The 554,335-nt window shown below is 29.9% G+C and overlaps 7 protein-coding genes across 76 annotated transcripts; 2 read left to right on the top strand and 5 right to left on the bottom strand.

Moving 5' to 3' along the window:
* The first annotated feature begins 32,169 nt into the window (after positions 1–32,169).
* Positions 32,170–33,918, top strand: LOC127280925 (venom metalloproteinase 3-like). Its single transcript, XM_051304335.1, has 7 exons — positions 32,170–32,311; positions 32,375–32,525; positions 32,608–32,737; positions 32,843–33,008; positions 33,204–33,330; positions 33,475–33,639; positions 33,814–33,918. The coding sequence occupies exons 2-7, from the start codon at positions 32,440–32,442 to the stop codon at positions 33,875–33,877; spliced, it is 738 nt and encodes a 245-aa protein (XP_051160292.1). The 5' UTR covers positions 32,170–32,311; positions 32,375–32,439; the 3' UTR covers positions 33,878–33,918.
* A 131-nt stretch (positions 33,919–34,049) lies between these two features.
* On the bottom strand, positions 34,050–44,847 carry LOC127280918 (uncharacterized). 2 transcript variants are annotated; one of them, XM_051304317.1, is made up of 17 exons: positions 44,813–44,847; positions 39,895–40,026; positions 39,484–39,632; positions 39,296–39,364; positions 39,046–39,135; positions 37,910–38,049; positions 37,693–37,822; positions 37,354–37,510; positions 37,123–37,243; positions 36,725–36,886; positions 36,384–36,624; positions 35,487–36,293; positions 35,182–35,304; positions 34,948–35,088; positions 34,713–34,826; positions 34,499–34,636; positions 34,050–34,418 (listed from the first exon to the last, which is right to left on the bottom strand). In XM_051304317.1, exons 2-17 carry the CDS (start codon positions 39,962–39,964, stop codon positions 34,371–34,373), a joined length of 2,700 nt encoding a protein of 899 aa, XP_051160274.1. In that variant the 5' UTR covers positions 39,965–40,026; positions 44,813–44,847; the 3' UTR covers positions 34,050–34,370. The 2 variants fall into 2 exon arrangements, with proteins under 2 accessions (XP_051160274.1, XP_051160273.1); XM_051304316.1 differs by lacking the exon at positions 44,813–44,847 and adding an exon at positions 40,144–40,241.
* Positions 42,564–52,117, bottom strand: LOC127280917 (uncharacterized). 6 transcript variants are annotated; one of them, XM_051304313.1, is made up of 17 exons: positions 52,042–52,117; positions 51,791–51,918; positions 51,388–51,530; positions 51,201–51,269; positions 50,904–51,040; positions 50,686–50,815; positions 50,351–50,510; positions 50,128–50,254; positions 49,785–49,946; positions 49,441–49,681; positions 48,375–49,349; positions 48,170–48,283; positions 47,868–47,990; positions 47,634–47,774; positions 47,398–47,511; positions 47,189–47,326; positions 42,564–42,882 (listed from the first exon to the last, which is right to left on the bottom strand). In XM_051304313.1, exons 2-17 carry the CDS (start codon positions 51,858–51,860, stop codon positions 42,847–42,849), a joined length of 2,880 nt encoding a protein of 959 aa, XP_051160270.1. In that variant the 5' UTR covers positions 51,861–51,918; positions 52,042–52,117; the 3' UTR covers positions 42,564–42,846. The 6 variants fall into 6 exon arrangements, with proteins under 6 accessions (XP_051160270.1, XP_051160271.1, XP_051160267.1 ...); XM_051304314.1 differs by lacking the exon at positions 47,189–47,326 and adding an exon at positions 42,957–43,094; XM_051304310.1 differs by lacking the exons at positions 47,189–47,326; positions 47,398–47,511 and adding exons at positions 42,957–43,094; positions 43,171–43,284.
* Positions 52,118–54,113: 1,996 nt separating this feature from the next.
* LOC127280914 (uncharacterized) lies at positions 54,114–75,510 on the bottom strand. 50 transcript variants are annotated; one of them, XM_051304263.1, is made up of 37 exons: positions 75,297–75,504; positions 74,992–75,181; positions 74,721–74,899; positions 74,465–74,560; positions 74,251–74,357; positions 74,050–74,179; positions 73,692–73,848; positions 73,485–73,611; positions 73,256–73,405; positions 72,963–73,098; positions 72,712–72,819; positions 72,474–72,629; positions 72,288–72,392; positions 71,964–72,137; positions 71,706–71,810; positions 60,413–60,568; positions 60,227–60,331; positions 59,903–60,076; positions 59,645–59,749; positions 59,444–59,569; positions 59,258–59,362; positions 58,934–59,107; positions 58,676–58,780; positions 58,475–58,600; positions 58,289–58,393; positions 57,965–58,138; positions 57,707–57,811; positions 57,506–57,631; positions 57,320–57,424; positions 57,033–57,212; positions 56,785–56,946; positions 56,231–56,663; positions 54,903–55,930; positions 54,715–54,819; positions 54,490–54,630; positions 54,269–54,403; positions 54,114–54,189 (listed from the first exon to the last, which is right to left on the bottom strand). In XM_051304263.1, exons 2-37 carry the CDS (start codon positions 75,092–75,094, stop codon positions 54,136–54,138), a joined length of 5,862 nt encoding a protein of 1,953 aa, XP_051160220.1. In that variant the 5' UTR covers positions 75,095–75,181; positions 75,297–75,504; the 3' UTR covers positions 54,114–54,135. The 50 variants fall into 50 exon arrangements, with proteins under 50 accessions (XP_051160220.1, XP_051160216.1, XP_051160219.1 ...); XM_051304259.1 differs by lacking the exon at positions 71,706–71,810 and adding an exon at positions 70,738–70,842 and having other exon boundaries at positions 54,903–56,663; positions 75,297–75,508; XM_051304262.1 differs by lacking the exons at positions 60,413–60,568; positions 71,706–71,810 and adding exons at positions 70,537–70,662; positions 70,738–70,842 and having other exon boundaries at positions 54,903–56,663; positions 75,297–75,506.
* A 76,878-nt stretch (positions 75,511–152,388) lies between these two features.
* LOC127280923 (homeotic protein antennapedia-like) lies at positions 152,389–516,594 on the top strand. 12 transcript variants are annotated; one of them, XM_051304333.1, is made up of 4 exons: positions 152,399–153,917; positions 202,668–202,709; positions 240,462–240,508; positions 276,047–276,318. In XM_051304333.1, the coding sequence occupies exons 1-4, from the start codon at positions 153,239–153,241 to the stop codon at positions 276,179–276,181; spliced, it is 903 nt and encodes a 300-aa protein (XP_051160290.1). In that variant the 5' UTR covers positions 152,399–153,238; the 3' UTR covers positions 276,182–276,318. The 12 variants fall into 12 exon arrangements, 8 of the variants coding, with proteins under 8 accessions (XP_051160289.1, XP_051160290.1, XP_051160285.1 ...); XR_007842895.1 differs by lacking the exon at positions 240,462–240,508 and adding an exon at positions 500,899–501,350 and having other exon boundaries at positions 152,420–153,917; positions 276,047–276,458; XR_007842896.1 differs by lacking the exon at positions 240,462–240,508 and adding an exon at positions 317,050–317,354 and having other exon boundaries at positions 152,420–153,917; positions 276,047–276,458.
* On the bottom strand, positions 387,844–390,775 carry LOC127280921 (uncharacterized). The gene is made up of 7 exons (XM_051304323.1): positions 390,485–390,775; positions 390,225–390,388; positions 389,768–389,972; positions 389,555–389,680; positions 389,373–389,464; positions 388,946–389,153; positions 387,844–388,848 (listed from the first exon to the last, which is right to left on the bottom strand). Exons 1-7 carry the CDS (start codon positions 390,654–390,656, stop codon positions 387,992–387,994), a joined length of 1,824 nt encoding a protein of 607 aa, XP_051160280.1. The 5' UTR covers positions 390,657–390,775; the 3' UTR covers positions 387,844–387,991.
* LOC127280920 (neprilysin-1-like) lies at positions 403,245–412,724 on the bottom strand. 4 transcript variants are annotated; one of them, XM_051304318.1, is made up of 19 exons: positions 412,574–412,682; positions 410,941–411,358; positions 408,161–408,300; positions 407,692–407,853; positions 407,521–407,604; positions 407,211–407,422; positions 406,918–407,052; positions 406,714–406,812; positions 406,448–406,583; positions 406,241–406,322; positions 406,040–406,130; positions 405,738–405,917; positions 405,557–405,654; positions 405,441–405,484; positions 405,274–405,325; positions 405,102–405,169; positions 404,914–405,020; positions 404,556–404,723; positions 403,247–404,467 (listed from the first exon to the last, which is right to left on the bottom strand). In XM_051304318.1, exons 2-19 carry the CDS (start codon positions 411,069–411,071, stop codon positions 404,300–404,302), a joined length of 2,157 nt encoding a protein of 718 aa, XP_051160275.1. In that variant the 5' UTR covers positions 411,072–411,358; positions 412,574–412,682; the 3' UTR covers positions 403,247–404,299. The 4 variants fall into 4 exon arrangements, with proteins under 4 accessions (XP_051160279.1, XP_051160277.1, XP_051160275.1 ...); XM_051304322.1 differs by lacking the exon at positions 410,941–411,358 and having other exon boundaries at positions 403,245–404,467; positions 412,574–412,642; XM_051304320.1 differs by lacking the exons at positions 410,941–411,358; positions 412,574–412,682 and adding an exon at positions 408,421–409,077 and having other exon boundaries at positions 403,246–404,467.
* Positions 516,595–554,335: the final 37,741 nt, after the last annotated feature.

Raw genomic sequence — 554,335 nt, 5'->3', positions numbered from 1 at the left:
AGTGAAACATAGAAATGGAACAATTCAGTATAGCGACAGCCGATAGTTCGAAATAACCATATCCGGTTATGTCCAACAGTTTTCTGGGTTTACACCACCCACATGGTGTATATCTTGAAACACGAGATACAATTTCATTTTTTTTTATCAATAATTTTTTTTTTTTTACCATTTCCATCATACAAAATTTTTTTTTTCTTTTTATGCCTTCCATTTTGAAAAGCAGGTAAATTTATTTTAAAAAAAAGGAAATTTTATTGGAATTCTTTTTAAATTGTTAATTCAATAGTTAAAAAAAGTATCAATAATAGTAATAATACTAATAAAAATAATAATAATAAATAAATAAAAAATTAAAACAGTATTTTTATTTAAAATACACGGAAAAAAAAATTTACTTGAAATAGGGAAAAGTTTTACTAGAATAACGAAAGATTTAAGTGAAACAAGTAAAAATTTTTGCTTATATAGTGAAACATTTTGCTGTTCTAGGTAAATCTTTTTTTTAAGTGTAGATATTGAAAAATGAAAGTGACAAAATTTTTTACATTCTTGAAAATTGTTTTTTTTTCTAAATTTATTTTGAGTGGCTTATATAACAATAAAAATTAGGATTTATTTAACAAGTTCATGAATAAAACACAAAAATAACGCAAAACAGAAAAAATAGAGTATAAACAGAAAATTTATCGGTATATATAGAAGAAATCCTTTCATCTTTCGATCAAAAGCAGATGGTAACACTTTATTAAGATTCAGTCAAATAATTTTCATAGAAACTATGCAGGTGGTTTTTCGATGCTTTTTTATTCTCTGATCAATGTAATTTTTTTGTATTATTAAATATTTTTAAAAATATTTTTAATTATTTAAAATTTTAAATATTCATTTTTGTGTACAAAAATAAAATTCAATAAATTTATTACTATTTTTTAATATTTCAAACGATATTAATTACAAATTGACAACAATTTAGAGTAAACATAATTTCCCAAATTGTTTCACATATATATATGTAACAGTTACAGTTATAACGTAAACAGATTGTAAAACATGTTGAATCAGTCGTTACGATACATCTGGTCGTTATGTCATATAGATACATGTATACTGATATATATCTTGTACCACAATAGAAATTATTACAGCGGAAATTTCAAGCATCGATCCAAACCCATAACATATACTCAAAATTGCTTTTTAATTTTACAATCTCTTCTTTTTTGATACTCACATCATTTGTTTTTTTATTTTAACTTTGATTAATTCGTTCGATTCACAAATTTTTATAGACATTTCCATTATTGCTCTTTCAAAAAAAAAAAAAAAAAAATGTTTTTTACTCCCTTTTTTACGATCTTTTTTTCATGGCACTTTTAACAATTGTTTTTTTATAACTATTATTTCCAAACGATGTAAATAAATCTTTTCTGTATTTTAATGTCCTTTTTTTTTGTTTCTGTTGACAAAGTAACGGAAATTGGGTATTAAAATTTATTTCAGAAATTGTGAAAAGGAAATTTGAATTTTTTTTTCGGCACTTGTAAAATGTAAGTTGAGAACACCCTGAGCACTTGCAAACAATGGAGGGGGATAACGGATTGTGATTGGTGTTTGTGCGTTTCCACCACTATTGACATGCTGCGCGCGCATTGTTCTCAACTTACATTTTTACGAGTTTTAGTAATTCTTTTAGTAAAACAAAAAGGAATTTTAAGAATTAGAGTTGTAGTAAAAAAATAATGAAAATTCGAGTTTTAGTAAAAGAAAATGGAAATAATTTTAATAATTCAGAAACAGGGAAAATTGAAAAGAATAATTATTATTTGTATTGTGGGAAAATAAAATTTTAAAATAATGAAAAAAAAATAGTGGATCAATTTTTTATTTTCAATGTACATCATATGAAAATGTATAGTAGCGACACTAAAGTGCACGTGCCATTACGTACACGGCTATCGTTATCGTAGCGCATAATTTTACATATATAGCATTCATGTGAACTTCAGCAAGTACCCTCGATACGCCCGCCGCGTTCAAGTGTATTCCACTGTGAATATAATAGAATGCCAATAAGAGTGAAAGCATGTAAACTATTATTTGTCTACTTATACTATATCAGAGTCAGGAAATTCTATCATCATTTTACCTCTATATAGCAGACACTCAAATATTTTCCAATATCTAATTTCATCAAATTCAAATTTTATTCTTTGATAAAAAAAAAATCCAGTAGAAAATATGGGTAGTTTTAATCTTAAAATTTTCAAAATAATAAATTATTTTACCCTCGTTAAGAAATTTTGCAATGATTGGGCCGCCTTATTAGGGAATGTAACGCCACGCCTGATGTGGCCCTAATTAGAAAATCCACATTTTCGCCCTGATTAAGCGTGGCGTTTCATTCCTAGTAGGAAATATTTTTTTTAATGCTCACTAAAAGAATTTCTTTTGGAATTATGAAAATTTTAAAGCGTTAAGTATTTTTTTAATTTACAAACCCTTACAAAATTAAAATACAAAAAACGAATAAAAATTTGACATGACAATTTTGAAAAAATACACGTCTAATAAAAAAGAAATACCGGAGAAAAAAAGAGAATAAATGAAACAAAATGACTATTAGATTAGATAAAATAACATAATTTTCTAGCTTCACTCTTATATATTGGACCCTAATGTGTAGTTCAGAGTCTAGAATTTAGATGGCATGACATTGACAATATCCACACGGGATATAAAATATTAATCCTATATTGGGGTTACCAACGGTATATATATATATATATATATTTATTCTTAAAAAAAAATATATATATATATGCCTTGATCCTCCTTCTTCTTTCCTGTTTTTCCGCCTGTTTCTAATATTGCCCTTTACTTATTGGTTTCGTCAGGGAGATAAAAGGTGCAGCATATATAGAAGGGCTGTACCTTAAAAAAAAGGAGACAAAAGGGGGCGAGTCTCATGGGGCAAAAAAAAGAAATATATATATATATAACTTGGAACGTGTCACGTTCTTATTGTCAATGTTGACTCAACACGAAACTTTGCACGAATGACAAATCTTTTCTCTAATGCCGGTTTTATATGTCTGGAATGAAAGAAAGAATAAATTCAACCCGGTTATTTTTTTCGAGGGTCGAAACCCCTGTTGAAAATTCATAAAGTTAAATTTTCAAAAAATGTCGTTCAGTGATTTTTGCATTCTTAATGGCTTTTTAAAATCTTTAGTCGAAATTTTCTAATAATTGAACACGGAAAAATAAAAATATTTGGAACAGCTATCTTGGAATAGCGAAAACTTTCTCTGTTTTAGCAAAATATATCGCTGTTCCAGGTGAAAATTTTTTCCCTTGATACAAAAAAAATTTGTTTATTTAGAGAGTAATAATTTTAATTATTAAAATTACATTTTTTTCAAAGGGAAAAAATGTTTTTTTTCAAATTTAGAAATAAATTTTCCCAATTTTAACACTCAATTTTCTCTCTCAAGAGCCATTTTCAAGCCAAAACACCCCATAAAATAGGCTCCAATCCATAAATTTAAAAGGTCAACATACTCCCGGAAATTCAACACATATGCTTCTAAGTCAACTGAAAATCCGTTTTAGGAAAATATCTTCATCGGGGAAAAAAAAGAGGAGGAAAAATACCACAAATTAACAGTCAATAATAAAATTGATGAGAATTTACTTCCCTATTATAAAATTGAGTATACAAATGTCATGTAATGAAAGAAGAAGAAGAAGAAAAAAAAAGATCGTAAATGTTTCTCTAGTAAGGGTGAAAAAAAAGAAAACCTCCATCTTGCAGTTATATGAGAGGAGCGCATACCGCCACGTTTACTACTTCATAGCAGGCACGTTCATAAATATACAGAAAAAACCATACACAAGACAGATGAGCATGAACATATCTCAAGAGGCAAAAAAAGATTGATCTGCACCGGAGGATCCGTAACCTGAGCACGCGGAGACCAAAGACGATGATAACGGAAAAGATAACGAAACTTTTTTTTCGGTAAAGGGGCAAAAAAGACATTCCCATGCTTCAAAAAAAAAAAAAAAAAAAAAAAAATGAATTGCAGTTTTAAAAAAATCCTCCTAATTCTCTTTAGGGTAAAATAATATTTAATATTCAGAAAAATTGATTAAAAAAATTTGTTTTTAAATCTTGAATAAATAAATAAATAATAATAATAATAATAAATCTAAAAAAGAAATAAAAATAAAAGATTTTTACGTAAAAAAATTTCTTCAAAGTAAAAATTCTATTTTCAAGATAAATTTCGCGTGCCGTGACAAAATCTGTTTCGCGATTACAATAAAGAATGAATGAAGGAAACAAGAGGCGAGTAAACTGTTTTGTTTTTAGTCGCACTTCGTACTGCATTTTATTGCAATCTTCTTGACAGACAGTCATCATGAGTTGGAATATCACGTTTCTCAAAAAGAAAAAAAAAAATTGCAAAAAAAAAAATTTGCCGAGTACGTGAAAACGATGTAAATAGCTAATTATGAATCCACTCTTTATAAAAAAAAAGAAAATACAAAACATTCATTTCAATTTCATTACACGGAAAAAAATTTATAATTTTTTAGGGCCAGCCAAGTATTTTTTTTTTTTAGCAACGGTTACTGAGAATTTTTTTTAATATAAGGATTTTTTTTTTGGTTGCTAAAGATTTGAAAAAAAAAATTCTTTAACAAAATTTATGTTTCTCCAAAGCAGAGGAAATGGTGCGTAAAACAATATAAATTTTTTTTTTTTTTTGCATTAGGCACTCCTTGGCAAAAAAAAAAGTAAGTACACTTTCGTACTCAACGAATAGGAACAATGTCACTGATGCAGAACTCGAGACTAAAAATTAAGAAGGCGTTCATTGAATCAGGATGGTCTCTCAGATGGAAAGTGTTAATCATAACTTTTGCAGTAAATAATTTACCTGGTCGTAGGCAATTAGACTCTGACATTTTTTTTCCATATCTTTTTCTAGTTAATTATTGTTTATCTGATTGTTTAATTTCTGGGTAGCAAAATTGAATAATGATATGGAATTTACTTTGGAGAAAAACATTGAATTAATATACATATACAAAACATGGCAATTCTTTATATAACTCACTAATATTCTGAAAAAAAATAATTAAAAAAAAATTAAAAAAATAATTACGTAAATAATTATTATTTTTAAGAATAATAATTAGAAAAAAGAAAAATGTAACTTATTTTTTATTTATTCAGTGAATTAACAGTCCGTTAATGTTAAAACAGTTCCATTAGATATAATTTTCAATTAAAATTCTATTTGTTTAAAAGGAATAAAAAAAAAGATGAATTGTATACGTTTTAATTAAAAATTTTCTCCAAAAAGAAATTAATAATAATAATTCTCAGAAGACGATTTAAATTGAAACTAAAGAAATAGTTTATGAGACGCGTTTTGTTTCAAATCGACAAAGAAGAGAAATCCTTTGGTAATATTCAAGGACGTTTTGCTTTCTTCCGCGAAAGAGCAAATCGTTTTGCTTCTTTTGGATTTAATTGGAATACTGCAGAAGTTTGTTTTTTATTTTTTTTTTTTTTTTACAAAGCTAGATTCTACGAGATACCTTTTTAACTTATTAGGGTCGATTTTGCTATGGCAAAAAGAAAGGAAAAAAAATTGCCGAGATTTTTGAATGTCAAATTTTTTGACTCCTGTCCTTTTTACCCTTTAATTGCCAATTCGCATTCAGAAAATATAATTTTATCCGAATGAATCATGTTTCTTCTTGCGTGACAAATGGCCAAACAACATCAAAGGAACATCCTCAAAAAAAAAAAAAATTTATATATAAACTATTTTCACTAAAAAAAAGAGAAACTAATTAAAAATTTCATCTAAAAAGCTAATGTAGAAGAATGAAATTTACATTTTTATAGATAGGATTTAGCGTTACAGTTTTTTTTCTGTAATTAATTGAATGAAAAAAAATATTCGAAACTACAAAAGTATTTTAAAACGTTAAAAAAAATTTAATCCAAGGAACAGTACTTTGATAAAATTTTTAATAATAATAATAATAATAATTTTTAATAACAGACAATAATAAGCGAATTTTCAATAGTAATTATAAATAATAGAATTTTCATTTTTGAAAATTTTGGATACAGATAAAAACTACTTTATACAAGACAGGAAATAACTTTATGAGGTTCCTTTCCATTTTTTTTCGGACAAAACCCAAGAGGCAGAACTTTTTTTTTTTTTACTGATGATCATAAAAGTTTCACTTGTCCAAAAAAAGTCCAACCCCTCGTTTACACCCCCCGCATACCTTGAGCAGAGACGTCGATTTTTTTTTCAAACTTTCAATAGTCTCTGAAAATCCAATCTGTTCACATCTTCAGTTGAGTGTTTCAAAAGTATTTATAACCTGCAGTGAATTAAAAAAATTTATTTTCTTTAAATTAAATTAGAAAGAATGATAAAATTTACAAAAATTTATCATGAAAATGTAAAACTTTATTATTTCTTTTTTTTAAAATAAAAGTGTTTTTTCAATTTTTTGTAAACGAACGCTTAAGGCCGTTGAGTAAGAAGTGGGGATAGTGCGCGAAGACTATTGCGCACGTTACCCCCGCCATTTTTCGTCTGCGCGAACTATAAACATCACATACAGATTTTGATAAATAATATTTGACTTGTATTTTCGATCATACAAAAAAAAAAAAAGAGTTTCTTTATAGAAAAAGAATAAATTTTCTGGCACACGCATTTCGAAACAAGTGAGATGGAGCGTCTGATTGTCTATATAATAATTAAGATAATTGCAGTAAAATTGTATCCACCTGTGTGTTTAGCAGAGTACGTGCGTGCATACTAGCTGCAAATTCTTGGCTACTTTTCACATAATTGTTCAACACAAGGAAGCAAATTACTTACAATATACAGATTACAGAGACACGTTCCAACAAGGGAAATATAGCAAAGCTTATCCATAAACACATCGTGTGGCTCTAGCGAATAATGGCGCCGCTAGATGCAGATTTTCTTTTTAGATAGAAATCACTCTCTTTTTTTTAAAAAAAACAAAAAACTCGCATTTATAGAAAAAAAAAATAATTCATCGTTTAGACAAAAAAGAAAACATTTTGTCAAAGTGTTTAAATTTCTCTAAAAAAAAAAAAAAAAAAAATCTTCACCTAGATCATCGATATGTATTACTAACAGAACAAAAGTTTTCGCTATTTTAGAGAAATATATCGCTATTTAGTTATCGCTATTCTAGGTAAAGATTCTTTTTTTCGTTTTTAATTAAGTTTATTTATTTTTTTTTTTTTGTGGAGAAAAAAAAAATTATTTTCATCAAGGAGCAATTTCAATTAATCCACAAATTAGTGACCAAATTTCATCAGACGGTCGATAAATTGAGTAACTGTTTAATTAAATTCCCAGCGATTCATTTGTGTGGGTTTGTGTGTGAGCGCGGAACAATATCATCATACCAACAAAACGTAAAGGTCTCCCAGAAGTCGCAGTGTGCATACCGAATCAGCAAGATCATCTTCGCACGTATCATAAACATTTAAAGCTCGCATTAGACTGCCGATTCAGGCAATTATACACTTGAATCTCGAATACATCGTAAATATTATGATCGTGTGTGCAACTGTTGTCGCAAAATTCAATTTATGAATTATTACGATTTGATTCTTTTTTTTTTAATTCAAATAACATTTTCTTTATTATACCTATTTTAGTTTACGATTTGATTTCTCCATTACTTAAAAATGTATAAATGTATTAATTAAAGTCGTTTTATTTTTACTATTTATGAAAGTAAACGAAATTTTTAGGTTAGAAATGGTTAGGAATTAGGTTTTGGTAAGGTTAGGTAAGGTTTAGTAAAGTTAAATAAAGTTGGGTTAGAAATTAGATTAGGTTTAGTAAGGTTAGGTTTGGTAAGGTCAGGTTAGAAATTAGGTTATGTTTGGCAAGGTTTGGTTAGGTTTAGTTAAGTTTGGTAAGGTTAGGTTATACTTGTCATCCATCAACAATTAGCAAGGAGTGACTCAAAACTTTGTGTAACAATATAAATTTCAAATAAAATATTTTGTAAATATAAACAAAATTTTGTATTAAATTGCATTATTTATTTATAAAAACATGAATTGATGTATCAACGCGCAAATAAATAGTAACATAAATGTTCCATAAAAGGCGGCAGGTGTAATAATTCAGAGATTTTTATGCGTGCGTTGATACAGCTAATATTTTATGTTTATAACCTGGGGGGGCTATAATAACATCAAAATATCCACTTGTTGATACCATTTATTACCTTTGTGTACAATTTTGCGCGCCTCAAGTACTACCATACGGCAGTTATCCATATATACTTTCTTATTCTTCTATTGGCGCTTATCCGTGTGAATAATCCATGTTGTAAAAAAAAAAAAAAAAAAAAAAAAATTTTAATACACTCGACTTTGAATGGGAAATTTACATGCCATATACATATTTGTAACTATCTTACATATGCAGTTGAAAGTAATATTCTGTTAAATTTTTTAATAATCATTGACATTGTTGGCAAATTGTCCCAAAGAAATTATTTCTGTTCATTTCCTTTTGACAAGTAATTGGATATTTACTTTTTTGTTAATTTAATAAATTGATAATAAATAAATTACCTTGAATTAAGAAATAAATAAGAAATAAATTATTATACAATAATTGTAATAAACAAATTAGTTGATGTATGGTAATAAATTTTTATTTACGACAGGTTTAGGATTTAAAAAATCCCGTGAATGAAGAGATTATAAAAAAAAATGTATAATCGAACCTTTTTTTTTTTTTTTTTAATAGACAGAAAAAGATTTATACACAATATTTCCAAAAAGCGTAACTGACAAGTTTCAATTCAAATTATAGAAGCTTTTTTCCATAATCCGAAATTCCTGTAATTCAAAATTATACACTTTAATCTTTTTCACATATATTTTTTTGAAAGCTGAAAATGTTCAAATAATCCAAATTATTGAATTTCATTATTTTTTATTTTTCAAAAATCTAATTTTTTCCGCTATTCTTTTGGAACATAAAATGGATTTAATCTAATATTTATTTTTGTAATTTAATTTAATTCATTATTTTTTAATTTGTAAATATAATTTCTATTAAGGAGGGGGGTTTTTTTTTCTTTATTTCTTTTAGTGGAATTTAAAAATTAGATAAAATAAAAAAAAACTACAAAAATGTTAAAAAATACAATTTTTGAAAAAAATTCTATAAAACAGGTGTTAAATGATCATTTAACACATAGTTGTTGAAAAATGAATAAATTAGAAAATTTGGAGTTATTGGTGTAAAAATGAGGAAGGCTTCATTCTTTCTATTTTTTTTTTTATACATCTTGACGTTTCTATCCGTCGGATCCCCATTTTTTATGGGAAATATCCTTTTCGATTACAGATATAGGTGTATATATATGTATATGTATAGGTATAAGGTAGCCTTGCACCATCTTGATTCCGGAGAACAACGAGGAGGATGGCGTATTGATCTTTTTAGTGGCAGCGTATCTCCACAGGCGCAATCCAACTGGTGCAGACTAAAGGTCTATATTTCCCGAGGGACAAATACGTTTCACTATTCCTATAAACACAATTTGCCCAGGAATATTGTGCTCAGAATATATTTCTACGAGTGCGTATTGAACTTAAAAAAAAAAAAAAAAATTCTCTTATGATGAACGATAGAAATTACAAATTTTAATTCGAAAATTATAGAAAAATTTACTAAATTAAATACTATCTCGAAATTTTTTTATTTAGAAAAAAAAAAATAAAACTAGAAATTGTTATTATTTTCCTTTTTTTCTTATTTATTGTAAAATCAGGTTTTTAGTAAAAAAAAATTTAAAAAGCAAATTTCATAACACGTTATTATGAGGGCAAATGCAATTTATTCAGGTAGATTTTAATTTTTAGGAAAAATTTTCATTTCAGAGAATCAGGTACCAAAGAGCGGAGTTTTATGATCATTTTTATATTGCTTTACGAGCTAGGAAGTGGCCCAAGAAATTAGACCAACATTGAAAAGCAATTATTAGTCATTGCTGCTTGACCAATTATTATTATTTCCCAAGGCAATAATTATAGGGGCCATAACCGCACATTATATTGGGAAAGAGAAACGCTGCCAAAAAAAAAAAACTGTATAGAAATTATCTCTCGTTACTTGTGAAAAGATTTTTCTTTTTTGAATATACATTTTCTTTGAAAATTTCAAAATTATTTCATGGACAAAAAGATTTACCTAAAACAGCCAAAGTTTTTACTAGAATAGCAAAAGGTTTCACTAGAATAGCGAAATATTTAACTAAAACAAGTAAAACTTTGGCTACTTTAGTGAAACGTTTCCCTGTTGTAGGTAAATCTTCTTTTTTTTTTTCCTTTACTTGTTGAATCACTCCTTGAACCAAATAATTTTTGTGACTCAAAAATTATTTGGTAAAAGTACTTCTATATTTTTAATTATTATTATACTTATTAACAAAAATTCATTATAGTAAAATAATTATATTATATACTCAAAATTTCCTTTTTACTTTGCAGTAAAATATACACGAGACTTTTTTGGGGGCAAAAAAAAAAATTGTTATTGAGGAAATCTCGCTTCTTGAGAACGATGCAATTGAACCATCGCATCTAGTCGATAAGGATACGAGCGGAATTTTTAGCGGGGGTTTACAGAAAGAGTGTAAAATAGGTGCATGTGATCTTACCGAAAGCTTCCAAGACTGAATCCCAATTTTTCTTTACATTTTTCCTTTTTTTTCTCTTTTACAATTAAAAGAAAATTTTCTTTCTAGAAAATAACATTAATTTTTCTAAATTTGGTAAAACTGTTCCCAAGTCTATCATTCCGGACTGTTTTGTATACTTATCAAATCAAAATTATACAAATTTCCCTTCTTATTGGCTGCAACGCTTCTTGGCGGGAAATTCAAATTTTTTTTAGGTAAAATTTATTTTCCAGTTTTGAAAATTCGTTGTCTTTATTGGAGGGGAAAAAAAACAAAGCTGAAAATAAGATTTTTTTCAGCGCACGTGACAGTATTTTTGAAGGCCGTCGCGCTCATCGCGAGGTAGCGCCACTCTGTCTAGCCAATGTCTATGCCTGTCAACGTTTTATATTTAATCCAGAACGCTTTAACAAGCAATAAACAAACACAGTATCGCTTAAGCGCCGCTTAAATTAGCCTCAATAACATTTTGAACGGCCGCTTGCGTTTATGAAGATGACCGTGATGGTGGTCCTGAAGAGTCTCTCTCCTCTCTTTCTTTCTCTCCGACGGTAGGGGAATCACACAACTATATATACCTTTTTTTTCTCTCTCTCTCTCTCTTTTTTTTAAGGGTGTATATATGGCGGGGATGACATAGGTGGGGGAGTCCCCTGACGTCACGCAACTCTTAAGCACCGCCTCCCAACATGCAATGGGCGGGAATCCCCTTACGATTTACGACCTGCTACGCTACTGACATCTAGTGGTCTTGCTCGAAACTTCACCATTGCCCGGAGGCCATTACGTTCCCATGATTGGCTGAAATAGTGCGACACGACGCAAATCAAATGACACATTATAAGTACCGCGCTTTTGTTTTTTATCAAAAAACCATTGTCACATGTCTCATCGACAATATTCATAATTTATTTTAACAGAAATTTATTTTTCCAATTATTTATTCAAAAATACTTTTTATTGACTCACGTTGTCAATCTATATACTCTATTATAAACTACCCTTTGGGAGAAAATTAAATATTTGTTTTTTTTAATTGAAAATTTATATTTTCAAATAAAAGTATTATACTTAATTGGAAATTTTTACAATTTATTTTCCATAAGGTTTATTTTTCTTTAGAGATGAAAATTAAAAATTAATTTTAACTACTTTAATTTTTTTTGTGTTTTTTTTTGGGAAAATAAAATTAGAAAAAGGGGTCTTACATGTGTGAAAGTGATATTTTTTTGTTTATTTATTTATTTTTTTTTTACTTTTTTTTAGCACTTTTTTCAGAGATTAAGTTAGGAAATAACACCTAATCCACTCTTACGGCAATCTCCTAAACTAGATCGAGCGGCATTCACTGCGACGGTACAATTGCTGCCTTTTATTTCCCCATCTACTGCAGTAATCGACGGAGCAAACGTGACTCGTGTCACTAAACTGGAAAACTATTGTCCATTTCTAAACTTTTGGAATTTACACACAAATTCTCTTAGTTAAAACTTCTTTTTTTTGGAAAAAACTTTTTTCATTTTTACTTTAGAGATTTTAATTAATTAATTAAATTTTTTTAATTTAGAGTTCATTTGAAAACAATTTTTTATATTGTAATTTTTTAGTTAAAAAGAGGTAATAAATTTTTTGTTGACGGATAACAATCTATTTTTAATTAAAAAATAACAAAAATACGTTTTTAGTTACAAGATAACAAAATATATTTTTGATTAAAAAATAATAAAAAAAACATAGAATTTTCAAAAATATTTTTAACTAAGAATTTTAACACATCAGAAAGTAATTCAGGTAATTGGATTTAACAAAAAGGAAATCCCTGATCAAAACTGACGAAAAAATTCTATTTCTAACCACCGGACAGAAAATTGAGACATAATTTAAACTTTCTGTCTGCGGAATGTCGTAAAATCGACAGATTTTTTGCAGAAAACAGTCCTCCGAAAGCATTCAGCTGTTTCAAAGATTTTCTGCCGACTATTTCACGTATATTGTCACTTTTTTTTGCAGAGTTGTCACTTGTCTTTCTGCAAATCAAGTCAGAAAATGATAAATATGATTGGATTTAACAAGAACCAAATCTCAGATTAAAATTGACAAAAATTTTATTTCTGACTACCAGAAAGAAAATTAAATTATAATTTTAAATTTCTATCTGCTGCGAAAATCCGTTAAAAATCGCCAGACTTTCTGCAGAAAACATTCCCTTAAAAACCTGTATTAGACATTTTGCCGATTTTCTGCCGAATATTTTACTTGAATTGTCACTTTTTTGCAGAGTTGTTAATTGTCTTTTCTGCAAATTAAGTCAGAAAACGATACAGATGATTGGATATAACAAAAACAAAATCGCAGATCAAAATTGACAATAAAAATTCTATTTCTATCTACCGGAAAGGAAATTAAACCATAATTTCGACTTTCTGTCCGTTAAAGGTCCGCTAAAAATTAGCCTGAAAGTTAGTAGACAAAATTTGAAATTAAAGTTTTGAATTAAAACGTCACTTTATTGTAAAAAAAAACGAATTTGTGTCTTTTCAAGATGTCAAATCGTGAACGACATTGAAGAGACGGAAAAATGAATCGCTTTAAAAATTATCATATACACTTTAATATTGTTTCAAATAGAAATTCGGCGGCAGTAAAAAAAAAAGCAGAAATTAATAAAAAAAAAAAAAACTGGTTTTTGGCGCGCACCCGTGGTCTGCGGTGGTCTAGTATGGCTGGCGCGGCGGTTACGTTGGTTTACGGCTGTTTTAACGAGCGACGTTGCACGCGACTCGGCACTAAACCAGCCCTACAAAACTCAACCACTAGTTTAACGTTTTATGGCCGAATTTATTATCTGTTACCTCCTTATATGATACTACAATAACAATAATTGTCAGTTTTAATTCGATCGTAAATCCGCGAGGAAAAGAAAATTTTTTCACGGTTTTTAAATGATTCAACCACGTGCCATTTAAAATTTATATACACACAAACAAACATAAAATAACGTGCATGAGACTTTTGGGCCATCTGTTATTGAGCGAGGGAATTATTTGAAAGTGGGCAATCAACGGCAGATCGCTGTTTGACCCTTAAAGCAGATGCTTAAGTTTTAGTTTCAGTTGAAACGCTGCAGATGGTGCTGAATTTGATTCAATTGTTTTTTAGGGGGGGGGGGTGGTTGAACATCCCTTGTTCAATGAAATCAAGTGCCTCTGGCGTATCGATTCTATTTTTTTTATTTTCTACTATTTTTGATTTTTTTTACTTTTGTTTTTTACATTTTTTTTTCATAAATCTAAACAAAGATTAGAATTATTTTTAGAAAAATATTAATTTTTTTTATTATCGTAGGGAAGAAATGTAGGAAACAAAAAAATAGAGAGAAAATTTTTTTTTTCGATAGTTGAGAAATTGGGAATTTGAAAAAAATGTTTCTTTAGTCAAGATTTTTGCTTTTTTTAATATAATTTATCATTTTTCGTCTATAGTACAAATATTTTATTACTAAAACAATAATTTATTGTTATTTTTAATATTCAGTTATTATAATTTTTGTTTAAGTTATTTTAACTCGGTATTGCAATTCTCTGCAATTGTAAGTCCTACTCAACAGGTATCAAGTTTCCTTTCACTCATCTTATCCACTGTAATGTACTACTAAACTGTTCTTCCTTATTCTGTTAGATGTCACTATATTCCAATGAACCATTTTGAATAAAATACATTTTTTAAAAAATACTCCTACTGTAATAATACTAAAAAAAGCGACAAAAATTATAATTTCGTCTTTTTTTACAGTAAAATTTTAAGAATAATTATTAAATTTCTTCTGTTTTTTTTTTAATTTTTTCATAAATATATGCAAAATTTTGTTTCATCAAAGAGAAAAGTAACAAAAATTTAACTTTTTTTATCAAATATACTTTTTACATATTGAATTTGCAAAAAAAAATAATTTAAATGAAAAATTCATATGGGATTAAAATCTAAGGTTTTAAATCTTCATTATTATAGCTATTATAAATTTTTATAAATAACTTTACCGAAACTAAATCCTAAATTAAAAAAAAAATTGATCAATTTTCAAAACAGAGAAAAATAAATTTTGTATCAAATAAATTTTGTTTTCCGTGATTTTGTGGAGAATATTATCCGGGAAATTAAAAAAAGGGGGGAAAAAAAACCACGGTGGATGAAATCAAACGAATCAGACAATGTTATCAGTTACATTTACGAGGTCATGAAGGATAAAGTGAGCACCTTGAGGTTGCATCATCGTCACTTTAAATCCCGTTACTCGGTCGTAAAAGTCTTTGACGACTTCGTCGAGCTGCCGAGCAACCAACGAGTAAGTTGGCTGCCATAAACTTAAAGAGGGCTTTTCTCGTCTATATATATATATATATATGTATATATACCTATACACACCCCCTTTATATCCGGTGAAAAGGGCTTGACATTTACTCACCCACTTGCCAATGATCGTTACAATTATCGCTAATAGAGCATAGCAATTCTCCAATCTAATAACTAATTTAAGAAAATTATCACTTAAAGTCTATATAATTAATCCAATCTAATCCGCTTATATAATCCTTGCGGCTTCGATATAATTATATTATTTTTTTTTTATTTCAATTTTTGCCAATTTAATATTCAATTTATTTGAAACTTATTTTTCCATTCTCATTTTCTTTTTCCTCCTTTTTTTCCAGCTTTTGCAAAATCTACGAAAAAATAGAATTTTAAAATTATTTTCCTATTGTTTACCTAAAAAAAAAAAAAATTTCCGAAATTTATTAAAAGAATTATTTCTCCTATTTAATCTGAAATTAAAATTTATTATATTATTAAGAAAGAATTTTATTTATAAAAACATTATTTTGTTTTATGTATCCTTAAAAGCCGACTACATATATACATATATAGGGACGGAGATCTTTTGTGATTAAGTGTTATGGAGACAAAAAACAGCCTCGTGGACAACTTCGAAAGGACTTTTGCAACTTATTTGAGGACTTTTATTAGGGAAAGTCGTGCATCAAATAGATTGCGCGCGAAGGTTTTTTTTGAAATAAATAAATTCTAAAGTTGGCGAGACCGGTTAAGGCTATCACGAATTCTTGGTCTCCAAGAACACACACTTTATGTTTTACCATACTATATATCCAATTAAAAATACGTGACGGCTGAAAAAAATGTTTCTTTTTTTTTTCTCTCTTTCAAAGAAACCGTTTCTCAAATCCCACGATAGAGATGTCGATTTCTCCATTAAAAAAGGCAATAATTACATTTCAATATAAATTATGAAATCATTTAAATTTTTAAGTGTCTATAATGGCAAAAACAATAAAGAATCAATTTTTTTTTTATTTTTTTCCATCTTTGGTAATTTTTTTTTATATTTTGATTTTTTATTTGTATTTTCTTATATATTTTTTTATTTTTTGTAATTTTTATGATTGTTGACGATTACAATATGTTGTGTAACCCTTATTATACGTTTTCCCACATTATTTTGTAGATACGTTATGTGAATTTTATTCATAGACCACGAAATAACTTAAAAAAAATTTCCCTATAGTCATTTTTCAAATGAACCCCCCCTTCAAAAGTGTATTAAATTTAACCCTCTTTGAAAAAAGAAATTCATAAAAACTGACACTTTTATGTGTTTGACGAGAGATGAGAGTGAAAAAAAAATTTTTAGGTTATGTTTTGATAAAAAATTTCGTTTTAATTAGGTAAAATTCTTTTTTTGTTGCAAAAGAAATTAAACATAAAAAATTTTTTTTTTCGACGTAAGGTCCTTTTTCCAGTTAAAAAAATGGGTCAGTTTTGCAACTATATTACTAATAACTTTTATTAAAATTAAAGTCCCTCTCAACGATAGAGAGTCTACGGAGAAAGGTCGTTCATGAATTGGAAATACCTTGTGTGGCGGCAGCAAAACAACCCATAAAACGAATAAAAACCCGGCGCATCTACGACCGTTTTACCCCAATGTCTATTCAACCCTCAGTATAAAAAATGTCCTCCAAAAAAAAAAAGAGAGATAGAGGGGCGACATCATTAAGCTTCTTCCATACAATAAAATCATATTTTCCATCCTCATATCATGCTGAGCGAAAAAAGAAAAAATGGGTTATTGTCACGTCGTTTCGAAGATTTCTTTATTTACATCAAAGTCAAATATTAGTCTCGCGCAAGAAAGTTATGAGCCGACATTGTTCGAAATCGAGAGCATATACTCTTCTTAAATCTTACAACAACGTGTGTGTTCCTTTTTTTTTTTGGTTATGTATAAAGGTGATGTGACGCGTTATTAAGGTCAGCCACCTGCCGCTCGATGGAGCTCACTTCACAGGGATGAACACTATTATAGTTGTATAGGAGGGTTTTTTTTGGAGGGTGAACAAAAAAAGAAAAAAAGAGATGCGAAACGACATTGGAGAAAGAAGCTTTCCTCTCTTATATATAGGAAAGTGAGCGAGAGAAGCGCGCCCCCGAGAAAGGAGAATAAAGGAAAAGCAAGAAAAATGTGTCTAACGTGGCAGCGGCAATTCTTCAGCGGTAGTTGCCGCCTTAATGCCCCGAGGAGAAAGGCGATTGGTTCTTGAGAAGAGCCCGCGGGAAAGATGGCCGCCATTTCCCTCCAACCATCCAGGGAAACCTCCTTTCACCCGCACCATCAGCGACCCATAAGCAAAAAAGGAACCAAAAGACTCTTCGCGGAATAAGGCGAAACCCCCCTTCCAACCCGTTCCCCCGGGACTCTTATTCTTATTAACTGTTTAATCTTTCCGCGAGACCTACGGCAGCATTATCGCGGCTTGTTTATTTTGTCTGCAAAGGCGTAATATATATATATATACATATATAGGAAACTGATGATAAAAAAAACGAATACGAAAAAGTTCCATTTTTTTGATTCTGTTTATGAGAAATATTTTTTTTGTCAGTAATTAAAATTTTATGATATATTACTTCTATACACTAATTTATTTTTGCATAAAATACTCCCTTTTGAAAGCCTGTAGACATTTCGCCGATTTTCTGCCGATTATTTTACTTAGATTTTGTCACTTTTTTGCAGAGTTGTCACTTGTCTTTTTGCAAATCAAGTCAGAAAACGATACAGATATATGATTAGATTCAACAACAATGGATCCTGGATCAAAATTGACGATAACAATTTTATTTCTGACTACTATAGAAAGAAAATTAAATCATAATTTTAATTATTTACTGTCCCCTAAAGGTCTGCTGAAAATCGGTTAAAAGTCGCAAAAATTTCTACAGAAAATAGTCCCTTTCAAACCTGTATATATTTCGCCCATTTTCTGACCAATATTTTATATGAATTTTTTTGCAGAGTTGTCACTTGTATTTCTGCAAATTACAAAGGAAAATTCAATTTCTAAATAACAGAAAGAGAATTGAACCATAATTTTAAATTTCTGTCCTCGAAAAGTCGGCAGATTTTTTGCAGAAAACAGTCTTTCGGAAGCCTGTAGCTAATTCGCTAATTTTCTGCCGATTATTTTGTACGTAGAATGTCACTTTTTTGCAGAATTGTCACTTGTCTTTCTGCTAATCAAGTCAAAAACAAAACAGATGATTGGATTTAACAAAAAATGAAATCTTGGAACAAAATTATCTACAAAAATTCTATTTCTATCTACGGGACAGAAAGTTAAAATTATGGTTTAATTTTCTGTGCCGTAGAAATAGAATTTTTGTAGTTAATTTTGTTCCAAGATTTCATTTTTTGTTAAATCCAATATCATCTGTTTCGTTTTCTGACTTGATTAGCAGAACGACAAGTAACAATTTGGCAAAAAAAGTGACATTCTACGTACAAAATAATCGGCAGAAAATCAGCGAATTAGCTGCAGGCATTCGGAGAATGGTTTTCTGCAAAAAAATCTGCCGACTTTTCGACTTTTCGCGGAAAAAAAGTTAAAATTATATGGTTCAATTCTCTTTCCGTTAGATATAGAAATAGATAATTTTTTCCAAAATTTTGATCCGGGATTTTGTTTTTGTTAAATCTATTATCATCTGTATTTTTTTCTGACGTGATTTGCAGAAAGATAAGTGATAATTTTGCAAAAAAGTGACATATTCTACGTGCGAAATAGTCGGCAGAAAATCAGCGAAATATCTGTAGGCTTTCGGAGGACTGCTGCATAAAATATATGTCGACTTTTAGCGGACTTTCAGCGGACAGAAAATTCAAAATTTGAAATTGAATTTTTTTTTCATTTATTTGATCCGGGATTTCGTTTTTGTTAAATCTAATTACCTGAATCGGTTTCCGCAGTAATTTACAGAAAGACAAGTGACTACTCTGTGAAAAAAGTGACAATCTATATGTAAAATATTGGTCAGAAATTGAGCGAAATATATGCAGGCTTATGAAAGGGACTATTTTCTGCAGAAATTCTGGCGACTTTTAACGGATTTTCAGCAGACTTTTAGCAGACAGAAAGTTAAAATCATAATTTATTTTTCTGTCCGGTAGTTAAAAAATACCATTTTTTTAAACAATCTTAATACCGTATTTTATTTTTGTTAAATCTAATCATCATATAACATTATTTAACAAAAACGAAATTCCAGACCAAAATTAACGATAATTCTATTTCTATCCTATACTAAAAAGAAAATTAAACCATAATTCTAAAATCTTTTCAAAGTTTCTTCTATTCTTTTTTTTTCCTCCTTTCATCTTTGATTCTAATCCCGAGATGAAATTTTCGACCTGTTTTCTACCTTTTAAACCTACTTCAATCCTAACTTAAACCTTTTGGTACTTTTTTCGGCCTTTTAGCCCTACTTTAACCCTTAACCATCCTTCGATTGTAACATTTTGGACCTAAAATGGACCTTATTAGACCTTATGAGACTACTTGAATTTTTACTGACAGGTAAACAAACTTTTCTGACCCTTTTTTCATCCTACTTGGCACTACATTCGGCCTTACTTATATCTGTTTAGACCTAAAAGAAACTTGAACTGAAATTTACTGAAATGAGCTGCAATATAGCTCGACGGACTTTAAAACATGTGTAGGTGCTATAAAATGTAAAACTTAACCAACCATTCTCCACAGGAGGGCTCTGGTTACATTTAGGTACAAAATTAGAAATAGTATTTTCTGAAATACAAAAAATTATAAATTTCTCATTTTAATTCCATTGTTCAAAAAGGGTCACTTTTTGGTGTCCGGAAAAAATACATGAAAACCAAAGCAATCATAAAAATGGAACCGAAAAGTACAAAATATCTCAGATGCATATGGGTTGAAGAAACGGGTATATATATATACCTATTTGTGTATATACACAAAATATAGTTTTGGAATTTCCAATTTTTTTACACAAAATTTACTATAGTAAAAACACAAGTATCACCAAGCCAAAAACCGTTTTCCCACCAGTCTTTTGTCGACTTCTACAAAGTTAGTTTCAATTTTCTAAAGCGTATATCTCCGTGTGTTTAAAGTGATATTTATACAAAGTAATGTAAAAAAAATAATTGTGTCTTAGTGTGTATTCTACATATATAAATTTGTATATTTGTATTCTATATTGTATATAATTTGTATATAATGACGATGTTGAAGTACGCAACGTTTATGATGAACGATTTTTTAAGAAATACTTTTTTAGAATGAAAATTTAAAAAAAAATTTGCTTGAAAAATATTTTTTGTAGAGTTTATTAATTAACAAATTATAAAAAAATATATTTTTAAATAAACTAGGGTAAATGCACTAATTGCGGCGCGATTCGAGTCAAAACACCTTTGAAATAGAAAATTCGACATTTCTATTGTATAAACTCAATTTAAGACTTATTAAACTAAAAGGTTATGTTATTTAGGTTTTGAAAAAAATGTTTAACTTTATAAAAATCGAAATTACGTGTATTTTGAAGATACTTTTCCCGCCGAAATTAGAGCCAATGGAAATCTTAATAATGTTTCAATTGCGGCGCGGAAAAAAATTTGATCTTTAATAATTAAATTAATAATTGTTTAAATGTGTATCTTTATAATTAATTGTATCAAAAAAATATTAAAATAATTTTTTTTAATCATATTGCAGCAGTTATATTAAATATAATAGTAAGAATAGTTATTTTTTTATGAACGCGCCGTAATTGGTACACTTACCCTATTTTATAATTTTCCGTGTTAAATAAAAATTAATTTCGAATCGTTGATTATAAACGTTGCGTACTTCAGCATCGTTATAATGTTTGTATTAATTAATAAATAAATAATATAAATAATAAATAAATAAAATAAATGGACTATATGGCCACCACGGAAGCTTGGATCTTTTACCTTATTTATGGTCATATTGTAAATTGAAGCTAATGACATTTGTTAGTAAAAATATAATATTAATAAATATTAATGCTATAAAATAGTTAATATTATATTTGAGACCGTTGAATTTCTCTGATTCCAACTGTATGTTTTACTTGAAAGTATGGAAAATAAATATAATTATTTTATTTTCCATACTTTTAAGTCGAACAACATACCATAAGAATCAGAAACATTTAAGGATCTCAAATATAATATTAACTATTTTATAGCATTAATATTTATTAATATTATATTTTTACTAACAAATGTCACCAGCATTAATTTACAATAGGGTCGTAAATCAAGCAAGGGAAAAAATTTCTCCGAAGGTCATCTCATAATGACCCTAATGAGACTAAAAACTTCCTAAACAACCCTACAATATTTTTACTGACGACCCTCCTTTCGACCTTTTTGATACTGCAAATTTAACCCTAAACTTACTAGAATCAACCTAAAATAGGAGAAAATGGACGAAAGCGACACAGTTTAGGCTGATTGTAGGCTCTTTAGGTCCATTTCTGTATTCTAGGACCCTTTATAAAAAAATTTTATGAGCTTCTCAGAGAGCAGAGAATTGTAGGCTGAAAGTAAGGTTCAAAGTAGGCTCGAAATTTTGTCTCGGGATGTCCAAAAAAACCTCGAAAAAAAGCTGACAACGTAGTTTGGGTCCAATAGGTGTTTTGGCGGGCACACCATTCTAAGAGATATTTATCAACGCCCAAACAACCAACCGAAGATCAAGGGGACAAAAAATAAACTAGAGACAAGGATCTTAACGATCATCTTTTTCTCCTATGGATGTACATATATTGGTAATCGAGCTCGCCCCAACTCCATTCTCCCCACCTGTCATGGAGGATAATTTTACGAGCTCGAATTTTCAAGTGGCAATGAGCAACATTTATAAACCTGTATATATATACATAATAAAATCCGGTTTTAAAATTAAATCATTAGGATCCCTTTTGTATATTGCGAGAAGTTTTTTTTACATCTGCAAATTGAAATTATTCAAGACAAATAACTCAAATTTTTGTATTTATAAACATTTCCGGTCAGTTTTACAAATTGGACGTTATTTCAATTTCTCAATTTCTCATATTTCAATATCAACTATACAATATCACGATTTACAATCGGGTCACAAATTGAATTTTGTGGAAAAAAAGGAGCGCGCGACATATTTGTAGAAAAAAAATTAATTTTCTTTTAAATCATTCAGTTTAAATTCTTTTTTTTTTTATTATTACCATGAACAAAAAATTTTTTAATACAACGATTTGACAGAATTTTTATTTGACAGTATTTCTTTTTACTCAAATTTTTATTTAAAAGAATTCTAAGCGAATTCTAATTCAGCATAATTCGCATTAAACAGAATTTTAAAAGTGATAAGAATTTTTTTAAAGTCATTTCTAATTTATCGAAGCTATTTTAATTTTTAATAAAAATACCAATTAATAAAATTTGAGTTATTTTTTTTTTCTAAATGAGTCTAGTTTATTTATCCCATTTATATTTGTATAGTAGACTTATAAAGATAAACTGAAAATAAAGTCATAAATAAATTCCATAATCCATTAAGAAAAAAAAAACGCACATTAGTCATTAAACCCGATCCATTAGGAGCTTCTGGTAATTCAAAGAATTTCCATCGGCTAAAAAAAAAGGAAGGTATATACATTAATTTCAGGCTTACAAATGTATCAAGGCAGGTGAACCTTGAGAGACAGAAAAAGAGACAGAAAGAGAGAGAGCCATCTGTTTATTATTGTAGAAAATGAACCAATCAGATAATATTATTTTATTTGGCCATACAACATAACTTGTAAACGTAATAGAAACAGCAGGTAAGCGGGAATAAATGTGTCTCTCTACTATGAAAATCGACTTAAATTGTGGGATTTGGCCACAAAATGCCTTATACCTTGTGCTCGTTTCTCATTTGAAATGTGTGCCTCAATGGCTCCTCCTTTCCAGGAGTTATGAAGATTCGAATTCAAAGTTCAAAGTTGCGGCAAAGTCATTCGTCATGGCTGCAAAAAAAAGAGAGAGGGAGACAGCTTTTTTTACATCCCATTCTCTCTCTCTCTCTTTTTTTTTTTTTTTAACGTGTGTCTTAATCCACAAACCATTTTTGGGGATCCAAAAGGTATAATGTACTAAATTATTATTTTAGGGGATAACATTCAACATCTTAATTCTTAATTTTATTAATTATTTTTATATTATTGAACCTCAGGAATTTTTTTCCAAATTATTTTTTTGCAAATCTTTTTTCTGTTCTAAAATTATAAAAATCTAGGACAATGTAAATAATATATATACTAATTGGGAAGCAATTTTGATTAGTAAAGAAGAAAAAAAAGGTAGAGTCTGGGAGAATTGGAAAGGATGAAGAAGAAGAGATAGCGGTGAATTACACCTCTCAATTATTTGATAATGCCGCCGACGGGGGTCTCGTTAAAACTTAAAACGACTCTCCCTGTAATCTCTTCAATGTTTATACTTGCTCTCTAAATCTTATGAACCCTGGGGTCCATGAGGCGCTCTCTCTCTCTCTCTCATTCCACAAGCTTTCCGAGGAGTAACAATAGATAATGCCAACTTCCGAGAAGTATTCGTATTGCATTTTACATTTTACATGAGAACTATATATATATATATACATACTTTTTCCCATCCTATAGAGAATACATGCGACTATCTAAAATGTCTAAATATTAATCTTTTTCCTCTTCTGTATATATATAGTGGCTCCTGCGTAAATTCTTTATTATCACAGAAAAACCTTTCACATATTTGTTTTATTTACAAAAAATCTTATCGCAAAATTTTATTTCAATATGTAACTAGATGAAATTATCCTTTATTAACTGCAGCAAAATTAAGTTCTCATACACTCTCTAATAAGAGAATTTTCTAATTCTTTAGAAAAAAAAAAAAAAAAAAAAAAAAAAAATATTTGATTTAGAAAAAAAGGATTTTTCCAACGTCCCAGACAAGACTGAGGGTTACACTATAATCGCGATCATAAAAAAGAAGGTTAATAAACCGACGTTTGCAACGCACCGTCGGATGCTGCGCAAACTTTCTTCTCGGGAAATTGAGTTGAATTTGAGTTATTAATATTGCGTCTCATGTCCCTTTCGTTGGTTTTCTACTCCGCGCGGCTTAGCCACTCCATTTAGCTGAGGGATGAATCTTTTTCCCCCGACGTCACATATAAATATTTTTTTCTATATACCATTCTCAGAAAAAGAAAACGGGAAATTTTTACTGAATGCAAATATTTGTACTATCATGATAATAATAATAAAAATAGTAATAATACATACAACTACTATTACTATGATATAGTTTACTGTGAATCAAATTCAAACTTAGGGTGAATATTACAGAATATAAAATCATCGAGAAGAATAAAAAAAGTTCATCTGTTTGCTCAATTTGAGATCTTCAGAAAAATTGTGGCTTCAATTTTGAGGTTATATTCGTCTCTAACCTATGTTTTTGACAATTGACCTTGATTTTTTTTAGAGGTTATGTTCGTTTTAACCTGTTTTTGATCTTCAAGGACAAAATACTAACAAGTACAAATATATATAATAACCTAAAAATTAGATCAATTTCTAGTTCGAGAAATACTAACAATCCTAAAAACATAGACTCTTGAAACAGCGGTGGCGGCGAAGAAAAAAGAAAAATAATTGCAAATAACTCCCGAAGAGGAATAAAGTTTTGAGAAAAGTTTCAACATTTCGCGGTGACGTAATTCATTTTTTTTTTTGTGTACAGAGAGGGGACTTGACGTGTATGCAAAAAATAAAGCAAAAAAAAAAAATAGGCAAACGGAAGCGTGAATAGCGACTTAAATGATGTGGGCGTTTGGGATTGAATCGCTGCCCCCGGGGGTTTTTGAGAGTTTAAGGGGATCGTAAGGCTCTTGGCTTTGGATAACGGCCTTAAAAGAGAGGCGACGGATAATGTGGGGGCGCGCAAGTAAAAGAGAGTTTTTCTTTCCCCCCTCTCTCTCTCTCCTCCTCATCCCTTGCCTTTTTCTTCTCCGACTCCTTTTGGCAGTGAGCCCCATAGCAAACGCTGTGAGCTTATCTCAACACTAAATCCAGCGATTTTAATACGCGCTTTTCTTGGCAATTTCCGCGCGCTACACATTCCTGCGTCTTAGCACTCACAGAAGAAAGAGAGAGAGAGAGAGAGAGAGAGAGAGAGAGAGAGAGAGAGAGAGAGAGAGAGAGAGAGAGAGAGAGAGAGAGTTTCATCCGCCAACCCCAAAAAGGAAACTCATAGCCACCCTTCTTTTTAAACGAACTTTATTTTTACGGCGCTATTTAAAGCAATTTCTGATTTCCCTTAATTCATTACAACGTCATTTCATGCAGCCGCGTAATGCCCCTCGAAATCGCAAACACTTTTTTCTTTTTTTTTTTTATATCTGACAAACCCCTCTGTGGTACGCTTAAAATTGTTTTAATGGCGATTTTCTTTATGCGATCATTCATTAGCGTTTCATTGACGAAAAATTAAACGTGGAATTAATTATTCTTAGGAAATTTTTATTAAAATCAAAAAAATTTTTTAGAAACAAACGATTCTAATTATAAAATAGCTATTAATTTTAAATGACTAAAATTCAAGTAAAAAAAAAAAATGTTCAGGCCAAAAAAAAGTGTGGTTATGTAAAAAAAAAATTTTATTTTAATCAACAAAATTTTTAATTGTAGTTAAATCTTTCACTATTCTAGTAAAACTGTTTTTTTTTTCGTGTAATAATAATATTTTAGTATAATTTGTATTTTAAAAGTCTCCAAACAGTAGGCAACACAACTTGCATCTATGAAAAATAAATCAATAAAAATAAATTGTTTTTATATTTTCATAAAATATTTTTTTCAAAATTGATTTACGTCACTACTATTCCTCTTCTTTTTTTTTATTGAGCCATAGTATTTGACAAGTAACGACGCGACACTTCTATATGAATCTCTTTTTCCTTTTCATCGTAAGCGCTACCGTGTCAAATTCCAGAACTACTATATGTATAGGAAAAGCAATAATCCATTGGGGATTCCCCTTGAGCGTCTCGCGTACTCAAACAGTCATATAGCTGCACTTTTATGTCGTCGTAAAAGCGCAGTAACAATTAATAAGTATGTCGTAAAAGCGATTGCTGTTGACACCTTTTTGAATAACAGAGACGGCCCGCTTCAGAATCGTTATGAGTATAGGTAGGAAAAATAAAAAAATAGTAGGCGTATTTCTCGATTGATCGTAAATTTCTTTTTTTTTTTAATCTTTATCAAAACATTTTCCGTTTCATTGTAAATATTTTCAAATAATAAAAATAGAAAATTATTCAGAAATATTTTTGAAAAACATTTTTTTTTTTTTTTTTTTTGAAAGACTGAGAGAAAGGAAAAAAAAAGTGAGAAGGGGGAAAGAACAATATGTGAAGCGTTTAATTCACATTGAACATAAAAGCATTTAAAAATACTTGCGATAAATCAAGTGGCTGGACATTCGCTTACATGTATGCGTAATTAATGTTTGCGACGTGAAAGGTAGCAAAAAAATAAATAGGTATTAAATAATTAGCCGGAGGTAGAGCCAGACTCATTACTTAGATATGTATGAAAAATGTGAGCGAACAGTAAATTTTACATCCCGTGCGTATTATTTTCATTTTCTACGAAACGTACGCGAGATTCATTTAAAAGTTTTTTTGTTTTCGTTTTTTTTTCTCCTTTGCACACGTGCTTCATGGCTGTTATGCACTGTGAAATTATACACTTTTAAAAGTAGTGTATATACACTTGAAAAAATACAAATGTCATCCTCTGCACATATCGCATTTAATATATTCCTTGTAATTTTTATTTATAATTATTGAACTTAATTTGATATTTATTTGTAATTTAACAAATTAATACAAAAATTTTTTTTTCATGAACTTTTTACTATATAGAAAAGAAGGAAAATTAAATGGGAATAAATAATAAATAGTATATAGTAAAGCAGATACTCGACATTTACAGTATCGAAACTAATGAATATCTTCTTTCTCAGTGACATTTATGGTCGCGGAACAATGCGACCGGCGTGTAACTTAATTAAGGCAACGACGCAGACCCAACCACGGTACTGCGGGCACTGTTACTATATATCTGTTCACAATATTATCTAGTCTGCTCTTTGTATAACCACACAGAACGCACAAAATGGACCAGGGGAATTGTATTTTGTTGCTTAACTAAAACCTCTCACACTAAATAAATTCTCATTTTAGAATAACGAAATTCTTTAATAGTACTATTTTCATTTTACATAGATATTGGTGAATAATTTATATTATTTATACTTTTCTCCATTCAATACTATATATAATTAAAAATGTGCGATCAATAGATTATTTTTATAATTTTTTTTTCAGATACGTATAATCAGCGACTCCAAAAAAAAACCCCAAATAAAAAGATTCAAGAAAATCCATTGAATTTTTAAAAATATGTCCGCCATATTCGATCCGCCATTTTGAATTTAAAAAATTTTTTGAAATCTGATTTCAGATTCGTAATCACCGACTCCAAAAACGCACGTGTAACAAGAATCAAACGAAGCATTATAATTTTAATAAACTATACCATCGCGCGCTTTAGCGCGCTGATTATTATTATTTAATTATTAAAATTATTTTGTATTTTATATAAACAGAAGTATAATGATGTTTTATATGAAATTTTCTATTGATACTACATTCGACTAATTGATTTTATTAGTTTTACTAAAAAGCGTAAAGAAACAACAATTTGGTATGACCTTTTTATAATAGTATAGGATTTATAATAAAATTTAATACTATTTTTTGAAGTAAAAAATACTTTTTTCAAATCATACTAACTGGAAAATAACTAGAAAATAACTGAAAAACAAGTTGAAAATTCAAATGTTCATTATACAGGAACAATTTGCTTCCTCGTGGAGAAAGCAAAATTTTATTGACAAAATGAGAATTTTTGAATTTTTAACTTTCATTAATTCCTTAAATTTACCTCAAATGTATACTTTATAATATATATCGATCGATTCGTCTTAACGTAAGAAATATGATTTTATTATATATAACCTTAAATTTTTCTATTTAAAAATTTTTTCGATTAAAAAACTTTAAACTTTAAACACTTTGAAAATTTTTAGAAACGAAAGGACTACAAAGCTTCCTCCACGAGGAAGCAAAAAGTAACCAAAAAATTCAATTTTTCATAGGCAGACGATTTCATTGCATATTCTTGAACAAAATACAACCAAAAGTGTATAGAAAAAAATTGACACCCAGATCCGAGTAGAGGAAGAACCCCATTTCTACCAAAAAGGCTTCAATAACCATAAAAAAGTTTTCAAAAAAATTCAATTTTTCTTAGGCAGATTATTTTATTGCATATTCTTGAACAAAATACACCCAAAAGTGTAGAAAAAAATTGAGACTTAGATCTGAGTAGAGGAAGACACATATTACCACCAAAAAGGCAACCATAACCATAAAAAAGTTCCCAAAAAAATTAAATTTTTCTTAGGCAGGCGATTTTTTTTGCATATTCTTGCACAAAATACACCCAAAAGTGTAGAAAAAAATTGACACCCAGATCGGAGTAGAGGAAGACCCCTATTACCACCAAAAACTCTACCATAACCATAAAAAAGTTCCCAAAAAAATTCAATCTTTCTTAGGCAGATTATTTTATTGCATATTCTTGCACAAAATACACCCAAAAGTGTAGAAAAAAATTGACAACCAGATCCGAGTAGAGGAAGACCCCTATTACCACCAAAAACTCTACCATAACCATAAAAAAGGTCCCAAAAAAATTCAATCTTTCTTAGGCAGATTATTTTATTGCATATTCTTGCACAAAATACACCCAAAAGTGTAGAAAAAAATTGACAACCAGATCCGAGTAGAGGAAGACCCCTATTACCACCAAAAACTCTACCATAACCATAAAAAAGGTCCCAAAAAAATTCAATTTTTCTTAGGCAGACTATTTTATTGCATATTCTTGCACAAAATACACCCAAAAGTGTAGAAAAAAATTGACACCCAGATCCGAGTAGAGGAAGAACCCCATTACCACCAAAAAGGCTTATATAAACATAAAAAAATTTCAAAAAAATTCAATTTTTCTTAGGCAGACGATTTCATTGCATATTCTTTCACAAAATACACTGAAAAGTGTAGAAGTGGAAGTTAAAGTGAAATTCTAAAAGTGAAGGGATGAATCTAAAAATGAAATTACAAATTTATATTTGTTACCTTTTTACCTATTTTTCAAAAGAACAGGAGAATTTAATACTTTTCTCAGGTATTTTAATAGTGACTATATGTAAGTACATATTCAGTTCGGAAGTGACGAGAAGAAATGGCAAAGGATAAAGGGCGTCAGAAGTAAAAGGGCATTCTTGACGAAATGCCGTGACGGCCCGTTGGCCCCAAAGTCGATAGCGTATCGCTTTCACAGAGGCAAAGGTTACCGAATCGTTTCTAGACTATCTTAATGGCTGAAAAGATCGTTCGATACTATGGCCGAGTCGTAAAGGCTATTGCTCTTCCCTTCTTGCCGCTGTTTCTCTCGTTGCTTTTCCATCGAACAACCCTTCGTTATATATATATATATATATATACTTCTAGGGATGGGAAGAGGGGGTGCCGTGGAAACTTGGATTAGCGCCACTCGAATCACCCCGCATTGAGTTTTTCACGCACCCCATTTATTCCTAGGTGGATGACATTGAATGGATCTTACATTATACTCTATTCTCGATCGCCATTTCTTATATAATTAATTACTACCACACTCTTTTTTTTGCCTCCACGACCCTTATTCATCGACCAATAAACACATGAGGTCTTGAAAATGTTAGTCACCCTTATATGGGCGGATCTTTGAATTGTCATTCTATATTGCATTATGTATTGAGTAAAACATAAAATGTGACAATCTTTTTTATATGGCGGATGTGAGGAAAATTATTGCCATTATTCTTGAGTATTTTCGGTTCGTTTAACATATGGAGTTCGAAGAGTCATTTTAATATTTTGACCTCTTCTCTTATTTTATATGATTCATATTGCGGAACAAAAGAAATTTATATTTTCTAATTTTTTTTTTGATTTAACATTAAAATCAAAATTAATCGAAATATAAATCATGATTTTTTTTTGTTTATTTTCTAATTTTTGAATATTTAACATCAAAATGAAAATTATTAAAATATGATTCACTGATATTTATTTAAAAAACTTTTTGCCATTATTAATTAATTATTAATAACATTGTTTTTCATAAACTAGGACATTAATTTGTATGTCATTGTCAGAAGTAAAATTGTGTTAATCTTAACACACTTTGTAAATTTTGTTTCTCTTTGTATCCATTCATAAAAAAATATGGATATTAGCATTTGTATAAGTCATTGTTAATCTTCAAATATTTATACAGTAGAGCAATATACGATAAAGAGAGTGAAAACTTATCTTTGTGTGTCAAATATTTTTTTTCATTCAAGGCCAAATATGTCTAATTCAATTGTTATAGATTTTTATTTTTTATTGTATTTTTTATTATTTTATTTATGAGTGCAATAAATTTTAGTACAGTTTATTATTCTAGAAAGTAAATTAGTTCGTATTGTAATTGTAAAAGTATTCTTTTGCTATATTTAAGATTACTTTTTGTTCTTTTGATAATATTATATCAGAGAATAGATAATTCCATAGCAGTGATTGTAATTTTCAGTTAAATATATATACATATATAGAAAGATTCAAGCGTTTTTTTAATCATTAGAGTTTATTTCAACTTAATAGTGAATTTCCAATTTTTAAAGGAACGAAATTTTAAATTTTGATTGAAAAAACATAAATATTATTTATGAATAATGTTATTAAAAAATGAAAGTTTATTATACAATTTGATTTCTAGACAATAAAATGTCAAAAAATGAAAATTCAAGTGTAAAATGTGAAAATTAAATAGTGCACGTTATAGTGAGCAAATACTGTTTTAAAAAATTCAAATTTTCAAAATGAATTATTTCTTTCTTCTACTTAACTCATTTGTTGCATTCTCTGCTCAAATGATTGTGGTAAGTTTTAATTTTCCCATCGTTAATTATTTTATAATTCCACAATAATAAAAATTCTTAATTTTAACTAAAAATTACAATATTATAAAACAATTTCTAAGAAATGTGATGAAAAATAATTTACTTTCAGAAAAATGAGAACGTGACTGACAAAATTTTAACAAAATTTAATAAAACTTCTAAAAAAGGTAATAATTAAAATTAAAAATAAATAATTAATTAATCTTTATTTAATTTTATTATTATTATTATTATTATTTATTAATAATTATTATATATATATTATATTTATAATAATTATAAAAAGAAAATTAAAAAAATAATTAACAATACTTTTCTTTATATTTTAGTATTTGAATATAAAATTATTCCACTGAATCACAAATTTAACAACAATACATTGGACAATTTGGAAATTCATGTGAAATTTAATACTAATGAAAATGCAAATATTCATTTAAATTTTGTTGAAGGATTATATTTTAACAGTAAGACAAAAATTTGGAGACTTACAAATGATTCAAGTAATAGTGATAAAATGCAATATGTTTTGGAAAAAAATGTACGTCTAGAATTTTAATAATTTTCTTTATAAAATTTTATTTCATAGAAAATATATTTATTGTTTGTATACAGATAATGAATCAAATAAATGTAAATTTTTACCATGACATAAAAACATTATCATCAATTATACGTATTAAAAATAAAAAAGGAAATGAAATATTTGTAAGTAAAAATAAAATTTAAAATAATAAATAAAAATCATAAAAAGTTAATATTTTTCATTTCTAATTTTTGTTTTTTTTTAGCAAGGTATTATCGATTCGGATAAGGTATTACAACCATTATCAAATATTTTTAAGGATCAAGAGGATTTTTTAACTTCTAAAAATGAACCAATTAATTTTACAAATCCTAATAGTCATATTATTTATAAATTAAATTTTTATAAATCTTTAGTAGGTGAGCCATATTAAAATCACTTTTTTCTGAATAATTTAATAATTAATTATACTTTCTGTTTAGATAAAAATATTACTAAAATTAAGAATGTGAAAAATAATTTTGTTAATGTAAAAAGTGAAAATTTGATGAATGGCATGAAAAAGTCAAAATTAGGTTTTCCAGATGTAGTTTATCCAGAGATTATGATTATTTTAGACAAGAAACTATTTTCGTGAGGATTATTATTTTTTTTATAAATCATTAAAGGAAAACAATAATTTTCTGAAATTATTAATTTTTATAATATTTTTCAGTTATTTTGAATATAATGTCGAAAAAGCAGTTTACTATGTATTATCTTACTGGAATGCAGTTGATTTACTTTTTAGAAAATTGGAAAAACCAAAAGTTCGATTAAATATTGGTGGAATTATTTTAGCTGAGGTATTTAATTTTAGAAAATATTTTTTATTGAAAAAAAATAATTCAATGTATGGAATATCAATTTTTTTTGCAAATATATTAATTTCCTTTTTTTTGTGTTTCAAGGAAAATTTACCATTTATAGATAAAAAATTCATTGAGGAAAATAGTTTACATGATTTTACACAGTTTTTATTTAAGCAGAAGGAAATTAAATTTAAAAAACATTATGACGCTGCAATGTTAATGACTGGATATACGATTAAAAATAATGACAATAATAAAATAAAAGGTGGATAAAGAAAATGATTTTTTGTTTAATAATTAAAATTAAAAATAAGTTTGATTAAACTAAATTTTGCTTTTAATTATTTATACTTTTTTTTTTATTTATTATACTTATTTTTTATTTGTTATACAAATTTTTTTTTTAATTTTTATTTATTATATTAATTTTTTTATTCTTAAATTTTCTTAATTATTGCAGGAAAATCATATGTTGGAACAGCATGTTGGGAAAGTATTTTAAGAAAAAGAATTATGGCTACAAGTGTTGTTACGCATAAAAAACTTTACAGTTCAATTATTTCAACAGTTCATGAATTAGCTCATTTGTATGTATATAATAAGTATTATGTTTCTTCTTAGTCTATTTTTCTGATGATGCCTAATTTTTTTCTTATATTATTTATTGTATTATTATTATTATTATTATTATTATTATTATTATTATTATTATTATTGTATGAAAATTATAGATTTGGAGCTACTCATGATGGACTTTCACCAGAATCATATATAGGTGGACCAGGTGGAAAAGACTGTTTTTTTGACGATGGTTTCATTATGAGCCACAAACGACATAATAAAAATCAATTTGAATTTTCCAAATGTAGCATAAAATCAATGTCATTTTTCTTTAGGTATCCGTTTCTTTTTTAATTAATTTCATTTTCTCTCTTTTTATTAAAAAAAAAAAATTTCTTTATAAAAAAATTCTCTTTTAATAAAAATTCTATATTTCTATTTTTACTCTATATAATTTTAATATGTAAATTAATTACATTAATTTATAGTCAAATATAATTTGTTTTCAGTCGAAAGAATGCAGAATGTCTTCGAAATAAACCAAATGGTCAAAATGAATGGTTTATTTTATAGGTTTTATATAAAAAAAAAAATGTTCAATGAATGAAAACACAAATTTGAAAACTATAAATATATTTTATTTAATTTTGTAAAAATAAATTTTATAATAAACGAAAAATTTTTGTAAACATAAACATTGATTTCATCACAAATACACACAATGATTTTTTTTTTTTATTTTTCTAATTTTTCTAAACCCTGATTAAAAATATTTCACACTTAAAATCACTTACAATAAAATTAAAATAATTTTACATTTCTATTCAACTACAACTTTTTCAAGCTTAGATTTTGATAAAAAGTTTTTGGTTCCTTTTCCTCATAATTTGTACTATATATATATATATAATATTGGTAACAGTTTTACACAGAAAATTAAAAGACATTAAAATAAGCTGCAACGCTTATTATTTTAATCCAATTTTGCTTATTTTAATCCATTTTGGTATTAAAATAAGCAAAATTGGATTAAAATAATAAGCGTTGCAGCTTATTTTAATGCCTTTTAATTTTCTGTGTAGGCAACTTGCACACAAATGTTGTTCAAACACACCTGAAAAAAAATTGCATATTTAAGATATATCAAAATAATTTTATTTAAAGTGACAAAAATATGGAAAAAAAATAACTTACCCCCTTATAACTGCATGGGAATTTATTTGGAGCAGCCATTGGGAAAATTGAAACCTGACAAGTTTTTTGTGGCGTAAAATAATCGAATATACTATAAATTGCCATCTTGCACTTCAAAAAACAATCATGAGCAGAAACCTAATAAAGAACATAAATGAATTACATAATTCTGTCAGTAAACGAGTAAAAAGAAATAATCTATTTAAATACTTACTTTTAAAGCACCTAAAAATCCATGGTTTTTACAATGTTGCTCAGCCCATTCGAATTGAGAATTCAAAAGTGAATTTTTGTTTTGATTTGGTATACATTGACCATTTTCACAATGCTAAAAATGTTGAATAATCATTAAGAAATTTTTTTTATTTTCTCTATATTGAAATTTTAATTATCGAAAAAGTATATGTTAAACAAAAAAAATTATATAGATAAATTAAAAATTTTCTTACGCTGTTCTCACTGCATGCAAATCCATTTTTAGCATACATTGTTTGTATTCTAAAACTCATAGGTTCAAAACATCCCCTAAAGATATTCAGATAGAAACTGTTAGACACCTTGCAATTTAAAATACATTGATTTTGAGATACCTTAAAAAAAGATAATACATTAATCATTTATTTCCTTCGATAACTGAATAAAAAAAGAAATTAGTAACAGAAAAATCTTATTTAAATACTAACATTAACAGCACCATAAGTACCAGCTTTTATGCATTCTTTATCAGCTAATTTAAACTCAGGACTCAATGGAATAACTTTTGGATTTTCTTCCACATTTTTCACACAACGTCCCATTTCACAATGCTAAAATTTTTCAAAAGTCTCTATTATGTTTGTATTAGTCTTAAAGATAAATATTTCTAGCTTAAAAAATTTTTTGTAAATATTTCAGTTATGAATAATATAAAAAAAAATAATCACAATTTTAATATAAATAGATCTCTTATAAATAGAAAATTTTCTTACTAAATTGACTTTTTACATACATTATCTGCTAATTTTAATCTATCAGAAATTTTATCATCTTTTTTCGGCTTAGGAGTTGTTACTTTACTCAAAGGAGTCGTAAATTTGTCAAAAGGTTTTGTTTCTTTAACAGCAGGAGTTATTTCTACTACTCTAGGAGTTGTTTCTACTACTGCAGGAGTTGTTACTTTAACAACAGGAGTTGTTTCTATTACTGCAGGAGTTGTTTCTACTACCGTAGGAGTTGTTTCTACTACTGCAGGAGTTGATACTTTAACAGCAGGAGTTGTTTCTACTACCGTAGGAGTTGTTTCTACTACTGCAGGAGTTGATACTTCAACAGCAGGAGTTGTTTCTACTACTGTAGGAGTTGTAACTTCAACAGCAGGAGTTATTTCTACTACTGTAGGAGTTGTTACTTCAACAGCAGGAGTTGTTTCTAATACTATAGGAGTTGTTACTTCAACAGCAGGAGTTGTTTCTAATACTATAGGAGTTGTTACTTCAACAGCAGGAGTTGTTTCTAATACTATAGGAGTCGTTACTTCAACAGCAGGAGTTGTTTCTACTACTGTAGGAGTTGTTACTTCAACAGCAGAAGTTGTTTCTAATACTATAGGAGTTGTTTCGACTACCGTAGGAGTTGTTTCTACAACTGCAGGAGTTGTTTCTACTACTGCAGAAGTTGTTACTTCAACAGCAGGAGTTGTTACTTCATCTTCTTTTAAGGGCAATTTTTCATACGGTTTAGCAAATAATAGTTCAGAACTCATACCGTATTTATTTTTGTTAAATGTTACTCCTAAACAATGTCCCATCATGCAGTACTGAAATTTAAATAAAAAATTGTATTAATATTTATTTCATAAGATATTGTAATTACTGTAAAGATATATTGTAATCTAAAAACATTTTACTTTTCCAACGTCGCACGGAGTTCCTGGAAGTGCCGTTACATTTATGTACTCTGCATTATTTTCCTTCGTAAGACATTTTATGTTTGTGCAAATTTCTGGAGTTACTTCAAATGCTTTCTTGTACCCTCCTTTTTCGCATTGTTGATCTAATGTCAAATATAAACTAGGTAAAATTCTTAATACTGGTTCTTCAATTTCATGAGGAAATCGATTATTTTTAAGGCAGTTGGAACGATTGGTACTGAAATAAAATTTTAATTATAAAATATAACAGTGAGTAGTGTCATAAAATAAATTAGTTTTTTAGCTTTTAAAAATTTGTAAATAAAAATAATAAACACCTAAAGAAATATTCAATTGCTTTTCTTGTACATTTGGAAAAGAAATGTGCATTATTTCCATGTCTTTGAGTACTCATAAGGTAACCGTCACTTGCAGAACAGTTTTTTGAACCTGGTCCTGACCAAATTTTAAGTTGTTCGCCGTCATTAGCAGCTCCGAATCTTTTCAATTAAAACAATTATATAAAATATTAATATTTGCAAAAAAAAAAAAAAAATTTTTGAATATTGAGACAGAAATAATTTAAATTTTTTCAAATCAATATCAATACAAAATTATTGGGGCTTTGCCCGTATATTTTAAATAAATAAATAAATAATTGAAAAAAATATATATATTATACATTTATTCATGTAGTAATATTTTGATTTTGTTTCATTTATGAGCGAATACTTACAAATGAGCTAATTCATGTGCAGCAGTAGCAATTCCAGAAAGTTTAAAATCATCGAGAATTATTGCAACAGAAGCTAACATAGTTGGAAGTTTATGACAAGCTCCAGCCACAATTGATTTGGCTTAAAAATATTTTATTTCGTTAATAATTATTATATGTAAAATGGTAATATAAAAAAAGAAGATGGTTATAGTATATAATATTATTTGATAAAAAATAGAAGTCATATACCTTGTTCACTCGTTTGTAAGTTTGTACTTCCAGCTAACCAAACAGCAATATCGTAATCTTTTTCAAAAATAAACTTCTCATGTGAAAACATATGTTTACTGAATTTATTATGTACATCTCTATTGATTTGAAATTTTTCATTAGGTAAAAGTTGATCCTAAAATTATTAAAAAAATATATATATATTTTTTTTGTAATTCTAACATTATTAAAATTTAATAAATAAGATAAATGAATAATTAGAAATTTTAAAGTAAAATATATGACTGTTGTTGTTTTGATTAAAATATTTTCACTAAAACATTAGACTAGTAAATAATTGTTTTAAAGATAAAATACCTTTAACACAACAATTCCAGCAATATTGAGGCGAATTATGGGAGATAGTACATGTCTAAATTTGAAATCCACTCCACTCCAAAAAACTAATGTATAGGCCACAGTTTTCACAATATCGTAGTTGAAGTGCCTGAAGAACAAGCAATTTATTGTTGCTGTTTTTTTTAAACAATAAATAATTTAATATATTAAATTGAAATTATTAAAAAAAACATACTCAAATATTGTTTTATCAACATAGACCAAAATTTCTGGATATACTGTGTTTTCTTTAATTTCAGGTTCGTTCTTTTTTTGAATAGGTTTTTCATCATTTTCTTCATTATCATAAAAAGAAGAAGAATCAAAATTGTAGTCCTTAAAAAAAATATTTCTTTACTATTAATAAGAAAATTATAATTGGGGCATTTTTTGTGAAAAAGACACCCCCTCGGACCAGATTAGATTTAATTTAAAAAAATCTCTATATGAGCTTAAATTACAGCAAATAGTGGACATAGGGGACCACAAATGTTAAAAAACAAGTTGTAAATTCAGATGTTTATTACATGAACATTTTGCTTCCTCTTTACGATCAGCAAAAAAATTTGCTTCCTCGTGGAGAAAGCAAAATTTTATTGACAAAATGTGAATTTTTGATTTTTTAACTTTCATTAATTCTTTAAATTTACCTCAAATATATATATATACTTTATATATATCGATCGATTCGTCTTGACGTAAGGAATACGATTTTATTATATATAACCTTAAATTTTTCTATTTAAAAATTTTTTGGAAAAAAGACGATAAAAAATTTTTTTTGGGGTATTTTTCAAAATCCTTTGGTCAGATTTGAGATAATAATATGATAAATGACCCTACCAAACTTTATCTAAATCCATTGAAACCTGTTAAAGTTATCTTCTAAACAAAAAAGGGATCCACACACACACACACACACATCTAGACAATTGATCAGGATCTCATATAACATGTTTCTATAAAGAAAAAAATTTGTTTCCGGCACTTTGAAAAGTTTTATAAACGAAAGGACTACAAAGCTTTCTCCACGAGAAAGCAAAAAACCTTCAATATTATCCAAAAAAGTAATATTTTTTTAAATACAAGGTTAAAACTTATTTTTTTGATGATATAAAAAATTATCGACATAGAAATCTACATTACCAACTGATAGTAAAACAAGAAAAATGAAAATATTAAGATCGGTAATGTAGATTTCTATTTCGGCAATTTTTTATATCATTAAAAAAATAAGTTTTAATCTTGTATTTAAAAAAAATATAAATTTTTTCGATAATATTGATATTATTATTAACATATAGGTTTAAAAATGTATATTAATTTACTTACATCATCTTCAGATATTTTAGATATTTTAGTTGTTTGAGGTTTTTTATCAATATCTGCATTTTCTTCAAAATCAGAAGGATCAAAATTTTCCTGAAATAAATATTTCCTTACTATTAATAAGAATCATATAAAAATTTATAATCATTAAGCCAGTAATTTTTAAACATTATATATAAATAAAATATCCAATGTGATGATGCATTTTATAATTATAAAAATTTAAGACTCCATGATACATTCTAGTACTCACATAATCTTCTGAATTAGTATCATCATTCAATTTCTCTTCATAGAAGGTTTTATTTGCTTTTTTGATAATCTGCGTAGAACATTAAATAATGAATATAAAAAACAAAAAAAATTTGTGCAAAATTTTAATTAATTAATATAAGTTAAAAAATAATAAATAAGTTTAAAACTATTTATCATTTAACTTACATCATCTTGTAGAGTGTATGTAAATTTATCCCCTACTCTTTCAGCTAACCAGACTTTTGTATTTTTATCAGCAAAATATTCTGAGGACTGCAAAGGTACGGTTCTATCTTTGTTCCTAATATTGACAGTTACTGTCATTTCACTAGATACTGAAAAATTAAAAATATTAATTATTTCAAATGTTACATACGGAAACAGTAAAAACTATAAAAAATTTTCTTAAAATCTTAAATAATATAAAAAAATAATGATATAAAATAAAAAAAAATTAAACTCGGATTTAGATAGGATAAAAATATATTATTTACAATTATCCTAATTTTCTTTTTTATCATAAAATAGTTTCTGTCAGGGTAGTTTATTAATTAATTATTTTAAGATATAATTTTCGATGAAATATGTAATATTTACCTTCTGTATTTCCAAACGTGTATGAAAATGGCGCAATTAATGCGTAAAGTAAAATACAGATATAAATCATTTTTTAAATCAAAATGATTTTGCCTGTAGGTAACAAAGTTAATTCCTATGTAACTACTATTCCTGAAAAAAAATTTCAGTCAAAATAACTCATAATTTTCTATGCCAAAAAAAAATTAATTTTCGGATATTAACAATTGCATAAAAATATAAAAAAAATTTTAATCTTTATAATCTTACCAAAATGTAGAAAGAAATTTTCTTAATAGAAAAACTTAGGTTTAAGTACTGATATACTTAAAATTTTTGAATTTATACCATTTATGTCTACAATAATTTTTTGTAATGTTAATTTTTTATTATTTATTTTAAATGAAAAATTAGCTTTTGCGTCATATTAGATAAATAATTTTCAATAAATTCCATAGATGTTTACTTTTCCATGTTTATCTTATAAAAAAAATGAACATTATTTTACTAGTTTAAAACTCCGCATTTAAATATTTTACAGGCCTGTGACGTCAAATTAAAATAAAAATGTTTTATAATTTCAATCATACTTACTTTTTCTTGTTGATTTATAATTACCCAAATAGCACGTAATATTACAATAATATAAAATAGAAGATAAAAATAAAAGAATAATATAAAAGAGTAAAATAATAAAATAATAATATTATAATGTTTTATTGCAATAATTTGTAATATCACGTGATATTTGGTAAAGAAAAAGAAACATTTTTTTTTCATGGCTAAAATAAATTTAAAAAATAGTAACATTGGACGCCATTTTAAATGAATTAAGTGTATGAATTTTAATGATGTTTATTTTTCTTTAAGAGCATTTGAACCTTCGTGACGTCACAAATCATGGCGCATGACAAGCAAACTTCTCAGGTATGTGAAAAGCACAATTTTGAATATTTTTTAAAAAAACCTTTTGGAAAATGTTCAGAATAACATAGACTCTGTCTGTTATGTGCGGAAAATTCAAAATTTTGCGTTTAAAACGTTTTTTAAACAATGTTAAGGTCACAAATCATGGCGCATGACACGCAAACTTCTCAGCTATGTGAAAAACACAATTTTGAATATTTTTTAAAAAAACCTTTTGGAAAATATTCAGAATAACACAGACTCTGTCTGTTATGTGCGAAAAATTCAAAATTTTGCGTTTAAAACGTTTTTTAAACAATGCCTACATATAAGCAATTCGTGTATTTTTCCTTACTTGTGACAACCAACTTAAACATTGTTTAAAAAACGTTTTAAACGCAAAATTTTGAATTTTTCGCACATAACAGACATAGTCTATGTTTCTCTGAACATTTTCCAAAAGGTTTTTTTAAAAAATATTCAAAATTGTGTTTTTCACATACCTGAGAAGTTTGCGTGTCATGCGCCATGATTTGTGACGTCACGAAGGTTCAAATGCTCTTAAATTGATCTTGATAAATTTTAATTTTTTTGACGTGGCAAAATGTCTTTCGAAAAATTTTCTGTATTACAGAATTTTTATTTAATTTATTATAATTATAATTTATAATTTTATATTAATATATAATTGTAAATTATTATTTTATTCCTCGTTTTATTCTTGATATTTTATATTTATTTATATTTATCATATATTTATATTATAATTTAGATTTTAAAAAAATATTAAATAATATTGATTTTTTAACAGATTAAAAAAAAAATTTCGGGTTTAAAGACGTTTGGGAAGAAGGTCTTCGGGAATATGGTCTTTCGTGAAATTTGTCTTTCGGAAAATTGCTTTTCGGATTTTTGGATTCAGGACTTTGATCCGATACCATAATAAAATATTATATTTGTTATTAGAATAATTTTTTGATTATGCATAATTTTTTTTCTTGTAATAATAATAATAATAATAATAATAATAATAATAATAATAATAATAATAATAATAATAATTATTATTATTATTATTATTATTATTATTATTATTATTATTATTATTATTATTATTATTGTATAAAAATTATAGATTTAGAGTTATTCATACGATGGACTTTCATCACAATCATATATAGGTGGACCAGGTGGAAAAGTCTGTTTTTTTGACGACAGTTTTATTATGAGCCACAAATGACATAATAAAAATGATTTTAAATTTTCCAAATGTAGCATAAAATTAATATCATTTTTCTTCCAACTTTTTAATTAATTATTTTCATTTTTAGTCTTTTTCTGAATCCTTTGAGGACCAGTGTTGCTTTCAGAAAACATGAACATTTTATTATATTATCTTCTGCATAAGTTCTTTGATTTTTAAAACTTAATTTTGAAACAATATTTTTCATTTAGTCTAGTAAATTTTCTATTCCAAACTTTTGGTTTTAAGACCAGACCTGAATTAGTACCACTAAAAATATTGTTTAAAAATAAAAAAAAAATTGTGATTTTTAGTAAAAAAATTTTGTCTCCAAAGGTTAGAATAAAATTTTACTAAAAATTCTATATTTCTATTTTATATTCTATATAATTTTAATATGTAAATTAATTACATCAATTTATAGTAAAATATGATTTCAGTCGAAAGAATGCAGAATGTCTTCGAAATAAACGAAATGTTCAAAATAAATAGTTTACTAGGTTTTATATAAAAAGAAATGTACAATAAATAAAAACACATATTTGAAGATTATAAATATTTTATTTAATTTTGTAAAAATAAATTTTATAATAAACGAAAAATTTTGCAAACATAAACATTAATTTCGTCCCAATTATAATATGATTTTTTTTTTATTTTTCAAATTTTTTCTATACTCTGGTCAAAAATATTTCTCCCTTAAAAACACTTACTATAAAATTAAAACAATTTTACATTTTTATTTAAGTACAACTATTTCAAGCTTAGATTGATAAAAAATTTGTGGTTACATTTCCTCATAATTGGTACTATTGGTAACAGTTTTAGTCAATTTTTACACAAATGCTGTTCAAACACACCTAAAAAAAAGTGTATATTAATATATCTAAATAATTTTATTTAAAGTGACAAAAATATAGAAAAAATAACTTACCCCCTTATAACTGCATGGGAATTTATTTGGAGCAGCCATTGGGAAAATTGAAACCTGACAAGTTTTTTGTGGCGAAAAGTAATCGGATAAACTATAAATAGGCATCATGCACTTCAAAATACAATCATGAGCAGAAACCTAATAAAGAACATACATAAATTACATAATTCTATCAATAAATGAATACAAATAAATAACTTATTTAAATACTTACTTTTAAAGCACCTAAAAATCCACTGTTTTTACAATGTTGCTCAGCCCATTCAAATTGTTGATTCAAAAGCGAAGTTGTGTTTTGATTTGGTATACATTGGCCATTTTCACAATGCTAAAAATGTTGAATAATCAGTAAGAAATTTTTTTATTTTTTTCTATATTGAAATTTTAATTATCGAATAAGTATATGTTAAACAAAATAAAATTATGTAGATAAATTAAAAATTTTCTTACGCTTTTTTCACCGCATGCTAATCCATTTTGAGCATTCACTGTTTGAGGTGTAAAACTCTCAGGTATCTGTTGTCCCATAACTAGATTCTTATAGAAACTCTTAGCCACTTTGCAATTTAATATACATTGATTTTGAGATACCTTAAAAAAAGATAATAGATTAATCATTTATTTCCTTCGATAACTGAATAAAAAAAGAAATTAGTAACAGAAAAATCTTATTTAAATACTAACATTAACAGCACCATAAGTACCAGCTTTTTTACATTCTTCATCAGCTAATTTGAAATCAGGACTCAAAGGAATAACTTTTGGTTTTTCTTGCACAATTTTCACACAACGTCCCTTTTCACAATGCTACAATTTTTCAAACGTCTCTATTATTTTTGGATTAGTCTTAAAGATAAATATTTCTAGCTTAAAAAAAAATTTTTGTTCAACTATGTAATGATTTCAGTTATGAATAACATAAAAAAGAATAATTGCAATTTTAATATAAATTAATTTCTTATAAATAGAAATTTTTCTTACTGAATTAACAGAGCATTTTGTTCCAGTTGGAGCATTTATTATTTGGACCTTTAAAGTATCTACAAATGCACTATGGCGCACATTGCAATGGAAAACACATTCATTTGTATAGTTCTAAAAAAGAAAATACATAAATTATATAATACTTTCAATTACTGAATATATATAAACATGAGAAGAAGAAATAAATTATTCTAATACTAACTCTTGCAACACCCATAGTTCCCAACTTTTTACATGTAGCATCTGCTAATTTTAAACTATCAGAAATTTCATCATCTTCTTTTCCTATTTTCGGAGTGGGAGTTGTTACTTTAACAACAGGTGTTGTTACTTCAGCAACAGGAGTAGTAACTTCTACAACAGGAATCGCAACTTCAACAACAGGAATAATCATTATTAATAATAGTAATGCTGTCAGGAATTGTTAGACAATTTTAAGAAGCATAACTAAATCATCCGAGGAGGATGTAGAATCAGTAGAATTTTGAATGTTATCGGGATTAGTAACATAAATTGCATATAGATATATTATTTACAATTATCCAAATTTTTTTTTATCATAAAATCGTTTCTGTCAGGGTAGTTTATTAATTAATTATTTTAAGATATAATTTTCGATGAAATATGAATTTACCTTCTGGATTTCCAAAAGTGTATGAAAATGGCGCAATTAATGCGTAAAGTAAAATACAGATATAAAGCATTTTTTAAATCAAAATGATTTTGCCTGTAGGTAACAAAGTTAATTCCTGAAAAAAAAATTTCAGTCAAAATAACTCATAATTTTCTATGCCAAAAAAGAGATTAATTATTATCGAATATTAACAATTGCATAAAAATATAAAAAAAAATTTAAATCTTTATAATCTTACCAAAATGTAGAAAGAAATTTTCTTAATAGAAAAACTTTGGTTTGAGTACTGATATACATACTTAAAATTTTTGAATTTATACCATTTATGTCTACAATAATTTTTTGTAATGTTAATTTTTTATTATTTATTTTAAATGAACAACTAGCTTTTCCGCCATTTTAGATAAATAATTTCCATAAATAAATTCCATAGATGTTTACTTTTCCTTGTTTATCTTATAAAATAAAATGAACATTATTTTACTAGTTTAATACTTCATTTAAATATTTTATAGACCTTTGAAGTCAAATTAAAATAAAGAAGATTAATAATTTCAATCATGTTTACTTATCCTGTTGATTTAATTACCCAAGTAGTACATAATATTACAATAATCATAATAAATGATGATGATGATGATAATAATAATAATAAAATAATAAAATAATATGATGTCTTATTGCAATATTCTGTAATATCACGTTATATTTGGGTAAAGAAAAAAAAACCTTTTTTTTCATATTTAAAAATAGTAACATTGGATCCCAGCCTAAATAAATTACGTCCATGAATTTTAATGATGTTTATTTTTCTTTATTGATCTTGATTAATTTTAATTTTTTTGACGTGGCAAAATGTCTTTCGAAAAATTTTCTGTATTACAGAATTTTTATTTAATTTATTATAATTATAATTTATGATTTTATACTAATAATTATTAATTCTTTAACGTCCGAGTAGAATATATTTGAAAAATATAATAAATTATATTAATATATAGGGACAGTTGGGGTAAATGGGGACAGATTGTTATTATTAACCAAATTGATAAAAATCAAAAATTCAAGTGACTTTCTATTGTGGGAATCATAAAAAATAGGAAAAAAATTTGGTATGATTTTTAAGTCTGTTTTTTTTTCAAATGCGAAACAAAATACTGAAATAAAAAAAAAATAAAAAAATTTCAATTGGTTCAATTATTATATATCTACTACAAATTTTTTTCAAGTTTTTTCATCCCTTAATACAGTAATACACTTAAGGAAAATATTTTCTTAAAACTTTCTTAGAAACTATTAATGCTGTCCCCATTTACCCCGAATTGTATGAAATTTTCTAAATTTTGGGGTAAATGGGGACATAAGTCAGTTTTATGTGTCTAAAGCTTCTAAATTTTTTTCTACTTCACAAAATTAATCCTGGGGATGTAAATAACAACTTAAAAAGAAATAAACCTGCAAATATTACCTTTTAAAGGTGAAAAATAGCGATTTTGTCCCCATTTACCCCAACTGACCCTAATTGTAAATTATTATTTTATTCTTGATATCTCATATTTATATCATATTATATTTATATTTTTTATATTTATTTATATGTATCATATAGGTGGAAAAGTTTGTTTTTTTCGATAGTTTCATTATGAGCCACAAACGACATAATAAAAATGATTTTAAATTTTCCAAATGTAGCATAAAATTAATATCATTTTTCTTCCAACTTTTTAATGAATTATTTTCATTTTTAGTCTTTTTCTGAATCTTTTGAGGACCAGTGTTGCTTTCAGACAACATGAACATTTTATTATTTTATCTCATGCATAAGTTCTTTGATTTTTAAAACTTAATTTTGAACCAATATTTTTCATTTAGTCTAGTAAATTTTCTATTCCAAACTTTTGGTTTTAAGACCAGACCTGAATTACTACCGCTAAAAATATTGTTTAAAAAAAAATCGTGATATTTTTAGAAAAAAAATTTGGTCTCCAAAGGTTAAAATAAAATTTTACTAAAATTTATATTTTTTATTCTAAATAATTTTAATATGTAAATTAATTACATCAATATATAGTAAAATATGATTTGTTTTCAGTCGAAAGAATGCAGAATGTTTTGAAAATAAACCAAATGGTAAAAATTGAATGGTTTATTGTATAGGTTTTATATAAAAAAAAAATGTTCAATAAATGAAAACACATATTTGAAGATTATAAAGATTTTATTTAATTTTGTATAAATAAATTTTATAGTACACAAAAAATTTTGTAAACATAAACATTGATTTCATCATAAATACACACATGATTTTTTTTTTATTTCTCTAATTTTTTCTATACTCTGGTCAAAAATATTTCACACTTAAAAACAATTACAATAAAATAAGAATAATTTTACATTTCTATTTAACTTTATTGAAAAATTACAACTTTTTCAAGCTAAGATTGATTAAAAGTTTTTGGTTACTTTTCCTCATAATTGGTACAATATAATTGTTAACTATTCTAGGCAACTTGCACACAAATGTTGTTCAAACACACCTAAAAAAAAGTACATATTTAAAATATATCTAAATAATTTGATTTAAAGTGACAAAAAAATGGAAAAAATAACTTACCCCCTTATAACTGCATGGGAATTTATTTGGAGCAGCCATTGGGTAAATTGAAACCTGACAAGTTTTTTGTGGCGAAAAGTAATCGGATAAACTATAAACAGGCATCTTGCACTTCAAAATACAATCATGAGCAGAAACCTAATAAAGAACATACATAAATAATTCTGTCAATAAATGAATACAAATAAATAACTTATTTAAATACTTACTTTTAAAGCACCTAAAAATCCACTGTTTTTACAATGTTGCTCAGCCCATTCGAATTGATGATTTAAAAGTGAATTTGTGTTATGATTTAATACACATTGACCATTTTCACAATGCTAAAAATGTTGAATAATCAGTAAGAAATTTTTTTATTTTTTTCTATATTGAAATTTTAATTATCGAATAAGTATATGTTAAACAAAATAAAATTATGTAGATAAATTAAAAATTTTCTTACGCTTTTTTCACCGCATGCTAATCCATTTTGAGCATTCACTGTTTGAGGTGTAAAACTCTCAGGTATCTGTTGTCCCATAACTAGATTCTTATAGAAACTCTTAGCCACTTTGCAATTTAATATACATTGATTTTGAGAGACCTAAAAACAGATAATACATTAATCATTTAATTCTTTTGATAATTGAATTAAAAAAAGAAATTAGTAACAGAAAAATCTTATTCAAATACTAACATTAAAAGCACCATAAGTACCAGCTTTTTTACATTCTTCATCAGCTAATTTAAAATCAGGACTCACAGGAACAACTTTTGGTTTTTCTTCCACATTTTTCACACAACGTCCCTTTTCACAATGCTAAAAATTTTCAAAAGTCTCTATTATTTTCGTATTAGACTTAAAGATAAATATTTTTAGCTTAAAAATTTTTTTTGTGCGACTATGTAAAGATTTCAGTTATGAATAATATATATATATATATAAAAAATCACAATTTTCATATAAATTCATTTCTTATAAATAGAAAATTTTCTTACAGAATTAACAGAGCATTTTGTTCCAGTTGGAGCATTTATTGTTTGAATCGTTAAGGTATCTTCAAATCCACTATGACGCACATGGCAATGGAAAACACATTCATTTGTATAGTTCTAAAAAAGAAAATACATTAATTATACAATACTTTCGATTACTGAATATAAATTAACATGAGAAGAAGATATAGATTATTCAAATACTAACTCTTGCAACACCCATAGTTCCCAATTTTTTACATGTAGCATCTGCTAATTTTAAACTATCAGAAATTTCATCATCTTCTTTTCCTATTTTCGGATTGGGAGTTGTTACTTTAACAACAGGTGTTGTAACTTCTACAAAAGGTGTTGTAACTTCTACAACAGGTGTTGTAACTTCTACAACAGGTGTTGTTACTTCAACAACAGGAGTAGTAACTTCAAAAACAGGTGTTGTTACTTCAACAACAGGTGTAGTAACTTCAACAACAGGTGTTGTTACTTCAACAACAGGAGTAGTAACTTCAACAACAGGTGTTGTTACTTCAACAACAGGAGTAGTAACTTCAACAACAGGTGTTGTTACTTCAACAACAGGAGTAGTAACTTCAACAACAGGAGTAGTAACTTCAACAACAGGTGTTGTTACTTCAACAACAGGTGTTGTTACTTCAACAACAGGAGTAGTAACTTCAATAACAGGTGTTGTTACTTCAACAACAGGAGTAGTAACTTCAACAACAGGTGTTGTTACTTCAACAACAGGAGTAGTAACTTCAACTACAGGTGTTGTTACTTCGACAACAGGAGTAGTAACTTCAACAACAGGTGTTGTTACTTCAACAACAGGAGTAGTAACTTCAACAGCAGGTGTTGTTACTTCAACAGCATGTGTTGTTACTTCAACAACAGGAGTAGTAACTTCAACAACAGGTGTTGTTACTTCAACAACAGGAGTAGTAACTTCAACAACAGGTGTTGTTACTTCAACAACAGGAGTAGTAACTTCAACAGCATGTGTTGTTACTTCAACAACAGGAGTAGTAACTTCAACAACAGGTGTTGTTACTTCAACAACAGGAGTTGTTACTTCAACCTCTTCTAAAGGCAATTTATATGGTTCAGGAAATAATATTGCAGAACTAACACCGCCTTTATTTTTGTTAAATTTTACGTCTAAACACTGTCCCATCATGCAGTACTGAAATATAAATAAAAAATTTTTATTATTATTTGTTTCATGTGATATTTTAATTATTTTAAAGATTAATTGATATTTATAAACATCATACTTTTCCAACGTCGCACGGAGTTCCTGTAAGTGCTGTTACATTTATGTACTCTGCATTATTTTCCTTCGTAAGACATTTTAGGTTTGTGCAAATTTCTGAAGTTACATTAAATGCTTTTTGGTACCCTTCTCTTTCGCATTGTTGATCTAATGTTAAATATTTTCCTGGTAAAATTCTTAATACTTGTTCTTCAGTTTTCTTAGTTAATGTATTACTTTTGAAGCATTTGGAACGTTTATGGCTGAAATAAAATTTTAATTATAAATATAACATAAAGTATATAGTGTCATAAAATAAATTAATTTTTTAGCGTTTAAAAATTTTTAATTAAAAATAATAAACACCTGAAGTAGTATTTAATTGCATTTTTTGTACAACTTGAAAAGAATTGTACGTTTTTTCCATATATTTGATTGCTCATAATGTAACCATCACTTGTAGGACAGTCTTTTGAATGTGGTCCTGGCCAGTTTTTAAGTTTTTGTCCATCATTAGCAGATCCGAATCTTTTCAATTTAAACAATAATACAAAATATTAATATTTACAAAAAAAAAAAACTTTCGAATATTAAGACAGAAATAATTTAAATTTTTCAAATCAATATCAATATATAATTAAATTATATATTATACATTTATTCATGCCGTAATATTTTGATTTTATTTCATTTATGTTTGAATACTTACAAGTGAGCTAATTCATGTGCAGCAGCAGCAATTCCAGAAAGCTTAAAATCATCCTGAATAATTGCAGAAGACCATAATATTTTTTTGTTTTTACCAATGACACAACCTGTAGCCACCGATGATCTGCCTAGAAAATTTTTTAATTCGTTAGTAACATATTGTACATAAAATAATAATGTAAAAGAAAAGAAGATATTATATTTTTTTTAAAAAAAAGACATACCTTGTTCACCCTTTGGTAATTTCGTACTTCCAGCTAACCAAACAGCAATATTGTAATGTTGTTTTTCAAATTCAAACTGCCCATGTCTAAACATATGTTTACCAAATTCTTCATATACTTCATTACTGAGTTTAAATTGTTTATTAGGTAGAAGTTGATCCTAAAATAATTAAAAAAAATTTTTTTTTGTTATTCTAACATTATTAAAATTCAATAAATAAAAATAAATGAATAATTTGAAATTTTATTGTAAAATATATGACTGTTTTTGTTTCGATTAAAATATTTTCAATAAAACATTAGACTAATAAATAATTGTTTTAAAGATAAAATACCTTTGACACAACAATTCCAGCAATTTTAAGGCGAATTAATGGAGTTGGTATTTGTCTAAATTTAAAATCCACTCCATTCCAAAGAACTAATGTATAGGCCACAGTTTTCACAATATCGTAGTTGAAGTGCCTGAAGAACAAGCAATTTATTGTTGCTGTTTTTTTTAAACAATAAATAATTTAATATATTTAATTGAAATTATTAAAAAAAAACTTACTCAAATATTGTTTTATCAACATAGACCAAAATTTCTGGATATACCGTATTTTCTTTAATTTCAGGTTCTTTCTTTTTTTGAATAGGTTTTTCATTACTTTTTGCATTTTCTTCAAAATCAGAAGGATCAAAATTTTCCTGAAATAAATATTTCCTTACTATTAATAAGAATCATATAAAAATTTATAATCATTAAGCCAGTAATTTTAAAACATTATATATAAATAAAATATCCAATGTGATGATGCATTTTATAATTATAAAAATTTAAGACTCCATGATACATTCTAGTACTCACATAATCTTCTGAATTAGTATCATCATTCAATTTCTCTTCATAGAAGGTTTCATTTGCTTTTTTGATAATCTGCGTAGAACATTAAATAATGAATATAAAAAACAAAAAAATTTGTGCAAAATTTTAATTAATTAATATAAGTTAAAAAATAATAAATAAGTTTAAAACTATTTATTATTTTACTTACATCATCTTGTAGAGTGTATTTAAACTTATTCCCTACTTTTTCAGCTAACCAGACTTTTGTATTTATAGAGGCAAAATAATCTGAAGACTGCAGAGTATCGATTTTATCATTGCCCCCAATATTTATTGTCAGATCACTAGATACTGAAAAATTAAAAATATTAATTATTTCAAATATTACATACGGAAACAGTAAAAACTATAAAGAATTTTTTTAAAATCTTAACTAATATAAAAAAATAATTATATAAAATTTTAAAAAAATAAATAAAACTCGGATTTAGATAGGATAAAGATATATTATTTACAATTATCCTAATTTTTTTATCATACAATCGTTTCTGTCAGGGTAGTATATTAATTAATTATTTTAAGATATATTTTTCGATGAAATATGTATTTACCTTCTGCACTTCCAAAAGTGTATGAAAATGGCGCAATTAATGCGTAAAGTAAAATACAGATGTAAATCATTGTTTAAATCAAAATGATTTTGCCTGCAGGTAAATTAATTCGTTTGCAACTACTATTCCTGTAAAAAAAATTTTTTTTTAGTAAAAAAAATTCACAATTTTCTAATTCAAAAAAAGATTATTTATCTGATATTAACAATTGCATAAAAATATTTTAAAAAATTTACTCTTTATAATCTTACCAGAAGGTAAAAAGAAATTTTCTTGATTAAAAAATTTTGGTTTGAATACTGATACGTTTAAAAATTTTCAATTTATACCATTTTTGTCTATTATAATTTTTTGTAATGTAAAGTTTTTATTATTTATTTTAAATAAAAAACTAGCTTTTGCGTCAAATTAGATAAATAATTGCTATTAATTCCACAGATGTTTACATTTCCTTATTGAACTTAGAAAATAAAACTAAAATTATTTAACTAGTTTAAAACTTCATTTAAATATTTTATAGGCATTTGACGTCAAATTAAAATAAAAAAGTTTTATAATTTCAATCATATTTACTTTTTTTTGTTGATTTAATTACCCAAGACGAAGCATTTTTTTCATGGCTAAACTAAATTAAAATGCATAAATAAAAACATTTGACGCCATCTGAAATGATTTACGTCTATGAATATAAATAATTTTTATTTTTCTCTGTTGATATTGGGAAATTTTAATTTTTTTGACGTAGCGAAATGGCTTCCGAAAAATTTTCCATAATTCCTGAATTTTTATTTAATTTATTATAATTAAAATTTGTGAATTTTATTTGTTTTAATTTTTGGAAAGTTTTTTTTTAAATAAGCTTCCGGACGGTTTTTTTCTTCCCAACAATTTTACAATTTTCCTTAGAAAAAATTTTTGCTTGAACCAAATATAGTATTTTTTTGCATTAAAATGTGATTTTTTTTATTTAAAAACAAAATTTTTTTGATTCAAATAAATATTTATTGTTTTATCTAAATTAGCATTTGGTTTATTTTAAAAAAATTTTCTAAATGACGAAAGAATTTGATTGAAGCAAATAAATTATTGATTACTTCAACTAAGAGTTTAGTTAACTTTGGTTAAAATAGTTTTTCTAACTGTTTTTTTTCCCAACAATAACTTTTTCCCAATAACTTATTATTTTCCTAAAATCTTTTCTCAAATATGTAATATTTTTGTAACGGAATTATTGACGTTTAAAAACATGAAAATTATTAAATCCAAGTAATTAAAATATTATTTATAAACCTTTTTAATTAAAAATTATGCATTATTGTACAAACTTTTTTAATTATTATCTATCAAATAGTAATTCTTTTATTATATTTTTTTTTATATTTTACTATGTTATTTTTCTAGAATTTTTTGAACCACACTGAAAAAAAATTCTGGTTAGGCTATATTTAACATTACTTTCTAGTTATGTTAACCAGAATTCTAGTTGAATTAACTAGAATTTTTGTTAAAATAACCAGAATTCTGGTTAATCTAACCAGAATCAAAATGTTAAACTTACCCTAACCAGAATTCTGGTTATTCTAACTAGAATTCTGGTTATTCTAACTAAATTTTTTTTCAGTGCACGGTTGCTATAGTAACTGTAACCATGGCAACAACACGAGTGTACGACGGACTGACACCAAAGCGAAACCTTAAGACTTTTAAAGCTCTAAAAAGATTAAAAAAACTAATAAATGCTAGTACTAAAAAAAAATCGGATATGTAACTACAAAATAGTGTCTGATTTGGCATGGAATACCTCATAAATGATAAAGGATCTAGGAAAGACAATTTATAAATTAGATTATAAATTAAAAACAATTTTTAATATTAACAACTTTCTTTATTAATTAAAAATAAATAATCCTAATTTATTATCAATATAATTATTAAATATTTTTATAAATAATTGTAATATTTTTCTTTAAAATGCAAATGGTTACCATTGCAGTGCTAACCATGTCAGTACATTCGTTGTGACATATTTATAGGTAAAATAAATAAAAGTAGTTAACAATATATTTTGAAACTAGTAAAGATCCTATATTGATTTAGTATAGTGAACACAAGTGTTTTAATAAATTAACCTTCTTCGTAGCTAAAAAAAATAACCTTGACTATTTAATTATATTGAAATATATTATTAATTAAAAATTGGTTTAATTTTACAAACTTTTTTTTTTAATAAATAAAATAATACATATTTGCATATAAGTATAATAATATTACAATGAGAAATTACGCAAATATAAATTTCTAAATATAATTTTTAAAATAGTTTTTTTTTCTTAAATTTCTATATATTAATTTTTTCCCTTAGATTGATTTTGATGGATACAAGTATTATTATAACAAATCTGAAAAAAATGTTATATTTTAGATATTTCAATATAATAATTAATTTAAAACGAGAAGAAAATTAAAAGGAAAACTTACTCCATTATTACCGCATGGAAAACCATTTGGCGCATTATAATTCAAATACATATGACTATATAACTCTTTGGGCATAAAATCGTATTTAACCATCTTCGTTGTCTTGCAATGTAAAACACAATCAGTCGTCGAGATCTAAAAAAGAAAATGCATTAATTACATAATATCTGAATACATAAAAACATACATATAAAAGATTTAAATTATTCAAATATACACACTTTAGAAGCACTAGTAGCTCCAATTTCTATACATGCTAGATTATCCAACATCAATTTTCCTTCCTCAGTTAACAATGGTTTTTTATTTAGATCCACCGGACTTTCTCGATCATCATTGACACACAGACCGTCTTGGCAATACTAAAATTAATTAATAAATATAATATTTTTAAATAATACTATGTTACGGAAATAGGAGTTTAGATAAATTAAGAATTGTCTTACCATTCCTTTAGTGCATGGAAAACCATTTGGAGCATTCATTGTAAGATTTGTTGTCAAATTATTTGGTAACTTATAGCAACTCATATCACATAAGGTTGGATAAATCTAAAGACGTAAATAAGTTAATTAACATCAATAATCTTCAAAAATAGAAGAAATTTTAAAGCATTAATTAGTTTAATACTGACTTTTAAAGCACCTGAAGCACCAGCTTTCTGACAATCTTCATGAGCTAGTTTATCAAATGAATATAGTTTTGGATTATCAGGCATAATGTTTCTATCATCAATGTCGGTTGTACTTTGAACTGGTACTTCAACAACAGGTGTTGTTACTTCAACAACAGGAGTAGTTATTTCAACTATAGGAGTCGTAACTTCAACAAAAGGAGTAGTAATGTTTTCAGCAGATTCAACATTATTGATAATTGTAATGCTATCGGGAGTTGTTTTACCATCTAAAGGAGCAACTAAACCATCCGAGGAGGAAGTAGAATCAGTAGAATTTTGAATGTTATCGGGATTAGAAACATGAATTGTGGAATTATTAGAATCAACTAAATTATGAAAGGTTGTATTTGAATTCAAGTCAGTGGTGTTATCACATCCATCTTCAGAAAAATCTGCTTCGCAAGTCTCATTCTCTAACATTTTAATTATGTCTTCTAAACTTTTGGAGCTTAATTTATTGTCATTCTCTATCGCTTTATTTAGCTCATCTAAACTATTGGAGCTTGATTCATTGTCATTCTCTAACGCTTTAATTAGGTCATCCAAACCACTAGCATCAAAAATTGGACTGTCATTATTATTATTGTCATCAATCAGGCTATCATCGTTAGAAATTGACTTTGGAGTTGTTACATCCACCTTAGGAGTAGTTATGTTTTCATTAGGAGATTTAACATCATGAAAACCTGTGTTGCTATCAGGAGTTATTATATTATGAATTGTGGACGTATTAGTACCATCCAAATTATTGGAGCTTAATTCATTGTCCTCACATATTGGTAATTCATCGTCAGACGTATCTGCTTTGCATTTGTCATTCTCTAACGCTTTAATTAGGTCATCCAAACCACTAGCATCAAAAATTGGACTGTCATTATTATTATTGTCATCAATCAGACTATCATCGTTAGAAATTGACTTTGGAGTTGTTACATCCACCTTAGGAGTAGTTATGTTTTCATTAGGAGATTTAACATCATGAAAACCTGTGTTGCTATCAGGATTTATTATATTATGAATTGTGGACGTATTAGTACCATCCAAATTATTGGAGCTTAATTCATTGTCCTCACATATTGGTAATTCATCGTCAGACGTATCTGCTTTGCATTTGTCATTCTCTAACGCTTTAATTAGGTCATCCAAACCACTTGCATCAAAAATTGGACTGTCATTATTATTATTGTCATCAATCAGACTATCATCGTTAGAAATTGACTTTGGAGTTGTTACATCCACCTTAGGAGTAGTTATGTTTTCATTAGGAGATTTAACATCATGAAAACCTGTGTTGCTATCAGGAGTTATTATATTATGAATTGTGGACGTATTAGTACCATCCAAATTATTGGAGCTTAATTCATTGTCCTCACATATTGGTAATTCATCGTCAGACGTATCTGCTTTGCATTTGTCATTCTCTAACGCTTTAATTAGGTCATCCAAACCACTAGCATCAAAAATTGGACTGTCATTATTATTTTTGTCATCATCAATCTGACTATCATCGTTAGCAATTGACTTTGGAGTTGTTACATCCACCTCAGGAGTAGTTATCTTATCATTTAAAGGTTTAACATCAGTAAAATTTGTTAAACTCTGAGGAGTTGTTGTATCATTTGGAAGACCAACAGAATTTTCCTCGGGTAAGGGAAAATCAGTAGAGCTTGGATTGGTATCAGTAATTGTCATATTCACACATTTTCCATCTTGACAGTACTAAAATACACAAAACATTCTGTTTAATAGCGTATTTAGAGAGATGTTCTTAATTTCTAGAAATTTATTGAATAAGAATTCTTATAAATTGTGTGAATTGAAAAGTTAAAAATTTTCTTACCCCATTCTCCTGGCATGGAAATCCATCTTGTGCTGTTACTTTTTTGTAAATGTCACTTGTATCATAAATATTTTCCTTTATAGATGAAGAATCATATGGGTTGGTATCAATATTGTTGTCCATTTCAATTTCGCAAATTAAGATACATTCCTTAATAGTTTTCTAAAGTACAGACAAATAAAATAATTTTAAACATCATTTGAAATGCGAAAAAATTAAATATTTAATTTGCTAATTTGAATACTAACATTTGAAAATTTTAACATTCCAGCTTCTTTACATTGTTCATCAGCAGATTTAAATTTATTAGGCATAATAGAAGAAGTATTATTAGAATCAGTAACATCAGGTACCGACTTATCGGTTATTTCTTCAACAACAGGAGTAGTTACTTTAACCACATTAATACACTTTCCGTAATGACAGTACTTAAAAAATTTAATATTAATCATCATTATTTTCGGAATATTTAATCAGAGAGTTTGAAAACAATTAAATAGAAAGTTTATGTATTGTAATTTAAAATATTTCTTACTCCGTCATTACCGCACGATGTTCCATAATAAGCGTCTATAATATTATAGTATGTGAATCCTTCTTTCGGAAACTTGCACTTTACTTGGCAGTTTTCAAAATAGGCCTAAAACAATAATTAAAATAGAAATAAATATTTAAATTTGTATCATTACTATAATTTTCATAAGAAATTGTTTAAACTAACATTGGTAACATTTTCTATTCCCATTTCTATGCACTGCTCTTCTGCGGTTTTATTAAATTTAGGCAGTTCAGAAAGTGATTGTGTTGTATTCAACGTTGCTTCAACACACTCTCCTCTCAAACAGTACTGAAAATTAAATATTTTTCGTTAAAGAACATTTTAATTTCTAAAAATTTTAATTGATATTCATGAACTTCTTACTTTTCCTATGTAACAAGGCGTTCCTTCAAGTGCTGGCATATTTGTATAAATTATATATCCTGTTTCCTTCAAACAGTTTATGCTTTGGCAAATGTCTGGATTCACCTTAAATAAACCACATTTTTTTAAATTTTATACATTTTTAATAATTTATAAATCATTCAGTTTTAGATTGATATCAAGATAATTAGATTTTTGTTTTTTCTTATCTTTTATAAAGATATCTTTATTTAAATGTCTGCATATTTTAAAACTTACATCTACTGCTCGGATATATCCTTTTTTTTGACATAGTTCGTCTGCTGTTATATATTTATCAGGCATAGTATAAGTATTATCATGATTAATACTGTCAGGTATTGAGTCATCAGGAACAACAATATCAGTTACTTCACTGTTATTCATACCAATACACTTTCCGTTATGGCAATACTTGAAAATTGTTAATAACAAATTAAAATTAAGTATTAAATCATAATTCTCATTTAATAGTAATCATCATTATTTTTGAAATTTTTAATCAGAGACATTGAAAACTATTAAATAGAAAATTTTTAAATTGTAAATTAAAATATTTCTTACTCCATCATTACTGCACAAAGTTCCATAATGAGCGTCTATAAACATAGAGTATGTGAATCCTTCTTTCGGAAACTTGCACTTTACTTGGCAGTTTTCAAAATAGGCCTAAAACAATAATTAAAATAGAAATAAATATTTAAATTTGTATCATTACTATAATTTTCATAAGAAATTGTTTAAACTAACATTGGTAACATTTTCTATTCCCATTTCTATGCACTGCTCTTCTGCGGTTTTATTAAATTTAGGCAGTTCAGAAAGTGATTGTGTTGTATTCAACGTTGCTTCAACACACTCTCCTCTCAAACAGTACTGAAAATTAAATATTTTTCGTTAAAGAACATTTTAATTTCTAAAAATTTTAATTGATATTCATGAACTTCTTACTTTTCCTATGTAACAAGGCGTTCCTTCAAGTGCTGGCATATTTGTATAAATTATATATCCTGTTTCCTTCAAACAGTTTATGCTTTGGCAAATGTCTGGATTCACCTTAAATAAACCACATTTTTTTAAATTTTATACATTTTTAATAATTTATAAATCATTCAGTTTTAGATTGATATCAAGATAATTAGATTTTTGTTTTTTCTTATCTTTTATAAAGATATCTTTATTTAAATGTCTGCATATTTTAAAACTTACATCTACTGCTCGGATATATCCTTTTTTTTGACATAGTTCGTCTGCTGTTATATATTTATCAGGCATAGTATAAGTATTATCATGATTAATACTGTCAGGTATTGAGTCATCAGGAACAACAATATCAGTTACTTCACTGTTATTCATACCAATACACTTTCCGTTATGGCAATACTTGAAAATTGTTAATAACAAATTAAAATTAAGTATTAAATCATAATTCTCATTTAATAGTAATCATCATTATTTTTGAAATTTTTAATCAGAGACATTGAAAACTATTAAATAGAAAATTTTTAAATTGTAAATTAAAATATTTCTTACTCCATCATTACTGCACAAAGTTCCATAATGAGCGTCTATAAACATAGAGTATGTGAATCCTTCTTTCGGAAACTTGCACTTTACTTGGCAGTTTTCAAAATAGGCCTAAAACAATAATTAAAATAGAAATAAATATTTAAATTTGTATCATTACTATAATTTTCATAAGAAATTGTTTAAACTAACATTGGTAACATTTTCTATTCCCATTTCTATGCACTGCTCTTCTGCGGTTTTATTAAATTTAGGCAGTTCAGAAAGTGATTGTGTTGTATTCAACGTTGCTTCAACACACTCTCCTCTCAAACAGTACTGAAAATTAAATATTTTTCCTTAAAGAACATTTTAATTTCTAAAAATTTTAATTGATATTCATGAACTTCTTACTTTTCCTATGTAACAAGGCGTTCCTTCAAGTGCTGGCATATTTGTATAAATTATATATCCTGTTTCCTTCAAACAGTTTATGCTTTGGCAAATGTCTGGATTCACCTTAAATAAACCACATTTTTTTAAATTTTATACATTTTTAATAATTTATAAATCATTCAGTTTTAGATTGATATCAAGATAATTAGATTTTTATTTTTTCTTATCTTTTATAAAGATATCTTTATTTAAATGTCTGCATATTTTAAAACTTACATCTACTGCTCGGATATATCCTTTTTTTTGACATAGTTCGTCTGCTGTTATATATTTATCAGGCATAGTATAAGTATTATCATGATTAATACTGTCAGGTATTGAGTCATCAGGAACAACAATATCAGTTACTTCACTGTTATTCATACCAATACACTTTCCCTTATGGCAATACTTGAAAATTGTTAATAACAAATTAAAATTAAGTATTAAATCATAATTCTCATTTAATAGTAATCATCATTATTTTTGAAATTTTTAATCAGAGACATTGAAAACTATTAAATAGAAAATTTTTAAATTGTAAATTAAAATATTTCTTACTCCATCATTACTGCACAAAGTTCCATAATGAGCGTCTATAAACATAGAGTATGTGAATCCTTCTTTCGGAAACTTGCACTTTACTTGGCAGTTTTCAAAATAGGCCTAAAACAATAATTAAAATAGAAATAAATATTTAAATTTGTATCATTACTATAATTTTCATAAGAAATTGTTTAAACTAACATTGGTAACATTTTCTATTCCCATTTCTATGCACTGCTCTGTTGCAGATTTATTAAATGTAGGATGTTGAGAAAGTGATGGAAATAATTCTTTTGAATGTTTATTATTTTCAGTTGTGTTGAAATTTACTTTAACACACTCTCCTCTCAGACAATACTGAAATTTATATATTTTTCATTAAAGAACATGAAATATTTTAATAACTTAAAATATTAATAGATAATCATAAATTTTTTACTTTTCCTATGTAACAAGGCGTTCCTTCAAGTGCTGCAATAGAAGAAAATGCTGTAGCCCCCGGCTCAACCCTCTTACATTGTATGGTTTTGCAAGAGACTGGATTCACCTTAAATAAAATAAAATTATTTAAATCATATAGATTTTTATTAATTTATAAATCATTCAGTTTCGTATTGATATCAAGATAATTAGATTTTTATTTATATTCTTAAAGATATTGTGGTATCTGCGCATTTTTTTAAAACTTACATCATATGCTCGGAGATATCCTTGTCTTTGACATTGTTCGTCTATTGTCATAAATTTACCAGGCAAAATTCTTAACATTTGTTCATTAGTTTCATTAACCAATGGATTATTACGAATGCATTTAGGAGCCTCGCTTCTAAATTTAAAAATATTTTCATTTTTATTAATTAATAAAATTATTCATACATTTTTTTATTGCATTAAAATAAACGAATTGAAAAGTTTATCAAATTTTAAATAGTGTCATAAAAACGTTTTTTTTTATTTTTTAAAATAAATAAATAATAACTAACCTGAGATAGTTAGACATAATTTTTTTAGAACACGTGGAAAAGTAATATTGTTTTTCGTCAATTGTGGTATAGCTCATAATGTAGCCATCATAAAAAGAACAGTGCTTCGCTGTTGAATCATCTTTCTCACCGTCATGAGGAGCTCCGAATCTTATAAAATAAAACAATAATATATAAAATATTAATATTATAATTTTTGAATATTTAATCTAAAACAATTCATACTTACAAATGACCTAATTCATGTGAAGCTGTATTTATTCCAGAAAAGGCAGTATTATCCAAAATAATCGCTGTAGAAGCTATTTTTTGTTCATAAGTGTTATTAACACAAGTACTTCCCAAAAATGCCCTACCTTGAAATTTTGTTACCTCGTCAGTAAATTTAATATGTAAAAAAAGCATATATTATATCAATTTAAAGAAGATATAATACCTGCAGTGCCCGAATTGAATAATGGATCTGCACCTAATAATACAGCAATATCGTAATCCTTTCCCAATTTGAATTGATCTTGATTGTACATAAATTTACCAAATTCGTCCAGTTTTTTTGAATATACTCTAAATGGATCATTTCCTAAAGGTTGATCCTTTAAATTTAAAAGAAATACATTAGAATTTGTTGAAAAAATAATGATCTTATAAGATCACATAAAAAACCTATGCACTTTTTTTTGAATCATCATCAAATCTAATTAATTTAATTGGATTTTTGAGTTAAATAACTTTTAATCTAATTCTAGATGATTTTCATGAGTTCTATTAATTATAAATTCGTATAAGAAAAATACCTGACACAATACAATTCCTGCAATGTTAAGACGAACTGACGGATTTTGTAATTCTCTAAAATCGAGATCCACTCCATTCCAAAGAGTTAGTGTATAAATTACAGTTTTTTCAATATCATAATCAAAGTGTCTAAAAAAAAATTTGTTTTAATATAAATGACTATTTCTATATCATAATTAAAAATAATGTCAAAAACTTACCGAAAAAGTGTTTTATCAACATAGACTAAAATTTCTGGATACACGGTGCTTAAATTTGATACATTGATTGGTTCATTATCAACTTGATCATAATTAATAACGCTATTCTAAAAGAAAAATTTATTTTTAAAATATAAATTTTATATTTTTTAATATAAAAATAATGTGCTTAACGAATTTTGTTTGATATTAAAGAAATAGTTACAGTACTTACAAATTGTGATTCTCCGTTTTCACTTACTGTCTGAAATACTTCAGATTCGGTTTGATTATTGTAAAAGAATGTAATATTATTTGATTTTCTCATAAACTAAAAGTAATATTGAATTATAAATATAAGATGTAGAAAATATATAAAAACTTTATTATTTATCAAAATTTATACATTATTTATTAAATTATTTAAGTTACATTAATAAATTAAATAAATATATTTAAATAATATATATTTAAAAATATGTTTTTCTTACATCTTCTTGTAGAGTATATACAAATTTATCGTTCACTTTCTTAGCTATCCAAACTTTTGTATTTTTACCAGCAAAATTATCGACAGTTTGTAAAATGAATTCTCTTTCAGTGTTATTAAGAGTAACATGAATTGATATTTCATTAGATCCTTTTTTACGAATGGAATCTTCAATAGATACTAAAAAATTTTTTTAAAAAAATATTTCTTTATTTGTTATATATATGAAAACAAATAAGAAATTTAACAATTCTGAAGAAAATCGTATTTACCTTCTACTGGAGGTGGTTCAATTATTTCTGATGATATTTCATTACCAAAAGTGTATGAGAATGGAGCAATAAATGCACAAAGTAAAATACAGATATAAATCATTTTTTAATACGTAATGATTATTTCTATATAGATGCCGAAATTATTTCATATAAATAGTAATTTTAATAATTTTAAATAATTTTATTCCTGTAAAATAATTTTCTTAATAATAATTTAATATAAACAGAAGTTGATTGTTTAAAAAAAAATTAATTTGTTGGTTTTTAAAGGTATACAATTTTTTCAATTTTTAAACTCTTACCAGGAATAAAATTTTCTTTATGGAACAAATAGAATTCTGTAGGTGCACATATACACACCGCTAGTTTTTAATAATGTTTTCGTAAGTTAAATATTATTATCTACTTTAAATAAAAAAAATAAAAAAGTTTTCGATTTTGCGTCAATTGATTTTAATATAATAGACACATATCACCTTGAATAAAATTATTCTAAATAATTTTAGTGTTTATTTTCCTTTGTTAAATTTATTAAATGTAATTGAGATTATTTTGATAGTGCAACATTTAATTTTTCATTGGATCAGACACTGATAACATCACATTGAATAAATTGATTTTAATAATTTTATAAATGTTTATTTTTCTTAACTTTCGTGTTTAGGTTACGTAAAACTTGGTCAATATATTGAAATTTGAATTTGAAATATTATAATTCTTCGATTAATGTGATGTAACCCGCATGAAAAACGAACTATGGGAAAAAGCTATCAAAAGCTGGCAAAAGATGGGAGAAGATTTTCGCCATTGTTTTTAAGTTTTATCCCATACTTCAAAGAATTGCAAAAAGCTCACAAACCATTGCTTATGAGCCTTTCCCATACTTTTTTTTAATATTATATAACATTGCTAAAATCTTGCCAAAGTATTGCAAAAATATGGGAATAAAATAAAGTCAATTTTTTCTAACTTACTTCTTATTTTTCTCATTTTTTTTCTGAAAATCATTGCAAAACAATGGGAAAAAGATTAAGAAAGAAAAAATTTATTTTTCTCATTTTTTCATCTTTAAAAATTAGATTTTTAAAGTATTGCTAAAACCTGGCAAAAATATACGAACAAAATTAATCAATCTTTCTTGTTATTTTAGCTTTAAAAATCTGATTTTTGAAGTATTGCAAAAATATGGGAAAAAGATTTTGAAAGGAAAAATCAATTTTCCTCTATTTTTCAACTTTAAAAATTAAATTTTTAAAGTATTGCAAAAATATGGGAAAAAGATTTTGAAAGAAAAAATCAATTTTCCTCTATTTTTCAACTTTAAAAATTGGATTTTTAAAGTATTGCAAAAATATGGGAAAAAGATTTTGAAAGGAAAAATCAATTTTCCTCTATTTTTCAACTTTGAAAATTTGATTTTAAAAGTATTTTCCTCTATTTTTCAATTTTAAAAATTTAAGTTTTAAAGTATTGCAAAAATATGGGAAAAAGATTTTGAAAGAAAAAATCAATTTTCCTCTATTTTTCAACTTTAAAAATTAAATTTTTAAAGTATTGCAAAAATATGGGATAAAGATTTTGAAAGAAAAAATCAATTTTCCTCTATTTTTCAACTTTGAAAATTTGATTTTTAAAGTATTGCAAAAATATGGGAAAAAGATTTTGAAAGGAAAAATCAATTTTCCCATATTTTTGCAATACTTTAAAACTCAAATTTTTAAAATTGAAAAATAGAGGAAAATACTTTAAAAATCAAATTTTTAAAATTGTAAATTAGAGGAAAATTGATTTTTTCTTTTCAAACTTTTTCCCATATTTTTGCAATACTTTAAAAATCAAATTTTTAAAGTTGAAAATTAGAGGAAATTTATTTTTTCTTTCAAAATCTTTTTCCCATATTTTTGCAATACTTTAAAAATCAAAATTTTAAAGCTGAAAAATCGAGAAAGATTGATTTTTTCTTTCCAATCTTTTTCCCATGATTTCGCAATACTTTAAAAAACAAAGTTTTAAAGTTTAAAAAATAAGGAAAATTGATTTTTTCACTACCAATCTTTTTCCCATATTTTTGCAATACTTTAAAAATCAAATTTTTAAAGTTGAAAAATAGAGGAAAATTGATTTTTTCTTTCAAAATCTTTTTCCCATATTTTTGCAATACTTTAAAAATCAAATTTTCAAAGTTGAAAAATAGAGGAAAATTGATTTTTTCTTTCAAAATCTTATTCCCATATTTTTGCAATACTTCAAAAATCAGATTTTTAAAGCTAAAATAACAAGAAAAATTGATTAATTTTGATCGTATATTTTTGCCAGGTTTTAGCAATACTTTAAAAATCTAATTTTTAAAGATGAAAAAATGAGAAAAATAAATTTTTTCTTTCTTAATCTTTTTCCCATTGTTTTGCAATGATTTTCAGAAAAAAAAATGAGAAAAATAAGAAGTAAGTTAGAAAAAATTGACTTTATTTTATTCCCATATTTTTGCAATACTTTGGCAAGATTTTAGCAATGTTATATGATATTAAAAAAAAGTATGGGAAAGGCTCATAAGCAATGGTTTGTGAGCTTTTTGCAATTCTTTGAAGTATGGGATAAAACTTAAAAACAATGGCGAAAATCTTCTCCCATCTTTTGCCAGCTTTTGATAGCTTTTTCCCATAGTTCGTTTTTCACGCAGGAACTAATATATTAAATGAGATTTGGAAAGAATTTTTATATTCACTCAAATGTATAAAACAATATTCGTTGTTTTTAACTTAAATAAAAAAAATTTTCTTTTAAATTATGCAGAACTTTAAAAGTTATCAACAATTCTGAGTTTGTAATAAAATTTTTAATACCCAGAGATAAAAGAAAACAGTAAAATTATATAATTTTTTTAAACAAATTTTTAAATTGTAGAAAAAAATATATATCAATAATGTAAATTTTGAATATATTTTTTTTTGATGATAATAAACCAGGAATTATTAATTATAATTTAGTTTTAGAACAATAATGAGAATTTTAGGTCTAAGGAGATTTATTTCATGCAAAATTTATATCATAATAGAATTATATGACCTTATAAAAATTTATAATTAAAGTATAATGGTGAATTTAAGGAATTTTTTATGTAAATTAAGAAAACAAGAAAAATACTTGTTTATACTTGTGACGCAAAATACGTTATCGATCTCAAACAATAAACGCAACTGTTTTATTTTAATTTTATGTTTATTGTAGTGTCGTAAGATAAATTTTTCTATTATGATGAAATGGAAATTTATATATTCAGTTCCAAATATTATTTTTTAATATTAGGGTCATTCCATTTGATTTCACCTATAGTCGCTGCGGCCTATTTTTTGAAAAATTTGATATTTAATAATAATGACTTTCTATATATGTACAGTTCATTTTTGACATTATTTTATGAAATTTTTTTTATTTACGAAGGAATTTAGTTTTCAAGTTGAGTTGCACGGAAAATAGGTTAGTTTGACAGCTTTGAAAATTTAATAAAAAAGAACAGAAATAGTTTAGTTAGTAAATTTTTTTTTATTGATATTTGTTTATAATCTTACCAAAATGTAGAAAGAGATTTTCTTAATAGAAAAACTTAGGTTTAAGTATTGATATACTTAAAATTTTTGAATTTATACCATTTATGTCTACAATAATTTTTTGTAATCCCCTGTGGAAAAAGCCACGATCTTGCCCTTAAGAGTTCGGGGCCCCCGGCGGGGGCCCATGAGGGCTGATCCATATGGCGAATGGATCGCCCTTATGATCGATTAGCAAAATTTTCTAAGTCCAAAATTCAAATATTTTTTCGTCAACAAAAAATGAATGTTTCCAATGATTCAGAACAACGAAAAACTTGTTTTTAATAAAAATATATTTACACTTTTTTGAAAATAACACTCACACTTATGGCAAAATAGATAAGGGCCATCGTAGGGGCCCGCATGGATCGCCCTCATGATCGAATAGCAAAATTTTCTAAGTCCAAAAATGAAATATTTTTTTATCACCAAAAAATTAATGTTTATAATGATTCAGAACAACGAAAAACGCGTTTTTAATACACTGAAAGAAAATTCATACTACTAAGTATTAAACTCATATTAGAGTTTAATATAAATGTTACAATTTAGGGAAAAAGTGCACCTATATTGATTACTATTACAGTTTTTATGAAAATATATAATGAATTTAAGAGTTAGTAAAGCGTTAGACTCATAGTCCGTAGGTCGTAGGTTCGATTCCCCCCATGTGTTAGATTTATTTATTTCTCAGGTTTGCGTTTAATAATTAATTCTATGTATGAATTTATTGAAAAATGAAAATATCCGTTAATAGTATGCATAAATTACATATTTTTTAATTAATTTATTATTACTTTTAATTATATCCGACAGTTAATTAATTAGAACGTTAATTAATAAATTCAATTTGAGTAAGAAATTAATTTAAAATTGAATAATTATTAAATAAATATGTTATTTATTCATAACTTAAGCTTATTTATTATTAATTAACTTTTATTATTAATATTATTGATTAAAAAACATTATGGCAAACTTGAGGGCAAGATGAGGGCAAACGTGAGGGCCAATAAGGGCGCCCTCATCGATGAGCATGTCGTTTCCATGAGGGGCCCCTATGGATCATCCATATGCGCCCCTCATGGCATGAGGGCGATCCATAAGGGCCCCCACTGGGGGCCCACATCACTTTTCCACACGGGATGTTAATATTTATTATTTATTTTAAATGAAAAATTAGCTTTTGCGTCATATTAGATAAATAATTTCCAATAAATTCCATAGGTGTTTACTTTTCCTTGTTTATCTTATTTAGATAAGATCCATCATACGATGGACTTTCATCACAATCATATATAGGTGGACCAGGTGGAAAAGTCTGTTTTTTCCAACTTTTTAATTAATTATTTTCATTTTTAGTCTTTTTCTGAATCCTATGAGGACCAGTGTTGATTTCAGAGAACATGAACATTTTATTATTTTATCTCATGCATAAGTTCTTTGATTTTTAAAACTTAATTTTGAACCAATATTTTTCATTTAATCTAGTAAATTTTCTATTCCAAACTTACGGATAAACTATAAATAGGCATCGTGCACTTCAAAATACAATCATGAGCAGAGACCTAATAAAGAACATACATAAATTACATAATCCTGTCAATAAATGAATACAAATAAATATATTATTTAAATTCATACTTTTAAAGCACCTAAAAATCCACTGTTTTTACAAAGTTGCTCAGCCCATTCAAATTGTTGATTCAAAAGCGAAGCTGTGTTTTGATTTGATACACATTGACCATTTTCACAATGCTAAAAATGTTGATTAATCAGTATTTTATAACTACAAAATAGTGTTTGATTTGGCATGGAATACCTTCTAAATGATAAAGGATCTAGGAAAGACAATTTATAAATTAGATTATAAATTAAAAACAATTTTTAATATTAACAACTTTATTTATTAATTAAAAATAAATAATCCTAATTTATTATCAATATAATTATTAAATATTTTTATAAATAATTGTAATATTTTTCTTTAAAATGCAAATGGTAACAATGGTTACCATTGCAGTGCTAACCATGTCAGTACATTCGTTGTAACATATTTATAGGGAAAATAAAGAATAGTAGTTAACAATATATTTTGAAACTAGTAAAGATCCTATATTGATTTAGTATAGTAAACACAAATGTTTTAATAAATTAACCTTCTTCGTAGTTAAAAAAAATAATCTTGACTATTTAATTACATTGAAATATATTACACAGCCACACAAAAAAAAAAGTTCTGATCTAGGGGTCTGACTATATATTTTCTATGTCTTTTGGGTCGCTGAATCCGAATCCGAGGCCCATTCAACCCCATCACATCAGGTTTTTGAAAAAACCTCAAAAAACCAAAATGGCGGACACTTTTTTGGAAAATTTATCGGATTCGCTTGAAACTCGCTACTCGGGGGTTTTTGGGGTCGCTGATTACGAATTTAAAGTCAGTTTTCAAAAATTCAAAATGGCGGATCCAATATGGCGGACATTTTTTTTGAAAAATTTGCCGGATTTGCTTGAAACTCGCTACTCGGGGGTTTTTGGGGTCTCTGATTACGAATTTGAAGTCAGTTTAAATTTATCATATCAGGATTCGGACATAATCTAAAAAAACCTACAATTTGTGCTATTAAACGCGCGTAATATCTTTAGTTTCAATGTTTATGTTATCACGTCTATTTTACTATATAATGTACCGTCGGCATTTGCGTTACCCAATGTACACCACGTGGAGGTGCCCTGGACGCAGGCACACGCAAGATACAAAGTAAATACGGGTGAATTAAAACACTCAAGTTTTTGATTTCTCAAAAGAACATCTTTATTGGATTCGCCATTTTAAATTTTGTAAATTGGACTTCAAATTCGTAATCAGCGACTTCAAAAACCCTCATGTAACGAGTTTCAAGCGAATCTAATAAAGTTGACAAAAAATCCTGCCATAATGGATCCGCCATTTTGAATTTTTGAAAACTGACTTCAAATTCGTAATCAGAGACCCCAAAAATCCCCGAGTAGCGAGTTTCAAGCAAATCCGGCAAATTTTTCAAAAAAATGTCCGCCATATTGGATCCGCAATTTTGAATTTTTGAAAACTGACTTCAAATTCGTAACCAGCGACCCCAAAAACCCCCGAGTAGCGAGTTTCAAGCGAATCCGATAAATTTTCCAAAAAAGTGTCCGCCATTTTGGTTTTTTCAGGTTTTTTTAAAAACCTGATGTGATGGGGTTGAATGGGCCTCGGATTCGGATTCAGCGACCCAAAAGACATAGAAAATATATAGTCAGACCCCCAGATCAGAACTTTTTTTTTTTTGTGTGGCTGTGTTATTAATTAAAAATTAGTTTAATTTTACAAACTTTTTTTTAATAAATAAAATAGTACATATTCGCCTATAAGTATAATAATATTACAATGAGAAATTACGCAAATTAAGATACATTCCTTAATAGTTTTCTAAAGTACAGACAAATAAAATAATTTTAAACATCATTTGAAATGCGAAAAAATTAAATATTTAATTTGCTAATTTGAATACTAACATTTGAAAATTTTAACATTCCAGCTTCTTAACATTGTCCATCAGCAGATTTAAATTTATTAGGCATAATAGAAGAAGTATTATTAGAATCAGTAACATCAGGTACCGACTTATCGGTTATTTCTTCAACAACAGGAGTAGTTACTTTAACCACATTAATACACTTTCCGTAATGACAGTACTTAAAAAATTTAATATTAATCATCATTATTTTCGGAATATTTAATCAGAGAGTTTGAAAACAATTAAATAGAAAGTTTATGTATTGTAATTTAAAATATTTCTTACTCCGTCATTACCGCACGATGTTCCATAATAAGCGTCTATAATATTATAGTATGTGAATCCTTCTTTCGGAAACTTGCACTTTACTTGGCAGTTTTCAAAATAGGCCTAAAACAATAATTAAAATAGAAATAAATATTTAAATTTGTATCATTACTATAATTTTCATAAGAAATTGTTTAAACTAACATTGGTAACATTTTCTATTCCCATTTCTATGCACTGCTCTTCTGCGGTTTTATTAAATTTAGGCAGTTCAGAAAGTGATTGTGTTGTATTCAACGTTGCTTCAACACACTCTCCTCTCAAACAGTACTGAAAATTAAATATTTTTCGTTAAAGAACATTTTAATTTCTAAAAATTTTAATTGATATTCATGAACTTCTTACTTTTCCTATGTAACAAGGCGTTCCTTCAAGTGCTGGCATATTTGTATAAATTATATATCCTGTTTCCTTCAAACAGTTTATGCTTTGGCAAATGTCTGGATTCACCTTAAATAAACCACATTTTTTTAAATTTTATACATTTTTAATAATTTATAAATCATTCAGTTTTAGATTGATATCAAGATAATTAGATTTTTATTTTTTCTTATCTTTTATAAAGATATCTTTATTTAAATGTCTGCATATTTTAAAACTTACATCTACTGCTCGGATATATCCTTTTTTTGACATAGTTCGTCTGCTGTTATATATTTATCAGGCATAGTATAAGTATTATCATGATTAATACTGTCAGGTATTGAGTCATCAGGAACAACATTATCAGTTACTTCACTGTTATTCATACCAATACACTTTCCGTTATGGCAATACTTGAAAATTGTTAATAACAAATTAAAATTAAGTATTAAATCATAATTCTCATTTAATAGTAATCATCATTATTTTTGAAATTTTTAATCAGAGACATTGAAAACTATTAAATAGAAAATTTTTAAATTGTAAATTAAAATATTTCTTACTCCATCATTACTGCACAAAGTTCCATAATGAGCGTCTATAATATTATAGTATAAGAATCCTTCTTTCGGAAACATGCACCTTACTTTGCAGTTTTCAAAATAGGCCTAAAACGATAATTAAAATAGAAATAAATATTTAAATTTGTATCATTACTATAATTTTCATAAGTAATTGTTTAAACTAACTTTGGCAACATTTTCTATTCCCATTTCTATGCACTGCTCTTCTGCGGTTTTATTAAATTTAGGCAGTTCAGAAAGTGATTGTGTTGTATTCAACTTTGCTTCAACACACTCTCCTCTCAAACAGTACTGAAAATTAAATATTTTTCGTTAAAGAACATTTTAATTTCTAAAAATTTTAATTGATATTCATGAACTTCTTACTTTTCCTATGTAACAAGGCGTTCCTTCAAGTGCTGGCATATTTGTATAAATTATATATCCTGTTTCCTTCAAACAGTTTATGCTTTGGCAAATGTCTGGATTTACCTTAAATAAACCACATTTTTTTAAATTTTATACATTTTTTATAATTTATAAATCATTCAGTTTTAGATTGATATCAAGATAATTAGATTTTTATTTTTTCTTATCTTTTATAAAGATATCTTTATTTAAATGTCTGCATATTTTAAAACTTACATCTACTGCTCGGATATATCCTTTTTTTTGACATAGTTCGTCTGCTGTTATATATTTATCAGGCATAGTATAAGTATTATCATGATTAATACTGTCAGGTATTGAGTCATCAGGAACAACATTATCAGTTACTTCACTGTTATTCATACCAATACACTTTCCGTTATGGCAATACTTGAAAATTGTTAATAACAAATTAAAATTAAGTATTAAATCATAATTCTCATTTAATAGTAATCATCATTATTTTTGAAATTTTTAATCAGAGACATTGAAAACTATTAAATAGAAAATTTTTAAATTGTAAATTAAAATATTTCTTACTCCATCATTACTGCACAAAGTTCCATAATGAGCGTCTATAAACATAGAGTATGTGAATCCTTCTTTCGGAAACTTGCACTTTACTTGGCAGTTTTCAAAATAGGCCTAAAACAATAATTAAAATAGAAATAAATATTTAAATTTGTATCATTACTATAATTTTCATAAGAAATTATTTAAACTAACATTGGTAACATTTTCTATTCCCATTTCTATGCACTGCTCTGTTGCAGATTTATTAAATGTAGGATGTTGAGAAAGTGATGGAAATAATTCTTTTGAATGTTTATTATTTTCAGTTGTGTTGAAATTTACTTTAACACACTCTCCTCTCAGACAATACTGAAATTTATATATTTTTCATTAAAGAACATGAAATATTTTAATAACTTAAAATATTAATAGATAATCATAAATTTTTTACTTTTCCTATGTAACAAGGCGTTCCTTCAAGTGCTGCAATAGAAGAAAATGCTGTAGCCCCCGGCTCAACCCTCTTACATTGTATGGTTTTGCAAGAGACTGGATTCACCTTAAATAAAATAAAATTATTTAAATCATATAGATTTTTATTAATTTATAAATCATTCAGTTTCGTATTGATATCAAGATAATTAGATTTTTATTTATATTCTTAAAGATATTGTGGTATCTGCGCATTTTTTTAAAACTTACATCATATGCTCGGAGATATCCTTGTCTTTGACATTGTTCGTCTATTGTCATAAATTTACCAGGCAAAATTCTTAACATTTGTTCATTAGTTTCATTAACCAATGGATTATTACGAATGCATTTAGGAGCCTCGCTTCTAAATTTAAAAATATTTTCATTTTTATTAATTAATAAAATTATTCATACATTTTTTTATTGCATTAAAATAAACGAATTGAAAAGTTTATCAAATTTTAAATAGTGTCATAAAAACGTTTTTTTTTATTTTTTAAAATAAATAAATAATAACTAACCTGAGATAGTTAGACATAATTTTTTTAGAACACGTGGAAAAGTAATATTGTTTTTCGTCAATTGTGGTATAGCTCATAATGTAGCCATCATAAAAAGAACAGTGCTTCGCTGTTGAATCATCTTTCTCACCGTCATGAGGAGCTCCGAATCTTATAAAATAAAACAATAATATATAAAATATTAATATTATAATTTTTGAATATTTAATCTAAAACAATTCATACTTACAAATGACCTAATTCATGTGAAGCTGTATTTATTCCAGAAAAGGCAGTATTATCCAAAATAATCGCTGTAGAAGCTATTTTTTGTTCATAAGTGTTATTAACACAAGTACTTCCCAAAAATGCCCTACCTTGAAATTTTGTTACCTCGTCAGTAAATTTAATATGTAAAAAAAGCATATATTATATCAATTTAAAGAAGATATAATACCTGCAGTGCCCGAATTGAATAATGGATCTGCACCTAATAATACAGCAATATCGTAATCCTTTCCCAATTTGAATTGATCTTGATTGTACATAAATTTACCAAATTCGTCCAGTTTTTTTGAATATACTCTAAATGGATCATTTCCTAAAGGTTGATCCTTTAAATTTAAAAGAAATACATTAGAATTTGTTGAAAAAATAATGATCTTATAAGATCACATAAAAAACCTATGCACTTTTTTTTGAATCATCATCAAATCTAATTAATTTAATTGGATTTTTGAGTTAAATAACTTTTAATCTAATTCTAGATGATTTTCATGAGTTCTATTAATTATAAATTCGTATAAGAAAAATACCTGACACAATACAATTCCTGCAATGTTAAGACGAACTGACGGATTTTGTAATTCTCTAAAATCGAGATCCACTCCATTCCAAAGAGTTAGTGTATAAATTACAGTTTTTTCAATATCATAATCAAAGTGTCTAAAAAAAAATTTGTTTTAATATAAATGACTATTTCTATATCATAATTAAAAATAATGTCAAAAACTTACCGAAAAAGTGTTTTATCAACATAGACTAAAATTTCTGGATACACGGTGCTTAAATTTGATACATTGATTGGTTCATTATCAACTTGATCATAATTAATAACGCTATTCTAAAAGAAAAATTTATTTTTAAAATATAAATTTTATATTTTTTAATATAAAAATAATGTGCTTAACGAATTTTGTTTGATATTAAAGAAATAGTTACAGTACTTACAAATTGTGATTCTCCGTTTTCACTTACTGTCTGAAATACTTCAGATTCGGTTTGATTATTGTAAAAGAATGTAATATTATTTGATTTTCTCATAAACTAAAAGTAATATTGAATTATAAATATAAGATGTAGAAAATATATAAAAACTTTATTATTTATCAAAATTTATACATTATTTATTAAATTATTTAAGTTACATTAATAAATTAAATAAATATATTTAAATAATATATATTTAAAAATATGTTTTTCTTACATCTTCTTGTAGAGTATATACAAATTTATCGTTCACTTTCTTAGCTATCCAAACTTTTGTATTTTTACCAGCAAAATTATCGACAGTTTGTAAAATGAATTCTCTTTCAGTGTTATTAAGAGTAACATGAATTGATATTTCATTAGATCCTTTTTTACGAATGGAATCTTCAATAGATACTAAAAAATTTTTTTAAAAAAATATTTCTTTATTTGTTATATATATGAAAACAAATAAGAAATTTAACAATTCTGAAGAAAATCGTATTTACCTTCTACTGGAGGTGGTTCAATTATTTCTGATGATATTTCATTACCAAAAGTGTATGAGAATGGAGCAATAAATGCACAAAGTAAAATACAGATATAAATCATTTTTTAATACGTAATGATTATTTCTATATAGATGCCGAAATTATTTCATATAAATAGTAATTTTAATAATTTTAAATAATTTTATTCCTGTAAAATAATTTTCTTAATAATAATTTAATATAAACAGAAGTTGATTGTTTAAAAAAAAATTAATTTGTTGGTTTTTAAAGGTATACAATTTTTTCAATTTTTAAACTCTTACCGGAAATAAAATTTTCTTTATGGAACAAATAGAATTCTGTAGATTATATTTTGAATTTGAAATATTATAATTTTTCGATTAATGTAATGTAAATAATATATTAAATGAGATTTGGAAAGAATTTTTATATTCACTCAAATGTATAAAGCACTATTCGTTGTTTTTAACTTAAATAAAAAAAATTTTCTTTTAAATTATGCAGAACTTTAAAAGTTATCAACAATCCTGAGTTTGTAATAAAATTTTTAATACCCAAAGATAAAAGAAAACAGTAAAATTATATAATTTTTTTAAACAAATTTTTAAATTGTAGAAAAAAATATATATCAATAATGTAAATTTTAAATATATTTTTTTTGATAATAATAAACCAGGAATTATTAATTATAATTTAGTTTTAGAACAATAATGAGAATTTTAGGTCTAAGGAGATTTATTTCATGTAAAATTTATATCATAATAGAATTATATGACCTTATAAAAATTTATAATTAAAGTATAATGATGAATTTAAGGAATTTTTTATGTAAATTAATAAAACAAGAAAAACACTTATTTATACTTGTGACGCAAAATACGTTATCAATCTCAAACAATAAACGCATCTGTTTTATATTAATTTTATGTTTATTGTAGTGTCGTAAGATAAATTTTTCTATTATGATGAAATGGAAATTTATATATTCAGTTACAAATATTATTTTTTAATATTAACATAAAATATTATTATATTCTATTTTATATATAAATAGACAATATAATATAAATATAATATAATATATATAATATGTCTAGCAACGGTTGCTAAGGACATTTTTTTTTGCCTAGCAACGGTTGCTAATGTTTTTTTTCGCCTTGAAACGATTGCTGAGAATATTTTTTGCCCAGCAACGGTTGCAAAGATTTTTTTTGCCTTGAAACGATTGCTGAGGACATTTTTTTCCTAGCAACGTTTGTTAAGGACATTTTTCACCTAGCAACGGTTTCTATGAACATTTTTTGGCTATCAGCGGTTGCTAATAATTTTTTTCGCCTTGAAACGATTGCTGAGGACTTTTTTTACTTTGCAACGGTTGCTAATGATATAGTTTTTTTTTTTTTACTATTAGTCAAAAAAACAACTTGTCACGATTCATGAAAAAAAATTTGAAAAAATAACTTTTGTACGCAATCTAGAAACAGAAAGTCAAGAAAGCAGAAATAAGTTTTGGAAATAGTACTTAAAAGATATAATTATATTGGTTCAGAGTTTTCCGCTTAAAGCGAATCTCTTTATCATAGTTCTTCCTTTACTCCTTGCTTCCTCCATCCCGAAGGAACGGGCTGGCATTTATGGAGTTAACATTTCTAAAACTCGCCGTCCCTGGGCAAAAGGAGGAAAAGAGCCAGGAGCAAAAAAAAAAAAGAGAGCAAAAAAAAAGAAAAAAGATAGAAGCGACTGGTTGGAGCGAGCTCCATTGGACGGGGGTAATGGCAGTCTTGGAATTGCGTTATCAATCTCCAAACCCCTCTGGACCCGCGCCCTGCGGCACTCGGCTCGACTTCATTCCACCCCTTTTGAATTCACCGAACCGCCCCCACCGCATCCAGTCCAAGCGAAGTAAACCCCCTGCGCAAGCCCTGTCCCCACTTTTCCTTATAATGCCTCCATTCCTTGGATATATGCATAGGTTCCCCCCCTCCCTCCCTTCCTTCCTTCTTTTTTCCTCTTCACCATCTCACACCATCAAAGCTACCCTTATTGCATTTTATATTATATCTATGTGTTTCCGCTCTGCAGCTATACGACGCGACGCTCAAGCAAAACGCTTCCCGCGCGTTCTTGATCAACCCCCTTCAAATATATCGTTACGAGTATGGACCTCTCGTGGACACCCATTATCGTCCATTGCGTTATTAGCACTCTCCACGATTGGGGTAATAAGGTTTCGGTGACGAAACTATAACCCTTCTTCTCAGTCATTTTTTTTTCCCCAATTATTTATTACTCACATGGGGGATGAAAAATTTGCATATATGATACAAAAAAAAAAAAAGTTCAGTAACTGTTTCATACAGATTGGAAAAACTGGAAACGAAAATACACTTGTGCAGTTGAAAAAAAAAAAAATAGTAAGAAGTTTGGAAGCCTTACAGCTTGAATATCATATACGAAATTCGTAGATAGTATTCGGAAATTAGAATACCTCTAGAATGTCCTTAGTATATCCTGAATATCCGGATACTGTGAGAGAATGATAATGATAACCGGAAAGTAGGATATTGATAAGATGCCTCAGGGATATCCATAGATATTCTACTGATGTTCTAGGGATCAACTGGAAAAGTAGGATATCTATAGGATGTCTCAGGGAAATCCATAAATATCCTGAGGATATCCTAAAGATATCCAAATTTGCAGATGTACTTACACATTTAGTAATGCTAAAAAAAGTTCATTCCTTCACAGCAAAGGATATTTCAGATCCTAAAAGTATCCGAAATAGGATATTCATAGAATATCTTTAGTCCTCACAGCACTAGATATTTAAAGATATCCCTGGAATATACTCAGGTTATCCATTTACTTGCAACAGTTTGGATATCCCTAGGACATTCTCAGGATATTCTAGGACATCATCAGAATATTCTAGGGGTATTTAAACCGCCGAAAGAAAATGGATATCCCTCATGTGTCTCAGGGATATCCTAATTTTCTCATTAATATTTAAAAAATTTAATATTCTGTAAAACTAATATTCTACAGAATAAGATTCTATCAAATCATAAATTTTTAAAAAATTTTTTGCAGAACTTTTACATGCGTACCATTTATCAGACTAAATTTTAATTATTTTTTATATTCATAGTCGTTAAATGATAATTTTTTATTATTATTCGAGAAACTGATATTTTTTCAAGGACTTAAATTTTTACACGTGCTTATTGCTTTAAAATTTTTAACATTTATTAAATTTTATAAATTTATTTTAATATTTAATATTTTAATTTATTAATTGAATTTAATTTTTTATTAAAAAAAATGGGGTACTCAATTTAAATAGTTAATTCCCATTACAGCAGCGGATATTTCTATGAACGTCCTATAAGGTTATCATTTAGTCCAAGAAAATTAAGATATCCCTAAGATGTCCTTATACAAATCTTAGTGTTATCCTTACTTCCTCGGACAAAATGATATCCTTAACACGTTCCTTTAGAATATCCTATGGACGTGTCCTATCCGTATCCGGAAATTAGGATATCTCTAGGATATCCTCAAGATATCTATAGATATTCTACTTTCCAGTTATCCCTAGGACATCGATAGGATATCTCGAATATCCGGATGCTATTAGGGTAAAATATTTCTTAAATGTCCTTAGGTTATCTATGGATATCCTACTTTTCGGTTATCCGTATACGATATCGGTAGGATATCCTGAATATCCGGATGCTGTTAGAGTAAAATTACTCCTTTTTGCAATTGAAATAACTACAAATACAGTGTAAAAAAAATTTAGTAAAAATAAATTTATAAAACTATGCTCAAGAGTTTATTATTTTTTATAAAATATGAAACTGAATCACCGCAGACATAGTAAAAATTGCACTTTTACAAATATAAGTATATTAATATATACTTAAAAAAATAAAATATTTGTAAAATTTTTCTTTTCTTTTCTTTTCAGTTGAGAGCAAATTTTTTTTCTCTCTTTTTTTTCGAAAAATACGATTATAACGATAATTGTATGTGCAGAGTGCACTGTACACATATCTTGTTTATTCGCTACGAGAGTTGCTTGATACTCACACCACCCACAACAATGGATATAAAATGGGTGGATACTCGCGTTGGCTTTGTGGGGTGAAAATTCTCTCGCGGGTATCCTGAGGAAAATACCTCTATACTATATAGGCATTGCACCCCCCCCCTATATATATATATATATATATATATATATATATATATATATATATATATATATATATATATATATATATATATATATATATATATATATATATATATATATATATATATATATATATATATATATTCTTCCTCGTCCTCTTTTTCCATGTTGTAAATGTAATTGATGACACTGCACGTCTATTGCGCGGAACGGAATTTTTTGATCCTACTTCGCTCTCGGCAACCATTTCTAAAAAAAAATTCGTTTATTTTCATAATTTTAAATCTAATGATACTTGTAACAGGTTTTTTTTACTATTTAGAATTTAAGTAGTTTTAAGTAAGTGAAGCGAATTTATATAAAGTTTTTAGAGTTTTGTGTACCAGGCCCGAAAGCCTTATATTTTTTTCCTTAGCAACAGTTGCTATGGATTTTTTTTCCTTAGAGACGGTTGCTAAGAATTTTTTTTTTACCTTAACAACGTTTGTTAAGGATCTTGTTTCCTTAGTAATGGTTGCTAAGAATTTTTTTCGATTGCAACATTAAATTTTTTAAAGAAAAGAATGAACTTTATTTAAAAATATATTAATAAATTTAATAGAAATTTTTATTTATATGGAAATTTAAAAAAAGAAGAAAGAAAAAGAAGAAAGAAGAAAAAGAAGAAGAAAGGAAAAAAAGGATGAAAGAAAGAAAGGAAAATAAAAGGAAAATGCTTTTGTAAAGTATATTTATCAAGTATATGCTAAAAGCATGATAGTTCTGTTTTGGAGTTAATGTTACTGGTACACGTATATATATATACACTTGGCGACACAGTCGCATTGTAAAGCCGTACAGACGCGAGGATTTAAATTCTAGCGCGAAAAGCTTATGCAAAGCTTCAAATTTATTGGATGGAAATCCTCTCAGTATAAGTGTGCAAGTTCTCTTTAGAGCCAAAGTTGCTTGGTAGGATTAACACTTTCCTATCTTTGCCTTGATGCTCGCAACCATTTCCTTCTAAAATTCCTTCTCTCACAATCCTTTTAAGTCCTTTTTATCAGTTCAAACCAAACACTACATAAACAAACAATAAAAAAAAAATTAAAAATTAAAATTACAAAAAATAATTTAATAAAAAATTGATGAAAAATAATTTAACATAGAAATATAATTAAAAACAAAAAATTGGGAAAAAAAAATTTTAATAATTACAAATCATTTACCTGGGATGTTTAAATAGATTTTTGAATCGAATGTTGAAAAACAGTGCTGAAGCGAACTCCCATGAGGAATGTAAGATATTGCTTTTCATTCTGGTCGTTGCATGGGTCGTAACGTTTGATAAAAATGCGTGTTACGCGCTCCAAACCTACCTCAGTTCGAAAGAGCGCCCTGGGAGCCGTACACGAAAAGATCACGAGAATTTCCCCTCAGTCGATCTCTGGATATATCTCTGTATGTGCGAGAGGGTGGCGCTTGACAATAGACATGTAAATACCTCCACAGCGGAACTAACGACTTTTTTTTTTATTTAAAAAAAACATTTCCAAGCAGAAAAAGAATTCAAAAAAAAAAATGTATTAACCAAATTAAGTAAAATCGACATTAATTTAAAAATAATACCCAAATTTTTAGTATTCAAATAGGGATAGAGAATCTGGTATCAAAGAATTCTAAATAGAAAATAAATTAAAATAGAATTCTTCACTGGTTTGAGACAGTCAAATTTGTTTTACCGATTAATGATAATGCAGATTTAACGGTTTAAATCGATTTTCAAATCTGTTTTACCGATTAATGATAATGTAGATGACTGTTTAAATCGATTTTCAAATCTGTTTTACCGATTGTAATGATAATGCAGATTTGACTATTTAAATCAGTAACAGTTCGTTTGATTTTCAATAAATTGTGACTGAATTTCAGGGAAAATATATTACTTAAATGATTTTAGTTTCTAAATTTTATATTCATCAATGAAATCTCGAAATAATTCAAAATTTAGAGAGGCAATTATTTTTTATATATATTTTCTGTTGATTCTCTGTCCCCATATATATATATGAAATTCAACCCCTCCTCGAATCAAATGAAATTCGCGGGGGCAAAATTTACCACAAATAATAATCATTATAAACATCATGCGGGCGCATTCGTTTAAATCGAAAATAAATGGTAACAGTCACCAATATTAACTAACAGTTACTCGCTTAATGGACCATTGTATTCACATGGATTTTCTCTTTTATTGTATTCACAAATCCATATATTTTGCTATATCTTGTTAAATATTCTCTATAATAATTTTAAATCGATTTAACGCGAGTTTATGATATAATTTACATTCTATTTTAATGGACATTATATATACATTTCCCTTTGAATTAGAAAAAAAAATTGTAAATTTTTTTTATTTATTAAAAAAGATACAAAATATATTAAATTCTTTGTGAAAAAGTACAAAAACACCAAAATTTTTATTTAAAAATTACTTTAAATTAAATATTGCGCTATTTTTTAAATCTCATTATTCTTTGCCTTTATATAAAATTTATAAGAAATATTTTCTTTTGAAAATAATTACATGGACATAATTGATCATAAGTTTAATTAAAAATTGTATTTTATTCATTCTTTTTTTATTTTCTTGCTCACTTAAGAAGTCATTAATTCGCTCCTAAACTTCATCGTAAATGTTTGCACGGAAGTTATCGCGGTAAAGATCAAGTATAATAATAATCAGATCTCGCAGTCTGTTGCCTTGCAATAGATGCAAATCAGCAATTCTTATATGGATGAAAATATTCTCACATACATTTTGAAATTTTCTTACAATTAAAAAAAAAAAAAAAAAAAAAAATTCAAAATTATAACAAAAACAAATTAATTTTCACAAGAAAATATTTTTATTTAAAAATTTTAATTTAGAAAAATTTAATTGTAATAAAATATAAATATTTTTGATTTTTAAAATGAATTTTTTTTTTCATACAATTCTTTTAAACTATATTTCGAGAAGAAAAAATTGCAATACAGACAAATATTAATTGGATTATAATTCACAATTTTAAAAGAATGCTCGCAGTAGGCTGATAATGTGTGTTGTAGAATTTTATGTTTTTGTATAGTTGAGAAGAAAAAAAAAAAAAAAAAAAAAAAAAGGTGGAACCTTAATGGCCTACGTCGATTGGTTCTTAAGCGGTCCTTAACGATCCTTCTCATTTATAGCCTCCTTTTTATCCTGCAAAACGAAATTAATTAATTACACAAAAAGATTGTTTTTGCAACACCAATTTTATTTTGTATGAAAGAATAAACATTTGACGAAATTGAACAAAAAAAAAATTTTTTGCAAGAGACCAAAATTACATTTGATTCTTATCGCTCGTTTGTTTTTTTTTGTGTAAAATGAATTTCAATTTTATGTTTGCAATGAAATTGAATTAAGCTTATTAGATGCAATTTGCGAAAAAAAAAATTGCGATTTTTTTTAAGGTAGGAATATTTTTTGGTAACTAACACTTTTGCTATCATAGTGAAACGTTTCGCAGTTTCAGGTAAATTTTTTTTTCCATGAATAATAGTGGACTGAATTTTAATTGTTCGATTAATTAATAAATATATAACAAATATTTTTTTCAAAAATCTTAAACATAATAGAAGGCATAAAGCTGTTCTAGAACGTTGGATTTTGGTAGAATTGTGTTTATAGTGACTAATAAATGGCTATACCATGATGGCTGAACTCCAAAAGGGGATTGAGAGTAAACCAGGGATCTAGGGAGGATTGACAATACATAATATGGTTGGGGTTATAGTTCGATAAACACCGTGTTACTCCCATTGGAACACTATTCCTTGGTCTCTCTCTCTCTCTCTTTATCTCTTGCTAATCTTCATTAAATAGCCATTTCTAATTCCGTACAAATTCCAAATTAATTTCTAATTTAATTACTAAAATTCCTTTTTGTTCAAACCTTTTTGATTTGTTCCTCCATTTTTAAAATTTAGAAAATGGAATCGAAAGTGCAACCCACTGCGCAATGATGTTAACTTTTGATATTGAACATTGCATATTTTCACAATACTATACGATCTCACATATCGCTTGAGGCCAGTATATACATATATGTATATATGGACCTCTCATAAGGGAGATTTCGTTTTCGAATCAAACGACCCATTTGGTTTTAGTGGTGCCATTTAAGCGACTTCTATGTGCCTCCGGCTATACAACGCGGTGTGGTAACATCACACCGCAGATAGAAAGTCTCGCCGATGGGCATTTCCCTAACCCCGAATAATGCACCCGGTTGGTCAACACTTTAGATAAAGAAACAAAAAAAAAAAAGATAAACAAAAACTTATCAAACTAAGACCCTATCAAATCAACATTTTACGTATTATTTTTTAGCCTCTACTTTACAATCATATAATCTATATAAAGGAGAACAAGCTGAGGTTGTCGACGGCTGCATTACAGCATCTGGAACCATATTCAACGTCTTTCTGGGCAAAGGAGTCAGAGGAAGATTAGTGAAGGTATATGGAACACGTGTTCGATGCTACTCGAAAAGGGGGTGGACTTGAGATTGGGTATGTAAGCTACTCTCTTAGAAAAATAACGTGGGACCGTTAAGGGGGAATGGGTATAAGACGTCGTTAGGTACATCTGGTGCCTCTCCCTGGTATCCGTAACCCGCGGATCGAATACTATATAGAACCTGAAACATTTATCCAGAACTACTTGAAAGCGCACACCTTATAAAGTTTAAATCATTTTCTACTGATATTAAAGTGCATTTTACGATTCACTTTTATTTCTCCTTTTTTCTTTGCATTCAAATTAATCTGTACTTTGAATTTTACTTGTTTGGAAAAAAAGTTCTAAAATTTCTACTAAATTTCTTCTAAATATCCAAATGGCAAAATCTTTGAAGGGGGTTTTATAAAATCTCTGTTTACTTTCTTAAAGGTATTAAATTGATATCAAATTGGATAAAATTGATACCAATTTGGGTAAATATGATACAGATTTGGGTAAATTGATACCGATTTGGATCAAATTATATACGATTGGGTATGATTTTGTTCTATAAACGGATTTTGATTCTCCGAACAAAAATAATTTAATCATATATAGGAATTGAAAGACTGATTTTGTATTAATTTTGAGTTCCTTAATTGGTTTGTAAAATGTTAATTAAGATCTTCCATTTTGACCAACTGCGGAATTCATTACGTGAGTTTTGGAAAAAGCTGATTGGTGGAAGAGGTATCTTTTGTTCAAACAGTAATAAGAGTATGGAAGGAGTTAGTCGTGATAGGCAAACGTTTGTTATTTGCAATCCTACCCGTGGGATTGCACACATACACAAGGGTAGGAAGGTTTAGCACGGCTATTAAACAGATCACGTGGCGATTGGATTCCTCGTTGAGAACGAGGCTTTCTCTCTCTCTCTCTCTGGCTGGCTGGCTCTTTTGCCAACTGGGTGGATATAACATTTGAGGATACCCTCGCAAATTCAAGTCCAACTCCACGGCTTTCATTATAAATCCACCCACACCCCCAACTACCAACGAAGAACTCGAGAATCTACTATTCCCCTAACTTTCAACCCCCATTTCCCCCACGATCCATTATATATCATTCCGTTCGCCTCTCTCTCTCTCTCTCTCTCTCTCTCTCTCTCTCTCTCTCTATATATATATATATATATATATATATATATATATATACCAGAATAACCCTCCAGAAATTCGCGGGCAAAGAAAAACATCGCGAATGTGTTTTTCAATTTGGAATGGTGCCAGCTGAGAGCTATGTGCAAAATCACAATACTTCTTATTCTTATTCATTTTTTTCTTCTTCATTTACTATTGTCCCTTCTTTGTTTTATTTTTTTTGGGGGATAAGCGACTTAGATATATATATAATAACAATCTCCTCAATCTTGACAATAGTCCCTGGTGCAGAGAAAGGCTTTTAACAAATGAGAAAATTCAGTGAAAGAAATCCTTTTATCTGAATGATGAAAAGAAATATTTTTTTTTTGTCGCATAAAAATTGAAAATATCAATTTCTTGTTTAATTAAGTTCGATTAAATGCGAAGAAACAAAAAAAAAAAAAAGGATTTCGCTTTGTCGATTTATTATACAGCTTTTCCTGTCTTGGAAATGTGGAGTTAAATCTTCATTAACTGAAACGCATGTGCGCCTGGGTGATATAGGATAGTACCTTAATGTCCCATTGATAAAGTTAGTGACATTGCAATAACTTTACATTTGCCTAATGTCAATTTAAGACTTTTACCAAAGTCAACGTTGACTATATCTCTTCATTAGAATGGATATATATATATATATATATTTTCCATGTGGAAATCTTCCAATTTCTCGAGGGGGAACCAACTTCAACGACCACTACAAACTTTCTTCATTTCCGATTGACTCAAATTCACGTCTACCCAGACATCGTTATCAATTCTACAATATCCTCAATTTTCTGAGCGAAAAAAAAACAAATTTTATTTTCATCTAGTAACTTAATTGAAAGTTTTTAACTTTTTCAATTTGGATAATAAAAAAGATGAACTCATTTTTGTTGTAGTTCAAAATGAGTCAATGTGGCGCCACCTACGAGGCACATTGCGTTTCAAATTGAATGATTTTTTTTTTCTGTGATATGTTTCAGTTTAATAGAAAGAATTAGTATTCTAGGGAAAATGTAAAAGAAAATTGGAAATTAGAATAATTAGTATCATAACACGTTTTAATAATTAATCTCTTTAGAGTACTTGACTTATCCAATTAGCTTTGATATGTGCAGGAATTTTCAGCGGGGAATTTAAATATGCAATGGAGAGTAGGGCTTGCCTGTAGCATTTTCAAGAACCCAAAGGAAGCATTTTATATAGAAAAAAAAAGAAGGTAGAAGAAGAAGAAGAAAGTAGGATGAAAGTGGATGTATGTTGGGCACGTAGCCGCGGGGATTGCCTCGATGTGCCATAGAGGCAATCATGCCGGCAATGCAGAGGCCCATCTTACCACCTTACAGCCATGCATATACCTTCTCCTACTCCTTCTATGTCGTACCGTATATATTCACTGTCTCCACCCTCTACTCACTTCTCTCTCTCTCTCTCTCCTCTCTTTTCTCTACGTGCGTTCCTTGAGTGGTTTGTAAAATCTTGAAATCCGCGACTCAGCAGTTTTATCGCTCATAAATAAAATTTCAAATAATTCTACTTTATTCTTCACTTTCTTTCTCATTCTACTTTTATCTTACACCTGAATTCTTGAAAATGTGTATAGGTATAATTTACACTATATTTTTTTTTACCCCCACAATTATCATATATTATTTCTCTAAATGTATATATATATATATAGATATAACTAGATTTCAGATTTATTATTTTTGGAAAATTGTTTTTTATTTTATTGTAAGAAAAATGTTTTTTTTTTTTTTTGAAAACTCTAGAAATTTTTATTGGAACTCCTATGATAAAATAAGGTTATATGTTAGCCATAACCAGTCCATAGAATAGGCTAAATTTGCGTCTGCGCTGAACATTCGTAAATCTTCGTTTACATGTGAGTATGAATACGAAGATTTACGAATGTTCTGCGCAGACGCTTTAGCCTCTTTCTTTAATCTGCGCGATAACAAAAATTTAACCCACACGATGAAAATAGCGTCATAAATCAGCGCTATTTCGTATATGGATGTACTATCATGTATAGCAATAAATATACAACAAATATATGTAAATTAGATTATAGTTTTATTTGTCGTAAAAATAAAACAATTTTTAGTTTTAGGTTATGTTAAGCAGAACTCAGAAATTGTACAAATTTTTTGGAGGGAAAATCGAACAATAGGATGGGATTATCCAAAAAGGGAGAAATGAACCTTAAGGGTACGTATTATCACGAACTCGTTGATGAGGGAAAGGTATATTGGGGGGGGGGGGAATGATATCCCGACAGTCCCTCAGTGGCTCGTTAGGGCATTTGCATTTCATTTCGTCCTCCGGCTCCCTCCTCTCTCTCTCTCTCTCTCTCTCTCTCTCTCTCTCTCTCTCTTTCTCCTCTCTCTCTCTCTCCCAGTTTCCATATAAATATTAATGCAACATCCTCCTCTCGGAGGTTTTTGTTCCTCTCTTCTAGCCCGAAGTGTCGAGCCCTCCTTTTAACCAAGTACTTTGAATGCTGATGCGCTTCGAAGTTCCACACTCTATACTCGGCCCACACTTTGTAATGAAAGTCGATTTATGAATATATTTCCCTTCATACACGCCTTTTGTTTGTACGATGATTTATCGTGTGTGTGTAAAAATCCTATGTTTTATAAAACTAAAAAAAAAAAAACTTGTTTCAATAGAAAAAAATTAGAAATTTATTTTTGTTGTATATTTTTTTTTTTGAGATTAGGAATATATATGCGTTATATGAAAAATTAAATAGTGTTGCAAATTTATAATGAGCCAAACGATGTTGAATGTGACGTCACCCTAGGAGGCATATTTTTGATATACGTTTTAAATTGAGTAGCGTACGTTACTCATTTTGAGCTTAGGTTTTTTTCTGCGTTGAATTAGATTTTCAATAAGGAATGCGTTCAATTTTTAATTCTCGAATTTTTTTCCCCGTAATAAAGAATCTTGAAATGTGTATACGTCTCGTGAAAGTGAATTTATTGACATAATGTTTGGACACCCACATATATTGATAATCAGTAAAGAGAGAGAGAGAGAGATATATTGCAACAAAAGCCATTTGTCATGATGACAACGCCGGCGAAATCCAAGTATATATTGAACACGCCCCGCACTCTGTCTCTGGTGAAGTCGATTGAATCACGTATATGCCACAGGATGCGACCCTCTGGCACGTTCGTCCTGAGGATTAAACGGAAGGAAATTCAATAAAACCCCCGCCTCCCCTTCCATTGCATCTTGGCAGACACATAAGATCCGCGCCAGCGAGTCGCGGGAGGGTGACTACCCCAAATATATATACATATATATACGTATACGTAGTTTAGCAAATGCTAGAGGCACGCGGCAGTGGTAGCTCACAGGCGTTTCATTAACGGAGATACTCCCCGCGGGGATGGAAAACGTTAACTTTCAACCCTAGGGGTTTCCTGGAGACAGGAGGAGGTGGTAAGAGGAGAACGAGATTAGAATCCTGCCTCCGAGAACGTATATCGGTCAATATACCTTATTGCGTCGCACTCCTTGAATCTCATTTCTCTACTCCTTTATTCTCCATTTTCCACTTCAAGAATCTCCACATTGTTTTTTTTTTGTAATTTTTTTTTTATACTCAATTTTGTGGAAAAAATTTTCTCAATTTTGGATAAATTTTACAAAAATTTTTTCTTTTTTGCCTATATACCTGAAAAGTATAAATAATAAATATATTACAAAAAGTGTGGAAGTACTTTTTTGAAATTAATGATAGTTTCAAAAAAGTACGTGTTCTACGACTAGTGGGATTAACTTGTACAAAAACTGCTGCCGCCAGCGTACAAAGGAAGTTCATAAGTCTCTGGAGATACCTGGCCAGTCAAAATTACGATCTCCATTCTCACACAGTTTCTCTTACAGTTAATAAAAAGAAAAAGAAAAAAAAAAAGTTTCATGTTGACGCCTACCTCTCGTCCAGTTTAGTTGTGTTCCCTTTTACATGCACCCTTTTGTTAAATCTCCTCGTTATAACTTTGTTCAATCTTCTCAGTATTTCATTCTGATTGAACCCCTCGAATTCCGTTAAGTAAGATTCACAAGTACAATAAGTAACATCCATAAAGGGAAAACTGTTATTTGCGTAAAATATAATCTCTAAGTAAACTGCGTATATGGCATATATAATAGTAAGTTCTAAGTTGCTAAAACATAATTTCATCCAATTCGCTTTAAAAATTTAATTAACAAAAGTGATATAAGATTAATTCTCCAATTGTGGAATTCTATATACATATATACAAGACAGAACATGTTTGGTTTCGACTAGAAAAAAAAACTGCTCTCCTTTATTTTTTTTGTGAGCCAGAATTTAACGTTCCCATTATGCAGAACGAGTTGTATCGGTAAAGCCTCAATCCCAATTCCCAGGGATAGCTGGTCGGATGGCAAAGCCAAACAAACCTTATTTATGTCTCAATTAAAGCCGGGAATGGGATGCACCCTCGATGGAGCAGCTCCAGACAATAAAGCAGTCCAGGGAGGAGGTAAAAGAGGATAGTGCTTCAAAGAGAGAAAGAGAATTGTAGAGTGAACCGAGTGAGATGGACAATAAGTGAGAGATGGACAGAGAAAGCTATATGGTAGACAGAAACAAAGAGAACGAGAGAGAGAAAGAAAGAGAGAGAGAGAGAGAGAGAGAGAGAGAGGATTCACAGTAGGGGATGGAGATGAAAACGCTGGACCATTGAACGTCGACCTCTGGGCTCTGAGCTCTCTCAACCCAGGGATATAGGACGTGGTCCATAGTCTCTGGATTCTGCGTATATCCGAAACTGAACTAAATACCAGGGGGCGAGCACTGAGGAGATAACGAGCGAACTCGCGAAACGACCATAGATCAAGCGGCTTAATTATCTCCACGCAATGTTTCGTCCCCTACCCCCCCCCACCTTTTCCTATCGCTATCACACCCTGGAAAGGCTAAGCCAACCCATCGATTCACACGACAAATGTAATAATTTCGAGGAAAAAGTTGTTATTTTTTTTTTTATAATTACAATCCAACAACTCTTTTATTTCCCATATTTGTCATTGGAAACCATCATACAATTCCATTAGAATAATAAATTACTCTTAAGTAATTAATTCTCCTTCTAAAAGCAATTCTATTTTTTAAACTAGCCTAAATTAAAAGAATATTCAAGACCCAAGCAATGGACTAATATTTAAATAATGCTTACAAAAATGTAAGTTTCTAGTTGAAAAATTTTCAAAAAATAGCGCCATTCTAACTAATGACGTTTGAACCTAAAACTACATACGTTTCACTACCTATCCATCCCTGCTGGTTGCGTCGATGCCTCAACCTTGCTATTTACTTTCCATACTTCTGTTTAGACAAAATGCTATATTTTAATGTCTATACAAAAAAAAATTAGTGTATACATTTTTTGAAAATGTCGGCATGTCGATTATTTAGAGCAAAATGTAGTCAATAATAACACACAAATACGGATGAAAAATGATCGTTATATTAAGAGATGTTCACGGACGAAGTACAATCAAGAAGGTTAGGATTGCGCGCGCACACGCTAGTAGGAGCAACTACTGCTAGAGTCAAACAAGATATTAGGCGCCAAAATACAATATTTCAATAGAAAATATTTAATATTATTTCTTTATTACATTTTGTAAAATATTTCGAAGAGAGTTAGAATCAAAAAAGCAAAATAATTACAAATATTACAAAAAAAAAAAAAAACAATCAAATATTAAAATAGAAAAAAATAGAAATTTTAAAAAAGCAAATAATAATGAAAAGATTTGTGTGAACGATGATGAAAGCCATATAGTTTGTGGAGTCTGAATAAAAGGTGAAACAAGGGATGTTGGGAGGATGGAGAAGATTTTTTTTTTTTTTTTTTCTTTTTGCACTGGTATTTACGAAGGTTTGCATAGTAGTCATAAATTTATTCATACTAGTGGCGTGTATTTTTATTTGTAATAAGATATGTTGATACGCTTGGCAAGTCCTCTCTTCCCTCCTCATCAAGCTTCTCTCATACTCCAAAAGCGAATCCGCTCGGCACCAACCCTCATTCCTTTTTATCTCCGCAGAGTTTCCACCCCATCAGCCTCATCCCCCATCTCGTAACCCACCCCATCCCCCCACCTCTCTCTCTCTCACTCTTTCACCCCATCCCACTACCCTAAAGTGTGCTGTATTCCCCCCACCCTAAAGTCGCTCCAGCAGTATCATGGCGGCAGTTACAGAATCAATAAAAGTGGTGCTCATGCGCCTCAACTGCCGTCTCTACTGCCGTCGTTGGCCCTCTCTCTAATGCTATATAATACATATATATATATATATATATATATATATATATATATATATATATATATATATATATATATATATATATATATATACAGTGGAGGAAAAACGACATGCATGTACAAACACTCATACCACTATGACCGCACACCTCCAGCATCCCACTCCTCTGACCTGGCATCGAATCGCGCCAACTTCCCCCGGAATTCATCCTCCGCGAAACTACCTCTAAAGCTATACAGGAACCATCTCTGCATCGGGTGTCTCAAAAGTATATTTTAAAAGATTTTTTTTTTAAAAAAAGAATTAAATTTCGAAATACATGTGATGATCCAAGGGACCTTAGGTATAAACAAATTTTAGGTTATGTTAGATTGATAGGACAAGAAGATGATTAACTCTTAAAATTACTGATTAAATTCTTATTTTATGGAAAAATACACCCAAGAGAAATGGTATATTTGTCTCAGAGCCAAATAAATATTTATTTGATATAAATAAATTTTTATTTCATATAAATAAATTTTTATTTGCTTCAAATAAATTTCTATTTAATTTAAATAAAAATGTTTTATTTTTTGCCAAATAAATGGGCTATAGTAGGCTCTGAGACAAATATACATTTATTTAATTCAAATATATTATATTTGGTTCAAATAAAACTGGATTGTATTCAATTAATTTTGATTTTATGAGACTGTTTTTTTATCGCAGAAGATAAAGTAGGAAATGTATAAACGAAGTGGGATAAATTTGCTTCTGCGCAGAATCATTAATCGCATTTTTGTAGCATTCTGCGCAGAATTTAACCCACTGTAACATAACCTCAAACTAAAAATTACTTTTTAACGGAAGTAAAAATATATTTAAAAATTACACTTTTTGCAATATTTAATACTACAATTTAAAAAATATATATTTTAAGCAAAAAATTTAATACCAAATAATTATTTAACACTTTTTTGTTTTTTCTTTTTTTTTTACAATTGTAAATTTTATAGCCTCTTCCTCTTTGTAAGATTTTTTACAATTCTGATTTTTTGTTTTGTTAAATAACAGTTTGTTTATATTATAAAATATAAAATTTTTTTTTTGTTTATTAACTTTTGAACAAAATGTTAAAATTCAATTGTAGAAAATCTTTCAAAGAGCAAAATGAGCTACATTGTTTGTAAAAAAATTAGATAAAAGCTACAATTGTTCACTCACAGAAAATTAAAAGGCATTAAAATAAGCTGCAACGCTTATTATTTTAATCAAATTTTGCTCATTTTAATCCATTTTGGTATTAAAATAAGCAAAATTGGATTAAAATAATAAGCGTTGCAGCTTATTTTAATGCCTTTTAATTTTCTTTGCTTACTTTAAACAAAAAAAAATATTAAAAATAAAATAATTATTATTTAACAAAAATATTTTGTAAAAAATAATTTATTATGAAAATTGAATTGAATCTTTTAAAATTCTTAAATAGGATAAATAATAATAGTAATAATAATAAATAAAAAAAAAATAATGAAAAAAATAACATAAATAATAAAAAATGAAAAAACAGTTTCATCAATTATTTGCAAAAATAATTATTGTTGCTTACTTTGTTTAAACAATTGCTGAAACAAAAATTTTCTATTAAATAACTATATTTGCCTCCGGATAAATTGCAAAATTAGTAAAAAAAAAACTGCATTTTTTTCCTATTTGTTGTGTAAAAAGTAAGTAATTAACAACAATTATTTTTGTTTAAACAATTGTTAAAAAAAATAATTAATTTTTCCTCTATTTAAAATAATTTAAATTACTTTTTAAATTAATTAAAATCATTAATTTATAGATTTTCTATTAAAAAAAAAAAATAATATAATAAAACAAATTTTTATTTAAATTTTTTAATTTTTTGTAATTACAAATTTAAACAATAATTAATTACTCTCACTTCATCTACATATATGAGCTTTTACATTTGCTGGTCTAGTTTCGATCAAAGTGCGCCGTTTGCTAATTTCGCGGATATCTGATTAATTAACCGTCCAGAGGTTTGCGTGTTGGCCAGCTAACCAAGGCAATTAATCATTTGCTGCTTGTGCTGGTAAACAAGCAGTTCTGCTCGGAGGGTAGGTTTTCCGAGCATGAGTTTCGTGGTTAAATGGAAGGGGGTGGGGAGGGGAACAAGGTGAGGGGGGGGAGGTAGAGGTGGCAGGTAATGTTGGTATAATGTTGAACATAAACTGCGGCGAGTCATATATATATACATACATATATATTTGCCTGAACCTAGGTGTGCTGCACACCACCTAATAATTCTTGAGAGCGTAACATGTCCGATTAAAAAAAAAGAACCTATTTTCATTTTTTACAAAAATTTTCCACGTTTTTTCCAAATATGAAATTGTTTATATGTTAACTAATTAATAATTTAACTTATTTTTTGTCAGTTTATTAGGAGGAATTTTTTATTAACTATTAATAAAAAAATGATTAATCAGTTACGAGTTTTTTGTCTTTTTTTTGTCACTTTTAGATTTAGCGTTACTTGAAACTGCGCGCGCAGAATTTTAAAAGTGGGGATAGTGTCTGAATACCAATCACTGTGCTCTATTCCCTTCCATCTAATATGCGACGCGCGCAGTTTTCTAAATGAAAATAATTTTATCCTATTTTTTAGGAATTTATTATTATTATTATTGTAAATTATTTTTGATAAATAAATTTCGATAAATGGTTTTTGATAAATAATCGTTAATATGAAAAAATGAATAACAATTTATATATAAAAAAAAAAAAGAAAAGTGGTTTTAAAATACAATGACCCACTAGAAGATCAAGAAGCGAGTTCCGCTTGTCCCGTACGAAGTTGAGAGTAAAAAGGAAGAGGGGTTGGGTGGGGGGTGGGGGAAGAACGCTTACACCTTTTGGCCTCTTGAAAGGCGAACTGCCATGCGACGACCCTTTTCGCATGAAATGGGTCGTTCTCTCGAGCAAAATAGGCCATTGCTGCAACAACCAATGGCCAATGTAGCCATATCCTACCCACACTGGATGATATGAACTACACACAAACTATGCACACGATACATTGTGTTACCTACTATAATATTGTATATATATAAATGTAGTCTAGTATGTGATAAAAATAGTACAATGTTTTCTTTATAAATGTATTTCACAAACATTTTTATATTTTTTAAATAGTTTAATATTTGAAATAATTTTTTTTCAAAATTAATTTTTTCTATTTAATTTTTTATGTATGAAACAAATTTAAAAAAAAAAACATATATTTAGGAGGTACATTGAATGTTGGTCATATTTTTATGTTACAATTTTTATAAAAAAAAAAACATTTTCCACATCGTAACACGTGCTTGCTCCACTTATTGGTAGTCCAAAGGCAGCTGCCGATCGGCAATATATTATCGACTTTGCATCCCTTGCACAATCCGTGCACAGCTTGCAAAGTATTTTACACTCATAAATGTCACGATTTCTACGTGAGAATAATTATCGATTACATATAGAATTCGTCTTATTTAATTACAAAATCTAAGATTAGCAAACTTTCTTTTTTAGCTGAATTATTGTTATTTTTTTTTTAATTTCAATCCAATTTTTCTGTTAAATAAAAATTCGATTTTTTTTTGTAATTAAAAATATTGTCATATTATAAAAATGGCCTTCTTACTTTTTTTTTTTTTTTTTTTAATTGGATATACACGCCCTTAGAAAAATATTTGTTTAGAGAAATGAGACGATTTCTATTCAATGAAGGTGTGAGAGAGGGTTTGGAATTTAATTTGCAGTTTTTCCTAAAACTTGGACAATTCTGAACAAAAAAGGGGGAATTAGTATTCAGTTTAAATGACAAAATTCCGTCTTTCGAGTTGATTGCGCACCGATACATTGCACGTGAATGTAAGTTTGCTTTTTGAAAAATATATATAATATAACGTTTATAATAAATATACGTATATTCTCGCTTTTACCATGAGAGAACTAGTAAATCGGTGAGGGCGGTAACGTTACTCTCGTTATTCACGATTCTCATTTGCAAGATTGCCTATATATCTCGAGCTTGGCTCAGCGACCGACATTCCAACTATATCTATTTGCCCTTCCAATTTCAGCATTTACGAAATTATTTTCAAAAATGCAGAACTTAAAATTTTATTTTTTATATAATTTATTCCCTTCAAAAAAAAAAGTAATTAATTTTCTATTTTCTAAAATGAAAATTCTTTTTTAAAAAAAAAAAAAAATATTCTTCTTACTCCTCAGGTATATAGCAATTCTCGGGAAATCATACCTGAAGTTTATGAGCTTGTATATTTTTACCTGAGAGATAGAAAATTTTTTTAAGCAATCACGATGTAGTTAAGAGGTGCCTTGACCTTGCTCATCTGAGTTTTTTACGAGTTTAGCCTTCGTCGTAAAAAAAGGTGCGTCAACGGCACCCGTTCGACATAAAAAAGAAGAAAAAAAAAAAGTTTTTGCTAAATTTTGACTCGAAGGCCATAAACCTTTTAAAAGACTGTCAGCAAAGACCGTTACGTGGGCAACAGCCCTTTTGTCGAATTCTTTCCAACCTTCCGGGGGAACAAATATTTGTGACCCCCTTCGATTGTTTAAGGCGTAACCTTGTGGAAGTATTTTTTTTTTTTTTTTCTTAAGGGTTTTTATTTCTACATAATTTATGTCTTTGATGACCAAAGTATAATTTTTTTTCTCCACATCTGGTTAACAGAAGTCGACTTTATGGTTAAAAGAAAATGGAATTATAACCTAGTGACCCACGATGTTATTCATTAACACGCTTAAATTTGAGGTATGATTTTTTTTGTAGTTAGAGAATTTGTAGGGGGAAAAAAAAAACGAAAGTGATGTAAATCCCCCACCAAATGAATTTTTGATTCTAAAAATGTAGACCCAAAAAGTTTCACTTTCGAGGCATAAAACAGGAGAAAAAAATATATTACAAATCCTACGGCGCATGCGCAAATAATTATTTGACTTACGTAGTCTCTGTCAAGAGGTTATGTTCAATAAAAGTTATTTTAATTTCTCTAATAATTTTATTGGTAAATTAGAAAAATTATTTTTATTATTCCAGATATATTTCATGTGAACATATAATTTAAATAAATCTTTATATACATATATATACCTATAAGGAGATAATATCGTCCATTTCTAACTAATAATAATAGCCCTGGAAACAACATGGACTATAATACACTCTCACTCTCATCCAACTATGGCATTACATTTCTGATATTCTCATTTACTAGTCCTATAGTACGGATGAGGGAGATGATAATGTCGCTACTGGCGACTGTAATGCACGAACAATGTTCGGTAAAGTGCCTCCAAAGGGTCTGACTAAACAACCCTGAGTTTCCCGTTCGAGAAACTCCTGACCAAGGACTTAAACTTTCATGAAAATTATGCGAAATCTCTTCAAGATGAAAATAAACATTAAACTTTTAATATATATCAATTTTTGAATTTATTATTTTTATAAAAAAATTATTATTATTATTATTATTATTATTATTATTATTCACTGTAAAAAGAAGGTACAAAAATAGTACCGATTTTAGGTATTAAAATAGAACCAAAAGGAAATTTAGTGCCTAAAGTTGGTATTAATTTAATACCTCTCGTTTTACAGTGATTATCTCTATAGGAAGAATTTTTTTTTTTTTGAGATAATAAAAATAACCTCAAACTGATAGGTTAAAATTACTTTTAGTATTTCATTATTTTATAAATAATAATTAAAGATACATGTTTACAAAATCATGAAATACAGAACAATAATTAGAGGTTATGATTCTGACTGACAAAAGCAGATGCGCAGAAAGATGCGCAGAAGCTACCTATACTAGGAATTTTCTAATGTCGGTATTACAGATAGCTACCATATAAATATTCCAAAATTTAACAAATAAACTTTAAAAATAAAAAAATAAATTTTTCAAAATCCTTGAATATAGAGGAGCAAAAAAAAAAATAATAAGAAGCAGATGATGAGTGGAAGACTATATGGCAGACATACGTTGTTAAGACATAATCGGATATTAAAACTCATAATGCTACCGCGTCTCGTAATTAATTCATAATTGGCTCATCTCAGTAAAGAAAGGTACAATCTTAATTCAATCTATCGCCATTTGTGGCGCCTCGTTACAATCCCCCCCCCACCCCCCTTTCTTCTCTCTGTATTTTTTAAGAAAAAAAAAAAAACATCCTTGACTTGCTGAGCTCATTCACCGTAACCGCCATCTTGATAATTTTGAGTCATTGGCCTTATTTTTATGCAATAACTTGCTTCGTAAATATTCAACTAATAAGCTACGTGCCGGGCATTGGAACGATTTCCTTCGTTCAGTTAATTATCCTCTTATTCGAGTAAACTTGAAAATCGAAGAAAGCTGCATCCCATTAAATCGACAAATGCAATATTCGCACCGAGAAGATGTATAATTATTAATAAACCATCTGTCCATTTTTTTTTAATATAGTTTGTAAAATTGTTATTATCCCTGGTTTATAAAGTGTATGTTTATTAAAAAAATACTTTTTTTTAAATTAATAAATAGTTTTACTATCGAAAAAAGGTAATAAAATTGTAATTTACAAAACAAATAAAAATAGTTGCTCAAAATTGATTTCAAATTATACTAAATTAAAAAATATAATTTATTTTTGTTTCGAATAATTGGTTCTTTAACTATTATTAAATGTAAATATTTATTTGGATTAAATAAATATTTATATGTGTATCGAATAATTATTATTTGTGACGCTCCTAGAGAAAAGGGACTCTATTGTAAATAAATTTTAGGATTATGTTTGTGATTTTTGAAGTGAAAACACTTAATATATACAATGTATATTTATTTCATTATATTCGAAAAGTTCAATAAAAACGATTTTTTACTTTATCTATAATTAATTTTTTATCATGGTAAAACTATCACTAAACATAACCTAAAATTTTTTTCCCACAAGGTCCCTTTTCGCTATATACTTAAGTAAATTAAATGGTATTTGTTTCAAGTACAAAAATTATTGGTTCAAATAAAGTTTATTTAATTAAAAAAAAAATTATTTACTTCAAGTAAATTATTCGATAAAAAAAACTGCAAATACATTTTGTTTAAAAAAAAATTTTAATTATGTTAAAAAATTACTTCAACTATGAAAATAAAAAAATTTCTTTCAAATTTATCGGATGTAGAACTAAATTTTAGATACTATAGTTGTGATTTAAATCCATAGATGCCGACACAATTAGGTTGAAATATGTAAAAGAAACAAAAAAAAAATTTATAAATAATTAATTTTTTTTTATATATTATTATTATTTATTAATTATTTTCTTTATTATCTATTAATTACAGTATTATTTCTTATTTATTGCAATTTCCGACATATTTCATAATGACTTTAATAACGAAAAATGAAAGGGGGATGAAAAAAAAACACGACATAATCAGAGCCGACGGGTACAATAAACGTTTATAAGAAGAGACGAGAGAGAGCAAGCGACGGGAACGTCGTGGCAAATATTTCAGAAAGTTACTCGCGCTCCATTAGAAGCAGAAGGCCTTTACTGTCTCGTCGATAGGAATTCCGGGCTAGTCGGTATACATCTCGACGTATTTTTTCTTCCCCCTCTTTTTTTTTTTTTTTTTTGCTCAGTCAGAGAATAAGTTTTTTTTTTCTTGGTCCATCCAAGTTTCATCCATCTATTCTCCTTTTCTAAAAGGTATTCTGGATCGCTACCTCTTTTGTCCTCGAGTCTCGACAGTAAGAGAGAAAGAGAGGGAGAATGAGAAAATACTCCCGAGTCCTCCCACGACTGGTTCGAATTTTCGGTTTGGGATTCGACTGAGTTTTCCATTGCCTGTCACTATCCCAGGTTTCCGCGCCATTTCCCCGTAACGCGCACCATTTCCTCCATCCCTTTTTGACCTCTTACCCCTCTCTGACTCTCTCTGTCTCTCTTTCTCTTTTTCAAACCACCCCCGACTATAGTTCCTCTCTTTCACTCGTTTCTCTATTCTCCCTTTTTCGTTGTTTGTTCTCTATTTGGAACGTTTGGCCCCGTGCAAATATCACCTTCCCATTCCCCCCTATTCAAAAAGCATCCTCATCCCACAAAACCCATTCTAACAACCCCCTAACCCCCCTTTTTGTATGACTTCCGTTCTCGACGAAGATTTTTCTAAATTTGCGATCGTTTTCTGAGCTTGCAGCTTGTTTTAAAGGAGAAAAGAAACGTGTTTCTAATACCGAGAGAGGCAATAAGAGTTGCGATTTTCGATCAACTATATATATAATATTGAGTGACTATTTATGTATTTCTTTTTTTTTTGTTTTGGAAAATTTATTTTTTGTGAATTTCAATTTTCGAACACACGTTATAAACAAAGTTACCGATAAAAAATGAATTTTACACCAAAAAAAAAAAATAAGGGTGCGCATAATTACCCCATAAAATTATTATTATTAAGTTATTCGAATTTTTATACAAATAGTTTACCGAATTTTCATTTGTCCGAATTTTTGATGGTTTAATTGATAGAATTCTTAAAACGACAAATTTTCATTTGTCCGAAATTGCAATTGACTGAAAAAAAACAAAAGAAAGAATAATTTTGGCGCGACTTTTAAAATTCACCAATCATGATTCCCCGGAAAGTGCCCCCTGGAGGTTCTATCAGAATTCCACCGGAACTTTCAACATAATTCCGTCGGAATTCCATCGGAGTTCCAAAGAATTTCCGATGGGATTCCGACGGAATTTTCGATTAATTTTTTCCAAAATTTTTAGAGTCCTAATTCCGTCGGAATCCCATCGGAAATTCTTTGGAACTCCGATGGAATTCCGACGGAATTACGTTGGAAGTTCCGGTGGAATGAAAATGAAAAATTCGAATCACTCGGAATCATATATACTTAAAATTCTGTTGAATAAGAATTATGCTTAATTAAAATTTTTGAATATTCTTTTAAATCAAAAATTTGATAAAGAAAATAATTCTGTGAAATATAAATTCTGTCAAATTAAAAATTCTGTTAAAATTTTCATAACAATATTGTTTCAAATATATTTCGCATTTGTTTTTTTCACTATTCAGAAAAAAAATACAAAACTTAATAATCGAGATATAATTTAGTGATTTCCTTTCCCAAATGTAAATTATTTGTTCTATAAATGAAAATTCAACTCTTAGTTAAATATTTAATAGTAAATATATATTGCATAACGTGTGTTATAATTAATAGTTATTTGTTACTTGGATAATAGTCAAATGATCCAAGATTGAGGCGACACGATAATTACAAATGACGACGGCGTGAGCATTTGATAATAATCTTATTTCTCTTATGCATAAATTTGCATCTAAAGAAATAATTATTGTTTACTGTTTCCGTCGCCAACACAAGAATGATTTAAATTGGCAGCTGAATGCTTTGAAAAGCATCTCACACAATCTTTCTACCTTCTGGCTATGTTCCAATTTTTCATCACACACACACACACATCATCCATATGAAAGTTCAATTAATTTCATTATTTTCATTATAAAAATCTAAATTCATTAAATGAAATATAAACAATTTTTATTTACTATATTTTATATATATTTAGAAATTTTTTATTTACTTTTTAATTTATTTAGAAATTTTTTATTTTCTTACATTTGTATATACAAAATTTTTAATTTAAAATATAAAAATGTTTAAATTTCTCTTTGTGACTTTTTTTGGGGTGAAAAAATATTGAATCAGTAAATTTTATCGTGTTGAACAAATGAGGAACACCACAAAGCGGTTTCACTTTCAAAAGATGACCCATTTGAAGATTATATAAATCGTATCTTATTCAATTCCACTTTTGAAGTTAAAAATATTTGATCATAATTTTTCTAAAACCACGTACTGCATTATGAAAAAGTGCAGTACCGAAAAATCTCGATTTCACCCTAAATTCTTAATAGCCTATATATATATATATGTGTGAAGTTGCGTGACAAAAATATTTATCATATCAAGGGTGCATATATATATGTACTCTATATATATATATATATATAAAATAAAATCCCAGAGAGACACCATCTTCCTGTTTCCGGTTAAAGAAATTTCCTCTCCATTTTTTTTTCTCTCCCTCGAAATGAATAGCGATCATCATTTTTTCACCCTTGTCGGAATGATGATGATATGGCACAGTGATTGGGAGCTTTATACTAAATTATCGAATATGGTTGTGTGTCAGGAAATAGAGAGGAAGTTGTCACAATTGACTTTTTGGTGCGGCTTGTTCATCCATTGGATATGACAATGAAACAGACGAACAAATAAAAAAAATAAAATAAAAATGGTGCCCCATTTCTCATGATTCATTCTCCTTTTTATTAATTTTGCACCCTTCAATCATTTTCTACCCTCTTCAATAATAATACATATTTACACAATGCAATTTCTAAATCTACAATCTATAATCGCTACAATTAGATTCTTAAACAGTTTTTTAACGTTTATATACATACTTAAAAGGGTCGCGTACAAAATTCCCCTCCATCAAAATAGAAATATTTAACCGTTTTAAATATCATTTTTTAATTTTTTCAAAATTCTATTGAAAATCATTTAAAAATTATTATGCTAAGGAAAAAACGGTTATGGAAACGGTTGCTACGGTAACGGTTGCTATGGTACCGGTTGGTATAGTAACGGTTGGTATGGTAACGGCTGCTGCCGTAGCGGTTGCTATGGTACCGGTTGCTACGATACCAGTTGTCATGGAAACTGTTGCTACGGTACCGGTTGCTATGGTACCGGTTGGTATGGTACCGGTTGCTACGATACCAGTTGTCATGGAAACTGTTGCTACGGTACCGGTTGCTATGGTACCGGTTGGTATGGTACCGGTTGTTATGGTAACGGTTGTTACGGTACCGGTTGATATGGTACCGGTTAGTATAATAACGGTTGCTATGGTACCGGTTGGTATGGTAACGGTTGCTACGGTACCGGTTGCTATGGTACCGGTTGTCATGGAAACGGTTGCTATAGTACCGGTTGGTATGGTAACGGTTGCTACGGTACCGGTTGCTATGGTACCGGTTGGTATGGTAACGGTTGTTACGGTACCGGTTGATATGGTACCGGTTAGTATGGTAACGGTTGCTATGGTACCGGTTGGTATGGTAACGGTTGCTACGGTACCGGTTGCTATGGTACCGGTTGTCATGGAAACGGTTGCTACGGTACCGGTTGCTACGATACCAGTTGTCATGAAAACTGTTGCTACGGTACCGGTTGTCATGGAAACAGTTGTTACGAAAGAAAAAAAAATACGAAACCCTAAAAAGGTTAAAACAGGTTTTAAAAAAAGGTTCAAAAATAGGTTAACATTAGTTAAAAATAGAAAAGTTAAAATTTAAAAAAATTAGTAGTAAAAAAGTTAGTTAACAAGAAAAATTTTAGTTTGGCATCTGTGTTTATAAATTATCTAGTAGTGCACTTACGCTTATCTAAACGAAACAGTTTATCCTGAGATTGAGCAATTTCCATATCTCTCACTTCCCAAGATGCCATGTTAGTAAATTTGTGAGCTCGTCCAGGGCAAAAAAAAAAAAAAGGATCAGGGTATATGAAATTCAAGATGATACACACAGGCAAATATAATGTTCCAAGAGTTAAAGTAATGTTTTATATTTCCTATACCTCGGGGGGGAATGTTAAAAAAATTTATTACCACATTGCGAAAGAAATTTACTAACAATCTAGTATATTACTAGGAAAAAAAAAATGTTGCAAATAAAATTTATTTCATTCAAATTTTCTTCCAGATAAGAATATTAAAAAAAAAAAAAAAAAAAAACTTTTCGAAATGAATCTATTTAGATTTAGATTTTGCAATAAACATAAAATAGTGAAAAAAAAGAGACAGATAATGATTGAAAGTTGGTGATTAAGGAGTATATGTATTTTCAAGATTGTGGCCTAATCGACTCTAACAAGGTATATTATACCATGTCCTCCTTATCGAAGGGGCACGTTTGTCTTATATGGACCTATGCGTATATCTCGATAATGGGGTCCTATATGTTCCCGCCATGAAAAGAGAGCCACATAACCAGTTCCATGGCTCCTTCGACTCCATTTGGCTCTATATCCCCCCACTCTCATATTGGACCCTACTTTTTGTGGCCAGCTAGTCGTCCTTGAACATTTGTTCCCCCTCCAAAAATCTTGTCCGCCACTGTGCAAAATATCATGGCTGATTTTCAAAGTCTTCACTCGTTTTGTATATATATATATATACATTAGACTGGATATAATGTTACGTGAGTAACGTTACGTAACATAACCATATAATTCTACACAAAATTTGCGAATTTTTTTTTCGCAACCCCATAGTAAACTATGTTCGCTGTCCTAGGGAATATTTTTACTGTAGCAAATTTTTTTTATTAACAACTACTTTTTATAAGAGCAAAAATGCGTTACGTGATTTTTTTTTTTTTTTACAAAATATTTATTTTACAAAAAAATATAATTTTTTTAATGGTAAAAAAAAGAAGTCACGGGAACTTGAGTGGAAAAAAGAAGAAGTATCGGTTCGTGTTTGATGTGATGTTTTCTGAACAGTAATTGGCGAGAATCCCATTGATCCTTATATTGCAATAATGACTACTCATGCGTGCGATGCTTCTGGTATAATCGTTGGAAATCTTTACATTCAACTTATATATAAAAAGAATGGAGAGGATAATCACGATAAAATTGGAATATAATAAGTGGCCTTTTTCGCACGTCGTGTACATTTATCTTTTGAGAATATATTATTTGACAAGGGATATCATATTATATCCTATCGTCGCCTCATGAAAAGCCATTAACTTTATAATGATACAATAAGCAAAAATAACTGTTCTTAAAAACTCTCATATCTCCACTTTTGTGATTGTAAATACAAACAGACATCATTTTATCTCGACATATCAAATGCTTCTGATTTCTTCATTTCAACTCATATACAATATTCGATCTTCAATATTGATAAAAAAAAATTTAAATCAGATTTTTTGAATTTAATCACAATTTAAAATAGTGCAACATATGGATACAATATTGCAGGAATATTACATGAAAATATTGCGAATATTGCAAGGAAATATTGTCGAATATTGTAAAGGTAAAAGGTACATGAAAATATTGCCAGGAAATATAGTATAATATTACAAGAGAATATTGCATGAATATTACATAACAATGTTGCGAATATTGCAAGGAAATAATAAAAGAAAATATTGCGAATATTGAAAACCAATATTGCAACAGTATTCAATGGCAATATTGCGAATATTGTATGAATATTACATAAAAATTCTGCGAATATTGTAAGCCAATATTTCGAACATTAAAAAGCAAATTTACTTAAGAATTAAATGACTATTTTGTGAAAATTGCAAGGCAATATTTCATTAGAATTACATGACAATATTGCATGAAAATAACATGAAATAATTGCGAGTATTGCTAAACAATATTAAAGGCAAAATAGTACATGAGAATATTGCTAATATTGTAAGATAATGTTGCGAATATTGCATGAATATTACATGATAATATTGCAAAGCAATATTACGAATATTGCTTGAATATTACATAACAATGTTGTGAATATTCTATGGCAATGTTGCCAATAATAAGAAGGCAAAATTATTTAAAAATTGCATGACAATTTTGCAAATATTACAAGGAAATAGTAAATGACAATATTTCATCAAAATTAGATGAGAATATTGCATGAAAATTGAAAAAATTACCAAAAATTTCTATAATGTGTATATTAAAAAAAAGAAAGATTCAAGAAGAAAAAAAAATGAAAACATCTTTTTTGGAAAAACTATAAAAATATTATTTCGATCAAGTTCACCCGGTAGACACGTATAGGATACAGACCAGACATGTATATAGATATGTGCGGTATCTCTACTGCACGGCCAATGGGGTTTGAATGGCCGTGATAAAATGGTATGGCTTCCGAATGTTGACTAAACTGCATCCATTGCAAGAGGAAAGCCAACTGGAAAATAACAACATACCTTAATATATGGCACATGATAGTAACGCAATATCTTTCTAAAAAAGAAACTTTTTTTTCCTTTTTTTTTTATCAGGTAGTATAACAACTTGCCAATTTTGTGAATTATTATCAACACACCAGTGTTCATTTAAAATTATATACGTATGCGCAAAAAAAAAGAATCAAAATATATTAAATTTTATAGTAAAAAAAAAAAAATTACAAAAAGAACTAATTTGTTTCTTTTTTTTTTGATAATCGATAAAACAGATTTAATTGTTTTAATTAAATCTGTTTTACCGATTCATGATAATATTCAAATCTTTTTTTATCGATAGTCAAATTTTTTTTATCATTAATCGATAAAACAGATTTGAATATAGTCAAATTTTTATTAGAAATCGGTAAAACAGATTTGCTTCTAATTTGCAGTAAAATTAATTTCAAAATATAATTAAATTTTAGTGGAAATCTTAATGATTCAGTTTTTGTTAAATAAATATATATGTATATATATATATAAATCTTTTATTGAATGAAAATTAATTTAAAACATTATTATTTTCACACAAGATTTATTTCAGATGAGATCGAATCTTATATTTATTTCCAAACACGTCGTCCACTTCTTCACAGGGGCCTGGTTTAATGGGAAAATCTCGATCCTGCATTCGAGCTCAGAAGAGAAAGAGAGAGAGAGAGAGAGGACGCTATTAGCCTATTTCCCGAGAGGTTTTATCCTCGTGCATTATCTTAGAAGCGTCGATTCTCTTATCCTGAAGGAAGGAACTTTGCTCATAGGCGAAATCGATTTGCCGCCGGGACGGGTAAATTCCCCCCTCTTTCTCACTCTTTCTTCCCTAAGAGTATGATAACCCTGGCAGCTCAATAGGTACGTTAACGACAAAGTGAATGTTTTTATCGAGCGCTAACCACGTAATAAAAAATGTTGAAATAAGGTTTCAGATTAAAAAATCGACATATATACTTACTTATGGATCGTTATAAACTAAATTGGCAATTTTGATAGTTGAAAATTAATGTTATCAAATTTTATTTTTTCAATAAGAATTTCGTCGATTAAATTAAAATTGTTCCGCTCATATACGGATTCTATTTATTTTTCTCAACCGGAAGTTTCAGAAAAATGCGGATCATTTAAAAAAAAAAAAACAATTGTCACGGTCAGGGTACACTCCCACACGTATGTTTATATGTATATATATATATAAATAGTTGACAATCAGAGCAAATGCAGATGCTCGTAAATATCTAGATGACAGTAGATAATCTGGATCTATGGGTATGGTAGAATTGCGTAGGATTAAGTTTGTGTTTCGCCTTGATATAATCGAGGTTGGGTCGTCGCCTTGAGGAGTGTAAAGTTAACTTAAGCAAAGGGACAAGAAAAAAAAGAAAGGGGGGGGGGCTTCCCCTTTTTGTATAGTGATGTATGTCGGCACGGTAAGGCAAACCCCGCGGGATGTGATGGTATATATTGTAAACCAGGGGAGGACCAGTGTGAGACTGAATTCTGGAAGGGGAAGATGAATGTTCACGATCCCGTCCCTTCCAGAGTTTCTCTCAACCCAACATTCACGAAACTCCAAGAAACGGCGACGGCGGCGGCCATAATGCTTTGGATGCACCACCATCATCCCCGATGTTTCTAACCTCACGTTTCTCCTCCAATTTAAAGTCTTAATAAGGCTCTATTCTAATCCCTGAGACGGTGCCTTATTATCATAATAGGCGAACCGTGTCCTCCAAACAGCACTGGGAAAATGGCTCTCGCGATTCTTAAATGGCTACCGTATCACTGATCGCTTCTATTACTTTTTGCCAAGTGGAAATTTTGCATATTAACCTCTTTTACCCTCAAAAAAAAAAAAAAAAAAAGAAAGGAATATTGATTGTCGAAAAAAAATACTGGCGCGTGCGAAACCATTCGACAAATGATCCAATTGAAATATGATCGTAAATTTGTCCGCACCTTTAATTTTACGACCATGTGAATCCATTATCTGAAGTGGGAGAGAGACCTATAAGATAGTTGTTGTGACGTCGTTTTATTACCTCGTAAAGCAACTCTCTCTCTCTCGACATTAGAAAATAACGGGCGGGATACACGTTAGGGACATATTCAAATGGTTTTAAATTAAATTTTATGCTGATCAAACACTTGTGCACAACTATTACAGAATGACAAATTTTTGATTTATTACGTATATATATATATTTTAGATAGAAGATTCGACTTGAATTTTTTGACGGACATTTCTTCGTTTACAAGAGAACAAAGATAATAATCTCCACTGGTTATATAGGGTTGGAAAAAATCATATATATATACGAAATGGACAATGGGAATCGTTAGTCATAGATATAACTTAAAGAAAAGGGTACAAATTCGCTTCAGGTGGTCTATCTGATATTACGTAGGGACTTTTATATATTTTATAGGTATAGAAGAAAAGATTGATAACAGATGGCAATAAACTTTTGAATTGTAGATCTGTTTGCAGATTTATTACATAAAATCGGAATTTTATTATTCTGGAATCTATTACGGAATTTATAATTTCAATTCAATTCGTAATTTAATTATTGAAATATGTTGTATCATTCTAGTACCATCGGAAATTCTCTAAATATATAGGATTTCTTTAAGCATTTCGTTTGTAATCAAGTAATTGTAAAAGGTTTCTAAAACCTAATCAAATATAGAATACCACTTCGATTATTATACCATTCGTTGCATCATCTAAAATCAGAATTACACGTATTCATAAACATTTGTATTGTACAATCTGTAATTCAAATTTCACCATTTGCAATTGATTCTATATGTACAGAGTATATTTGTAAATGGAATGTGAATTCTACATCCAAAATTTTGGATCATTAAACCTCGATTAGATACTGTGCCATTCTACAATTATTGCCTGATCTAAAATCAGAATTACATACTGAATACCTTTAATTGTGTTCTACGATCTGTAATTCAGATAAAGTAATTAATTCTACCATCCACAAAAAATCTTTGTAAAAGAAATGTGAATTCTAAATTACATCCAAAATATTGGATCATTAAACTCGGATTAGATATTGTACCATTCTGCCATTGTTGGATCATCTAAAATCAGAATTAAACATTGGATATTCTTTAAATTGTATATGATCTACAATACCAAAAGTGTCTTAACTACTTTCGCTATTCTAAACAATTTTCCAGTTTTGATTTCAGGTCTTTTGGAATGGTTCTTATAATTATTAATGTTACCAGTGTAAATAATGGTTCAACTACAACTAAAGTGGGTTGGTGTTCGCGTGGTCGAAGGCAAGTCCGGATCATATTCTTTAACGACAGAGTGCTTTACGATATGTAGGCCCTTTATCTACGGCTCAGTGTTGTTGGCGTTATCCAAACCAAGAATAAGGTGATGTATCTCGCACTTAGCCACGCCACCATATATATATATATGTACTTGTTTCGTATTTGTGTGTTCGCAATTCAGATATCGTTTCTCGTTCGAAGCTCGTTTGTTATTGTCGTCCCAACCATATAAAGAAACAGTTGGAAAATTGACTCTCCCTTTATAATGGTAATAAATCTTCTCCTTTAGGAAATTACTAAATAATTAAAATTTATATATTAAACTTATTCCTTTATAATAATTTTAGCAAAAAAAAAAAAATTTTTTTTTTTTAGCCTAAACTAACGTGTTTTTCTTATACGGAGATCGTTCACCTCTTTCTTGTGGATAAGATCCAAAAGAAATGCATTTTCTGATTTGCATACGCGAGAGAAATCTATTGGTATATACACGCATTGAATGCGGCCTACGTGCGAGCCACAGTTGGACAGGACATATTGCTCACGGCCCTCCTCTCTCAGTCTTGGAAGGGATGGAAGGAGATGCACTTACTTCGTTCTTGTACTCTCTTGTACCTTCGTTATCCACTCTCCATTTATCCGTCACGGCTTCGTGTTTGCCTCCCCATGTAACCAGAGAACTTTGAGTTCTTTAACGACGGGATATACAGTTCCATGTATCGTTTCTTTTTTTTTTTTTTCTCTTGATATAGACCCCACACCTCAAAGGTTATTTATATTTGAACCATGATTTTTTTTTTTGATATTAAATTCTTTTAAGAAATTTTATGAGATCATGACTGGTTTTTATATGAAGTAGCAATCGAATATTATTTACGGAAAGATGAATCGTAAATTATTGTTCTGCTTTAAATTATGGATAAAATAATTTTATACTTTGTAAATGGTAGAAGCTAAATGATGTTTCATGAAACGTCATTCTTATTAGAATAAGAACAAAATTTTTAACTGATGATTTTCATTGTTTTTGATAAAAATTTTTGAATTTGCCCAAGGGGCGCTGATCAAATAACATTCGTCTTGGACAACCAAAATAGTGTGAATAATACCAAATTCCTCGCGGATCCAATAACGATACTTATCAGGTGACATGAAGGCTTCCTGTAAATTATGTTCAATGTATATATATATATATACAGCTGAGAGAATTGATCGGAACTATATATATACCTCAGGCGACGGGAGCTCCAATGCTTTTCTCACTCCCATAGTGGAATTAATTGCATTTGGTTATACAGATGTGATATTGGCTGATTAATACAAGGTAAACGGAGGGGTCTTGTATAAATTAGTTTAGTGTATTGGTATAGTGTTAACTCAGTTTCAAGTATAGTTTATCCTATAAATGCATTGTTTGTGAATAGTTAAGACTATTTTTGAATATATGATGAGAGTTATCACATCCTATAAAGATGTGCTTCAATTTTGCTAAGATACATTTTATAAATTATCAACTTTGTATTTGTACTATTGATAGTAGTAAATAGTACAGTAATATTTACTATACTAGTAAATAGTATAGTAGTGTTTACCATACTATTAATAGTGATAAGTAGTACAGTAATATTTACCATACTATTTGTATACAATCTTGAAAGTGAAGCTTTTATCTTCTACTTGAACTCCTTTCATGTTATTTAGCACACATTGTGTTATGTATCATTGATCTTTGTGTTTGAAAACGTGACCACAGAATTCATTGCCTTAATCTTTCTCTTGATATCAAAAAAATTCAAGAAGAGCAATCACATATGCCAAATGATTCCTTTAAAAAAAAATACCTGATTCTTGTTGATGTTTTCCTGAAGTTTTATAACTTTTCAATTTATATCTTTTGTCCCTTTGACATCAACAAACAGTCAATAGAAAACACAATAATGTAAGCTAATCATAAATTATTTGAACCTCTTAAATAAATCAGAATACGCAAACACGCAACTTTTACGTAGGCGCGCGCATTGTACACCAATATTGTTATCTTGATTTTTCAAAGGAACACGTCAATTGTAAATCATTCTCCAGTCTCTAGTGTATTCTATTTAAAAATTTCCCCATACCTTAAAAATGTGATTTGAAATTTTCTTTTTTGAATACAAATTCGAAATTTTTTTTTTAGTAGAAATTTTAAAAAAATGTTGTTGATTACGACGAAAAATTAGGGACAAAACTTGTTGTAATAATATATATATGAATGCGTATATTTCACCCCATTCTCATTGGTGTATAACATGGAATATAAACCAAGGGACCTGAGATTTACAGTCGCGAGTGCAAATGCGTGCAGGAATTCTTGTGCGCTTTGCAAAGAGCATACTCAGGCACAAGCGTAACTTTGCTTCCTTTGAATTATTCATTGTAAAAGCCCTGACATTCAGCAGGATACCTCTCCTCTTGCACTGGATCAGGACCCCGGCTCATGTAAATAGAGTCTGAGCGGGACAGTATATTCATAATTAGATTCCAAACAATATCCATAAGGGTTTTGACAAAAATGTTTCTAGATTTTCCTTTTTTTGTTATTTTAACAAAAAAAAAAGAAAATTCCCATACAATTTTTAAAATTATTTATAATTCTAAAGTAAGTATACTCAATTATATTGAATTTAGTAAAATTGTGATTGTAATTTATAAAGTGTGAGGATTTTTTTCTTTCGATGAAATTTCTGGGGTTTTCTTTTTTCTTTTTTTTTTTATAGAGGAAAAAAAGGTCCAATCGTTGCTTTTCAAAAAGTGAAAAATAATTCGAGTCTGAAGGAAGTGCCATGTCGTTGAAACTAGGAACGAGATACTTAGAGAGCAGTAGAGGCGGTTCTATAAACGAGCAAACCTTGGCCCGCTCCCATTTCGCGTGCGCATGTCGCAAGATCGATCTGGGATAAGCATCCTTTGACTCTTTTATTCTTTTTTTTTTTGTAGATTTTTAGAGAAAAATTCGACCCTTATTTTTTTTTTCATTCGCCATAAAAGAAAGAATTTGAAATACTTTAATTTTAAGTAGAAGTTTTAAAATATGGAATTTAAGAATATTCTCAAAACTTTAAATACATTTTAAGAATAATTCTGAAATTCGAAAAAATTCAAATTCTGTAATTCAAGTCATCAAATTCAAAAATAACTTCAAAAATAAAATATGTACATCAAAATCAATAATTAAAATCAATATTTATTAATAGAATCTTTAAAAAAATTTCTCATTTTAAAAATCTAAATCTTTTTCCCACATATATATTCTTTTATGTGTATCGCAAAAAAAAGCACACTTGGTAGTTTACACTTTTGCCTTGTATTTATCGTCACCCTTGTGGTAATTCTTTTTGTCGAATCCTTTACGTGCGGCGTCACCGCATCAGTGATTGTTCGCTTTTTATAGACTTCAAACGTTTCTTGAGAGATGGATGCACTTCAGAATGTCCAAAACGTCAAGTAAAACGATGAAGATTCCAAGCGTCGAGATGAATGGCAATGATGCGATTTTGTTTAGGTGTATATATTAAATCTGCTCGAGCAAGAAAATCAACAATTTTTTTTTTCTCATCCAAAGAAAGAGAGACTTTTTGAAATGCGTACATTTATATTCATTAATCACTCCCTGTAACTTGTGTACTTACATTATATATGTTTGAATATAATTCAATGTATACGTTTACTTCGATTCTTACCTTCGTTTATTACTCAGACATTTTAGTTATATATATATATATTGCACGTAAATACATCATTCTTATATACGTGCCAAGAATGGTAAAATTAAACTCCTTTTTAATAATTGTAAACTACTTTGAAAACGTTTTAACAATTGAAAAAATGTAATAAAAAGTACAATTTTGCTTGAGACAATTTTCCAGATTATCAAAGTATAAAGAATACTTGGTATTTTCAATTACAAAATGTAAATTTCTTTTCTCAAGTCTGTGAGAAATAGTGAACGTTTAAAGGAAGAAAAAGTGTGAAAGGTTAACAGGTTGTGCGTGCAAGTGTACATCGAGGTTTGTTATTAGCGATTTAATTGGGTCCGGTCTCTTATCCTGCAATATCCGCAACGATAGGGGTGCACTTGCCACCAGCGATCATGGTTCTAATCTGCAGCCGGCGGCAATCCCTAAATTGGCGGTTATACAGAGAAAACCATGGTATAGGCCGGATTAATAGTTCTTTTTGCAACGCTTCCATCATGTGACAAAAAAAAAAAAAGAAACCTGATTCTTGTCAGGTGTTGGTAAAACCATACATGGCACATAATGAACAACAGTATATTAGCGCAAAAAAATGTATACCCTTTTTTTTTTGATTGCAAATTTTAACTAAAAATCAAGTTTGCTTTTTTCGAAAATATGTTCCTAAAATATTTTTCCAAATGTTATTGTAACATTACTTTTCACTTTATTTTTATTTCTCAAGAGTTTCGAACTTTATTTATTCCTTTTGGAGTTCGATATCTTGAAATTTAGCATTATGGTTCGCCATCCATTGTTGTTCCAAGATGGCGATCAGGTCTGACAAGTTTTTTTTTTTTTTTTTTAGGGGGGCCCATTTTTTATTTGCTAAATCTGGTTCGATTTTCTCCCTTTCTTCGAACCGAGATCTTAAAGGATGTCCGGTGTGCACATATGCTGGCCTTAAGTTCTTTTTTCCTCTCAACGAGAATATAGACTAAACCTTTTATTTTTTTTAACACGTAGTACGTTTTTCTGAATGTTGATATTAATAAATAAAAGGAAATTTAAAATCGATTTTAAATAGCAGTGCAATTATAAAAGAATGATATTTTTGAAATTATGATCATTCTGTGACATTCGTTCTGTAAATAAAGTTGAGAAATTAAATCTTTCACAGGCTGTTTTAATTAAAGTACCTTCCAGCATGCAATGTTGGTTATGATTCAGGTTTTAGAAATTCTTGACATACGACGATCTCGAATTTCAGCAAAAAGTAGATTACACACAATACTTAAAATTGTTTTTATCTTTGATTTTTACTAAAAAAAATTTTGATTCCCCTACTGAAAATTCTCATATAGGATCTTATATAGGATCTCACATAAATTCATATATTAAAATCCACATAAAATCCTATATGTGTCATGTAAGAAACTATATAGGATCTTATGAAAAATCATATAGGAAATTGAGACATGATTTGAAGTAGGATTCGATGTAAATTCTTACAAACGTATTCTTAGGTAATAAGTTATGTAAATTCCTATGTGAAATCCCACATATGCTATAGAATCTGTACAGATTTTGATTCTGATTAGTACAGATTTATACAGATTCTACAGCATATGCTTTTGAATCAATAATTTTTATCATAGTACATATGTATATGTAGTACACCATAGTAGTACACTGAGAAAAATATACTATTGAATCAACAGAATTTATGCTAATAAAAATTATTTTACTTATTGTAAATTTAAAAATTTATGTTTAAATGTTGTAGAATCTGTATAAATTTGTACACTAATCAGAATTGGAATTTATACAGATTCTATAGCATTTATGAATAAATAATTTTTATTAACACAAATTCTATTGATTCAATAGCATATTTTCCTCAATGTGTATTATCGTAAAAATTATTGATTCAAAAGTACATGCTGTAGAATTTTTACAGATTCTGATTTACAGATATTTACAGATTTTGATTTGTATACAGATTCTAACACATTTTGATTTATAATACAGATTAGCATACGCATTTGAACAAAATAATTATTATACCTTCAACATAAATTCTCTATTGTTTCAATAGCATATATTTTCCTCACGAGTCCATAGATTATTTATATTGATTAGACTAAAATCGTTATTACAAAATCGAATAAAGAGTAATATTAGAATTGCAAAGATGTTTTTTAAAAAAAATTAAAGATTCTATTTTGCTAATGGGTTTCTGCTTCCTTTAGGTTTCCGTTGAAATTCAACGATTTATAAAAGCAATAGACGTGAAAGTTTATCTGAGTGAAGTAACCCTTTAACCCCTATAATGAGAGAAGACCCTCTCTCTGATGCAATCTCCTCTCATTGACAATAGACAATAGAGGGATGAACATTGACTGGAAATCCGGAAGTCATTGTCCTCGAGGGAATATCGATGTTTGGTCCCTCATATAGGGATTGCTGGCGAAACGCGGTTAAATACGTATCGATAGATAGGTTAGGTGCGGCTCATAGCTGTTCCATATCAGCAAGGGTGGAGCTTTCCACGCGGTCCATAACGTACAGCAGTAACTAACCGGATTCCGGTAGACTATGCTTTCTCTCTCTCTCTCTCTCTCTGCCTCGCATTTTCTCTCTCTCCATGGAATATGGGGAATCTATGTGCTCATATCCTGGACCAAACTGTACACTAGCCAAATGGACGCGGCAATAACGGCCCGTTAACGCTAATTCGCGGAATTCTGATTGACGATGGCCACAGGGAACTGGTGCTTTCCAACCGGAAAGCCAACATTGAAGATATGTATATATATATATATGTGTGTGGGTACCTGCACGTGCGCAATTTTCATACGCGTACACAGAAGATTATACATCGAAACCCTCCTACTGGAATGTAGCTCATGTAATGGGGTGACGATCGTAATAGCCAGAGGTAGAGTAATGACTGGTCCTAAAAAAAAAAAAAAAGTGAGAGAAAAGGGATATCCTTTCTATCCCTTATCCGCCCTTGTACTGACTGATTTATCATCCAAATCCCAGGACCTTTTTGATCCGCCTACAATCGCCTCTCTCCCTTCAAAAATGCTTCTAGATCGCATCGTATGCTTTCGTGTCTGATATATATATATATGGAATGTTCCAGTTAGACATTATGATCGCAAAGAACAAGAGATAATTGACATTCCACGAGGTATGAAAATTCTCCCAAAGTATTTTTGATATAAGGGAAAAATAAAGTGCTAGGTAGAATTGTTTAGAATTTTTTGTTTTTCATTTTTGTCTTTTCTTTTCGTTAAATGATAAACTTTATTATAATTTTCTTTCATAATATATTGTAAAAATACCTTCTTTTAATGCGAAGAAATCAGAAAGAAACAGAAAAAAAAAGGAAAACCTTTAAGAAAAGAGGTCAACATCGTGGGAGGACTGATGATTAAAGCAAAAAAAAAAAAAAATATATGCACTTCTTGTACATAAGGCTATCTATATCTGAGAAGTAATCTCCCTACATCTTTTGTCTTTCCTCTTGAAAATTTTAACACAATATTGTAATCTGTCATTCTTGTCACGCTCAGAAAAAAAAAAAAAAAATTATATACATTTTTATTACAAATCCCTTAATCCGGTGTTGAGAAAAAAATTCATCAAGATTTATGTTTATAGCATTGTTTGCTTATATTTTTTTTTTTGCAAATAATATTGTCTACGCATAAGCATTGCGCGTATTTTTATAATGCAATAAGTTTCTGATTTCAAATTTCATTATTTTAAGAAAAATTGTATGCAAGAAAAAAAAGAGAAAAAAAAAATTAATGGAGATCGAGCAATGTATATGAATAAAGCGCAATTCAAAAACGTTATTCTTCCCACGAAGGGCAGGCGTGCTTGTAAAACGCCTTTTTATTGCAGTGGTAAAAGTTAGCTACCCGAACTTTTATCGTCAATCGTAAATATCATCTACTCTCGCGACTCGAGAGCACGCGAGGAGCATTAAAATTAAACGATTAGTCGTTTGATTTGTAAAAGTATATATATATAAACGAGAGTATACTACTTAAGTCGATTTTTATAGACCCTTTTAAATCCAACTCTCATTGCGTTTATTAAGCAATTCTTTGTCAAAAAAAAAAATTATTACAAAATAGAAAATTTGATTTCAAAAATTCTTTCACAAAAAATTCTATTATTTATTACCTTTCTTCTACATTAATAATAATTTATTTATTTCTATTATAGAAATAATAATAATTTCATAATTAATAATAGTTTTAAATTTTCTAATTTTTTCGAACTGTTTTTTTAGATAATAAACATTTCAAAGCATTTAACAGTTAAAGATATAATTTAAGATAATTTAAGATAATTTAATATTATTAATTTAATGATAATTTACTGTATAATAATAATAATAATTTATTAATATAAGAATGTATTTTATAATAATTTATTTATTTTTGTTTCAGGTATGAACGATATTTTCCATGTTCTTAGTGAGTACAAAATTAAAAAATATTTCTTCCCGTGTAGAAATTGATCTATCAGGGCCCTAGTAGGGAATGAAACGCCACACCTAATCAGGGCCAATTCAGGGCGACGAGAAAATATGGATTTCCTAATCAGGGCCACATCAGGCGTGGCGTTTCATTCCCTAATAGGGCAGTCTGATCCGGTCCCGATCTAGGCCCTGGCAAAATTTCTGCACGGGTTTTATTATTATTATTATTATTTAATTAATCGATAATAATTTTATATAAAACTAAAGAAAATCTTCATAAATCTATAATATAGATCGTTATTTCGATTTTATTTTTTCTTTTCAATTTTTTTTTATTTATCTCTTGAAAAAAAAGTCACGGTCAGTCTCGATTTCCGGCACAATTCCACTTTACCGTATCTCTGATCCAAGGTCTCGAAACACCCTTCTTCCCGCAGAATTGAACAAAAGACCTTAAAAAAATCTTCCTCCTTAAAAAACTGCCGTTACGAAATTGCTAAGAATTTCAAGGTTAGCTGTTTTTTTTTAAAAAATAAAATAAAATCCTCCGAACGAGAATAATCAAATACTGTGCGTTTCCTGCAATAGTGTGGCTTTTTTATTTTGTCACGGATGACCCCGAGGGTCTCTCAAGGGTTGTTAAAAAAAAAAAAAAAAAAAAGAATAGGAAAAAAAAACTCATTTAACGGGGTGACCAGCAGGGACAAAACTTTATTGCTGAAATATCCGAGACGGTCATATAACGAGGGTTGCGAGAGAGAGAGAGAGAGAGAGAGAGAGAGGAAAAAAAGCTGCGGACAAAAACGCGCGCCCAGGTCTCTCTTTAGAAATAACAGAAGATGTTGCTATCCTTCCGACGGAAGCCATATCCAACGTCATTTACCTCAACGTGACCTCGTAAACGCCACAAATATACACTTTTAGGGCCCATTTTTATTTTCCTTCGAGTTATGAGCCTTTTTTTTTTTTTTTTTTTTTTTCTCTCTTCTACTTTCGAAGGACTATGCTCGGGTTGTAAGGATTTAGCCTTTGGGGTTATGCTACAAGTTTAGTTTCCTTCGGACCGTTCTTTCAACGAGACATCGAAAAATTTTCGTTGTATTTTCTTGTTAAAATTCCATTAAAAATTTGCCCTTATTTTCTATTTGCGCGAATATATGTGATTTTGTTAAGTGGCTGATTTCATCAGAGAGGATTTGATCCTTGAACCAAGAAAAAAAAAAATTTTCTATGTAAAATCAATTTCACCTTTTTGGTTAAAATTCTATTTTTAATTTGTTAAATTCCAAAATTTCTATAGTTGTGACAAATGAAAAAAAAAAATTGGAATCAAAAAAAAAAAAAGGTGTCACGTGATAAATATTTCTCAGTGATGAAACGAGTGAGTGTTGCTCTTAAAATAGCAAAACGATATTGGGAGTATTTTTGAAGTGATTTTTCTGACAACCGTGGTTTCTCAGGGATAATTTATTATATTTCTTCCATGCCATTAAGCAGAAAATAAATATCACGATTGGAGACCAAAAAAGAAGCAAGTTTTTCTTATATATATATATATATATATATATATATATAGATATGTGTTCGTAATTTATCAAGTTACTTTTCTTGATACAGACTTATTGGCATCTCGAAAATGTCGACTCACCATTATTGTCGATTCAATATATACCCGGACGCATAAATAAACAAGTTAAATGAAATTTTATCAAAAAGAAATTCCACCGCGCAAAAACTCATTTTTGCGTTTTTCAAATGACAATTTTTTTCCGTTAGAATTTTGAAATAAATGAATATTATTAGAATATTTTAAATACAATATACATGCGAATAGATAATACAAAAAAAAAAAAAAAAAAAAAAAGATGAATGTCTTTATTAGGAAGAAAAAATCTTTTTTAATTCAACAGTTATAAATGTTTTCTGAATAAGTAATAATTATAAATTGACATTTATTTGAATTTTATTTACAGTTATTTAACAGTTAATACTATATATACAGAAAAAATATAACAAAATTTCTTTTATAAGGAGAAAAAAGTGATAATAAATTTTTATCAAAACATACTAAATTAATTTAAAAAAAGAAATATCTGTAAAACTTTCATTTAGCCTCACAATTAATGTTTCTAACGTTTATGAATTTAAAGAAAGTTCAAAGCCTAATAATTTTTTATTTGTTTTAAATAATAATAATAATAATAATAGTAATACTATACAGTATAGTACCTATTACTATACAGTATTGTAACGATTACTGTACAGTACTGTACCAATTACTATATAGTACTGAACCAATTACTATACAGTATTGTACCTATTACTATACAGTATTGTAACGATTACTGTACAGTACTGTACCAATTACTATACAGTACTGTACCAATTACTATGCAGTATTGTATTAATTACTAAACAGTGTTGTACCAATTACTATACAGTATTGTATTAATTACTAAACAGTATTGTACCTATTACTATACAGTATTGAACAGCTTACTATATAGTATTGAACCGCTTACTATACAGTATTTTACAGATTACTAAACAGTATTGTAGAGTATAGCAATGCATTTATTTGGTTGATTCAACCATTTAGTTGTTTCAAACAAATGTTTTTCTGACCGTACATTTGTTTTTCAATTTCTTTTGGTAAAACCAAAATTGATTGATGCTGTTACATTACCATATTCGAAAATCATGTTAGCTAAACCTTTTTTATCATAAATAAAATGTCAAACTCATATATATATTACCCCCAAAAAAAAATTGTTTATCTACAATTTTTGTCTAGACCCATTAATTTTGAATGAACCACTTAAAATTATTCTTATTAACAGAAAAAATAAAGTTGAATATTGTAAAAAAAGTCTACCTTTTTTCTATCCGTCGCAAATCTGATAAAATTTGGAGTAAAGCAAGGAATAAAGTGACGATTTAAAAATGAGAAGAAAAAAAAAATAATAATTCCCACTTCCGGAATAACGCTTATAGTAGAGTCATTGACGCGAATATCGGACATTTAAAAAAAGGAAAGCACAGTCTCTCGACTTTGACGTTGGACGAGGTCGGGAACTCGTTGCCATATCAATATACCTAAGTGAAATGATACGAGGCAGTCGTAAAGCCCGACAGTAATGACGCATTAGGGGGCTGGCAAGCGCGATTTAGTCGGCCATCAAACAAAGGCAACTTTTATTGGATGATACGACCATGTAAGAGGCTCGAACGATGTTGCTGCACTCAAACGAAAAAGAGAGAGAGAGAGAGAGAAAGAAAGAGAGGGACATGGGTTTCATATATGAGACATTTTTGTGCGTTTTATAGGTGCCAGGTTATGTTTCGAATGGCTCGCTAAACATTTCTCCATGGAGTCAGAAAAATGTCTACATTTGGGGGTGAAAAAAAGAAGAAAAAAAAAAATGAAAAAGAAAGATGAAGTTATTAAGAAAGTTGAGAAAAGACGAGGTAGAGGACTATTCTTTTTTATTGACTGGCAATATCAACAGGATAATCATGTACATAATAGAAAATATTTACACACTTTTTTTTTATGTATTTATAAAGTTCTAATGACTTTGTTCGAAAAAGGCCAAATAAAATCCATTTTTAAAAAGTCCATCATGATTGTTTCATATAAAAATCATTGGAATTTTAATTTTATTATTCAAATTAAACCAAATTTTCATTAAGCAAAATTTTAAGTTATTCGAATTTTTAATAATTGTCCGAATTTCCAATTTATCGAATTTTTATTTGTTCAAATTTATTTGTTAGTACGAATTATTATTTAATAGAATTTTCATTTTTCCGCGAATTATTGTTTGCAGAAATTGTAATGCAATAAAATTCTTAAAACGTCGAATTTTCAATTGTCCGAAATTAAATGTACAAACAAACAATTGACGCAGAAAGGTTACGGCGCGATTTTCAAAAATTTCCAATTTCGAATAAATAAAAATTCGGCATTTTGAGAATTATATTAAATAAAAATTCATACAAGGAAAAAAATTCTTTGTAAATTAATATATTCGGTGTTTGGAAAATTCTAATATTTAAAAATTCGAATCACTTAAAATCCTTGAATTATGAATTGAAGTTTGGTTATTTTAGAATTAAATTTTTTTTCAAATTTTCTCTTTTTAATACATATTTTTTTTTATATTTTACTATAATTTATTTATTGAATGAAGGAATATTTTTTGAACAAAGTTGTCAGGAAACTTGATTACTTCCCTCACCCCCAAAAAAAATAACAATGTATACATTTTAAAAAATTGAAAAATAAAAGTTGTTACTACCGCAAAAGTATTATGTATTGTATAATAAATTTTCAAATTGTTTCCACATAACGTGGTGGGTTCTGTGAGAGACTTTGGAGGAGAGATGTGTATAATGTTTGCGTTTCTCGAAAAATGCTGAAGAGGAAACGTTCGATAAACGCGAAATAACAAGCGATTCAATAAAAGGCATTCGCGTCTCGTTTACCGTTTCTCTTTCAAGTTATTGCCGATTAAACTGACATTTATCGAGTGAATACGGAGGCGATGCTCGGCAAGATAAGATGCCTCGATTCGACTCGATCGTGAACGAAACGCGAGCGCGAGAGACAGAGAAAGGTATAGAATGAAAAAGACAAGGATCCATGTATTATAACAAAGGCGAAAGAGAAGGACGAAGAATAAAAAAAAAATTAAGTAAAGAGAAGCTGTTTTTTAAACAAAAGAAAATTAAAAACAATTTTAAAGATAATGATCTGAATTTTGATTTAAAATGCTACTATAGAATTATGAATATAAATATAAAATTTAAAAATAAAATTTAAAAATAAAAATAAAACAAAATATATTTAAAATACAGTAGACTCTCACAAACTGTCACTCCCGCAAATTGTCCACATTCAGAAACTGTCTCTGACCGACATTCAGAAACTGTCCCGCTCCCCACTTTTCGTTTTCCCTTTCCTTGGCCAAAAGTGCGAGCTGCCAGAGCCGAAACGGAGTAAAAATTCAAGGGGGATCTCTGTCTTAGAAAATTTTATTTAAAACTTATATATTTAATATACATATATTAATAATATTAATATAAATATTAAAATATTATTTATTTCATGTACATTAATAATAATAATATTTAATTTATTTAACATTTTTAATTTGAATGATATAATTTTTTTTAAACATTAAAGAGGTTCAACCCATTAACACAACGTCAAACTAAAAAATTGTTAACAGAACTAAAATTTTATTTTTCTTAACTTATGAACAAAATATTTTTAATAAAAATCAACGTACAGAATTGTAAAAAATCTTTTAAAGGGTCATATCAGCTATTGTTTGTAAGAATTCAATAAAAATTATATGTAATTGTTCACCTACTTTGAACAATAAATATAAAATGTCAAATAATTATTATATAACAACAAATTTTTGGGCAAAATAATGTATTTTGGAAGTTCTACAACTGAATCTTTTAAAATTTGTTAAAATTATTTTATTTATAGTTTTATGTATATTGTATATTTACCTATGTTTCGAAACATTTTATTAGAACCTTTGTATCTGTAGAACGCAAATAGACAAGATACGATCCTGCAATTCCCACTACCTACTTTTGTAGGCGTGGCATAACGGAAGGGACAGTTACTGAATGTCGAAAATTTCACTTGGGACAGTTTGTGAGAGTCTACTGTATATTAAAAATAAATTTAAAATAAAAATAAAAAAATACAAATAAATTTAAATAAAATAAAAATAAATTAAAAATAAAATAATGATTAAAATAAAACAGAATTCAAATAACATCAAATATTTTCCTATTTTAATCAAAGAAACTTGTTATCGAGACAGTAAATATAATTTTACTCCCCCACCCCCTCAAAAAGAAAAGAGAAATAAAAAAAAAAAGAAAAATGCGATTTAAGACGAAAGGAAAGAAGAGCAAAATTTAGTGTGCTGGAAAAGGAAAGGGAAAAACTAGCAAGAAAGATAAAAGGAATTGGTAACGAGGGAAATAAAGCAAAGAGAGGAAAAGAAGGTAGAAAAAAACTTACGAGAGAGAGAGAGAAAGAAAAGGTGAAGAAAAAAGTCAGTGAAAGAGAAGGAGAGAAAATGGAAAAGTTAAAAGAGAAAAAGAGTGAAAAATAAAGTTAAAAGAGAGGGAAAAAAAATTTCTAGAAGAAAAGCAGATATCGTGCATGAAAGGAGAGAGAGAGAGAGAATGAGAGAGAAGGAGAAAGAAAGAAAGAGTGAAAAAGAGTGAGAAAGAGAGAGAAAAAGAAAGAGAGAAAAAGAGGGAGAGAAAAAGAGAGAGAGAATTATCAAGAGGGTGAAAGGGAAAGAGATAAGAAAAAGGGGAGAAAGACAGAGCGATTCTAGAAGGGAGAATCAGTCTGGGTAGGTGGAGGAAGGATTGATGAGATCAATATGCAGTAAGTCTGGGGAGCAGTAACGCGACGGAGGGTTAATGGAGAGGCGGGCATGAAAAATGTGTGCACCTAGTTGCACGCGAAATTCATAAACTGTCCAAGCGCATTGAGACTTTCATAAAAAAAAAAAAAAAAAAAAAAAAGAAAATATCAAAAAACATAAGAATCATTTATTATTTTTCTTTCCTTTTCTAAAATTAGAGAAAAAAAAAAAGAATAATTTTAAAAACACGAAATAATCAATAATCTTAAAGAAGCAATTTCAATCGAATCACTCATCTCGATTGCAATGCAAAGAGACTTGTAATGAACTTTTAATAAATTTTTTTTTAATCATTGTATAGTCTTCAATTCTCGTGCAATGAATGCCTATATATGTATATGAGGTGGTCGATCGTTCTCCGATAATATTCTGGTACATTGTTTATTAATTATTTGAAATGCACGCCGAATTAGTCGAGCTCATAACCAATACGTCACAAAATCCAATTTACGGTCGTGCTGTTTGCGATGGAATAAATTAAATCTTATTGCAATACCAATGGTTCCATCTGATGCATAACAAACGGCTGCGTTATCGGACCAATAAATTTCTGAAATTAGTTTCCCCGGTTCTTCTCGTTTTTTTTTTTTCAATCTAACTGACTTTGTTTTTAGAATATTAAATATTGATGTTTTTGTTCATGAAAAATTTTACATGCCTCGAAAATAATAATAACAGTAATAGAAAAATTACTATACAGTATTTTACAGATTATTATACAGTATTGTACAGATTACTATACAGTTTTGTACAGATTAATATATATATATATATATATATATATATATATATATATATATATATATATATATATATATATATATATATATATATATATACGAAGTATATAGATTTTATACAGTATTGTACAGATTACTATACAGTATTGTACAGAATACTATACAGTATTGTACAGAATACTATACAGTAATATGAAGATTACCGTACCGTATTTTAAAGGTTACTATATAATATTAATTAGATTACTTTACAGTATTGTATATATTACTATACAGTATTGTACAAATTAGTTTACAGTATTGTACAGATTGCTATACAGTGTTGTACAAATTACTATACCGTATTATACAGATTAATATACAGGTAATATAAAAATTACTATACAGTATTGAACAAATTACTATACAGTTCTGTCTATTAAAAAAAAAAAAAAGTAATTTTATAATTTTTCTTTCCCTACAAAAAATGAGAAGAAAATATTTTCGTGAAAAAGAAACTGTTTTGCAGTGACTTTATTTACACGTATAGTTTTTTTTTTTCTCCATTTATAAAGGCCGCGGAATGGATATTGAAAATTGCGATCCACGAATTCTCTTTTGGAATCAAGCGACGGCGCGCGGCACGTGTCAAAGAAAGTGGAAGCTTCGAGCATGCGCGTCACGAAACTCTTTCAAGCAGTGTGTGGCGTGCACAAAGGATGGAATAAAAATCAAGATGGCCGCGCATATAATCCCCCCCCACCTCACAACTTTAGATATACATGGAAGAACCGCGTTTCATGTCTACGTGAGAACGAAGAGAATTGTGGAGGATACGTTGAGAGTGAATGTTGTTCACTTACCGATATTTTTAGCCATTTGAATCTTTAGAGAGAGAGAGAGGGAGAGAAAGAGAGCGGCTTCTCTTTTTTTTGACAAGAAAACCGCATAACCATTTCTTATTCTGAACACACTGCGGTCAAATTCGTGGAGATATTTTTGTGACTTTTTTTTTTTTTTTGGTACAGAATCACGCGACAAGAAAGATTGTAAAACGCGACAGAAAGCGGCGCCACTTTCGCTTGTATTAAAACTTTTTAAAAAAATGGAGGGTTGGAAAGGGAAGCGAAATTGTATCTTTCATTCCTTTCTTTGCCAAAAAAAAATTTCACACGCTCATTGCTGGTGTTTGTATGTATGTATATGTACTTCGAGTGTGCAGAATCTTCGGCATCTTCTTGCCGCCAAAGACGCGAAAACGTATCGATTCTGAAATGCCCCCAAAAAAAAGTTTGAAATGCTGTTTTTTTTAAAAAAAAAGCACTTGATTTGTGTAAATATATCAAAAGAAGAAGTAGCACAAAGATCAATGGAAAAAGAATTTATTTTGTTCCCGAAGAATAAAATATAATTGTGGGATAAGAAAGATAATTTTTACAAAAGAAAATAGAAGAATTTCTATTCTTTACAGACTTGTTTTCCATTTTAAAAAAGAAAATTCATTTTCATTTTTGAAAATAAAAATATTTTGAAAATTTAATTTTCAATTTGAAATTTTCTAAAAAAAAGTTACCAGAATATTCTAAAAACCTGAGGGTGATATAGAGAAACATGTGTGCAAACGAAGTGGGGTGAAGAGAAAAAGACTGTCGAATGGACCGCTCTTGCTTGTGTATGTATAAAGGAATAGGAGAAGGGATTGGAGTTAGCAAGATGGCTGCTTTGCAAGCATTGCCTTCGCGTCGTATGTCGTTGACACGGTTAAATACGATGATATTGAAAATTAAATAGAAAACACAATAAATTATCATTGTGAGTGAAGGTATAATGTAATTAAAATTAATTTTTTTGTACATACGCGTGAAAGAATGTGGAAAAAATAAATGAGTTTGAATTGTGGGGAACCACGCCCAAGGCCGCGGCCATCTTGAAAGAGTGATGCACCACGGGAGACAGTCTTGCAAACCTAGCAACTGGACACACGAGTTTTCATCGCTGTCGCTTTTTTTTTTTTTAAAAAAACCAAAACCTCTTTGACACGACAAAAATGTTCAGGTATTTTTCCTTATATTCAAGGAGATTTTTTTTTCCTCCCGAATCACATGAATTATTTTCTTTCAATATTTATATAGTTAAAAAAAACTAATGGAAGAAGCTAAAAATATCACATGGAAATATTTTTTTAGATTTTTCCGTTGCCAATTTGTTTACAAACAAATATTTATGTTAAAAAGAAATTTTTAACAGTATTTATTAAAGAGTATTTTATTATATATATTTATATATTATACCATATATAAATATACTATTATATTATGATATTTCTTATTATTATTATTATTTTATAATATTATAATATAATATTTATATTTTTAATTATAAATACAAAACTTTTAGAGGAAGTTTTAAAATATTTTTCCTAAAAAATATTTTTTATTCTATATTAGAAATTTTAATTAAAAAATTTTAAATGCAGAAAAATTTGTAAGGAATTAAAATAAGATGCAAGTCTTATTTTAATGTAATTTTATTTTATTTTAATTCAATTTGACATTAAATTATAATAGCGTTGCATCTTATTTTAATCCCTTAAAATTTTCTGCAATTTTATAATTAAAATTTTTAATATTATACTTATATAATAACGGGAAAAAAAATCTTTATCTGGAACAACGATATATTTCTCTAGAATAGCGAAAACTTTCACTGTTTTATTGAAAAATATCGCTGTTACAGTGAAATTTATCACTGTTCCAGGTGAAAATTTTTTTTTTTTATATATCTTAAACAATATTTTAATAACTGCCCCTAAAATTTTTGTATTTGTATAAAATTTTTAAATACTATATTTTGAAAAAAAGGGATTTATAATGAAAATAGCTTTAAAATTATAGTAAAATAAGATTATTTTTAAAATAAAAAATTTTTCCCTACTGAAAATATAAGTATATATTAGTTTCAATACCTTGAGAAATAGTACATTAATTAAATAAATTAATATGAGAGTATAATTTTATCAGTTTAATGGAGAGCTTAATTTTCTGGCTAAAAGCGGTAAATGAAAAAAAAAAAGAAAAAGTTTATAAATTAAGTTTTCAATATCGATATACAATTATCCTCAGCTGATTGCAGACCCTCTCGGGTTATAGAGAAAATCAATATTTTCCTTGTTCACGTCTCTCATTAAGTATGTATTATATCTGTCGCAAGTATGTCTATTCCTCTATATACAAATATAAATGAATTATGCACTCTATCACTGAAATGACCGGTTAAGCAAATCAAAATGGCTCTTTTAAATTAACACGATATTCCAAGTGAATCTGCATAAAATCTTATGTATAGTATCTTAATAGAAAGTATAAAAGCTTTTATATGTTGATTTTCATATATATATATTTATTATAAAAGAAGTCTTTCTTTTAAAGGATTCGTAGGAAGAATTATAAAATATTGAAAATATTCTTTTTTTTTTTTTATTCAAAAATTTAAAAAAAGTAACTGTTATTTATTTAAAATCTATATTGTACATTGATAAAACCTGAACTCAATTTTGTTGCAGTTCAAAATGAGCCAAATGTATATAGCCTCAAGTATAGCGTATACGCACCACTTATTTTGAGCTCAGGTTTTTTTTTTGTCTAAGATAGTAAAAATTTGTTAAATTTTAATAAATTACATAATTGATTTTAAATATTTCTTTGTGTTTACAATTCAAAAAAAAAAATTGATCCAATTTTTAATTTCTTTTCAAAAAAAAGAAGCAATTTTCCTTAAACTATGGATTATCTTGACTGAAGTGTGTTTCATCACACTAATACGTTCTCTTGTTCCCGCGCTTATCGTAATCGTTCTCATTTCCACATTTTCCTCACCTTCCACGTTTATCGAGCTTGATAACATTTTACCTGACTTATATACATATATATATATATATATATATATATATATGTATATATATATATATAAAAGTTTCACGTTTCGATGAAGACGGAAGTGAAGGCAACATTTTCCAAGATTATGAATCACCTTTTACCATAATTGATCCTCGCTTCTATCTTTAATCAAAACAATGTGTTACTATATATAAAGAATCATATTTTAAAAAGTCTAATTTAAGAGCGGGACTTAAAAATAAGATTCTCATATATTTTATATATTTTCTGAGGATTTAGTTTATGTTCTTTTTTTCACTATTTTTTTTTTTTAAATCAACTTTCAACTCTTTTTCAATTTTAATGCATTAGACATTTATTTTTCCAATTGTCGGAATGAAACAGAAGAAGGCAAAAAAAATTTAGAAATGAAAAAAAAGAGAATCGAGTAGGAGGTTACCTGTCTCAACGTAGGCAGGTATGAGAGATCGCGCAGGCGCGAGATATCGTCAGAAAAACCGGCTGGAATTGCTTCATCCAAACAAGAAACTATCTGCCTTAGTGAATCTGGATATTAATCAGAGGGTTGCTTGGGAAGAAGAAACGGATGCCTCACGGCCATGATGTGTCGAGGCCAAAGGAGAAGAAGAAGAAGAAGAAGAAGAAGAAGAAGAAATACATGACCAGAGAAAAAGGAAGTTTATAAAGCCCAAGGATTCGGAGATCTTTTTGAGACGCGTGTGTGTAACGTAAGCAATAAGGAGGGGAATAAAAAAAAACTTCAAGGGCTGTAAAGAGCCAAGAGGAAACAAAGAGGAAGGCTCAAAGACGAGGTTTAAAAAAAAACCGAAAGGGGAACCTAAAAGGGAACCTAAAAAAGAAACTAGAGGGAACCTTTAAAGGAGGGTAGAAAGAGTCGAAACGTGTTTTTTCTTCTCCCCCGTTGATCTAAAGACTTTCGTCGGACCTCTTTTAAGAAATATCCGACGCATTCTTCGATTTTTTTTTCTGGGCATCAATTTCTCCAAAGTATAATGATTTTAAATTTTGATTAAGAGGGAAATTATAGGAAATTAATACTTTCTTAAAATGAGAATTTAAAAAAGAAAATGAATACTTTCTCAAAATGAGAATTTAAAAAAGGAGAATTGACGATGAGAGTTGTATAAGTTTTTTTTTTTAAGAGCAATTTTTGTATACTATATTGATGAAATCTGAACTTTAGAGGTGTTTGCACCGCTGGGAATCGTTATTCTCTGATTACATCTCAGATTTACGTATCTGGTAAGCACATAAGCAATGGTTATTTACCTTTACCATTTCATCTCGCGTGCATCACATAACATCAAAAAGAGGGAAATAGATTTTAAAGCAACACTCTTGTGTGAACACGACATGATATATTTATGTCCGTTCAGAAGCTAAATTCCATGATTTACAAAACCATAAACATATATATGTGCATTTCACTCGTAAATAAATTAAGATTTTTTTCGGTCTAAACACTAGAAATGTATTTTAATATTTATTAATTTAAAAAATTATTAGTTTTTTTTAAAAAAACTAATTTTGATTTTACATAAACATTTCCAAAAAATAAGTTATAAGAACGTTATATATATATATAAAACCACTTCAATGGAGGCGGGAAGTACATTTATTGAAGACGCTTCGTAGAGGGCGCTAGTAACAAAAATATGATTCAAAGAAATTTTATTATCGATATTAGTTTACAAAATTACATGTTTCGAAATATGATTTACAAACTAAGACCCATGTCCATTAAAATTATTAATACATTGTCACAACATTCGGAAATCCTTTTACTTTTCTTATCTTATCAATATATATAATCTTTATCTTCATTAAAACCACATCACACAGACGTTAATATCCATTAAACTTGTAAAACATTCGTATTGTAGTTTCTATAAAGATAAGAATTTATCTTATAAAACCATTTGTTAGATAAAAATTGTTATGTATAGACATATGGAAAAATTATATACAAGCTTGTTTGTTTGTGTGTGTGTGTCTATCTCTCTAATCTAAAACGGCTAGCATCGGCTTGCAATGTTAAAAGAACAGGACCGGTGGTACAGTGTCATTAATGCGCACACCACGTACTGCATTAAGTAGGTATACGCTATTAACGCGCGTGAAAATAATTGCGACGATGATCGAGCGAATAAGTGGTGAACCCCCCTTCTCTCGTTTTTTTTTTTTTTTTTTTTTTTTCATTTTGCCCCACAATAATCGATAATTGCAATTTTACTCACGCCGCTAAAATGTAAATCTCCCGGTATATTATATTGAGTGGATAAGATCATTTCATGAGAGAGAGAGAGAGAGAGAGAGAGAGAGACTGAACTTTACGCTACTGCTAAAGGGAAATTGATAACATTTTTCAAAAGTTAACATGACTTTGATTTATTTAGTAACATAGTGTAAAGGAAAATTTTTTTCAACTTTTTATTTTCAGTCGATTTATTTATTGTAAATAATAAATATTATTATTTAGATTGTTGTTTATAGATACTATTGTGTTTTGTATAAAGAAAAAAAAATAGTTTCTAGAATATATTTGAAATTGATTAGAATCGAATATTGAGTATTTAATTTACAAACAAAGAATGATTGTTCAATAATTGGAAAGGAGTGAAAATAGTTTAAGGCTTTGGTATTTTGTGGCCAATATTTTAATATTGCCGTTGCTAAGGAAAAAAACGGTCACGGTAACGGTTGTCATGGAAACGGTTGCTATGGAAATAGTTGCTACGGAAACGGTTGCTACGGAAATATTTGTTATGGAAACAGTTGCTACGGAAACGGTTGCTACGGAAATATTTGCTATGGAAATAGTTGCTACGGAAATATTTGCTATGGAAACAGTTCCTACGGAAACGTTTGCTACGGAAATATTTGCTATGGAAACAGTTGCTATGGAAATATGTAGTTCCTATGGAAATAGTTGCTATGGAAACGGTTGCTACGGAAATATTTGCTATGGATACAGTTGCTACGGAAACGGTTGCTTTGGAAACGGTTGCTATGGAAATATTTTCTCTAGATACAGTTGCTATGGAAACGGTTGCTTTGGAAACGGTTGCTACGGAAATATTTGCTATGGAAACAGTTGTTATGGAAATATGCAGTTCCTATGGAAATAGTTGCTAAAGAAACGGTTGCTATGGAAATAGTTGCTATGGATATGGTTGCTACGGAAATATTTGCTATGGAAACAGTTGTTATGGAAATATGTAGTTCCTATGGAAATAGTTGCTATGGAAACGGTTGCTATGGAAATGTGTAGTTCCTATGGAAACAGTTGCTAAAGAAACGGTTGCTATGGAAATAGTTGCTATGGATACGGTTGCTACGGAAATATTTGCTATGGAAACAGTTGCTATGAAAATATGTAGTTCCTATGGAAATAGTTGCTATGGAAACGATTGCTGTGGAAACAGTTGCTAATGTAACGGTTGCTATGGAAATAGTTGTTATGATAACGGTTACTATGGTATAAAATTTTAAAAATTTATTAAAAACATTTAGAGAAAATTTTTGTTTGCAAATATAAAATTTGTATTACTTTTAGTTTGGTTATTTTTAGCTTATTTTAAACAAAATTTTTTATTCAAGCAAATAGTTATTTGATCTAACTAAACGTTTGGTTTATTAAAATTTTTTTTTTTGAGCGAATTAAAGTTTTGGTTGTTGCAATAAACAAAATTTGGTTGTTTCCAACCAAATTTTGTTCTGAGTGAATAAACCAAAAGCGATCGAATTTTTTTTTCGATACAAATATTTGAACCAAAAGAAATTTTGTTGGAAGAAAACGAAAATATTGTTTTAATACAAAAATATGGTATATTTGAACGAAACTTTTCTCTGAGTGTGAAAAATACAGATTACATTTTTTTTTTTTTTAATGTGGCTATAAATGTTAGAAAAATAAGTTTCACAGTGATATTACCATGATTTATCATTACATGACCCCTGAAGTATAAAATTCATCTATCTCTCCCTTCTTTCTTTCTTTTTTTTTTTTTTGTCGTGAATAGTGATAATAATAGACATAAGCGCCATTCTCAATTTCTCAGTTTTTCAAATAAATATAATTTTTCCCTATTTCGCAATTATATATATATATAAATACAGAAATTTTAAACAAAAAAACTTGGAGAATATTTGACCCATGGCTTAAGAAATAAGATTTGCTTTTCATCTATATCCATAATCATGCTTTCATTTTAAGAAGCGAATAATTATTGGATAATGATACGCGTTGAAAAATTGTCAAACTTATTTTTTTTTTTTTTTTGAATATAAACCCCATGCGGCGGATAATAAAAGTTTCTTGAATCGTTGTTGTGACAAAAGAACAACTATAATAACACCCAATTTCGCATAGTGAATTAGGGAAATTAGGATAATTATGGCCTAAAGAAATTTTGGGCTAAATATTTTGTCCACGCCTCTCTATATTGCGCATGTTTAGCATATACCTGTCCGAAAGATCACTTTCGTTAAAAATATTTGTCTTTTCAAAAACTGCGAACTACCTGAGGTGCTTTTTAAAATCAAGAAAAAAAAAAAGAAAACGAAAATGACTTTTAGTGCCAATAATATTGAAAGTAATGGAGAAATCTCTCATCATAAAATAAATTTCAAGTTAATGGTTATTTCTTCATTGACGGAATGAAATGTATTTATTCTAACTACTAGTTTTATTGATTTGTAAATAGCTGATAAAACGATTAATAAAAAAAATATATATATTTCACTGTATAATAGAAAAAAGAAATAAGCGACATTTTATTGGAAATTATTAGAAACATTAAAATTTAAATAGCGTGCGAACAAATTAAATTCTTCCGAAAGTCGTTGTTTCCCTTTTAGAGATATATATCTAATTTTTAATTTTATATAAAGAATTCATTTTTTTTTTTTTGGTAGAAAACGAGAATAATTTTTAGGTTAATGTCAAAATTGCTAATATAAAATGGAACATCTGAATTGTGACGCTTTGCAGGGACCGGTAGCTTTTTTTCGATATACATACATGGCGCGGAACTAGAAAAAGCAAGGGTGGAGTAGGTGTCAAAAATTTCATATTTCGAACGTTCTGCTATGGAATTCCAGGGGAAATTCACAAGCGCCCTTATTTCAACCTAACCTAAATTTAAAATAATTATTCTTCAAATACCCCACAGCACCGAAACTTTCCTAAAGATTTATTTGAAATATTCGGAATATTTAATTGCAATGTTTAGTGAAAATTAGTGTAAAGATTTAAATGTCGAATAAATGTTCAGCGCGAAACTTTTCTAAACATTTATTGAATAGGGACATTTAAATCTTTACACAATTTTCACTAAACATTGCAATTAAATATTCCGAATATTTTAAATAAATCTTTATAGGAAATCTTTAGGAAAGTTTCGCGGTGCTCTGTGGGGGATAATATTTTTATAATTTTAAATCTAAAATTCTTTTTTCTAAAAGAAAATTCTAAAAACACTTTTTTCAACATCAAAAGTAAGAGATTATAAAAATTATATGAAAATTTTTTTTCATCACATGCGAAAATATTTAAAATATTTTGATTAGTCTTATATGGGAGAGAAATTATCAATTTGGAACCGCGTTCACAGGGCGCATTCTCGCGAATCTTTTCCGCGATTAATTAAAATACTTTTCCTCCTTCTTCTTTTTGTATATATATGTATGCGAAATTGCTCAACAGTGGAATTTAACATATATAGCAAAAAAAAAGAAGAGAAAAAAGAAGAAGAAGAAGAAGAAAAAGAAGAGGAGACATAAATCTTGTCAGCGGTCGCTGAACCGCGACAAGGGACACCAAAATGTTTCATGGTCACCCACATAAATACGCGCACAACGTATAAGTAACTGAAGATAAGATAGTCATAATTTAAGGAGATGTTACTTATTACTCTTATATGCGCAGGGTGAGGCGGTTCGCCACGAGGCAACAAAATATATATAAGATCCGACGCTTTCTATATTAGTGTCGTTAAAAGCATTTCAAATCATGTCCCGCGTAATTGATTTTTTTTTTTTTTTTTTTATAAATCCCAAACCCCATTCGAAAAAACAACATAAATTATTTGCCAGGTTTTTATTTTAATTATATATTTATTATTTATTATATACGAATTAATTGCACAAATTTGGTTTGAAAATTTCTTCAATGGATTTCAAAATTAATTTTCTTTTGACAATTTTTGAAAAAGGTAAAAAAAAATTAACTGCAATCCAGAAAAAAGATTTCTTTGACAAATTTTTCCTCCTTCACTAATTCAAATTAGTTAAAATTTAAAGAATGAAATAATATATAAATTTTTTTATTTTCGTATAATAATAAAAAAGAAAAGAACTGGGAAAATTTTCTATTTTATGTTTGAAGTATATAATGTCGATTTAATTTATATACATGAGTTCGATGCTCTAATTATTTTATATAATTAAAACGAAATTAAACTTCATTTCATAATTAAACTTGATTGTTAAGAAATTATTTTGACTTGGGAACATCTCCACCTTGGCATATTTATGAGGATACGTGTCGATAATCGAAAGAATTATTACATTACGTCCTGGCCAAAGAGATTTATTAGCTTGTTAAGATTTACGTTTATTGAGTCGAAGATCACGAGTTGCAAGTATAAATACTTTCTCTCTTTTTTTTTTTTTTAAATACATATTTATATGTATCGAAGGTGCGAAATATATTTTATCAGAATAATATACCATAAAAAGTATAAGTAAAAAATTTAACAGTCATAGTTCGTTTTACCAAAATATTCAAATTGAAAATTATCCTTTTAATTAAATTAGAAAATTTTTCAAAAGGTTTAATTATTTATTATATTTGGTTTAGGTAAATATTTATTTCGTTCAAGTAAATATATATTTGGCTGAAGTAAAACTATATTTGGTTCAAGTAAATATTTATTTGGATGAAGTAAAAATATACATATTTGGTTCAAGTAAAAATATATTTGATTCATGTAAAAGTATATTTGGTTCATATAAAAATATATTTGGTTCAAGTAAATATTTATTTGGTTTATGTAAAAATATATTTGGTTCAAGTAAATATTTATTTGGTTCATGTAAATATTTATTTGGTTCATGTAAAAATAGATTTGGTTCATGTAAAAATATATTTGGTTCAAGTAAATATTTATTTGGTTCATGTAAATATTTATTTGGTTCATGTAAAAATATATTTGGTTCATGTAAAAATATATTTGGTTCAAGTAAATATTTATTTGGTTCATGTAAAAATATATTTGGTTCATGTAAAAATATATTTGGTTCAAGTAAATATTTATTTGGTTCATGTAAAAAGTATATTTGGTTCAAGTAAATATTTATTTAATAATAGTCAAGTTATTATTTGAATCAAATAATTTTGTTTTTCAGTTACATAAAACAAAGAAGAAAATAGTACTAGTCGTGCTTAATTTATTAATTGTATACATAAACTACAGTATATAATAATTATTTTAACAAAAGCTAAATAGTGCAGAGAAAAAAAATGACTTTATTAAATTTTTTTCATTTTTCTCTTTTTTTTGTTTATTTAGTTAATTCTTTTAAATAGTTTATTAGTTAATAAAATGCATATAAAAGCAGATTTCATGCTCCATTATCACTATAAAAATTCTTTTCTATGATACCCAACACCTAGATTTTTAATTCTTTGCTCGTCAGTGCATAAAAAATAGAATTAGGCCATAACAGTGTAGGTGGTATTCATAAAGGATTATGAAACGAGGAAGAAAGCGGCGATGGAAAGAGGGTTGCCTCATATAATGGAGCGTAGTTCTCTTGAAATAAAGTAGATTTTTTGACTCTTTTTTTTTTTCTTTTTTCTTTTAAATATTACACTAAAATGAGTTTTTTATTTTAATTTTATAGTTTTTAATTTCAGTTTCTTAATTTACTTTTTTAATTTATATTTTTTTTAAATATATATATATTTTCCTTTCAAAATTTTTTATAAGACGATTAAGTAAATTTTTTTTTTATATTTATATTAATTGAAAATCAGTTTTTCTTGACCATTTATAAATTTTCAATAGTTATTTATTATTTTGTTACAATTGTTATTCAGACTAATAAGAAAAAAATTACAATTTCAAAGAAATAATTTTTATTTTACAATTTTAATTTTTATTTAATTTATAATTTTTATTTTAATTTATATTTTTATTTATATTTTTATTTATATTTTTATTTATATTTTTATTTATAATTTTATTTCTATTTGTATTTATATTTTTACAATTTTTATTTTTAATTTTTATTTTACAATTGTAAAGAAATAATAAAATAATTTTTTATTAACTATTTTTTTTTTTTTTTATTAAATTATAAAAAGGAAATCTATGTCTCATTTAAAAAGTGAAGAAAAAATTTTGATTATAATTTTGTAGACGTTTTTAATAAATTTTTTAAAAAAATGTTTCGGAACTTGCGCTTGCTTCTCATAGCCATATATATGAACGTTCCGCCATTTTCATCCGACGGAAAGATTCCCTTCGAACATGGTTGCATTCTTGAAAGACTGGAATGGAAAAAATTCAATAAAATTTACATATACATAATTAAAAACATTTTTTTGTAAATATTAACATATAATAAACAAATTATAAAATTATAATTTTTTAGCAATTTTTTTGTTTTCAACAAAATACTGTTTAAAACAATCAAAAATGTTGTCAATAATAATAATTTAATAATAATAAGAATAATTATAATAATAATAACAATAACAATAATAATAATAATAATAATAATAATAATAATAATAATAATAACAATAATAATAATAATAATAATAATAATAATAATAATAATAATAATAATAATAATAATAATAATAATAATAATAATAATAATAATAATAATAATAATAATAATAATAATAATAATAATAATAATAATAATAATAATAATAATAATAATAATAATAATAATAATAATAATAATAATAATAATAAAAATGATAATAATAATAATAATAATAATAATTTATTTATTTATTTATTTAGTTAACGGGACAATCGATTACTTGACTATTATCAAATAAATATTTATTTGGTTGAAATAAAAATTTTATTTGTCATAAATAAATTTCTGTTTGGCTTAAATAAATTTTTTATTTAAATGAAATAAAATACATTTGCAACAAATAAATGAGTTAGTAGGCTCAGAGACAAAAATGTACCATTTTTCTGAGTGCAGAACTGAATTTATTCATTTAATTTTGAAAATTGTTATTAATTTCAATATAAAATGGCAAAAAATGTCATTTTGAAAAAAATTAAATTATTTTGCTTTTCTAATATAAGCAAAAAAAAATGTATCATTATAAAAATTTTACTTTATATTTTCATTTTTTACAAAAAAAAAAAAGAAAAATGTTTGTGGTAATATTTTTGTCAAAGAAGACATAATATTGAGATTTTTTTCTCGCTATTTTATGAACAGAAGGATTTCATTATCAAGTCATAAAAACCAATTGGTATAGACTTTATACAAAAAAAAAAAAAAAAAAAAAAAACGAAAAGTTCATAAATTCGTAAAATCCACAAATATTAGATATGAGATTTTTTTTTCTCTACCCGCCCTCCCATATCATTTAATTATTAAAAATGCAGTCGGGTTTTTACATGTGTATGTGTGTGTGTGCAGGAGCGGAATCTCATAATATGTAAATTAGTAATTTACGAATCGACATGTGTGTGGTCCCCGAAGTTGGGTGAAGACGTTGTTATTACAGTTATCGGAATATTCGTGTTCACTCGAGTTTCATTTTCTGCAAATGCGATGAGTATATCGGCACTTTTGATGGTGTTGAATGTAATCGCTTGTGGTGATGCAAAAACGAGTATAATAATTGTCCGTTTACGCGAACGAGGTGGCAGTTTCATTGTCCCTGCAATTTAGTAGCCATTATAGGAAATCTTATAGGCAATATACAAGACAGGAGATGACCAAGAACGTCCCATCCATTATTCATCACAAAAACTTTGCCGACGCCTCACACACAAGAGAAAGAGAGAAAAATAAAAAAAAAAAGAGAGAGAAATATAAAAAGAAGAAAAAAAGAAGGAGAAAAAAAACAGAGAGAGAGAGAGAGAGAAAAAACACATCTTCTTGTTACTTATAAACTTCACAGTTTCATTTTGATGATCTTTAAAGCTGATGTTTACGCTCTAACGCCAACCGCAAGGCAATTTTTTAAATTGAATCAAATTACCTTCTCATCGCTACTTTTTTAAAATACATTTTCATAATGAAACATATCACCCCAATTAACAACAGTTGAAATTAATAAATTATTTAAAAAAAAAAATATTCATAATTGAAAAGATAAACAATCAAAGTTGTATCTTGATGTAATTAGTTACAGGAGTAAAATAATTATGCGAGTAAAAAAAATTACAATTATTTTAAAACTCAATTTTTAAATTAATTTTCTTTACATATTTATGTATTTAAATTTAAATTTCAATATTCAGAGGTGAAAAAACGGAGTGTAATAAAAGTAGGTAAAAGGGAGTATATAATATTCAAAGAGATAAGACGCGCCATTTTAATTATAATGAAAATTTAGCCAATTTAAATTCTAACAAAAATATTATTCTTTATACATATATAATAGGAAAAAGTTGATATGATTTGTGGAAAAAAATAAAAAAGTGGCAAAATATTTTTGACTTCTAAAAAAAGTGATCAATAAGAAAAAGTTTACAATCATTTGCCGTATGACTCAAAAGAAGCAAAATGAATTATTGCTCTATTTTTGTGGCAGACAAAATAAAAATTTCGATTTCAATCTCGTGCCACGCATCACTCACTAAAAGTTATACTATCTTCGGGAAGTTCTATTTTTTGAAAAGAAAAACTTATACACACGACTGGCATTCATAATATATATATACAGACATTTTTCCACGAAAAGGTTCGTTGCTATTATTTTTTTTTTCCCTTCGAGATCTATTGCCGGGTGCACTCACTGAATTCCCAATGGGAAAAATACCATTGGCGTATTAATGGCCCAATAATGGGAGCCAGGGATGCCAATATAATTCCAATAATGGCACCCAATAATGGACCATTATTGGTAAAGTCATGGGCTGTCCACGCCGATGCCAATGATTGGCAACCATCATTGGCAAATTATTGGCAACCAATAATTAGCCAATATTAAAAATTTTAATAATAATTTAAAAAATCAATAATTTAAAAAAAAATTTATATTTTTATTATTTTTTAATAGTTATTATTATTATTATTATTTTATTTTTAATAATTAAATTAAAATAAAAAAATGGTCATCAAAGTATTAGTGAAACTATTTCTTCCAAAAAAGAGTTTGTCTCAAATCCAATTAATAGGAGAGACATCGGGCAGAAAAAAATTTCGACGAGAAAAAAATTTTAGATCACTGCTTATATACCAATCAAGTGGCATCTCAACTGTGAGAAACAGTGATGTTCGCCCTCCCTTTGCGGCGTTGAGTGAACTAAAGTCCAGAGCTGAGCCACCAGCGCAGCGCGGGAACATTTGAAAAATTTGATTTTATTAGATATTTTATTTTATTTTAAATATGACAAATAATTAACTCAATAAATAATTAATGTCATTAATAATTATTAATAACATAATGTCATACTTAATAATTCGTTAATTATTATAAAATAAAATATCTAATAAAATCAAATTTTTCAAATGTTCCCGCGCTGCACTGGTGGCTCAGCTCTGAACTTTAGTTCACTCAACGCCGCAAAGGGAGGGCGAACATCACTGTTTCTCACAGTTGAGATGCCACTTGATTGGTATATAAGCAGTGATCTAAAATTTTTTTCTCGTCGAAATTTTTTTCTGCCCGATGTCTCTCCTATTAATTGGATTTGAGACAAACTCTTTTTTGGAAGAAATAGTTTCACTAATACTTTGATGACCATTTTTTTATTTTAATTTAATTATTAAAAATAAAATAATAATAATAATAATAATAACTATTAAAAAATAATAAAAATATAAATTTTTTTTTAAATTATTGATTTTTTAAATTATTATTAAAATTTTTAATATTGGCTAATTATTGGTTGCCAATAATTTGCCAATGATGGTTGCCAATCATTGGCATCGGCGTGGACAGCCCATGACTTTACCAATAATGGTCCATTATTGGGTGCCAATGGTTTTTTCATTGGCTCCCATCATTGGGCCATTAATACGCCAATGGTTACTCGTGGCAGTTTCCCATTGGGTTATAATCAAAAATATTTTTAGTTTTTCTTTTTTTTCGAAAACTTGGGTTCCAAGTATCCTGTAACATCTGCAATATTAATTTTTTTTCCAAAAACTTTTTTGAGAAAATTGCATACAATTGTTTTATACAGAGCGCAATGATTATATCCCATAAAAAACATTAATCGAATTTTGATTTAAAAATTTTTTTAATAAATATATTTATTTTATACTCGAATTTTCATTTTTCAAATTAAAATTTGATAGAATTTATTTTTTTAAACGAATTTTTACTTAGAATTCTTAAAACGCCGAATTTTTATTTATCCGAAATTGCAAATTAGCCGCAGAAACAGTTAACAGAAAGATTTCGGCGCGATTTTTAAAATTCAATCACGATTTTCTTGATAATTTCTAATTTGTTTAATTTTAAAAATAGCGCCGAAATCTTTAATCGCAGTTCTTTTACTGCGCATGCGTTTTCTGTCCATTGCGCCTGCTCTAGCACTGAAAAAAAAGCGCGCTATTCAAAACATAGTTTTTTATTATTTATTTTGTAAATAAATTTGAAAATTTTTTTTTCAACATTATTATAATTAATTTTAATATTCTAATTACCCTCCTTGAAATTTTGAAGAAAAACACCATATTTTAAAATCAGTAAGAAAATTTTTTTTTCTATAAATGGATGCCAAGGACTGACCTTGGCATAAAGCCCTGAAAGAGAATGGCTAGGCAAGATGGCCCATACGAAAGAAGAGAAGATGGACGAGGGGCGGGGTTGGTCCAAGAGGGGTTAGAGGAGAGGTATATATGTTTGAAAAAGTCACTCCCCTTTTTTTTTCACTCGAACCTTTGGTCCCATCCCTAAAAACCAACCAAATATCATCATGGTGGTTTTTTTGAAACGAGTAGCCATAATCTTTACCTCTCTCTCTCTCTTTCTCTATCTCCGCAACTTGTGAGAAAAGAAGAGACCCTGAATTCGATTCAGTTCGCCTTTTCTTAATAAAGACATTCTTCATTCCTTTTGTGTTAACGTCCCGTCGGCAAAACCATTCTTGCCCCCCCCCTTCCCCTTTTTGCTCCATTACCCTTCGTCTTTTTCACTTTGATTAGTTATACTATGTTCTAATATAGTCAGTAACTGTCGTTTTTATTCACTTCTCGCTTTTTTTTTACTCCCTTTAAACAGATGCTGACCCTTTCTTTAAAAACGGATGTTCTAATTACTCAAAAAGTTCAAAGCCACATGGTCTCACGTGCCATTTTTAGTTGTAGTCATTTAAATATGAATTAATGTCTCTCAGTTGTTTATTTATTCATACATATCTTACTTTCAGTCTATTGCCTTCTTTATATATATATATGTACTTGTTTTCAGTATATATAATTTCATTTTTGAGAATGATATTCAGAAAATAATAATGTTCAGAAAGAGAGTATTTTTATAGACTTCTTTTTTAGAATCTTTTTTCTTAAATTCTTTTTCTCTTATCGTTTATAGTAATACAAATTTCTTTATTGAATATAAATGACGTATTTATAATGTATACACTAATTTCTGCAATTAATTTTTTTTTCCAAAAAATAAATGTAAATCAAATTTCTTGTTGTCGATTAAAGAAATTTATCGTGAATTTTAGTGGGTTATTAGTGTCACTTTAGTAGGCATTTAGTGTTTTTATGTACATATACATAACTGTATAGCAAATATAGAATTTCAATGAATCGTTATTTTTATAACATTTTTTGTATGTGAATTTTATTTTTATGAATTTAAATTTCGAATTGTAGAAAAATTTTAATAATTTATTTTTCATTTAGTTTTTACTTTTTATTTATTTTCATTTAGCTTTTATTTAGAATTTTTCATTTTTATTTAATCATAATGTTATCACATATATATTCTTTGTACTTATCGCCCATATTTAAAAAGATTTACAGCACATGCGCAGATCGTTTTCTGCGCATGCGCAGTAGCTTTCACCTGCGCAGTGAATTCCAAAACGATTAATGGCTGCGCAAAAAAGTTTTCTGCTGCAGAATAAAAACATAAAATGATTTACAGCACATGCGCAGTAGTTTTACATATAGTTTTCACCTGCGCAGTGCATTCTAGAACAATCAATGATTGCGCAGTTATTTTCTTTTGTTCTCTGAGATTGGTATACATCCAACTCCACTATACATATATATACATGGGCGGCAGATTAAAATCATAACGAAGAGCGTCCACCAACTACCTGGAACAAACTAATCTCGCTATCTCATAAAGACATTCTTTGTTTCCTTTTTTGTTTGTATATACAGTGGAAATGGTCGCCAAGAGTCTTGGTCTTTTATTGTTCCCTTTTGCAATTCCTTACAAAGTCGTACTAACCCTGGTATACGCGAGAGGCTCCTTTAACCAAGACTAATATCTAAACAAAAAGGCGCGCACTTGGATATGCTGGAGGCACAAATGCGGTGTACCCTTTTTTGTTTAAACAATGATCTCGTTATTCTTCCAATCAGAAAAAAAGATCAAGATTTATTCTTTTGCTCCACCTTTTCTAACTTTTCTATATAATTTCTTCTTCTTCTTTGGAAGATCCTTGTTTTTCAATATTTTTGAATTTGGTTCTTTTTTTTTTTGCAATTATTGAAAAATTGGCCAAAAAAAATTGTTTGCTAATAATAATTTCTTTAAATGATTTTAATTTCCTTTTCTCTGTTTTATCACTCTATAAAATTACTTATTTACATCAATTTCTTCTCTGCTCTCTTTCTCTTATCAAAAATTCAATTTTCGTTGACCTCCTTAATTGCGACTGATGCACTTTTTTTTTTTTCTTTTCTTTTTAAAAACGAATAGTTTTGTGATGAGATCAGCACAAAGAGGCTCAGTGTACTTTTATAATACAACAAATCATTGTATATGTGCGGAATGAATCAATCTTTCATTTTTTTTTTTAATTCACAAAGATCGACCTGTCTTAATGAGTGAGCATTTATACAAAGTTTCGACATTTAACTTCTATCTTTTTTACAGATAACAATATTTCTTGATAAATTTCTACTATCAGTGTATATATATATATATATAACTAAATTATATCAAAAATTTTTCTGAAAAAAACGAATTTGCTATAGTAATTTATTCCTTAAAATTAAAAATTTATAAATGTAATTTCAGTTTCTCAATTAATTAAATTCAAAATACTAAATATAAATTAATTTTTGTTACAGAAATTCCTGGATGCTGCTTGATGTATAAACAAAACCAATTTTAATAAGGTAAATAGATTCTTTAATTTTTTTTTCTCTTTCGAAACCAAAAAAAAAAAAAAAACTAAAAATTTGAAAATAAGAATATAATTTTGATGAAAGTACAATAAGTGTGTTTGTATATATTTTTTTTTTTTTTAAACTTTAATTCGATAAAGTGAAAATGTCTTGAGATGTTTGGACTAATGGTAGATTTGTTTTCTTCAGTATTGAGAGTGTTTTCACAATACATATATATAAATACAATATATAGTGTTGGTTCGATTCGCAAACCGCATAAGTAACGATCGCAAAGCAATAGCTTACCTGCACACCCTACCATTAAGCCTAAGTATTTATGGGCTCATTCATTTCGTTTTATGTTTCAATTTAGATGCATTGATACTTGTTTGTTTACACGTTACCTGCCACTCATTCATTCGCCTCTTCGAATATAACCACCCATTATTATCCTCTCCAACTCGTCAATATTCTCTCCTCCTGTTTTCAACTTCGACAAGTATTCCCCACTACTTGGAAAGATTCCCCGGAAAGTGCCCCCCCCCCCCTGTGGAGGTTCTATCAGAATTCCGTCGGAATTCCATTGGAGTTTCAAAGAATTTTCAATGGGATTCTGACGGAATTCCGATTATTTTTTTCAAAATTTTTAGAGTCCTAATTCCGTCGGAATCCCATCGGAAATTCTTTATAATAATTTATTTTATAATACCCACTTGGAAAGATTCCCCGGAAAGTGCCCCCTGGAGGTTCTATCAGAATTCCGCCGGAACTTCCAATGTAATTCCGTCGGAATTCCTTCGGAGTTCCAAAGAATTTCCGATGGGATTCCGACGGAATTCCGATTAATTTTTTTTTCTAAATTTTTATAGTCCTAATTCCGTCGGAACTCCGTCGGAATCCTATCGGAAATTCTTTGGAATTCCGACGGAATTACGTTGGAAGTTCCGGCTGAATTCTGATAGAACCTCCAGGGGGGGCACTTTCCGGGGAATATTTCCAAGTGGGTTATTGATTTTTTTTTTTAAAAAAAAACCTTCAAACTACTGTAGCGGTCTTTCAGACCTATTTAAATATTCATCCTCGACTTGTTTCTAAAGTACAATAATTTATTTTATAATAATCAGAATAATTTAATTTTTAAATACGCGAGTAATATTGAAATACACAAAAATATTTTATAATATAGAAATCATAAAAGAATTGTACAAAAACAAATAAATTGTCCCTTTAGAATAATTTCTGAGTTTCTAAAGTGTGGTTTATTTATATTAAGATACAGGCGAGAACAATGCTTCGTGACTACGCTTCATTGACTCTTGAGGTCATTAACAATAATAGAAATATTATTCTAAACTCCCAACAGTTATAATTCAGGAATCAACGCGTTCGGATAATGTAATTTTAACAAAAATTTTATTATTTAAAAGAATAATTTATTTAAAAAAATTAATTCACAAGTGTTTTTAATAAATTTAAAATCGCGCTTTCGTTTATATTTTTGAAAGTGTATTTAATAGGTTTTTTTTTTCAAATTCGAAAGTGTACGAATTTTTTAAGTGTCTGTTTAAAAATGTGTTTATAATAGTTTTTTCTCAATTTCAGGAGTGTTTGGAATTTTTTTTAAATCGCGTTTAATTTAAAAGTGCGCATTTGTAATAGTTTTTTTTTTACAATTCCGGGAGTGTTAGAAGTTTTTTTAAAATCGCGTTCGTTTAGTTTAAAAAGTAAATTTAAGTATTATACAATTTCGAAAACGAATTTTTTAAAATCGCGTTTATTTTATAAATATAAAATAATAAATTCTTCTAAAACTTTATAAAACAAATTATTACGTGTGTGAATGTGTATTTCTGCGCCTTTCTGATGAATCTTCCAAAAGTTCTTATCTGGATTGGACAACAAATTGCAACAATATTCAAGGTTAGAAATAATATTTGTATAATAATTTTTTTTTAATTTTTTACTTCTTTTTTATATTATATAAATATTAGGCATAGCTGCAAAAATAGCCCTAAATACCCCTTTTGTTATAAAAATTTAATTTTTATCACAAAAAAATATTTTGCAAATTTTATTTATATTTACTCCAGTTTAAAAAAAAAAAAAAAATTTTCTTAACTTTTTGCCCCATTTTTATGGCAAAAATAGAAAAAATACAGAATTTATCGAATAGAGGAACACGTAAAATTAAAAAAAAAAAAAGTGAATAACATTTTTTTCGTTGTTAACACTTGAAATCATGACAAAGGGTCTTTCAAAAATAAAATCGAGAATATGAAAATTAATGTGAAAAAAACGTATAACTTTTACTTAAATTTGAAAAAATATTTAAAAAAAAAGAGGGAAACCAAAAAAAAATATTTAGAAGAGAAAAAAGTTAATTCTCTAAATAAAAAACAATTTTACAACAAATCAAAGAGAAAGATTAATTTCTGATGAGAAATAATTTTATATAACTTATAATTTACGAGAGCTGTGTATATGTGCTTTTTAATTCAATTTTTATAGTGTGTGTGTGTGTGTGTGATTTTTAACGAAGCGAAACGTCGCTAGATCGCTATCATTTATGTCAGTAACAATCCTCCCCTCATCGTTTCAAGACTGGTTTGCCCATATGAGTTTCTCTCACTCAACCGGTAAGGTAGGCAACTTGCACTCTAACGAGTTTTAAACTCGCGTTTAAATAAATTGGCCGCCAATTACGTTTACGTATGAGCTGTCCTCGCAAGTGTTCTCTCGCCTCTTTGAAAAAAAGATCCATTTTATTCGAGTTATTCACAGTGAATAGAATTAAAAAGGCTGGACCAAAAAAAAAAATTAATTACTTTTTATTTTAAAATTACATTTTTTTTTTTGAAATTTTCTATTAATCTTTTTTTTTTTGCCAATTTTTTTTTTTAAATTTCAAAAAATAAATTTTTTTTATTGTTTTTATCGAAGTTTGAAAACTATCGACCGCGAAGTTTGCAGGTAACTGCAACCCAATACGGGTTGATGCGAATACGAACCACCAGATGGCAAAGAGGATTCTCTTGATTTAGCTTCGAGGACCAGCCGCAGGACCTTTCACTTGCGCTGCAATCAATACCGAGATAAATTTAAATCAGAGAAACAAATTTTCATAAATTATATATGATATGAAATTTGAAAATAAATCATTAAAATTAGTAGTTTTTTTGATTTAAAGAAAAATTATTTGGTTTAAATAAATATATTTATTTGATAATAAAACTTATTATTTTAATCAAATAAATTTTTTTTAAGCAATTGTTTGAGTGTCTTACTTGAATATACCGCTACTACTTACTAGTACACTGAAAAAAGATTTATTAAATTCAAATAATTGTTTATACTTATTATCAAATAAATATTAAATTGTACCAAATAATCTATATATAACTCGAATAAAAATTCGAATAAATATGTTAAATTTCCATTTTTTTATTATTATTTTCAAGTTTATTAAAATAAACAAAAAAAAAGAACCGTCATATAGTTTGCATAATTTAAAAAAAATTCTTTATTATTATAATACAGTCACGGTTCTCGAAGTGAAATAAATCGTAAATATATGTGTTTTTTAGAAAAACAGACATGATTTATGATGAGAACAGTAAACGATATATGATATATATGCTCATTCAATCTACTAGATAACAGAGAGAAACATATAAGATTTAAGTAGCCATAAAACTTTAAAAGTTATAAAACCCATTGTACTTGATCACCGTGAACGAATATTACATAATTTTATTCCTATTGTAAAACAATTTATAACTTTGCTTCTTTTCAAAAAAAAAAAAAACAGGAATTTTTTTTTTTATATCTCATATGGAAATTTCAAATACCGATTTTTACTGAAAAAAGAATTTATTTCTTCATTGTATTTAAAATCATCGTTAAATTTTTTCTTTTATTTCTTTTTTAGACGAATTTTTTAAAAACCAATTTCTTTAACCAACGAAAATTATTAAAATAAACTTTTATTTGGATTAAATAAATGTTTATTTGAATCAAAATTTATTTATGCAAAGAAAACCATGAAAATTTTGTTTAAAATAACGAATTTCTTTTCCAAAAGGAAACATTTTTATCAATAATTTTTTTTTCAAACTTGAAATATTTGCTTAATAAATTATTAACGTGTTTCGAGATAGATTAAAATGTTAAAAAATTCCTCGAAGCAATAAAATCAGAAAGAAACATTTGTAAATGAAAAAAAAAATGCATATATCCTCTCTTTGAGTTGTTGTTCAATTCCCATGCGGGGCCATACACCATGGCGTGCATTGAACCAAAGTGCGGTCCATCGAAAACCGCACAACGAACAAATATGAAGAATGGATGCTGGTTTAGCAAGAGTGCAGATTTGCCCCGCGTTGAGTGCAATGGCCCCTTTACTTTTGCGTTCGCCTTACTCGTTGCTATAGCTACGCCCCCTAATTCCTTCTTCTCCATGCCCCGAAAAGTCTCTTCTCTCTCTCTCTCTCTTTTTCTCTCTTCATCTTCTTCATTTTAGTTTTATTTGAAATCCCTATGGAAGCACGTTCATCATTTATCCCCCATCTTAAAGGTCCAATCGTTCTTCGCATTGCAAAATACCTGGGCAAATATTTTTGGCAAAGGTGCCTTTTGACATTTATCCCTTTGAGAAGAGATAACACATACCGCGCGTAACGCACAAAATATATATATATATATATATAAGAAAAAAATCTTTAATATTCTATACGCGTCCTTCGAGCCTCATTTCATTTTCATAAGACATTTTTTTAAATTTTCTCACAAAACTTTCCCATGAGGATAACAATACCCATATAATGTAAATCTGTTAAAAAAAATATTTGTTATTCTTCAATATTTAAAAAAAAAAATTATATCGATAGAAAATTCATTTTTTTTTCTTTTATTTCGATTTTTATAATTTTTCTTTAATAAAATAAAATTTCTAAACCAGGAAACGATGACTCACTTTCTGCCATGTACCAATGTCATGGAATATATTTTTCATATATTTTTTTTCTCTTTTTTAAATCGAGAAGCCATTCAATTCTCAGAGTTAGACTTGAGCCGATTGTTTCCTATACACAGAACATTAACTTTTATGAGGTACATATTGAGCGATCACCATCGCAGTTAAAGCAAATATAACCCCCCATACACTTTGGCAAATGCATCGAAAAAGTTATACAAACTTTCGTTATATGCGCGTCGTGTATTGTCTCTTGTTTTTGAAAGTAAACTTCATAAATTTAACAATTATCCGAGAAAAGTCATTAAAATTTATTCTCCATCGCTTTTATGTTCTTTGAAGGCACACAGCATATAGCAAAACCGCGCATACACATCAAAAAAAAAAAAAAAATTGATAAAATAATCTAAAATGTTTTCGTTCATGACCTATAAATAATCAGACTTGTTATTGATTCAATTCCCTGTGCCAAAGAAGAGATTATTAACATTATTGGTTAATTGAAATCGTTGTTTTGCTCATTAGTGAGGAGGCTTTATATTTTAATAAAAAAAAAAAGGGGGAGAGAGCAGTTGATATTACTCTAATCGTTAAATGTTTGAATTCAAGAATTGAATTTTTATATATATAGTGTTATCAAAGAGGTCATACTGAGAACAAGAATTTTGATTTATTATTCTCCGGCATAAAAATATATCTGCCATTTTAAGATCAATTTACATAACTTAATATGTCGTCTAGATTTTATAAATCAGGTAAGAATTTCAAATAATTCTTAATTAATTTGAAATTAAATTTTGTAAACAAGATTTTCACTTTTATGAAATGTTTCTGGGTATACTAAAGGTATATAACATAACAGAAAAAAATTCCTAATGATCATAATGAAGATGTTAGTAAGTTCTCCAGAGATCTCTTCGAGAAAATGATCATGAGAAAGATATGTCGTTAAATAAAATTCCCATATAGTTGTCGAGAAACTGTTGGGGTTTCGGTTTATATCTTCGATGAGAGCTTTTTAAAAACGGCATTAGGGCCCATTTTGGCTACTCGTCTAACCCTAACCCCCGCTATGGAGGCTCACTCACGCCTTCGCCATATTCCGACACGCGCCTTACCACGCCATAAGCTTAAAGGCCCTGACTTTTACGATTCTGTTCAAGTGGTCATAAAACTCGAGTTTACTGCCGTCATGATTTCCAAGCAAACGGGCTGCCACCTGTCGGAGTTCCACAAAGCGAACAATGACTAGAGAGAAAGAGTGAGAGAGAGAGATATACTCTTCATCGGTGGACCGGTTGATACTCAGTCAAGTGCGTTTCCACATTTTTTACGATGCCATTGTACTTTACCGCTACTCGTCTTCTCATTTCATTACACGCCGATACGATCGAATAAAAATATGGTAAACTTCTTTATATAGAAAGCTGTTGACGAAATTAATGTTTTTATTTAGACTGGGCGATTATATTGTATATAGTTTAATTTTATTTTGTTATTATTGAATGAGAATCACGGCAGAATTTCTGCATATGATGAAAGACTTTAGAATGTTCATTAAATGTAACATTCACTTAGTTTATATTTTTACGATTTATCTTTATAGGAATATACTTTTTTCATCGATGATCCACTAATTGTAATCATGGCAGAATTTCTGCATATGATGAGAGACGTTATAATGTTCATTAAATGTAACATTCACTTAGTTTATATTTTTACGATTTATCTTTATAGGAATAAACTTTTTTCATCGATGATCCACTAATTGTATATATCTGAAACAGAAAAAAAATTAGAAATGTAATTTTACTTTCTTTTGCTTACAAAACAACTGAATCCTTAATTTACCAAACCGCAATCCTAAAAGAAAAAGTGTTTTAGTTTTATATAATCAAATTTTTTCATCGATGATCCGCACCAACTGCATCTGAAACAGAAAAAAAATTGAATGAAATTTTACCTTCTTTTACTTACAAATAGCGAATAACCTTAATTTACCAAAAATCTTTAAAGAAAACGTGTTTTATTATTCTAAAACCAAAATTTTGCATCGGATTATCTATACAAACTGCATCTGAAACAGAAAAAAATTAAAAATGTAATTTAATTTTGTTTTACTTATTAAGCTAACTGAATCCTTAATTTACCAATCCAATCCTAAAAGAAAAAGTGTTATTCTTCCAAAACCAAACTGTTTCATCGATGATCCGCACCAATTGTATCTGAAATAGAAAGAAATTTATATAGAAATGTAATTTCATTTTCTTCTACTTACAAAAGAACTGAATCCTTAATTTACCAAACCGCATCCTAATACAAAAACTGTTTTATTCTTCCAAAACCAAAATGTTTCATCGATGATCTGCATCTGAAATAGAAAAAAGTATTCTCCTTACAAAAATACTTCGTAATAATTCACTGTAAAAAGAAAGGTATTAATTTAATACTAACTTCAGGTACTAAATTGTCATTTGATTCTATTTTGATATACCTAAAATCAGTACTGTTTTAGTACTATTTTTTTACAGTTTTATTTTGGATTTAGAAGTAGTCTTACAATTCCCCATTTACATTTCGGCTATAGTACCAATTGTGTCAGATCCAATTTGATTGGAAAGGAAAATTGAATAATCCATATTGTTGAGATGTTCGTTTCTTATATTTGTCCATGCACTTGAGGCTGCTGCAGGGCGATTTTAAAGCAGGTGGATAATATTCGCGCTAAACATTCATAATACTGAACGGGAGAGCGGGCAAATGGCCGACCGGTCGGGAGCAGCTTATGACGGGCATTACTTGGCTCGTTATAGAATAATTTACGAGGTGCGAACCGCGGGTGCGATAATCCAACGACATTTACATCCCAATAAACACTCCGATACAGCGGCGTGTGCTAGCCTGCTCACTTTTACGACATTTTAATTGTATGACCGTCTAATTGGACCGTAAACCTCGAAAGGGCTCATAAAACAGTTTACGATTTTGTTATATCATCATTCCGACAACCGGTTATCTATTATATCTTTTATTAAATAACCTCTCTTTCTGTTTGTTTACATCTATTTAAAAAAAAAAAAATTGAGAAAATCATTCCCTAAAGGAAAAGAATGGCTCATATTGGCGGGATGGCATCGACAATGTTGGTCGTTTGGACGTCCAAATGGGTATGCGAGGTTAGTTCATGGTGAAACACAGAGGTGGCAGTGCTCGTATTCGAACCGTGTGGTAGATCGTGACACGCGTGGTTTTACGCGGTATCAAGCACTATAGTGGTAGTGGGAGCCAGGTGGGGCGGAGCTTTCCTGACTATGGGCGTCGTTCTATCGTGGAACTACTTTCACCTCGCGTAGGAATACTCGAGCGTGGCACCACGGTACTCATGACGAATTCAATTCTGATTGGTCCTTAAGCATAACCTCCCCCTTGACACCCTGTATCTTCCCCGACGACGCTTTACCCGATCTCCCTTCTTCGAAATGCAGGGTATATCCCTCTCTCTCTCTCATACACATTATCTCTCTCAAGTTTTGCTTTCTTCTCTCTTTCTTTTCCTCATCCCCTCTCTCCTCTACACCGTCTTATCTGCTCACGGCACGGTCTACGTTGCGAATTTAATCCAGCGGCACGTCGTTGAGTTACTAGAGCACACTACAGGGGGCGCTGAAGAAGAAAGAGAGGGAATGACAACGAAGAGTGAGATAGACTATTGGGTTGGCAACGAGTAGAAGGGAGATAGAAATGAGAGAGAGGGAGGAATACATTATGTGTATATGAAACGAAAGAAAGAGAGAGAGAGTGTATTATGTGAGAAAGGGAGATAGAGAAACATGGTTATCGGTAGTAGAGGGGTAAAGCACTTGAGGGACAAAGATGGATACACTGTGGTTATACTCTTGGTTAGGTCTCGTGAGGTAGAGTGAGTGAGAGGGAGTCAATAGAGAGGGAGCACGCGCGCGAGGGTAAAAGAGAGATAGAAAGAAAGAGAAGGATAGAGAGTGGGAGAGAGCGAGTGAACAAGAGACGAACGGACAGACGATCGTACAGAGTGGCGGTACACGGGGCGCGAGAAAAGCACTAGTGTGCCGTGGACCACCGCACTGGCATACCGTGGTTTGTTACGATCCTTTTTCGTACTGCTCAGTCATAAGCGATTCACATTTTCATCGAGTGCAAGAGTGCAGTGCAGGAAGGAGAGTAAACGACCCTTTAAATAGGCACTTGCCGATAGTAGGGTCATTTAGGTACTTGAGAAGGTCGTGTCGCGTGCCAATCGGCCAACGGTAGACCCAGAGCAGTTTTATAGCCCGTCTTATTACCCGGTTTATTGCGTCGTAACATTTTAACGATCATCGTTTTGAGTGTGTCAATCCTCCCAACTGTCCGTTTTAACCATAACATAAAAAAGGGCCATAAAACCGCGCCATGAGTCCCATTTTCAGCTACACTTAAACGGACTATTGACATTGGTCCCCAATATAACTATCGATGACTTTTATGGCCTTTTAAACGGTTTAATGCACCTTCGCCGTCCCTCATCGTTTCGGTACCTGCTACCATTCTTGGATCATAACTCTCTAGCCCACCTTTCGCGTTCTTTAAGAACAGGTGATTTTCGGTCAAGTTTATTCATAAGGCCGGCCTCCGGCATGGACTAGCAAAAACCGGCTAGCCGATTGCTTGGGATTATCAAATCCATAACATTTCAAAAAAAAATTTTTTTCGTGTGACGGTGTCAGTGCAAGTGATTCAAAATACCAGGAATAATGAACTCGTACTTTGAGCAAAGTGCTGGTGGCTTCTATGGGAGCCACCATCATCAAGCAGGAGCAGCGGGTCAACATCATGATCCAGCAACAGCAGCAGCCTATAGAAGTTTTCCATTGGGACTTGGAATGTCACCCTATGCATCAAGTCAACATCATCATCACACCTCATCGTCCCTTGGTATTCATCCTGGTAGTGGTACCAATACGAGGCCACCTCAGGATTCACCGTACGATGCAAGTGTTGCCACAGCATGTAAATTGTATTCATCAACACCAGAAGCAACTGGACATACAACATCATCGTATTCATCATCGGCATCAAAAGACTGCAAACAACAAGAGCAAGCAGCTGCCCATCAAAATGGTTATGCTGCGGTTATGGCAGCCGCAGCGGTCAAGGACGTTTGGCAATCAGCGACCTCGGCAGCAAATAGCCAATCAAATTCAGTTGTCCGTCCTTCAGCATGCACCCCCGAAGGTACGAGGGTTGGAAGTTATGGTGGCCTCGTTGGTGGTGATCCCGCATCAAGTCCTGGCAACAATGGATCCTCGAGGTCCCTATCGTCCTCTTGGAACACCTGCAATCTCAACTCGTCCGCGAGTCAACCGGTGGCAACACAACTTCATCAACAACCCGCCGCCAACCATACATTTTACCCCTGGATGGCTATAGCAGGTGAGTTTACATTCATAAGCGCGCCGATTATCATAACAGCCAAAGGATGACATTCAGAACTAGGGGAGACAGAGAGAAAGAGCACGTGCTCGCAAGGCGAGTTTGCGTTCTACTCTCCTCTCGCATGCTTATACCACATGTATATATATATATTTGTTATACTTTTTATCCTTATACTGGTTTTGATTTTGTCATCTGCTTTAAAAAAATTTAAAAAAACAATTGATTTATTCTCTTGTTTTTTGACAAACCGATTGAAATACACGTACCTGTCGAATAGTCGATTTATTAGTCGTACACAAAATATTCACCTCGAATGAATGGACTTGGAGACTATATCTAGCAATAACTAACTTGGACATGCAAAAACGATTAATCAATTTCGCGCTAATAGCACACGCCGGAACGCGATTTCTGAACTCAATTTTTGATAAAAAAAAAAAATTGCTTTTTCAAATAAGATTACAATTTTTAAATTGAAATAAGTATTAAAAGCAGTTTTTTTTTAGATATTTTTGATTTTCTACACTCTAAATCTGAATCAGTGAATTTTCACTGAGAATCAGTAAAATTTCCATTGAAGAAAACTCGTCTTCAGATTTTAGAGTGTAGAATGATTTGGAATGATTTAGAACCCATTTCTTTTCCAGTATAGATAGTAGCTTCAGGCTATGTATACATCATCGAACCATTTCTCATTTTTATATATCGAAAACAAAGTTTACAGTGTTCACACCTGCTGAATTCCATTTCTTTTTTTTCTGTCTCTGTATTTATATCTTGATCCAAGAATCAAATAATGCTTCTTGCTAGCACGCCTATAATCTATTCTTCAAGAGATAGAGTGAGTTAGAAAACTAATCTTACATATGTATACTAGGGACTAAATGAATGTAGATAGAATGGAGTCAAGTGCGTGTAAAATCGACGGGTACATGGATATAATAGAGAGCCAATTGGGGTTCAAGTGTCTACCCCGTCATATTCACCCCTCCGGAATCCGAATTCCGGTAGTCAGCTGTTTCCAATGTTGACTCGATCCCTCTTGACTATAGATATATATATGTATATATATATATATATAATCACGCGGACCAGTCGAGGTCTCTACTCTCTGATTCCTGTCTCTATTCCCATCCTCTTTTCTCGCTCAGCTGGTTCTAACTCATCAAAATCTTTTTTTTTCTTTTTCTTCTTCTCTCATCCTATATTTTTCACCCCTCTCTTCTTCGCATCTCCTTTTAATACCATCATGAATCTTCTCTTATGTTTTGCTCTTATATTATTTGAAAATATCATTTCCCTTTGAAGATTCATTTCAAATGTTTAGGATTGTTAGGTGGTGCCACCTTTTTGTGACAATTTTTGCTTAAGATTTTAAAATCGAAGAAAATTTGGAATTTACCTGAAGTGGTGGGTCATCTGGCGAGCGATGTGTGAACTAGGATATATATATATATTATTCCTAATGATCGTAGGCGGAATCGTAGGAACAGTTTGAAGGCGATGGATCGTGCCCGCGTGCTCGAAGAACAGGTTCTCATATACACTTCGAGTCATTGACTCAATTCCAGAACTTGTATTCTTGCTTTTCTCAACTCTTTTATAATCGTTATTCTATTTCTGTAATAAATCTTGGTAAAAATAATGTGAAAATAACTTTTTCATTCTCTCCATGAGAGAATTTAAATGAGAATTTGATTCACCCCATATCGTTATTCTGTTAGGAATTACCCGAAATAACTTGCAAAATAATTCCCTTCGTCGTAAGAGATGTCGTTTTGGCGACACAGCTTCTCCAGATGCGCGTAACATTTATTGTTGTTCATTTAAGGGGTGAGTTTGGGGGGTGGGGGGTTTGAATCGTGTCTATAGGGTAATTAGAGGGCGTGAAGAATTGTGGCTCACTATCTAAAAAGCTCACCCTTAGAAACTGCCTCGTTAAGAATTGAGAGAGTTTAACCATTTTTTATGTGAAAATGTTTCTTTAAAAAAAAAAAATTATTCCTCCCATCGCTTTGTGAATTTTTCTTTCACTATTTCCTTGACTATAACTCTTTCACTTGTCTCAAATACCTTTTCCCCATGCTCGTTAATCCTCCCACGTTTCTGCATTTTTTTTTTCTTTTTGCCACAATGAACAAATATTATCTGTTCTTTAAGGCTTATTTGGTTTTTTTGTCATCAAATATTATCGCTCGGCCAAGTGATAAGTTAAAACTAGTTCTTTACTATACTGCCGCTTGAATTAATTTTGTTCACATATATAGACAGGAAGTAAAGAATTAATATAATTGTAAATTAAAAAAAGGGGAGAAAAAATGAAAATAAATACTACATAAGAAATTGTTAATTTATTCACGATGCTGACTGATGGTTCAAGGTAGAATTATATAGAATAAGTGCAACAGTTGGAATAAGAAAAAGATTAATGAAACTATCATTTAATTGAGATAAAAGAGAGAAAATATAGATTTTTAGAATCTAAATTCTAATTCAGCATTTTATTAACATTTTTTTTTATGGAAAATAAACATTTGGTCGACATCCCGCGTAAAAAGCCACGTGGTTTTACACTCGAGAAAAGTACACATCGAGTATATCGTATACAAGTATATATATATATATATATATATATATATATATATATATATATAATGTTGCAGTGTTGGTGTTTTGTACCTCGGGGAGTAACCACGTTCAATATAAACCAGCTACGAAACAGCGCTGTAACCGTAACGTTGACGTTTACGACGACGAAATCGCAGCTCGGCTCGTTTTCACTCCACCCAAACTCCATTTCCGAGACTATCGTCCCGTCGTATATACTCAGTCGATAATACAGGTCTCTACTTTGGTATACGGGCCAAGATCGTTTCCCGCCACTTCATGTTGCCTCGTTTTCTTCATCCTCTCTTTCCAACAGCCTCGTTTCTTGACGATCAACTATTTTTTTTTCTCCCTCTTTTATTTTCCCCTGATCGCTACCTACCCATCTTCTTATCTTTGATTAAGTTTACCCATCGCTTTTAATTGAGCCAGATTGAAATTAATGATCCTCTGATTTATAGGTTTATTAATTTCCTGAAATATCAAACTTAAAAAATCATTTTTAAAAAAAAATATATATTTTAAACTTTATTAAATTAATAATAATAAACAAATTTTTATCTGGCACAGCGATATGTTTCTTTAAAATAGCAAAAATTTTCCCTGTTTTAGTAAAACATATATCGCTGTTCCAGAGAAACTTATCGTTGTTCTAGGTTAAAATTTTTTTTCCATTTTATTACTTGTAAATTAGCAAGTAAACAAATGTTTAATTGTAGAATTGGAAAAAAATATATTTCTCTTCTTTAATTATAGCTAATATACAGGATATATATCTTCAAAAACAAAATTGGTGTGAAAAAAATTACCTTGAAGATTATAAAAGGAGTATTTAAAAAATAATTTTTCTTTTTTTTTTGCGAAAAAAACATGAAGCGTGTTAATTTAATATAAAAAAGTATATGCGTACTCTTAAATTAATCGGGCAGATTTTAATCGACGTATATACGTTATGTAATTACCTCGTGAATATTTATAAGCTCTCTGAACGTACGTAATTAGTCTACAAAATATCATCCGCGGTTATTTATGTTGAGGGAAAGAGAGAGAGAGAGAGAGGATATATATTTTTTTTTTTGTTTTAACTTGTTAGCATCATATTCATTTTGTCCAAATTACAATCACCCACCGTGACCAAAAAAAAAAAAAAAATCTGTTGCTAACAATTGAAAAGTTTTTAAATTGAATCCTCAAAACAATTATCATAATAGAGTCATTAACCACTTCCTATTTCTCATTCAAAATTTGAATCGGCGTCTTTGTATTGTAAATTCATTATTTTATTTCGAAAAGTTAAAAATATTTTTATTTGTTTCTCAAGTACAATCCCACCTGAGTAAGGATCAGATTTTTGATTTCGTTTTTTTTTAAAGGTTTTTATTAAGGTTCACACGTACTGTTGTCCCATATACTGTGGTTCCATTTGCTGCTGTCCCAGTTACTGCTGGCCTATAGTTACTAAGGTTCCACTTACTATTGACCCAGTTACTGCTGACACATCAGTTACTGAGGTTCCAGTTGTTTTGGTTTAATTTACTATTGTCCCAGTTAACAAGTTCCAGTTATTATTGTCCCAGTTACTGCTGGCCTATTACTGAGGTTCCCCTTGCTATTGACCCAGTTATTGATGTCCCAGTTACTGAGGTTCGACTTGCTGTGGTTCCAAATACTGTTGTTCCAGTTACTGCTGGCCCAGTTACTAAGGTTCAAGTTGCTGTGGTTCAAGTTACTATTGTTCCAGTTATTGATGTTCCAGTTACTGTGGTTCAGTTTACAATTGTCCCAGTTATTGAGGTTTCAGTTACTGTAGTTCCATTTACTGTTGTCCCAGTTACTGTGATTCTATTTACTGTTGTTCCGTTTACTGTTGAACCTCTTGTTTAGGTGTCAGTTACTGAGGTTCCACTTCCTATTGTCCCAATTACTGGAGTTTCATTTACTGCTGTCCCAGTTCTTGAGGTTTCAGTTACTGTGGTTCCATTTGATGTTGTTAAATTTATTGATGTTTCCATTTTATGTTGTCCTACTTACCGTTTATTTCATTTAATGTTGTCCCAGTTAGTGTTATGTTCCACTTACTGTTGTTCCATTTAATACTGTCCCACTTACTTTGGCGTCAGTTTTTTGAGGTTTTTTTTTTAGTGATGTTCCACTCAACTGTAATAAAAATAAATTCAAATTTTTAATAAACGTTTTTTTTTTTTAAAAATATAAATTATACGTTATTAAATAATTTTTTTTTTTTTTTTTTAAACAAAAAATAAAGTGAAATTCGGTGAATATAAAAGACAAAAATTTGTGTGTGTGGCTAATGAGAAGTTTTTGATGAAAATAAATTACGTGTTTAATGGCATATAATGATGAAGTGGAAAATTTTATAGGGTATATACATGTATATATAAGATATGCTCGAAGCAAAAGTGATGATATGGTTGCAAGAGTGGTTGCGCGAACACCTATAAGTTTTTTGTGAAGCGACCTAAAGAGGCAGTTCGAGTGGGTGCGTTCACTCGTGCATGAACTCTGTAGGGTCTCTTCCATGTGTTGCTTCGTGGCCCGGATGGAGGATAACGTACGAGCAGTTCTGTATGACTTACTACGCCCTTTTTTCCCTTCTCTCTCTTTCTCTCTCCACGCCCGTTGATGTGTGTTGCCTTCTTTTAAAACTTTCTGTATATATATATATATATACTGCTCGTCCAAAAAACATGAGACCATTCAAAAAAAAAGAAGAAAAAAGAAAAAGAAATTCATATACAGCAAATGCTTGAGGCACGTTGCTTCCGACTAAGAACCGATTCGCACGTACAAAAAGGGCATCTCTTTGAAGATATGTGTGGGAAGGCACGTTAATTCACCGCCTTTTATGCTCCGATGCTCTCTTTTTCTTCATCATCATCATCATTGGTGAAAACAAGAAGCAATCGTTTTGAATTAATAATTTCTTAGTATTAATAACTTTTGGAAAAATTTTTTTTCAATAGTTGCAGCTGGTTTGGTTCTTTTTTGATTTGGTAATTTTCCGGACAATGTTATCCAAATATTGCTTGGCAATATTACCATTTGGCGGAAATAACACACAATATTGCCTTGAAATATTGCGAATATTTCCATGTAATATTGATGCAATATTACCATGTAATATTGTTGCAATATTCCCATGTAATATTGCCTTGAAATATTCGCAACATTGCCATGTAATATTAATGCAATATTACCTTAAAGTATTCGCAATATTTTCATGTAATATTGATGCAATATTGCCATGTAATATTGTTGCAATATTGCCACGTAATATTGCCTTAAAATATTCACAATATTGCCTTGAAATATTGTGAATATTTCTATGTAATATTTATGCAATATTCTTATGTAATATTGCCTTGAAATATTCGCAACATTGCCATCTAATATTGATGCAATATTACCTCAAAGTATTCGCAATATTTTCATGTAATATTGCCTTGAAATATTCGCAATACTTCCATATGTAATATTGCCTTGAAATATTCGCAATATTTCCATGTAATATTGATGCAATATTGCCTTGAAATGTTCGCAATATTTCCATGTAATATTTTTTTCACTTTTTATTATTTCCATGTAATATTAATGCAATATTGCAGCCATAAATTACTATTTTATTAAAAAAAAAAAAAAAAAAAAATTAATTACACTTTTATTCTTTTTTGTTTGAAAATTTTCAAATAAATTTTAATAAAATTTTGTGTATGAAAAAAATAAATTATTACTTAAAATTTAATAATTATTCGCCTAATGAAAATTACATGACACTGTGAACCAATTTACAAGTTAAGCTTAATTGAAAATTAATATTGGTGCTTATAAAATGATCATCACCATATTTTATACAAGAAGAGAGAGAGAGAAAGAGAGAGAGAAAGAGAGAGCAGTATCAGAAAATTTACTACAAATTTCTAAACTATATTTTAATTTTTCTTTCTTTCTTTCATTCATTCATTCATTCTTTCTTTCCATTCTCGGGTTATTTCCGTGTTTTTCCCGATGCAATTTTCAAGCGTAACGCGGGGCGTTGAGGCGCTGATCGCGCGCGGTGAATCCATGTGTGCAACGCGCGCGCGGTGTGTGTTTCTCTTGGGGATTTGATGGACGAGCTGTTCGCATGTACGAACCACGGCCCTGGCTCGAGTTCTGCACCGTGGCAGCCATTCGCTATCTTGCTGTTTTGCAAATTTCATGCCACAAGAATTATGGCTCCTGCGGCCACGATTAATTTTCTCCGCGCTGTCGTCAGGACTCCTATCAATTAAAGGACGTTTCTCGCGATGATGACGCGACTCGCATTGCCAAGAAATTTTATCAATATTTAAAAAAAAAAAAAATTCAATTCTAATTTAATTCTAAAAATAAATGTTATTTATTTTTTAAAAATCAATTTTAGTGTACTAAAATAGTTTTTAAAATAATTGTACTATAATAATAATAATTTAGTAACGTTGATAATTAAAATAGAATAAATATACTGACAGCAAAAATTATAAAAGTTGAAAATTTTGAATATATAGTTATCTACTGCAGGAAATTTATTTCTCTATTTTAAGGAAAAACAGAATGAGATAAAAGCAGTAGTCCCTTTTACCTTTTTGCGTCATCTCTTTTTCTTTCTCATCTTAAAGATTAATGCTATCTTTATAAGAAATTATAGCATACCTGCACGAGACCGTTTTGTGAAAATAATCTATAATGGCAGAAATCTACTGTTATTAAAATCACATTATAATAATTTATGCGATTACATCTCCTGGGAGTTATTATTGTGAATTATTATCCTCATATAAAATTTATAGCTAAGTAAAAAAAAGAGTATATATATATATATTTTTTTTTTAATTGTAATTTATTTTTTTTTTCTGTTACAGGTAAGAATCGTATTCATTTTACAAAGTTTTCTTCCAAAAAATGTAAGTACAATTTTATATTGTGTGACAAGATTTTTTTTTTTTCATGTGTAATTTTCTTTTTTTTTTTTTGGATTGCGATAGATTTAAAAAGAAGCGCCAGGCGCTGAATGTAAATTGACGCGCCGCTTGGATTGCTAAACCAAAAAAAATGATTATAATCGATGAATATAGATTAATATCGATCGTTTTATAAAAGAGGAAAGAAAAGTTTTTTTTTTAAAAAATTGGATAAATTGCCGCGTATTTCAAGGTATAAATTTACGATCTACTCAAAATTCATTTTCTCATCAATTTTTATTTTTTTTTTTGCTAATAAATATTAATCACATTACGAAGTCATAATTCGTTTGCTCTTGTTTTTCAATTTATCAATTATTGCAAAATATTGCGAAAAAAATTACTAATTACTAAATGAATAATCGAAGGTATACTTTGAAATTGAAATCGTGTTGAAAATTTTTTTCTTTTGGGTAAAACAAACGAAAGTAAAAGTTACCGAATTCCGTGAAATTTAAAAAAAGGGACTTTTTTTCTGACCGCAGAAAAATTATTTTTTGAAAAGAGAAATTTACTATTTCAGGTATATATATATATATATATATATATATATATATATATATATATATATATATATGTAAAAAGACGAGAAGGTACGAAGTGAAAAGAAAAAAAAAAATTTCTTGACCTTGACGAACATCCTTAATAAGAAAACGTTGGTAATTCAAAATATACATCCCGAGTGAATAGAATAAAAAATCGAAGGTTTTGGCCATCGGACATATTATTAAGGATCAAAAAATATGAAATAATTTTTGTATTATGCATTTATACGCGGACCTGTATCGCATAATTATTACGCGCCCGTATTCAATTAATAATTATTTTATAAATCAAATTAATTCATGATATTGCAAATAGATTTTAAAAGTTCATTATTCTTGGGGATTTTTTTTTTTTAAATGAAGGTTAAAAAATAACGAGCTTGACTTGTGTCAGAGAGCGGCCATTACATAGCACACCTGCCACTATGCGAAACTTGACTTTTTTTTTTTCATTGTACAATTGAATGGCACCGAGGAAAAAAAAGGTCACGTTTTTGCTGATCATGCGCAGAAGTAGAGGCACTTTGCTGATATTCATCGATCGAAAAATCGATACCATTATCATCGATCATCTTCGGTTTATAGCTCAAGTTTTATGGTTGCAATTGGCTGTAGTTGGTTCAAGTTCAAGGTTAGATATATGGGGATTAAGTATACTGTAATCATGTACTTTTGTTGTTTTTCTTATAGGAAGGAAAAATGTTTTTCTTCATTTAAAAGTAAAGTATCCTAATTTAGATCTAGTACTTAAAAATCGATATAGTTGTAATAAGATGAAGAAAAAAACAGGACATTATTTTTACTACTTTTTTTTTACTTTTCTAATTTACACTTCTATTTCCACTTTCACTTTCACTTTTTGTGATTTCCCTCCCCACTTCAATTTCCACTTCCACTTTTTCTAATTCCACTTCCTTTTCCACTTTTTCCAATTTTCATTCCTATTTCCATTCCCACTTCCACTTTTTCTAATTCCACTTTCACTTTTTTTTCTAATTGATAAAAGTTAACGTGGAAATGGAAGTGGGAGTGAAAATTAGAAAAATTGGAAATGGGAGAGGAATGAAAATTGGAAAAAGTGGAAACGAAAGTAAAGGAGGAATTAGAAAAAGTAGAAACAGAAGTAGAAGTGGAATTAGGAAAAGTGGAAATGGAAATTGCAAAAAGTGGAAAGGGAAGTGGAAATTGAAAAAAGAGAAAGTGAAAAATAGAAAAACAGAAAGTTGAAATTGGAAAAAAATATTAAAAATAGTCAAAAAAATAGAGTTACAGAAAAAATTCGTTAAAATTATTTTTGAATAAAAAATTAAACATTTAAATGAAAATTCAACATTTTTGAAACAAAACTTTAAATTTAAAACATCATTAAGAAGCAGTTGTAATCGTTTCGATATTTTATACAAAATTAAGTGATTTTGATCAACGATTAAGCAAATGTATTCTGCTTTTATATACCCATTAAAGATGCAATAAGCATTAAAATCGACAGCTTATTACATTGCTGTCTTTACAAATGACCCACATGCATTACAAGAATAAATATTTATCGCTACTATATAGCTAAAAAATCTCGTATTATTTTTTTTATTTACAAAAATTATTTCTTTATTTCCCATAACATAAATAATTTTAATTTTTTAAATAAATTTTTTTTCTAAATTTAAATATAAATTTTCCCTATTTAGAAAAAAAATATTATAGATATAAAATATAGACGCACATAAAAATAGTATTTATGAGAATTAAATTTTTGAAATAGGAGGGATGAGAAGAAATTTTTTTTTTTTCAAAAATATAGGGTGTGTTTGTGATGTCATTCTTATAAGTGACTCTCACTTAATTTTCTCTATGATTTATTTATAGTTTTTCTTTATTGTTCCTGGCGGTATAAGTATATATATATATATATATATATATATATATATATATATCATAGAAAAAAAAAATAATAAAGTATCATCGTCACGAGAAATTCGCATTTCAGACACGGTATAAATATCATTTATATTATATCTCTTTACGTAACAATATAATTATTTATCGACGATTTATCGACTCGAGAGTAATTTTGGTGGCCAATTAGTATTTGCCCTCGCCTAGCCTTTGCCCTTCGAAACTCAATTCCAAACCTGGCGCGCATGAGAATCCGATAAAGACATCGCGCGCACTCATTCGCGAGAAGTAGGTCGTTATATATGAAAGAGAGAGAGAAAATTAATGAATTATCCCAACTCGTTCATTTTCATCAAAATTCAAAACATTTTTTTTTCCATTATGTAAAATGTATTTTTTCCTTTATGAATCTTAAATCTTTTATCGATCATTACAATTTTTATGCAATGAAAGTGCGTTCAGTGTTATTTTTACGAAAAAAAAAGTATGGTTTTTTTTTAATACTAAACATAAGTAAGTACTCATGTGTGGGGGTTTATTTTACCATACTGTTGTGTAATTTTTCCTCATATTCAAAGTTAAATCGAAAATAGTATTTTAAATATAAAATTTATTTTTTTTTTTAAAAACTAATAAATTATTTTTTCTTTGCAAACAAAATATATTTTTAAAAATTCGATTAAAAAATATGGAAATATAAAAGAATTTAATATTTTCCATTGATTTCTATTGTCGGGGAATTTTTTGTTTTGTTTTTTTTTTTTTTTTGAAACTACGTTCCAAGTTACTTTTGTTCTCTCTTTATGCGTTTGTTCCTCTCAATTTTTAACGTTCACCAATAATACAAAAGGTGAAATCCCTCGCCATGAGAATATCATACATTCATCACACGCGGTCGCAACTGTTTTATCAATATGCGCGGAACGGTAGAAACGCGGCAGCATTGTATCGCGATTAAGCGCTTCAGTTAAACATCTCGTAACTCAAGAGACGTCACATTACAAAGTCAAACCGAGTGTTGCACTCGATCGTGTATATATGAAAAGATTATGACCAAAGTCAACACGTATTTATTAATGCATTTATTACAAAAAAAAAAAAAAAAAAAAAAAAAAATGAAATTTATATGGGAAATAATGAACTTTGAATACATTTAGAATTCTTCATTTAAATTTTTTTTTCTAAATATTTGTTAAAACAGATATTGGAATTAGTTATTAAAAATTATCAAAATTTAAAATTCTGTATATTTATTTTATTCTTTTATTACTGATGTAAAAAATGTAGAAAAATTTTAAAAACACACGACTTCGTCACTTTTTTTTTCTTTACTTTTTTTTATGAAAGCGAAAAAGCATCACTAATTACACCTCAAACTGTAATTATACAGCTAGGTACTATGACCTTGACCATCTTTACGGGGCTCTTAATGAAACTAATGAGTGTATAAATCATGAAATATTAAAATAATTTAAAAAATATTCTTTCTGTATATGTAATTTATTTTTGAAAAAATTTTTTAAATTTTTTTTTCAAAATATTTGTTTTCTTTATTTTTAATTCTTTTTAATTCTTTTATTTAAATTATAATTCTTCGAAATTTCGTTTCGTGAAAAATAATTGATTTTTCAATTTAGAAAAAAAATTATTTCTTTTTTTTTATTGAAAAAGAAATTGTTTTTGAAAAAATTATTTCCATTTTTTTTTTTTTTTTTTTTGAAAAAGAAATTGTTTTTGAAAAAAATTCCATTTTTTTTTTATTTATATATAATAATTGTGTGGGTCTATTAGTGTTAAAACACCTGTTGAAATAAATTCTCATCTCTTATACATTATATTAATTTGATAACCCCTATGACTGAATTCGACTTGAATGACAAAACTAATTTAAATTAAAAGTGTGAATATTTGTCGAAATGTAAAAAAAAAAAAAAAAACTCGACTTGTAATTAGTATCTAAATACCAGCATGAAAATAGTGGTAAATATAAAACAACCGATGTTTAACAAGTGTTTATCGACGAAAGGAAATTAAATTCTTTTTTTTTATAAAATGAAAATTAATTTTCTTTATGTAACAGAACTCACCTTTTTTTTTAAAAAAAATTCATTTTTTTTTTGTAATTTTGCATAATTAAACACTATAGTAAAATGTAAAATTCAAGGTCGCGATACATTTTTCGAGCAGGGGGACAAAGTTTATTATTGGCAATAAAAGCAGTGAAATTGTTCTGCAGGCACGTTCGACCGTCGCAGAGGAACTAAATGGTCAGAGTGAGGCCCCTCTAATAAATGTTTCACAGGTTCATAATCGTTCACCGTTATTTTTTTTTTCTTTTTTTTTATTTTTAGCAGAGAAGTCATAAAAATACGTCCTTCGAACGTGACAATAGAAATAACTGTTAACTTGGGTAGCTTTTTTTTTCTCTCTTCTTCACGGAAGAAGAGATGTCTTTCTTAAAAATTTTTGACTCTCGACAGTTCTTCCGCATCCGTGCAACATGATACATCGTACAAATAACTTGAATATTTGTAAATAAAGTTTATCTCGTGATAGATATGAATTTTCTATTTCTTATTTTCATATTTGAAAAACTTTGAGTCACAAAGTTCGATGTCGAAACTACTTTCAGGAATATATACATATATACTAACTTTGGGATTTTATTGAGAGTGATTTATGGAAGAAAGTTTAAATTGTGAATTTCTGTGTGTTTGTGTGTAGGATTTGAATTATTGCCCGTTTTAAATTGAACTCGAAAAGGATTAAGAAAAAGTTTTTAATAGTTGGAATTTCGTTGAGAGAAGGTGTTAGGGAGAATTATGTCTTCATCACTTTTAATAAAATACCAATCATTTTTCGAAAAATTGTTTCGTATTTTTAATTTGTAAATTTGTTTCATTGATTGAGACAATGTTTTATAAGGTCGCAAAATTTGTTATTTACAAAAAAAAAAAAAAAATGATTATCGGTAAATGTTGATAATATGTCAATTTTCATTATCACATTCTTAACTAACAAGGTAAATTTTTCACTTAGGTAAAAAAAAAAAAAATAAGTTCCAATTGAAAATAAAAAAAAACAAATAAATTTAGAGAAAAAAATTTTTTTTTCAAACGTTGAGAAACATAAAGGAGTGCATCGAACAACAGAGAAACAATCGAGTCGATGGTAGTTAAAACTACAAAACGGGTTTTGCAAACGGGATTTGGATCGCGCATCTTTAGGCCCGGATAGCGATAATCGGTATCGTCCATCGGTTTTGTTTCACTTCGACTTTCAGGGTCCAATCTCACTGGTTTTCAGCCTCTTACGTAACGGACTGGGTGGTCCATCCTTCGAGACGAACGAAACGCCTCAGCCCGTTTACATCGCGATCGAGTTCCACCCGCAATGGACGATCATCTCTTTCTCGTCTCTCTTAAAAATCTCCCAAAAAAAAAAAAAAAAATTTTCTCCCACAGTGTTTATCGAAAAAATTTCATTTTTATAAAATCCAGTGATTTTAATTCACAATTATTAGTGTCAGTGTGTAAAAATAAAAATAAAAAAATAGTGTTTTAAAGTGAAAAAACCCGGGAGCGATTGCAAAATAAAAAAAAAAAAATCGTTTTTAAAACATGCCGCCATTTCATTTTGATTCTACAATCTCGTTTGAATCACGACCTATACTTATTTAAAGGCCTATTGGGCGTATATATGGATATAGTTGAAGAGTTTAAATTTTCTATACACAACGGGGTTTTATAATACGTGAGGTATTTCTCTTCGAAGCATAGGGTTGTTCAAATGGTGTACACGAGCCATGAGAAATTGTTATTCAGACTCGTTCGATTGCTCATTACTTGTATTCCACAAAGAAAATTACACCTTGGACTCGTTGCCTCACGTTTTCTCCACAGCATCTTCCGCGTGGTGTATATATCCCCAGACATGTCTGTTTTCGAATTATTTCCACATTTTGTAAAAAAAAAACAATAATTATTATTAAAAAAAAAACAATGTAAATTATTTAAAGAAATTGGAAAAAAAATTTCACTACAATAACAAAAAGTTGTAATTGTTTTTAGTTAAATCGTTTTTCTATTCTAGAGAAATATTTCGCTGTTTTAGATAAATTTTTGTTCCGTATAAAAATGTATAATTTCTTGTTTTAATATCACAGAAAATTAGAAGGCATTAAAATAAGCTGCAACGCTTATTATTTTAATCCAATTTTGCTTATTTTAATCCATTTTGGTATTAAAATAAGCAAAATTGGATTAAAATAAGAAGCGTTGCAGCTTATTTTAATGCCTTTTAATTTTCTGTGATAGCATTCTTTTCACACTAATTTAAAAGTATCAAATTGATACCAAAAATATCAAATTGATATAAAAATTTGTATCAATTTGATACTTTTAATTTTGTGTGTTAGCTTTAAAAAAAAACCGTTTAGATAATCTTCGAACTGGTAGTGGGGAATAACGGATTCTGATTGGTCCTCCTATTTTTTCCATGGTGCGCGCGCGCTTCGGTTTGCAAGACCAAATATTCCGAAAACTATTTCTAATTTTATTTTGCGATCCTCGGAAGCTTTTAATAATACCAAATATAACTTTCATAAATTTTTTTTATACATTATTAAAAGTGATTATTATTAATTATTAAATATGTGCCAATATTAGTAATTAGTAAAATATAATAGTAATTTAAAAATTAAAGGAAAACTATTTATATTTACTGTTGAAATATAAATGTATATGTTGGATATTTACAAGGGGCAACGCGATATGAGGGGTAACATTAGCGCGTTTTGTGTCCAAGGTCCCCCTTTAGAACTCAGGAAATATACGCACCTAGTAATTTCTACAAAGGGCGAAACTTGAAATTTGCACGAGACGAAAGTGCCACTTTTAAAGCAGTATTTTGAATTTTTTTTTCTTCCCCTTTTTTTTAATAGAATTAAGTAAAATGGCGCTTTTGATAAAATTTAAATAAATTATTATTAATTTTTTTTAAAAAGCCGTACTAGTTTTTTTCGCGCGCGCAATATATATCGTTGTGCGCGCAAAGAGTTAACTATACACGACCACCATCACTGCAGTGATTCAATTATAATCCGCAATTTTGAGTTATAAGTACTTGATTCTTCTTTTACCATTAAAGTGAAACGAATCCAATTATAGTCACGCACTCTTCAATTTAAGTGGATTCTAGTTCATTTTACAGAATGCATTCTAGCACTTTTTTTTTTCGTTATTTTCCATATAATTGAAAGTTGTACGGAATTATGGATTTGTAAAAAAATATTTATCCACAGGCAAATTATTTCTATAAAAATGGAATGTGAAAATGGTTTCCTAACGAAAAAAAATTTTGTTGATAATGAATTTAATTTTTTTGTATTTTAAATTTGAATCTCGTTTATAGTTATATATATATAGTAGGTCATATCTAAAGGGATCGAAAGGGGCTTTTGGAAAATACGATGAGCGCGAGTCAGTACAAAATGTAAACCAGTTAGGTCTACCTACCCCGCGATTAAACCAAAACCAAGTGGTTTTATAGCGCGATCTGTCTTACGGTGCCATAACGAGTTCGTGACTCGACATAATACGATAACCCCTAAATGCGTTGGAATCGCGCGGAAGCCACTGTGTTTCGTGAAACAAAAAATATATACAGAAAAAAAAAGATGAAACAAATATGTGTAAATTTTGTTATTTCTTCATTTTGTTATTTTTTTCTTTTTTCTTCAATGGTGGTCTATTTACTTTAGTTTCTGGGTTTTTTTTTAGTTATTTCTTATTATTATTATTTATTATTGTTAGTTATTTCCTATTTTTAGTTTACTTTCTTTTTTTTCTTCACTTTTTGTTGTATTTATTTATTTTCTTTTTTTTTTCCTTCTTTCTTCAGTGGTGGATTATTTCTAACGTTTCTAGGTTTCGCAATTAGTTATTTACTTCTTCTTTTTTTTAATTTACTTTCTTTTTTATCATCTACTTCTTCTTTATCGTCTTCTTTAATATTGATTCTGTTTTTTCTTCACTTTGTTTTTTTCTTCTTTCTTTATCGTTTTCTTTAATATTGATTCTATTTCTTCACTGTTTATTTGGTTTTTTTTCTTCATTGTTTGGTTCTATTTCTTCTTTCCTTTGTTCCTCTATATTTCTTCTATAGTTTATTCCTCTATTTCTTCTTAATTTCGTTTTCTTATTTCATCTTCAGTTTCTTCATTTTTTCTTCATCTAGTTTCCTAATTTCTTCTCTAGTTTATTCCGTTATTTCTTCAGTTTGCTATTTATTTCTTTACACTTTGTTTCCTTTATATTTCATCTTCGGTTTGTTTCTCCATTTTTTTCTTCTCTCTGTTTTATTTCTTCACAATTTTCTTCGTTTCTTTCTCATCGTGACAGAGAGAGAGAGAGAGGCGAACAACTCGCTCGACGATAGATTCCTATCGATTGACGTTGGACTCACACACAAGCAATGAAAATAATCACACAAAACCCCGCCACCAGAGGGATTTAATTTTTTTTTTTTTTTTCGCTTTTTTTTTATATAGCTTGTTAGCACAGACTCTATATATATAACGAATCGTATTCTTCACAATATCTTTGTGCCTCAGTGAAATAATCATTTTATCCCTTTTGGCCCTCTATAAATATATAATTATATTCTTCTGAAAAAAAAAATTTTTAATTTTACGAATAAGAAATATTTTTTTTTAAATTAAAAAATTTAATTTTTCATAAACGATCGTTTTTTTTTTTTTTAAAACGGAAAAAAATACACTTATTAGCGTTGAAATAAAATTGTGCGCGAAATGACGAATTGAAAATGAAATATGAGATCTAATCTTAAAAAAGAAAAGAAAAAAAAATGTGAGGCGCAGTAAATTTCGCGATGAGGATTGGCAAGGAGGGACCTTAAGTAATTTAAAAGTTAATTTATCTACTGGTTTTTAGAGTTAGTAACTTGTTCATATCATATTGTTTGATGTTAACTATATACAACATTGTATATGCAATGATCGATTGAGAAAGGGGTAAAAAAAAAAATTTTTTTTTTTTTCCGAAAAAAAGAGCAGAGTGTGAGATTATTGAATAATGATGAACTTGGCCCCTAGCCACGTCTGGATGACTTTTGTTCCTTCTCTTTCACTTGGCCATTCTTCTCTCTCTTTCTCTCTCTCTCTCTTTCTCTCTTTCTCTCTCTCTTTGCCCCAGGGTTCCTCGTTTTCGAGCGAATACCAATCATGTTGGTCTGCACGACAATTGGTAGAAAGTATTTTTAAAGACTTGGGAACTTTAATAATGAAGAATATTTTTACTATTTTTCTAGAACAAAATACTTAAACAGTACAGTAAAAAATGGTGGAAAAAAGAAATATTTACCTGAAACAGCCGAAATGTTTAACTAGAATAGCGAAAGATTTAACTGAAACAAGTAAAATTTTTTGCTACTTTTACTATAAAATCTAAATTCATTAAAAAAAAAAAAAAATGAAAACAAATTTATAAACCTTGATAAACAATATTTTACATTTTCTTCCAATTAGAAGCGATGGGGTTTTCGTCACTTTTATATTGTGTGGAGTTGGAAAAAAAAAAAAATATTTGAACTGGACACGCGAGATTGAAGATTGGCTCTCGTATTTTCCTTTTGTGAGCGCAATATATATATATATATAGTGTCCCAAGTAAGCAAACACAAGTAAGCAAAAGGGAGTTCACAAGAGAGTACTTTCGCACAGTAATTCAGTTGACTGGGCGCGTGCGCTGTTTACAGTTGAATACCGTGGCATAAACATTGTTGCGGAAAGCGATACGCACACAGAGACACAAACATACACATATATATATATACACACACAGGGACATTAAGATGGACGGTGCCAATCGTATGCTAATAGAGCCGCTTTATATCTCTTTTATCGACGAAAGTCGAGGGAAGTTAACCTGCGGACGTATAGTCGTGCGCCAATACCTAACTCGATGATCCAAAGCGATTCCGCGGATCCCTTAGGTTATAATATAATAATAATAATAATAAAAATAATAAAAATAATAAGAATAATAAAATCAGCTCAAAAGCGTGCGAAAAACTCGATAGACTTTTGCCTTGATCTTATATATATACAACTGAAGGCAAATCACGTTCACAAAATTTATTCAGCTTCAAAGTTCTTGTCTTCCATCGTAAATGAATAAGACAACAAGAACTTCATTGCCAATTATATAGCTATAGGTATATATATATATATAACAAAAATCGACTTTAATTTATTCACTTTTGAATGAGTGCGGCTCATTTTCATATTTTAGATATTATTATTTAATAAGGATTAATAGGAAATATATTCTATTTTAAGATTCATATGTGAATAAATATATATTGAAAACAATTTTTTAAATTGTAATTTCTTTCATTTTTTTTTTTTCAATTTCTCAATACTGAAAAGTTTTGTTTGTATGCGCCGTTTTTTTTTTCATACACGGAAAATTTTTTTTTTTTTTTTTTTTTATCTGAAACAGTGATACGTTTCTCTAGAATAACGAAAACTTTCGAAATGTATATCGTTGTTCTAGGGAAATTTATATTGCTGTTCCAAGTGAATATTTTTTTTCCGTGCACAAATAAAATTTCTTTTGATACAAACAAAATTTCTTTGCACTCAAAAAAAAAAAGATATGTTTGAACCAAATGTACCATTTTTTTTTTATTTTCCCCATTTTTTTGGTTAGTTCAGACAAAATTTGTTTAATTCAAATAAATATTTATTTGATCTAAATAACTGTTTGGTTTATTTTAATAAATTTTTTTGAACAAAGAAAAAATTTGATTGAGCTAATAAATAAACGTTTGGTTTATGCAACCAAATGTTTGATTATAACTGTATATATCAATGCATTTATTTTGTTGATTTAACCAAAATTTTGGTTGCTTCAATTTGGAATATTTTTCTAAATTCTTTTTGTAATATAAAAAAAAACTAAATTTTTATTTCACAATGAATCTTAAAAAATTTAATTATCAGGAAAATTTTTCAAATAACCAGTTTGTTTTCTTCAAAGATAGGAGCAATTTATTGTCGTGTAAACTGAACGCAAGAGGGTGGGGGGCAAAAAACGTCGTTTTACGCCAGGTCACGAATCCTATTATGATCCTTTTTTTTCTTTACAAAAAAAAAAAAAAAAATAAGTATATTTCCTTCTGAAACATAAAACCGAAACGATTTTTAAAATATAGATTAGAAATTTTAAATTTTTTGTTTACAAATATTAATAATAATAATAATAAAAATAAAAAAAAATAAAAATAATAATAATAATAATAATAAAATAATAATGAGAATTACAAAAATAATTTTATCATATATTATAGATTGGAAATTAATTTTAATTTTTACTTTCAACGGCGAATAAAATTAGCATTTTTTTGTTTTGTTTTTGAAAATGAAATTTAATATGGCATGGAGACAAGAGAGTCGTCATATTTCATTAATTGGATGATTCGATTCGACCTTCGATTGGAATTGTCGGTTTCGGCTCTCTATACTTTGTAAGTTAGACCCATCATCGAAACTTGTTTCTTTATATATATATATATGTGCGCTTTAAGTGTAGATCAAAAAATTTTAATTCATAACTTATAAATATTCACCTGCATTTTTTAATTTTTTCTTTATAATATTTTTTTAAAATTATTCTTCTGCTTAATGAAAATTATTAATTAAATAAAATAAATGATTCTTATTTTTACTCTCATTTTCACTTTCATTCCATTGCAATTAGAAATTATATATAGTGAAAGTAAAAATTAAAATCAGTGGAAATAAAAGTGAAAATATGAATTAAAATTAGAATCAGTAAAAACGGAAGTTAAAATTTAAATGAAAATGAAAAAAAAAATTGAAAAAAAAAATTAATAATTGAATATGGAGAAAGATTTTTTTTTTCACTTCCTCCAATATAAGGATTGGAATGGCTATACATTTCCGTATGGAATTTTCAACAAACACCTGCAGAAAGGGTTATATGAATTGGCATACGGCTGATATCTTTCGATCTGAAATACCGTTTTAGAGTCTTTGGGAAGTTATTGGGAAGTTGAACCGTCCGTGAATCAAGCGGAGTTCGTCCATCACTGTTTGTCCCCCTCTCCCAACCAATTCGCGAACACTTTTAACCCTTTCCAATGGGCCGTATATGTGTTCGGCTCGCGCGAATACAAGACCGTATCTCTAATAATGAATTATTTTAAATCAAAAATAAACTCTCGAAAATGAATAATTATTTTAAAAAATCTTTTTTTTTCCTTTTTTTAAATTAGTTCAAAATATTATTGAATTACTAATTACTAATTACTAATTACTAAAATTAATAATTACTAATTTCTAAAAATAATAGGAAACGTAATACTAAATGTAAAATTGTTAATAATAGGATATTGAATAAAAATTATTTCACAACAGTTGGGTAAATTTTACACCTCTCATTGAGCAAATTTTACCATACTGTCGTGTAATATTTCATTCGGTATTTTTCTTATATTATTATTGTTATTACTATTAAGTACCAAAGAAAATTAGATTTAATTTTCAAATTGGATTATAATCTTCGATATTATTAATATAAATATAATGGGGTGGTTATTATTTTTATTATTATTATTATACAAGAGCGCTAATGAAATTGAAACAATTTGTTAAATTTACATAAATTTCACCGCAATGATACATAATCTCTGCTTACATTACTTTGACTACATGAATAGCACCTAATCTTGTTTTCTTTGGGAGTCGAAAGCATCGTTTTCTCTATACGCTACGGTTTCTCATTATCCCGCCTTGAAAATATCCAAGCTAATCGTAATAGACTGAAGGTGCAGCTGCGGTTAGCTTGTACCCTTCAATCTAAGGAAGTGCTGCGGCGTTTGCATAATTATTATAGGCCACTTGGTTCACTGGAATTGGCTTTTTCCGTTTACTTTTCATATACATATATATATATATATATATGCAGATATATAGAGTGAAAAATCAATTTATTGTATTTTCATCGATTAACAATAAAAATAATTGTTTTTGAAAAAAAAAAATTAATTTTTTATAATTAACTCGAAAAAAATTTACCTGGAACAGCGAAACGTTTCATTAAAGTAGCAAAAAGTTTTACTTGTTTCAGTTAAATCTTTCGCATTGCAATATTCGCAATATTATCATGTAATATTGATCCAACGTTGCTTTGCAATATTTTCAATATTATTAGCTAAAATTCTTGCAATATTGTTTTGTAATATTCACAATATTGTCAGGAAATATTAATTTAATATTGCCTTGCAATATTCGAAATATTTTCATGTAATATTGCTTGAATATTTGCCTTGAAATATTCGCAATATTTCCATGTAATATTCCTCCACCGTTGCTTTGAAATATTTGCAATATTATTATGTGATATTCTTGCAATATTGCTTTGTAATATTCGCAATATTGTCAGGAAATATTATTTCAATATTGCCTTGCAATATTCGCAATATTTCCATGTAATATTACTTAAATATTGCCTTGAAATATTCGTAATATTTCCATGTAATATTCCTCCATTGTTGCTTTGAAATATTCGCAATATTTCCATGTAATATTCCTCCAACGTTGCTTTGAAATATTCGCAATATTTTCATGTAATATTCCTCCAACATTGCTGTGAAATATTTGCAATATTATTATCTGATATTTTTGCAATATTGCTTTGTAATATTCATAATATTGTAAGGAAATATTAATTCAATATTGCCTTGAAATATTCGTAATATTTTCATGTAATATTCCTCCAACGTTGCTTTGAAATATTTGCAATATTATTATCTGATATTTTTGCAATATTGCTTTGTAATATTCATAATATTGTAAGGAAATATTAATTCAATATTGCCTTGAAATATTCGTAATATTGCCTTGAAATATTCGTAATATTTCTATGTAATATTCCTCCAACGTTGCTTTGAAATATTTGCAATATTATTATCTGCTATTCTTGGAATATTGCTTTGTAATAATCGCAATATTGTAAGGAAATATTAATTCAATATTGTCTTGCAATATTCGCAATATTTCCATGTAATATTCCTCCAACGTTGCTTTGAAATATTTGCAATATTATTATCTGAAATTCTTGCAATATTGCTTTGTAATATTCACAATATTGTAAGGAAATATTAATTCAATATTGCCTTGCAATATTCGCAATATTTTTATGTTTTTTATATTCGTAATATTTCCATGTAATTTTGGTGCAATATTGTCATGTAATATTGCTTTGAAATATTCGCAATATTTCCATGTAATATTCCTTCAACGTTGCTTTGAAATATTTGCAATATTATTTATATCTGCTATTCTTGGAATATTGCTTTGTAATATTCGCAATATTTTCAAAAAAATATTAATTCAATATTCCCTTGCGCAATATTCGCAATATTGTCATGAAATATTAATTCAATATTAAAAACAAGTAAAACAAAAAATTTTTTTTTTCACTTAAAATATAAAAAAAAAAAATATTCCGAATGTAAAAAGTTCTTTTTTTTTCGTGTTCACTGAAATAAAATGTAACCGTGTGTTCACCGGTTATAATGAGATTTATTTCTTAATATCTCACGCGGTCTGTCGCGACTGTATACCATATATGTATATATATATATAGCAGGTAGACATTTTGCAGGAGGTTAATTTAAAATCCAAAAAGGCCCACCCGTGAAAAGATCTCTGATGTGAAATCTGCGAAAGTTAAAAAAAAAAGGAAGGGAAAGGGAAGAACGGATATTGTGGGCGATGTAATTCTTGGTTGAAATCTGGAAAAGTAATGGGCTATAGAGAAGAAGAAGGCGCGCACACCGGGGTCGAAGTCGCATTATCAGCACGCGCCTTTGTTTGCATAATAAATTTATAAAATAACTACGCAGCGTTATTATGTTAGTTTCTCGTGAAATCGGCGCGCGATATTCGTCGTCATCTCATCCGTTTGAGATGCGGTGAAATTTCCTGTTTTTTTTTACCCCCGTCCCCCCTTTTTTTTTTGATATTAAATATGCTCGTAAACGTTAATTTCAAAAACTAAATCTTTTTTTTTTTTTAAACTCGAACGAGATTTTTTAACTTTTTTTTATTTTTCATTCAAAATTTTTTTCAATAGAAATAATTTTTCTAAATTAATAATGCAATGATTATATAATAAATTATTTTCAAATATCGTTTGATGTTAGCCGATTGCAATAGTGAATGATGATGAAAAGTTTCGATTAGCAAAGGAAATGAAAATATAAGGGCAAATGTGTATATATAATGATAATAATTTTTCAAGTTTCAGTGGCTGATTCTCACCTGCATGGGTGCGTTAAAAAATGCTACCTTGGTTACAATGAGTGGGTTTGCTCTTTGATATCAGTGACTTGAATCAAAACGTGTATGGCCGATATATATATAAAAAAAAAAAAAACTTGGGGTAATACGGACACAGTAAGTCAAAGAGTTGTTGGAACCTTGTTTGTTGAAATAAGAGAGGTAGGGAAAGGAAAAATAAGAACGCACATAACTCCTTCCATCATAATATTGAGCACAAGTTTGGCTCATCGAGATTTAGGTGCCTTAAGGGAAAGTGGTTAAAAATACAAGGCCGAAGATTTTGTTTTAAATAAACCGAAATTTTTTGTTTTTTACACTTTATTTCAATTTTTCGTAAAGAAAGGGTTTTTTTTTTTTTTTTTTTTGAAAAAAAAGGGAAATGAAATTTCTGTAATTTTATAAACTTTAATCATAAATTGAAAAATTAAAACACACCTTTAAAACTCCTCTGTAGGAAATTCAAGTAGATAAAAATTTCACGGTCGGACAATGGCTGGCAGCTATTACGCCGGGTTGGACGAGACTCTGTGAGTTCCGATAACAATAATTTTTGCGGTTAAACGTTTAAATTGCTACACGACCCGCGGCTTTTCACGTCCAACCTCTTTTTCTTTCTCCTTTTTTTTTTCCTCTTTCGACGCATGTTCTTGAATTTTATTTATTTATTTATTTCGAAAATTTCTCGACATTGGTCAGTAAAATAATAATTCATTGTCGGTATATTTTCTTTGAATTATATCAGAAAGTAGACATTTTTATATGGCAGTTGCATATAATGAAAAGCATAATTCCATTCGGCTTTAGGAATATTTATTACCGACAAGTTCATTTGTAAGAATTATATGCGGGTAATGAGTATATGTATATTTCTCCAATATATAGTAATTTGATTAATGTTTTTTTTTTCTTCTTTTAACTTGGAAAATTAATTTTTTTTACCAGAGGGCAAATTTTTTATTTCAATAAAATATTAAAATTTCCAAGGAAAATCTGTAAGCGGAAATGAATCGTAGAAATTTCTCTAAGATTTCAATTGTATATATATATATTGGGTTTCATGGTCCATTGAGAAAATTCGCAGCTACATCGTTCGGCCATTTGGGCAACGCGCCATCTACCTGCGTAAAAGCTCGTTTGACTCACTTGGATTTATGGTTTCGAAACGTTTAGTGTTCTGGTTATTTCGTGAAAAAGGACCGGTTCGTTGGCGCAATTCGAGTCGTTGATCCCGCGCGTCCATTCTAAAGTCTCTCCCTCGATATTCTCTATCGAGCGCTCTCTTAACTGCGAAATTATTATTGTCTGGCATACTTACGCGATCCGTGGATAATTTTCCCCTCATTGCCACGATTCCCATTGTAAATGTATTGGAATTTCGAACAATGAGAAAGAGCATAGTTATTACCACTCTGCAAATAATGGATTATTCTTTCATTTTTAATGTCTTTAACACGTTACCTTTTTCTTCTACAATTATGATTGGTTAGATTCTAATCGAAAAGGGGTAAATATTGGCGCGCACCAATCATAAAGCTCCTTCTCCCACTCTTGGTAGAGAGGGGGGGAATGTTTAGTGATTGGCGCGCTTTTTATGTGCTGCGCGCGCAACTAAACGCGCACCAATCACGTCGCTCCTTCTCCCACTCTCGCTAGCGATTAGAAAACAGTTTCACGTAATATGATGTTGAGGAATTTTTTAAACCGCACTTCGAAGAGTTGGAGTTAAATGGTTTTCAAAACTTAATTTTGCGCGCGTGAAGGAAAGATTAGCAAAATTAGCCTCTAATCGTCGGATATTTTATAGACATAATCTTCGATGCACAAGACTGGCTGGTTGTTATTTGTGTCTGAAACTTGGCTCGCAGGAGATCAACTCCTCTTGGTCGGGGGCCGTCTCATTATCTGTTCTCCGATGGTTTCACGCTGCGCTTTCAGATGACTCCCACAGTTGCATATTCCCGTTTTTAAAATATGGGCGTCAATATTTTGGGGGCGGGTTCTTTTAACACTTTTACAAAAAAAAAAAATCAATTGTCATTTTTTTTTTGACTTCTCTCGAGGTTTCTTTTTGTTGAGAATTTTAGGATAATTATCCATTGACCTTCAAATCATTCTATTTATGTCACAGACAATTTTTGCCTTCATTTTTCTATATTTCACAATTTTATTGTTTCATATTCTATTTTTATATTTTTTTTTTTGAATTTAAATTAATTATACGTTTTTATTTTAAATTCCATTTTGTTGTCTATATACTATTATTTTTTTCTTTATTTTTCTGTTTTAGGTACTTCCTGGTTTCTTGATCAGAATAAAAATATGTCGCAATGTAAATTTGAGGGGATTAAAAAAAAAAAAAAAAAAAAAAAAAAAAAAGACAAAAATGGAACAGAGAGAGGAACATTAATCAAAAGGTTTTTAAGAAGCTTCTCCATAATCTTAGTAAATCTCATATAATTATTTCATAACAAGTACATGTGTGCAAGGCCGTCAATGTGCATTTTTATATCAGCTTTTTTTTTTTTTGTTTTTCTTGTCCAACAAAGTAATAATTTAGTGCAATTATTCATAATGTATAGGTTAAATTAATAATAATAAAAAAAAAAGAGTCACGGAGGACAATTATTTTGAAAAAGGCCAAAACCTTCGAGAATATATCCTCACTTCTTAATTTCCCAAAAGACACGCGCCAATTTTACTTGTCAAACAACTTTTTAAAAAACTGAATATTATAATTAAATTTGACATCAGATTTTTTTTTTATCACATTAATTGAAAATTAAAAAACTATTTTCCAAAAAGTCTTTTTCCGATAAAAATCAGAATTGAAAATAAATAAAGAGTGTACGTAATTCCATCTATGGCAAAAAAATTAAGGAAGGTAACACACCCCTCGGTGGCCTTTTTTTAGTTCTCCCAAGAATGATGCATGGCGTTATGTGCCCTTCGTCCTCACCTCTTTCCCTCTTCCATCCTCACTGTACTGTTATATAGCTTGAATCTTTCTGTGTGCCACCATTAGCCTTTTTTTTTTGTTGGAAGACAGAAACAGTCGAAAAAACTTGCTGATAATAATAATAACAATACAAAAAAAAAAGAAGCTACAAAACTATTCCTGTTAAGTTGCATTCCATTTATTTAAAGTTGTCAGACCACCCCGGTTCGAGATCTATATGGCACTCTCTCTGGCGCTGTGAATAATATATCTGACCCCTGACGATTTCTTCCGTCGTTCTAAATCGCCGATAAATCCTTATATATATCAAGCACACTTTTATTTTTTTTGGGATTTTTTTTTACGAACACAAATAAAATAATTTTCAAAGGGGAAATAAAATTTGATTTTAAAAAATGTGGATCAAGATAAAATAATTTATCATTCAATTTTATTTCCTTGAAATTTGTAAAGAATGGAAAATAACGCTTAACGCGATTGGTGCGTATTCTCGTCAGTGAAGAGTAGGGAGGAACGCGCACCAATCACAAAGCTGAAAATCACATAGTCGATCATATTCTGTTATAATTTGTTATCTAGATGTGTTTTTTTGTTATGAAATATTTATTTGGAATTTTATTAAGTGTTTATAAAAATTTTGTTAATAAAATCATTGAAACGTGTGGTAAAAATAAGTGAGAAATTGTTTGTATTTTTTATGTTGACTGGATTAATTATGCGATAGGAGATAACATAACTAGATTTTCTGTTAAAGAGTCAAAAGTTGTTGAATGTATAATTATAACGTACAGTAGCAAAACTATATATATATATGTTAGAAATTGCAAGTGGCAGTTATTCATTTATTCACATACTTTGTTATTAAAACAGCCACGTAACGTGCACAAATGTAAAATAACAATACAGGAGATTCGAGATATAACACCTTGCATGCTCAACACTGTAAAGTGATTTCAGCTACTATTTGAATATAATGCGAGCATTACATGTAACATAATACCCTCAACGGACGCGCCATAATTATATCAATATAATATTGCAGACACGCGTCCAACCGATAATTAGTGACCACATATATATACAACACAGGATGCACTCTATTTTATTAAAATTAACAAGATTCTCTCTATATATTTTATTTTCACCTATATATCTCGATTGCTGTCACTTATATTTGACATAAAAAGTTTTAAGTGTGAAAAAATTCACTTAAGTGCGCGCTCACGATACGAGTATATGTTAAATATATATATGGTTCATTAAGATGACGGTTCAGCACGCAAAAAAGAAAGTATGAATTTTAATTATAATTTCAGGTGGCAATGAAATTAAGTTTTATTTTTATTAATTTTCTGCTATTTAAATTTTTCAGTGAAGAAATGATAAAAATTTATATGTATATATATATATCTTCTTGTGGAGAAACCGAACCCTTACAACTTTTATACAAAACGAGATCCTCGGGTTATTCACTACTTTTCTGGAAAAAGGGAATTTTTAAAAAATTTTATCAAATTTTTTAAAAAGTTTTCAGACATATATTTCAATAAATTAAAGTTATCTCTAAAAGTGACCTACTGTGTATACTGGCATAGCCTTTCCGAAACGTACATATTGTACAAGCTGGTAATACAAAGCCACTCAGCACACAACACGCAATCGCTTCCAAGGAGCTGGTTCTAACTTATGGCGATTTCTTCAAGACAACCCTTGTTTATGGGGTGGCGTACATCGATCGACATTACTGATACCGCATGACATCAAAGGGGTTATTCCTTTAAGGCCTCTTTACGATCCATTTCATACAAGATTCAAAACTTCTGATGGACCTCCAAGATCGTGAATCCATATATATATATATATATATATATATGATTCTCCTCTTCTAATACTCATTGCAAAAAAAAAAAAAAAAAAAAAAATTACAGAACGCATCCGCGAGGTTGATCGCACGATACAATGAGTGGCAGATTATTTATTGCATTTAAATGAACCCTCACCGTGTAATTGCGGCGTGATGCATCGCAATGATTTGCGAGCCGTGCAAAAAGCTTATATACCTCCTAGAGGTACCGGGGGGCGCGCATCATATAAGAGAAGAGACCCCGCGTGAACCGCACCTCTTCACTGCGTATTGACCGTAATGGCAAGTTATTATATACATTCTACGATGTTGTTGAGTGCTCACGATTCTTTCGCCATTTATATATATATATATATATATATATTGCACCGCGTGTTTATATACATATACCTATATATATATATGTATAAACACCAAAAGAAGTCACGTCTCATAGAGCGCGTCCTCAACATAACATTGCTAATCGATCGATCGATCGGGACATGATCCCTTCGGAATTTACAGACAATCGTGTCGATTACCGTCATTTTACCTGCCACATTATGTTGCCGATCCAATGAATGCACACTTTGAGATTAGCTATATATATATAATATTTTATACGTGAAAGTCAACACCGATCATGCCATCGATTATTGTTTTATATTTTAAATATAGAATATTGAAATAAAAGAAAATTTTTGTAATGAAAGAAAATTGGATATATTTCAAATTTTGCAATTGCTGACCGATGGTATATTTAGAATTTAACAACAATATATGATTTTGTAATTGAAAAATAAAGAAATACGACTTTTTTTTTAAATTTCCATAAAATTTTTTTTTTTTTTAATTTTTATGGATATTTTTAAAGTTTCGTGGACCATAGCTACAGTTACCATAGCAACCGTTTCCATAGTAACGAATCCATTACCATAGCAACCGTTTCCTTAACAATTGTTTCCATATCATCGGTTTCCATAGCAACGCATCTATTACCATAGAAACCTTTTCCTTAGTAACGGTTTCCACAGCAACCGATTCCATAACAACGGTTACCATAGCAATGAATCAATAACTATATAGCAACCATTTCCTTAGTAACGGTTTCCATAGGAACTGTTTTCTTAGTAACGGTTTCCATAGGAACCGTCTCCTTAGCAACCGTTTCCACAAAAACAGTTTCCATAGCAACGAATTTATTACCATAGCAACCGTTTCCTTAGCAACCGTTTCCATAGTAACGAATCCATTACCATAGCAACCGTTTCCTTAGCAATTGTTTCCATATCATCGGTTTCTATAGCAACGCATCCATTACCATAGCAACCTTTTCCTTAGTAACGGTTTCCATAGCAACCGTTTCTATAACAACGGTTTCCATAGCAATAAATCTATTACTATAGCAACCGTTTCTATATTATTGGTTTCCATAGGAACCTTTTCCTTAGTAACGGTTTCCATTGGAAGCGTCTCCTTAGCAACCGTTTCCATAGTAACGGTTTCCATAAAAACAGTTTCCATAACAACGAATCTATTACCATAGCAACCATTTCCTTAGCAATTGTTTCCATATCATCGGTTTCCATAGCAACGCATCCATTACCATAGCAACCGTTTCCTTAGCAACCGTTTCCATAGTAACGAATCTATTACCATAGCAACCGTTTTCTTAGCAATTGTTTCCATATCATCGGTTTCTATAGCAACGCATCCATTGCCATAGCAACCTTTTCCATAGCTATGTCTGCATGATTTATATATATAAAATTCAATCAGAAGCCAATTTCATTAAAAAAAAAATTCTTCAACAATATTTTGTTTAAAATTTTTTACCTGTCTGTCAATTTAATTTTTGTCGCAAATTTTTTTTCTTTTTCATATGTATATACATTTGTGATTTTAATTGTGAAATCATTTGTGGCTTTTGGCTTCCGGACACAAATTGTTGAAACATTTCCTTAATTGGATTCTCTGGTATTAATATTTGATGAAGGGATACAAGTCTCAAGAAGTTGGATTTAAATGATTAATTATTCGAGTTATATATTGAGTTAATTGCTTTCTAATTGGAGAAGTTGAAAACCTTACTGTTTCTCTCGAAAGCTTTTAATTAAGACCTTCAATTTATATAAAAAAAAAAAAAAAAATGGTATTAATATATTACATGTATATTTAATAATAGTGTATTTTATAAAAATAGTATATTTTTTTCCAAATTTTTTCATTTAATTATTTAATTGGTTTTAATTATATTTAGAGTAGTTCTTTTTTTATTCTCTGTGTATTATTTATTAACTTTGCTTTAAGTGACTTAATTTGCAATATTTCAAGAAATTCACCAAGAGCGTCGACCACATCCTAACTTTATTCACTGGATCGTTTGACTAAAAGTTTACGACAGTCGAGAAAATATATAAGTGTAAGTTGGAAACTTTAACGACGACTTTCATATATCATATTAGCTTCTCACTGGTTGCTTCAAACTTTTCTTTTACTCTCGACTCCAAAAATTTTGATGAAGTTTTAGTGGCGAATAAAGTAAACAGTATTTTTCCTTGCACTATAACTTTGGAAAAATTATGTTTATATATATATATATATATATATATATATAGAAGAGTAAGAAGAAAATTATTTTTCTTTGAGAAAATATTAGGATATTAAATTAATTTAAATTTGGCTAATTTATAACTGTTAGTTTTGGTTTTATTCAGAATTTGAACAATTATAAAAACTTATTTTGTATATACTAATAAACTGAGTTTTTTTTAATGAGATTAAAGGGGTTATAACTGTTTAAAATGTTTTGGAGCGCAATACGATTACAAGTGGATAGGATTTGAATCCTTCTAGCGAGTGAGTCAATGATTTATGGATATATGGTAAGCCGCTCGTTACATATATGTATATATATATGCCACACATGCATATATCTATATCCCGCAAGCGTTAATGGCGCAAGGCGCCGAAGAACCAGAAGAGGGTCACCGAGAAACGTCCACCAAAAGGGTGCTAAATATTCGAGTGGGGGTAAAACGTAGGGAAGGTCAGGATTCAAGTTCCGCAATTTTCTCCCCTTTACGCCACTTTATATATATGTATATGCAGTTAAAAAATATTCTCCCCGTCATATTCCATTTAAAGGTCAGTGAACTACATTGGCTCCCAATGGATTTTAATCTACTTTCACTTTTTTTTTTTATGAATCTGTTAGCGGAAATTCGTTATGATGATTTTAATATTGGTAATCGATGTAGAAGTATATATTCAAAAATATGATTTTCATTAAGGAGCATGCTAAACCTAATGATAATTAATATGATTCTTAACAAGTGTTAAAATTATTGCTAGTATTACAGAAACAAAATCATCAGCATCCAGCATGTGCTAAGTAGAATTATCCAAAACCATTGCTAATATTGCAAATACGAAATCTTTAAAGGTTGGCAGCAACCTAAACCTGGTGATAATTAGTATATGATCCAAAATTATTGCCACTATTGCGAAAACAAAATCTTCAAAATGAAGAGCATTCTAAACTTAGTGCTAATTAGGATGATCCAAAACTAATGTTACAAGAACGAAATTTTGAAGATTGACAGCATCCTTAACCTGGAGCTAATTAGTATGACCCAAAATCAATGCCTCAAAACAAAATCTTCAGAATCCTAAAGATAGTGCTACTTAGAATGATCTAACACCATTTCTATTATTGCGGAAACAAAATCATCAAAATTTACATTTTAAATCTAATTAGAATGGTCCAAAGTATTGTTATACTATTGCAAAAACAAAATCATTAGTATCCAAAACCAATTAGCATATCATTGTTGCTGTTGTAGAACCGAAATTATAAAAATCGATAGCGTTCCTAAATATAATCGCAGAATTATCTAAAATCATTTCTACTATTGCGGAAACTCATTAAAATTTACAACATCCTAAACCTACTATTACCGGAAACAAAACCATCAAAATCTTCAGCATCCTAAACCTATACTGCTAATTATATTAGGAGTGTCCAAAACTATTGCTACTATTGCAAAAACAAAATCATGAGCATCCAAAACTAATTAGCATCATCCGAGACCATTGCTGCTGTTGCAAAACCGAAATCTTTAAAATCGATAGCATCCTAAATCTAATTAGAATTATCTAAAACCATTTCTACTATTGCAGAAACAAACTCATCAAAATTTACAACATCCTAAACCTACTGGTCCAAAACTATTATGCTATACTATTAGAGAAACAAAATCATCAGATTTCTGAACTTGGTGCTAATTAGTATGATGCAAAATCATTACCTCTGTTGCAAAAACAAAACCCTAAATCTGAAGTTAGAATAATTTAGATTTCTATAGAAACCAAAATCATCAATTTTGACAGCATTTAAAATGCTATTATGTTAAAAAATATACTTCTGTTAATTAGTAAGATTCTGCATAGGTTCACTGTTGTACAATTAAAATTGAAAAATTTGTAGCAATATTATTTATCTCCGTTTTTCATTAAATACTTTGCTAACATTTGAACAACATATAGAAGTTGTAAAATTATATTTACGGAAATACTGCAAACTATAATTAATAGAATAGCGACTCTCGGTGTGTGTTCGACTTGATGAATATATAGAGAAGCTAGCGATACGAACTGTGGATAGAGGGCAAGTTGGGGAGAAAAGAGGGCGACATCGAGGTGAAATGCGTGAAGGGGTAGGATATGCGGCGAAGAGGAATTAGTGTATATAGCGATGAAGTTTTGGTATGCGTGAGTGAAATGAGTGGATGGTCGGCGTCACGCCACACAGACTTGGAAAAATTATGGTTACTGCCGCGAGAACGGGAAGGGCAGTCAACTAAAAATAATATTACATTTTACCGACAGCCTAATTTTGTCCCAAGGTATATATATATATATATATATATATACATACATATACATTAACATTCAGAGAGAAATCAGCCTCTTTTTTTAATAATATGGCTTCTTTCGTAATCGCGGTGCAAAAAAAAAAATGTCAGCAATGCTCATTATGTCTATGTGCGACCCTCAACAAATATATAGCAGCACTTACAGTCAACGACCGGAAGACATTTTCCTCAATCGTCACAATCTTCGATCCTGCTTTATTATCCAGAGGTCATTATTTAAAAACGGCGACGACATTATTATTTACTTATCTCTTGATAATGATTTTTTTTTTTGCAATTATCATCTCTTAAAGAGTTTTTTTTTTATAAAAGAGCATTCAAAAATATAGTTTTTCCTAACGCGACCTTATGAATTATGAAAATTAGCAATTATGGTATTTGCGGAAAAAATTATATTAGCAATTATTCTTGATTAAAAAATAATTCTTCTATCGTATATAAACTCAGTTAATATTAGTTTAAAATGGATTTTATAAATATGATAAAAGAATAATTTAGTTCGTAAGTATAAATATAATTATTATTTATGAAAAGCTATCTGCTTACCTGCTCCATTTAATTGGTACTTATAAATTACATGAATCGACGTTTCTTTAGTGCGAATTATTTTAATTATTTTATTTATATTCCGACAGGAAATTTATTTCTGTTGATTCATATTTTAATTTATAAAAAAATTTATTCAAAATGACGAATTAAATCAAGTGGAAATCATTTATCAGCAATTGTAAAAGTGATTGAAGGGGGGGCTAAAAAAATTGGGATCGATCTAATTTCTATACAAATAAATCAAATTTCGTTCATTTGTGAGGTGAAAAAAAATTTAACAAACCCTTTTTTTCTCATCCCAATAAAAAAAAACCTATAAAAATACGATTACAGTAAATAACGGATGCAGAGGAGAAGAATAAAAGAGAAATAAAGTAACAAATCATATGTGCTCGTAAAGGCGTGTATATATAAAACTTATGTTGTGAGCGTGTTAATCGTTGTGAGCCTAACCCGTTGTTATTCAAACCTAGCCCTACCCGTAACCAATATATAGGGAGCCACGTGGTTACCGTTTTGACATCCATAAAAGGGTCACCCGAATCAGTAACGTTGAACAAGTGTAAACGAGCCTCTCGGGTGTGGCCTAAGTAAATGAACGCCATCTGCCGAACGACCTTCGAACCCCGTTGAAGTGTAGAACGGCCGGTAAAGTAGAAATCCCAAACTTAAAGCATTGATACAACACTGGGATGGGAATTATGTGAATACGATGAGAAGAGTGTGAAGAGGGGTAGAGGCTTTCTCTCTCTCTCTCTCTCTCTCTCTCTCTCTCTCTCTCTCTCTCTCACAACGTTTTATTATCGCTTGAGTGCTTATAAACCGCGGTGAATCGCTTCATTTTGGTTTTTATGCAGCCGTCATTCTCCAACGCTTGAAGTGATTTTATAGCCACGTTGCACGTTATATACCCTATGTGTGGACGTGTACAATTACGTTACTTTTTCGCAAAAGCTTTATAGTCTACAATTGTACAATCTCATTCGTTTAAGAAAACGAGAATCGAAATATTCCCTCGAGTATTACGTGATCCCATTATAAGGTATAAATCATTTCTTAAATATTTATGAGCTTTGGAGAAACTTGATTTTATGATAAGATTGAGGGGTTTTTCGATTTAATGATGCTTTTGATTGATAAATTGTTTATTGGTTTTACAAAAAGGATTTTTTTTTATCTCAATGTGAAAATTGATAAATCTTTTGATGATTTTTTCTATAATGATATGCTAATGAAAACTAGTATCGAACTGGTAGCAAAAAGTTTATCAATGGAAAATCCGGAAGGAGAATCGAGACAAGATAGTTTAAGGAACGTTGTCCTTATTGGCTAGTGAAAAGAATTATGGTTGCTGTGATGGTTTCCAGAGGAGTCAGAGGGGGCAGGTCTTTAAATGAAGGGGAACTCCCCTGGAGTAGGCAGTATGGCTTCTGAGATGGATTTCTGTTTAAAGATGAGGCTCGCCATTCTATACAGGTATATAGGGAGAATAAAAATTTCTTATGTATATATGGGAACCGTTGGAATTTCATCGTAAGAAATAGGTAGTCGAGACCCGCCACGCGAAGAAGAGACACGTTACCTCGTTAGCACATCGTTTCAAAACCTAAAGCTTTACCTGATAACGTCATACATGCCCTCGAGTGTCGTGATCAAACTCTCTCTCTCTCTCTCTCTCTGTTCTATACTAGGGACTTATCGGTCCATGCATCGGGATTGGTCGTCGTTCTCGGGATGACTGAGTGCTTCCGTTGATAATAATTCACTTTTGATTTACGTACATGTCCAAACCAAAAGATAATGATCAAAAAAAAAAAGTTGTTTGCCAAAGAATTTTAATTTATAGAAACCCTCAGATAATATTATAAAGGTATTTAATTAGATTTCTATTTATTTTTGTGGACATTTTTGTAAAAAATAAATTTTATTCTTCAATATTATATATATATATATATTCATAAATATAATAATGTGTCAAGAAACTTTTATATTATTCTCTATCGATAAATCTCATTAACGAGAAAATATCGATTTACAACCTATAATCCTTTTTTCTATATAATCTTGATGGGGAAAATAATTCTTAGTCTCTTCCAAACGGAATTCCGCTTTCGTTTTAATTGGATGGATGTTTAGAAACAAAAAAAAAGTAAACCTGTATTCTGTTTCTGCATACATTAAGCGATGCAATTATGAAACTTCCGAAAGGGAAATAGAAAACCCCATAGCAATTGCTCGGCGCAATATATAATATTTATAATAAATTGATGAAGAGTACGATATAGCGTGTGATGTGTCTTTAGTTATAAATAAAAGTTGAAAATGGCCGGCCTTGATGTCCAGGTGGCTGTAATAGCCCAGAGGCTTGTAAAAAAGCAATTCGATGTCGTTATCAAGGACTGGTTGAGAGATGATCATATACTCGCTTGGGAGGTCCGTTATCTAGTTCCACACAAGAGTTCGTCCCACGATTTTATACCAACACGCTAACTAACTAACCGGGCATTTACATTGCTAATTGCGCGCCTGCTTTTCCAATGTGGACAATGCGAAAGGGAATTAAACGTGGTGCGAGCGCGCACAAACCAACCGCGAACATTTCTGATTTCAAAAGAATTTCTTCCTTGTGGTTGTACTGTACTGAATTATTTCGAGAATTTTCAAAAAAAAAAAAACAATTGACAATTTTATCTTTAGAATTTCTAAACCTAATTAAGATGATCCAAAATCATTTCTACTATAATAGTGGAAAGAAAATCCCTAAAATCTATACAGCATTTGTAACTTGGTAATAATTAGCATTATCCAAAATCGTTGCTAATGTAACGATCTTCAGCATCCTAAACCAATTAACATTATCCGCATTGCTGTTGCAAAATCGAAATCTTCAAAATCGATATCATCCTCAATAATTAGAAATATCTAAAACCCTTTCTACTATTACGGAAATAAAATTTACAGCATCTTAAACCTACTGCTAAGTAGGATGGTCCAAAACTATTGCTACTATTGAAAAAACAATATCATCAGCATCCTGAACTAGGTACAAATTAGTATGATCCACAATCGTTGCTAATGTTGCAGAAACGAAATCTTCAGCATCCTAAATCAATTAGCATTATCCGCATTGCTGTTGCAAAACCGAAATCTTCAAAATCGATAGCATCCTTAATAATTAGAAATATCTAAAACCCTTTCTACTATTACGGAAACAAAATTTACAGCATCCTAAACCTACTGCTAAGTAGGATGGTCCAAAACTATTCCTACTATTGAAAAAACAATATCATCAGCAACTAGGTACAAATTAGTATGATCCAAAATCGTTTCCCCTGTTGCGAAAACAAAACCTGCATTTTAAACCTAGAGTACTACTTATTAATAGGATCCAAAATCATTGTCACTGTTGTGAATAAAATCGACAGCATGAACCTCTAATGGTAATTAACATTACCTAAAATGCTGCCACAACAAAATTATCAAAATTTACATAAACAGCATGAACCTCTAATGGTAATTAACATTACCTAAAATGCTGCCACAACAAAATTATCAAAATTTACATAAACCTATTTAATATAACCAAAATCATAATTAACATCATTTTCTTTTTGGCATTCATATTAATTTTCCTTTTCTTTTTTGTTGCAGGTAAGTTGCAGATTGGTCAATACGGTAAGAAATACAATTCTAAGAATTTTACGATAATTCTTATCAAAAAAAAAAAAAGGCGTGATTTAACAAACATTAAGAGAATAAAAATTGGATATAAAAACGGCAGACACCATACGTCAGGGGTTGTGTATTCAGGGGTCGATATAATTTTGGCACACGGTTCGCGCATCGAGGGAAAAGGCGCTGGCTCGAATATCAGGATTATGTGTATATACAGAATATGAAGGTGTATTATGCGCAGTGAGACGTCCCAGTATATAAAAGTTGTTTTATTTCACGTTATATATATATATACATAGAAAGAGAAGGACTATTCTCCTGTTATTTGACCCAACCACCCCATTGAAATCGAGTGGCTATATACTTTCCTCTTGGCGTGTTGTAATACACCAGCAACGTTGCCAGATGACCAAAATTTCTTTTTTCACCCCAATGTCGATTCATCCTCTATATGTAATTTAAGATGAGTATTTTTACTATTTTTTTTTCGACTTTAGTGTCCCCTTTTTCTACATTATACAAATGTAGGGGGATGTACCATTTCTGGAATAGACTCTCCAATCTTCATTTTGAAACTCCCCCTCTCTCTCTCTCTTATCTTTAGAAAAGATTGAATATTACGGATTTGTTTTATTGTGCATTTGCTTTTTATTTAAGTTTCATATGAAAGATTTTATTCTCCTTAGATTTTTATGCTTTTTGATCGTACCTAAAAAAAACTGCAATATATGGAAGAAACAATACTTGTGAGAAAAATGAATTCACAGAAAAAAACTGAGTTCAAAAATGAACCTTGAGAAACTCATTTTGAACTTCAGGCAAAAAGCATTAAAATGAGCTAGATCCGATTCATTTTGAGTTCAAGTTAAAATGACAATTATAGTCAATTAAGAAGCACTTTATCATAAAACCATTAATCAAAAGCATTGTTTTCAATGAACAAACAGATTACATTTGAAAAAACTTTGTTTCTTAAATCCCATTCATTGAATTTATAGAAAACAAAATAAATTATTTTTAGGTTAGAAACTTTTGAATTGACAGAAATAAATACCAACCATGCAACACGAAACATGAAATTTAACGGCGCCACTGTCTAAATACCAAAGATAATGGCGCCAAATTTAACTTGAAACTATAACCAAAAAATAATGTGTTATTCATTATAATAATGTAATGATTGTTATAACATTCTTCGGTTTAAATATTTTTAAATTATGTAATATTTTTAATTTTAAAAATAATCAAATAATTAATTTAAGAATATTATTATGTGACAGATTGTAATTACTACTTTATGTATAATTTAATTATTTTACATCCAAAGTCAATTATATATCTATTATATTATACTATTTTAAAATATAATGCATATAATAGTTTGTAAATGAATATTATAAATATAATATATAATAATAATTTATATTATACATTAACTATAATTATTTAAATTTATAGTTAAATTAAAGTAAAAAATATTTCTACTATTTCAATTTGAATATTGCGCCAGTGTGGCGCTGCATACATAAGTTGCAGTTGTTGCCAACATAATAATCATAAAATCTTGAATTTCAACAGAAACTAACATAACCTGACATTTGATCCGGGTCCGGTTCATTTTGAGTAACTTGAAGTTAGTTGTTGTTCATTATGATACCGAATTCAAAATGAACTGCAACAAAAATGAACTCAGTTTTTTTTACTTTACTAAATCTGGAACTAAATTTTGTTTTGTATAAATCTGTATTGTAATAATTACAACCAAACAAAATTTGTCCTGTTTAGTAAGTAGAAATAATTTTTTGCCCTGCAGCTATATTATAATTGGGAATTATTTGAATTGTTTTTGAATTATATTTTGTTGATACTGTTTAGAAAACATCTGTATATGGCTAAAAAAATCCAACTGTATAACAAAACAAATAAAAATTTCTTTTCTGTATGTGATACACGACAGATTGTCATGGGAATATCAAAATACACCTGATTTCTTTTGAGTGCGCATATTCGAGTTGGTAAAATAAATATATCTTTGAAAAGTTTGAAAAAACTCGAGTGAGAATGGCTTAGATATTGTATATATATATATATATATATATATATATGAAAAAGTCGTACACAAAGTTACTATGGTTTGAATTTTTGCGATGCACACAGGAACGTCGTCTGGGCAACGGGAGCATAAATGCACTGGGGTAAAAAGAAAAATAAGCACTCTCTCTCTCTCTCTCTCTTTCTTTCTCTCGGCGGGACCAAGTTTTCTCCGAAGCGCACACAATGTTTTATTTCCCGGTCCGCGGGCGGTGGAAGAGTTAAAGCTCACATCTACCCCTATATACTGCCTAGGCAAAGATATACCCAAGTAAGTGCCTTTGGTGGACTGGTATGGAAGTGTATAAAAAGGACCGCGCCCACCGCAAAAGTCCACCTCTTTTTCTATATAAGAAAGGGTTTTGTAAAAGTTGGGGATGTCGCGCGCTAGAGATATTTACGCGTCATCGTAAATTTTACACCCCCCCCTCCCCCTTTCTCTTCTTCCTGCCCTCAAGTTTCTTGCAATCTTCGCGAATATACCTTTTTGATATTCTGCAGATCGTTCGCGAGGAGTAATATATATATTTGTTTCCAGTTTCTTATTATACTAAAATTAAATTCATTTGATTAAAATTAATTAACGTTGTATGTAATTTAATTTTTTAATTTGTTAATTAACTATTTTTAGTTTGTAATTTTTAATTATTTGGTTTTAAAATTTATTTGATAAATATTTAATAATAAAATAACCTATTATTTGAATTAAAATAAATTTTCTTCAAAATTTTATTTATATTACATTCATTATAGGGATTTATTTTATTTTTAACATGATTTACAATTTATTTCCCTTAAAAAATTTGTCACGGTATCTCATGAAAAAAGAGGATTTTAAAAATAGAAGAGAATTGCCGAGCCATATATATATATATACATATTGGAACAGTAAAAAAAAAAGGAAAGCGTCAAAAAAGGAAAATTAGGGAAAGATTCCCTGCTGCTGACAAAATAGTATTTCTCAGAAATGAGATTTTTACCTCCGGATGTAGTGTCATGTTTTTTTCGTTTCAGGGAATTTTTTTTTTTTTTAAATATAGTATGCCTCTCGATTTTGATAAAAGAATACTCAATATTTATAATTATAAAAGAGAATATAAAAAAAGAAATTATAAAGAGGTTTTATAAAAGTTTGAATTTTTTTGTGCTTCCTTCTCTTTAGTTTCTATGTTAATGAAATGTTTTTGTTACTTTAAATTCTTTCATATGTATGTTTATAATGTGACTTAATGCTTTAACATTTCTATGTAAAATGTGTTGCGTAAATACGAGAAGCCAAAAACGTGACTATGAGGCAAACAATGGAGCACGTGCAGCATAGTTATTTTTTCTCATTCATAAAAAGCTAAATATGCCTTTGACCCAGAAATGAAATTATAATTAGGTCCTATACACTTGTCCATTTTCTGCTTTTTCGAACCATAGAAATTGGTTTTTTTTTTTTTTTGTATTATTTTGACACCAAAAATTTGTATCAATTATTGTATAGATTAAAATACAAAATATTATACTATTCGGTAGAAATGAAAATAAATTTTATTTTTAAAATTAAAAAAAAAACGGTTTTTTTTTTGAAGATTGATACCCATTTTTGGTAATAATTTGATACGCATTTTAGTATCAATTTAATATACCTTTAAAAGTTAATTCAAAATTGCAGAATCATCAAATATGCTATTTAATTAACAAAAGAAAAGTTTTAAATAGAAAAAATTTACATCACACGTGCATATTAAAATTCATGCAGATTTTTCTTTTTTTTTTTTTTTGTTAAAAATGTAGTTGTAATTTCCAGGGACAGTATAAATAAATAAAAAGATGCAGGAATGGAAGGAAAAAGCATTCCTTTTATCTCGAGAAAGTAATCCCTCTAAATTAACATTAGTTAAGTCCCTGGAGCATAAATTCATTCCCTTAATTCACTCCTTCTTTCTTTCTATCTCTCTCTTTCTCTCTCTATGGAAAGAAGGTTTAAGATCTGTTCCCGTTTAAAGTTAATACGAATTTATTTTGCTTCTATCTAAAAAATATAAGGTATATGATATATAAGAGGGGAAAATAAGTGGAGGGTGCTCGAAGGAATGTATACATATCTAAAAGAAGAATAGTGACGGGGGGGAGGGACAAGTAAGAAATGGAGGGTCCTAAGAATTTGGGGTACGATTTCGAACCCTACTTGTGAAGGGGTAGGAAGCAATTATAACACTAAATTAAGGGCGAGGAAAATTTGGTAATTAGAGGGATTCAAAAGGGATAAAGTGTATCAGGAGTTTTTCCTCTATCTCACTCTACATATAAATAAATTTTCTTTTAACGCGCTCTAGCCAGAAAAGAAATAGGAAAAACTTCTTTGCTTCTTCGTTGTGTGGTGAAATTACTTCTTTTCTTTGTGTTTTGTAAAAAAAAAAAAAAAAAAAACAGATAGGCGCCTCTATCTAAAACTTTCTCGCGCACTATTTTCTTCTTTGTCAGATAATGCTTATTTATTTTGCATAATATATATCCAGACTTACTAATCCTTTTTTTTGTATATAATCCATAAAAATTAATACTAGGTATGAGAAAACGAAAAAACATTTATTTCAACAATTTTTTTTTTTTCCCCCAAACAAGTGAAACACTTATGATTTCATGAAACTTTTCAGTAAAATGTCTCCGGGGAAATTTTCAATGTAATTTTCTGTTGAGAGAAATCATTTGCAAAAAAAGGCTGTGGGAAAAATTCTGATTAACCTTTCTTTATATTCTCGTCAGTAGCCTCCAGAGGAAGGGTGACATGAAATTTAAAAAAAAACTAATTACACGAAAAAGAAATTTTCATTTACAAAGATTTTGTTTTTTTGAAATAAGCAAATTTTAAATGTACAAATTAGATTCTTAAAATATTTTTTTCTCTATCCAGTGGGAAATTATTAATAGTAACCATTGGGCCATTATATAGGACCAATATTGGACCAATGCTGCCAATATTGGGCCACTCTTTTGCCAATGGTAAATTTCCCAACTGCGATTTGTTGACATTTTTTTTCTTAACAATTATATTATATTACGAAAAGAACACTGAGCTTACAAATGAGTCGCGTAACTCAATATTTGAAAATCATCAAAAAGTGTGCATCGTAGATGGCGCCACATTCTATGTCTATTATTTTAGACTGCAACAAAAATAAGTTCAATTTTTTTGCTATGATAAAAAACTATAAATTATTATTATTCAATATTGTAACAGTAAACTGTATACAATGAAACAATGTCAGCAGGTACAGAATTTAGAGGAAGATGTGTGGTTATTCAAGTTTACGCGCTGACGCTTCATTGTCCGTCACTGTAGGCGCCATGATCCTCAACACCTTTCCACCCTCAAAAGTCCGCACCAACCCACTCTGGAATATATATATATATATATATATATATCGTTGCGTTGAACTACCAATAGCATAAACACAAACACTGTCGCAGAGAATCGAATGATGGGTTGAAAGAGAGAGAGAGAGAGAGAGAGAGAGAGAGAGAGAGAGAGAGAGAGAGAGAGAGAGAGAGAGGGGGGGGGAAGGGAAATGTTGGGTCAGGCCGCGTGCGAGAGCATTGCGATCCGTCAGAGCGGGTAAACCGAAAGCATAAATTTAATAGGTTTCACTCCCCCTCCTTCCCTTCTTGAAGCTTTATGGCGCCACCGAATTTCCCATTAAATAAACAAGCGCCATGTTCATTACGGGGTTGGTCCCGATCGAGCGCTCTTTGTGTATACCTATGCACTACATGTATATATATATATATATATATATGTGAGAGAGTGAGAGGAGTTGCGTCTAGGGCTTAGACCGCGAACTGCGGTCTCAACGTGCATACACATACGTGCGTAAATTTTGCCTCGAGCTTTGTGAGCGCTTTCCAAATTAAACACTCGAGAATGTCACGACCCACGGGGTTCAATGAGAGAGAAGGTCCGCAGTGTATATGAAGTGAAACTGCATAGTGTGGTATAGTTTTCGTTTATTTTGAGTCCAAGGGAAATTGCCTCTTAGTTACAATACAGTAAAACCTCAGTAAGATATATTTAAAGGGAGAATAGTGTTTTTTGAAGCAAATTGATTTTGGTTTGTTGTATATTTTTGTAGAAAACTTTTAGCATTGGGCAGAGTTGTCACTTGTCTTCGTTAGAAAAGGCGCACTTTACTGGAGAGTTGTCACTTGTATTTGTTGGAAAAGACTCTTCTGAAAAGTTGTCAGTTGTCTTAGTTGGAAAAGTCTCTTTTATGGAGAGTTGTCACTTGTCTTTGTTGGAAAAGACTCTTCTGAAGAGTTGTCAGTTGTCTTAGAAAAGTCTCTTCTATGGAGAGTTGTCACTTGTCTTTGTTAGGAAATACTTTTTTTTATTGAAAGTCATCGCTTGTTCTATTATTCCAGTTATGTTTGTGCAGTTATTACATGTCTGCGTCAGAAAAGCATTTTTCATGAAAAAGTATAACTTATATTAATTTCTCTGTCATAATTGTAGTTATTTTTGAGCAGAGTTGTCAGTTGTCTTTTTCGGAAAAATTTCTTTTAGATTTATCATTCGCTGTACTATTTTACACTTATTTTTATTCAGTTATCGCTTCTTTTTTATAGTTATTTATTTCTTCTACAATCATTTTTTACTGTACAGCTATTGTTTTGCAGAGTTGTCAATTGTCTTCGCCAGAAAAGACTCTTTTTTGGAGAGTTGTCACTTGTCTTTGTTAGAAAATACTTTTTTTTTTATTGAAAGTTATCGCTTGTTCTATTATTCCAGTTATGTTTGTGCGTCTGCGTCAGAAAAGCATTTTTCATGAAAAAGTATAACTTATATTAATTTCTGTCATAACTAGTTATTTTTGAGCAGAGTTGTCAGTTGTCTTATTCGGAAAAATTTCTTTTAGATTTATCATTCGCTGTACTATTTTACACTTATTTTTATTCAGTTATCGCTTCTTTTTTATAGTTATTTATTTCTTCTACAATCATTTTTTACAGTACAGCTATTTTTTTGCAGAGTCTTCGCCAGAAAAGACTCTTTTTTTTGAGAGTTGTCATTTGTCTTTGTTAGAAAACCATATCTTTCATAGACAAAGTCATACGACTACAAAAAAAAATTTATTTTCTGTTTGTTGTCAGTCATCATACAAAATGTATACTTTATACTCCAGACTAAAAACACTTTTTAATTATAATAACCTATTCTCGAGTCTTTGAAACATTACAAGAAAGTATATTTTTTAACGTTTTTTTTTCTCGCTCTACAGTTATAGATGTTGGAATGTGCGATGTGTGCATACTGATAGGACAAACATTGTATAGGTTGGTACATGCGCGGATCTCACGGCCGCGGGCCGCCAAATGATGCAGAACACCGGTGGGAATTGGTTTGAAATTGTGTGGGTGAGATTCGATATATAACTAACCAAGCTGATCTACGACCTGTTTAGTAGTTCTATATCAGCAGCCTTCCATGCACTATATGGTCAAATATACGCGCAAGTCACCCTCGGCAACGATATCGCATAGAGGATACTTATATATATATATATTACAAAATGTACAATGATTCTAGGTTTATATTTTCTTCAGATAAAAAAAAAAATATCTATATTTTTAGAAAACCTTCTTTATATTTTTCAGAAAAATTTCTTTATTAAAAAAAAAAAAGATTTTATGAATTTTTTGAAAAAGATTACGCGCGCATCTTTATACGAATTTTTGTGCTCGTAAAAAAAGCATGAATGTTTGAAAATTTCATTTACTCCCTTTGCACTTTGCATAATGATGCGTTACGAGGTACGATTATTCATTCGCTTCGTCGCATTAGCATTAGGGCAAATAGGCAGGATCCACTTGCGAATACAAGTGCTTCTGGCAGTCGCGAAAACACTGTATTGTTAAAAATTTCATCACTCATTTTTTTTTCCCCATCTTTACTGTATACTTTTACAAAAAATATCGTATAACAAATTTTTTAAATTAATAATCTTAAAAATCTCTAACTGCCTTAAAATTACATCGATACCTTAATTTATGAAATTAAAATATTTGTAAAAAATTATTATCTTAGACAATATAATAGTCATTTTAGAAATGCATAATTTTCTCTGAAATTAAATCCTGGACCCTCCATTTTTCGTATATATGAAACTTATGACTTTAACAAACCACAGAACATTTCTCCCCTATATATATAGTGAAAAAAAAAAAAAATCAGCCCTCGCGACACAAGTTCCCTGTCCGGAAGCGTTTGTGCGACCAGGATGCAATTAAGTCACAAATCGGCATTCAAGGGGGGAGGGGGGGGGAGAAAGGGGGACGAATACGTTCGACAGGCGTGCGACAGGCAAACCTTTTATAACAAATTGCTAATTCGCGAGAAAGCGTTTATTGGTTTCCGACTAACGTCGCGGAAAATCTGCAGACCGATGACTTACGACATAACATTGGCAGTGACTGGTTATTAGATTATTGGTCGTATCGACAGCTCATGCGTTGTTACCGATATAACACCTTCTCTCTCTCTCTCTCTCTCTCTCTCTCTCTCTCTCTCTCTCTCAAGGGGTGAAATGGGCTAAAGCTTCCCTGGGTACGCACTACAAGCTACAAATAGATGTCCAGTGTCGAGAGTGAGAGAGAGAGAGAGAGAGAGAGAGAGAGGGGGGGGGGTAGAGAAGAGTATGAGGGAGGCAAAATGGGAAGAGCGTGATAACGATAACGTACGATCGGCATTAGCTGGCGGCTTGCTGCAGCTGATGGATGCGCTAATTATCAGCAAGCAGGAGTTACAGTGTTCCCAGTCCGCGTCCATATTCACGTTACCTATGTATTTCCGATAAAAGGGATAGTTCTATAACCCGAAAATCGAACCTTGGATTATCGATTTACTCATATCGAAATCGGAAGATAACTTTGACCCTATATATATAATTCTATAATATAAACATATAAATATAAGAATTAAAGAAAGAATTTAATAATATAGATATTTTCTCATCGATTACAATAAACCTTTATCGGTACAAGATTTTTACTCTCTAAATCTGAATAAGTGAAATTTCACTTAAAATGTGTCAAAAGTCTTCCACGTAGAAAAATAAGTGTATATGCACTTTTAAATAAGTGGTTTTCACTCAAAAATAAGTGAAGTTTCACTTATTTTTAAGTGCATATACACTTATTTTTCTACGTGGAAGACTTTTGACACATTTTAAGTGAAATTTCACTTATTCAGATTTAGAGAGTATGTACTGAGAAAATTGTCAATTGTTTTCTTATTTAAATTGCAGAAATAGATCACAATTTTTTTTTCGCGTCGTTTTATGGTTCGAGTGGTCGATAGTAGATGGCGTTCTCTTTCTCTTTCACAGCCGAGTTTGAATTTGAATTTGAATTAGTGAGAATTAGTTCGTGAATTTAGTGAAATTTTTTACTAACTTAAGACTAATTTTAAAACTAATTTTAAAACTAAACTAAAATCTAATTTAAAAACTAAACTAAAAACTAATTTAAAAACTAAACTTAAAATACAGAAAAAAATTGTCACCTGGAACTACAATAAATTTCCCTGGAACAGCGATATGTTTCACTAAAACAGCCGAGAAAACAGCTCAAATTTTTGCCATTGTAGAGAAAGATTTCAAATTTTTTTCCGTGAACTAATTTTAAAACTAAACTAAATTTAAAGAATAGCCTTGTAAATATACTAAAAAAACAAGTATCTATTTATTTCAAAAAAAAAAAAAATTTTTTTTTATTGGTATATGATTTTGAGACTACAGTTCACGATTTTCCTGAAATGAATCGCCATGACCATTAGCTTTGTGCCAAACCTCTACACGGACGTAAATCCATAGCGTGGCAAAAGTTTAGCTCACTGTGTATACATATATATATATAACCTCTAGGGAGTTTAGTAGCATACAAATACAAAAAGGGGATGAGAAGAGGATAGAGGGAGGGAGGGAGAGAGAAAGAGAGATTAAACCTGAATCGTACATTTTACATCGAAACCGTGATTCGATATTCCCTTTTTGTAAATATGAACTGCCCAGAATCATTTTATCTTACATTTGATTCACTATATATATGACTAGAATATGTAATTTGATTTTACAAAATAAACTCAAATTTTTTTTTAAACATAGAACGTAAAAAAAATATTTCATTTATTTGCAATCTATTTTTTATTATTATTATTATTATTATTATTATTATTATTATTATTTATAAGTATTATTATTATTATTAGTAGTATTATTATTAGTAGTAGTAGTAGTATTATTATAATTATCATTGGAATTATTATTATTATTTTTATTAGTATTAATATATTAGTATTAATATAATGTGATGCTCCACGAAAAAAGGGACCTTAGAGGCAAAAAATTTTAGGTTATGTTTGTGATTTTTGAATTGAAAATTCGCAAATAGGGTCAACTCGTAGTACAAAACACTGATATTTATATCTTTATTAGATCAAATATATTTAATAAAAACTGATTTTGATTTAAAATTATTGAAAATTAACGTTCAATTAAGCTAAAACTATCACTGAACATAACCTCAAAATTTTTACCTTTAAGGTCCCCTCGTCGAATGGCACATATATTAGTATTAATAAATTAGTATTAGTATACTAATATTAGTATATTAATATTGGTATATTATAATATTAGTATATTAGTATTAATTAGTATATTGGTATTAGTATATTAGTATCACAGAAAAAACGCTGGGTAAATTTTGTTGCGGGTAATTTTAACCAATGCTAATTCACATAGACGGTGGCGCCCTCAACTAGGATAAAATTTGTTGCAGTTAATTTTTATACCGATTTTGGGGTAAAAATTCTACTTTTTTTTCGTGTGATATTAGTATATTAGTAATAGTATTATTATTATTTTCACTATTTTGATACTATTTATTTTACTATTATTTTTACTATTACTTATTACTATTACTTTTACTAATATTTTTACTATCATTATTATTATTTTTTTTGATTTTCAAAACTATTTTCAACTAAAATTAGAAAATATAACAGATATTCTGTGATTATATAAAATTTGTTTGTTACAATTTACAAAACTTGTATGCCTTAGATTTTTTTTTTGTTTTGTTTTACCCCTCCCCCCTCTCTCTCTCTCGAGAATTAAATTTTTTGCAAAACTATATATATATATTGCTGCCGCGCAATTACTCTCAATAAAAAGCATATAAAATCCTAAAATACCGTTTTATGTTTTTTTTTTACAGGTAAGGAAGATATTGCTAAGCCACATTGGACATGGTTGCAAGGTGAGTAGTGCTTTATCGCAAAATAAACCTTGAAAATATCTCTTTGTCGAACTCCGCGTAATCCGTTGACGGGGGGTGATTCTAGCGCGCGCGCGTTCACACACGATATCGGCAAAATCGTTTAATATAAGTTTTAATCCTCTGACCCCGGGAGTTGAATATACTAAAATTTATAGGGTCGTGCCTCTTCCGCGTTTGGACATTTGCGCAGATGGTCCATACGGGAAATCCATCTCAACTACTCTTTTTCTTCTTCTTCTACTTCTTCTATTTCTTCTATTTTGCCGGCTGTTTCCAAAAGTCTTTTTCCCTTCCTTCACAAAAAAAGTCGGATTTCTTCTTCAAAAGGGAAGTTTTAAGAATAAAAACTTGAATTTTTCATGTGTTTTTGAAAGTGGGGGGGGGGAGAAAAAGGCATCATCGAACAGCTGTGTTCGTGGGGGTGAAAGTTTTTTTTTAAAAAAAAAAGAAAAGGGCGAAACTATATGGCAGGATGATACCTTCGGGGGTGATCGATAAATATTGGCTCTCGGGGGTGAAATTGGGGTGGGTGGGTGGAGAGAGGACAGTCGTGCTGCGGTTGCCGCCCCCTTTCGTATATGCCACCACGACGTATGGTAGATATAACCACTTGGTACAGGCAATAGAGAATCGCTCACCAACTGTAATTCCCTACGACTTCTGATCGATACTCCTCTACTTTTGGCCATGATCTAAAAATGGAGGGTGACACTAAATTTATGAGGGACCAGTGCCACACCATGTGCATATCATCCCCCTCTCATTTTTATATATATATTCTTTCTCTAAAAATTGGAAATAAAAATTCTGATTTACACGAAAATATATAATTTTTAAATTATTTTAATTCAAGTCTAAAAATTGGAAATAAAAATTTTGATTTACACAAAAATTTATAATTTTTAAATTATTTTAATTCAAGTCAGATTATGTTTTTGATTTTTAAATCAACAATTATAATTTTATTGAATTTAGTTTTGGAATAATGAATTTCCATTTTGAAATTTGATAATATTGGGCGGAAATTCCTTGCAGCTTATTGGTTATTGTATTGCGCGTCGTTTTTAAGTTCGAATTATCGATAGCAGATGGCGTTGCGTCTTTCTCACAGTCGAGTTACTGTTTGAAATTATATATATAGTCTTTCACAATATTTTTCTTAAAACGTTGTTTTTTTTTTTTTGCATTGATTTATATATAATGCAAATAAAATTTATTTAAATAAAGAAAAATATTTGTCTCAGATCTTAATAATTTTTTTGTTTCACTCTCTAAATCTGAATTAGTAAAAAAGTTTACTAATTTGAATTAGTGACTCACTTTTTGCTTCTGAATTAGTACTAATTATTAGTAACTTTTACTAACAATTAGTAAAATTTAACTAATTCTAAAGCAAAAAGTGAGTCACTAATTTAAATTAGTAAACATTTTTACTAATTCAGATTTAGAGAGCAAAGTAACATTTTTTTTCGGCCTAAATAAAATTATTTAAATCAAATAAAAATTTATTTCAAACTTAATTTCTTTATAAAAATACTAAAAAAAAAAAAAGTTGAAAAATAAATTTCAGTATTCAGGTGACTTTTGTCACGGGAGAATTTTTTTACATACCATACTTTTTTCGAAAAAAAAAAAATTTGTAACCTCTTCATCCTCTCATAGTGTAAATAGAAATTCGTTTCGAAGGAATGAGAGAGAAATGGATTCGGTTAGAATTTGGATGAGGTAAGCGGCTCGAGGAAGCTGGATGCTTCTCGAGGCGTGAAATGGCTGCGTTAACCACTTGCACACCCTCTCACGAGGAAAAGGGCGGACATTTTCTATGGCCCCCTGGCACGAGAAGAGAGACCCGGGCGTTCAGAATGTTTGGAGGCAGCGTAATATCGTCCTCGAAACCCCCCTCTCTCTCTCTCTCCTTTTTCATTCTCTCTTCCTCTCTCTCTCTCTCTTTTCTCTTTTTCGTGTATGTGTGTGTGTGTGTCTCTCTCGCAAAGATCTCAGAGAGGTAAGATAAAAGTTATGCGCTCTGCTATGCGCGAGGGAGTCGTACATCAGTCGTTTGGACGTTTGCGGGGTGGGGGGGGGGTTGAGCGAACAACCCCCTTTCATCCCCTCGAGTTTCATCCCGAAAACCCGGGCCTCTATATTCGTATCTCGCTATCTTGGAGCCCCAGCCACGTCGTCCGCACTCGGCTCGTCTCTAGATCGTAAATATATTTCTCGATATATCATTGAAGTACCTTACATAGAAAATGCCAAAGTAAGCACACACAAGACTCTGCTACTGCTGCTTGTGCACTACGTAAGGATATATACTTTATAAGTGTACACACAATATTGGGCGTGGTGCATTTCATCAAAATTAAATATATATTTATTGGTGTTTTCTTTTTATTTTCCTGTTTCGAAATTAATGGCAATTTTTTCCACAATTTCACTTATTTTTCTCTTTTAAAAAGTAAATAAAATAATAAATTATTAATAAAAAAAAATAATAATAAAATGAAAATAAAAATTGGATATAAAAATAATAAATTAATACAAAAAAGTTTTTAAAAAAATAAAATAAAAATCATAAATTGGTATAAAAATAATAAATTAGTAATAAAATAAAAAATACTAAATAAAATAATAGAATCACAGAAAATTAAAAGGCATTAAAATAAGCTGCAACGCTTCTTATTTTAATGCAATTTTGCTTATTTTAATCCATTTTGGTATTAAAATAAGCAAAATTGGATTAAAATAATAAGCGTTGCAGCTTATTTTAATGCCTTTTAATTTTCTGTGATGATAATAATAAATAATATAAAAAAAATACCGAATTTTTGTTGAATGCTTTTTTTACAACTCATATATGATTTTTCTCCCTCTCATTTTGAAGGAAAATAAATTGTTTGGAAATTTTCTTTATGTTGATACATATCCCGGAAGTATTCTGTTTTTCAGGGATGAATTTTATTTTCTTTTTTTTTGTATTCTTGACGAAAAATAGGGGAAAAAACTTGGAACAATTCTTCTAAATGTTTTGCCATTAACACAAAATCCTTGAGTAGTTTTTTTTAATGTCCAAGGACTCAAGACCTTCAAGTTCATATGTCTTTTAAAAAATACACTAAAAATTTTTCAAGTCACATGCTTACTAGAGATCATTGAGTCATAATTTAACTTTTTTTGTAACCAGATGTGTCTAATGTCTCTATTTTAGATTTTTTTTTCTATTTTCTAAATTAACAAATGAAAAATTATACCAAAATTTGTAATAATTTTATTAATTTTTTTTTTTTGAAATTTATTATTAAAATAAAAAGATTTGATAAATTTTTTTTTTTTTTTGATTTTCTATAAAAATTAGAAATCTGTATCATTGCCGGTAGGACAATATCTGAATGGATCGAATGGGTTGAGCATAACCCCCCAGACGTATTATAAACGCACACATAAACATCCCCTAGCGTTATCAGTTGTCGGACGCCGGGGCGCCGGATATTGTCGCATCCTCCGTTTTGCTCTCTCCTACTCGACGAGAGAAAGAGCCACGGGAAATTTCCAATGAGAGAAACGAGGAAGAAAGTTGCATTTTCCACTGAAATATATTTCTTCTACGTGACTTTGAATTTTCTTATAATTTATACAACTATATATATATATAGTATATAAGCAATATATTCATGAAAAAATGACAAATTTAACCTAAATTCCATTTTTTATTTTTCGAAATTTCATTATTTTGAGTGCAGATGATATAAATGTGATTTTTATATTCCAGGGCAACTAAAATATTTTTAATTTCATTTTTGTTTAAAAAAGGAATTTTTAGTGGATCTGGAACATAAAAATCACCCTCTATAAATATAATATATAAAATTAGCCAAAAAAAAATAATTTTTATGACCTCTATAAAAGAATTTTTTTTTTTTTTTTTCTAACGATGCAAATTGTGTCAAAAATTTGCCTATTTATAAATATCGTACAGGTACTTCCCCACAGGTATACATTGCGAAGAAGCGGAAATAAATTAAGAAAAGATACCTCGAAACTTTTTATGAGCTCTTCCGACGGCTCTTCTTTCTCTCTCTCTCTATCTCTTGAGTTTTACGCCTTCCAACAAAAGGGAGAGGTTTTTTTTTATGGACGGTCAATTTTCAGCAGCTTTCGTTTTTAGGGCCTTCTTCTTTTTTTTTTTTTGAAAAACTCTCTCATAAAAAAACGACACAATTTCCTTCATTAGTTCTTTAGCACAAAAAATATATTCAGTGAAAGTGAGTCTAGACTATATATATATATGTATAATATAACACTGACAAAAAAACATTTCTAAGGAGAAAGTTTTGGGTCACTCGCTGCAAATATTGAGGATCTTCTTTTTTTTCGGCACTTCTTTTTTTTTATGGTTTTGTCTGTCTTTTTTGAGGGGGGGAAAAAAATCGAAAGAAGAAGACTCCTCAGTCGTTTGCTGGCAACTCGAACCGATACAAGTTTTTTTTTTTTTTTTTTTACGAAAAACGCTGCCAAAAAATGTAACGGATTTTTAAACGTGTGTGCTTAACGCGGGATAACATTTTCTTTTTTTTTGAGAAATTTTGAAATTAATTTAAGTTTTGGTCAAATTTTGAAATTGTACAAATTTTTGAAGTTCGAGATTAAATGTTGGTGAAAAAAAAATTATTTGATTCGAATAATCGGTTATTTAAGTATTATCTTTGTTTGAAATGTTTAATACATATTTGAATTGAAATTAATGTTTACTGGAGGTAAATAATTTTTATTTCAATTAAATAAACTGTATTTGAACTAATAATTTTTGTATTTGGAACAAATATTATTTTAATTGATTCAATTAATAATTATTTAATATTTGCATATTTTACAATTTTATTATTATATTATTTCTGTATAGTACTATTTTAATATTTGCATATTTTGCTATTTTAGTATTATATTATTTCTGTATTGTTCTATTTTAATATTTTACTAATTTGCTATTTTGCTATATTAATATTTTACTAATTTGCTATTTTTCTATTTTACTATTTTGCTATTTCAATATTTTACTAATTTGCTATTTTACTATTATATTATTTCTGTATTGTACTATTTTAATATTTGCATATTTTGCTATTTTAGTATTATATTATTTCTGTATTGTACTATTTTAATATTTTACTAATTTGACATTTTGCTATTTTAATATTTTACTAATTTGCTATTTTTCTATTTTACTATTTTGCTATTTTAATATTTTACTAATTTGCTATTTTACTATTATATTATTTCTGTATTGTACTATTTTAATATTTTACTAATTTGCTATTTTTCTATTTTACTATTTTGCTATTTTAATATTTTACTAATTTGCCATTTTGCTATTTAAATATTTTACTAATTTGCTATTTTTCTATTTTACTATTTTGCTATTTTAATATTTTACTAATTTACTATTTTTCTATTTTACTATTTTGCTATTTTAATATTTTACTAATTTGCTATTTTACTATTATATTATTTCTGTATTGTACTATTTTAATATTTTACTAATTTGCCATTTTGCTATTTTAATATTTTACTAATTTGCTATTTTTCTATTTTACTATTTTGCTATTTCAATATTTTACTAATTTGCTATTTTACTATTATATTATTTCTGTATTGTACTATTTTAATATTTGCATATTTTGCTATTTTAGTATTATATTATTTCTGTATTGTACTATTTTAATATTTTACTAATTTGACATTTTGCTATTTTAATATTTTACTAATTTGCTATTTTTCTATTTTACTATTTTGCTATTTTAATATTTTACTAATTTGCTATTTTACTATTATATTATTTCTGTATTGTACTATTTTAATATTTTACTAATTTGCCATTTTACTATTATATTATTTCTGTATTGTACTATTTTAATATTTTACTAATTTGCCATTTTGCTATTTTAATATTTTACTAATTTGCCATTTTGCTATTTAAATATTTTACTAATTTGCTATTTTTCTATTTTACTATTTTGCTATTTTAATATTTTACTAATTTACTATTTTTCTATTTTACTATTTTGCTATTTTAATATTTTACTAATTTGCTATTTTACTATTATATTATTTCTGTATTGTACTATTTTAATATTTTACTAATTTGCCATTTTGCTATTTTAATATTTTACTAATTTGCCATTTTGCTATTTAAATATTTTACTAATTTGCTATTTTTCTATTTTACTATTTTGCTATTTTAATATTTTACTAATTTGCTATTTTTCTATTTTACTATTTAACTATTTCTGTATTTAACTATTTCAATATTTTAATATTTTGCTATTTTAATATTTTGCTATTTTAATATTTTGCTATTTAAAAATTTTACTATTTTACTATTTTAATGTAAATAAACATTTATTTGACGTCTATCCGATTATTTGAATCAAAAACATTTCTTCAGTGTACAATTTTTTTTTTTTTTTTTGTGAAAACGGCAGAAGAATTAAAAATGCCAAAACACAAATTTCAAAATTTTTTCATTTTCTTTTTTCGTTTGTAAAATGATTCTATATGCGGTAAAAATTTTTTTTAAAATCAGTGTAATATTTGTATTATGTATTGTAAATTGTGTTTGCAACGGTTTTTTTGTATTAAAGTTTTGTTTGGTTTTTGGTCTTTTTTGAAAATTTTTTTTTGGAATCAGTTTTTATTTTTATTTGAACAATGAGAATTTTTGTCAGTGATATGGTTTTCAAATTATGTGCGCATTTACATTGCGGATTGTAAATCATCAACGGTTTTGCGGCGTAGTAGTTTTGCTCTGGTTTAAATTACTTTATTGGCCGTATCGGTCCCGCTTTTGTTAAACAAGGTAAACACCAAAGCTTTACCTGACTTAACCATACTTGTCAAAACATACCTGTTGCAAAGTTGTTGTAAACGCATACGGGATATCTTTTTTTTTTTTTTTGGCTTGCTTCGAAAATTATATACGGCTGCTGGAAAATAACGGTTATTATATATATTGTAGAATTTTAGAGATCTTTCTCTCTCGGAAGATTCATATAATTTTCGATAGATTGTTTCGTCAAAAGGAAACAAAAAAAAAAAAAAATTTTTGCCAGACCATAAAATGAAGACATCAAAATATTTATAGAGGAACATTAATCTTTTTCAAAAAAGAAAAAAATTTGCCGTTACCTGTAAAATAAATTTTTATAGGGGGTTTTTTAATTTTTGTTCTTCATTTTCAATATTTTGTTGTAATTTTTAATAAGTTATAATCAAATAGTAATTAGTAAATAAATAAAAAAATAGCAAAGTATAGTAAAAGAAAATAGTAAAATCTAGAAATGTGAATCATGGCGAAATAGAGTTGCGGTCCTTGTTGAGGTATCATTGAAAGTTATATCGAGTAAGTTGTGTGTGGCAAAACTTTGAGTAAATAGTTTAGAGCTTTCATGTACGTGGGTGTGTCGGAAGTACTTACACATGAAATCAATGTGTAGCACACGCGAAGCCCAAAATGAAAACTGCCATTTAACACGCATATTTGGGGCAATCCTTGTACTTATTTTTTTTCTTACTTTAATAGAGATTAAAAATTAATATCAAGCCTTTATTAATTTATTAGATTCATCGAATTATTTTCACAAAATTTTACATTTTAAAATTTATTAAATAGCGATTAAAATAATAATAAATTAAATAAACTAAAAAGGAAAATTTTAAATTTATCGCAAGAGAAAGTAAAACAGTGTCGATTCATTAGTTTATGCATCATCTTTGTAATTAGACTTGTCCGAAGTCAACTTTTACGAATCACCGTGAGAGAAAGAGAGAGAGAGAGAAAGAGCGTTCATTCGAGCGGCAATATTACCGTGCGAAAGATATTGCAGGGGTAAGTTGGCGTCGAAGGGGTTGAAAGAGTTAAATTGGGATGGGGTGAGGCGGGCAGCGACGGGCAAATAATCGAGTTTAATTGCAAAACCGTCGGCATGATTTAATTACACCCAGCAGCGCTGTTAGCTCTACATATACCTTTCAAATTTGCGCATAAATTTTCAATGCCACTATATAGCTTTCCAATTTCGAAGTCTCTATTTCTTTTTTTTTTTTTGTGTGTGATAAAAATTCTACTTTATGTTTGTTTGCTTCATAAAATATAATTTTATTTACAAATTATAAAATTCGTGTTTACTTCCAAAATAGAAAAAATTCTATTTTTATAATTACTTTTTGTATCTAATTATTCGCAATTGGAAAAATTAGTTTCTAATTGGAGAATAAATTAGAAAAGTGGGGGATGGAGCATTGGGATTGGCGCGCATTTACTCTCTACAATTCGCACGAGGCGCGTGATTGGTAGAGTAGGGATGCGCAACAATCGCTGCGCACATTTTTAAAAACACATCAAATATTTTCTAATTAGAAAAAGAAATGAAATATGTTTTCATTTAAGCGAGAATTTTAGTTTTTGTCAACGTTTCTGTAAAAAGAAATTCAACTCATTTGCGCGCTAGTCATTCTAACTAGGAGAGAGGTTGGCAGTCCTTATCTTTTCGTTTTTTTTTTTTTGTCTGACTCTGGTGGCATGGCTGCACGCAAAGTCACATTCGCGCGACAGAAGATTTTTCCTTTTGATATGGGGTTACACGCAAACTGTTTCCCTCTCCTCGTTTCTTTGATCGATAAAGTAAAATAGAAAAACGGTCTTGCATGTTGTTATGATTTTGTAAAAAAAAGAAATTTATTCTTTCTTCTCTTTTATTTAAAGATAAATCTTTCATTTAAGTGCGTAAATTATTTGGTAAATTTTCCCCTGCAATATTCTATACGTATATGTATATAGAATAAGGATCATTTTAGTTTCTGAATTTACGATTCATTGTCTCCAATTCCATTTCTCGATCACTATAGAATATTATTAGTATTGTAAATTTTCAAAATTTGCATATAATTGCACCTGTGAAATCTAAGTGTGCGGCTCGCTCTTTCACGGTCCATGAGAAAATATATACTCTTTGAAATTTAAACAATTTATATAATATCGCTTATATATTAAAATAGAAATCTAATTCGAATTTGTAATATATATTTCATCTAGAAATTATTTTCAAGGTGTTAATATTATGAAATAAAGATAACAATTTGATTTTATATATAGAAATAGAGAGAAACTGTGAAATTTGTTGAAGCGACAATCATCGACATTTGCACGGCGAAATTAATTTTAAACGGTTATACGAACGTGACATTCTATACAATTTTGCTTAAATATTTATATTCTCTACGCAAAATTTCAGTTCTATTTAGAAAATTTTTTTTCTTTATTGTTCCCTCTCGTATAATTAAATTGGCACATTTATTTAAAAAAATAAAAATATACTCTCTCTCTCTCTCTCGAAAAAAAAAAAGAATGCGAAATATTTCATTAATCTTCTCTTTCTGTACCGCGCGCGGAGATAAACCGCATTGTAAAAAACTAGCCGCACTTTCTTCGAAATAAAACTCTAATTAAATCCCAATTAAAATTTCAAATAAAGCCAATTCCGACTGGAATAAAGCATGCGCAATCTTAAATTCCAAAACATTCCAACAGTGTAGCCAATTTAAATCCGAGGTCAATGCCACTTTAGAAAAGCTTCAGCCAAAAGAGAAAGAGAGAGAAAGAGAAAGAAAGCTTTTTCGAATCAAAGGCTTCACGCCGCCTCATGGCGATTAGCTTCAGATATCAACTAACAATTTTCATCCTCCTTCCGCTTTTTTGGAGTATCGTAAATTTTGACGGTCCACTATTGCGCGATAAACTCGCGAGGCCGCGAACGTTTATTATATTACTTGCGTGTGAAGCTTGATATCATGTCGAGTAGTGTGTTATATATAAAGTTTCACGGTGTTGGCTTTCGAGTTGTATGTATATATGGGGTGTATACAAAAAGGGGGATAGGATTCGGGGTGTTGGGAGGTAGAGAGGGGAAGGCCAGAGGACGTTCAACGGGGTGGCGGGAGTATGGGGCAGGCGCGCCTGCACCTCATAAACTTAAACCCTAATTAACCGGCGCTACGGCTACTGTTGCGCCCTACGTGCGTATGCTTCCTGTTCGTACACACGAACGCACTTTGTCGTTTCCCTCCTCCTCCTCCCCCAATGTAACTATTTCTCTCTCACGCGTGCACCATCTTTCTCTTGTATATGTTCTTCTCTAAAATACAAATTATTTATTTTGCTTTAATAATAATTTTAATTTTTTCATGTAAAAATTGTATGAAGAACGTTGCGCGTTTTCTATGTGCAAAACTGGCGCGCATTTCCTACGCGCGAACACATTTTTTACGCGTACGAAAGTAGTAGAAGCAAAAGCCTTCTAATTGGCGCGTGTTTTCTACGCGCGTACAAAAATGATGGGGACAAAATACCTTTTAATTGGCAGGAGTGGGAACGAAAACCTCCCGATTGGCGCGCGTTTACTGTGAAAGCAGTGGGAGCGAATCCGTTTCCCACGAGTCCGAAAGTAGTGGGAGCAAAAGCCTTTTAATTGGCGCGGGTTTTCTACGCGCGTACAAAAGTAGTGAGAGCAAAAGCCTTTTAATTGGCGGTGGTGGGAACGAAAACCTTCCGATTGGCGCGCGTTTACTACGCGCGTATGAACACAAAAAATTATATAAGGCATTAAAATAATAAGCGTTGCAGCTTATTTTAATGCCTTTTAATTTTCTGTGAAAGCAGTGGGAGCGAATCCGTTTCCCACGAGTCCGAAAGTAGTGGGAGCAAAAGCCTTTTTAATTGGCGCGGGTTTCCTACGCGCGTACAAAAGTAATGAGAGCAAAAACTTTTCAATTGGCGGACTTTTTCTACGCGCGTACGAAAGTAGTGGAAACGAACGCGTTTCCTACGAGTACAAAAGTAATGGGAGCAAATAAGCCTTCCAATAAGCGCGCGTTTCCTACGCGCATACGAAAGTGGTGGGAAGCAAAAACCTTTCAATTGGCGCGAGTTTCCTACGCGTGTAGAAAACTGGTGGAAGCAAAAGCCTTCCAATTGGCGCGAGTTTCCTACGCGCGTAGGAAACTGGTGGGAGTAAAGCAGAGTCTACAATAAGCGTGTCGGACGCGCTCAAACGGCCTTCCAATTGGTGCACCTTTCCTACACGCGTACAAAAGTAGTGGAAGCGAAAGCGTTTCCTACGCGCATACGAAACTGGTGGAAGCAAAAGCCTTTTAATTGGCGCGGGTTTTCTACGCGCGTACAAAAGTAATGAGAGCAAAACCTTTCCAATTGGCGCACCTTTCCTACGCGCGTACGAAAGTAGTGGAAACGAACGCGTTTCCTACGAGTACAAAAGTAATGGAAGCAAATAAGCCTTCCAAATGGCGCGAGTTTCCTACGCGCGTAGGAAACTGGTGGGAGTAAAGCAGAGTCTACAATAAGCGTGTCGGACGCGCTCAAACGGCCTTATTGTAGACGCTGCTTAAAAGCCTTTTAATTATCACGTGTTTCCTACGCGCGTACAAAAGTAGTGAAAGCGTACACCTTCCAATTGATGCACCTTTCCTACGCGCGTACGAAAGTAGTGGAAGCGAAAGCGTTTCCTACGCGCGTACGAAACTGGTGGAAGCAAAAGCATTCACTTAACTCGTATTTCCTACGCGCGTACAAAAGTAGTAGGAAAAAATACGCGCGTTTCCTACAAGCGCAAAAAGTAGTGGAAAAAAAACGTTTTCAATTGACGCGTGTTCTGCGCGCGCAAGTGGCATGCGTACCAATCACCAATCTACTGCACCGTACGTTTAAATTAAAAATTAAATAATATAATGACGGTAATTTATTATTTTTTGTCTCCTTTTCACATTGTTTTGAATACACTCTCGTGAGTTGGTCTCTGATCCAGCGCTGTAGTTTTGGAAAATGGGTTGAAAGTAGAAACTGGGGGATTAGGAAAGTTGGCAGCAGGAAGTCAACCGGATCATGCTGAGGGGATTCAAGTCGTGGAAACTCGGGCGCGCGGGTTTGTTTTGGATAATACCATAGAGCACACTGCACTCTCTACTGTCGCTTAGCTTGATTAACGGTTAACGCGATTTTAATCTACGTATATACATATATATACCACCACCGCTTGTGCGAAAACCACACTAGACAAAATGAATGAGATTAATTTCCTACTGAAATTCATTTCAAGAACAAAATTGGCGAGAGTATAAAAATATTTTGAGGAAATTATATGTAAATACACCTACTGTATTGTTTTGAAATATTTTTTAAATATATATGAATTGGAAAAAATAAAGTATTTTTAATTTTTGTTCGATTTTTTGAGAATTTGCGCACGAATGGAAATATATATAGACGATGGTGTTCGTGATTCATGTAAATGGCAATCTCCTTTCGTTTGACAGTGACGAAATCGTTCGATACTGTCAGCCAGCCTTGTCGAAAATTTATGGCCTGCGAGGACAAAAGTTGCAAGAATTGTGGTCTCCTGTCATGGAACATCTTTCAAAGGAAAAAGTTTGTTTTTTTTTGTCGCGTCAATTCGTTTTTTTTTGTAAATATATCTCAATTAAAATCAAAATCAATGAGAAGTTTGAAAAATTTTGAAAAAATTACTTTTTATTATTACAATTATGTAATTTTTTTAATTTGACTATTTTTTTCAAATTTGATCCTTTTTTACGAAAAAAAAACAGAAAGAAAATGAAAAATTTTGCAATTGCGATGATTTTGGTAGAATCGTTTTTGATAAATGAAAAGCTTATACGAAAAGACGTTGGGGAATGAAGTCGTTGTTACAATATTTATGAGAATGCGAGTGGAACGTTTATGCGGAAAGTCCTTGGAACAAACATCAGTGGAGGAAGGAGAATGAGAATATTTATCGTACACGTTCTTTTAAACCGCAGGATCGATTCTCAGGAGGATCTTACGTGACACTCGTGTGTCCTCGCGAATCTTGGTCCCTATACATATATATATGTATGTAAAATGCAAAAAACCATTTATCTCTTAGGGACTTGGCTCTCTAAGAAACGAAAAATAAAAAAAAAAATCCTAGGACACCACTGACAGAGTTCTAGTCGTTGTCGCGCCTCTTTCTAAATTTCTTCGAAAATGCTTTTAGCGTTTTATCTCGCGCGTTCCATTAATTCATGGTTTTGGGTACGTATCTCAAACGCGCGAGGTTCGTTGATATTTATGTCCACAAAAATTCTCGCACACTATATATATATATATTCTTTATTAAGACCCATTTAAAGAGTCGATGGACCAGTGAAATCTTAAAATGATCCGTGCATCTTGTGTGCGCGTGTGATTTTATTCGACAAGAAATTTTTCGGATTTTGTTTATGTGGTTAATATAGTCGTATTGGAGATTAAAACTTGAAATTGTAAAAAAAAATTGCCTCGGGGAATTTTTTAATTGGCTCAATTTTTGTTTTATTGATTAGGGAAATCTGAGGGGAAAAAAAAGAGTACACAGAAAATTAAAAGGCATTAAAATAAGCTGCAACGCTTATTATTTTAATACAATTTTGCTTATTTTAATTCATTTTGGTATTAAAATAAGCAAAATTGGATTAAAATAATAAGCGTTGCAGCTTATTTTAATACCTTAAAATTTTCAGTGTAGATGTTAATCCTTTTTTTTGAATTTGTTTCTTTTTTTTCGTTTAACTTTGTTCTTTTTTTCGTTTTAATCTAAAATAAATTGTTCGGAGTTGATAAAAAATATACTTCATATTGAAAAGTTGTGGAATTATTTGAAGTTTCAAATAGATAGAGCAATTTTATACTGTATTTCTCCGGCATATCTTTTCACATGGCTGAACTTGTCCCTTCTGCTTCGATTCAATTTAACACAGAACATAGTTTTTATAACCTTTCAATATGTGCGACATCAATACATTTTTAAAAAATTTGTTTTCTTCACTGGAATTATAAAAAAAGTGGTATAATTAAAACTAAAACATATAATTTTAAACTCGCGTCATGTTTATAGTTTTATAATTTATTCATAATTTTTTTTTAAAACGCACAAATTATCAAGTTATAAGCATATATATTAAAAGTGCATAATAATATTGTTTGCAAAAAAAAATGTCTTCTTTATAAAAAAAAAAAAATTTTATTCTATCACAGAAAATTAAAAGGCATTAAAATAAGCTGCAACGCTTATTATTTTAATCCATTTTGGTATTAAAATAAGCAAAATTGGATTAAAATAATAAGCGTTGCAGCTTATTTTAATGCCTTTTAATTTTCTGTGATTTGAAAAATATTGCGAGATAATTTTTTTAATTGAAACAAATATCCAAAAGAAGTTTGAGACCGCGAAATTTTCTCCTTTTTGGCGCCACACTATAATACCAATTCTCATAAATCTTTGACTCGGTAAAATCTCGGTAAATATATCTTTGGATGCAATTAGCAGCCTATTTCGCAAACGTATAACATATATGCGCATTATATATCAAGGAAAGAATCTTGCACATTTTCTCAAATCATCGTTCGTATATTTACCCTCTTCAAATAATAACAAAATGAATTTTTTTTTACTGAAAGAATTGTATGAGAAAATAATTGAAAATTGAATTTTTAAGGTTGGAAATTCATCAAAGTAGATGAGAGTTGTCATTTGTCTTTTTTCATTCAGAGTTGTCAGTTGTCTTTCTTAGAAAAGAATATGATTTGTGTGAAAAAATAGAAGTTATCACTTGTCTTTTACATAAAAAAAAGTTGTCATTTATAGAGAGGAATAAAAATTCAATTTTTTCCCCCAAGGTAGAGGAGAGTTGTCACTTGTCTTTTCCATATCGTCTTTAACGAGAAATAAAATTCAGTTATTGGTTTATATAATTTTCGCAAATTTAGAAAAGTTGTCAATTGTCTTTTTCGTACAAAATCATCAGTTATCAGTTATGCCTAAAAATTTGTTAAATTGTTCGTTGTCTGGTTTCCGTAATACATCAAAAAATAAAGTCAAGACAATTTATACAACTTCGGGGTGCACGTGCAGGTGTTAGACCATACCATAAATGGACGCGGGGTGACTAACATAAAAGAGGGGAAGTCTGATTTTACTGTGCGCGTAGGTGTACACGAATCGCGTTGATGGTTTAACGGAGGTGCACACAAGGTTCGGGTCGAAATCCAAGATCCAGTTGACTAGTATCGCCAGTGCCATCATGGCCGCCACTACCGCACTCTTCACCACGGTAAATTCAACTGCGTTAAAAATTTTTGATTCGTCAATTGTATTATTTCAATTGTATGAATCACTCAACACTGGCAATAATTTTTTTTTTAATTATTTTTCCAAATAGAAAAATTATAATTGTCGCGTTTTTAAAACTTATTGCTTTAATAACGAGGAAGAGAGTAGAGGTTTTGTTGCAGGCGGCGCTGAAGCGTCGTGCGCAAGCCATACTGAGCATGCAATATGGCGCCGTTTAAGAAAGCAGGCTAAAAGAGAAAAACCGGTCGATGCCGGCTAATACAAGAGCAAGTGGCGCGACTAGCGCAGCCGCGTTTTAAGGTGGGGCAATCAATGTTCAAATATGGCCGCCGCCGTTACGATGCGGAATGCCTATTTCGGTGAAATTTTAATAATTTTTCGTGATTTTCAATTGAAAATTATCATATCAAGAGGCAAGTGGAAAACTCCTTTGTCCTTGGATCTTTTGAGGGTATGTACTAGAGTTTTGCGGCATTTTTAAAGCGTGGAAAGATAGAGAGAGAAAAAAAAAAGAAGCGGAATATTGAAGCCATGTTAAGGATGTGAGAGGCACATGTGCGCCGTGATGCGCGAACGTATGTGCGTGATGTGATGGAGAGTGAAAGAGAGATAGAAAAAGAGAGAGAGAGATGGCTCGTTGTTGGAGGATGCGATATTGTTTTTCTAGTTTTTTGTCCAGCTAAGGGGCAATTCCCGGATAAAACGAGATACCTCATCGGTTCGTTAGTTGCCGCCTTAGTTTTTGCACTTGTGCTCTTTTGCAATGTGGTAATGGCGAGACTGTCTGCGAGCGCAGCGACAAAGAGATTTAAGGGTGCACGTGGCGTATATTCCCCCCCCCCCTTAAATTCAATATTTTTTTTTTCGATATATAATTTTTTAAAATTAATTTTCAATTAGTCTATACAGTTAATATTTTTTTTTTCTGGTAAATAATTCTACCGGATGGTTGATTCACTTTGTTCTTGTGCCGACGATTACGTTTCGCACGTGTGCAGTGTTAAAAGGCTCAAAACAATGTTATAAATATTCACAAGTTACAATTAAATATGTTCGTTTATGATGCAACTCGTCGGCACAATGATCAAGATATAAATAATATGATGCTACTCAAGTTTTCCATTTTGCCACGCGGTTATATATATATATATGTCGATTCACTACTCGAGATATAAATTAAATTATTACACGTCAACAACTTAAACTTAATTACGTAATTTTCTACCTTTGAAATAGTTTCGTATTGTCTAATTGCTGAGGGCAATTTAAACTTAAATTTTTTATTAAGGACACACTTATTCTAAACTCACAGTTGTACAATTAAGTTATTTCTACTTCTCATCTATTTCAATTGTTTAATTAGCATTTGAATAAATACAATTTAGTTAAAAAAAAAATTTTAAATAAAAAAATTTTACATTTTTTAATTAAAAACAATTTTTTAACACATTATTAAATTATATTATATATATATATATATATATATATATATATATATATATATATTAAATTAAATTAAATTGAATTTAAAAAAAATATTGGCTTTGGCTGATGTAATTTTTGTAAATAAAAATACAAAAATTAATTGGCGTTTCTATTCTTTTTTTTTTCTTATTGGGAAAAATGACATTCTTTTATTTGTAAATAAACAATGGATTTTTTTTTTCTTTTTGAGTTAAGAATGTATATAAATTTTAAAAGAGGGAATAGATATTTATAGTATTGAGTGCGATGATTCTTTAGGAATAATATGCGGCCGTCGGGCGCCGAAGCCGACAAAGCGCTTGCGCGCTTTGATGAACAAAGTTCTTTCTGATAACCTTCAATTGAAAGTAACATATCTTAATTAATAAATTTTTTTTTCTGATTACATTTCAATTTATAAATTTCAATCCAATTTCAACATTTTTTGTATTTTTCATTTCTCATTTTTTCATTCTCTCTTTTCAGTATAACAATACTTTTTTTTCTTACTATCTTCTATTATTATTTTTATTATTAATATTATTATTACTATTACTATTATCAGTATTATTATTACTATTACTATTATCAGTATTATTATTATTATTATTATTATTATTATTATTATTATTATTATTATTATTATTATTATTATTTTTACTATTACTATTATTAGTATTATTTTTGTTATTACTATTATTAGTATTATTATTTTTAATAACATTTTTCTTAATTTCTTACTTTAGGTAAATTATGTTAGGTAATAAAAATTAGCAAACAATTTTTTTTTTAATTCATATATGAATTTAACGATAATATATATATGAGAGCACAAAAGAATTTATTATAATAATTTTCGGTATTATATGAACATGTATGAGGGGAAATGAAAAATGTGACTTGTTAAATAAACAAGAGAATAATTTTTACTAAGTAGTAATTAATGTTTAGAATATTAACATCGAGTTTGTGAATTTATCACTCATTTTATATATATATATATATATATATATATCTATATCTATATGTATATATATATATATATATGAGGCGGACGATTATTAAGCGAAGAAAGCATTCGATATTAACATGAACATTAATTATATTTTTCACCGGCTTGAGTGCACATTATTGAGTTGCTTTTGTATAGCGCTATATAATACACGTCAATATAGTCTCCGAGAGACTTGCATATGCGGATAAACGCAGCAAGTTGCTCTCAGCCCACACGTGATCATTATTTATATTTTTGCACACCCGTTTCAATATACTTTAAGAATTCAGCACGCAATATCGCATTTTAACTTATATACATATGCGTGTGATCAATCAGAAATTAATGTCATCGCTTTAGTTTTTTTTTTTTTTTTTTTTAATAATATATTTGCTTAGCAACTAGTTTTTTTTAATAGTGGTTTCGAATAATGAGGGATTTTGTATAAAGTAGTATTTTTAATTATCTTGTTTTTTTTTTTTGATGTAGTTACTGTTAGGAATTTATTATGGTTTTTCTTAACTTCAGTTGGCGTAATCAAAATTTGGTTGTCGTAACTTCAGTTGGCGCAACCAAAATTTAAATGTCGTAACCTCAGTTGGCATAACCAAACTTTGGCTGTCCCAACTTCAGTTGGTGTAACCAAAATTTGGTTGTCGTAACTTCAGTTGGAGTAACCAAAATTTGGTTGTCGTAACCTCAGTTGGTTTAACCAAACTTTGGCTGTCCCAACTTCAGTTGGCGTAAACAAACTTTAGTTGGCGTAACCAAAATTTGGTTGTCGTAACTTCAGTTGGAGTAACAAAAATTTGGTTGTTGTTACTTCAGTTGGCATAACCAAACTTTGGCTGTCCCAACTTCAGTTGGCGTAACCAAAATTTGGTTGTCGTAACTTCAGTTGGAGTAACAAAAATTTGGTTGTTGTTACTTCAGTTGGCATAACCAAACTTTGGCTGTCCCAACTTCAGTTGGCGTAAACAAACTTTGGCTGTCCCAACTTAAGTTGTCATAACCAAAGTTACTTTTAAAAATTTATCACAACTCTATCAAAAAATTACTGTCAATTTCTTGTAGAGGAATTTAAAAATTTTTTTGCAAAATAAATGACGCTTTATAGTTATTAAATACAATAAATAATATTATATTGTATTTATCGAGTGTCTCAATAACTCAGGTTCCACTGTATTTAGAATCTAATTCTAGTTTTCAAAGAATATGTAATAGTTACTTAATTACTTAATTGGTATAATAATAGTAACCATGTCAAATAGCAATAATTATGTTTAATAATCATGCTTTTATAAATCACTCCAATTAGCACATTATTCATTCTCAATAATATACAATTTTACATGTTCTTTTTCTATATAAATATATATATATATATATATATATATATATATATATATATATACAATATTGTGAGCTACTAAATTAACAATTTAATGTGCCCTGGAAATTAAATGACGTAAAAAATTAATTGTTTATTATATTTATTAATGTTAAAGCGAAAAAGGTATAATTTAATTTAAATTCTAAATGCTCTAATGAAATTCAATTATGATCTAAAGTCAAGATATGTGATAGATGTCTAATATGAAAACAGCGAAGCATAAAAATATAAATATATACTTCATTTTTCTTTTATGCTCTGCCACTTCCTTTCATCACTTGTTGTGAATTATAAAAGAGTATGCCAGTAGTCCGGTTAGATTTTTTTTTCGTTTTTTTTTCCGCCAGCAGAGACGCGGAATCAGGAAATTTTTACTTTATTTATTTATTTTTAATTTGTTATTGAAAAAAAAGTTACGATTTTGTTTTCTGAATATAATTTTCCTTAATAACGGTTGCTAATTTAGTATATGTAATCAAAATTTGGATGTCGTAACTTTAGTTGACATAACTAAACTTTGGCTGTCCCAACTTAAAATGGCGCGAAACCAAAATATGGTTGTCATAACTTTAGTTGACATAAACAAATTTTGGTTGCCCCAACTTCAGTTGGCATAACCAAACTTTGGCTGTCCCAATTTTAGATGACAACCAAACTTTGCCTGTCCCATCTTAAAATGGCAAAACCAAAATTTGGTTGTCGTAACATTAGTTGACATAAGAAATTTTGGTCGCTCCAAACTTCAGCTGGCATAACCAAACTTTGATTGTCCCAATTTTAGATGTCAACCAAAATTTGGCTTTCCCAACTTCAGTTGGCATAACCAAACTTTGACTGTACCAAATTAGGTTGGCTTAACCAAAATTTGGTTGTCATAACCAATTTTTGTCAGTGCCAACTTCAGTTGGCTTAACCAAACTTTGGCTGTCCCAACTTAAAATGGCGAAACCAAAATTTGGTTGTCGTAACTTTAGTTGACATAAACAAATTTTGGTTGCTCCAAACTTCAGCTGGCATAACCAAACTTTGATTGTCCCAATTTTGGATGACAACCAAAATTTGGCTTTCCCAACTTTAGTTGGCATAACCAAACTTTGATTGTCCCAAATTAGGTTGGCTTAACCAAAATTTGGTTGTCATAACCAACTTTTGTCAGTCCCAACTTCAGTTGGCTTAACCAAACTTAGCCTGTCCCAAATAAAGTTGGCATAATTAAATTTGATTTTCGTAAATTTAGTTGGCATAATCTATGGCTTTGACTTTCCTTAGAAACGGTTGCTAAGGTTTATTCCTTTGCAAAAATGGAAAAATGTTCTGGGGTAATACGGTTACGATTTGGTTTTCAAATATATATATGTAAAGAAAAAGTTTTCCTTCGCACCTGCGGCAAACAGAAACAAATTAGAATAGTATATATAATTAAGACGGGAAATGAAATATATTGCAAATAAATTTTCACTGGAGCTGAAAACTGTAATCCTTAATTATTTTTCATCTTCCAAGAAGGGAATTTGTAGCTTTTAACATTTTTCTCACGTTTCACGCGAACCGGTAGCTACTACCTATAGCAAATATATATATACATACATACATATAAAAGAAAAACAGGAAAAGCAGATGCAAGTATCGTGCGCTTGTCTATTTGTGCGTGTAAGTGCTTCGGAGCGTGCCCTGCTTGCCATAAATCCGCACCTAATTGAAAGATTGATCTGCCTGGCGGAACTAAAAGTGGTCGCGATCCAATGAGAGTATATACCGTGTGGAGGATACGTTATCTTATGTATCCAGAGAAACTCGCTCAGACCTCGTTAGACGGTGAAACGATGAACGATATATATATATATGTGTGAGAAACGATATACACGGGAAAAGCAAACGTATAATGGATAAGAGAAGAGAGGGATGTGTCGCGCACATACAAGATAAGGTCCTCTTCTGTTAGGGTTTCTCTTTCTCCAAAATCTATATAAGGGTCGAAAAGTTCGAAATCAATTTAAGAGGGAAGTTCTCGTTTCTGGATAAGGGAATCGTACAAAATCGATTTTTTTTTTATTTCCTCTACAATCGAAAAATCACCTTTCTTCGAAGAGGAAATTGAATCCTCGTCACGAAATGGCAGTAGTGCGATGTTGATATGGGCAATCTAAATAGCATTAGGCCTCTCTTTGGATATACCTTTTGGCTATAAAGTCGATCAGAATACTATAAGATTTATTTCATTTTTTTCTTTTTAGTTTTAGTTTAATTCATTTTAGTATTCAAATAATATTCCACAACGCTAAGGAGAAAACGATTTGAGTATAGTGACAACAAATTTTTTGATTATAAATAAATATGTAAATAACTTAAGTAGGCGTAACCAAACTTTAACTCACCCAACTTTATTCACCAAACTTTGCCTGTCCCAACTTCGGTTGGCGTAATTGGAATTTGGATTCTGAAATTTAGTGGATGTAACCAAACTTTGGCTGTACTAACATCAGTTGGCGTAACCAAAATTTGGCTTTCCTAACTTCAGTTGGCATATCCAATCTTTATATGTCCCAACTTAAGTTGGCGTAACCAAAATTTGTCTTTCCCAACTTCAGTTGGCGTTACCAAAATTTGGTTGTCGTAACTTCAGTTGGAGTAACCCAAATTTGGTTGTCGTAACTTCAGTTAGCGTAACCAAACTTTGCCTGTCCCAACTTCAGTTGGCGTTACCAAAATTTAGTTGTCGTAACTTCAGTTGGCGTAACCAAAATTTGGTTGTCGTAACTTCAGTTGGAGTAACCCGAATTTGGTTGTCGTAACCTCAGTTGGCATAACCAAACTTTGGCTGTCCCAACTTCAGTTGGCGTAAACAAACTTTGCCTGTCCCAACTTCAGTTGGCGTAACCAAATTTTTGGTTGTCGTGACTTCAGTTGGAGTGACCAAAATTTGGTTGTTACTTTAGTTGGCATAACCAAGATTTTGCTTTCCCAACTTCAGTTGACATAACCAAACTTTGCCTGTCCCAAATTCGGTTGGCGTAACCAAAATTTGGCTCTTCTATCTTCAGTTGGCATTACCAAACTTTATGGCTGTTCGAGCTTTAGTTGATATAACTAAACTTTGGCTGTACTAACTTCAGTTGGCGTAACCAAAATTTGTCTTCCCCAACTTCAGTTGTTGGAGTAAATTTTGTTGGAGTAACCAAACTTTGACTCCTCCAATTTTATTTTGCATAACCAATCTTCGCCTGTCCCACCTTCAATTGGCGTAACCTAAATTTGTCTGCCGTAACTTTAGAAGATGTAACCAAACTTTTGGTCCCAATTTTAGTTTAAATAACAAAATTCCCTATTTGGTTATGTCATCCTAATTTTGGTTGTATTATAACTAAAATTTGATTTGAAAATAACTATAAAGTCTTATTAGAAATAACTAAAATTTTGTTGAATTACTAAATAACTGGAATTTAGTAACTTATTTGTCATCATTTTCTTTTTTCACTAATTCAAATTTAGAAAATAATTAAATTTTGTTAATAAACGTTTAATTTGTTTAATAAAAACTAGAGCTGTTTTTTCAGCCTCTCTTTTGTCAAAACGAGGCAAGAGAAATCGTTTCTTTTAGTGTCAGTATGACTTTCTTTTTGTACCAAACATATACACACACATATATATATATATATATATCGGTGTGTTACATATATCCCAGTAGGAATTTTCTCTGTTCGATTGTAAGGAATATTATGTCTGTAGATTAGGTTTCTATATATTGAGATTGCGCCAAGAGTTACAAACCAAAAGACTTATGACTCTCTTTCTCTCTCTCTCTCTCTCTCTCTCTCTTGTTCGTAATATACATTGTACCTACCTGTGTTTACAGCATGTACCTCTTATCGGTAAAACCGTTTTCTATTTGCATTCTTCATAAATAGCATTTCTTTCTATTCTAATTAAGTTACGTTCAAAAAGTATACGCGCGCGTATATATAGAGGGGAAAAAAATAACTCTCTTGTTACAAAACACTTTTGTTCTGGTTTACCCGCGCACAATGATTTATATTTCCAATTAAAGCCCGCGCAACCCTTTTCTTTCTTTTTTTTTTTTTGCAAAAAAAAAAAAAAAAAAAAAAGTTTTTCTATTTTCTTTTTAATATTCATAATTAGATTATAAATCATTGATGATTAATACTGAAAATGCCATATAGCTACCATGATTATTTCAATATATCGAAAAAAAGTATCTTAACGAGCTTGTAAGAGGTGCCTCGAAGTTATTAACGAGCCGATCGGTTTAACGATAATAATCCCTGCATCAAGTCCATATGTGTATATATGTGCATCGTACTGTATATCCACATCGCAACCTTGGGATCGCTTTTTGTGGCATGCACTTCCGAAGCAACAAACAAGCTCTAAAAGTCCTTCAAAGAGAATGAGTAAAAGAGAATCGCATCAGAAATCGGTGGTAACCGCAAACCGTAAATTCTGGTTCCATTTTCGAAAGCACAGGTGTTCCTAGATGTTTTTTGTTTTAATTTTTTTTTTTTTTTTTTTTTTTTTTTTTTTTTGTAGAAACTCGCTTTGTTGGGAGAATATAAACGTACAAACAATGTCCTGCAGATGAGGGTCACTCTGCGTACATACATATATACATACATGAGAGAGAGAGAGAGAATCCTGGTGCAGGGGGTAGGGGCCTTCAGACCCCGCATTGAGTTGTAAAAGCGTTCGGTCTCGCCGCCGGGCGGCCTGGTCGCTTATGTTAAAAGCGGCTACACGCCGCGTGATGAGTGGATGCTGTGTTTTAAGTTCTTCTTTTAAACTCTTTGTATCGCTTTTGCACTCTTGCATATACACACACATATATATATATATATATACATCGCGTTCCAAACTGCATACACTTTGAATTCAAAAACTTCCTTTACTAACCCCGCGGGGTAAAACATTACAATCAAACCTTTCCCTCCAGCAAAAGACGCGAGCACACGTGTACCCCATTCGAAAAGGAATGTCACGAATCGATTTTTTCGAAAAGTGGGAGAGAAACTATTTCAGTTGAGTGAGATCTTCTTTTTAGATGTGTAAAAATTCATGGAAAAAAGAGATGATAAATTTAGTTGGCATAATCCAAAATTTAATAGTTCTAATTTTAGTTAGCCTAACTCATTTTTGGTTTCACAATTTAAGTTAGCGTAAACACTATTTTACTGTCCCAACTTCAATTGGTAAAACCAAGTTTGGTTGTGCCAACTTCAGTTGGTAAAACCAAGTTTGGTTGTCCCTACTTCAGTTCGCGTAACCAAAGTTTAGTTGCAACTTCAATTGGTAAAACCAAGTTTGGTTGTCCCAACTTTAGTTAATATAACCAAGTTTGGTTGTGTCCACTTCAGTTGGTAAAACCAAGTTTGGTTGTCCCAACTTTAGTTAGTATAACCAAGTTTGGTTGTGTCCACTTCAGTTGGTAAAACGAAGTTTGGTTGTGTCCACTTCAGTTGGTAAAACCAAGTTTGGTTGTCCCAACTTCAGTTCGCGTAACCAAAGTTTAGTTGCAACTTCAATTGGTAAAACCAAGTTTTGTTGTCCCAACTTCAGTTGGCGTAACCAAAGTTTAGTTGCAACTTTAGTTGGTAAAACCAAGTTTTGTTGTCCCAACTTCAGTTGGCGTAACCAAAGTTTAGTTGCAACTTTAGTTGGTAAAACCAAGTTTGGTTGTGCCAACTTCAGTTGGTAAAACCAAGTTTGGTTGTCCCTACTTCAGTTCGCGTAACCAAAGTTTAGTTGCAACTTCAATTGGTAAAACCAAGTTTTGTTGTCCCAACTTCAGTTGGCGTAACCAAAGTTAGGTTGCAACTTTAGTTGGTAAAACCAAGTTTGGTTGTGCCAACTTCAGTTGGTAAAACCAAGTTTGGTTGTCCCTACTTCAGTTCGCGTAACCAAAGTTTAGTTGCAACTTCAATTGGTAAAACCAAGTTTGGTTGTCCCAACTTTAGTTGGTATAACCAAGTTTGGTTGTCCCAACTTCAATTGGTAAAACCAAGTTTGGTTGTCCCAACTTCAGTTGGCGTAACCAAAGTTTAGTTGCAACTTTAGTTGGCATAACCAAATTTTTTCTGTCCGAACTTCAGTTGGCGTAACCAAAATTTAGTTGTAACCTTAGTTGGCATAACAAAATTTTGGCTTCCCTATCTTCAGTTAGCATAACCAAAATTTAGTTATCGTAACTTTTGAGTTGGCATAACCAAACTTTGACTGTCCCAACATGAGTTGGCGTAACCAAAATTTGGTTGTCGTAACTTTCCTTGACATAAACTGCATCTAATTGTCCCAAAATTTGGTTGTTCTTACTTTGGTCGGCCTAGGCAAATCTTGCCATTATCATATAATATAATGTTCAAGAAACTACACACTAAAAAAGAAATCTTGATTTCAGCCTATTTTTGAGGTTGAATTTAAGGTGTAAACGGAGTCAGACCAATTAAAAAAGGACAGACTTATGCAAAATATATGGGCTTAATTTAAGGTGTAAACGGTTTAAGACTTTGTTTTTACTGTGTAGTAAAACAAATATGTGTTTGTTTTCTTTGAATCTTGTTTAGACAGTAATGATTAACTATTTGTCAAAGAAGATATTAATCTAAATCGCTATCAAATAACTGATTCAATGGGAAAAAAAACATTGTTGCGAAATATATCGGTTTATAAATGATAGGTATCTTGAAAGTGAAACTTTATGAAGATGTTCATCTTATAGACACCTGATAACATTTTATGGATGGTTTAATAACTTGATTCTCCCTTGAAGATAACGTTCATGTTGTGTTAATTGAATCTGGAATGTACATTCTTTATATATCTATATATGTATATATATACCCTTAGAGAAAATTATTATCAAACATGAAAATCATCGTATTAATTAATTAAATATCAAAACTTATTTTTTATTTCAATTATTTTCTTCTTAGTTTTTTCTTGTATTTCTTCTTCTTTGATATATTTGTATATTTCTTATATTGGTTTATTATTATATTATAAATTAGATGGAAAAGATAAAAGCAAACGTTTTCTCACGTTTCTGCAAAATGAAATGCTAGAAATTGAACGTATATTTGTTCCTGAAACCATATTTTAATGCTTCACGATAGTTTTGTTGGATGTGTTAAAACTCATCATAAATCAACTGCTGGAACTTCGATTTGTGAAACAAAAGCGAACTGATAATAAATTTTATGGTTTTTAAAAAGCGTCACCTACTTTCCTGATAGATTCATTAATCATGTACAAGCATTTTTCAATTTCTTTTCAGAAAATTAAGGTCATAAGGTCTTGTTAACAGCGCGCACATATATATAGTATGATTTACTCGAAATAAATTTTCAACAAAAAAATTTTCTTTTATTAATTCAATTAAATATAATACAATAATTATTTAATACAAACAATAATTATTCGATAATAAATATTTATTATAAATTTATTATTGGACAATAAATATGTATTATAAATTTATTTATATTTATTTAATAGTCAAGTAACCGATTATTGGAATGAAATAAATATTTTTTTTAGATCATAATTCAGAAAATAAATGGGATTTTTACCTGAGTCCTGGGAAGAAGACATCAAAGTAAAAAAAAAATCGAATTAATTAATTATCAAACGAAATATTGTGTCATTGTGAACGATTTTTCTTCACTGTAAAATTTATGTGTGTGTTTAAACAGTCTTAATTCAATTACAAAGAAGGCAACAAACTATTATATATACATTATGTTTTCAAATGGGGAGTTAAATACTCAACAAGTATGTATATAAAAGAAGAGGAAATACAACCATCAATTATAAAATCGCGTGAAATCAAAACATTATACCCTTATTTAAAAAAAAATTTCAATTTTCATAAAAAAAAAATTTACTTTATTATAACTACAAATTAAAATTATAAATTAATTGTCTGCAATTTAAAAAGAGTCAGTTATCATATATTTAAATGATAAATGATGGTATAAACATTTAACTGTTTATTTATGTGGTAATTGAATCAAATAAAAAATATATATAAAATACTTAAAAGGACTAGTCAATGTATAAAATCGTGTCAATGTTCATAAAATTTTTTTTTTTTCATATATATGTACATTGAGCGGAAAGACATTATCTAATCAGTGATATGACAGTAAAATATTAGGTCTCGCTATGTGGGAATATTAATTTTAAATAAAATATAATTTTTCTTTCAATTTTAATGAAGGAATCAAATTATTACTGTATCAATTTCTTTACAAAAAAAATTTCTTTTTTTTTATTCTGCTCTTAGTTATTTTATCATTTTCTTTTCCTATTTATATATTATATATACGATTTGATAAAGTGGCGCTATGATCTAGCTTCTCTCGACTCTAAATGAGTAACTCAGCAAGCCATAAATTTAATGATAAAAACAAGTCACTTGTTTGTAGTATTCTATTAAAAGAGTTTATGAAATATTTATCAGATTTCAGTATAAATATATATTGATTGCTATATTTTTTTGTATTATTGAACTCTTCCGGTAAAAAATTACATCGTTTTTAATTGTGGAAAAAAGTTTTGTTAATAAAAAATTATTTAAAATTATTCATATAACGAAAAAGAAAGATTATCTAGTAATTAGTTACTTATCAAATATTTACTTGCATCAAATAATTTTTATTTGAAACAAGTTCAATTATTTTTGTATCAAATAAATTTTTTTCAGTGTAAAAAAAGTAAGGTTAGAATTACGGCCGAAGAACGTTATTAGACACAACGCGCCTGCGCTACTACAACTCTCTCATTGGTTGGAAAAGGCGCTATTATTTGAAATGTTTTAATTTAAGTTTAAGAAAATATTTTTTTTTTTTTTTAAAGAATAATAAATTATGATAAATACTTCAAGGAAGCAATATTAATATCTAAAAAAAATTAAGTATTCCTAAAGCATACACGGAAATCTTTACAAAAAAAAAATGTAAGTTGGGGAATAAAATAAGAAAAAAATATCTCATTAATTTACGAGCGACTATTCAAATGATTCCAAAGAGATTCCCTGTTTTGAATAGAAAGAACAACAACCGAAGAGTGATTTCAGATTGGTAGAATGATAAAAGTGGAATTTATTACATGCTCATTACGCCCGTGCTCATTCATGACGTGATGAAGTCATGCCGCGATTGAGCCTACTGCTGCTGTTGTAACAATCCAAAGGTTAATATTTGAAAATCGTGCAAATCAATTCCATAATGTTTTTTTAACCCAGATAAATACAAAAATAAGTATGGTATATAGTATATATATAGCAAATAACCAATTTTTTTTTACGCAACAAAAATTATACATTAAAGAAGTCACGAAAAGGGGGGTTGTTAAAACCGATTTCAGATGTAATAATATACTATATATATAAAAGTGAGGGTTTCGCATATAACTGGATCTCATTCAGAGCATAATTTCAGTATAATTAATCGACCATTAGCGAATGTAATAACGATCGTTGAACGTGAAATGAATTTTTTTCTTTCAATCCGCTTTAGTTATTTACTATTAGAGCAATTATTTTTTCGCAGAAATTAAAAATTTTTTCAATACTTTTTCGAAAAAAACAAAAATTAGTTTTCAAAAGAGAGAGGATCACACACAAGTTTGTGAGATCGTTGTCGGACAGGAGAATAAGAGGAATTATGAGAGGTGATCAACCTTACTGGTTCTCTCCTTCTTACTCGATGAACTTCTTCCCTTTGAGCGAGGAGTTTCTTCTCTTTATGTATGTATATATATATATACGTATGAGGTGGAGTCATGCGAGCTGTTTCAAAGCAAGGAGAGAGCCAACGCGAGCGAGCCAAACGGGCAGACATAGCTCTCGAGAGTCTGCCAGGACGAGTTTATGCGATTTTTACACTCGATCTGATTTTTTGGCGGCGCGCCTCGCTCTCGCGAGACAGATATATGTCCCACGGCCATATACAAGAGCCGCGCGTATATAAAGACATCGAAGCGAAACCAACAAGAATTCCTCATCCCCGTATACCCCTTCCTCTTCCTTGTCCCCTTTCGAAGAGTAACCCGCCCCCTTCCAGTTGCCCTTGTCACAGGATTCTTCCCTTCCCCTCCTTTTGAACCCTTTTAATATGTTCACAAGTTTCTTTTTATTCAATATATATTATTCTAAGAGTGGTTTTCCGTTTCTTTGTTCCACTGTTTGTATTTTCCGTGTTCCAGTGTTTCGTTTCCTTTGTTCCACTGTTTGTATTTTCCGTGTTCCAGTGTTTCGTTTCCTTTGTTCCACTGTTTGTATTTTCCGTGTTCCAGTGTTTCGTTTCCTTTGTTCCACTGTTTGTATTTTCCGTGTTCCAGTGTTTCGTTTCCTTTGTTCCACTGTTTGTATTTCCCGTGTTCCTTTGGTCCAATGTTTCGTTTACTCTGTTCCACTGTTTGTATTTTCCGTGTTCCATTGTTCCAGTGTTTCGTTTCCTTTGTTCCACTGTTTCGTTTCCTTTGCTCCACTGTTTGTATTTTCCGTGTTCCAGTGTTTCATTTCCTTTGTTCCACTATTTGTATTTTCCGTGTTCCATTGTTCCAGTGTTTCGTTTCCTCTGTTCCACTGTTTGTATTTTCCGTGTTCCAACGTTTCGTTTACTCTGTTCCACTGTTTTGTTTCCTTTGTTCCACTGTTTGTATTTTCCGTGTTCCAGTGTTTCGTTTCCTTTGTTCCACTGTTTGTATTTTCCGTGTTCCAGTGTTTCGTTTCCTTTGTTCCACTGTTTGTATTTTCCGTGTTCCAGTGTTTCGTTTCCATTGTTCCACTGTTTTGTTTCCTTTGTTCCACTGTTTGTATTTTCCGTGTTCCTTTTCTCGATTTTAAGTGTTTTCCGTGTTCCTTTTTTCGAATTTTAGTATTTTCCATGTTCCTTTTCTCGATTCTCAGTATTTTCCATGTTCCTTTTGTTTATTTGCCACAAAAGTAAGCAGTCCATTCGGACTGTTCCACTCCATATGTTCCTTTTTTCGATTTGAAATGTTTCCCAATATTCCCTTTCTCGAATCTCATAGTATTTTCCATGTTCCTCTTCTCAATTCTTAGTATTTTCCATGTTACTTTTTTCGATTACAAGTATTTTTCTTGTTTCATTTCTTAATTTTTACCAAATTAATCTGTAATCGATGTTTTTTTTGTCTAGGTTAGGTATTTAAAACCGATAGTTTTATCGACTAGGCGACATCTATTAGACGCCAATTGAATTCTACACTAAAAGAAATCACCTGACAATTATACAGAAACACTGAAGAAATAATTTATTTGATTCAAATAATCTTGTCAATTATCAAATAAATATTTATTTGTACCAAATAATTTTAATTGTAATCAAATAAACTGTATTTGAATCCATAATTTCTGTATTTGTTGCATTTAATTGGCTCAAATACAGTTTATTTATAATTACAATTAAAATCATTTGGTACAAATAAATATTTATTTGATAATTGACAAGTAACTGATTAGTTGAATAAAAATAATTTTCTTTTAGCGTTGTATAAAAGTAAGGTTAGAATTACAGCCAAAGATGCGCTAATGAAAGTTACCAGACGCAATTGCGCTTGCGCTATTGTAAACTCTCTCATTGGTTTGAAAAAGGCGTTATTTTTAAAATGCTTTGATTTAAAAAAAAAATCTTTAGAAAACAATTATTCTAATTATTAAATTTTTATTATTTTTAATACTTTATTATAAATAGTATTATATCCTAATATCTACTGATGTTCAATTATCTTTATATCCCAATTTCACGCAATGATTATTAATCAAAAAAATCCATGCTTTAGTTTCTTAATACATTTTCGTTTTTTATTTACTTTCTTTTTTTGTTTACATTTTTATTTTCTTTTTTTATTTTATATTTACCATCGTCAATACACTCCAGGAGCTCTCAATGAAGATTTCAAACGACTAAAAATATCCACAGTTCGCATTTTTCAAGAACCGTTTTATACAAGACCGTTTCATCTTTCCAATCAGCTTCACCTTTATCACTGAAGAAATATACATGGGGGACCCAATTGGGGGCCGAATGGCCAACATCCAACATGTTTTACTCGTTGGGACTCCAGCAGTGCCAAACGAGACAAGAGAGAGAGAGAGAGGGTTTTGAAAATTAAAGAACGATCTCGCGTGTCGAGGTACCTCATATCAAATGATATAGACATTTCGCGTGAAAAACGGGAGGACGCGGCAAACCAACATGAATCTGGGCCAAGAAGACTAGAACCAGGAGGGGAAACTCCGTTGTAAAGATGCGGCGTGACAAACAAGCCACTAGAAGGCGTGGCTTATCGTTCGTGCATTGCTATTCAGACGAATTTCAGTGTTCTGCGCATACTTTCTTGACACTGATATTTGAAATGTAGCAGACGCTGTTTTTAAGTTTCTGTTTATGCGGTTATGGCAAATGGTTTACCCATAAATTTTTTGATGCGATTATATTTAATTAATTATATGTAACTAGCAAAATTAAACGCGCGCAAGCGCGCCAAATTGAGTGTTTAATTGTTTGTTATAAAGAAATTAAAGATTAATATTATCAATAATAATTTAATTTATTAGAATATTATTACATATTAAATGATAATAATGAAAATTATATGTTTACAAGCCTCGGATTATACGACTTTTTCTGACTTTTTTCAAAAATAAGACTTTTATCGACTTCTTTTAATAAAATGCGACATTTTTTTTAACATTTGAAAGAAATGTAAATAAAATACATTTTTCTAGTATAAAATGTAGATCTTCATCATATCTTCTTCAATTAAATTATTTAACAAATTTTAAACTAAAATGATTCTTCACTACATTAATTAATTTTAATAATTTTAATGAAATACATCACAAATTCAATTATATCAAAATTATTTTTCAATTAAAATTTTTATGAAATTTAACAATTGTTTATAATTTTTAAAAAAAAATATCACAATAAAATTTAATTATTTTTTAAAAATTTCAATTCAAAATAAACTAAAATTCAATTATTACCCAAAATTTTTATTCAAAATCAATTAAAAATCCAATAATTATACAAAATTTTCAATTTAAAATTTAATTATTTACCAAGTTTTCAATTTAAAATGAAATAAAATTCAATTATTTTCTAAAATTTCTATTCAAAATTAATTAACCAAATTTTCAATCAAAAATGAACTTAAATTAAATTATTATCCAAAATTTCAATTAAAATTTAATTATTTACCAAGTTTTCAATTTAAAATGAAATAAAGTTCAATTATTTTCTAAAATTTCTATTCAAAATTAATTATCCAAATTTTCAATCAAAAATGAACTTCAATTAAATTATTATCCAAAATTTCAATTAAAATTCAATTATTTCCCAAAAATTTTCAATTTAAAATCAAATATAATTTCATTATTCTCAAAAATTGGAATTCAAAATTAATTGAATTTTCAATAATTTGAATTTAAAAGCATCTAAAATTTAATTATTTCTAAAATTTTACATCGAAATTTTTTTTTTTTTGAAATTTCATAATTTCAATTATAACTCTAAGGAAATTCAATTATTTTTAACTATTTTAATAATATTCTTTGAAAATTCAACTATCTGAAACCATTTTTCAAATTATTGTATTTTGTCCGCATTTTCTAATAAATTTTTAGTGAAATCATCTAAAATTTTAATTACAAAACACTTAAAGTTTCAATTAATTTCAAAAATCTCAATTTTAAATATTTGAAAATTCAATTAAATTTAAAAAATGTTTTCCAAAAATTGTTTGATAAATTATTTTCAGTTCTGGAAAATTTAATAATTGTTTGAAAATTAACAATATCTTTGAAATTTAATTATTTCTAAAAATTTCAATTTTAACCCTTCGAAAAGGATTATTATTAAAAAAAAAAAAAATTTTATTTAAAAATCTGTAAAATATTTTTGTTAAAATAAAAAACAAATCCACTTTTTTTTGGAATATAAATCGACTAAAACGACTTTTTTGTGTCTTTAAGTTGATTCGAGGCCTGTGTTTTTATAATTATTATTTAATAGGTATTCGTTGGCACCTGGTACCTTAAAAATTAATTTTTAAAAATAAATGTTTTTCAAATTACTATCTTATACGAAATTTCCTGGCGCATCTTTTTTCTCATCATACATTTTTTGTACAATTTTTGAATCAATATACAACTTTAAAAAGAATTTCGTTGGTAAACGTTGTGTACTTCAGCTTCGTGAATTGAATTTTCGAATTTGGAATTTTAAAGAAACTTATTCCGAAATTTGGAAACACAATTATACAACTTTGGCAAAAATGAGAAAAAGAATTGTCAAAATTTGACACGTCATAAGATTACTATTCAAAAAAACACGTGAAATCAGAAAAGGCCAACTTCAAGTTAGGACAGAAGGACAGACCAAGCATTTTATTATTATATAATTTACCTAACCAAGCAGACGCAAACATTTGCAGCTGCTTGCTACGAAATTTCCCCTTCAAAACCTACATGGATAGTATGCGCAGAATTCGTAAATTCGTTCTATTAGCAGTGCACGAACTTAAACGACACGCCCACCGTGTGCACGCTTACCATGCCACTACTCACTGCGGTAAAGCGTGGAAGTTTCACCTCCTGGTTCTAGTCTTCTTGATCTGGGCGGGAGTCTAGAACTCGGGGACCATATTATATTGCTATATATATCTATTTGGATCAGGTAGAGAGAATCGACCAGTGGTTGTGAGCGGCCATGAAGTGGGAGTACGATGACTGAGAGACTTTTTGAACCGGTTATGGGCGAGGCCCTTCTTCTTCTTCTTCTTCTTCTTCTTCTTCTCTGAATAGGCCCAAGTCCGGCTGGACTGAGGCCCAAAGGAGAGGGGATTGACTATATACCAAGTATGGTGGCAAAAGCGATGGCAAAAAGAGAATGATACATAGAGACAAAATAATCTTCTCAAAAATAGAGTACATAATATTTTTAAAGCAGCAAAAAATATTTTTCACTAAATTCTATTTAATGAATTAGTGATTTATTTTGTTACATAAATCTTTTTTTTTTGGTACAAATTAATTGACCAGATCTGATGCTAGTACATTTCTATTAAATTGCCTTTCGCGTAAACCTGAATTGTAACTTTTTCTTTTTTCGTAAGTCCTTTTCTAAGAAGTGCGGTAATTAATGCCACTTTGACTTCTTTTTCTTGTATTTCGTTTTCAAGACGCCAGTTTGTTGCAAAAAAAAAAGATATTTGGAATTTCGTTCTTTTTATAAAACTTTCTCTATTCTCAACTATATTAGAATTTTGTTATTTAAATATATTTTTTAAAACCAATTAGTCGAACCTCTTCAAACTATGATAACCTCCTTTTACTCCAAGGTATCATAAATATAACCTCTTTTTACTCCAAGTTATTGTGAACATAACCTCTTTTCTTTTTACTCCAAACTATCATAAACATAACCTTTTTTTGTTTTTATCACAGAGGATAAAGTATAGGAAATTGATAAATTAAGCATAAATAAACGAAGCGCAACTCGCGTAAAGATTATCCAATCACTGATCGAAATTTTTAGTATACGCTTACCTACTATACTTAATCAAGCATAATTCATTCCCTACTTTATCATTCGCGATGAAAACAAGCATAACCTATTTTTACATCAAATGCACAGAAAATTAAAGGGCATTAAAATAAGCTGCAACGCTTATTATTTTAATCTAATTTTGCTTATTTTAATCCATTTTGGTATTAAAATAAGCAAAATTGGATTAAAATAAGGAGCGTTGCAGCTTATTTTAATGCCTTTTAATTTTCTGTGTGATCATAACCTCTAATTTTTTGTCTAGATTTCCTTTTTACACTTTACTGATGTTATGGAGTATTATATATAGCAAAAATGAAAATATTTTTAACGTCATCTGTATAAATTTGTTGATGTTTATGATTTTCGTGATATATTTTTGCGATGTCATAAACGTATAGAAAGAAGAAGCAGAGTTAATAAATGGGATAAATTTCTCAAGAGATGTATTTCTTCTGAGGTCTGAGGCTTTATCAGAACACCCCGTACACCATTTCGTATGTGCATATGTTGTATATATGGACTGTATCTATTGCTGGTCCATACCTGCACGGAGCATGCACATGCATTCGCTGCAAAACAAAGCGAGCTCGTTAGGAGGAGCATTGCAACGACTGCACTCTTTGCTCATGCCATGGGTACATCCTGCTGTTAGCGGCTTGTCTGCAGGACTTTTCTCTCTCTCTCTCTTTCTCTCTTTTGCTCTCTTTCTCTCTCTCTGTCTCTCTCTCGAGTTGCCTTTACAAAGTTATACTTGGACACGTTTTGGCTTTGCTCGTGGCTTCGTTGTAGATAATTGCCCGTTGCATCGACGACTTTCTGCTGACAACGTTCACTTTGCCCCGAGGAGCAAAACTGCGAAAAGAGCAAGAGAGAGAGAGAGAGAGATCTACTCGATAAACAATTTTATACAATCCCTAACTGGCCATTACGCAAAATGCCGTGTTTCATGAATAAAAATTAGCACTCTGATTTCCCTTGATGGCGTTCTACCTCTTTGGATCATCAAAAAAAAAAAATACCCTAGAAGATGAATATCTTGAACGCGTGATTGCAGCTCTTTTTTTCCTTTATTCCTGCAAATTTAAATCCTATTATCTTTTGCGCTTTTTCTTTTTTTAATACTGCAATTATTCTCCATATAAAATTATCATTGTTTTTATATCTGTGCGCTCATCGAGATGAATATCATCAAAATAATCTAAGGGTTTTTAATTTTTGTTAAAGCATTTTAAATAAGAGCGCCTTTTTCTATATACCAATAAGAGAGAGTTATGGTTGCGCAAGCGCACATTGTTTATCACAAAAAATTAAAAGGCATTAAAATAAGCTACAACGCTTCTTATTTTAATCCATTTTGATATTAAAATAAGCAAAATTGGATTAAAATAAGAAACGTTGTAGCTTATTTTAATGCCTTTTAATTTTCTATTAAATAAATTTTGTATTTCAAATTTTACCGCTGTTATTTTAGTTCACAATACTGCCGCTGCGAATGCTGTCATCATTGCGTACATAACCTAAAATTTTTTACAATAAAAATTTAAATATACGACAAAAATAAAATAACTTTGAAAGAATATCGTGTTTCATAGAAACTGGATTAAGGATGATATTTAAGGGAGAGTAGTGGAATATCGTGAGAAAGGCAGAGGAGAACTTAAGTGGGCGACACCGGGTATATTCCGTTGAGTATACAGTTTGTATATAGATAGGGGACAGCGAGAGAGAGAGACCGGTTCCATACATGGCTTCCGAAGGCTTCTTCTTCTTCTTCTTCTTCTTCTTGCGCTAAGACCGCAAGACAAGCATCAGCTGCCGTTTCCTCGCTAATGAGATGGAATTGGACGTGGCCGAGATTTTTCTAGACTCGTCGGGGCGAATCAACTGGACTTCTGCTTCATGGGGCTCTCTAGTTCGCGACATTCCCGCGAGCGTAGCGGCGCTCTTTGATACGAATCGTTTAATTGCGTCCCATTAGCCCCGAGAGTCTCCCTCGGACTGAATGCGGCCACATTGGAGAACAGGGGATCGGTGAGAAGGGTTTTTTTTTTTTTTTTTTTTTTTTTTTTCGTTTCAAACTCTTTTGCTCGTGTCTTCACTTATCTGAAACCTCCCTATAGCCAAGTTTAGTTGGTACGCGAGTCCAACTTTTTCTCGCCAGTTGGCCGGTTTTGTTTATAAACCGTGCCGCCGCGGCCATCATCAGACACACACACGAATGGAAGGGAGCTACCACTTTTTCCCTGGATTTGTCATGGATACCAAAAACGTTTCCAAAAGGCGACGCTCTAGATCCATTTACTCCCTTCTTCTTCTTCTTCTTCTTCTTCTTTTTCCTTTTTCTTCTTTCTTCTTTGCCAATCATCCGTTGAAGAACGCCGCGACAGAAAATAGCTTGAGAGTTGTGTATTCATGACCATCTTCTTGTCATCCGAATCGCACTTTAAGAGAAATGATTAGACCGCTTTGGAATTCTTTTCAAAAATATATAAACTGACGCTTTACGTGGAAAGACAACGGTATAAAAAAGAAAATTAGGTTATGTTTGTGATTTTTTGTAGTGAAAATAAAATTTACCAAAAAAGATTCTGTTTCAAAGAATACTTTTTTTATTCAAAGAAATTTTCATCGAATAAAAGATAAATTCATGATAAAAGAAATATATTAAATCAAAAAAAAAATTCTAACATTGATATAGAGAAACATTTATTTGAATTAAATAAAAAAATTTCTTTGAAACGAAGATTATTTCTTTTTTAATCAAAGTTTGAAAGTTTCTTCATATCAAAAAAAAATTTGTCATGAAAATTGATTTCTTTGAATCAAAGAAATCTTTTTTTTGTGTGTGTAAAACTATCGCTAAACATAACCTAAAATTTCTTTAAGTCCCTTTTATCGTGAAGCGATAATGAATACATGAAAAGTTACATTATTTTTCGAATTTTGAAGAGCCATTTAAAAAAAAAGTGTTTTTAAATTGCACCCCCCTCTAAAAAACGTAATTTTATCCAATTTTTTTTTTTTTTAAAACTGAAATCATCATTAAAATGTGAATTTTTTTTTCTGTTCCAGGTAAGGACCACTTTTACATTGCAAGCAAGATTATTTCATCAAGGAGAGTGAGTAAATGAACAAAATATGAATTCAATGATTCATTAATAAATTACTACATATTCAATCTGTATTCTCCAAATCTGAATAGTTTGCAAATTTTTAACTAATTTGATGATTAATTTGACTAATTTTAACTAATTACTAAAAAATTGTTTATTTATTCAAATTTAGAGAGTATACACTGCGGAAAAAAGATTTCTTTGATTCAAATAAATCAATTTCCTTGACAAATCTTTCTTTGGTTTAATGCACTTATTCTTTCAAAGAAAATTTATTTAAATCAAAGAAATTTCATTAATTTAAAGAAACCAATTTCTTTGACTTGTTTCCTTTCATTCAAAATTAAAATTTTCTTTAAAACCAAATAAGCTTCTTAGTTTTAAAGAAAATTTTATTTTAAATGAAGGGAAACAAATCAAAGAAATTTCTTTTAATCAAAGAAATTGGTTTCTTTAAATCAAATAAATCTTATCTCTGGGCGATATAGTTTGCGTTTCTCTATTGTTGAAAAAGTTGTTTTCCACAGTTAATTTTTGAAATTAGTTCTCACTTCTGAATAAAGTAAATAATTTTATTAGCAAACATTTTTTAAGGAAAAATAGGTTATGTCTATGATAGTTTGGAGTGAAAATAGGTTATGTTCATGATTGTTTAGAGCGAAAATAGGTTATATTTATAATTACAGTTTGAAGCGAAAATAGGTTATGTTTATGATAGTTTCGAGTGAAAATAGGTTATGTTACGATAGTTTGGAGTGAAAATAGGTTATGTTCATGATTGTTTAGAGCGAAAATAGGTTATATTTATAATTACAGTTTGAAGCGAAAATAGGTTATGTTTATGATAGTTTCGAGTGAAAATAGGTTATGTTACGATAGTTTGGAGTGAAAATAGGTTATGTTCATGATTGTTTAGAGCGAAAATAGGTTATATTTATAATTACAGTTTGAAGCGAAAATAGGTTATGTTTATGATAGTTTCGAGTGAAAATAGGTTATGTTACGATAGTTTGGAGTGAAAATAGGTTATGTTCATGATTGTTAGAGCGAAAATAGGTTATATTTATAATTACAGTTTGAAGCGAAAATAGGTTATGTTTATGATAGTTTGGAGTGAAAATTGTTTATGTCTATGATAGTTTGGAGTAAAAATAGATTATGTTAATGATAGTTTAGAGCGAAAATAGGTTATGTTCCTGATAGTTTGGAGTGAAAATAGGTTATGTTCATGATTGTTTAGAGCGAAAGTAGGTTATATTTATAATTACAGTTTGAAGCGAAAATAGGTTATGTTTATGATAGTTTCGAGTGAAAATAGGTTATGTTCCTGATAGTTTGGAGTGAAAATAGGTTATATTCATGATAGTTTAGAGCGAAAATAGGTTATATTTATAATTACAGTTCGAAGCGAAAATAGGTTATGTTTATGATACTTTGGAGTGAAAATTGGTTATGTCTATAATATTTTGGAGTAAAAATAGGTTATGTTCATGATAGTTTAGAGCGAAAATAGGTTATGTTTCTAATAGTTTAAAATTGGAAAATAATTTGGAGAAATATAGGTTATGTTTATGATTACAATTCAAAGTGAAAATATAGTTTCTGTTTATGATTACAGTTTGAATTGAAATTAGGTTATGTTTATGATTACACAAATTAGGTTTTTATGATTATACAGTTTGAGCTAAAAATAAAAAAAAAATCAATTCTTAATACAAAGTTTAAATTCCCATTACATCAACTATTTTTACATCATAAAAACAGAAACTATAAACATAACCAACAAAATTTTTGTGCAGTCCCCTTCTTTACAGAATACTTTAGCAAATTTATTTATATATATAAATAGTGAGAAATTGTAAATTTGTAAGGGGTCAAAGGAAAACAACTTTTTCTCGCAAAACATGCGCGAATGAGTGAAAGAGAAAGAGAGAAAGAGAGATGGAAGAGAAGAGTGAAATCCATGAGGCTTAGAAATCCTTGCAAGTTCGAACCTTGGTGAAGGTGCAGCTAGTGAAGATTTACGATCCTTCTGGGTGTAAGCACGGTTCCATCGAGTACACACGGTTTACGTCGGATCGCATCTCCCAATGGGATTACATCGCTATAGGTGGCTGCTTGTATCGTTTCCAAGATAGTCAGATACCTTTTGCTTCTCGCGAGATTCATCCAGGAGTCGTGCCTTAGGTGAGCTCACGCTGTATGAGTTCCGTGACGTTCCTATCCTCACCCCCCCCCCTCTCTCTCTCTCTCTCTCTCTCTCTCTCTGTTTCTCTTTGCCAAACTCTTTTCTGATTTTATTTTCTCTCAATTCCGGGAATGAAAAGAGAAAGAATAAGAGAGAGAGAGAGTAAAAATTTAGCCACAAAAGCGAGAAAGAGAGAACATTGGACAGAGGCATAAAGCATAACACACAGTGTGATTTAATTGCAGCTGCACATCGCCAAACGCTCTTTGCTTTCCTGTAATTTGCAGCTTGCCAACGTCATGGCCACGATTCTGGCTTGGCGCGTCTTGTTATTCCACGTTTGCTTTCCTTTTTTTTTGGTCCGCGCGCATATAGACGCGCACATCGAACATGGACTCTCGAACGTTTTAATTACGTCCTCGCTTTTTGAATAATTGCGCCTTTTTTTAACATATACCAAAATCTTTTTGTATCGAAAATCGAATCAAATTCAAACTTTCCGCGCCAACTTTTTTTTTAATTTTCATTCTAGTTCAAAATTATTTATAGTCGCGCCACCTACTTAACACTTTTTCTTTTCCTTTGTTTTCTTCAATTTCTAAGTAATTAAGATATTGAAAAAAATTATATTTAATAGAGTCATTTTCACACCTATTGTACTAATTAATGTTTCTTGTGGCGTATAGATATCTTTTGTATCGCATATAAATAATAATAATTTGACTTTGAAAAAAACCACCCTCCGAAGATTATTATCTCCTCATAAATCGTCTCACATAAAGATATCTAAATTTCGAGAGAGGAGCGCACATATGAGGTGCGTAAAGGATCAAAAAGATGACCGCGATTTCTGATAGGGGTTATCCAATAACATTATAACCTTAAAATCCAAGCTCATTTTGAGGCTTACTTACTACCATCAAAGAAAGAGAGTTGCATTGCAAAATATATATATATATATATATATATATATATATGGGGCGGCAACAGACCAATCACGCGCCGGCTACTAATTTGCTGGGCTCAAACAGCTGCCGTTCTGCCGCCTATGCGAAAACCTCTTACTTTATACAACTATATCTGTATATATGCCTCTCTTTCTCTCTCGATACCAATCCGATTCGATCCATGAGAAATTTTATATAGAACTCACGCTGGTATCGATCCTCGATTTTTATTCGATATTTCGATCTTTCTTCTGCTCTTATTTCGCCTTTCTTTCACTCTTTTTTTTTCGTCTTGCGTTTATGTACTCCACCTCTCTCTCTCTCTCACCCCCCTTTCTTTCTACATTGGACAAAACATTTCTTAATTGGGTTCCGTGGAGACGTTCCCAAGAGGGATCTCTTCCCACTCGACATTTGATTATTTATTTATTTTCTCCAAACTATTTCGATTCGTCGAAATTCGTTTTTTGTATAAAGGACAAAAAAAAAATTTATAATTATTTTCAAATAATTTGGTTTAAAAAGAAAATTTTTTACCAATATTTAAAATTATTTTAAAATTTAACTCCGTCTAGGCGTTGAAAAAAGTATCACTTATTGCTATTCTCGGTCTATTGGACCTATTCTTTTTTAGGTTTTAGTAATTCGAAATAATGTCAACTTTTGTTCTGTATTTTTTTATACACATAAATATTCTTGGCTATAAGGCCTCGTAGGTGGCGCCACATTCTTATAACGTTTGGCTCATTTTGAACTGCATCAAATATATGCCTCGTAGATGGCGCCACGTTTGGCTCATTTTAAACGGCAACAAAAATCGACGCAGATTTTATATAATTATTTTTAACTAAATAAAAATTGTAAATAATTAAAATAGAAGTAAAAACGAATCTGTATTTTATTCAATCAGACATTTTGTTTAGTTTTGATACAGACTTTAGTCGTAAATTGATAAAAGCATCAAGTTTATATTACAAAAGATTAATTCTCTCATAAGGGAATCGGCCTCCTCAATTATCTTTTTACAAAAAAAAAAAAAAAAAGTCAACCGCTACATTTAACGCTTTCTGGAGCGTTAAAGATTCATTATTTTCTACAAAGGGTTTTGCCGCTCTCGCATTTCGCTAATCTTCTCGCGACAGCAGCTTTAACCTCTTGGACTTGCTTGAATAATGACATTCAAAGAGATGCAAGTAAAATCATTTTAAATCACAATATTCCCTTTATTAAGCTAGTTGATCATTTTTTTTTTTTTTTTCACTAGAAAAAATCTTTTTTCTTCCTCGCTTCAAGTTCCGGGTGGAAAAAAGTTGAAGAAAAAAAAATAATAAAAATAAAAATAGAGAAGGGAACGAATTTATGAGGGGCCGTGCGAAACGGTCGAATACTAACCGTATGCCATTTGCCTTCGAGTTCTTGAACTTGGCATTATGACCCCGGACCATTTTTTTTTTTTTTACTGAGATTTTAGAAACTACTTCCGAAATTCCCTTTTATTGTTTCCATACTATTTTTCGTGTTTTATGGAGAGAAAATAAAAAAAAAAATTTCTTTTTCAAAGGTCAATGAAGAAAAGATATCTTAACAAAGAGATAGTAAAAATGGATAAATGGAAACTATTTTATTATTCTTATTATCTTTTTTTATGACACTTTTTATTGAAATAAGAAGTTTTGACATTTAGAACAATTTTTCGTAGTTTTTGATTTACGCATCATCCAATATTATTTTACTATTCGTTTGCAAATTTTGGGACAAAGAAGCAAAAATTTTTTTTTGACTGTTTTCAAAATTCGTAAATGTTATATGCATAACTCTCCAAGTTCTTTGATTATTTTCTTTCTCTTTCTTTTTATTTTATAGTATATAGAGAAAGCGTAAGGCATAGTCAAGTGGCTGACAGATGAATGCTAACGAGAATACGATATTTATGTTCAACTGCATCTGGAAGCTCACAGTCGTTTAGCACTTTATCTGGAAGCTCGTGACAGGTTCTTAAACTACTTTTCTCTCGGTTATCCTCACTTGGAATTTCGTTTTATCTTGAAAAATAATGGCACGAATAAAACATCGAGAACTTTTAAATAATATCTTCAAAAAAAAAGGAGAAGAAAAAATAAATCTTCTTTTTTGGTGCGTAAAATAACATCTTTGCAAGAAAAAAAAAAACAACAACTTATTTAAAGTATCGACATTATTAATGTCATTATTAAGGTAACATTATTTAAAGAACATAATTAATAGATTCCTTTGAAATTTATCTTTTTTTTCATTTAAAAAATTTTTTTATAAAGATTTAAACTAATTTTACTGTTCTATTTTTATAATGCAACTTCTTTGCGTGTATAAAATCCATAAATAGATAAAATTCATGACAGGCACTATGGAAAATTGAGATAATCCAATATTAAATGACATTGGCCGAATGGTCGTCGTTGTCCGGACAATTACTGCGACCATGTCAGTTTATTGGTCGATAGATCACCATCCCTGAGGGGTTCCTTTTCTCCCCCAGGAGGTTCTGCCCACCACTATTTGATCTTAAGTTAATCACTATATCGAATAGATTCTCATAAACTATTTATTATGTTTATAAATTACATTCGGATGCATTAAATTGGTACAGTTTTAAGCCACCTTTGGATTGGTAAGACCCAAAAACTGACCATTTAATTGTATTTACATTGTGGTCAGATTTTGGGTCTTACCAATCTTAAGGTGGTCTAAAACTGGGACTATTAGAAATTTTGTGTAATTATTTCAGTTTTAAGCCACCTTAGGATTGGTAAGACCCAAAAACTAACCATTTAATTGTATTTACATTGTGATCAGATTTTGGGTCTTACCAATCTTAAGGTGGTCTGAAACTGGGACTATTAAAAATTTTGTGTTATTGTTTCAGTTTTAAGCCACCTTAGGATTGGTAAGACCCAAAAACTGACCATTTAATTGTATTTACATTGTGGTCAGATTTTGGGTCTTACCAATCTTAAGGTGATCTGAAACTGGGACTATTAAAAATTTTGTGTTATTGTTTCAGTTTTTAGCCACCTTAACATTGGTACGACCCAAAAACTGACCACTTTATTGTGTTTACCTAGTAGCTTTTGGCTAATTTTTCGGTCGTACCAATCTTAAACAGAAAACCAAAATTTAGCAAAAATCTTAAAATTGCCTCCACCGTTTCTCTACTGTACGATAAAAAAAAGAAGGTAAATAATTCAATTTTAGAAAAGATAATCTCATTGAGATGGTATTCTTCCAATATATTCTAAAATCTATAGGCAATTTCGGAAAAGCATATATAATATTGATTTTAGACCCCCGCAAAAGCAATTGACGTCCAATTGAATTTCGAAACTATGCAAATCAAGCGCAAAGTTAGTTTTCCAAATGATTTATCAAAGGGTGCGCAATTTGTTTAAGTGTATCCCGATTCCATTTGGGTTAGGCAGCCACTTAAGCGAGTTGTAAATGCAAGTGGATATATATATATGTATTGTGTGATCGTGTGGGATCCATGGCCCTTTTTCAACTCAAATTTAAATATAAGTAAAAGGTCTGGTGGCACACAATCCGGGAATAGCATTCTCCTTCTGGAGGTTGATTTGCCTTGCATGAAGCTTTAGGGAACTGCGTTGGAACTTCTGCAGAATGCGATCCACAACGATATACAACTCTTCTCCCAACCCCCTTTATTTTTTATTTCTAACATAGGGGTGAGTTTGAGAATCGAGCCTAGGCGCCGCGACGCCGCCGTATAGGTTGCGATACTCATTGACTTTTTGTTTTCTCAAAACTTCTCTTATTTTTCTTCTCTATATAGCGCTTTGGTTTTAATCTCGCTTGTGTATGTGTATTGATAGTAGAACGCGCGTCCCATTGTTGTATGCAAATGTAATCCAGATCGTTGGCGATTTTATTAAACGTCACTCATGTTTTGACTTTGATTTATTCCACATTCCTATAATCTAATTATATATATGTAAATTGCAGATTATGCAATTTTTGATATTAAAGAAGATTTGACATCCTAAAAATCCGGATTCTAAGACCCTAATCCAACTGAATTTAAAAAGTAGTATTAACTACACCAAATGTAGTTGGATTTATTGGGAGCCAATAATTGGCAACGATTTGAACTTCCCAAGGTACAAACGATTCGCCAAAACAGCAAATCATTAGCTAATTCTAATCGGTACTGATTTGCGGAATTTTGTATCATTATTACCAGGTAGATTTCCGATTGATAAACTAAAGAAATCTTTAATTATTCATTAAGTACTGTAAAAATTTGTCTTAAAGTTGGGACTTCCTGATTGCTTTTAACAAGATTGATCCAGCCCAGCATTTATTTAAGTGCTCTGAAATGCAACTTCAGTAACAAGATATATATGATTAGGGTCGAAAACCCTTTACAAAGCCTCCAAGAGAGAGTGAGAGAGAGAGTTGTGCGCTGTAAAACCCTAACGACGCGTCGTGTAATTGGACTGACCCCGTTTGACCGCGATAATGGTAACCCCTCTCAAGTAACCTCTCTCTGAACTGCGAGGAGTCGATCAGACCCGTCCGGCAACTTCATATAATCGCAACTCGAACACATTTTGCATGTCCACTGTGTGAGTTCCAAAGTAGTAAGTTGCATTTAACTCGAGTCTCTTATAAGGATCATAAGAACTTTTTGCTCCTAACGTGTAATGCAATTGTTATATACTGTATGGCAATTTATCCTAATCGATTTTGTCCTAAAACACTAAAAATTCCTTTTTTTATTACAATTTTGGTTGTCATCATTAGATTTTATTTATGGCAGAATTAAAATTAGGTTGATATCACCAAATAGGAAAAATGGAGGAATTTTGTTGTCCTTGCCAAAGTTTGGTTGTGTGTCAGCTAAAGTATGAACAACCAAAGTTTGGTTTTGTCAGCCAAAGTAGGAACAATCAGAGTTTGGTTTTGTCAGCTAAACCTGCGATGCAACCATAGTTTGGTTCTGTCAGCTAAAATTAGAATCAGTGTTTGGTTCTATCTGCAAAAGTATAGGAACAACCAGAGTTTGGTTTTGTCAGCCAAAGTAGGAACAATCAGATTTTGGTTTTTTCAGCCAAAGTAGGAACAATCAGATTTTGGTTTTGTCAGCTAAAGTTGATGCAACCAGAGTTTGGTTCTGTCAGCTAAAATTAGAATCAGTGTTTGGTTTTATCTGCAAAAGTAGGAACAACTAGAGTTTGGTTTTGTCAGCCAAAGTAGGAACAATCAGATTTTGGTTTTGTCAGCTAAAGTTGATGCAACCAGAGTTTGGTTCTGTCAGCTAAAATTAGAATCAGTGTTTGGTTTTATCTGCAAAAGTAGGAACAACTAGAGTTTGGTTTTGTCAGCCAAAGTAGGAACAACCAGAGTTTGGTTTTGTCAGCCAAAGTAGGAACAATCAGATTTTGGTTTTTTCAGCTAAAATTAGAATCAGTGTTTGGTTCTATCTGCAAAAGTAGGGACAACCACAGTTTGGTTTTGTCAGCCAAAGTAGGAACAATCAGATTTTGGTTTTGTCAGCCAAAGTAGGAACAATCAGAGTTTGGTTCTGTCTGCTAAAATTAGAATCAGTGTTTGGTTCTATCTCCAAAATTAGGAACAACCAGAATTTGGTATTTGGTAAAAGAACCTTTGGCTGGAATTTTTAATCTTTTCTAGATTATAAAGCATTGCATCTTTTTGTAATCAATTTTCATAAAATTGTGCAAATTAAAATAATACTGCAATACTGTCTACTAATTCAAAAATTCAAACTGTTTAACAATTAATCGATTAACGATCAAGATTGTTTCAATCAGTAAACAGATTCCATTAATTTTCACGTATAACTATAAATTTTAATAGAAATCTAACTGAAATTATTTAGTTTCTAAATTCAATTTCATCATTGCCTCTGGTGAATTGGCAAAAGCGGATTTGAACCGAATGCCAGTTCAAATTTTGTTATTGCGGATAAAAACTAAATACTGCCATTCTATTAAGGATTTTAAAATCATTAATACCTAAATTATTAGATTGCATATGAATTGATAAAGCTACATGGAATAAAATATCATCACGTATTTCTAGAAGAACGTTTCTACTTGTTTCGCACGCGCTCTGTCGTCAGTTTTTGGTACTACAAAGCACTTTATTCGCTTGCTACTTACTAAAGTAGTAATAAGCCAAGTAAATACAGTTTTTGTTGTACCACTAAATTGACAGTGCATGCTAAATAAGTATATTAAAAGGTATTAATCCCCTTTTCCTAATTCGCCAATGATGATAAATCACTTTCTTTACTGAATAGTTAAAAATTTAATCAAATTTATAACAATGATAAAATATTTCTGTGAAAACTTGTTGAAAAGAGAAAATTTCCAAACAATTTCCCACATTCGTTTATATTTATATAAATAAACATTTTAAGTTGTGCAGTGTTTATATATTCAAAAGTCGCATGTAATGAAGAGACGTTCCCTAGACTTTCTCGCGATACAATCGGCTAAATAAACGATCGACGACCTCACTGTTTCCGTGAGGTACTACGCTGGTAATCACTCCACGAATGCACATTTATTATCGGCAATTTAACTACTTAAACATCGCGCCGTGCCACGGTCATAAATATCAGCTACCGTAGCTTGGAGAGAACGATCGTTGTCGTGATAGGGATGCACTAGATCGTGGTTGCACGACTCAGCAACGAGAGCGCGTATCGAACCAAAGAGAGATAGATGCTATTAGAGACTAAAGGAGAGGGAGAGAAAGAGAGACTCCAATGAATCACAGAGAGAGAGAGAGAGTACAGGGGTTTGAGGGTTTCCATGAGAGGGTTAGGTTAGGGTTTTTGAGGGTTAGGTTACTGGGTTTACTAAAACTATACTTATATATATATATATAATAGTAGTTGTTCCATGATGGCAGTAACTTCGGAATCCAGGGGGCTTAAAGCTTTGCGCGGCGAGGATCAGTGGGAAACTTCCCGCCACGGCTTAAAGGCTTGGTGGTTTGCTGCTCTCTGCTTCAGGGCCAGCAACTTTTCGTCTATTAATGGACACAATATGATCCTCGCGAATCTTTCTTTTTTTCCATTTATCAAAACATTTTCCCGAGGGGGGGAATGGGAACTAATATCGATTACACCAAAGTTCGTGAGAGTCAGGAAAAAGGAATAGGAAAGAGACGAACGATTGCTAATAAAGACATTAATATCGACGTCAAAGTGTATATATCTAGATTCACCGTTGTGCTCGCAACCACTGCCGGTGTATAGGGTCACGTTTGGGAATAGATTAGACGGTCACGACTGAAAACAACGTCTCGGCATGAAAGATCATCAATATTTATAGCAGTATTCTTTGCATGCGCGGCTTAAAGTAGGAGTGACTTTTACAATGAATATATTCATTTAGATGCGATCTACCTGCCACATCTCTCCTCCTCTTTCATTCCCTTTCTTTCTTTTTTTTTTTGCGCTCGCGAAAATATACGAGTACGGAAGCATTGATAAACGAGAGAGAGAGAGAGAGAATTTTACAAGTGATGAAAGTCAACATTTAAGTTAAATTCTGGGAGTGGCTTTTCTTTTTTTGCTGATTTTATCTAATTAGAAGTAAAAGAATTCGATAAGAGAAAAAAAAAGTTTACATGTATTCTGAATTCTCGCAAATGGGAAACAGATGTTGTGCAGGCGCCATTCTGAAAAGGGGGGGAAAAAGAGAGAATTTGGGTTTGTCGGGGGTTGGCACCCCTTATTAAAGGTTTCTAGCTGTCCTGTCGGGACAGGCGTGTCAGGTTCCATTTCTCTAACGAACGCCCACTTTCAACACAATTCTTCTGATTAGCTCTCGACTTACAATTCTCCAATTTACGAGAGGAAAAAAAAAAAACAGTCATAAACCATTCGAGCGTGACCCATCCTTTGTAAAAATTCCACAAAAGCATTAGACTGATTGCTGTAAAATTTCTCGATTAATGTATTTTATTTTTCGTTATTCTAAATTTTTTCTTCCAAAGTTTGAGAACCCCTAAATGATTGCGCGCGCTTCTTTTAGAGGTTCTCAAACAAAGAAATAGAATTTGATGTTGTTATCTTCCCTCAACACGCGTAGGGATTGGAATCACCCTAAAATTAATATCTGTTGGTCCAATATCACCCCTCCTGCTTTCTTGGAGCAATGTAATGATACGAGAAAAAAAGACATATACGCAACTTTATTAGTGTTTTGGAATCTCAATTAGTTTATTTTCTTCATTACAAAACTTTTTTTTTTCTCATTGTTATATATTCCATTGTTTCGCAATTTTATCAGTTAAATTAGCGCCTCTTGTTCTCTATTGTCTCTACCCGGGGGTTTTTTTTTTTTTTTCGCAAATATTTCAAGTAAACAATTTTTTACACTGTTCCCAAATTGGGTCGATGGTGAAAAGTTACCTCAAGTATTCGGCTCACGGCTGATGCGACGATGATGATCCGCCATCTCAAGCGCAACTTGGGAGGTCCGCTCTTGATATTCCCTTCACATCCCCTCTTTCTTTTCATGAAGTCTTTCTCCGTCGACAACCCTCTCTCTTGTTGTTTTTTTTCCTCTTCTTCCTCTTCTTCTTCTTCATCTCATGCTCTCCTCCGAGCAAACTTTTATTCTCCTCATCGAGCTTCATATTTTTTTGCTGAGAAAATAACTCCCCCTCCATATAATGTCGTGAACGTGACGAGAGGTGAATAAAAGACGAACGCAATTCTCCAAAAGTGGAAGGGAGGGGGAAAGTTCGTTTTCCCCAATATGGCCAGGAACGAGGTAGCCGGATCCTTGAGACGCGACTTTTATGTACGTGAATCTCGCAGGTGGTGGCAAAAGCGTCTTACGAAGAGATAGAGATATAAACATAAAGAGTACAAGAAGCCTTATCACGCTTGGTATTGAAAAAGAAGTTGGAATATACGACGGCGCTAAAATACGACGCGTTTCTTCTCGCTTTTATATATATATATATACACGCACTTTAATTCGTCGAGTCTTACAGAATTTATTTATTATAAATTAATCGCGGCATCCCGTGAAAGCGCGCCATAGAGGAAAAATCGAAAAAAAAACACACCTTGTCTCAGTTAATATATATATATTTTTGCACAAGTCTTGATGAAGTTCTTTACTATATCGAGAATTGACTTCTCCATATAAACGATTAATGAATTCAAAATGTCGTGTAAGAAAAATTTTTTAAAAAAAATATAGACGTGAAATAAAATTATTTTGTGAGAAAATTCGAAACGTGGCGCCATCTGCCGGGCATATTTTTGATGTAGTTCAAAATGTGGCGCCATTACAATTTTGATTTGCAAATTCAATTTTTTCTATTACAAAAGGGCACAAAAAAAATTTCGAAATATTTCAACGAAACTATTTAATAATTTAGATTAATTGACTGAATTTTTTTTTTTTTTTTGCCCCGTACGTGTTAGTTCATTATCTGAGCACCCACGCAAAAAAAAAGAAGAGGATGCAAGAGAGAACTAACAAAAATGGAACTCTTGAAAGATACGAGCCTTTTCTTAACCCGCGCGCGAGAAAGATTTATGCTTGTCTCCTTCACACGCGGGGAGGAATGTGTATATATACCCGTATATATAGAGAAATAATAAAGAAACTTTAAGTGTATTTTTCTCCTATAGATATCTACGTTTAACAATCTTCCACCAAATTGCACTTTAACCGCGAGAAAAAAAAAAAAATATATCTCACCCCCTTTTGCGCGATTACACTTTTCGAATTTCAAATGCTATTAACCCCACCACACACACGATTCGTGTTTATAATTACAATCGGGCCCCTCAGATTAATTATAAATTTCTCTCCCATCGTCCACTTAATTATGTTTCATCGCCGCAATTAATACACGGGTTTCTTTTCTCTTCCCCTTCCTTATTTCGATACAAGGAGGATCTCGATCGACTTTAATAATTTTATTAAACGATTTTTTTTTTTTCGATAAATTCTTTAGCGTAAAAAATGAAAAAGAAATTAAGTGAAAATATTCTTTGAAAGAGTTTTACTGTAGGAATATTTTCACGTATGGGAATTACAATTTGACAATTATTTATATGGGAAAATAATTTATTACAAAACAAAAAAAAAAATGCATGAGAAAAAAAAACCATATTTCTCTCTCCTGAGTCTTGTCGCGTTATAATGACAGTTTTCTCATAAATTCATAGATACATTAATATTCATTCGCGAGTCGATGATTGCAAATTAGCTCGATCGTTAACACTGTAAAGTACGACGAGACTAGGACAACTTGAAACTCGTAGATTTTCACCGTTGCCACCGACGAGCAATGGATTTATTAGGCGCATACCGTTAACCATGATCGATCGCACCGTGACAAACAACACTGAAAAGCATACACCGAATGGAAAATGGTAATCGTGCTATATATATGTGTATATATTTGTCGCATAGAAATTGACATTGTTCGATCAATAAAATGACCTGGGTGACGAAAAAAAAAAATTCGAAATATTTTTGAATCGGTAACAAAAATTTTTCGAAAAAAAATCAAAAGAGTAAAAAGAAAATTTTATTAACTGGAAAATTATATTATAATTTGAAAAAAAAATAGTATAGCAAGCACGTAAAGTAGGGGAGACCGAGGAGGAAAGTAACAGAGGAGGAAAGTAACAAAGCTTATAACTTTTAAACAAATTATCGGATAGACATGGTTCAAACATATTTTTAGTCGGCACTGTTCCCCCTTCCTCCTCCATAGTGTGTCCGAGCCTGACAGGAAAGGTTAGGTCTGATTCCGGTGTGACGTGCAGAAAAAACGTCAAAAGTAAGTTTTCGTTCAAATTTTCAAATTCTCGTATTTCTTTAATTTTATTGTTTTTCAAAATGTGCCTTTCGTTATTTTGTAGCCTTATTATCTGTCTTTAAGTTGTGCTTAAACAAACAATTTAACAGTTGTGTAGTTTTAACTTTTTTGTTGACATACAAGAAAAAATCGACCGAGGAGGAAAGTAACACGCTACTTTTCTCCTGTTGTCGATATTGTCCATGTTTTAATTAATGATTGAAGCAAATCGTATTTAATTTTACGAATAACAGAGATTTATTTAAGAAAAACCTGTGATCTAGGTAAGCATAAAATATCTTTAAGAAAAAAAATGAGCTAAATTCATAAAATGTTCGATATATGTGCTAAATATGTCCCATATATGTGCCAAATAAGTATAAAGTGTACTTAAACTTTTATGTGTTCCTAATAAAAATATTTCTAATTAATAATAGTCATTAGTCTAAAGAATTTTACATAATTTTATATTGTTACTTTCCTCCTAGGAGCTTGTTACTTTCCTCCTCGGGGGTGAGGAGGAAAGTAACAGATGAAGAGCTTGCGTAAAAGTTATACTGTGAACTGTCAATTTATTATAAATGTTTAATTCAAATTTTATTTAAAAGGTGAATGTCCAAGCTTTCATTTAATATATTGGACAAATTTATCCGACAAATATTTTTAATGCTAGCATAAAAAAACTGATTTTTGTTACTTTCCTCCTCGGTCTCCCCTAGTACTTTTTAGCCACATACGCTATTTTTTTCGCCATTGTTATGAAAAAGTGAAACAATTTTAAAGAAAAAAAAACTTATTTTTTAAAAGAATTAATTGAAAATTAAATTTTAGAATAGTTTATGCAAAAAATTAACAACTGCCTAAAAAAAGACTTTATAAGGCAATTTTCTGCCTAAAAAACTCTTTTTTTATAGGCAGTTGGCCCAAACTGCCTTAAAAAGTGCTACTTTATCTACCCAAAACAGGCACAAAAAAGACACGTTTTCATGTCAATGGCGAAAAAACTATTTTTTTTACAAAATGCTGACAAGTTTGTATCATTTTTTTTTTTTTTTTTCCTTTTTTTGTATATTTGTAATTATTCTTTAGAAGTTTTTCGTAATTATAAACATTGGATTAATGCAAATGTACGCTTAAAAGCTTAATTGCATCGATAAAGCATGGAGAGGCATTAAATTCAAATTCATGTAAATTCATTCAAATTTATGAGAAATAGGTGGACGCGCAAAGCACTTATACAGGAAAGAAAAAGAGGGGAAAAATAAAAATTAGTCCCCGCAGACCGGCCCCGCGCGAAGCACCAACGACCAAACTCCTTTTCGTCCCTTTTTTTTTTTTTTCATCAGCGCCATTTTAAACGCGCGATCAACCTACCACGAAACTGTATATCCAAGTTGATGTTTTATATTTTTACCCCCTTCTAAGATAATCTTCCCTTGTGTTCTAAAAAAAAAAAAAAGAAAAATTAATACACGGCGGTATTTTTAAATTCCATTTTTTATGAATAATTTTTCTTTTTTTTTTTTTTTTTTTTTGAGGAATAATTATATCGTTATCGCTCTTTTAACTTTTACGCACGTTTTAGATTTTATGGCTTGTTACGATTGAGATTTTATGGCTTGATTCGTGGATTGATCGATGAGCCAACACTCCATTCATGTTAATTGCTAGCCGGTAATCCTCTTTGATTAGATAGCCGCATTTTACAGCCTGACATATGGACCATTGATTAAACTTTGTACACAATTTCTGATCAAATATAAAATTGGGTTATGTATATGTATTTCAAAATATATTGTTTTGTATATGTATATATATAATTTTCAAAAATTAATCCACTTTTAATTTTTGCGAAAATATTCAATTATTTTTTTTTTTATTTACGATTTGGTTTTTAAATATAAATTTTTTAAACGATGAAATTCTTTTGCTCCTGAAACAAAAAAAAAATTATTTTAGTAATTTTAAAATATTTTTAATTTTTCAAATTCTATTTTTCTATCTGTAAATTGCAACCAAATTTTCGAATACCTTCATGAAACATTTTAAAAATCCGAATTATGATTTGTTTGTCGATCTGTGTGTGCCAACTTGAATGATATAGAATTATAGGTAGTCATTACCCAGAATCCCACACGCCCAACGAATTAAATTAATAGAGATATACCTTGAAACCTCTCAACAATGAATTATATATACTTTTACAATGTGAAAAATCTCATAAATTGCATATATATACGCAACAAGGTGAAAAAAAATCATAACATTGTTTGAAAAATTATTCAAGCCGATCGAGAAGAATCAATTTTCTCTGAATTTATGAGAGATCGATGAGTATTTGAAACTATATATATATACAACGAACATTAAGAAGCTCCTCGAATGCAAATTTTGTATATAAGCAAAGGTCATATATGTTTTTGCTTTCATAGATGATATATAAATCATGTTCCATTCCAGCGCGGCTTTCTTTGGTTTGATAATTTTTTTTTGCATTTTTCCTATACGTTTTAAACGTCTGCATCATGCATGCGCGATTATACAAGGTTTTTGCAGGATCGATATTGTATATATGGAATATAATATAATACTCCTTCGAAGCATAAACGACGTGCAGACGAAGTTGACGATTTTTTTTTTTTTTTTACCTTTAACGATCCATAAGTGCCTTATTTCATACCTTTTTCCGCCATCATCTTTCTTTTATATATATATAAAACGGAATCCTGAGATGCTGCAAGGAAGATGCGCGCAACCCAAACATTTCTCTCTTACTGCAATTACTTCCGAACCATTCTTTATATACCCCCTCCCTCCCCCCCACCGTGCCTAACTAAAAGTCTCGCAAATTGTTGGTTATTACATTCCCTTTTATCGATGCGCGCGCATTACTTTTATATTCTCTTCAAAATTTTTATTTTCATTTCAAGGTAAAATCTACAATCAAAATAAAAAAAAATTCTAATCTGAAGAAATATTTAATAAAATTGAAATCGAAATTTGGATTTATTTTTGTTTTATTGCGCCATCTACGAGGCATATTCTTCTTGCGAATCAGAATCAGCCGAGTGGCGCCACCTACGAGGCATATTCTTCTTGCAGTTAAGAATTAGCCGAGTGGCGCCACCTACGAGGCATATTTTTGTTGCAGTTCAGAATTAGCCGAGTGGCGCCACCTACGAGGCATATTTTTGTTTGCACAATTACATTTTACATCGTATAGGGAATTTGTATTTTTTTTTTCTAAAAATATAGGCGCGATTTTAAAAACATTTGGAAACGAAAATATCTGAACGATATATCTAGGAACAAGGGAAAGAATTGGAAAAAAAAAATTTTTTTTTTATTTTTATTTTGGTGGTTACGTAGTTACCATCAGGTTGGTTGGACTCGCGGGGAAGATGAACGAGTCGGCGCGGCACGAGATCTTATCCCTTGCAGCAGCGGCCACTGAATCATCCGCTTTGAATAGGCCCTCGCTTCACTCCCTATATTATATGCGCGTATAGGTAGGTATAACCAACCTTCTTCCTATATATATATATATATGCTGTCCACAATATAAACCTGTGTATATATGTATGCGCTTTGATATAAATGCGTTATACAGAAACCATGGTACGCACTAAATTAAACTGCGTGTGTCACACTCACCATATAACCACCTTATGTGACTCGAAAGTCTCGCGCGAATTCACCCCCCCCCCCGCCCCTATGAGTTACCTGCGCGCACAGGTTAACGATAATGCTCACACTGCTACCAGAGTCTTAATCAGCATAAATCATACCCACAATGCTTTTGCGTTTGCCTTCGAATCTCTACAGAGTTGCTTATCTAGTTGTAGGTGTTTCTGTATATGTATATATATATATATATATAGTATATATATTTACTGCGCGGAATTCCGAAGATGCTGCGCGCACATTGCCTTTTCTCGTTAGATTAAGATTAATTCTCAGAATCAAGTAAATAAAGTTTATTTCATTCAATCAAATTCGCTTTTTTCATTCAAAAAATTTATTAAAAATAAACTACAATTTGACTATACAATTTTTAGGCAATATTTTTTATGGCAAAATTAAGGCAATATCCGGCAAAATTATGGCAATATAAGGGCAATATCTGGCAAAATTATGGCAATATAAGGGCAATATCCGGCAATATTTCTTGGCAAAATTAAGACAAAGCTAAAGCAATAATTCTTGGAAAAATTATTGCAATATTCGGCAATATTTCTTGGCAACATAAGGGCAATATCCGGCAATATTTCTTGGCAAAATTAAGACAAAAATAGGGCAATGTTTCTTGGAAAAATTATTGCAATATTCGCCAATATTTCTTGGCAATATAAGGGCAATATCCGGCAATATTTCTTGGCAAAACAGAGGCAATATTTCTTGGCAACGTAAGGGCAATATCCGGCATTATTTTTTTGACAAAATTCAGGCAATACTGAGGCAATATTTCTATGCAAAATTATGGCAATATAAGGGCAATATTTGTTGGCAACATAAGGGCAATATCCGGCATTATTTTTTGGTAAAATTCAGGCAATACTGAGGCAATCTTCGGTAATATTTTATGGCAATATAAGGACAATATTTCTTGGCAAAATTAAGACAAAACTGAGGCAATATTTTCTTGGCAGCATAAGGGCAATATCCGGCAAAATTATAGCAATATTCCATGGCAATATAAGGGCAATATTCGGCAATATTTCTTGGCAAAATTAAGACAAAACTGAGGCAATATTTCTTGGCAACCAAAGGACAATATCCGGCAATATTTCTTGGCAAAATTAAGGCAATACTGAGGCAATCTTCGATAATATTTTATGGCAATATAAGGGTAATATTTCTTGGCAAAATTAAGGCAATACTGTGGCAATATTTCTTGGCAAAATTATGGCAATATTCGGCAATATTTCTTGGCAATATAAGGGCAATATCCGGCAATATTTCGTGGCAATATATGGGCAATATTTGTTGGCAACTTAAGGGCAATATCCGGCAATATTTCTTGGCAAAATTATGGCAATATTTCTTGGCAATATAAGGGCAATATTTTTGGCAACATAAGGGCTATATTCAGCAATATTCCTTGACAATATTGCAACATTATGGCAATATTTCTTGGCAATATAAGGGCAATATTTTTGGCAACATAAGGGCAATATTCAGCAATATTCCTTGGCAATATTGCAACATTAAGGCAATACTAAGGTAATATTCTTTGTGAATATTTCTTGCCAACTTTAAGGCAATACTGATGAGGCAGTATTCGGCAATATTCCTTGTCAACAATAAGGCAATATTGTGGACAGAAATTGTTCTATTGGGTCCGCTTGTTTTTTCGTCAACAAAATTTTTTCCCACATATATTCTTATTGATTTGATAAAAAAAAAAGCTATTGTTTCCTTATATCTAATATCTAAACGTACATTATAGTTTTCGTATTTTCTTATGTATACAGTCGCACGAATGAATATAAAATTTCCAAAGGTGTCTAAAACATAATCCAAAAGTTACTCAACCTTTATATGCAACAATAGCTGCGATTTAAATATCATCAAAAAAAAAAAACTGATAATAAATGTCACAAATGTAAATAAAAACATTTATATTCTCCATAATGAACTACTGGATAGTAAAATAACATTACTTTTAATAGGGGCCCCTCTATATCTTGAGACTATTAAAATTTATTATTTTATCACGATTCAGTATACTTTGATTTAAATTATCAATTATATATATATATATGTTTTCTAATCAATCTCTATTGCTTGCGCGCATTTATTGTGCAATTTCCCATGCGGATTTGTTATCCCTTAAGGTCATCGTGTATATATCATTAATCGAAACACATTTCGCCTTGTATTTCGCAAAATTCACAAATATCGTTTTACATATACGATTTTTTGGTATAATCTTTATACAAATCGAAAACTTATATTTTTTATTATATATATATAAGAATCTCGGAAAGTTGCCAGCACTATTTTTTTGTAAAAGAAGAACGGGAGGAAATCGTTAACAAGTTTGATGTGAAAACTATATATTTACCCTGAAAAAATCAACGCACTCTATTGGAGAGAATTATTATAATAATAATGATAATAATAATAATGCCAAAAAAGTAGCGTCGCGAAACATTTTTTGGCAGCCAAATCCCATATCGCGTTCTACGAATCATGAATGAAGTAGCTGTGGAACTAGTTCTGGCTAACTTTCATGATTTATGTGAGTTCATTATTATTTTCGCCTGCGGAATAATCGCCAACGTGAGCACAGTCGGAACTATACTGGCGCGCTTGAATAATGGATCTTTGTTTTTTTTTTTTTTTTTTTTTCTTACGCCGTGTGCATTCTTTTTTTTCTTTTCTTTTTGGCATAGCCGATAATAATCAATGGGATTTTTCTTTTAATCACGAATTTTTTAATCTAAAGAATTATATTCTTTGCGGAAAATATAGAACATGAAAATATAATTTTTAATGACAAATACGATTTTTTTTTTAAAGTGCGGTATTTATTAAAATTTCTGATATGATACGAAAAGAAATTTGGGAAGAAAATTAAAATAATAAAAATTCAGGTAATGTGCACCTGTTATATATATATATATATATATAGGAAGAGGGAGGGGAATTTATGACGTGAATGAAAATCGTCTCATCGTTCGCGATTTCAGATAATGATCGGTTGCTTATAAAGACGAAGATGGAGTGGGCCGATCTGAATTCCCGTTTGGTAATTCTGGAAATGTGAACCAAATTTTAAATTCCGGTCCCCATCTTCCATAATCATAGTTTCTTGCAAGCGAGCGTGATGGCGTCCTGTTGGTAGGAACCGGCTCTCCCCACTTCTTTTTTTTCTCTCTCTCTCTCTCTCTCTCTCTCTCAGGGCCCCCTAGGGATTGTGAGGCCCCTGCCCCCGTACTAGGACCTGCCCTTCGATCGCGGATCCACATACTATACATAAATGGTGACCACTGTTCTTGTAAAAATCAGTTTTCCATTAGAGCAATTGTAATTTTTTTTTTTGCAAAATGCTTTTTTGTCATTAAAATTTGAAACTAAAACAAAATTTGTTATTTATTTAATTAAGAAATTCTATTTTGGTTTATGATTTTCTTATAATTTTGAACCATCACTGAAAACATTTAACAAAATTTTGGAATGTTTTGTTAATTTAGAAGCATTATTGAAAAAAAAGTAACAAAATTTTAGCAATTCAGAACTATCATTGAAAATATTTAATGAAATTTTTGAAGTTTCTGTAAATTTAGAAGCAGCACTGAAAACATTAAACAAAATTTTAGAAGCTTTTATTATAATTTAGCAGCACCACTGAAAACATTTAGCAAAATTTTGGAACGTTCTGTTAATTTAGAACCGCATCACTGAAAACATTAAACCAAAATTTTAGAATCTTCTGTAAATTTTGAAGCATCACTGAAAACATTTACCAAAATTTTTAGAACCTTCTGTTAATTTAGAACCATTATTGCAAACAATTAATTTTGTTTTGCTTAGCAGCATTTTTGAAAACATTTTAAAAACATTTTAGAACCTTCTGTAAATTTTATAACCATTACTGTATAAAGAATTAACAAAATTTTAGAACCTTTTGTAAATTTTGAAGCAGCACTGAAAACATTAAACAAAATTTTAGAAGCTTTTATTAATTTAGCAGCACCACTGAAAACATTTAGCAAAATTTTAGAATCTTCTGTAAATTCTGAAGCAGCACTGAAAACATTAAACAAAATTTTAGAAGCTTTTATTAATTTACCAGCACCACTGAAAACATTTAGCAAAATTTTAGAATCTTCTGTAAATTTTGAAGCATCACTGAAAACATTTACCAAAATTTTTAGAACCTTCTGTTAATTTAGAAACATTATTGCAAACAATTAACAAAATCTGTTTTGCTTAGCAGCATTTCTGAAAACATTTTACAAACATTTTAGAACCTTCTGTAAATTTTATAACCATTACTGTATAAACAATTAACAAAATTTTAGAACCTTCTGTAAATTTTGAAGTATCACTGAAAACATTTAACAAAATTTTAGAACCTTCTGTAAATTTTATAACCATTACTGTATAAAGAATTAACAAAATTTTAGAACCTTCTGTAAATTTTGAAGCATCACTGTAAACATTTAGCAAAATTTTAGAACCTTCTGTATATTTTAAAGCATCACTGAAAATAATTAAAAAAATCTGTTCTGCTTTATGTTCTATTATATACTTTAGCAACATCACTAAAAGCATTTGACAAAATTTTGGAACCTTCTGTTAATTTAGAACCATAGTTGAAAATTGTAAACCATTAAAATAGTAATTTTTTGCCAAATTGGATTAAAGAAACCAAAATTAAACTAAAACCGCTGCATTTAAACTTAAAATTTTCCGTAATTTATTTTTATGATTCCAAAGCTCTATATTCAAGAATTTACTCGCAAAAATCACGGATGATTAGAGAGGCAAATACTTTCGTTATCTAATTTCTTATGTATATATCAAAAAAAAAAAAAAAAAAAAGAGGAACCTTTCTGTTTCGCGATCATCAGAGCGTGCACCGGGGAACTTTAATGACTATTACAAGAGTCTCAATCAGCGGACGTAACAAGCCAACGCCGATACTCGTCAAGCGTGTCGAGACGTGATTATATTTAAATCCTCAATCATGGAATATATCCAAATAAAAGATCTCCATACCATTTTAGAAAAAAAAAAAAATATATCTATATATTTATATTCTTGTAACATCCTATCAAGAATTTCGATGGCAATGTCTAATGTAAATGAGAAATCTTTCTTGGTCTTATCTCTATGGTCAGAAACTGCCAAGAAGCGCCAAATAGCCTTTAGAGAGAGAGAGAGAAAGAGACCCCTTTTGTGAATATGGAAGGCACCTCTCATATACGAAGACTTTAGCCATACCTCAGAGTTGGAAATAAGGCGGCAATAAAGCATATGTAAAATATATTCTGGAATTCCTTTTAGGACGCAGATATATGGCTTGGCTGCTCGTTGGACAGGATTTTGTGTCCGTGTATTTGTAAAATATATATATATATGTATGTGAATCTTCTGAATGTATTCGTCTATATATTATGTGTGAATTTCTACATATATGATTTTATAGTGTGTTTTGGTATATATACACTTTTTGGTTACATATAATATGAGTTATTAATATATATTATTTTGATGGTTCATTTTTTTTGGTTCTAAAGTTTATTTCGTTAATAAAAATTAGGAAAAATGATATAGAAAAAAAGGAATAGTTGTGATAAAACATTGTTACAATTAAATCCAACGGCAAAGGAGAATAAAATCCATATGGTAATTTTGAAAATCTAAAAAAGAGGGTATTAGCATCGACAACGTAAAAGCTGTTTCACTATACACGAAAGTCTCTCTCTCCATTGCTTTGAAACCTTTTTCTCTTCTTTTTTTTTTTTTTTTCCTGCTGGGAGCATTTTTAGGTCCACAAGAAGCAACGCCTTGTATACAGGCTCGAAGGTGTCCGTGCCTTGCATCTCAAATTTTCGACCGAAAAACGAAAAAGGAAGAGAAGGTGGAAATCTCCACGAGACCGTGGGGCAAGAAAAAGAGGAGGGTGAGAAAAAGGATAGAAGATGAAAGGCAAAGAGAGAGAGAGAGAGAAGACTATTTCTCCGGTAACCTCCCACTGCTCTTGGGATATGAGAGAGAAAAAAAGTGGAAAGAGAGAAAGAGAGAGAGATCGAAAGCTGCTGCGAGGTGTCGCCTTACAACCGGCTCGCTTACCTACGAAAGCCTCTTTTGCATGCCATCTCTTCCACCATCTCAAATGCTCCTTTTTTGCACTTCGCGTTCCTTATTCTTTTCTAAAGATGCACCGTTTCCTTTCGGACTTTGCATAATTATTACAGTTACCTCAGCGAGTAAATTCTTCTTCTTCTTCTTCTTCTAAAATCCGTATACACTTCAAAAAAAAAAATTACATTCTTCACTGTTTATTTCTAATTAGAAAAACAAAAATTTAGAATCGATATCGTGCAAGAATTCGCGCGTACATAATTTATCGTCGTTGCTATATAAAGGTTCTCAAATAGGTAGGAAAGAAAGTCAATTTAAATATTTAAATTTTCAAGTGACGAGGCTGATATTTTCGGTGAACACGCATACGATAACGAAAAAAAAAGAAAAAAAAAAATGAAGAAACACACAAGAACCAGGGAGCAATAAGAATCATTTCTTAGGCAGTGAATGTCGTCCGTCAAGAGGCGTTCCCCTAATTTACATCCGCTCGATATACAGCCTGTGTACGACCTTTCTTACCCGTATACAAGCCACTCATCCCTGTATATATATCTCATCCGCAGTATGTATAAAACTCGAAATTTCCCAGCGGGCTTCATACATTTTAGAAACCCCCCCCCTCCCCCTCCCCCTCTCTCCCACTCTCTTTCTCTCTCTCTCTCGTGAGGAAAGAAGCTGCTGCTGTTGCCTCTCTCGATTTTGCTGGTGTCGCCGTCTTCCCAAACAGCCTTTAAATGCCTCATAAATTCAGACTATAGCCGGTATATCGTGTTAGCAAAAAAACACTATACCGAAACTACAAGCCGCGTCTTTCATTCGACGAAATTCACCGGCAATTAGCCGTCTTTCTTTTTCTTAAATCTATTCCAATTGGTGAATTGATGCAATAATACTTATCAAAAATTAGTGTATTATGCCAATTGGCAAAGTATTAGGCAAAAAAAAAATTTGGTAGACTGTATATTTAACCAGTTTTGACTGTATTGATACAAAAATACCGTATGTACATACTGTACTGGCTGTATTAATAAATTACTGTATAAAAGTATTTGTGCTAGACCGGAACTGATGTTTCAGTAATGGCAATTCAATACTAAGCCCAGTACTGGCAAATCTGTACTGCGAGCTGGTATTAAACCAGTACTGTATGTACTTACTGTATTTTTCATTATTACAGCCAGTACTAAATTTATTGACTTTTTTTATTAATAATGACAATATCGCATGTACTTACTGTATTTATTACAAATAGAGGTACTTACTATGTACTTTTCGTTAATATAGCAAGTACTATATATGTATATGTACTTACTGTATTTTTTACATAATGAAATATAATTTCAATAAAAATGCTGTATAAGTACATGTATTATTGTACATATATTAATAAAAAAATACAGTAAGTAAATATGTAGTACCAGTACTGTTTATACTTACTGTATTTGTTGTTAATACAGACAATACTGTATGTACTTACCGTATTTTTTTATTAATACATATTTATTTATTGAATTTTTTTTTATTAAAGATATTTTTATTAATACACCCAGTACTGTACGTACTCATTGTACTTCATTATTGATACTGATGGTACTGTATATGTACTTACTGTATATTTTTAATTAATGAAAATTTAAATTTCATTAAAAATACAGTAAGTACATGTCATATTGTCTTTATTAATAAAAAAAATACAGTTATTGAATACAGTATTCTCTGTATTTATAAAAATTACTACAAATAAATGTAGTACTTGTTTGTTTTAATAAAAAATACAGTAAGTATATACAGTACCGGTTTGTACTCCTTGTATTTGTTTCAATACTGACAGTACTGTATGTACTTACTGCTTTTTTTAAATAATACAGCCAGTACTACATTTATTTATTGTATTTTTTGTTAATAAAGACAATACTGCATGTACTTACTGTATTTATTATTAATAGAGTTACTGTATTTATTATTAATAGAGGCAGTACTGTATGTACTTACTGTTTTTTTAATACAGCTACTAGGGCATGTACTTACGGTATTTTTTAAATTAATTCAGCCAGTACAGTACGTACTCAATGTACTTCTTTATTTATACCGACAGAACATTATATGTACCTACTGTACTTTTTATTAAAACAGCAAGTATTCTATGTACTTGCTGTTTTTTTATTAATACAGCTAGTAGGGCATGTACTTACGGTATTTTTTGTATTAAAACAGCCAGTACTGTGTACATATATGTACTTACTGCTTTTTTTATTAATACAGCTACTAAGGCATGTACTTACGATATTTTTTGTATTAAAACAGCTGTGTACATATATGTACTTACTGCTTTTTTATTAATACAGCTACTAAGGCATGTACTTACGGTATTTTTTAAAATTAAAACAGGCAGTACTGTATGTACTTACTGTTTTTTTTAAAAAATAAAATCAAATTTAATTAAAAATACAGTAAGTACATGCCCTACTAGCTCTATTAATAAAAAATTGCAGTAAGTGAATTGTATTTTCAAACGTTTTCGTTTTTTTTTTTTTAATACCCGCTACTTTTGACCGGAAACTTTTCCAATCAGTCCCGGTACCATCTTGTGTCAGAAATTGAAGAATCAAATTATCCCTAATTCACATGTATTAATGAAAAAAAAATCGATTGAAAAATAAAATTGTTGAAATTCGAAATCCCATTGCAAATTGAAGATGATGTAAAGAAAAAAAAAGGAATCTATGTATATAATAAACGGAATCTCGTTACCTCATTGCGAGCATTTGGAATCGAACATCGATTCTTACACTCTTTGTCCTTTCTTGTTCCTTATGTCTTTTTGCGAGTTTCATCCGATTCAAAAGCGAGGGGTATATATGTATATATATATATATATATATATAAGAGGCTTGCTTTTGCCGACGTCGTTGCGGACGTAAAAATGCGGTATATGTATAAAGCCCGATATCTTATTCACGAACGTTCCATTCGTTCTTCTTATGGGTACCCCTATACACGACTGCGGCGACATTCTTGTTCGCGTCGCATAACTTCTTGGCTTCTGATACCCCCATCCCTCCCTCTTTTAATACCTTCTTGTTGTAGATTTACCCTGCTGTCTTCCACAGTCGGTTTCATATATATATAGAATATTTTCAAACCGGAAATAAATTTTTTTTCCTTTACAAAAAATTTGTATTTTGGTATACAAAAAAAAAAAAAAATCGGCAACTATAAAATTTTTCTTAGAAAATAACTGAAAATAATTTTTTAGTTATTTAAAATTTTTGATGTTTATATAAAAAAAATAACTGTAAACTATAAACAAAAAAAAGGTGAAAAATAATTTTTTTTTGGGTAATTCTCTCAAGAGAGGGTAAGATAAGAAAATATTTATGTATATATATATATAGAAGAACTGTGTGTGCCATTGTAGAAAAATGTGTCAGCCATGAATGTGTCCCCTCTTCTTTTTCAAAGGGGATCTCTCATTCATCTTCATAGATAAAAGGGTCTTCTAAAAAAAAAAAAGTTATGGATTCACAATGGTCGTCTTATGTAACACAAGATTCATTAATCTTTCTCATGTTGAGAATAATCCTCCAACATTCTTGAAATTCTGAATATATATATATATATTACACCAAGATGAAAATTGAGTTATATTTAACATTCTATTAACTCACATATAAATAGTCAAGAATTTTACCCAGATGTTTCAAAAAAAAAAAAAATTTATTTCCATTTAATTCCAATTTTTCTTCAATTTCAAAAAACTATTTCTGAATTTCAAAAAAAATCTGTTTTTCAAAATTGTAAACCTTTTTACTATCCTGATTTTCGAATTTGAATTAACATTTTACTTATAATGAAAAAAAAAATTATTTAGACGCCAAAAAAGGACTTATTATTTTGCTAAAAAAAAAAAGGAAAGGGAAAGGATTAATTGACACTCGTGCATATGGAATTAATGGGCAATTCGTGGTAATATTAGTCGAGAATTTTCCCTTCTTGGAAACAAAGTGTGTCTTATATTAAAGAATTTGTCCAGGAGTTGGGTCGTTTCGTACATCCCATGACTAAGAGGTAGCAGAGGTCGTCGACGTAATTGCGATAATTTCCTCGCGTTTCTCCCCCTCCATAGATGATGGTGAGAGCACCCTTATTGCTTTGGGGACCCCGAAAACTCGTTCGCGTGTCGTAAGTTTTGCGAGTGTCCCCCATGGGCGTGAGTTTCCCGGGCATAAAGGTATATATACCTATTCCTTCCCGCAACAAAACCCTCTTGTTTTGCAAAGAGAGAGAGAGAGAGAGAGAGAGAGACATTCGGTATGAGAAACGCGTAGCTACGCAGCAAGACCGTAGCTCAACTTGGGTATATATATATATATATATAAACCCTCCTCCCCCCCTCTCTCTCTCTCTCCAAGTCTTGCCAAGGTAGAGAGGTAATCCTCTCGGGGGCGTGAGTTACTACCATCGTCCCTCTCGCAACATTCTCCTTCGTATTCCTCTCCCCCTCCCTTCTCCCCCCCTCTCCTCCACCCATTCCCTTTGCTCTCCTTTTCCACTTTCTCGACACATCTCCCTTTTCTCTTCTCATTCCACTATCTTCCCTTTTCCATCTCAATATCCCCCTCACTCTACCCTAATAATGTCAACCATCCCTCGACCCCCTTTCCATTTTAACCCTCCTTTTATTTTACTTTACTCCTTTTCATTCTTCATTCGACACTCCTTTTTCCCTCTGTCTCTCTTGTTCATTCCTATTTTCTCTTCATTCAGATGAATTTGAAGGAGTATTTTTTGTGTTGTTTCTTTTTATTTCTTTTTCTTTCTATTTTCTCTTCATTTTCTTCAAATGAACTGTTGATTCTTCTTTTTTTCTTTATTTTCTTCAGATGAACTGTTAATTCTTATTTTCCACCAACATTTTGAAGGAGTATTTGTATTTTTTAGTTACTTTCTTTTATCTTTCTTTTTCTTTCGCTTGTTCATTTTTATTTCCTCTTTATTTTCTTCAAATGAACAACATTTTCCAGGAGTATTTTCTCATTTTTTCTGTCATTTCTTTGTTGGGGGGTTTTTTTTTTCGAAATTGTAATTTTCAATCGTAAATATACAGTTGTATACAATGATAAAGAAACTCCGAAAATGGAAATTCTAAAAGTGAAAAATCTGCGCAGCTATGGGGAATTGAACCCTTGTCCTTGGTGTTGCAAATCCGGTAGAGGAGCCACTTAGCCATTTCACCTACTAAGAACTAAATGCTCCGAGTTATTATTCTGTTTGAATATATTTTATTACAAATAATATTATATAACGAACTCTATAAAGAAAGGGACTTAGAAGACAAACGAATTATAGGTTATGTTAAGGATAGTTTTAACCTGATTAAAAGTTTCTAAAAATATATTTAGTTTTATTTATCGAAACTTAAAATCAGTTCTTACTATTTTGAACAAAATGAAGACTTAACTATCAATAATTTGTATTAATAGTCGATCCTCTGTCTATTTTCACTTAAACATTTTGAAAAACATAACCTATAATTTTTTTGCATCTCTTTCTTCAGAACGCACCATATTTAATATTGATATATTAATTATTATTTATTAGTATTATTATTATTATATTAATTAGTATTTCTATATAAAATATATCTAACATTATTTATTAATATAATTATTTGTAATATTATTATTATATTTATTATTAATTAATATATTAATAATATAATAATAATAATATTTATAAATATTAAAAAAACAAAATTTCTTGATTAGTGACAAGTGTCCTAAAATAAGACATATCTATTTTTGCAGTGTTGTGCGTGCTTTTTTTTTAAACATTCTGTATAGAATTTTAAAAAGAAGAAAAATCCAAAAGAGAGGAAGATGTCGACCGCAGCTGGAACGTTAGTTAGTTGTATAATTAATAACTTACAGAGGAGTTAACGAGGAAACCAATGGCGCAACGTATCGCATACCTCTATACGAAAACGAGCTCTCTCTCTCTCATGTCTTACGACGAAAAGGCTCAGGATCCCCCGTGTAAAGCCTGGATCGCATAAATATGTGGTTAGGCTTCTTCGCAATGAGGGTTGCGTATTCCCCTTTTGTACCAAGAGTGAGAGAGAGAGAGAGAAAGAGAGCGCCACCTGGAATATATAACGATATAGGCATTCTTCCTTGGCTTTACATCGACGACGCTTAAAAGCCCATAAAGCATTACATTATATGCTCTAAAAAGGGAGTTTTTTCCGTTCAAAACACCGAAAAGTGAAGATTACCAGCTTTTTCAACCCCGTATATATAATGTTGAATATCCCTTTTTATCGACAATGTCTCATGTAAATATAAAACGAGATATAAAAATAATATATCCCACCGCTGCCACCATTTAAATATTTTTTTTTTTAAATTCTGAAAGTTTAATCAATTAAGAGTCTAGACTTCAAACTAACTGTGTGCCTTTCATAAGTAGGCACACAGTGCAAATTGGTCCAGCAAGAAACTTACAGCTTCGGCAATCGTGGGATTTAGTGCGTTTTAGGGATGACGTATAGCTGCTGAGTTATCTTGAAAACAAAAACTATCGTATATACGTGCTAAGGGCATTATTCTCAACGCAAGTGTAGAGGGTAGCCTAAAGCTAAAGGGAAATATCTTACCGCAAATCCCCAATGGACCTTCACGCTCCAGGCCAATTCACTTACTTTGATTTGATTGGCTCTTCTCCTGCGTCTTACTATATATATATATATATACTATAATGTATAGAATGATGCGGCTTCCGTTTGTGGTGCTTCGTTTCAGTATAGAGGGAACGTGCAGAAGAAACGAATAGAAGGAGAATGGCAGGCTTGGCATCGTGTTTTGCGAGAGCCGCGAGAGAGAGAGAAAGAGAGAGAGAGAGAGAGAGAGAGAGAGAGAGAGAGAGAGAGAGAGAGCAAACTTATACGGGCAAATCCCCAGCAGCAATCAACGTATTGGATCCTCTTATTAGACTTGGCAGCAAAACTCTCCCCTTTTATGGTCCAAACACGTTCAACCATTTCGCTTCTGTTTGGTTACACTTGCGTGATGAGCCACATCATCGAAACTTTACTCTGAGATCCACCATTTGTTGCCTATATGCTATTAATCACACTTGAAAACAGTTTTTTTTTCCTCTCCCTAAACATATTAGCGCAAGAAACAATGATTGTATAATGGAAAATATCTCATTGCGTTTCACCGATAGCTCAGTTGGTTAGATGTACTCGCAAGTGTCAAACAAAGCCTGATGGTTCGATCCCAGTCGATGGTGAATATTTTTTAAATCCAAAACTCGATAATTTTTAAGAAAAATATTAATTCTACAAAATATTAATGTTAATATTTCTTATTAATTTGTTATTATTTATTAATATTAAAATTAATTTGAAATTTTTAAAAAATATTTTTGCAAATAGAAAAATTTTTCAAGAAGAAAAAAGTAAATTTTTTTCCTTTTATTTCAAACTACATCCATCTGTTTATATATATATATATATATATATATATCCTCGACGATTATTCCCTCTCGAGGTCTGTTTCGCGAATTCAGCATAAAATTCGTCCTCCCTTTCGATTAGGAAAGCCACGCACGCTTCTTATACTTTTCCAAGCCGTAGGTTTTCATCCCCTGCACACCGAAAAAACGAAGTTGCTTTCTCGAATGAACTATATATATATATATATATATATATATATATATATATATAAATGGGGTGAGAGAGTAGGGAAAAAGGTAAATCGAGAGAAATGCGATGCTGTCACATTTTCTACTTTGGGAAGACATATGAGGGCAGTTTAATTGGGGGGGAATTTATATATATAAGTTTTGGAGTCTATCACACACAAACACGAAACCTATATATATATATATATATTTCTTTTAAGGACTGGCAGAGGGTTACGTGACAAATAACCCTTATAAACGGTTCGTTATACAATTCCCACCCCCCCCCCACCCCCTACTCGCAAATATGACACAAAACCTGGAAATAGGAATCGCGGACAGAAAATGGGATTGGTTGGATTCCACTTGATTACTGCGCGATGATAAACATGACGCTGATATGAACTCTCTCTCTCTCTCTCTCTCTCTCTCTCTCTCTCTTCTCTTGTTTCGCATATATATATATATGTATACCGATTTTGTACTCTCTGCCAATAATAGATCGTTGTAGATACCATTGTAAATATGACGCGTTTATTGGAGGGTGATTCGTGTATTGCTGAACTCGGTCTCTCTTCCGCTTCTCTGCATCCATTTTGTATATTTACTGCCTCAATCTCACCCATTTTTTTTTATCCAACCCCCCCCCCAATGTTTTATTCCTGGTGGGCTTATACAAAGATATATACAATTAAAATTGGCATCGAATTACATTTTCATTGTAATCAAAATTGTGTTTATAAATGTCGTTTTTTTAATTTGTAAAATTTTTTTTTTTTTTAAATATAGTATTTTTAGAAAAAAAAGATTTTTTAGTGGGGCGAAAGAAAATTTATATTCGTGTTTGTATATATATATATATAATAGGGTTAAATTTAAATTGAGTACAAGGTAACAATCGCCTGGGGGGTAAAAGGGTAAAAATCAACGAGGGTGGCATTTTATAGAAGACGTATAATAAAGTGGCACCCTATTAATGGAATTAGTATATAACCATAAACATTTAATTAACATATATTTTGGAGGTAGAGAAATTTTTACTGGTACTCGCTGTTTAGGAATTTTTTTACGAAGTAATTTTCTGACTAATTTACTCAGTAATTTACTAAGTAATTTACTAACTATTTTACTAACTATTTTAGTAAATACTTTAGTAAATACTTATTAAATACTTTAGTAAATACTTTAGTAAATACTTTAGTAAATACTTTAATAAATAATTTAGTAAATACTTTAGTAAATACTTTACCTATTTACTAAATACTTTAGTAAATATTTTTTACTTAATAATTTAGTAAATACTTTACTAAGTAACTGTTTTATTTAATACTTTAGTAAATACTTTAATAAATACTTTACCTACTTACTAAATACCTTATCTATTTACTAAATACTTTACTAAGTCACTGTTTTACTTAATAATTTAGTAAATACTTTAGTAAATACTTTACCTACTTACTAAATACTTTACTAAGTCACTGTTTTACTTAATACTTTAGTAAATACTTTACTAAGTAACTGTTTTATTTAATACTTTAGTAAATAATTTAGTAAATACTTTAGTAAATACTTTACCTACTTACTAAATACTTTACTAAGTCACTGTTTTACTTAATACTTTAGTAAATACTTTACTAAGTAACTGTTTTATTTAATACTTTAGTAAATACTTTAGTAAATACTTTAGTAAATACTTTACCTACTTACTAAATACTTTACTAAGTCACTGTTTTACTTAAAACTTTAGTAAATACTTTAGTAAATACTTTACCTACTTACTAAATACTTTACTAAGTAACTGTTTTATTTTATACTTTAGTAAATACTTTACTAAGTAACTGTTTTATTTAATACTTTAGTAAATACTTTACCTATTTACTAAATACTTTACTAAGTCACTGTTTTACTTAATAATTTAGTAAATACTTTAGTAAATACTTTACCTACTTACTAAATACTTTACTAAGTCACTGTTTTACTTAATACTTTAGTAAATACTTTACTAAGTAACTGTTTTATTTAATACTTTAGTAAATAATTTAGTAAATACTTTAGTAAATACTTTACCTACTTACTAAATACTTTACTAAGTCACTGTTTTACTTAATACTTTAGTAAATACTTTACTAAGTAACTGTTTTATTTAATACTTTAGTAAATACTTTAGTAAATACTTTAGTAAATACTTTACCTACTTACTAAATACTTTACTAAGTCACTGTTTTACTTAAAACTTTAGTAAATACTTTAGTAAATACTTTACCTACTTACTAAATACTTTACTAAGTAACTGTTTTATTTTATACTTTAGTAAATACTTTACTAAGTAACTGTTTTATTTAATACTTTAGTAAATACTTTACCTACTTACTAAATACTTTACTAAGTCACTGTTTTACTTAATACTTTACTAAATACTTTACTGATTAACCATAAATATATACATTACTGACAACTTTGTTTACTACATTTTTAAATTACTTTACTAACTACTTTGCTAATTACTTTACTAATTAATTTACGGAATACTCATTCAATTACCTTTTTAATTACTTCACTAGTCACTTCTTAAACTATTTTACTAGTTAATTTATTAAACAGCTTACTAACTAAAAAGATACAAAAAGATAAAAGATTAAAATTAAACAGATTACTAACTTTTGTATACTGATTATTTTTAAAGTTACTTTATCACTTTAGTAAATACTTTATTAACTACTTTTCTAAATACTTTACTAACTATACTATACTAAGTACTTTATAAACTCTACTTTACTAAGAAAATACTTTACTAAATTCTTTACCAATTACTCTACTAAATACTTTACTAACTACTTTCCTGAGTAAATACTTTACTAAATACTTTACTAACTACTATACTAAATACTCTATTAACTACTCTACTAAGTAAATACTTTACTAACTAACCGTTTTACTGAATACTTTACTCACAACTTTTATATATTTTTTAATTACTTTACTACTTACTTTACTGAATACTTTACTAAGTACTTTACTAAATACTTTTCTTAAAACTACTTAAAATTTTATTTAAAAAAAAAAAACCAGTAAAATAAACAGTTTCAAGCGTTTAAGAAAGAATGAAAAAAAAAATAAAAAAAATATGTGAGAAAAAATTGAAAGGACAGTTTTAACATTTTCAGAGTTGGTGAGAAAAAAATCTTTGGCATTTGTGAGAGCAGTGAAAGCGTGTAAATGGTATTAAATAAAGTGTGTATATATACAGTATATAGTGTCGTGAAATTGTATATATACAGTATAGAGTCGTGTATATATATATGTATATACATATATAGTGAGAGAGTGGCCGTTTTGAACAGCCACTTGGGTGCAGTAGTGGAATAAGCCCCTCCGGTGTGGCGCAAGCTCACCTTATCGGCCGTTACTGCCTCGTAAAACCCCTGTTTCGCCTCTGCCTCCGCTTTTCCTGCAAAACCTTTACTATATACAGATTATGGAACAGCCCGTATGCACAGACTGCTTTTAACCCTTTGGCTTCCGACGCGTTCTGCGACGACCTACATAAAACAAACTGCGGCATCCATGACACCATATAGCTCTTCGCTTCGAAACACGCTCGCGTCCCCCACCCCCCTACCCTTCTTTGACACCCCTATAAAGCTTTAACCAACATCCTATATCAAGCGTCTCGTAATCGCTACAAGTGCCATTAAAACAACTCATTTCACCCTTCAATGCATATATATATATTTCCAAATTCAACATCGTAAATCTCCAATTAGAATTATTCTAATTCGATAGTCGCATAAATCCCTCCTTTCGTCGAATATATAGATATATATTCTCTAATTGAAATGTTTTTTTTTATTTTCCTGCGCGCGCGCATAAACGACGCTATTTTCCCATCCTTTTTTGAATTATTTACTTTTACTATTTTTTCTTACTCTATAACTACATATATTTTATTACCCAATATTTATACTATTATTACGCAAATTAAAATTTTTTTTTATTATTTTTCAAAAAATAAAAATTCATATTACATTTTTTCAGGAGCAAATGGATTACGCAGACGTGGACGCCAAACGTATACACGTTATCAAACATTGGAATTGGAAAAGGAATTTCACACGAATCATTATCTCACAAGGCGGAGGCGAATTGAAATGGCGCACGCGTTATGTTTGACGGAAAGACAAATTAAAATTTGGTTTCAAAATCGACGGATGAAATTAAAGAAGGAAATACAAGCAATTAAAGAATTAAATGAACAGGAAAAACAAGCGCAAGCACAAAAAGCAGCGGCGGCAGCGGCTGCGGCTGTACATCAACAGCAAGGGGGCGGTGGAGGGGGACCCGACGGGGGTAACTAGGGGTACGCCCTACACCGGAGCCCCCAAAATCATCCCACCGCCAATCCACATCATCCTCTGCTAGTACCACAATGTACACAGCTATATTAAAGGTAGGATTCTTCAATATTTATTTTATTATATTATATTATATTATATTTTATTTTATTATATATTTATCTCCATCAATTTATACTATATATATAAAGTATTGTAAATTTTCCTTACAAAATTTATTATTATTAAAACGTATATGATAAAATAATAATTTTTTTATAATATTTTACGATGTATTTTAAAACTGCATAGGTTGTTTATAGTCATTGATAGGGAAAAAAAAAGAAAGCTATTGCGAAATCAAGTTGGTTCATTGGTTAAGAGTTCCGATTTGTGTGCGTTAGGTTTAGAGTTCGATTCCCACTAGCTGGATTTTTTCATACGAAAAAAAATGTTGCTATATTGCATTATAATATTACAGCATTCTTACGGGTAATATTTCCTTATTATTACATGTAATATTACCGTAATATTACCGAGTAATGTTGCACCAATATTACATGTAATATTACCTCAATATTATGTGGAATATTATCTAGAGGCGGACATTTTGGTAGAATAATGTTTCAGTGATATTGCAGTAGTATTGTATTTATATATTACAAGAATATCCCAGTAATATTACAAGAATATTACAGGAATATTACAGTAATATTAGAGTAATATTGCAGTACTATTACCGGAGTATTGCCGAAGTATTACCAGAATATTCCAGTAATATCACAATAATATTACCGGAATATTACAAAAATATTACAGCAATATTAGAGTACTATTACCGGAATATTACCAGAATATTCCGGTAATTTCACAGTAATGTTGCATTACTATTACCGGAATATAACCAGAATATTACAGCAATATTACCGGAATATTACAAGAATATTACAGTAATATTAAAGTAATATTACCGGAATATTACAAGAACATTACCGGATTATTACAAGAATATTAGAGTAATATTGCAGTACTATTACCGGAATATTACCAGAATATTCCGGTAATTTCACAGTAATATTGCATTACTATTACCGGAATATAACCAAAATATTACAAGACTACTACAGCAATATTACCGGAATATTACAAGAATATTACAGCAATATTACAAGACTATTACAGCAATATTATCAGAATATTTCAAGAATATTACAGCAATATTACCGGAATATTACAAGAATATTACAGTAATATTAAAGTAATATTACCGGAATATTACAAGAATATTACTGCAATATTAGAGTAATATTGCAGTACTATTACCGGAGTATTACCGAAGTATTATCAGAATATTCGGGTAATATCACAGTAATATTACCGGAATATTACAAGAATATTACAGCAATATTACCGAAATATTACAAGAATATTACAGTAATATAAAAGTAATATTACCGGAGTATTACAAGAATATTATAGCAATATTAGAGTATAATATTGCAGTACTATTATCGGAGTATTACCGAAGTATTACCAGAATATTACAAGAATATTACAGCAATATTAGAGTAATATTGCAGTTCTATTACCGGAATATTACCAGAATATTCCGGTAATTTCACAGTAAAATTGCACTACTATTACCGGAATATTACCAGAGTATTACTAGACTATTACAGCAATATTACCGGAATATTACAAGAATATTACAGAAATATTACCGGAATATTACAAGAATATTACAGTAATATGAAAGTAATATTGCAGGCATATAACAGTAATATTACCGGAATATTAGAGTAATATTGCAGTGCTATTACCGGAATATTACAAAAATATTACTGCAATATTATCGGAATATTACAAGAAAATTACAGTAATTTTAAAGTAATATTGCAAGAATATGACAATAATTTTACCGGAATATTACAGTAATATTAAAGTAATATTACAAGAATATTACATTAATATTACCGGAATATATTTGTACCAAATAAATATTTACTTGTACCAAATAAATATTTACTTGTACCAAATAAATATTTACTTGAACCAAATAAATATTCATAATATTTATATTTCCAGTTATAATTTCAATTTTTTTTCTTGATTTATAAAATTACATTCAAAAAAAGAAGAAAAATGAAGGGATTTTGATGTTATGAAGTTTATAATACATTTTCGTAGAATATAATAATTTTTTCGAATCATTCGTTTAAATCCCCTTATGATTGCAAAAAAAAAAAATCCAAAGACATAGCTCCTCGGGGGAATTTTTTTTCCCTCCCTCTTTTTTTTTTTTGATAGAACCCATAGCAATGTCTGTTTGATAATGGCAAAGCGATTCCCTTCGAATCTCAAGGGAATGAGGGGGTAAAATCCAATGGATGCGTGAGGAGCGAATCTAATTCTAGACATTTGCGGCGGAAGCACAGAGAAAGTGAGCGCGCGTTTGTTTCTGCATTCTCTCTGATAACAGAGTGCCTAAACTCCAAAAGCGCTTATATAGTTAAGTCTTGATTGAAGATATAGAGAGGCAATTTCGAACTGTTTAATTAAAATGCAATTAACTAGAAAAAATTTCTAAAAAAAAAAAAAATACATCTAGTGAGTCAATTCTTGAGAAGATAAAAAAAAATTAGAATTTTGAAAGATTTTTTTTTTTTTTTTTTTTTTTGAAAAGTTTCTCGTATCTCTATTTTTATAAGTAAAAGTTTATTTGCGAATTGGGCCACCCTCTTTTTGATATCTCACGAAATCCTCGGAACTATCCTTGTGTGAACGTTTCGCATTTAAAACCATCTTCGGGCAGCATATCTAATGAGGGTAAAACCGAGTACAAGCGTGCCTTCATAATTCGCTAAGTTATTCCATTTGCGTGCAATGTAGCTTCGTTAAACACGTACATCGTACACGAGCATGTTAGGTACGATATACACGTTTCTATTGAAATGTTGAAAATTCAAAAATCCCCCATGGATAATAAACGTCTTTGCAATAGACACTTCCTAGAATCATATATATATACATGTAAAATATATATTAGATATGAGAAAATAATTATTTACATAGTCGGATGTAACTTCGCTATAAAAAAAAAATAAATTCTTATTTTATTTTTTGGGAAAAAAATTCCTTGGCAAAATATTTTATTTAATTACTTTTTTTTTTGTCGATCATCAATTCAATTAAATGCCTTGAGAGAAAAAAAATTTCACCTATCCATATTGAAAACCTCTTAACATAATTTAATTAACGCAAAATACAAAAAGAAATTATCGAGAGAGAGAGAGAGAGAGAGAATATAAATTCGATTCATTGAATAGAATGGACATTAACCAACCCCGGGGACAAAAACTTGTAACGCTAAATTTGTCCTGAAAAGAAGCTATACCGAATGAACCTTCTTTATAATTACCCAATTTTTTTTTGTTCGGGTATTTTTTTTTTTTTTTTTGTCCGGAATTCAAAAGAGAAAGTAGAAAGTTTGTTTCAGGTACCAAAAAAACAGATCGATGTCAATTTTTAAAGAATAAATACAGCAGCAGCAGGTAATTTGTATTTGACTTTAGTTCGGAATATAATAATTTGAGAAAGAAGAGCGCGCGCGAAAAAAAAAAACTCAGCGGGAGGCGCGAGACAAAAAAAAAAAAAAGAAGTTCACTTTCGAAATTTTTCTCTGTCCGTTGCTTTTTTTTTTTTTTGATTATAGAAAAATCAGTGTATATGCTTTCGTTGAAAATATTTTCAGAAATAACTGTAGGTTCTGTTAAATTTAAAGAGAAGAGGAAGAAAAAGGAGGAAATTAAAAAAAAAAAAAAAAAATGAATGGTGCATGTCAGACTGTGATTTGCAATGCTGGCTTTGAACCTTGAAATAAGACTGCTTATCCACTTGTACCAACCCGGTCATCCGTTTCTCGCTTTTGAAGGCGTCTGAAATACCAAATGGTGTTGAAGGGTTTAATTTATTTCCACCCAGAGCTTATTCTCTATATAAATTTATATATATATATATATGTATGTATGTGAGGTCTGAACGAAATTCAAGACATGTATATGTAATATTTGAAAAGAAAATTTTAACAAAATTTTTTTATTTATTTATATGAGATAATTTTTTTTTTTTAATTATTTGAATTTTTATTTATTTATTTGTAGTATGACCAAATTTTGGGTCATTTTGAAATTTTTTTGTTTAGTGAATTTTTTTTTCTTTAGCAATGGTTGCCAAGGATTTTTTTTCCTTAGCAACGGTTGCTAAGGATTTATTTCCCTTAGCAACAGTTGCTAAGGATTTATTTCCCTTTTAGCAATAGTTGCAAAGGATTTTTCTTATTTAGCAATGGTTCCTAAAATTTTGTTTTCCTTAGCAATTACTTTTTTTCTTAGAAACAGTTGCTATGGATTTTGTTCTTACACTGTAAAACGAAAGTTATTAATTTAATACCAACTTTAGATACTAAATTCGTATCCCTATAAATTGTTATTTGATTCTATTTTGATACCTAAAATTGGAACTATATTTTAGTCAATTCTTTTTGCATTATAAGGTTGCTAAGGATTTTTTTTCGATTGCTAGGGGTTTTTTTTTCCTTAGTATAACGGTTTTTCTTTCCTTATAGCAACGATTGCTATACGAATTTTTGATTGACTCCTAGAAATTTTTGACTGAGAAAAAAACTTTTTTTTTTTTTCGAACAAGTAAAAAATAAAAATCACACGTTTTTAAAATAATTACCCAGTATGTCTCTGTAATTATAAAAAATAAATTTCGATAGTGAATGAAATCTCATTATATAAGGAAATTGAGTCGCCGAGTATAATTACAAAGCAAAAAAAAAAATGATCTGTAATAAGATGATGAAAAAAAAAAAATGAGAGTAACGGGGTTGTTATTGCAGAATCTACTATATTGTATATAAAAAAAAAAAGTCCGGTGAAATTAAATTTTGTCCCGTACGTGCTTTATTTGAAAACTAAATGGCGGTTGGAACAGCCTTTTACAATCGTGTCGGACAGGTATAATCGAGAATCGAGAGGGAGAGAGAGGCCTTTCCAAAGTTAGCGGCTTTATTCAGCCACCGGCATCGTTGCAACTGAATGTTTATAACGAGTCAACAAATCGAGTTGTATTCTCGCACTCGTAATGATCACCATATTCTCATTTTAAACGGTGACTGGGGCATTATTATTATCATCATTATTATTTGTCGATTTGCGGAAGAAATGTATATATATATGCCTCGAGGGCACGCGTTGATGACGATTAAGTTAAAGTAAAAATAACTTATGCAATTGTGAGAAGTGCCATTTTCAGTTTTTGATGAGAGTATATAGAGTGAAAACGAGTTTCTGATTTAATTTTATCACCGCGCGCATATTGCTCTCAATGGGTGAACCAATTTGTTGGTCTTTAACATTCCACAATGTTATTTATAAGATATAAACTTTCATGGAAAATTTTTTTTTATAATTTTTACCGCCAATTTATCGATAATGATTTTTCATTTCCCGATCATTTTTTTTTTTTTTCAATAGTTTTTATTGCATTTAATGCAATTTGCAAAACATTTAATAATTTTTCAAGAATCTTTGCTATTTTTTTCTTACTTTTATTTGATTCTAATATAATTTATTGTCAAGTAAATATTTATTTGTAAAAATATTTGTATCAAATAAATATTGTCAAAGAAATATTTACTTGTATCAAATAAATATTTACTTGTATCAACTAAATTTTTTTTTCTATATTGTATTTAATAATAATTAGCAAATAGAAACGATTGCAAGTAAGGTATAATTCGAGGGGAAAATAATAAAAAAAAAATGTATATATATCGCGATCAGAGAACCTGAGAGTGTCCGGAAGAAAAAGGTAGTAGTAATAGATTTGTGTAGTCTCGACGTATCAATTAACGTCTCTGCACAATGTGGGGCTAAATCAGTCGACACGACGATAAAAGTCCTCGCTGAGATTTGCGAGTAAAGTATTTCATGGACTCAAGTCCTCGATTTATGGAGTGGTACTGCCATCTAGCGGCATTAACAACGTTCTGTTTAGTTATGGCTGCTCACCCCACTTTTCAGTTGTTGTGGGCGTGGTCCGAAAGGCGGGGTACATACAAAACAGAGGCAGGTTGTTTTTTTTTCTCTCTCCTAACAATTCTTTACACCTTTTTGTTTAATTTTCCCTTTCTTTCCTTTTTTTTATTTTTTATTTTTCCACTCGAAGAAACTAAAAAAATTTTCCTCTATACTTTTTGAGAAAAATCAAATATATCACTCTCAGCGCGGTATTATTTTCAAAGTGTTTGGGATTTATGTCGCAAGATGGCAGTAGCTCCAATGAGTAATATGCTGCCGGTATCGAGTGAAACTGCCTTGCCGACTGTCGCGCTTAATTCTTAACTATTCCCTCTACCCAGTAAGCACTCAATATCGAGTAGTTCAATGATTCTCCGTAATGCGCTTTACGATTTGTTTTTATCGACTTTCAGACTCATTCAAACTGGCGAATGGGAAGGGATAAATAGGGAGGAGTAAAGAAATAGATATAAGAAGAAAAAAAAAACCCGACTCTCTTCTTCTCACGATAAGTTATTTTTATAATCGAATAAAAAAAAAAAAAATTGAATTTTATTGAGGCTATAAAAAAAATGTGTTTGGCTATTTTATAAATATATATATATATATTCAGTCGCGGCCTCTCGTCAAACGTATAGGTCGGGGATCTTTATCGGCTGTAAAGGAAGACATTTACGATCCATAAAGACGTTCGTAACCAAGAGTTAGTTCCATCCCTCTCCCACACCCACTACAACCATTACCCCTTCCTGTTTCAAGGGCGGCCACTGGCACGCGTCCGCCCGCTTCGAGATTTACAGGTTACGCTCCCGGTAACACCTCGTAAACTTGGCTTAACGACTTTAACCGGGCCTAACTGCTTCCTTCCTGCAATCAAACCATGACCTCACTCAACTACCTAAGCAGTCTTTTAAAAAAAAAAAATAACATTCCGAAATGGCACTCTGCGGGTGGTGACAGGGGGGAGCTTCGACTTTGTTAACTTTACGAGATTTTGATTTCAATGACCCCGAATCCGACGGGATTCCGATGGAGTTCCAACGGAATTCTGACAGAATTCCGACGGAATTAGGACTCTCAAAATTTTGAAAAAAAATTAAATGGAATTCCCTCGGAACTCCGTCGGAATCACATTGGAAATTATTTGGAACTCCGATGGAATTCCGACGGAATTCTGATAGAACCTCCAGGGGGCACACTTTCCGGGGAATCTTTCCAAAGTGGGGTCCGACTGAAATTTACTTTTAATACTATAATGGAAAATTTAAAAAATCTTTTGTCTGACTAAAATTGATTATACTACTGTTAATAATGAAATTTACAAGAATTACAGTATTGTCTGACTAAAACTGACTTTTTCCACTGAAAATAAAAATTCTTTTGCATTTCGTCTGACTAAGTAGATTTACTTTAACTAACTGATAGAAAATTTGCAAATCTTTTGTCTGACTAAAAATGGATTTTACTATACTATTAATACAATAATTTACAAGAATTAGAATTTCGTCTGACTGAAATTGACTTTTACCACTAAAAAAAATTTTTTCGACTTAATGAGAATACATTCTTTAATTATAGATAAATTAGAAATAAAATTTCTACAATAGATGTCTGACTAAGATTTATTTTTACTACTGATAAAAAATTTTGGAAATATTTTGGCGAACTGCAAAATGGATTTTACTACTATTAATACAAATTTTTAGAAGAATTACAGTTTTGTCTGACTGAAACTGAGTTATACTACTGAAAATAAAATTTTTTTTTTTATTATTAACTGTTTCGTCTGACTGAAATTTATTATTACTACTGATAAAATTTTTTTTAAATCTTTTGTCTGACTAAAATGGATTTTACTACTATTAATACAAATATTTGCAGGAATTCGAATTTTGTCTGACTGAAAATGACTTTTACCACTTAACAAATTTTTTGACTGAATAAAAACTGATCTTTTTTTAACTCCTAACAATATACTTGTCTGTTCAAAACAGTCTTTTACTACTGAAAATAATAGATTAAAAGAAATCGAAAAATTCTTGTCTGATGGCAAATTACTTTTACTACTTATAGTAAAAATATATTAAAAAATTACTGTCTGACTGAAACTGACCTTTACCACTAAAAATAAAATTGTTTTGAATTGTTAAATGTTTCGTCTGATTGAAATTTACTTTTACTACTGAACAAAAATTTGAAAATCTTTTGCCTGATAAAAATTGATTTTACTACTATCAATACAAATATTTATAAGAATTAGAATTTTGTCTGACTAAAAATGACTTTTACTACTTATATATTAAGTATAATATAACCTTTCTCTTTGGCTAAAACTGACATTTACCACTAAAAATAAAGAATGTTTTTTTCGTCTGACTAAAATAGATTTCACTACTATTAAATACAAAAATTTATAAGAATTAGAATTATGTCTGACTAAAATTTACGTTTATTACTGAAAAATTAAGAAAAAATTTGTTTCGTCTGACTGAAATTTACTGTTACTACTGAAAGGAAATTAGAAAATCTTTGTCTGACTGAAATTTACTTTTACTACTGATAGAAAATTTAAAAATATTTTGTCTGACTCAAAATTTACTTTTACTACTCATAGAAAATTAAAAAAAAAGGAATTTTACATTTTTATGTCTGATTGAAACTCTGACTTTTATCACTAAATATAAAAAAAATGTCTTTTGTCTGACTGAAATTTTGTTTTTACTACTGATCGAAAATTTGCAAAATTTTTTGTCTGACTAAAATGCATTTTACTACTATTAATACAAAAATTTATAAAAATTTAGAATTATGTCTGACTAAAACTGTCTTTTATCACTTAAAAAAATTTCCCAAAGTGCCTATAAAATTGATTCTTCCTAGACAAATTGTAAATATTTTTCAAAAATTCTATAAAAAATTATGTCTGACTAAAAGTGCCTTTAACTACTTATTTTTAAATTTTTTTTTCCAAAAATATTACAATTTTCTAACCTTGTCTGATTAGAATTGTCTTTTTCTACTAATTTCAAATTTCCTTGTTTTGTAAACTGCAAAAATATAAGAAATTTTCTAATTTTGTCTAACTAAAACCGTTTTTTTTTACTACTTTTCCTCAAAATTTTATCAACTACCAAGTTTCATCCGACTAAAAACGGCTTTATCTACTTATATTTAATTTCAAAAAAATTGATATTTCATCGTTATCTAAAAAGTACGATTTATAAAGTTTTTCTGAAAATTTCTGCTATTAAAAGCAAAAAAAATCGTCAAAAAATAAAAAAAAATTTGTTAATAATTCATTTATCTGATTCTATTTAGTAAATAAAAACAAAAAAAAAAAAATAATGCAATTTGATATCCTCGTGGACGCATATTTTCCGGACTCACATACGTGACTGTTGCTTCATGAAATACGCTAACTACTTTATGATTTGTTTCGATTACACTTCATTACCGTTTCACGCCTTTCATTATACGTAACGACTGACAGTAAATCTCGGAGCTGATTTTATCACGACATTTATGAGCGTCATTATTAGGTGGTACAGCTTTTAAACCGCCGTAAAGTCTACGCCTTTGCGAGTAGAGTAGAGAGTTGCCTCTTGTTAGGGAGAGGAATGAGGGGTGGGGGGGGATGAGGTACACCATGTGAGACGTTGAGACTGTTGGAGGGGAGAGAGAGAGAGAGCTATAATTTCAAAAAGAAGGACACACTCTACGCTCCTCTATAGGTATACAATTTATGGGTAGAGAGGCTAAGAACTTGAGGGATTGTCCGATAGATTGCGCCCATATGGATACTTACATCACTTTGTCTTATAGCTTATATACTTAATTTACGATTTGATCATCATTTAATTAATTTCATTTTAGAAGACGTTGAAACAAGAGGAATCTCTTTTTTTTTATTTTTCGTTTGTAATTTTTATTAGAGAAAAAAAAATACATTTTAGAATATATATGTACTAGTACCAAGAATTTATTCTAATTTTAAGAATATAATATACTGAATTTAAGTATATGAAATATTTTAAAATTCCCAAGTACCTAGATAGAATTTACATGTAGAAAAATTTCAAAACATAACCTATTTTTTTTTTTTCTTCTAAAGTCCCTATCTTTAGAGTGCGTCACATATTTATATTACCAAAAAAAAAATTTATTTGATTCAATTAAATAAGTATTTCAGGCAATAAAAATGTTTAAAACAGTAGCGATATACGTTTCACTGAAATTAGGAAAAATTTTCGTTATTCCAGAGAAACTTATTCTAGGCGAAGATTTTTTTTCTTGCCTGTTGTTTCAAATACAGGTTGAAAAATTTATTTAATTCAAAGAAAATGTTTTTGTTAACTTTAAGTAAATATTTAGTTGATAATAGCAAAAAGTAATTTATTTAAATCAAATAAATATTTGTATCCCTTTCACCTAAAATAGATATATATTTACAAATTTTAAGGTTAGGTTATTCTGAAAGATTTGTTTCATTTAAAAATTGTTTTTTGCTTTATTTTTTTTCTCGATCCAAAGCCTTTGGATTTAGGAAAGTTAAAAATTTTGCAAAAATCAGGTTTTTGCGTCGGTGGGGGGTGAGGGGGGGGGGGATTAGCATTTGAAAGTGGCTATAGTATCCCCGTCTAGCGGCGCCATTGGTCCACATTTACACAACAATGAGGGGCCACGGTCTAAAAAACTCTCCCAGAATCCCTGGGCTTCGTCCTCGTGAACAGAGAAAAAGAGAGAGAGAGAGAGAGAGAGAAAAGAGGATGGAAGTTTCGGTTTTGTGATGGGAATGGGTTGTTTTAAAAGTGGGGGTGGTAGAAAAAGCGAGAAAAAGAGGGGAGAGAGAGAGGAAGAAAAGAAAGAAAAGCTTTGCGAGAACGTAGTTACATCGTCTTCTTTTCTTTTCATTTTCTGTACGGGCCAAAATGCTATAGAAGCTCTATACACAAAAACCTAAGGTCATGATTTTTTTTCTCCTTTTTTGTTCTCTTTTTTTAGGGGGGTGGGTAGGGGGAGGGGGAACTCAACTAGCCAGTGCCTAGCATACGTTCGACCGTCGGGTAAGATATTTCTACACACGCCTCGAGCCATTCCTCTGCCACGGCACCATGGCGATTGCGGCGTTGCCAAATTATCTTACGTGACCACTTAATATCTCTCTTTTATTCAATAATTCACATTACACACACATACACTCTTTTTTTTTATTTTATAGGAAAAAAATTTGCTTTTGAATTATAATTTTCTTTACTGTTCTCTCGATGTTTTGATTCGAAATTGGTTTGAAAATTTTTTTCGGTAATGGAAATTCATTTCTATATTCTTTTTGGGGAAATAAATTCTTTTAGTAAATTATAAACAAATATTGTTAGGAAAAATGTTGCGTGTTTAAGTAATATCGGTACAAAACTGGAGTCGATTATGTAAATCCGTTTCCATTTCCACTTTTAGTTCTTCTTTTTCTAATTTCTACTTCCATTTCCATTTCCACTTTTAGTTCTTCTTTTTCTAATTTTTACTTCCATTTCCACTTCCATTTCCACTTTTAGTTCTTCTTTTTCTAATTTCTACTTCCATTTCCACTTCCATTTCCACTTTTAGTTCTTCTTTTTCTAATTTCTACTTCCACTTCCATTTCCATTTCCACTTTTAGTTCTTCTTTTTCTAATTTCTACTTCCATTTCCATTTCCATTTCCACTTTTAGTTCTTCTTTTTCTAATTTCTACTTCCACTTCCATTTCCACTTTTAGTTCTTCGTTTTCTAATTTCTACTTCCATTTCCACTTCCACTTTTAGTTCTTCTTTTTCTAATTTCTACTTCCATTTCCATTTACACTTCCACTTATAATTTTCTCTGCTACTTCAATTTCCACGCTTCCATTTTTTCTAATTTCTATTCCCTCTTCCATTCTCACTTCCACTTTTTATAATCTACTTTTCCATTTCTATTTCCACTTTTTCCCATATCCATTCGCACTTCTACTTCCGCTTTTTCTAATTTCTACTCTCATTTCCACTTCTTCTGATTTCAACTCCCACTTCCATTTCCACTTCTACTTTTTATACATTCCATATCCACTTCTACTTCCAGTTATTCCAATTTCTACTCTCATTTTCATTTCCACTTTTTTCTAATTGAAAAAAGTTAAAGTAGGAGTGAAATAGGAGTGAAAATTAATAAAAAGTGGAAGCGAAAATGAAAGTGGAAATTGGAAAAGATGGAAACGGAAGTGGAAATGGAAATTGGAAAAGCTAGAAACGGAAGTGGAAATGGAAATTGGAAAAGCTAGAAACGGAAATGGAAATGGAAATTGGAAAAGCAAGAAGTGATAATAGAAATGGATATTAGAAAAAGTAGAAGAGCAAATTAGAAAGAAATGGAAATTAAAGTGGAAATGTAAATTCGAAGAAGTGAAAGTGGAAACGGAAATTGGAAAAAGTGAAAGTGAAAATGAATTATTTTTGAATATGATAAAATGAAAAGAAAATGAAATATATTTGATTTTGGTGCATAATATAATATAATTAATAGTATTTTGCATCAATCTAGAGATATAAAGCAATGTGTATAACTTGTGTTTTATTGAAGTACATAATTCAGGCTCTAACTTGGCGTAGGACGTGTCGGGATGATCGTTTTGTGGGAGGTAAAAGGAGATATTCCTCATTTGTGTGAGCATTCGGTGCTCAACGCGTGGGTAATTACGCCTCGATAGAGTAATCCGTCTGTCTGCACGCGGCAAAGAAGTATATACATATATAAAGTAAGCGCGATTCAAACCACATTATCCATTAAAACATTTCCAGGTTCATTTATTTATGACGACCACCCAGAAGTTCTATATTGGCAAATGTGACACGAGTAAAACATTTCCCGTCTCAATAAATAGTTCAAATTTATTACATTCAAGTACTTCAAAAATTATTATTTATTATTATTATTATTATTATTATTATTATTATTATTATTATTATTATTATTATTATTATTATTATTATTAACTATTATTATATATTATAATTATTTCAAATTAACACTTCTTTTTACTTGTTTAATTCTTTTTCTATAATAATAATATCAAAATTAACACTTAATAGAAGTTCAAATAATTTTTCGCTAAAATTGATATTTTGGGTTATTTTATTAAAAAAACGGTCTTTATAACCAAAAAAAAAAAAAAGAAAAAATGTGGCAAATGATGAAAAATGTATTTTAATTTAATCTCCTTTAAGGATTTCTGGTGAATAAAGTCGACAGCTTTCTCTCTCACTTTTTGCTTTTATTGCATTCGTGCAAGTCGACCTTGGTTCCTCTCAACGATAAATCCCCAAGACAAATAACACTCGCTTCGATGATCCAGAGACCTGCCACCTTCATCGCTTATTGCAACTGAAAAAAAAAAATTTTTTTTTTTTTTTCTTTTTCTCAAAAAGAGACTTTTAACAAAAAATATAATTTTTCCGTGTCAGAATTGGAAAAATTCTAATTCAAATTTTTTGTATATGAAAATTTTAAGTAGCTTGTTGAAAAAAAAAAAAATTACACTTTCACGCATCGCGAACATTTTTATACTATTTACGCTAGGAATAAATGTTTATGTAAAATGCATTGCAAACTTAATGAGCCACCCAAGTTGACGGATGCACGTGCTCTCATATATATATATATATATATATATATATATATATATATATATAGCGTTATACGTTTTCTAAATTTTCCATTTTATCTTGATTTACTTTCTGCGACAGCGGAACTTTAAGTGAGTAATTACAAAAAATTTTTTCTCCTTTTTTTTTCTCTCATCCCCCTCGGAAACTATTTGAAAGTATAATTTATGTCATTGTCTTGAATTTATTCAGTTTTGGTATTATATTTTCATATTTTCTTTTTTTTCCCCGCACAATGTATATATACATATATATAGTATTTTTCAAGGAAGCAAAGTATAGTAAATCTTTCATATATTATACCCTTTTTGGAAACGAGGCAAAAATAAACCTTTTTTTAAACTGGAAATTATGATTCCATTATTATTATTCGTATTAGTACTAGTATTAGTATTAGGGGTTATTAGTATTAGTATTAAGGGTAATTAGTATTAGGGATTAGTAGTACTATTATTAGTATTAGGCGTTATTAGTATTAGGGATTATTAGTATTAGGCGTTATTAGTAGGGTTAATAGTATTAGGGATTAGTAGTACTATTATTATTATCAGGGGTTATTAGTATTAGTATTAAGGGTTATTAGTATTAGGGATTATTAGTATTAGGAATTATTAGTATTAGGCGTTATTAGTATTAGGGATTATTAGTATTAGGGATTATTAGTAGTATGGGTTATTAGTATTAGGAATTATTAGTATTAGGCGTTATTAGTATTAGAAATTATTAGTATTAGGGATTATTAGTATTAGTATTAGGGAAAATTAGTATTAGGGGTTATTAGTATTAGTATTAAGGGTAATTAGTATTAGGGGTTAGTAGTACTATTATTAGTACATATTAGGCGTTATTAGTATTAGGGATTATTAGTATTAGGCGTTATTAGTATTAGGGATTATTAGTATTAGGCGTTATTAGTATTAGGGATTATTAGTATTAGGCGTTATTAGTATTAAGGGTTATTATTATTAGGGATTAGTTTAGTACTATTATTATTAGGCGTTATTAGTATTAGGGGTTATTAGTATTAGGAGTTATTAGTATTAGGCCTTATTAGTATTAGGGGTTATTAGTATTAGTATTAAGGGTTATTAGTATTAGGGATTATTAGTATTTGTATTAGGGAAAATTATTATTAGGCTTTATTAGTTATAAGGGTTATTAGTATTAGAGATTATTAGTATTAGTATTAAAATTAGAATCCAAGGCTAAATTAATTTACAATTAATTATTATTTACATTATATATAAATAATTGGATTAATTTTTCTTCGCGTTTGAGGATAAATCTCGTTCGAGGAAGTGATCGAAGGTTCACCAGATGAGAAATGGTGCAATCGGCGATCGCCTCGACGAAATTTAATTCTTCCCCTGAGGCATAAACAGGAATAAATACACACATTGAAGAAAGAAGAGAGAGAGAGAAAGAGAGAGATTGAGAGAAGAAGGTAGAAGAAGGATCCGATGAAGAAATTGGGTTCTTGGGCGAAGACAGGACGGAAGAGAAATAAAGATGTTGGGTACCATCAAAGTGGAGCGCACCTATATATAGTTTATACGCAAGTTGCGCTCGCTCGGTCACGGGTAATGGTTTTACGAGCGTCAAGGGTGATATAAAGAAAATGAAAAACACCAGTGCTGCCAACATGCACGGCCTCGTCGTATAACTAACTACGTTGTTTCTCCCCCTCTCCCCCACCCTCTCTCATCCTTCTTTCACTTCTTCTTAAGTTATATGAAACCTCTTCTCTTTTACTCTCTCTCTCTCTCTCTCCCTCGTGACAACCACCCCATGCCACTGACTTTACCCCCCCCCACCTCTTCCCTCCACCTTCTTTTTCATGACTCCCATCTCAAGCGACTCCCCGCGGAGTGTATCACAATTAGCTCGCGCGCCACCCTCTTTCCACCACCTACACGCGAGACTCCTCTCTCTCTCTCACACACACACTCTTATTTTATTTTGCATACCGACGACCACCTCGTTGTGAAAACTTTAGAGAGCTTATTTCAATATTATGGTGAATAAGTATTATGGGGAGTGCCGCGCATTTGGATACTTGGGTTTCGAGCGTCGAAGAACGTCGAAGATTGCCGGAAGAGGTGTGGGAAACTTTCAGTCGTGCATTTCCACATATATATATATGTATTCGTAACTTTTTATGAAAGAGAGATAGTCAGAGAGGGTGTTTGTATGACTGCGACATAGATTGTATTGTAAAATATTCAAATCAGACCAACGTTCAATGTTCTTTTTTTGTTTATTAGAAAATAAAAATTATTTGATTAACCTATTGTTTAAAGAAAATTTTTGCATTTTTATTATTTTTATTAGTTGGCATAACTATTTTATTAGTTGTTTTAACTAATTAGTTTGTTGGAATATCCTATTTAGTTACCTCACCTAACGTAATGGTTAGGCTGACTGAGTAAATTGTAACAGTAACTAAATTAGCAAAAATACTCTTACTAAGGAAATAGTAATCGCAATTAATAGTTTCTCTCAGTATATTAATAATATAATAATAATAGTTGGATAATAATAATAATAATAATAATAATAATACTTTTTTGAATTAATATCTAAGCAATAAGGAGGCAATTTTTTATTATAATTTTTTTTTTTTGTAAATAGAAAAAAAAATGGCAAAAATATCTGTAGAAGATTTTTTGAAGACGCACACACACAAACCTCAAGGATACTGAGCACGATGCGTACAGATAAGTCTGTAACTGACTCGGTCTAGCGCGTTCCGCCGACGCGGTGTCTTTTTTGTGTTGCGCGCCCCTTATTGCTTTCTTCTCTCTCTCTCTCTCTCTCTCTCTCTCTCTCTCTCTCTCTCTCTCTCTCTCTCTCTCTCTCTCTCTCTCTCTCTCTCTCTCTCTCTCTCTCTCTTTCTCTCTCTTGTCTGGTGATTCATCATCCCTGTCTTCTTTCTCTCTTTGTCCCTCTTTCCTGTCCCTCTGTTCACCAAGTCCCGTACACTTGGTACACGTTCTCTGTTCCCCTGAAATGGTCGTATCCTCCGCCAGAGGCCAATAACATAGAGAAAAGAAGAAGTTTCCTATATATATATATATACTCCCACACCACATCGATAATACCAACATGAGTTTCTTACTCCATAGGGCGCATATTCTTTTTTAGAAAAAAAAAAATTCTACCCAATTTTGTCTTTGCTTTTTATATGCAATTCGTAATTTTTGTATTTAATTATATGCCATATGCTTAAGAATCGTTAAATTAATGTTTTTTTTATGCCTCAGTCGCATAAAATGAAAAATTTAATTAGAATTACAGATAGGGTGTTTTAGATATTTGTTAGATTAACCAGAATTCTGGTTATTTAAACCAGAATTCTGAGTATTTCAACTAGAATTCTGATTATTTCAACTAAAATTATAGGTTAATTTAACGAAAATTTTGGTTAGGGTATATTAGTTAGGGTTAACAATATACGATTCCGGATATTTCAATTAGAATTCTGATTATTTCAAGCGGAATTCTAGTTAACTACACCAGAATTAAAGTTAATGTAACCAGAACTGTTATGTTATTTCAATGACAATTCCAGGTAGGGTACATTTAAAATTATGAATCTGGCGAAATTAAGCAGAATTCTGATTATTTCAGAATAAACTCTAGTTAATTTAACTAGAATTCTGTTTATTACAATTAGAATTCCAGTTAGGTTATATTTAACACTATTATTCTGGTTAAATTAACCAGAATTCTGATTATTTCAACTAGAATTCTGGTTATACCAAATAAAATTATAGTTAATTTAACCAGAACTCTGGTTTGGTTAAGGTATAATTAACAATATAATCCTGGTTATTTTAATTAGAATTCTGGTTATTTTAATTAGAATTCTGGTTATTTTAATTAGAATTCTGGTTATTTTAATTAGAATTCTGGTTCTTTTAACCATAGAATTTTAGTTAATGTAACCAGAACTCTGATTATCTCAACTACAATTCCAGGTAGGGTATATTTAACACTATGATTCTAGTTATATTAAACAGAATATTCTGATTATTTCAACCAGAATTTTAGTTATTTCCACTAAAATTTTATACAATTTAACCAGAATTCTGGTTATGGTATAGTAAACATTATGATTTTGGTTGTTTCAATTAGAATTCTGTCAATTTCAACCAGAATTCCAGTTAATTTAACCAGAATTCCAGTTAATTTAACCAGAATTCACATTATTCCAACTTGAATTCTGATTAGGGTTATTTAACATTATGATTTTGGTTAGATTAACCAGAATTCTAGTTAATTTAACCTGTAGTCTGTTTATTTCAACTATAATTCTGGTTACGGTGCATTTAACCAATATATGATTATATTTAAATTAACCAAAATTCAGGTTGTTTAGAAAAGAATTTATATCAATTTAAATTCTAGTAAATTAAACCAGAATTCTGGGTATTTGTACTAAAATCCTGGTTAAGGTGTATTTAAATTTATAAATTTGTTATGATTAACCAGAATTCTAGTAAATTTAACCGCAGAATTCTGGTTATTCCAATTTGAATTCAGGTTAAGATAAATTTAGCAGTATAATTCTAGTTACATCAACCAGAATTATGGTTATATTAACCACAATTCTAGTTATATTAACCAGAATTCTAATTATATTATCCAGAATTTTAGTTGTTTCAGCAATAATTTATATCAACCAGAATTCTAGATACTCCAACTATAATTTTCGATAGGATACATTTAAATTCGTGACTTTGATTGGATTAACCAGAATTCTAGTAAATTTAATCAGCACTCCGCTTACTCTAACTATAAAATTCCTTTTATAATATATTTAATAATTCGATTATGGTCAGTTTAACCAGAATTATTTTTGTTGTCACAATAATTTATATTAACCAGAATGGTAGTTATAATTTACCCAGAATTGTTGTTTATTTATTCATAGTATTCCGATTCGTTTACCCAGAATTTTGGTTCATTTACCCAGAATTCTGGTTCATTTACCCAGAATTCTGGTTATTATTAAAATTTTGCCGGAATATTTTTACATCCTTTCACTGAAAAAAAATTCTGGTTAGCTATATTTAACATTACTTTCTTGTTATGTTAACCAGAATTCTAGTTGAATTAACTAGAATTCTCGTTAAAATAACCAGAATTCTGGTTAACCTAACCAGAATCAAAATGTTAAATATACCCTAACCAGAATTCTGGTTATTCTAACTATAATTCTGGTTATTCTAACTAAAATTCTGGTTATTCTAACTAGAATTCTGGTTATTCTAACTAGAATATTTTTTCAGTGTTCATATGGAGTGATGGAAAAATTATTTTATCTCTATTTTTATATCAGCTGAGAAGCAATATTATCTGACGTTGGTTTTTACGTATATCAAACACATGTGGCAAAGAAAAGCCACACGGGTCATTCTTATAACTGACCACAAACACGATTCAGATCCTTATATACAAAGCGCCAGCGGAGATATATTCTTACACACCCACTATTTCTATACACACACATATATATATATATAGGTATTTTATATAGAAGTATATATAAGGGGATCCGTATACGACAGCGTTGCTGTGAAATATCTATGGCAATACATCATCGGGCAATATCACCGCATGAAGAGATACAGTAATATTTTCCTCGGACACTAACGTTGGCCAAGAACGTCGTGTAAGCGCTGCGGGGATACCGCGATCCACGCCAAGCCCTTCTTCTTTTACTCCGGATGTAACTCGTCGTTGCTTCCTCCAGCGACGCTTCGCCAAGCCAATTCGTTGCTCTGGATAAGTCCCTCTATATACTCTCTCTCTCTCTCTCTCTCTCGAAATCCTACGAGACGGATGAAATTTCAAGAGAGGATGAAAGAGAAGGCCGATTTGGGATTCGTGCCAACAGGCTACTCTAGATTTTATTTCAAGAGAATTTTTTTTTTTTTTTTTTCTTTCGTTAAGCCATATATCCTTTTTTCTTCATTGTAGATTCAAGTACAACAGACATTTCGCTGACTTTAGCAAAAAAAAAAACAGTAGTCCGCAAAAATTTTGTTCATTATTATATTTGTCGAATTACAATTAGAAAACATACTGAAATTTTATGACACATACAGCAACGCCATCTATGCACGAGATTTCTTTTTTCTAAATTGAATTTTAACCATATCTTTTCTTTTTTTTGGTCGAAAAAATATTTTGTTTGAATAAAATTTACATTCTTTTGGAGATAAAAAAAATAAAAATGAGTAAATGACTCATTTTATCTCCATGTCTCCATCGACCTCGGTAATTTTCTCAAAATAAAAGAAACTTTTAGACAGGTAACATGTTTTATGTTTTTTCTCACGATCGACTATGTGTGGGATTCTTGGAGATTTTGTGATCCCCGAGGAGAGTATATATGGAAATTCCCCGAGGGGCCTAAAAAAAAACCTGATGTTTGGTTCAAAAAGGTGAGATTCCGGAAATTTGGTCATGGCTGGTATAGGGCAAACGTAAATGGAAGGAGGAGTAGGGGGGGAATGGTGGGTGGGGTATTGGATAGATTTTCAGGGGGCGGGGGGCGTTCCAAAAGGCACCCTGCATGGGGTAGGTTTTGCAGCTCACGCGACACACTAGAGCCATCTATATATCTCGTGTGAGATTTATGAGCTCGGATTTTGCAGTGGTTTGTGCTCGAAGCAACTGCATATATATATATAGTATTGGTGTCGATGCTGTGCCCCCCCCCGTCGAGACAGTGTGCTGTGTTTGCCCCACAGGGGTTACGCGCAATTCGCGCTCATGCTTTGCTCTTCAAATAAAAAACAAAAACAAAAACAAAAAACAAAAAAAAGAAAGTTTCTCGATCTCAATCCGATTCTCCTGATCGTAGTTTGTCTCTACCAGATTTTATCTCCTTTTTTGAAATTCATCAGTTTTATTCATTGCAATATTACGATCTTTTCGGGGGGAAAAATTCTTTTTTTTTCAATCTTACAACAATTTTTTGTGATAAAAATTTTTGAAGGAAAAAATATCAGTGTGGAATCGTTGGGAGTTTATTTGAATGGCTCCCTCGATAGAAGCGGCCATTCGCACTCTAGACGGAAAAACCTGCAGGGGTTGCAGAGAGAGAGAGAGAGAGAGATTGCTAGTAGCTATATAAGGGGGTACGGAAATGGTACGAGCTCTACTGGTATCTACCTATGCTTCGTACTCTAACCCATCTACCCCATCCCTTGATGCGGCCGGTTTACGAGCAACCTGTGGTAACGAGAGCGATAGATAATAACCGCTTCGTTCTGAACCCCAACCTCCCCTTATTCTCGACAACCGTTCACACGTACGTCAACTTTTGCTACTTTTTTCCATAAAAAAAAAAATCGAGAATTCATTTTAAATCTACTCCTCACACAAAAAAAGTACTTTATTTATTCTTCATTCACATTTTTCATATGACTCGCCAAAAACCATTTTTAAAATTAGATATTATTTTCTCTATTTTATGAAAATAAGCGCCGCTAGTGGTCATCTCCAGTACTAGTTTTCACTTTTCATATATTAATTTCAAATATTTTTTTGTTCCATTATTTAAAATTTTCTAAATCTGTAAATATTTGTGTGCGTTTACCATGAAAATAATCCTATTTTTTTTAAGGATATAAGAAAAGCGAAACTGTACAAACAGATTTGCCTAATTAAAGCGACGCATGCTCGAAACAGTTAAAGATTTGCGCCATCTTTTGAAACGCTCGAGTACTATAAATTTTCTTTTTCTCCATACCCTTAAGACACTATATGAGAGGACACGACGGAGAGTGAGAATTATTGATGTGAAACGCGTTTGTTTACTCAGGCTTTGCTTTAGTTTGCTTTTCAGCCTAAAGAGAGACGCTGCGCTGTTTTACATCTCTCATATTGCTCTTTATCCCTCTCTTTACTCTTATATACCTCTCTTTACTTTAATCTTTATGCCGCCTTTCGCGGGACGCGCGCGACCTACAAAATTCGCGTATCTATATATATACACATACACACGAAAGCAAGTACGTTTCTCCTTTGCACATTTATCAGGATTTTCAAAAAGGAGCTAGACTTTTTAAGCCGCAATAAATTCTCTTTCTGGACGAGGGCAGGGCCGATGCCTTCTCTTCGAGAAAAGCGACGGTGAAGCTCACTCGAGGATCCAAATAAAAAAAAAAAGGGGGGGGGGTTGAGAGGGAGAGGCGAAAAAAGGATTTTTAGATTTAAAAAGGATTTCCCATTCGATGAATGAGAAAAAGAATTTATCGGATACTTTAACTTGAAATTAATTTTTAAAACATTTTTTTTTTCTGGAAAATGGTACGAAAACATCAATAACATATATACACAAATTTAGATGTGAATTGAAATGGGAATTTTCTGTGAAAAAAGCTTGAGAAGCAAAAAGAAGTTGGCTTTGAGTCGAATTGACTTTGCCAAATGCTGGTTCAGCTTCTTTTCTAATAGGATAAATGCACATGGTGCCTTGTCCAGAACATGCACGTTGGGCCATGTTTTCATTGTGTTCGTATATATAGAATCAGAAATACGTATACCGATAGTTTTGCGCACAAGAAAAAAAAAATAGAAAAATTCTTTCCATCATTTTTCTCCATCTGATTTTTTTTAGATTTTGATTACGATTTAGTTTTCTAACCTAATATTTCCCCACCTGCGGCATCTGAAACAAAAAAAAATAAATTATAAATCGAAATGTAATTCTAAACATTTTTTTCCCACCTGCAGCATCTGAAACAAAAACAAAAAAATATTAGAAATATAGAAAAATAGTGAAAATACAAAAGTTTCCGTAATCGGAAAGGCAGAAAAAAAAATTCCCTTTTTTTATTCACAAAACTTGAGATCACACATTTGGTTTCATTTTTCGTTGTTTCCTTTTGTCTTGAATCTGTCATGTGGTGTGTATATGTATATATATATGAGATGGCAAACGGACCGAGACCAAATATCCGCTCGAGAAGTAGAATTGCCATTATTCATCCTTAGAAAGAAATGCTAAGAAGTTGTTTGTCCTGCATCCTCTCTTTGCGTCGTCGAAAAGATTTCGAACTCTTGGCAAACTCGGCTCATTTTTACAGTCGCTGCTAGAAGGAGACTATCTCAACAGCCTTGTATACTTTTTATTTACGTTTATCTACATACATATATATATATACCTATATATGTGTGTAAATATATATTTGTGTATATAGATTTTCTCTAGATTTTTTGTTCAACTTTATTCACTGCAATGCAATGAAGATTCACGTATGTTATATTCCAAGTTGTATATATTTTATGGCTACCATTTCTCCACTCTCATATCCTCAGATTTTAACGTTCTTTTCTTGAATCGCAATAACGACTTTCTTGTATACTTTATTATCAATTGCGAAATCCTTGAACACTAGATTTTTATTGACAAATTAGATATTTGAAATCTAATTCATTTTGTCTCATCACACTGTCACTTTAAAGCCAAACATAACCTACGAAGAATTCACTTCTGATTGGCCTACATAACCTATACAAAGAATTCACTTCTGATTGGCCGAATTAGTGCGCGCGCAAATTTCAAAAAACATTTTAAATATTTCCCGAGGCGAATAAATATATTTACATTAATGGCGTTTTAATACAGTATACTAGCGATGTATTCCTCGCTCGCTCGGCTAAAATTGTACTTATTGTTGTTTACTTATTGTAGTTTATGTATATTATATTTATAATTTATGTTTTAAATTAATATCTTATTAATATTGTATAAAATTTATCATAAAATTGAAAAAAGATGTTACATAAAAATAGTTTGTAAGATTTTCTAAAAGCATATATGCAAAGTATTTTGATTTATTTGAAAATAATTGAAAATAGATTTTTTAAGGACGGTGTCGAGGTCACGGGGTCGGTGTCGTTTTTCGAAATTTGTTAACTTAATATAATAAAAGATGTTTTGTTTTAAATTAAGAAATGTTAAAATTATTAAGTTAAAAACATTTGATTTTAATGACACTTAAAATTAGACACAATATTATAGGTTACTAACTAAAAATTGAAAAAACAACAATAAATAATAAAAAATTGAAAAAAACAAAAAATTCTTAAAAAATTGCAAAATAATCCTTTTTCGGGTTAAAATTGAAAAAAGATGGTACATAAAAATAGTTTGTAAGATTTTCTAAAAGCATATATGCAAAGTATTTTGATTTATTTGAAAATAATTGAAAATTTAGATTTTTCAAGGACGGTGTCGAGGTCACGGGGTAGGTGTCGTTTTTCGAAATTTGTTAACTTAATATAATAAAAGATGTTTTGTTTTAAATTAAGAAATGTTAAAATTATTAAGTTAAAAACATTTGATTTTAATGACACTTAAAATTAGACACAATATTATAGGTTACTAACTAAAAATTGAAAAAACAACAATAAATAATAAAAAATAATAATAAAAAATTGAAAAAATCAAAAAATTCTTAAAAAATTGCAAAATAATCCTTTTTCGGGTTAAAATTGAAAAAAGATGTTACATAAAAATAGTTTGTAAGATTTTCTAAAAGCATATATGCAAAGTATTTTGATTTATTTGAAAATAATTGAAAATATAGATTTTTCAAGGACGGTGTCGAGGTCACGGGGTCGGTGTCGTTTTTCGAAATTTGTTAACTTAATATAATAGAAGATTATTACTTGGATTAAATTTTTTTTTTTAAGTTATTTTAAGTATATAGAAATTTTATTTTTTGAAAAAAATGTGTACACAATTAAACGAATGAATTTTGTTTTTTTTTTTGTTTCAGGTGAGTGGCTGGCTAACAACAAATACCGTCTCTGTAATGCCAAATAGGTATCGATGTATATGTATCTGTCGATAGTCAGTTTATCGGTTGTGGCGAACGGATGCTGCACCCGGTGAGTGACGAACCCCGGACTCCCGTAGCTCACTTGACCAATACCCCTAAATCAATCAGCCACGTCCAACTTCCGTATACACTTAATTAGTGTTCCATCGTAGGTCCTTGTACCTATATCGTAGCCTGTTTTAGATCTAGAAGTAGAATCTTCAGAGGTTGTAAAACTCATGAGCGAACGAAGAAAATTAAATGCGACTGAAAACAAAACACAAAAAAAAAAAAAAATATCGAGAGAGGGGTGAAAAAAATGCATAAAAAAAACCGAAAATACGTAATTTAAAAAATATATATATATATTAGTTCGTATAGTAGATTTAGATTTTTGTTTTGTCGCGTTCATGAAGAAGACGAGAGAGTGCACGATTGGGTGGATGAAGAAATTATATTTGATTTATGGAGCGATTGTGATCGGTGATCCAGATATCGGTGTACAAAAATTAAGATTCTTTTTTTTTTTATTATTATTTTATGTTATTTTTTTTTTTTTGGTGGTTCGCTCCCAATGCAATAAAAGTGCAAAAAAAAAAAGCTCGGTGCGTCTCTTCGAGCGGCGACACGATGACTGCTGTTGATGTTATATTTTTGTTATTTTTATTGTCTTCGCATCGATTCGAGAATTCGTTTACACCGTTTCACCTTCTTTTTTTTTTTATTCGACATTCTTCATTATATTACTTTCTTTTATTCCTCTTTTAATCTTTTATTTCCTTTTCGCTCTTTTGGTGTTACTTTTTTTAAACTAAAAATTATACTTTCGAGTAAATAATATTTTTTGGTAAACGGTGAAAATGCGATTCTAGTGATCGTTAAAAATATATATATATATTCATGTTCGAAAGTTTTGTTATTATTGTATAGAAATATGTCGTATTCGCTCAGTACCTGCCAAGGGAAGGGGGGGTGAAGTACGCGCTGTTCGATCACAATTTTCTTTGAAAAAAAAAGCATTTAAAAAGATTCTTTTTTTCGTCATCAAAGACGATAACAAATTTTTTTTTTCCTACATATGTACGTACACCTACCTAGTACCTATTGGCGCCTTTACACGCCCAGGAAAAAATTTATTTATCTTGTGACAAAATCTTAACTTTAAAAAAAAAAATGTGTTGTAAATTAAAAATTCACATTTTTTTTTGTGTAATGTAATTATTTATTTTAGAAAATTTTTTTTATTCCCGGTGAATTTTTTTTTTTTTTTATAATAATAAGATTAGTGAATATTTTTTTGGGTGAGATTTACAGAAGAAGAAAAAAAAAGCGTGGCGCAATTATAACTAGTTATCGATTGTATACGAATAGGCACTAAGTAAAAAAAAAAAAAATGAAAAAACCTGGTAGCTTATAAAAAAAAAAAAAAACGCAGTATTTTAAGATGAATATAATGTTAATAATTATTTATTTTGTGGATCTCCGAAATACGAATCTCTCTTATCGCTCCACTGTACTATATACGTAATTAGATTGGGAGTTTCACTTAGAAGTGAACTCAACGCATTATTATAGTGGTAGCTGTGTTTTTCTGTGTGAACGTTTTACGTGCAAAATTCTTTTTTTGTAATATATTAGAGTATTAATTATTTACCGGTATGATCCTGATGTATGTATCCAATGCGACCAGGGCCGCACCTGCTTCCTATGCATTAAAAAAATAAATAAATAAATAAAGCGGATAAAGAGAAATTCCTAGGGGTGGTTGCCGTTCTGAACGCCAAATTGTAATTTTACGCTGATTATACAATTGCTAAAAAAAAACAAAAATAAATGCGATCCGAATCTAAAAAAAAAAAAAATCTTGAATTTTTTGCCGTGCGCCCCTGGCCGCGGCATTTAACCTTTCCAAAAATTCCTTTAATCCCTCTCTTTTTTTTGTGTATCATTATATGACAAAAGAATAATTTTGCAACTAGAAACTATTTTTTTTTCTATATTATTCAATTATTTAAAAATAAGGAAAATTATATGTCTATTAAAATAATTTAGTTAAAATTTTTTTAAAGAAATTTTTTTTTTTTTTTTTTTTTTTTTGGTAGGAAAAATGTAATGTGAAATGTAAAGTAACATAGAAAGAACATTAGCTCGTAAAGTTTTCAAGATTTTCATCCAAAAGTTGGGTATAACATTAGTTTTGAAACACACCTTTTCTCTCTTGAGGAATGGTTGTGTCGAGGAAGTTCTTGATCCTTTCCTACAAGGCTGTATACAGTGAATTTTCAACGATACTTCTCGTAATAATAATAATAATAATAATAATAAATAAAAATAATGATAATAATAATAACAATAATAATAATAATGTAGTTTTCGAATGAGGAAGGCCAGCTCGAGCAATCTTGGAATAATTTCTAAAGCAGCAGCATTCCAGTGGAGAACAAAAGTTAATTTTGATGATTAATAATGAAAAATAATTTTCTACTTTTTCTGCAATAATTTCTGTTTATCATTATTTGCTATTTAAAAATTTTTTTTATAGTAGGTAATTAATTATTAATTATTAATTATTATTATTATTATTAATTAACTATAATAATTTCCGTATTCATTCATTCATTCCGTCTGTCCACACGTGAAGTTAGTCGTATTTTGTTCTCTTTGTTTTTCTAAAATTTTGACAATTCTTGATTTCGTAATATTTGATGGTTAACACGACGGATATTTTTATTCATCGTCATTAATTATATATACTAAGTGACAGTTTAAAGTAAAAAAAAAATATTGTTCATTGTGTGCAGCACCAGTATATTTCCTACTTGGTATTTATAGAAAAAAAAAGTTTCAATTATAATATAATTTTTATTATTATTTATAAATTTATTATATTATATATATACATTTTTTTAAATATAATGATTATTACAGATAATTAGAACATTTTAACTTATAATTATTATTTATCTTTCATTATTTTTTCATTATTCATTATTATTTATTATATATTATTATTCACAAATTTATTATTATTAATTATTAAATTGTTATATTTTTTTTTATCTATAAACAATATTAAAAATAGTTTGCTTTTTTAAAAAATTTTCAATTTGATTTTAATTTTTAATTTATAAGTTTAAAGTTTAAAACATTACAAATTTTTTTTAAGGTTTTATTTTTTCAAAATTTTTAAATATTTTTTAATTGCTTAATACTTTTTAAAATATATAATTAATAATTTTCAGTTAATTTAAATTTCTTTTTGATTACATAATTTTTTAATATTTATTAATTATCAGTTAATTAAATTTTTTGAAAAAAAAAACATAAATTAAAAATTTTCATTTGCAACGAAATATTTATAGAAAATACAAAAAAATATTTAGCATAACTAATTTTTTGTAATTTGAAAGATTATAAAAAATTCATCGAACATTGACTTTATCAAAAATATTTATTTCTAAAATTTTAATATTTATATTTTAAAATTTTTACTTAAATTTATTTATTTATATAACATCAAACTCATTTTTTTCTGTGTATAAATAAATGATAACGTGAAAATTAGAAATATACCTATTATTAATTTAATACTCCACTTATGCAGAATTATTATTATTATTATTAATATTATTATTATTTTAAAATAACCAGTGCATTCAAAGTTGGACGCGCGCGTGTAATTTTGCTAGTTTAGAAATATTTTTCATAAGTTTTTTTAAATTTGCGCTGAAATTTTACTGACAATATTTTGCTTAATGGCATGTGATTATTGCAATTTTAACAAAAAAGTATTATTCGATATAATAATAATAATTTATTTAAAAATTTTTTGAAATTAGAAATATAATTTTTGAAATAATTCAACTCATATGATTGTCTGGATTGCAAAAAAAAGCGATAATTTTAAAAAATTTCATTGCAATTTCACCAACAGTAGATCAGATCCCTCGTAGTTATCAATTTCAAAAGAAATAGCATCACACACTATACGTCTAAAACGTGCAATGAACGCTTTACGACACTTAAAATCTTTAAGCAGTGTTGGAGCGAATTTTTTTTTTTTTTTTTTTATTTTCAACGTCGCCCCTATTCCTTCCGATTGTAATAATGGTTTTACCTTGATCCTAGGTCGAGCTTTTCTCGAAATGTTCATAAATTTCACAATAGCCGCAGAGATATTAATATGTTATTGCGAAAAGACGACGACTCTCTCATGAAAGTCGACAAGAACTGGAAAAATATGTCTCCATTTTATAAGAGAGAGAGAGAGAGAGAGAGAGAGAGAGTATTTTGCCCAGGGATTTTAGAAGCGACTTTTGGGTTTGCACACACGTTCCCTGTCGTCGTGACCTGCTATATATATATATACAGTATATATATGGAGGGTGAGAAAGGCGCGAGTGGAATTCAGCAGACGCCATTTGTATTAATGAAGCTCTCCCAACAATGGTTGCACGCTAGATGAATTATGTACTTAGGATGAAAACCAAACGATACATGGATCTGCGCACGAGGCATCCATTGATCTCTCACAAATCCAATGACAATCTCATCTCATTTTATCGTGTCTTAAATGTTATTTACTTTTTTTCGGGCAAATTTACACCGATCCTATATATATGGTTTCCGCCAGTAAGTTATATTGCAATTCGAAATAGATGTTTATAAGGAGCGTATAAATCAACTTGGGATTTTTAGTCTTAGTTTGTCTCCAAGAATCATGGGAATTCTTCAGTATAGGATTATTAAAGCAATTTATTTTCGTTTTTAGGAAATTTTTAGGATACGGTAAATATAGGGGGAATATTCGATGAGAAAACCATATAGTCATCTAGTGACGGACATTTTTGTACTCCCAAGTAATTTTTTATTTTCTCTCTTTTGAAAAAAAAGAAATATACGATTTGATTTTCATTAAAAATACCTTTTTTTATCGATGCACTGTAAAAAAAAAACTGTCCTTTTGTATAGTGCGTGATCTGAAACAAAAAAAAAATTAAATTATAATGATAATTTTCCTTCCCAATTATATATTAGAATGTGAAAATTTTGATCCACGGAAGGTATTTTAAATAAATTTTATTTATTTTAAATATTTTTATATTTTAAATATTTTAAATAATTCAGAGCATTCCAATAGTTAAGAAAAATTTAAAAACAATTGTAAAATTAGGCAAAGATAAAACCGAAAAATGGTCAGAAACTAATGTAGTATATAAAAAATGTAAAAAATGCCCATCCTGTTACATAGGTGAAACGAAACGTACATTACAAACACGCATTGATGAACATAAAAAGATTGATAATTCTAAAAAAAACTGTAGTGAATGAACATCAATCTGAGCCAGGTTATGAATTTGATTGGTCTAATACTGTTATTCTCGATCGAGAACCAGATTTCAAAAAACGCTGTTTTTCTGAAATGTTACATATAAAAAATAACAAAAATAGAAAAAATGATATTTAATACATAAACAAAATTTACTTTCCTATAATTGAAAGATTAGATTCATGACTTGTCTTCACTTTTATTTGTCGCATTGTTTATATTTGAGTTCATTCACCCTGTCATCGTCACTATATTCGCATCAAACTTATAATATTTATTGTTAGTTTCGAAAATTCGCTTGCCATGATAAGACACAAAATTTCATATTCATTTGACTAATTACAAAAATGTAATTTTAATTTTATACTTGGTAATTGATTTATTTAATTTATTGTGAATACTGTGTTTTTGTGTATCTTAGTTGTTTTTTATTTTAATTGGTGTATAAATTTCTTTATCAGCCTGAAGAGGATGACAAAACCATGTCATCGAAACGTTGCTTAGCAATAATAAATTAAAAAATGACATAAAACTTGTGTTATTTAAAATACCTTCCGTGGATCAAAATTTTCACATTCTAAAAAAAAAAATTAGTTTTATTATTTTTTACCTTGTAAGTTTGAGTTATATATCACCGCATGTAGAAAAAGAAAGAAAAGATTTAGGGTTAGGTTTGCGTATATATACATAAGAAGAGCCACCTATTATCCGGAAGACGTAGCGAGCATCCATCTCGTCTTGGCGCGCGGATAAAACGACCGTTTTACTTTGGATTACAGGGGGCGCAATTTACAGCAGACACAAGAGCACCTGTTCATTCTTGAAGAGATAGAATGGCGGAGACTTAAGAGAAAGAAGGGGGGGGGGTGGCGGTTATCAAGGGTGTGGGAATAGCGTGCCTCACAGACATTGCGGTAATTGAATCCCAGTAAGTCCCCTCTGTATATATATATATATATATAGGTATATCCCTTTAAATATATGTACAAGACTTGCTTTGCACGCACGAATAACCCAACATCGAGTTATTTTACTTTGGAGCTCATTCAATTCCTTTTTCTGTAATAACTATTAAAAAAAAAGGGGGTGGGGGTTGAAGTTCTATTTCGAAGAACAAATGGAATTTATTTATGTATAGAAATACAGAATTTATTTATTACCTTCTATTTTGATTTGTGGTGAAATAAATACTTTTTCAATAGAGAATTAGGGGAATTAGTTCTAAGCTCTGTTGGTAATATATAGATGGCGTTAGAATTTAACCGCGAATTTTGAATTTGGAACATTGTAAAATAGTTTTTTAAAATTTTAATTCTTTTTTAATTTCCCCTTAAGAAATTGATTCAAGCGTATACAATTTGTCGAGTCTCAGTTTGCTCCGCCCTTGATATAATTACTTTGCATGGTTTGTTGTACTTTAGTCCTCGTTGATTTTGTGTGTAGAATTCAGGAATACATTTTCTCGTAATATTGTATGGGTGGAAGAGAAAGAGAGAGAGAGAGAGAGAAAGGTTATTAGGCAACGCAGCACCTCATCTCTCATACTCGTAACCACGCCGCAGCGTGTATTATGTAACAACATGGAAACGAACTGTGGGGTGGTTTTAGATACCAAAAGGCCTTCTCTTCCATACTATTACACCCAAAAACAGTCAGCAGCTTCCAAATAATTGTTCGCGAGTCATATTTCATCAAAAAAAAACCAATAACAAATTTCATGAATATTATAACCTCAAAATAAGTTTTTATATACATCTTCTCTTCAATTCCATTTCATTTTCTGGCTAGTTCTTTTATTCACTGAGCTTCTAATTTCGTACGGCTCTATAAAAACGTCGCGCTTGACGCATGAGTTTTCCTCCCGAGCACAATCACCTTTTCCTCTAGTTTTTTTTTTTTTTTTTTTTTTTTTTTTTCACTCTCCCATGAGTGTTTTGCGTGTAAATACTGACTCTAACCTGAGTATAACGCCTTTGATCTACTCATCTTGGCAGTTAAGATGTCAGCCGTTACTTATTAAAATAATTTAAGCATCTTATATTCCACGAAAACTCTCCTCGACAGCAGAGACAAAAACGAGATTGCAAATTCTGAACTTCGTGTGTCGACAAATATGATTTTTTTTATCCTTGAACGTCGTTCTAAAATTCCAAAAAAAGTTTCTGAAATTGTTTTTAGAATTTTAAATTATAAAATTAAAAGAAAAGTTTTTGTCTGTTTGAATTAATGGGAAATTATAACGGTATTGTAAAAGTGACAAGGCATTGATAGGAAGGGCGATTAAAAGAAAATTTAGTGCACATTTGGGAGGATTTTAATGATTCTCGATATGAATAAAATGGTGTGGTAAATTCGTGTTCTTATCCCCAGGTATATATACCGTATATATGTAATTTTGAAAAGGGCAAAAGTTCAACTATAGACATTGGCAGCTGGACCACGTTCCTTGTCGTGGCAGGGGTTGTCCGACCGAGAAATAATACAAGCCCACTACCCCTTACTATCCGCACACCCGTCACCCGCAGATAAATCTTTCCGCCCTCTAATTGGCCTTCCCTCCATTTCCTCGCCCCATCCCTCGATCACGATTCCTCCTTCCTCTTTCTTCTTCTTTCTCTTCTGTCTTTCTCTCTCTCTCTCTCTCTCTCTCTCTCTCTCTTCTCTTTTCTATACTCGTCTTCTTGTTTAACTCGCACCACCACCCTCACTAACCCGTTCTCCTATTTCTCAGTTTCATTCTCCTCACACTTTCCACCCTCTTTCAAGCTGACTACTCATTCGAAACGTACCGGGCACTGCTCCAGGAAACATCCTAACCCCCCCCCCCCTCTACCCCCTACCCTACCTCAACGATTCATCCCAGCATCCCTCTATACGCGCGAGCTCTCGCGAATTATTAGAATTATTAGAGATTATATTGGCCGCAAAGTGTCCGTTAGCCGGCGAGAACTCAATTATGAATTAAGTTTCACGCCTCGGGATGAAATATGTATTACGACTTGGTCGTTTTACACCGCGCGCCGAAGGTTTATGGAGATGAAAAAAAAAAAAAAAAAAAAAAAAAAGAATTGTATATTCAAGAAAGATGTGTGTCTCAAATTGAGAAAAGATTTTAAAATAAGAAGCGTTATGAAGGAGGGATTAATCAAAATTAGAATTTTTAAAGTAATTAAAGTTGTAAAATATGCGCTTTTGCTATCTTTTAAATTTTTCATTATTTTAATATTTATAGGATGTAAATCACCGTGACTTTGTTGAAGGTTGTAAAAAAAAACTTTTGAGGTGCGGTAATTTTTAAGGTTGCAGGATAAGGTTGTAAGATAAGGTGATAGGATAAGGTTGTAAAGTATCATTCAAGATCGTGTGACAAACTTTAAGGTTTTAGAGTAACATTAAAACCTTGTAAACTATTTTTCAAGGTTGTAAAATAAACTTGAGAAATGTAAAAAAAAACTTTAAGGTTGTAGATTAACCTTAAAATAAGTAAAAGAAACTTTAAGACTGTAGAATAACATTAAAGGCGAAGTAAAAACCCACTTGGAAAAATTCCCCGGAAAGTGTCCCCTGGAGGTTCTATCAGAATTCCGCCGGAACTTCCAACGTAATTACGTCGGAATTCCATTGGAGTTCCAAAGAATTTTCGATCTGATTCCAACAGTGTTCCGATGGAATTCCGATTAATTTTTTTTTCAAAATTTTTAGAGTCCTAATTCCGTCGGAACACTGTTGGAATCCCATCGGAAATTCTTTGGAACTCCAATGAAATTCCGACGGAATTACGTTGGAAATTCCGTCGGAATTCTGATAAAACCTCCAGGGGGCACTTTCCGGGGAATCTATATTTCCAAGTGGGAACACTATTTGTAAAATAATTTTCAAGTGCTAAACCTTTGAAAAGGTATCAGAATTAGAGAGGTATAACGAATTTTAAAGTTGTAAAATAATCTTCAAATGTAAAAATTTTTTTATTGCAAAATAAACAATAAAGATGCAAAATATCCTTGAAAATTGCATTAAGGTTTTAAAATATATTCAAGGTTGTAAACTATTTTTTAAGATTGTAAAACAAATATTTACTATAGAAATCGAAAAAAAATTAAGGTCGTAAATTAAATTTATAAACATATTTAAGGGTGTAAACTATTTCTTAATATTGTAAAATAAAGTTGAAGGTTGTAGAAAAAAATTTTGAGTATATAAAAAGATATTTTAAGGTTGTAGAATAACGGAGTGAAGAAAGTAAAGCCATTCTATATAGAATAATATTTATGGTTGTTTTTACAACTTTAAGGTTGGAAAATAATCTTTTAGGTTGTAAAATAAACTTTTATGTTGCAAAACAAAAATTTTAGGTTGTAAAATAAACTTTTTTAAGGTTGTAGAGTAACGGAGTAAAGAAAGTAAAACCATTTTTAACGTTGTATAGAATAATCTTTAGGATTATTTTTACAACTTTAAGGTTACAAAATAAAATTTTAGGTTGTAAAATAAACTTTTAGGTTGCAAAATTACCTTCAAGGTTATAGGACAAGTTTGAAGATTTACAATCATTTAAGTTTATGACCTATTTTTTAAAGACAGTAAAAAAAAACTTGAAGGTACTCTGCAAAAAAAAAACTTTAGAATGTAAAAACGAACTTCAAGGTTGTAAACTAAAGATAGTAAAATTAAAATTATAAATAATGAACAAAAAATAATTTTTTTTTTTATAGCACTTATACATTATAAATGTCTATATATATAAAACATGGCCCATCAGCCAACCACATATAACCATTACAATTAAACTTAGCGCTTTTTCGCGCATCATTATTAACTCGGGCTTCTTTTTCCCGAGGGGGTCCCTCCAATTATTACGCCTTTTGTTTCGCTAACTCTCTTTCTTTATCCGGAGGGTGAATACACGAGAATCCATTTCTTTTTCTCGTCCCATCGCGCCTATATCACAATTCCTCTTCTCATATTTACAACGCGGAAGGACCTTATATATAGCTACTTCTCTTAACTGCAATTCGATTCATGTCTTATCCCTTAGGGTCCATTTTATGTGTTTGCAAATAGGAATAGTGTGACGAAAAAAAAAAAAATATCTATATAAATGCTTTCTTTAAGACTATTTGATTTCCTTCATTATTCAATATTTACTTTCCAACTATTTTTTTTTTATTATAGCCACTAATGACAATCACATATTATTACCTAACAATTATATTTTTTTAAATCAAGTTTTATTATTATTAATACTATCATTATAAAAATAATAATAATAATAATAATAATATTATTATTAATACTATCATTATAAAAATAATAATAATAATAGTAATAACTAACATTATACATTATATTTTTAATGTTAGAATAAATTAAAATTTTTTAAAAACAGAAAAAAGGAAATATACATATATACAGGTGTCAAAATCTATACATATATATATATAATTTCGAAAAAAGCTGACCTTGCCAAAAACGACTATTGTCTTTTCTGTTATATAGTGAAAAGTTGAAAAAAGAACATCCTCGACAAGCACGTCGCTAAACGTAAAGATACCGCCAGTCTCGTACAGATTTACGACTCTCTTCATTGGTTCCACCCTGATCGTAAAATAACCTAAACTAAACTAAATCTCCAGTGCCTGTGGATCTCATCCGTCGCGCTCTGATTTAGTGACAATGAAGTGTCCGCTTCTATTTTTTTCTCTCTGATTTTTGGCAAGAGAAAAGAAAGAAAAGAAAAAAAAAAAAGGTAAAAGATGCGCTTTTGCATGACTGTGAGTCAAACACCAACGTTTCCGCAAACACTGTGGCTACCTAAAAATTGTCCCGTTATAAAGGTCCAACAATTCTTTTACCCTCCGCGAAGACAGGGTTTTTCTCAAGGTTTTTTTTCTCTCTTGTTATATAATATGAGGAAGCCTATATATATATATGAAAAGAGAAAGATATACGCGATATGCAAGTGTATTATATAGCTTCACTTGTCTCACACGAATGACTCGAGGTCAGAGCATTGTCAGGGACATCACGTTTGCTCCATTTTTTTCCCCCTCGCGCCAATATTGTTACAGGTATATATATATATATATATATATAGAGTAGCCAGGTAGGTTTCAAAAACAAGAAATGTACGTAAATTCTTGTCGAAAAGTTTGCGTAAGAAAAGATAAGGTTTATTTTTAGACACACTGTAACTTTTTTTATTCTTGCTCTTTGTATAAAGCAGGGCTTCTGAATTAAAGCGAGGGTTAAAGAATGAAGTGAATGATAATGAATCTTCACTTCTCGTGGACTTCAAAATTAGGTGACAAAAAAAAATCTCATTATGAACTTTTTCATTATATATATTTTGCATTCCCCGTTGGAAAGTTAATTTACATGCTAATTACTATCTGACTTTGCATTATAGTTAAGAATAAATACACCGATAGTTAAAAATTCAAAATATTTGATATTTCTACTAATTTTTTAAATGAAAGTAACAAATTATTAAAATCACTTTTAGGTTAGGTGAAAATAATTTAGACTGTAAATTGGTAAATTTTTACTAATAAGTAGTTATTTTCTAAATTTTGTTCTACACTCGATTTTCCAAAAAAATCAAAAAATTTCACATTTACCCCACGCTGCTGGGCATTAATTATAGCAATAAAAATTGTTACTATTTTTTTTGTTACTTATTGTCAACTAAAGTTGAAAAATATCGTATTCCGATCGTTTCCTACCACCCTAAATTTTTTTCTACACTCGATTTTCTAAAAAAACACTAAAAATTTCACATTTACCCCACGCTGCTGGGCCTTTTTTTTGGCAATAAAAATTGTTACTATTTTTTTTGTTACTTATTGTCAACTAAAGTTGATAAATATCGTATTCCGATCGTTTCCTACCACCCTAAATTTTTTTCTACACTCGATTTTCTTAAAAAAATCCAAAAATTTCACATTTACCCCACGCTGCTGGGCAATAATTATTGCAATAAAAATTGTTACTATTTTTTTTGTTACTTGTTGTCATCTAAAGTTGATAAATATCGTATTCCGATCGTTTCCTACCCCCCTAAATTTTTTTCTACACTCTATTTTCTAAAAAAAATCCAAAAATTTCACATTTACCCCACGCTGCTGGGCATTAATTATGGAAATAAAAATTGTTACTATTTTTTTTGTTACTTATTGTCAACTAAAGTTGATAAATATCGTATTCCGATCGTTTCCTACCCCTCTAAATTTTTTTCTACACTCTATTTTCTAAAAAAAAATCCAATAATTTCACATTTACCCCATGCTGGTGTGGGTCTTGTCACCTAATTTACTAAAAATTAGCTATTGTCAACTAATTCAGCTTTAGAGAGTAAACAACTGAGAAATATATTTTAATTTTAAAATCTAATATTTTTGAATGTAGTGTAGAAATTAGGATTTAAAATTTTTTTTCCAAAAGACCTGTTTTTATATAAAGGAGACAATATTTCAGGCAATAAATATAATTATTTTTACACCCTTTATGTGTGCGATCGTTTAACTTAATCTTTGCGTCAGAATTTAATTTTTTTTTTTTTTGCAATTGCGTTCAATTAATGACTTTACGGATTTAAAAAAAAAAAATATAATGCATAATGTAACGGATTCGATAAAAATCGTAATTCCAAAAGGTGCGAGAAACGTTAATTTTTTTTCACACTTTTTTTTTTTTGTCGTATGAATGTGTTGTGTGTTATAAAGGACGAGGTATCTGAAATGAATTCACATTAGAAAGGGTGGAAAAACTGCTTTAATATCGAGTACACGGGATCAGTGTTCCCCTATATATAGGAAATCCAACAGGTATCGAGAGCGATAAAACGTGCTTCACACGCACGATTACCTGCTCGTTTTCGAGCGCGTCGCCGCTTCAACTTTTTCTAGACAAGCGATAAATATACCAGTCGTTCCACAAGACACTTGCCTGCTGTTTTTTTTTTCTTTTATTTTTTATTTATATCTTCTCAAAAGATCCACACACAAGGTATACGTTTAGATATATACGTATATATAAACTGGAATGTAATTCACACGAATTCAAACATTTGTCTTCCGCAGAAATGAATTCTTTTCATTTGGTGATATAAAAATATAAGGCTAACTGTTTTGCTCGTTCGTTACCAGATGGCGCACCATTTTGGTTACTACCAATATCATAATCGTAAAATCACCTTGTAGTTTTCTGTTTAAATTTAAAGTCGTTTTTTTAAATTTGGTACTTTTTAATTAACACTGCAATTTGAATTGATAAAAAAAATAATTTATACTCAAAATATTGACGTGAAGAAATCAAAAAAATAAATTTATGGAAAAAGTAACGAAGTAGTGAAGAAAAGGCATTTGGGGTAAAAGAGAGTCAATATATAGATGAAATGAGAAAGGAGTAAAAATGGGTTTTTCGTATAGGGATGATGGTTTGAGAGTTGGAGGAAAATAAGGGGTTGCTCGGCGCCGCCTTCGCATGCTTGGCTTGCAAACTGACTTCCGTTCTCCGCGCGACTATTCAGACGCCGTTGGCGTTTTTAGCGTAGAGAAGACACACAAAAAAAGAGGACAAAATATATAGACTTTTGGGAGCTAGTACTGAGTGTCGCTCTCTGTCGCGCTGTATATATATATATATATATATGTATGGGAAAATTTTCTTTGGTGTTGGTGTATATACCATTGGCTAGCCGGACTGTTACATTGAACGCGTTGAGGCTTTGAATGTAGCTTCACTGAGAGCAGGGCGCGTCTATAATATATCTCCGGCCTTATCTGCCGCTTGCTGTTTACTGCCCGATAGACTTTGCAGATAGGAGGACTCTGCATCACCGCCCCGCGAGACCGAGTCACTTACTTTTATATATTGCTGTTACTTACGTCAGTTTGTTGGGATTCGGTAGACAAGTTGGAAAATGGTGATGGCCAAGACGAGATACGATTTTTTTTTTGAACATATTGGAAGAGAAGGTGTAAAAATATAGGTTTTTTACGATTTAGTTTTCTAAAAATATATATATATTATTCATTAGCGGCATCGGAAAAAAAAGATTAGAAATACAGAAAATTTTAGGTTATGTTAACACACAACGTTCAGAAATGGAATGAACAGCGCGTCGCAACAATCGCGCAGGTCGACTACAAAGCAGGACCGTAATAAGGCGAACATAAAGGGGGCTAATCGAAAATAAAAACTGATTTTTATTTGAATTAAACATAACCTAGAAATTTTTTTCTCACCTTTTCTAGTGAAAGAAAAATAAAAAAAAAAAATGTAATACTGATTTACTTGAATTTCGACGAGTAAACAGAAAATAAGATGGTGAACGACATTACGTACGCTGAGGTGGTGGGTTGTGTATACACAGCTCGGGAGGGGGGGGGGGCAAACGCTGGTCCTCGTACCGGAATTTCCTTCCTTCCGTTTTTCTGATTGACGAGCCAAGTTTTCGCGTCCCTCAGATTTGGGTCGAGAATTTTCTTCTCTATATATAAATTTTTTTCATTCGCATCTTTCCTCTACTTTTCCCCCTCTTCTTTCACTTCATTCTGGCTTTTTCAAAGCAAACTAGAAGAGTATAGTTGGTATTTCGAAAGAATTACCGTTCCTGAGCGCTCGATGTATCGAGCTCATGAAAATTTCATGAACATAAAAATCAACCTCGTTCTAGATCAAGAAAGGAATTATCGGAACTGCGAATACCACCACCGAAACTACGACGACGACGACTTTCAAGAATTATAACGGATTTTATAATTGAACGGGAATAATCGTCCAAAGTGCACTATCAATTCGAAAGATTAGGAAATTCAATTTGGACAATTGTGAATTATTATCTTTATTGAATTTTATAATGTAATTAATTAGTTGTTTTTTTTTTTTGCAATATTTTGGTCTATACTTGGAATTTGTTGAAAGCGATCTTGATCTGAAATAAAAACCAGATTTTTAAATTGCAGGTTTCTTCGTAGAATACAAAATTCTAAATATATATCTAAAATACGTGAATGATTTACAAGAGTTAATTAAAATTCTATGAAAGGCTTGACAATTGAAGAATTACCTCTTGTTGAGAGATGGTTGTATTTTTAATTTTTATTTCTCTATTTTCATGTTGAGAATTTATAATATAAAAGGAATATAATTTTTTTTTAAAAAAACCAAAATTTTGAAACTTATTTTCAAGAAAAAATATAATCGTAAGCCATTTTTGGAATGTAAATGGTAGTTTGCTAGATAGGATAGGGAGAAGAATTTGTTACATCCCCTTTTTTAGTTTCCCCCTTGTGAAGTGTGTAGAACAGCTGCTGTCATTCTCTGTGGCCCTTAAAAATTTTTGTCATCATGGGGGACGAAAGGGAATGGCTTTCACAGGAAATAAGCATCTTTCGACTCTTGGAACTTTGTCGTTTCAGTTATACGCGAGCATGCAAACAAAAATCTTTAGTGCATTGTGATTGCATCATTTTTTATTTCCAAAATCTAAAAATTCTTTCTGTTATTTGTAATGCTGAAAAAATTTAATATTTCTTTTTTAAGGTAGAAAATAATATATATATATTTCTATATGCAGTAAGTGTGAATTTATTTATAAATATATCCTTATTGTGCGTCTTGTGACAGTTTTTCGAAGTAGCAAATTTAGCAAAGGGACAAAAAAAATTGATAAAAAAAAAAATTTTTGTTTTTTATTAGAGAGAAAAAAAAATAGGAGAAAAATTGTACATTTTTAATGGTAGATGATAATAAGCTGCCCTCGATTTGCAGAATGGCGACCAGGAATTCCGGACATCGATCGTTATTGACGCAACCCCTCCGCTGCACTCGGGACCTGCTATTCAGTTATGAGTAATGTAATATGTATTATTATATAGTTCATAAATAGCCGAATATATCAGACTATTAAATTTTTCACTAATACAAAAATTTTACATAGAATCTTTATTTAAACAAAAAAAATGTTATTTTTCTTTTTTTTTAGCGAGTGCAATATTTTATTATTAGAAAATATTTTTAAAAAAAATGTTTTAAAAAACTTAGTTGAAAACAAAGTGAATAATTCATTTATGAAATTATTGTCCCGTCTATAAATAAAAAAAAATTTCTAAAATAATAATTATTTTAATTACTCATATATTGTAAATAAATAAATAAATAATTACAGCTTGAATGTAAAACGAATACAAGGAAATATACGCACAAAACTAGGATAAAATAAAAAATGTGAAAACCCGATAAAATGTATATAAATTATTATAATAAAAGTACTAATGTAAAAGTGTATTCATTGATTTTTAGTTTTAGAAAATTCGAATTTTTTTTTTCTAAATAAAATAATAATAATAATTTTTAGCTAGTATTTAGTACACCTTTGTATACGAAATAATCTTCTATTATATTAAGTTAACAAATTTCGAAAAACTGACACCGACCCCGTGACCTCGACACCGTCCTTGAAAAATCTATTTTCAATTATTTTCATATAAATCAAAATACTTTGCATATATGCTTTTAGAAAATCTTACAAACTATTTTTATGTAACATATTTTTTCAATTTTAACCCGAAAAAGGGTTATTTTTCAATTTTAACCCGAAAAAGGGTTATTTTGCAATTTTATCCCAAAAAAGGGTTATTTTGCAATTTTTTAAGAATTTTTTGATTTTTTCAATTTTTTATTATTATTTTTTATTATTTATTGTTGTTTTTTCAATTTTTAATTAGTAACCTATAATATTGTGTCTAATTTTAAGTGTCATTAAAATCAAATGTTATTAACTTAATAATTTTAACATTTCTTAATTTAAAACGAAACATCTTCTATTATATTAAGTTAACAAATTTCGAAAAACTGACACCGACCCCGTGACCTCGACACCGTCCTTAAAAAATCTATTTTCAATTATTTTCAAATAAATCAAAATACTTTTCATATATGCTTTTAGAAAATCTTACAAACTATTTTTATGTAACATCTTTTTTCAATTTTAAGATAAATTTTATACAATATTAATAAGATATTAATTTAAAACGTAAATAATATATAATATACATAAACTACAATAAGTAAACAACAATAAGTACAATTTTAACCGAGCGAGCGAGGAATACATCGCTAGTACTAATAAAAAGAAAATAATTTATTTCTTATTTGGTTCAAATTGTCAATTTTTTTTGTATACATTTGCAGTCAAATAAATGTGAAAAAAATAGATAACTCACTTATGAATAAAAAAAATGTGAATTTTCGGTGAAAAAAGTTATATATTTGGACAGGACAAAAAAAATATGATAATAATGGTAAAATATGAGAAAGGTAAAAGTGCTTTGGCGATCTCTCTCATCATATAAAGCCTTATCGATAAGACGCGGCTATTGGAATCTTCGATATAGAGGATCTTTGAGATCGGATTTGATCCCTCACCTCTTATCCCTTTTTTTTGGCTTTTTCTTTTCTTCAAATTTTTTTTGGTATTTTTGCTTTTTTTCATTATTCTCTCTTTCTCTACGTTCTTCTCACTTTTTTTTTTGCCTTCTTCTTTGCAAAGAGGAACAGATTTTTTTTGACTTTCAGAAAAAGAAGGAGAAACAAAGTAAGTAATACTATCTCGATTCTCCTTTGGGGAATAAAAATGTAGATAAATGCGAGGCATATATAGATTTATTTCAAGATTCTTGGGTATAATATCGTATCTACAAAACAGGGGTATATGTATATATATACCCATGTACGAATATGAGGGTTGAGGTGTAGCCAGAGGGTTCTGTCAACGATCCAACAATGATGCATAGCGATCAGCTGCTGATAGCACCTCTAAGGATTTATTAAAGAGAATATAGGTATATATATACACGCGCTTCCTGTTTCGCGTGGCGCGGTCATCTCTAAAGAAAACGTTCCGGTTCTTAAGTGCTTCTGAACCGCCCCATGATCATAAATTTCATACTTGTTCTTCTTCTATTTATATATATATATTAGGTAAAAACTCGTCTATACGCTTGCCAACCAATAGACAATGGCTGTTCAACTTCAAAGACTAAATGTAATAAAGCATTAATGACGCTCGGCGAGTAATCGTGGGGTAATAACGTGCTAGATGGGTACTTTATAACTCCTCGTGATGATCCCACAATTCACCCGGGGGAATTCTTCTAATCATATCCGATAAAACTTGGAAACAAAAATTATGTAACCACCAAACAGGGTTGGGGGTTGCGGTTAAAAAAAAAAGAACAGGGAAATTAGTTTGAAAGATATTTAAAAATTGAAAATTATAATTATCATACATTTAAATGTAAATTAAAAAAAAGGGGTCAGAATAAAGACGCCTGCCTCCATTTAATATTGTCGAAAAAAAATTAGGAACAATAATAATTTACACTATAAGTAAAATAATATTTAAATTGTAAATAATTTTAGAAAATTTAAAATTGAAGCAATTTTGAAACTACCTTTATACCTGCTTCTCGATGTTTACATAAGGGCGCCTTACGATGAAGGTCGTATAACAAAGATAATTAAATCAGTTGCAATTCGTGTGTTGACCTGTTAAGACGTTGTCTTTGTAAAACAAAAAATTTGTCTTGTTCGCGAAACGTAAATTATTTTTAAAATTTTCTTTTTTGTTCCGGCAGTGTTCGAGAATTCTTAAAATCGCGATCGTTTAAATTTTTATAAAAAAAGGTATTTTGTTAATAAATACGTCGTTTCGGAAGTGTTTTGAAATTTTTTTAAAATCGCGTGTGTGTGTTTTTGGCAAATCTTCCACCGTTCAAAATGTAAAAGAAACATCAGGCTAAGGTTAGAGATATTTAATTCTATTTTTTACATATTGTAATTTTCTATTTACATTCATCAAAAAAAATTTTCCCCCTTTAAATAAATCGAGAAGGAAAAAAAAAGCTACGCACAAATTAGCATCAGAAGGCAAACTTTAAGGAAACTAATTCTCCATTTTTTTTACCTCTCTCGTTTCCTTTTCTCTTCTATTCGCACACAGTTACACATGAGGTACTGTGAAAGAGTTAGAAAGTCATTGAAAGAGAGGTTTTTGTTGGAATACGGGATGAGGCTATATGGTAGATGAGAGAGAGAGAGAGAGAGAGAGAGAGAAAGCTACAGGAGAGTGCAACACGAGGGGGATGAGCAAGGGATGAGGAAAAGGGTAAGAGGGGAGGGATGAAGGCAGATATATATCCACAGCCATGCGTTACGGGTTCAGCTAAATCCGCCATGATGAATGTGTTGGCGGGAATAAATCCGCAATGCACACCCCCACTTGCCTTCAACCTTCTCCTCTTTCTCTTCACCACCTCCCGACACACTCATCTCTACCTCTCACACTAACACCCTCCAACTATCGTCTTTCCCACCTCTCCCCCCCCCTTTGCCTTCCTCTCCATATATAGATTTCCCACACATTTTTGGGAAAATGCATCTCTAAGTACAAACAAAATCTCTTTAGAAAATCCCTTTTGTATTTTCGATAATAATTTTTCTTAGGGATCTTGTGTAAATTACTATTTATTTATTTATTTGACAATAAATAATATTTATATAATATGTAAATATTTTTTGTCCCTTTCATGGCGAAGAAAAAAAAAACCTTCGTTGCGAGCTAATTAATTTGTTTTTCTCGCGGTTACCACTTTTTTGCCACACCGTTTTCCCTTCGTTAATTTTTTTTTTCGACTCAAAAAAAAACCCCCTTTGCAATGCAGAGGAAATAAATTGCCTTATAATCAATATAGCATATAGGAGACTAATTTTTTTTTAAGATTAAAATTTTTTATTGTAAATTCGGATACTTAAATAACCTAATAGGTTATTTAACCTATTTCTGTATAGTATACAGAAATTGAAAAGAGAAGAATGTTTGATTAAAACTATTTTCTATATACTTAAAAAAAAATCTGTAAAACAATATTTCACCAGCAAAAAGAAGAAGTGATAGCAAATATCCAGAAAGGGTGACAAAAATAAGAACCTTCCCTAAATTAGAAACAGCCCGAGATGAAATTTTCGACCTGTTTTCTACCTTTTAAACCTACTTCAATCCTAACTTAAACCTTTTGGAACTTTTTTCTGCCTTTTAGCCCTAATTTAACCCTTAACCATCCTTCGATTGTAACATTTTGAACCTAAAATGGACCTTATTAGACCTTATGAGACTACTTGAATTTTTACTGACAGGTAAACAAACTTTTCTGACCCTTTTTTCATCCTACTTGGCACTACATTCGGCCTTACTTATATCTGTTTAGACCTAAAAGAAACTTGAACTGAAATTTACTGAAATGAGGTGCAATATAGCTCGACGGACTTTAAAACATGTGTAGGTGCTATAAAATGTAAAACTCAACCAACCATTCTCCACAGGATTAGGTACAAAATTAGAAATAGTATTTTCTGAAATACAAAAAAATATAAATTTCTCATTTTAATTCCATTGTTCAAAAAGGGTCACTTTTTGGTGTCCGGAAAAAATACATGAAAACCAAAGCAATCATAAAAATGGGACTGAAAAGTACAAAATATCTCAGATGCTTATGGGTTGAAGAAACGGGTATATATATATATATATATATATATATACCTATTTGTGTATATACACAAAATATAGTTTTGGAATTTCCAAATTTTTTACACAAAATTTACTATAGTAAAAACACAAGTAACACCAAGCCAAAAACCGTTTTCCCACCAGTCTTTTCTCGACTTCGACAAAGTTAGTTTCGATTTTCTAAAGCGTATATCTCCGTGTGATTAAACTAGGTATTAACTTGAGAACTAGGAATATAACTTTCTTTCTAAGACGTTGTACATATTTTGAATCATCATTAAGATATCTTTCAATATTTACAAGTGCATATGGTATCAAATTTGAATCAGCTAGATCACGAAATGTTTTAATTTGTATTTGATTTTCATTTTTTATTTTACTCGCTGTTAGACCCACCTAGAAAATTACTCGAGGTATAAAAACCAATTGCTATTAAATAGAGAAACAAAATTCGATGACTTATTGGTGTGGGTTGTCTGGGAAGTGCTACTCCCAATACACTAGCTGCAATATACTCTGGTTTCCAAGAATTTTCTTCATGTTTCACTCTACCTATCATTATCCACATTAAAATGACAAATCCAACAAAAAACAGTAGCACAAAAAATCTAAATTCAAATAATGCTCCTCAATATTTCTGTGTGTAATAGGTACCAATGCAACAATTGCTATAACAAAATCCATACAATCCACCTTCTGTAGCTGAACGAAAATTAATTGCACTTGTAACGAGAATATTTATTTTATTTTCTGCAAGTAGTCCCAATAATCCATTAGCTTTATTTCCATGAAATACCCCAACGCTAGTATTGACATTTGATTCAATGGAAATTCATCTCTTTCGATAGTGTGTTAAACATATCCAAATCAGCACCACTACAACTTTCAAGTTGGCCAAATTTATCATATTTTGGTAAACTAAACGGTGGTTTCATGTATAGGCCACCCTTAAAATGATAACCATTAAGATTTGACAACTTATCAGGCAACCAATTTGTTATTGAGGAACACTTTTTTCTAAAATAACTATTTGTAAAAGGATTGTAGTAATGAGCAACGTATGATTCTGATTTTTTAGGTAGGCTTCTTATTTCTAAAATTGTAAAATCGAGAAATTTTTCCAACCACATTTCTTGGAGAAGTGACAGAAATTGTGATTTTTTATCGGTTGTGATGATAAGTAATACTTTTGGACGATTTTGTCCTGGTGAAAGATTTGTTAAATAGATTAAAGATGGCAAAATTTGGGTGGTAATTTTAGAGGAAATGATAGTAAAACTGTAAGTGAAACTGTAAGTGAAACTGTAAGTGAAACTGTTATTAAAAGCGTCAGTAGAATTGTTAGTAGAGACGTCAGTAGAATTTGTTCCAGAATTTACAAGTAGAAATAAAGATGTCTTTCTTAAAATGCCAAAGATTGATGATTTCATCTATTTTCTCAATTCCTCTGGTGACATTATTTGTACATTCATTTGTATATATAGGGTAAATTTCGCACTACGGATGCAATCAATTTATGTGAAATTGTATACACATCCTGGTTGGTTACCACTTGATACGGTTTTAAATTCTTCTCTATATGATTGTTTAACAGATGCAAACAATTTTCACTTTTCACTTTTTCATCAATGACAATTGTAGCAAGTAATAATAGAAAGTAACGAAAATTTTGAGTCATTGTACTTTACGAAATGGAATCAAGAAACTGTTACTCGGAAACTGTATGAAACTGGTATATTACGAAGTACTTCAAATAGATAGTTAAATATCGAAATTGTTATTTTCCTTCTCTGTTAAAATAAAAATACTTTCAAATAGGTATTTACCTTCAAGTATAACTATTTCTTCATTTCTGTTGTATTTTAAGTAATTATATCCCTATTCAATAACCAAGTTCAAGGTTCATTTCCCTTTTTCTAAATGTGGTTTTCTTATTTTTTTAAAGTTTATGTACAATTGAACGATATTTCAATTCTAAAATTTACATGTCATACCTCGTCAACTATCGTTTACTGGTTCACTGTGTCAGGAGGTAAGTAAATCATAGAACTTGTCACGTGCGTGTATGTCTCGTTATGTCCAAACAGTGGCGCCGTACCAAGGGGTTATAAATTTCCAAAGCGTAGAGGTGCAAACTGGCCACTGTGACTGGGAGCGTTTAACTCCCCGTTCGATTATCTTGCATCGTTTATCACCCTCGATCGATATTCCATGTGTCTCGTTCGCCTAATATTTTTCTTCCTCCGCCAAAATAGATGATTCTAATTACAATAATACAAATGAAATATTAAAATTAGCTTTTATCATATAAGAACTCCACTAATTTTCAATCGATGATTCCAAAAAATACCAATTTGGTTCCAATCGATGATTTTAAAACTAGCAATTTCCTTCCAATCGATGATTCCAAAAAGGAACCAATTTTGCTTCGGATGAACCAATTAGATGATTGCAAAAAGAAATCAGATCGATGAAACCAATTTATCCTAAATTGACGTCACCCAAAAATAACAATTAGCTTTGAAACGATGATTTCAAAACGGAACCAATTTCGATTCCAAAAATAGAACACAAACAACGAAATACAATTGTCAGAGGGGCTTAAAAATTTGTGACTGAAGAACACAAATGGTGTTTGTCGAGAGGGGTTGGAAAAAAGAATCTCGATGAAGATTTATTAGTAGAAGTGTGGAACTTAAAGTGTAGAATACAGTCGAGAAAACAGGAGGAAACAGCCAGACGTTGGTAGGATATTTATCGTAACGAGGACTTATGGCGACAGATTTAGGAATTAGGGTATCGCGCGCCATGCCCGACGAACCCCTCTAGGAAGGGTTTCCATGGAATTGGTGTGTTACACAAGCAGGTATTCTGCATGTAGATACAAACATTCTCCCTTTCGTCCCCCCCCCGAAATCCACCCCCTTATGCCCCCCTCGTAGGTGTCCGAGCGGTGGCCTGCGTATGGGCCCACGTGATACCGCAATAATCCACGAGGATTATCCTTCTCTCTCTCTCTCTCTCTCTCTCTCTGGGCTATATCGTACTATAACCCAAACTGTAGCCGAATATTCCTATCGTGAAATCTCCACGCCAACCGTTTTCACGACAGACGGACAGACGGACGGACGGACAGAAACTCACACACAAATTTAACAAGGTTCAGTTAAATATATATGTACACATTTACGTGTGTGTTCGCGCGACGCGACGGGGACACGAATGTACCAAGCGTAATCGAATGCAAACCCAACTCTCCGTCGAATATTCATGTGAGATAGCCGATAATCGATACGATTACCATTTTCGCTGACAGTTCTCTTGGACATTGAAAAGAGATTACGATGTGATTTTTTCATTCGATTGAGTTAATTTAATGTTTGGTTTCGTTAAACGGGGGGTATAACAAGCATTGACTGAAGAATTCACTTGCGATCAATTATGCTAAGTGGTTTTTTTTTAAGTATCTTTGATCTGAGATTAAAAACGATTTTGTTTTTTTAAGGCCTTCCCTTCCACTTTTATTTTCATCTCCTTTAAATTTTAATTACCGCTAGATTCATTGTAAAAACTTTGAGGGTGGTCCAACAATTTTGGAATTTTGTTTTTAAAATAGAAAAAATAGTTAGTTATTATTTATTTCTTTTTATTTATATATATATATATATATATACAAATTTCAATTTTGTAACATCGAGTGAAAATTTGTAAATTTGTTAATGATGAGCATGTTCCATTTGGACGATGCGGTGAATAAATTTCAAACAGTTTCAGGAGAAACACGACAATATTTCTTCCTAAAATGAAAGTCCACCAAAGTCGACTATTGCGTGCCAGCAAATGCCATGTTTTACATATTTACATTCACCTGGAATGTCTCACATGCATCGTGGTTTAAAGATACATATTTTGTACTTGATTAAAATATATACATGTTTTGCTTTTAATTGTCTTTATATAAAGTATTTTAAATACCCTAATTCTCTCAAAGCGGTATTAGTATATAACTTCAATTTAATCTATGTCGTGTAAAACTTTTTTTGCCATATACTTAATACAATTTTATTCGATATTTGCGATTAGATAATTACTACTTAATTGTAGTAATTAAAAAATATGATTTGATCAAAAATTGCAAATTTTATCCTTAAATATCGAAATTCGTGAAAAATAATTCGCGTCATAAATTTGAAATTGAAACGAATGATTCCTACTTATAGATGAAAATAATTGTCATGGGATGAGAATGAATACGAAAAGAAGAATATCTACATCTACACGACAGTTGGATCGAGTTTAACGCGCTCGTCTGATATATTCAAATTGCAGGATCAACAACCCGGGGAGTTGGTTGGATAGTGCATGGCGCATTTATTTATTATGGACGGAACTTGGAGAGAGCACCGAATGCGAAAACGCGATTCTGGCGCGTGCTCGAATTCACGAATAAAGTGTATATATACATAGTGAAAGAGAGAAATAGGAAAAATAGAGAAGGAGAGAAAGAGAGAAATGGTTCGTTCATTCGTTGGTTCCCGCAGATTCCAAATATCGTGGGGGGGGGGTAACTTTGGCGCGGGGAACTTGATGGCATCGGTTCCGTGGAACATACACAAAACGAGGGGGATGGTGAGAAGAAGAGACGGGGGCGGAAGTGACGCCGGCGCCTCGACGGAGCCGATTCGGGCGCCGGTGCGCTCCGTTGCTTCATATCGTGTGTCCTCCTCTTTTGCGAATACTGTGTCTTCGTTATGTCCTATACCAACTATTTCTTTCTATATATATATATATAGTTACTAATGCTTCTCTTCAAATAATCTCATCATATAAACTTTTAAAAAGTTGCACAAAAGTTACACATTCGCTAAGGTCTTCAATATCTTGTAGTTTTCAATATTTTTTAAATGGAATGAGTTTACTTTACGTTAAAATTATTACTTTGCCTATATCTTAACAATTTTCAAATTAATTATTCGGGAAGGGAGGAAGAATTACGATTGAGTTTGCAAAAACAAACCCTTTTTTTGTTTATGCGATACTTGTTCTGATGACGTAGATGAAAATATTATTACGATTTAGTTTTCTAAAAACAACCTTTTTTGTTGAAACCCCTTCCTGAAGTCGATTGATCCATCCACTGCATCTGAAACAAAAGAAAAAGAGATTAGAAAGAATTTTAATTCCCTATAAACTGATATATCGATTTTGTTTTCTAAATCCCTTCTGTATTAATAATACGGTAACTGATGGCGTTGATGAAAATATTGTTACGATTTAGTTTTCTAAAAATAACCTTTTTTGTTGAAACCCCTTTCTGAAGACGATTGATCCTTCCACTGCATCTGAAACAAAAGAAAAAGAGATTAGAAAGAATTTTAATTCCCCATAAACTGATATATCGTTTTTGTTTTCTAAATCCCTTCTGTATTAATAATACTCGTGCGGTAACTGATGGCGATGATGAAAATATTGTTACGATTTAGTTTTCTATAAAACCCCTTGATGATCCCTTTTTTGAATTCGATTGACCCTTTCACTGCATCTGAAACAAAAAGAAAAATGTATTTGGTTAGTAAACTTTTTTTTTTAGAGAACTATTTCTAATTTCGCATAGTGTAACAGGTGTTTAATAAATAAAAGAGTTATTTCAGTGAGGCGCCAAAATTGACCCTGGAACATGAACAAATATGGTTTGGAGTCGAACTGTGATTTCCTGACTTCCGGTTGTCACACAGTAGTAAAACGAGGATCGCTATAACCTTGGTTGGATTTTAGTATGTACGTCTCGACAATTGCTTGTTAAATGCAGGACGTGTCATTACGTCCTGACATCGACTCCAATTCTGAAACTTGTGTAAGGGTGGAGACTCCCATATAGATATATATAGACAAGTGTTTACGTTGAGGTTCATTCGAACATTGTCACATATGTGTCCCATGGGTGTGTCCATATAAACCTTTCTCGTTCACGGGTTGAACACAAACTCATATTTAAATATATATATATATACATTTACATACATATATATATAAAATAGTTCTCGTGTCGTTTGTACAGTTTGACATACTGAAGATTAACTACAAGCACGTAGCATCATCTGTCTATCTCACAGCGTGTAATCGCATGTACGATGCTAAGTGCATCGCAAGAGTTAGCACTGATTAATTCATTTTGTAAGCAAAATATTTTCCATCTAGTGACATTTCGTTGGTGATATTTTCATGTTCCTTTGGCTTTTTTGATACCAAATAAAATATTTCGTTCTACTAAAGAACTGTTAGAGAAAATTAAAACTAGACGCAAGTAGTGGGGGGAGTAGACCAATAACAATGAAGCGTTTCCCACTACTATGCTGCGCGCGCAACTCGACTTAATACCATTGCGCTACGCAGCGTACAGAACCTCCCTCTTTTGAGAATAATTCACACCAAACTTAAAAAAAATCATTCTTACAATAAAAATCTGAAATATTTATCTGGAATCTGTTTTAATTTCGAACCATCCGCTTCTAGTTTTCGTATCTCACATATTTAAATCGAGTGGTATTCGATAAAAAAAAAAGGAACATTTTAACGGATCACGCAAATTTGTCAGATAAGTCGCAATTTTCTTTTTAGTCCTACCTTCTTAAGGTGATAAATTAAATTTGCACGTATAAATGATTGCGGCCTCGTTATAAATCGACGATTATTGTCAATCGTTAATTGATTCGTGATAAGGATCCATTAGGTGTTGAGAGGCAGATGTTATATAGAGAGAGAAGGAATGAGGCGCGTGCGACAAGTTGCATATCCTGTGATGTTATTTGCACAGTAGTTAGCGTAATGCACGACGTCGCAGGCCGAATGAAAAAGCTTAATGCGCCATTATTTACTTGATAGTGGTCAACCTGGTACGGTTTGGACTAGCACGTGTTTACGCGTTTATAACGGACGTGACGTAGAGAGAGAGAGAGAGAGAGAGAAGGAGAGAAAGCTTGTCCTTTAGGCGTGTGGGTGCTATACACTGCTGTTTTGCCATGCAGCGCACATTACCGCCACTGTAATGCGACAGTAGGGTTGGTTCATATATTTTATTTAGCTCTGACGGCATTGCGAAATTACGCCATAATTAATGAAACTAAACTATTAATTTAAATGCCATTCCTCCATTATAAATAATTACCTGTTAATATAAGCATATATATATATACGATTTTTCCCATCTATTGGAAAATAATGAATTATCGGTTTTAGTTTTTTATTTTGGATCATTCTGTAAATTTTTAGTATTAACATACAAGAGAATAGTCACTTTAGATTTTACTTAGTATAGCTATTATAATAATCATAAATCATTCCTTTTAGAATTTAAATCCCTCTGTGTAATCATTTGCAAATCCGATAATTTTTAAACTCATTTTTTTTCTATATTTAACAGATCATTTCTCTCACCCCCCATGTCATTGTTTTTAGTCCTTGGAGTCACATTTCGAGATACCTGCCTATCTTTGAAGGGAAAATTTCTTCTTTTTTTTTTATCAGTTCGTAAAATGTGGGGTGAAATCTTGGAAATATAAAGGAGGGTGTTATCTGGGTGGCAAGGCGAGGCGAGACATAAATATTAGGCTCCTCGTTAATGCCTCTCTGGTAGCTACTGGCGTTACGTTTCACAGTAAGTAAATTATATGCGATATGAAATTATTAGCGCCATTAAATAAATTTATACTTTTTGGAGCTTCAACCGCGACCACGCGCTCGGCACTTTGTTGCGGCAAAAGTAACTTGACAATTTTTCTATATTGACTTTCTTTAATTTCGTTTTTTTTCTTTTCATTATGGAAAAATTGAAAGTTGGAAAAAAATTTTTTGAATATAAAAAGTATAGGTAATTTTCATATTTAAATTTAGGTTAAGGTGGTAATTTTGAGTATATAGTAAAGATGGTAATATCAAAATGAAATAGGCTGTAATTAGGAATATTTTGTTTTAACACCTGGAATGGAAATATCATTTTTTTTTCAAGATGTTCATAAATCGGCCATCGTTTCGCCATATTTCGACCTTTTCTTGATCGAGTTGCGCAACAGCTTTGAATTTTGAGTCGGACTGTAGGCTACATTCTTGCGCCGCGGGCAAATAAAACGAGTCGACGAAGACAACATTATTACGGAGCGCTGCCAGCCATTGCTCATGCTCTGCTTCCTTACGTATATTCCCATCTGTATATATATATATATGTGCTATAAGAATAAGAATACGAATTCGTATTCCACTTCACTCTACGCCTCTGCAAGCATCGACAATAATTGAGTCTGCCTCGAGAGAAGTAGGACCATTAATTAGAAACTAGCTTTAACTCTTCTTCGTGCACCTCGATGGCTCAGTGCCTGTAAGCCAACTTGCTCGTGACTTAAGGTTAAAAAGCTGATGCCTTCTCTTACATGTGCAAGAAAACCCATTAATTGTCGAATTTTTCACTTTTGGTATACTACTGTATATACTATATATGCTCTTAGAAAAAGAGATTAGTAGCTTAATTTTTCTTCCTTGAAAACTGATATTTGAAAAAAAAATTTTTTGTTTGCAGAAACAAACCTTTTTTTATTATTGCAATACTTGTTCTAATGGCGTGTAGATGAAAATTTTATTACGATTTAGTTTTCTAAAAATAACCCTTTTTGTTGAAACCCCTTTCTGATGTTGATTGATCCTTTATCCACTGCATCTGAAAACAAAAGAAAAAGAGATTACCCACTTGGAAAGATTCCCCGGAAAGTGCCCCCTGGAGGTTCTATCAGAATTCCGCCGGAACTTCCAACGTAATTCCGTCGGAATTCCATCGGAGTTCCAAAGAATTTCTGATGGGATTCCGATTAATTGTTTTCAAAATTTTTAAGGTCCTCATTCCATCGGAACTCCGTCAGAATCCCATCTGAAATTCTTTGGAACTCCGATGGAATTCCGACGGAATTACGTTAAAAGTTCCGGTGGAATTCTGATAGAACCTCCAGGGGTCACTTTCCGGGGAATCTTTCCAAGTGGGTAGAAAGCTTAATTTTTTCCTTGAAATCCGTATATAGATAAAAATAAGATTTTGTTTTCTAAAACAAACCTTTTTGCATTGATGATGCTCGTATAACTGATGGCCTATATCTGTTGATGATCCCTTTTCTGATTGGTCCTTCCACAGCATCTGAAACAAATGAAAATAGAAATGTATCTTTTTTTTTCCTTGAAAACTGATAAAAATAATCGTCATTTTTTAGCCCCTATTAAAGATTTAACAAAAATTCAAAACATACCGAATAATTTTCGAATGATTTTTGACATAATTAAGTAAAATTTATTAGAAAAGACGATATTGAAAATGGTACAGAGAAAGAGAGAGAGGAGATCTATATAATAATCTTGTCCGACAGAAAATTGTCACTTCATCATGAAGAGGGGTGGGGGAGGCATTAGAAGTACGGTGCAGCGGATTGGGTGCAGCTTCCATAAAATATACGTCTCTACAGGATTCCGCGCGGAGCTATCTGTATAGGAGAAGGCCATTTTCGAGCTCATTGAATAGACAGCCATGATTCTATGACCAGGGAGCGTGCCAACTTCATTGTAGCACCCTCCACCACTTTATTCCCTTATTCTCCTTTCTATATAGTGAAATCTCCACTCTATATTGCCCATGGATATATATATATATATACACCTATACAGAGTTTAGGGCCATGCACCAGCTAATGACAATAAAACATTCACTCTATTTCCTTTCACCGTTCCTTATTCCCTTAAAATCTCATATACATTCAAATTAGGTGCTTTACTATTATATGGCAAAAATTTTTCACTGCAAAAAAAATTCTCCTAATCTACAATTTTTTTTATTTCTTAAACTGTCATTTATATTTCAGTTTTCAATTTTGAATTCTTGGTAATATTGAAATTTTATAGGAAAAGTTTCTATTTAAATAAATAATAAACGAAAAGTTGGATAGAATGTGAAAATTTTGATCCGAAAAGTTGGATAGATCTAAGAGACCGCTGTGGTAGTTTAGAGGTCAATGGAATTTCTCCTTATTTCTTTACAGTTAAAATTTTTCTGCAATGACAAAGGTGACTCTCTCTCTCTCTCTCTCTCTTTTTTTTTGAGGAAAGTGTAAAGTTTTGGATACTGATACGGTCGTGATGTAGATTGTGAAACGAGACAGAAGGTGTGTAGGAAACAGGGAGGTAAAAGGGTCGCTCACGGAGGTCAATGTGAAGGAGTCTTAAGAGGGTACAAGAAGGGGGGTCAGAAGGGGGGGAGGTTTAACTTGGAATGGGTGGATGAAGCAAAAAGGGGTTGAGTGGTGAGAAGAAGAGTGGAGTAAAGGGAATGAGAAGAGTGTGGGGTAAGGGGGGTGGGCAAGAGGTTGCCCTCCATGAATCACGACACGGCGGCTGATTTAGAGGCCCAGAAGTCTCTCTGCTATGGGTACTAGCTGCTTTCTATAACCCCCCAACCCCCCTCTCTTTCTCTCTCTCTCTCTCACTCATTCTCTTCCTCCCTCTCTTTCGCTGTATCCAGTATATGTTCCAAAGGGCAATATAGCACAGCAACTGTCGACATTTTCGGCGGTACATGCGCCTCTGAATCTCTCTTTGCCCCCTGCTTCTTCCGCGAATGAAATTGGGGCTTTCCGCAATGTTGAAAAAAGAAGAGTAATTAACGAGTTTGCATCTAAGCCGAATAAAATATACAAGATTTCATGATGGAATGTAAAGAGGATTTTTTGGTATAATAAATTGAGGGTAAATTATAACTGTATTTAGAAATTATTTCTTTTTTTACTCTAATTTGGTAGAACTGTTCTTTGTCACTTTATTTCTTAATTGCCGTTCACTCTAATAGCAATGGGAGAAATTTAAAAAAGTACTTTTCGTATTTTGACATTTCAGAATTAATCCTTTTACTTTAAAAATAACAGAATTAGGATTTATTTCTATAATGAATTGTTGAGAACCCCTTAGCGAAGAGTGGGGACTACTTTTCACACGCTGCGCGCGCAATTTATGGTTCTCAACTAGCTGCGCGCGCACTATAGGAGTTTTCAGTACCCAGAACAAACTAAAAGAAGATTCGTTTTTTGAATAACGGAATTGTTTTTTTTTAATATTCGCACTACAAACATGAAATGAATCTGGTTTAGCATGCAGTATTTAAAAAGTCTTTAAAAATAAATTTCCTCCAACCCTTTTTTCCCTCTCTCTTTCTCTCTATAGTATAATAGTGTCCATCGAATTTCGGGTCAGAATAAACCCCCTGATGGTTGCGCAGACGCGTCACGCGTGTATTTTACATTCTCAATTTGGTATGAGCAGATTTATTGGTCCCTCATACCAAAAGCTTTTGGCGTGCACACGAATGTCACTGCGGACCACGTGGGTGCAAATAGGGGGGGGGGTGAGAATTGGAGGGTGGACTTTCGTACAGCATCACTGCAACATGGTCCACCATGAAATGTGCACTGGTATATCGGGTTTGTTGTATATACATATATAGAAAGGGAATTTCTGTATGTATGTGTTCGAGAGAGAGAGAGAGAGAAGAGCAGATAGCCGCATGAGTGAGTAAGTGCGAGTGGCTCGTCGCTTCTCCATTTCGAGCCTAAGCGCGGCCATTCATCAGGATTTCGGCGCGCAGACGTGCTTTATTACTGCTCGCTCGAAATTGCTATCCTACGACTCCATTTCGCACTGTGAGCTTGCACAGGGATAGAGAGGAATATATATATAGGTATATTGTATAGCTTACAGGATAATGCATTGAAACCTTATATATAAAGTTTCAGTGACACTTGTGATCCAATCCGTTAAAACTCCTTGGTGCACGTTTAGCCAACTTGCGGAACTTATTGATACTAACACTTGTGTGCCGCTTGAAATTGAGGAGCTTTTATCTCACCAATGAAGATGGTCCTTGAGCCCTTTAGTACTCAAGTGGTCCATAAAGGTTGAATTAAAATCTGCTTTTGGGAAATCTACTGTCTTCGTATTCTAAATTAATTGCTTTAAGAATTTTTGGGAATTTAGGACGATTTATTCGTACATTAGTTTATTTCTGAAATAAATTTTTTAAAGATACAAAGGTAAAACCGTTTTTTTTTTTTTTAATAGAATAAATTTTGTTCCATTGATTTTTTTAAACCCCTCTAAGTGTGTCGTGGGGTTGTATAAAAATTATGCGATATTATCGCGTCAAAGTGCGTTTCTGATCATACTTGTGGTAGGTGTTATATCCTCTAGTTTATCGGATTCTTTTGCCATATTGTATATATATAGTGTGCCATGACTCAGTTTGCTTCGAGCACTGGAAAGGGGGATTATTCCGAGCTGTGGTTGCGCAGAGAACAAGATGGAACGTGTCGCTGCATACGTTTAAAACATTCAGTTTCAGAATTTTACTTTCCAGCTTACATATATATACTCTCCGCCTACTTTCGATGATGGAAAGTACAATTAATTTTTCAAAATAACTTATTCGACAATATAGTCTGAAAATCTATTTATATTAGAACATATTTGGTTTACCGCACGTTTAATGCCTTAAAAATTATATGATTTTTGAAAATTTTAATAGATTAGGAAAAAAAATTAAAATTTTATCTGGAAATCATTTTATTTTCGTACATATATTTCAAATGCGTTTATATCATAACAAAAACAAAAAAAAAAAAAGAAATATTTTCAAGCATAATTTATTGTCTTGTGAAACGGAATCAATTCATTGGAAAATAAAAGCCTCTATTTCTCAAAAATTCTTGAAATTTAACGTTGAAAAAAAGCCCGAGGATAATAAACAACCAGTATAAAATGATTGTGTCGTATTATATGAGAGGGTCGCGGATTTATTTTTGTTGCGAGTGCAGAAAAAGCAAAATAGTATATACACACTTGTATATACATATACAGTTGAGAAGCGAGAAATCAGGCGAAAAGTTGCAAAAAGAAGAGTGAGAGAGAGAGAGAGAGAGAAGGAATTTAAAATGAGAAAGAAATGAGAGGGATGACAAAAGGAAAATAAGGGTAAAAAGAGAATCGACGCCGGGACGGCGACTACGAGAGAGCACAGTGGTCCGCGATCACTGAACCGTTTCGCGTGATGCTCTCTATCGGGACATTAATGTGACAGCCGCCACATTTTGGATTCCATCGACGGAACTACGACAATAATAATTTTAAAAAAGAATCGAAAAGACAAGAGCAGAAGGATATAAGAAAAAAGGATAAGATTTAAGGCAGTTTATTTCAAAAAACCATTGTCGTAGAATATGATATATACATAATTTATACCCATTTTATCTGTATAAGTATAGTTATTTTCTAACTGGGGATCGATTCTGTATAACTTTTACACTTTTTACTCTACTCTTTCTTCTTACATTTCACTTTCCACTTCAAATTTCTACTTTTCACTTTTTAAATATCAATTTCTACTTCCCACTTCTCACATCCACTTTCCATTTTCCACTTTCTACCTTCTACTTCTCACTTTCCACCTCCCATTTTCTAACTCCCAATTTCCACATTTTACTTTCCACCACCCACTTTCCATTTTCTAACTCCCGATTTCCACTTTTTACTTCCCACTTTCCTACTTTCTACTTCCCACATTTTATTTCCCTCTTCAGTTTAAGCATTCCATTTCCCACTTTATACCTCCTACTTCTCATTTTATTTTCAAACAATATTTACTTCTCGTTTAAAGTAGGAAATAGGAAGTAGAAATTGAAAAGTGGAAAATGGAAAGTAGAAGGTGGAGATGGAAACGGGAAGTAGAAATTAAAAAGTGGGAAATGGAAAGTAGAAGGTGGTAAGTGAAAATGGAAAGTAGAAAATTGAAAAATGAAAAGTAGAAGGTGGAGATGGAAATGGGAAGTAGAAATTGAAAAGGGGGAAATGGAAAGTAGAAGATGGTAAGCGGGAAATAGAAAGTGAAATAAGTAGTGGAAAGTAGAAAGTACTTAAAGGAAAATGGAAAGTAGAAAACGAGAAGTGGGAAATGGAAAGTAGAAAATTGAAAAATGAAAAGTAGAAGGTGGTGATGGAAATGGGAAGTAGAAATTGAAAAGTGGGAAATGGAAAGTAGAAGGTGGTAAGTGAAAATGGAAAGTAGAAAATTGAAAAATGAAAAGTAGAAGGTGGAGATGGAAAAGGGAAGTAGAAATTGAAAAGTGGGAAATGGAAAGTAGAAGGTGGTAAGGGGGAAATAGAAAGTGAAATAAGTAGTGGAAAGTAGAAAGTACTTAGAGGGAAATGGAAAGTAGAAAACGAGAAGTGGGAAATGGAAAGTAGAAAATTGAAAAATGAAAAGTAGAAGGTGGAGATGGAAATGGGAAGTAGAAATTGAAAAGTGGGAAATGGAAAGTAGAAGGTGGTATGCGGGAAATAGAAAGTGAAATCAGTAGTGGAAAGTAGAAAGTACTTGGAGGGAAATGGAAAGTAGAAAATGAGCAGTGAAATTTGAAAAGTGGGAAACACAGAAAATTAAAAGGCATTAAAATAAGCTACAACGCTTATTATTTTAATCCAATTTTGCTTATTTTAATCCATTTTGGTATTAAAATAAGCAAAATTGGATTAAAATAAGAAGCGTTGCAGCTTATTTTAATGCCTTTTAATTTTCTGTGAATAGAAAGTGATATGGGAAATGAAAAGTGGAAAGTAGAAGGTACAAAGTGGGAAATAAAAAGTGGAAAATTTACTGAATGGATCCCGAGTAGAATAAAAAAATTTTCCAATAATTCTAAAAACAAAATTTTTGTTTCTTTTTCTATTAATTCTTATTTTCAAAAATAATTATACAGATAAAGTACCTTTTTTTATTGGCTTTTGTTACTTCCGTATTTTTCGAATGAAAAGAAATAGATATATATGTATTAATAGTAAACCATCCCCTTGAGTTCTTTTTACGGTGCCTGGAACTGGGTGAAGAATAAGATACCAGACACATATTTTATAAACGCGGGCCTCTCTTTCACGGATAGTACAGCACGGTACGAGCAAACGATGCGGCGTTTTCTAAGTTATCGTTTTATAAAGCATATACACACACTCTACTCCAAAATGTAGATATCATTCATCTTTAGACGCTTCTACGTCGCGACGACGCGTGGGCATCCTTTTAATAATAATATCCTTTTGATATTTTCACAACATCAATAGATTTTAACGTCCAAATATAATGTGTATATAGATTTTTTTTATAATCGAAATTTTTTTTTGTTTCAAATTGAAACTTTCAACTTGAAAGTGTATAAATATTTTTTGTTGGTAACTTAATAAATTGTAAGCTAAAAGAAAGAACTAACGTTTTTATTTATAGGTTCTTTTTTTGGTACAGCAGATTTGAAATTATATTTTTTATAGAAACTTATAAAAAATGATATTCGTAATTTAAGACAAACTGTGTACGAATATTTTACATACAGATTATAAAAAAAATGTTGCCATATTGAAAGTTTATTTTCACAAAAAAAAGAATTTTTTAATATGAAATACGAAAAATTATGCGGGCGATTGAGACATAAACTTTGCTCCCTAAAATAATGTGAAAAAAAATATAATATACATTTTGTGGGGAGAAAATTAAATGGAATGGATTCGCAAGTTGTATTTCATACGGTGTTGCACAAATCTACGATCACACACACTCATCGCTCTAGTTCACTGTGGCATCAATTATTTTGATATACAGTATATAGTATCATTGTCATTCATTCACTTGTTCGTTCATCCTTATTCGCGCTTGTCCGTTTGTTCATTTATCTTAGTTATCAATGATTTCAATACCCAAAGTACCTAATTTTGCTTATTGTTATACATAATTTCCAAAGTGCTTTGTGTATCAATTCGTTTTAACACTAATTAAACCATATAATTATTATTATTATCTCTCTAAATTTGATTCAGTAAAAAAGTAACTAATTTGAATCACAGAAAAATATGGACTCATTTTTTCGTAGTTCAAAATGAGTCAATGCTATAAATGACATAGAAACTGGCGCCACCTACGAGGCACACTTTTAATGCACTTCAAAATGAATAACGTATAGGTCACTCATTATAGGTAGGTTATACCTTTTGAATAGTTACGTTATTACTGATAACTTTTTTTAACTAATTAAAAAAAAGAGATTATTCTTTTTTTTTTTATTTATTGGGTAAAAATATTCCGCCACGACAGCAAAACATTTTCGTGTGTAAAAAAAAAATATTCCAAATATTTCCATCTGCAATTTCACTATAAATTTTATTCGCAATTCAAATTTATCAATAAATCTTGTTTCGCGCACAGAGCGAAAAACAAATATCTTTAAAACAAACTCTGAACAAATTTTCTGGTTTTTTTTTTTCAATAACGTTTTTAGTTCATTTGTAAATATAGTTTTTTTCGCTGCTCTTTTTAATTCTTTTTAAATGATTGTGTAATACTTGTATATTAAAAGTGAAATAATAATAAATTTTTACATTCAAAAACAATCTCACTTTTTCACAGTCTCACTTTTTCCAAATGTATAGAAAAAAAGTTGCATAAACTTAAACTTAGTAAAAAAAAGAATAAATAAGTTAAGAAACTGTTTTAAATTAGTTACAAATATCAAATTTGATAGTATAAAGTCAGTTATACTGGCAGTTATTACGGAAATGGTTGCTGTGGAAGGGGTTTCTATGGAAACGGTTACTATACGGAAACGGTTACTATGGGAACGATTACCATGGAAACGGTCCCTATAGAAACGATTGCTACGAAAACGGTTACTACGGAAACGGTTGCTATGGAAACGGTTACTATGGAAACGGTTACTATGGGAAAGATTACCATGGAAACGGTTACTATGGTAACGGTTACTACGAAAATAGTTACTACGGAAATGGTTACCAAAAAACGGTTGCATTGGAAACGGTTACTATGGAAACGGTCGCTATAGAAACGGTTGCTACGAAAACGTTGCTTAAGTAACGGTAGCTAAAGAAACGGTTACTATGGAAATGGTTACTATGGAAATGGTTACTATGGAAATGGTTACTATGGAAATGGTTAGTATGGAAGCGGTTGCTATGGAAACGGTTACTACGGAAACGGTTACTATGGAAACGGTTACTACGAAAATAGTTACTACGGAAATGGTTACGAAAAAACGGTTGCATTGAAAACGGTTACTATGGAAAAAATTACCATGGAAACGGTTACTATGGTAACGGTAACTACGAAAATAGTTACTATGGAAATGGTTACGAAAAAACGGTTGCATTGGAAACGGTTACTATGGAAACGGTTGCTATAGAAACGGTTGCTACGAAAACGTTGCTTAAGTAACGGTAGCTAAAGAAACGGTTACTATGGAAATGGTTACTATGGAAATGGTTACTATAGAAGCGGTTGCTATGGAAACGGTTACTACGGAAACGGTAACTATGGAAACTGTTACTACGGAAACGGTAACTATGGAAACCGTTACTATGGAAACGGTTACTATGGTAACGGTAACTACGAAAATAGTTACTACGGAAATGGTTACGAAAAAACGGTTGCATTGGAAACGGTTACTATGGAAACGGTCGCTATAGAAACGGTTGCTAAGGAAACGGTTGCTACGAAAACGTTGCTTAATTAACGGTAGCTAAAGAAACGGTTACTATGGAAATGGTTACTATAGAAGCGGTTGCTATGGAAACGGTTACCATGGAAGGGGTTGCTATGAAAACGGTTACTACGGAAACGGTAACTATGGAAACCGTTACTATGGAAACGGTTACTATGGTAACGGTAACTACGAAAATAGTTACTACGGAAATGGTTACGAAAAAACGGTTGCATTGGAAACGGTTACTATGGAAACGGTCGCTATAGAAACGGTTGCTAAGGAAACGGTTGCTACGAAAACGTTGCTTAATTAACGGTAGCTAAAGAAACGGTTACTATGGAAATGGTTACTATGGAAATGGTTACTATAGAAGCGGTTGCTATGGAAACGGTTACCATGGAAGGGGTTGCTATGAAAACGGTTACTACGGAACGGTAACTATGGGAACGATTACCATGGAAACGGTTGCTATGGAAACGGTTACTATGGAAACGATTGCTACGAAAACGGTTGCTATGGAAACGGTCGCTATAGAAACGGTTGCTATGATAATTGTTACTATGACAACCATATACAAAAAAGGAGACTAAGACCATCGGGCTTGAGCCAAAAAACCCTAAAAATTATATACTTATTTTTTATCAAAATTCAGATAACTTTTTTTGCCCTTTAAATAGATCAGTATCCGGCTATGATATGATTGAACCAGAAAACTTTTTTTTTAGCAAAATAAAGTGGTTCTTATTGAAGTTATATGGATGAGAAAAGCCTCTCCTTCAATATGACTCGCTCTTAGAACCGTCAGATCGTGTATTCTCGTGGGCGAAAGGCAGAAGCACGGTATAGGAAGGAAGTGCTAGGAATGTTAATACGAATATTATGATTTATCGATGGAGCATCGGAAGAGGGTTTGCGCGGTGAAGTATAAGAAAGAGAGAGAGACAGAGAGAGAGAGAGGGGGGGGGTGGTGAAGGTGGTAGTTCGAATCTCTCGTGCACCGGCGTCGCAAGGGGTAGTAAAACAAAGAAAAAGAATCGCCAGGGTGCAGAGGGAACGTAAGGGTGGAACGGTGAGGGGGGTGGGGGGTGTCTAACGGAAGGATGGCATTTTTCTTAGCCGGCTGAGCCGTCAAAGATTTATTTCCAGGTCCTGCAAGACAAATGGTGAGATTGTGTCCAAAATTCTAACAGCGCATTTGCTTGAATATAAGGTTTTGCTCCATAGAAAAAAAAAAAAAAAAAAAAAAAATGGAGGCCTCAAAAAAAAAAAAAATTGAGATCGAAAGAAGAGGGGGAAATAAAGTTGGTTTGGATGAGGGTGGAGAAGGAAGTTTTCTAGTTATATCCCCGAAGCGAGGATGCGGTCCTGGGAATCTCGGTTCGTGACAGAATCGAGCCGTGAAACGAGATCTGTTGGGAAACGGCATGATAGGGATACGTATACGAGTTTATTCCAATTATTGGCTTTCGAACCGCCGTTTTATAGTTGCTCGATCCCTCAGGACTGTCTCCTCAGCGCACTTAATAGAGACACGCACCAGTGGGAAAAATAGTCTTGGAAAAAAAAGAAAAAAAAAAAAATTGCCAATCGCACTAGTGGACCCTCATCTAACTTTAACAACTTTTTCAATCCGGTTTTTCACATTGGAAATTTACATCTGTTAAAAAATTTTCTTTTTAATTCTAATTATTTGAAAATTACAATTGTATAATTTGGAATTTCGATTTTTGTTTCGAATTTGGAATTTAAATGCCACAGGAGACATTCATCTGGAAAATGTCGTTCGACTATATTATATACGAATATTGTCGAGGAGACACTGAAAATATGTTAGAAATTGAGGGCATATTACTCGCAGCACCTTCGGCGAAAATAGGTGCGTGCTTGGCATGCTTAGGTACCAATTTCCGCTGCGTATAAATAATACAGTGAGGGATGCTCACCAAGACCTGGACATCCCTTTGCCAGAAAATTAGATTCCCTATCTATTTCGTACACGCAAGTATCTTACATATATATATATACACCCCCAGATTGGATTAGTTTCAGGGAGGGAAAAAAAAAAAGTTGGATTACTTCTTATAACCTTCACAGTTCATCGAATCAAAAACTTTTTCATTTTCATACACTTTTTTTTTTTTATTTATATATTTCTTGTGTTATGATTTGGAAAGAGATATTTTTAATTTCGCCAAAAGACTTTCTGGAAAAAAACAAGTTTGGATAATAATTACCTATAAAAAAAAGTACGAAAAGTATTTTGTAATGAAAATTGTCTGTACCTTGAACCTTGAATCAATACTTGTCCTAGTTTTTACAAATAACAATAATAACCCACTTGGAAAGATTCCCCGGAAAGTGCCCCCTGGAGATTCTATCAGAATTCCGTCGGAATTCCATCGGAGTTCCAAAAAATTCTGCCGGAATTCCGATTAATTTTTTTTTCAAAATTTTTAGAGTCCTAATTCCGTCGGAATTCCGTCGGAAGTTCCGGTGGAAATTCCTTGGAACGCCGATGGAATTCCGACGAAATTACGTTGGAAGTTCCGGCGGAATTCTGATAGAACCTCCAGGGGGAGCACTTTCTGGGGGAATCTTTCCAAGTGGAAAACTTGGACCAATTTTTTTTTATATTTTACTACTTCAACATATTTGGAAAATTAATAAGGGAAAACAATTATTAACATTTATTTTCGATAATTCCAATGAAAAGAAATAAATCGGTCACTTAGGATTTAAAAGACATTTTTTATTCTCCACCTCCCTTTTGGGTGACGCCTCAGAGGAAATAAACTTAGGCCAAAGGGACTGATCGGAACGGACATTAGATGTCGTTGGAAAATAAAGACAAAGCGTTTTCGTGTGTTCCGGACACGTCTATGCCAGAAAAATGGCGTAGGTGCATAAAACAAAGGGTCCTGAGTATACGAAATTGGTGTGACGTCTTGAGGGGTTGTTGAAAGATCTCCAAAAAAAATTCCATATTTAATTCTAAGAACTATTTTTTTAATTCCATTTTTTTCATTCCATTTTTTTTTGGTAGAAAATATTTTTTTAGTAATTTAAGAATTGATATAAAGAAAATAAACATTGTGATACCCTTTTAGGAGTGTCATTTGCCCCCTTCCCCGTAATTTTTGGGGGTAAATGAGAAATGGTTTTGCTCGACACTTCCTGACTGGATGAACAGTGATAGGGAGGTGTCAAGTCATCCATAAAGAATGCCGACTAGAGGGTGTTGAGCACGATTTTAAGTTTTACACCATTTGCAGAATGAGCCGACATTATTTTTCTTCTTCTTTTTTTTTTTTTTTTTGCATGGTATATTTATCGCTACATACATTTTGGAAGCAGCGACATTCAATTTATGTGAAAGTCGCGTAATGGTCTGCCACCGCAACGCGAGAAAAGCACCATACCTATACACCGAACCCTCTTCTCATCTACGTTTCCGGTACAGACCCTATTCAAGACCTCTCTCTCTCTCTCTCTCTCCCTCTATGTTCCACATTTACCAGTAGTACTGATTAAAGATAAAAAGCGAATCAATTAGTTAACCGATTTTTTTTTATCTTTTGATGATTCAAATCCTAAATTTTTGTAAATATTTCGATATTTTTATTGAATTTGTTTCTATATTATTGATGAAAAAGAATTGTTTTATTTCACAACAATTATTGATTTTGATCCAAGAGTCGGTTGATGCGATAGAGAAGCTTCCAAAGCGTCCCCGCAGATGGCGCATCGTTACATTTCCTTTTTTTTTAATTCTCTACAACAATTATTATCCGATATAAATTTTCCGATCTCATCAATTTTCGTATTATCGCATTCGGTAGACTTGTAAGTCCCTCACGACTGTTTATCCTTGATGATGGATGAATGAAGCAAAAAAAGAAAAACGGATATTTCAGAACTTTCGAGAGCTCGAGATTGGGAAAAACGAACGCGTATATTGGACGGTGACGTGGAAGGGTGAAGAATGAGAAGGTGGTGGAAAACCCAGGGGTAAAGGAAAGCGCTTCGCCATGTTGTGAAGGATGAGGGAAGTTAGGGGGATGAAAGGGGACAAGGGAGGTATGGGGAGAGGGGGCAGTAGGAGGAATGAAAAAGACGAAGAGGGTGGAGGCACGGCTGCGTCTGAGCTGCTCACGATGTATGAGCCTTCCCTCTGCTTCTCTGGCTACCAGCAATTTTTTGTTCCTGGCCCGGTTGTATCAAATTACGATAAATATTGCGCTGCTGACGTGCAACTCGCGGGGGTGCTTATATATATACACACACACATACACATTCTACCATATCGACGAATCTGTTTTGTCTTTTCTATATTCATTTTATTAATTTTTTTTTATCTTTCCTATATCAAATTATATAAGATTTTATTCAAAAACTAAGCTATAAAATTGTTTTAATTTCCTTTTTTTATTAAAAAAAAAAATTTCTGCTGAACTAAGCAGAGGACAAAAGTAAGGATATGTTGTATAACACGAGTACATTAATATGCGTCGGCATGCTTTGTTTGTCTTTAGAGAGAACAAGGAGCGCCAGTATACGTCGACACGTTGAGCTCTGCAAAATCGTTGAGGGGGTTTGGGAGATGATTTAAATCAAGGAATATAAGAAAAACACATATAATTTTGATTAGCTTCGAAAAAAAAAAAAAATTCATATTTAATTTCAATTTTAAACGCGGAGGATATTGTCAAACATTTGCCGATGAAAATTAAACATGCGACGAGATTTAAAAATTTAATACACAAATTTTACCATATTCATAAAACTTATTCATATATTTATTTTTTACTATAGTTTTGAAAAATAATTAATCATCGATAAGTGAAAAAACTAATTGGAAGTTTTAATTAGTTAATTTTTAGTTTATTTGTATTATCTAATAGAATAGAAAAATATTTGGATAGAAAACTTCCATGGCGTCCCTGTAGATGGCGAATTAAGACTAGAGGTGAAATTTAGAAATGAAGAACTAACAAAATAGAAGTAAATTTAAATCGATGATTTTATGTAAAAACTAATGGAATTTAATTTTATTTAGCTATTGTACAGTTTAATAAGTTACTTTATAGTTTACTGTCTTCTTATAGAAGAAAAAAAAAATATTTGTACGGAAAACTTCCATGGCGTCCCTGTAGATGGCGCATCAAGCCTGGACGTGAAATTTAGAAATGAACTAACAAAATAGAAATAAATCTAACTCTAGGATTTAGGATCTAATAGAATTTTGTTTTATTTAACTACTTTTTAGTTTATTTAGTAATTTTATAGTTTTTTTTTTGAAATGGAATAAAAAAAAAACATTTGGACAGAAAACTTCTATGGCCTCCCTGTAAATGGCGCATCGAGAATAGAAAAATATTTTAGACAGAAAACTTCCATAGCGTCCCTGCAGATGGCGCACAAAGTAAAAAAGTATACAAATGAAGAAATCACAAAATAAATCTAAATGTTTTATGATTTAAAAAAAAAAAAACTAATAACCAACTCAATTAGTAAATTCGACATAGAATTTCGAAATATATTTCTTGAGTAAGACATATACCAGCATGAATAATGAATAAAATGACTAATGTGTGTTTAAAATTCTTTTCCAAGTACTAATCAACAATTCAGGATTGCAAAAAAAAAAAATATTTTTTTGGTACACCGAAAAATTTGAAGTCCAAGAAAAGTGTAAAGAAGAAGAAGAGGCGGAAATGAAAGAAAAGTTGTGAAAGACGTGCGAATGACGTGGGGTAGGTTAAAAAACGTTGAAGGGGAGGTGGGTGGGTCCAAAGTTATATATCCACTGCAGAAGAAGATATGTACACACATATATATATATATATCCACAGAGGCGGTGTCTCTCACTATGTTGGATATGCGTGCACCAGAGAGGATAGAAAACTTAACACGAACGCAAGAGAGAAGAGAATAATGGCGGGAAAGAGATGAAAATAAAGTTGGAAAGAGAAGGTGGTAAATGGTGTATGTGTGTATGTATGTTGGGATGAGAGAGAGAGAGAGAGAAAGACAAAAAGAGGCGGATGGAGGTGTATGGTGGGGGATGACAGAGATGAATTCGTTTCATTTCACGCTGGGAAGCTCTCGCGTTCCCCGCGTCCGATGATTTACTGGGCTACAATGTGGTAACCCATGATTTATAGCTACCAACACGCCGCCTCGCTTCTACGCCATACCTGGTCCATAACCACGTATATATGCGTCAGATTGTGCGTCCAGAACTTGTCTCGTACCTGTGCATTTCTTAGCAGCGTGAGGACGCAAGGGGATGATACTCTCTTCGACTCTATATATACATGCTCCACGAATCTTTACGTTGCCATCTTGTGAGAAACTTGCTTTTTCTCTTCTTCATCTCTCTTTTTTTTGCCATTCGAAAATCATCAGATTTATTCATTCTATTTATATTTAGAAAAAAAAATATTATTATAGCTTCTAAAGCGTCCCTGCAGATGGCGCGCCATTGGCGCTAAATTTAAAAATATTTCCCACTGCAAAAATTTTGGAAATGAAATTTTTTTATAATTCTCCAAAACTTGTAAACGAATAATATTAAGGGAGGAAACACGAATAGAGAATATTATGTCTCGTGGTTTGCTCGACCCATTTGTGGTCACCCTCGCCATCAGAAGGCGTCAAATCGCTCGGTCAACCCTAACGTGACCATATCCCTTGGCTTGAATGGTCAAAATGGACCCCCAAGTCGTCTGACATAACTGCAATTATATTACACAAGTAAAATAAACGATGTGCAAGAAGCAAGTCTCGACGAAGCCACAGAGCCAAGTCTAGAAACTGTATACGCATATACAAACAAACAAGAATCTCTCTCTCTCGAGAAGTTATATAGAAGCAAGCCAAGCTACCAAGAGACCAACAACAGGACCAAACTTGTAACATGTAACCCTTAACCAAAAGTGGTGGCTCGCTTTCTAGTCCTCATAGTCGAAATATATATATTGTATATATATATATATATATATACATATATACACAGAGAGATGTTACTGATTTCACTATGGTTAAAACTTACGCCTTGCCCATTTCCCTCACCAGTACCCTCCCCTTAAAACCCTTTACTGCAACCATATATAGCACGAGTTGAGAGATTTATCACGACCGCGAAAACTTTGCCTATATTGCTGCTGATTCGCGGCATCCCAGTTATTTATGTCTATACTCTACACGAGAAAGATATATTTTCGACAAATAACAATTTATATCAGGGCCAACTATAAAGCTGACTTTGTTAGAAATTTTTATTGAGCTTTGTTAATATTTCTTTTTAAAATGGAAAATTTTAGAAAAATTATTTCTCTTAAAAAATATTGTCATTATAGAATAAACAAATATTCAAAATACTTTTAACAGTATAACATTTTTTAATTTTATATATATTAAATATTAATATTGTAAAGGAAATTCCAATAACTGAAAAAGTACTAACATTAATAGTGTGAGAAGCAGAGTTGCCAATGACCCTACCTAAACGCTACTGCGCTTGCGCTACGACAACTCTCTTATAGGTCGAAAAAAGCGCGCTTATATAAAATGCTTAATAATAAGAAAACGTTAATAAAGCAATATAAAACTATTTTCACTATTGAATTTATTTTTTTTGTTAATTATATTGCTTCATAATAAAAAAATATTAATTTACTTAATGTGCTTATGCATGTAAAAATAATAATAATAATAATAATAATAATAATATTAATAATTTTATTATATTTGTATCATTACCTATTGTTATTATTTTTTTATAAAATATATAATCTATTATTATTATTATCAATTTAATATTTATTAATTAATTATGTAATATATTATTTATTTTTGTTATTGTCATTAAATTGTTATTTATTAATTGTCTATGATATATGACATATATATTTTTTTAAAACTTTAGCGAAATTTTTTTGTACTTTTTTATGAGAAAAATTTGAATTGGGAAAAAAGTATAAAAAAAATTCGATTCATTTTTTTGAAATATATAGATGTATTACATTCATAGATATATTTAATAATAATTTATTGAAAATAATGATAATAATAAATATTATGTTGATGATAATAATAATAATAGATTATGAATATTTTATTTAAAAAATAATTATAATAATGATATAAATATAATAAAATTATTATTATTATTATTATTATTATTATTATTATTATTATTATATACTTAAGTATATTAAGGAAATTAGTATTTTTTTATTAGGAAGCAATATAATTAACAAAAAAAAAATTCAATAGTGAAAATAGTTTTATATTGCTTTATTAACGTTTTCTTATTATTAAGCATTTTATATAAGCGCGTTTTTTTCGACCTATAAGAGAGTTGTCGTAACGCAAGCGCAGTAGCGTTTAGATAGGGTCATTGGCAACTCTGGTGAGAAGCTTCCGTGGCGTCCCTGCAGATGGAGCGCCAATGGCGCTAAATTTAAAAGTCATATTTCTTAAATCCTAAACAAAACTGAGAAAATTATAATACTTTCTCATATCTGATATTAAAATGTAAAGTAGAAAAATATGAAAATTATTTTATTTAAAAATACTTAGTTTGAAAAAGACTGGAAGAAAATTACAAAATGCTTTAAATTAATATTTCAATTTTCCCTTTCCTTTGAGAATTCCAAGTCTTATTGTTGTGAATTAATATACATGACAACTTTTCATTTCCTACGGGAATTTCTCCCTTTGGAAGTCTCTCCCTTGCTTTTCGAGAAACTCCTATATGAAAGCTGACATATTCGTATATTTAATGCCCTTAAGGGTGGTGACTGTTTTAATGAATAGATTCCTTTTCTACTTTCACAATATATATATATATAAACCTTAAACTTTTCAATTATTCCAAACTCAAAATTTCTCAAAATTTAATTTATTCTTCAATTATTTTTTAAGGGAGAAATTTTTTTTTTCATTTAATTAGAAATTCAATTTTTTTCAATTTCTATTTATTGGCATTTAGTTATTACAAAATTATTTTAAAGGCATTTCAGCTGTTAAAATAAAAGGGTAAACTAACCTCAAAAAAATCTAACGTTTAAAACTTTTAAAAAAATTTCCTTCTTTTAAAAATCATTTTTTATAAAAGAGGTGAAAGATAATGCTATTATTATGTGATTTTGTTGTGGTGGATAAGTTCAGTCATCCCTCACGTTTAGCGGCAATGAAATGCGCGAGACGAGTTGTAAAACACGACAGGCAAATGAGAATGTACGCGGAAAGGAGTGAGCGTCGTGGGTCGTTGCAATGTGAGGGGGGAGAGTGGGTAAAGGGGTGACCTGAACGCGTGTCGCTATGAACTCGATTTTACGCTACCCTTAAGCCAACTTCGCGATTTATAAAATTTATCGTTCCCGCCTCTTTTTCTTGATTTACGTACAAGTTTGCAAAAAAAAATTAAAAAATGTTTTTCCCTCTGTGATTCTGTTTTTAATATATACAGCAATTTGCACACACATAATCATTATTATACCAAACTTAATTTTTCCATTAGAAAGAGAAAAACTAATTTATAAAAAAACATTAAATTAGAAAAACAAATAAAGAATATAATAATAATAATAAATACAATTTTATTAATTTTTATCAAAAACAAAAAAATGTACATTTTATATTTTAAAAATATTTCATATTTTTAAATTTTTGATTTGACTTTTACGATCCAATTTTATATAGGAAATATTTAAAGACTGATGGCAGTAATAATTTCTGATTTGGCGGTTTTTTTTTTTTTTATTTAAGAGATCCTTGTCAGCAGGAATAATATGTGGAAGGACAATTTTGATTTGCGAGACGGGTAGCATATTTTTCTAGGTTTCTGGGTTTTATATATATATATATATCGCATGCACTTGTGGTTGTATGATCGCGGTACGTATAACATAAAAATAAGCTCATATGGCTCGCTGGTAACCGTGCGAGGGTGTGAAAAGCTGGGCGATATCATAAAAGTAAATGTAGCAATAAAACGTATCAGAGAATATTGAAAAGGATCGATACGACGTTTTCACACACTTAAAGTTTTACTAGTCAATTTTGTTTTTTTTTCTGCACAAAAAAGTATACTTTTGACAATTTTTTTTTTTTCATAAATAAATATTATATTATTGTTAAATATATTTTTAAAAAAATTTAATTTATTTTACAAAAAACAAGTATATAGTTTGATTGCTTTTTAAAAATGAATTTTTACGTTATACTTTATACTATTTTTATATCAAGAATAAAAGTTGTTGAAAATTGGTAAAATAATAAATTACGATTTGGTTTTCATAAAAAACACTTTTTTGTCGATGATCCTCCTGCTGCATCTGAAACAGAAAAAAAAAATTAGAAATTTTACTTTTGCCTTATACTTTTATTGGAACTGTATTTAAAAAAAATTTAATTTATTTACAAAAACAGTTTCCGTAGTAATATTTAATTATTATTGATAATAATTATTATTTTTTTATATTATTATAATTATTATTGAAAGTTAAAAAAATAATTCTTTGATTTAAAAATTTTTGACTGCGCAGCTAGTTGGCTGAATTTTTTTTTTCGCTGATGATATATTTGATTCTAAAAGTATAATGTTTTTATAAATTGCACTAACAGTTCATCGATCGTTTCGCAATTGGCACATATATAAAAGTTCATGAATGAAAATCGAAATGCGAGTCCACTAAAACAACATACAATATAAAAACACGCGATTTCTTTAATGTGCGCGCCTTTCACACACATGCTCGCGGGCCTTGAATCTTTGATATTTATGTATAAGTATTATTCAGATTCGTTCCATCTTTTTTTGAGAACTCTATGCCAGTAAATACATACTTTATGGACATTTTTTATTTTTAAAGAAAAAATATTTTTTAATATAAAAAAAGAAATATTTTTTTTTGAAATAAGAGCAAAATTCTTCTTTTTGAAAATGAAATTTTTTTTTTATACAAAATTCTCCTGAAGAATGTTTTCTCCTTTTCTTTTTCTGTAATCACGTTTTCTTAGTAAACAAAATCTGTATATTTTGTAAGTGAAATTTATTGTATGAAAGAATAATGTTTGGAAAAAAAAAGCGTAGAAGAAAATTCAAACTTTGGGACTCTATAGGGAAGTTTATATCCTCAAGACTATCGGCCGGAAGATTGTGGAGCTTATCAGAAGAAAAAAAAGAGGGGGGGTGGGAGGAGAGGCGAAAGTCGTAAGTTCGTACTGAATGACAGAATTCATGCCATAGAGTTGCCTTGGCACACTGTGAATGGAGCTGGCGGAAGGGCTTCGGAAATTAAACGTCTCAGAGATGGTCTTTTTTCGCGGGTGTGTAATCTACGACCGTTCCTTCGCGAGCAGCCTTTCTTCTTCGTTCAAGTCTCTTCTTCTTCTTCTCGTTCTCTATCTCTCCTTCTTCTACTTTTTTTTCTTCTTTCTTCTTTTTTTTCTTCTTCTTCTCTGTATTCTTCTTCTGCTGCTGTAGAAAGAGCCAAAGACCTGCCATGGTGGGCAGGACAATTTCCTTTGCGATAAGGAAATAGATCGAGCCAAAAGATAAGCGAGATCCTTTCTTTATGTATACGTATGTATGTATGTGTGTATGCACCTTCGTTTTCTTCAGACACAGGTCGCGTGTACTTATTGCGCGCACCTCTCTTACAAAGGTAAACCTGTAGGTATTCTCGTACTTTTGCAATTTATCTTAATACTATATAGTTGCAAAGTATACATTTCATGTGCGCTAGGAATCCAAATGGCGCTTGAAATTATTCTTTCTCACTTAAACCACACAATTTTATTTATTTCACACTCGCCAAAAGAAAAACATTCTCAAACGTTATATATTATTCTCTCTCTCTCTGAATTATATATATAAAGAAAAATATTCTTATTCCGTGATGAAAAGAAAATTCCTTTTTTTTTTTTTGCAAAAATTGGAGGTTATGTTCGATTTCAAATCGATATATATCGATCGACTACAAAATTTGATTGGTCGATTGTTTTCTATAAGAAGAAGTCTAAATAAATGTAAAATAGTATAGTAAATTCTTCAAAGTGGTGCGCAATTACTGAGTGATCTTGTTTACACGTTTTGGTTAAAAAAAAATAGAAAATGACAAGTTGAGACAAGCAACCGTTTCATGCTCCGATAATTCTAAGTTTGGTATCTGGTCTACAGACAACAGTTGACCTTTGAGGTCGATGTAAATCGAAGGTATACGGTAAAGGTAATTTTCTGGGTGCGCCTCTCTCTCATAGAGAAATTGCTGCCACTATTAAAGAACACTATATGTATTTCAAGTTGGATAACTTAGCAAAACGTGCAAGTAGCATTCAACTTTTGTAAAAGTATCTTCGAGGTAAGGACAGTAAGCGTCGTATATATATATATACATACATATACACGCACAGAAGCGGTACTTTGAGAATCTAGCCATCTAACCATTATTGACTATTGACTATCGATACTCACTTGTATGTATAGCCCACTCGACCGACACGCCATTTATAGGAACTTCGCAGCAAATCGCAATCGCAAGCGTTCGCGTATATGGGAAAAACCACGCTGTAGGTATGCGCGGCTTATTTCTCCTTCGACAGGGAACAAGGTCTGTGTGATTCGTGCCGATCGTGCGATTCGTGATTCCTAGACTCGAGAAAAGACTATTTTTCATACAAAAAAAAAACCCCCGATTTTTCACGCACAATACATAAATGTAGAGAAGAAAATCAAAAAAAAATTTAAATTTAGCGCCATTGGCGCGCCATCTGCAGGGACGCCATGGAAGCTATAATGATTTGATTTTCTATCACAGTCGCTATTTAATTTTCAGTGCATCAAAAATGTGCCTCGTAGTTTGCGCCACATTCTATGTCGTTTATTTTGAGTTGCAACAAAAATAAAAACTAGGTTATAACTAATTAATTGAATTAATTTTAAGGTTATGTTAAAATAACCAAAACTAATTCAATAATCAAATTTGTTTATTTCTTTTGCTAAATATAACCTTTCGGAACTTCAATTTTTTTTTAACATAAAAATATTAATATCAAATCATCAAGTGTGATATGTAATTTGAAATTCTTGTTAGTTTAAAAAACAAAATTGGATAGAATTTGCAAAAATACAATTTCGTATATATGCGAGAATTGCTTTTATTTATAATTAAACTCGGAAAAAAAAGAAATACATCAGAAAAAATTTTTTTTTTATATTCTCATATCAAAAATGTTGTATTCAAATTGTTCAAAGCCAGTAAATTAAAAATAATTATCAATTACAACCCTTAGAAATCCCTAAACACAATTCCAAGTGAAAAATAATTTAAATATCCAAAGAACACATAATATCTATAACCAAAAGGATATATACCCAAGGGATATATTAAAGATCATAACCAATTGCATATTTAAAGTCACAGTTTTACAAAAGAAGAAAAAAGGATTTTACATTTTGACTTTCGTCAAAATATTTTGACAAAAGTTTTTCACGCAACTATAAACTGATCATTTGTAGTATAAGGACACTCTCAGTGGGTTGCCTATATAGTCCTTGATGTTCTCTCTGCGCTCCATTATTGTTTCCGCTCGAGATTATAGGGTTGAGAGGGGGGTCTTTATTGTTCGGTGAGGGAGAGAAGGGGGGGTTGGATGGCGGTAATATAGGTACGTTCATTCAGCCAACGGCCACTGTTCCTACTCCATAGGCTTGGAACACCTGTTGGCGCTTGTGATTATGACCGCAATAACATTCCGTCAAACTGTAAATGCCCTCCCGGAACTCACTATAACCTTCGTTTATACCTTCCTCCACCGAACAATGAATTTTAAGTAGAAAAGTTTCTTTTTCCAATTTTTCTTTTTTTTTTTTCCCCTGAAACATTTCATTTAGTTTCAATTCTTAAATTTTTTTTTCAGATTTTAAAAAAAGTATATCATAAATATAGTGTTTTAAAAATGACATCTTGCATCCGCGTAACTTCTTCTTTGCACACGTGTCTGAATGTTTTTTGGGTCAGTCATAAATATTGGTAAAAATCTGCTTGGGGGAAAAATTTGTCTGGGTGTGTGTGCTTTTTTTTGTTGACCATATGACAGTGACCTTCCTGGCAAAAATTTAAAAATTTGGCGGGTGGCGTCACATTTATGCGGGTCGTCCAATTGTAATAAAACATTTATTACATTTATATGACCCATCAGACATATTCTCAGAAACAGGTCAACATTTCTGCTATGTGTCACATGATTGACGATCCGATTTTAAATTCGGAGTGAAAAATTTTTTAACCAAAAAAAGCCAAATTCACACGAACAAATCCAGTGTTTTTATAATTGAATTTGTAATTCAATTCACTTATATGGTAAATTGAGCCGGTACAAAAGTTTTTCCCGCTACCCTCATGCAATATATATATATACACATACGCGCGGTCCAGTTTTCACATTGCCATTGCCGCTTTAAATTGGATTCGTGAGAGAGGTTTGAAAACCCCTCGCCTCCACCACCCTTTTAAACTCGGGGAGATTGTGTGTTGCAGGTTCACCAACGGCCAATTCCAGCGTCCGCCAACGGATTTAAATCGAGCCCCCGCACGTAAAACTCGCTTCAAAATTTAAAGCTGAAAATACTCGGTTCGCCTGATGGAGTCGCCCCCTAGTATTTCATTTGATATTTATTCGTTGCTCCTGCTGAAAAATTTCAAACAGCAAATCCTACTCTTGCAGGTTTTTTGTTATTTTTTTTTTTTTGTTTTTTTTTGGAATGGACAGTTTTCGAGAAGATACCGTTATTATGGCGCATGACGCAACGAGTGCTATCGACAACATTGAAATATATTGCACGCTAAATTATTTTCCGGGCACACCAAATCAATGAATCGGTTTTCTTTCCCTCTTCTCATGTATCTATTTTTATCAGGAATGGTAAAATAACTAAAACTATACTTGCGGAAAATAAATTAAAAGATTATTTCGATTTTAGAATTCCCTGTCAATTGTTTCATCAAAAAAAAAAATTTGTACCGCATATCGATGTTTCTCTATATATAGCTATATATGCAGCAGGGAACGTCAACTACATCCAATTGCAGCATACAGCAAAACCACCACGTGACTGTGTAAACGTGTTCGCGAGCAGCGCAACAAATCACCATTACTCGATGTGTATCGCGACGCTATATAATTATACCTATAACGCCAAGCACCAGGTAATGGCTCAATCCTGCACGTGCATGTGATGATAACTAGCCAACAACTCGCTTTGGGATTGGAGGTTTATGCTTTATTTACCAAATTCAAGTATATAGTCTAGATTGCTTTTTAAAAGTCACGCGGATTTTTACGACATATAATACTATATTTTTAACTCAGGAATAAAAGTAATCAAAAATTGATAAACTTTAAGGGAAGCAATTTGTGACAAGCAGAAAAAAATGTATGCAAAAAGTGTGACATAGGGGGGGGGGGGGGTTAAAATAGTAAAAAATAGTGTGACGTAATTTGTAATTACGACGTGTGTACTACTTTTTTATATCAAGAATAAAAGTTGTTGAAAAATGGTAAAATAATAATTACGATTTGGTTTTCATTAAAAAACATTTTTTGTCGATGATCCTACTTCTGCATCTGAAACAGAAAAAAAAATTACAAACTTACTTTGCCTTCCTTGTAAATCTATAGATTTATTATATTTCACCAATAAAATAAAGTAATGAACGCCTCTCCTGCTGCACCTGAAATAAAAAATATAAATCTTTCTTTCAAAACTATAAAGACTAAATTGAGTCTTGTAGGTTATACTAACACGTGGGACAGTTAGAATTTTTACCGCTAGATTGCGCTAATCCCGATGACGTAATTTGTCGACGGTCCCTTACGACGTGTGTACTACTATTTTTATATCAAGAATAAAAGTTGTTGAAAATTGGTAAAATAATAATTACGATTTGGTTTTCATTAAAAAACCTTTTTTGTCGATGATCCTCCTTCTGCATCTGAAACACAAAAAAAAATTAGAAACTTACTTTGCCTTCCTTGTAAATCTATAGATAAATTATTATATTTCACCAATAAAATGAAGCCTCTCCTGCTGCACCTGAAACAAAAAATATAAATATTTCTTTCAAAACTATAAAGTCTTATAGGTTATACTAACACGTGGGACAGTTAGAATTTTTACCGCTAGATTGCGCTAATCCCGATGACGTAATTTGTCGACAGTCCCTTACGACGTGTGTATACTACTATTTTTATATCAAGAATAAAAGTTGTTGAAAAATGGTAAAATAATAATTACGATTTGGTTTTCATTAAAAAACATTTTTTGTCGATGATCCTACTTCTGCATCTGAAACAGAAAAAAAAAATTAGAAACTTACTTTGCCTTCCTTGTAAATCTATAGATTTATTATATTTCACCAATAAAATAAAGTAATGAACGCCTCTCCTGCTGCACCTGAAACAAAAAATATAAATCTTTCTTTCAAAACTATAAAGTTAGGTTATACTAACACGTGGGACAGTTAGAATTTTCACCGCTAGATTGCGCTAATCCCGATGACACTTACCTTCAATCACTAATAGACAAGTCGCACTATTTTGATGTTTTCCAGAAAAAAAATCCTGTACAAACAATAGTAATAAATTAATAGAAAAAAGGAAATACAATTGGGAAAAAATAAACAAAAAAAGAGACAATGAGACAGAGCCAAAACTTCTAACCTAGAAAAGTGAGACAGCCATATCGAACCAAGAGGGAAACTCCACCTCTCCCCTCGCGCCATTAACAACGCCCTTGCATATAAATCCCGTTTTATCGGTGTGAGGCTCCCGGTCGTCGTGTGTGAGACTCATACATCTCTTTTTCTCTCTCTTGACCATAGTGACTCGTATTTGTTCTCTGTCTCTCCTATGTGTGTTCCCCGCCCTTGCTAGACGTGGGACAGCACCCGAAGCGGGGGGGGAGCGAGGGGAAGGGAAGAGAAGGGGGGGCTCAAGAGCCCCGGGTTTCGATGATGAGGGACGTGTTGGGGTAAAGAGGGTATAAACCCATGGTACTGCGGGGATAGGTGGGGAGAGAGAGAAAGAGCACGAGGAGCAAGCGAGCGGAGGCAGCGCCGCGTGGCGGCTCTAGGTGGGGACTATCGGCCGTAAACCATCCGCGGTGAACATTTAACTCACGTATTGCCATCCGACAAGTTTGCTTTGGCCCGCGAGAGAGCGTCACTCGACCGAGCGACGAGCCACTTCCGCGATAAGGATAAAAAGCCCCGTGGCTCCGGTGCATCCGCGTGGCAACTCTCACACAATATATAATAATACATCAATATTTTATTTTTTTGGCCCATTTGACCTTAAATTTCTAACCTAATAAATTAAAACAAAAAAAAAGAAGAAGAAGAAAAATAAACCCCTTTAGGAAAAAAAAAAACTACTACGACGGATGTCGCGGTTTCTCGTACAGGTCTCTTCTACGAATATCACACAAATACACGCACGAGGATGGAAGAAACGCGGATCCAGAACCTTTGGCAAATGAGCCTCTTCTGTCGCTGAACTTCCGTCGATAAAACGGTAAGTCAGAGATCAGAAATCAAGGCTTAAAAAAAAAATTAAGGGGGAAATTTTTTTTTTTTTGGCGGGAAAATCCGGTGCCGTGTATGTATATAGTTGTGAAGAATCTTAGATGGTGTTCGAATAGCGAGCTCCCGCCATAATATGTTCGGGATTGCACGTGCTCCGTCGGGTATCTGGTTTCATCGAGACCGTCGCATGGGGAGCTGGGAATGGATGGCTCAGGATGTAGGTCAGTTCGAGATAGAATTGAAGGAGAGATTTATTCGCGACGAATGATGATAATAATGATTTTTTATGGGATTATTGAGTAAATATAAAATCTAGTGTTCTATACATTTATAGAATGTAAATTATTAGTTTTAAATATTTCGAAAAAAAGTTGCCAAATTTTTAATATTTTCTGTGATTATTTATATTTTAAAATAGAAAAGGATTTTATTAGGTTTAGGGGGTTTATTCAGTTTTGAATATATATCACCGCGTGTCTTGCATGTAACAGGTGTATAAATAAGAAATTTTGTAGGTAAATTTTTCAGGCAAAGGAGAAAGAATCGGACGATAGATTTTTAAGACTGGCATGCATGTTATTGTCTTCTAAAATTGTAAAAAGTTAATAGTTTTACCGTCAATTTATTTACTTTTTATTTACTGTCATAGTTATTTTTTCTCATTCTTGGATATGTGAATTCAATTGTAACAGTAGGAATAATTTTGAGGTTAGAATCAGTAGTTCTTAGGGAGCTACAATGATTTATCTATTTTGAGGTTAGAATCAAGAGTTCTTAGAGAGCTACAATTTATCTGTTCTATGCTTCATGATTATGATTTAAAATTGACTTGTTAAAATTATTATTTCCCTATGAATTTATAGTAAAATATAATTTTTACATAACTAAAATAGAAATAATTCAAGTAATTTATATTACATGTTGATTTTTATCCGAACCAAAATTTTTTTCCATTATTTTTGTTGGTCTGTTAAATTTTGGTCCGGATCATAAAAATCACACAATTTTTTTTCCTTGATTTAATTAATTCAATAAAAAAAAAAGTAATCATAGTATTTAGAAAAAAAAGTAATTGTATTAAAAAAATAAAGTAATTATATACTTTATAAAGTCTAGTATTTAAAGAATATCTTGATATATTTTGTATATAGTGTTTTCTATGTTTGTTAAAAACTAAGGTCGTTCATGATTCAACTCATTAAGCATAGAATAACTCTTATCAAAACAATTATATAGTTTATCCTCGCAGTAATTAACAAACTGCAAAAGGTAAAAAAATGATAAGGCATGTAATTTTCATGTTTTACAGAACGAAACAAAAACCTAACCTCAATTTTATAATACCCATTTTTTGCACAATTCAAATTCAATATTGTATTTAAATAAAAATAATTGCAAAGGCAAATATTTGAAAATTATATATATAATTTTAAAATTGTACCTAAAATTTAGAAAATTATTTTCTTTCATAATGTAATTTATTATCTCAACCCAAAAAAAAATCCAGGGAGATAATTTTTACTATCGATTTTTAAACAAAGATTGAAAATAAAGTAACTTAATTATGGAAAAATAAAAGTTAGAGATTTTTTTTTATTGTATAAATCTTTGGGAATGAAAACTAAAAAAACAAAGTATGAAATTCTTTATTCTTGACAAAGGAAGATCTACTTCGAATATCTCATTTTTCTGCCCTAGAAAACGTTTTAGCTGACACAGCAAAATGATACATTGCGGCGCTGTGGAGAAGTTGCCGTCGCAACACTATAAGTTTGCGCTTTTATGGCAATCTTACATGCGAATCACATATTATTCTCAAAAAATTTAATGTTAAAAGATTTATAATATCATATCGTTAATATTATAAATATACCTAGAGGGAAAAATAATACTTTTTTTTATGGAGTATTAACACTTTACTATCATTTGCATATATCACAATAAAGCCATTATTATGAATAAATCTTATTTATTTTTTAATATTTTTGTTGTGACGATGTTTATAAAAGTAATCTTTAATTAATACAAAAGATTAAAATTAAATTCGAGGTAAATTAATTTCGTTTATTTCATAATTTTTGGGTATTTTATACTTTTCCTTCCAAAAATTTTTTCTTTTCGAAATTCGTTCTTTTTGAAAATATATATTTTCTAAACTATAAAATTATTACAAAAAAATGTGCTCGATTATCTTAATTCTCTAATATGTATATACCCTCATTTTTGTAAGTGAGAAAAGTTTTGAACTTATTTCTTCAGTATTCACCGATAACAAATTTCTTCCAAACGTATTTTTGAAAAGTAGGATACGCTTTTTTTTAACAATAAATTTATTTCCTATTCAGCAAAACTTTGTGTAGTATGTAAACCCGGAAGTTCTCAAAAAGTCGATCCTATTTCTGTTCCTTTGCGATCCTCTCTGTATTTCTCTATTCGATTTTCTAACCGAAAATAAAGCGTCTTTCGTGTCCCATGTGAAATAGGTGCTGCAACGCCTGACGGAGGTCATAAATAAGGATCCGACGGTCTACGCGGCTGCAGGTCGTGATAAGCGTTCCCTTACCCCCCCTCCCCCTGCCCCCTTTTTAGTATTATGCGCCATCTATATAGGCCAAAAAAATTCTCTCTATTGCTATAAATATTAGCAGAAAAAAAATCAATTAGAATAACATTTTAGCAATTTTTTTTGTATTAACCAAATTTGTTAATTATTAATTTATTTCAAATAATTGAGCCAAATAAATTTTTGGTTGATTCAAATTTATTTTCAAACAGTCGGTATAGAAAATCTGTATAGACATTCTGTGGATTTTTAGGCAGACTGGCTAAAAATTCTGCTTTTGTAAGGAAAGTCTGTTTATTTTTTTTTTTAATTTGGATTTCTTTTATAATTTTGTGGCACACATGCGGCCATATTAGATTTTACCGTATCACGACTACCGGTGTATACAATAAGGCGTGCAATGCTACCAACTATATATATATATATAGCGAATAGGTAGCCACACAGCGCCTTCATTCCCTACGGCTAGCACGAAATAGCCATTTCTCATATCAGTTTAGCCCGACACTTTCGAGAACTTGCCCGTTTGTGCCCCCAAGCGTCGGCGTCGCGACGTCATCCAATGTACCCTACATAACCCCCTTAAGTACCAAAAACCCTCTACTTTTCCATATATAATTCGTCTGAAGAACATATTCTTTGGTAAAATTTTGTATTTTTAAACGCATATCTAAAATCTCTTCTATACATTTAAAATTTTTTTTTTTTAATATTTTACATTTTTATAATTTGAGGTTATGTTTCCGAGGCTAGTAATTTTTTTTCCCCCCACGTTTATAGAAAGAAAACTGGAACTTTTCTTCATGTTCAAAATGAGCCAAATGACATAGAATGTGGCGCCACCTACGAGGCACATTTTTGATGCACTGAAAATTAAGTAGCGTCTGTGAAAGAAAATCAAATCATTATAGCTTCCATGGCGTCCCTGCAGATGGCGCGCCAATGGCGCTAAATTTAAAATTTTTTTGATTTTTACTTTCACCCAAGAAATTATTGAAATAAAATTTATTTATGAAAGTAATAAATTATTATTAAATATGTGTTTTACAATTTTTTTTATTTGTTTTTTTGTTTATAAAGTATATCTATAAAATTATTAAATTACTATATTAAATTTTTCCTCGATTTTTCCTAATTCAATAAATATAGTAAATTATAATTTTTATATTATATTTTCGATTAATAAAATAGTTTTAATATTTTTTTTTTAAATATAATATTACGCGTATACTATTTTATGAGAGTGTAAAGTTCTAATAAAAAAAAAAAAAAAGATAAAAATTGCAGACAACATGACCTTATCCATAATCATGTCGTCTAATCATCTGTATAAATTATATACACACTAGAAAGATTTGTGTGAATGAATAAAATTGTAATAAATTTATCTTACGATATATATATTAAACTTAAAATAATTAATATTACTGAATATTACAATTTTAATGTAAATATTGTATAATATAAATGTAGTTTAATTACAATAATTTAAATCAGATAATAATAATAATCTTTCATTTACTTAATTTTTAGTAAAATTAGTAAAATTAATATTTGATTTAGTATTTTTTAATTTTTTTTTTATTAAAGTTTTAGTAAAGAATGACGAAAAAATTTATAATAATTAATAATTTAATTTAATAATAAATTAATAATAACAATATTAATAAAATTAATTAAAAATTTATAAATCATTGCTTTTATTATATATATTATATTAGAAATAGTACATTTTGAAAATATTTTAATTACTTGAAAACATATTTAATAAATATTTTATATTAATTCATGCAAAAAAATTATTATTCTTGACCTTGAAACAATTAAATTTTCCATATAGTTGAATATTCCAAAAAGTTGAAGGTATAATTCTTGGTACCTGACCTTTTCCGATATAAACAAAATTAATAATAATAAATTTTTCCCTTTTATTTTTCATATACCTGAGAAAAGAGAGGTGAGGGGAATTTTTATTGCATATCATTTCATCTAACAAATTTTAACTTCAGTTAATATTGAGTACTGTCCGAATGTACTACAACTCGGTCGCGTCTTTTTTTTCTTTCTTTTTTTATACTTTATCGTAATTTGTGCGCGATTTTCTTTCTTTCGTAATTTATTTATTTTCATTTTTTCTCTTTTCTATTTTGTGCATAATTTTATTTCTTTATTTATTTGTGCCGTAATTTTTTATTTACAATTCTTAGTTCAGTGATCAGTATTTTATATTTTTTAAAAAATATAATTTTAAAATTTGTGTGTGTGCTCGCATCTCCTCTTTTTGGAATTTTCACTATCGGATCAAAATCGATGTTATTCGGGCAGATTTGTTTAATCATATATGGAATAATAAGGTATGACGCAGAAATTTAAGTAGCACAAAATTTAATACGTGAGAAGAAAGGGACCCAAGAAGCAAAAATTATAGGTTATGTTAAAAAATTACAGGTTGTTTTACACTAAGATAATTCTTATCTTTTTGTTTACTAAATACACAAAGAGGATAAAATAAAAATTATCAAATCTCCATTACATCGAAAAACTGATTTTGATTTTAAATAATTATAAAAAGGTAAAAATATCAAAAAACATAACCTATAATTTTTTTTTCCATAGGTCCCATTCTTAAAAGCGTGTTACTGTACAATTAAAGAAGATGTTAGCAAAATATTAAATGACAATAACTTTTAGCAAAAGAAACAAGTTTCATATTTATCATTTGATACGGAAATGTTTTTTCGATTGTATTCCCTGTTTTCAACGCTTATAGATATAGATATATATATATATAACTATCGAATTTGAAACGACGAGAAATTCAACACGATCCAACAATTGGTTAAGAGCAATAAAGCAATTCTACTCACTTTAGAGAAGGTTTATTACTCTGTTCTCAACCCCAACTCTCGCTATATATGGTATATGTTGAGTGTTAGCAAAGGATTGTCATTGAAACGATGGCCACAGAACGAAAGTGGGAGAAGACATTGAATAGAGGGTTTGGGTAGAGAGAAAGAGAGAAAGAATCATGGGATGATCATGGTGTCGGCGCGCGCCGGGAGACTAACGTTTACGAGTATTTAAATGCGCCAATCCTGTTCGTTTTACGTCGGATTCAAACCTCCTGTATATATTTTCCATTATATTCCGGAAATAGAAAAAAAAAAAAAAAAAAAACAATTGCAATATAATTCATTTTCTTCACTGTGATTATGGAAAGGGAAATTAATTTTGTTATTTACTTTTCAAAATGGAAAATTAAAAAAAAAATGATTATAAAAATGAATGTCCGCTGACTATTTTTTTTAGCAGACAACAGTCCGTTAAAAGTGTGTAGATTGTTTTTCAGTCCGCTGAAAGTCCGCTTACTATTATTCAGCAGATAGTGATCAGCGGACTGAAAAACAATCTAGAGACTTTTAACGGACTTTTGTCTGCTGAAAAATAGTCAGCGGACTTTCAGCTGACTATTATCCGCTGAAAAATAGTCAGCGGACTTCCATAAGACTATTATCTACTGAAAAATAGTCAGCGGATTTTCAGCTGACTATTATCCGCTGAAAAATAGTCAGCGGACTTCCATCAGACTATTATCTACTGAGAAATAGTCAGTGGCCTTTCAGCTGACTATTATCTTACTGAAAAAATATTCAGCGGACTGAAAAACAATCTACAGACTTTTAACCGACTTTTGTCTGCTTAAAAATAGTCAGCGGACTTTCAGCTGACTATTATCCGCTGAAAAATAGTCAGCGGACTTTCATCAGACTATTATCTGCTGAAAAATAGTCAGTGAACTTTCAGTTGACTATTATCTTACTGAAAAAATATTCAGCGGCGACTATTGCCTACCATAAAAATAGTTGGAAGACTTTCAGCGGACTGAAAAACAATCTAGTCTAGTCAGATGAAAGTCCGCTGACTATTTCCTTAGCAAAAAACAGTCCGTTAAAATTCTTTATATTATTTTTCAGTCCACTGAAAGTCTGCAGACTATTTTTCGATTGACAGTACTCCGCTGAAGGTCCGCTGACTATTTTTCAGCAAAAAACAGTCCTTTAAAATTCTTTTGGTTTATTTTTCAGTCCGCTGTAAGTCTGCAGACTATTTTTCGGTTGACAGTACTCCGCTGAAGGTCCGATGACTATTTTTCAGTAGATTCTAGTCTGCTGAAAGTCTGCTGACTATTTTTCAGCACACCGCTGAAAACCATCTGAATTTAAAATTTTTAAATGTTACTCCAATGAGATCCGTTTCTATTTACCAAAAAAAAAAAAAAAAAAATCATTTTGATTTGCATCTGTTTTATTCTTTACAACATATTTGTCGTGGATTATTATTATTATTATTATTATTTTTTAATCAAAAGAGAGAAAAAAAAGGTGAGAAGGTTTGGACTTGGAATCTTGCGAGCATTTATGAAGCGATGGTAAAGCGGTGTTGGCTGTCAAGAGTATCGGTTGAGATGTGCAATGAATTAGCCTGAGGCCATTCATTTTCAAAATGGTTCTCAACTCACTTTACAAGATAACTTATTGTATCATACCATACAGTTTATAAGAGCCGCCTATCTCTGTCTCTCTCTCTCTCTCTTTCTCTCTCTACTCAGGTTGTATTTGTTTGCACAAGACTTGAATGAATCACCTTTATACCTTTACAATGAAGAGTACCACTTATCAGTCAATGAAATTTTTTTTTTTTTCTAATCATTTTTATTTATCATAAATCGTTGTTAAAAAAAAAAATTGTGTAGCATTTTCATTAATTTAAAATTTTAATTCTACTCAAAAAACAGAAAAAATAAAAAACGTAAAAATTGAAAAATCCAAAATAGAATGTGGAAATAAAATATATATTTGTTAAATATATATGTGATTTTTACTGCTTTGAATTTTTGTGCGAGACGAATTTTTATTTACGAACAATGTGTCGGATTCTATCGCTAAGGGAAAATATATATGCAAATAGTTTCGACCCACTTGAGGTTACGCTGAATTTTCACATAACAATGGTTACCCAAAAAAAAAAAAAAAGAGAGAGAGAAGGAAAATATAGAGCACACATTTAAGAAGAGAATCTTGAGGAGGGTATACACTGCAGAAAATAATATTTCCGGAGCAAGGTCAAATTTAATTGCGTCACCTGTTCTTCTACAATTCTTACCTGACGTGTGGGGGGGGGAAGATGAAAAAAAAATTTTTTTTTTTCCTTTTACATTTAGAGCGAGACCCTTCGGCCAGAGGGTAAAAGCTCGTAAATTTCTTTCGAGCCATAAAAAAAGCAAAAATTCGCCTATCACACAAAAAGACGACTAACGTAACAATAGTTAAAAATTAACGGTATATATATATGAGGTCGCGTGTTTGTCCTTCACGCCAATGATTCCTGTGGAGGAATTCACTCTACATATATATAACACACAATTTTCCCTAAACACAGGTAGCTTTTCCGTAAACTTCCATTAAAATTTTATTGAATAGATTTGAGAATAGATTTTTCCAGACTTTTTGCTTCAGCAATTAGTAAAAAATAACTAATTATTTGTAAAATTAACTGATTATTAGTAAAATTAACTGATTATTAGTAAAATTAACTGATTATTAGTAAAATTAACTAATTATTAGTAAAATTAACTAATTATTAGTGAAAAATAACCAATTATTAGTAAAATTAACTGATTATTAGTAAAATTAACTGATTATCAGTAAAATTAACTAAGTATTAGTAAAATTAACTGATTATTAGTATAATTAACTGATTATCAGTAAAATTAACTAATTATTAGTAAAATTAACTGATTATTAGTAAAATTAACTAATTACTAGTGAAAAATAACCAATTATTAGTAAAATTAACTAATTATTAATAAAATTAACTAATTACTAGTGAAAAATAACCAATTATTAGTAAAATTAACTAATTATTAGTAAAATTAACTAATTATTAGTAAAATTAACTAATTATTATTAAAATTAACTGATTATTAGTAAAATTAACTAATTATTAGTAAAATTAACTGATTATTAGTAAAATCAACTAATTATTAGTAAAATTAACTGATTGTTTGTTAGTAAAATTAACTAATTATTAGTAAAATTAACTAATTACTAGTGAAAAATAACCAATTATTAGTAAAATTAACTAATTATTAGTAAAATTAACTGATTATTAGTAAAATTAACTAATTATTAGTAAAATTAACTGACTATTAGTAAAATTAACTAATTATTAGTAAAATTAACTGATTGTTTGTTAGTAAAATTAACTAATTATTAGTAAAATTAACTGATTGTTAGTAAAATTAACTAATTATTAGTAAAATTAACTAATTATTAGTGAAAAATAACTGTTAGTACAAAATAACTAATTATATTAATAAAAAAGTAACCAGTTTTTAGTTTTACATTTAATTAGTTACCATTTGAATTATTTTAACATAACTTCAAAGTAAATTTAACTAATAGTTACTTTTAACAAAAAAAAAAATAATTGGTAGAAATAATATACTAATTGCGAATCTTTTATCAAATTAGTTATTTTTAACAAATTCAAAATTTTGAAATCAAATACATATATCTATAAACAGAGATTGCGCAATAAGGTAACAACAATGGAGGCACATGATTTTGCTCTTGTTGATTTATAAGTTCAAAACCTGAGGCGGACAATTTTTTTTTTTTTTTTTTTTATTTTTTTTTTTGCAAAAGTACGTGCTTGGATTCCCGGATAGTGCGCGCGATGTGGACATAGGTGGCCGATGATGTCACTGCGGAGTGGAAAAAAAACGGCCCAGGTGATACTGGACACCGGGCCACAAGCAGAGAGGGGTCCTCCTCTAGCTTAACTTAAAAGTTGCTCCGTCTTTTGATGGCACACAGAGATTGCAAGACACATCGTATGTATCCCTAAGGTGTCGCTGAGTTCGAAGATGCATCAAGATAATCGTATTTTCAACATTCACAACTTCTCCCTCTCTTTTTTTTTTATTAAAAAAAAAAAAAAAAAAACCCACCTGTGCGATTTCAGTATGCCAAATTTTATTATATCAAAATTTCATGATTTATTAACTTGATTTTGCTTTTATGATTTTTTTTTGTAAATGAAAAAATAATGAATGTCCTTTTTTTTGTTACAGGTGAGTGTGTAAATTACTACATATATACTGATGACGATTCACGTGAGTAGAATAAGTTAATTATATATAAGTTTGTGTTTGTAAATGAGTCTGTGGACATTCAGCGAAATGCTGTTTTGTAAATAGGTCTCTGCTTTCTAAATTTGAATTAGTAAGATTTCACTGATAAAATAGATGGCATTTAGCAATTGAATCATTTTAGTAACATTTTTTTGACAAAATTAAAAGAATTGTAACTGATTTAGAATAAAGTCTGCATTACCATTAGTCGGTAAAACAGATGGAAACAGTGATACTAAATCCCATCTATTTATTGCAATTTCACTGATGAAATAATTGGAATTTTGCAATTAAAAATTGTAGAGTAAAATTTTTACTGGAAATAAGTCGAATTGTTACTGTTTTAAAAAGTAAAATCTGCATTATCGTCAGTCGGTAAAACAGATGGAAATCTTGCCGAAGTGATACTAAATTCCAACTATTTATTGGAATTTCACTGATGAAATAATTGGAATTTAGCAAATTAAAAAATTGTAGAGTAAAATTTTTACTGGAAATAAGTCGAATTGTTACTGTTTTAAAAAGTAAAATCTGCATTATCGTCAGTCGGTAAAACAGATGGAAATCTTGCCGAAGTGATACTAAATTCCAACTATTTATTGGAATTTCACTGATGAAATAATTGGAATTTAGCAATTAAAAATTGTAGAGTAAAATTTTTACTGGAAATAAGTCGAATTGTTACTGTTTTAAAGAGTAAAATCTGCATTATCGTCAGTCGGTAAAACAGATGGAAATCTTGCCGAAGTGATACTAAATTCCAACTATTTGGAATTTTATTGATGAAACATTTGGAATTTAGCAATTAAAAAATTGTAGAGTAAAATTTTTACTGGAAATAAGTCGAATTGTTACTGTTTTAAAAAGTAAAATCTGCATTATCGTCAGTCGGTAAAACAGATGGAAATCTTAACGAAGTGATACTAAATTTCAACTATTTATTAGAATTTCACTGATGAAATAATTGGAATTTAGCAATTAAAAAATTGTAGAGTAAAATTTTTACTGGAAATAAGTCGAATTGTTACTGTTTTAAAGAATAAAATCTGCATTATCGTCAGTCGGTAAAACAGATGGAAATCTTGCCGAAGTGATACTAAATTCCAACTATTTGGAATTTTATTGATAAAATATAGTTGGAATCTAACAATTGAATCACTTCAGTAAATCTTTTTGACAAAATTAGAAGAATAGTAATGGATTTAGAATAAAGTCTGCATTACCATTAGTCGGTAAAACAGATGGAAATCTTGCCGAAGTGATACTAAATTACAACTATTTATTGGAATTTCACTGATGAAATAATTGGAATTTATCAATTAAAAAATTTTAGAGTAAAATTTTTACTGGAAATAAGTCGAATTGTTACTGATTTAGAGTCAAATCTGCATTATCATTAGTCGGTAAAACAGATGGAAATCTTACTAAATCACATACTAAATTTTTTACAATTTCATCCACGAAATTTAACTATGTTTAAAAAGTGGCATAAAATTGAAAGTACAAAAAAAAGATCCTCTCACGATTTGCGCAGTGGCGGCTCGCACAACTCCGCGCAACCAGTCTTAATTAATTAACTGCAGGAGAAGGAGTTAATTACTGCGGACACTGTAAAGTGTTACCAAACGATGTCATATAAGACTCAATTGACATTTACCAAGAACTATATATCTCTTAATCATCCAATTTTTTACTAAGAGAATATTTTGATTTAATTTCTCTCTCTCTCTCTCTCAAAAAAAAAAAAAACATAATTTCCCTCTTTTGCAGTTTAATTATAACAAAAAAGTACCGCAAGAATTTGATCTGATTTTCTCTTGTGTGCGCGCTAAGCTAATATAAATCATTTTCAATATAGTTACGGGGAAAATTAATTGCACTCCCAAGTATATAAGTAGATAGTTTAAACAAATTAGTGTTTTTGATAAAGCGTAAAATGAAAAATGGCGCGAAAAAGGAATTCCTCGTGTATAAAAAAAAAAAAAAAAAAAATCAAGAGTGTTCTTTAATTACGAGAATAGCATATAATCCATTTAGACGGGAGCGATAAGTCGTGAAAACACCTCCTTCGTTATAATTGCTCCGGGTAGGTGGATATATATATATATATATATATATATATATATTTATTTATATGTAAATGAAAATAAAAACAACACATGTAAGAAACGTTTATCTTGGAATAAATTTTATAATACGTTCCATGCATGAAATGCTCCGCTTGGTACCGTTGGATATGTGTACAGAGATATTTGCATATATGTGTATATGCGTTATAGGACAGGGTAGGTTGCTCCTGATTAACATGGAAGGTATACTGAAACACCTGCGCGTTTGCCTCTCGACGTTATAGTATATATATATATATATATATATATATATATATAAACACACAAACTCTCCTTCTCTTACTTCGACACGAATAAGCTGCACAATTGCTTACTAAACATTAATCTTCGTTAAAACAATTACACACATTGTATAAAAAAAAGTTTTTCTAAGTGATGTTTAATTTGAATTTGACGCGATTAAAAGACAGTATATATGGTATATCCATCACTTTTTTTTTATTTCCCAAAGGGAGTTAATTTATTACTCCATTTTTCCAATGTTTCATTCTGTTTTTATTTCATTATATATAAAAAAAATATATTTACTAGTTTGAAATTTAAAGGAAAAGAAATTTTTTTAAATATAGGAAATATGAATGAATTTAATTTAATGAATGGAAATGGAATTTTTCGATAAGATTTTGATGTTTATATATATATATAGGAGGAAAGAATTAGCTCTAAAACATTTACAACTTATTTTTAATGTGTAGAAAAATATGTAATACTTGGGTTTTGGGATTAAAATGAAATGGCCCGAGGACCCTTAATTATTTAGGCAACGTGCTCAGGAAAGATAGAGGCCCATGTTGGGGATATTATATCCAATTAATCTTCTCAATCCCTGTGTGCCTGGACACATTCGCTGGGTTTCCATATACCTAAACAGATAAGCATGTTCTCTCTCTAAATCTGCGAATCAGCTCAAACTGTTTCGGCCGATTCAGAACTATTGAGCTGATAAATAATTAGTTTTATAGAAATTTTTTTAGTTTTGATTATGTTTGAGATCTATGTTGATTTTTGTATCTTTTTGTATCTTTCGTATACCTTTTGTATATACTTTTTAAGTATATACTAAGAAATATTAAAATCGACTTAAATTTCCGTTCCGGAGGTCAATTGTGTAAATTCATTTCCATTTCCACTTTTTTCCGATTTCCATCCCCCTTTCCATGTCCACTTTTTCCGATTTCCATCCCCTTTTCCATGTCCACTTTTTCCGATTACCATCCCCCTTTCCATGTCCACTTTTTCCAATTTCCATCCCCTTTTCCATGTCAACTTTTTCCAATTTCCATTTCCATGTTTTCTAATTTCCACCCTCCCAATTACACTTTTCCCAAATTTCCACTTCCACTTTTTCCAATTTTCATTCCCACTTCAACTTTTACTAATTTCTAATTCTATTTCCATTTTCACTTTTTCTTCCGCTAATTCTAATTTTTATTCCGGTTAAATTCGAAGAGTGAATATGGAAATTGGAAAAGTGGAAGTGGAAATGAAAGTTGGGAGTGGAAATTACAATAATTTCCGTTCAGGAGGTCAATTGTGTAAATTCATTTCCATTTCCACTTTTTCCAATTTCCATCCCCCTTTCCATGTCCACTTTTTCCAATTCCCATCCCCTTTTCCATGTCCACTTTTTCCAATTCCATTTCCATGTTTTCTAATTTCCACCCTCCCATTTACACTTTTTCCAATTTCCACTTCCACTTTTTTCAATTTCCATTACCACTTCAACTTTACTAATTTCCAATTCTATTTCCATTTTCACTTTTTCTTCCGCTAATTCTAATTTTTATTCAGTAGGTTAAATTCGAAGAGTGAATGGAAATTGGAAAAGTGGAAGGGGAAATGAAAGTTGGGAGTGGAAATTACAATAATTTCCGTTCAGGAGGTCAATTGTGTAAATTCATTTCCATTTCCACTTTTTCCAATTTCCATCTCCCTTTCCATGTCCACTTTTTCCAATTTCCATTTCAATGTTTTCTAATTTCCACCCTTCCATTTACACTTTTCCCAATTTCCATTCCCACTTCAACTTTTACTAATTTCCAATTCTATTTCCATTTTCAGTTTTTCTTCCCTTAATTCTAATTTTTATTCAGGTTAAATTCAAAGAGTGAATGGAAATTGGAAAAGTGGAAGTGGAAATGAAATTTGGGAGTGGAAAATACAATAATTTCCGTTCAGGAGGTCAATTGTGTAAATTCATTTCCATTTCCACTTTTTCCAATTTCCATCTCCCTTTCCATGTCCACTTTTTCCAATTTCCATTTCCACTTTTTCCAAGTTCCATTTCCATGTTTTCTAATTTCCACCCTTCCATTTACACTTTTCCCAATTTCCATTCCCACTTCAACTTTTACTAATTTCCAATTCTATTTTCATTTTCACTTTTTCTTCCGCTAATTTTAATTTTTATTCAGGTTAAATTCGAAGAGTGAATGGAAATTGGAAAAGTGGAAGAGGAAATGAAAGTTGGGAGTGGAAATTACAATAAGTGGAAGTGGGAATTAAAATTGGAGAAACTGGAACTGGACATGGAAGTAAAAATCAAAGTGGGAATGGAAATTGGAAAAAGAGATAGTGGAAATGGATGTTGGAATGGGATTTAGTAATGTGTCAATTAATGTGGATATGGAAATTTGTAAAAGTTGAAATGGGAACGAAAATTGGAAAAATAGAAGTGGGAATGAAAATTGGAAAAAGTGGAAGAGGAAATGGAAGTAGAAATGGAAATTGGAAAAAGTGGAAATAGAAGTGGGAATGAAAATTGGAAAAAGTGGAAGTGGAAATGGAAGTTGAAATGGAAATGGGAAAAAGTGGAAATGAAAATTAGAAAAAGTGGAAGTGGAAATGGAAGTAGAAATGGAAATTGGATAAAGTGGAAATAGAAGTGGGAATGAAAATTGGAAAAAGTGGAAGTGGAAATGGAAGTAGAAATTAGAAAAAGTGGAAATAGAAGTGGGAATGAAAATTGGAAAAAGTGGAAATGGAAGTGGGAATGAAAATTGGAAAAAGTGGAAGTGGAAATGGAAGTTGAAATGGAAATGGGAAAAAGTGGAAATGAAAATTAGAAAAAGTGGAAGTGGAAATGGAAGTAGAAATGGAAATTGGATAAAGTGGAAATAGAAGTGGGAATGAAAATTGGAAAAAGTGGAAGTGGAAATGGAAGTAGAAATTAGAAAAAGTGGAAATAGAAGTGGGAATGAAAATTGGAAAAAGTGGAAATGGAAGTAGAAATTAGAAAAAGTGGAAATAGAAGTGGGAATGAAAATTGGAAAAAGTGGAAATGGAAATGAAAATAGGAAAAAGTGGAAATGAAAATGAAAATAGGAATGGAAATTGGAAAAAAGCGGAAGTAGGAATGGAAGTGGAAATAAATTGACATAATTGACCCTCTTATCCTATATGTTACGATTTGGTTTTCTAATGCCAATTTCTCCTGCTATAATTTTAAATATCTCTTCAACTGATACTTATATTTCCATTTAAATCCAGAAACGAAAAAAAGAAATGTTTACCATTTACTTTATATAAAGTTTTCATTAAAAATGTGTAAACAGAAAATATAAGTTTTCAATGATTAAAATTTTTCCATTTCTGATATCTTTCTTCTGATGCGTTTCAAAAGATAAAATTCAACCTTTATTTACAACTGTCATCTAATTATTACAGAAATATAAAGTATAAATAATTGCAATTGAGTTTTACGAATGAAGAATTATGTATATATAGATATATATATATATATAATATCAGAAATCCAATGAGTTTAACTGTAGTAAAGGTATATAATGTCGATCTAGATGTGCAGTGGAACATGCACTCCTGAACTCGAGAACGCGGAACGTTTCCTACACCTATATATGTCGAGAAGGTCTCGCTCTTTATGGGAATTCCGTTGGATATCTCATGCATAAGTGAGGAAGAAGAATCCTAGATTCTGATAATTCCGTAGTAAAACTTTTACCACTTCATCGATATTGATGTTGATAAAAAGACCCCAACCGAAGAGATTTTTATATTCTGAACTTTTTTTTTTTCATTTTTTATATAACCGCGGATATATATTTGGTGAATTATTGCAATTCCTTTAATTGGAATTGATCTCTCTAATTTGATAACAAAGAATAAAAAGATATAGATTTAATAACCTTGTAAAATTAATTTTTAAAAATTAGAAAAATTATTATTAATTTTTTGAAAAATATAACGGTATAATTATTTAGTTGCGGTGCTTATTGGAGTATGTGTGTGCGGTTTTGAGGGTCTTTTGATAAAGAGGAAACGAGTTGACTTGAGCCTGCACGCGAACGATAAAGCCGTTAACGATAACGAACTTGAAATGGACGCTTCGAGGTAAAGAATATATATATATATATACAAGAGCGCGGTTATATCGATGTCTCTCTTATACGCGCATTATATACGGATGCCGTTCACCTTCTCTGGATTTACGTATATACACCTACGAGTGTATTGCATTGGCTCTACTGGACCACCTTAATTAAGCGTTTAAAGCGATGAAACTGGTTCTGATCTTCGCTCCACTTCTCGTTGTTCTTCCCTCTTTTTTTTTTTCTTCTCCCTTATAATACTACACCTTTCCTCGAGAGAACCGTTCCAAAACGATGAGTGTGTACACTACAAGAATTTTCGTGTTCTAAGGGCAATGCTTTTTTTAAACATTTTTTTTTTTTACATTTTTGCCGCAAATAATAGCTTTATTGTATATAATTATTATTATTATTTAATTGTATAAAAATAGGCATTGTACTTTCTCTAATGTGACTGAGAATGCTTCTGCATCGTATGTATATAAAATTTTTTTTTTCGTTCTCTATAATGTCTTCTTTTCAACGTGTGCGACAAAAGAAATAGTTATATATACATGTTTACAGTCTTGGTTTACATTCAGGTAACGTTAGAATTTCCCCTAGAAAGTTGTTGCTCATGCACATAAACTCGGGAGTTTTTCCTCTTATCTAAAACCACGCCTAATAATATTCATGTTGAAAAATTAATGTCTTTCTTCATTGTTTCTGAGGTAGCATTTTTTGCTTTAGGCGCAAACTTGAAATTTTATTCGAAATCACACACGTTCCTTATAGGGATCTTTGTGGAAAAAAACTCTAGTGTTGGTGGGTCAAACTAAAGATTTTTAATTTTACCACTTTTCCTATAATTTCCACTTCCACTTCAATTTCCACTTCCGCTTTCTTTTTCCATTTCCACTTCCATTTTTCCAATTAACATTGAAACTTCCATTAGCATTTACACTTTTTCTAATTTCTACTCCTACTATATGCAATTTCCACTTCCATTTCCATCTCCACTTCCATTTCCATCTCCACTTCTATTTTTATTTCCAATGACTCTAATATCCACTTCCACTGCCTCCAATTTCCATTTCTATTTCCATTTCCAGTGTTTCTAATTTCGACTCCCACTGTCTCCAATTTTCACTTCCATTTCCACTTTCACTGCTTTTAAATTCCAATTCTACTTATTCCAATTTCCACTTTAATTTCCACTTTTTTCTAATTGGGAAACCCACTTGGAAAGATTCCCCGGAAAGTGCCCCCTGGAGGTTCTATCAGAATTCCGCCGGAACTTCCAACGTAATTCCGTCGGAATTCCATCGGAGTTCCATCGGAGTTCCATCGGAGTTCCAAAGAATTTCCGATGGGATTCTGACGGAATTAGGACTCTAAAAATTTTGAAAAAAATTAATCCGAGTTCCATCGGAATCTCATGGGAAATTCTTTGGAACTCCGATGGATTTCCGACGGAATTACGTTGGAATTTCCGGCGGAATTCTATGATAGAACCTCCAGGGGGCACTTTCCGGGGAATCTTTCCAAGTGGGTAAAAGTTAAAATACAAATTGAAAAAAGTGGAAGTGAAAATTGTAGGAATGGAAATTAGAAAAAGTGGAAATTGGAAAAAGAGGAAATGGAAGAGGGAATGAAAATTCGAAAAAGTGAAAATGGAAATAGAAATTGAAAAAGTAGAAGTATAGAAATAAATTGATATAATCGACCTCGTTATCATGTTACGATTTGGTTTTCTAATAAATAATTCTAATTTTAAATTGAAAAAATAGAAGTGGAATTGGAAATTAGAAAATATGGGAGTGAAAATTAAAGTGGAAAGAGGAATGGAAATTGGAGAAAATGGGAGTGGAAATTAGATAAGCAGTATGGAAATGAAAATAGAAGTAAAGTGGAGATGGAAATGGAAATTGGAAAAAATAGAAGTGGAAATATGAAAATTTAGAAGTGAAACTGAGAATAGAAATTAGAAAAATTTGAAGTAGAAATTAAAAGAAGTGATAGTAGAAATTTTTGTAATTTTCCTTCAAAATTAATAATTATACAATGAAATTAAAGTAACATTCTCAAAGAATTGAATAATGAGAATATAAAACGAAATGCAACTTCATACTTTGCAATCTTATGAGATCTCGTTAAAAAGACCTTGAAGCTAGGCAGAAAGACGGTTATATTCTACCCGCTTGGTTCAAGATCGACGTCTAAGATTAACATAAGCGACACTGTCCATGTAACACTTTATATATCTAAACAAAAAAAAAATAAATTCCACCCAAGGACATATATTTTCAGAAAAATAATTATCAAAATTAATTTCTACCATTTAAACAGTGTGTTAAAAAAATCAAGTTCCCCTAAATCAAAAACTTCCCAAACAGTTTATATATACAAATCCTCCAATCACATTTTGGAAAATATTTTTTTCACAAAAAAATTAGAATCATGGAAATCTTAAAAAATAAATATAGGGGTAATAGACATATAGCTGTAAAGTGAGCGTGATTGTAGATGAGCGAGGGGTATCAGGAAGGGGAGTGGTCAGTAAAGGCCTCGTGCTGACCTATTCCTTTCTGTGCCGACGTTTCTGCAGTGCATTATGGCCGCTCGTTCACGGCACGGCTTTATACAATTTTCTCTGGTCGGCATTTCACAAGTTAAACAGTGTTTTTAAATGTATGTAAAAGTGTGTGTGTGTGTGAGAATGTGAATAAACAACCTTAATTCGTAAAATTCAAATCACATTTGAAAAAAAAAAATTTAATTCCAAAGATTTTGAATTTTTGCCGGGCTATACTGATTTCTCTTAGCGGATGTGTTGAAGAAAAAGCGAGATAAAAAAAAGGAGTTTGCAGGTGGGGGTCATTGTATGGATTCATGTGTGTGCGCTTTAGATATACATGAAAAGGCCAGCAGCAGCAGCAGCAAGCCGTCGGATAGCGACGGCTCGAGGTTTGTCGCCACAGCACAATGGAACCACTGCATCGCCGTAAGTACGCGGGCTTACGACGATTAGAGTTCTACCTTAACAAAAGGTGGGCTTTTGTTTCTTTTTCTCTTTTTTTTTTCATTTCTTAAATCCACAACTGTCTCTTTCAAGGGGAAATAAAGCAATAGGCATTCGCCGGCAGAATGATATAAATTTTCTTCTGTTTCAGTAATACCAAATCCAAATGGTATGCTTAACAAGTATCGAGGCAAATTTGGTACCCTTTTACGGTTTTATTCATTGGCAATATATATAAGATATTTCTTATTTCAATAATACAATTTGTGTTGTGATTACAAATTTTGTATTTTTATTTTGAAAATTTGTTTATGAATTTTTAAAATATAATGAAATACTGATTTTGATAATTAATAATAATTTATACAATTCAGTAGCAGGTTTATTATTGTTTGTTGTTGCATTGTAATTAACAATTACAATGAAGTCTTCATCTTGAGGAATCTCTTTCTGATTACATGCGATTAAATCTCATTATTGTTTCGTTTAAATCGTTTTACTTCTTGATTTATGTGGCCGGAAATGTTTCTTTAATTTATAAAGATTCGAAAATGTGATTTTGTTTCAGCCATATACTGTTTGGATGTTTTAGTCATATACGGATGTTTCTAAAATCATACAGATGTTTCTATATAGTCATACGAATGTTAAAAAAAGCCTTACGGATGTTTCTAAAATCATAGGGATTACAGTAGTTATACGAATGTTAAAAAAAGCCTTACGGATTTTTCTATAGTGTGATACGGATGTTTCTAAAATCATACGCATCTTTCTACAGTTATACGGGTGTTTTTTAAAATCATACAAATATTTCCATAGTCATACGGATATTAAAAAAAGCCTTACGGATGTTTCTAAAATCATACAGGAATTACGGTAGTTATATACGAATGTTAAAAAAAGCCTTACGGATGTTTCTAAAATCATAGAGATTACGGTAGTTATACGAATGTTAAAAAAAGCCTTACGGATTTTTCTATAGTCATACAGATGTTTCTAAAATCATACGCATCTTTCTACAGTTATGCGGGTGTTTTTTAAAATCATACAGATATTTCCATAGTCATACGGATGTTAAAAAAAGCCTTACGGATGTTTCTAAAATCATACGAATGTTATTGTACTCATACACATTATTTAGTGCTTCAGGTGATATGCAAAATCACCAATTATGAAAATTTAGTCATTTTTGAACAGAAAAAAGAAATTTTGAATAATCCTTTAATTCTCCTAAAACAAAATATTTTGAAAGTACAAATATCAGTATAGCGCGGAGACTATGTATAAATTCTTGGTGTGTTCCTCTTCTCCTTTTTTTCTGTTACCTTAAGCATTACCTTTTCTCTCACGATGTTTTGTTCGAAAAGTGGGTGCTGTGTGCTACTGTTGCTGGTATTTTCTGGGATTAAGAATTCCCGCAGGACGGGCGGATACTTGTACACCATGGCGGACCTATATGCCATGGATATATTCGGCCCTGTGTGTTTGACTCACTATATATATATATATAAGAGAGAGAGAAAATACGGGTTGGGCGCCGCGAGCTTAGAGAAGTAGACAGGCCAACCGGTTCGCGACTTTGGCAGCCATCTTCCCTCTTCGTGTCTCCTCGCTTCGCGTGAGAACCTCGTTCTTCTAACTCTTTCCCTCTTTATCTTCCTCTTTTTGTCTCCTTTCCTCTCCTTCTAATCGGCCGCAACGAGATTTCCGCTTGTGGAAATTTTTTTTTTTTATTTTTGCCAAAAGTCCAACGATCTTGAGGATCCAAAAATACTTTTCTCAGTATAGGTGTCTCTTTGAGAAGTTTCTTCGCAGTAAAGGGTCATCGGGGGTCGCTGACACTTTTCTTTTTTTCTGTCAAAAAAGTCATAAATTGAATTGACAAAAAGAAAAGGAGAGCCTGTACCTAAAATATAACACTATTTGTAGTTTGTACAAACATTCTTTGTGTGGCGCCTCTAGTGGTAAAAATATTGCAACTCAAGTGAGAGTTTATAATCAAGAGAAAGAAAAGAAAGAATGGATGTAAAGCGATGATTAGAAAGGAAATTGTAGTTTGATAAATGTCAATTTAGTGGATTTGAATTACAAGTGAAATAATTGGCGATGCGTTAGGTAATAACTGTTACTTAGGAGAGTGAGAGAGAGAGAGAGAGAGTTTCACGCATGCATATTCCTATAAGCGGCGAGGCGTTGCAAAGAGCAGGTGGTCTAAGCGCGCACGTATAGAGTGGAGCCATTGAATTGACTTTGCAAACTGGCTATTAGCAATTTCATTCAATTACACGATTCGTGTTTCGCGATGTGGATGATATTTACGCTCGACAAGCCTGAGATACGGCGCTCTCGACCTGCAACTATACTAACCCACATCGCGTCGCGTGTGCTTTTGTTTCCTTCCTATTTTACCAGGAGTATTATACTATATTAAAATTCCTTTGATAAACTCAATAACAATGATAAAATCTCATGTTCTTAATTCATAGAATAATTGATTCCATAAAGCGGATTTGTTGCGCATCTCTACAGTTTATAATTCTGATTTAGGATAAACTTCATTTTAGAGAAGAATGAGACAGTTAGTTTTTGATATTTCCGTAATTGAGAAACTGTAAAATCTGCGATGTATTCCAACAAAATAGCAATGATTGCGCAGTCACGTAGGGAGAGTATACCGATTAAAAGTGCGTGACGCGTGCCTCGGCTAAGTTCGCATACATGAGTATTTCTCAAACGTTCGAACGTGCTTACTCAATATACATGGTATGTAAGGATAAAGGATGTAAATTCGTGAATTCTCAGCCTTATTAAAAAAAAATTTATAAATAAGTTTGAAAATTTCATTCGGGATATTAATTTCATAATCCGTGGAGGATTCATTTAACAGTAGTGGAGATTGACAATGCGGATTAAGACTATTGGTTCTAGATCGAAACTATGAATTAGCCCTATAATACCATCTTTGAACAATTGGTTCAAAATTGGATACTAATCCTAATATGCCTCGTACAATTGTTACCAAACTTGAAGTTTCAGATTTGAATTGGTGTTATTCGCTTTTCTTCCACAAAGATTAAACCAACCTTAACCAAACGGATTTTTAAACACTTTAATTAATTATTTGATCCCTAATGACAATGCTCAAGAATAAGGAACACCCTTTTCAATATAAAGATGTGAATATTATTGATGATCAGTACATATATATATTATACAGATATACAGTTGGTAACATTTGTTGGTCTGCGCACAAGTGGATTGCGATTAAAATCCCATAACGCACAACCCTTGCATTATAAGGGGATTATTCCAAGGGGTATAAAGTTGCGTCAATGATTCATGGTGTGGTGGTCGTAGCACCTTTTTCATCAACCCATTTATGTAAATACTCTCTTGAAGGGAGTTTGTATACTTTTTGGAGAGGTGAAAGTAAAAAAATTTAAGATCTTATTCTAGAATTAAAAATTTTACAATCGAAGATTTAAAGTCGTGTTAAGAAATAAATACCAAAAAGTTTAACTATATGTTTTATAGGAAAAAAGAGTTGACATCTCCTCTTTTTATGTACTAAGAATGAAGATACGCATACGAACTAATTGCAATAAGGATATGAATTTCAAAATGCATTACGATTCCGTCTTACCTCTTCTTCTCTTACAATTTTTTTTTTCAATCTCACTTTTCCGGACCTCTTCTTCTTTTTGTCTTTCTTTTTCTTTCATGTTCTTATTCTCTTTGGTGATCTCTCTTTCTTCAGTGATCTCTCTTTCTTCACTGATCTCTTTTCCCTGCAATGATCTCTCTTTTCCTCTTTTACCGGTTTCTGTTTTCGTTTTACTTTTCTCTTTTTTTTTTTTTTTGGATTGCCTCTATATCGATGGGGTCTTTCTCAGTGTCGAGTGTACATGCATAGTACACGTCCTCGGTTACGGCGATAGGACGTGCGGCCACGATGCGGAACGGTGTGCGGGGCTTATTCTGCTGGAGAGTTGGATTATATTCACCTGCCTCGGCGGTCGGTCGAGCTCTCCGTAACCGGCTTGGCAGCATGTCAACCCTCTGCGCGGGTGACTCTATATGCTGGTTCCTTTTACTTTGCAGTCTTGTCACGCCTTCCCTTCCTTAAACCCACGGATGCAAGAGGCGCTCCTCCAGCGGCGAAAAACGGTTGAGATTTCTGTATGCCAATATTCTTTTTTTTTCTCTCTCTCTCTCTTCCCATGAGAGAAAATTAAAAGAGAAATTTCAGAATTTTTAAATCAATTGCTAAATTCAAATATCTCGGATTTTTTTTTCGTATGCAAGTACTATATTATTATGAGAATTTTTTTGCATTTTTTAATCTTGACATTTATTGGCACGTTTTGAAGACGAATTAAACAGAATATATGCTGGCATCCACTTGACTTGACGCTATTCAGCTCTCTTAATCGGAGCAAGGACCATATTAGAAGAAGAACAGATTCAATGTGGGGCACGTGCGCGTCTTCGATAATATATAAAGAACTCTCTTATATATATATCAAGAGAAACGCTTCTTTGATACGTTAATAATAAGCTCATTCAATGAATATAATAATATCAAAAAATTTTATTATCATCTAATGTAAGAATTTATCATTTTTCTTGAAATTGAGAAAGAAACAACAAATTTATTATTAAATATTTGATTTTTAAATCAATATTTTTTTTTTATCGTAATTAGGAATCTTTGAAATTTATACAAAGTATGTGTGAGTCTTCTCGCTCTCTCTCCGAAGATGTCTTAACCGCCTGACATCTTTAACTCGCAAGTGGTCCGTCGCATAAAGCTGCGCGTTAATTTACGGGATCGTATCTTCAAGTAAAACTACGGGTCGCTCGATAAAGTGCGTGTCAGGAGAGAAAACGGTGAATGCTCGCAAAGGCGTGCATTCTCAAATACGTATGAAGACGTAACTCATGGCCACGCCTGCCTGATGTTAACATGTATATATATATATTGCGTCCCTTTTGCTCAATATATACCTAACAATTTTATATACCTAGACGCAATGCGGTTTCTCATCGTTGATATGCTCAGTGCAAAAAGTAGAAAATCCTTTACAAGAAACATGCATGCAAATTTTTCGTACTACGTTTCTTGCATGACTCCTTCAATGTCCTAAAAATACTCTTGATGATAAAAAAAAAAAAAAAAAATTAATGAAGATGCTCTCGATGCATAACATTCTTTTGTGCGGCGAAATTTTATGTAACTGTTTGTTGATTATGAAAGAATTTAATACTCTGGAGCAATTGAAATTAGCTAAAAATAAGGTAGAGTAATTTTCAATGAGTAGAAGTCGAGATGGAATTGAATTGTTTCTTTGTAGGTATTTATTGCCTGCAATTCATTTCCACTTTCTGCTTTTTTACTTCCACTTTCACCCATTCGCTTTTTTAATTCCACTTCACTTTCACTATTCCATTTCCACTTTCGCTATTCGTCAAATTGGAGCAGTGAAAGTGAAAGTAAAATGTTTGAAGTGAATTGATAAAAGTGGAAATTAAATTACGTAATCGACCCCCGGATTGTTAATATCGAATTAAAAAATCTGGGGGTTGGTTATGTAAATCCATTTCCATTTCCACTTCAATTACTACTTTCATTTTTTCCAATTTTCAATCCCACTTCTAATTCCACTTCTAATTCTACTTTCAGTTTTTTCAATTTACATTCCAACTTTCGCTTTTTGTATTTCCACTCCTACTTTTATTTTCGCTTCCTTTTCTTCTAATTTCCATTTCCACTTCGGTTTCTACTTTCCTTTTTCCACTTTTCAATCCCACTTCCATTTTCACCTTTTCAATTTCTACTCCCATTTTTATTTTCCCTTCCTTTTTTTCTAGTTTCCATTTCCATTTTCCTCCAATTTCCACTTCCCTTTTTTAAATTTCCACTTCGATTTCCACTTTCCCTTTTTCCAATTCCCAATCCCACTTCCATTTCCACTTTTTCAATTTTCACTCCCACTTCCATTTCTAGTGCCACCTTTTTCCAATTTTAATTCCCACTTCCACTTTCATTTCCACTTTTCCTAATTTCTACTGACCATTTTCATTTTCACTTCCACTTTTCCAACATCCATTTCCATTTACAATTTAACTAAATATTAATTGAATAGAATTCTCATTCAACAAAATGTTTGTTCCGCCATTTATAATTTTAAATTTAAATAATTTAAAATTCTGTTGAATGAGAATTTTGGTCAATTAATATTCGGTTAAATTGGAAGTGGAAATTGAACTTGGAAAAAGTGGAAATGAAAGTGGAAGTAGAAATTGGATAAAGTGGAAATGGAAGTATGGGAATGGATATTGCAATAAGTGGAAATCGGAATGAAAAATGTGGAACTGAAAATGAAATGGGAAGTGGAAATAAAAGTGGAAGTGAAAAATTGGAAAAAGGGTTATCCGGAAAAATTGTAAGTGGAAATAGAAATGGAAGTTGGTGGAAGTAGAAATAGAATTATGAATGGAAATTTAAAAAAGTAGAAATAGGAGTGAAAATTGGAAAATGTGGAAGTGGAAATGGAAGTGGAAGTGGAAATGCAAGTGGAAGTGGAAATGCAAGTGGAAGTGGAAATGCAAGTGGAAGTGGGGATTGACTTCCTGGTTTGTTCCAGCAATTTTTTAATTCGTCTAAAAATTCTAAAATTTTAATACCATTAAAACTGTGGTGAAAACAAAAAATTTTATCTCCACAAAAAAAACAAATAAACTATATCCAGTTATTAGATTCAAAAAATCCTTTTTCCCCTTTTTAAAAAAAAAAAAACAATATTGAGTGGAAAATCAAGAAAATCTGCAATGTCATTCATATCAATTTTGTTTGGAAGTTATATAGATGCTCCCCGTTTTTATTGTTCTGAAAGGATATGTGTACAAGGAGGGCGATTTATGGCACAAAGGTAGAAAAATATGCTTTGGAACAGGTCATATTTTGCATTTTTACATTAATCTTTTTCACATCGTCGAGTATATTCCTTTTCCCCCCTTTCTTTCTCTCTCTCTCTCTCTCTCTCTCTCTCTCTCTTTTGGATTCTGTTCTCCGTTTGGTTTTTGAAGACATTTACTTAGAATAATGCCTATCCATACTCCCAATCTGTCAAGGGCCTCCCACTGGCCATGTAAGTCAGGCGTTGTTATGTAAATATGGAAAAGGTTGTTGATTCATGCATGAGGACGGCATGAATCTCGTTGTCTTGTCCGCCGAGCCGTGAAACTGATGCATTCGTATATATATATATATCGTTGGCAATCCCCAGGAGTGGCGATCGCTATGCACGTATGTACTTACAGTTGTGCACTTACTTTGTCTTTTATAACCATTTTCTTACATTTAAATATTCATGTTCTTGTGATTACAATAAAAAACAATATTTTTGAACTTTAAGAGAAATTATATTATTATCATCTGTTTTTTTTGCAAATATTCGTGAGCTATGGAAAATGTATACAAGAAGTTCATGCATGTATGTGTCAGTTCTGTGTACTGAAGCAAAGTCTCTAACTTCCAAGTTACTTACTCCTTGCCACTTAGATCCTCTAGTTCGTGTCGGGAGTCTCAAGACTATAATTCACCCGTGTCTCTTGTTTTACTCGAGCATGGATTTTAGTTTTCTTCCTTCTATAGTTTTTTTTTTTCTAATTATTTTCCAACCCCTTTTGAATTAAATTTTTTATTTTATTTGTTTCAGGTATGTTCATTTCAAATCATCACTTCAAAGTCTATAATATCCGGATGGACAAAAAGGTAATCAAATTTTTATTTTACATTAGTATTCTATAAACAAATTAATTGCATCAGCCAATTGATTTCAATTTATAGAAAAGTAGTTTGACAGCGTTTAAGATACATAAATTAAATTAACTTCTTCGCCTTATGCCAATCAAGAGGGTTTTTTTTTAATAGACAAGAGTGAATGAAATGAATTAATAGGGAGAAAAATTCTTGCAACATTTGACGAATATTATAAAAAAATGAGTTGAATTTAAATTTATTGCAAATATCCTTATGATACAACTCTGTCCAATTAGCATCGGAGGAAGATTAACATAATCTGTATTCGGAATATTTATATGGAATTAGTGTGCCATAGTCATATTTCATAGAGGTATTAGTTAAGCTGAAGGATTTTGGGGGTTTGTGAGCGTCTATATCTTCTGCCCCTCGGTCCTTTCATACACCTCCATTGCTTCTCGCCACCTACAACTACGTTATCATAAATGATCCCTCCTCTATATCTTTTCATAATCCATCACGAAGAAAACATCGTTCTCTTATGCTCTTAAGATATCGAGAAATTCACAAGTTATTTTATGTTCTACTTTCATCAAAATTAAATTAATTGAATAGTTGATTTAAAATAAAAATTTCAATTATAGATTCATCTAAATTCAATTTTGAATTTTAATAATAAATTATTTAGAGTACATTAGCAAGTAATTGTAAATTAATAAACAGAAGCTAGAAACTCGAAGTGAGGAATTCTTCCAAGCGCGGCCATTTTCGGTCATGCGCATTAGCGTTCTTTCACAGATTATAATGTTTCGGAGCCATTTTCGCTCATGCGCATTAGCATTTTGGCGCAGAATAACGTTTTAGTCAGGAAAATAAAAAAAAATTGCAAACAATATAGTAATTAAAATCGCAGTGGAATTGAAATACCTTTTTTCGAGCGATGATTGTATAAGGTAAAATCTTAATAAATGATCCCTCCTCTATCCTTTCATAATCCATCACGAAGAAAACATCGTTCTCTTGCTCTTAAGATATCGAAAAATTCACAAGTTATTTTATGATCTGCTTTCATCAAAAATTAAATTAATTCTTCTGCATTGAATAGTGATTTTAAATAAAAATAAAAAAAAATTCTTAAAAAATTGCAAAATAACCCTTTTTCGGGTTAAAATTGAAAAAAGATGTTACATAAAAATAGTTTGTAAGATTTTCTAAAAGCATATATATGCAAAGTATTTTGATTTATTTAAAAATAATTGAAAATAGATTTTTCAAGGACGGTGTCGAGGTCACGGGGTCGTTGTCGTTTTTCGAAATTTGTTAACTTAATATAATAGAAGATGTTTCGTTTTAAATTAAAAAATGTTAAAATTATTAAGTTAAAAACATTTGATTTTAATGACACTTAAAATTAGACAACAATATTATAGGTTACTAACTAAAAATTGAAAAAACAACAATAAATAATAAAAAATTGAAAAAATCAAAAAATTCTTTAAAAATTGCAAAATAACCCTTTTTCGGGTTAAAATTGAAAAAATAACCCTTTTTCGGGTTAAAATTGAAAAAAGATGTTACATAAAAATAGTTTGTAAGATTTTCTGAAAGCATATATTCAAAGTATTTTGATTTATTTGAAAATAATTGAAAATAGATTTTTCAAGGACGGTGTCGAGGTCACGGGGTCGGTGTCGTTTTTCAAAATTTGTTAACTTAATATAATAGAAGATGTTTCGTTTTAAATTAAAAATTGTTAAAATTATTAAGTTAAAAACATTTGATTTTAATGACACTTAAAATTAGACACAATATTATAGGTTACTAACTAAAAATTGAAAAAACAACAATAAATAATAAAAAATTGAAAAAATCAAAAAATTCTTAAAAAATTGCAAAATAACCCTTTTTCGGGTTAAAATTGAAAAAAGATGTTACATAAAAATAGTTTGTAAGATTTTCTAAAAGCATATATATGCAAAGTATTTTGATTTATTTGAAAATAATTGAAAATAGATTTTTCAAAGACGGTGTCGAGGTCACGGGGTCGGTGTCGTTTTTCGAAATTTGTTATAACATCGCTAGTTTTAATAATAAATTATTTAGAGTACATTAGCAAGTAATTGTAAATTAATAACAAGAAGCTAGAAACTCGAAGTGCGAGGAATTCTTCCAAGCGCGGCCATTTTCGGACATGCGCATACAGATTATAACATTTCGGAGCCATTTTCGCTCATGCGCATTAGCATTTTGGCGTAGAATAACGTTTTAGTCAGGAAAATAAAAAAAAAATTGCAAACAATATAGTAATTAAAATCGCAGTGAAATGGAAATACCTTTTTTTTTAAGCGATATGATTGTATAAGGTAAAATCTTAATGATTGGAATGGGGTGATTGTCTTTTCGCAACACACAAACACGGCGCGCCTTTTGAATCGAATGTCTTAGGAGCGCATAGATCCCTATATACTTTGCTAAGGTCGCGAAACAAGGATGATGGATTCCCGTCAATTATGGAGGCAACATCGTATTGTTTTACCGTCCGACGGGCAACATTGATTGATCGCTCTTGGATTCATGTAGCTACTTGGCTTCTTGCTTTCTTGCGCGGCTTGAAATAAATATATATATATATATATATATAGTTGCATTGAGCATGTTATCCCAACCTTGTGGTATTTCGCAGTATAAAATGACCAATGGATCCCATCATTCTGAATCCAAGTCCCAAATTTCTTGTCCACTGAGATTCAACAACGAGACACAAGCGCCGCTTCTAAATTTGGCATTACACATTGTGTGCGAAAGGACCAATCTTAAAAACCGTCACTCCATTGGAATTCAAGCAATTTCATACATCAAAGAGAGACATTTCTCCAAGTGATCCTCACGGAATACAAGTTTTCTTTAAACGGCAATATTATTGATCGTTTCATTATTTTTTTTTTTTTATTTATTTATAAAGTCAAGATTTATAATTTAAAGCAAACGTTTGGGAGAATTTTTTTTTAATGTAAAAAAAATTGGTTTTTTTTTAAATCTATAATTGAAATTTAAACTCGGTATAAAAACTGAAAAATTTATTTGAAAACGCGGTCAAATTTAATTTATTATAAATTCAAATAAAAGTTAATTGATTCAAATAAATATATCCATTTGATAATAGTCAATTCTTTGAATCAAATAAATTTGTTTTCAGAGTTTTCTAATTTATTTTTATTAATATTAAAAATATAATGGAAAAAAAGAAGCGAAGGAGAAATGTTTTTATAGAATGATTTTCAAGACTTTATAAATAAATAGAAAAAGACATCAGTGCCTGTCATGAAAAGGAATTAATTAACTTTGTACACTTGGAGAAAGTTATTTCATTCGAATATAATTAATTCATTTCGCAATATGTCGATTAGGATTTAATATAAAAGATTTAAGTAAAATAGAAATCTGAGAGGCAATCACAATTACTGCATTGAAGTTGTTTTTTTTGCTGAAAAAGGGGAAAAAATGACAAAAACTTATAATTTATTTACAAATTTTTTTTATTGATTTTAATATTAATAAATGTGTTTTAGATTATTTTACATTTAAATTCTCTCGTACAATATTTTTTGTATATATATATATTTATTTATTTATTTTTAGATAAAGATTATAAAGATTTAATAAAAAGTTTATAAAAATTTTTATATAAAAATTATAACTAAAATTAACTTATATTTAAATTTAAATTTTAACTTACAAAATATCTTAATTACAATAACGAATTTATAAAAAAAAAATAACACAATAGGAAAACCTTTAAGTAAAACAATCTCGATTTATTTTTTGGCAAAGATATAAATTTCAATAATTTTTTTTTTTTTTGGCAAATATTAATATTTAATTATAATAATTGAAAAATTAATTAATCTCACTGTAGTTGTATTTTGGCAAGTATGAAAAAAAATATAAAATCCAAATTGCAAACTACATTGTATGCAAAAGTGAAGGATATGAATTTTTAAGAATAAATGGATCATTGCAAAATTCATAACCTGAAGAATTTTCTGTGTCATATTGTCTATATCGCCAAGAATATTTTTTATTGTATTCACATTCATTGCTTAAATAAATTTTTTGACGTTTTTTATTGTCATAGAAATTATTTTCCACATTTGCAATTTTTCGTTTATTTTGCATTATTACTGGTGTAATTGAATTAGAATTGATAAAATGAAAATTATTTGCCATTGTTGTTATGGAATTTGATAAAAAATTTGTTTCACACAACATTGACGATTTCAATGGAATAAATTCTGATGATTTTACTAATTTATTGTACAAATAATTAACATTGTTAGAAAATAAAATTTTTAATTTATTTTCATCAATTTGTTTGTCAATTTTTTTTAATATTACTTTATTGGAAATTGATTGTTTAGTTAAATTTTCGTTAAATTGTAAATTTTCCTTATCATTGAAATTTATATCTTTAATCTCATTTTGATTCAATGAATTTTCAACTTTTTCTAAATTTATAGTTTTTAAAATGGAAATATTGTCTTCGATGAGTTTTTCTTCTTTTAAATTCACATCAGTAGAAATTGTACAATTTTTATCAGTCAATTTTGTTTCATTGACAATAGATTGATTTTTTGGTGAAATTTCTTCATTTTTAAAAATTGGAACACTAGTTTCAATTTCATTGAACATTTTTATCACCATGTGTTGTTGTATTTTTCCCAAAATAATTTGCCTTGAATATTCATAAATAACTTGTATGTTTTTGTCAAATTTTTCTTCCGTAATTTGTGAATTTTTCTTTGATTTTTCATTGATGAATTCTAGAAAAAAAATTAGAGAATTTAATATAAAATTCAATTAAATAAAAAAAAAAGAGACAAAATAATTTATAATTATTAGAAAAAAAAATATCCTTACTAAAAATTGTTGAATAGACGATTCGAGGAATTTGAATCCAATGTTTGGTATCAATTTTTACGTATTTTACATTATTACTTCCTAATAAAGTCGTTAGAAGGAAAAATGTAAGTTTTTTTACATTCACATCGATTCCTGCAGTGATTTCATCAATAAAATTCAAGTGTTTCGTTTTTATCCAAACATTTGAATTTGGTAAAAGTTCTACCTGAAAACAAAAAATTTATTTATTAATTTTTTTTTTTTAATATTTAATAACTATTTAATGTTATTTAATATTATTTAATAATTTTTAATATTATTCAATATTATTTAATAATTATTTAATAATATTTGATAATATTTGATAATATTTAATATTTGCTAATATTAAATAATATTTAATAATATTTTATTTAGTATCCAATACTAAAAAACAATTAAATACCTTTTTTCCAAATCCTTTTCCAAAACAATAAGTTGTTCGCTTTTGTTTATCATTTTCCATTACTTCTTCGTTTTCTTCAATTCTTCCTTCGACTGATTATCAATAAATAAATATCAATTATTTGCCAATGAATACAAAAATTAATTAATGTAAAAAAATTAATAATAATAATAATTAATTACCGGTTTCCAGAACGGGGAGAATTTTGTAGAGTTTGTTACTAATTTTTCGTGAACTTGTAGCTTGTTCGAGATATTTTTTAAAACTTGAAAACTCATCTTCAGCAATAGAGTTTTGTTCTAAAAATTCTGAAAAAAAATTTTTTTTTTTTAATTTTTTTTTTCAATTTATCGGAATAAAATCACTTGGAAAAAAATGTTAATTAGTATACTTACTTTCAATTGCATCGGGTAAACCCTGCAATTTAGTAAAACTACATCGAGTAATTTTTTTAAATTTTTCATAACCAATTAATTTATTTAACAAACAATTTATTAATTTTTGCTGATAACCTCTTCTTCCTCTTGATGAAAACATTTGTTCAATAATCATTAAATCACTTTCAAAAATCCATACATTTGATTTTGATACCAATTCAACCTGAAAAGTTTATTTTGTAATTATTTGCTTCTGATATTAATGGCAGTAGATAGTAAAATAAAGAAGTAAAATTATTGAAATATTCAAAATTAAAATAATTAAAATTAAAATAATTAAAATTAAAATAATTAAAATTAAAATAATTAAAATTAAAATAATTAAAATTAAAATAATTAAAATTTAAATAATTGAAATAATTGAAAAAAAGTTAAAATAATTAGAAATCTAAATTAATCGAAATAATCATTATACCTTGCCCTGTGAAATCATGTAGGGATATTCTTTAACAGTTTTCTCACAAATTATTTCGATTTCTTCATTTTTAGATTGTGTTTTATTAATTTTTTTTACAACAAGTGGTAAATTACGTTTTTTATAAGATTCCTTTAACATAGTCTCTAAAATATCAAAATTATCTGAAAAAAATTGTTTTTTTTTTAATTACAAAAAATAATTATTATTTGCAATTTATTTGATTAATTTTGATATTGGTAATATTAAATATTACTCACCGGAACTCTTTATTATTCTCAATGGAAGAATCATGTCCTCAATTGAAACTTCTCCTAATGGAGAATATTCACTTTTTAATTTAATACAATCATTTGTCAAAATATCCCTATAATTACTACCATCAGTATAGATAATTAATGAATATTTTTTATTAACTCTTTTCGAAGTCATATTATATAATTTTTTTTTTTTGAACACCACTGAAGTTTAACACTGTTTCTTATTTTGAACTTGTTTGCACTGAGGACAAAGTTTGAATGATTATTGTCCCCTTGAATGACCGCGTCCCTTTGAAGGGATGAGACTCAAATGAAATGGTTTTAACACTTTAAAGGCATATATTGAGGGATTATACTTTGAGAGATGGTACTGACATCTAGATTCTTTGTACAAGAAATAGACGTGAAATTGCCAAATTATATTTTCAGTGTTATGCGTAATAATTTCTATTATTTATTTAAATTGAAAATTGTTTTATTTTTATCAAATTATACTAATTTTATGGGAAATGATTTATTTTATAATCACTTTTTAATTATTAATTCGTTTACTAATTCAGATTAGTAGAAATTTTTACTAATTTTTAGTTAAATCCTACTAATTTTGTTAAACATTATACTAACTTTTAGTTAAACATTACTAAATTTTAGTTGAACATTACTAAATTTTAGTTAAACATTACTAATTTTTAGTTAAACATTACTAATTTTTAGTTAAACATTACTAATTTTTAGTTTAACATGACTAATTTTTAGTAAAAAATTACTATTTGATTTAGTAATTTTTTTTTACTAAAGTTTAGTAAAAAATGACTAAAGGTTAGTAGAAATTTGTACTAATTTTTAGTTAAATATTACTAATTGTTAGTAAAATATTACTAGTCTATTCAGTAATTTTTCTTACTAACGCATAGTGAAAACTGACTAAAAATTAGTAGAAATTTTTAGTAAAATACTACTATTTAATTTAGTAATAATTTTATTTACTAAAGTTTTAGTAATTTACTAAAGTTTTAGTAATTTACTAAAGTTTTAGTAATTTACTAAAATTTTAGTAATTTACTAAAATTTTAGTAAAAAATCCTACTAAAAATTAGTAGAAATTTCCACTAATTAAAATTAGTTAACTAAATAGTTAACTCAAATTTAGAGAGTACAAAAACGATATAATGATTAAAAAATTCCTTTTTTTTTGGAATATTTTACAAAATATAGAAAATTATGAAGTTTTACTATAGAAATTTTTTACTTCCGCAAATTTTCTTTTACGAAAATTTCGTATTTCTTCGCACAGGCTAAAATAGCATATTTTTCTTATCAGTGTTCCTATTTAAAAATAAAATCATATTCATTATTCTCATATACATTTAAAGTTGAAAAAAAATTTTTAAATATTTTTTTCTAGTAAATCTTAATAAAAGCCACATTTTGTATTGTACTATTTAACATATAGGAAAAAAAAACTGTTAATAATTAAGGGTTTTTCCCGAGCTTACATTTACCCCTAAAATTTTTTTTTTTCTTTCTAAAAGTCATAAAGTCTAAAAGTCTTTGAAAATAAATAATAATACAGGGGAAAAAAAAAACATTTTTTGCACATCTGGAATTTTTAAAAATTAAAATCGGTATCTTTTTCGAAAAAGGAGAATTTTTACAATGGCAATAGGAAAAATGAAAAGCAATATGCGTTCATTGTAATAAAATACCGTATTTCGTTCTTGTTTTTCTATTTAAGATGTTAAAATTTATTGCCAGCTTAAACAAAAATCTGTATCTTTTTCCAAATGGACAATCATTTTCATCTTAAGTACCTGAACATTATTTTTTGTAAAGTTCAAAAAAAAAAGTAATAATTTTATAAATGATTATTGAAGGGCAAGGATTAAAAATATAAAAATTAAAGTACAATTAATTAAATTTTTACTTTATTAATAATTTTATTTTTCTCATGATTCAAATATATATACAAAATAGGAATTTCCAGAGCACTATATTGAATCTTTATAAGTGTGTAAGGTAAACATTACAGGTAGTTGTTAACAATGTCGACAGGGGATTAAATGCATTTCTTTTGAGTTAAATACATTCTATTTTCTGGTCACATTATTGGTCTTCTAATCCCCTCTATATTGTATAAAAGTATTTATTACCTTTTATTTTACAACACTGGATTTACGAAAAATTATGAGTAGTTTTTGATTTTTGTAAAAGTAGAGATATCGAATCGGGTTTTCCCTCCCATACACAAAAATCATTATGATTTTTCCTTTCTTAATCATAAAATAAATTTTTCTTATTTTTCTTACTGAATCTATGTAAATAATTCCCTTTTAAAGATTATTGACAAATTTATTGCTTTTACGAAAATTGGTAAAATTTTATGATTTAATCTTACAGATAACAATTCTTTTGCTTCATGACAAATAGTTCATTGTTTATTTATAAATAATTGCATTAATTTAAAATTATCAAAAATATTGATGCAAATTTTTGTATCTGATATTTTTGGTATCAATTACTTCTAAATTAGTGTACTTAGAGAAACGATTGTTTGGAATTACTATTTCGTTAGTTTTAGCTAATTTGTATTAGTTACTGTTACTATTTAGTTAGTTAGCCTAACCATTTCGTTAGTAATGTTAGTAAATTCGTTAGTAATTTATTCCAACTAATTAGTTAAACCAACTATTAATATAGTTATGCCAACCAATAAAAATATGTAACCATAATAAATTAACAGCAGTATAGTTTAATAAGTAAAAATGGTAACCAATCTTTTCTCTTAGTGTGTGTTGACAATTTTTATTAATTGGATTTGCTTTAAAATATTTTTATTATATCTTTTTGTTTTTTCTATTAATTTTTCGAGTATTTATGTAGAATAGGAACTATTTCCGTCTTTTTGGTTGCTGTGCACATTCGTCAGTTGATGCGTTTTAACAGACAAACGTGTCTGGTATCCGAACACAGTTCTCGTGCCCGAAGCGCCTGTCAAGGTGCCAGTCGTCGATAAATAACCAACTGTACTCAATGTGAGTATATATATATTCGAAATTGCCAGCTTGGTGGCAGAAGACACGAACCATCCTGACAAGTGCCGTTACACACAAAAGCACATATTTATACATTATTCCGAAGGACGCCTTTAAAAATCTGCACATATAGGCAAAATCTCTATTGACAATGCTTTTTCTTTTTTTTTTTTACTCCTAAAAACCAAATCTATCTTGAGAGGTCCATTGATTTTATTATACATATACTCGTTGTTTTCTCTAGCAGAATTATCACTTGAGAAATACATGCGAAGGAAACCAAATATTTCTAAACCAATACATCCTTCTTCTTGTATACTGCTTTTTGCATATAATATATAGTGACTCTGCGGTCCTCTTCATTCGACACCATTTCTCTTCTCTCGATATTCACTTCTTCTTTAGAAAATAAATGCACATTAGGCGTGTCAACCGAACCCCTTTAACGTGTGAAAACAGTTGCCATTGAAAATAAATCTCTTTGCGTAATAAATAGTTTACCGCCTTTAGTTATTCGTCCATTTTTTTTTTTTTTTTTTTTTTTGAGGAAAATTCAAGGGAAAATAGGATAACAAACGAAAGTATAAAAACAGCTATATATGAAGGAAAATACTTTTGAGAAATTTTTTTCATTTAGAAAAATTTCTGATTTTGAATTTTTTTCCTAGTTTCAGAAGATCCGAGTTTAAAAAACTAAAATATGAAAGAATTCAAGAATTTTGCGATAGAATATAAAAATGAAAAATCGTGTAAAAAAAAAGATAAATATTAAAATTATCTAAAAATCCAAAGAGCAAAAAAAAAACTCCCGAAACTTTCCAATATTAGAAACCTCAATTAATATTTTAATTAAGCCATACAGAATTGAAAATTATATTTCCTCTTTATATTTTCAAGATTTATTACAACCAACCAATTATATACATGTATATATTGCAGACAAGCATAAATTCTCAATGCTATATATATATGCTATACATTTTAATATAAAAGTGCAAATTAGAAGATAAAATTTATGATTTATTATATACAATTTTCAACATTTTGTTTTTTCAATTAAAAGAGAGAAAAAAAAATTATGTTTTTTTTTTTTTTCAAAGCGTATTATTGTGGATCCAAATGCAATTAGTTGGTAAATATTATTTATACAATCAACTCTTTATCAATATATTTACGATTCTCCTTTAAATATATTCATAAAGAGAATTTTTTTTTTTTTTTCATGAAATATTACTAAAATATTTATAAATTCACCTAGATACTCAAGAGAGAGAGAGAGAGAGAGAGAGAGAGAGAGAGAGAGAGAGAGAGAGAGAGAGAGAGAGAGAGAGAGAGAGAGAGAGAGAGAGAGAGAGAGAGAGAGAATATATATATGTATGCAAATCCAAATTTTTCAGATCGGAAAATTCTATGCAAATAACTGATTATAAAGAAACGGAAAATATTTTCTATAAATGAAACGCCGGATGCATTTATGTAGAGTGAATGTATTTTAGTTTGTTCTATTAAAAAAAGAGCAGAAGTTTTCTATTTTTGCCGTTTTTATATTTTGTATTATATTATAATTTATAATTTTTATAGCAATCTAATATAATTTAACAAAAAAAAAAATGTTGCTTTTAATAGAATTAGGAAATGATAGGAAAATAAATTCAAGCCTCGGATTATACGACTTTTTCGATTATTTCCGACTTTTTTCGACTTATTTTAATAAAATGCGACTATTTCGACTTTTTTTTGCATTTTTTAAAAAAAATTTGTAAATAAAATATATTTTTTTTAGTATAAAATGCACATCTTCTTCATATCTTATTTATTTCAATTATTTAACAAATTTTTAACTAAAATTCTTCACTAAATTAATTATTTTTAATAATTACACTGAAAAAAAAATTCTGGTTAGGCTATATTTAACATTACTTTCTAGTTATGTTAACCAGAATTCTAGTTGAATTAACTAGAATTCTCGTTAAAATAACCAGAATTCTGGTTAACCTAACCAGAATCAAAATGTTAAATATACCCTAACCAGAATTCTGGTTATTCTAACTAGAATTTTTTTTCAGTGTAAAAACGTCACAAATTCAATTATTTTCAAATTATTTTTCAATTAAAATTTTTATGAAATTTAACAATTGTTTATAATTTTAAAAAAATATCAAATAAAATTACCAAAAAAATTTTTAATTCAAAATAATAAATCAATTCAAAATCAAATAAAATTTAATTATTTTCAAAAATTTCAATTCAAAATCAAGTAAAATTCAATTATTACCCAAAATTTCAATTCAAAATCAAAGAAAATTTAATTATTTTCAAAAATTTCAATTCAAAATTTTTTAAAATTCAATTATTTTCCAAAAATTTACAATTTAAAATCAAATAAAATTCAATTATTACCAAAAATTTCAATTCAAAATCAAGTAAAATTGAATTATTACCCAAAATTTCAATTCAAAATCAAAGGAAATTTAATTATTTTCAAAAATTTTAATACAATAGCATTTAAAATTCAATTATTTTCCAAATTTTCAATTTAAAATCAAATAAAATTCAATTATTACCAAAAAATTTCAATTCAAAATCAATTAAAATTCAATAATTATCCAAAATTACAATTACAATTCAATAATTTTCAAAAATTTGAATTTAAAAGCTTTTAAAATTTAATTATTATCAAAAATTTTCCATCGAAAATTTTTTTGAAATTTAACAATTTCAAATTATAACTCTAAGAAAATTAAATTATTTTTAACTATTTTTATAATATATTCTTTGAAAATTCAACTATCTGAAACTATTTTTCAATGTAAAATAATTTTCAAATTATTGTATTTTTGTCCGCAATTTCTAATAAATTTTTTTTAGTGAAATCATCAAAACAATTTTAATTAAAAATCACTTGAAGTTCAATTAATTTAAAAAAAATCTTTAATTTGCAAATCTTTGAAAATTCAATTACATTTGAAAAAAATGTTATATCTGAAATTATTTGATAAATTATTTTTAGTTCTGTAAAATTTAAATTATTGTCTGAAAATTAACAAAATCTTTTAAAATTCAATTATTTCTAAAAATTTTCAACTTCAACTATTTCAAAAGTATTATTATTTTAAAAAGAAAAATTTATTTAAAAATCTATAAAATATTTTTGTTAAAATAAAAAAAATCGACTTTTTTTTTAATATAAATCGACTTTTTTTTGTGCCTTTAAGTAGATCCGAGGTCTGTAAATAGTTATTAATAATTTTATCAAAAAAAAAAGAAATATTTTTGCAATCGACGTTGCGGTACATAAAGTAACTGTTGATATGGTAACGATTGCTATACAAATATTAACTGTTGCTATAGTAATAGTTACTATATAGCAGCCGTTGCTACAGAATCTGTTGTTGTGGTAAACGTTGCTATGTATTTATAGTATCTTTTGCTGTGGTATCCGTTGCTATGGTAACCGTTGGTATAGTAACCGTTGCTATGGATCCGTTGCTACGGTAACCGTTGCTATGGAATCGTTACTATAGTAACCGTTTCTATAGTAACCGTTTCTATAGTAACCATTTCTATTGTAACCGTAGTTATGGAATCCGTTGCTATGGTAACGGTTGCTACGGAATCGTTTCTATAGTAACCGTAGTTATGGAATCCGTTGCTATGGTAACGTTTGCTACGGAATCGTTTCTATAGCAAACCGTAGTTATGGAATCCGTTGCTATGGTAACGGTTGCTACGGAATCGTTTCTATAGCAAACCGTTGCTATAGAGTCGTAAAAACCCAACGCAAAAAAATTATCCAAGAAAACACTAAAAAGTTGGTTAAAAAATTATACAGAAGCAAAATAATTATATATTTCCTTCGAGGCATTTTTTTTTTGCGTCTCAATTCAATGTTTTCACGTCCTTGCTGTAGCATTGCTATTTTTCAAGTTATTTCTCAAGAGTAATAGAAACGCTGTTAACCAACACCGCTAATCTAGTAAACCCACCCATCTTCCAACTATACCGTTAATACTACATATACATACATATACATACATATACGCGATGCGTAGAAGTCGTATACTTACATATATATTTGTATAAAGTAAAACGCGACTATATGGGAAACCAGCTCAATTATCAAAACATGTATGCAAAATTATGGAAATATATTTTGCACGATGCGATGTGTCTCAGCAATGTCTCGCCATTTCCAAGTATATAACCGCAAAACGAGAAAATTTTCAACGAGAAACACCGCAATCGAGTTAACCAGTGCGGGATATTGAAGTATTTTCATGGAACCGCGGCGAAAGATTTAATTTCACGTTTTTACCATGATTAAAACAGAAAATTAATCACTCTCTTTTCAGGATTATAATTATCCTCTCTTTTTTTTTTTTTTTGTATTTATTTCATCCCAGTTATTAACTTTCTCATGTGAGATCTATTTTTTTTTATGTTTTTATAATTTTTATTTTTCATACAAAATTTTACATACACTATAAAACGAGAGGTATTAAATTAATACCAACTTTAGATACTAAATTGCCTTTTGGTTCTATTTTAATACCTAAAACTATTTTAGTACCTTCTTTTTACAATGTATATATCAGTGTTTAATTTGTTTGCATTTGGTAAATGTATATAGAAATCGTTTGCCGTAGTAGCGAACTATTTGCTGTCACATTAAATTACGTTAGCAAATTATGTCATAGCAAAAAAATTTAGCTGTGGTTACTAATTTTTGATAGATCCGAAAGCAAACATCAGTTAACATCTGGTATCAATACCAATTGGATCAAAACATGATTAGTAACAATTTGATATCTTTAAGAAAAGCATCATATTTTTTGGATTATTTACATGGAATTGGTTAGAATTTGTTTCTTTTTTTTTTTTATATCAAGGGCATAAATTTCTCTTTTTGCACAATTTATATGTGAGAATGTTGCAGCATTCGTATAATAATGCGCATGATGAAGGATCTTTCAGACAATTCTTGGCAGAGATACCTCTTTTCGCGAGATTCCAACATCGAGAGTTTGCAAGCGGAAAAAGTCCAAGAGAAAAAGAAAGAGAAAGAGAGAGAAGTGCCACTCGAAGAAGCAACGATACCAAGAGTATAGTTGACTTTTACTAAAGAATGGTGGTGTGGGTTCTTGGCCCTTGTATACACCGATATTTCCATCTCTCTTTCTTCTTCTTCTTCTTCTTCTTTCTCTTTCCCTGTGTCCTTTTTTCATCTCTTCGCTAGTAGGATTGTGTGTATATTATACTATTACATACATATACTATATCCGTCTTGAGCTGAATCTGACTCCCGGCGAGCAAAGCAAATATTTGGAGCCTCGCCACTAAAAACTCGAGCGAGCCAACGGACGAGTTGATTTGTTTCCCTACATCACGATTTTCTATTCGGTTTTTTTTTTTTTTTTTTTTTTGAAAAAAAGAAGATCCTCGATTCTTCTTTCCTTGTCCCTCTACTCTCAGTTGGACCCTTACCTAGCAACCTGCTGAGCAAGCAACTTCTTCTTCCGCCCTGCTATGGACCGATCGTACATTTTATAGAATGCAAATTTTTATTCCCGTGGTGTCTTCACGATAATGGATGTTCCGCACTTCTGGATCTAAGGCTTATATATATATATTCCTCTTCTTCTTCGCTTCTTCGTTTATCAAGGTGATCGCTCTTGAATAAAGCCTTTTAATTCGAATAATTGTAGAGTTGGACTTTATTCCTGATAAATTAGGGATAATGTGGATATGAAACTTGGTCACGTGCCAGATTGCAAAGGATTTTTAGTTTGCCTTTTTTTTGGGTCATTTTCATTCATTTAGTTTTTTATTACGGTGCATAATAAAAATTTTTTTGTAAATAAAAATTACGAAAAAATTATTACTGACCTAAAGCGGAAAAATGTATATTTAGATTCGCGATGAGTGATCCTAAAAAAAGATCTGAGTAACTACCCAGCTTGCAGCAACCTTGCCGCGCAACATTTCCAACTTTGCGGTAAGCTTGCCGCGCAATATTGCCAACCTTGCACGAAAAACTTGCCGCAAGCTTCAAATATCCCACCTAAACCAAAGCTTGCATGGTAAGCTTACCGAAAGAGTGCAGTATAGGGTTGCTGCAAGATTGCACAATAAGATTATCGCAAGATTGCTCAGTAAGCTTGTAGCAAGGTTGGTGTAAGGTTACCAAATAACCTTGCTTTAAACCTAAAAAATCATTATATAAATTAGACGAAACAGTAAAAAAAAATTTTTTTTATAGGTTCAAAGGACGGTTATTTGGTAACGTTGCACCAACCTTGCTACAAGCTTATCGTGCAAGCTTACTGAGCAATCTTGCAGCAACCTTACTGCCGCGCAATATTGCCAACCTTGCACGAAAAACTTGCCGCAAGCTTCAAATATCCCACCTAAACCAAAGCTTGCATGGTAAGCTTACCGAAAGATTGCAGTATAGGGTTGCTGCAAGATTGCACAATAAGATTATCGCAAGATTGCTCAGTAAGCTTGTAGCAAGGTTGGTGCAAGGTTACCAAATAACCTTGCTTTAAACCTAAAAAAAACATTATATAAATTAGATGAAACAGTAAAAAAAAAAATTTTTATAGGTTCAAAGGAAGGTTATTTGGTAACGTTGCACCAATCTTGCTACAAGTTTATCGTGCAAGCTTACTGAGCAATCTTGCAGCAACCTTACACTGCAATATTTCGGAAAGCTTACCATACAAGCTTAGGTTAGGTGCGACATTAGAAGCTTGCGGCAAGTTTGCCGTGCAAGGTTGGCAATACTGTGCGGAAAGCTTGCCGCAAGGTTGCTGCAAGCTTACGTAGAGGGGAATAATGGGGGTTGTTTCAAGTAAAATTGATGAACTTTCCTAAGAAAAATTTTCCCTTTTGTAAAATAGATTAGAAAAAGAAAATTTTTCTTCATAAAAAATAAATTTTCCTTAAAAAATTTCTGTCAAAATAAAACTTACAATATGAATTGTTATACTGTGAAATACCACAGAACACAAGGATCGGTAAAGTTAATGTGGTTTTGTTAAGGGAGTGACGTAGGGTGGTGGCTTGAGGGGGGGAGGGTTTGAGAGGAATGGGAAGTTGGCAGTTCTTGGTATAAACGCGAGCCGCTCGAATGTCGCGTTTGCGCACTCTCGTGAGACATGGCAAGGGGGATTTAATTGGATGGACACCATCACACGGTGCTTAATTAACTAATTAATTTCACGCGGCTTGCGAGCGCGCATGAAGAAGGTAGAATGAACGTTCTTATTCCTCTTCAACATAACATTGAGTATATATATATATATATATGTACTTAAAACACCGGGAGCAAAACTTGTGGATATTATATACATATATATATGTGAACATTCAAAAAGCAGTGGCGACGTTTGTTTTTCCATGTCATAAAATTTTGATCAAAGCAAACTTTTCATATTTCCTTTTACATGATTATTTATGAGATCTTTTTGATGTTTAAAAATTGCTTTTGAATTTTTTTTTTCTTTTTGAAATTATATTTAGCATATTTTTTAATTTTTCTGTAAAATATATCCTGGCAGAATTCACTACTGGTATATAGTTAATTTTATCAAAAATAGAATGTCATTTGTCTATCAATGACTAATTTGTTTTATATCGCAATTTGTAATATCGGAAAGAATAAATGACCAATCGATTTTACTGGGATATGGACAAATTATATTATCCATTTAACTGGTTTGCATAACCTTGATTATGTTTATATGTATATATATACTCGCCACGCCTATATATAAACTCTCTCAAGTAGAAATTTTACGTGGGTCGAAGAAAATAAATGCTATATCTACTTTTTCACTACTCATGACTGCGTGAAATTTATTCGCGTGTGTGAAATTCTTGTTTATATTTTATTGTTGACGAGTCACAATCTTCTTACAACATTCCTATTTGTACCGATATATTTACAAAAAAAACAATATTTTTCGAACGCAACATTTTTAGGCAAACTAATTTTAGGAATTTATTAAAAAAAAAATTTACAAATAAATCATTTTAGAAATTATTTGTTACCAAATTATATTTTTTAAAACAGTAACTGATTTAGAAAAAGTATTTTAGTAAATTTAATTTTTTTTTTATTAAAAATTTCTCTTGGAAATAATTTTTGTTGAAAATAAAGATCCTGTTTAAAATAAAACATGAAGCATTCTTTAAAATCCGATACGAAATCTCAAAAGCTGTTAATGAATTGATTTCTCAAATACAAAAAAATTTTTTTTTTTCTCTCTCTTTTTTAAGAGCATCGACTCTTGTCGAGACGTGAATTATGAGCACGGAAGTGGTTTTGGCTATGTTACTTTTTGGACTTGTCGCATTTATTCACCAATCGCATTCGAATATATTTTTATTATTATTATTATTATTATCTGGTGATAAATTCTCTGAAAATACGATCTTATTTTACTGTCAAGCTCGCATCATCGATAAATTAAAAATTTTACCTCCTCTTGATTAAATAATGACATATATATATATTGTCATCAATCGTCGATAAAACACCAACGCTAATTTAAATCCTATATATAAAAATTATGTAAAAGTTTATGTGATATTTATTAATGTTTACTAATCAACACTTTCTTTTTTTTGTTTACAGGTAAGCGAGTCTTTGATGAAATAATTACTTTCGCAGATTTTCATGATGTAAGTAAATCGAAAATTAAGATATATTGAACATAAAACGAATTTTATTATTTTTAGAAAAAAAAAATAATTATACAGACAGATTTTTATGTTCCGGACCCCGTAAAAATTTTTTTTAATTCCATTATTTTTGTTTAAAAAAAAAACGGAAAAAAATGAGAATAAAAAAAAATTTAATGGGTCCGGAACATAAAAATCACTTTGTATACTATTGTACAAGGTAAAAACGTATGTACTTAAATATGTTTTTTTCTTGTAGGGCAGAATAATAATAATACTGCTCTACAAGGGAAAAATATACGTAAAATGTATGTACTGCAAGGAACCGAGTATAAGAAATTTTTGTTAAGGGGAAAAATTTGTCTCATACTGGGGTTACAAGAAAAAGAAAATTTAGTCTAGATCAACAATCATAACTATTAGTTATTCTTAATATGACAGTTCAGAGATACTTATATGCAATAAAAATAAAGATATATAACCAATTTTGATTCGCTGGATTGATTAATAATGCGCTATTTTATATAAACTCACTATATTTATTAGTTGAAATACAATTTACATCGCTATTTCGAATGTTTTTTATGCGAAGATTAAATAAAATAAAAATCTTTTACATTGTATCAAAAATTGACTTATTGTCGAGAACGCTATTCTCTCTCTGAAGGCTAATATTTCACATATGCTTTTGTCGTCTGCTATAGTCTATCACGCGTACCACTCAAGAATACCTTAAGTTGGCAATGGCGCGGGAAAATCATTCAAATTTAAATTATGGATTAATTGGAAAACCCACTTGGAAGGGCAGCTAATAGTATAATAAAGAGCCAAGTAACAAATTAATTCGTTACATTACTTTTAAGTTGTAGGGAAAAATAATAATAATTTAAAATTACATTAAGTATAATTATTATTATGTAGAAAATAAAAATTTATCATTTTAAATTTTTACAATATTAACAATTATACTACCCTACAAGGGAAAAACATATGTATGTACTTAGATATGTTTTTCCATTGTAGGATAGAATAATAATAAAAATAATAATAATAATTTAAAATTGCACTGAATAAAATTATTATACTTTGTATAATTATTAAATTAGGTAGAATGAAATATTTTTTTATAAAAAAGAAATTAAAAGTATAATAATTAGTATATTGAGTAATTGTCCATCAAGATATGAACGTGCGCGACATATTGGGGATGTATTTTTTTTTTTTTTTTTCGTGTGAGGCGTAAAGAAGCGATGGGGTTCATGAGGAACGAGAGGGATTGGTAGAGCGATTTGTCCCGTCTGTTAATTAGTGAAAAAACGGAGTATGAATCTCGAGCGATCGTATATTACCGCCAGTGTAATGGATGGGATTACAGCTGCTGTGTTAAATTAAACCGACCGGCGCGGCGTGGCGGCCGCGGTACGCTACTGTGTAGATATAGGTAGAGAAAGAGAGATAGAGAGAAAAAAAGAGAGAGAGAGAGTCATCGCACACGGGGGTTCCCTTCCATTTTATGTATTCTCCATGTACACTGCGTATACAGTTATACCTTCAATAATATACCAACTTCACTCAACCCTCACTAAATTCGCATTCATTTTAAATTTACTTTTTCTTATTATTTTCTACCTTTAATTTCCATCATTTATTTATCATTATATATACATTTAATATATGTCGCATGGACAATAGGCGTTTGAAATAAAATTTAAAAAACAATTTTTATTTTCTCTAACTGTGAATATCAATTATTCTTTCATTAATTAATTTTACGTTAATTAAAAAAACTAAATTAAAAAAAAATATTGACAATAACGTCGCGTCGGAAATAAAATTTTCTTGAATCAAATAATTTTTATTTACAGTAAACAGTATTAAATAAATTTAAATGTGAGGTAAAATAAATTTTTTTTAATGCTAATAATAGTGAACTAATATTAATTACTAGTAATATTAATATATAAATAATAATTTAATTATAATATTAATATATTAATAATAGTTTACTTAATATTACGGTAATATATTAATTACAATAGATGCGTGAAATTATCATAATTTTTTTAAATACCTTTAAAAAAAATAGTTTATCAATTTAAAAAAATGCGCATTTTTCTTTCTTCCATAAAATATCACCTTCTTTGCAATTAAAGGTATCGGCGAAACCATCTGAATTGCTGACAGCTAAATTGACTCTGTCAGAAGTTGATGAAATCTCATTACGTTCATTTGCTGCCTCTGGTGTGATGTTTTCACAGAAATTCTAAAAATTTCAAAAAAAAAAAATTTTTTTCTTATTCAGTAAATTGAGATGTAATTGAAAAAAGCTTTTTTTATTAACTTTCTCTCACCATAGCAAAGGAGGTGAAAAATAATTTATTATCATTAAAATCTTCTAGTCCTGGTAATTTTGGATCAATAATTTTATTATCATTAATGTAATTTTGATAAGTTTCAAAAGCAATATTTAATCCAACGGAATCAACAAAATTACTTTCTGTTATTATATTTTTGTATATCTGCAATATATGAAAGTTTATTATATGCACTTTTCTAATTTTTATTTATTTTTTTTTTTTTATTACTAATCATTTCCATAGCACAAATCGATTCCATGATCTTTTTTTTCCTTAACAACCGTTGCTAAGGATTTTTTTTTCCTTAGAAACGATAATAGAATATTATTTTAATAATATATTCTATACATACCGAGTCATTCATAAAATCATTTTCAAAACATTTAAGTTTCTCCATTTGATTTTTAATCATTTCCTTCGTCCATTTTCCAGGTTCCATAATCTCGTCATTTTTTCGACCTTAATGCAAAGAAAAAAATTAAATTATAATTATTAATTTGTTATCGTATCAATAGTGTTTATAAAACGTTTTATTTATACTCAATCTGCCAAATGCTCGAGCCATTCCATGTCCGATGTTAAAACCTAAATTTCCATAATTAGTGGCACTGAAAAGAAATAATTTTTTATTTATTGGAAAATGATCAGTTTAAGTATTATTCATTTTTTTTTATTATCCTTTTAGGTTTAATAAATAATAAAATATACTTACTTTGGTAATTCTTCATTAAACAAAAGTGAAGCCACCTCTGCAAATGAGATTTCTATAAAAAGAATGCAAAAAAAAAATAAATATAAGTTTTGAATTAACCGTAAGTACATAACTAAAATAATTATTTTGTTGATCAAATTAATTTATATTGTGAATATTTGACTTACTAAGTAAATTCTTTGATGGAAAATAGATGCTCCGTTTTTTAATACTGTGAAAATATTTAAATAAATCAAATTTTATAAATTATAATTGTTCATATATCAGTATTAATAATACTCACTTATGTTTTTTAGCCTCTTCAAACTGTTGTTTTATATTTAATAGATTACTTTTTTTAAAATTTATCCAATTTTGTAAAAAATTTGAAGTAATTTTAAACTGTGTGAAAAAAAATTTTCATATTTAGAATATCTGCATTTTTGTTTCGAATTGTAAATTTATAATATGATGTATGTACTTACGGTATAATTTGAAAATTCAGTTTCTTCATTTAAGATCATATCTTTATTATAATTATTAGAAATTAAAAATTTCATGTTTGCTAATTTGTAATTCATAAAAAGATCTTTTGTATTTAGCCATTGTGAATTTAATAATTTTGTATATAAATATACGCGTATATTGTAAAACATAGAGTTAGTCTGAAAATGTAAATTACAAAAATTACAAGTAAAAAGTAAAAAATCGTATTTTCAATTTTTAGAAAATTGAACATGTCAAATTCTTTTTTTTTGCATTATTTACAGTAAAGTATACAACTTACAAGATCCATTGTATTTTTTGGTAGATAATTAGTAAAAAGTTCCGTGATATGTCCTTTTTTTAAGAGCAATAACGATAAGCATTCATCTGATCTGATTAATTAATTTAAAAAAAAAAATAGTTAAAATTTCAATATTTTAATGTAAAAATAATAAAATTTAAAGTTACAAAAATTGGTAATACAATATTATTAATTAAATACCTGCTTTTATTGGACAACAAATCTTTCTTAACATACCAATAATCAAATGAATCGACTAAAAATCTCCAATGAATATAATTAACTAGAAATAAAAATAGATTCTTTTCATTATTATTTTATTTTATGCAAAAGTTTTCGAAACAAGAAAATAAAATTTATTACTTTTTTTTTTTTTTAATATTAATAATAATTACAAAAAAATTGTACCAATTATTCTTGAAGAAGTGTGTTTAAAAAGATAACACAAATTCATAATAAAATACAATGAATGAATTTGAATGGTTTCATTTTTTGACAATTTCATTTCCTTAAGTAAAATAGAAAATGTTTTTGAGAAATTCATCTAAAATGAAAATAATTAATTATAATATAAATTATTTTTACACTTAGATTAAATAAATTATTTTCTTTATATAAATATTTTTAAAAAAATATTAAAAAAATTTTTTTTTTTTTTTTTTGCAAATTCTTACTCTTCCATTTGAATGTCGGGGACATTTTATGTTATATTTTTCTTGAAATTTTTCAATTGTCATCTCCTGTTCTACTCTACTAGTTTCATCGTCAATTGCCTGAAAAAATAAAACAAAAAATAAAATAAATTAGTTATTATTTTTTGTTTACCTTGATATTGAAAAGAGAAATTTATATTTTCTTTAAAATTGAAATTAAATTACCATATTCAATTTTTTATGAAAAGTTAGAACTTCCTCTAAATCTATCCAAGAAATATTTAATTTACCTTTTTCAGTAAAATAATTGAAAATTATTTTTGACTTATCATCAATGTCATTAGTTGATGGTTTACTTATCTAAAAATTATACACGACAATATGTTGTAATTAAAATATTAGAATTTTTATTTTCATTACTATTAAATTATTTAAAAAAAAAAATTATTATAAAATATATATTTTTTTTTCGTATGATAAATAAATATTTTGTTGAAAATTAATAATTTATTTCTTACAAAATATTTGAAGTCCTTGCCATTGGGACTTAATTCAAGTTTAAAAAATACACTTTCTCCAATAAGTCGTGTATAATAATTATTCACATTTTGCCAAGTAATATGCTTTTCTAACCATACTGAAAAATCCCCAAAATCCATTGCCATTGGTATACCACCAATTTTTTCTGTTATATTTATTAATAGATTTTGTCCAATGTTTAAAATTCTTTCTATTTTAGAAAAAGAATACAATAATTTAAAAAAATTTTTTTTTTTATTTAGCATTTTTTTAAAAATATTTCAAAAAAAATTGAGAAATTATATTAACCTTCATTGTTACACGATTGAAACCATTTTTTTTCATAACGTAAATTTAAACTATCATTTTGATCAATTCGTTTTTGTAGTATTTCTAAAATGAAAAAAATAATTATTATTTTTTTGTGATTATGGGTAAAAAAAATTTTTAGATTTAAAAAAAAAAACAAATTTTCCCTACCTTTTATGATTGGTTTAAATTTATTTACGGTCATAGTGTGTAAATTGATAAATTTCAAATTATCAGATATTGGATAATTAGTTGACCAATTACTGCAAACGTAGGAATAAAAATCATTACAAGGTTCAACTGATTCATTTCTTCCTTTAATTATTAGTTCAGCTAGAAAAGAGAAAAATTTTTTTATATATTTAATAATTGTTAATTTTTTTAATTCTAATTTTCTATTTTTGAAATACTATATAATTGTAATATTCTACTTTTATTGTTAAAGTTTGTAAAATTGTATCACGCTTTGATCGTAACAATTGTACAAATATTTGTGTATTATCAAGAACGAAGTGTTTTTATATTTATTTTCATAATTTTATTGATATTACAAAAAAAAAATAATTTAATTTCAAGAATTCAATATTTTAAAAAATATATTTAAATTATAAAAAATAAATTGAACTTAAAATACACTTACCAGCATTTTTACATATTGTACTATTACAGACACTATAATTATTGTTTGTTGTTTGAACTGTCCCATTATTATCGTCAATTTTTTCTGCATTAATTATTACATTGTATTTACAAATTGACAATATCCAAATGATAAAAGGTCTAAAAAATTATTTTAAAACATTTTTAAAAATTTTAATTATTGTTATATTAATTTTTAATTTACATAAAATAAAAATTAACAATTTTACACTATTTAATTTTTTTTTTATATATACTTACAGGGAATTTTTACTTTTCATTATTTTATTGCTCAAATTTTTATTATATAGTGAAATTAAAAATATTATTAATTATTATTTTTAAATTATCATAAATTATTATTAAAGATTATTATTATAAATTATTATTATAAATTATTATTATTATGATTATTTTAATATAGAGGTTAAAATAATTTTTTTTTTTCACTACTTAACACACTACGACAGTTGAACTTGATTTGATTAACAATAAGTGTGGATTCTTTTTTTATAATAGAAAATTATCTTTCAAATGTTACTTTTAAATGTGAATTACGAAACTTTTAATAAAGCTGAATAAACACTTTACACATTTGTTTATCAAATATTTCCATTCAACTATTTTGTGCCACGCATGAAACTAGTTTTAACTAACATCGAAGCGAAAAAAAAAAAAAATCAGTGAAATATTATTATTTAAATAAAATAACAACATATACAGTTCGAATAATTTTTTTGTTGATTTAAAAAAAAACATTTCCTTTCCTTTTTTTCATTCAAAACAAAATTTTTTCTTTGACACAAAAAAGGGGTTTTTTTACTCAAACAAAAATTTGCTTTGATTTAAATTAAATTTTTTCTTTGAATCCAAGAAATTTGTTCTTTAAATCAAAAAAAATTCCAGCACATTCAAAAAAAAAAAAATAATTCTTTAATTTAAAAATGAATATTTTGAAACAAAGATACTTGTTTTGTAACAAATTTTTTTAAAGACATTTTTTTTTTTTGAATCAAAGAAAAATTAACTTTAAATCAAAGAAACAAAAGAAAATGATTTCTTTAAATAACAAAAAAAAGGATTTTTCTTTCTCAATTTTTGTACTTTTTACTTATATATACCGGGATTTTTATATAAAATTCAATGAACATAATTCACATTCTTCCATGTTGTTATAAAGTTAAAAAAAATGAATAACGATTCCAAAAAATTCCAAGAGCTGTATATTATAAAAGAGAGAGAGAGAGGGGGGGGGGTAAACTTTTTCTTCATGTTTCATTGCTATTTCTAGTATCCAGGGAAATTTAAGACATGAATAGATAACCCGTTTTTGTCGCTATCATCAATTAGAGGAGTAAAAAAAAAATAAAGGAAAAAAAAAAACGTAAAGAGGTTAAGGCGAAGGTAGAAGCGAGAGGGTTGATAGAGGGAGTAAAGGGGGGAAGGGGGCAAAGGGGAGTTTGGAGGGCCTTGCCTGGAAGCGATACGAGAGTCTGTACAGTTCCCTGGTAGACATACCCCCTTTGCTTCCAACCCTTATGGATAAGGGTGTGGGTGGGGTGAGAGAGAGAGAGAGAGAGTGGAGAGTATAGCAGCAGCAGCAGCAACGTGCTGCCCGCACCAGGCGCCCCTTCGCATATTTCACTGGGAATTTACGAGCCTCGATACGACAGGGAAATTGCAAGAATGGCGGAGTAATCTATCTCTCCTTGCCTCCGCGGGCTCTCTCTTCTTTTTTTTTTTCCTTCCCCCCCTTCCCCCCCCCTCCCTAAAGTCCTCTCGGACTCCCACACATATACACACACACGTTGAACCGAAGAAAACTCCTCTGTCTTCCTTCTAGATAAAAGGGATTTGTCCTCCAGGGTCGAGATGGCGCGAGCAGCCTAATTGTACTCTCTCCAAGATAACCAGTGATCTATTACACTTCCGGGTCATGGAAGATCTTTGATCGAGGACAAAGGAACATTTCCACAAAAAACTAAATTGAAGTTCCTCTTTTTGGGGTGGAGGGGAGAGGTGTTTACATAAAAAAAAAAGATCTTATTTCGAAGAGAGAAAAAATTTTTATTTTAGAATAAAATGTTTTGCAATGAGAAAAAAAAAATGGTTTAATATAAATGTAAGAATATTTTTTTTTATTTCGAAAGTCGTTAGTTATAGCGATACTAGCGCTCTTGCGGAGAAACTTTTGCAACTCAGGTGAGAGATTATTACAAATATGGCGGATATGTGCGCGCAACATTGTGTTTAGCTGAAGGAATAAGAAATTTGAGTTTCAACATTTTTTAATAACAATGAAAAAATTTCTTTTCACAATAATAAAAATTCGTGACGTTTGTTCTTTTTTATATCTCTCACGAATTTAAAATAAAAAACCGATAATAAATAATAATATAGTGATAGTAAAAAAATACAATCTAAAATTGTTTTTGACAAAAATAAACAACTATTCTTTATTTTAGATTATAGTCACAGAAAATTAAAAGGCATTAAAATAAGCCTTATTATTTTAATCCAATTTTGCTTATTTTAATACCAAAATGGATTAAAATAAGAAGCGTTGCAGCTTATTTTAATGCCTTTTAATTTTCTGTGGTAATAATAAATATAATAAAAAATAATATATATAAATTATTTTACTATAATCGCATGTAATGTTGTAAATATTTATAATTATGTGATAAATGTTTGATAGACATTAATTTTATCTTAAAGCAGTTGGAAATAATTCAAGTATATTTTGTAACGTGGGAATAAGAATAATAAAGTTTAGATTGCCTTTTAATTTTGGACCGGTTAATGAAGAAGAGAGTGGAAGGTATTCTCTCTCGAGGCCTGTAACATTGCCTACCGATGTAAATGTAAAATGAAACCGCATATGAAATGGCATTATATAACGTCATGTGCATTTAAAAAAAAAGAGTCAACTCTCTCTCTCTTTCTCTCTTTCATTTTGGATTAGTAAAAGTGAGAATTCCTAGTAACGTCCCCTATTTTTTTTCGCTCTCTCTCTTTTTTTTTGACTTCCGTTACTCCCAAGGCACGAGTGCAATTAAATCTTGAAACAAGGGTCGAGGGTGTTCATCCAAGCTTGAAAGACTACAAGGGTTCACATCTGTCGGTATTGTCATTCTCATGCTTTCCCCATAGTCATTTTCTAATAATTCTTTATTCCAAAATTCATATGCAGATAATCCTTTAAGAAATTAAAAAACAACATTAAAATAATAAAATTATAATAATAATAATTTAATAATAATAATGATAACAATAATAATAATAATAATAACAATAATTATTATTATTTAATTATTAGAGAGGTTGACCTAAAATTTCAAGGTTAATCATGGATCTCTGGATCGAACGTTTGTATTTCCTGGTTTAATCACAGCGCGTAATCACGAAAGAGGTCTAACCTGTTTTTATCTTAGACATTAATACACTTTCCTCTAATTAGGTAGTAATGTCGATTTTTTTTCAAAGAAGCCTATTTAGCAAATTAACACTAAAAATTAAGATATCCAAACCTTTTTTTGTTTTATAAATGCTTTTTTTAGAAAACAAAACAGTACTTAATTATTTTGCATATACATTAATTTTTTTTTAATGTTATGTGATTTTATTTTGTGTTATAATGATTGTTTAAATTTATATTAATAGTATAGTATTAGTTACTATACTATTAATTAGTATACTATTAGTTAGAATAGTTTTAGTTAGTATGGTATTAGTTAGCATACTATTAGTTAGTATACTCTTACGTAGTATATCATTAGTTAGAATACTTTTAGTTAGTATACTCTTACGTAGTATAGTATTAGTTAGTACACTTTTAGTTAGTATACTCTTAGTTAGTATATTATTAGTTAGTATAGTATTAGTTAGGATACTTATTAGTTAGGATACTTCTAGTTAGTATAGTATTAGTTAGGATACTTATTAGTTTCTACACTTATTAGGTAGTATAGTATTAGTTAGGATACTTATTAGCTAAGATACTACTAGTAAGTATAGTATTAGTTAGTATACTCTTAGTTAGTATAGTATCAGTTAGTATATTATTAATTAGTATAGTATTAGTTAGGGTACTAATTAGGATACTTCTAGTTAGTATAGTATTAGTTAGGATACTTATTAGTTAGGATATTTCTAGTTAGTATAGTATTAGTTAGGATACTTTAGTTAGTATAGTATTAGTTAGGATACTACTAGTTAGTATAGTATTAGTTAGTATACTCTTAGTTAGTATAATATTAGTTAGTATAGTATTAGTTAGTATAGTATTATAGTAATTGTGTGTTATAATGAATATTTAAATTTATATTAATAATTATCATTATTATTTTTATTATTACAACTAATATTTTTATTATTATTAATATAATTTTTTATTATTAATTTATTAAAGTACTTGCAATAAAAAATGATGGTTTAACTTCATTTTCTTAAGCAGTTGATTCGATTAAAATTTGAACGCTTCTAATAATTGTAAATTTTGTTTCAGAATTTTTTTTTTTTTTCATTAAAAAATAACAATATCGCTTGTTTGATAAATATTTACTATTCACTAAAAACATTGATAACTTACTCCGACAATTGTTTTTCATATTTTATTATTTAAAGTCGTGTAACATTTTAAATAATAAAAAAAAAATAACGAGCAAAATTTTTTTTACAATTTTTTAAATATAGAACTATAAAGATAATAAAAATCAAGTTTTATCATAACATATTTTCAAAAAAAAATTTATTTCCCTCCCTTAAATCTGATTTTACTATTTATACATACCTTATCGAAACAATGTTATCATTATCTAAATAAATATATATTTAAAGAAAATCCCTCGGAAAATCCAGTATGGCATATTTCTTTTTCCCAATACGATGTAATATATCAAAAAAAAAAAAAGTAGAATGGCGTCGAAAAAAAATTGAAGAGGGATGAAAAGAAAGATAGCCCTTGAGCTAAAGGGAATATGCGTGCCCAAAAACCGACCCCATTTCAAGATAGCGGGTGGTTCGTTACACCATACAGAGGGTTGGCACAGCCTGAGTGGCTTCCAGATATATACAAGGGGTGGAAAAGTAGGTGTTTGGCGAGGAGACGCGAGGGGGTTGGTAAAAGGGGGAGAGGAAAAGTCTGCGGTGGCAGATAAGGCTATAGTCGAAATGGTGGAAGGGATATTGTAACCAGAGGGTTGAAAAGAGATAGTGAATCAAGGAGAAACAGAAACAAAAAGAGAGAGAGAGAGAGAAAGAGAGACAATGAAATGAGAAAGGGAGAAGAAACATCGAAAACGAAAGAGAGATAGATAGATAGTGAAGAAGCCTATATCTTCTCAGCAGCCACAACTGCAATTCGACCCTATATTTAATTTTGCGGTGGAAAGAGGCTCTCTCTCTCTCTCACACACTCTCCGGAACAAGAGAAAGAGGAGGAATTGTCGTTTAATCTAGCCGCGATCCTATCTCAGTGGAATTTATCATTCGATAAATTGCCACCACTATATCAAGCACATCCTCTCAAACCGTCAATACTTGAGAGATGCTTCCGAATACCGTTTCGAAACATTCCAAACAGAATTATTCCGGAATTGGTGCTGACTAATTAAGAGTTAAGAGCTTGCACTCCCCTTATTTTGAAACTATTTTTTCTATTTTTTTTTTTTTTTGAAACAAAAACATTTTAAAGTAAAGGATATAGAATCAAAATCCAACCAAGGACAATCAAGTTCTAGTGCAAGAGTAGGTGGATAATTGCTAGTTTATGAATCGTATCCCCTTTCACTCACCCCCCCAAATTGTTACCCGCTATTTCCGTACAAATCTCACACCCCTTTTACTCTCTCTCTCTCTCTCTCTCTCTCTCTCTCTCTCTCTCTCTCTCTCTCTCTCTCTCTCTCTCTCTCTCTCTCTCTCAACTTAATGTTGTTTCCCTCACTCCATTAAAAGCAACGCCACTCGGCTCGTTTCACTTCCCACACTGCGGTTGTGGCCTTGTGGTCTCCTTCACCTATACAGTTTTCTCCCTTTATAAGAACAGGCAATCGTGTTCCATTAGTTCCTTTTAATTCTTCCATTCTGACTTCTTTCGTTACAAATTTAAGGAAATCTTATTTCTTCAACCCTTTCTTTAAGTTTTCTCAAAAAGTTCATTTTTGGAGATTTATTGCTATTTAATTAGCGTCAATGATGACTATTACACCGAAAAAAATAAAATCTTAAAATGAGAAGAAAATTCCTCTCAACATTTACTTTTACATTTTATTTTCAATATATGAATATTCATCTAAAAAATAGAGGATTCTCTTTTTTTATTTAAGAACATTTTGGTTAGATGATTACTTTTAATCTTTCTTTTTCGATTGAAAGTATTCTTTTCCAATTGAGATTATTCCTCTAGAAATATAGTTTTTTGTTTTTTTACGCACACGTTCAAACTGTTCGAAAACTGACAGTTAAAAAATAAATAATGGACATCCCACTAAGAAACCTTCTATGTAAAGTGGAACTAACAAATTACATCTGTAATTTTGAAAATAATATTAATTACTTATAATCAATAATGTTATTATAATAAATTACGAAGCTGAAATACGCGACGTTTATGATAAACGATTTTTTAAGAAATAATTTTTTAAAATAAAAATTCTATAATTTTTTGCTTAAAAAATATTTTTTTTATAATTTGCTGATTAATGAAAACTACAAGAAATATTTTTTAGGCAAAAAATTACAGAATTTTTCATTTTAAAAAATTTTTCCTTCAAAAATCGTTTAGCATAAACGTTGCGTATACTCTTTAGCTTCGTAATAAATTAATGTCAATGTGTTTAACCCCTATTCTTTCTATGATTAGAATTTTGTAATATTCCAGTTAGAATTAAATTTTTTCAGCATCATAATCTATAAATATTATTTTAAAAATATATTCATTTTTATATAAATAAAAATAAGAATGAATTTTTCTCTTCCATATTTTTATTTGTTGGAATGTTTATAAATTACTTTTTCGATTTTTTGGAAGGAAGTAAATAAAAATTATTATGTAAATAATTCATAAACTTTTTCACTTGCATACTATTCATTTTATTTTAAAATTAACCTAAGTTAAAAGTATTTTTATTAAATAGAAACTCGTGTTTTTGCCATTATGTTTCGTTCTCTAAAATGATTTCTCTCCTATAAATAAATAAATCCAAGTTCTAAAGGGTGAACTAACCCATATAATTTCTCCTAATTAAATAAAGAAGATTGACATTTCTGAACTTAACGTAGGATGAATATCTCTTTATTTGAGATTATTCCTTAACAAGATGAATATCTCTGTATTTGAGATTATTCCTCTCACAATATAGAAGAGGAAAATCCTCTCAATTAGATATGAATACTTTAGTGCCCATATATAAGAGGAAAAAATGCGTCAAAAGAAGAGGAATCCTCTAAAATTAAGAACTTATTTTTTTCGGTGTAGTTTGGGTCAGTCAGAATAGTATCATATTAGTTAATATACTAAAAGTTAGTATACTACTAGTTAGTATAGTTTTAGCTAGTATATTCCTAATAGCAGTATAGCATTAGTTAGTACACTTATTAGCTAGTATAGTATTAGTTAGGTTACTACTAGTTAGGATAATTATTAGTTAGGATACTACCAGTTAGTACTCGTATTAGTTAGGATACTAATAGTTAGGATACTACTAGTTAGAATACTTATTAGTTAGGATACTACTCGTACTCGTTATCCTAACTAAAAAGTATCCTTACTAGTAGCATCCTAACTAAAAAGTATCCTACCTAATACTATACTAACTGGTAGTATCCTAACTAGCATTATCCTAACTAATAAGTATCCTAACTAGTACTAGTATTACTAGTTAGGATACTTATTAGTTAGGATAATGCTAGTTAGGATACTACCAGTTAGTATAGTATTAGTTAGGATACTTTTTAGTTAGGATGCTACTAGTAAGGATACTTTTTAGTTAGGATAATTATTAGTAAGGATACTACTAGTTAGTATTCGTATTAGTTAGGATACTAATAGTTAGGATACTACTATTAAGGATACTTTTTAGTTAGGATAATTATTAGTAAGGATACTTATTATTTCGGATATTTATTAGTTAGGGTACTACTAGTTAGGATTCTTATTAGTTAGGATACTACTAGTTATTATAGTATTAGTTAGGATACTACTAATTAGGATACTTTTTAGTTAGGTTACTACTAGTTAGAAGTCTTATTAGTTAGGATACTACTAGTTAGTATAGTATTAGTTAGGATACTTTTTAGTTAGGATACTACTAGATAAGAGTCTTATTAGTTAGGATACTACTAGTTATTATAGTATTAGTTAGGATACTACTAATTAGGATACTTTTTAGTTAGATTACTACTAGTTAGAAGTCTTATTAGTTAGGATACTACTAGTTAGTATAGTATTAGGATACTACTAGTTAGTATAGTATTAGTTAGGATACTTTTTAATTAGGATACTACTAGATAAGAGTCTTATTAGTTAGGATACTTATTAGTTAGGATACTACTAGTTAGTATTCGTATTAGTTAGGATACTACCAGTTAGTACAGTATCTGCCAGTATACTATTGGCTGCTATACTATTACTCACAATCAGTACAGTAATCAACACAGTATGAGTATTATTTCAGCATCAGTAATACTACACACTATCCCATTTTTATTGGACCTAGACAAACCGCATCCAATTGTATATTTTACAACAGAAAATGATATTCGTTCTATACACGCGAATGGAACAAAAGAACATTTGGAGTTATATATAATTTAAACCGTCTGTTGATTATTGGCCACTGGAGATATTCTGTACATATATATAGTCCGAATTTGAATTGAGAAATGATGGCAATATGGATCACACATCGCCATGTCTGCCAAGTGGGATGACATCGTACATCATGATTCCCCTTCTCGAGAAATGGCACCCCCTGGTCGGTCAGTGATATATACATTTAAGCAGGCACCACCTCAACCAGTAACCCTGGATGCAGCACTGAGTATACTGTTACATATAATACACTGCCGCCATATTACCTCTAGGTAGGGTGTCAACCCCCTGCAAACCAACCAGCTGACAGCTTTCCTGGGCTTCACCACTCGAGTGGTTAATATACTGGCTTCTCCTTATTAGCCAACAGCACATATATATATATTATATATGCTAGACCAAAATTTCTAATAGCTTTAATCCAAATTTAATTGGCAGCTTTCTATCCCGAACGAAATACTTTTATTAATTCTTAATAGATAGTAGATATATTGGGTTATAAGTTTCAATGAAAAATTGCAATTAATTAAAATTTCGATACTTTTTTGATTTGAATAATCATTTTTTTTTTAATCACCCCTTTTAGTCACCAATATTCGGTAAATCACCTTTTTCAATTGTTATCAAAAAAAAAATTACAATGATCCATGTAATTTATTTTCCCATCATCAATAAACTTGCATGAAAATCGAATGCCTCGCACAAGTTTCTAATGAGGTTTTCAAGTACATGCAAAAATTTCAAGCATCCAGTTTCTTTTTTTTTTTTTTTGATGTGGAGTAAAAGAACTCACGGCCCAGCATTCCTGCATGAACTTTCTGCTATATACGCGTTTATAAGTAATGTTTGCATGAAAAGAAAGTTTCAACTCCTTCACGAAACATTTGTGTTTCGATATATTATATATACATAATATATTTTTTTAGTCAGATTTTTTGCAAATGTCAAATAATACCAAATAGTGAAAAAAATTTATCAAATCTTTTAGGTAGTATTATATTATTAGTGTGCTATTAGTTAGTGTACTACTACTTAGTATAGTATTAGTTACGATACTTATTAGTTAGGATTCTAATAGTTAGTATAGTATTAGTTAGGATACTTATTATTTGGGATATTTATTAGTTAGGATATTACTAGTTAGAATTCTTATTAGTTTGGATACTTATTAGTTAGTATAATATTAGTTAGAATACTTATTAGTTAGGATACTACTACTAACTATAGTATAATTAGTTGTGATACTTAGTAGTTACGATACTACTAGTTAATATAGTATTAGTTAGGATACTACTAGATAGGATACTTATTATTTGGGATATTTATTAGTTAGGATATTACTAGTTAGAATTCTTATTAGTTTGAATACTTATTAGTTAGGATACTACTACTTGGTATAGTATTAGTTAGGATACCACTAGTTAGTATAGTATATATTAGGATACTTATTAGTTAGTATAATATTAGTTAGAATACTTATTAGTTAGGATATTACTAGTTAGAATTCTTATTAGTTAGGATACTTATTAGTTAGGATACTACTACTTAGTATAGTATTAGTTAGGATACTTTTTAGTTAGCATATTACTAGTAAGGATACTTTTTAGTTAGGATAATTATTAGTACGGATACTTATTATTTAGGATATATATTAGTTAGATTACTACTAGTTAGGATACTACTAGTTAGGATACTACTAGATAGGATACTACTAGTTAGGATACTACTAGTTAGTATAGTATTAGTTAGAATACTTTTTAGTTAGGATACTACTAGTAAGGATACTTTTTAGTTAGGATAATTATTAGTAAGGATACTTATTATTTAGGATATTTATTAGTTAGGATACTACTACTTAGGATTATTATTAGTTAGGATACTACTAGTTATTATAGTATTAGTTAGGATACTTTTTACTTAGGTTACTACTAGATAGAAGTCTTATTAGTTAGGATACTACTAGTTAGTATAGTGTTAGTTAGGATACTTATTAGTTAGGATATTACTAGTTAGGATTCCTATTAGTTAGGATACTTATTAGTTAAGATATTACTAGTTAGTATAGTATTAGTTATCATACTATTAATTAATGTAGTATTACGTAGTGTAGTATTAGTTAGTATACTAATACTTAGTGTAGTATTACTATACTATTATTGTACTATTGGTTTGTAGTGTTAATTTCTATACTATTAGTGTTCTTTTAAGTAGTATAGTAGTCAAATTGAATTAGTTCCCAGTAATTTTAATTATTCTGACATAACCTAAATGTGAATTTAACTATTAATCAGTCATGTTTAACTAAAATAACAGAAATATTACTATTTGAATCGTTAACCGACTTTTTTTGTTTACTATTAATTTACTTATTTAATTGAAATTTAAAGAATTCGTTTATATTACCATATTTAACTTTTATCAAGCAAATCGTTTTAAATAAGAAAAAAAAATTTCCCACAGAAAATATCTATTAAAAGGACATATAGAATGTTAAAATTTTCATCTTTCATTTTAGTTATGCGGCTAGATAATATGGGGTGGAGCTTAGAGAAATATTGAACATCCCTCTTCTTTTCAAGGGTTATAGGGCTACATGGTGGCTGGTTAGGCCCATAAAAGGCTTCACAATGGTCCCATGGGGTGCATGTCAATATAAATGTGATGGTATGCAAGCAGAAATGAGAGAAGAGGCTCAAAAAATTATTTTTTTTTTTTTTGTTCCCTGCAGGGCGGTTTTTCATGGTCGGATGAATTCCTTTCTTGAAATTAATAGTATTTTTATATATATATCAATGGCCCCCATGAAATGACGAATGGGATACAAACCTGGTGTATATATATATGTACGTGAATATCTCGCCAACATATGCAAGGGTGCGTACCATACACGCGAATGGGCCTCGAATGTCGAGGACCTATATTGTGAAAAACATGACCTCTTCTCAAAAACCCATTTGTCGGGGCGCGTAATCGATCGTAAATAAGCGAGCAAGTACTTATTAAATTCCATTCAACGCACGCGTGCATGATCTCGAATATCAAGTTTCGTATTTGTATAATACAAACCCCCTCCCCCCTTTTTTTTTTTTGAATATTATTAGTAGCAATTTTTTGTCATTAATATATAGTTTAGGGAAATAGGTACTATTTTCTTTTAGAATTATTTTTTTATTATATTGACAAAAATTTGTTTTGAAGAATATAATTTAAGGGAAAAAGTTAATCGAGTATATGTGATTTTAGTTTTTCTTTTTTTGTATAATTGAAAAAATTTTATACGTTATATTTACGAGTTATACGATTTAGACTTATTGTTAGTTGTTATTCTATAGCAATAGATCTTGATAAGCAACGAGAGTGACTGGTCGGCTTTGACTGGCCGCATGTGAATTAAGCAATCATAGTCTGAGTGGCTTACGCACCATTCGTCACTCAGTGTCAGTTGCAATTTTGCCGTGAGGAGAATTGCTAGTTTACTTTTATCGCAATCTTCAACTGGGTATATCTTTACAAGAATTTACTAACAAATCTCAAAAAAAGACATACGCGCGTTCGCTCTCGAAACATAATTTTGCTTCCTTTTGAATTCAAGTCTTTTTAGACAAAAAGGAAGAAAAAAAAAAATGACGCGTCCTATTTTCTCTGTACTTTGTTAAATGTAATAGTGAAAGAATTTTACATTAATTTTAACTTTAATTCTGAATTTTTTTTTTTAGCTAAATCGTAAATCTTATTGTTCTGATTTTTCAGTTATTTATTATTATACATTAATTGTCATTATTTAATTTTATTTTGATGGTAAATTATAAATAGTGTTACAATGCGCGCGCAACTATTAGGAGAGAACGGTTTGTGATTCGTTATTCCCTCTCTATACTCAATTTGCGCGCGCATTCATTATGGTCTGTCTGCAATGCAAAACTAAATTGTTCTCTCCACGACCTTTAAGGTATTAAATATTTCTTTCTGTAATAATTATTTTTTAATTATCATTTAGTAAAAACAGAATTAAACTGCCTTTGATTCTTGAAAAAAATAGAAGACGTGAGAAATAAAATAGTTTTTATTTTTTGAATAATTGACTATAGTGTTTTGAAATGCGGGGGCTTGTGTATATATATGGATGAGAATGAAAAGTAGGATTATGTCGTAGGCCCCACCCCAAGGTTCTCTAACCCTCGTCTAGTCCGTCCCCCTTCGAGTCCCAGGAACCCCATCACGTTACATACATCGTGAAGGCAGGCAGGTCCAGAACAAGGTCCTCCATAGTAAATCAGACAGTCGCAGGCGGTCCTTCTGATCTATTCGTTGAGGCGCTATACATGTGAAGTGAACCTCGTAAAATAGTAAAATAACTCTTTAAGTAACTTCTATATCTCGTAAAATCGCTTATGGCTCATAAACGCCTCGTAACTTTTAGACCGTGTGGCACGCGCCCTTGAGAATTATGTCTTGTGTCTATTTCTTCTTTAAACGACAAATAAAAGTGAACACGTGCTTTATTTTTTCATCGTGATGACAATATGTCATGACATATTCTACAGAAGGTGATTATTTTAATTACTTTATTTTTTGTTTTTCTGTATTTAATTTCAAATTGGATATAAAGTGAAGTTCTTCTTTTTTGTATGGAAGGGAATATTGCTTTTTGGAAAATGAAAATGAATGAGTTTGGTTAAATCGGTGAAAATGGTAGAGTGCATTATAGGCGCGAGATATGTGTCCCGCATTACATTGTTGATCTATGTTCTCACTGGCGATCGATCTCTCTCACACGAACTGCTAATTGTGCGGCGTCATAACTCTCCACCTTCTGCGTTCTCGTTTTGGCGTTTCTATGTATATGTCAATATATATAGTGGAAGAACGTACACATCAAATTTCCAATGTTTACTCATGGGGAAACCGCGAGGGCGAATCAGAACATTGTTTACAACTCTCGTCTTTCGAGTATTACAAGCCTATTTAGAAATATTGCATATATAGTCTAATTGGAACGTAATTATATGGGCTATCAAAAAAAGTATTTGGAACGAAAAAATTTGCCTTACGTTTTTACAAAAATAATAAAGATATTTTTTAACATACGATAAAAGAAAATATATTGATAGTATTGTTGCGATAGTTTTTTTTTTTAAGCAAAACCCTTTTTTACTGATGATTTTCTTGTTTTTGATAATATTGTTACGATTTAGTTTTCTAAAGTAATCCTTTTACTCTCCATGCCGTATTCTCCTTCTGTCACTGACTAATAGACAAAAAATATCTCTTGCCAAAGACCATCCTTATAAATCTCCTTCTTAATTCCTCCTTAAACCTGAAAGTAAAACCAAATAATGTTTCATTAGAATGATTAAATATAAATATAAAGATTGAAATGTTAAAAAAAAAGATAAAGTTGTCTTTGAGCCGTGTCGATACAGACGATAACTGCCATTATCAATATAATTGCAAGGTATATCTTTGATTTATCGTTGCCCTATATGTATATCGTTATCCGTGATTTCTTTTTTTTTGCGCGTGTGTAAGCGAAAACTAGATGGCAATACAAGCACATCTTAAATATCACCAGAGAATCGCCGCCGCAGCAGCAGCAGCAGCGCTAATGTCACCCTCGCTTTGAGATAAGAAGCTCAGGCACCCAACCTCCACGACTTGTCCGCTTGAATTATGGGGGTGATTTTTATTATTCGCGTTCTTTCTCAGTCCTCTTCCTTTTTCCTATCTGCGGTGTCTCATAGGGCGCTCTCCTTCTCCTCAAAAGGAGGTTGGGGAGGGGCGACACTCCAAAAGAAAAACGATCCAAGACGCTATACCAAATGTTTCCGCGGAATTCGGCGCTCGGGAAAATAAGATAGCGAACTGTCCCATGTGATTTATTCATTGAAAAGAAGATGGAAAAGGAATCCGGATATATTTCTCCTTTTTATATATAGTAGAGAGTAAAAATTTCATTTTTAAATAATATATTATTTAAAAATCAAAAAAATAAAATAAGAATTAATTTTAAGCCCTTTAATCAAGTGCAATTTTCTGTTTCTAAATCATGTGTATACGAGACTTTAATTTTCTCATCATGCTGAACGCGCGAGAGAGAGGCAAAATTTTCCAGAGGTGTATTTTTTTGGTTTAGAAATCTTGATTTATTAGTTAGGATACCACTAGTTAGGATACTTTTTAGTTAGGTTACTACTAGATAGGAGTCTTATTAGTTAGGATACTACTAGTTAGTATAGTATTAGGATACTACCAGTTAGTATCGTATTAGTTAGGATACTACTAGTTAGTATACTACTAGTTAGGATACTTATTATTTAGGATATTTATTAGTTAGGATATTTATTAGCTAGGATACTACTAGTTAGGATACTTATTAGTTAGGATACTTATTATTTAGGATATTTATTAGTTAGGATACTACTAGTTAGTATACTACTAGTTAGGATACTACTAGTTAGGATACTTATTTTAGGATATTTATTAGTTAGGATACTACTAGTTAGGATTATTATTAGTTAGGATACTACTAGTTATTATAGTATTAGTTAGGATACTTTTTACTTAGGTTACTACTAGATAGAAGTCTTATTAGTTAGGATACTACTAGTTAGTTTAGTGTTAGTTAGGATACTTATTAGTTAGGATATTTATTAGTTAGGATATTTATTAGTTAGGATACTTATTAGTTAGGATATTTATTAGTTAGGATATTTATTAGTTAGGATATTTATTAGTTAGGATACTACTAGTTAGGATACTACTACTTAGGATACTACTAGTTAGGATACTACTAGTTATTATAGTATTAGTTAGGATACAGTTTAGTTAGGTTACTACTAGATAGAAGTCTTATTAGTTAGGATACTACTAGTTAGTATAGTATTAGTTAGAATACTTTTTAGTTAGGATACTACTAGTAAGGATACTTTTTAGTTAGGATAATTATTAGTAAGGATACTTATTATTTAGGATATTTATTAGTTAGGATACTACTAGTTAGGATTATTATTAGTTAGGATACTACTAGTTATTATAGTATTAGTTAGGATACTTTTTACTTAGGTTACTACTAGATAGAAGTCTTATTAGTTAGGATACTACTAGTTAGTTTAGTGTTAGTTAGGATACTCATTAGTTAGGATATTACTAGTTAGGATTCCTATTAGTAAGGATACTTAGTAGTTAAATTATTACTAGTTAGTATAGTATTAGTTAACATACTATTAATTAGTGTAGTATTACTATACTATTATTCTACTATTGGTTTGTAGTGTTAAAAATCAAAAATATAACAATTAATTTTAAGCCTTTTAATTAAGTGTAATTTTCTGTTTATAAATCATGTGTGTACGAGACTTTAATTTTCTCATCATGCTGAACGCGTGAGAGAGAGGCAAAATTTTCCGGAGGTGTGTTTTGTTGGTTTAAAAATCTTGATTCTAAATGATGAAATGACACACAGGAAAATAGTAAATTTTCAAGAGTATTTGTCCCTTTTTAGTATACATATATATATGTATATAGAAGCGCGTGTGTCTTAGAATTATCGACGGGCCCCTGGGTCCGATTCGTAGCCAACATATTCGGTCCTTATCCCGACGGACCGCATTCTTCGCCGCGACGCGCATTGTTCCACCCGTCTCCCCTCTATCCGCCTTTGCCCTCCTAAAGTCTTCTTATAACAAGCTGAACTGCAGGATTTTTGCCTTTATTTTATTTTTTTTTTTTACAGCTCCGAAAAACGCCAGGCACGGATTTATGGTTTTACGGTTGACCGAGTGCGGTCTTTTGCCTATGGAATTGTGTTGTATATAATAACCATTTGACCTTCGATTTGACTAAATAATAGAAAGATCAGGGTCACTTTTTAGATTCTTACATTTGCCAATTACAAATTTGACCTTGCACCGATTTTTACTTGTTTAGAAGTGTTTTTTTCATTTGACATTGTGATTCTAAATAGGTAAAGTCAGATTTAGGGTCTTAGTAACGGTGCTTTAATTTGTGTCGATTTTTTAAAAATTCGAGTGTTTTTGGATGGAAAATTTAAAAAAGAATTACTAGATAAGTCTCGAGAGGTATATTGTTTTTGCTTATTAGAATTTAAAAAAATAAAGTTATTCTAAGAAAGACGGTACTATTTCATTCTTATCAAACAATGACCCAGTCTTAAGTTAGTCAAGAGACGAACAATTCAAAGAGAGAGAAAGAGAGAAGTGCATTATCCGACGGCGTAAGAGTAAAAGTTTGCAGATTACCTAATAATGGATAACGGCACGAAGTACAAATTAGTTCAACCATACATCTTCGTGACGCCTGCAAACGCACGCGTCCCTGCACGCGAAGGACTGATATTTAATTCGCGTGCATTCAACATGATGTGACGCGCCATTTCCGTGCAAAAAAAAAAGAAAAAAAAGAGAAAATGCATAAGAAAGTTGAATTCAATTATGTATAGGCACAGATTTTAATGAACATCTTGCGCTTTCTGGTAGTCTGATAATTTTTTTCTAGACTTGACTTTTTCCTCTGATAAAGTATATATATATATATATGTATAAGAAAACCACATGCCGTCAATTTAATCATCACCAGTAGCGATTAATCTGTTTTCACTCACTGCGGATTGCAATAACATATTAAGTCGCGTGCGTGTGGTCGACACACACGCGTTTCCGGTTAAATTATCCGATTTGCATATAAGTAATGCTGCTGTCAAGGGAGATCTAAATATTTTTTTTAAAAAAAAATTTAAAACTATTTTACAAAAATGATACCTATGTAACAGAAATTCTAATCAGAATTATTCATGAAAAGCCTTAAAGGATAATTTATAATTCGAAAAATTTAAGACCAAATCTTTTCTTTCTGTCACTCAATTACCAGCTTATAACATCAGCCTTTAATATCCTTTGAGAATCCTTAAAGTTTAAAGTAACATCAACTAACTTCTAAACTTTTGCGAGAAGAAAAGAACCCGAGGACAATAGAGAATATGAGAAGAGAGGGTAAGATAAAATGAAGAGGATGAGGAAAAGAGAAAGATAGAGAGCGCGTGTACGGTACACGCGCCCGCGGATTAAAGAGTTATTTGAGTCTCGGAGGCAGCCATAATTCTCCCGGAGCTATTCCCATCCTGTAGTCTCTCTCACTCTCGCCCACTGGAATATTTTAACATTTTTTTTTTTTTTTGGGGTGGTGGGTTGTTTGGCGGGACGAGTTTAGTTACGGTATAAACCGTGGGGGGGGGGTGTGGGTGAAAAGAAGGAACGATAGAAATAATGTTTTAAGAGAAAAAGGGACAGAGAAAAGAGAGAGAAGGTCCGCACGCAGCTGACAGCTGTTCCCTCGGTGGGCCGGTCGGTGGGGAGGATTCAGCCTAGTCGCGCCCCTTCTATAATGGCTCCCTTTTCTTCCTTCCCTAACCAGCATGGCTGGTCAGAGTTCTCTCTCTTTCTATTCTAGTTACGTCATATCGTATTTCAATGACGTCACAAATACGTCTAGATCCCGTGACGTAGAGAGAGAGAAATCACATTTCTCTGTCCAAGACTCTGGTTATCAATGATTTCAATTCTTATTCAAGTATTGACTGATTTGTAGTCCTAGAATCAAAATTGTCACGTAGAAAACGATTTTTTTGATAGGTCAACTGATTGAAAATAAAAAATTTAGTTTGAAAAGTTAAGAATACCCAAATTGTTGACCTCTTTGTCCGATCCTTGTGAGATAAGAAATACTATCTATACAGATGCAGAACCATTGTCTCAGCAATACTCAATCGCTATCCTTATCTTCATCTCCCATCAGTTTTTTTTTTTTGTTTCATTATCTTGCAAACAGATTCTCGTATACAACAATAAGGATCAAATTTTTTTTTTTGTTCCTTATTTTTCTAATTGAATTATTAACACTTGTTGGTAGATTTAAAATTTAATATAACAAAAGTTATCAAAGAATCAATATATAGGTAACGGAAAGCGGAATTTCCTGAGTGAGCGCGTGGCATTTTAGTGAATAGGATATACCGTAGGGTGGCAGCACAGTCAGCGATAGGCAGCAATCGTAAAACAAGAGTTTTACGAGGACTTGGTGCGAACGACGATGGAAGTGGCGAGAGCGGGGTTCGCTTTACGAGCGCATAACAGGCGCGTTTATGGCCACGATCACATGGCCCCGCATACCTATGGCTTTATATATATATGTATATATAAACCAGGTCCCATAACCCACTGCAGGGTAAACAAATCGTAAACCTCAGTTTCGGATTCACTGACCTCCGCAATATTCCATGTGTGCTATTCACACACATTTCCTTTCAACAATCATCAATTCCTCTCTCATTCATTATTGTATATATTAATTTCTAAGTATTTTTGTATTAAAATCTTTTTTTTTTTTCTTCTCTTTTCAAATGTAATGAAGAAACGGTAAAATAGTAAGAGAAACGATTTTTTAGTGACTTTCTTCTTTAAACCAATTTTACAAGCTATACGTTCTTTCGATCAATGGGAGGAGCGCGCGCGCATTCTATCAACTGTCTTGTTTCGTTTGTTCCCGCCAGATGCCACTACTGCTTTATGGTTCTTGGAATGACCAACGGCTCTGAATCGCCTTGATCGTTTTATCTTCCGCACTCGACTCCACTTTAAACGTGCGGCTGTATAGAATATATATGTATATATATATGCGATTAAACTCCCTGACACTTTCGATTACTAAAAAAAAAAACTGTGAGGGTCATTAAACCTTTTTTTTTTCTTTTAATGAATACTTGTAATATAGGCCAGTGGGTTATTGAATTGATATTATGGGTAAAAAACAGTTTTTTTTTTTTTGCACCACGGAGTAATAAATATTAGAGTTCGTTAAATTCCTCTTTTTTTTCGTGAAGCTAATCTCGGGAGACACATGCTATTATTGTAACCAAAGAAAATTTTTAACTTTCTTCTCTCTTTTCCTATGGAGAGAGAGCCTTAGGGGGTGATTTATTCGAGTTAATTCCAATTCCATTGGAGCCGCGAGGCGCTGCGCGAAGGGCAGGGAAAGAGAGAGAGAGAGAGAGAAGGGTAGTGGATATTCTTATGCAATTTGCCAGAAAGGTTCAAGAACCCGGGAGATCCCGCAATTTATCTTGCCTTATGTTACGCCGAGCCAAGGCAACGGAAGATAGATGGCGTCACTGCTTCCAACCCCCCCCCCCTCCCACCCCTAACCATCCGGCGACCACCCCTCCCCTAGCCAATGAGGGACGACCGCGGTGGCCATCTTGGATGGAGAGTTATTGAACGAAAAAGATGAGTAAGAAACTTGTTATGGGGGTGCGTTCACTCTGCGCCACTGGGATCCAGCGGGGTGCGGTTGGTAAAAGGGGGGTTGTTGGCGCTATATTGATCAATTGCTTTGCCGTGCTTTGCACTACTTTCCAGCTATAAAGTACATTGCCGACGAGGCGCGACCTGCTGCGAACCCGAGTGAGACTAATTATATAACGATCGCCTTGTCCGGAATTGTCCCCCCCCCCTTTTTTTTTTTCCAAAACATCAAATTCTATTTTTAAAAATTATTCCAAAAAAATTAATTATATTAGTAAATCCCATATAATTTGTAAAAACATCAAAATTAATAAACGCAAAAAAATGTAGATTTTTGCTGATATAAAGAAAGGCTGTCAATATAAAAAAAAAACAAATAATAGTTTTGGAACAATTTATAATATATATATATATATATATATATATATATATATATATATATATATTGCAAAAATAATGGGTGGGCCCCGATAATTGCATACTTTACGAATGCTCATCGCGTTCTATCTTTTTATGAGCGCGTGCGAGTCAAGTGTTGGATGTAATTTTTTTTTTTTTTTTTTTTTTTTATCCTTAATGCAGATGCCAATCGTGAGTAGTTTAATTATTAGAAGCCCGCGCCATGATTCTAATTGACATGAGTGACCATTTCTCACTTTGGCGCCCTCACCAAAACAATATCATTTTTATCGTCAATTGTCTTCGAATGTATTATTATGCAATCAATTTGGAATGTTACCTCGAACCAAATGAATTTTTTTTTTTTCTAAACAAAAATTATTATTATTATTAATTTTTTTTATCTTGTATTAGTTTTTTTTTTTTGATGAAAGTGTTGAGCGAAATTTCAAGAGATGTCGCCACGGTATTGCCGCGCTGAACGCCATCTGGTGGGGAATGTGTGAAACCACTCGCCACCACGTGCTCAATCCCCCCACTTGATGAAAAATTCCGTTGTACACGTAAAGAGGGGTTTCCCCGGAGTGTGTCGACCCGTACGGGTGGGGTAAAACTCATGCGCTTGAAACAGCGCAGAATCCCATCGATCATTCCGCTGTTTCCCCATGTTTCACGCCACCGTGTTGCACCCCGCACAACTGAAGACCTCACCCCCTCCTCCCCCCTTCTCCTCCTTCTCTAGGGTGCACTCATCTCTCTCTCCCCCCCCCTTTCTATTTGAACCCCACCCCCGCTCTTGTGTTCCACCTCCCCCCCTTTTTTACTCTTCCCCAGGCACCTCGTGACGGTTCGGCGGGCAATGCCGACCATCACGAGGCCTACCTACCTTCATATTATATTTATGCGGCGACTCGCGGCGGTGGAGGTTTATGGCTATACCTAGGCGCTCTATGCATTTGTTTCTCAGATTTTCAATTATTATTTTTTTTTTTTTTTACTGTTTTTGTGACGAATTTTTTTTTTTTTTTTTTTTTTTTTAAAGGCAGTGCAAATGTGCACTGATTTTACAAGTGTGTTTGGTATTATTTTGCATGTGTTTGCCGGATTACTGAGTGCACCACGTGTCGAGTGCGTCCAATAAATGTGCGCGAGGGGATCAATCCCAACCAATGGAATAGGGGGATGTAAAATCCCTTTACAAATGTTGGAGACAGTGTAGTGTGGATTTTTAGCATCCGGGAAAAAAAAAAAAAAAAAATAGGAACCCTCAATATTGGTGGGTAATTGCACCCCTATTTTTATTGCTTATTTACAAAGAAACGAATTTCATGAAAATTATGAGCTTTTTAGTATTTTTTTTTTTCACTACCATGCTACAGAAAAAATAGTTCTTAATATGGAAAAAAAATCTTTATATTTGGAACAGCGATATTGTTTCTCTAGAGTAGCAAAAAATTTTACCTTGTTTTAATGAAATATATCGCTGTTCCAATGAAACTTATCGTTGTTCTAGGTAAAGATTTTTTTCATGGCAGCTTTTGGGAAATAAAAAAACTTGCAACTTGCCTCCAATTTAAAATTTTTACATAAAAAGAATTATAGACAATATTTAAAATGCTATTTTGCAATGTATACGCATTCCCCCCCCCCCCACCAAAAAAAACCAGTATGTTTTTAAATTATTTTGATTAAAAAAGAAAAAAAAATTGCTTAACAATTCCGTGTATTTGAAAATTACTTAAAACTATAAAAGGAAAAAGATAAAAGAATTATGTATCTCTTTCTTTAAGGTCTTTTTTATCGTTTATAATTAACTACACAATAGAAACAGGTATTTTTATCTTTATAAAAAAAAGTTAACGTTTGAAAATTAATAACCGTAATTTTCGAAAAAAGTTTTTTTAAAAAGTAAAAAAAATTTCACCACTGAAAAAGAATTATTTTTTTTAAATTATTTAAAATAAATAAAAAAAAAAATATTCTAAAGATTTATAATGTCAAAATTATTATTTCTCGCAAGGCACATTACTGACAATATGTATACATATATACTATAAATTTGTTTTGTATGAAATTGACATCTTAACTCATAATTCAATTTAAGAAAAAAAAAAAAGAAGAAGTAAAGTGATTTTATTTTTTGTACAACTTTTAAAAGAAAAGTCATTAGTCAAAACACATATAGTGGTATATATATATATATATAATTTATAATTTTGTCTGCGGTGGCAGACTTGGAAAATTCCTTTAGCTCGTCCGTAAGTGTCTACCTACACGCTTATAGTCATGTTAATGCTTGTATATACATATAAAGCGGACGATGACTATAAATCAAACGCCTACCTATATTTGTGCATATAATATGTACGCAGTGTGTAACGGTATATAATTTATTGTTTCAGGTAAGTGACGTTGCACCGCCCTAGGGTCCGTGGCTTGCATGTGTACATCCTCCTTTTCTGGCATAATGTAAGCGCACCTACAACAAAATTACACCAATGTCAAAATATGCAAACGTTTCGTACCACGCAGACAAAAAATTGTCAAAAGAGAAAGTCTCTTTGTCATTAATAGGCATATATTTTTATTATATAGTAAAAAAGGAATACACGTCTTTATTTTGCCAATTCGTGGTAAACATGCGATACCAATGAATTTATGGAATTCAAATTTTTTATAGATTCTCGGATAGGTTAATGTCAAAATAGTAGATTTATTCATTTGTTTTTGTTTTAGATTTTAGGGGGGTAAAAAGAAGCACGAAATTGGAAAAAGAAAAAATTTTAATCAATAACCTTTACACAGAAAATTAAAAGGCATGCTTATTATTTTAATACCAAAATGGATTAAAATAAGCAAAATTGGATAAAAAAAATAATAAGCGTTGCAGCTTATTTTAATGCCTTTTAATTTTCTACGTAGAGCAGAGGATATTTAAGGAAATCCCTGGTACATCCTCAGGATATCCATTTGCTAGCGGCAGTTTGGATATCCCTAGGATACCCTCCGGAAGCAAATTAATATCCCTAAGATGTCCCAGGGATATCCTTAAATATTTTATAACTCCACATGGAGTGTGGCGACATCTACAAGAAGGTGGTAGTAGTTTTTATGCTACTCAAATTAAAATCACATTTTTTCTGTTAATGTATTTAGAAAAAATTACGATTTGGTTTTCTAATTTCAATTTTTCTGTTTTAATTATATATATATATATAAAATTACGATTTAGTTTTCTAAAGTAAACTTCTCTTGATCCTCGATGAATTTTCTACAATATCCGAAACCGTTGCTTCTTTTCTATTTTGCATTTCCATTGATTTATGGAAAATTTTAAAAACCACAAAAATCTGCACCTAAAAAAGAGTAAAAAAAGATTTTAGCTTCTCTGTTAAACAGCAGTTGAAAACTAAAAAGACACAAAAATAATATAAAATTAACATAATTAATTACCACCTCTTGGTAGTACGATAACAATTATATCAGATTTCCTTTATAGCCAGCCTCTGCAAATAAGTCATATTTTTAACTGAACGTAACTTAGTAAATACAAAATACCTTTTACAAAAAGGTGCGCGTGGCTAAAAAAAAAGAAATATACCTCTCAAATTGTCTCGAATTCGATTAGCAGCAGCCTATATTATTTTTAGTGTGGTGCGATAAGTAGTCGTAATAACCATCGCACCTGTAATACAATATATTATCGTAATGGAGCTTGTTTCAAGTTGAAGATAAAATGCGGAGGAATAGAGAAACACAACCGGTGTGTACAGGTGTAAACGGGTTTAAACGAGGTGCGGTTATTAGCCAAGGAACTACAGTTGGGGAATGTATATTATATATATATAGCGAAATATAAGGAGAGAGAAGGGTTGATGAACAAAAAAAAAAAAAAAGAAAATAATATGCGCCTGCGATTATTTGCCAGGAAAGAACCTCTCTCGTCAACGTTGGAACGCAGATAGGCCACACAACGGCGGCTTGTAAAACACGCGGTGAGATTAAATGCTTCATTAATGTGATTAAAGTAAAAAGCTGCTTGATTAATGAGCCGTGCTGAATCATCCACCGTCTGCCGTCTGACTTACGCGCGCTTCCCTATAGTCCACCACACTACACTGCGAATTTAACCACATTTCTCTCCAAAGTGACACACGCGCGAAATAATCACTGATCATTATACAAAACCTTGGTTCGAATCTCTAGAAAGTTATATATCACAAAGTGAAAATATAAATGAGACAGAAATCAGTGTGTTAAAAATTATTTTGTATTTTGACATTGTGTCATTAATATTACAGAAAATATTTATTATATTTTAGATTATTAATACTTTGAAATTTGTTTATAAAGAATGTCTTTAAGATTTTTTTTTTTTACAAAACAATGAGAAATTTACGTAAACTAATGACGCGCCATCTATTGACTATACCATTTATTATTTTACGATTTTTTTTTCAAAATATCAATATAATTTCCGCTATAATACTCATCTTCTTTTCAACGCATTTAAATCCATTTACTTTCCTTAATTAACTGTCTTAATTATAAACATCTGCCGATTTTATATCAAAAAATGCAAGTACTATATATTTTCTTATTTGTAGATACTTTGTCATGTTAGTTACTTCGTTATACAATTGACGTGTATACATACATTATGCTATTATTAGTGTATTAAAATGATAATAAAGATGGGTTTATAAGAGGTTTTTAAAGAATAATGAATTACTGGGCGTCATGAGGGTATATATATAGTGAACAAGGTAGTTTATCGAAATGAGGGTAATTTGTTCAGAGCAAGCCACCATCTTTTGGCTGCTGTAGGTCTTTCAGTTGTAAGGCAAATAAATAAGTTCGCCAAACTTATTGGACGCGAGATCCAATTACGCGGAACATCCTTTAGTTTGTCGGAACGCGCGGAGCAGGTGTTAAAGTCTGAATGGTGCAATTCTTTTATATATATATATATTTAACAAAAAAAAGAAAAATTGTGTAAGAATTTCGTTTTGATAGTTTCACATTTTATTCAGCTGTTTAATTAATTTAAACTGCTATAATCTGTTAAGGAGTTTATAATTTTATATTAAAAAAATAGAAGATTTATTTTAATGCTTCCATTTAGTTTATTACGATTGAGTTTTCTAAAACACACCTTCTTTTATTGATGATTTTCTTGTTCTAGTATTTTCTACGATTTAGTTTTCAAAAACCAACCAATTGATGATTTTCTTGTTCCAGATTGTTATACGATTTAGTTTTCTAAAACCAACCCTTTTTTAATTGATGATTTTCTTGTTCTAGTTTGTGATTCGATTTAGTTTAACAAACCCACTTTATTGATGATTTTCTTGTTCTAGTTTGTGATTCGATTTAGTTTATAACAAATCCATTTTATTGATGGGTTTTCTAAAACCAACCCTTTGTTATTTGATGATTTTCTTGTTCTAGTTTGTGTTTCGATTTAGTTTAACAAACCCACTTTATTGATGATTTTCTTGTTCCAGATTGTTATACGATTTAGTTTTCTAAAACCAACCATTTTTTATTTGATGATTTTCTTGTTCTAGTTTGTGTTTCGATTTAGTTTAACAAACCCACTTTATTGATGATTTTCTTGTTCCAGATTGTTATACGATTTAGTTTTCTAAATCAACCCTTTTTTATTTGATGATTTTCTTGTTCTAGTTTGTGATTCGATTTAGTTTATAACAAACCCATTTTATTGATGATTTTCTTGTTCCAGATTGTTATACGATTTAGTTTTCTAAAATCAACCCTTTTTTATTTGATGATTTTCTTGTTCTAGTTTGTGATACGATTTAGTTTTCAAAAAAAAGCCCCATTCAATTGATGATTTTCTTGTTTGTAATACGATTTAGTTTTAAAACTTTTCCATTGATGATCCTCCTTTCAAATCTGTAAACAAAAAAAATAATTTCACTTGAAACCTGTGACTTTTACTGAATAAATATTCTATTGAATTAATAAAATTAAATTGAGGGAAAAAAAAGAAGATGAACAATTTTCAAAAAAGATTTCTGACTTTGTTTTCGCGGAGGGTAGCAAAAGGCAAAGAAAAGATACGCGGATCTACAACGCGTCGGAGCAAACTGCAAGGTGCCTTGGCTTGACGCAAAGTGCAAGCAGATGCGATCAGCGATTAGGCACTTACGGCGTTACCGCATATAAACGGACCCGTATAAGACCAACAACCCATGTACCAGTGTATCTTCAAGTATTATTCCTAAAGCTATATATATATATATGTATGTATAACGGCCAGAACCAGGAGAGTAATGCATCTTCCACTTGACACCAGGACTCGCACTAATCGCGCGACAATCTTCTCTCCTGCGAAGAGAAGAACGCGATGAACAAAATTCATACCAAAGGGGGGGAGCACATATCACAATCATGTCCCAAACCATTTGAAATTCTAACTTTTCTTCCTAAAAAAGAAAGAATGAAAATGATTTAATACAATTTTCTTACATTATGAAAATCTATATACAAAAATAGAAAATTTTGTAGGTTATCTTTTAATTTCGTAATTTATTTACCAATTTCTGTGACAGAAGAAAATATTAGTAATAATTTTGAGGTTATATTAATTTTTAATTTCGGAATTTATTTCTGTGACAGAAGAAAATATAAATTAAAAATTTTCTTTTGAAAGAAAATTTGAATATATGATAAAAACAAATATTTTGAGGTGAGAAAAATGGAGACCATTTGGTCAAGTCGCGTGAGAGACTCAACTGTCGCGTCGGTGGTATCCGAAGAACGATATCTTGGCTTCTCGAACAAACGACAATCGTATAATTAGGTGTCCCGACGAACACTATATACAATATCTTAAAGAAAGACACATTGGTACAGGGCATTTCACTTGAGGTGAATTTATCAGCTCCAATCTTGGTAACCATAAGACAAGACCTGAAGAGGGCATTGCGCTCTGACGTTAAGAAGCAAACTGTATATATATATATATATATATATATATATATATATATATGTATGTATTCCTGTACTATGTGGATTGGTAACCGTCGATATCGGAATTCGATTCACTCTTATCTTTCAAGGAACGAGCATTGAAAAGTGTTTTTACTGAGTGTTACATTCTTTGTACTACCGAACTTCTATTTTTCCACTAAAAAAAAATTTTTTAAATAGAATTTTATTTTCTAAAAAAAAAATAAATATAACTATAAAACAACAGCTGTAAGGCGCCCTCTGTCGTGCAATTTTGATACACATCGAAATGGGCATAAAAAGTCGTATAACCTATAATTTATTTCGCCGTCTATATACCTTTCGAAAAATAATAATTGTAATTATTGTCTCCCCCCTTTGCGGGATAGACTTTGATAATTATCCTTTACCTTATTCGTAATCATCATACAGTATATTCACATAACCTTTGATAACGCAATTATACTTTATTCTTGCGCAATCCCTGTTTCAATCTTCTGTCCAACGCTCATTACGGTAGCAAATACGACGACCTTTTTAACATTCACCTTCTATTGAAATAGTTTTTTTTTCCTTTACTAAAGGGAATTTAAAAAAAAATTTATATTTTCAATTTTATACACAATATTTAGTTAAATATGAAACCCCCACTTCGTTCCCAAGGCAGTGGTTCTCAAAAAATTATATCTTTGAAAATTAATTTTTAGGTAGGTTATGTTAAAAGTTATTAGTTAAGATGAGGTTTATGTTTGAAATTAATGAATTGATGTCAACACCTACTGGAAATATTAATTGAACTTGGTTGAATAAATTGAAGACTCACGTGATGAGTTATGTAAAAATAAAGAATTTAAAGAGACCGACTAATGCGTTCAGAACACGACACCTCTTCGACCCAGACAAGTGTACAGTGCTATATCATGCCTCCAGTGTCGAAAGCTCATTTGAATAAACGGTGAGACTGGAACTGAGCGAGCATCACCCCCATATATATATATATATACATACGCACACAAATACGAGAAACTACCTCTATTTCGATTAAAACTAGAAAGCAGAACATCGCTCCCAAAATTGGCAATGCTTCATTTCCATATCTATATTTAATATATTTCCACTAATAGAATAGAATTTTTATTTACGCAAATAATATATTTTCTAAATTTTGTGAATTATTTTTATTTAGATTATTTGACGGCATTTTGAAAAGTCGTGACTTTTATAATATAGTAGGAAGAATTAATAAAATTATAAAAGGTGTCACGACTTTTCAAAATGTTGTCAAAGAATCGAAAAGATTGAGAACAGTGCGCGCGCAGAACCAGTAGTGGAAATAGAACTCTAATTCAGAAACGTCGAGGTTGAGAACAGTGCGCGCGCAGCACATTCCAAGTGGGGGATAACCAATCACAACGCACTATCTTGAGGTTCTCAACTTAGAAAAAAAAAATTTATTCTAAGGGTACAATTTTTTATTTTACATTATTTATTTCTATGTAGACAGAATCTTACGAAGAATATTTATGTTTTTCCCTTCTATTTGTACTCCTGTGAGTCTGTATATATATATATATATATATAGCCGAAGCAATCAATGTTTATGGATTTCCATCCACGCGTGCAGCACTATCCTTCCTCCCTTTTAACCACCTCCCCCCCCCAACCACCACCTTTTCACATTTCCACCACTACAAATGTACATATAAATGTAAAATCGCGTAGTTGGTAGTAGAGCAATTACAAATCGCGTGATTTGTGGCCGTAACTCGCTTCGGCAGCGGCGTCGTGACGCTCCCAGCTTACCTGCAGGTGGCCGGCACGAAGTTACCTTCGCCTTTGGTTTCACGGTGCCGGGTTTTTTTTTTTTTCATTATTTTTTGGTTAACGGAATATTATTTCGGGTTACCAAAAGATAACGGAATTGCCATATTCTAGTAAACTATGTATGAGTTCGAAATTTTTGATTCTCATCTTTACCTTTCATACTAATGAAATTCACAAAATTTTGCATGAAATCCCGCAATGAAATTTTAATTCACTATTTTGAATATTATTCTAGTTATTTCAAACTAATAACTATTTTTCTTAGTTTTTTTTTATTGAAAAATCTAGAATAAAAGAAAAATCTATTTCTAATTTAATAAAGTTAAAGTGTATTTTACTATTATTGGGTAGCAATTAAAGTCCTAGACTCTTGGTTTCTTCCGAGTCCTTAAAAGCATTTCCCACTTTAGTGCTGTAATTATATGGGTTTGGCTATATTGTGGTTGTTGCGAATCAGAGAACATTTGGTGGAATGAGTTTAAATTGACCCGCAAATACTAATCGAGGTCTTAATGTACAAAAAAAAAACAAAAACAATTATCTCCTAATTTGATTTGAGAAAGAGAATAATGGAATTAATTTTTATTTAGAATATCTCGAATTGAAGACATTCTTTTTAGATTTTATAATATTAATAATAAATTGCTTGCACATGAATTATAACTTCCAAAATTCTCTCACGTAAATCACAAGTAATTTCAAACATGGTAACTTCCGGTCCCAATTAAATTGGCCCAAGATCCTCTTCTTGCATATTAATAATATATTCATCCTTCTATATTCATTATAGTTGCATATGTAAATTTAAATGAAAATTTCTTAAATGAATTTCGAACTAAGAGATATTTATATTAATTTTAATCAAAAAAATTATAATTATATTAAAATGTATTTAAGAAAATTTTTGCTAATTATAAATTTTCTTTGATTTCAAAAAAAACTGGATGTTTCGAGATTTGAAAATGAAAAAAGATTATCTTAAAACAAATTCTCAAGTGTTGGTAATCAGTAAAACACTTGCTATGTATGTATTTCTTGTATATACATATCCTTGCCTGCCTGCCTTCCTTCCTTCATTCCACTATCGCATCAACATCGCACTTCATAACCCTCCACAGAGTTCTTGACCTCTCTTACAAAACTTTTCTTGTCATTCTCAAAAATTATTTTCCTATCTTTCTTGAACAAAAAAAAAGAAAACAATTCTTACAAGTGGGAAAATAATTAAATAATTTCACTATGAGAAAAATTTAACTCAATTTTTTTTTTATATTTATTTGATTTTTTTTGTTTTTCAGTAAAAAGAAAAGATAAACAATAAAAAAAAAAAAAATTACAATTTCCCAATGTTGTAAGAGAATATTGTTATGGACATTGAAGTTTCGTAATGTCGCAAAACGTCTCTGATGATGGTGCACACGCGGCAATATTCTCTTGAATCGACCTTCCCTCGATTGATCTACCGATCCCGGTGGAATTGACGATAGTCGTGAAAGGAACACAGTCGATATATTTCTATTCTCAGGGACTCATGGGTTCGTCTTCTTTCCACACGATAGTCCCTTACCTTATATGCGATATCATTTCACGATCATTCCATTCTCCATTCGTGTTGCACACACTTCTTCACCTTCTATTTTAAATTCACACATATGCATATAAAATAGTACTTCAACATTTATATATATAATATATTGTTTTCTATATATATATATATATATATATATATATATATATATATATATATATATATATATATATATATATATTTATATGTATATATATGAAACATTAAGTCAACGATATTGATCAAAGAGATCCGTTATCTTAAAATGAAGTTTGCATATCGATTTCTATCGTTCACGATTTTACATTTGATTATGCAATAGAAAAATTGCAATTTATTTCTTAATAATAGATTCTTTTGATCGTGATACGTTGAAGGAGAGGACAATAACAGTTTTTTCTTTTTTTTCTATAAAACTGGGTCATTTTATCTATAATAGAAAATTTTCTATATGAAAAATAGTGTAAATTTTGTTTTTCATTAAGAAAAATAATCACTTGAGAGTCCCACTTGGAAAGATTCCCCGGAAAGTGACACCCCCGGGAGGTTCTATCAGAATTCCGCCGGAACTTCCAATGTAATTCCGTCGGAATTCCATCGGAGTTCCAAAGAATTTCCAATGTGATTCCGACGGAATTAGGAACATTAAAAAAATGAAAAAAAATTAATCGGAATCCCATCGGAAATTCTTTGGAACTCCGATGGAATTCCGACGGAATTACGTTGGAAGTTCCGGCGAATTTATAATTTATAATACCCACTTGGAAAGATCCCCCGGAAAATGACACCCCTGGAGGTTCTATCAGAATTCCGCCGGAACTTCCAACGTAATTCCGTCGGAATTCCATCGGAGTTCCAAAGAATTTCCTATGGGATTCCGACGGAATTAGGAATTTTAAAAATTTTGAAAAAAAATTAATCGGAAATTCATTGGAACTCCGATGGAATTACGTTGGAAGTTCCGGCGGAATTCTGATAGAACCTCTAGGGGGCACTTTCCGAGGAATCTTTTCAAGTGGGGTCACGCACGCAAAGAAATCTTAGAACAACGATATGTTTTCTCTAAAATGGCGAAAGTTTTCACTATTCTAAAGAAACATATCGCTGTTCCAGATAAAGATTTTTTTTTTCCGTGTTTGTATATATATTAAAATTTTATAATAAGGTGTTTTTCCTAACTCAACAAATTGAAAATAATATAAATTTGCACTGACAATAATTACATTTGTAATACACAGAAAAAACGCTGGGTAAATTTTGTTGCGGGTAATTTTAACCAATGCTAATTCACATAGACGGTGGCGCCCTCAACTGGAATAAAATTTGTTGCAGGTAATTTTTATACCGATTTTGGGGTAAAAATTCTACTTTTTTTTCGTGTGATACCATAACAATAAGTTTCACTGGAACATATGGAAAGTTTTGTTATACGATTTAGTTTTCTAAAATGAACCCTTTTTTATTTGATGATTTTCTTGTTCTAGTTTGTGATTCGATTTAGTTTATAACAAACCCATTTTATTGAGGATTTTCTTGTTCCAGATTGTTATACGATTTAGTTTTCTAAAACCAACCCTTTTTTATTTGATGATTTTCTTGTTCTAGTTTGTGATTCGATTTAGTTTAACAAACCCATTTTATTGATGATTTTCTTGTTCCAGACTGTTATACGATTTAGTTTTCTAAAATCAACCCTTTCTTATTTGATGATTTTCTTGTTCTAGTTTGTGATTCGATTTAGTTTAACAAACCCATTTTTGAAGGAGAAGGACAATAACAGTTTTTTTTCTATAAAACTGGGTCATTTTATCTATAATAGAAAATTTTCTATATGAAAAATAGTGTAAATTTTGTTTTTCATTAAGAAAAATAATCACTTAGAGTCTTATAACAAGTTGTTTTTCCTAATTCAATAAACTACCAACAATTAGAATTGTGTTAACAACAAATTTTCCAAGTTCATATCCCGCGAAAGAGAAAATTGCGAGTTCAGAATATTTTTCTATACTATTTTTAAAATGGAAAATATTAAAATAAATCCTCTAAAATGAAAATTACTGTTTTTTTAGAGTGCTAATAAAATTTGTTAAATGGCATATATAAAGTATTTGAAATACAAGTCTCTCACGATACGGAGATATTTTATAAAGATTATAAATTCCTAATTTACACAAGGATCGTTTTTCGATTTTATTTTATTTTATTTTTTTCTTATTTTGCCTATAGGTCGTCGTGTTATCTACTATATATACATAAAACCAATTGACGGAGACCTTCAATTGAACAAATTCAACATCAGATGATCTCACGCGTTTGCTATAATGTCCTGCTTTTCGATTGACTCTCACGATCGGATAATTCCATGACTCGTTGTATATATATATATATATATATATATATATGAAATCGCGATGGTTTTCCTCCTCTAAGATTCTACTTGAAAGTTTTCTATTTTATCGTATATTGTATACACACAAAGTGTTACTGACTATATACATAAAATGGCTATACGTGATCTTTTAAAGACACGAAAGAAGCTAAGAAAAAGAGAGAGAGAGAGGGAGAGAGAGAGAGAGAGAAAAGATGCATTATTGGTATGCGTCGCGATGGTTGCGTTCAACCTTTAGAATTTTACATCCTGGATTTCTCGAGTTCTCCAAGTCTTTAAAAGAGATCTGGAATAAAGAAGAAGATACCCCCGTTGCATATCTTGACAGCGGCAAACTGTAAGGTCCTTGGCGTGAAGCTCTGGTTGAGTATATAGTATAAAAAAAAAAAAAAAAAAATGTAGTGATGGTTCATGGAATTATGCAGCGGTCTCGCGTAGATAGATGACGGCGGTAGAGCCTTTAGTGGCAATTATGTCGCGTGACTTGAATGCAAGATGAAATTCCCGCTAGGCCACGGAAGCCGTCCAAGTATAAAACTTGACGTATTTACGCAAATAAACTATCGGCTGATCGAAACGCGGTTGGGTTCGCGAGGTCTGCAAAATTTCTCGGAAACAAGCGGCATGTTTGTCCATTTTTTTTCCTACTGCTTCCAGGTGATTGAAATTCTATTTTTTTTTTCTAAAAAATCCACTCTTTTTTTTACTAAACACTTTGGTGGGAGAAAAGAGTTATTACTTTTTAATTTCATGTGTAGAGTTTATAATCAATTTAATGATGTAGAATTTAATAATTTTTTCTAGTCTGTGTTTACAATTAAGTGGATGACAATAAATTAAAGTAGAATTTATTGAGAAAAATTTTTGAATTTCAAATGTAGAGTTTGATTATTTCTAATGTAGAGTATAAAAATGTACAAATTGTAAAATTAACAAATGTAGAGTCTAATCATGATGGAAAAATGAAAACACGAAAAATTCGAGGTGGTAGCGATTCTACGCAATTAAACTCTATAAAGAAAATAAGAGAAAACTCTACATACTTGCAGACAATTGGAATTAATTCTATATACAAATAAACTCTACGTAAATGTATATCTCTGCACTCTCCTTTAATTTTAATTCATATAATTCATCAAGATCAAATTCTACATAGTAAAACTCTACATAAATAAATATATTTTATTTCATTTTTCTTAAATTCTACACAATTAAATTCTTCGTACCTTTTTTTGAATTTCATATATGAAAATTAATTTTGTAAAATTAAACTCTATACACAAACTCTACATTTATAATTGTACAAAAAACTCTACATTTGTAAAATTAAATAAAATTTGTTCTTAGTTTAAGTTTAACTTTAACTCAAGTTTAACTTTTTTAATTTCGAACGGTTAAATTCTACACTGTAAAACTCTACATTTGTAAAATTAAATAAAATTTGTTTTTAGTTTAACTTCTTTAATTTCGTACTCTAAAAACACAAAAATATTATCTTTATTATCTTTATTTCAGTGTGCATAGAGTTTAAACGTATAGAATTAAAAAATTTTATTAAAAAGCAAATTTCATTTAATTAAATAGTGTAGAGTTCTTTTGCGTAGAATTATAAGTGTAGAACTTTTCTGCAGAGTTTATTGTTACAAAATTAATTTTTTTAGTGAAAATCAAATACGAAGATTAAAATCTAATTAAAACAGAAATAATAATAATTTCTTACGTGTAGAGTTTTTCCGTGTAGGATTTAACTGTGATAAATAATATAAAATTAAATTCTATTTAATTGTAACTTGTAGAGTTTATTTGTGTATAATAAACACTGCTTTTCTGATAAAGTTTCCTCGAGTAGAGATAATTTTTGTAAAATTCTTTTGTGTAGAGTACACTTAATTTTTTGTAGAATTCTTTTATGTAGAGTTTAATTACGTTGAATCGGTATCTAATTGATAGAATTCCACCGTAAACTTTATACAAATAAAATCATATTATAAAAAAGAAAAAAAAATTTAATAACTCTACAGTAATAAATATCCTACTTGAGTAAACTCTACACAGCTATGAAAAGAAATTAATTAAATTTTTTTTATAATTCTACACAATTAAATATTTCTTTACTTTTGATAAAATTCTACACAATTGAACTCTATTAATGTAAAAATAAATGAACTCTACATATTATAAATTGTCTATATGAATTGAAAATAATTGAATTTAAATATTTTCATTTCATATAGAGAATTTATAATATGTAGAGTTCATTTATTTTTACATTAATAGAGTTCAATTGTGTTTTATCTGTAGAGTCTAAATGTGTAGAAAAAAATTAGTTATTTTTTATATGTTGAGTTTACTAATGTAGAATTGTAATGTAGAGTTTGCTCGTTTGCAGTTTACAGTGAGAATTTTCTACTTTATTATTTAGTTTTACAATTTAGTTTCTTTTTATTTTTTGTTGAAAATTTCCTTGTGTACAGTAGAATTTCATTATGTAGAGTTTATTTGTGTATAATACCGCCCTAATTTACCCCAAACATTTTTAATTAATTTTTTAATTTTATAAAATGACAATTTCTATAACAATTTTTATTTTTCTGTTTCAGGTAAGCCAAATTCATTATATCATCATCATCATTGATTTTTGTCAAAATTTGGTAAGGAACAAAATTTTAAAATTTTTTTATTCTTCCACACAAGAAATTCTATATAATTTGCCCTTGGGTGGTTTTGTATTTCTTTGGTGTAGGATTGGTCAGACGTCTGACAGTTGACGGATGACGAGGCGGCCTTTTGGTTCCCCTTTAACGCCCTCGGCCAAAAAAGGTTTTTATTTTGTGAGCGCGCGCGCGCTTAGTTCGTTATTATATCTGCGTTGGCTAGATGGAGCATAACGGGATTATTAACTAAAATGGGCGCATAAGTCACTCGAGTCATTTTTTTTTTTTTTTTTCTCTCAATTTTTTTCCTTTTTCATTCGACGATGTGAAACAAATCACGATATTGGAGTAGAGGTCGCTCGAGAATCGAGATCGTTGATTTGTGGTGAAGATTAGCTATCTTCACTGTGTGTGTGTGTATCCGTGCCGCACTGATGAACAATCTTGGGATGTGAAGTGCATTTTCTGCACTTTGCGCAATTCAAAGCGCCGATCTAGCACCATCTTGAGCTACACTTGTCTTGTTGTGAATTATCGCTAGCCGCTCATCTCAAGAATGTCTTCCAGAGATCCAAAACTGACCTGAGCTTTAATTAGAGCCATTGATTTTGATTTATCGAAAAAAAAAATTGATGTCTCCTTTCGGTTATAAATATAATTAAAAAGCAAAAAATTTTGCTCCAAAAAAAAAAATGCAAAAGAAAATGTTTTATTTTCATAAGACTATCGATATAATTTATGTAAAAAAAAGGATTTTCTACATCGATTCGATTAATTTCATTTTAGAAAAATTGAAAAGCCATTTTTTTTCAAGAGATTGACGTTTCGACGATCGAAAAATAAATGATGGTCTCGCGAGGGGGATGCAACTTTATCCGACAGGTAGTAATATTCCTCATGGAGGCTGTAACTCATACTCGCTAAAGATGAAGGAATTGCACAAAAAAAAAAAATAACGAAAATAGGCGTGGTTTTGTAATGAAAGACATTTTCAGATGAGGTAAAATTGTATTATTAAAGAATTTGAAAAATAATTTTATAAAAGAATAAGAAATTTAGAAGAGAATTTATAAAGAATTTTTTAAAAAATAAGACGCGAGAAAGTAATTATGAGACTGAGAAAAGAACAAAGATAAAGGAGAGAGAGTGAGTAGACACCAATTAGCTTGTATAACTGTTTTTTTTTTAACGTACGTTACATCCGTACAGGACGAAGATTTTATCGGTCCATGAAACAAGGATGTTGAGCTAGAAAACATTTTCTCACGCATTTCTTGAGGTCATCCAAAAATTATCTTACGTATATATATAAAGATATAACTTGGTCTAGTGAATCACAAGAATCACAAGGTGCGGCTATCATCTTTATATCATATATACTAATTATTTTTCTCCTAGTCTCTTAAAATCAGAAAAGGTCATCGCAGTGACGATTTTCAAAATCAAGATTCTATTCGCTGATTTTTTTTTTATTCTCACGTTCCATTATTTTCTGTACTCAGCTAGAATTAAATAATGCTTGAAATAGGTTATATTAACTACTAGAGTAGTTTTCATATTAGCTGCACCAGGTATACAGTGGCGCCACCAACCTGGCTCATTTTTGGTGCTCCATTTGAGACCAGATTTTTTTCTGTGTATGACTGTATATAGTTTCTAGTATTTTCATATGGCGCCATTTATGGTAAGAGAAAAGGAAGGGAAAATTTAGTCATTTCTATGCTTATAATGTCAACGTTAAGAATGGCAATGAATAGAAAAGACTCAATTTTTTATTTATATAGCCAATCTTTGATTATGCAATATATAGACGTGCGACAACGCCGCGGGCGGTCTATATACTTTTCTGTCCCTCCGTAAGGCGCGTGGCGCTGCTTATCAATCAATCGACACGACTCTTGTAATACAAATAAGAAATTCTCCTTCTTTTTTTTTTTTCTTTTCCTATACACTTTTCTACCGAATTTTTTTGCATTATGCCAAAGTAGTCATTATTTGGGTGGTGCAAAAGGTGTAAAGGTCTATTATTACACCACATGTCTGTAACTATATAGTTATAAAACAAAGGTTCAAAAATCGCGTGAAATTACTCCCATCGATAAGTTTTTTGTAGATAAAAAAATTAAAATTTTTTTTCTTAAAATGTCTACAAAATTGGTTTAATTACCCTAAAAATAATTTTCTATACCCTCGGAGGGTAAATGACAAAAAATATTACAATTAACAATTATTTTCACCCCCCCCCCCCAGGATTGTTTTTTAAAACAAAAAAATTATAATTCAATTTAAAAGTGGGTAAATAAAATTCAAAAAAATTTTTTTTGAAAAATCAATTGGAAAAAGTTGTAAAAGTAGAAAATCGATTGAATCTAGTGTGCTGCGTTTGGTGGGCCATCTGTGGAATTTAAGAGGAACCCGGCAGTCGCGGGATGTTGGAGAGAATCACAAGAGATGGCAGACTATGTCAAACGCATAACCCTTATTACCCTCCCCCCCCAAAAAAAAGCGAGGGATGGAGAACTCATATCAGTGCTGCCCTCTTTTACCCACCCTCAAAATTTTTTAAAAATAGAAGCGCGTGGCCCGCGCCATAATACAAACCAACACCATAACGTTTTGAATTTATGATCTTGTATCGCGCCGCGGCATCTAAATGATGATTTGACTTTAAACGTAAACGGCTTATAAAAACGTTCCTGCATAATAGAGTAAATATAGGCTTCATCCAACGCTTTAAATTTATCGCTTCAACAAATTATCCTCATTTCTCTTTCATTTGAAAATAATAATTTTTTTGAATTAGATTTTGTTTTTCAAAATTTTTTTTTTTTATTAAGAATAAATAATGATATTGAAAAGTGAAAGTAAAGGACGTGAGAAATATATTCTTACGATAAAAAAAAAAATAGAATTTATCGATTATTTGATTAAATCTGCATGAGTGATTGATACTATAATTAGACACACCCATAAACGTTGTCATCATCTTGTGCGTTTATTAATGGCACGTTTTAGGGACTCACTGTCCATAAAGAACAATAAATTATTAACGTCGCATGCCTCATATCTATATACTCTCCTTTAAGACCTCGTGTATTTTCCCTCATTCAAAATCACCAAGACTGAACCCGACAATATTTGAATAACAAACGACATGCAAATTTATTTATCCCCCTCTGTTTTGTTGTATATATTTAAGTAGCATTTCCTACATTACTTTTAATTGGCCTTTCCCTTTTTCTTATTCCCCTCCACTATATATATATATATATATGTTACGATTATATAATGAATTTTCCTTATATATTATTACACACTCAATTAAAATTATTGTATAAAAGTAAATCAAAATCAATTTTCAAGTAATTTGTCAAAAAATGACATTAAGAAAAAAAAAATGACCAATCTTTAAAGTTAACATCGAAGAAAGAGAATAATATCTTTGTAAGACTCGAAGGAGATTTTAATTAAGACCGCCCTTCCAATGTAACATTTGATTGAATGAGCTAATCTGAACCGCAGAAAATTTAGGGATTCTCCGAGTGTATTTCTTTCTATATATATATACATAGAACATCCCCTCTGTATATGGCATTTAAATTATTTTTTTTTACCAACCAACAAACATAGAAGAAAGCAAAATTTAAATGACGCCTACTTTTGCGGGGTATAATAAATATTTCAACAGACGGAACTGCCTAAATCCACAAAAGCGCGCAAGGGAAAAAAAAATGAAATACATATTCTAAAATACTATATAGGGTAGATTCTTTAAAGTGATTCCATAATTTTTTTTTTTTTTTTTGAATTCTATAAAACCACACTCAATGCGGTATATATTGTTTCAATTTTAATATTTATAAATTGTCACTCGAGGCTTTATTATTTTTTCATGTAATTTCACAATTACACTAAAATATCGGATTTTTTAATATAAAACTAATAAATCCGATTTATTATTGCAACAAATTTTTTTGTTCGTCTAAAAAATTTGTAATTGTTGTAAATAACATTAAAACTATTAAGGATATTTTTTCCTTAGCAACGGTTGCTAAGGATTTTTTTTTCTTAGCGACGGTTGTTAAGGTTTTTTATTTTCTTAAAAACGGTTGCTAGAAATATTTTTTCCTTAGCGACGGTTACTAAGGATTTTTTTTTTCTAAGCAAAACAGTTGCTAAGGATTTTTTTTCCTTAGAAACCCTTATAGCACACTGAAAAAAAAAATTTTATTTAAATACTCGATTACTTGACTATTATCAAATAAATATTTATTTGTATAAAAATAATTATTATTTAAGTCATAATTAAATGGTATTTGTTTCAAATACAAAAATTATTGCTTCAAATACAAATTTATTTAATTCAATTAAAAATTATTTGGTTCAAGTAAATATTTATTTAATAATACTCAAGTAATCGAGTATTTGAATAAAAAAAAAAAAAAAAAATTTTCAGTGCAATTAAATAAAAACAACTAAAATGTTAATAGAAATTAAAAATGTTAAAATAATTTACAATAAAAATATTAATTATAACAATTAATTATTAAAACAATAATATAATTAATAACAAACAAAACGCTTATAAAATTTAAATATAATAAAAATGAAAATTAAATAATAAACAATATTTGAATATTTATAACAATATTATATAATATTATACATTATAATAATAAAATTAACAATTCCTTTTATCGCGTTATTTTTTTTTTAATTCAATTTTTTTTTCCTCATGTGATACAAAAATATAAATTTTGAATTGCTGACAATGTGTAGGAGGTGTGGTTTTTTTTTTGTTCTTTATAAAAACTCGCCGAAAGTAAGAAATCATTCGGGAAGAATTTTTTTTATTATTATTATTATTATAACTAACAAGTTTGGAAAAGATGAAAATAAGGAAAAAAAAATGGGGGGTTGGGAGGGAGGGAGGGGGGGGTGTCAGCAAAAGGCGAACACGTCAGGGGATGACGTCTAAATCTTCCCTTTACCATTTTCAATGGTGACTGCCCGCCCTTTTACTGGCTATGCTTACCACCAGGGCGCCCTTTTCTCTCTCTTTCTCCCCACCCATCACCATAAGGGTGGATACACCATGTACAGTCCCTTGCATAAGTTTTCACAATTTTTTTTTTTTTCTTTTTCACCCCCTTTGTATTCTATGGATATCTGTCAAAAATAAATCTTGTCCTATTGAATTTAATTTTCCATTTATCAAAAAAAAAAAATTTTTTGCATAACTACTTTTTTTTCAAATTAATTTTCTTTATATTAATTGAAAAATACAGTAGACTCTCACAAACTGTCACTCCCGCAAATTGTCCACATTCAGAAACTGTCTCTGACCGACATTCAGAAACTGTCCCGCTCCCCACTTTTCGTTTTCCCTTTCCTTGGCCAAAAGTGCGAGCTGCCAGAGCCGAAACGGAGTAAAAATTCAAGGGGGATCTCTGTCTTAGAAAATTTTATTTAAAACTTATATATTTAATATACATATATTAATAATATTAATATAAATATTAAAATATTATTTATTTCATGTACATTAATAATAATAATATTTAATTTATTTAACATTTTTAATTTGAATGATATAATTTTTTTTAAACATTAAAGAGGTTCAACCCATTAACACAACGTCAAACTAAAAAATTGTTAACAGAACTAAAATTTTATTTTTCTTAACTTATGAACAAAATATTTTTAATAAAAATCAACGTACAGAATTGTAAAAAATCTTTTAAAGGGTCATATCAGCTATTGTTTGTAAGAATTCAATAAAAATTATATGTAATTGTTCACCTACTTTGAACAATAAATATAAAATGTCAAATAATTATTATATAACAACAAATTTTTGGGCAAAATAATGTATTTTGGAAGTTCTACAACTGAATCTTTTAAAATTTGTTAAAATTATTTTATTTATAGTTTTATGTATATTGTATATTTACCTATGTTTCGAAACATTTTATTAGAACCTTTGTATCTGTAGAACGCAAATAGACAAGATACGATCCTGCAATTCCCACTACCTACTTTTGTAGGCGTGGCATAACGGAAGGGACAGTTACTGAATGTCGAAAATTTCACTTGGGACAGTTTGTGAGAGTCTACTGTACATTTCAAAAAAAAAAAAATAAATAAACCCAGTAAATCAGTAATTTTTGTTGTTGGGATTATTTTTACTCTAAAAAATCAATGGAAAAATTTTTTCTAAAAAAATATTGTAATAATTAAATAATAATAATAATAATAATAATAATAATAATAATAATAATAATAATAATAAAATAAATTCTTAAAACTTAATTACCATAATTATAAATATAAATTTAATATTCTTAAAATAATTTGAAAATTCAAAGAAGAATAACATTGCGAGTGAATGTAATTAATTTTTTAGTTTTTTTTTTAGTTTTGTTTTTATTTTATTTTAATCTTTTTTTATCTGAAAGTGACATGTAATAATTAGAGGGGGATAATTAATTAAATGCGTGCTAGATTTTCACGGAGATTAAATGACTCCATATAACTGGAGTTTTTCTACAGAACTGCGATGCGTAGAAGATATCTTCGGTCACAGGGGTATTTTAATTGCACTTACAAATTATACCAACTCATGTAATTTGTAATTTAAATCATAATATTTCTTTTTATTTAAAAAAAAAGAAAAAAACCACATTTAAATATATTTGAATTTCATTTAGAATAAAATAATTGTAAAATTTTAAATAAAATCGCAATTTAAACAATAAAATTAAAAATTCTAAAAAAATTATTAAATTTTTTTTTTTTGAAAATCATGAAATAAATTTTTTATTCTAAATATAGAAGAGAATGAATTTTTTTTTTTTTTGAAAGACCTTGTTTGCAGTTGAAATGATTTAAAATGTATACACATATACATGTGTAACGTATTTGCATATATTATTGTGTTAGAATATCTAACACCATAAATTTCATAATGGCCTAATTTGAATGCTGGCACTTCATAAAAATAGGAAGAAGGAACTTATTTATACTGTGGCACAAAAGTATGCTATTAGTATTGGAGTCGTTTCCGTATTGTGATGTTTTCCTTTCGGATGCCAGGCGAACAAAGATTTAGTGCCTTCGATTTACGTAACAAGTTGGGACAAGGAAGAGCTGGGCCAAAGAGGGCTTTTATATTTTTATGGTAGTGAAAGTTTGTTGCATTCCAAGGGTCGCGGCCGTGAGGGCAAATTCACGTCCCTAGTTGAGAAAAAAAGAGAGAGAGAGAGAGAGAGAGAGAGAGAGAGAGAGAGAGAGAGAGAGAGAGAGAGACTGAAAAACAAGCAACAATACAGTTTCACTTTTCTTCTTTCCTTCTACCTAGTAAAATCGCACACGTTCGTTAAAAGAGAAAACTAAAAATCTTCATCTTTCTTCACCGTTGAAAACCGTTTGTTCCTCTTTAAAAATTTTATCTTACAAAATGGAATTTAAATTAAAATAATATTTTGAATAAAACTCCTGCGCCATCTACTGACGGATTATAGTTACTTCAAACCGATGTTTAAAGTGTACTTGCGGTTTTTTTCTTTTTTTTTTTTCTCTCATTCACTTGATCGAAGAAAGCGTGGCTCTCGCGTAAACTGCGTTTTATTCCTCAGAACGTTTCTCTGGCGCGTTTTTCAGCAACGCCCATTCTTTGAATCATGCACGTGCATCGCTGGATTCAGCTGCCTCGTTCGGTTCACGAATGAGTTATCGCCCATCGGAGTTGCTCTTTCATTTTCAAGCTACGCGGTGGCTCTAGTATCGGTCGTGCCGCCGTCAGCAACCTTTACTTCCCCCACCCCCCCCCTTTCTAGACCCTTGCTTTTCTTTTAAATTTCAAGCACCCTTCTTTACCATCTCCCTCATCCCTCTATTTCGACTTTTAATTCTCTTCTTTTTTTTTCTAGTTCTTCGCCTTATTTTCTGTTCCTTTCTTTTTTCCATCTGTTTCTTTCAAGGTCGAATCGAGATAAAAATTTTAAGAAGGCAGAAAACCTTGAAATTGAATTTTTTTTTTTTTAGAACACCGCCTAATTTTGAAAACATTTTCGAGAAATGTGACGAAAAAATTATAGGTTATGAAAGCATAACCTATAATTCGTTTGCTTTTTACCTTTCTTCTCTGGATGTCACAAATCGTAACGTTTTCCCTACTAAAATCAAATTTTATAAAGTTATAAAAAAACATCATTTTAAAAAAAATTCTTTTCTTTGATCTTTTTTTTTGTCACTTTTGCTTCGGTATCTTTAAACAATTTTCTCTAAATCTCCATCTCTCTATTTTTCTCCATTGGTATTCGTTTCATGATTCTTTTTTTGCTCTCTCTCTCTCTCTCTCTCTCTCTCTCTCTCTCTCTCTTCTCATCTTCTATCTCATCCCTATGGAATCCCTTATGATCATGCGTCCAGTCTGCGAAAGAAATAAGAGGGTGCGTGAAGCAGCTGTGCTTTTCTCGCAATTACAACACGATTCCCGCCTTTATTTTATTTTTTTTTTCCCCTCCGACTATATCCTCATCAGAAGGAAATGTGCGCTGAAATTATTTTTAGAATCATTTTGTCTTTGTGATTTTCCCTTCACTAATATTCTTAATTTGTTTTTATTTTTTGACCTTTTCTTCTTCAAAATTTTTTTAATTTTATCCTTGGTAGTCTTCATTTTTTTTTCTGTAATTTTATTTTCTTTGTTCTTTTCTCTCTTAATATAGTAATTTAGTAAAAAAAAAAATATATATTTTAGAAAATATAAACCCTTTTTGAAAAAAAATATTATGAGAATACGCCATTGCTCCCGCATCTGGAATTCCATCGTCGCTATCCGTCGCTTGAGAGACAACATTCGGAGACAAATGCGGGTTTCTTGCAAAAAGAAAAAAAAAATACTCTGTCACAGTTAGAAAATCTCCACAAAACAAATATATATACACACAGTAAAATCTCTTACTCTCGAACAAAGATCTTTAATAATCAAAGGAGACATGATGATCTGTGTTTATTTGCAAGTATATCATTTTCTAAATATTATGAGCGCAGACTATATGTGCAAACGTTGGCAAATCTCCAATATTGGTATCAAACCAATGTTCACTCAGTTTCCATATCGAATGACATTCATATATACACTAACTGATGACCTTTGAAACCACCTCTTCTCATTAATCTGTGGTTGCAAACATGTCCTTCGATTTATGGACAATCTTCAACTAGATAAGTCAATTATTTACTGATTGTTACGATTTAGTTTTCAAATACATTTTTTTTTCTGATGATCCTCCTGCTGAAAGTGAAAAAAAGATTAAGTATAATTGTAAAAAAAATTATAACCCCAAAACAGATATAACGTTCTCTCGGCTTTTCCGATATTATCCGTAAGTGTATGTTCTTCTATTGGTAACTTCTGCGCATCTTTGTGCGCAACAAGTTCTGCTGACGCATGCGCATGAAATGAGTTAGAATTAGTCATTATAACCTACAAGAATTGTTTCATGCAATTTTCTTAGTATACCTGTACTTAAATATATGGTTTAATGAACAATTTTGAAAGTGAAAAAAAAAATGAAGAAAAATCTATGAGAAAGGGGGAAATAAATTAATAATGGTTCTAAAACTACGTGGTATTAGGAAATATTTATAATTAGAAGTGTTCTTACTTTTGCTGCAAACTAACGATTGAGTTTTCTAAAAAAAACCTTCGCCAACGTTACGATTAGTTTTCCAAAGAAATAACATGCATAAGAAAGGGGAAAAAAATTATTAATTCTCCTAAAACCACGTGATATTAAGAAACATTTATAATCCCACTTGGAAAGATTCCCCGAAAAGTGACCCCTGGAGGTTCTATCAGAATTCCGCCGGAACTTCCAACGTAATTCCATCGGAGTTCCAAAGAATTTCCGATGGAATTACGATTAATTTTTTTCAAAATTTTTAGAGTCCTAATTCCGTCGGAATTACGTTGGATGTTCCGGCGGAATTCTGATAGAACCTCCAGGGGGCACTTTCCGGGGAATCTTACCAAGTGGGATTAAAAAGGGTTCTATTGCTGCAAACTTACGATTTAGTTTTCTAAAAAAAACTTTCGCCAACGTTACGATTTAGTTTTCTAAAGAAATAAAATACATAAGAAAGGGGAAAAATTAGTAATGCACCTAAAACCACGTGGTATTAGGAAACATTTATAATTAGAAGGGTTCTTACCTTTACCGCAAACTTACGATTTAGTTTTCTAAAAAACAAACTGCATTTAAAAAAGAAAAACTTACCTTTGCCGCAAAACTTACGATTTAGTTTTCTAAAAAATAAACTGCATCTGAAAAAAGAAAAAAACTTAAAATCCTAAAACCAAGTGTAACTATATATAGTTACAATTTAGTTTTCTGTAGAAACGAAATTTTCCTCTCTTCACCTTATCTGAAAATAAAATAATTAACCTACAAATATTATTTAATTCACTTTTTTTTAGTATACCTAATTAAATAGTTTAATAAACAATTTTGAAAGTAAATAATTTTCAACAGAATTTAATTTTAATTAAATTGTGAAAAAAAAAGGTTTTCGAATTATAATGTCTAAAAGCGTCCAGTGTATAGCCAATATATGAAAGCAGACATTGCCAATGGGCGATCGTATTTCCATGTATCTTTTTCCTGACAGTCCTAAATCCTCCCAGCATCAGTTTCCACCAAGGAATTTCTAATATTCTCCTCGGAGGACTGACGTCTTGGCAATTTCCTCCCTGGAAAACTTTGTGGATCGTTCTCGAGGGAGAAGTCGGAAGCGAAGGGATGGGTCTCTTCTAAGGTTGTCCAAAGTAACCTTCGCTCTGATATTTTTAGCTCGCATATCAAAAAGGTCGAGTCCATATATTAAAATCAAAAAACATTTTGACAATAGCTAATAGAAATTAGTATTTTTTTTTTTTTTTTTTGAAGAATCGAAAAGAATTTTTATTACAGATTCCTGTAACCAATATTTACCGACTCAAAAGATAATTATGAATTCCAGAAGTCTTTGAGAGAAATAAATAATAGAAGATAATTTAAATTCCCATCATGCTCGTTCTAAATGACCCGAATTGGATCGAGAAGGGGGAGGGGGGGGGGTGGAAGCGACGAATGCAATCAATTGGATGTTTTCGTTTTGAACGCTGCTAGTGATCGAGAAGTTAAGAGTAGGGTAAATTGGAATTCTGCGACGAGTGCCTCGTATGAAGAGAGAGAGAGAGGGTGAACACAAGAAGGATAAAACGGTTAGGAGCAGAAACTTGGAGAGAAGTAGGAATATTTACTGCCATCTTCTCTCTCACAGATTCACTGCCGGAGTTGTAAACACCTCTTAACTATATAGAGATACTATCTTCTCTTCCCTTCCGTGTTCGCCGGCTGCTAAGCGGCTGTCCTTTCAATGAATAAAAAATTATAACCTCCTTTTACCCCCAAAAATCCAGATTCTCTTTTAAATTTTTTAAAAAAAGGGTAAAGATTTTAGTTTATTTTTTTTTTGGGAAAAAGAAAATTTTTTGTGGGAAAATTGGATGTGGGTCAGGCTGATCAGCTGATATACGCAAAATGGGTGGTCATGTCCCGGTTCTCTCATTCCTATCTCTTCCCATCAAGAATGCGATAAATAAATGTGCACTTTTTTTTTTGCGACAGGTCTCGGGTAGACTCACTGGACCGGTTTCATGTACCTAAAATGTAAATCGGCGTCTTGTTATTTTTCCTGCTCTTGGCGTGAAAGTTATAAAAAAATAAATAAAAAAAAAAAAAAAAAACTAGGGGGTGGGGAAAAAAACATTGACGCTTCGCCGTCAGAAATACAGAATGGCGACGGCGTCGTCGGCGGCGGATGGGCTGAAACGCTTGATACCCTCGTGGAGACGTAGAGATGTAGAACGAGAGGGACAAATAGAAAGAGATGGTGAAACCCACTAAATCAATACTCTGCCATCGCTCTAACTCTGGCTCATCCCCTCACCTCCCCCCTACACCCCTTAGCAACCCACCTCGTTTTCTCTCTCTCTCTATTTCTCTACCCCTCAACATCAGGGTTTCCTTCTTTCTCTTACACTGACGATTTCTCTCTCTCTCTATATATATATACCTCCTTCTGTCTCTCTTTGAGTCTCTCCTTTACATTATCTGTCTCTGTTTCTCCCTCGACTTTAGCGTAGGCATACCACCCTTTAACTTCCACCCTCGTCACGCTCTCGAGCGAAACTTCTCTTGCTATATACGCTTCTACGGGCTATTCCCGCAGAGAGCTTGCTCCTAACACTCCTCTATATATATATATATACATTGTTCTATATGTTTCTATATACATCTAACTGCTCTTGAGACGTCGACGATGCACAGTAAATGCGATTCGCAACACCCACACCCTGGTTACAATATATATATATATATATATACTTATATAAGAATTTTTTTTTTACAACCCTTTTCTTTGAGTAAAAAAAAATTGGTCTTTGGCTCTGAAGAAGTTTAGGTATATGGGCTTTGGGTAAGAAACTGTCTTCCGTGCGATAAACAAGTCTTTAATCTTCTTGTTTCCTCGATAGTGAAGTGGAGAAAAAAATAGTAAACGTTTTGGAGAAAAATTCGACAATTTTCAATGCATATTTTAATCTATAAGAATCTCTTCAAAACTTTATATGGGAAAGGAAAAAAATTATTGGGATTTAGTTTTCTAAAGAAAAAACTACGTATTAGAAAAAAAGAGGGGGGGGGGGGGGAATTAGTAATGCTCCTGAAACCACGTGATATTAGGAAACATTTATAATTAGAAGGGTTCTTACTTACCTTTGCTGCAAACTTACGATTTAGTTTTCTAACATTTACAATTAGAAGGGTTCTTACCTTTGCTGCAAACTTACGATTTAGTTTTCTAAAAAATAAACTGCATCTGATAGAGAAAAAAAATCACAATCCTAAAACTATAAGTGATTTTAGAAAAAAATAAAATTAAAGAGATTCTTACCATTCGCCAAAATTACGATTTAGTTTTCTAATGAAAAACTGTATTAGAAAGAGGGGAAAAATTAGTAATGTTCCTAAAACCACGTGGTATTAGGAAACATTTACAATTAGAAGGCTTCATACCTGTGCTGCAAACTTACGATTTAGTTTTCTAAAAAACAAACTGCATCTGAAAGAAAAAAAAAAAACTTTCAATCCTAAAGTAAAGTGATATTAAAAAAAAACAAAAATAGAAAGATTCTTACCTTCGCCAAAGTTGCGATTTATTTATCTAAATAAAAAAAATTTATCAAAAAAGAAAAAAATATAGTAATGCTCCTATAGAACCACGTGGTATTAGGAAACATTTACATTTAATTAGAAGTGTTCTTACCTTTGCCGCAAACTTACAATTTAGTTTTCTAATAAAACAAACTGCATCTGAAACAAAAAAATATTAGCAATATCTAAAAATCTATATTTTAGTATATAAAAGAAATAATTAAGTACCTCCAGTTGTGAAAACGATGATTATAAAAAAAAATGAATATAAAAGTAAAATCTAACCTAACGAAAAACATATGCTCGACGCAATGTCGTCTGCTAGGCGGTTGGCGCGATATTTTTGAATCCAAAACAGTTCAACATTTGAAAAAGAAATAAAAATTGTATTTTCCTTTAGAAAAATTGTTATTTTGTTGCTAATTAAATGTCTGCAAGCAAATGGCATGCATAAGACTGTCGCCTAACTAATCAACATTTTAGGGCCGCAAATAACGTCATGACATAAATGCTCCTGTCAGCTTCCTAGTTCTAGGATCTACGACTGTCAGGCCTAGTTCATGTCAACTGAAGGAAGAAAGGGTTAAGGGGTTGAGTTTCGTGCACTGACAAAGGAGGGGCGGAGAATTGACTGATCAGACAATTAGAAGGGGGCAGTCAAAAGCCCAATAGATGGCGGCGCGGTCATTCACACATATATACAGCAAACTATAGAGATCTCGATTAGTATAAATAAGAAAAGAGACGACGACTTTATTTTTATTTTATTTTTTTTTTTGTTGCTTTGTTTTATTCGCTCCTCTTAAAAACGAGAATCAAGTCTTTATACTGCCAGAGAGGGAGTCCAATTACACGGCTGGCGGCTTCTGCTTTGTTTCACGGCCGCTGGCCCTTGGCTGCAACCTTTCCTTCTTCATGCGGGGACTTCCGCTGTCTACTTTACGATCCTGACGATACCAAGAACCGCTACCTATATATATGTTGTCTCTTTCTCTCTTCAGTTCTTGCATCCACTGTCCCTGGAACAATTAACACTCCCTTGAAAATCCAACGCCTTTTCTTATTACATAATATCTTACTTTTTCGAACTTGTAGAGCATCTTGTTTTCGCTTAGTTTCATATATGTGTTTTTTTTTTTTTTTTTACTAATTTTTTCATCCAAAATAGATTTTTATAAATTCAAATTTTTTTTTTCAACTCTCTAAATCTAAATTAGTAAAAATGTTTACTAATTTAAATTAGTGGCTCACTTTTTACTTTAGAATTAGTTAAATTTTACTAATTGTTAGTAAAAGTTACTAATAATTTGTAAAAATTTACTAATTCAAAAGCAAAAAGTGGAGTCACTAATTCAAATTAGTAAACATTTTTACTAATTCCTAATTTTTATTACTAATTTTTACTAATAGAAAAACGATCCATAATATAATATATAATAATACAGTAAATATAAAAAATAATATAAATTTTTTTTATTTTATTAATTTTTTATTATTATTTATTTTCATTTCTGTATGAAAATCAGTGACTTTTTTTTTTTTTTCTTTATAAAAATATCCTTAATTTGATAATTTCTCGAAAATTTTGTCATATATTAGTAAATTTTCTTTTAAAATTACCGACTATGTGTATGTGTGTTTTATTCCGAATTTACTTGTATTCCATACAGAGACACACACACACACACATACATAATGTTTTACTCGAAGAAATCCATTAATATCAATTTTCTGCGTAACAACCACCTGTCAACTTTTGTGTTAATTAATTCAGAATTTTCTTGTTTAAAGTAAAAACTTGATTAATCGATGTAGGCTAAATGTTTAATTTTGTCGCAATAAATAATATAATCTTGCAATGAATAAATTATCTTTGTTAATGAATACGAGCGGTTAATTACAGTTCTAGTTATTAACAATTAATACACCAAGAAAGATATTGCAACAAAGTTAAAAGACTTTCATTTTTGTGACACATTAAAAGGAAATTAATTAAAAAAATTTAATTAAAAAAAAAACACCTAGATATATAATTATTAACTTTACAACATAAATAAATTGTTAAAAACAAAAACAAAAGAAACTAAATTAAAATTATTAATTACATTTTATTATTATTATTATAAACATACTTTATTGTGGCTATTAATAATTACTATTATTATAGTGATTATTCGAATAAATTAAAAAAAAAAGAAAATTAATTAAAAACTAACGTTAAAAAATAATTTATTTTAAAAATAAATAAAAAAAACAAAGTTGATATATTTAATTGTAGAAAAAAAAAGTGGAACATGATTGTAATAATAATCAGGGCGCTACTATACCAAGTGCAAGAGAAACGATTAATATTTATGGCGTAACGCACTCTTTATCGCACGTACCAATTATGTCACGCTTGAGCCTCTCTATATGAACTTTTGTTCTTTAATTTGTGTGTAAATTAATGTTTATATATGATTTAAAAAATAAATTTTTTTTTTCTGTTTCAGGTAAGGATACGGATATTATTTCATCTATAATTCTATCAATTTTCATCACTTTCAATATATTTTCCCAAAGGTAAGAAAAACAAAAAAAAAAACAAAAATATATATATATATATATATATATATATATAGCAGTTTTTTTTTTAAATTTGGAATAAAAATTTTGAAATCAAGGTCAATATAAACGTTTTTCAAAGTATAAAAAAGCCGTAAAAAAAATAATCAAAGAAAATATATTACTCGATATTGTTTTCTTTTTTTTTTGTTGAAAATAGGAAAATTTATAGCCACCTCGAATCGATATTTAAAAATATAATTGCGTCGTGACTATACAATGTGTCTTTTCGAGAAGAGAAAAAAAAAATATGCTATTCTTAAAAGAATTAAAATTAGGAAATTAGGAGTTTTAAATTCTCAATTCGAATAATAATTTTTGAAATTAGTATATAAGAATTCAGTTTACTGATTATAATTTTATATTTAGAATTGGAAAAATTTTTGCTTTTTTGTAGAATAATAAATTTTTTATTGAATTAATAAATTAAAAATTATTAATTTTTTTATTCAAATTAATACATTAAAAAAATTTTTTTTTTTATTGAAATAATAAATTAAAAATTGTTAACTTTTCATTGCATCCAAATTAAAATTTTTAAATGTCTATATCTATTCCAAATATGAATGAAATGAGCAATTAGTATTTAACTGCTTAGACATTGTGGATAGACCTTTACAAAATGATCTATGAGGCATGCGCACTAGTCTCTCACGCGTTTTTTTAACTGCAAATCATAATTTCAGTATGAGAAGGCCTAATACGGTTATTATTATTATTATTATTATTATTATTATTATTATTATTATTATTATTATTATTATTATATTATTATTATTATTATTATATTATTATTATTATTATTATTATTATTATTATTATTATTATTATTATTATTATTATTATTATTATTATTATTATTATTATTATTATTATTATTATTATTATTATTATTATTATTATTATTATTATTATTTTCGAAAATTATAATATATTTATGGTTTTAACAAGAAAAGCAAATATAAATAATAATTCTTAATAGTATTAAAAATGATTTCTTTTAGAATTAATAGTTATTTTTAATTTATTAAAGAAAATTTAATTTAATATTAATAATCATCATTATAGAAGGGAGAGACAAGTATTAACAGAACGTGAGAAAATATTTTGATCCATTTCTCCGCATTTTGTCTGAAAATAAAATTAAACTATCATCAGAATTGTATAGATTATGTTAATTTTAGACAAACCTAATACTCTACATGACTAACATAATTTATTTTATGTTTTTTTTTTTTTTTTTTTTTTCTAATCTCGACGTGGCGCGTGTTTCTAGGTTAAATCGACAAGCATTAGGAATCAAAAAGAACATATAAACATATACACACGAATATACTTGTGATATATATCGAACGCCTAAAGTTCGACGACTCGTCATTTTTCAAGTAGCTAAACAGTTGGTGTGGTTAAAAGCGATAGGAAAGAAGCTTCGACGCAGGTGGAATAAGAGGGTCGGATGTTCATTGACAAGCAATGTATAGATGTGTGGGTGCTATTTATATCATTTCCTGCCTACTGGCACGTTAGAGATAGATATATCGCTCGCGCTCTCTATCCGCGCGCTCTTCGAGTAGTACGTTGAGGCTCTATACTATATGCCTCTCTCTCTCTCACTCACTCACTCACTCACTCACTCACTCTCTCTTTTTTTTTTCTTCATCTCTTTTTCTCTCATATAAGAGTTTATATATCCCCATTCGAATTCGACTTGTGCGATGCTGGCAAACGGTTGATAGCTTTACGATGCAAGTTGAAAGATTGACGAGCGAATCCGTCAGCAGTTTTTGCCTCACCAAACGGACACGAGATTTTCTGCAGATTTTTTCTTTCCTCTCTTTGTAGGAAAAAAAAAAAAAAAAAATCTTCCGAGGTTATAGGTCGAATGTCTTCTCATTGACTTTTGAATAGCAAGGAAAATTTTTCTCGACATTTGTCAGATTCTTCAATTTTCTTATCGTTTTTAACATTTATAGTGTTGTTTTTTTTTACCACATAAATAAAATAAATCTTTGTCAATAATTCGATCTGTTCTCAAGTGAAAATATTTTGCGTCTCTATACAGTTTTACTATTTTCTATATAGTCACTGTATAGTTAAACTATATAGAAACTAGATAGAAATGTAACGCTTGAACCAACAAGTTTGTAAATATTTAAACTATATTGAAACTATCTAGATTATTTAGAAAATTAAAGAAAGTTATACTATCTGGTTTCTTGATACTGTTAGTATCTGTTAGTTACTGTATAGTTAAACTATCCTGAAACTAGTCGGAAATGTAACGCTTCGTCCAAAAAGTTTTTAGATACTGAAAACTATATACGAAAACTATCTAGATTATTTAGAATATTTAAGGATGTTATAATATCTAGTTCCTAGATTCTTAACTATATAGTCACTGTATAGTTTAACTATATAAAAACTAGCTAGAAATGTAACGGTTCGACTAACAAGTATGTAAATACCTAAATTATATTGAATTTATCCAGATTATTTAGAAAATTCAGGAAACTTATACTATTTAGTTTCTAGATACTTAATTATATAGTTACTGCATAGTTAAACTACCTTAAAACTAGCTAGAAATGTAGCGCTTCGACCAATAAGTTTCCAGATAATAAAAACTATATCGAAATTATCTAGATTATCTAGAATATTTAGAAAAGTTATACCATCTAGTTTCTATATAGTTAAACTATAAAGTCTCTGTATAGTTTAACTATATAGAAACTAGCTAGAAATGTTACGCTACGGCCAAAAATTTTCTAGATTAAACTATACAGAAACTATCTAATCAATCTAGACGATTTTAAAAGATTAGAAAAGTTATTCTATTTTGTTTCGAGATACTTAAACTATGTGGAAACAGTCTAGTCAATCTAGATTATTTTGAAAGGTTAGGACAGTCATTTTATCTAGTTTTTAGATATTTAAACTATATAGAAACTATTTTAGTTCTTTTTAGAAGAGTGTGAACAGTTACGCTGTCTAGTTTTCAGATACTTAAACTATATGGAAACTATTTTAATTTTTTAGAAAGTTCAAGACATTTATATTATCTAATTTCTAAATAGTTATACTGTATGGAAACTATTTAGACTATTTAAAATGGTCAGAACAGTTATACTATCTAGTTTCTGAATACTTAAACTATACAGAAACTATCTAGTTAATCTAGATTATTTCAAAAGATTAGAAAAGTTTTTCTATTTAGTTTTTAGATATTTAAACTATGTGGAAACTGTCTAGTCAATCTAGATTATTTTGAAAAGTTAGGACAGTCATTTTATCTAGTTTTTAGATATTTAAACTGTATAGAAACTATTTTAGTTCTTTTTAGAAGAGTGTGAACAGTTACGCTGTCTAGTTTTCAGATACTTAAACTATATGGAAATTATTTAGATTATTTAGAAAGACCGGGACAGGTATACTCTCTAGCTTCTAGACAGTTAACTATATAGAAACTATTTAGTTATACATAATAAATGCAATACATTTTTTTAAGTAGAAATAATTAATTAATATGTTATCTAACAGAATAGAATAGTATAAGATAGTTTAACTGTATGGAAACTGGCTAGAAATATAATGCACCGACAAACAAGTTTATAGATACTTAAATCATATGGAAACTGTGTAATACTGTCTAGTTTCTAAATATTTAGACTGTTTGAAAACTATTTCGATTATTCGGAAAGGTCAGAACAGTTATATTATCTAGTTTCTGTATACTCAAACAATATAGGAACTATCTCTGCCGTGTTTTCTAAAAACTTTGGTAACTGCAGAATGAAAGATTTCGAGAAAAACGCGAAAAACTGTTTAAACTTCATTGATATGTATACCGCAAAGCCTAATTAAAAATTTTAAATGCCGTTTTGTTCCTTCGATTCGTCTAAATTTATTCTTTTTAATTATGTAAAAATAAATGTTGTATTTGTTTAAACATTCAATAAATTATTAAAAATGTAGTTACCGGTATGCTGATTCGAGGGTCGTCGCACGAGAAACTTAGGTAACTGGTAGTTACTTGGTTCCTCGTGCTACGAGCGCCCGTATTAGGCCTCTCGTCGCACAGAAAACTTAGGTAACTGCAGGGAATATATAAGAATTTTCATCTTTCTGGGCAAAAAATAGTAAAAATATATTAAATAATAAACTATAATTATTTAATAAGCTGCGAAAGTTGTCACTATAATTATTGTTTTTTACAAATATTTAATTTTATGGTTAAATTTATTTTAATTATACAATATTAGAGTCAAATATTGTATTAACTCAGAATATATTTAATAATAATATAAAATAAAATACATAAATAAAATAAAAATAATATAAAAATAAATTTAAAAAAATAATAAATAATAAAGTGTAATTATTTAGTAAGATGCGAAAGTTATCATTATAATTATTATTTTTTACAAATATTAAACTATATGATTGAATTTATTTTAATTATACAATATTAAAGTCAAATTATTGTAGGTAATGTAGTTCGCTGCTTTATTAACGTTTATTTAAATAATTAAAAACGATTTTAATTTTTTAAATAATTGAACTAAATTAATTATATATTAATCATGAAATAAACATATTACTGAACTTCATTTTCTTAATTTATTAATGCTTTTATGTTATTTATTAAAATTAATACTTAATTTTTCAATAATTGATAAATTATTATTTAGAGTTTTTTATTTCATTATTTATTGTCATTATAAATTATTAATTGCACAAAAAACATTGTAATTTTAAAGAAATGTATAAGATTTTGCAGTTACTTGGTCCTTCAAAACACGGACCTCCTTTTTCGAGGCCTCGTCGCATAGAAAACTTAGGTAACTACAGTGCTCTGATAGCACTCTGTAGTTACCTAAGTTTTCCATGCGACGAGGGCTCGAAAAATGAGGTCCGTGTTTTGAGAAACTTAGGCACTGGTGCAGTTACCTAAGTTCTTCAAATCACGACCTACAAAATACGTCACAACACCCAAAGACACCCAAGTTTTTATAGCAGTTACCTAAGTTTCTCAAATTATCACTCATCAATTTTTGCAGTTACCGGTATTTTCAATTATTTATGCAAAAATTATTATTAATAATATTAACAATTTTTAAAAATAATTTGCATTAACAGGTGTATCTTTTTTCCACGATTCCAACGATATAAGAAACTCATTTTTCGATTTTTTTGCAGTTACCTAAGTTTTTAGAAAACACGGCAGATCTAGTCAATATAGATTACTTAGAAAGGTTAGGACAGTTATTCTATTTAGTTTCTAGATAGTTAAACTATTTGTAAACTATTTGGATTTTTTCAGAAAGTAAAGTTATACTATCTAGTTTCCAAATAGTTAACTATATAAAAACTGTCCAGTTACATTATAAATCCAATACATTTTTTTAAGCATAGAAATAAGTCAGTTTTCTGACAGAATCAATCTAATTTCTCAATGAAAAAAAGTTAATGACGTTTAAATAGAGTCAAACTATAAAGTTCTAGATAGTATTAGTAGAATTTTACGTTGTCAGTTTCACTAGACATTTACTATACAGTTACTATTTTGGTTATATAGTTTACTAAAAAATGTTTTCACACTGTTGTAAAAAAAAAAAAAAATTTAACCGGCGGGAATCGAACTCGAGTCTGCTGATTAGCATAGTCAAGCACATTTACTCCTCGGCTAAATTCTATTTCTCATTAAATATTTCCAAATTGTATCGGCAAATTTTTTTTTTTTTAGAAGAATTCCTTCTTCTCTCGCTAAACTGTTGGGAAAATTTTTCTTAAATTCATAATATTTAAGGAAAACTTATTTTTTTCCAAGCAATATTATTTAATATATATACCCGTGTAAAAATTGCCTTGCCATAGGGCCCTAGTAGGGAATGAAACACCACACACTTGATCAGTGCCAAATTAGGGCGAATAGAAAATTTGTATTTCCTAATCAGGGCCATATCAGGCTCGGCGTTTCATTTCCTAATAGGGCAGCCTAATCCGGCCCCGATTTGCGCCCTGGCAAAATTTCTGCACGTATAGAAATATTCGGTAAATATAATAATTAATATATATTTTTTCTCATTAATCCAAATATAATATAAGAACGGAATTTAATGATTATAAATATTTATAGAATTATGTTCTCCCTTCCCCCCCCCCCTCATCTAATCTTCTTTTCCACTAGGATGGGACTAAACATTTAAGAAGAAAAATAGAAGTGCGAGAATCTTTTTTTCTCCCTCTTTCGCTTTGCGTTGGGGCGCTTCAATTATTTTACACCACGAATCAATGTTCCGAAATCGGCCATACATTTCGCATCGGGGCTTTTGTTGACGCACAAAGGAACGGCGTGACGGCGCGCGATAGTCCCCTGCTTTCATAGGGTACTACAACCACCACCGTGAAAGATGAGGGGGACGGGGGTTGGAGAAGAGAAGAAGACGAGGGGGTGGAGAGCAAGAGAGAGAGAGAGAGAGAGAGAAAGCATTTTGCTTTATGGAGTCGGAAGTGGAGTACGGGGGGGAGGCGGGGGCGGTTAAAAGCTCCAACGCATGTGCAGGCGCTTCGCGTCGCGGCGCTCCCGTTGTGTGAGTGAGTGAGTGAGTTTGGAGGCTGTGAAACCGGCGGACAAAATTCGCGGATCAGAGTCGTCGTATCTCTTGGAAAGTTACGTGTAATCGCAGTGGCTCGTTAATTAATTCGACGAATTCAATATAATTTTTTTTTTTTTCCCAACCATAACATTCTAAGAAATCGCAATTCTTTCTCTTTCTCTCTTTTTTGTCTCATATCGCCCAATTTGTTTTTTTTCCAAACTTTCAGGAAATAACACGTGACAATCATTCCGTTAGAAAAAAAAACCTGACCAATGTGAGACATTCATCATTTTTTTTTTTTTGTGCTCACATTAATTAAATCAAGAGAAAGAGAGAGAAAATTCCCCCCCCCCCTCTCCCCAAAAAAATAAAGTTCATTAATGTCTGATAAAATGATGTTATCAGGGAAATTTGGTTATTTGGTGAGAGGATTTTTTTAGTGAGGCAAGAGAAAAAAAAAAAAAAGGAAAGGAAAAAAGTGTGATAAGAGGTGATGGTGAATGGGCCCGAATGTTATACGATTGATATTGTGTTGGAGGGGACAAATGATTGGTCGATTATTTTTAAATGTGGTGATATTGAGAGGGGAAATAGAAAAAAAATTGGTGAGGTGACTAGAGGTCAAAAAAATAATAAAGAGACAGAGAAAGAGAAAAAGAACGTGGGTGAAGGAAGGAGGCTTCAATCACGACGGGGCCCAGCGCCGGGGCGGCGACAAGGCCCCCGGTGCAGGGATACGAGGCCCAAAAAATCGAGAACAACCTAGCAACGGCCCTGAAATTGAAGGCGAGACCCACCACCCCCCCATTGTCCTGGGGGCGAACAAGGAGTCGAGCTCGCCGACGGAGGCGACGGAAAAAGAAGCGACGGAGGTGAGCAAAATTTATTGATGTTGAATGTGGGTTCTGGAGTTTGCGAGAGAAATTATATCATCACAAAATGGTTTCTACATTATACTTTTTTTTTTCTCGATTTTAGAATTTTTAAATTAGAATAAAAATTAATTTAAAATAATATTCTTTTTTGATCATATTTAATTTGGAATAAGAAAAAATGGTAAAGGAATTTTTTTTTTACATGTTTTGTATTAATTTTATACATTCAGAGAAATGTTTTATTTGAAACAAATATAATTGATATTTGAATTAAATAAACGTTTATTTGTCTCAGAGCCTAATAACTCTTTTTTATATTTGGTGTAAATATAAATTTTATTTGTCATAAATAAAATTTTTAGTTTAAATAAAATAAAATTTATTTGCAATAAATAAATATTTATTTGAAACAAATAAATATATATTTATTTGCAATAAATAAATATTTATTTGAAACAAATAAATATTTATTTGACTCGTGAGACAAATATATCTTTTTTCTTGGGAGTATTAGGTTTTTATTTTTTATATCTTTTTTTATGAAAATATGACAATTTTTATTTTTGAAAACTAAAAAAATTAAATAATTTGTTTAAAATAAATTTTATTTTGTTTAAATAAAATTTTTTATTTGCACTCAATAAAATGTTATTTGTGTTAAATTAAACTTTTTTATTTGAAATAAAATACAAAATTATCAGGAACTGTGAGAAATTTTTTTTTTTGAACCAAGTAAATTTTTATCTGTTTCAAATAATTTTTTATTTGCTTCAAATACATTTTTATTTATTCAGAATAATTTTTTATTGTTTAAAATAAATTTTTATTTGCTTCAAATATATTTTTATTTGTTTAAAAAAAAAAATTTTATTTGCTTTGAATAAATTTTATTAGCGCTAAATAAAATATATATATTTAAATTTGTTTCAAATACATTTTTATTTGTTTTTAAATAAATTTTTTTTTTTTTTTTTTTTTGAATAAAAATTTTATTGACGTTAAATAAAATTTTCTTTTCTACTCAAATATAAATTTCTTATTAGAAACAAAGAAAAAGTTATTGGGATCTTTGATAAATTTTTTATTTGATTCAAATAAACTATTATGTGCTTCAAATACCAATTTTGTTTGTTTTAAATAAATTTTTATTTGCTTCAAATAAATTTTATTTAATTGAAATAAAAATGTTATTTACGCTAAATAAAATGTTATTTGTGATAAATTAAATTTTTTATATCAAACAAATAAAAAGTTATTCGGCTTTTAAAACAAGTATTTTTTTTTTTTGATTCAAACAAATCTTAATTTATCTCAAATAAATGCAAGTAATAAATTTTCTCTGGGTGTGAAAACTGTTTTACTTATGGGTTAAATAAATGTAAATTGATTCAAATTCGTAAATTGTGGACCAAAAAGTTCAGAAACAATTTTTCAAAAATCTTTCACAGTTTCAAAATCTTTACTAAAAAAAAAAAAAAAATTTTTTTTTTTATAAATATATAAGGTAACAATTGTTATCAGAAATACTTTGAATTTTTTTCATTTGTTTTGTTTTTAAATTCTTTTCAAATCCTATGAATTCATTCAGGTAAACTTACTTTTCGAACTCATTGTTTTTGTGAGAAAAAACTTTCTGTCGGTTATAAATTATTCGGGACAAGGAAGAACACGCGTGGAAAAGTAAATGAGCTTGGTTGTGTTGTATGTGTGTATATGTACTCGCACGCGCGCTCAGGTGTATATATGTATAAATGTTTGGCTCCATACAGAAGAAGCTGATTTGATAATAATTGCGCCTGATGCAAAACAAAACTTGCCCATGCGGAATTCTTTATCCTTCTTTTGTGTCTCGATTTACGTGGTAGAATTCAGCACATTCTTACATTGCGATTGTTTAGCCATTAATTGGATTCTATAAAAGAACTCGGGAAGAAGAAAATGTCGAAAAATTAAAAAAAAAAAAAAAAAAAAAATACCTTACTTTTGCCTGGGAACTGCATTAGAGAAATTGTTTTTTTTTTTACTAATTTTATTTAACTTTAATTTAAAAAAAAAAAACTATTTGTTTAAAAATATTACGAAATCTAAACTTTATATAGAGTTCATTAAACAAATCAAAAAAATCTGTACTTTTTGAGTTGAATGTCATTTTTGATAAGTAAATTTTTTTTTTTTATCTGATTTACATATTCTAATTTATAAATGATAATCAATGTCTGCTTGCTATTAAAATTTTCAAATTCTTTCTAGATTATTATGGAAATTTTCGTTCAAATATTTATTCAGTATGAAAATTTTTATTCATTTGTAAAAATGAACTTTCGAGATTGAGAGAGAGAGAGTTGACAAAAACAGATCGAAAGTTGCTGTCCAAGATTGAAATTTTCATAAAGTGTCAAGAAAGAGAAAAGCAAATTTTAACTATTTCAAGTATGTAATAACAAATTTTTCTTTTATATTAAAATTAAATTAAAATCAAAAATTAAAATTAAATACTAATAAAAATCAAAAATTAATTTAAAATTTAAAAATTAATTTAATATTAAATCAAAATTAAAAAATCAAAATTAGAAATGAAAAACAATTTGAAAAAAAATAAATAAATTTAAAAAAACGAAGATTTTTTATGTTAGTATATAAAATTGTGTGAGATGATAAAAATATGTTTAAAAATTGTCAAAGAGAAGTGAGTGCGTATATATATATGTGGACATTCTAAGAAGCTCTTATCGGTTTATATACTATATACTTGGAATCTGCCGCGTGCTTGAAATGTTCGGTAATTCGCTAACCGCTCTTAATTGTAATTGTTCCGCGGTGAATTCCAGAGAGGACCCCGGTATACGACTCTGAGCAAGAACACGAATTCCTCTGTTAACTATAATTCACTGCGTTTCTTGTGCCACTCTTGCGAAAACCCGCTCGACCGTTCCGCGTCTCATCCGCGCGCGTTCAACAACGCGTTACAATTTTCTTTTTCATTTCTAGCGTCAACAAATTTCATTGACATGCCGATTGAATTCTTTATGAAGGAAAAAAAATCCTTAACAATATTCACATATATAATAATAACAATAATAACAATAATAATAATAATAATAAAAATAATTTTATTCTGGAAAAACGAATGTGTCACATACGTATGTTTTTTCGCTGTATGGCAGTATTATTTCGAAATAAAAAACAATGGAAAAACATATGTAAGTGACATATATGTTTTTCCATTGTAGAGCAGAATAATAATATACACAAATGAAGAAAAATTTATTTAATTCAAATAATATCGATTACTTGACAAAAAATAAATATTTATTTTTATTAAATAATTATTTGAGTCAATTAAATAACATTTTTAGAAAATTTGAATTTGAGGTTTGCAAAAAAAAAATCGATGTGAAAATTGATTATTGTGTGATGCCGTATGTACATACGTGCGAAGGAGAATAATATTATTGACAGAAATTAAGTGCGGGCAATAGTTTTTGGGGAATTTGAAATTGACTCGACGTTTACCTAAATGTTTTGACATTTCGCTCGTTCAATGAACACTTTTCACTGTCGATTCTGATTGCAAATTGAATTCATCACGTTGGGTAGATCGTTAACGTCCGGCCGTTTATTATTGTACGACCCGGCCAGGCTTCGTTTTAAGTTTATATATCTTTCGTAAACCACTTACGCGAAAAAAAAAAATATATATATATATTAGTTCTAATTTGTGAATGTTACTTGCAGCGCAAATTATCCAGAAACGTGTAAAAAAAAAAAAAATGATTATATAATTTAAAATTTTTATTCTATTCAGGAATTTTGGAAATAATTATTTTTTAACTGCCTTAAGGCAGTAAAATTCAACAATTGTTGAATTTTGAATGTTACACGCAGAGAAATGATTTATTTGAACCAAATAAAATATATTTGAGTTAAATAAACTTATATTTGTCTCATAGCCTACTAACTTATTTTTTTGGCGTAAAAGTTTTATATAGTTTAGTTTTATTTGTCAGAAATAAATTTTTCTTTGTATCAAATAAATTTTTTATTTCAATGAAATAAAATATGTTTGCAACTATATTAGTAACTATATATTAATTTTTAATCCAATTAAATTATCCATACAATAAAATGGTATAGCGAAAAATTGAATTTTAGGTTATTGATCTGAATGAAATGATAAAAAGTTTATTTAAAAAAGATTATATAATTTATTATTTTTATAATTCACTTTTGAATAATTATTTTCTACTTATTATTCGGATTTAAAAATAAGAATTTAATTTTTATTACAAAATTATTAGTAACTATTAATTATCAATTAATTTCAATTATCCACACAATAAAATGTTAGCAAAAAAAAAAAATTACCTCTTTGGTCATTGATCTGAATTGAAAATAAACTTAAAGTTTATTTACAATTCAGATCAATTACCCGTGGAGGTTGTTTTCATTTTTTTGAAAATGTGAAAAAACTCTTATCGGTTATATTAAAATTTGAAATAATGTGTTTAAATTACAATAATTAATTCAATGACTTATTATTAAAATATGCGTTAATTTTGTACAAACAAATAAATTTGTTGAAATATTTTTAAATCTACTGTTTGCATATGTTAAATAAAAAAAAAAAATCAGTGTTTTAGAATGAATTTTTAATTTAAAACTTTAAAAGCAATATATTACTATAATAAGTATTTTTTTCTAAAAATTAGTTTTTACCAATTAGTACTTTTCACTAAAAATTAGTTTTTACCTATTAGTACTTTTTACTTAAAAAAATTTCACCGATTAGTACTTTTTACTAAAAAAAATAATTTTCACCGATTAGTACTTTTTACTAAAAATTAGTTATTATCAATTAGTACTATTTATCACAAAGCAGTTATGAGCAATTATTACTTTTACTATAAAGTAGTTATTACCAATTAGTACTTTTTATCGCAGAGTAGTTATTACCAATTAGTACTTTTTATCGCAGAGTAGTTATTACTAATTAGTACTTTTTACTAATAATTAGTTAATGCTAATTATTAGTTACTAGTACTAATAAGTACTTTTTACTCCTAATTATTACTAATAATTAGTTAGTGCTAAATATTAGTTACTAATACTAATAAGTACTTTTTACTAATTAGTTATTACTAATAATTAGTTAGAGTGAAATATCACTTATTTTTTTACTAGTTACTAATGCAAAAAGTTAGCGAAAATTTTACTAATAATTAGTAGCAAAAAAATTTGACTATTTAATTGTTTTATTCACTGAAACTACTTTTTACTAATAAATAATCATTTTACAAATAATTAGTTATTTTAAACTAAAGAATTAAAAAATTACCACTTAATTTTTTTTCTTTATTTCAATTCTATATAATTAACTAAAAAAAAAATTACACAACTAATCCAAATCTCGAAATTTTGCCTTAAGGTAAAATAAAATCATATTCCCATTATATTTTTCGTAATAAACTTTAATGGTGAATTGCCTGAAGCGCGACATGGCGGAATTCTTAGCCACCCGAAGGATGTGGGTTGGACCCCTCGTGTATTCACATGACGTCCCTTCCGTTTGTGTTAGACACACTATATATATATATATATAGTATACGGTTTGCTTGAAATCGACGAAGGGGAAATACGAGAAGGTCAAGGAAGGGATGGAAGAGAGTGAGAGGGGGATAGGAAGGGAGAGGGGGGGATGTCAAATCGGATAGAGGGGAATTTGAACGAAGCAGGAAATGAAGGGAATGGATGATATGGGGGTGATTGGAAAATTTGATGGAGGGTGGCAATGGATGAGTGTATTGGTTTGTAGGATGTTTGTGGAAAAAGGGGGATGGTGTGGGGATACGGGAAGAGCGAGAGAAAAAAAAAGGAAGGGGAAGAGGGGGGTAGAGCCTATCAATGACGAGTTAGAGAACGTCACGCTGTGAAACGCATCTGCTGCCATATGTGTGCGTCTATGTCCTATATATTATCTTTGCGATACGTCAATTCGACCACTGATCATTATATACTGATTACCCAGCACGCAAACTCGACACGAGCCTCGGTTCTCATGACTCCGTTATTAATAAGCGCCGGCGGTCTTATCGCCTTGACATCGTGTTGCTAATGGAAAAAAAATTTCTCGAAATAATAAACCAGAGGTACAAATTGTAGTATGTATGTATATCGAATATGAGTTTACAGCTTGCTTATATAATTTCATATTATTTTATCTTTAACCGTATATATATATAGAAAAATCACTACATTGTATACAAAAATTGATTTCTCTCTAATTGTCCTCTTTAATTATTAAAAGAGAAATTGAAAAAAATAATTGTAAATCGAAATTTCAAAATTTTTGTACAAAATTCACCTCGATTGACTTTAGAGGAAAAAAAAAAAAACATCGACTAGGACTGAAATATTCAGCAAATTGGGGTGCATTTTATAAACCAGAATAATCAGCATTTTAATCCATATGTGTCACACTAGGAAAAACATGTTTTGAATAAAATATGTCAAGTTCATGATCCCCTTCAATTTTTCTACTGTAGGCAATTCATTGTTTCTATATTGCATTTTTAATAAAAAAAAAATATCCCCCCCATTAATAAAAACGACGGCATCTTTTATAGAAAAATACCGTTTCAAGTAAATTAAAAGGTTTAATTTTCGAATATTTCAAAAGAATAAGAGAGAAATTTTAATAATAGAAAAAAAAAAATATTTCTCAATCGACCATAATTCATCTCGACTTGTATTTTAGGACTATCCTAGAATTAAAAAAAAAAAATAAATGCAATGCAAAATTCAGTTTTTTTTTTAAGGTCAATCGATCAGGAAGGAATTTTCGATTAGCTCGATTAGTTAAGCCGTCGTCTCATTATCGAACAATTAATCTACTCATTCGATATAACGGATTGGGCCGGAACTCTCGCAGCAATAATATATATATATATATATATATACCTAACTGGAAGTACAAAATGAGGAACGAAAAAAAAGTCAAAAAAAAAAGAATAAGACGCAGACCGAAGGTGCTGAGAAGGATCTAGACGAAGCAGAACCTCTATATCCATCTTGAACAAGGCCCCGAGACCGGTCATAAATTTCGATATTATACACGCGCGGCTCAACTTTTCGATGGTAGAAGAAGATCGAGGAACTTCCCTTAGTGACGCAACAATACCATTTAACTTTTCTTTTGACTATAGAGACTAGAATGCATTGAAAATGGTATTACGTAAAACTTTCACCTAAAAATTTTCATGGGGTTTTCGACCCAATAACTTTGAAATGAGGTGATTTTCTTGTATTCTTTTCCTCTATGCTTATATATATATATATATATATATATATATATATATGTATACTACGTTTTACTAAATGCCACACAGTTTCCAAAAAGGTTTTCAATCCTATTCATTTGGAATTTACCTGAGATAGCGATACCCAACACAGAAGGCAGGCGAACCAGATTTATGTAACGTCTTTAGGCTCGAGCTTGTTAACAAGCACCCTAATCGAGTGTGAAAATCCCACACCCTATCATTTACCCTTTAGGGTAATGTCTGTTGGGTTGTAGAGCTTCGAAAAAGTGATTATAGTTGCGGTTTTTTTTTTTTTTTGGAAACAAACATGCAAAAAGTTACTATTTAGTTTTCGAAAAAAAAATAACGGTATCAGAAAAGGGAGAAAAAATTAGTAAGGCTCCTAAAATCACGTGGTATTAGGAGATATTTACAATTAGAAGGGTTCTTACCTTTGCTGCAAACTTACGATTTTGTTTTCTAACATTTACAATTAAAAGGGTTCTTACCTGTGCTGCAAACTTACGATTTAGTTTTCTAAAAAACAAACTGCGTCTGAAAGAGGAAATAAAATTACAATTCTAAAACGGTATCAGAAAGGGTGGGGGGGAAATGCTCCGAAAGCAATGTGGTATTAGGAGATATTTACAATTAGAAGTGTTCTTACCTTTGCTGCAAACTTACGATTTAGTTTTCTAACGAAGAAAAATGTTTAAGGGAAAAAAATTAGTAATGCTCCTAAAACCACGTGGTATTAGGAGATATTTACAATTAGAAGTGTTCTTACCTTTGCTGCAAACTTACGATTTAGTTTTCTAACATTTACAATTAAAAGGGTTCTTACCTGTGCTGCAAACTTACGATTTAGTTTTCTAAAAAACAAACTGCATCTGAAAGAAAAAAGCTAAAACCAAGTGATATTCGAAAAATGTTACATTTGATAAAATTTGATAAATACTTATCTTCGCCAAACGAACGATTTAGTTCTCTAAAGAATAATCCGCATCTAAAACGGAAGTAAAATTAGTAATACTCTTAAAACCACGTGGTAATAGGAAAAATTTACATTTGATAAGATTAGAACGATTCTTACCTTCTCGAAAATTACGATTTAATTTTCTAAAGAATACATCTGAAACGGAAAAAACTTAACAATATACTCCTAAAATCTCGTTGTAAAAAGTTTAATTTTCCAAAAAGCTGCATCTGAAACAGAAAAAAAGCTCACAATTATTAATACTTCTAAAATATCACTCTGTACTAAAAAAAATTTACATTTGATAAGATTAAAAAGATTCCTCCATCGCCAAAGTATTGTTAATAATAATTGCTGTTCCATTTAAAACTGTTAGGAATTTTTTGTAAGTTTCTTCTTCTTTTTTTATTATTTATTTTTTTTTTTCGTTACTTTGGTTAGGTGGCGTATTTTTATTTCGTTAGCGCGCAAGGAACGCAATGGTACATATAGTAAAGCGGGGGTCGCTTCTCATTTCTCCTCTATTTTCCATTGCAATAAATCACGAGCGCCGGCGGAAGGGCTGAGAAAGGAGACCGACGGGACGGGATGTCCTAATGTCACGTGGAAAACCAAACCGTGGCAGCTAAAGAAGTTCAGAACTTGAGGTCACACTTGAAGCTCCAAACCCTATGGCGGATAAATTTATAATTCCAATGGGAATTATTATATCTTTTATAAAGTACGAACATTTAACATTCTTTCAACAAAAAATCGTACAATTTTTGAATATAGAACTAACACAGAATCTCTTAGCTAATAGATTTTCTTAATTTGCATTTTGCATTAATCTGAAAAAAAAACCTTTTCACTTTTGGATCGTAATTTCTTCTCCGAATTGCCAATTAACTAATTGCTATACAGAATTCATTTAGACAAAAAAAAAAAAAAAATTTATGATAAACAAGAGTATAAAAACGTAACAGGGTTTTTCTTCATAGAATTAGGTGATTTATCGACAAATACATTTGGATAGTTTACATTGTTGGTATGAGTTTTGATTTTCCTTCTTGCGATGAAAGCATGATTATAAACGCAATGGAAACTTGCTCCGTATTGTTTTCGAAGGTGAATACTTCTTCTTAAATTCGAGTTATTTTCGTCGAGCGGAAGACGAATGGCGCGTGGGTTTTCTGGCTACATCGTCGAGAAAAGGGAATACACTCTAAAGGAGCGAATGTAATACTACTGTCACCCGGACCATACCGTTTCCCTCCCCCCAAACCAAACTTATATAGAGGATGAGAGACAGAGAGTATAACTTGAAGAAGTTTTCGAGACGAAGAGAGTTTGGCGAACCGGGATGTGTTCACTTGGAGCGAGCGTCTTGTGACGCCTTCAGGGCGCCATGTCTCGTTATCCCCAGAATTTATGGCACACTAATTGCAACGCGGTGAACAACACCCTGGATATACGTATAACCCAAAACCAATGGTATATATATGTAAGAGACATTAGAGTGACATCAACTTGGTAGCAAACCACCAATTGCGCGCGTCCAGCATTTTTTTTTTCCAAATACTAAAGCAAAATAATATTTGCAAAGGCAAATTAAACATTTTATACACTGATAATACAGTTTAGATTGTCTTAATTGACAATCGTGTTCTTAAAGCATTACTGTAATTGATGACTCATTTTCTCATCTCACAATGATATTTCATCTATTGTTAATCTTTGATATACAAAAATTCTAAGGAAAAAAATTTTGTTTCCTTCTTGGGTAATTGATGAAAAATAATTTCTCTATAGAAAATACAATGTCTCTATATAATGTTCTGACACTAAACACTTAATTTTTTAAAATGTTACCCTTCCGATTAGCTGTATATGTATATATTCGCATAGTCTAATGCGCTAAATCTGTGGCAGTGTCGTTACGATTATTATGGCCCTCATCTTCATTGTGCTCGTGAAACTTACACCCACTTGTTAAACGAGTAATTTACATTCCTGCCACGAACGACCGGGGGCAATCCCCTACACGTCATAAATATTCCGTACGTTAAACTTGTCTCCTCCTTATAATACATATACAGCTTTTCATTTCTCAGTTTTTCTTCAAAAAAAGAAAATTTTACCAAATCTCAAAAAGTACATTTTATTCATTCAATTAAAAGGGTCATGCTCCTTCAAGAAAAGAATTATATTATGCGAAGACCAACCGATTTTTGAGAGGCTAAAAATTCAGAAAAAAAAAAAAGAAACCGGAATTGGACACCTGGTTCTTTTTTAATATAGACTCTCGACCCTAAATTATAATACATGAGTAAAAATTTACAGACGATGGCAGCTTATTGTCTGCATTTTTACACCATTATATGTGTCGAGTTGTCTGGTTGGTTCGTTGGTTGATTATGTTAATGATCCGCGCCCACTTTCAAACGCGACACACACTGCAACACAATAAAAAGACGCACCGATTTACCATCGTTCATATAACAGTCACTCGCGTGACGCAACGCTACATTAAATTCAACGACATCTCAATCAGAATAATATGATCATTGCTTCGAATTAAGAATTATAAGTGTCTATATATATATGGGAAAAAATGAAATTGTCCTACTCTTTTCATTAGTGGAAAATGTTACGAAATAGTATTCCCACCGCTGCCACCGTTTAGTTTTGTTTTCATTAATTTTGATCACTGATTTTCCAATTGTCATGCGAAATAACCATAATCCCACCGCTGTCACCGTATCTATTTTTCTGTCGACAATTTTTGATTATAGATTGTTCAACAATTGTCATAATCTTTTTTTGTTAATCGAAAATGTTATGAAATAACTGTTCCCACCGCTGCCATCGTATCAAAATTTCGTCATTGAATATCTTTCAACTCGGCATTTTGATCGAAAACAATAAAAGAGAAGTTAAAGCTTAATAAAAGTGATTCAGAAAGCTTTGTCAGAATGGACTAATGGAGTCCACTTGAATGTGGTTTGAGAAAACTCGTTAAGAAATACTTAGATGATTGCGGTCCGTAAAAGAATCAGCTTAATAGACGGTCCATGGGGAGTAGTACAAGAAGAGTTTCCGGACTCTCTCTCTCTCTCTCTCTCTCTCTCTCTCTCTCTCTCTCTCTCTCTCTCTCTCTCTCTCTCTCTCTCTCTCTCTCTATTTCGCTTCAATATTTACGAGCGCCATAGCAGCCAAGCGAGGGTGGAGGATTTTCGCCTATACACTGAACTTTTCTTTTAGTACCAAGAACCTTGAAATTTTCCTATCGATTTCTTTTATTTTACATTATATTCTAAAAATCGTTTTCTATTATTTTCTCCGAATAACGGTGGTACTTTCTAATAATTATAGAAAATCGATTTTTCTTTTCTCCACGGAACTGTAATTATAACGAATAAACTAATCATCGTATAGGAGATAACCAGTTCTTAGGAACGTGGATTATAATTATATCAAGCATTTATAATTAACATTTAGAAAAAAAAGACAAAAAACTGAAAAACGTTCCATAAATCCATCAGAAATTTCTTTTTTGAAAGAAATTTGTGATGCGAAAAATGAGTAGTGGAACATGTGTTTAATCTAATTGCGATAACCTTAGCCTTAAATTATATGAGACCGGATGAAGAAACAGTAGAGAGGGGTGAAGACCGCGATTCACGTACACAAAGAATCGAATATCGATTCGATCGGATATATTATATACAACGATCGTAACGTTGAGAGAGAAAGAGAGAGAGAGAGAGAGGTAACAGTAACATGCGTCTGGCGAGAGCTTGGGTTTTCTTGGTCAGCAGGCAGGATATCATCCATACCGTTGGTTTCGTTTCTCTTTCGTATATATATATATATATCCATATAAGAGGGGGCGGCTATAGGGTAACATATAATTATCAGGACCGTAATGGCTCCCATAAATCATAGGCGCTTCTCTCCTTCATTCGGCCTTTCGTTTCTTCTTCCCTATATAGCAGAACTGAGCAGGCACAGCCCATATACTATATATATATATACGAAAACCAAGATGAATACGAATTGAGAAATGAAGCCCATGGATTGGATAGAGTCATCACTCTGGGTTGGGCATAAAAAATAAACCCTACATTTTCAAAAATTCGAGGATTTTTCCAGTAAAAGAAAAAACATTTGGTCAACGTGATTTCGAAAATGATTTTCCTAATATTGAATCATATAAACTATTATGTTCTAAAATTATTACCTTGGAAGTAACATATGTTCTTTTTTTTTTGTTTCAGGTGAGTTGTCTTCATTTTCCAAAAAAATCGTAAGTTTTGTACATTTTTTTCAATTTTGTGCTGAGATGTCAATTTCGTGTGATTATAATTCATTTTGAATATATATATATATACAATTTAATTTGATCGCAAAACCAATTTCCTTGTCAGATTGCGTAATTATGTAACAGAGAGCGCGAGTTATCAATCGAATTAAAAGCAGGATTTGAACTATTATCCCTTGATTTCGCATGCTCAGTGATTATTCACGCTGCGAATAACGCAAACAATGCGACTGGACTGTATCCCAAAGAGTTTGAATTAATTTGGCTACGAAACAAAAATGTATGAGCGCACAAAAGAGAATATCCCGGTTAGTATATATAAACCTTTTTTTTTTTTTTTTTTGAAATGAATATATAAGGACTTTTTCTCCCTTTTTTCGTTGTTTCAAAATTCATATTGAAATTGTGAATGTGAAAACTATGGTTTTTGTTTTTTTTTTTTTATCAAGAAAATCATGGCTTTATTTCCCAAAAAAAAAAAAAAAAAAAACTGAATTGAGCAAAAATTGGGTTATTTTATCTATAACTGAAAATTTTCTCTATGATAAATAGTGCAAAGTTTTTTTTATTAAGAAAATTAAATTTATCACGTTACACGCAAAGAAATTTTCAGCGATATTTTTCATTAAAACAACGAAAGTTTTCACTATTCTAAAGAAATATATCGCTGTTCCAGATAAAGATTTTTTTTGTGTGTATATATTAAAATTTTATAATAATGTGTTTTTCCTAACTGAACGCAAGCTGAAAACAATACATATATATATATATATATATATATATATATATTTGTGACGCGTTTTGAAGAAAGGGACCTTAGAAGCAAACGAATTATAGGTTATGTTTATGTAAACGTTTATTTTTATTGATGTTAAATTAAATTCAGTTTTTATTAAATATTTTAGATATAATAAAAACTTAAAAACATCAGTTTTAATAGTATTTTTATTTTGAAATTTCAAACAATTTTCTGCTTCTAAAGTCCCTTTATTTAGAGCGCATTTTGTTTATAAATGAAAAATTTTACTTTTGCTATCACAAAAAAATTCTAAGCTCAAAATTGAGTATCTACTCATTTTCAAGTGCATCAATAATGTGCCTCGTAGATGGCGCTACATTCTACATCGTTTAGCTCATTTTGCAATAAGTCTAGGTTTTTTTTTTCTAAAAAAAAAAAAATTCTTATCCCAAAAATAATAACTGAAAATTTTACTTTAAAAATACTTCTCTTTCGCAATTTTAAACCAAAAATCGGAAAACAAACAATTTTCTTAAGTGTATTACATGTTTTCCGCGCAATATATATATATATATATATATAATGCTCCATTTTCTTAATGCACTTGGAAAAATGTCTGCATCCAAAATTCTATCTCTTAAAAATAAAAGTCACTTATGGTTATAAAAAGTGCTTTTAGAAGAGAGGAAAACTTTTTTTTTCAGTATAGTTGTTCTGTAAAGCCAATTCGTGTATTTTGAGGGATATTTTTGGCTCTTTCCCCATGAGGATTTTTCGTTGGGAAAGCGAAAACGAGAGAAGCGAATTTCAAGGGTGGGATTTTGCCGAGTCCAGTTGAAGGGTGGGCAATGGGCAAGAATTATGATGCGAACTCGGGTGAAAACGCAAAAGGGACTCCTGAGTTTTCGTACTCCCACATTTTCCTGCCCTTCCTCTCTCACTTTCTCTCTCTCTCTTTTTTTTCTCTCTCTCTCGCTTTCATTCTTTCTTCCCTTTTTTTTGCGGGGGATTTTCGAGGTGGGGAGAAAAGCGAAACGTTTGGGGGATCAGAAAACGAGGGGTTGGGTTCGGGGTGCGCTGACAGCTCGACGCTCTCGTCCATTTCAAACTCAACGGGAGGATACGCTTCTCTGCACACATTCACCAATACATGAATAAAAATTTCATATATATGTATATAAGTGTGTGACACAGCGTGTTGGGTCCCTCTCTTTTTCTCCACCGTAAACGTCACACGCGAGCACACATCGAATGGCTTCTCACTCCATCTTGCTTCTTTTTTTTTTTTTTTTTTTTTTCTATCCCCCTCTCACTCGCACTCTTTTTCCCTTCTCACTCTCTCACTGAAGTTACGTCTCTCTTTTCCGTGTGTGCGTTGCTCGTCACTTTGTTGAGCTTCGTTTCTGTCTTCACCCGCAGAGTCAGAAGCTCTCGCTCTCTCTTGACACGCAGAGTTGCGTTTATTTCGCGGAAAATGATAATTCGTAAAATAAACGGCGGTAAAATTTAAATTGTGATGTGACTTTCATTGAGTTTTTTTTTCTCTTTTTTTTATTTTGATTGTGATGTTATTTTACTATGTATATGATTTTTTGTAATTTTGCAAAAATGAAGGAATTTTGATTATTGGAATTTGTGAGATAATATTGAATTTTTATTTTTTTTTTGAATTTTTCAAGAAATATCCAATGAATATGAGGGTCACGTGTTCTTATCGTAGTAACAACTGTCAGTGAGTTTATTAAGAGTCCGGAGAATTGGTGGTGTATGTGTGTGAGTGTGTTAGTTTTTGTGCTGTACGGATATAATTGGCACCTGTATCATATGTAATTGGCATTGTTTGCAGTCATCGCCATATGTGCTTTGAAGACACACGTTTATGATAAGACAAAACATGTCAAGATGGTAATTACCGGCTTTGCCGGGACTCACCCATGTCTGGCTTTTTATCTATATAATGATAATTAGTCGATATATGAATTAAGAAGAAGTTTGCATGTTTTGCCTTGTATTTGACATTGTTGAAACCATGAAACCTCCATGGGCTCAATTGAATGGTGAGTTTTTTTTGGAATCTTTCACAAAAATTAATTTTGTTAAAAATATGTTGTAATTTTTAACATTGGGATTAATTTATTAATCACTGTTTTCTTAAAGGTCCGCTAATAGTCTGTGGAATGTTTTTAAACTAACAGCGGACTATTTGCTCAAAATCTGGTTTAAAAAGTTTCTTATTCTTTTTTGAACTATCTATACTGCTGATTGCTGAAAGTCTGACTCAAAATAAAAATGGTGCTTAATCTTTTGGAATTGGACTTTCAGCAAACAGCAATCCGTTAAAATTTTTTTTAGATTGTATGGATATAAAACTGATCCACAATTAAATTCAATTTGAATCTGCTGTAAATTAAAATTCATCTGTAAAGTTAAATTCATCCGTAAGTTAAAATTCATCTGCAAATTAAAATTTATCTGCGTTAGTGAAAAATTCATCCGTAAATCTGTATAAGGTAAAATCCATCTGTAAGCTAAAATTCATCCGTATAAATCTAAAATCCATCTGTAAGTTAAAATTCATTTGTATTCTAAAATTTATCTGTATCATTAAAATTCATCTCGATTTGATAAGGTAGAATTAATCTGTTAGTTGACGATAAATCATTAGTTGAAACACACATTAAAATCAGTTAGATTTTGTCAGTATTTGCGGGACAAAAATACGTTTAGTTTGCAGTAGAAAAGGTTATAACAAATTTTTACATGTTACAACATAATTGTAGTGTTTTTTGCAACAAATTTTTTATTGTTATACCAAAAAAAGTTAGTATCGCTAAAGAATTGCTTTGCCACAACAATACAGATTTGTTGTAGCGACAACTAAACAACAACTTTTTATCCAAAAATAAAAATTGACTTTCATCTAAACTTGTTGAACATCTTTTTCTGTCGATAATTTTATCCTTGAACAAATTTCCTCTTTATCTAAATTCTCAACAAAATTACAGATGCGACAAAATTAGAATTTAGCTTCCGAAAGTTTATACATAAACGGTGAAAAAAAGACAGAGAGAGAGAGAGAAAAAAAAACATCCATATATAGGTTATACAGCATCAGAACATATATTCCAAGTTGGCTGTTTGTCTTCTCGTAAAGAGTGGAATCCGGAGACAAATATCCCACTAAGTACACTACCCCACCCGTTATCTTGGTATAAGATCTTAAACGCGCGTCTGTTAGATGTTTTAGTGGACCACCGCTGGTCGCGTGGAACTTGAATTCAAGAGATCTGCTGGTAGCCAAGGACACCGGGTCTCTCCTCTTCATTATCTTATATATATATATATATACCTGCCTCAGATAATACAATTGTCTCGCCTAATAATGTCCCTCAGGCTTCACTTTTCTTTTCCTTTTTACAACTTCTTTTTTTTGCTTCTTCTTTTTGACACGCTCATTTTCCAAAAAAAATGGTACCCAAAAAAAAAACTTCTTCCAAATTAAGTGAACCTTGACAGAAAATGTGGAGGACAGATGATTTTTCCATAATACAGAAAAAAAAATTACGTTCTCTTTGAAAACGAAGATTCAACAAAACAAGGGTCCAAGATTTGTTGCTGGAGGAATTCGCGGTTTTTGGGAAAATAGTGATGCTCTGCTGAATTTGTGATTTACGGAAGTTTTTGGTTTGGGTTGAGAATGAAGTTAGGGAAGACAGTAGAGGAGTTGTAAAATGGAAAAGGGTGGTGGGGTCATATAGGTTAAACGTGAACATTATGGCCCGTCGCCATATATAAAAACGTTTTTTTTTTTACATTTGCTTTATCTCTCTCTCTCTCTCTCTGAATATTGATCCAGAAAAATGATTTTTCAAATTCTTTCTATTCTCTTTAAATCTGGTTCATAGAAAAACACGGAAAAAAAATCTTTATCTGAAACAGCTATGTTTCTTTAGAATAGCGAAAAATTTCGCTGTTTTAGTGAAACTTATCGCTATTCCAGATGAAGATTTTTTTTTCCATGCAATTGTAAGAATAATTTTGTATACTAATTTTTCTTTCTGAATTTGATTTATAAATTATCATTTACTTTAATTTTTTACTGCATTAATTGTAATTCAATTAAAAATTACAATTTGATTTATATATTCTATTGATATATAGAAAGTCCAATGACAAATGTTGTTACATAAAAAAAAAAAAAATGTTGATTAAAAAACAAAATTCAATATATTACAGGATAAATTGAAAAATGTTTCGCTCATAATTTTTTGTTCGAATCACATTTATATATACAAACAATTCATTGAATTGGTACTGGATTTCATCACAAATTAGAATCTATTATGCAAATTTAGTTACGTAATTTACATTCGATTAAATTCAGAAGCGTGTGTAAATCTTCATTAGAAGGTAACGCGGGTTCGTTTCGTTTGTATATATATATATATACATGTACAAAAGTTGAATTGGAAGATCTCCGAATTACGCGCGCGAATTCTTATCCTGCTGCGATGCTCATTAAAATCCTTGTATATCCTTTTTTTTAGCTCCATTTTTCGTCCTCTTATTGATATCCTGTTGCGTCGTTCGCGCTCGTTTTCCTTGGAATATTTTAATATATATATATATATATATATATATATATATATATATATATATATATATAATATACCACTACGACAAAACAAGTTTTTCTAAAACACATTGTTTACTGAGAATACGAATCTTGACTTTTAACCACATTTTTATGGAACTTTTTTTTTTTCCTTTTATAGAATGAACGTTTTTCTTTTCAATTTTTCTCTTCTTTCTTCACTGGAAAAAAATATTTAGCCAAGAAATTCAACTATACCGTTGGTTAGTTGGAAAATAGTTAAAGTAACTATACGTATACTCAGATAAATATTTTATTGATGTTTATAAAATTTATTTATAGCAAATAAAAATATATTTGTCTAATAACTTTTTGCCAGGTAGAAAAATTAACATTACTAACGTTACTAACATTACTAACGTTACTAATATTACTAACGTTACTAACGTTAGTACATATAAAAAAATTAAGAAAATGTTTCTAAATTGTATTTTTGCAGAAACTTGTCGAAAATCGACCACCAGGAAGTATTTAATGTTCTTTCCCGCACTTTTTATAATTTTCATTTCTATTATCACTTCCACTTCTTTATTTTCATTACCGTTTCCACTTTCACTTTTTCTAATTCTCATTCGCACTTCCATTCCCACTTCCACTTTTTCTAATTCTCATTTCCACTTTCACTTCCACTTTCACTTTTTTATTTTCATTACCACTTCCACTTTTTCTAATTTTTATTCCCACTTTCCTTTTTCTAATTTTCATTCCCACTTCTATACTCTCATTTTTTCTACTTCTAATTTTCATTATAGCTGTTGCCATTTTGACTAAAACTATTTCTAATTACCATTTACGCAACCATTTCCACTTTTTTTAATTACCATGGATGGAAATTAGAAAAAGTGAAAGTGATAATGAAAATTTAAAAAATTAGGAATGGAAGTGGGAGTGAAAATATAAAAAAGTTGTAATGAAAATAAAAAAGTGGAAGATGAAATGGGAATGAAAATCGGAACAAGTGGAAGTAAAAGTGTGAATGAGAATTAGAAAAAGTGTTAGTGGCAATGAATATAAAAAACTGGAAGTGGAAATAGGAATGGAAATAAAAATTAGAAAAAGTGGAAGTGGAAATGGGAATGAAAATTAGAAAAAGTGGAAGTGAAGTGGGAATGAGAATTAGAAAGAGTAGAAGTGAGAATGGAAGTGCGAATGAGAATTAGAAAAAGTAGAAGTGGAAATGGGAATGAAAATTATAAGAAGTTTAAGTGGAAGTGAAAGTGGTAATGGAAAAGTAGTGGCAAAGTTTCTGTGAAAATATATTTTAGAAACTCTTAGAAGTAGAAGTGGGAATGAAAATTAGAAAAGGGGAAGTGGGAATAAAAATTAGAAAAAGTGGAAGTGGTAATGAAAATAAAAAAGTGAAAGTGGAAGTGAAAGTGGAAATGAGAATTAGAAAGAGTGGAAGGGGAAATAGAAGTGCGAATGAGAATTAGAAAAAGTAGAAGTGGAAATGGGAATGAAAATTATAAAAAAAGTTTAAGTGGAAGTGAAAGTGGTAATGGGAAAGTAGTGGCAAAGTTTCTGTGAAAATATATTTTAGAAACTCTTAATTTTTTTATAGGTACTAACGTTAGTAACATTAGTAATGTTAGTAACATAAGTAACGTTAGGAACGTTAATATGCACTAAAATAATTTTGCAGATTGTGGAGAAATTTTAAATCTGTTTTGATATACAATTCGAAGTTTTGCAGATTGGAAATTTTGTTTTTAAAGATTTTCCTTATTGATAAAATTTGAAGTTTTGCAAATTGGATTTTTTTTTCAAGTTTTCTTATTCATTTTCAAATAGAAGTTTTAGAAAGAAGAAAACAAATTTGAAGTCCTTATCTCGAGGTCTCTCTAAGCTTTCTAATCAATTGAACGAGATTTTTTTTTTCTAAGAGTTGTAAATCATGTTTGTGCGGTTGGCATAAATATTTCTGTAACGGGTTATGTGTATCAATACATATAGATATGGGGTAAAGGGTGAGGAAGACTGAGAGAGAGAGAGAGAGAGAGAGAGGCGAATGTGTGTTATATGTATGTTGCATCGGTATGAATGGAACGCTTTTGCGGAGGCGCAGTAGTCTTTATGCTTGCGGTTAGGTGAAATATTTATTGCCGATCGGGAACGGTTATCGGCACGCGATTCAGTTTATGTACGGTTGCTCTTTTGTTGATAAATTATTATTGCAATCGTCACCGGTGTTCACTTTTACCCCACAAAAGGAATATATATATTTTCTCCACTCTTCAAAATAATATTCTTCGAAAATTTTTTTTTTTTTTGGTTATCTATCTATATAAATGCGAAATAAAATACTTTTAAAATATTCAGTTTTTTTAAAAAGAAATAATAGCAATTAGAGCCGAAAAAGAAGTGAGGGGAGAATAAATTGAAAATGGGGTAAAAATTACATTTGCACGGTAGTTGATTTTTTCGATTTTCCAGAACTGTGAGTTTTATCTGTTTTCTGATTTAATTAAGAATCGAATTGTATAGGGATTCCAAAAGTTTCGATATTAGGTATCTCTGGTATATATAGGGCTGGTCGAATGAGTCCTTCGTTCTGGGAACAAACTTTCGAGGGGTAAAGCTTCCTTTGTTCAGAACATCGGATGTGCTTCCCTCCCACACGCTCCCTCGCATTTTCCGAGGATATGGGTTTATATATATATATTTATTGTATATATATATATACAGAGGCCTGAACATCGCGACGTTCCCTCATCCCTGAATTGGAAGTAGAGTCGCGACCTTTGTGTTCTTGTCAAGTTGTCAAACTACCCCACCCGGTCTTTACCCTGGATCCAATAGCACACAGCAAACCTCACCTCCTCTTTTGCTTCAACCCCTGTCCTTTCATCCCCCCACCCTTCTTCTTCTTCTTCTTCCTCTCTCTCCGCCTCACCCCTCATCAAGGTTTGAATTCTCGATTTACGAAGCTCCCTCCATTTTCGTAGAACGTGCCATGCTGGGAAAGACGCCCTTTGACACGCGAGTTTAGGGGTGGGGGAACTCTTATTGGAAGACAGCTGTAGATCGACAAGATTTTTTTTTAGACGCCATAGTGAATTTCGTAAAGGCTTTTTTTTTACCAAAAAAATATTGTTATTCAAAAATCTCATCAAAAGAAACTAATAAAAATAATACCCATTAATATATATTTATAGAATTATTTTCAATTAAACTTCTATAAAAAATTTTGAATATCAGTTTCTTTGAATTAATTTATTTTGTTTATTAATTAAATTATTTGTGCTCTGAGGGTTATTATTATTATTATTTTTGTAAATAAAATTGATATATTCTTTAAATATACCAATATAAATATATGGGAAACTTTTTTTTAATTGGATTTTGTTGAGAAATAAAAAAGTAATTGAAATATAGAAGTGCAAAAGAAGAATTTAAAATTTATAGTTATATTGCGTTTCTATATATACAGAGATATACGCCACGCATATAAATGTCAAAGTGTATCGAATTAAATTTTTTTGACCCTTTACATCCACCTAGACAAACGCACACAGGGCTAATCAAATGAAGCATCGACTTGATACTCAGAATGGGGATTAATCGAGGAGGGCGACAGTATTCATGAGAGGAATAATCAAGTGAATTGAATGTGCAGGTCATGTTAACATATATTGTACAAGAAATAATAATATACATACATATGTGATATATTTATTATTCATTTTTTTTTTTGGCAAATTCATTTTTTTCTACGAAATAATACATAGTAAATTTTACAATTTTAGATTGTAAATACAACAATGCAGATGGTAAATTTTACAATTTCATATTGTAAAAATGCTACAATATACGGATTGTAAATTTTACAAATTTACATTGTAAATACTACAATACAGACAGTAAATTTAAATTTTTTTGTAAATTCTACAAATATATTTGTAAATATTACAAAAAAAAACCATTTTTTTCCAATTTCTGTATAAATAGATATATACTCTTTATAAACATATACATAATTGTGTAATATCGCGAATAATAAAATGCTATCAACAAAATGAGGTTAAAATTACGAAATAAAAATACCATATATTTTATTATAATCCGATCTACCGCAGCGTGAACTCGACCTCACCTTGGGTTTCACACAGAAAATGTTATATACTATATAGAGACAGTGCCGCTAAACGTTCTCCCTTTTAGCTGCGGATATTTTCACGATTATCTTGGCACGATATCGAACACCTTTAAACACCGACACCTCTCTACACTTCTATATAGCAAAAAGCCAGTTCTTTATATACATATATAAAGCGAAATTTGCATCTGTACAACTTTTTATCGCCTTCAACCTGACTCTTATAATACAATTTAAACACTCGCGAAATAGACTTTTTTTTATACAATACTATTTTTTTTATAAAAAAGTTTAACAGACAATTTTTTTCGCGTTAATGGATTAAAAAAAAAAATGTTTGTGACACTCCACAAGAGTAGGGGAAAAAAAAAAATTTTTTTTAGGTTATGTTTGTGATTTTTCAAGTGGAAATACGTCTTACATTCGAAAAATTCAATAATAATTTTGATTTTACCTAATGAAAGGAAACTTTTTATCAAATTAGTAAACATAATCTAACATTTTTTTTTTTTCTTTTTTTTTTTTTATGTAAGGTCCCTTCTCTCGTGGAGCGTTACGTCTTTGATGTAAATTTTTGTGCATATAGAAAAAACACTCCTATGTGTCTAATTAATTTCAGGAAGCGCACGTGGGCTTTTTATCTTGCGCGAAAACATAATTTATATAAAATATATTTACTCCCCCCACGCAAAAAATAATTTCGTGCGTCAACTCTTTTAATTACAATGAAGCTCCATTCTCTTGGGCGTCGAAGAAGTGCGTCCCTTGCAAATCGTGTCATGTTTTATTTATGTCTCCACGTGCGTATACTTTGCAATTTAAAATTAATTCTTTACAAACTTTGCAAAAAAAAAATATATATATATATATCTTTTTTCAAAGAAATCTTTTAAACTGAATCGCGGATTTTATTCCGTTCCGCGCATGAGCTGGATAATCAGAACATAACCTAAAATTATACTATTTAAAAATACTTTTATCTATTTTAAAAGTCGTGAATTTGATTTTTTTAATAAAAATATTTATTTCAGAGGGTTTAAAATATACTTCTATTTTGTAATCTCGTATAACAATCAACAAAGAGCGTTGCTTGCCGCAAAATCTTACTATCCAATTAAATTCTTTAAAAGTTCTTTATAAAAGGTCGTTCCAAGTATTTTGAAAACTTATTATAAAGTTTCGCTCAAGTCTCATCATAAATTCTACCAAAACTTTAATTTTCTCTATACAGACAATTCTAATTAATAAAATGCTCTAAAAAAAAGGAATTTTTTAAAATAACAAAATTTCCAATACAAATAAAGATTTAATTACAGGGAAAAAATATCTTCACCTGAAACAGCGATGTATTTCATTGAAAACAGCGAAAGTTTTTGCTGTTTTCGACAAACATATCGCTGTTATTGATATAAAGATTTTTTTCCGTTCATTTTTTTTTTTTTTTAGAAAGAAATATTAGTTTCTTAAAAGAATTAGTAAAATTTCTCTGGTGATGAGTGTAGAAAAAAAAATGGTAAATATAATAGGGAAAGCGCGGGCGACAAAGATTTAATTAGCGAGGCAACGTCTGTCCAGCTGTTAGCGCGTCAACGATTTTAATTCGAGTCGACGCTTCTGACCGGTGCTTTGGATATAAATTCCCCAGGCAATTATTTTAGCGTTACGGACGTAGGCTCGACGGAATTTTCGTATCACCGTGTATATATACGTATATATATATATATGTATATATATAACGAAACACATCGTTCTCTGAACGAAGCCGCGAGACATACGGCGAGCGAAAAGTTCAGGGTGAGTTCTCGACTTCTCTCTTCACGACACACGAAGAGAGTTGGAGAGCGCGGTTCTTGGGTATAGTTTGATTTACGGGGTGGCGTCAAAACTTTCTACTCCCATGTCTCTTTGGAGCCGCGAACGCCCTACACGAGAAAATAAAGGCTTCTTGTAATTTTATGCTGTTGCTTTATAAAATAGAGAAAGAGAAAAAAGCAAGAAGAGACGGATATATGTCTAACATTCACCCTCTATTTTCGGCCAAAGCACTTTATTGTTTTTTCCTAAATTAAAATTTATGTTTACTTTTTTATTTCAATATAAAAATGACGATATTTTCAGAAAATATTACTTTCCTCAAAAAGATTGTAGTTTTTTATCTTTTCAACGGATTAGTGAAAAATTAGAGGTTATGTTTGCCATTGATAAATATATATATATATATCGATTCGCTGCAATTTGATTGGTTGTTCTTTTCACTTAATCGAATCGCTAATAATAATTCAAGCAATAAATTTTTCGATTGTGAAAAGAAACATTTTTTTTTTACGATTTAGTTTTCTATAAGGATTGTTTTCCCTAACAGCATCCGGATATTTGGAATATCCTATGAACGTCCTAGGGATATCCGGAAATGGGGATATCCGTAGATATTTTAATTTCCGGTCACGACTAAAACGTCCATATCCTATAATACCCGTTGCTGTTAAGGATTTGTTTGTTGTTGCGTAGATAAAAATATTACAAATATAGTTGTAATTTGAAAATTGAGCAAATATCTGAAACAGAAAAGCAAATTAAACTAAACAAATTTGATTTAAACAAAATCTGGTTGTTTCTACAAAAATTTATTTGTTTCAAAAAAATTTTTTTTTTTTTTTTGACTGTTTCTTTTTTAGAAAACAAATGTATTTCTACACGGTTATGACTTTATTACCTCACAAGTTGTCTCGCCTTTTTTCCCAAAGCAATTAAAAATGAAAAAAAAAGTTCTTCCAAGTGAAAAATAACAATGCATTGTGAATGCTAATTAGTTGCTTGGAAGTAGAAGAACCGTGTTACGCTTCCTAATACTGTAACATTTCGAAGGGTTTGCGACGTCACGCCTTGTTAAATCAGAAATCGTATATATATATTATACCTACTCGAATTAAAGTACTAATGGAGGCAAGTTAAGCAGTGCACTTTTCTCATCTACATAATTCTATACTATGATTCAACTCGTTTAATTTAATTACACTTTTTGCCAGGATTTCAATTAATCATGTCCATATTTCTCTTATTATATTATATAACTTATAACCCTTAGAAAATTAACGTTTCTTTTGTTTCCTAATTGGGTGAAAAAATTACCGTCTCTTTTTTATTTTTTAATCACGCAAGGAAAATCTATGTTAAATTAAAAGATTAATACAGAGATAAAAATTTGTATTGTGCATTCGAAATTATTAAAATTATTTATCGCATTATTTTAATTGTAAATATCTATATATTTATTTTATTATAATGGAAAATTAATTAGAGGATTTGGATTCTTTTTTTTTGACGTTTTTAGATGATGTATTTAATTTATGTTTTTTTTTCTTACTATGGGGATAAATATTAATATTAATTATGAATGTAATAATAATTAAAAAAAATAATAAATGTCAATTTTAACTTCTAATTATTATATATATTAAGAGTTAAAATAGTGCGAAAGAGAAGGAAAATTTAAGATATTTGGTAAATGAGCAAATGTGTTTCTACATAAATTATATTCGTGTACGAATTAGGGAGTTCGTAAATCACGTTTCATTCTGACATTTCAAGTGACCGTAATAATCTGCACTTTCTTTAGATTAGTATATAGTACGACTTGAATTGCTTTGAAAACACATCGTCCTTGGCAGTAGTTCAGATCCTGTCACAAGGTGACAAGCCATCCTGAGCACATGATATTTTTGGCAATAATATTCGCGCGACGCTTTTCGATATGTACTAAAAAACTATAAATTCAATTTTGTCTATATTTATGATTCTTTGGCTTCCTTTCTTGAAATTTCATATTTTTTTTTATAACTAATTTTCAAAAATGTGAAAAATAAAATAATAGGACTAATTTAGTTAACAAAAAATTAACATAAACCTAAAAATTTATCTTAATAATTAATATTTAACTAAAATATTAGTAGAAATATTAATGTTTGAATCAGTAACTGACTTTTACTAATTAAAATTATATAAAATTAATTTTACTAAAATGGGAAAAATTTACTAAGGTAGGAGGGGTCAACGAGATCGTGAAACTTTTACAACAATGAGAAATTGGTGTTAATTTTTCAGTTATTTACCATTTGCCCTTGAACTTCTCGTGTCTAGGCCAAGGTGAAAGCGTCTCGTCTGTTAAAGGTTGTTACGTCAAAGACAGAGGGAGAGAAAAAAAAAAAAGAATTTTTCCCTAGGACCGCACGCAAAAAGGGAAAGTAGGCTACTGAGATTTTAGTTTTGAAATATATATTCAAAAACTTTGAAATATATATATATATATATATATATATATATATATATATATAGATTTTAAACTATGGAATTTTATGGAAGCGTGGAATTTGCGGTAAAAGGTGTCAGTAGAGACGCCCTGCGGTGCAATTCACGCAAAAACCAACCTGTCTCTATGATGCGCCCTTTAAATATATAATATAAGCATTCACACTGCTCGCCTGCCTTAAATTTATGCAAGTGTGTAGAAACTTGCTCGCTCTATTGAAAATATTTCAAGCTTTGAAAATTGATTCTCAATCCAGTTTTAACGTAACGGTAAACAAGATTTGAAATTTTTAAATTCTCCAACGCGTCTAATTTTTCAAAAAATGAAGAAACTGTCAAAAATCAAATGTGTTTGCAAAAAAAAAAAAAATGAGGTGTTGAAATTAAATTTTGTAAACAGATTCATTGTGTGTAAAGATGATTAATGTTGGGGTCGAAAGTGACTGATATTGTATTTCACGGTCTGGAAAAATGCTTCCTCAGGAAGTATTTATGAAAAAAAAAAACCCTATATACATAATTAAACCGAGCAAATTTTGTTTAAGTATTGAACAGATTTTGTTATTTAAATCAAGGAAAATGAATATTGAAGACAAAGTCTCGTGTTGTTTCGTAAGGTTTACAACATTGTATCGGTCACTCTTTCTCTCTCTCTCTCTCTCTCTCTCTCTCTCTCTGTCTATGTTCTTTGACGGAGCGTGATCAAGATATGGAAATCCGCCAACTGTTTACTCGAGCGTCTAAGTCTCCTATATTCTTGTACTTGTGAAGTTGAATTATAATCTCGCTATTTTATGGGAATGGAGTTCATGTAAATTGGAAAAGGCTGAGTTATGATCATTGTTTCCACTACTATTAGGGTCAAGGACATGACGAATTCCGAATTTTTTTTTCCACTTTGCATTTCGCAATTACTATATTGTCAGTAATTTCATTATTATTTTTTGCAAAAATATTCTAAATTATCAAAATTATTTTTTTTCAATCGAAAATTAATTTAAAAAAAGATTTAATAAACTTTTAGGGGGGTTGAAAAGCTTTGCGAATGTCGTAAAAAAATATAAAAACAAAAGATAAAGCGCGCCTCAACAATTTCACGTGTTGAAATTTTTTTTTCCTGCTCATTATTGTATATATACATATATACAACATAGAGCGAGCGTCGCGATAACGTCACTGAGGGGATCGATAAATAAAAAAATTGCTGTCATGCAAAAATTCGTCGTTGACGCGATAGAGCGTAAAAATTAAATGACGTAAGCCCTAGATTCGTTTATCTCGCTTCAATTGCCGCCAGCATTTGCCTCCCGAACCTCGATTATGCTGATTGACCGCTGTTTCAAATATTACAACTGATTACATGTTACATGTCGTGTTATAGATTGCAACCTGCCACTGATACGATAGCAATTTTTTTTTTTTTAAAAAAAGCTGATAGAAAAATGGAGATAAATGAGGATCGTTATGGGATCATTATATATAATAAATTATCTTCGAGGAACATCTCACTTATAAGCCATTTTTTTATAAACTACATTTTTTTTTATATGAATATATTTAAAACACACTTTAATGATATTAAAATTTTTTTTTACTAAGCTTATTACATTTGTAAATATGATATATTTATTATTGTTAAATAAGAAGCTGTGTTTAAAAAAAGAAAAAAAAACTGTTCAAATTCAGTAAGAAGTGAATTTATAGTTATACATCTTGATATAAATTGCGATATATAGATAATGTGCTTATAAGTGAATTTATTATGCGTTTCAGACTCTTTTAATATCAACAGCTACTTAATCACCTCTTTATTACCTTAATGACCTAATAAAAGCCTAACCTGTAATCATAACATTAATGATTCAAATCACTGTTATAAAATACATGATTGTATCCCATAAAAGAAAATATGAGTTTCATATTCACATTTTGTATACAGCAGGTGTTTAAAACAAACACTTGTCAAAGCAATTGTTCTATTTTGACCAGGTAAAAAATTATTTTTTTTACTACAGAAAAATATTTTTACGATTTAGTTTTCTAAGGATTGTTTTCCCTAACAGCATCCGGATATTTGGAATATCCTATAAACGTCCTAGGGCGATATACGGAAATGGGGATATACGTAGATATCCTAATTTCCGGTCACGGCTAGAACGTCCATATCCTGCAATACCCGTTGCTGTTAAGGATTTTTTTGTTGTTGCGTAAAAAAAAATATCATAAATATAGTTGTAATTTGAAAATCTGAAACAGAAAAGAAAATTGTAAATATGACTAACCATTTAGTTCCAAAGAATATTTTCGCAGTATACCTGAAACAGAAAATTATAATATTAGTAGGATTATTAAAACTTTCTAAAAATTTACTATTTTAAAACGGGAACATAGTTCAATTGACGGTATATACATACATATATATATAAGCAGTGAAATCGAGTTTCACAGCTGATTCCGTATAGTAGGGGAAATGGAATTACGGATGCATTGAACGTGCCAGCAGCGACATAAGCCATTGGCGGCCGCTTTTAAGCGTCCTTGCAAACTGGTTCTCTGCTCGACTCGATTATGCTAATCGCATATGCATGTTAGCATTTGGCTGATCGCTTGTTCTGTGTGCTCTTCTCTTGTGTTTACCGATATCCAACTCACCCCTATTACCCACTGACAGAACTTACATAGGTCTTCGTATATAAACTACATTTAATTCCACCATTTGTATATCATTCAGTTGAAACAATCTTCAATATTTTCTTTTACTCACTTCATTTACATTTTTTTTCCATTTTACATTCCAATGTTTTTTTTTTTTTTCTAAATGTGAAAAAAAAACTTTTTCTCACGAAACACATTTTATACACATGATGTCCTTCCTGTAACACAAAATTCCCAAATACTTTTCGAGCTAACCTTGAAATATTTTCCCCATGTTTTATAGGTTATGTAACGAAGAATCTGCTATGTATACAGTTCCATATATTTTTTTTTCCAAAATTACCATTTTACGATGTGTTGGCAATTTGAAAGTTAATTGTGTGGGTGTGAAAATGAAGTATGAACGCACTTTTAAAGTATATATTAAAAGCAATCTGTTGTTATAATGCTTCTGTATATTAAGTTTACGACTCGTTTATGTTTTATGACTGTTTTAAAGGCGTGCCAACAGCTCGCACGAGCGCCGTGTCCCATAACTGTCACATCCAAGTGCCTTTTATGGCCCAATAGTCTTTAGGGGCTTTGCGACTGTCCGCGAGAGATACTTATATATACACAATTCTCAACTTGTTCTCATACTATTATTTTCTTTCTCCATTTTATATCGCATTGTGTATATATATATATATACTTGAAAACATGATAAATGTCTCTTTCTCTCAGCATCTGAGATTCCCATATTTTCATTTAAATCACATCATAGAAAAACAACTTACATCAACATTGAATTGTAAATGTTTTTTCTTTTGTAAAAGTTAACATTTTTATATAATTTTTTTTAACTATATTTAAAGGGAAACAATTTTTAAGGGTGTGATAATCGATGATTCAAAGGGATTAATCAAACGTTTAGAACAAAAACCCTTCTTTGATAAATAGAGGCCATCATAGTTTAGTGTGACGTCATCTTCCATAACCAATGATGGCGTCACGTGACGCTCCACCCTCTTTTCAATCACCTTGGCCTGGAACCCACCCAGCTGTCAAGCTCGCTCCACCCCGTTTTTTTTTCATTCTTATCCTGTGCTATCTCTATCGCCATCTACCAGTATATTGAAGAACTCCTTAATCCTTCAAAAACATTCTGACCATTAAGGTTTATGACTTTTCCGGTCGATGCCGCCACTTAACTAGGCCTAAATCACATAACGGGTGTTCCTACAATTCTAGACTTTTAAAATACAATAAACAATTTTTATATGAATTTTACTTTCTATTATTATTTTACCATTGAAAGTTACATAATTAACTAAATTCCTTTTTTTTTAATATAAAATGATGAAAGACTAAAAATTTTCAATTGTAAAGTTTTTTTTTTTTTTTAAAACATTAGGATATGGGGATAAAAAAAAAATAAATATCTGAAGGTAAAGTCAGAATAGAATTCAAATTCAAAGGGAAGGGAGAATTTATACGTGGGACGAAGCACGGCATAGAATCGCTATCGGCGGCCATTCATCAATCCGGGGAATCAATACGCTGGAATTAATGAAAGCGCCGCGCGAACAGCGAGCTAGCGGCCGGAATGTTAATCGCGATCGTCCCGCTTCCGACCCGAGCCTGTTCTCGTGTACAGCAAAACTCCCATGGGTCCATCCCCCCACTCCCTCATCCTCATGCTGCTGAACAACCCTTACACCCCCCCGCCTTGCAACCTCTCACCTATACCTATCTCCATTTCTCCCTCCCCCCCCCCCTCATTCCCCCGAGCGATCCTCGTTTCAAGAGCCCCCCTTTGCCCCCCCCCACCCCCTTTGCTCTCAACCCACTGTCACTATATAGCTCGCCCGATATGTATACGCGAAATACTCGCCACGCGTTTATTCTATTCGCATACGCGGATATATATCTACTTTTGTTTTCGAAAGTCGATGTCACCAGCAGTTAGATTCACGCCAATTAGGAATTCACATTTTTTTAGTTTTTAAATTTAATTTTACAAACGTTTTTAAAATGGAGGAATATTGATAAATTTTTTTTTTTTTGAGAAAAAATGTATAATAATTCTTTTTTGAACCCTCACAGCAGTGGATATTTAAGGATATCCCTTGGATATCGTATAGAATATCAATTTTCTTGCGGTAGTTTGGATATTTCTAGGATATCCTTAAAAGATAACGTTAGGATATACTTAGGGCCTACTTCGGACATACTTATAGGATATACTTAGGATATCCCTATAAAATATACTTAGGATATACTTAGGATATTCTAGGGATATTCTAACTGCTGGAATTAAATGGATATCTCTAGGATGTCCCAGGAATATCCTTAAATATCCGGTGCTTTAAGAGAACAATCAGAATTTTTTCCAACGAAAAAGAAAAGCGTTAAAAGAGCTTACCAAAAAAAAAAAAAATTCGATCCTGCGTCCCTGTTAATTAAATGGTTCCCAATTAAATTAATTTGCTAGTATAATCAAAGCAATTAACCTTTTTCTAAAATGTTGACAATTTTTTTTTAAGTAAAACGATAATTTATCAGCCAATAGGTCACACTTCTTGTTACCAACTCTTTTAAGTGTAATAAAATATAAATTTTATTTACAATATCTCACCGCAGCAATATACATATTGTCGTTTATTTACTTTTTATTTATAATAAATAATTATATATTTAGCTAATTAGTCATTTACTTGTACGTTTTAATTTATCCATCGTTACATTTGTATTAACATATTGTTATTATTAGTTTATAATAAGTTATTAAATATTAAATTCAAAAATTAATATTTATATTTATATTAAATTATTAATATTTATATTATATTAATATATTTAATTATTATTTAATAATAAATATTATTAATAATAATAAAAATAATTATTTTCAATTGATTAAAGAATTGTAAATCAACTTTACACTGAATAAAATTTGATTCCAATAAACGGTTAGTTTATTTATTAAAAATAAATATTTATTTGAAGGAAATAATTTTTTATTCTAATTAAATAAACTGTATTTTGAAATAATAAATTTTTTTTGTATTTATGAAACAAATAAAATTTAATTGACACAAAAATTATTTGCTTCAAGAAAATATTTATTTGATAATATAAAATAAGCGATTATTTGAATAAAATAAATTTTTTTGTTTCAGTGAATGTATATATATATTTGTAACTTTAAAATTTTTTCCTTTAGTAAAATAATATAACGATATTGAGCGAAATCTGTCGAATTTGTATGTGAAACATGTAATCGTCTTCATGCAGATGTTGTCAGTCGGTATAGAAGAATCGAAAGAATCTTTCGCTTATCGACAAGCTACTGGCCCTTTTAAAACCTGCTGACGTTAGTGTTCGTCCTTCTGTTCATAGAGGACCAGAATAAGTATTTGAATTCTTATTCAATAGATTACAATTGTAAACCATATTTTATTCTCCTCAAAGAATGTACAATAATTATATAATTCAATAATTTTTGAATTGTGGAATTATTTTCTTATAATATTATTATAATAAATATAATTTATAATAATATTGTACGAATTATTATAGTATTCGAAATTGTATTTCAATTTCCATAATAATTACATTTATGAAATTAAATTAATTAATACATTAAATAAAAAATATTTAAATATTAATTATTAAATTTTTTCTGATAATTATTAGAAATGATTTTTTTTAAGAAACTAATATTCGAAATTAAATTTCTGTCTTATATATTCTTCACAATGTAAACTGCTTGTATTTATTTCCTTTTATATTATCTATTTCTTACTTTTTAGTTTTTAAATATTTTTAATTCATTTTTAGAAAATTATATTCTTCTTCTCTCTTTCCTTACGTATAAAATTTAAAATTAATATGAAAAAGAAACAACTTAAATCTTTTTCAACTATATGACTATATAATTTTTTTGTCATGTATCCCCCTTTTTTCTTTCCAGACTCATTAATAAAATTCTACATTTTGTAAAAAAAAAAAAAAAATGTTTTTGAAATCCTCTATAGAAAAAGTCTCGTCTTACATACGCATATAAATATTATAAAAAGCCATTTAAATCCCGGAAGATCATCTAATCCGTATAAAATCCCAAAGACGATATTACAGGCAGACACATTTTTGTTACAGCCATGATGAACCTCTAATGATCTGGATTACTCTTGTTTAAAATACAAGTATATATCTTTTTATCCCGCCCACATACAGAAGACACTTATATGCATCACTGTCTGGGCGATGGCCGTCACCGTGACGAGCACGTGTGTACCTCGGCATCTGTCACTCAGATCCTGTCAGTCCCTTCGTATTCATATATGTACCATCAGACAAAAATTTTTACATTGCGAAAAATTTTGCAAAAATTAGTCCTCTAATTATTATTTCAATAAATCTAAAATATTGCCCTCTTATCATGTTACAGGTGCGGCCTAGCGTCGTCAGAGTGCTGGACAAAAAAACAAAAGACGTCCAGAGCGGCTCGTCACTTTGAACGAGGATACCGCACCGAGGGATGAGAAGAACTCTTTTTACTACCAATAAATCCCCCAGGTGTATTTTCAAAAAAAAAAAGTTTTTTTCTAATTGGCTAACTTACGGTTCTGTATAGTGCTCCAGTTCTCCTTTTAGTGGTGAACCAAGTGTGATAATTCCAGTCTCAAATGATTAAGTGATCCCGTGTAACAGTGTGATAGCTATTTATAAAGTGCAAAGGGCAAAATAGAAAAGTGTAGGGCGTGAGGTAAATTAGTGGTTGTAAGTGGTCAGTGTTCGTAGACAAAGAGTACAAAAAGGAAAAATTTAAACAAAAAAATAAACACCAAAACAAAAGTGCAGAGGAGAGAAGAGGTGCGTCATTGACAGTACAGTAGCATGAGTTCGTATTTCGCCAATTCCTATATCCCGGACCTGCGAAATGGCGGGGTGGACAATCCCCATCAGCACCAGCATCATTATGGGGCTGCCGTCCAAGTGCCCCAGCAAAGCCAGTCCGTCACCCAACAGCCCCAACAGGGCGCTGATCCATGTGATCCAAGTCTCCTTAGACAAGCAGTCCCAGCCCATCATTATGGAGCCGGTGGACAACAGGGTATGCCCTATCCAAGGTTTCCACCCTATGATCGAATGGACATTAGAAATGCGGCCTACTATCAACAACAGCAGGAGCATGGCGGCAGTCTCGATGGTATGTCCGGCTATAGATCGACATCGCCAAGTTCTGGAATGGGTCACATGGGCCATACACCAACACCAAATGGACATCCCTCAACACCAATTGTCTATGCAAGTTGCAAATTACAAGCGGCTGCGGTGGATCATCAGGGCAGCGTCCTTGACGGTCCTGACAGTCCGCCCCTCGTTGAATCACAAATACATCATCAAATGCACACCCAACATCCACATATGCAAACCCAACAGTCACAACATCAACAGTCCCAACAGCATGCCCATATGCAACAGCAACAGCACTTGATGTATCAGCAGCAACAACAACAACCCGGTAGTCAAGCACCCACGGCTGCTATGCATCCGCAACAACAATCTCAAACGCAACAGCATCAGGGTGTTGTTACGTCACCGATTGGTCAACAGCAACAGAGCACTCCTCAAGGTGCGGCTTCTGGAAATCTTCCCAGTCCCCTGTATCCTTGGATGAGAAGTCAATTTGGTGAGTTTGTAAATGATTAATTTTTTAGCTAATATATATAGTTCTATTTTTATGGTACAATTAACTGCGGAATGTGCAGAATTTTTAGAGAGTGCAAAACTGATGATTCTGTTTAGCAAATTCTACAATCAGTCAGAATCTAATGATTCTGTTTAGTAAATTTTAAAATCTGTTTAGGCAATTCATAACTAATGATTCTGTTTAGTAAATTTTAAAATCTGTTTGGTCACTCTAAAATTAATTATTCTGTTTAGCAGATTTAACCCTTATGACAGAAGAATCTACAATCTGTTTTGTCAGTCCAAAACTAATGAATCTATTAAGCAGATTCTAAAATCTGTTTAATCAGAAACTAATGAATCTTTTTAGTAGATTTTAAAATCTGTTTAGTCCAAAACTAATGATTCTGTTTAGTGGCATTTACAATTTGTTTAGTCAGTTCAAAACTAATGATTCTGTTTAGTAAATTCTGCAATCTGTTTGGTCAGTCGAAAACTATGGATTCTGTTTAGAAAATTCTACAATCTATTTAGTCAAAAACTAATGATTCTGTGTAGTAAATTCTACAATCTTTTTGGTTTCTACAAAACTAATGATTCTGTTTAACAGATTTAACCCTTATAAGAATAGGGTCTATATTAATAAATCTGTTTAGGAGATTCTAAAATCTGTTTTTTTAGGAAATAATGAATCTGTATAGCTGATTCTAAAATCTGTTTAATCAGAAAATAATTAATCTTTTTAGCAGATTTTAAAATCTGTTTAGTCCAAAACTAATGATTCTGTTTGGAGGCATTTACAATTTGTTTAGTCAGTTCAAAACTAATGATTCTGTTTAGTAAATTCTGCAATCTGTTTGGTAAGTCCAAAACTATTGATTCTGTTTAGCAAATTCTACAATCTGTTTAGTCAAAAACTAATGATTCTGTGTAGTAAATTCTACAATCTGTTTGGTTTCTACAAAACTAATGATTCTGTTTAACAGATTCAACCCTTATAACAATAGGATCTATACTAATGAATCTGTTTAGCAGATTCTAAAATCAGTTTAATCAGAAAATAATTAATCTGTTTAGCTGATTCTAAAATCTGTTTAATCAGAAACTAATTATTTTGTTTAATGACATTTACAATCGGTTTATTCAGTCAAAAACTGATTCTGTTTAGTAAATTCTGCAATCTGTTTTGTCAATTCAAAACTAATGATACTGTTTAACAGATTCTATACTGCTATTTGACAATAGTACCCTAATCTTTTCTCAGTGCTTCCAAAACAAAATTTAGATTTCCAACAATCAGTATTATTAACATCTAAAATTAACAAATAAAATTTTCAATTAAAAATAATTAGAACATTTTTAATAATATTCCAAGAAAACAAAAAGCACAAATCCATATATATACTTGAAACCTGCGATAATCTCCGTCTTTTGAAAAAAAATTTTAATTTATATCCTAGTATTATTTCTAAACGACCGAGACCTGTTGCAAAAATATAAAAGACATTTTACAGAATGAGGACGTGACTTGATTTTGTAAAATTCGTTCAAGGCACATTATAAAGAAACCTTCTCAGGTAAATCAGGTAGCTGTACACGGCTTTCTTTTAAATTTTATGCAACTGTAAAACTGGACTAGATTCTACGGTTTGCAAATCATAGGGTATAATGTCGCCAAGTTTTCTAGACATATACACCAGAAAACCCGAGTTATTTATTGCTTCGACCTTTTAGCCAGAGTATAAATGTTTCACCACGCATTAAATAGACCTCAACAAAAGTTCATTTTTTGGTTCAAAATTTTCTCGACTATTTTCTTTCTTCTTTTCACTTTAGACATTTCTTTATCTAGAATTTCATGCATATTTTAAATTGTTTTTCTTTAACATTCTTTTTAGATCCTCACAGTTGATAATATTTAGTTTCGATTAGAAAATTTTCAATAAAATTATTTTTTTTTTTTTTCGTCTCAAGTGAAATGAAATTAGCTGTATAAAAGAAATTATACATTTTAATATTAAAATACTCGAGGGGGCTGTAAAACTTTTTAAATGAAGAGTGAGTAAGTGAAGAAGTTGCTTGGTGGGGTAAAAGTTTCTTGAGTTTGATCGCGCACAACTTTAAAGAGGTACAACGATTGTGAAGAAGAGCGCAACCCAACTGAGAATTTATGATGGCCATAACGAAGTGATAATAGGCAAGGTCGTAACTCTTACGCAGAAAGATATTGAAGAGGGCTCAGGTTATATAGGTAAAAGACAAAGAGTACAGGTTCTAATATCCCACTGTGTATATGCCCTTATTCTGTCAAACCCTCCCCCCCCCTAACCCCTTACCCATTGGGCCTATATATTGTTCAAATCCCATAAAATTTACTGTCCCTTATATATTGCTCAACCTCTGCAGGTTGGATTTACTTTCTTGTCGCAAAATTCCTCCACTCTTTACACCCTTCAGTCTTGCTTCAACTTCCGGAAACGCGTCTTGAAAATTTATCTTTCGCCTCCTCATTTTCTCGATCAGTGTTTCTCTCTCTATATATAGTTAAACTTTTACTATTTTCTACTCGATTAATTAATTTTAAAAATTTGTTTTAAAATTTTTACTAATTATAGAAAAGTAATTTTAAAAAATTTGTCAATTTTAGAAATTTAGTATTTTTCAAAAATTTAGTTTCAAGTGTTTAAATTTAGTGTTAAATAAGTGATAAGTAATACTGAAAATGTTTAAAAAGGTACATATATATTTTTAATTCGTTAAATTAAAAATTGTTGATTTTATACAATAATTTGATTAATGATTAACATTATATGATTGAGGTTATGTTTAAGATTCTAGATTATCATATCATACAGTATGATAAAATTCAAGTAATTGATAATTAATAAATGAGTGTAATAAATAAAAATGAAATAAAAGATAAGAATAATAAATGGGGGGGAATTATAAAGTCGTCCCATCTCTCGGTTATGCTCGGAAGCAGGTTTTTAAAAGCCGATTGGCCGATAAGAGGTCCGCTACTGGTGAATAGAATGTGTGTGTGTAGGTCCCAGAAAATGCTCACAGATGTCGACACGTGGCTTGTAAAAACTAAAGGTGTGCGTGATCTCGAAATTCAACTGGCACCGAGGCGTTCTCTTTCCCCTCCCTCTCCCCCTTCTCGCGCCATCAAAAAAACCATCTCTTTTCATCCTTGTAAACCGTATACGCGAACGCGTTGCAAAATGACGCTATAAGCAATCTTATGAATTATGCATGACACAATTTTATAGATGCATGTGCGCTGAACACTTATCGCTGAAAACGTCGGGATTCCCTGGACACGTTCGAAGCTTAGGAAATTCTTCGGCATTTATAAAAGAGACCGAATTGACAAATTGGTATAGTTGTCTTTTGAAAAAAAAAAGATAGGGAAATATCGTTGACAGAGTTATAGAGATTCTTTAATGATAAATTTTTCTTTAATGTGAAGAAAATTATTTTGTAGAATCTACTTTTTTAAAACTGTTTTGTACTTATTCTTTGAAACTAATTTTGAAAATATTTTTCTTAACTTTTTTCAAAATATTTTCAATATATTTCAATTATTTCAAATGGTTATTAAATTGTCGTTGAAGAAATGATCAGGGAAATAATAATATATATTATGAAAATAATAGTTCCAAAGACAGAAATCGATAGGTGATAAATAATTCATGGATCAGGCAAATGTTCTAAATCGGTATTATATGGTATATGATAGGGAGAGAAACTTTTGATAAATATCGCCAATTGTGGTCACGGACCTTATGTTTTATGTGAGCAAATTCATTATCTTCAACTCGTAAATTGTAACGATCAAATTCGAACTTATATAGAGTCAATTCGTCAAACGACATTTCGTCATTGTTTTTTCATTGTCGCAATTGCGTGAGAAGAAAATTTCAACGCTTTTTCTTATGTTGATATTAGCATACATTTTTTTTTTTTTTACTAAACTAATTATTAATTATTATTAATTAATATTATTAATAATTAATACTACATAGCAGAAAGAAGTATATTTTAAAATTGTAGTCACTTTTAAAATGTTTAAAATATCTAATCATTTTATGCATCTTAAAACCAAATGCATTTTAAGATGCAGTTGATAACTTTTTTGGAAATATCCTAAAAGTGACTACAATCTTAAAGTGGCTATATACTGCTATCTTGATTGAATTTAATTCAAATAATCCGTTACTTATCAAATAAATATTTACTTAAAGCAAATAATTTTTTAAACCAAATAATTGAATTAAATAAACTGGGACTAAGAGTATTTTTTCTAATTTACAATAGTTACTGTTACCATTTAGTTAGTCTGCTTATTCATTTCGTTAGTAAGGTAATAACTAATTAAATAGTTATGCCAAAAAATGGATTAGTTAAACCAACTAATAAAATAGTTATGCCAGCCAATAAAAATATTTATTTGATAATAAACTAATGGATATTATTTGAATAAAATAAATTTTGTTCATTGTATATTAAAATGCCTACTTTTTTTAAAGAATCTAAATTTTATTTATATTCACAAATTATAAAATTCCGTAATTAAAATTAATGTTTCTTATCAATCACCCATTTGTTAAATTAATCACATCTAATATCAATATACCTACTTCAATTTTCATTCGTAAACTTCAGAAATGAGGTATTGTTATGAAGCAAAAAAAAAAAAAGTGTGATTGGTAGCAAAGGGGATTTTAATATGCGCGAGGTAATTGCGATCTTTCATGAAAAGATTTATGACATCGAGTATGCCCCCATAAATAAGTATGCTTCGCACACACTATAGAGTGTGTAATAACGCTTCCGTTAAATCATGTTTATACACTTGTCGAAATTGCAATTATTTACTTTCTTTTTTTTTTTTTTTGAAATTCTTAATTTTTTTTTTTCTACTTTTAGTTCCCCATCTATTTTTAGGCTATATTTGTCAAAAGTTTCTTTTTTTCTAAAAGACCGGATGAACAGGCCATGTGTGTGTGTGTATGCCATGGACAAAAAGAAGAGGGTCTACCTGACCCTTAAAAAAATTTTTTCAAGAGTCAAAAAATTTGTACACGGTTCTCGTTATAATCCGGCCGTTTGGTAATTTTCGGGCGAGAGATATCGTGCCGCAACGATGGCGGCGGTATACGATATTCAAAAAGGGATGCTGAGAGAGGAGAGACGGAGAAAATGAGGCGAGAGAATCTCGACAGAAGTATATAGAAGTTAAGTTGGTTGGAGGAGAAGGTGGAGAAGAAGGAGGAACGAATGACGATGATGAATGATCCACAGAAACTCGGGTCCGTTCTTTAGGGCCGCCATAGTATAGCCACCATATATGCGAGAAATTAGTGGGAGAGTGTGTCATGAAGGACTTCTCAAAAGATCAGAATTCAGTTTAGATCCTTTGTTTAATAGACGTGAACATGGAAAAGAGCCACACCCTTTCCCTTGTTTTCAGCATTCCATTATTCCATATAGATTTTTTTTTTTATATCTTATTATCCCAGATTTAAAGCCATTTTCCCTATTTCGATAGATTTTCGAATATTTCTTGAATTCTGATGTTAACAATGTCATCAAGATTTTGAAAGGAACAATGATGTCATCATTAGTTCATCATTCGAGTCAGAGAGAGAGAGAGAGAGAGATAGGAAGATTGATACTTCAGCCAGGGTCCATTTGAATGTTGAGGCAACAGCTTTTGTGTCCATTATGCGTGTAGCCAAATTATTCAACTAGAATTTATGGTTACGTGAGTAATGTGTGTTAAGGTAATGTCTTTATTATCAATGAGCGTCTTTAAATTTTCATTTCAAAATTCTCTAAATTATTAGATTCAGAAGAATTCTGTTATGGAATCATATAACTTTTTAAGTATTCTAAAAATACATATTGCCCTTAAGGAAGTAAAGATGTGTTTTCAAAATTTTGTCACAAATAGGAAACTTTTGAGAATTTTCAAGGTTGCCTTGAGATATATATATATATATATTAAAACTTTAATTGGACTTTGCTGAGCCGCGCCTTATTAGCGGGGTTACAACATTCGACTAGCTGTTAATCTAAAAAAATAAGTCCTGTTTATATCCTGAGGCGGCAAAAGTCGACGGGAGAAGCGGAGCAACTAGCCTATAATAAGCGACGGTTGTGTATATGTTCTGTTCTCCGTTCTGTTCCGTTCCTTCATGCTGCGCCAGTGTAAGGCAGACTCATAAATCTCTTGGCATACTCCAGGGGACATTTGATCCTTGCGTAACCCAACGCCGTTAATTTATTGCTCCGCGTTTAAAGTCACCTTCATTCGCGTAGTGCTGGAACTGTTCAACATACAGCCTAGGTTTTCTTATTATCGACCTGCTTCACACGCGCAATGCCTAAAACGTGAGTCAGAAGAAAATATATATATATATCTTCTTTTTTCCTCAACCAAAACTGGGTGGTCGAATTCGTAAACTGTTATACATATGGTACACTGTTCATTTGAAGATGATCTTTGAACTCAAAAAAAAATTTTACATTTCTGCGCTTTTTTGTCATTCTCTTGCTTCCGCGACGGATATTTTATATTATTTTTGATTATATGAAAGTTGATTTTAATAAAATAATGGAAAAAAAATGTAAATGTCAGGGTTGTGAATGTAAAACACGTTCAATTGTTATTCAATCCGTTTGGCATTCACTATCTCTTTTATAATATACGATGTATAGATGCTTTAGCATGTTAAGGTGCAAGAATTAATTTGTCACGTTTGTTTTCTTATTAAAGAAATATTTCATCACGACATTGTTCTATATTGTCTATAGAAGTCTAATTTATAAACACAGATAAAAAAAAGAACATATATATATATGATTTTAAATCATCAATGAAGCAAAATTTTTACGATTTAGTTTTCAAAAAATAAATTTTCTGCTGACGATTGGTATATGGAAAAAATTTCGATGATTCGAAACTAATTATATATACCAATTCTTAGAAACTTGAATTATATATTACGTTAAAATTCACGACTGCCAACTTGGCTCGTTTTTCGTGATTTTGTCGTTTGAAAATTCTCTGGTATGCCTTTGGGCTGTTCAACGCATACAACGATTGTATATATGCATGTATTCAAATCCTTGTTGGTAAAGAGGCAATGCAGTCTCTTTAATTAACCTCGCATGCCGAGAGAGTACAGCGACTCATAATACTGTCTCGTGACGTCTGATCCGTAAACGCGGATGCGCCTCGTCACTTCATCTTTTCAACTCTCTCACGTACGATTGGCTGAGATATTTGCGTTTCCCCTTTGCACCAAACGACATGGCACTCGGTCAATCGACACCATCAGTTTTGTACTAAGGATTTACGAGTCAACTAACCTTTAACTCTTGAGGCTAACTCACTATATACTTAATGGGATATAACTATTTCTGAATGCAATCATGCTCTGAATGCTCTTTACAAAGTCTGTTTGTCATGAGGCTTAATTACCTGTAACTGCTTCCTTTAATTCGATGTGCATACCCATTGAATACACTGCTAACAGGTGTCTATTGTTGACGCGTAGTCTATTCCCAATTATTATTATTATTGGTATAACTTTCTCAGAAGTATTTCATTGTTCCATTGTTTTATATATAAAATGATTAAAATTCTAATTTAAGAATATTATAAGGGGTCAAAAAAAAAATTCTTTGAATTTTATATGATCTATAATTATATCTGAAAAGATCAAGGAAGTGGTTCGTTTGAACTTAATTTTGGGCCAGACAAATGTGGTCCGGACTTTAACTGTTACTCTCTCTCGGGTTTCTTGATTGGGTTGAGGAGGCTATATCTCGTGCTTGCCTCTTTGCCTCATCCCACAATCCTTAAGACATGCACGTCTCTTCTACCATTTCACCACTTGTGGCATTTATCTTCTTCAAACCTATTCCTTCGTCTTGATTAAGTGCTAGTCTGATATTTATAAATGCGTTCCTACCTTCATGAACTTTTAGGCTCAATAATAAAAGGGTTCCTTTTTAGAATATGAAACACACCAAGATCAAAAGAGATATATACTATTTTTTTTCTGTCATTTGTCATTAAAAAAAAAAGATCATCCGATTATAAATCAAATCTGTTTAAAAAAAAAACCTTGAGATTTAGAAAGAGGCATGTTTTTTATAATTCCGTTAGAATTATGAAATATATTGTTTGTCTATTATTAAAAAGCGTTGAAGAGAATAAAATTAAAGGTTTTTAAATTTCGTAAATGTAATTTGATAATTTTAATCTATATTTGTTTGTCAATAAACGATTTAGATTTGCCTACATATGTCTTTATGGTTTTGTGATCTTCATCTAAATCTCGAAATTGACTTGTTTCAATAATGACGAAGTGGCAGCTTGTTCTGTAATGATTGTTCAAGATTGATGGATGACGCTAAAGTCTATCTGATGATTCAAATATAAATGTCATCATTAAGAAGATGTCTTCCTAGAAAAGAATTGATCTCTATTATATCCAAATCTTTAATTCAGAAACAACAAAAAGAGTCTTCTATTAAGTCTTAAGAAAGATTTAATGCAATTTAATCACTTTTATATATACATTTTTTCAATGTTATAATTTCTTTACATAATACAAGATATTTAATAATCTCTTTCTTTTATTTCTAATTTCAATTTTTAAGTTTTGAGAGTCGACTCATATTCAAAGCATATTTGGAAGGAGATCCTTTATACTTTGCCCGAGGGGGAAAAAAGAAGTTTTTTTTTCGTTACATTCGTGGAAGCTGCTTAAGATTGTTAGAGCTTATACGAGGAGCGCTATAGAGATTGGTATGTTGTTAATTTGAGAGCGTTCCCTGAGGAAGGAAGCAAGGGGAGTTTGTTCCCAGCACTACCTCTCTCTCTCTCTCTCTCTCTCTCTCTCTCTCTCTCTCTCTCTCTCTCTCTCTCTCTCTCTTTTTTTTTCTCACTGGATCTCACTCGTTTTCTCCGGAGCTTTCCTCCTCTTCCCTTCTCTTCTCTCAATCTCTTTCCTGTTGGATTTCTCCCTCTCTCTTAACGATTTTCAGCCCCTGAAGAATTCTCCATCTCTCTCTCTCGAGGAGAACCGCCATCCGTCTTCATCGGCCGACAGCGCGACGGGCGGCGTTTGCCTCGAATGCTCGCCAAGGAGTTTTCTTCTTCTTCTTTGACTCTTTTTTTCTCTTCTTCTTCTTCTTTCTCTTCTCATCCCACTCAAGAAATATTCCTTACGGTCTAACCTAACCCTTTTGAGATTATAGTTGCGCGAGGCAACTCTGGGTAAGCACAATTAATATTCTCGTTCGGGACTCATGTTTGCCGGCACCGACCGCAGATCACATCGCGGATACCAACTCGATATACATCATATGTGCGAAGATCGTTGCCCATTTATGATTTTTTTTTTTTTTTTCAGCTAAAAGTCACCGGATTCGAGAATGTATAATAGATCGTTTCCTCTGTGCTATAAGTCGCCTCTTTTGGTGTCGTGTGTGTTGAACCCTCGTGGATTGTATGATTCATAGTATATGAATAGTGAAAACTTTTTTTTGAGGTTAACTTTACAATACACAAAATCATGACCTATATAGTAATCATCGAATCTATAAAAATGAAAATATTATCTATTCTCCATAACGTTTACAAAAATTCGTTTAGGTCATAAACGCTAACTAGAGAAAGGTATGCTTGCAAGTCAAGGCAAATCGTCACAAGATGGCGCTGAGCTTGTCCCGCAGTTAATTGGCGCCAACTTTTAATATTGAAAACTTATTTTTCGCAACTGGTTTTTTAATAAAATTCTTTTTTTTTCTTGCAGAGAGGAAACGGGGTAGGCAAACGTATACAAGATACCAAACACTCGAGCTGGAAAAGGAGTTTCACTTCAATAGATATCTCACCAGGCGGCGACGTATTGAGATCGCGCACGCCCTTTGCCTGACGGAAAGACAGATAAAAATCTGGTTTCAAAATAGACGAATGAAGTGGAAGAAGGAGAATAAAACGAAGGGCGAACCTGGCTCAGGAGATGGTGAAACGGACATTTCACCACAAACATCGCCCCAAGGTTGAGAGAATAACTATATAAGAGGAATTCTCTTTTTTAAAAAGAGGTCCTCTCACAAGGATTCTTCATAAACCTTGTTTCCACTACCTCCTCCCCCACCCCCCGATGACCTCCAAATGACCTCCCCTCACCCTCACAGCAATGACGCTTATCTTGTCGTGTTAATCATGTTGCTCGTACCAAAAAGAAGACGAAACAGGAAGCAGAGGAAAAGTTGCCGGACCAGAGAGGAGAATTAGAAAAAGAAAAAATAACCTCACAGTCAGAAAGAGGGGAAAATCCAGTCGTTACGGGAATGCGCAATTCTATACTATGATAAGAACGGTGTTTAAATTTAAAAAAAAAAAAAAACTGGATCGCATGCTAATCAGAACCGCGTTAACCTCTATTACGTTTAATCGAATGTAATTTACTAAAGCCTATATATAAATATATATATATATAGAGAGAGAGAAAGAGATACGAAAATATACGTAACTTAATGTGACTTGACACGCATCTTTTTATGTGGAACAAAAATGAATGTGAAAATGTATGAATGATTACCAGAGTAAAAGATTGTCGTATATGAGACCTGATATAGAGGAAAAAGTTTTATTATTATTTATTTCTCTTACGTATAGTAAATACGTAGTGTACCTAGAGTTTGTTAGTGTAGATACCGATTATACATTATGTCTCTAGTAGCGGTAGGTAGACGGTTTAGTATCTTAGAGATCGTTTAGATAGTCCTCTACCACCGCGGTGGCTCGGCAAGGATGTAAAAATTCCCGACGTGCCAAGTGTGATCTGATAATGTTTCTCACGGAAGGGAAGTGGGTCGCGGATTATTCGCTATAAAAAGAAAAATAAAATAATTCTCTCAAAAATGCATTTAAAAATTTCCTTTTTCCAAAAAAAAAAAAATTGTTTTACAAATTTTCTTTAACGGAGAGATATATTCAAAAAAAAAAAAAAAAAAAACCCCGTGGAAAATAAGATCTGATACCCAGTGATACGGTGATACGTGTAATCCAATATATAATAGAAAAAAATCGAAAAAAAAAACCAAGAATGAATGCCTGAATGAGAGAAGAAAAAAGAAAAGATCGAGAAATTGACTTCAGTGCCCTCCGGCGGAGCAGAGTGGAACTTCCTCAACGTCATCTCAAGGTCAGTTCTATAAGACTTATAGGTATTTTACTGTGTATAGTAAATAAGTGCACGTTAATACCTTTACTTTCTTATGGAGTCAATCAGCTTTTTTTTATTTACGTATTCCCCCCCCCCTAACCCCAAATAGAAAATTCACCACTTGTGAGAAAGATCTAATTTTTTTGAATCTCTTGAAGGATTTTTATTACTGTAAATAAAATTAAAAATATAAAAAGAATGCGTAAATAAAATTTTGCTTATGAATGAAGAAAAAAAAAAATACACCGACTTGAGATGAATTCAATTTTATTTAAAAATAAAAATATGCCGGGCGTTAATATTATCTAACAAATGAAAGTTTAATTATAATATGATATATTATTGTAAATTATAATATCATAATACATAGTATTATGATTATATATTATGATAATATTTTCATTATAATATTATATTATGATATTATAATGCTGTAATATTTAATTATATATATATATAATATATATAGCTTACCGTTACTAGAAAAAATGAATCCGAAAATGGATTTTTATAATGATCTCGGATCAGTGAGCCTGTAGTGATTATATTTTCGTCCGCTATGCGATTATCGAGATTTCAAAATAGAGTGATATTATTTAGCGAAAAATCTATCCCTGCTCCGCAGACGTGAGGCCAAGTTACCAGTGACGTGAGAGAAAGAAAAAACGAATGAAATTGAAACACTTGATTGCTTTTTTTAAAAAAAATCGTTTTTTGCTCCTAGGTTGAGAATCCCTGCGCTACTCCCCACTCTTTTATATCCAGCGCTCTCCGATTGGACGCACTGTCGAGGAGTGGGGCGTAAGGCAGGGGTTCTCAACATAGGATCCGTAAAACTAGAAATATACTTATTTTATTCTCAAAATTGTTATTTTGAGATGAAAGCAATTCTTTTTTTTTTAGAAAATACATGCTTTGTATTCGTGAGTAAATTTAACCTTTCAAAATAAATGTTCTCGACTTAATTATTATTGTCCAAAGGTGACATTTGCATTAAAATTGAGATCAAAGCACTCTTGTTGTTGAAAGCTTGTAATTATAGCCATTTCTATGGTGTTTTGTTGTCCTTAAAGCGTAACAGCCAATCTCGACTTGAAGTCAACTGACGGGAAATTAAATTAACTGATTCTAAATTATTTTTAATTCACACATACAACTTCTAAATTGGTAAATAGTTATTTATTAAAAATTTAATTTAAAATAAAAACTTTAATTTTTTTTTTAAATACAAAGTAAAATGAATTGAGAGCATCTAGTTAGTAATTAAAAAAAAAAATCAAGTGTTTCTGAAATGAATGGTAAACGAATAATTGTCGGCCCGTTAGTGCAATCGATCTTTAATCGATTGTCAAAGGGATAAATCAAATCTCGGTTGACCGTGACCGCGCCGCGACGAATTTTGTGCTGTGTTGTAAAATTAGTTATCGACACTTAGTTTTTATGATACACACGACAACAATATATACGTAATTGAGATATATTATATTATTATTATTATTATAAATATAGACAAGGATATTCTATTTAATGAAGATTTTTCCAACGCGTCGCCTAGAGTCGAAAAAAAAAAATTATAGTAAACATTCATTTTTTCCTGGCTAAAATTATAATTGTATATCAAATATCAAGGGCACAGATTTTTTTAAAATTAATTTTTAATTGTTATAGAAGAAAAAATAAATTGTACCTCGGAACCTTAAATTATGCATTTATTATTATAATAATATTTATTATTATTATTAGTAGTTTTATAATTATTGTAATATAATAATTAATGTAATAAATAATTTTTAGAAGGGAATTTAATTAAAAATTGATTTCATGAGAAAAATTGAAATAATTATATTGATAACGGATTATATCTAAAAGTGGATTTATAAATGAATCTGCTGCCCTTGATACCAATGTACGTAATATGTGGTCCATAGCTCGGTGTGTCGATTGAGCACGACCAGCCTTTCTTTTCTAAAAGATTTATTTATGTGCTTTTTACCTTTAGAGCGCAACGAACTGTAAAAAAAAAAAAAAAAAAAACCCCGGCCATCGCTCGTTGCAACGTCGATTGCAATTCGAAAAGCCCGCCGGTTTTCTGATCGACCAATGGCGACCGCGCTGTCTATAAATCAACGTTATCACGCTTTCATGAAAGTGCATTTCGTTGAGCGAACGATTTTTTTTTTTTCATCATACGCCCATCGAGACTTCAAACTTGCTCCATTTTGTTGAAAAAAAAAAGATACCACAAATTTCACTAATACAAAAAAATATATTTTTTTGAAAATTAAATAATTCTCATATACATAAAAAAGAGGTTTTTTTTTATTTCAATTGATTAAGAATTAAAATAATAGAAAATTAATTTTAGTAAATTTTTTAATTAAATTATATGTGTTAAAAAATTAGTTTTTAATTATTTTATGATTGTTTTTTTTCGATGTTTAATGAACCAAATCGGTTGTTTGTCTTGAGTTTTCTTCTTTTTTTTTTCTATTCGTATGTAATATGTTTAGAATTTTTAAATCTCGGAAACTTGAGGCAAATAAATCTTAGACCAACGATTATTCTAAAAAGATAAGTTTTTTTTGTTGATTTTTGCAATTTTTTTCTTTTATACATAGAGAATAGTTGTTTAGTTTTTTTTTTTGTTTTGTTGAATATAAACAATTCATCTTGAATTTTAATTGAGCATTAATGTCATCTAATCTATATGGGTCGCTTAATAATGGCATATTGAAGTGCAGGGTGCGGCTCGCGAGACAAAGAGTTAGATTTATCGCCTTTTGAGTCACTATATTGTTGCGCCACCTTGTATATATATATATATATTTATATTTTACGATCTCTTAAAGTGACACTCGAGGAGACAGATTTGCAATAAAAAAAAATTTATAAAAAAAATTTGAAATTTTCAAAAAGTTTTAATTATTTTTTTTTTCGTAATTTTTTTTTACTTTATTTTTATCGATCGTAAAATATCCTTGTACAAATGAGAAAGTGCAATCCTTTCAATTTGCAATGTTGCAAAGAAAAAAAAAGTAGTTTATAAAAAGAAAAAATATTTATAGAGTATATCGAATTTTTTTTTTTCAGGCGGGCTTCGCGAATCGTTACAAAGAGCGATCGTCGCGACAACCGATGTACGTATAAAAAAAAAAAAAAAAAAAAAAAAAAAAAAAAAAAAAAAAAAAAAACAATTTTGTATCCATTTGATCTTAAAAGCAAAAAAAAAATATATATATACTTATCTAGATATTTAAAAAGCGGACTAGGATTTAATCGTAAAAGGTATAAATGAAAATTATATATTTTATCTCTATTTCGAATGAATCGGGGGAAAAAAAAAAAAATTTTTATGCCTATACAGAGCAAAAATGATTAGAAAAATGTGAATGAAAAAATTTTTTGGAAAAAAAGAGGATATAAATGCGTACGTGGTGTGTCATTAAAAAAGTAGCCCTTAACGTAAGCTTAACGTCTAAATTTAAAAAAAAGAGCGTAAGATTATTAGAATTTAAGATATAATGTTGTGCAGTCGGTTGCAGCGGGCGGGGTTGAGAAAAAAAATTTTTTTTTTTTTTAGCTGACACACTGAAAGTTACTGTGACGACCAAACTAATTACACAAATCGAGAAAAGAAATATTATTTTTTCCATATTTTAATTTTATTTAAATTTTAAATTTTTCGAAAAAATTTTAATTTTTTAAATTTACATTTCAAAAGTAGATATATATTTTCGACTCGGATTTTGAAATTTTTTTTTTTTTTTTTTTTTTTTTTTTTTTTGCGGAGAATGTACATAATTTATTATTTTTAATTGACCGCAAATGCCAAACAATTTTTAATATCCCAGTGGAAAAGAAAAGAAAACCCGGTGGAATTTGTAATTTTCATATCGTTCCTTAATTATTATTTAGTTATGTAATATTTATTAATTAAAAAAAAAAAAAAAATGTTATGCGTCAAGAAAGGGGTACTTTTTATTTTCATTGAATAAAAATATTTTTCACAATCACAAATTTTTTATTGTGAACAATATTTTTTTTTTTTTTCTTTTTTTTTTCCTAAGAGCGATTTTTGTGGCAATTTTTATATACCTCTTTGCAATCATTCGCAAAAACTGTCATTTCTTTACGATAATTCAAAACTGGTAACATTTTTTTTAGGAAAAAAAAAATTTTTATTGTTTTTTTTTTTTCGTTGATAAAAATGTCGCGTCCTCGCTCGCGCAAACGCCGAACAGTTCCTGGCCCTCCTGTTTCGACAGGTTTTGCCATTTAGTCGTGTATATTCAATATAGGTCCGATATCTATCTAATTACCTAATTATACGTAATGGAATTACTCTCTCCCGTCTTTACTTCTCTCCAAAAAAAAAAAAAATTCTTATTTTTCTTCTCGCGATTCTTTCTTTACACTATAAATATTACACACTATTAGCCAATCTCCCTTTCGTGATGTAAAAAAAAAACAAAAAAAAAAAAAAAAAAGTAGCAATCACCAATCACTCCTTCCAGTAATTATACCACTTAATTATTTTAAAAAATAATAATAATAATAATTGAAAAGCTTTTTTTTTGAAAGAAATAAAAAATTGAAAAAATCAAATTTTAATTTTATTAAAAGAAATTTAAAAAAAATTTGTGGTATAATAGTGGAAGATTCAAACCGTGAAGACTGATGAACCCGAACATTCGTATAGCAGGACAAACGATCACATTATATTTATAATATAGAAGAGCGAGATGGAAATTTAAAAGATAATTTCACTTTCTGGAGGAAATAAATGTTAAGGCATAAGAAAAATTTATTTTCTGCAGAGTTTGGTGTATTTTGTATATTAAAATTCGAGGCTTTTAAATTTCCATCTTCTTGAAAGAAAAGAAGAAGAAAAAAAAAAAACCCCCCTTTGAGTACTGTCCACTGTACAGGACACACAGGTAGGCGCCCGGTTCTTTTTATATTTAAAAAAAAAAAAAAAAAATTATCGGCAGGGCACCGTGATAAAAGCGACGCCTGACGTTGTGGCATTGAATCGCGAATTCTGTATACGATACCGTGTAGGTAAAGTAGGTACCTGTTTACTAGACTAAAACTTTACGCTAGCAAAAGGGGTTTAGAGACGTAAAAAAACACAAAACTATTTATTATTACCAATGTGTAAACGATATTGTAAAGACGAAGTTTAAAATTAGTCCAAAAACAAAAAAAAATAATAATTAAACACAGATTTAGTATAAGAGATGACAATATAACGAGTGCCGCCACGTCTCTCGTCGTTCGAAAAAAAGAGATACGTAATTTTTTACTACGTTTGAAATGAGTGTTATAATGAATTTTTTTTTTTTTTCTCAAAATGAACGGTCAGTTTCAGCGTTGCCCTGCCGAAGCCACAAACACTAATTTACGAACATAAAACGAAAACGACCAGTTCGAATATAAAAAGAACAAAATCATTTTTGGAAACAAAATTTAAATTAAGAAAATTCAGTTTAATACAAAAAAAAAAAAGAAAAATTCTTTAAATCAGAAAAGAAAATTGAGGCAAAAAAAAAAGGAACTTATATACGTAATTAAGGTACGCCGAGAACGTGAATTTACACTACTTACCGAAGGTTTATTAAGAGATGCGACAAAAGAGGTATAAATAAATGAATATATAAATAAAAAAAAAAAAAGTATATATATATAAATATAAATACGAATATTATTATATACACTAAACGTACATAATTATTTTGTAGTGTACCGCAGTATGTAAACTAAGTGTACACATAAAAATTAAAAGCATGATGATTAAAATGGTCACGACGCTAAAATAAAAATAAAAAAAAAAACGAACGATTATTGTATTATGAATGCGACGACGATGGAATATTATATATATATATGTACGTATAAATATATATATATATATATATATATATATGTATATATAGTATTACCCTGCTATTACGTCGACAAGTCTAAACCATATTGTATTATATATAAGAGTCTGTCCATATTAATAATAATGATTATTAATTATAATAACTGTGTTTGAAAACGAGAAATAAAATGTGGTTGAATATGAATTGTTTAGATTTTCTTTTTTTTTTTTTTATTAAATTTACAATTTTTTCTAATTATCTAATTTAATTAATTATTATCGTACCATGTTAATTTTTCTCTTTAATTTAATTTAAATTAGTTTTTTTTGTACCCAAAAAAGAATATTAAAAGTTTATTTAATTGTAAACGAAAAAAAAAAAAAATAGAATATTAAGCTAGCACCGCGCTAGGTGTAAGTGGTACTGCCAGCATAAGTAGTAGACACTTGTCTCACTTGACGGACAACTACTACTTATAAGTAGTAATGCTATACGCGTAGCGCGATGCTAGTCACGGTAATTTAAATTTTTTTTCTCAATAAAAATTACAAAATTTTCAAAAAATTATTATTTTTATAAATTTCTTTTTTGAAAACTCAATTTAAAAATTTCATTTCCATTGAAAAAAATTCCAAAAATATTTTTTTTGAATAATTATTTATTTTAATTAGATTTAAAAAAATTGAATAAGATTTTTTTTTAATGCAAAAAAAGTTGAAGAAGAAAAAAATTAAAAAGCGCGTGAAAGTTTCTAGTATTTTCAGGGGATAATGATGAAAGTTACGTATATATATATACATATATATATATATATATGTTGCACTGGTTTTGAATCTGCGAAAATCGTCAGGTGGTGCGCCCCTGGGGGTCCATCTGAAGGCAGCCAACTCTTGGAGTTTGCATTCATATACGTATTGCGGCGGAAGGAACCATCGTATATTCCAAGATGGCCTCCACCTCAGAGAGGATTATTATTGGCTAATACGAGGCGAGAGGCTCCGCCTTGGCTCAGGGCTCGTGACGGGATGATTTATTGGATTTTCTGTCTGTTCGTCCCTGCAGCAGAGAACATGCCGTGCCTACTATAAAGGTAGGGTATGTACATATATATATACATGTATACTATCATTTTTTTTTTTTTTTTTTTTTTTTATAAAAGAGGCCTCTCCGATGATATCCTCCAGAAAAAAAAAATCTCTAGACCCACTTTTAAAATCCCATCAAAAAATTTTTTATAAAACCAAACAAAAAAGAAAATTTATTACTATACTGTATGAGACTGTGTGATAGTTGAAAAATACTTTCATAAAGTTTTGAAACAGTTGAATTGAAATTGAAGAAACAAAAAGTATACGTTTTTGTATTATCAACAAAGAAGTATACAACTATCTTTAACAATTAAAAGAAAGGTACTTTTGTTTTATTTATTAACAACAAAGAAGTACTCTATTTTGAACAATGAACACAAAAGGTACTTTTGTTTATTGTAAAAACAAGAAAGAAGTATACTTTTGTTTTCGTAATAAACCGAGAAGGTACTTTTGTATCTTGTAACAACAAGAAAGAAGTATTTTGTTTTTTGTAACATACCCAAAAGGTACTTTTGTTTTTCATAATAAACACAAAAAGTACTTTTGTTTTTTATAATAAACACAAAAAGTACTTTTGTTTTTATAATAAACACAAAAAGTATACTTTTGTTTTTCGTAATAAACCCAAAAGGTACTTTTGATTTTCGTAAAAAACCTAAATTGTACTTTTGTTTTATGTAATAAACACAAAAGGTACTTTTGTTTTATGTAATAAACACAAAAGGTATTTTTGTTTTTTGTAATAAATCCAAAAAGTACTAATGTATTTTGTACGAAAAACAAAAAGTACTTTTTTATTTTATGTGAAGAACAAAAAGTTCTCTTGATGTATTTCATGCGAAAACAGAAAGGTACTTTTGTATTTTGTGCGATAAACAAAAAGTACTTTTGTATTTTGTACGAAAAACAAAATTACTTTTGTATTTTGTACGAAAAACAAAATTACTTTTGTATTTTGTACGAAAAACAAAATTACTTTTGTATTTTCTAAACAAAAAGTACTTTTGTATTTTGTACGAAAAACAAAATTACTTTTGTATTTTGTACGAAAAACAAAATTACTTTTGTATTTTGTACGAAAAACAAAATTACTTTTGTATTTTCTAAACAAAAAGTACTTTTGTATTTTGTACGAAAAACAAAATTACTTTTGTATTTTTCTACGTAAAACAAAATTACTTTTGAATTTTTGTACGTAAAACAAAATTACTTTTGTATTTTTGTACGAAAATCAAAATTACTTTTTTATTTTTGTACGTAAAACAAAATTACTTTTGTATTTTTGTATACGAAAAACAAAATTACTTTTGAATTTTTTTGTACGAAAAACAAAATTACTTTTGTATTTTTTCGTACGAAAAACAAAATTACTTTTGTATTTTTTCGTACGAAAAACAAAATTACTTTTGTATTTTTTCGTACGAAAAACAAAATTACTTTTGTACTTTTTTATGGTAACGTCAAAATAAAAAGTACTTTTTGTATTTTTATAATAAAAATGTAAAAAAAAGTACTTCTTACGTTTTATAATAACAAAAAAAAATACTTGAGATTTAATGATATGACAAAAATATACGATAATTATTTTGTTCTATTGTTACGTCAAAAGTACTTTTTGTTATATTGAATTTACAAATACAAAAGTACTTTTGTTAAATTGTATTTTCAAAATACAAAAAGTATTTTTGTTACTTTACTGTTGCAAAATGATAAAATATATACTTTTGTCCCATCGCTGTTACAAAATTCAAAAAGTACTTTTGTTTTATTGTACTAAAATAGTTTTCATAATTTTGATGTATAACAAAAGAAAATGTAATTTTTTGTTCTATTGTTATTAAAAAAAAAAAAATTACAAAAAATACTTTTTGTTTCATTATTGGTATGATAAAATTTCAAAAAGTACTTTGTGTTTTATTGTTATATATATATAGTAAAAAAATATATAACAGAATTTGTGAAATTTATTTCCAAGTGTCAAGCGATAATAATTGCTGGTATTTTATCGCTTCTATCATACAATTGTAATTCGATCAGGTGTAATAAATTTTTGCGCGGTGTTTTATGCGCAATTGTATATATATATATATATATATATATATATATATATATATAAGATACAACTCACTTAGATGCTCCACCCCGATTGAGAAGTTTGTTACTTTATCAGTTATGTATGTCTATATTTGTTTACAATTTCAATCGTGGGGAGGAATCAGTTTTTGAGAACCCTGGGGGTAAAAAGATTCATCTGGGGTATAAAGGTATGGGGCATATATGTACAATATATTTATACATATATGTTGAAATCAGATACATTATATATGAGGAGATGCAAAAGTTGTTCGTAAACGTCTCATTATTGTCGATAATATCTTTATTAAAGAAAAGGAGAGAAAAAAAGGATATAGAGAAAGAGAGAGAGAGAGAGAGAGAACGTAAAACGAGTCTTATAACAGGTGTCTATACACGGAGAGAAATCTGCTGCGATTTTTGCTTGGATGAGTAAATTACTTTAATTACATGGCACGACACTTGCATTTTTAGCATAAATTCAAGTATTTATTGTAAAAATAGTTTCCAAGCAAAAAACACAAGTCACGGGTGTTAATTTTGCATGAATTTCACATAAAAACTGCAAAGGGAACATGCCATAAAAGTATTAGATCCTCTCTTATAAAATTTGCAAGAATGCCATCTGATTTTCAGGTGGAATTTATACAACACAATCTTACCTCCGAATACACACAGCATTTCACACACACAATCATTGTATGCTGGTGATTCCGAGGAACGGAACGCACAATGCGCACGCTCGTCTTTTACTATGCGTTTTTAACCGCGAAATTTAAAATAATTTTATTTAAAAATTTTTTTAAAATATTTGTTGCCAATAAGTGGTTGTTTATTAAAAAGTAAAATAGAAAAATTTCAAATACTAAAATTTTTAAATATTTATTAGCTAAAATGTCATTTGTTCTTTTAAAAACAGAATCTATTAAAAAACGTTGAATATAAGGAACGCGAACTCCGTAGCGCGCATAGATTGTGCGCCGTTCCTTGGAATTAACGCAGCATATAATATTTGTGTGTGTGTGTGAAATGCTGTGTGTATACGGAGGTAAGATTGTGTTGTATAAATTCCACCTGAAAATCAGATGGCATTCTTGCAAATTTTATAAGAGAGGATCTAATACTTTTATGACATGTCCCCTTTGCAGTTTTTATGTGGAATTCATACAAAATTAACACCCGTGACTTGTGTTTTTTGTTTGATACACTCCATTACATTAAATACATGAATTCATATTTAAATTATTCCAGTCTTAAGCTAAAATTGTATCGAAAAATGACTTATGAAATTAATAAAGACTGCACAAGCAAAAATCGCAGCAGATTTCTCTCCGTGTACGTGAGCTACTATCAAAGTGGATTTCAAACCAGATGAAGGGTTTAGCGATGGATATAAAAACGATCAACGGCACGAAGGAGCCCTAAAGGAGACTTCCGATGGAATTTCATTTTTTTTTCTTCTTCTCAAAAGGACTCGAAACAAATTTATATTATACAACTAAAGGTATTATTGCTATACCAAAAATTTATTCAAAAACTGAATTTTAAAAATAATGAAAAAATTGTAGAATATTTGAAACAATTTTCTCTGATTAAATATAATACGAATAGAAAAATAATAAAATAGAATAGAAAATGATAAAATAAATAATTATCGAATATGAAGGGGAGAGTTAATCTTAAGAGAGTTTTATCTTTTTTTTTTTGCAGATGCATTGATGCTGCGATGGGGGTCAGTCGAGCATTGGTTGAAGAGAGTTGGAAGGAGGTGGCTGTAAAATCTGATGGAAAAGGATGGAGGATGTTAAGTGAAGAGAATTGTGAGAAGAGGAGTAGAGGAGCGAGCGAAACCTTCGTGAGATATACAGGGAATTGGAGGGAGGATGGCGGTCAGAATTTATGGCCGCTTTATCACTTTACCGGCCTTGCCGCGTCTCCTTTAGCCACGATGAGGGCAGGATCTCACGATGAACTTTGGCACTCGACTGTTCGCTACACTCGAGAAACGGTGAGCCTGCAACTTTCGTGTTTACTCGCAACTTGTGGTAGATTACGTGTGCACCTGTTCTCTTTCTCTCTCTCTCTCTCTCACTCTCCTATTTCCTTCTTCAACTAAACTATACTCAATTTCCCTCAAAATTTAGTTAAGATTTAATCTATTTAAAAATTCCCCACATTTTGAAATATTAGTTTCATAATAGAAATTATTTTTTTAATAAACGATTTTTCTAATTTAAAAAAATTTCTACAAAACAGATGAAACTTTTCACTATATAGTATAGCAAAAGTTTTACTTGTTTCAATTAAATGTTTTGCTATTCTAGTGAAATCTTTAGCTGTTTCAGATAAATCTTTTTTTTTTTTTTTTGATAATTTTTATGTGAAAATATATAAGTGACACACGAAATCTACTTTTAATATTGAAACAAATTATAATTGTATAGCTATTTTAATATTTTTATTTGAAGATATTCCTTTTTTTATTTGTATAAAATATATATGCGGTTCGTTTTTTGCTATATATGATATTTAATTATTCAAAAATTGCTCCGATAGTTAGCAACTAATTTATAAAATAGTTTTGAAATTTATTTTCCGACGACGAAGAGATAATTATTTAACAGTTTAGTGGTGTTATCTATTATTTAGTAAGCACATACAGCATAGTTTATTTTGTCGTATATTTATCACAATTTATTATATATATTGTTTTCATAGTCATTTCCAGTAGGACAAAAAAAAAAAACCTAGGGTCTAGGTTTAAGTCACGCCCAGTTAGGTACACTAAAAAGAAAATTACCTTTTTTTCAAATAATCCGGTATTATCAAATAAATAGGAATTTTATTTAGTAGTCAAATAAAAATTATTTGGTCCAAATAAATATTTATTTGTATTTGAATAAAAATTATTTGATACAGATAAATATTTATTTTTATTTGAATAAAATTTATTTGATCCAAATAAATTTGCGTTTATTACCGATTATTTGAATCAAATTTTTTTTCAATGTAATAATGATTATACTTTATGTGTATTTATTTTTCTCAATAATGAGAAATTGATGAGTTCTATAATTTTCTACCTCTTTTTAAAATAGTTATTAGGTGGAGGGGGAAAAAAAAAGAGAGAAATGTAACGAAGCATCAATGAAAATCGTTTTTCATATAGGCATACTCCTGCTCAGATTCATTAAGGATGTAATAAAATTATTCAATGTCATCATATTCTCAACGCAGTATATTGCAGTTGAATGAAGGTTAAGGAATTTTTTTTTTCAGCACGCGTCTTGAGCATCAAAACGAGTATGTAATTACGTCAGGTCAGAGAAAGATGAAGGACTAGGGAAGATAAGGTTTATGCGTGTTCCCCTCAGTCAACGCCGTCCCTGGTAGATTTATGTCCTCTCTGTGTGTACACTGTAAAAAATTTTTTGGTTAAAATTCCCCAAAATTCTAGTGACGCAAATTTGCAGGGCATTTTGTGGAAAATTCCCTAAAATTTTCTGGGGAAACTTTTCCCTAAAATTTTAGGGAATATTCCACAAATATTAGTGAATTTTCCCAAAGATTAATATCAATAGTTTAAAAAATTGAAATAAAAATTTAAAAATTTGATTCATGTAGCATTTATATCTTACTTACATTATTTATTGGTACCTATTGATGAAAATTTGTTTTCTTGAAAATTATCAAATATTATCATGAGGTCTCGAACGTAAGCGTCATTAGGAGAGATTTAGAAGTCTAACGCTCTACTAACTACGCCACGGAGGCTCATGAAAATAAAATGATAATTTCAATATATAAGATGAAACTATGTAAACATGCTTTGTAACTTTAAAAAAAGGAAACACACGTTGAAAATAGTTGTGACTTATGTTATATAATAAATAAAATAAGATCTGTTAAACAAATATTGATTAAATTTTAATTTAATTCTTTAGAAATATAAATTTTTGTCTACTTAAAAATACTTATTAAGTTAAGTTATAATTAACTTATCTATGAAATGAATAAATTATATTACAAGTTACAAATAACTTTTTGTAACTTAAGTAAGTTTAAAGTTTAACTTTTTTGAAGAAGGATTTCAAAAAAATTGAGGAATATTCACCACTTGTTTTTGGGGAAAAATATATTCATTGGAATTTTGAGAAATCTTCACCAACTCTTTTTAGGGAAAATATATACATTAGAATTTTAGGAAATTTTCACCAAAATTTAGGAAAACAATCACTTATTTTTTTGGGGAAAACATTTTCCCCAAAAATATGAAATATTCACCAAAAAAAGTTGGTGATAATTCCCAAAATTTTTTACAGTGTATATATATATATATAGTCGCTGGCATGCTAACTTCCCTTTTGCCAGGCTACTGGCTTCCGTCGAAGAGGGCCGCGATTTTTCTTTTTTTGGTATATATATATATATATATACATATAGGGAGAAAACGAGAACGAATACTATATATATATATATATAGGGAGACGAAAGACGTTAGTGACGTGAATAAAAATAATCCTTGTTATTCTTTGTGAAAAACATGTAATTATATAGTTTTTATAATTTATGCAAAAGTCAATTTCATATATAGAACTTATAGGAGTAATTTTGATCGATGCAGTAATTGCATATCTTGAGGCTATATAGTGTCTTTTTTCTTTGCGATGCGCAGGTATAATTTTTGGGAGAAATATTTTTATTTCTGATGATCAAAAGATTATATTCTTGATAATTAATCAAAAAAAAATTCACACATAATAATTGGACGTTTGTCAATATATTTTGGAGTTTTTTTTTTTGCAATATCATTTAGTTACGAATAAAGTTACAAAATTAACATTATCCCGCAATTACCAATAATGTTGTAAAAAAAAAAAGTTGCTTAGAATTTTCACAGAAAGAAGAATTTTTCACTTGTATAGTATAAATTCTCAGATCTGTGATCTCTATAGAAACTGATTCTGTGAGTTGTTATGGCAACATGTGAAATTTTTTTTTCCGTTAATGAGATATGGGATTTGTGTGCACAGCACCCTTGAATGAAATATATAGAAATTTAAAAACTAAATTCCCAAATGCATTATATTGGTCATCAAGAGAATCGTCAACGTACGAATTAATTAAATCGTCGTGGTTCTGAATAGGACAATGGAAACGCGTCGCCGGTAAACACAGGGGAGACAGGCGTATATATACAGGGGCATTCAATTATCTTCGATATGAATTGTATTACGTAAAGCAGTCGAGTGGGATTGTTGCGGAGCGAATGGGACCGCGTGGTCAAGGGGTGGTGATTGTAGTTGCATTTGGAGTAGGGGTGGTAGAATTGCATCCTGTGCGTTATAAGGGAGAGGGGGGGGGATGGAACAGAATTTAATGGGGGGTGGGTTGAGTAATGCCGAAAATTGATGACTTCTCTATGCAAAACAGCAGAACGGCGTTATATATATATATATATATATGTATATAGTATAGCCACACGCAAACCCATTGCCAGAATCCTACGGCGAATCCCAACACACCTACTTGAACAGAATCGAGCTGGGTATAGAAGCAGTTAACACTCTATTAACACTAACGACGCTCATACATAACATCGGACCGGCATAACGCGCAGCGCCAAATGGAATTTATGGTCTGTTAATGGTGGTTACTTTATGCGTTGTGGCGCGTGGAGACGTCATACTATAACCACCAGGCAGGTAGTTGTGACGTAAATTTTACAGAGCGGAATCTCTCTTCCATCTCCTTTTACTCGCGTCTTTTGTTGTGCGATTACTCTTTTTCAATTTTCTTCACTCACAATATTGTGTGTTTTATATATATTATTATTTTTCATTGCTTTTTTTGAGATACATTAAGCTTTAAAATTAATTTTATTAGAATTTTCACTTGACAGAATTTTATTACCTGCTATTTACTTTTTAAATAATTTTTATTTCTTCAAAAATAATTCAAATGAAGCTATATATTTAATTGAATATCTATTACAGACTTGTTATATACTTTAAGTATGGGAGGGCAACACCCCCCCAAATTTTGACCAATTTAAATTTTGAGGGTTCAAATTTTTATTAGTTAAAATAGTTGTAAAAAAATTCCAACAAATTAATTTTAGACCTTATATTCATGATTTCTTTTTAATATTTCTTGATTATGAAACTAATTTAACGATGAAAATTGTAATTATTTTTTATAACTATATATATATAGGTATATTTGTGGTTCAAAAAATCTTTTTTTTAGGGGAATTAAAAAAAGTCTATAAATAACGAAAAAGTTTTTTTTTTGTACAGTCGTGTGGGTTTCTGTTGTTTCTCTCATCGTATACACGTTGAAAACACACCCAAAAACTTTTAGGTTATTTATGGAAGATCTCTAATGGATGAACCTGATATTGTTATAGCTTCTTTCAAGAGCCTTTAAAGCAGAAATTTCAAAGAAAAATATTTATTTAAACAAATTTTTTCAAATTTTAATTAGCAGAAAAATTGGTAATTTTTTTAATATATAGAAAAATTTGTTTTCTAAATTCAAAATTTTTAATTTTTAAAAAAATAATAGAATATTTTACTATTTTTAAATACCGGTGTCTTGTATATATATACATAATTTATAGTTGATTTCACGAGAGTAGAATTTTAGTATATATATATATATATATATAAATTCACAGCCAAAATTCACAAATTATCGTCGTCTCGTTTATCAGATTTAGAAACAATTCATCAATTTCTTTTGACTTGCTGTTTGGGATTTATTGCTTCTTTCTGACGATTCTCCACGAGAACGCGATCTTATCTTGAATAATTATACGTGTAGATGAAATTCATTACGAGTGAAGGAATTTAATTTATGCTAGCAAACATTTATTAGAAATAGATAGCAAATTGGATAAAAAAAAAAAAAAAAAAAAAAAAAAAGAATCTTGAAAGTAACACGAGTTTGTGATTTATATATTCAATTTAAATCTATATACTCTTTATAATCAAAGTGAAATTCTTCAATAAAAAATAAATTTTTAATTTTACGCGAAAAATGAGATTAAAAATGAATTAAAAAAAATTTTCCGAAAAGGAATGTTGAAATAATTCTCCCCCCATATTCATTTTAAAGGGTGAATTTTTTTACCAATTCCCACATTTTGTAAAAAAGTAATGTTTTACGATTTGGTTTTCTAATTTCATAGTTTTTTGTCGATGATCCACTTTTTCCTTCTGAAACAAAAATAAAAATCTAACTTTTTTGCTAGAAAATGTTAAGAAATTTTTTTTTTTTAGTTTTAGAAAATAAAATTTAGTTATACAGAAAATACAATGATAGATGGGACAAAATATTTAAATTAATTTTTGATTGAACTTTGATGCGAATTTAGGTATATATATAGGAAAGATATGCTCATTGGATCATTTTGTGCAGCTAGAGAGACGGTTGTATATATACATATAACGTGGAAAGGGACATAAATCAATAATATCGCTGCCTCTCCCCTTTCCTTTCTTCCCCTTCCTGAGCCACCCTCGCGAATCCCCCTATCGTCTCTCCTCTCTAACCACCGTGCGACGCCGGCGTCTCTCTCGCAATCAATGTTCACGTCTCCGGCGTCGCAAATTTTATGGAACTCGTGTCATCCGTCGACACTGTCAGAGGGCAAAAAAAAATATATTTATTTAATTTTATCTTCTGACTCTATTTTCACTCTTTTCCTATATATATATATTTAAATATAAAGAACTAAAAATATTAAAATTCACGATAAAAAGAAGTACGATTTTCTTTCAATTAAAAAATTTTTTTTGAAAATTGAAATAATAAACAAAGGATACAATTTTTGATCACTAATATATAATAAATTTCTGTATTAAAAATATAAGGTTAATGAATATTTTTTCATATATAAATATATATATAATTATATTAAAAGAATGCAAAAAGAAGTTGACTAATTTATTTTTAAGTGGTCTTGGGGCATTAAATGCTTTTAAATTACAGTATAAATATAAGTATATTTATTTTTTTTTTTGAAAAAAATTTCTTGGATACTTCTAACCTAATCATTAATGCTTATATATATATATAAAACTTTATATATATAGCGTGTGTGTATGGCTACAATTTTCAGGCTAATGACAAGAATTGAATTCGAAAAACCCCAGTCCATTAAAGAGTTTACTGAGCGAAACTTTGCGACAAGGTTGGAATCATATATAGAAGGCGGCAACGCGGTCTTTTTCCCTTCTGATTCGAGGTGGCTTCAATATATATATATATATATATATAGGCGGAGGTTAAATGCAAAAGCTTGTAAGGGATGCGTAGGGGTCTCTCATGCGGAGGGTTACAAAACATTCTCGCAATTAGCAGGATGCCTCGATGACACTTGGTGTGTATCCCCCTGGGTGTCAACCCCCCCTACCCCCCTCCCGTCTCTGTATGGAATCTACATCGCGAGAGTTTCGCGAAAGCCACCCCCTTTTCTCCCCCCCCCTCTCTCTCTCTCTTTCTCTCTCTAGTATTCTATCTTGTTTTCTATATCCCGCATATGTGGACTCACTCTTGGGGGCGAAAGCTTAAATAATATAAAAAAAAAGAAAAAGTTATTCGATTTATGTTTTCAGATCGCTGGGGAGATTCCTCTGGTGAGAAATTGAAAACTGGACGTTTTATGAAGACGAAATATAATATAAATTTGAGAACGTAAAATGTGGGGATTTAATTTTTTTTAATCTTTTTCAGGTAATTATAGTATTTACACCGGAAATTTAGTATCAAAATTGTGTTATATTTTAATTGTTAGAAGTATATAAGATAATTTTTGAGTTGGAAAAAAAGTGTATAAGTTGAGAACGTTGCGCGCGCTGCTTGCCAAGAGTGGGGGTAACCAATCACACGTCTTGAATTCCCTCTTTTCCTAGAGCAAGTACCAGTGTTCTCAACTAGTTATTAAAACTTTTATATTTCTACAAATTTTCTTTATTTGGATAAATAATAAAAAAAAAAATGATTTCTTTTTCAGAGTCAATATAAATAAGGATGATGTAAAATCAATCATGGAAATTGTTTACGATACAATTTTATATATTAAAATACATTCGGAAAAATCGAACTGGACTTGAATTTTTCCAATGAATCATCAAATTAATATCTGCGGAATTACAAAATACAGGAATAAAATAACTTCATCAAGGCGGAATGTTAGAATAAAGGAACAAGGATTTTAATCAATAATCAACTAAATCAATTTTTTACAAAAAATCATCAAATGAATAAACTAAAATAGGAATAAAAAATTTTCATTAAGCTGAAATACTACAGAATAAAGGATCAACGATTCTCATCAATAATCAATAATAAAATCAGACTTCGATTTTTTTCTAAAGAATCATCAAACATAATATCTGGAATTATGAAATCGAAATACAGGAATGAAAAAACTTCATCTAAATTCTACAGTCTAAAGGATCAACGATTCTAATCAATAATCAATAATAAAATTAATCGAATTTAATTATTTTCAAAGAATCCAAATCATCAAACGAATATCTGGAGTTGTAAATTAAAATACAGGAATAAAAATCCTTATCCAAATGTTACAGCCTAAAGGATCAACAATTCTAATCGATAAAATCAATCGAATTCAATTATTTCCAGACAAATCATCAAACGAACTATGGGAATAAAAAAAAAATTCATCAATTTTTCTAGGGAATTTGGAATTTTTTTCGTGATTTTTCATATCAATTTGAACGAGAATTGATGAAATTTTGGGAATTAGAGGAATTTGGTAAATAATTCGAAAACTGGCGCCGTTTTAGGAGAAACAACGATAGTCGGCCATTAAGTTCTGGGGCCGTGACACCAGGAGGATGATGGTTCCAGGGAGTAGGTAGTGCCTAGACGGGGCTCCACCCAGCACTTAGTTAACGTCAAGGTTGCGGGCTTGGGGCACGCTGTTTCCAGGGTACGGACCGCCCCTGACGATCCAGTATCGTACTCTCATTCGCTGGCCCATATTTCATCAGGACCTGCGAGCATTAGCCTAATCTGTCAAAAAAAAAAAAAAAAAAAAAAACAGGAAAAAATGCGGCCATTCATGGTAGTCTAGAAATCACAGCGAGGTGCTGCCACCATTGCGGAGAAATCATCAACTAATTGTCTCACTTTATATCGATTTTTTCTAATATCCGGACGTGCATTTTTACATTGTCTCGAATTATAAATTTTATAAATAATATTGAATTATTTTTCCACTAGTTACGTATATGTAAAAAGGAAATTTGTGAAAAAAGTTTGAAAAATCACGAGTGCAATTTCTTTTTTAATTAGAAACGAATATATTTTTGAATGAATTATTTAAGTAAATTATTTTTTCTGCTTTTTTTTATATTATAATTTTAAACAATTGTACAATTTTATCATAATAATAAATATGTTAATTCTAATTATCAAATTATTTTTATTAAAATTTTCTCTGTTTCTCATATAGATTTTAGAATAGTTAATTTTCACTAAAAAAAATTTAAAAAAAAAAAAAAAAAACGGCAAAGAATTTATAAAAAATTTATTTTGTTAAAGAATTAAATTATTATTAAATGGCAAAATTTACATTATAGTAAATAGATGAAATTTTTATTTTTTATTCCAAAAAACGAAATGTTTAAAATATTTGTGTCAATAAAATAATTTTATTCAGAAAAAATTTCGTTTAAAATAGTGTAAAATTTTACAGAAAGAGAAGATGAAACATAAAAAGAAGATATTTTAGCCATCAGGTAAGTTTTTTAAATAATTATTATTTTACAAGAAAATTTTTTTATACAAAGAATTTTTTTCGAAGAATATAGTTATTTTTTATTTATTATTACTATTGTTATTATTATTATTGTTATTATTATTATTATTATTATTTATCAAAAAAATTGTAAAATAACATTTAAAACATAATAATTTATTCAAATTTACGTTCGTTGTACTTTTTATTATTTATAAGTTTTTCATATAATTATTATTATAATATTAAAACTTTTTTTAATATAAATCTTACGAAAAAGAAAATTTGTTTTTTTTCTGAAAATTCAATATATTTTCAAAAATACATTTTTTCTTTTTAATATTTCGATTTTTATAAGAAGTTATCTTTAAAAGAAATTATTTCTAAAAGAAATTACCTTTTCTCAATAAGACAATAACTTTATTTTTTCGTTAAAAAAAAAAAACAGTAAAGAAAAACATGTTTATACATATTTTCAAAAAAGAAAGTACATATATATATATAGCATATAAAAATAGAGATCAAATCTTTTCAAAAATCTTTCAAAAAAAAAATCACTTTTTAATGAATTTGAAATTTAGAAAATTTCACAGTATTCAATGAAATGTATTTAAATGAAATGTAATTTATTTAAATTTATTGAGATTAATGGAAATTTCATGGAAGGCTCATTCTAATCTATTCAAATTACGGAGAGTTGAATCAAACAGAAATGCGTTCATTCTCACACCTTTAAAAAAAAAAAAAAAAATTTTCTTCACTATATATTAGATATATATATTTTACATCTGATACTAAAAATTTAATTAAAATTAATTTTCCATAACATTTTTTCCTGTAAATGTAAAAAAAAAAAAAAATTTTTTTTTTACCCGAAGAAACGAACTGTAAAAGATTGTATATATAATTAAATATGTTTTTTAATAAAGGGCATTTAAAAAGTATTAGAAAAATAATAAACAAAATGAATAATATTCATTAATTAAAATTAAAATGAAAGAAATATAAAGAAGATATTTAAAAATAGTATAATTAAAAAATTGAATTAATATTTTAAAAATATTTTGTATTAATAATAAATAATATAAAAATTGAAAATTTAAATATGGTTTTCAGTTGAAAATATAGTATATATCATAAAATAATGTAAAGAGAGAAAATTTTGTGTGTGCGGTTGCGTTGAAATGAAAAGCATGCGACGGGGGCCAGGTCGAAATCCGCGGCACTTTCCGTGGTCATAAATTGCTCTAGTTTCGGGAAAGAAAATTCAGCAACACGTGTGTTGTTCGGTGGGGAAAGTATGCAAATTTCCTCTGGTGCTGAAAACATTGTATTGTTACACCATATACTTGGAAACATGCAGGAAACCCCCGATTTTTACGACGCTTTTAAATTACATTGTAAAAAGGAATAATGTAAACATGTGCGAGGATCATAAAAAAAAAATATATATATACCCTGAACACCATATGTCACTATGATAATTTAACTTTCTACGACAAAAATTTCCAAATATATTTAGAACCGAAGAAAATTCATTTTACAATGTGGGGAATGAGAAACTTTTCTGACAAATGTGTGATAATAACGGAAATTTCGATATTCAAAGTATATTCAAAAAAAATTTTCTAAATCTATTAATTAGTAAAAATTTTTATCTCAACAAAAACTTTGAGGTTAGGATACACAAAATTAATAATACATATAGCAAAATTTTTTCAAAACTTTGAGGTTAGGATATATAAAAATAATTTATTGTGGCAATAATTTTTAGTTGCATATATGGAAATAATTTATATGAATTTATATCTACTTTTTGTATGAAATACGATTCATAAAATATGATAAAAAATGATAAAAACGTTTAAATTGACACTGTAATGTTATATAATTATGTACTTACAAATTTCTGGAAAATTTATTGAACGTCAGAAACAATATAGAATCATTTTAATAATTTTAACACATTAATGCGACTTGTTTAATTTAAACGAAATGAACTCGACACTTGCAAAAAAAAATAATTAAGTAATAAGCAGAAGTCATTTGACGCCATGCGGTTTTGTATTACAGATAATGAACACCAGGTGCGCTATTTTCGCGTCACGTGACAATTTCAAAATTTGAATTATTAAAAACTATTTAATAATAATAAAAATATTCTTACTAAGTTGAAAAATTATTCGTTAAGAAAATATTAAAGTTCTAACTAAAAAGTGAAAAATTTTTTTTTAATTAATTCAGATTTAGAGAGTAAAAATAACGTTAACGTAAAAATAAATCTCATTTTTAATTTAATAATAATAAATTATTTCAATTAGGAATTGAATAAAAAAAAAAAAATTATACATATTGTACAAATAAATTATAATATAGTTTTAAATAAATAAATAAACATTTTGTTGATATAAATATTTTTTCCAAGGTTTTATGTTTACGAATAATTATCGTAATTTTTTTTTTATTATTTTATGTTGCATGGTATTTATTATTATCATATAATTTTTGTCAAAAGAATAAGAATTAATATTAATAAGTATTATTAATAATTGTGTATTAAATAAAAAATAAATTAAATTAAATTAAAAAACTATACAAGTAAATAGATATTAGTTGTAAATAACAAAATAATATTTTATGAAAAAAGAACAGGAATTATAAAATGATGTAACTTATCGTATATATCAAAATGTGTGTTTAAATAATATAGGAATTCCATGAAAGAATAAGGCAAATAAAAAAACAAATTTTATTTTTATTTCAAAACGAGATATAAATCAAATTATTATAATACTTAGGGAGACAATTTTTTTATGTCTCAGAATCTGATAAATTACATCTTGAAAATAACTAGAAAGTTTACAAAACATAAAGACATATTCTTAATCTCTATAAAAAAAAAACAAGTTATTTAAAAAAAAAAAAATTCTTTTTTTCTTGCATATATATAGATAAGCAAAGAATATTATAATATAATATGCATTTTTAAAAATAAAAATGTTGGAGTATCAATATGTTTTCCGCACCTTTAATACTGTAAAATTAATGTGAGAATAACGATACTTCACAAGCAAGTAATACGAGTGTATATAATGATTTAAAACAAGATTAATGATGCCTCTAATGATTCATAAGGCGGTTTCGACTGCCAACAATCAGCCAAAAAGACTTAATTATGCGTCTGAATTGTCAGATTCCAGAAACACTCGCATATGTATATATATATATAAAGTTTTCCGTGACTTTTTACATTAATTTCGTTAAGATTATGATCGACGCTGATAAATATAGCTTCATATTACTTTTTATTGTTATTATGTGCGACATGGTATATATAAGAGTTTAATTTTAAAGGTCAAAAGTTTAACAATCAGATTTGTAATCATTATAAAATCAGTAAATAAAATTAAAATTTACAGATCACTGCTAGAAAATAATAATTTTTTAAATAGAAATAAAAATAATTTTTTTAACATAGAAATTAAAAGTACATTAATTTTTTTTTTACTGAATAATCATTAATCTTTGAGAATTTAATTATAACTTGAGAATTTAATGATCATTTAAATGATATACAATTATGCAAAAAAGAATGATTGTTAAATGACTCAATTATATATATATATATACAATATTTGTTTTGTTGTAATTATTTTAAATTAGAAGATGAAATATTCACATCATGTTATTTTTTTCAATAATTTTTTTTTTTTAATTTTGAAGTAATTTTTTCGATTTCGACAAGAATAAAAGGCGTGGCTTAACCATAGAGAATGTGCATATTATATAAAATGATTTTGAATAATGACATGTTAATGTTTCTACTATATATGTGTATATTAAAAGCAATGCAGAGGCTTTGAAAAGTCGGGCTACCAGCCAAAATAATATAATGGTAGACACATAAATGCGCGACGGTGCAATACGGATACCAACCACGCGCGCGCTAGGTCTACGATTTATAAAATTGAGTTTTGATCGTGTGAAATTTACGACATGTCATAAATCGTCACTTATAACGATCTCGAAACGGATATAAACACTCGGGTTAGATATATACATATATATATGTTGCCTTCTAACCCACGTGTTATATATATAGTAAAAATGATTGACTATAAACCAGCTCACGAATGCGACAAAGACACTTTTATGTGCAATTCTATTATCAATTTTAGATAATTGCTTTAATGCACAAATTTCTTTTATTAAAAGAAAATTTCTTTTGGAGCAGAATAGGAAAAACACCAATAATAAATATTTTTAATACCAGGTCATGCCTGGATATACAAGGCACAACGCCAATGTTAATAAACTGTAGGACCAACGCCTCTCTAACCTGAACTGACAATTCAAAAAGGTTAGGTAGTAATGGTGGCGCTGTAGTATTAATGGCGCGAGAATTAGTTTAAATTCAAATATGGAATGTATTCACTATTATGAAATTTTTAATTTTTTTTTTTTTCATTTATTTATTTTTATTATTCAAAAATTGAATAAAATAAAATTTTCCCCTAAAAATGGAAAATCTTTTTTTAATTTACAATTTCATATTAAATAAAAATCGACAATTAATTAAAATAGTGTTAATACAATGTGGAAAAAAATGTTTAATTCAAAACGATAAAGCTGTTCACGCGTTTGGTATATATATATGCATACATATATATAGAACATGAATATTGTTATAAGTATACATGAGATAATTACATAGTGATTATCGTAACCTCTGCATGAAAATAATTGCTTTATTAAAACCCCTCCGAGAGCCCAGAAGCTTTATAAACAGAAAAATGGAGGACTCGACGCATATAATCGTGATCGACAAGAAGCAGAGGTGTTCGCCATAAGAGTATATTATATATAGTATATAGTTTTGTATATACTTTCTTTTGGTGTTTGGTTCTTAATGAATACACCATAAATCTCCCCTGCAATCAGTCCTTATAAACCTTCTTTTTACAATATATGGTTGCGAATAGTAGTGGTGGTAGCTTGCGTGTTCTCCACGATTTATATCGAGATAACATAATTTATACCCACCCCCCTCCCCCCTCCTCTCCCAGTGTGTCTTCTCTTCTTGACGATTTTACTTGAATTTACATATTGATCGGTTTATTGAACAAGTTTCTATATATGTTATCCTTTTCATGCAAAACTTCTCTTTATATATATATACTAAGAAAAGTGACAACTCAAGTCCATTTATATAATATACAAATTTCCTATATATACTTCATTTATTTCAATATGTTTTATATAAAAGAATGATTGATTTCTATAATTAATCGTTGCCTTTAATTAATCTTTATTTTAAATTAACACTTTATCAACTTTTATATCGCATACTGTTTATACGCCAAACTCAATAATTATTAATTAAAAAATAAGAATAATATATCAATTTTTTAAGTCATTTCGAAAGTGAAAGAATTTAAAAAATACAAATTCTTTTTACAGTTATCTATAATTGTTACTAAAAATATCAAATTTTTATTTAAAAAAATATTTACCTGAAACAGCGAAAGGTTTTACTAGAATAACGAAAGATTTAATTGAAACCAGTAAAATTTTTTTTGCTAATATATGCGGTAATAACGTTTCGCTGTTTCTGGTAAATTTTTTTTTTTTTCCCCCAATTGAAGGAGAAAAATTATTTTTGTTGCAAAAAATGCAAATATAAACATTTTTGTAGGGAAAAAATATAGAAAACTGGTAAAGTATAATAAATGTGAAATTTTGAGAGTTAATTTTGTATTTCAAAAATATAGGGTATATATACAATGCAAGAGAGAGAAATTTTGCGAATCTCTGTCCGCGCGGCGATGCGATGATAATTAATTGAAAACTGGTAAGTAGTTATGTATAGTTTCGAATACTAACAAGGTCACGCACGAACAACTCGATCGGTCGAACGTGAAATCGAGATAAGAATAACTTGAAAGTTCGTGCTCCGAATTACCTTTCCTCCTTCTAAATGAACATTATGCGCGCATCTTGGAAATATCGCATGTATTACACTCAATAGCACAATTAATTTATATCACTTTCAAATGTATTATTTCATTTAAATATAATATTTCATATATTTTATTTATATCTATATATATTTTTAATTAAAAACTAAATAATTGTTAATTTAATTAAAAATGTATATTTATAGTTTTTAAATAAAATATAAAAAAATATTTGCAATATTTACATCAATATTACATGACAATATTGCGAATATTTTGCGGCAATATTACTGCAACATTATAATTATAGGTCCGCTATCTGTTGGAATATATTGCCTGGGAATATTTAGTTAATATTGCTGTCAAAATACTGTTATACATCCGCCTTGACTCGCAATATTGAGAAAATATTATGGCAATATTGTCAGGTAATATTCCGCATGAGGACAAGAATCAATATTGCCAGGAAATATTTTCTAAATATTGCCAAGCAATATTCCGTATGACACACGACAAGAATCAATATTGCTGCAACATTGATTATGTCCGTCATGCGGAATATTGCGTGGCAATATTTAGGAAATATTTCTTGGTAATGTTGATTATTGCCGTCACACGGAATATTTTCCGGCAATATTTAGGCAATATTGATTCTTTGCCGTCATGCCGAATATTGCCTGGTAATATTTAGGCAAAATTGTTGCAACATTGATTATGTTCGTCATGCGGAATATTGCCTGGCAATACTTAGGAAATATTTCTTGGTAATGTTGATTATTGCCGTCACACGGAATATTTTCCGGCAATATTTAGGCAATATTGATTCTTTGCCGTCATGCCGAATATTGCCTGGTAATATTTAGGCAAAATTGTTGCAACATTGATTATGTTCGTCATGCGGAATATTGCCTGGCAATATTTAGGAAATATTTCTTGGTAATGTTGATTATTGCCGTCACACGGAATATTTTCCGGCAATATTGATTCTTTGCCGTCATGCGGAATATTGCCTGTTAATATTTAGGCAAAATTACTGCAACAGTGATTATGTCCGTCATGCGGAATATTGCCTGGCAATATTTAGGAAATATTCCTTGGTAATGTTGATTATTGCCGTCACACGGAATATTTCCCGTCAATATTTATGGGCAATATTGCAACTCAAGTTTGAATATAATTATAGTTTTTTGACAACAATATTAACTCAATATTGCCAGGCAATATATTCCAGCAGAGCGGACCTCTAATCAATGTTGCAGCAATATTGTCTCAATATTGCCTTGAAATATTCGTATAATATTGATTAAAAAATTAGTGGATAATTATACTTGTTTTCAATCAATAATTAGTTTAAATAACAATTCTTAGAATTAAATAATAATAATTAAATTAAATTGAACAACTCAAATAATATATAATTATTTTGATTTCTTCTCCTTTTATGATAAATTGTATTATTTATTCAAGCAAAATATTCTCAAGCTTTAAACTCGGCCATTCTGTCGGTTAACCGCATATGTCTTCGCAGTTCCCCGGAAACCTCCATGATTCGTGTATATATATATGTAGAAATATGGGTCGACACAGGAATCAGATTCTCGAATCCGGATCCTAGATTTGGGTCTGCCAAGATGAGCTGAAACCAAAAAAAAAAAAAAACAGAAAAAAAATACTTTGCTTTTAGATAAATATAACTCTCAAAAGAGAGGGGCAAAATTATATTCCTGATTGGTATTAATTGCTTACTTAAAATTCCATTACATATAGGGGGGAACCTTTTCGGGTTATAATAGACACAACAAAAGAAAATGTTTTTCTACTTAAATTAAAAATAGTAAAAATAAAAAAAAATCATATCTTAACCTTAAATATAATTATAAGATATTAATAATTTTTTTTATCTTATTTATTGAAAAAAATTTAGAAAAAATTTGTATGCGTATAAAAAAACATTAAAAGAAGAGCAAAAGTTGATTGGAAAATTTATCAAAAGAAGAATATGTTTCCTGAGTAATTTTTTATATGGTTTTTCGAGGGTATATATATATATATAGAGAGAGGGGGACTAGAGGTGTTCAGAAAACAAAGTTAATTTTTATGCCCGACGGACAAGCCGAGGGAAAGATTTGATTCGAGCAGAACAATCTTCTATATATATATATATATATATATATATATATATATATATATATCTACCTCTTCGGGGAGCCAAAAAGAGGGGGATGGCGACATGCAAGGCCGGAGTAATATCTATACACACCCCATATTCAGAAAAAAAGGGGGGAGTATCTCCCTCTTTTTAGGGGGGGGGGGGCAATCAATCATACAGCTACTACGCTTGCGGCCCTCATATCGGCTGTAACATAGAGTAAACATTTTTTACTTTGCCACGTTATTAATATTTGTCGCGAACCCTCTGTGTGTATACGTCTCTTTTATTCTAATATCAAAAAACATTTTTTTTTTTTTTTTGCTCCCTTAACGTATATATATAGTGAAGATCAAAACAATTCTTGTATTACCTTTTTAAATTCTTGGCGCTAATTTTTTTAGGTTAGGAAATGTGCGCACGCGCATTGTCTAACACACTTAACCTTGCCCATCGAAATTTCAATTTCTAATGCAAAGGAAATTTTTTTTGTGATTTTCGATTTGAAAATTGATATATTTATATTGCTTTTCTGATTAGGAAATTGTGAAAACTACCGAAGGGAACGTGTTATCAATTTTATCGCGCATATCCTACTAAAGATAATTCCGCCGACATCGTTTTTATATAATACATATATCATTTGGAATCAATGGACGTTGAAATAAAATTGGAATCGTTCCTGCTTATAAATCTTGATTGCAAATCGTCCCTTGACCTTTGCACATATACAACTTCGTACGAGCTTAGTAGCAACTGGTTGCTGTGGCAAGAATTAGCAATTAATCTTTTGGCTGCTATATACTGCTCTCCCCCCTCTCTCTCTCTCTCTCCACTCGTAAAGGTGGGGTCTTGAAATCGACGGAGAAAGGACTTTATATGGTTGGCCTGAAATATACGTGGAGAATTATGCAAACGATGCAACAATTAGACCATGGCTTTTCACTACTTATATATTTATTTAATATATTATATACAAATTTACTTCCCATCTCTTCTAATCCACATATTTAATTGTATAATATCTATACATGATGAAAATATTACCAGCCATGATCTCTGGTATTAAAAATATTTATTATTGGTGTTTTTCCTAATCTGCGCGGATTTTTTTCCCCAGCAACCGTTACTAAGGATTTTTTTCCTTAGCAACAATTGCTAATTATTTTTTTCCTTATAGCAACGGTAATATTAATATTTTACACAAAACTCTGCTATGGAGGTGTCATAATTTTAATTCCTTTTATATTTTTTTCAATAATTTTCCAATCGTTTCGTTTTCTTTTTCAATAATAAAAGGAAAATATTTTTTTTTCCTATACAGAATTAGAGAGATGAGGGGAAAGATGAAAAACCAATCGTCTATGATGTATGGACTTGAGTGATAATAGGGTCTTGATATCTCATATCCTGTATAGAAAAAGCAATGGCGCGCGGTTTGAGGGACCCCTCTAGGGACTTGTCTGATTTCTTTTGGGGTCCAGCAAAAGAGAAAGAGAGAGAAGCAGGAGAAGCCAACACACATCTTGCTTCCTAGGTTACAGGACTTGCTCTTCTCTTCTCTTCCATCGTTGGAAACCTTGCTATTTATTTTCTAGGATTTCAGAGTCCGAAGCCATTAATCTCCTCTCTCGCAAGCGTCAGTGGAGCGCGTCAGGCGACGTCGGGGTGCGTGGCGTCGCCGTTCCACTCTTAGCCACAGCCTCCTGTTTCCATAGGAAAAAAAAGAAAGGGGAGGTGAGACGATGGCGTCCTTAATTCTCTGGAAAAAAAAGAAACATTGATACTTCAATTCTTCGTATACATTGTATATTTTATTTAATTAATTCAACTTCTACATTTATTTTATTTATTTAGAAAAATATTCTTTTTTTTTCCTCGTAAACAAATATTACATAGTTTTTTTTTAGAAAATAAATTAATATTTAATTGCATTCTATCTAAAAAACTCGAAAAAAATTGATTGTTCTTATTCTGTTGCAATTTAGGTTCAAGTGGTAGGTTTTTTTGAAGGTAATACGTGTTGCTTTAAGGTAAAAAAATTAATAGAAACATGCTGATTAATTTTTTTTGACCTTGAAAGGGATTTTTTCATTTTCCAGGAAAACATTCTATTTTAAAAAATCGAAAAAAATCGATTGTTCTTATTCTGTTGCAACTTAGGTTCAATTTGTAGGTTTTTTTTAAGGTAATACATGTTGCTTTAAGGTAAAAAAAATAATAGAAACATGCTGATTAATTTTTTTTGACTTTGAAAGGGATTTTTTCATTTTCCAGGAAAACATTCTATTTTAAAAAATCAAAAAAAATCGATTGTTCTTATTCTGTTGCAATTTAGGTTCAAGTGGTAGGTTTTTTTGAAGGTAATACGTGTTGCTTCAAGGTAAAAAAAATAATAGAAACATACTGATTAATTTTTTTTGACTTTGAAAGGGATTTTTTCATTTTCCAGGAAAAGATTCTTTTTTAGAAAATCGAAAAAAATTGATTATTCTTATTCTGTTGCAATTTAGTTTCAATTGGTTTAATTGGTTCATTTCCCGGAAACTTTTTTACGTGGGTGGTGATTTAAAATAATTAATATATGTGACGCTTCACGAGAAAAGTGACCTTAGAGGAAAAAATTTTTAGATTTTGTTTAGTTTTACTTTTACATTCATTAAACTTTTATCTTTAATTATTTAAAATCAAAATTTGTATTTTAATTTAATTACTAAAAAATTATTGGTTTTAAAAATATTAATTAATATTTAAATAAATAAAAAAATATTCAATTAAAAAAAAAAAGTAAAAGCCTTTTCACTGTGTTTCGAAAGTACATGTATATAAATAATAATAAATGGATGACAAGTGAAGCTATCGATCTCATAGACTAGATATATATTTCAAATGAAAAAAAATAAAGTTCCCTTTAGGCTAAATCTGAAGGAAGCGGATATTAGTGCAATAGTTGGTTTAATTATTTACAGCCTACGGTGTAAAATATAATTTAAGTCGCTTTTGTATATAAGCTGCGCATTGACGTAACGTGTATTGAATGTCCCACAGGAGAAACCGAGGGGATATAAAAGAAGAGTATCTAATAAGAGCAAAGCTCATCTATCCTCCATACAGTTGGTGTCTGGAGGCTGTCACTATATATATAGGCTAACACACGCATATATATAGTAGAAATGACTTGATTTACATATATAGCAATAATATCAGCATTTTGTTTTTTGAAAAGAAAAAAGTTATTTTTTCTATTTTTATTTATATAAATACAAATAAAAAATAGATATAAATTTAATATTTCGTTTAATAATTATTTTAGTTTAATTAATAAATTTTCAATTATTTAATAGTATAATTTTGTTTTCCTTTGACAAAACGTACGGAGTAATTTCGCATAAATATTAGGTAATATTGGGCAATTTTTATTTATTACTTTTTTTATATTACTGAAAATTTATTTAATTTTTTGTTAAAAATATCACAGATTTTGTGTCTACTTTACAGTAGACGATTATTCAGTTGGTAATTTACATATAAAATATTTCATATATAATAAAACATCGTTTTTTTAGATTATGTAATTTTAATATTTATTTAATTACACAATAGCAAAATATATAAAATAATAAAATTATAATTTTTATAAAAACTATTATTTTTTCTTATTTATAAAAATAAGGTATATACATTAAATGAAGTTTCGTTGAATAATAATAATAATAATTTATTTGATTATTTTATTAAAAATAAATTATTTTATTTATATAAATTAAAAAATCAAATCAAGTTAAAAGATTCAATATCCGATTCTTGAGGATGAGTATTTTTACATGTCCAAAGTCCATTAAGAGAAGATTTTTCAACGCAAAATTCTGTGCAAAATAAAAAAAAAATTTATTTTTCATTGAGCTCAATAAAAATTATTTGATATAATTTTGTAATATTATTATAACTTACTAGCACAGTTGATATATTTTCGAAAAGGTGATCTTTCATAACCATTACATGTGTAAAAGCTAAGCGTAATTTGTTTACAACATTCAGCTATATTCATGTCATCGATAAAAATTTTCATTAATATATATATATATTTAAAAATAATAATAATAATAATAATAATAATAATAATAATAAATTTCATACTAATTAAATAATAATAATTAACAATAATTTTATAATAGTTTTACATTAATTAAATAATAATTAAAGTTTACTGCTAAAAAAGAGAAAATTAATAAACTTACAAATAGCTCTTTGCTCTGATTTCCAACCATGGGAATAACATTCAGTGTAATAAAAAATAGAAAAAATTACTAAACTTGCGATTATTAATTTCATTTTTATATTTAGTTTTTAGAAGCGTAATTTATTTATTTTTTTTTAAATAGAAATTCACAGACTGAATATGAACTGAAAGAATTCTTTCACTAATATATATACTATTGTGATTATATTATTCAATAAGATTACACATCATTCTATAGTCTAAAATTTGCATTACAAAACTTTATTGACAAATTATTAATCTTGGTTTATATTGTTTGCTATTAATTTTGATTCTATATCCAAATTCCATATTTCTTTGTGCTTATCTACATTTAATAAATTATTAATTGTTATTTAAAAAATCTGAACCTTGAAATTATTTATTTCGGAAAATTTTATTAATAAATACTTCGTTTCAAATTCTCGCACTTTTTTTTACACGTTTTGGTTAATGATATATTTGAATTTAGAAAAAAAGACAATTTTACACAATAACGAAAATTTTAAACAATAATAGTAAATAAATAAATTAATAAAAAATTATTTAATAATAATAAATTCGATACAATAAATAATAATTAACAATTATTTATACAATAAGTACAATAAGTATGTAGTACCACACTGATAATCGTGAAAATATTAAATAAAATGAGACATCAAAACGTAGAAGAGAAACAATAGGATCGTTCATCTTCATTGTCATCCCCTAACCGAATCTTGAAAGTATCTCACCCCTTTTATTGTTTATTCAACACTTATTATGCCAACCCCGTTCACCATCAGGATGCTTGATATTCTAATCAGAAACTTCTCATCCGCTACCCAAACTCTTGCAATTCATCTCATCCTCTCCTTCTCGAAAAGACTCTTGATATTTTTTTTTTCTTTTGCCTTTTTTTTCCCTTCTCTAGATGCTGCTGGTTCTTTCTTAAGTCTTCTTTTCCTTATTCCTCTTAATCTTTGTCTTTCATTCCCTATCCATATTCTTCTTCTTCTTCTTCGTTCTCTCATTGGATATCCCGCAGGATTCCCAGAATTCCAGAGTCTGACCGATAATTCTTAAATTCCTGTCGGATAAAAGAAATGAGTATATGTCATTCTTAACTTTAAAAAAGGCAAAGGCTTGATCTGAAATTTTTAGAATAATGCTTTTTTCTTGTACTCTAAAAAAATTGTGTGGTCCAAGCAATAAAATTTTAGGTCAGTACAACCAAAATTTGGTTATAGGCTAACGAAATAATTTGGTTGGGTTTATATACAACCATAAATTTTTGTATGCCAACCAAATTATATTTTGTTAGCCTAACCGAATTTTGGTTGTATTGATCTAAAATTTTATTGTTCTAACGAAAAAATTTTTTCAGTGTACGTAAAACCTTTTTTTTTGTTGAAAAAGTAGAGATGAGCATTTTTACCATCAACAAAAAGAGAAGATAATGGAATAATTGTTCCACTGATGGAGAATTTGGAATGAGAAGAAGAAGAAGGAGGGAAAAAAAAGGAAAGATATTCGTTCAAAACCAATGGGATTTACACAAATGTGTTGGAGAAGAGGAGAGCAATTTGAAATGGGGATGCTGGAAGATGGTTTCGACTCGAGAGAGGGTGGAATTCTCTGATGGGGTATAGAGATTCAACCGCCCAGCCTAGGGAGTGACTACCCAACATTAGTCCACTGACACCATTGACACTTTTATTAATGATACCGTCGCTCTCGACACCCCATACTTTTATTTCGTTTTGCCATCAGATTTTCCAGCGCTGAGTGCGGAGAGTCAACTGCAACGTTTCTCTCTGCGAATTCGATCGTTTCTATATATATAAAAACATTCATTCGAAAAAGCTTTTTCCCGGACATCATTGTATTTTCCCCTATACTTGTCAAAAAAGAAAAACACGATCGTATTTCGTCTTTTGGTTTTTTTTTTTTTTTTTTTTTTTTTCATTTTCGTGACCTCGCTCTTGCTATTCAAGAGAATTTCTTTCTCTTTTTCTCCGACACCCATCTCACTCAGTTTTTCCTTTCTTGCGCGACGCAGCCTTCTTGAATTCGCCAAGATGACGCTGTCTGTATGAAAAATCTACCAAACGAGGGCGACGTTCCAGATATTCCAAGCAACACACTAAACTGCAGTCTTGGTGTCTGTGTGCTTAAAATGTATCATGACTTTTGTGAACTTAAATATTCTCCATTGAAAAAAAGGGTCTTTGTTATATTACTGAGAAAAATTGATTCAAATAATAATCCAACTGTTATTTAATTAATATTTACTTGAAGGGAAAAATTTTTATTTCGATCCCAAATTGCATTTGGACAAAATCGATTTTTATTTGAATTAAAAAAATATTGTATTTGAAGAAAATAATTTTTATTTGAATTAAATAAATTGCATTTTGAACCAATAATTTCTGTATTTCAAACAAATATAATATTTAATTGATATTCAAATAATAATAATAATAATTATGATGTTGAGAGGTATCAGAAAAATTTTAAGGTTATGTCAACATCATAATTATTGAAATTTATGCAAGTTTTGAAACATCAATTTCTTTTGACAAATTTTTCATTGGTTCAAAAGAAATTTATTTGTTTCAAAACAAATGATCTTTGATTCAAAAAAAAAAAATCTTCGTTTTAAAGAAATTTTTTATTTAATTCAAATAAATGTTTCTTTAACATTATAACAATCTTAGAATCACTGAAAAAAAATTCTAGTTAGAATAACCATAATTCTGGTTAGGGTATATTTAACATTTTGATTCTGGTTAGGTTAAACAGAATTCTGGTTATTTTAACGAGAATTCTAGTTAATTCAACTAGAATTCTGGTTAACATAACTTGAAAGTAATGTTAAATATAACCAGAATTTTTTTTCAGTGATTTCTTTGATTTAATGCACAAATTTCTTTCATTCAAAAAAAATTTCTTCAAATCAAACAACTTTTTCTTTGAAGTATATAGATATATTTTGCGTCTGCGCAGATTAGGAAAAACACCAATAATAAATATTTTTAATACCATATATGTCATATGGCTGGGATATACAAGGCGTAAATATAAATCCCAATAATATAAAATTATAAAAATTAATTAAAAACAAACAAAAAAAAAATTAAATTAATATCTGACAAAAATTAACAATAAAACAATATAAATAAATTTAAAATATATAATTTTTTTTTCTTTTTTAAAAATTACTATTCAGTATTTTTACAATTTTTAATATAAATCCCGTGTCATGTTTTTATAAAAATAAGATAATTATTACATTTATCAAACAAAAAAGAAGAGAAAAAAAAAAACAGAGAAAATTTGAAACAAATTACAATAAGTCTGTACGATTAATTCAACCTTTAAAGAGACAAAGGGCGAATTTTGAAAAATGACTCTCTCATGAGTTATTCCAAGGGCGCAGATTGGAGAGAAGAATCTTGTGTTGTACATATATATATACGATTTTAGAGGGTGTTGGTATAATCGAGAGGCAATCGATATAACAAGCAATATATATATATATATATATATATATATATATATATATATATATATATAAAAGGACGCGCGTGTGTGCTAGATTGTCACGTCGTTTGTAATGACGACATTCGATCAGACGTTCATCTTTCTTTCTGTGCTCGCCCTCATTTCTCAAAAGCTTCTGTGACCGATACCACATTCCCGCGTTTAACGTGTGTCGGTGCACGTTGTCGTGTGTCAAACACAAAAGCACGGACTTCTCTCTCTCTCTCTCTTGCTCCAAAAAGGGCTTATCCACGGATTTGTGCGGCTATCGTGCACCGCCTTCTTATGACATTTATCTTTCTTGAGTTTCACGTCTCTCTCCGCCATTCCCTGCGTGCCAATCGAGCAACCGATGATCACTGATCATCATCGCCGCGCACAGTAGCCACGAGATTATTGAGACAAAGTTGCTTCCACCATCTTCTCGATATCGACATTTTTATCCTTTACTATTTCTATATATATATTTGTTGCTATTATTATCATCTTTTGAGAAACTATACTCATTTCTCGCATTTTCAATTTTTTTTTTTCTTTTCATGTAAGAATTTATAATTTTTAATAATATTTTAATAATTGTTTTTTAAATTTAAGTTTTTAATTTAAATTTAAAAAATTTAATTTATTTTAGGTGGCTGTTTTCACTGTGTGGATAAATTTCATATTCCGAGAGGTTAAGGGGGCACTCACACCTTTTGGCTGCCTGCCTGCCTGCAGGAGTTGTCATGGCAACGTGTAGGAGTAACAGAGAGAGAAAATTGAAATTTGAATTTACTATCTCTGTTACTCCTTTACGTTGCCATGACAACTCCTGCAGGCAGGCAGGCAGCCAAAAGGTGTGAGTGCGCCCTAAGGTGATATATTTTGAGTCTGCGCAGAAGTAGAGTGGTATAGTATGATTTGACGTTGGCATTCATACTATGGCGTTGCGCTCAGCCATAACCTATATGGTATTAAAAATATTTATTATTGCTGTTTTTCCTAATCTGAGCAGAAGCTATAAATACAAACATTCAGCGCAAGCGCAGAATAAAAAGAAAGTTTCTTAATTTTAAACAAAAACCACTTTCATTTGAATACCAGCCATAAAAAATATTTATTATTGGTGCTTTTTCCTAATCTGAGCAGAAATACAAAGCGCAAACGCAGAATGAAAAAAAAGCTTCTTAGTATCAAACAAAAAAATCCTTTGATTTAAATATCAGCCATGATCTGGTATTAAAAATATTTATTATTGATGTTTTTCCTAGTCTGCGCTTATCAAAGAAAAATTTGTCAGAGAAATTGATTTCTTTGAATCAAAAAAATCTTTTTTTATTTGTATACCCTAAAATAATAATTTATTCCTTTAATTCATATTTTTCAATAATATTATTTTAAATTAATTATTAATTTTTTAAACTAATTTGAATATTTTTTAAATAAATTAAAAAATACAAATTAGTTGGCAGAATTTTTTACTCATAAATTAAAAATTGAATATAGAAAATACTATATAGAAAATCGTAGAAACATGAAATTAAATAAGCATTAGTAATAAATTACAAAACTTTTTTTTTCCTTGGGATTTGACCCGACTCATCAGCGTTGTTCTATAGCTTCGAAAGGGAGCAAGGAAGAAGAACATCGGTAAGATTCCTTTTCCCTTTGGAAGTTTCTTTCTTCTCATCTCACAAAGGGGGGGGGGGGGTGGGTTGGAAAAAGTAGGAGAGTGTATATGGCTTTTCTCGTGAAAGAGGTGAGGATAAAACTGTGTGGACCCGAGGGGTGGTGGGAGGGAGACGACACTGCTTGGGGGAGTTTTTCTCGTTCCAAGCTTCCGTCGTCTCTTGGGAAACGCGAAGAGCGCGAGAGGATCTTTTTGCTAGCTCGACGGAGGATCAGACGTCCCACTTTATCTCCGCCGACCCGTTCTCTTGGCTCACCCCTCCCCTCCTTCCATCCTTCACCCCCCTACCTCTCTCTCTCTCTCTCTCTCTCTCTCTCTCTCTAACCTCATCTCCCCCTTCATCCAACCTCCCCCGCCCCTTTTTCGACTTCATCTCTCTTTTGCCCTTCACCTCTCCTCTTCCGCGTATATCCCAAGAAACTATATGGTTGATCACGTATAGGAGGAGCCCCTAGAAACGACTAGAGAGTGACGCGCGTTCTAGAGAGAAGCCATTTGTCATCCATCAGGTCGCTCTTTCTATCCTCGAGATACTACTACTACTTGTACCACTACTACTGTCACACAGCTTCTCTCTGCCTTATCTCTCTTTCTCTATTTCCTTCCAGCTGATAGTTCGTCTATATATATATATATTCCAACAAAATATCATTATTCATATATAGTTTCTTCTTTGTCCTTCTATATCTTTTTCTCATTCTTTTGGAATTAGTTGTTAAGAGATCTGGAGAATTTCTGATTTTTCATCTCTGGACCATTTATATGTGTCTAAATTATTCTAGAAAAAAATTATTTCAAAAATTTTTCTCTATGATAATAAAAATAATAATAAAACTGCCTCCATCGTGGGGTTTCGTGGTTAATATTAACCGTTGCTAAGGAAAAAAAAAACATAGCTAAAAAACCTTTGCTATAAAAGTATCATTAGCAATCATTGTCAAGGAAAAAAAATCCGCGCATATTAGGATAAACACCAATAATAAATATTTTTTTTAATACCAGATCATGGCCGGAAATACGAGGCGAAAAATAAAAACCTTAGCAACCGTCGCTAAGGAAAAATATTCCTATAGCAAAACAGTTATGCTAGGGACAAAAAATTCTTAGCGACCGTTGCTAAGGAAAAAAATCGGCGCAGACTATAGGAAAAACACCAATAATAAATATTTTTAATACCAGGTCATTAAAACCTTTAGCAAAAACGTCGCTATATACGGAAAAATATCCTTACTCTCTTAATTTGAATCAGTGAAATTTCACTGGTGAAATAGCTAGAATAGTCGGTTACTAAATGAATCAGTCAATCTGTATTATCGGTAATGGGTAAAACAGATTGACTGATTCATTTAGTAAAATTTTCACTGGAAATCAGTGATATATGACTGATTTTCAGTGAAAATTTCACTAAATGATTCAGTAACCGACTTCTATAGCTATTTCACCAGTGAAATTTCACTGATTCAAATTAAGAGAGTATATAGCAATCGTTGCTAGGGAAAAAAATCAGCGCAGACTAGGAAAAAAACCAATAATAAATATTTTTAATACCTGGTCATCATGGTTGGATATATAGAAGGTGCAAAATAAAACCTTATTTTAAAAAAATTTATTTTTTAGTAAAATTGTCCGCCATATTGGAACTGCCATTTTGAATATCTGACTTAAAATTCGTAATAACTATAATAAAAACTATAATTGATTAGTAGACATATAGTAAACACTGATTCAAAAATATTTTAATAAGTGACTGAATTTTTGCTAACAAATTATTTAGTTTTTATACTAATTCCAATTTAGAAAGATAATGATAATAATGTTTTCGAAAAATGTAGATGAAGAAAATTGTATAAGATCGTGAGATGAGGATGCATCAACGAGGCTGTATATATATATATATATATATATATATATATATATATATATGTATATACAGAGGCCACATTTGGAAGATGAAGTGTGAGGGGATAAGAAATGATTGTTGGTAAAAGTGTGTGTAGATTCGAGATGAATTGAACACCGGATAGTTGATGGACGTAGCGGGTGGCTCGTTATGAACCAGTCGGTCCAGCAATCACGTATAAGATATTCTTATGTACCGCCTGACGTGTCGCTCATGATGGAGCTCCTTGTTGGACAGCCATCAATCTTTCAAACCTTCGGGATGTTTGCCTTGCACGAGTCTCACGTAATGGCAAACATCATGTTCCTTCACATATATAAATATATATATATATATAAACACAATTTATACATATTTTTTTACATTCTTTTTTTTACTTTTTTTTTTATTTACTTACAGTTTACATTTATTATTTACTTGCTTATTTTATTTATTTTGTTATATTTTGATTATTTTATTTTAAAAAAAATAATGATATTTATGTCAAAAATATTATATATTTGAAATTAAAAAGAATTGAAAAAAATATTTAGTGGCAAAAAGTAATGGGAGAAAATCAAGGTTACATTTCGAGGCGAGTAGATATGGCTACAATTGAGAGTATAGGAACAGAGCGTGAGCGTAAGCAATGAAAGCAAGAGAGCAGCAAGTGGCTCGTACGTCAGCCGGTGGCTCGTAAACGTCAACGGTGGTGCTCGTAAACGTAAACGTGATGCTATAAAGGGATGTACCGGGGGTGTACGGAGTTATCATGCCATGGAATAACAGTATAAAGGACTGTGTATTGAAACGAATCATTTACCCCTGGTATATAAACATTATATCGTTATGTCTTCACCTATAAACACAACAATTCAAAGTTACCTCTATCCATTTTATTACACTTATACTTTTTATCCCCCTCTATATATATATATATATATATGTATGTCTATCAATCAAATAAAAAGTCACCAAAAAAATGTTTACTAAATAAAAAATGAATTAAAATACTGAAGAAAGCACTAAAAAACAAAATTTAAAACACTGAAGAAAGCTCTAAATAAAAAACTAATTAAAACACTGAAGAAAGCACTAAATAAAAAACTAAATAAAACACCAAATGAAAAATAAAATAAAATTCACAGAAAAAACCTGGACGCATTTTTGTTGCATTTCAAAATAATAAGTCAACGACACGGAAGGTGGCGCCACCTACGAGGCACATTTTTCTATATGTTTCAAATGAAGTATCATATCGAATATGATATTGAACGATCTGTTTGGCCCAAGCAAAGTTGCGCGCGTACTTAAGGCATAACTGCTTCGCGAACGTGAAATTCGTTCGCGAATGCCGTTCGCGAACGAATCGAACATAACCTTATTTAATGCATTTTTCCATTAATTGAGGTTATGTTCGATTCGTTCAAGAACGGCGTTCGCGAACCTATTGTGCGTTGGCCTTTATTTGAAATAATGTAAATTCAAAAACGAACATAACCTAAACTGTGTTAAAGTCACCTGATTGGTTAAATGAAATTAGCGCGCTCATTTGAAATAACATCATAAAAATTATATTTTTAGATACGAGTTTTCTAATTTTTGCGCGATATTTAATTTAAAAAAGTACTAAAACTAAAATTTTGAAATTCGCCAAGTCGAAATAATTAGAATAATTAGAATAATAATA

The sequence above is a fragment of the Leptopilina boulardi genome, unplaced genomic scaffold (genome assembly GCF_019393585.1).
Source record: "Leptopilina boulardi isolate dan_hultmark-lab unplaced genomic scaffold, ZJU_Lbou_2.1 LbouV2_258, whole genome shotgun sequence".
NCBI classification, from domain to species: domain Eukaryota; kingdom Metazoa; phylum Arthropoda; class Insecta; order Hymenoptera; family Figitidae; genus Leptopilina; species Leptopilina boulardi.
Note: the sequence above shows the minus strand (reverse complement) of the source record. Positions and strands in the feature narration are given on the sequence as shown.

Bases quoted from the DNA above. Each gene is read 5' to 3' on its own strand.
- LOC127280921 (XM_051304323.1), bottom strand. From the start codon at position 390,656: ATGACTTCGAAAAGAGTTAATAAAAAATATTCATTAATTATCTATACT. The intron at 389,681-389,767 runs GTAAGTATACTA...ATTTTTTTTCAG, and splicing joins TTTACCCGATGCAATTGAAA to AATTTTTAGAACAAAACTCT. The intron at 388,849-388,945 runs GTAAGGATATTT...TTTTTTTTCTAG, and splicing joins CGTCTATTCAACAATTTTTA to AATTCATCAATGAAAAATCA.
- LOC127280920 (XM_051304318.1), bottom strand. From the start codon at position 411,071: ATGCACATGACGTTATATAATGCCATTTCATATGCGGTTTCATTTTAC. The intron at 406,323-406,447 runs GTACAATTTTTT...TTTTATTTCTAG, and splicing joins CACTTCTTCAAGAATAATTG to TTAATTATATTCATTGGAGA. The intron at 405,170-405,273 runs GTAAGTATATTT...ATTTCTTTTCAG, and splicing joins TTTAATGAAGAATTACCAAA to TGCCACTAATTATGGAAATT.
- LOC127280923 (XM_051304330.1), top strand. From the start codon at position 501,348: ATGAGTTCGTATTTCGCCAATTCCTATATCCCGGACCTGCGAAATGGC. The intron at 502,144-511,978 runs GTGAGTTTGTAA...TTTTTCTTGCAG, and splicing joins TTGGATGAGAAGTCAATTTG to AGAGGAAACGGGGTAGGCAA.
- LOC127280914 (XM_051304259.1), bottom strand. From the start codon at position 75,094: ATGATTTATATCTGTATTTTACTTTGTGCATTTATTGCTCCATTCTCA. The intron at 72,393-72,473 runs GTTAGTTTAAAT...TTATTGTTTTAG, and splicing joins GAATAGAAAATGTTACCAAT to GCCTATTTTGAAAACTGCCA. The intron at 60,569-70,737 runs GTAAGAAGTTCA...TATAAATTTCAG, and splicing joins CGCCTTGTTACATAGGAAAA to TATTGTCTGAGAGGAGAGTG.
- LOC127280925 (XM_051304335.1), top strand. From the start codon at position 32,440: ATGAATGGCATGAAAAAGTCAAAATTAGGTTTTCCAGATGTAGTTTAT. The intron at 32,526-32,607 runs GTGAGGATTATT...AATATTTTTCAG, and splicing joins TTAGACAAGAAACTATTTTC to TTATTTTGAATATAATGTCG. The intron at 32,738-32,842 runs GTATTTAATTTT...TTGTGTTTCAAG, and splicing joins GTGGAATTATTTTAGCTGAG to GAAAATTTACCATTTATAGA.
- LOC127280917 (XM_051304313.1), bottom strand. From the start codon at position 51,860: ATGATTTACATCTGTATTTTACTTTACGCATTAATTGCGCCATTTTCA. The intron at 49,682-49,784 runs GTGTTTATTATT...ATTTTATTTCAG, and splicing joins GCAATTAAATACTACTTCAG to CCATAAACGTTCCAAATGCT. The intron at 48,284-48,374 runs GTTAGTATTTGA...TTTCTTTTTTAG, and splicing joins GAACTATGGGTGTTGCAAGA to AACTATACAAATGAATGTGT.
- LOC127280918 (XM_051304317.1), bottom strand. From the start codon at position 39,964: ATGATTTATATCTGTATTTTACTTTACGCATTAATTGCGCCATTTTCA. The intron at 39,136-39,295 runs GTGAGTACTAGA...TATTTATTTCAG, and splicing joins ATACTAATTCAGAAGATTAT to GAAAATTTTGATCCTTCTGA. The intron at 37,511-37,692 runs GTATTTTATCTT...TAATAATTTTAG, and splicing joins CTGGAATTGTTGTGTTAAAG to GATCAACTTTTACCTAATGA.